The sequence below is a fragment of the Aulonocara sp. 'chitande type north' Nkhata Bay genome, linkage group LG15, assembly GCF_057382095.1.
Source record: "Aulonocara sp. 'chitande type north' Nkhata Bay isolate Kocher_YH1m ecotype deep benthic linkage group LG15, A_spYH_male_GT1.1, whole genome shotgun sequence".
Classification (NCBI taxonomy): Eukaryota; Metazoa; Chordata; class Actinopteri; order Cichliformes; family Cichlidae; genus Aulonocara; species Aulonocara sp. 'chitande type north' Nkhata Bay.
The window spans coordinates 8,780,766-9,309,734 of record NC_141358.1 but is presented as its reverse complement, the minus strand read 5'-3'; the positions used below and the strand labels follow the sequence as shown (position 1 = coordinate 9,309,734).

General features: G+C 40.5%; 20 protein-coding genes and 2 non-coding genes across 46 annotated transcripts; 10 read left to right on the top strand and 12 right to left on the bottom strand.

Annotated features, from left to right (window-relative positions):
* Positions 1–2,887: 2,887 nt before the first annotated feature.
* Positions 2,888–2,970, bottom strand: trnal-cag (transfer RNA leucine (anticodon CAG)). The gene has a single exon. It is a non-coding gene; the product is annotated as a tRNA-Leu (tRNA).
* A 7,849-nt stretch (positions 2,971–10,819) lies between these two features.
* On the bottom strand, positions 10,820–13,980 carry sox7 (SRY-box transcription factor 7). The gene is made up of 2 exons (XM_086264274.1): positions 13,508–13,980; positions 10,820–12,542 (listed from the first exon to the last, which is right to left on the bottom strand). The coding sequence occupies exons 1-2, from the start codon at positions 13,737–13,739 to the stop codon at positions 11,551–11,553; spliced, it is 1,224 nt and encodes a 407-aa protein (XP_086120400.1). The 5' UTR covers positions 13,740–13,980; the 3' UTR covers positions 10,820–11,550.
* Positions 13,981–17,463: 3,483 nt separating this feature from the next.
* pinx1 (PIN2 (TERF1) interacting telomerase inhibitor 1) lies at positions 17,464–38,856 on the bottom strand. Of its 2 annotated transcripts, none has more exons than XM_086263916.1 (7): positions 38,703–38,856; positions 38,009–38,118; positions 37,755–37,847; positions 37,461–37,542; positions 36,416–36,505; positions 31,237–31,319; positions 17,464–19,089 (listed from the first exon to the last, which is right to left on the bottom strand). In XM_086263916.1, exons 1-7 carry the CDS (start codon positions 38,719–38,721, stop codon positions 18,433–18,435), a joined length of 1,134 nt encoding a protein of 377 aa, XP_086120042.1. In that variant the 5' UTR covers positions 38,722–38,856; the 3' UTR covers positions 17,464–18,432. The 2 variants fall into 2 exon arrangements, with proteins under 2 accessions (XP_086120042.1, XP_086120043.1); XM_086263917.1 differs by lacking the exon at positions 38,703–38,856 and adding an exon at positions 38,632–38,662.
* A 5,912-nt stretch (positions 38,857–44,768) lies between these two features.
* tdh (L-threonine dehydrogenase) lies at positions 44,769–50,624 on the bottom strand. Of its 2 annotated transcripts, none has more exons than XM_086264137.1 (9): positions 50,471–50,624; positions 48,736–48,930; positions 48,339–48,381; positions 48,148–48,218; positions 47,307–47,456; positions 47,028–47,200; positions 46,727–46,817; positions 46,047–46,316; positions 44,769–45,931 (listed from the first exon to the last, which is right to left on the bottom strand). In XM_086264137.1, exons 2-9 carry the CDS (start codon positions 48,920–48,922, stop codon positions 45,792–45,794), a joined length of 1,125 nt encoding a protein of 374 aa, XP_086120263.1. In that variant the 5' UTR covers positions 48,923–48,930; positions 50,471–50,624; the 3' UTR covers positions 44,769–45,791. The 2 variants fall into 2 exon arrangements, with proteins under 2 accessions (XP_086120263.1, XP_086120264.1); XM_086264138.1 differs by lacking the exon at positions 50,471–50,624 and adding an exon at positions 49,587–49,679.
* A 3,117-nt stretch (positions 50,625–53,741) lies between these two features.
* Positions 53,742–66,765, bottom strand: mtmr9 (myotubularin related protein 9). Of its 2 annotated transcripts, none has more exons than XM_086264031.1 (11): positions 66,743–66,765; positions 65,920–66,104; positions 63,987–64,095; positions 63,708–63,833; positions 63,436–63,609; positions 61,773–61,990; positions 60,711–60,872; positions 60,474–60,615; positions 60,147–60,367; positions 59,750–59,901; positions 53,742–55,712 (listed from the first exon to the last, which is right to left on the bottom strand). In XM_086264031.1, exons 2-11 carry the CDS (start codon positions 66,099–66,101, stop codon positions 55,549–55,551), a joined length of 1,650 nt encoding a protein of 549 aa, XP_086120157.1. In that variant the 5' UTR covers positions 66,102–66,104; positions 66,743–66,765; the 3' UTR covers positions 53,742–55,548. The 2 variants fall into 2 exon arrangements, with proteins under 2 accessions (XP_086120157.1, XP_086120156.1); XM_086264030.1 differs by lacking the exon at positions 66,743–66,765 and adding an exon at positions 66,496–66,617.
* Positions 66,766–72,432: 5,667 nt separating this feature from the next.
* xkr6b (XK related 6b) lies at positions 72,433–152,009 on the top strand. The gene is made up of 3 exons (XM_086263875.1): positions 72,433–73,317; positions 144,018–144,214; positions 144,967–152,009. The coding sequence occupies exons 1-3, from the start codon at positions 72,755–72,757 to the stop codon at positions 145,935–145,937; spliced, it is 1,731 nt and encodes a 576-aa protein (XP_086120001.1). The 5' UTR covers positions 72,433–72,754; the 3' UTR covers positions 145,938–152,009.
* Positions 152,010–153,733: 1,724 nt separating this feature from the next.
* Positions 153,734–169,087, top strand: ccm2 (CCM2 scaffold protein). 2 transcript variants are annotated; one of them, XM_086263873.1, is made up of 11 exons: positions 153,734–154,138; positions 161,063–161,321; positions 161,949–162,122; positions 162,323–162,406; positions 163,261–163,444; positions 163,594–163,730; positions 164,071–164,206; positions 164,412–164,469; positions 164,579–164,705; positions 164,835–164,973; positions 167,082–169,087. In XM_086263873.1, the coding sequence occupies exons 2-11, from the start codon at positions 161,310–161,312 to the stop codon at positions 167,384–167,386; spliced, it is 1,356 nt and encodes a 451-aa protein (XP_086119999.1). In that variant the 5' UTR covers positions 153,734–154,138; positions 161,063–161,309; the 3' UTR covers positions 167,387–169,087. The 2 variants fall into 2 exon arrangements, with proteins under 2 accessions (XP_086119999.1, XP_086119998.1); XM_086263872.1 differs by lacking the exon at positions 161,063–161,321 and having other exon boundaries at positions 153,735–154,138; positions 167,082–169,086.
* Positions 169,088–171,953: 2,866 nt separating this feature from the next.
* fam167ab (family with sequence similarity 167 member Ab) lies at positions 171,954–179,613 on the bottom strand. 4 transcript variants are annotated; one of them, XM_086263983.1, is made up of 3 exons: positions 179,417–179,613; positions 176,809–177,338; positions 171,954–174,461 (listed from the first exon to the last, which is right to left on the bottom strand). In XM_086263983.1, exons 2-3 carry the CDS (start codon positions 177,151–177,153, stop codon positions 174,198–174,200), a joined length of 609 nt encoding a protein of 202 aa, XP_086120109.1. In that variant the 5' UTR covers positions 177,154–177,338; positions 179,417–179,613; the 3' UTR covers positions 171,954–174,197. The 4 variants fall into 4 exon arrangements, with proteins under 4 accessions (XP_086120109.1, XP_086120108.1, XP_086120110.1 ...); XM_086263982.1 differs by having other exon boundaries at positions 179,451–179,613; XM_086263984.1 differs by lacking the exon at positions 179,417–179,613 and adding an exon at positions 177,433–177,684.
* Positions 179,614–180,934: 1,321 nt separating this feature from the next.
* lca5 (lebercilin LCA5) lies at positions 180,935–186,711 on the bottom strand. Its single transcript, XM_086263980.1, has 9 exons — positions 186,332–186,711; positions 184,655–185,060; positions 184,205–184,446; positions 183,726–184,031; positions 183,273–183,410; positions 183,040–183,136; positions 182,581–182,717; positions 182,314–182,488; positions 180,935–182,204 (listed from the first exon to the last, which is right to left on the bottom strand). Exons 2-9 carry the CDS (start codon positions 185,040–185,042, stop codon positions 181,300–181,302), a joined length of 2,388 nt encoding a protein of 795 aa, XP_086120106.1. The 5' UTR covers positions 185,043–185,060; positions 186,332–186,711; the 3' UTR covers positions 180,935–181,299.
* A 532-nt stretch (positions 186,712–187,243) lies between these two features.
* Positions 187,244–195,116, top strand: sh3bgrl2 (SH3 domain binding glutamate-rich protein like 2). 2 transcript variants are annotated; one of them, XM_086264161.1, is made up of 4 exons: positions 187,249–187,557; positions 191,475–191,660; positions 192,540–192,620; positions 193,333–195,116. In XM_086264161.1, exons 1-4 carry the CDS (start codon positions 187,513–187,515, stop codon positions 193,345–193,347), a joined length of 327 nt encoding a protein of 108 aa, XP_086120287.1. In that variant the 5' UTR covers positions 187,249–187,512; the 3' UTR covers positions 193,348–195,116. The 2 variants fall into 2 exon arrangements, with proteins under 2 accessions (XP_086120286.1, XP_086120287.1); XM_086264160.1 differs by lacking the exon at positions 193,333–195,116 and having other exon boundaries at positions 187,244–187,557; positions 192,540–193,311.
* Positions 195,117–198,579: 3,463 nt separating this feature from the next.
* LOC147312474 (scavenger receptor cysteine-rich type 1 protein M160-like) lies at positions 198,580–248,054 on the top strand. The gene is made up of 27 exons (XM_086263869.1): positions 198,580–198,605; positions 198,786–198,863; positions 199,315–199,341; positions 199,465–199,776; positions 200,898–201,185; positions 201,300–201,614; positions 201,690–201,980; positions 205,509–205,799; positions 208,252–208,566; positions 210,731–211,045; positions 211,379–211,678; positions 212,587–212,892; positions 214,229–214,543; positions 219,413–219,727; positions 220,048–220,347; positions 221,250–221,555; positions 222,893–223,207; positions 232,500–232,814; positions 233,216–233,515; positions 234,752–235,057; positions 236,400–236,714; positions 238,986–239,300; positions 239,638–239,937; positions 240,841–241,146; positions 245,543–245,857; positions 246,968–247,276; positions 247,377–248,054. The coding sequence occupies exons 2-27, from the start codon at positions 198,812–198,814 to the stop codon at positions 247,382–247,384; spliced, it is 7,152 nt and encodes a 2,383-aa protein (XP_086119995.1). The 5' UTR covers positions 198,580–198,605; positions 198,786–198,811; the 3' UTR covers positions 247,385–248,054.
* Positions 248,055–255,968: 7,914 nt separating this feature from the next.
* On the top strand, positions 255,969–268,471 carry LOC147312473 (scavenger receptor cysteine-rich domain-containing protein DMBT1-like). Of its 2 annotated transcripts, none has more exons than XM_086263871.1 (17): positions 255,969–256,077; positions 257,104–257,181; positions 257,497–257,523; positions 257,629–257,940; positions 259,337–259,627; positions 259,739–260,053; positions 260,134–260,424; positions 261,688–262,002; positions 262,215–262,514; positions 263,027–263,326; positions 264,329–264,643; positions 265,208–265,516; positions 265,611–265,904; positions 265,992–266,327; positions 266,419–266,526; positions 267,489–267,573; positions 267,696–268,471. In XM_086263871.1, the coding sequence occupies exons 2-17, from the start codon at positions 257,130–257,132 to the stop codon at positions 267,841–267,843; spliced, it is 3,798 nt and encodes a 1,265-aa protein (XP_086119997.1). In that variant the 5' UTR covers positions 255,969–256,077; positions 257,104–257,129; the 3' UTR covers positions 267,844–268,471. The 2 variants fall into 2 exon arrangements, with proteins under 2 accessions (XP_086119997.1, XP_086119996.1); XM_086263870.1 differs by lacking the exon at positions 255,969–256,077 and adding an exon at positions 256,832–256,988.
* Positions 268,472–270,616: 2,145 nt separating this feature from the next.
* LOC147312472 (SH3 domain-binding glutamic acid-rich-like protein 3) lies at positions 270,617–272,996 on the top strand. Its single transcript, XM_086263866.1, has 3 exons — positions 270,617–270,793; positions 271,020–271,187; positions 272,744–272,996. Exons 1-3 carry the CDS (start codon positions 270,749–270,751, stop codon positions 272,804–272,806), a joined length of 276 nt encoding a protein of 91 aa, XP_086119992.1. The 5' UTR covers positions 270,617–270,748; the 3' UTR covers positions 272,807–272,996.
* LOC147312471 (scavenger receptor cysteine-rich domain-containing protein DMBT1-like) lies at positions 271,237–282,973 on the bottom strand. Its single transcript, XM_086263868.1, has 14 exons — positions 282,824–282,973; positions 282,677–282,754; positions 282,371–282,397; positions 281,939–282,250; positions 279,814–280,104; positions 279,398–279,712; positions 279,030–279,317; positions 277,726–278,040; positions 277,189–277,488; positions 275,782–276,081; positions 275,274–275,588; positions 274,337–274,645; positions 273,945–274,238; positions 271,237–273,882 (listed from the first exon to the last, which is right to left on the bottom strand). Exons 2-14 carry the CDS (start codon positions 282,726–282,728, stop codon positions 273,545–273,547), a joined length of 3,456 nt encoding a protein of 1,151 aa, XP_086119994.1. The 5' UTR covers positions 282,729–282,754; positions 282,824–282,973; the 3' UTR covers positions 271,237–273,544.
* A 6,963-nt stretch (positions 282,974–289,936) lies between these two features.
* Positions 289,937–293,410, top strand: rps12 (ribosomal protein S12). The gene is made up of 6 exons (XM_086263865.1): positions 289,937–290,029; positions 290,154–290,200; positions 291,425–291,541; positions 291,677–291,779; positions 292,074–292,175; positions 293,323–293,410. Exons 2-6 carry the CDS (start codon positions 290,187–290,189, stop codon positions 293,383–293,385), a joined length of 399 nt encoding a protein of 132 aa, XP_086119991.1. The 5' UTR covers positions 289,937–290,029; positions 290,154–290,186; the 3' UTR covers positions 293,386–293,410.
* Positions 291,883–291,966, top strand: LOC147312470 (small nucleolar RNA SNORD100). Its single transcript, XR_015125237.1, has one exon. It is a non-coding gene; the product is annotated as a small nucleolar RNA SNORD100 (small nucleolar RNA).
* Positions 293,411–295,844: 2,434 nt separating the features above from the next.
* eya4 (EYA transcriptional coactivator and phosphatase 4) lies at positions 295,845–346,233 on the bottom strand. 8 transcript variants are annotated; one of them, XR_015125013.1, is made up of 21 exons: positions 345,886–346,233; positions 342,129–342,189; positions 323,830–323,879; positions 321,011–321,132; positions 316,177–316,260; positions 315,397–315,474; positions 314,218–314,284; positions 313,920–314,062; positions 311,505–311,648; positions 311,338–311,420; positions 310,056–310,230; positions 308,687–308,823; positions 307,300–307,383; positions 303,430–303,519; positions 302,817–302,875; positions 302,376–302,536; positions 301,866–301,980; positions 301,541–301,662; positions 300,083–300,183; positions 299,902–300,002; positions 295,845–296,744 (listed from the first exon to the last, which is right to left on the bottom strand). XR_015125013.1 is itself a non-coding variant. In XM_086263862.1 (20 exons), exons 2-20 carry the CDS (start codon positions 342,159–342,161, stop codon positions 296,664–296,666), a joined length of 1,929 nt encoding a protein of 642 aa, XP_086119988.1. In that variant the 5' UTR covers positions 342,162–342,189; positions 345,886–346,233; the 3' UTR covers positions 295,845–296,663. The 8 variants fall into 8 exon arrangements, 7 of the variants coding, with proteins under 7 accessions (XP_086119988.1, XP_086119987.1, XP_086119990.1 ...); XM_086263862.1 differs by lacking the exon at positions 299,902–300,002; XM_086263861.1 differs by lacking the exon at positions 300,083–300,183.
* Positions 346,234–353,239: 7,006 nt separating this feature from the next.
* LOC147312467 (zinc-binding protein A33-like) lies at positions 353,240–356,215 on the top strand. Of its 2 annotated transcripts, XM_086263905.1 has the most exons (6): positions 353,240–353,863; positions 353,998–354,093; positions 354,175–354,405; positions 354,504–354,526; positions 354,693–354,811; positions 354,962–356,215. In XM_086263905.1, exons 1-6 carry the CDS (start codon positions 353,462–353,464, stop codon positions 355,468–355,470), a joined length of 1,380 nt encoding a protein of 459 aa, XP_086120031.1. In that variant the 5' UTR covers positions 353,240–353,461; the 3' UTR covers positions 355,471–356,215. The 2 variants fall into 2 exon arrangements, with proteins under 2 accessions (XP_086120031.1, XP_086120030.1); XM_086263904.1 differs by having other exon boundaries at positions 353,998–354,405.
* A 20,639-nt stretch (positions 356,216–376,854) lies between these two features.
* On the bottom strand, positions 376,855–379,964 carry tcf21 (transcription factor 21). Its single transcript, XM_086263728.1, has 2 exons — positions 379,416–379,964; positions 376,855–378,110 (listed from the first exon to the last, which is right to left on the bottom strand). The coding sequence occupies exons 1-2, from the start codon at positions 379,848–379,850 to the stop codon at positions 378,021–378,023; spliced, it is 525 nt and encodes a 174-aa protein (XP_086119854.1). The 5' UTR covers positions 379,851–379,964; the 3' UTR covers positions 376,855–378,020.
* Positions 379,965–404,299: 24,335 nt separating this feature from the next.
* Positions 404,300–436,950, bottom strand: slc2a12 (solute carrier family 2 member 12). 3 transcript variants are annotated; one of them, XR_015125012.1, is made up of 6 exons: positions 436,843–436,950; positions 435,958–436,075; positions 431,029–432,324; positions 430,345–430,467; positions 405,904–406,144; positions 404,300–405,326 (listed from the first exon to the last, which is right to left on the bottom strand). XR_015125012.1 is itself a non-coding variant. In XM_086263848.1 (6 exons), the coding sequence occupies exons 2-6, from the start codon at positions 436,052–436,054 to the stop codon at positions 420,191–420,193; spliced, it is 1,737 nt and encodes a 578-aa protein (XP_086119974.1). In that variant the 5' UTR covers positions 436,055–436,075; positions 436,843–436,950; the 3' UTR covers positions 418,124–420,190. The 3 variants fall into 3 exon arrangements, 2 of the variants coding, with proteins under 2 accessions (XP_086119975.1, XP_086119974.1); XM_086263848.1 differs by lacking the exons at positions 404,300–405,326; positions 405,904–406,144 and adding exons at positions 418,124–420,278; positions 420,538–420,670; XM_086263849.1 differs by lacking the exons at positions 404,300–405,326; positions 405,904–406,144 and adding an exon at positions 418,113–420,278.
* Positions 413,463–418,854, top strand: tbpl1 (TBP-like 1). Of its 3 annotated transcripts, none has more exons than XM_086263851.1 (8): positions 413,463–413,593; positions 414,197–414,296; positions 414,546–414,791; positions 414,890–414,972; positions 416,054–416,117; positions 416,426–416,529; positions 417,048–417,142; positions 417,518–418,854. In XM_086263851.1, the coding sequence occupies exons 3-8, from the start codon at positions 414,657–414,659 to the stop codon at positions 417,598–417,600; spliced, it is 564 nt and encodes a 187-aa protein (XP_086119977.1). In that variant the 5' UTR covers positions 413,463–413,593; positions 414,197–414,296; positions 414,546–414,656; the 3' UTR covers positions 417,601–418,854. The 3 variants fall into 3 exon arrangements, with proteins under 3 accessions (XP_086119977.1, XP_086119976.1, XP_086119978.1); XM_086263850.1 differs by having other exon boundaries at positions 413,527–413,665; XM_086263852.1 differs by having other exon boundaries at positions 413,530–413,579.
* Positions 436,951–447,658: 10,708 nt separating the features above from the next.
* On the bottom strand, positions 447,659–483,553 carry sgk1 (serum/glucocorticoid regulated kinase 1). 4 transcript variants are annotated; one of them, XM_086263842.1, is made up of 14 exons: positions 483,101–483,553; positions 482,471–482,660; positions 478,046–478,285; positions 464,555–464,770; positions 460,926–460,989; positions 451,842–451,917; positions 451,550–451,625; positions 451,254–451,442; positions 451,006–451,137; positions 449,999–450,235; positions 449,784–449,879; positions 449,500–449,655; positions 449,328–449,417; positions 447,659–449,127 (listed from the first exon to the last, which is right to left on the bottom strand). In XM_086263842.1, exons 2-14 carry the CDS (start codon positions 482,606–482,608, stop codon positions 448,960–448,962), a joined length of 1,878 nt encoding a protein of 625 aa, XP_086119968.1. In that variant the 5' UTR covers positions 482,609–482,660; positions 483,101–483,553; the 3' UTR covers positions 447,659–448,959. The 4 variants fall into 4 exon arrangements, with proteins under 4 accessions (XP_086119968.1, XP_086119970.1, XP_086119971.1 ...); XM_086263844.1 differs by lacking the exons at positions 460,926–460,989; positions 464,555–464,770; positions 478,046–478,285; positions 482,471–482,660; positions 483,101–483,553 and adding an exon at positions 457,091–457,516; XM_086263845.1 differs by lacking the exons at positions 460,926–460,989; positions 464,555–464,770; positions 478,046–478,285; positions 482,471–482,660; positions 483,101–483,553 and adding an exon at positions 454,239–456,886.
* Between the last annotated feature and the right edge of the window lie 45,416 nt (positions 483,554–528,969).

Sequence of the window (528,969 nt, the reverse complement as noted above, 5' to 3'; positions counted from 1 at the left end):
ATCCTTCAAGCTTGCACGTGTGCAGTGATGCTCAGGCTTAGCACTCCCCCCCTCCTGGCTGCAGTTAAAATGTCAGGCCTAATTAGTGTGCAACCTGCTGTGCACCAGGACTCCTGCTATATTAAGTCACAGTCTTAATGAAGCATACGTAGAGGAAGGTGAAGCACCGATACATGGCTCCAGTTAAAGGGTGAGGCTTAGACGTTTAAATCAAAGGTTGCCTATAAGATGGGATAAACACTCTCACTTAAAAGGTACATCAGTGGTCACACATGGTCACACTGTCAAGAAACTGGATTCATTTTGGATTCACTGATTCTTCTGGCTTATAGAGTGGAAAAGCCAACAATCCATACAGCAACCACAAATGCTGGCAACTTAAATACTACTAGATTTAGAATGGTGTTTCTAAGGCAAACCAACCAACCAGTTTGCATGTCTATACTATCTTAACTTAAAAACACAAATGGAAAATCTTTCCACATGCTAATATAAAAGCTGCCCAACAACCTCTGCCTTCAACCTGTGAAAGTACTGGAAGACGCCCTAAATCGCCCTAAATCCCTGTTTAAGTCACCTGACCTGACCTTGCACATTAACCCTACGAGCTCTCTCCAGGTGTAAATGTTAAGATAAGCAAAATATTCATTTGCCTAAGTCCTAAGTCCTAAGTCCTAAGGGTATAAAACAATAATGATGATGGATTTGCTTTTACATGAAATGTTTAATATGTAGTTCATTGTATTTACATGTGCTGTATTGTGCAGTGAAACACTGAAGTGGTGTATAAGCGTGCTTATATGTTTGTGTCACTGTGTTGGGATACATGTGCAGCAAATGTCCTCACATAACATTTCTATTTGGAGCAAAAAGGGGGGAAAAGTCACTATTTTTAGAGCAGTCAGCCTGTTAGGAATGAATCCTATTAGTGACAGCTAAAAGTACTCAAACACCTTCTTCTTTTTGCATGATTAAACCAAGCTGTGGCCCTATCTTTTTATTTGCTAAGCTATTTAGCCTTTTAGGATAAACTGAATATCTACTACTTTGTCTTAAGGGTACAAGACCTGCTCCTTTATTAACCATAAATTGTTGAGCCAAATGACCATATGCTACAAATCAATCAGTGGTTCTAATAGCTTTTGGATTCATGAAAGAAAAAGTTAAAGCCAATGATAACCCTCCTTTGTGTGCTATTACATTTATAGCAATATACACACTTTGATATCTGGAATTACAAACTTACAAGAAAAAGTAAGTCAGCAAAAATCTCACAAAGGAATAGACAATCTATTTAAATATTAATTGAATTTTAAGAGGAGGAATCCTTCAGTAAGATTCATAGAAAGCCATACCTGTTCCTATACCGAGTTACTTCTAAAACAACCCCATTGTGGCATTAATGTGCGATTGCACAGCCTGTTGAGTAACAATTTTAAAAACCCTCGGTCCACGAAGGGCCTTCCCTTAAACCCTGGATCCTCATCTTAAACCCAGGATTTAAAATTTGTACCAAAGGTTGTGTGAAAACTCACTTCACTATTAAATATGCTGTATTACCGCATATGAACCCAGATACAAGCATAAATAACAGGTTTAGCACGTTGAGCCTGCCTTCTATTGAATGTTGGATTCCATACACAGGAAATGTAATCCCCACTACTTTCCTAATCTAAACTTTGACTGTTTTTTAAAAAAAAAATACATCAGAATCAGAATCAGAATGGGGTTTATTGCCAGATGTTGAGGTTTACAACATTAGGAAATTGCTGCGGTGCTTCAGTGCAAACATAGTGTCATAAATAGCACTTAAATAGACATGAAAAAAAATAAAATAAAAGTAAGAATAAGAATTAAAAGTGCTATGTAGAAAGATATGTGCATGGGATATACATGAGATATATACATGAGAATAAGAATTATGAGTGCTACGTAGAAAGATATATACATGAGTGCAGGTGGTGATCAGTGCCAAACATGGAATGATGCAGTGACACAGCGTAGGGTCATGTGTTAGTGGCGGGGACAGTCATATGGTTATTGTTCATGTGTCCAACAGCAGAGGGGAAGAAACTGTTCTTATGGCGAGAGGTTCTGGTGTGAATGGACCGGAGCCTCCTGCCTGAGGGGAGCAGGTCAAACAGACTGTGTCCAGGGTGAGAAGGGTCAGCTGAGATCCGGGCTGCACGCCGCAGTGTCCTGGAGGTGTACAGGTCCTGCAGAGATGGGAGTCTGCAGCCAATCACCTTCTCAGCAGAGCGCACAACACGCTGCAGTCTCTGTTTGTCCCTGATAGTGGCTCCAGCGTACCACACGGTGATGGAGGAGGTGAGGATGGACTCGATGATTGCAGTGTAGAACTGCATCATCGTCCGTGTTGGCAGGTTGAATTTCTTCAGCTGCCTCAGGAAGTACATCCTCTGCTGGGCTTTCTTGATGACGGAGGTGATGGTGGGCTCCCACTTCAGGTCCTGGGTGAATGTGGTACCCAGGAAGCGGAATGAGTCCACAGAGGTGATGGGGGTGTCAGTCAGGATGATGGGGGGGAGTGGGGCTGTGTGCTTCCTGAAGTCCACAATAATCTCCACTGTCTTCTGGGCATTCAGCACCAGGTTGTTGTGGCTGCACCAGGACACCAGACGTTCAACCTCCCTCCTGTAGGCAGACTCATCCCCGTCCGAGATGAGCCCCCATAACACTGTTTTGAGAATAGTTACAAATATGGTTGTTCAGCTTTTCTAATTTAAAGCTATACTGTGATGAAAAACCATGTTACACTGTGCTAAAAGGTTAGTGTGAAAAACTCAGACCACAGAGACTGGGAGGAGAAAATACCCTACCTTGTTTTTAACATTGTAGGGCACGAAGTTTGCGAAAAAAGGAATGATGTCAGAAGTGGGATTCGAACCCACGCCTCCAGGGGAGACTGCGACCTGAACGCAGCGCCTTAGACCGCTCGGCCATCCTGACAACTACGTGCTGTACACTCGCAGTCTCATATGAATCATAAAAGCATACTGCCTAATGCCACAACTTTCAGTTATAAATGTTTGAATGTTAACACAAAACGCGTAATATGAATCTAACAATGGCGGGAGCGTTGATGATTTACCTCTCTTGCTTTATAAGATGATTAGGGCAGACGCAGCCACAGGAAACTGACGTCTCCTCTAAAATAACGCTGTTCTTGTGTAAGCAAACCTAAACACAAACCCGTTGTTCTCCCGAACAAGGGAATATAATCTACCATAAACGAATATAAACTGCAGCATAACCCACAGGATAGACATAAACACACGTAGCCGGGGCTTCGTAGTGCTGGGATGAGCAAATGGCTTAAGCCTGCAGTACCTCACATGTCCGCTAGAGGCTGACGCCGACAAAACTACACTTCGATTGGACGCCTAAACGTCTCTGTAAATTAGCAGGTAGGTCGTTTTTTATTTGGATTTCCTCAATGGGAAGGACAGAAGCTAAGCAGATAGAAGGTTGCTATTTGTTTCAAAAGAAGGGCAATTTATTTTTCACAAGGGGGAGTGTGCTGTGGTCCAACTCGCTGCAATGCAAACAATTAGCATTAAAACTGAAGAGCCACTAAATTGGTAGAGGGGAAAAATGAACTGAGTTTTGTATTCGCTGGCTGTGTTGGATGAATATAATGCAATGACATGACAGTAGCTGGGCAGAAAAGGTAACCGTTATTAATAGCCGCCTCATCCATTTAGCTGTTACTCACCGTAATTTGTGCACTCTCGTTATTTTTGTCTGCAAAACTATGGTCCAACTAATTTGTAAATTAATTTATTTAAGATTGCCATGGGCTACAATTATTTAGTCCTTTTTATCAAAGCTCCTAACCCTTTGGGAATTCTGCCCCTTCTGAGTGTAAATGGTGTGATATTAAAGTGTGTGCAATGTGCATGAAAGAGCTGTGATTCTGCAAAAACTAGATATAAATATTTGCAAACGTTTGTTGCTTTTCTGTGTTGTTAAGGAACTGAGAAACATTTTAAGTGTCCAAGGAGCCTGCTGCCAGTTTGCATGCCAAGCTCGGTAACAGAGTTACTTCTGCATTGGAAAAAACAAAACAAAAAACTGAACTATAGTGTAAGTTACTGTAAGACTATTAGCCTTAATGGTTTGTGACTTCCAGTCCAGCCTTTGTGTGGGCACTTGTAGCTCATAGTGGGTACGTGACTCTAGCTGCTTAATTTGCTTATCAGAGCTTTCAGCTATCACTGCTCTTTAAGTATTCTGCCATCTGTAATAAACATAGACCCATCCAGCTCATATCCTGTTTTGAACCTGTCAACATGGTACTTTAGCTCAAGTGTCTGAACTCCTGGGACAACTGTGTGACTCATTTCCATGTGTGTCATTTTTGATGTTGAGTCTTTAAGGAAACAGGGCCGAGCATCCAGCAGGAAGGGATTCCTTCAAGCTCAGACATCAACAACATCCCGAATATTAAAGCCATAGAGTAAAGTCAGAGGAATGGGAGCGAGGATGGAAATTATGCCAGACTTACCCTCTGCCAAGGTCAGTCACAAGCAGTCTTACCCAGAAATTTTGAGCGTAAACAGCACACATCAAGGCACGGGAAATGCTGTGTGTCAGAAATGACGTACTTCATCTCTGAATAAGCAGCGATACAGCGATGCTTGTTGTTCCTGTGTACAGGAACTTGCATCATTGATCAGCCACGCGAGACAAAGCTTTCCAGGCCTTGGGCGAAGGAGACTTTAAATATGATTCCAGAGATGTAGATTTGGCACATTTTATGATTTCGATGATAGTAAAGAATATTATAGATGCAACTGACCAGTTTTGGGGGGTTTTTTTGCTACTGAAAATTTTAATCCATTTAATCCAGAATCATCAAGTCCATAGGTTGTGCTGCAGGGTTGCAAACTATTTCTCTTGAATGCAAAATGTATGTGCTTGATAGAGCTTTAGACACATGAAATACACAAGTTTCTTGATTAATTTTAAAGAGTAAGAACTCTTTTTTGTGGTAGTGCATTGACAGTGATTTATACTGTTGAGTACTTATATCCTAATCCAGTGTGGGAATCTGGGAAGTCTGATGGCGATAGTGGAACTTCTTTATAGGATTATCCTGGTAGTTTTAAACATGGCTTTTATTTTTAATATTTTGTGGTGTCTTCCTTTTGTTGGAAAATAAGCCCAGACTTAACAGAATAATTACAAGACCCTCACCAGATACCATATTTTACTTCTTTTTTTTTTTTACTATATTTTCTTTTTTTGCACACATTCATCATTAAAACAGCGCAAAATGCCTTTAAATTTTTTGATTGTTACATTGTAACCACTGCTATAATGTAACTGCATGCATCTTATGAATGATAAGTGCTGAAACATCAAACCTTAATGGCTGTCCTCGTGTCTCACTAGCTGTCATCAGACAGCCTGCTGGTTTGCTTTGTCTAGCCTCTCCAGTAGCTGTTAAAAGGGGCTCTCTCACACTGCTGAACTTATAACATCACTCATCTAAATCATTACTGCGTCTGCTTTTCAGGATGCATGCTGAGTAAACTCTGTTAGCGCAAGAGAACACAACCAAAGCTACAAATGGAGTATGTGGGCCTCCTAAAATGGAAAAGATGGGGCATGATTTAAGCTCAAAGGCATGCTGCCCTTTCACTTAAAAAGAGCTATGTTCCTATGTTTGGACAGCCCTTTATATTATTGTATATATATTTTTTTTTTACATAACTGTGTATAAAGGGAAAACAGAACCATAAAAATATATGCAACCAATTTCTAGGGTTTCCAAATTAGAAATTAGCCATTTACCTGGATATCACGAGTATCAATTAAGAATAGCTGTCAAAAAATTAAGCATTGCAATCCATATTGTAACTAGCACAATGAAAACATGGATCAGCACAGGTAACGTCGCCCCGTTTATTCCCACACACGGTTTCAGTTCACACACACAACAGATAAGTACCGTATGTTCTATCTCTTAAATGGAACAACCACATTGCAATTAGGAAGCACAATAGGAACATCCTCCTCCACATTTAGGTGAAGAGTTATACCACCCCAGGGAAAATCTGCAGCAGTCAAAAACAAGCCAGATAGCGCTGCAGCATACGTGCTATAGACCAGTGCAAGCCATGCTAGTAGAGAGAGAGGCACCAATGCAGGCCAGGCTGCAAAAATAGGACACGCTCTGCATTTTTGCAAACCTCATGTTAGGAAAAAAAAAAATCCATCTGTAGTAGTATACATAAGTTTTCATACCTTTTTATTTCTCTGTGCTGTTTCTGCTTTGAGATATTAAATAAACATTTTGAAAGCGCTCATAAAAGTTTACTGAAATGCACAGAGGAGAAAAAAACGATTTTTCAGTCCCTTTTTTGTACATTCTGCAGTAGCGCGCAAGCTTTACCGCCTGTGCTGATTTGGTAATCAGGCCGTGCTTATGGGTAAATGGAAATCTAGCCTTCTCCTTCCCCGGGTTGGCAGCCATGTGCTGGCCTCCCTCTGTGCTTTTGCTGGTCGTCTGTATCTGCTTAGAACAGGTGCCGGATCCCGTTCAGCTGCAGCATTCACAGCACAGGTACGGGTGGGAGGCCCTTGGCTGCTCGTTCAGTCCCCCAAGTTTTCCAGGGGTCCCCATCTGTGTCCCCGCACATCCTCTGCCACATGGCACCTGTCCCTCGACGAGTCTGGTCCATTCTTCGTCCGGCGACGTACACGCCTGCCTGCCACCCCACACTCTGCCTGTTGTTGAGCCACAATGAGATGAAGAATAGCTGCACCCATAATCCCTTGCTGTGAGATGTGTGTGTGTGTTTGTTTGTGTGTGTGTGTGTGTGTTTTCCCTTCTTTTTCCTCCTTTGGCCAGATCCGGGGCCAAGTACAAATTGTAAACAGGTTATAATGCTGCTGTAACACACTCCAACTGGAAATGCACTCCAACAACATTTAGCGTTTGCTGATGTAAATGTGTCTTTATCCGTCACATAGAGTAGTTTAATTTGGTGGAAAGTTCAGTGCATTTACCGCTGACGATGACGACGACGTTGTAATGGGTTTGCTGTTTTGTGTGCTCGCAAAGCTTTGCGGGAAAATTCCATCAGAATTGCTCGGAACAATAAGTTTGCTCCATTGAGCAGCAAAAGCGAAATCTATTTTAAGGAGAGGTCACTTGTGATCACACAGCATTCAGCAGGAGCAGCTAGATAATTCAAATGCACTATATTTTTGCACTATATTTTTACACAGGACGTAGGTTTAAACAGCGTCTTAGTCTCCATGGTATGCCTTAGTCACGTAAAACAAATCAGCCACATCCTCTTGGCCTATAGTTAATGCTAACAACGTCATATAGCGCAAATGTTCATCATCCAAATATGACGATACTGGACGCTCCCTCTCTAGCTACACAATAGACTTTAGTCCAACCAGACAGACAGCCTCCTCAGTTCCTCCAGAGGACACAATATCCAAAGTGATCACTGATCACCTCGGTCCCAGCAGATGGATAATACTTTACACAGCTGCGAAAGCTCTGGGCTCCGTCCACCCACACCAAGCTTTTCTCTGTTACCTTGACAGTTAGTGTTGCATTGGACCAGTGAGTTGTTTGTTTGCCTAGGGAAGTGACATGACGGCAGAGGAGGAAATAGGAAACATAACAGACTACCTGACAGACTCATTCCATGGGCTTGACCTGAGACTGGAGCTGAGCCAGCCAGCAATCAGAGAGAAAAAACAAGAGGAGCCTTTTTTGTTTGTTCAGTCTGTATCCTTAAAATCATTGAAATTGTAAATTTGTGATCCTGCACATGTGTCAAAAATAAAATTAACCAAATTAAAGGTATTATTAAACTCAGCCGGGGTGGAGAAATCAGCTGTAAGAGAAAAAACTTAACTGCGCATGTGTGCATTAAATCTAAAATTTACATGGTTCACCACCGCTGGTTGACACGTCATTTTGTCTTTCCGTTCTTGATGATTTATTGCAGTTGGGAAAACAGCAATGGCCGTCTTTGGATTTCAGCAGATGGCTCTGACTAAAGGTTTAGAGTGCTGATGAGTCAACTTCGAGCAAGGACAAAAATTGAAGATGACAAACTGAGTGTTTCCCGTAACTTCCCAGAGCCTTAAAATCGCAGAATCCACAAATCTCAGCAAACAATCCAAATTATGTAGCTCCTGTGGGCATTTCACAGGAGTGACGCTGGCATGCCAATCACTTCATTATCAATGCAAAATTCAAACCAATTGGTGTGCAATAGTTTGGCAGTGGAGATGAGTTTGAGATTAAAAAAAATTGCTATTTATTACCTGGCTGCATGCGTTAGTCAAAAACAGCATGGCTTGGAATGTAATTTTAGCACGGTTATTTGCATATGTGTGGAGTTTGAACTTGTTGGTTTAAACCACTTTCATAAATGGAAGCTATGTATCTCTCAATTTATGAAAATTCAAATAAGCTGAACCTATAAATTAGGGGTGTCAAACATAAGGCCTGGGGCCCAGAATTGGCCCACCGAAGACACCAAACTGGTCCACTGGACAGTTCTGGAAATTTTGAAGGAGGGAATATATTTTAGACTTTATCTGTGTCTGCTTTGATACCTCTTTTATTTCCACTCGTCCTACTCCAAAGTGAAAGTAACAGATAATCAATTAAATGATGGGGAGTTCATGTTTTTTTCACCATTTACTATAGAAATGTATTATTTATGCAGTGGGTTCACAAGGAAAAAAACCCCCAAAAAGGGCACATTCTGTCAAATAAAAAACAGTTTTTGTTTTATAACTGCTGGAGAGTAATTTTACACATGTATTTCTTACAAGTTAAGCCCAAAGCAGCACTTCTTTATCATGTGGAAAAAGACAGATGTTTTTCTTGAAATTGTTGTTCTTTTTCTTGAATTAAAATACCTCAATGATTAAACGTTTAGTTAAACTTCTCTGCACTGACAGAAACAGGAGTTTTACTGCTCTGGCTCACTTAAGATCAAAGTTGACTGTACATGACCTACAATGTAAAATGAGTTTGACATTCCTGTTTTAAATGATAACAGCTAAATAAACTATTGAGAAAAAAATATTAATTAGAAAAATGTATTGTATAATAATAAAAAGCCAGGACTGTGTCTGTAATTTAGGAAAACTACTTCATGTATATTTATGTGTGTATATTATTAGGCCCTTTAGCTGTTGCTGAAATCTACTACCACTGAAAAAAAACAGCCTCCTTCATTCTGAACAAACTTCTGCTTTGTTCTGTAATTTATGTCAGATGATACTCGGTTGATGCTTGCATTTTTGTCCTTGTCACGGCGTCCTACCCTGAGGTGGTGGATTTGATTGTTGAGACATTGCTGGTCATCTTTACCAAGGGAGTCTGCACTAGCACCCTGAGCTGACCTTGACACTTGTGAGGCTGATGCCCCATCAGCGATTCCCTTCTCACCTTAAATGCCTGGGGCACCACCCGTCCGACAATCAGAATATGGTTGCGTGCATATTGACCCTCCACAGAGTTTTAAACCCTGCAGCTACAGAGGGTAATGATGTAACCTCAGAGAAATGAACACCAATACCAGCTGGCTGCAAAGACGAGTATATGATGAATGTTGTCATTCTGGCGCGTTTTATCACATCTGCCATGAGCTGTGTCAGAAAATACACAATTGTGGTTGACTGTGGGTAACTATAGGGGTCAGAGTTAGTGTGTGTGCTCACTACAACTGTTGTTTCAGGATAACAAGCCTGCTTTAAGCTCATTATTGTGTATGTTTGTGTGATGTGTCTTTATATTTGTGGTCAAGGTACAATAGGCCAGGTTGACAGAGACTTTCCCCGAAAAATAGTGGATAAGTAAAGACGGGTAAGTAAGATGCTAATCAACACGGCACCGTTTCCTCCCGCTGCTGAACAGCGGGTTCCCTTCCCTCACTCTGACTCTTTAATGCAGGGCCCAGCCAGGCCCAAACATCCTGACGGAGAGAGGCTTTTCCCTTATCAGTCAGGAAACACCGCTCCTCCGCCACATCCTCTTTACAAGAAGCACGACTCAACCATTCCCAAAAAATGCAGGAAGACCAGCCAGACTCCAGGATTTGTCAAAAGCCCCCTGAATTCCTTTTATCGAAAAAAGAAAAATTCAAGAGAACAGAGAGGTTGAGAAGGGGAGGAATGGAGAGTTTGGAGGTGGGGGGGAGGTAAAACAGTAATTTTTTTAACTTATTTTTTCCACAGATTACGAAAGGTCTGCATCAGCAAGATATAACGTGGGGTGAGGGGGTGGGTGTAGAAGGGGGGGGGGTCCAGCGTGCCGAAGAATGGCACCCAGAATAAGACTATAGGAAAACAAAGGATGGTTGAGATGGAGGCGGGCGCCGACGAATGTGCCTGTTTTACACTAATCCTCTGAACCGGGATGAAATGAAAGCGAGAGGAGACGGATGGAGAAAGATGATGTAGGGTGGAAAAAGCCAGCAGGGGAGTGGGTGTGTAGAATGGGCCTCTCACAGCTAGACAGAGCCTGAAATAGAAGAATACACGGTGTGACACTCAATTCAAAGATGGATGTGATCTTTCTCCCCCCGCCTCCCCGATTTGTTCATGGAGACTAGCAGGACTCCTGCTATCCTCAGTTTTTATTTTATTTAGAAATCTAAATGTATTTATTAGGACTTAACTAGCACTGCCTGAACTTACCTTCCCCAGGTCAGATATGAATCTCCTGTTTATAAGAGATGCTCAAAATTGTGCCTTTTAAAAATCTGCAGGCTCATTATCCAAGCAGCAAATGCCTTAATATAAAAATTGACCTTTATTTTTAAATTATTGTCTTTCACAAACCTAAATCAGCATACAGTTACAGTTAGCATTATTATTTTTCATTGTAGAGGTCGATTATATATTATTAAGTACTTGAGAAGAAGTATAAACGCCTTTCTGTCATCATCATATACATCACTTTGTTAAATTGCATAAGAAATGTCCAAACTAAAACCTCATTCAATTACAACTACTGAGGTAAGACTCCCAAACTAATGAGAGCAGGAACATGATACAAACATTCGAATGGAAAGCGCTGATAAGAGCATTACAGTTAGCATTTATGCAAAACATCAAAGGACTTAAATTAGCTTCTAAATAGCATCTGTACATGACTCGCTGGCAACAGTAACTGGTGACATTTACAAGTGGACAAACAAGTCTTTTGTCTTTCTTTTTTTTCCGACTGTTTTACTGGTTTAGAGATTTCATGACAACTGGAGGTGGCATACTGTAAGTGTTTTGTGTCTGCATCCCTGAGGTGTCCATCTCCTTCTCTTCACAGTCCTCCAATTGCTCTTTGTTCTTTCCCTGGCTCCAGACAATCATATTGCTCTGTAATCAGTTCAGTTTTTAATCATGGTTGGATTCATTTGCCCTTAGATGCTAAGGGTTTCCCTTTTATCAGCACCCAAGTGCAACATCGTCCTAAATTTCTTCAACCTTTGTAGTGTCTTTGATCAGTCACGCATTCAATAGGAGTTGTGACCACGCTTACGAGATGCCATAGTTGTTGTAGTAGGCCGCCGTCGCGTCTGCTAGCACGGAAATGAGGCTGGTTTCTGTGGAGCTGCTGGGACACGTAGTGGCAGAAGTGGTGGCGGCAGATGCCACCTGGATGTGTCCTGTAACGGTCATGCCGCTGCCCTGCTCCGGGTGGAAGCCGCTCGCGGTAGAGTTCAGGTACTGGTCAAACTCATTGCGGTCCACTTCACCGAGAAGCTCAGCTTGGCTCAGCTGGTCTAGAGTCTCCAGGTGACCTTGTGTCTCTGGTGGGGGGGACAGCTGACCCAGGTGGCCCTGGTGGACCCCGTGGTGAATCTGGGGGAAAGGTGGGGAGCTGTAAAAAGACAGGGGTGGGCCAGGGATCAGTCCACTGCCACCACCAGTTTGGGACATGTGAGAGATGTGACCTAAGTGTGAGCCCCCACAGTGAATCTGGGCGTGAGTGTAATCAGAGTGGTAAGGGGGCGGGCTGCCCATGTGTGTCTGATTCTGGTGGTGCTCGTCTGGACAGGAGACTGAGGAAGAACAGGAAACAGAGGAGCTACTAGATGTTGAGTAATAAGAGGGGGGTATTTGCTCGTGGTCCACCGCATCTAACGGGGACATCTCAGGAGGGGTGGGCAGGCCGTAAGGGTAGGTGTCGAAGCTGCTGTTGGAGCCAGCCGGGTCTCTGAAGCTTCTGACGCTGGGCAGAGCAGGGCTGGAGCTGGAAAAGCTGGTGACGGCTCCATTAGGGCTGCCCTCGTCTTTGTCGAGGGGGTGGCAGAAGGCTCGTTGATCTGGCAGGGTGCTGTGGTCAGGAGCCAGCCCGCTCAGGAGGAACCCGGGGTCGACTCGCTTGCAGATGCGTTTCAGCTGTTTCTTCCGGCGAGGCCGGTACTTGTAGTTGGGGTAGTCCTGCATGTGCTGCACCCGAAGCCTCTCTGCTTCCTCAACATAGGGCCTCTTCTGAGGGGGAGTGAGGGCCTTCCATGACTTGCCTGAATGCAGAGGAAGAAGAAAAAAAATCTCAATCTGAATATGGTTCAACAAGTTATAAAATGCAATATATATGCACTAGTTTAGCAGTCTTTATTATTATAAAATAAATCAGCATCTTTTAACTTACAAACAATTTATAAATAACTGCAAAAAAATTATTTTTAAGTTACAGAATCACATTTCTTTTAATTCACAAGCAAAATATCCAGTTCTGAAAATAAGGCAATTAGAAACGTTGGCAGGCTACGGAAAAATTAAACCTCATTGTTTAGAAATCGCAGTCTAAATTAACGTCTCAGGTTTGTGATCATAAACAAGAAATAAAATCAGTGTTTAATTTCACCGCAACTTTCTGCGTCTTTTGTAGCTCTGAATTACATTTAAGAAACTTACCAACACGCATTAAATGTCCGCTTTCAAGCCGAACGTCAGTTTTTAAAGATAAATACAAAAATAGACACATGTGGGCCTCACAGATTATTTCCGATTTCCGCAAGTGCCAGATTTAAAGTTTAACCTTTACCAATAATCTAAGAAGCTGTTAAGAAGCAGAATAAAACGCTAATTTTTCTCCGCTTCTGTCTTCTGCCTCTTAACGAATTTACTGCAAACTAAACTAAACTAAATACACGCGGATTCTGGCGATGCGCTTTTGAAGGCAGCTCTAACTGCGGCGCAGTTTCATTTACTTTAAGAAAGACAATGGGCAATTTATTCCAATTAAATTTTAAAAAAGTTTTAACACGTTTTTTTTTTATGTCATTTTAAATAAAGCAGCTCATTTGGCACTGCCGGATACGTGTATTAAAACGTGTTTTACTACAACCGAGGCCTAAGAGAGGAAAAGTAAGTAGAAGTGAAGTGTGTAATAAGTAGCTTAAAAATAATAATTATAATGATGATGATGATGATGACAATAATAATAATAACAAAACTCGTAACTTTAAATAACTTTTTTCCTCACCCAACATTTTGCTGAGCTCGGCATTGTGCAGGTCAGGATTTTGAATCGCCAGCCGTTTGCGCTCATCTTTGGCCCAAACCATGAACGCGTTCATGGGTCGTCTGATCCGCGGCTCCGGCGCCTTTTCCCCGGCATTCCTGTGAGGACCATGCCCGTCGGCTCCGTCTCCGTCTCCCGGAGGACACTCGAAGGACTCCGGCCACGACGAGTACGCGCTGATGAGAGCAGCCATCTGCGCGCTCTCCTCTGCAAACTTGCGATGCGCGTCTCTCAGAGAAGTTGTGTTCTCACTGTCGGCTAATTAAGCGACCGAGAAACTACACAGACATGCTTAAGTGATGATAATAATAATGAGAATAATAGTACAATTAAAACTCCACGGCTGCTTGACTCACTCACTGGATCGCTACGGATTTGGGAGAAAGCACAGATGTGCTCAGGCAGCGGCTCCTCTTCTGAGTTATGGTTCAGTCTTTCCTGGTGGATGGGAGGAAGCGCTTTATATTTGACTAGCAGGTTCCAAGAAAAAAACCCGCAGGACTCTCGGCTCCTCCTTGATTGTAAGTTGCGCCCTGTGGAAGGGAAGAGAGAGAGAGAGAGCAACATTTCAACACTACCAACTCTTTAAACTCGCCTCTCTACAAAACAGCACTTTCATCCTCTGACAGATATCCCATTTAAGAGATAGGTCAACTCATAAAAGTAATTCATGATTCTTTCGAGCTATTGATCACCGTTTGATCATCATCAGCTGGATTTTCACACAGGAAAATAAATACTTTGCAAACCTCATTGTTGTTTCCTGTTACAGGTTCATTAATGCTCACGTGTAATGATGAAAAAGAGGGTTTTGCAATTTTAGAGTTTTTACGAGTTGACAAGGAAACCTTCATAGAAAACACACCTAACCTGCTTTTGCAGTCTACGCAAGGCTTTACTCACCAGACTAAACTGGTTAACCGGTGTTTCCAGATTTCCACTGGACTCCAAGAGCAAGCAGCGTGACAAGTAAAACGAACACATACCTTTTAAAACTGAGGGAGGACGAAAACAAAACAATTTTATTTAAATTACTGTACCTTGAAAAGTAATTTGGTCATGTTTTTGTAGTCCTTAATAGTTTTGAGTGATTTTTTCACAATTAATCTTCTCATGCTCCCACAAAGAATCGTGATGAGTCTTTTTCTGAAGTTGGGGCTGTAGATTAATTTCTGGAACCTGTAAAGAGACCACGTCACACACACACACACACTACAAACAAATCAGTTTCCTCCTGTGGCAAGAAGCGGCTGCATATCAAATCCTGGAGTTCCTGTTGACAGGATACTCTTGGGCTGCAGCCATGGAGCAGCTCCCACTCTCTCACAAACACACTTGTCAAGTCCGGACGCTGATCACAGGTCAGATAGCGTCTTGATCTATATCACGCATGCAGACTACACACTGGAGGAACACTTCTTTTTTCCTTGCAGGTTGAGTTCACAGGCATCAATGTTAAGTTGCAATATGCATCTTTCGGTTGGGTGGCTGTGTCTGCTCCTTACACATCAAACTGAAGTGTCAGCTTTGTGTGAAACTTGCAGTGCACAGGAACAGGATACGGCACCTGAAGCCACAGATTGTGTGTGGAGCAGGCACATCGGTGATATATAGCGCCACACTTCCTCTTGCCTGTCTGACAGGGGTCACACATTGATGTGTAGTCAAAGTGCCAGTGAAAGTCAGCATGGAAGGAAAGTGAACGTGCGAGATCAAGAGCTAAACATCACATTTGCAATTTGGAATTAAAACACATGAGCGCTCAAAGTTGAGGGATACTGAAATGACTAATAGCTCCTGGTATTAACCGCTGTGTGGGTGAGAGCTGTATCAGCCTGCTGTTCACCCTCTAGAAGACATGTGGCTACTGAATACCTGGCGGGGTCTGCCTCCATACCAGACGACTGCATGTTTTTAAATCGAGCCTATATCCAAACCTATTTATTAATAGACTATTGTGTTATTATAAAAGTAAAAGCTTTGTCACCTGTCATGCATGGCCTACTGCTACACGTCCCAAGATCATCCTTTTACTTTCAAAATAAGTGAGGAAACGGAGGTAAGTGGACAATTGCATGGCATATTCTGTTAATGTTAAATAGTTTGTTTTTAATGAACACCTCCGTGCCCTTGCTGAAATTTAGGAGGAATAAAAATCTACATTTCTAAAACCATTTACTCTTTGATAGTTTTATTTTGTATCTATCCACAAACTCATTGTGGTTTCTGTGTGTGGTAACTAACTGAATTGCATAATCCACAGCTATTGATTGCAGAGGAAAAGATACCCGGGACGTCTTTTCGTCACAGGATGACCAATCACCATCTTCACTTTCAGAAGTTTCCGTAAAACCTAAAATAGAGACGAGGAATACTACAGTGTTTTCATGTGCAAGACTGGACGTCTTAGTTTCCCTTTTCCTCCTTTGACTCATACCAGACGACTGCTGAACAAGACAGACTAGTTGTTAAGCTGTCATATTCGGAAGATTTCATAACATTGTGCGTCACATTTGAAGTGGAAAAGGTGAATCTTCCAGAAACCACCTGTGTTTGAATATACGTGTGTGAATTTCTTTTTACTTTTTGAAATCTCTACAACCAAGCAGATTTTTTACCTCATCTTTTTCTTAATGTTTTTTTTTAAGTGCTCTTACAGTGTGCCGTGCAAAAATCTTGACCCATCTGGCGTTTTAATCCCACATTGCTTCAATGATGTTGAGCCCTGGGGAGGCCAATCCATGAATGATAGAGTTCCACTGTGTGTTTTCTATCCAGTTATGCTTTTACTGCATTGGCAGTGGGTTTGCGATCATTGTCGTGCTGAAAAAAATGAAGCTGTTGCCTCTAATACAGTGGTGTCCAAACCAGGCCTCAAGGGCCAGTGTCCTGCAGGTTTGAGACATGTCCTTGATCCATTACAGCTGATTTAAATGGCTAAATTACCTCCTCAACATTTCTTGAAGTTCTCCAGAAGCCTGGTAATTAACTAATCATTTGATTCAGGTGTGCAGAACTAGGGTGAGCTCTAAAACCTGCAGGACACCAGCCCTCGAAGCCTGGAGCCGGCCAAGCCTGCTCTAATAGGTTTTACACTCACTCTCTCCTGACCTCCTCCATAGATTAGTTTATTTTGATGACCAAAATTTTCTAATTTGGATTCATCATTCCCTAAGTTGCAGTTGATCTTCAGTCCAGTTCTTGGGTTTACTTCAGCCGCTTCCAGTAAAACCATTTCAACTTCAGTGTGGATCAAATGAAGGGCCAGATGCATCTTTCAGGTCTTTACTGTTTATCTGTTGTTCCTTCTTTTCTTTTTTTTTTTAAAGACTTCTTGTCCAGTTTTCTCACATGTTGAAGGACAGACTGCACACCATGCTCAGATATGTCAGGTTTTCAGGGAATCACCTTGTTGGTACAAAACTATTACTTTATGCTTGTCAAACAGTGTCATTTTTCATTAGATTCCACTAAAGAAATGGGAACAAAGTATGTTCTTACCACAAGCTGCCGGTAATCATCCAATTCAAAATTGGTTCTTTATCAAGTTATATCTTATGTGTAGAAGCTCTGGGTCACCATGCAAGTTTTTTTTTATGGCTGAGTGATTCATAGGTCAGTAATAAGTGGTTAATAAATGGCCAGGGGAGGGGGTGAATTTACATACACATTATACATACACTAATAAATACAATCCTCTGAAAATGGTCAGGTACAAGTATTGGACTGAAACCAAGTGGAAGAGCAGCCAAAGAAAAGCTTTGCCTGGAGGACTATTGCTCAAGAGCACTTAAAAAAGTAAGAAGAAAAGAGTTTAACTCATTGGAAGCAAAACAAAGAAATCAGAGGTGTCTCAATACTTTTGCACAACATTTCTCTTGACCTATGGAGAAAAAAAAAGGGACACATTCAAAGGGTGATGGACATTTGGATTTATTAAAAAAAAAAAAAAAAAAAAAAAACTTCTGTAGAACTCAATAGTCAAGAATTCTTTCATATATCTGCCAAAGCATTATCAAAGTACATCAGCCATGTGACATCAAAGAGAAAACATGTTTCCGTTTCATTTTGTAAAGCTGACAGAAGCTGTCTGAGTCACTTTAATAAAATAAAGGGGCATCAAAAGTGGTGGGAAAAAATAAACCACTGTGAAAATGGGCAAATAGTAATGCATTTACATATAAGATGGTAATATACAAAATTATATTTTCCAAAAAATGCATTTTTATCATAGGAAATGTGGGCGATTCTACTCATTTTAATTCATTGGGCAAGAGAATTCATAGAATGAAGCACGTGTATCATCTAAATATTATTTTTATTTTAAAAAGGGATTAGACGACAGTCATGTCAACTTCTCTCTATATTAAATACATTTTTAAACATAGCTGTATGTCTATCCCACTTTAATATCTGAGCAGTAAATATGAGGCTAACTTTGCTAAAGATTGGAAACAGGAAAATGGCTAGTCCAGGTGTACCCTTCTGACTTGAACACTGGTGGTAAAACATGTTGGGGGTTTTATGGGAAGCTCCAGACCTTTTTCCTAGTTTGTATTTCCTGTTGAGCCATGATAGTGGTGTTTTTATTCTCATCTCACTGTCAGCAAGATGTCCATACTATCTCCTCCTACAGCAGTGTGTTCCAGAGGCCACCAGTGCAAGGTTGAGGCTTTTTATAGGCTGCTTCAAGGTTTTTTCCAGTGACAAACACTCCCTATCAGTTTTTTCTACAGTCACTATCTAAAGAATAATAATAAGAAAAAACCAGCATCAATGGATGCTTTAACAGATTATTATGGTGTGTATATACAAGGCATTTAATTTCATAATACAAGTACCCCCTTAGGAGTCAGGAGAATAGTGCAGTACTGAGTCACCCTGCCCTAATGTAAACCCTGCTCTTGATGCTTCCTTTTCTTTTTCTTTTTGGATTTCTTTTCCACCAGCTCTTCCTTCCCGTCTTCTGTTGCTACACTGTCCACCTCATCTCTGCGCTTCTTCTTCTTTTTCTGCACTGTATTTAAATCTAGCGTTTCATCCTCTGCGGGCTCGTGTCCATTTAGTAGCTCACTTTGCTCACTGTGTTTTTTAAGCTTTTTCTTCTTGGTTTGTAATTCTTCACACTCAGTGCTACAGGTGGAGCTACAGTTTTCATTTACTACTTCTTCACTTTCTGCCATTTTTCTCTTTTTCTTTGAACGTTCTTTCTCTTGATCCTCTTTGTCCACTACTGCAGCGGGTGTGCTACACTGCTCTTCTGCAGCCTTTTTCTTCTTCTTCTTTTTCTTCTTTTTGGGCTCTTCTGTATCATCATTGCTGTTGTGGTTGAGACTGACTTCCTCAGATGCATTTGATGTCTCAGGAGTATCTGCATTCTGGGCCCCACGAGCCTTTTTCAGCTGAGCCATACGCTGTGCAAAGTACTCCTGCATAGTGAGAGTACTCGTGACAGTCTTAGTGATGGCTTCTGGGTCCTGGTCAGAAGGATCAGGATTCACGCCATCCTCCGCCTCACCCTGCGAGTCACTGCTGTTGCTCTCCTAAACCACAAAGACACGAGTAAGAAGGCAGAGTCAGGCTTTGATGCATCACTTTGAGAATCTACACAGATAAAGACAACAACCAATGGTAGAGCGAGGGGGGGCTTAAGTGGTCGTCAATCAACATGTAAAAATTACCACGGCAGACTTCAGTGAGTGAAAAGAAAGAGCACACAACAGGATGCTAATTTAACAATAGTTGTTAAAGCCTTAAAATAAGCACTGAACCACATTTATCACCCAGTCATTAATAATCTTCATAAATCCATCAATCCAGCTGTGGGTGTTTGTCACAGTTAGCTTCTTAAACAGTCACCCATCAGTGATGGCTCACAATAAAGAATTTCAGGTACTTCCATTATTTTCTAGTATGTTTCTAAATTCAACAGTCCAAAAATCATCTTCTATTTTGTAATTGTTGCATAATTTCCCTCCTAACATTGATCCTTTGCTCATACTGAGGCTGCGAGCTCGTGGCTGGCTCAGCGTAGCTTTAGCCACTTTCTCTTTGTTCGTTTCTTTAAAATGTCACTGATCGGCTGGCTGAGGGTGATTTAAGTGTCTGTTTAGGTTTATTGTTACAAATGTTTTCCTGGTGGTCTCCAGTGGTCTACTTTGACAAACTTTGTCTTTTCACTCACAATGTAACACTTCCACGCTAACAAAATGTTTGTGTGTTGCACAAGTGTGTACAAAGCTCTTTGTCAGCATCATGCGTGTTGCACACTTATTAATGCACAGAATAACTCATGCTTTGCGTTATTATTATTAACCTTTGTTTTACAAGTAAAGACTTTAAAAATTCTAGACCTTATACCCAATTAAGCCAACAATGCCAGCATATGATAAATATTTTTTTAAATCGCTGTATTGTGGTGTTGGAAAAACTGTCGATAAGAAGACTAAGTGAATGTAGATTTTTGCGTTTACTAAATGTCACAGTGGTATTTCAAAAAGACTCAAACAACTTCAGCCGACTCATTGGCGATGTAGTGCACCTGTATGTGCCTGCCACTAAGATGCATCATTAGTTTAATTCTGAAATTAAGTGAGAGGTGCTCGCATCAGTCATCGTCCCCACGTTGATCGGAAAGGTTAAAAAGTAGGACAGTTAAGACTCATTCTGCCGACCTTTAGGCTCCACATTAAAAGAGGACAACTTTACAACTGTGAGGAACAACTACACTCCAGATTTTAACTCCACAGCATGAACAATTTGTCACCTCACCCCTGTGAGCCATTTGTCTTCATTTTCCTAATGGCCTACTCAATGCATAATGATTTGTTCAGAAGAATACAGAAGCTCCTCTTGAGGATCACACCAAACAATATAGCCTTTCCATATTACCTCGGAGATGGTGAATTATTAGATGGCATTTTTCAAACCCTACAGATTAGAGATAAATTGAAAACACTGTTGTGTCGAGTCACCTCGTGGTTTTGGCCTTTAAGCTTTTACATTATGATTACACTACTCTGACCCTCGGCAGTGATTCAGGCAGATATGCTAACTAATGTTCGGGTAAAACAATGCATGTATGTTCTGGGACTTAAAGGCCTTTAATGTAGAGTGAAGTTACTAGATGTGGCTTTGGTCTTGTGTAGGGATGATGTGCTGTATGTTACTGCATGTAAAAGTGTTTTTTTTCCCCTTTCTTTAAACCAGTCACCAAGGACTTCAGTGAGCCCCTAAAAGCCATTAGTCTTAGCCAACTAAAAGGCTTTTCATAGTCAATATAGTTTCATCAAGGGAAACGCTATTGTCTTTGTGGTCTGATACACCGATTCATGTGGTAAAAAATGTCTGAAGAGCAAGAAAGGCTGCAACTTATGAACAAGATTTTTATCAGAACGAGAATGTTTTGCTGTGAGGATATCAGAGTGTTACATAACACAATCGCATCTACAAAACAACGAAATCAGATGATATGAAAAAACGTGACTGAGGCTAAATGACAACGCAGGTGTTCAAATGGACAAAGTTTTCCACCCTGACTACAAAGAACTTCTAACAAGGGGAATGAGGCCCTTCAGGTGAGGTGCCATTATACAAAACTTTTCAACTTCCCTGAGAAAATCTATACTCCCCGTTACTGCACAATGGCATCCTCTCTGCTTGGGAGAGTGGAGATGGAGCTTTGAGCTGACATCGCCAAACAACATGTAACTGGGATTTGGGAAGATGGCTGGGGGCCACTTTAGAACTGCCTGTGAAATTACTCTCAGGAGGGAGAGGGAGGGTGAAAGAGCTGGGAAGAATGAGGGGAGAGTGACTGAGCGAAGAACATCTTCATCATCAGGGAAAGGTGGCTTGAGCTTGGTATGTGGTTCATCCTCACTGCCTGGGGATCTCCATTAGACGCTCATCTGACAGGAGCAGAAGTGCTGTGCTGAGCACAGGCTGGACACACATACAGTATGGGGATAAACCTACAGCTCCAGTCAGCATTACTAGCAGCCCTGGAGATTTTTCTTGGCGTGGAGTGTTGAGGGCAACATGTTACTAAGAAACTACTCTGCAGTAATGTTTGGGATCTTGTTTCCCCATATCCAGGTGTGTCTTCTATTCGTTAGTAATTTCTTCTGCTTTACGGCATATGGTACAGACCCAAAACTACAAAAAAGCTGCTTCTTTTTTTAAAAAATGAAAATAAAAAAAATTAGGATTTCACAGTACACTGTAAACCTTGTTGTTGCAATAAGATTAATGGTATACTAGCAGCAAGAATGGTGGCTGCTTCGTGAGTTATTATGGTAAAGCTTCCCATATTTAGTGGCAGAAGTTGACAAAATTCCAGCGACGATGACGGAACTTGAAAAGAAAGCCTTGCGAAAAAGAACATAAAAAAAGCACAATATAGACAATTTTTAAAAAAACAAAAACTTAATCTTTTAAAGGCATCTTTTCCTTCATTTACACAGATATAAAAGCTGTATTATACGGTACCAAGTATCACATAATCACTGTATTGTGGGAGTTTTTGTCACATGAAATGTATTGTCATAGCATTGTGAGCTACTCCATGATTCTCCTTTTTATATCATTTTATCTGTCTCTACATTTTAAAATACTGTCATTAAAAAAAAAAAAAAAAAAAACCTAAAATGTTTATTTTTAAATGAGAATACACTGAATACTTACGGCCAATTATTCCACTGGTATAGAAGGGAGGAAAATAGGACGCATCATGTAACTTAACAATTTGATTTAATTTTACTGGCCACAACACCTGCAATAGTGAAAATTGAGAGCATATAACTTTTTCACTAAGGCTACAAGTTATAAATGTGTATGCATAAAATGATTTATTAAAATCATCCAAAAGAGAATGTCATTTCTTTTTGATATTTTTCCTTTTGACAGTGGTTAGTTTAGATTCACCAATAAACACGAATAATGTTTTTTACTTAGCATATACATACTAAACTATCCTTTGCATAAGGATGTACCAAATGTACAAATTTATAATTGCTGGGACTAGAAGAATGACTTAAATAAATAAACAAATAAATAAGCCTGTGCTGTAGAACACACCTATATCAAGCCATGTCTACTCCTTCTCCTCCTCTTCTCCCAGATGCAGAACCCCAGGAAAAGGATGCACTCAATGCACTGTGTGCAGTTCTGAGATAAGGCTCCTTCAGCAGAGGAGCGGCCTGGCTGGCTATCGGGCCCTTCCTGCTCCGCTCTCTCCTCTGGCGGGGGCTGGGCAGGGAACACAGGGAGGGTCCACAGAGGGTCCCAGAGAAAAGGAGAGGGTGGGAAGACATTCAACAGGCCGTCTCCTTCAAGACACTCCAGTTCTATCTCTTCTTGGTAATGTAGTCACTGGAAAGCCGATGGTAAGACATGTGGCAGAGGTGCCAGGATACCGAGGCCAACACATTCAGTGGGAGAGTCAATCAAGCCAGCAGAGAGATGATGGAAAGGGTTCACCAGAGTGCATGCAAAACTTTTCTCCCCAGCAAAATGTAGCAAAAAGAAACAGAACGATGTTCAGTTCATTTATTACTAATTTGCTCTAACGGCTTTGCAGAGCAAGCTGGGTTACTTTATGTCTGCCTACTTCTAAAGAGAAACCAAAAGTTCCAGGACAACAGCTCAAGTAACATCTTAAATTAAGGATTTTTGCCAAGTGCAAGATATGTTAGGTAGTAAGTGATCGATTGGTTGTAATAGTCACCTTGTTGAATGTAGGGAAAATGTTCAGGTGTAAAAATCTGATCAAACTTTAAAATGAGCCAGATTTTACAGGCAGTCAACCAGATCAAAGGATCTCAGTAACTATAGGACTTGAGGGTGCTAGCAGTCAGGAGTAGAGTAAAGGTCATTACACAGAGAGTGTGTTGCAAAAAAAAATCAACATGAAATTCAGAATTTTCTGGATCTAAACTTGCCATGTAATGTGTACACACGAACGCGGTGCATTTTTGTGGAAAAAAAGAGAAATACTGCAAATCCATCTACTCAAATTCAAACACAGGTCTAGTAAATATATGTAATAACTAGAGCAGGGCGATATGGCCAAAAATATTTATCACGATATACATTTGAAAATTTGCGATAACGATATAACTGACGATATAATTGATGCGAGACAAAATACTCCACAACATTACTAGCGCAAAAAGACAACCTTCCATTAATTTTCACTTAAACAAGAAGCTGGTTTTTATGTACAATAAAGCTTTATAAAAATGTAACAGTGCAAATGCAAATTCCTTGCTGAAAGTTTAACCAAAAGGCATTTCCAGTAGAAATGGGCTGACATATCCTGAGCATAACCATATATAATATCCACTGAAGTTAAAAAGAGGTGCTTTGCAACATTAAACTGTAGTGTGCAGTACGCATTTTTTGGACCATAAGGCACATTGAGCTAAACAAAGCAGTTAGATAAATCAAACTTTATTAAACTCATTCTTCTTGCTTCCTCCACTTCTGTACCATTGATTCATTGATGTTGAATTCTCTGGCAGCTGCTCTATTCTGTCTTGTCTTAATGTTGGTTTAAAATGGAGCACTGTAACAAAAAATAATTTCCCCCAGGGATCAATAAAGTATTCTGATTCTGATTCTGATTATTCCCATGTTGTTGCAGTATATTAATGACTAGCCTTGTATTGTGGATGGATTATCTCAGTTGTTCTCCTGACTGACGTTTGGTCCGTTTACAGCATCCTGCCATGCGATTGCATTTGTTTCTAACCATGAGGAACCTTAGTGTTCATCCTCCAGCTTCACTGTTTATGTTATGCTAACATAGCTGTGTCGCTAGCGATCACGTAGCACATCATTATATACCAGCTAGCCCAACTTCAGTAACCCTACAAACGTCACTGCTGTTTAGTTTCCTGCCTTCATTTATGTTGGAAGTGATAGCAGAGCTGTACGTTTGAATTTTTTCAGAAATCTCTCAGTCAGAACATGCTATATCATGCTTAGGTAACTAGCGAAACTAGCGAGCTAACTTCCGCTAGCTTCCTGCTAACTTCTAACTCCGTTAAATGTAATAAATTTTGTTTTCATGGATGCCTGGAAGTTAAACTGAATTGTTACACCTGGTAAAGCAGCAATGCTGATCGTTTTATTAAAGATGAAAGAATTTAGACAGTTAACTCTCAGTGATGCTGCAGTGTTTGTTTGACCTGAAGTGTACTGAGTTTAGGACCCAGATTACTCCCAGATTTAAGAGCATCTTAGTCCGACAAATACGACAATAACGACGGCCGCTTGCATGTTCTGCAAAAAAATGTGCTTTGTTGTGTATCTGACGGACAAACACCAAACCAGTTCCACATCACTGAAGTTGCACCATTTTTACAAACCAATTCTGGTTCATCTGTTTCACTCAACAATCGGCCATGTGCGTATGAAAACAAAGGCACTGCGCATGCGCGTTTTACTCATATTCTATCGCGATATTTCATTTTCCTATCGTTGCCTAACATTATACCGGTATTACCGTGAACGGTATAATATGGCCCAGCCCTAGTAATAACAGAACCACAGTTTCTTTAAAAAATAAAAATAAAAAAAAAGTTTAGAAAATGCATATACCAACATGCACGTTAAACCTGGGGGAAGTTACAAAGTTTACCTGTATTTGATTTCTAAAAGTCATTAAAAACCGGGTGAATGTGAATAGTTTTGCAGACACAACACGCCTTCCAACTCATGTTAATTAGGATTTGACAATGCTCCAGTTGCTCATTTATTTTCCTAAAAAATAAATAAATAATAAAAAAAAAAAAACTGCCTGTTTGCATTACTTGCTTTTTTTTTTCTTCAATAAATTTCTAGCCAATATTGGTCGGGTCTGTAATTGCACGAGTGTGCCCTCATTGTTCTGCCACAATAATAAATTTGGTGATACTCAAGGTCTATGGATCAGGCCCTGATTAGCCAGCTGTCTCTCCCTGATGAACACGCAAGTCCAGCAGCCCCATCCTTCATGAGCCTGATGTGGGCGGACACGGGAAAAGGGGAAAAAAATAGATTGATACTTTATTTCCTGGGAAATAGGTAAATGTTTCAGTTGGCCACTTTAAGTACTGATGCTGCCTTCAGTGTCATTCTTTCATGAATCCTTGTTCTGTATAAATGTGGCCTACACAAAGTAAATTTTAAAACAACAAAAAAAGAAAGTAAATAAAATGATGAAGTGTACACACATCAAATGCCACACACGGTATGAAGCTTCCACAAAGCAATACTTTGCTTAACGCATAGCCTCAGTGTGCAGTTGAGGCAAAACGCATTAAAATGGGTTTGAAAAATTACACTTTGTGCCTGGTGCGAGAACGTTTATCATAAGTAACAAATGAAGACAACATTATGCATGCAGCATGACTGCCCTGTGCTTGTTTAACATTGCAAACGCTTGCTGACAATGCCCCCATCACGAACATTGGGGTACTCCCGCCCCCATCCCAATCCCAAGCCGGGGGAGAGAACAGACCGTGATTATTTTTCCCAGCTGTGATTTATTAGATTAAAGAGTTAGTGATTAAACGGTAGTCTGCGGCTGTAAACAGCCGAGAGAGCTGGAAATCTTTGGGCGGTTAGCTTTACCAGGCGGTAATTACCCTGCTCTCATGTATTCTAGCTTGGGCTGTAACTAAGAGACAGACACCCTCTTTTCTTTTCCTTTTTTTTTGTGTCCCACGCTAATCTGCAAGTGTCAGCGAGCTGGCATGAGAGCAATCCACACAACTGCCAGGGAGGTAAAGTGGCAAATGCGATGTGTGTGTGTCTTTTAGGGAGTTGGGGGGGGGATTTGGCGGGCCTTGATATTTTCGGCGGTCGTGTAAAAGGGCCTGTCAACAAAAATGCTCAAGAAAGGCAATGCTTTGCTCGAAGCAATTAGATGTTATCTGAGAATGTATTAGAGCTCTCCAGCTTCACAATGAGCCCTGCAGCCTGCGCGAATGCACCGCCCTGTTTAAAACTGCGGCAAACACACTGCGACAATGCACGTTTACACCGGCATCCCCTTTCAACATTTGAGTTCTGCATATTAATGAAAAAAACTTGACTTTTGGGGTTGTATTTCTATTTACAATGTCATTTTTACAATACAATGGCCTATACATAGTCTCTTTAAATTACATGATATGAAAGATAACTTCTCAGTTTGCTTACATGCCGTAAGTACAGCTGGTACTCTGGCTTTTTCTATGACCAAGCATCCACATTTCCTGGTCATTTTTAACTCACTTTACTCTCCACTGGCCTCAGTACCAAGCTGTAAAGCATAATAGATTTATATTTTAAAATAAAATAAAAAAAGGTCCTGAAAAGAAATCCTGCTTCTGCGCCATCAGCAAAGTTTCGTCCGACCCCCCTGGCACTTCGGCATCGCATCTTCCAAATGCTCAAGAGCCACCCGTGTCACCCCTGCCCCATATTCCTTAACACGGCAGTATCGGGGGAGCCCCTGCTGAAGCGCGATCCTTCATGTGGACAACGCGTGGGCAGGAAACACTTGCAACAGGTGCCGCCCGATGACGCTCGATCCTCGGCCCTTTGTGCCGGAGCACGAGTGGGAGTGGGAGAGGCCGCAGGGGTCGCGCTGACCCAAGAACAGGGCGCACCATGCCTACTGTCTGACTGGAGAGTCAGACGTCAAAACAAGGATCGCACTAAATTATTCGCCACCATTTTTCTTCCCTGACACTTTTAGGGAGTACAGAACTAATGAATGGATTGATGTTGGAACAACTGTCATGTCTGTAGTGGTCATAACGGTTAATATAAAACCGTAATCTTTAGATGTTTCTTTTTTCTTATGACTACCAGCCAAGCTTTTAGTTTTCAAAACTGGTAAATTGAAAACTCAAGCACCAAACTTTTCCATCATGCTGCGCGTCTTAACTTTAGTATATGAAAGATTAAAATACTAAAAAAATAATAATGATAATAAATCTCATTCCCTTTAATTTTAAACTAGTAGTGGTTTTAAAAATGCATCAAATCATAATTATTATTATTATTGTTATTACTACTACTACTACTACTACCGCCACCACCCACTCCCTTAAAAAGAGAAAGGAAGAAGGAAATGTAGGTGGAAAAATAAAACTATGGCTTGTTTCCACCTTTCAACTGAGCTGGCGGCTTTAAAAAATGACTAACTTTTGTTGATGTATGAATCGGCGGGGAGTCTATTTATCAGCAGGCCCTCTGCGGTCGCCCGCTTGGGTCCCTCAAGTCACAAGCCGCGTCGCTCCCCTTTGACTGATTAATTAGCCAATCAGAGGACATTTTTCACTGGGCGGCAGAATGGTTTATTTCAGCTAATGCCGGGGTTTCGAGTTGAGGCCCGTTGGAGCCTCGTTGGCTCTTTCGGCCTGCCTGAGTGGCTGGGCAGAGGGGCAAGGGAGATAAATCAAGCTGGGCTGGCCCTCCATGTGGCTCCCCTAACTAAACCCCCAGAGGAGGGCACAGAGAGCAGGGGTGGTGGAGAAGGAGGGGGGAGGAAGGAGAGCGGGACGCAAGACGGCCAGGGGCACTGCTTGCCTGCCGATAAGAACGGGGAGCAGGGCGCTGCCAAAGTGCCTTCATTTAAAAGTGGCCGGGGCTTTTTTGATATCTCGGCAGAGAGCGCCTGTCATTTGTCATGCGGTGAGTAATTGTACCGAGGGGCACAAGGAGGAGGCAGGAGATGGAGGCGGGTTGCTAGCGTGGGATGGGTGATGGATAACCGAGAGGTAAGTAGATAGACAGGTGCTACGCCGCAACCCTCACAGTAAGGCAGAGTAAATAAGGTTGTTTTGTTTTTTTAAGCACATATTTTCATGTGGCTACATAAAAACTGGTTATGGATGACATGGGAGATTCTCTAAGAACACGATCTTAGGAAATACTCTTGCACGAGTAAAATTAGGTTACAATCATGCTCAACTACATGTTTGTACATGCAATTAAAAGAAAAAAAAAATCAAACAGTGCTTCTAATCCCTGCTCTATCATACACTGTAAGAAAGGAGGGAGGCATGTGCATTTCACTATGATATCCCATCTGTCAGCATACTTAATCACAGATAATCACTTGTCAGTTAATTAAAGTTGACACAAAAATGCTTGTTTAATCACGGTCTGATCAAATATCTGCTGAACTATGCCAGGAAACAGGGTCAGTATGAGTTTCCTTTAAGCTTTCATGTGCATTTCTCTTTTTTTTTTTTAAATATCAAAAATAACAGTAAAAAAATTGCAAAAGAAAAAAAAAAAATGATGCAGATTTTTCATTATGTACAGCTTTAAAATAAATACATTCTTAACCTGGAAGATAAATTTTTACCTTAAACAGAGCTCTACCCTCTGAACAAGATATTTACATTTAATATTAACACTAAAGGAATAGAGCTACTGCTCCCTGTAAATAACCAATTAAAATATTCTCATATACTGTTTCCAATACATTCTCATCTTTGATGAATAGAGGCATCTGGGACAGCTGAATGTGTACACACTGTGTGTGTGTGTGTGTCTGCGTGTTTGTGCGTGTGCGCATGCGCTTGTCTGCACTTCAGGGAGGGTTGTGAGCCGCGATAAGAGGTGAGCAGGAAGCACATCACTGCAAAGGAAGGAAAACACCAGCAGTGAGGAACTGGTGGAAAGGAGGCCGGAGAGACAGCAGTGGGTGTGATTGTGCTGGAAGATTCATGAGGGGGAAGGAGGGCAGGTCTGGAGAAGCCGATCCAGATTTGGTCAAAGTCTCTTGGCCTCACCTTGTCACGATGCAGATATGTGATATAATGCGACCGGTGGCAGTGGCTTCTGCAAGCCACTACAAATCAACTACACCATCAAGCCAAAGCTCGTCGCTACTAAGGGTTACAACTCCATGGGGCATTGAGATTACTGCAAGCATATATTATACTTTTGCAGCAACAGCAGTTAAATGTAAGCACAGATCAGTGTGAGCTGAGGGTCACTGGCAGCGTCGCCTTCACTCTCGCAGGAGATTCGGCAAAATGCCTAGAGCTCGATTGGTCCATCACCCTCTTTGCCTCTTTTCCAGCAACCTCAGATGTTGCTGGGTTTCAACACAAGGCCTCATGGGAAAGCATTGTAATTGTGTTGAGTGTTTTCGATATGGTCAATGGTGTCCCTCCTGGCTGTAAAATAACAACCCATAACCAAATGTTTAGAGAGGGAAAAAATATGGTGTGTATTGCTTGCATTTCCAGTGTTAATCAGCTGGGGAGCAGCTGCCATTGTGATGCTATGGCTCAGCACCTGCTGGGGGAATAGGGCAGGGTGGATTTTGTACAATTTATGGATATTTAAGATGCCAATTTCTTCAAGCCAAATGCTCGAGATAAACACAAGAAGCCAGCAAGAGGCTTTTTCTGGGCCTTGGAGTCCAAAAGCTAGATATGTTATTGTTCTTCTGGCCCTCTACTGGGCCAGTAAAAGTTCTAAGAACAACAAAAAAAAGTTTTTATTGCACATTTTTAAATGTGTTATTTTTTTCATAATAAAATAATAAAAAGTACAAGTTATGTGGGTGCTTAATAATTTCCAGTTCTTCTGTGCATGTAAATCTGTTCTATTAATCAGCTTAGATCATTTTTAATAGCATCTTTTATGTACATGTATTTTTAACTATATAATTCACTCATCTGTCTTTCATTTCAATAAATGACATCTTTGATGTGAGTTTGAATAAGTACGGCTTCATATAACTCCACAGATAAACACTTGAGCTGATTTTCTGATTAAAACAGCTTGACAACTTATTTAAAAATCAATAGAAAGATGATGCAGGCAAATTTCATAAATAACATTTTGCTTTTGATATGTAAGCTAAAGGTTCTTACTGGATTCGAAATACAACTCTGACCCGCAGGAGCCTGTAAGCCATGTTCCAAAAGCATGAGACCTACCATAACGCCAAATGGCAAAGTGACGTTTGAAGTGATGGGCCCACCAATGCCAAGAGCAAAAAAGAAACTTTTTTTGCAAGCGTCATCATTTCAGATTTCTGCACACCTCACTGCAATTTTGATGTTCCTTTAATAATGCCCGCTGGCACTCTTAACTAGCTGATGTGACGCTTCGAGACAGAAGTACAGCAAAGCAGGAGTGCGAGGGAGAGGAGTAGGGGGTAAGAGTGCAAATCCCTTAACTGGATTTAGGCGCTCTTGCTGCCATCGGTGGCCTGTTAGAGGTGTTAAAGCTGCATGCTGTGACACGGCTAATCTAGGGCCACGGGCTGCTCAAGGAGCCGTACCCCGCAGAAGCAGAAGGACCAGATGATACCAGAGTTACCGATGGAAGGAAGCATCAGCAACCAATAATCATTTGGAATTACCAAGGAGACACAGATAAGTGCAAGCCAGCTGGGCCAGTGGTGCGGCATCTCCTGCTGGACTGCACGCTTGACTTTGACGGGGTTAAGGAAGATCAGAGTCCTGTGCCCTTGCACTAATATTTTAGGAACGCACCCACTGGATTAGAATTACTATCTACAAAGCTTTTGTGCGAAGCCACAGGACAGTTTGTTTTTAACTTGTTAAACTAAGTGGATTTGATTAATAAAAATAAAAACTAATGTTTTTATAAATTATAATATTGAAGTCTCAAAACAACTTTTTTTCTAATTCTGAATGATGTAAATAGGTGTAATCTCTTACCTGATCTTGGACTTTTGCTGATTTAGCCCTCTTCCCAAAGATACAGTTAAGATCTGTTTCACTACGACTGGATAGATCCTTTCCTGAAAGAGTAATAAGCAGAAAAGAATATGTACAAATCATTAACACCAGGCTGGAAAACTTTTGTGCTGCGACTCGGAATAAAAAGACCACCTTATGAATTAAAAGGTGATAAAAATTGATTCACAGTCCCATTTTCAACAACATGCACGCTTTTTTTTTCTTAAAGAACATTGTTTATTGTTTCTCTTTTTTCCAGGCAAACCTTTAAATATTGCAGCTGAGTACCTTATGTGTGTTTGTGTGTTGGGGGTGAGCAGAAGGTGGTCACTGAGTAAATAAAAGAAACAGGGTAGGGGTGGTGGGGGGCTGTATTCTTTTTGCAGGGATAAAACGGTAAAGAAAAATAAACTGGACGAAAAGGTCTGCTACGCCACGCCTCCGGATTCCCCTTTTCAAGCGGGTCCTCAAAGACTCCTGAAGCACACAGTGGCTTGTCTCAAGCCTGGGTCCTGTTCATGCAGCTGCATCCTCTTCCTTCAGCGGGGCTCTGATAACATTTGGTTATTTATTGCTTTTAAACCTCTATCTCCCCTGCCCTTGGCTTTGAAAGTCCCTGCACATACAAGGTCTAAGCAGCAAAACCAAGAAAGTCCGATGAAAAGTAAAATAAATGGAAAGGACGGTGGGGGTGGGTGGGGTGGGGGGGGTGTTTGCTGTGGTGGTTGTCATCTAGTGAACTCCGGTCAGACAAAAATTATATCCAATTTGACCTTTCTACTGTTTGGATGAGGAAGTGCCTGTCAAAATTGTCAGGCTTTCAGGTGAAAGTGCAAATAACAACGTTCTGATTAAAAAAAGAAAAATCCTAGTTTTTCCCACTATGCGTTTAAAGTTGGATGAATACACTTAAATGGGATGAAGCGTGGGTACTGCCCACATGCAGTGGAAAAGGTTTGCGGTTTCCAAGGTCACAGATGAAACGACAATTATCAGTAGAGACTTACAGAAGCTCCAGTGAACAGAAAACACTGTCAGTGAAATTAGAACGGGAGGTCCTCAGCATATATACATGCAATTCACACGGTCTGTTAGGCTCCATCAATTCACTTTGGCCGTGATGCAAAAACATGTTTAATTAAAAGCCCAAAAGCTGGAACGAAGCCAACACAGAGTAGCCGATGGAGAGCTGTAGTTAAATTCCGCATCAACCACCCTTGCTGCCCTGACAGGTGATAGATGGAGGTAGCAATTAAAACTGGGTTACTGGTTTATGCTGTGGGCCCTGGACCTAAGCAGTGGAGATTTTGGTGCCTTTCCCCACAAACAAAGGCCATCAATCCTCAGCGCTGGCAGAGAGAGAACCAGCATGAACAGGATATCAATATTAAAAAAAAAAAAAAAAAAGGAAAAAAAGAAAGGGAGAGTCGGGAGGAGACCTGCACTAAAAGGGAGAGGTACTGATGATGCTGTGGCCACAATGTTTTTACAGCAGTACTGCAGGAATGCACTGAGCTCAGTGTCTGGTTATAGACCAAACCAAGCCAATTCTCAAGAATGGGGCAATTCGGCAGAAGTGAGAGGGGAAGACCCGGGAAGAATTTTAACTTAAACTTGCTTTTGAATCAAAATGTGAGTACAAAAAAAGTTAAGCAGTACAAACTGAGAGCCAAAAAGAAAACATAGATGATTGAAATAATGATCATAATGGAAAAATGTTTAATTATGGCTAACAAGCATTAGATAAGAGTACGGATAAACTATTAGATCCGTTTGTTGGAAAGAGGAGATAAGCTGTTATAATAGTTATAAGTAACTGAATCTTTATCTAGGAGTTTTTTCAAAGGCATAATCAATTAGTGACTAAATGGAATCAATAGCTGTTAAATGGAGTGCACCAGTGTTTTGAAATGGTGGGCCAAAAGTTGCAGATAAATGGTTTAAACCAATGATGTCAAACTTATTTTACACTGAGGGCCAGAAAATAACAGAAAAGATCCATTTTTTTTGGCTATTTAATTGTTTATCTGTTACTTAATTACTTTGGTGTCGTTTGAATGCCCATGAGGGAGGTCTTTGTAGGCAAGACAAACTTATGAAAATACAGATAAAAGTCCAAAATTTATGCCCTCTTTCATATTTTCCAAAGCTGTCCAATGGTCTGGAATCTAGGCTTTGCCAGGCCAATTCTGGCTCCTGGGCTTTATGTTTGACACCCCTGACTTAAACAATTCACAAGCATAACTGCTCTAAACAGAGCTAAAAGTAGTCCAATCTTAGAATAAAATTAATTCAACTGAAGCTGCGCGGTGGTGAAGTGTTTTAGATGCAAGAAACTACTGGACTAAATAAACAATGTACTTTAAAATGGCTCAAATGAGGTTGGAATATTCAACCAGAGAAACTATCACGAAAAGGCTGACAGTCAATGACAGAGCTATTACCTGATCTTTTCAACCTCTCATGTAACAAGCGTAACAACTCTAAATCCAAGCCTCAACTTGGCAACAGCTTCACAGAGAGGAGAGCGGAAACTTGGAAACTTGCAAACAGCCGTGACAGGTTATATGTTGCCAGGTAACTCTTTGGTTTTAATCTGCGCCATAAACTGAAAACAAAATGATGATCTGTCAAGAGGAAGTGCCCAATACATAAAATACTGTCACCTGCCACTTAGAGAGAACAATAAATATGTTCTCAATTTAAAAAGGTCAAAAATGACAGTTCTCTAGTTCAAAGTGCACTGACCATAAATGCCTATCAGACCACTGAGAACTGGGAGTCTCAAGTTTCCAATTAAATTATAAGTTGCGTACAGTCAAACATGAAATACCAGCCTCCTTTATTGTTGCGTGACAACGGTTGCCACCTCTTTGTATAGCAACATGTTAAAACGGTGTTATATTCCCAAAGACAGTTGAAGGTCTACGGTCAACAGAGCTGCACTCTCCTTCAAGAGTCCAGCTACAATAATTGCACCTGCAATCCCCCTAAACGGTTTCCTTCTCAACATGCCAAATGCAATGAACTGCAAATTTTCTCTTTAGTTTCCTCTGAAATTTTATAAACATCTGGTGGGAATAAGAGTAGCATTTCAGCAGGTTCACTAGAAACATGTAGAAGACACATTTAACAAGAAACTGGTGTGAAACAGTTCAGACTAATGAGACTAAATTAAACTTAAATTTTCAACAACAGAGACCACTATAGAGACGGCCGGGGCATGCATTTATGCCAATGGAACTTGCACACAAGACACACTACGATAAATCAGAGATTTAAAAAAATGTCCAGAGCAGTCAAACAAGCCCAGGGTTCAACAAAGGCTCCGGTCCACTGGACAGTTTAAAAAAAATAAAAAATAAAAAATGTGGAGGACCTCACCCATGGCTATTCAAACTACACCAAACTAACCGAGTTGTGGATTTCTGTATTTTACACATTTAATTCTTACAATTTAAGCACAAAGACTCGTGCTGACAGCATTTTTCGTCTTTTTCCTTCAATGATGGTTTCTCCTTTATTACACATGTAGTTAAATTTCTCTACACTTACAGAGAGGGGACCTTCACTGTATGTGGCCCATGATGTAAAACGAGTTTGACATCTCAGTGCGATTCCAATTATGTGTTAACAGTCATCCTCTCCCATACAGATGTTGATGTAAACCTACTCAAATTAAATCTAAGCTTCAGCACAGTATTTTATAAAATAACTGTCCAGAACCAGATTGGACTAAATTTTATCTTGTACACTCATGAGGCCTAATAACATATAAGAAACTTAGTTGGCCATATTTCACATTTCAAAAGCAGATGTGGTTAAAAAGGCAGTGCGCTGTATATAACAATGTAAAGCGATCAGGAAGCAGGCGGAAACAGAATGAGCCAAAGGTGCTTCTGGGTGAGTCACAAAGGTTTCAATCTAAACTAAACTTCACACAAGGCTGTACGAGCACTCAGCATCTAACTCTGATCTGTAGTGAACCAAGAAAAACTGAGCATCAGCATCATCATCATCATCCCGCCAAGTCCACACTTTATGCTTTGCGTGTCTCTTGTATAGGTGAATCTCATCTGTCAGGAAACACTCACGCAAAAAAAAAAAAAAAAAAAAAAAAAAGGGGTCCGTTTTTGGCTCCTGCTAAATTAAGACTACAAAAACAGGGCAAGAGGGTCTGGGGGAGAGACCGAGGCAGTGTTTTATCAGGATGGGTCATCTAATAGGTCACGGGAGGTTGTTGTTTTTGGGGGGCCAGTAAATGGAGATGCCAGATGCCCCAAACAGGAAGCAGGAAGCTGCTATTGAATGACGTAAAGTGTAGAAGGCTCTTCCAGGTGAGGCAAAAGTTGAGGTATTTTGTTTTTGCAGAGCATGCTGACTTGATGAGGTAGATTTTAAGCTAGTGACAAATAATTATTGTTATTGTATTATTATTTAGACATGTTTACAATCAATGAGTGCACTAACATACAAAACAAAAATAGTATCTGTATCAGCTACATAATCCAAGTACAAAATAACACACGGTTTCATCATTTCACCAAAGAAGGTAGGTGTGTGATCGTGAAACTATGCTGCAAGTCCAAATGCAGCGACTCAGCAAAATATGGGCTAGCAGTTACCCATTTTGGTCCAGAACACAAAAGTCCTCCTTACGCCTATCAGTGTTCTGGCCTTGACCAGCAAATCTTAACTTCCTGACGTGTAAAAGAGCAATGAAAGGAGAGGGGAGAGTTATAAATAACCTCCCCTAGTGCTCACACCAGGCCAGCTGACCCAGGACAGGCTGACGGAGCTCTGATCAGAGCCTGTGGTCTGAGACGAGCACAAAGCTTAACGAGGGTCAAAGAGGTTGTCTGTCCGTCTCCCTGAGTAGATGGTATGCAGGTGTATATTGGCATCAAAATAAGAAAGCAGGGGGGATTATTTTTGCTTGCAGTTAGAATGAACTAATTATCCTCAATGCGTTTCTAACTTTCTGCTGTGTTAAGAATATAATCAGGCCTCCTGGCTGACATTTTAATTGTTTTTTTAAATAGGATATAGTTTGACAGGTAATTGCTGCAGAGAGCAAGAAAACTGTGTTTAGCATCGTATATCTTAGCACATTTATTCCTGTTCATCTCGCTCCATTGCCGCCTCATGATAAACCCACCTTTAGTGAATTTCATGTAGTGGACCCTCTTTTTGGATGTCTTGGATTTTTCTTCCAAACTGAAGCCTTTCTGCTCATTTGGTGGAGTTTCTACAGAAGAAGAAAATTGAAGATAAAAGTTGAAATATGACCCAGATTGAGTTAGAAAATTAGAAGAATGTTATTTAGTATCATCATCCGGTAGTGTAAACATGTTTTTGTCAGCACTGAGGATAATGGTTACTGTGAATATAGCCTTGCCTTTAAGTAACTAAATGTTGCACTGTAGCACCCTCTACTGTCCAACGGGCTGATTGATCAAAACAGACGTTTTTTGTTTTTTTGCAGTTTTGTGTTGCTTGATAACAGATAAAAGTTTTCACTTGTTTTGGAAATGTTACTATTGAATATGAGTTTGTTTTGCATTTCTTTTAACACCAGCATGCACCAACACTACATGCTTTACAATATAACATTCAGTACTGTGCAGAACTCTTGAACCATTCCTAATTTCTTTACATTTTGCTTCCAAGGAGCCACACCGTCTTATAATCAAGTGCTCTTGACCAATAGTTCTAAAGGATTTCTGGAGAATTTTAAAGAAATGACAAGAAAACGGCTCAAGCGAGTTGAACAATAAAGGTGGTCATACTAAATATTAACTTTAAAAGTCAGAATTCTATAAACTCTGTTGTTGAATTTTATACTGTATTTCCATGCATGTTTGAACATTTCAATAAATGAATGCATCTATTTCCCATTTTCCTAGTAAAATATATGACTCAAGACTTTTGCATAGTACTCTACATAGTTGATCAATGGCAGAATGAACTATAAAACTAACCAAATATAATTATGAACATGTAGGAAGTCACTATATCCTGGCCATCCAGGATATCATCGTATACTTGACATGCTGCTATGTTGTGCTATGACACAAGACAAGCAGCCTTCATTAGTTTTCATTAGTTTGTCTTATTAAGATATGATCGCCTTTATTAGTCCCACAGCTCAGAAATTTAGTTGTATAAAGTTGATAAAGGTTTATCGGGCTTCGTGTACATACCACTGCTGCTGTTTTGACCATGGCAGCTGTTCAGTTGAGCAAGCAGCTCATTAAAATCATCTTGGTGAGCAATCCACTTATCCTGTGGAAAAATCATACACGGCAACACAATGTGACTAAAAAACGACAGGTTAAAATGACAACTTAAATAATTAATGAGGATTTGTAAAAGTCGAAAAATCTCAAATTACACCATGCAAAACAAAATGACGTAGTTAGGGTCAACACAGATGTGACTTTTTAAAAGCCTTCATTTGATTCAAACGTGAAACTGGGCTTTAAACGTTTGCTTACCTCACAGCTGGCATTTGCTCCAAGCCCATAGCTGTCATTTTTAACTTTCACTTTGATATGGTCAGTTGAGCCTTGCTCACTCCTCCCCAGACCCTTAATTCAGATTTGAAAAAGAAAGGGGAAAAAAAAAAAAAAAAAAAAAAAAAGGGGGGGGGGAGAGAGACATGAGACATGCTCACCAGTTCTTCCAATGTACAGTCTCTGAGGAAAAAAAAACCCCAAAAAAACCAATATTAACCGCTTTCATTACTTACCTTTCCCTTGGACCACCCCATTCGCTCAAGCATCTTCTGGCCAAATTTGGAGTCATCATTACTCCAGGCGCTGTTCCTGGGGTCGACAGACCACTTAAGCTTCCTACGAGCTGAACATACAACAGCAGCAACAGTGTTACATAACAGGAAACCAGAACAAGTCAGTCACATCGTCTCCTACTTTAAATGGTCTATACGCCTGACTGACACTGGGTTTATGGAGCCAACGCACATATGATTAACACCGATAAAAACAAAGACGGGATGCATTATGCGTGTGTTCATGACAGGAGCTAACCTGACAGTTATGAGAGATCACAATTGAAGTTTTACACTCCAACCATGCTTCCAGCGAGCTTTCTGCCACAACTTACGATTAAAGAGTTAACAGAGTGCATGTTTTAATAAACTTCTGCATCCCCAGAGCAAAACCTAACTACAAATGAGTGAGTTACTGTCGTTAGGAAGCAGTCAAAAGAAAAAACACGTGTCCACAGACAGCTGTTAAAAATGCTAATGCTAACTACCGGAATACTTTAATACACAATTCTACAAACTAATGAGCGTTTTCAGGAGGAAACTATGTGACATATTTTGTAGACCGGGGGTGCGAAAATAACCACCTAAACGTAGCGTCATGCGACGTCAGAAAAAATAAATATATATTTTAAAAAAGTGAAACAAGTATACATACGCTCAGCGAGCATGGACATCCTGAGGTCCTTTAACAGCTTGACGAAGGTCCAATAGGGTTCTCAAAATATGCCTGCGCAAAATACACGACTACGGCGGTATCGGAGGTGAATATCGCCTCACGGAAGCAAATGTTGTGTGCCTCATTCATTATGAATGACACTATACTATATGAATTTTTATATTATTTTATCGTGTCATATTATCTTTACTTTATTTGTTAACGTTACGGGTGAATATTTTTCGCAGACAGAGGGCGCTACAGCCAAACAGTCAGTCATTGGTCAGGACAGTTTGCTGCACGTGGCAGCTCACGCGTGTTTAAACAGCCAATCAGAGTTATTCTGGGTTTCTGAATTTAACACTGCTATAATGCTAAATATACAAATACATGTAGAGCCCACCTATAGACAATAATTGTTAGACACAAAACTAAAATGGGTTGGTGGTGTAAGTGACATCATAGCAGAAATTAATTAATACAAACAGTTTATATTCCAGCACACATCACAAGACCACTTGGCCAATGTATGTGCAGTGATCCAATTCAGCTGATATCAGCTCCCAGATCTTTCAGTCAAGTTCCACCCAAACTATTCTGTGCCCAGGTCAAACAAAGCACTGCCTAATTTCCTTCCCATACATGCAGCGGAGAAAACAATATCACAGGTGCATTTGACAAAATGACCTTTGACTATGCAGCAACACATTTAAAGAGGTTTTTATATAAAGAGGATTTGTGAACCAGAAGAACTATAAAAATACCAAATGATTAAGGAAATCTCAGTGCAGACCTGCTGTGGAAAGATTGTTGTCTGTTTTTCTTTTTGTTTTGTTAAAGTTGCTTAACTCATGGGAGCAAGGAAGCAAACCTGAATCATCTCTCCTCTCTCACTTAATGCCCGATATCACTTTTCACCTTTAGAAATCCTGTTGAAAGGTCTCTCACTAAAAGAAGAAGCACTTGAACTCTGAAAAAGAAGCCTGCTAGCTGCCTTTGAATTCGGCAGCTTTACCCACAGCAGAATAAACAGTAAATGCACATGGGCCAACTGAAGTTCACACAAAATACTGTAGTCATGCTTATGTAACTTAGCACAAACCTAAATAAAGACACAGCAATAGTATCAACAGATGCAGTGGTGGACTCTTTAATAGTGACTTTCACTTTGATCATTGGCATGCTAAAAAATTAAGCTTAGAGCATGGTAGATCAAAATCTGACATTTCAACACTCACAGCTGCATCAGTTTTGATGAAATCTCCAACAACACTGATTGAATTGCAGCCCCAACCCATGACAGAGTCTCCACCATGTTTTTCATATGGCTGTAGACACTCAGTATTGGACCTCTTTCATGACCTCCTCCTACAGCCGTTTCTCCCTGTTTACCATCATTAAGAACGACTTCTAGACAGCCACCCTTCCACTGAAACAATTTCTGATGATGCTTCAGTGAACATTAGATGGATAAAGGTTCAGATGGCTCCTATGGGTCCTGTGTTAGGTCTTTGCTGGGGTTTTGTGCATTTTTTGACATGCTGCTGGTAACAAAATGCCTAAAGATATGACTTAAAATTGCTCAATACCCATTAAAACAAGTCACAAAAATCTGGCTCCTTGGAAACAAAATGTAAAGGAATGAGGGTTGACTCAAGACTTTGTACAGTGCTGTAGATTTGTGACGTTTACTCTAAATAATCTCGATATTCAGATTAGTATGAGCATATTTTAAGGTACTGGGATTTTTGATTTAGCATCTCTCAGCATTTTAAGCTTTACTGAATGAAGGGATATTATCATGTATTTCACCTGCTGATAGCAACCTTAAAAAATCCAAGCGCACATGGCTCAATATGTTTGTTAGAGATCACTGATCTGCTTTAAAATATATGCAAATTAATTCCTTTAAAACATAACAGCTCTAATATTGTTTAACAAGCAGGAAAGAGTTGTTTTCTCAGGATTGATGTTGTCACACTCGCTTTATCTGTAACTAAGAGAACAGTCTGTACAAAAGTTTTTGGCATGGCAAGCTGCCCTCCTCAAGCCCGAGCACAACAGCTTTCTCCTGTGGTATGCGAGTCTTGAATTTGCTGGAGGTCAACAAACCAATGATTAAATAAAAGGTGTAGAAAGTTTTAATTGTGCAAAAGAACAGGCAGAGCCTAATGAGGCTTTCAAGCACAGAAAACAAACTTCAGAGATCATTTTACACAAACACAGACACCTAATATTGTTGCAGCAGTACATTGCAGGGTCCTAGCTTTGCAGGCAAAAGTGTTAGGATGGAGTAAGTGTTTGTAGAAGCTTTCTGGGAATATTTATCAGACTTCTTAGAAGAAAACCTGAAGAGTAAAACTCTTATTCTTGATATGTTATCCTGGGTCACCTTCACATTTGTTTATGTAGAAAGAGCAAGAGCAGGAGTTGTTACTACTAAGCCATTTACTTTTCAATTGAATTCTTGAACAGTGATTCCAAATGAAGATTTCACATAGGATGTTGATTATTGTCTGATATGCAGCTGTTTTGTTCATTCATTGTGTTTTAAGTCACTAAGATGATCACTCAAACTGAACAGTTTTGGTTTCCATGTTTTCTGTGCCAAAGACTGAAGCTTGTCTGACAGCCCAGAATAAATATGTCACTAACTGCTACATAGACTCTGTAAATAGGCTGGCATAAAGGTGAAACCCAGCCTACACTGTACACCGACATGTTTGTATGCCACGGAGTCTAGTCCTGAAAGCACAGATTTACTCAGATTAGAAGGAGCGACTCTCATTTTATCTGCTGGTCCAGTGTCAGGTATCACTTGGGGTTTCTAACGGTCAAAACTCTATCAAGGGAACATATAATCTGACCTGAACTGTGGCTGGGGTTAACACCTCAAGCAGGGAATTAGGTTGCGTAACCAAAGCCATGAAAGGATCAGGAGAAAAAAGTGTGCTCATCTTAACTCACAAGACAGCAGAACCTACACTTAATCAATCATCATTCATTTTTTCATGAATCTTGAAAGAGTGCTTTGCGTGTTACAGCAACGAAGCGGGTTATATAAAATGCTAAAAGTGCTTTTCTAAGCATGTGCACACCGTGTACTTGAGGTGAAAAGGTCAGATCAGGTCTAAACATCATCAAATTAAAAACGTGGAGCTAAATTTAGAGATAGTTTAACCACGCAGTGCATCAAGGGGAACATAACCCCGCAGTAAAAATTGATTTTACGACAGCTGTAAATATAGCCCAGTTCCAGACGGCTGAACCAGTGAAAAATACATTGAGAGATTTGTAACCAACAATATTTCATATTCTTTATTGCCCTATGGGATGAAGCGCTTTCTGCAAACTCATGTAGTGTAAATAAATGTTTTTTTTTTATTTTTATGAATGCTTCCATCACCCATGTCTGTGTGTAACTGTGTAATGGTTTCACAGAGCTGAGAATCCCCAGTGATCGCACTCATAGGGAGGCCTATACCATACAGCAAAGGCCTCTACTGTTTTCTGCTGATGGCGGAGGGTGTTATATGAAGGCTTGTGGTCTTGGGTCCTTGGTGCTAGTGGTGTTAGGAGAGTGCCTTGGCCTGCATCCCCATGGCAACAAGCCTCCATGTAGACTAACAGCTGGCTGTGGAACAGAGGCTGTGGTGTCTTCGGCTGACTGCGCCAGTGTAACATAATCTCCTGAACACTGTGAGAATCTCTTTACACGATGACGACCAGAGCAGCGGGGACCGAGCAACAAGAGAAGCTCTCTGACTGGCTGGTGGAAGGCAGCGCCCAGGGAGATGTCTTACATAAGAGGCTGAGTTCCACTTACAAGAAGGGGAACAGAAGTAGTAAAAACAAGAGAGCCTCTCTGTTTCCTGCACTACCCTTTAATGCCCCTCCTCCTTGTCACAGACATGTTCACTCACATTCAGATACAGTCATCCATAGCTGAGTTTCTCTGGGAGAAAACTGCCTCTGAGAACTTAACCTGCAGCCAGACCAAACTGTTGTATGCCTCTGTAGTGCATGCCTGCACACGAGTGTAAGTTAGCTGCGAATCCTACAGGTTTTACGTAGCTTTTTTGTTTGTCTTTTTAGTCCAGAATAAGCTTTGCTTTTAATTCACAACAACAGAGAGTGAAAATGGTGCAAATATTGATTTTTATTTTCAAGCCCATAAAGCACAAGACTGCAAGCACACCTGGTGTTATTCAGGAGAGTAGAAATCACATAAAACTCCCATTTTAAAAGGATTTGTACAAGGTAAGGTGGAGGTGGGACTAGTTTGAAATCCCACAGTTTTAAAAGCTTCCCCGATAGTTTGTTGAGATTTTCAAATAAAAAATAAGAAACCTCTCAGCTTGGAGGTATACCTGCAGTTTTGCTGACAGATATTAAGACTGAACAGGTGATCATTAGTGATGAGAGCTCATGAGAGTAAGATAAAAGGCAGCGCCCCTTCTTTCACTTCACTGATATAAACTCCCCGTCTGTGCTCTTTCTCGTGAAGCACAAACTGCAAACAAAGCAAAGCGAGGTCACCTGGAACAGCTACAGCAGTACTGACACAGAGAAATATGAGACAGGCTGTTGAATGTGTGGAGGACATTGCTGTCCTCAGGGTTACAGTTTATGATCCCGTTTATAAGGAAAATCCAGCAGCTCTGGTTTATTGATGAGGAGGACACTTTTCTTTGGGAGGTTTATTTCCTCTTTCTTATTCTTCTGTGGGAGAACATCATTGACTATGCAAACTGGGTCAGTGTTTTGCATTTTACAAGTTTTTGGTTGCTAATTAATTTCAATTTCTCTCAAATAATCAAGCAGAGAAGTAGTTTGGTGTGTCTCAAATTTCAGACTGCATTACTGTTTGAGATAAAAATTTGTTCTGTCAAGATGATCCAACATTGCTTCAATAATGTTGAGGTCTGGGCTTTGGGGAGGCCAATCCATGACTGATAGTGTTCCACGGTGTTTTTCTATATGGTATGCATTTACTGCATTGGTAGAGTTTTTCATAGAATCAGCTAAAGGAATATTAAATATACAATTTTTCAGATACTGTTCATCTGCTGGTGATGCTTTTTCTAATTTTGTCCTTCATTTGTCCAGTTTCCTCAAATTCTTAAAGGCACACCGCACACCATGCTGAGATATACTAGGGTTTCAGCTAGTGACTCTTTGTTATTAAACACCTATTTGGTGAAAAAAATACAATTTAATTCCTGTCAAAATGTTTTATATTAGATTCAGTTAAAGAAGTGGGAACAAATTGTGTTTTTTGACTGGCTGCTAGTGCTAGTTATGTGTAGACATTGCATTGGTTCTTGCTTTGAGGTATGTGCCTTTTTTATGTCTTAAAAATTAATAGGTCAGTGTTAAGTGGCTTAAACAAAAACAACATTCCTCTGAAAATGGTGAGGTACAAGGACTTGACTAAAAATGAGTGAGAAAGCAGCCAGTGTCCAAAGAAAAGCTTTGAAAGACCTTCAGAAAGCTGGAGAACTGTTGATCAAAACCTCTTTAAAAACAAGAACAAGAAAGTCTGGCTTCTTGGAAGCAAGATACAGTTGCCGAGAAGTTACTCGAAGTTTTGACATTTCCACTATGTAATCTTTATATTCAGATCAGTAAAGAACATATTTGACTGTAATCTGATTGTCAGTTCTACATCTATCAACAGGTTAAGCTTTGAGCAACCATTAAGGCCAGTAAATGCATACTATAGCACACTTAACTCTGCTGTCAGTAACTATATTATCCAAGTTCTGATCAACAACATGCACAGCTCACAGCCCAATATGTGTGCTAGAGATCACTGATCTGCTTTAAAACAAATGCAAATGAATTCCTTTAAAACGTAACAGCTCTAACATTCTTTACAGAGAAGGAAAGAGTTGTGTTCTCAGGACTGATGTGTTCACACTTCCTTTATCTGTGGGAGAACAGTCTGTACAAACGTTTTTGGTATGGCAAGCTGCCCTCCTCGAGCCCGGGTTTTGAACTCACTACAGGTCAAACTGATGGTTAAATAAAAGGTGTAGAAAGTTACTGGAAAAGGACTCACAGTTATGCGATTTCTCTTTTTATTGTCAAAGCTTGCTGTTTGAATGAACAGGCAAAACCTGCTAAGACATTCACATAGAAGACAATCAGAGTTCCTTTTACACAAATACAGTCTCCTCTAAACTCTCATTTCTCTTTCATGTGAAAATAATCAAAGACCTAATGTTAAAAATGAAGTAACAAACATGGACAGCAACATGTGGAAATAAAAGAGAAAGAGAGTGCTAAGAAGTGCTCCCGCATATTAAAACACCAACAGAATAAATAATTTGTCATGGAATACAAAGAAAAAACAATTCTTAAGAATCCCTGCACCACACTGCTTGAAAAAAAAATGGATACAATGTATCAGGTATTCATCCCTGTAGGTGATTAGGCTCCTTTATTTGTGAGAGGTTTTAAGATCCAACTGTCTAAAGTGCAACAAAGGATACACCTCGTGTACGAGTATACCTCTTGCTTGAGTTTGGCCCCAAAGCTTTAGGCCTAAAATTCCCAGATTATGGAAATTTAGCAGGAAAAAAAAACCCCCAAAAAAAACCTCACCATTTGGGTTTTCAAAAGAAAAACATAGAAATGCTTTCAGTTGTACAATGCAACATTCCCCATTTGTTAACTAGATTCATCAGAAAATATTGCAAAAATTTGCACAATTCTTCAGCATGCAAGTTACCCTTTGTTTCATCTAAACGCAGCTTCAGGTTGATAATGTTGACACCAATTCAACTCATTGACTGCCCCTCACCCAAATCTCTAAATAGAAAAGGGATAAAAGAGAGCAAAGCAGAGGTGGAGAGACTAGATTCCAGGGATGGGGGTGAGGATCTTCTAGTCCTCATTGACCATTACATTTGAGACAAGCCCGGTCGGTGGCAAGCAAGAAGGACCCTGCTGATGTTACACAGAGAAGTGAGAGGATGATGATGACTTACAGGCCATGTTTCTCTGTTCTCTTTGGTCAGTGTTTTACATCATGTACAAAAAAAACATTTTAAAAAAAAATACTACGATTGATGCCGCGTTGCCTCAGTTAAAACGAGCCATGCGTGTTTCTGAGCCAAAGAAGTTGAGCATCGTCTGAACGAGTTCTGGGAGATCATAATCGTGTTTCCAGGCCCAGTCATTCCGTGCATTGGAGTCATCAAAGTTCATCGGCCAGCTGTCAGCTGAAAAGGAACAGATTTAAAGCATGTGTCAGTTTATCTTATAGGATTTTCACCATCAAAAAATATCAAAGATTAATGAGAAGTTTCTCCTTTAAGAAATCAAAGCCTTGCTTACCAATTGCCTGTCGTACAGGGTCAACCTCATATGTGACCTCCAGCTCAGGCATCTGCTTCTGGAGTTCCTGGGCCAGTTCCTCGGGGGTGAAGCTCATGGCGTTGATGTTGTACGTCCTCATGCTTAGTGTCTCAGCCGGTGCTTCCATCACCTCCAGTGTGGCACGCAGGCAGTCGTCGATGTACATCATGGGCAGCCTTGTGTCAGGTCTCAGGTTGCACTCAAACTTGCCAGTTTTGATTGCGTCGTGGAAAATCTGGACGGCGTAGTCTGGTCAGAGATGGGGGAAAAAAAACAAAAACAAAAAGAGCCTTGTTACAGAAATGCTGAAAAATCTAAACTCTGTTATGCACTTAAAGAAAGTAACAAATGCAGCAGAAACAGAAAGTATACCAAGTAAAATATTTGAGGAACATGCGATTATGAAAAGCTAAACTGTAATTAAAAATCTAACTGATAAGAGGATTTGGGTGTGGTGGCTGAGCAAACAAGTGAAAATATGGAGACACCGGATCAAGTTATGCGATGGCATGAAAAAAAAAAAAAAAAAAAAAAATGCAACAAGTCATAACAACACTCTGAAATAGATCAGTTGCATAACAAAGTTGACACTTGATAGCAGCACAGGAATAAGCAACCGTTAAAAGTGTAACCTTATCTGTAGTCTGAATCCACCCTACCTGTTGTGCCACCACCGGGCATGGAATCAGCAGAGATGATTCCAGGATAGCGTAGACAGCGGAAGTCCAGCCCATAACGGTGGTGGTAGTACTGTTAAAGAACAGAAAGAACTCCGCTATTTAGAACAAGCAGCTTCTCAGATGAACTTAGATTTAACAGTCATCAATTGATGATAGATGAAAACAAAAGAAAAAAACAAAAACAGGCACATGCACTGAGGATCATCAGTTTTCAGGACATTCTATGGTTTTGATATCAAGTTTGCCCATTAAGAGTTTAGATTAAACTCTGAGCTCTCACCTCTCCCATCAACTCAGCATGTACTTTGGAAACACCGTAGATAGTGCGGGGTCTCTGCACACACAGATCTGGCGTAGGGTTGCGAGGGGATGTGGGACCAAAGGCACCAATGGTGCTGGGGACAAAGAGACGCAAGCCGTGCTCTGCTGCAATGTCCAGGATGTTGTGAAGCCCTGAAAAACAGACAGCTAAACGCTCAGCAAGTGCCCCATGAAAAACAAGAGCATCATCCTACATCGTTATGCCCACATGAGACAGATTGGTTACAAATTCACTTACCGGTGATGTTAACAGAGCGTGCCAAGGCCACGTTAGCCTCTCCAACAGCACTGAGGAGGGCGCTGTAGTGAACCAGCCAAGTGATGCGGTTGTTCACCACAATTTCCCGCAGGTTCTTGTAGTCCAGGATGTCTGAGTAGATGAAGGGGCCTGATGGCGACAGATGGATAAGCATTGTAAAGAGTTTTGTTTCACCTTCACTGTGACTGCGCTTGTTTGTCAAGGATGCTCCCTAGCCTTCAGTACAGGCTGCCAATAGGACACTTCGGAATTTGTATGTTCTCCATGTTCATAAGCAACTTCTGATCATTACTAAATGTTAGCAAAGTAACTTAAGAAGTTTCAATTCAAATGTTGATTTAGAGAAATTTATTAACACTCCCCCCACACACACACACACACACACACACACACACACACACACAGAAAGGATAAATCAATATTAAAGCAAGAGGCTTTATTTGCAGACACTTTACTATTCAAATGTGTCCATTTCAGTCTGACGCAATATGCTGTGATTTATTTCAAAAGCGTAACAACCTGTATTGCCAAATCCCTGACTTTTTTTTGTAAGGCTGGCATTAGTCAGCAATACACCCAAAAGAGGATCATCATACTGAAAAAAAGACTGTCTGCACACTCTACAAATATTACAGTTGGACATGGCTTTTTCAGTAACACCTGGGCTTATAGAGAGAGAAAAAGTTAAAGAAAAGGGCAAAAAATGTCTTGTATGTACTTGTATATGCTATGCAACGTAATCATTAAACACCGCTAATATAGTATCTTTTGTGTATCTGAACTGTATACATTTTTATATAGCATATGTGAGTATACTCACCACTGTGGAAAATGCTGTTTTGAGGTTTCCGGATGTCAGATAGAATGACGTTGTTCTTTCCATACCTCTTCCTGCGAAGGAACCAATGTTACAAAGTTTGCCTTATAATAAACTGTTTAACTGCAGTGTTACAATTACTAATCAACACAAAACTTGTCATTTATTATATTCGGACAAATTAAAATCCTTACCTCAACAATTTGGCCAGGCCTACACCGAGCTGTCCCAGGCCACCTGCAGAGGTTGGAGGGAGGTGGAAATATTATGAGTGATCTGAGGACACCATACACAAATCAGATGCGCAGCAGCTAATAAGTACCAGCGCTTAGTTTCCATGGAGACTGAAGTACCTCAGGAGGAGAGTGGCCATAAGAAAAAAAGGTCACAGCACTGGACGCCCACGTTTTATTTTTTAATGGCATCCCTCTCAGCTCTCATTGCCAAACTTGTCAGAAACCCCGCTGATCTCAAAGTCCCAGAACAGCATATTTTCTAACCCTCGTGCATTTTAAAACGGCCTTTTTTTGTTAAAGCATTAGACTAAACTGCATGGCTGCAAAAGACCAAAACCTGATGCTTCGTACGTACCTGTGATGAGCACCTTGGGGTGGTCTGTTTCTGAGAAGGACACAGAATGGAAGCTGGCATCAGAGGTCACCTGTCGAGGGGAGAAGCTGATGTTGCGTACAGCCACCGTTAAGGGCTGGCAGCCACAGCCTGGGGTACTGAGTAACGCCTGCTTGGCCACCTTGCTGAAGATCCTCACGACAGGCATGTTGGTACCTGGAGGAAGGGAACAATGTGTCTGTTTACTTTTAGGTGACACTTTGGTTGGTAAATTCCAATGAAAAAAAGAAGTCTAGCAGAGCTCTACAAATCTAATGAAAGCCAATTTGCATTTATATTTAATTAGACTCTGGCATCATTTGGTGGCCTCACTTCGCAACATTTTTGTCATGAGGTTTTCGGCTCATTTCCAAGCCTCAAGCTCCGAGAGGTGGACAAACAAGTTTTAAACGACAAAAGTGGCACTCGGAAACTTTTTATTTTAATTCCCTTAAAGGGCAGATTGATCAAACGCATCTGAAAACACTGAGATGAGAGAAAACATACCAAAAGCGAAAACCCGTGGATTGCAACAAATGACATGCTAATGACATGATGCAGAGAAAATGAGTGCAATGGAAGAATCAAAGCGCATAAAAACACCAAAACAGTCAAAGTTGAGCAAAACTTTAACGCAACATGACTCTAACTCTATCTATCTAAAAACATTATAAAACACGAACACCACACATCTTTAGAAAGGTACAGAACTGCAGAAAATTAAGCATACTGAGCTACTACTTCATGCAAAAATAGCGCAATAAAACTAAATTTGTCGTTCATTACGGGACGTCTAGACTTTTACGCAACGCATCACTTCAGAAAAGACTTACCGAGGGTTCAAAGAGCTTCCTAGTAAAAGAATGAACGGAGTTACTTTGGAGTATATATGTACTGCCCTGCCTTCAACGAGAGCCAATCAAGGAGAGAGGGCGTACAGCGGCATACAGAGCCTTGGAAAACGGTGCCAAGATCAGGGTGGCATGGACTCAGAGTCGGAATGTGCTTTCATTTTGTTTGCCTTCATTTTCTTACAAATATATATTGAACCATAAAATTATTAATAACAGAGATCATGGATTAAGCATGAAAACATTACTTTTGCACAAAAGCACGCTCTCCCGCTCCATCATGCTTGTGGCCTATCCCCTTCTGAGAGCATGTGCTGTTCAATATTGAGCAACATCGTTTAAGGTACTCATCATATAAGCCCCCTGTTTAATATGGGCAGCGCGCCACAGCTCGCCAAGACTCCTTTCTATGGGACATGCCGATCGTTTAATTCCTTAACGTCAGCGTAACTGATCTCCATACCCTCCAATGTGCAGCTGCTTTTCCACGAAGGCAAAACTGCTGCTGGTGGACGAAATTCTGAATGAGAGCAACCACTATTTTAGATCCTAAATATTTTCTCTGTCTGAGCTCAGCACGTCATTGTGACTTAGCAACCGGCTGCACTTCAGAAGAGGACTTTGCTTTGGTTTAAAAAAAAAAAAAAAAAAAAAAAGAGAGCGAGAGAGAGATGGTTTGATCGGGATAGAAAGGTTAAACACACGTGATTCAAAAAAAGAAAAAAAAGAGTGGAAGCACGAATTGATAAATTGCGCATAATTTCCCTAAAATTAAATTTTAAATTTCCCTAGAAAAGAGGACTAATTAAAAAACGGCCGGGTTCTTAAATGTAAAAGAAATCAAATATCGGGATCGGTGCACTCACCAGATAATCTGCAGTTAACACAGCCACACACAGAAAGAAAGCTCCTCTGCGATTTGCGTCTTTTTGAGAATGGGATGTTCGTGTTATCTCCGTTCAGTGTTGCATCAGCTCAGCTGCGCCTTCAAGCTATATATCAACGACCATCTGCTTAAGGGGAAGCCGGCTTTCTCTCGGATTGGCGGAGACCCGGAGGTGCGGTCTTCCCTCGCAGACCACTCCCTCCCGTGGCGTCACCGACGCCCGGTCAATCTTTGTGCATCCACGTAATCTGAGGCCACGCGGTTTATGCATTACTTAAAAATACCCGAGGCTGCACATTGGCAGGGGATGGTGTGATCGTGTCAAACGTGCAAATACTGTTGCAAATACACGTTTACCATGACAGTCGCATTCACATGATGAACGTGGGCTCAAAGTCCAGCTTCAGATCAAGAGTGTCCACTCTAAATCGCAGGAAAAGTTTAGGATATAAGGCCCTCGCCTTTTCAGGCGACCAAAGAAAGGGGGCAGTTGACGTGAAAGGCCGTGAGGTGCTATTCTTCATCAGTTAAGTGGGTAAAAAGAGGAGTGGAGTGGGTTTAAAATGTGATTTTCAATTTCCTTTTGGAAGCTGTGGCTGTGAATCTGCAACATGCAGTCAAATGAGGTGAAAGTTAAAGTGCCTAAAAAACTGTGAGCTCAGCAACATAAAAGGGACTGAACTTCAACAAAGGGCAACAGTGGGGTAGATCATCACAACATCCGAGTTGTGCATCCAAGAGAGCACTCTCCAGCAGGTAAGCGTCTTCATAAGTGAAGATAAGTATAAGAAATACTTTATTAATCCCCGAGTTGGGAAAAAACTCTGTCTCAGCAGTTATCCTAGTTGTTTCTATTGAGAAAAACAGAGAGAAAATACAGACTGTTTAGCACAAGGTGCAAACAAGTCATCAGTCACAAGAACAAAAAGGTCACATTAGATTTATGCCAAAACATTCAAAAGTCAAAAAAGCTCTGCAAGATCAATCACATCAACCACAGCTGCTACATGGGAATATGTACCAGTGTAGTAAAACACATTTCGCTATACTGAAAGCAAACAGTTCGAATGCGCTCATGTCTTTATGGATATGAATGGTGCACAATTTAGAAGTAGCAGACGTCTACGTAAAGCAAAACAAGGTGTTGAGCCCGATGCAGCCCTGCAATCAAAGAAATTGGACGATTACAGGATGGACTTTAAAAGCCATTTAACACCAAATCCTTGGCTTCACTGGAGTTTTTGTGACCTGGCAAAATTAAAAAAAAAAAAAAAAAAAATAGAAGCTCTCCAGCCTCATTGATTTGAATCTAGATGTTTATCAGTGAACGATATGATGAATGCACACACTTTCTGGTTTGACTTTCAGGTTTGTTTGCAGGAGATAGAGCCGAGTCAGAACGACTGATGACGTTGCTGAATGGAGCAAGCAAAGGGTGGGCTTAAGGCCTGCACTGGAATATGAGTGGAGCATGCGAGCACACCCCCATGCCTGTCATGACTGAGAAAGAAACAGCTACCTGGAAAACAAGTTGACCTGATCTTTGGCAAGAAAAACAAGATGTCATTTTTTCTCGAAAGAAAAAAGAAATCGTAAATATATTTTTCCTTTCAACCGCAAACTGGGATAATCTTCTAAGTAACCTGCAATTCCAGGAAATGTGAGACAAACATGACACTTGATAGCTGTGAGGTTACATAGCTCAGTGTCACTACTAAAAATGGGAATCAAAGTCTCTTATAAACCAAGCTATAGTTTCTATCTAAAATCTTACTTGATAATGCACAAAATCCTTCCTTGCTTCAAGAGAATTTTAAGGGTTCCCTTGTGAGTAATAAACATGAAATTAGGGTATTGATAGACACAAAGACTTAATGATACAGACAGAAGAGTTGTGGCTGACCAGCAGCACTGTAAACACTTACTGCAACATGGATATCTCTCCCTATGAAGCAGCTGACCCTTGGCTATTTTTTGCCCCAGTCGCCGCATCAGATGATTGTGTCGTCACAGCAATGCGAACACATTTTATTAGGGTGCTGTTTACTAATCTTCGGACAGACTGTCAAGGACAGGGTACATAACGTGGATATTTTCTAGGACTTCTTTCTGGTATTTGGAACCTTTGGAAGGGGGAAAAAAAATAAATAATACTGATATATTTAAAGCAGATTTTTGTCCACATGAAAATAATGGAACAATGACCCAGACATGTTTACATTAAAAAGTTGTCCTGTTGAGACACAGTCAACAGTTGGCCTGTTGACTGTATATAAAAGATGGACACAGCCTCCAAGTCAACGTGTCAGTCAAGGAAATATTTCTAATGGCCAGCAGGGGGCGATGTTTTTTCCTGCAAAAGAAAGTCAGACTGTAAAAAAAAAAAGAAAAAGAAAAGAGTATGTTTAAAAACAAATGTACTATTCTCTTCATCTCTGAATTCAACAATAAACACCTCCCTTCTGATTTTATTGTTTTTATTATACAACACTAAATGTGTACTCATTACCTGGTTGTGATTGGTTACTGGAGGTTACTGGAAGTTGCTGTGAAATTACTGACGTTGCACTCGCGCAGGCCTACTGACCGACCAGCCTGGAAACCCCCGTTCACTGCAGAAAAACATGTATTCTGCATGTGGTAGCTGGTAGTCAGTAGCGTGAAATTGTTCACAAATAAGTATAAGACGCTGCACTGAAAAGCCCTCTGTGATTGCTTTGGTTCTTTCAGCTTGCTGCAGTCAGTAGGAATTTGCATGGAAGACGCTGATTTGTCTGCAAAAGCGGAAAATGTGAGAAGTGCAACACAAACTGTAAACAGAGCACGTTGACCTTCAAAGTAAAAGTTGAGCCTTTTGATATGTGTCGGTTGCACAAGTAAGGTCCAACTTTTACTTTGAAGGTGAACGTTCTCAGTATACCGTTTGTGTCGCATCTTCTTTCAGACTCATCTCAGACAAGTCAGTGTCTTCCACCTTCCATGGCAGTGAGATCCACCACCAAGTCATCTCATATAGTTTGAAAATACAGAGTTGGAGATGAAGCCGAGGCTTTGAAAAAGGTCTTCAAATACCAAGGGCTAACATTAGGGTAGCCCTTGGTATGGGTAGGATAGGTATATTTTATTGCTAAATGCTCAATTTACAGCCAACTAGGTGGCTTTCACTTTGTTTTCTTAAAACAAAAAACCCTAAAAACTAGCTTAATGAGACTGGTGACACTGAATCACGGAAAACTGAATGATGCACAGACTGTGTGGTGATTAAAGAACTGAAACGCTTCCTTTGTTGTAATACAGATTTTAATGGCGTGAAAACTTAAAAAAAAACCACAACAACAAATTTTAATCAATATTAGATTTTTCAAGCATTCTGATCAGCAGCAACAAATATGTACACATAATTTTGAATCTGGATTTTACAGTAAGGCATTGCACAAAGTACAACAGACACGATTATTTATCTACTGTGCGACATTACATTTTTGAATTTTGTCAACTTTCTGACAAAGCGAAAATCACTTAGGCATCACACAACTATAAGAAATGTTCTATCCATGCACACATGAAATATACACGTAAACTTTCTCTTTGTCAAAGCATTTCAAAGTAGTGGAAGTAAGTTAAGCTTAGTGTGATTATTAGTATTAGTATTGAGCAGACATCGAGATAAATCATAGATCATTTACTTTGTTACAGGCAATCAAACAAAACTGGCCAAAGATGGCTGCAGTGCATTTAATTTTTAATCCCAGACCATAATAACAAAAAATATATTTATATTTACAACGCTAGATGATGTTTTTCTAATGGTACTACCAAAGAGTGCACTGAAAGATGAAAGAACTAAGGTCTATAAGCAAAGAGCGCTGCGGGTTTCAGCTTGCCATAATGACACAGACAGCTTTACTGACCGCTGAAGTTTAGGATAATTCCTATGTTCGTGAGATAAGTATGAGCTTGGATGTGAGAAGCTGACAATTAAGCACATTTTCCAGAAGAGACACGAGTTTTGGAGTGTAACATGTGTGTAGGTTAGTTGGATACATATTGTCCTGTTTGATATTTGGACATTTGTCATCTATTATGGCAACAACTGATGAGAGATCGTTTTCAAAGTGGGAGTAAAATTGATTTGCGTATATATACATACAGATAAAGAAATGCTTTTGACACAAAGTGCATCAGTTCTGAATGTTAAACTCAAGAAGTCAGAGATGCTCAGCAACCGATCTAGTCGTTAGATTATTGTTATACGTGGTTACATCAAATCGTTTGTGCAAATTCTGGCTGTGATACTGGAATGTCAAGCATTGATCTGATATTTTACATATTATACAAACCTCCCTCCTCACTGGCCTGACCCTACCTACGCTTAGTATGTCATCTCAATGTGCAGCAAAAGCACATGCTCCCTTACAGCACCCTATATGTTGCCATAGTTACTCTGCAGCGGTCTAATGGTGTACACATTCAGCAGAACTTTTACGAAATATGTGAACCCTGTAGCAACTGAGACACTTTTTTTCTCCAGCTGTCCTTAAAATGCCCCTTTAATCCTCTACTACACAAGATCAGTGCTGAGAAGCACAAAAGGGTCCACAATGTCATTTTTACACATCACGTATATAGAAATGGAAGCCAGCAAGTACGAGTGTGGGTGTTTGAAGAGGTTTGGCAACAGTGAAATCAGCCGCCCAGTCACAGCACAATCTATAGAAATGAGCAGTAGGCATGTGCAGGTCTGGCTGTACACTGATATTAGACCACAGTGTGATAAGGGAGGTTTAGCTTTTATCTGCACTCTGAGAAATGGCTAATAAGGACGGCGCTTTTGTTTCTGAATTTTTTCCTCTTACTCGAGTGTAGTTTGCAATGAGTCACCATGATAAAAATGTTTTTCATTAAAGCATCAAAACTGAAGTTCATTTAGTCGCGTTCACAATAACTTGACAATAATGTTGTTTTCTTACATTATGTTTTAAAAAGGGGAAGCTAAAGCTGGGATGTCTGTGATTTTTGAATGTACCATCTCAATTACTTTTAGAGGTCTCTCTCTCTTTATGGCGTATGCAGCAGAGGATCTTCAGTTTCAAGCTGGGCCAGCTGCCTGCGCAGGCTGTTTACTTTGGTCTGAAGCTCCTTGTTGTACTCTATTATATGAACCATTTCCTCATAGGCCTCATCCAGACACTTGGAGGAGCGGTTCCAACGAAGGAACACTCCTGTCACAGAAGAGCAGGACCAATCAGAAAACAACAATTCACAAACTGGTTTCTTCCAGTTCTGGTTTCTTCTAAACACTGCAGTCTCACAACCTTGATAGAGGTTATGTAAGCGTTGCGTGTGCAGTCACTGTACACTAACGGGAAAGCATGCACCTTTCTTATGAGAACACATACTTACACATACACATACACACATAATTGTGATAAAGAAAACAAACAGCTAACAGATAAAGTGTATTATCGTGCTGGATGTGGTTCTTTGTGGAGCTTTGAGTTGGAGTACAAATACAAGATTCTGACATGTCTAAAACTTAAAGCAGTCTCGAAAACCAGTTCACACAGTTTGTGCTGAGCGCAAAAAAAACAAACCACTGGATCTTAATGGTGGTTGGAGGCTGTTGGCAGAGAAACAGGTGTAAACACAGAGGAGCTGTATGACTGGAATGAACCATCGCTTTACTTGTCAGTCATAAGGAAAGCCAGTGTGTCAACAAACTGAGGTTTCTGAACCCAGTAACACGTCTGTAGATAGCACTACTCAATAAGATCTCAGTTATTTTAGTTCTTTTCAAGTTTGGGTCATTGATAACAAAATACTTGTGAAATGTATGGTGGCTGCGGAAGGATGTGCATATGCATCCCTATGTTTACGCAATATTTGGAACAATTAATTAACTGCAGCCAACTTGGACCTGTACTCCAAATGCCCATTGATATATTTTATTTACTGCTATTTAGACACACTTGCCTCTGATCCCTCAGTGAATTTCTTGTTGTTTAGCTGACATTAAAGCCTTGCTTTTACCCAATTTCCTCACCTTTAATGAAAAATAAAAATCTTGTCTTTTGCCTGATCCCTTTAGGGGCTCACCACAGTGGATCCTCCTTCACTGCATCTATGAATCTTCTTCGTGGTCTTCCTCTTTCCTTCCTGCATGGTAACTCTATTATCAACATCCTTTGTCCAATATACCCACTATCCCTTCTCTGCACATGTCCAACCCATCTCAGCCTTACTGCTTTTACTTTGTCTCTATATTGCTCACTGTGAGCAATATTTCCAGTATTTCTTTGCATCTTAGGTCATTGGCATCATATTGTAAATTTCATGTTTTGGGGAAAAAAAACAAAAAAAACCCTGTCATTTTTTACTCTTCTTTTAAATAAGCTTTACTGATGATGTTTTAAGACACTTAGCTGTGTCATCAGTGACTGTCAGAAAAGAAGGACGGAAAAGCCCTTCGTTTAGTTTGTGCTGATAAATAAATCCTTCTACCCACAAGTTGCAATCACCGTGAAAAACCCTATGCACAATTTTTTTCCCTCTATATTATCAGAAATTATTATCATAAATTTCCTTGAAATACCATTACATAGTTTTGAGGCTTTATCGCCCAACCAAGAACCAAGAACATGCAAACTCCACACAGAAAAGCCCAAGATGGATAATTGACATTTCACCAGTCCTGGATTTTATTACACAGTTATAGCCGTGTAATTCAGAAATAATCCTGAAATCCTTTTGCTCATTAACTTTTTGGAATTATATTGAATTTATAACATTTGTGTCTTTTGTGAATAGTGTTGACTGCTTTCCATTTCTTTCCTTTGTATTTGTAAAGTCTTTTTCTAACTGGATTTTAAAATGTTTAAAAGTCATGTTTATCAGTGTTTTAACTCTTACATGTCTTTTAGCTATTTTTTTAAAATTTAATTTCAACAGTTTAAAGTCGGCTGTTCTTAAATGTGCGACACAAATAAAATGACTAAAACCTCCACATTTTTACTCAACACCTTTAAAGTGATCAAACTGCAGTCCAATTAAAAACAACAACATTATTTTAGTGCATTTTTTGTTTTTTCAATTAAACCATTATTTTTATTCAATATTATTTCGCTAAGAATTACACAGAACTTTTGGGATGTAAAGATTTTACACACGCCATCAGTTTCTTTTAGTGTCCACATCAGCAGCTAGAGTTCAGGACTTCCATTGGGTCTTTTAAGGTGGGCTGAGGAGTGTGCGTCACTTTCTATGAAAGAGCTGCAGAAGCAGGATATCACGTGCTCCACTCAGTTCTTATGCATTCCACTTCATATAGCGTGAACGGCTTTAGGCAGTAAGAGAGGCCCCATGCACGAAATGCATGAACCTAATGACCTCTAGTTGGTCTGGATTCCCCCTCCCCCAACTTTTCTTTATGAATGGTCTAACACAGATCTCCCCAGGGCTTTGTTGTACTTGTTGCACTATGCTGAACCCACTGACATTAAGACAACCATAGTTAAGAATAAGAATAACCACCATTATTAAAGTTGTGGGGGAAAAAAAACCCTCATCAATTAAGAGTCACTCAAATTCACAATTTAGACAAATTCAGACTTACATATTCATTCTGAATTTGTTAAAATCAAATTAGTACACTGTCATTTCAATAAAATTGAATTGAATTGAATTGTCAGTGGTTTAAAAAGTGTGAAAAATGTGAAAAAAGTAATAATTTTAAACCAAAAACAATGATGATATAATGCTAACATTGGTAAAGCTGGTTTTATCTGGCAATTTAAATAAAAACGATCATGTAAAATGATCAAATAATTTTGATTTAAAAAGATTTAGGATCACATTTATATACACTGATATTCTGATATAACTTCCACTGATACATGATGTTTGTGTTTAATGCCAAAAGGCACTTGTGAAAAAACAGCACTTTAAATTACCCACAACAGATTTTGTGGTTGTATGCCTGTATCAGTGCTTCTTTATTTAGCACCATTTTGCTACTCATGCTTTACCATAATATCATCACACTGCCTCTCAGTGAGGAAACTGTTTGTAAAAAGACACACAGGCAGGCTGAACATGTCACGGACACACCTCAGGAGCATTTTGAACAATTTCCCAAATGCCAAAGTGTGTTCTACCTCTTCTTGTAAAATGATTCATAATGCTAGCTATACCGGAAACTTCTGCACAAGTACCACCTCTCCACCAAGTTACATGAAATTCAGCTGAGTCATCTAGCTGAGTTTCAGGTGGCAGGTCAGACAGCACTGATCACATACCTCACCTGTCATGTAGCTGTACACAACATGACAAAGCTGCAACCAACAGTTTGTTCACTATTGGATAATCATGGGACTGAATGCTTATCTTTACTAAAGATCAAAGGTGACTGTAAAAGGAATAAATTGACGTGCAACATTTTGTTTATTTATCTAAAATTATTTGCTGATAATATTTTTTAAAAATCCTGTATAATGTATGTATACTTGTCTTCATGCTTGTAACCTTGGAAAGCACAAATAGCTGGTCCTCGGGTCCCAGTGGCTGTCAGGGTCATTCAGGGTTCAAATGCTCAAATCAATGCTGCCCCCTACTGGTGAGATTTCAGAACGTATGAGTGAGCAAATGTGTATTTGTAATTGTGAGTACGCCCAATTTCTAATCGTGTACCTGCGGCTACAACAGCAGTTTTATCACCTGATCCTCATGGTGGGTTTTTAGATATTAACCTACTCCATCTTCAGACTGAGAATAAACTTAAAGCATGAGTCAAAACTGCAAAATATGTACAGCATGTGGTCTCACTGGACTGCTTTCAATGAAGAATATTAACATTTGCCATTTAATTGCTTTCGTGTTGTAAATGAGACACTCAGTGTAACAGTTGGATTTAATGTATGTATAAAAAATACATAAATACAGCTGAAACTTAAATAAAGATTAAATTTAAAAAAAAAAATACTCCCAGCTATAAATGTTCCCTTAAAACCTGCAAACAAAACTTTATGTGTACTTTATTATTTTAAAACTTAAAATTATCCAGCACGTTTCCTTTTTTTTCACTTTAGGAAACTTTCTTTTATAAAAAAGGAAACAAGGTCTGAAAATGAAATTTGCTGATTTTTCTATCTATCCATCTATTATGGATCACAGAGGCAGATGTCTTTTGTACAGACACCCAGACCTCCCTTCTACCTCCTCTCCCTCTTCTTAAGAGATACCTACGAATATATTTGTTTCTTACCTTCCCACAGCAGCAGACTCTGAGGGGCCACAGATGGCCAGATCACAAGACTGTTGGGCTCGTAAAGTGGGTTGGTCAGACGCTCCAGCTCCTGCGGCCGATTCACCCATGACCAAAGGGACACAGTCTTTTCAGGCAAGCACAGTCTGGCTCTGTGAAAAGACAGAAATGTGTCAGACTGACCAACAGGAAAACTGGTTCACGGCTGTTTTATCAGAGGTGGTTCACAGCTGCAGGGAGAGCATCGTGATTTTTGCATGACCTAACTATCAGCAACACAACAAATAATAACAAATGATGTATTCTTAAACTACGTAGGGTGACACCCACATCACACAGCTGAAAGCATAGCCCTGACATAAACTGAAGGTCTTACATCAGCCAACTCCTATCTTACCTCTCAGCTGCACTGTTGCCCAAGAATGTCCCAAACTGAGATGCGTAGGCGTGTTCGAAAAGCAGTACCAAGAAACTCTCGTTGAATTCAAAGGAGCAGGGAAATTGGCGAAGGATCTGCCACACACAGTCCAGGAAGAGAAGAAAGACAGGGGCCTCATGGCGAGGTTTGCTGTTGGAGAAGGCAGACTGGGCACAGCGCTGCTGGAAAGGGTGACCAGCCTGTGTAAGCAGTCAAAGAGGTGAAATGAGTGGAAACACTCACACTGTGGAGGAGAAGGTGAAAGAAAAGACAACATTTGGCTCTAAACAGTGCATCTAAGCTCACCTGGAGCCACTCCCGCTCTACCAGGCTTTGAAAGCCTTTAACGGTCCTGCACCCGGGATCCAGGATGATCTGAGCCAAGGAGGTGACCTGCAGGGTGGAGTCTGTCCCTTCTGTACCGTGAACAAGCACTGACGCTCCCTCCCTGAGATAAACACACAAGCCCACAGTCTGTCACTGCTCGCTGCTTTTCGAGTTTATGTTTACTGGGACATGAGGACAACCAAATGAAAAACAGACCTGTCAATACACTGGGCAGCCAAGCAGGCCGTGGTGAGGATCTCTTTGACATTAGTTTGCCAGTTGGAAGCCTCCAACTTGCTTAACCAGCGGTCCATGCTGTGGGACTGGTCGTTACATGCCTCCACCAACTTAATCAGGCTCTCCTGAAGGACATTATACCTGCAAAAAACAGATTTATTTAGATCATTTAAAGTATGAGATGCATTTCAATCAGTTTCCACTTTATCTAGTCTTCTCAGTAATACTTTACAATACAGCCCACAACTAAGGGTGTGATTCCCTTTTCATTAAATTAAAAGTTAATGTATTTTATTTGAAAATACATTGTCATTATATTTACCTGAAAATAATTAAAAGTAGGGGTAACGAGTCATCTTTTTACAGGGAATTTAAACACAAGTAAATTTAAGCTGTGCAATTTCTTGGTAATTTTGCAGAAAAACACAAGTTGCACTTTTCAGTGCCATATTATGGAGTGGGTTAATCATGCTTTTTACATCTTTGTTTTTTTTAATATTCTTTATGTTGATGTGCATGATGGACGTTCTATTATTCAAATGTCCTTAAGACGTGATCTCCCTTATCAGCTTACAAGAAAAAACAAATACCTTCAAAATCTGCTTGTCTATCTAACTGTATAATGATGAATGATGAAGCCAAGTATTTTTTTCTTTCACACTCACTTTTCAAGCAAAACTTTCAAAAGGAGTGTACAGTAAAAAGAGTGTCTCTGTTCCTGTTAGGCAGTTAGTTAGGCAAAGTTAAGCAACTCCATAATCCAACCCAAGCTGCTTTCTTGCAAAACTGCCAGAATTCAGGCACTACTTAAATGTACTTACAGTATAATTATTCCTTTGTTTCCTGTATAAAGGTGAGTTGTTACCCCGTATTCTAGCGAACCCACCTTTAAGCATTTATAGGCAATTATAATGACATTTTAATTTCTAATAAAATAGATTGAAATTCCATTTAATCACGAGGGAATTGCAATGCAACAGACTCTAAACAGGTCGTATTATAAAGTGTTACTGTCTTCTTAATATCTAAGTGTCCAATCACCTTTCAATGGCCTTGTGGATCCTCCTCCATTGTGGGTAGTTGGCCTCCAACTCAAACCCTCCACCTCGGGCTTTGGCCTGCTGAGCAACATTGATAGCACGTGTATCAATGATGTAACCACGCTTTCCTGGCCGCAGAGTGGCGTTGATCAGCTTCTCGTCCTCCTTACACCGTCGCCCATTGGTGCCCGTCAGTGGCTGTCCTGCTCGCATCATCACCTGGAAGTGGAAGTGATTTGTCAGCCCCTATAATTAGAGATGGCTACTTTTTTATGTCCGATACGATATCATGAATTTGGATATCTGTCGATACTGATATGAATCCAATATACTCTATTTTATGATCAATAAAAACTGTTTGTTTTTTTTAAATATCTTGCTGCATTTTGTATATGTCTAGCAGTTTTATTACAGAAGCTCCTTCATTCTAGTCTAAACAACAGTGTCTCAGTAACTTTCCACTAGAGATGGTCCCCTCTTATCTGCATTTTCCCAGCATGAGCGAGAGTCTGCAGCTTTCTACTCCCCAAGGACACATGGTCTAATGCTTTTATTTTCAGGGCTGTGTCCACTTAATACTACACTATATAACTTTATAACACTTAATAATAAAAAAGCATAGCATTATTGAGGCAGTGAAAAATTATTTATTCCCAACAGTTCATACTCAAATTTAAAAAGACAAAACACTAAAGCTATTCTATTACACTTGCAAAAAATATCCCGCTTCCAAAATATTTTGCATTTCAGCAATACTTATCTTTTTATTTAAACCTTCAGCAGATCTGTAAATCTAAGTATTTAAAGTAATTTAAAATGCAGTTTTATGCAAATTTCAAAAACTCTTTGGTTCTGAAAAAAGGAAGTGCAATATCAGCACAAAATAATGTTTATATTCAACAACAACAAAAAAAACGGGTTGTAGAATGGACCCTTTTATACTTAAAGCTTAGCATAAATAGACATCCAGAGTGGAAAGCAGTGCAAATGAATGCAAACACGCCTTCATGACACTCATGTTTTATCAAGATGGATGTCAGTGTAAGCTGTTTCAATCACATTTAACCTGAGATTGATTTTTGTGTAATTTCTATACAAAACATAAGTATGAAAAAAAATGTTTTTTCATAGTTTTTTGGGAACCATGGAACTGTTTTGCCTGCAACACAGGTTTTTTTTTCCCAAAGTAAAGCTCCATATATCGGTTGTTAAGCTTAACATAAAAATGCTTTACAAACATTCAGAGATGAACTTACACAATTGCTTTACTTATCTGGGACAGCTTGCTCAGAGGTGAAATACCGGTTTGGCAGCACGTAGCGAGGCTCCAGATGCTTTCAGTGACAAACAACTCCAGACCACCGACAGGTCTCCCACGCAACAGCCGCACTATCACGTGACGCATACTGCTCCCACGTGCTAAAGTCACTACCTGGGTTAAGCCATTTTGCAAGTTTCGTGAGGTGCTTTTGTTATATTTAATGGATCGGGTTACATTTTTTATTTCTCCCTGATATCCGATCCAGTAATTTAGGTCAGGATCGGACCAATACCGGTATTGTATATTGGATCAGTCCATCCCTAGCTATAATGTTCAAAAACACAAACGATGAGAAGCAAAAGAGACGGTCAAAGGCAGAGTAATTATTTTTCCTTGCGCTTACCATGCCGTTCTTCTTGTGGTAGTAGCTAAGTACTGGAAAACGGCCACCGTGACGGAAAGTAGCTACTTTCTTCAGCGTTTCATCATCAAAATCTTTGGGTACTGCCACTAGTGGGGGGTATGACGGACACAAGCTGAAGTCTTTGTTGACCTCACTCAGCCTCCACTCATCTGTCTGCAAAGTGCGGTAGAGGGGATGGAGAAAACAAAACAAAAAAAGGTCCAATAACCCTGATTCAAATTGAATTACTCTGTAATGTCACCTAAACGTACCATGGACTCCAAATCTTTAAAGGCATTCTGGGGAAGAAATGAATTCCATCCATCCTCTATGACTTCAAACATTGGCCGGTAGAAGAAAGGGTACATCAGGGAGACTAAATCAAGAGTGGACAGAGCCTTGAGAGGAATGAAAACATTGACTTGTTATTCACAATATTAATCACATGCAGAATTTAACTTGACATGACAAAAACAAAGAGAGCCTGAGAGAAAAATATAGCGTAGCTAAAAATAATCACTCTCTTTCCGACGGGGAGCCTTTGTTCTTACCTCGATAGAGCTGGCAATGTTGAGACACTCCTCCATACCAGTGATCTCAAGCTGAATCACTCTCAAGTCTTTGCATTTGACAGTGATGTGCCCCAAAGACCCCACAAATCTAAAATTTAAAAGGTGAGCACAATAAAGAGGATGAATGTCATGAACAAACACAGAGTATCAGTGAACTACTCTGAGCCCTACAGCTCGGCTTTCTGTGTGTAATTTCTATGTTATCGTCATGTTGGGTTTCTGGAAGAATCGTTGAAACGACTTTTAGTTTGACTGTAGATTCAGTGATTGTTATTAAAGGCAGTATCAGTACTCAGTGCTCAGTACGTAAGCTCTAAGCAGCAACGTGCCCCAGCTACAGATGAAAGAGTGGATTGGCCAGTATCCAAGTACAATGAGCTGCATAAATCCATTCTTAATGGATTAATGTGAAGGCATCTGCATGAAGTTCAGTCAGAAAGGCAGGAGGATTTATGAGTCATTTGCTTTACAATGAAAGAGACAATACAGTGCTGTGAAAATGTATTTGCCTGCTTCGTTTTTTTGTTTGGTTTTTCTGCATATTTGTCACACTTTAATGTTTCAGATCAAATATTTTTTAATATTAGACAAAGACAACCTGAGTAAATGCAAAATGCCATTTTAAAATGATGTAATTTATTAAAGGAAATGGATATCCAAACCTACCTGGCACCATCTAAAAAAACCTAATAACGTTTTGCCACCCTTGGCAGCAAGAACTGCAATCAAGTGTTTGTGATAACTGGCAATGAGTCTTTCAGAACACTTGTGTGTTTCAGACCAATGTCCTGGTGCATAACCAAAGTGTGCTTGAGTTTCAGGGCATGAACTGATGATTGAACATTTTCCTTCAGGATTTTTGGGTAGTGGGGAATTTATTAAATAAATTTGAAAATTGAAATTGAAATTTTTATTTCAGTCAACAACAACAACAGATTATAATTTTACATAAAAGTACTCAAACAGTAACCGAAAAAGGAATAGGCTGAAGCCTTATGGCTTATACTTATCCTATCCCTACAGCAAGCCATCCAGATTCCGAAGCAGCAATGCAGCTCAGACCATCACACTAACACCACCGTGTTTGACTGTTGGTATGACTTTGTTTTTTAAATAAAATGCCATGTTACCAAAAGGTTCAACTTCTGTCTCGTTAGTCCATTGAGTATTTTTCCAAAAGTCTTGGGGATCATCAAGATATCTTTTATAAAATGTGAGACAAGCCCTTTGCGTTCTTTTTGGTCAGCAGTGATTTTTCACCTTGGAACTCTCCCATGGATGCCATTTTTGCACAGCATCTTTCTTATTGTTAAATCATGAACACTGGCTTTAACTGAGGCCTTCAGTTCTTTAAAGGTTGATCTTGTGTCTATTCAGACCTCCTGGATGTGTCAGTGTTGGTCGGCTAGGCACTCTTGGGAAGGTTTACCACTGTTCCAAGTTATCCTCCATTTAGAAAGCCCATACCAAAACCTAAAATTAAACCTTAAGGTAGTCTGCAGGTTATTAGGCCAATACTGTAATAGAAACTGACAGTTAAGTACTAGGCAAACCTCCTGAGGCTTGTGTGTCCAACCTGATTTTGTGTCCAACATAAAATGTTTAAAAACGGTACAATTACCAGAAATGGCAGTGAAGAAAAACAAATTCTTTGCCACTACAAGCCCCGTGTCTTTAACCAGTTAATGTTAGTTTCTCTAACCAGTTTAACTATAAGCAAGTTATGCATATGGACACTATTAATAAATAATAATCGGATCTGCAGCATGCACTAAAAAACAGGCGGAACTCAAACGGATTTTAACAAATGCATGCCCTACTGACCTGCATCTATTTAGGGTAGGTGATGTACCATTTTCACAAAGAGATTACATAACAGTCATTTAGAAAAACAATAACACAACGCTGTCACCTCTTCTCTATCGAGTCAATGTTTGAATGAAGCAGCCACAGCTCCTCCGTATTGTCCTGTCTGGAGGAGAGAATCAGGTGATGACCAGTCAAACACAGAGTCCCCTCCACAGTAGGCATGAAAGGCCTGTGTAGGACAACCCCGTCCACCCTGGGTGTCTTTATCAGCTCTGCAAACTCCATAATCTGACCAGACAGAACGAAAACAGCCGCGGTGATTTTAAAGCATAAATACAACGCTATTGGTTAGGTCATGCTACTATTATTGTAAAGACAGGCCAGCGCAACCTCTGTCGACATATATGAGACATATATTGTGTACGTCCATGTCGGTTAACAGTAAAGATGAAAAAGTACTGCAAAAATCGGTCATCTTGATAAAGTTATTCTATTCCGGAAATTAAACCGCTAACGTCAGCTAGCAGGCTAATCGTGACAGAAAGGAGGACAATTTGCCATAAAAAACGGCCGACATTTCGAAACTCAAGCCAAAGCACAAACATCACGTGTAATATAAATATTAAAAACAACAAGGAGCGTTTTTCATCAATACTAAAAAGATTTATCGTACAACTACCTGACACTGTTTTCTTTTATTTGGTCGCAGGTCGATGCTGGTACGTTAAGAAAAACACGCCGACTAGAAACAACCGACTTTTCTCGGCTCAGTTTTGCATCCCAAATTCCGCAATTTTCATCTAAAACGGGAAGTGACTCTGTGCTCTCCTGTTTTTTAACATTAGCGTTATACTTTAAATCTGTAAAGCCCCCGAAGAACTTATAATGTCCATATATTATATATAAGTATGTTTAAACATACATACAGCAACATAGTGAATGAGTTTAGAGTTTAGTGGTTTGGAGGCAGCGTCAGATCAGTGGTTCATCCACAAGGCTTCTGAAAATCCGTGAAAGGCTGTTTCATTTTAGTGTCTGTGTGTTTGGGGTCTACCGAGAATATCAAAAAAGGTCACTAGGTGGTGACATTGGAGTACGTTTGAGAGATTTCTGGCTTTCAGAAGTCTAAACAGTATTGCCCTGATTTCACCGGGTACATAATGTACCGGTGAAATAATGTGCTGTGAGTCATGTTATACATTTAGACATGTTATTTAAGATTAAGCTTAAAACTTTCCTTTTCGATAAAACTTAGAGTTAGTGCTGGATCAGGTGACCCTGAGCCATCTCTTTGTAATGCTGTAATAGGCTTAGACTGCTGGGAAGCTTCCCATGATGCACTGAATCACGTACCTCTTTTCACTTCCTGCGGGTTTACACACACTACTCAATTTAATTATTGGCAATTATTAAACTCTGGCTCTCTCTCTCCTGTCTAATTGAGTCTGTTTCCATTGGAGATTTCTCCTGTTAACAGAGAGATTGTCATTCCCTCAGTTTCCAACTGCTTCCTTATAGGAGCTCATCTGGTAATAGAAGTTTCTTTCTAATATTGTAGGTTCTTTACCTTACAACATGAAGCAACTTGGTGTGACTGTTGTTGACAATTGTTGCTATAGACTGTAAAAAAAATTTGGAATTACACTAAATTATTGATCCAGCCTGGTGGTGGAGGCCTGATAATACCACTGATCACAGATAGGTATGCAAGGTAAGACTGCAGTAAGTCAGGGAAACGCACAAGCTGTAAACTACAATGTAAATGTATCAAGACAACTTAGACAACAACAAAAAGAAAAAATAAGTGGACAACAATGACCTGCTGAGTCCGGTATACAATTGAAAAAATAGGAGTTTAAGTGAACTGAAGACAGAGTTTTAACAGTTAATATTAAGTCCAATGATTCAAGGCCCCAAAGGAAAAAAAGTCTAGTGTTGGGTCTTTGTGTAGTTCCAAGTACAGTTTGACAGGCTGGTGTAGCAAAGTTTAACAAGGAGAGCAAAGAGAAGTCATATCTGGCCTGAGGAGGAGGAGGAGGAGGAGGAGGAGGAGGAGGAAGAAGAGGAGAGAGAGAGAGAGGGGGGGGGGGGGGGGGTTAGAGAAGGAGGAGCCAGTAGGCAGCTGGCAGGGGCAGAACTGACACAGGAGACTTCAGTACCCTTAAACACAAATGACAGAGGAGGAGGGGACCTACTGACAAGGCTAAGCATGAGCTCAAACTAAACTGCACTTTTCTGCTTTATGGATGCTGATTAAATAATCAGGAGATTAAAAAGCTGCACACACTCATACTCATTAGAGATAATGACATTTTGACTCGGGCTTTAAAGATCATGTGTGCGCTGCATTAGCTGAAGGCGGCTGGGGAGTTTATTCTAAAGAAAGGGCGTGCAGCAGAAGAAACGTTGCCTGAGGTTTTTGTCTTAGCTCGCTGAATAGCGAGGACAACTGCCTGCTGAGATCTTAAAGCATATGAAGGAACACACAAGGAGTCTGAACGGCAGACTCCCTAAAGAGGTGAACGCTTTTAGAAAGAGAAGAAGAATAGCAGATAGCTTGGCAGAGGCAACTGTGGACCATTTTGTTTTAGACATTCTGAGCATTGTGTGGGTGTGTGTGTGTGTCTGTGATGTATTGCAAATCAGCACGGTATTTGCTTCACTTGCAGCCTGTCCAAGCTTCACAATAGATGGTTTGCTCTGGGCCTTCCCAGCCCACATCATAGGGAGCGCTGTATAGACGCCAGGGCTAAATTGAATGTGAAACCCAGCATTGCATTACAAACCAAATAACTGCTCTTCTTCTGGGGAGAAGATGCTTTGCTGTCACGAGATGAACTGATAAAAAATAACTTTCAAACCAAACATGCACTTCACAGAATACAACAGACTAACTTAACCTCTATCTTTTTTTTAAGAGGATGCTCTGAGAAATGTGAAGCTGATTTAGTTTAGCATCTGTTATAAAAGATCCACAACCTACAAAAAAGAAGAAGTTATAAATATAAAAGTGGGTGAAGCATAATGACTGTAACTCCGTGGAACGTGGGAAATCACTGCATGTAACTCTTGCCAAAGACGTACCCACATTTCCCATTAAAGGTGCACTGACAGGCTCCCAGTTAACGTCAAACTGTGATCTGTTAAGTGTCCAAATTTGTCGCGAGGGAACTGAATGCTCACTCCCACACTTCCCACAGAGCAATTTTTTGACATTTATTGAGGAGTTCCGAACATGCTGGAACATCGTCTGGCAAATTTTAGGGGCTGGATAATTAGTACCCACACCAACACCAATTACTCACCCGGGCTCTTCATTCATCTTCTGATGAAGACAATCTCATCCATGATTCATTCCTTCACTTTAACCTTCTGTTCTGAATGGTTCTTGTTTGTGTGATGTTATTTTGGGCATGTCCAGTGAATCAGAGCTGTCTGTCAAGGCAGATAATGACTTCGATGTAGTTGCGGAGTCTAACACCAGAATCTGTTGTGATTTTTCACTGTGACAAATGTCTGGATTTGCACTTCTGTGCTCCATCAGTAGGCTTATTGCCTCTGATCAAGTTGATTAAGCTCCTTCAATGAATAGTGATAGAGCTCAGTGTTTCTTTTTTGCAATTGATTAGAACTTCTTTTTCTCTCATTCTCTCATGGTTTATATACATTTACATACACACACAAACAAAAACAAAGCATGAGCTGCCTTCTTAGATTCATACATTGATATTCTGGGGATAATTATTCACATCAGTAGAAGTGACCCATGGTAAAATTTAACATAAGCCAGATAGATGTTATTTACAGCATCACTAATACTCATCCAAAGTAGAGGAGAATCCCACAGTCTTGTTATTAGCTTCTCATTGCCACTTGTATTGATTTAACCTCTGAAATCATAACACAGCCTTGCCTACAGTGCATCATTGATTTGTTCAACCTGAACATATTATTCACAGGATGCCACATTTACATTTGAAGTAAAGCCACACTGCTTCGCGGATTCCTTGTACTTGGGTGGGGATCACACACATACTGCCTGAATAATTTTGCGTATGCCACCCTTAGAAAATCGTCACCCCAGACCTACTCCTCAAAAAAGCCTTATTGTTCCTGCTTTGTATTCTTTCAGCCCTCTGAGTGCATCTGATCCCATGCTTTCTGGATGTGTCGATTTTTGTATGTTTAAAATGTTCTCCCACCAATTAAAAGAAAATGTTCTTGCAAATTAGAAATAAAAATATTTGAATTGATGCACGTAACAGCTATTTACATTGCTTTTTCTAACAAATAAGTATTTATTTGTTTATCTCTCAAAATGTTGGGATTTAGGACCAGGTTTGGGGTCATCACTGACCTCACAGGGTTAAAGGTAACTCATCTCTGATCCAAACCACTACTGTAGGTTTGTGTTTTGCTTTTTTGTGTGTAAAATTATTGTTATTACAAGAAAACAGTTTTGTTTTTTAATTGTTATTGCTCTGAGGCCTTTTTTTCACTGCCTACCCCAGGCCATTAGACCTGAGTGTGCATCCAGAGTGCTGATCACAAGGCACTGTTTAGAGACCTGAGGTACTAACGAAGTTATACCTGCTACTCTGAGCCAAATAACTGGTGGACCCTGGTTAGAAACACTCCTCAGAGATTTTGTTTGACATGAGGATCACAAAGTTGCTGCAGTTGGCTGCATATCCTTGATTTAAATCCCAAAGATGCACTATTGGATTGAGCTCTGGTTCCTGAGCTTACTGAAGTAGTATCACTTGGTGTGGTCTGGTGTGGCTTAAGATTTGATGTGCTGTGCATTCAGAGATGCTCTTATGCCTTCCTTGGTTGTAACAAGTGCTTATTTTAGTTGCTGTTGCCTGTTGCTGAAGCAGTCTGACCTTCTCCTCTGACCCCTGCTTCAGCAAAGTATTTTCACCCGGAGAACAGCTGCTCACTTCATATTTTCTCTTTTTCAGCCCATTCTCTGTAAACCCTTGAGATGGTTGTGTGGGGAAAATCCCAGCAGATCATCAGTTTCTGAAATATTCAGACCAGCTCGTCTGGCACCAACAACCATCCAATGCTCAAAATCACTTAAACCGCCATTCTTTCACATTCTGATGCTCAGCTTGAACATCAACTAGTTAGGCCTGACCCCTAAATGTAAAGGAGTTGCTGCCATGTAATTGGCTGATTCGATACTACTAATAATAATAAGATGATGACTTGATGTACCTAATGAAGTGGCCAGTGAGTGTAAATATTTAGGGATGCTTTTGTTAGTTGAGTACCAGACATGTTATAGTTTTGTGTCCTCCAATTAGTTTTCATTTTAATTTCATTTTGACTGTTTGATTTAGTTTTATTTAGTTAGGGCTTTTTTTGTATTTTTTTTTTTTGCATTTCCGTTTAGTTTTTCATTAGTTTTAGTGTTTTTATTTAATATTGTATGAAGGAACATGCCAGAGGCAAGATATAGGAAAATCAGCATAAGTAGCACAATACAAAACAGAGCTTTTTGAAAGCAGTTAACTCACAGTTTTGTAGAAATGCTAAGTCTCAGTACAAACTAAAGCCTCATCAGGCAAGCTGTGATAATACATTTTGCCAGACTGACAAGGAGTAAACCTAAGGATGTTTTCTTTATAGTTTGAGTTTATTTGAGTTAGTTGTTCACAAAATCATTTCAGTTCATTTTTATTTTCTTTCCCTACAAAAAATATTTTAGCAAACAAACTAAAATTGTATATTTCACCTTAATTTTCAGTTTCAGTTTACTTACAGCAACCTTGTTAGATAGATAACTAGTTCAGACGAAGCGTTCTCAATTAGGCCCTTTGGGAATAAAGACAGAGCTGTCGAGGATTCAGCACTAGACAGCTCCCATCAAGTCCGCACAGGCAGAGCTGAGCAGACAGCGGGGGTGAAGCGGACATGATCCAATCAATCTCACATTGGATATGACCCTGCGTGGCAGCTCAGTGTGCACATTCTAATCACAGTTGTTGAGCCTGCAGCGGACTCACCAGCCCTTTGTTCCCACATGTAACCCGAGGGTGGGGTGGGGGTGCTTTTCAGTATACGCTTAACCCCTCTGATTCCCACTGAAACAAACCCCATCTTATATTTTGTATAGAAGTTACCCATATCGCTCTTTTTGTATTAAAAGTCTAAACATTTACGAGAGAAAATAACCTCATATGCGCTCACACGCATAGCGAAAACCACAGCAGTTCACGTAAACTCTCGGGAGCTGACGTTTTGGGTTTTTTTTGTTTTTTTTTCGTAAGCGGAGGAGCTTCTGTTTGCATCCCACAAACAGTGACTCCAAACTGTGTCAGTGTGATTGATTCAAACACTCAAGTCATCACCAAATCACCATCTACATTATGCAGTCGGCCCACTCCTGCATATTTTGGGGCTTCAAATGAGACACTAGATGGCAACCACGTTGGCAGTGAGTCTGTGTGTGTGTGTGTGTGTGTGTGTGTGTGTGTGTGTGTGTGTGTGTGTGTGAGAGAGAGAGAGAGAGAGAGGGGGGGGGGGTGAGTTACGTCGGCGTGGGACAGTGGAGGGACCGTCTGCTCATTGCACTCCGCTTGCAGCTGGAGGCGAGCTGCAGAGATGGGAAACAGCAGGAAATGAGATTAATGCGCAGGTAAAAATTGTTGGATCGCAGTCGGACGCATGAGTTGCCAATTAAATTGTTTGAACTCGCAGATTAGATTGTTGTTGCCAGGTGGGAGTAGATCTGCAGTGGAGGGAAAGCAGGGGAAAATGTGCCGCGTCTGTTGCGCCACCGGTGCGCTTTCTGGGGACGGAGCGAGCGACGGCGACGCGCTGACACCCCGCTTTTAGATGGCTCCAACATTTGGGGTGCAAAACAGGTGTCAGGGAAGTGTCGTCACGAACCCCGGAAGCCGGAGGAGGTGGGAACATCAGAGGGAAAGATGGCAGCGAAATCCGATGGTCGCGGGGTCGTCACCGGTTTCGCCCAGCTGCACAATCTGGACGAGGTGGTGGGGACGGGAGAGGACGACACTCGGGACGGCAGCTCATTCCACATCTGTCACTGCTGCAACACCTCGTCGTGCTACTGGGGCTGCCGGAGCGCCTGCCTGCATTACCTCCGGGGGAAGGGGAAGGGAAGAGATGCAGCGCGACCACCGCAGGAGGAACGCCTCTGGCTGGACTGCCTGTGGATCATCCTGGCACTGCTGGTGTTCTTCTGGGACGTGGGGACCGATTTGTGGCTGGCCGTCGACTATTATCACAAACAGGACTTCCTGTGGTCAGGCCTGACCCTGTTCTTCGTGCTGGTGCCCTCGGTTCTGGTTCAGATCCTGAGCTTCAGGTGGTTTGTCCAGGATTACACGGGGGGAGGACTGGGCTCCGTGGAGGGGCTGAGTAGTCGTAGAGCTACAGCCAGTTTGCAAAGAGACAGGTGCTGCCGCCTCTCCGTCTGGGTCTGGCAGACCCTTATACACATCTTTCAGATGGGACAAGTGTGGAGGTAAGACAAACTTTTAAGTTTGGGCCTCAAAAGAATCGGTTAAGCTCCTAAAAGCGCAGTGTTTCCAGCTCCTCTCCTCTATCCACTCAGCCAGCCTTCTAACCTCTTCTTGACTGTCACCTGGTATAACCCGATCTTGTGTACATGGCTGGGGTAAAAAAAAAAAAACATCAGCACCACTGTGATGCCGTTACGCTCGGCTCTCAGCCTCATTGTGGCTCACATGTATGCATTTACATTTTAGCTTATTTCGACATTCAGTCACACCACGCGCGTTTTAGTTGCGCAAATGTGTCCACATCTGCACAGAAATCGCACCGCTGTGCGTGCACCACAGTGCGCCATTGCGCTTTTGTGGGGAGGGAAGAGAGCTATTTGCTCAGACGGAGCAGGTAGTAACCTAAAGCTCGTGTGTGTGTGTGTGTGTGTGTGTGTGTGTGTGTGTGTGTGTGTGTGTGTGTGTGTGTGTGTGTCGCTCACATCACAGTGCACAGTCGCCTCAATGCACCCGCTTTCCCCTCCCCGCATCAGATACTCCAACCAGAGGCCAGACGAGCATCTGTTTTCACGGCTCGCAAAAACTACATCTTCCCCCCACAGACATGATGTCATCGATTCCTCTGCGACGCTCGACAGATTTTGGTCACCAAAATCCGCTTTTTTTGGCCATGCAAATTGATGAGCCGGGGGGACTACGGAGATGCTTAAATGTGTAGATCTCAGCGCGCAATCTGTGACATCTAGAGTCTATAGTAGTAAATGTGACACCGGTGCGCATAGCTTTCCTACTATATGTGGGCTGTTTAGTCGGAGCTTCTGGCCGACGAGTTGTTTTTGTTGTTTTTTTTTTTTTGGTGCAGACAGACGCAGTGGCTGGCATTTAATGGGGGTAAAAGTAACGCATGACGGCTGCCCAGAGAGAAGTGGGGAAAATGTAAAGCAGTACACCGTGGGAACCGGCGGAAGGGTCCACCTCATTCTTTTACGGTGTTTGTGTTTGAGAGCAGCCTTTTTGCTCCTCATCGGACAAATGGATTTTTTTCCTAAGCCGTGACTTAGTGTGATGCACAGTAACATCTGTGCTACGGGCTAAATTACTCACACGCGTAAGAGTAAAATGTGAACTAAAACTCACTGACCTTTATGGAAAAAATGGCACGGGCAATTAAATTAGATATCTTCTCGTGCCATTTTTCCAATTTTGAGCCTTGCAGTTTAGTGTAAAGAAAAAAAGCCCAATGTCCTTTTTATGTTCTTGAAAAAAAAAAAAAAAAAAAAAAAAAAACCAACCTCACTACTGCACTAAAGTTAAATTTAGTGCTTGCTGGTGGGTCTCCAGTAGTTTTCCCCCATCCAACCCGTTTTGAGGTACACCTATAGGCTGTTAGACTGATTAGCTGCAGTTGCATTGGCTCATGTTTATTTACTCTAGTGTGATTCGATTGATTATTTTTGCTCATGTCTGTAGTGGGTTGAGGGCATGGAGAGTGCTGTTAGCAGGCACCCAGTCAAAGACACTGCTTGTGTTGATGGTGAAAGTGGTTGGTCATATGCATCCTAAGTAAAAATGTACAAAAATGGAGAGAACCCTAATTTGCCTAACCTCATTGTTGCACACTCTGTTTTAGAGAAATACCAACGAGCATTTGCTGAAACACATTAGATATTTGCTTCTCTTCAGATATTCAGCATGTAAGGAAAAACACTGATGTAAACAATATAATTGATTATGGCTGTATTAATTACACCAGGGTCCTGGTAGACATGCTGGCTCAGTGGCTTGGCTTACAGAGATTTGTAAATGGAAGTGAGCCATCAGTAGTGTTATTAGTCTGATATGACTGTGTGCATCTTTGTTTAGGTGCCTACGAACTCCAGTAAACCCATTATATAACAGCAGCTGGAAAATAGGTATTTTATCCTGTTCTATTGCCATATTTAAATGAGCTCAGTGCCACACTTGAACTATTTTAAAAAATCTTTTTAAATATATCAACTTCCACATGCAGCTGGCTTGCTTAGCTAAGCTCAAAGATGGAAATGGGGGACCCCAGCCTGACTCTTCCTGTATAATCTCCTCTGGTTGCCTGGTAACTGTTCCCCTGATCCCAGCTGCATAAGCGTAAAATAGTAAAGTTAAGTTTATACCAAACAACTTCAACTTTGCATGAACATGAAAAGTAAGAATTTGCACAAGAGAAATCCAAGATGGTTAAAGTACAACAACAGACCGGAGTGATTAAACGTTGCTTATGAGGAACTCAAGGAAACATAATGTGTTGTTGTGTATGTTGTGACAGCACAAAACCTGGGGGCAGGGGATCATTGTCAGGCCACTTTCTCCCTTTGGACATGATCCGCCTGGCTGCTGGTTTGGAGTGGAGGGTCAGAAGCTGCTCTTGTCAGCTTAGTGAGAGTTCATAACCTGAGCCCCACAGGGATAACAGTTGATATGGAGATTATTAGACGCTGCAAGATGCCACCCTGCCAATAAGCAGCATATGTTGTCATACTGCGCTGCATCATGTGGCGTGCGTATATATTAAACTGTTCTCTACCTAGTTCACTTTGTTGCATTTCATCAGCTGTGTCTAAACTTTGAGAAGCATGTCTTTTGTTTCTTTTATGGGTGATGTTGTTGTTTTTTCATGACTGGATTTCAAATGACCAATAATGGCCATTCTCAGGCAAGCTGCTGCAGTATCAGTTTGTGAAATGTTTTGCCATCATTAATACGAGGAAACAACCTGAAGTGCTGACAGGAGTCAAAAACGCTGCTTCATCATGTCTCATTACTGAGTTCTACTTTCAATTCTACATTCAATTAGCTCCTTTCTTTCCCCCCTCTCCTTCTTTGTGTACCTGAGGACTGAGCCGATGACAGAATCGCCGAGCTTGTTTTGCAGTTATCTGCTTGTTAATTGTTGACAGAGTGGGGAGGATTCCTCTCCCATCTGTAATCCCACTATGACACCGGCTGTCCGTAGCTCTTTCATGTCCTCTCTCCCCGTGAGTCGCCAGCACCGCTGATGGTGTCTCCTTGAGCTTTAGAGATTCTCCTCACATACGCTTAGCGGATCGCACATACACAGCGGTCTCCTGGCAGCACGATGAACAGCTTAATCAGTGTAAGCCCAAATTAGTGCCTGGCTGAAAGAGAACTGCATCCATCCGCACCTCATTGCAGGAATCCATACAGAAATTTCAGAGGGTTTCAGGAGGTTGGGAATTCCCCGCAGAACTGGGGCGGGGCATAGTCTACCCCTTCTCTTTTTTAATTCTAATAGCTGTGTAAAAGTGGCAAGCTCCTGTGCTGTTCCGCCAAAGTGAGCAACACTTGTGCAGCAGTGATTGCTAACCACTAAAAAGTGAACGCATTAACATCACATTGCTTCTTCAGCCACAGATACTGGTATTTGGCAAAACATTTTTAAAGATTGTTCTAACACGACTGAAGCGTTTATTGGTTTAAACAAGCAATCCAGATGTTAGGCAAAACATTCGGTTTACATGTCCCTACACATCTGTCTTCTGTCTTGTGTGGTTGTTGGCTGAAGGTGAAAGTGTGCATCACAGGTTAAAGAAGTGGAAGTCGTGGGCATATTTAAGAGGTTGGAACCATCCAGTATTGTCGTTTTTTAAACCAACCTTAACAATTAAGGTCAGAATATTTCACATTCTTCTGCATTAACTTTGGCCATTCTTGTTTTGTTTTGTTTTTTTAAGCTGTTTCTCGTCAGCTCCCCGACTAAGGGCACATTAAGAAAATATGCATCAGAGCAACAAGTGGCTAGTCTGAGACATCCATTCCCATTCAGCGTTTTAAACATTGTAAATGGTAAATGGCCTGTATTTGTATAGCGCTTTTCTAGTCCCTAAGGACCCCAAAGCGCTTTACACAACCTGTCATCCACCCATTCACACACACATTCACACACTGGTGATGGCAAGCTACATTGTAGCCACAGCCACCCTGGGGCGCACTGACAGAGGCGAGGCTGCCGAACACTGGCGCCACCGGGCCCTCTGACCACCACCAGTAGGCAACGGGTGAAGTGTCTTGCCCAAGGACACAACGACCGAGACTGTCCGAGCCGGGGCTCGAACCAGCAACCTTCCGATTACAAGGCGAACTCCCAACTCTTGAGCCACGAGTCTCGTTCAGCCCTGGATAAAAGACTGTACGTGGTATATTATGAATGACTATTAAAAGTTTCATGTTGGTGCTTTTATAAGTCCAGTAGGTGGGTTGTTTGAAAAAACAAAATCCTTCTGGAAGGGGTTGTTTTTCTTTTAAAGGTTTTGGTGATCACAACTGGCATTTGAGAAGTAATCTGAAAGATGGTGATAATTTGTCAGAATATAAGAAAAAGGCTGGGGAGCTGTGCCTCTGTGAAACGACTGCTCTGCTGGTGTCAGTGCTGAAATTCTACCTCGAGCACCAAGAAAGTTTCAGCGCCTCATCTTGGTATTTTTAACCTTATGAGGTCCTGGTTTCAGATTACACTCAGTGAATATTAAAGGGTGCTTGTATATGGGACTGTGTATTGATTTTTTCCTGTCTCCCAGGCATATGCAGCTCTGTTTTTTCACAGTGTTGTAACCACAGTGATGAAGGGGTCATCTGGGAACTGCGTACCGTGTTTGGATATGATCAAATTTGCTTGTCTTATTTTGTATTTGGTGCACATTTTGAGTCCTTCCTCTCGCACACTTTAAACCTTCACTCGGTTCTTGACAGTTTGTCAGCACACAAGGGAAAACTTTGAAAGTATTATGAGTTTATGTATATTTTTCATTTTGCCATGTCCATCTGAATCAATAGAGTAGGCTGAAAGGTTTCAATCTGGTTAGCGAGAAAGTAGTATTTTAAATATGGTGTCTAAGATCATCGCTGTGTGTGGGATGTATTACTGCTTTTTTTTCTACTCTTATAAATTTTCTTTCCAACTCAGTGCAAGAAAATGAAAAAAAAAACACATCTACAGTGTATATGGAGAATTGCCAGTGAGATTGCTACTCAGACCGGTTAACATATAGCGTCACTCAAATCCTACGATCATCTTGGTTTTTAAGGAATTCTCCAGCTGAACAGAAGCCAACAGCGTGGGGATCCCCCCGCCCCCCCCCCCCCTCCCCCTCCACCAATTCCTCACACCCCCTTACTGCAGCAAGCAATGTTTAAACACTGCAAAATCTGGTTGGTTGGATTATGCTTTAATCCAAAAAACAAGAACGGGCTTACCACCAAGCAACACGAAGGAATCGCCTCATGGTCGATGTCTGCCTGTGTTTCAGAGCCTGGTAAATATTAATACAGTCTGCGAAGGAGTCAACAAAAGCCTCCCTTGGCTGGCTGGGCTGCTTGTAGTTGCCAAAAAAGGTTTGTAGACGCAGTGAAGCAAGACACTGAGATGATTCAATGCAACCAGCTGCCATGTCAATGCAAAAAAAACACAAGAAAGACAAAAAAAAAAAAAAAACAGCCGAGAGGGTGAAAGAAGGGAACGATGAAGGCTTGGATGGATTGGTGATTGGCAATTACATATTGAGAGTTTAAAGCGGTGAAAGATGGGAACATCTTGTTCCCTCCGCCGTGGAGGCACTGGAGTATTTTTGGAATGAAGGGAAGGAGCGATCGATGCCTGGGGTCTTATTGGACTGCTTATTCTCTTTGCTGGTAGCAAAGACAGGGAATCTCCTTTAAAATAAGATATATAAAACATATTATGTATTTATATTTACATGCTAAAGACATCAAAATACATCAGCTAGCAAACCTTTTTTTTTAAATTCAGGTGCACATCTACCTCTGTTGTGTGTTATTTACAGGCAGCACATTACATTCCAATTGGTGGATCACATCAGTGTAACGCTGCTCATTTTCTCATTAGCAGTGATAACAGGGAACAAACCTTTAAAGCCAGCTCTCCAAGACAGCCCCCAATTATGTGATAGAGGAGCCCATCAAAATACAAGAAAAGCCGGCTTTCTTGGGAATGCGCCGCAGCCGGGGGTAAAGAGACAGAAAGCCATAAATGGCAGAGAAATATTTGCCTTAGTCATTTGAGAAGCGGAGATGAGGGGGAGAGAGCTGAAAAAGAGAACTCAATTGCTGTTTTGGTTCCATTTCTTCATGACTTTGGTTGAGGCTGGAGCATTGCTGGAAAACGTTTCATTCAGTGGGTATTCAAATCCAGATGTTTCACCTCTTAATAAACAGATGGGTGATTAAACTGGGTCTTGTAAAAGACTCAACAAGCTTTAGTGGAGGGTTTTGACAACACATGGGTACGTAAGGGTAACCCTGTAAATAAATGAGTAGCTAACATGTTGGTTCATTCCAGTCTTGTTTCTACAGGCGGTAACGCCAGCTGTTACTGTAGAAGGCTCTTAAGTTCAGTGCAGGGCAAATGAATACGGATAAAAAGCATGTGATCATGCTTGATTTAACCGCCTCAGGCTGGCCTCCTAAGCAAAACAATATTTTGTCGTAGACGCCTGAAGGCCCTGATGCTAAATTCTTTCTGCCTCTCCACGCTGTTCAACAGACAGAGGCAGGCTCATGACTGAATATCAAGCACACGGGGGGCAGATGGGTTACCAGACAGAGATCTGTATGCGGATCACACAAACACACACACACACACACGCACATACGTGTGTACGTGAACCTCAAGGGAGTAGGGAGAAGCTGTTTTTTTATACACCTCTTTATATGCAGTCTCACGTCACAGCATCTTGCTCTCTTACAGGAACCACACACCTTGAGAATAACACATTTCCAGGTCCTGTTTCGCGCTTTGATCAGAGAGTGGTGAGTCAGCTGGCAGTGAACTCCTCCTGTCCTCCCGTGGCTCTCTCCTTTTGCCTAAAGTCATCTCCTTCACTCTCTTCCTTAGAGAGTACAGTCTGCCTTTTGTTGCTGATTGAGTCAAGCGTGTTTGTGACGCTGGTGACATTTGGAGCATTTTTAATCAGACTACATGACAAATAATGCGGCTTGTCTGTGTTTCAGTTTTGGTGACTGGAGGTGTAGCACCAGATAGCAAGGATTTGTTTCTGTGGGATGGATTCATATACAATCTCTGAAAGCAGGCGTGCTGACCATGTTAAGAACCTAAAGTGTGATTTAAATCACTGCTGGCATTAAAATGAGGATGACATCACAAGGGCTATGTCCATCTTTTATGTACAGTTTATTGGCAGTAATATCAAACGACTCCTTAAACTGTCCAGCTCCTTTTGTTTGTCGTTTTGTTTGTGATTGTTGTACGAAACTGTACATTTATTAATGATTCTAAAGTAAACATGTCTTTAAAAGGCACCAGTGGGCTTGTGAGTGCCTCAAACAGGGTAAAAATGTCCCGAGAACGGGGCTAACATGGGTGTTTTCATTCAAACCCAGCCTTATCTTTACATTTGATTAGACAAATACTCGCCAGATTCAGAGTATTGTTCAATTTGCCTTTGTGTATGCTAACATGTTTACACTCGTCTTTGCTGCTCGCTACAGTTGTAGCTTGCCAGCTTGTGGAAATTGGCTTGTGACGATGTAGGATTTATTGACTCTGAAGTCTCTTGTTTGCTCAGCGTGGCGTGCGGCTGGTTTTATTGGCTGCATCATTTCGGTTCCCGGTCCTCCCTACAACTGTCTGCTAATCCCATTCTCCTCTAAACAAAACCCTAAATCGGCCCTTTTTGCCACTTTCCCCTTTGAAGCCTTCACAACAGCACGTGTGATGTATATTCCCCCATTACCCAACTGCATATTCTACTCAGAGAAAATCATTACGTGGGCCCATGGGCTATCCAGTGTGAGCTGAAATACTCACATACAAAAGCTATTTTTCATCTAGAGTCCCTTGCCTAATAGCTGCATCTCTAATATATATTTATGCCCCTTTTTCTCCTGGAATAGGTGAGGCCCACATTCCCAGATGGACCATTTGAGTTCATCATGTGTCCTCCCCGTATAGTCTCTCTATCCATTAGTGCTTCATAAGCTCTGTCTACCCTAACATATGTTTTTATTTTTATCCCTCTCTCTCACTTACATCTATTAATGTTCTCAGCCTCCTTATAAACCCCATTACTCCCCCCTTCATCTATCCTGGAAGTAGACACCACACAGTCTTATCCTCCCCTGCTGTAGTTAGAAAGATGGGGGCTCTCTACACGGTGTGCAGTGTCCCTTACCACTAGTTAAAGTCATGATGCTGCCTCCCTCCCCTCTATATTTCTCTCTATGTCTGTGCTTCTCTCTCTCTCACTGTTGCCCTCACATAAAGCTGCATTTGACCTCCATTTCTGTCAAGGAAACTGGAGCATCTGGCTCCTGCCCCATTACAACACAGCGCCTCTTCCCTCCCTGCCTTCCTTATCCTGCCATACCACCCATCTTATGCTCCCTGCAGAGCCCATTTTCAGATCTCCCACGTTCCGTTCCTCATTTCCACCCTGACAAAACGTCTCGTTCCTGCAGGAAACTGTTACACCTCGGTTCAAGAGTCCACCTGTGGCGTAATGGCTCTGTTCTCGCAGCTCATGGCATTCCTTTAGATTCACAGCTTTTCACATGGCCACTTATTTATGCTCTGCTGAAAAGACCGCACGCAACAGAGCAAGTCATAGTTCACGTTGTAAAAAAAGGGAGAGCGCACAGTCTTTCATTGTAAAATCTGAAACGTCTTCGAAGGTGCGTTGAATGAGATTTCGATGCTAGGGCAGAAAAACAGGTTTAAAAAGGTTTGCTGGTATTGCAAATCCCACTGAGAATCAACACCCGGCCGTGCAGTGCGTGTGTGTGTGTGTGCGGTGCAGCTTATGGCCACTTTTCAACTCAAGGCAAAATAATGTTAGTTCAGAGAAGCTGCAGGCAGCCCACGAGATCACACCAGCTGACTGTACACAAGCTGTTCAGTGTGAAGTGGAGAAAAACAAGCAACAGGTGAAGGAAGGCAAACATCAAGCCAAACAGAAAGCAGTCTTTCTCTCAGTAATTGAACCGATAAATCGAGTAGAACATATAACATTAGAGTGAATAATAATGCAAAGTATGCAAGTGTTTTGCTGATCGAAATAAAAACTCACTAACAAGTGATTCCAACAGGACGGACGGCATATTCTGCTTCTGCAGGTTGTGTAAGGAGCTGGAAGAATCTGGTTTGATATAAGCAAGAATATTTTCTGCAGGTGGGTAAAAGTTGTTTTATTGCCACTTTAAAGAAGATATTTCAACAGACTCTTACATAACAATGTGAACAAACAGGTTCAAAAGGCTTTTAAAGACTTTACAGCCTGAGCATATATCATCCCAAAGGAGCTCAGGTGACTATGGAGGCCATTTGAGTGCAGTGAACTCACTGTGATGTTCAAGAAACCAGTTTCAGGTGATTTGAGTTTTAGGACATGCTGTGTGCTTCCTGCTGGAAGCAGCCATCAGAAGGTTGGCATGCTGTGGTCAAGGATGGACACCATCAGCAGCAATAATCAGGTAGACCATCGTATTTAAACAATGCGTATTTTGTGCAAAGAGATGCAAAGTTTGTCAAGAAAACATCCCCCACACCATTAAACCACCAACAGCAGCCTGATAGAAGGCAGGACGGAGCCATGATTTCATGTTGTTTACACCGAATTCTGAACCTGCCCTGTGAATGTTGCAGCACAAGTCGAGTATCGTCAGACCAGGCAGCATTTTTCCAATCTTTTATTGTTAAATTTTGGTGATCCAGTGTGAATTATAACCTCAGTTTCCTGTTCTTAGCTGACAGCGGCAGTGCCTTGTGTGGTTTTCTCCCCTCTGTAGCCCATCTACTCCAAGGTTCAATTTGTTGTGTGTTCAGAGATGCTCTTCTACATGCCTTGGCTGTAACAAGCACTTATTTGTGTTACTGTTGCCTGTTATTGAAGCAGTGCACCCATTCTCCTAAGACCTCTGGGATTAACAAGGACGTTTTCACCCAGAGAACCACTGCTCGCTGGATATTTTCACTTTTTCATACTATTGTCTGTAAAACCCAGACCCTGGCTGGTTGTGGGGAAAAACCCCAGTATATCAGCAGTTGATCTGATGATTGGTTTGAACTTTTGCGACCATTTCTACAAGCCTCAGTGCACTGAGTTGCATTTGGTTCGCTAATTAGATATTTGCATTAACCACCAGCTGAACAGGTGCATCTAACACATTACAGTATGCTACAGTCGAGGTCTAAGCAGTTAATTTTTCAACAACTATTAGTTTCCACATGAAGTATTCATAAGAGGTGCATAAATGATGACTGGATATTTTACAACATAATAATCCATTCTTAACAGTGTGAAAACCAACACTGAAAAACTATTTATGCACACAAGCACATATACACACACATATTCACTCACACACACTTTGATGCTGTCTGCGCTTTATTCATATCTAGTCTGTGTCTTGAAAGCTGGCTCAGCAGTGTTCAGTGAAGACCACCATTGTTTGAGTCTAATCATGGCCGACGCTCCAGGCGTCAGTTTGATAAACAGACAATCTCTGCTTATAAATAATTGAACAGCCCCGTTAGTTCTCATGCTCTCTCAGTGTCACACTTGCAGTGTTTCACACTCTTCTCTTCTCATTCTCATATTTGCATGGTGATACCCTGCTTAGTGAGTTGTTACACTCACTGAGAAATTGGGAATGTGACGATAGAAAGTCAAAAAGCGCGCACGCACTTTAAAAAACCCCCAAAACAACGTGATGTTGTGCGGAGCGTGCACGCCGTCTCAGCTAGCTATGCCTGGATTTACCCTCTGAGACAGTTTTATCTAGTCTTTTGCTGAGGTACTGTAACACTTCCCTCATTCTGGCTTTCTTGCAAACAGACGCTCATGAAAGCGATCCTTTTCTCCAGATCCCAACAAGGAACCAAAAAAGGGCACATTTCTTTACAGTATGTGTAAACCCACATGCTTGAATTCATCTTGGGCTTTCACGCATGACATTTACTGTAAGAAAAACATCTGTTCTGTCCTACATAATGTTAGTGGCCTGCTCGTATTTAGAACAGCCTGTATTCAGGCCTCTTGCTCAGTAGTCCATTGCTGTCCTTCTTGTGTCCTTCTTTTCTTCTTTATGATTGCGGCTGGATGGATTTTTCCTTTATTCTGGTGGCTGTGGTGAGGCAGAAGAGCTAAATTGGGTTCTTGTGGAGGGCTGAGAGCATCATAGGAGAGAGGTCATCTGCTCAAGAGACCAACAGTGATCAGTTAGATGTCATACATCACCACCACTTCAGGACTAGCAGGGAAGGGGGTTCATTAAAAGTGCATTTCATATGTTGGGACTATTTTCTCTGTTTACCAGTCATTTTTTCTCTCTCTCTCTCTCTCTCCTCTGACTCTTGCCCCTCCTCATATCCTTCTGTCTTTGTTTCTATTTGTGTCTGCTCTTTGCACTTCCTGCTTCCCCTCCCACTCTTCGCCTTCATCCCTCTGTTTTTCAGCTCTTATCTCATGTCTGTTTGTCCTCAGAGCAAATTACATATTAACAGGAGTCTGAATGCTTTGTGCTCAGCAGGCCATTTAAATGCATTGTGGTCAATATGCCTGGCAGCAAAAGCAGCAATGCCCAAACAAGTTCCTATAGATCGAAACGGTTGCCTTTGCAAAGGTTTTTTAAGAACTGTAGAATATGCAGACTTTTCCCTTTTTCTGCAACAAAAGCAGCAAGACTGACTTTATACTTAAGTCGGCTCTTACTCATATCTAAATCTGTTTGTTTCCAGCTACGTGTGCAAACGTGTGAACAGGGATACATGCATAGGCGGCGTGAATGTTCTTTTGCCTTATGTTTCGATGAGTGTTCAGAAGCACTCGGCTCATCTCATATGGTATAGTGTAAAACATCAGATTATATGCTGTGAAGTTTTGCTCTGCGGCAGCACAACAACACTTCTTATGTCAGATTCAGACCTATATGAAAAAAGAAAACATAAATCCAAAGGTTCTGAGAGAAGAACGACAGAAAGGGAAATACGTAAGACGACAGACATCGCACAAAATAAAAGTTAAGCTATATATGTGCGCACCGGGTTGATTCTTTGCAGTGTTTGTAGTCAAGATGACTGAGCAGTCTGAGCGCTGAATTCAGGTCATTTTCCCCCAGAGACAAGGGTTTCAATGCCACTTCTTAGGAACATACATACACATACACTTGTGTACAGTTTAATATATATATAGTATTATGAACATGGAATTCTAGTATATAAGGAATAATTATATACAGTATGGACATGGATTATGGGCCCAATATGTCAGTGAACATTGCTCCATTTGGTTCTTCCTCTGCAGTGTTTTGAGGATGAAATGGAGTCAGTGAGATATTTTCAGCCGCCGTAACTGAGTGGATTAGTCCACTATTCCTTGAAGGGACATAACAGTGTAAAACTGCCACTGTGACTCCCCTGCCTCTATACGGATTACAGGTTCAGAAGAAACAACAAGAAGCGTGCTATGAACATCTCATATGCAGTATATCCTATACAATACTGTCCAAGAGATTTAGATGGAGACGTTTCAGATGGAACACGTGTGATTGCTCCCAAATGTGTTCATTCAGCACACGAATGCACCCGCAAACATACAGTCACAATCTGAGTGAGTAGCAACAAGAAGAACAGGGAGTTGCACAGCAATTGCTTTGGTTCTGGCCTTGATTTTAACTTTACAGTCATATTTTGCAGAGGAGCCTTGACAAGTCCATCCAAGTGCCCAAAAAATATACCTGCAAAGATTCTTGAAGAATGTGTGCAAGTATTAAAAGGTGTTAGATTCTGATATATTTTGGCATTTGGTTTCTGCTTAATCAGCAGATTACCAAGAATCTGATGTGAGGGCACACAAATGGATGCTTTGTTCATCTCTCTGCAGCTTTGGTGCTTGCAACATGTTTATCTTTTTATTTATATCAAGAAACTTTCATGCAGCACATTTCCACCAAGGTGTTACGTCCTTTCTTGTGTTTGGTGTACAACCAGGTGTAATAAAATCCATCCAAGAAGGAGTTTTAGCAAACTGTCAATTTCTGGATGGCATGAAAATATTACACACCAACCATTTTTTTTCTTTTCTTTTCTTTTTTTTTTTTTTAGAAATTCAGCAATCCAAGCCATATGGCCAATTTACACATTTTTAACCTTGATGAGCAGTGACGAGCAAACACATTTCCAAATGCTCCACGTCTTTATGGTTGCCATTTTCACCCTGAAAATTGTTAGCAACCCCACTTTCTGTTTGCCTTCCCTCACATTTTGCAGTAAATGGATTTATGCTCTGTGGATTTTTATGTAGAACGCGCCAAGATTAGCAGGACGTTTAATCATGGAGCCTTTTGAAATAAGCTTAACATTTATCCGAGTGCAAGGCTGGGAAAAAAAATAGCATGGGAATTCTTTTTCGTCTGCTCTCAGGAGAAAAGTCCTTGGGAATGGAGAAAAAAAGAAAAAAAAAAAATCAAGCAACGCTATCAAATATGTGGGTGTCTTTTTATTGATTTATTCGAGACTATTTTGATGCAGAATTTCTGTGGAAGACTTTGAGGCTTTTCCCACACTATTTTCATCCAAGCGAGAGAAGGTTGCTTATTTGATCATTTATTTTTGTCCACTTTGGCATTTTCCCTCTCACTGCCACAAGAGATTGCTGACTGGGTTTTGTCTTTTTGGGCAAGGCTGATCTTTCCGCTCCACTCTCTCTCACACACACACAAACTTCCCCAGTGGGCACAAAGCTCTCTTTTGAAGACGAGTCAGTGTAACAAAACATGGAGCAATATAGATAGTAGTAGAGCATTTCAAATATGTTTTCACAGATAATCGCGTTTTCATACCTGATTTTCTCAAACGCTTTACTTGAAAACCTCTCAAAGTGGTGTCTGTGAACCTGTGTGTTACTAAAAACAAAATGCTCTCCTATTATTACCGTAAAACCGTGTCATGTAGAAACTTATTATGATTTATGAACATATTTTTATCTTACTCATGTAGAACAGTGACACAAACAATACTACTTTAAACATAAGTTGTACATTAATTTAGCTCATGATTTAAATTAAATATAGCATTAGCTGTTAGTTATCTATATTTACTATTAATGCAATATTTAGTTACATGTAATTCATTCATCACTTTTAAATTATTAATTTTAAATAACAATTTTCTTGAGCTGGTTCTTTCTGACTGAATAACAAAACATTTTTAATCTTTGCATTTGCAGTTTGGTTTATTAAGATCAAAATCACACATACCTGGAGACTAGCTGGTGCCCCCCTGGCTACCATGGGTCACTAAGGGAAAAATGGTTGGTGGCTGGTCGCTGGCAAATGGACGGTGACATTGGTCATAATTGCACACACAACCTCCTTGCGATTGCTTTGGTCACTATCAGAAAGTGTGAAAAGTACAATGTAAACTGTGAATGGAGACTGTTCTCCTTAAAAGTAAATGTTATACTTACCATCTTGATGGATGCTCAATCATCCAGGTAAGTAAATCTCCAAAACTTGATTCTGTTTATCTGGACGTAGCGTTTTCAGTGGGAGAAACGTTTTGTCACTCATCCAAGTGACTTCTTCAGTCTCAGTGGTTGTTGATCAATGGTCATGAGAATTTGCATAATTATGATTAAGGAATTGACCTCCCAGCCCATTGTTCCTTCAGTGGGCTGGTTTCAGTCATTATGCAAATATACTGTTTATAATATTGAGGAAACCTGCAGTCAGCTGAAACTGAAGAAGTCACCTGGATGAGTGACGAGACGTTTCTCCCACTGAAAACGCTACGTCCAGATGAACAGAATGAACTTTTGGAGAGTTATCCTTACCACTGCAACCAACACATTTTAAAAGCCACAGCTCTTTTTTGAAGGAGAATCTCTGTTTTTGGAGGAGTCACAGTTTATACTTTGCACTCAGCGAGTAGTGGGCCACAGCTTGCAGATGCGATGGCATCTTTCATGCAAACTGCCAGCAACCATGGTATTCAGTGGACGAAGCAAGGGAGGTTTTTGGTGCAGCATCCTCTTTGCAACTGATTTCACGCAGTAATTGGCAGCAACCGCTCGCCAACCAGTTGGGGAATACACACTTTTGTGAGTTTTCAATTTTCTAGGCCTACATGATTGAGGCCTAACGTGCACATACACGTCCCATGACATGGAAAACATTTTGAAATATTAGCAGACATTTAGGACAACTTGCAGTTACATCATTGTATTACTGTCATGAAATGTGAAGAGGACTGAAGTGCAGCTTGCAAACAAACTAACGAATCCTTCAACTAACAAGAGCAAAGACGCCCCAAAGTCTAAAATATACATACATCCAAAAAAAGGAAGCACACAGCTGATACCGGGGAAAGACAAAAGTCCAAATAATACACGACTTGGAAAAAAAATGACAAGGCAAAAATCCAGGCAAACAGAATGATGAATTTAGTAAGAAACATCAGAGGAAATTCAACAGTGGGATCTGACAAACAGAGAGAAGGTGAAAAAATAATTAAAAACTAGTTTCGGGAGAGTTTCAAAGGAAGGAAATAAAATTACCATAAGACAAGAAGGAAAACTATCCTACAAAGTACAATAGGAAAAAGCAAAATGAAAAGATAACCAACACTGAAGATTAACCTAAACATTATTACAGACAGGGTAGCATTGAAGGCTCACCAACCCATTTGCTGCAAGGCTATTTTAAAGGCCTGAGTTTGATTTTACTTGGGTCATTTGCTTCTTCTCCTGCTCTTCTACTCTTACTCCCACTTTTCCTGTGCACTCCTGAAGCCTGTCCTATCATAATAAAAGCTAAAAATCCCCATAAAGTATGAAAAAAAGCACAAAAGGTGAAAGCAAATGAACGAGACAGAGGAAACACTGAAAGTGAAGGTTAGACTATTAAAAAGAATGAGACCAGAAGAATTTAACAAGATCTAAGGCTTGGAATCTAAACTTTGTCATGAAATGGAAATAAAAACTGAAATGAAGCTAAATATGACCATAATAATTGACTCAAAACAGGAAATCAAACTAACCAATAATAGACAAGAACCCAAATTTCAAAAGCCACACCAAGCTCTTGGATCATGAAAATTACATCAGACTGTATTTGATTACCAACTGAGAAGGAGGCCACCATGCCCAGGGATATCCTTTGCTATTCACCCAATGTCAGCAGGGTTTGGTTCCAGCCTCCCCATCCGCACTCAAGGGTAAGAGGATGTATGTATAGCACTGCACAGCTACCAATGACAACTTGTAATAGGTCTTCTGAGAGGTTTTGCACGGTATAAATCTACACTTTTACCTATAATTATATTACATTTTTATACCAAGCCAAATGCTGTTAATGCTGTACAGTGAGTTTGACACTTCAGATGACTTTGTGTGTTTGTGTGTTTGTGTGCATGCGTGCGCACATTCTGGCTTGTGTTGTTGTGTGTTTCGCACCTGGATGTGGACTGTTGATGACGATTTGATGTGTCAGGTTTCATTTACACCTGTCCTTGCCAGAGACACTGTGAAATTAACTGAGCCAAAACACAAAGTTGCCTAAGGTTTGTCCAAATGTCTAATCAGTCATTAACATGCCTTACCTCAAAGTTGCACGTCTATGTGCAACAGAGAGGAAATGAGAGGAAAGAGCAGAGCAGATTATCTGTGCTATGTGTGTACTTAAGTGTGATTGAAGGAGAGAAAGACTAAGAAGGAGACTGGAAAAAGAGAATATAGGAACATGCTACAGTAGACACTGATTATGAGATTGTAAAAATGCTCTGCCTGCTGAGGGAGATTTCCCAAACTCATTTGTTCTTTAGTGAGAATTATTAAATAGATCATCTGGCAGTACAGTAATAATGCAATTAATTATTCACTGCTGAATCCCCAGTACAGTTTTAATTAGCTCTTTGCACAGCATCTGCCCATCAGAATTATAAAAAAACAAAAAAAAGTGACACTTCCCACTAAACATTGGGTGTCAGATAGACGTGAAGATCTTGACAATATTAGGTCTGTCGGTCCATGACCAAATCTGGACATCTATATGACGTCCAGACTAGGTCCAGAATTTGGACACCGAACAGCGACCCAAGCTGGACATGAATACGACGGGGTTTTCTGGACATCATGTGGACATCTATGACAGGTGCAGGAAATTTACATGAGCAATACATGTAATAGATTTTTATTTACAAATATCAACATTGTTATCAACATGATACATGAATACAGATTATTTAAAAACAAACAGAATTTATTGCGTGTTAACCTACTGATTTATTCAAGCATTATAACGACATCTAAAATGAGTCATTTTTGACATTTTTGTTTGAGTTGTTTTTTAAGTTTGACATTAAAAAAACATCCATAGCGACCACGTTTGGACTATAAATAGCCTGTACATGGAGGTCCTACAGACACGAACACTAGACGTTCAGTAGATATTGAAAAAAAAGACACCTGGTGTTACAAAACAACCTCTTCAGTGGACCAGAATTCTACATCCATGTGACAAAGTGGGTGAGAAGACCATTTGTCTATATTCTTAGTTAACATTCTTGTTTTGATTTAACCATATTTCACATGTAATCTGCAATAGGCAAACATCTACTATCCCGGGTTTGTTTATGTTTTGCACTTTTACAGATTATATAATATAACATTTTGGTTTAAATCAATTCATACAAGTTTGTTAAGTTAACATGTTATTTATTTCAACTGTTAATTTGTATTGTTTAGAACTTACCTTACCTACCTGTCTTCCAGAAACAAAAGGAGGAAATGTAGTTTTACTTCCTGCTTTATACCTTCTGGGTTCATCTGAGGTCACAGGAAGAGACCAAGTGCAGAAGGGGAAGAACTCTTATAATTTAATAAAGTTGATTTTAGAGGGTTTATGAAGAAATAGATTTATTGTTGTAATATGTATTGATTACACCGCAGAGTTTATGTTGCCAGTAAAGAGGAGTAGTAGAGGTTTGAACATAATCATGTTCATCTTACCTACATACTGAATGGAATAGTCCAGAGGAGAAATTGTTTGGTTAAGTGGACTATTTAAGCAGAAGAACTCTGGTGTTTCGAGAGAAAAAGGTTCAGGTCAATGTAGCTGTGTGCAGTTTGGCCTTAATTTCCGTTGATTTAAGTTCAGTTATGTTTATTTGAACTGAGTTAATAATTATAGAGTTGAGTTTCTTATTTGTTTCTTTGTAAATATTGTTTGGTTCACAAAATGGTGAATAAATCACTTGCTACACTGGACAGCATCAGTCTCCTGCACTTCTTTGACCGCTTAAGTCGAGTCCTACCACAATCCAAAAATGACATATAAAATACATTGGCGCAGTGGGTTCACTTAACCAGAGTTAGGAGAGTTGGAGAACTTTTCATAGTGTTGTTGTTGGAGAACACTATGAAAAGTCTATCCATCCATCTATTTTCTTATCCAAGGATGGGTTGTGGGGGGAGAATCCTAAAGACAGAAACCCAGACCTCCAGCTCCCCAGCTACCTAAATTAATCTTATCTGGGGTAGGAGTCATCCTAGTCAGATCACCGAACCACCTGCAGTGGCTCCTTTCAAAGTGGAGTAGTAGCGGTTCTGCTCCGAGCCCCTCTCAAATGACGGAACTCCTCGCTCTATCACTAAAGGAGAGGCCACTCTTCAGAGAAAAGCTTTTTTTCTGCTGTTTGTATCCACAATTTCATTCTTTCAGTCTCTACCCACAGTTCGTGGCCATAGGTGAGGGTGGGAATGTAGGTTGACCGCTAAATCAAAAGCTTTACATTTATGCTCAGCTCCCTCTGCACCACAACAGGCCAGTGCCATATCCACATCACTGCATTACCCTATCCGTCTGTCAATCTCCCTCTCCTGTCTTTTCCTTTTGTTTAATTTTTAGAAATGGTCTTGAACAATAAGTTTTTCTTTGGACACTGGCTGGTTGTCACTCATTTTCAGTCCAGTCCTTGTACCCGAACATTTTCAGAGAAATGTTCTTTTGTTTTTAAACCACTCAACACTGACATATGAATCATTTAAGCGTTCAATAAGGCATCTAACGCAAGGGATGATCCAGTGTTGTATCCACACATAATCGATAACTTAGCAAATAACTAATTTTAAATGGTATCTTTAAAAGCTGTGTTACTAACAGCCTGTCACAAAAACACATGATTTGCTCTCATTCCTGTAGTTGAATCTGCTTACATCTACCCTTCAATTAAAAAAATGAATGCAACTCTGGATGGAAATAAATGTTCTGACATAGCATGTGCTTACTGAAGTAATGCCACAGTGAATGTGTGTCATCATCAAAGCTAAAGGTAGCCCAATGAAATATTCGAGAATGTGACTGTGTTTTGGTCGGGCAGTTTGAATGATATTTGTGCTTTCTTATTAGTTTGTATGAAAGTTTCTACATGAAAAGAAAAGGAATCTGTATTTAGGTGAAAATATATGTGGCCCGGTCATGGGGAATGAGACAGGACACAGGAAATACTCTTTTGTGGGCTTTTTTATTCTCCGACTGTACTCGGAGGAGCACAGTTTTAATTCTGTAGTTTTGAGTGAAACGGCAAAATTTAACTATTCCACTGGCTCAGCCTAAACTGCCTTTCAGGGTCTGAGACAACAGTAACTATCATATGTACATGTTAAATCCAAACAGTATAGACAACAGTAGTGACCTGTCAAGAAACAAATACAACAAAAAAAGAGAAAACAAAACAAATAAACACATTGTTTACATCCCACAACTTCGCAGGTCAACTGGCAATAAAGTGCACTGTAAACTCTCTTTTAAACATACATTTCTATGGGAGAACATCATGAACTCACTTCGGTTTCTCCACACAGCTACTGTGCTAGGACAAGTACACACGCAGGAATCACACAGCAAGTGATCTCCCCTCTGAATCAAACAGAAACATACAGAGTTATGCAAAGTGAGTAAAAGTATAAACTTAACAACTTTGAAATCTGTTAGGACACTGTAACTACTCACGCCAACCCGCTCTTCAGTCCCTTTCACAGCACGTGACCATTAAACATGCACCCGTCGCGCGTTAAGAACTGTACAGAAATGGTCACAAACATGGAGTCATTGCTAAAGAAACTTAGCTAATTACAGTCTACTACAACACTGGTGACAATATTTTGCAGTATGCTACACTTTTTAGCACATTTACCTCGTGTGTAGCTAGCCACAGAATCTTTTGCAGTCTCTAACTCTCCAGTGCTCCCGCTCACAGCGCTCAGTGTGACACAAACTTGAGTGCATGCGTGCTCTGGCTTACGGCGGCTCTTAAAGGGACAGTATACCCCCAAAACGCGAGGTCTAGTCATCACCATGACAACCCTACAACAGACCTCCGGTAGACAGGCAACCAGTCAAAAACACAATTCCCTCTTTTTAAACCCTTTCCATGCGTAGTATTAGTTCACTTGGCTACATTCTCCCCTGCTACGAGTCAACGTCCTCGGTGACCCCCTGCTCATCCACCATTCCCCTGAGTTTGGTGGTGTAGAGAACCATACCGGCTAACACCTGGGAGAGTACATCTGGACTGAAGGATACTGCATTGCATGCTGACCTAGGTAGATTAAATGGGTTTGTGTGGACCCCTGCAGTTTCTCTCCTACTCCTGCGTGTAGCAGGTGTGGGTGGACCGGCCTCCGCTTTCTCTTTCTTTCCTTTCCTAGGAGCTGGAACAGGTTTTGCCACCAGTTCTTCACTGGAGAATCCAATGCTTCCTGGCCCAGGTGGAAGGTAAGCTGCTGGCTCCACCTCGAGGTCATCAGGGTTGTCGCTGCTCTCTTGCCCTAGCAGATCCTCACCCATATTTTCAGTTCCATTCTCCAATTGGTTTCCAGGCTCGTTGACCGTCGGAACCAAGTTCCCAGGTCCCTGAGCCACTGGCAGCTCCATTGGGTACTGGACCTCCTCCATCAAGGCAAACTCTGGATGCTCAAGCTCCGTATCAGACACTTGGTGCTCATCTGCAGAACTGACTTCCTGGTCACGTAGCCTTGGGTTGGGTGCAGGTATAGACCCCACGCATGGCCTCAAGTTAGATCTGTGGACTCTTTTCACCGGCCCTCCTTCCAGTGGCACTACTGTGTATGTTGTCCCTTGGATATCAACCACTTTGTACACAGGGGCTGCCCAGGCATCTTGAATTTTATTCCTTCCTGGTGGTCGGTAACGGAGATACACAAACTGTCCGATGTCAACAGGTGGACAGAACACCTTTCCTTGCTGCTGAACCACTCTCTCTGCAGCCTTCCGTTCGGCAAATTCTCTGGCTCTGGCATGTGCATCCTGGAGACGCTCCTGGTGCACTGCTAACCAGTCCAGTTTGTCATCCTTCACTTCCTCCCGGCCCAACAATGCATCAACGGGTAGATGTGGGTGGACCCCAAACAGCAGGTAATGGGGAGAATACCCTGTCGTTGAGTGCGGCGTGACATTGTAAGCATACACCAGCTCTGACAGATGCTCGGGCCAGCGCCGCTTCTTCTCAGGGGGAAGCGTACGCAAGAGGTTGTGTAAAGTCCTGTTGAACCTCTCACAATGTGGGTTACCCTGAGGGTGGTGGGGTGTTGTACGCGTTTTCTTCACTCCATACAGTTTGCATAGCTCAGCAATCACTGCGCTTTCAAAATTCCTGCCCTGGTCTGAGTGCAGGCGCTCTGGTACCCCATACTTCAGGAACCACTCTTTCAGGATAACCTTAGCTGTGGTATCTGCTTTTTGATCTCGTGTGGCAAATGCCTGACTGAACTTGGTGAACACGTCAGTCATTACAAGAACGTTTTCACGACCATCTGTAGCCCGCTCAAGGGTGGTATAATCAACAGCAACAACTTCAAGTGGGCGGGTAGCCAAAAATGGAGCGTGGGGTGCCTGAACTTTGGGTTGAGGCATCTTTGTTAACACACACCTCTGACATTTCTTCACCCAGTGCTCAACATCTTCAAACATGCCTCCCCAGAAACATCTTTGTTTCAACAATCCCAGTGTGCGTTCGATTCCCTGGTGTCCCATGTGATCATGCACACTCCTGAGCACTTTTTCTTTAAGACAGGCAGGTAGTAGCAGCTGATGGCACTGTCCAACGTGAGCATCTTCAATTACACGGTATAGCAGTCCATCCTTTTCTCTGATCCGAGGCCACTGCTTCAGTAGAGAACGTACCGGTTTAGACAGACCCCCTCTCTCTCTGTAGGTGGGTCTCTTCTGTCTGCTCCAAAACTCTCTCAAGACACCAATTGTTGGGTCTGACACTTGGAAGCGATAGAGTTCTGCATTGGAATAACCAGGCATCGTTGGGGTGTTGCCCAGCACAGCCTCACTGACTGCTTCCCCATCTGGTTCGGAGGCCTGCAGCAGTCTGATCCTACAAGTCTCAACTCCAGCCATGACAAGATCTGAGCCTAGACTTGTACCTGCCCTTAGCACATTACATATGGCTATAGAGCCATCATATTCTGCATCCTCACTGTCAGGTTCTGCCGTGTCAACTGTTGGTTGCCGAGAGAGGGCATCAGCGGCAGTGTTGCAGCGGCCAGGGCGATACTTAACATCGAAGTCAAACACAGACAGCTGAGCTACCCACCTCTGTTGAATGGCTCCTAAATTAGCAGTGGGCAGGTGGCACAAGGGATTGTTATCCGTTATGATTGTGAACTTGGACCCCAGCAGATAACTCCTAAATTTTTCGGTGACTGCCCACTTTAACGCTAGGAGTTCAAGCTTCATGCTGCTAAAGTTTTGATCATTCTTCTCAGCCCCTCTGAGCCTCCTACTAGCATAAGCTATGACTTTATTCCTTCCCCCCTGCTTCTGAGACAGGACAGCGCCTAATCCAAGACTGCTAGCATCCGTTTCCAGCGTGAAAGGGAGACTGAAGTCAGCATAGCCTAGAACAGGGGCACTAGTCAACTTTCCCTTAAGCAACTCAAAAGCTTGTAAGCATTGCGGTGTCCAGGCTGAAGCAAAAAGCTGTTTAGCCCTGACAGGACTTATCTCCTTAACACAGACATTCACCACATCATGGAGTGGCCCCGCAGTTTGGGAAAAGCCCTCAATGAATCTCCTATAGTAGCTGCAAAATCCTAAAAAGGACCTTAGCTCTTTCACAGTACTAGGGATGGGCCATTTTGCCACAGCGCTTATCTTGTCAGGATCTGTGCTTATTCCCTGAGCCGACACTTCATGACCGAGAAACTTGACCTTGGGCTGGAGGAAATGGCACTTCTCAACCTTAACCTTCAGCCCCGTATCCCTCAGCCTTTTCAAAACAGTCTCCAGTCTCACAATGTGATCCTGGAATGTTGATGAAAACACAAGCAGATCATCCAAGTAGATCAATACAATCTGAAAGACCAAATCACTCATTGTGGCCTGCATAAGACGTTGAAACGTCGCGGGGGCATTACATAACCCAAAAGGCATCCTTAAGTATTCATACAGGCCAAATGGTGTGGTAAAGGCTGTTTTGTCTCTGTCTTTCTCATGTACCGCTACCTGATGGTAGCCACTGGCAAGATCTATGGTTGAGAAGAACTCTGCACCACTCAAGGCATCCAGGCTCTCCTCAATGCGAGGGAGTGGAAACGCATCACGCCTGGTCTTCGCGTTTAGTCTGCGGTAGTCTACACACAGTCTAAGACTCCCATCTGACTTGCGTACCAGAACAACTGGTGAAGCATAGGAACTCGAACTCTCCTGAATCACCCCCTTTCTCAACAGTTCAGAAATGTGCTCCCTGACCTCTTTGTACTGATTTGGTGGAATGCGCCTGTATGGCTGAGAAACAGGGGCTTCATCTACAACAGGAATTTCATGCTTCACACGATCAGTGTACCCCAAATCCTCATCATGAAGTGCAAAAACATCCGCATACCTTTTCAAAAGAGTTCTGACCTCGGCCTGTTGTCCTGGTGTGCCACCTATGTGTAATCTTCCCAATAAGTCCTGTACGCAGCTGTTGGCCCCCTGACAGTCCTTTTGGTTAAGAGTCACCTCCTCGTGGTTGGCAGATATGCGCTCAAATTTCACCTCGCATGGGTCACCCTCAATGCAGCGGCCAGGACTAATAATGCCTAGTCTAGCCTTAGGTGGAAGCCAGACATCCTCTTGTGAGATGTTCATCACCTGTACTGGGAATACCAGGCTGTTAGTTGACACTAGAGTTGGGATCACCAATAAGCCACCTGGGAGCTGAACATTCCCTGGTTCAACCAATGCGCTACCAAACTGCTTGCCATGGCCCCTTGCATAGACAGTGGTCAGGGATGAGGCAGGCACCCGCACTTTGTGTTTGCTTGCAACACGGGCAGTAGACACCTTTTCCACAAGCTCAGCAGCTTGTACGCAGTGGCAGGCCTTCCTCCAGCTGGACTCCAGCTCTCCCCCTAGAGTGGTGTCAAACTCTGAGAGTACTAACTGTCTACATCGTTTTGCAATGTTCATCCCTATAATGCCATGGGGTGACAAATCCAACCATTTGGGATTGTCTCTTTCTGTTTTATCATCTTTGATTATAAGAAAACCACATTCAGGTATAGTGAGCCCCATGACCTGTACATCTAACTCTACATAGCCTAAATAGGGCAGCGGCAACTGGTTGGCTGCTGTGATTTTAAGCCACTTGGCAGTACAGTGCATATCTTCATCCTCTCCCTGGAGATGATTTCTGAAAAAGCTTTCTGTCAAAGTGCTTACATTACTTCCTGTGTCAAGCAGACATCTAAGGGATACACCACCTATCTGGATATCTACTTCAGGGCACTGACCAACAGCATGTTCTAGAAAATGTTCCTTGGTTAGAGCTTCCTTTGAGCCTTCTGACTTGCCTCGCATTGCCCGGCTCATAGCAATGGAGGGTTCCCGTTTCCCGTTAGCGAGGAACTGGACATGGTTGCAGACTGGCTCGTAGGTTGTTGGGGTGCATTACAGTGTCTGGCCATATGTCCCACCCCTTCACATCGGAGACAAATAGGCTGGCCCTCTCTAGTGTACTTAGGCTTGGGCTTAGCTTTAACACCTCTACTGTCTTCAGAACTGGCAGTCTGTGTTGTGAGCTCCCTCACTGCATTAGTTAACTCCCCTATGGCTTTACCCTGTTGTGTGATTATTTTAACCATCTCTTGCAGAGCCATGGTAAAGTCTGTCTGTACATCACTGGTGGAGGTTGTCTTTTCACAGCTTTCATCTGGCCTGTCACTCACTATATTTCTATGTCTGGCCACATTAGTGCTGCGTGGACGATCTTCCATAGTCCACATGATTGCCTCCTCTCTAACATCAAAGAGACTACACTCAGGCTTGTCCCTAGTGAGCCTACGTAGTTCACGCCGAAGATTTGGGGCATGCACACCTTCAATGAATTGATCCCGAAGTGCCAGCTGTGTGTTGGGTACTACATTAGGGGACTGCTGTATTGCAGCATTGAGCAACTGAGAGAGTGCATGTGAATAATCTCGCAGGTCTTCCCCATCTAGTTGGCGGCGTGCATAGAAAGCATGCAAGAGCTGTGGTGTGGTGCGCTTCTCTCTAAATGCCTCCCTCAAATATGAAAAGAGATCACTCGGTTGCTTCACCTGGCCTGCCATACGTAACTTAACTTCCTCTAGGGCAGACCCTTTCAGCTGTGAGAGGATAAAGTCGGTTTGATCCTCTCCACGCAGACCCCTAGTTCTTATTGCTCTTTCCATCTCTTCTATGAATTCATCAACAGTGTAAGCATCTTTAGCTGGTTCCCCACTAAAAGGTACAATCACCTTTTCTCTTGGAATGTACACGACAGATCTGGTTGGAACATTACCCATGTTAGCAATACTAGACATAACAGCATCATGTTTCCTACTCAGTTCGTTAATCTTTGTTTGTAGCTCCACCAACGGGTTACCTGCACTGTCAAACAACGAGGCAGCTTGACTGTCTTCAGTGGGGATAGCTCCGGCCCCTGAAGGACCTTCCCCTTCGTCCTCTTGCGACATACTGCAATGTCTCTGAGTCTTTACTGCAGCAGATTCCCACAGTCACTTGTAGATGAGATTCAACAGTCCAAAATCTGTGTCAGGCGCCCTCCTCGTCCAATGGCTGAAGCAGGCTCCTGTTGTACCAACTGCCACTGCACCGAACCACCTCAGGACGTCCACACTGCGATTGCCGCCCTCTGGGAAGGACTGGGATCTTCTAAGCCACTACTGTTGTCTATAAAGCCCCACTCACTGTGTCTCTCTATACTGAAACTCAAAACTAACCTGAGAATCCCACTTCTGACACCAAACTATGTGGCCCGGTCATGGGGAATGAGACAGGACACAGGAAATACTCTTTTGTGGGCTTTTTTATTCTCCGACTGTACTCGGAGGAGCACAGTTTTAATTCTGTAGTTTTGAGTGAAACGGCAAAATTTAACTATTCCACTGGCTCAGCCTAAACTGCCTTTCAGGGTCTGAGACAACAGTAACTATCATATGTACATGTTAAATCCAAACAGTATAGACAACAGTAGTGACCTGTCAAGAAACAAATACAACAAAAAAAGAGAAAACAAAACAAATAAACACATTGTTTACATCCCACAACTTCGCAGGTCAACTGGCAATAAAGTGCACTGTAAACTCTCTTTTAAACATACATTTCTATGGGAGAACATCATGAACTCACTTCGGTTTCTCCACACAGCTACTGTGCTAGGACAAGTACACACGCAGGAATCACACAGCAAGTGATCTCCCCTCTGAATCAAACAGAAACATACAGAGTTATGCAAAGTGAGTAAAAGTATAAACTTAACAACTTTGAAATCTGTTAGGACACTGTAACTACTCACGCCAACCCGCTCTTCAGTCCCTTTCACAGCACGTGACCATTAAACATGCACCCGTCGCGCGTTAAGAACTGTACAGAAATGGTCACAAACATGGAGTCATTGCTAAAGAAACTTAGCTAATTACAGTCTACTACAACACTGGTGACAATATTTTGCAGTATGCTACACTTTTTAGCACATTTACCTCGTGTGTAGCTAGCCACAGAATCTTTTGCAGTCTCTAACTCTCCAGTGCTCCCGCTCACAGCGCTCAGTGTGACACAAACTTGAGTGCATGCGTGCTCTGGCTTACGGCGGCTCTTAAAGGGACAGTATACCCCCAAAACGCGAGGTCTAGTCATCACCATGACAACCCTACAACAGACCTCCGGTAGACAGGCAACCAGTCAAAAACACAATTCCCTCTTTTTAAACCCTTTCCATGCGTAGTATTAGTTCACTTGGCTACATATATAAACAAAATTATTTACTCAATGTAGTGAAAGATGATAAAGATTCTGTTGCCGAGATATCAGCTGACAGTAATGAAAAATTTAAATTATTTACTGTAACGTGGCCATATAACATAGGTTATTACAAAGGTTTGCTTAGGGTAAGTGGAAATTGTGACTAAAGCAAATGAACATAAAGAACAATTTTTGAGAACCCATCAATTCATCTGCCTTGTGAAGTTTCCCTCTGTACATTTTTTCTTTTACTATCTAGATGCCTTGTAGCCAGAGAGCTAAAATGTAGACGCGTGTATTGAGAACTGTTAATTAGGTAATGCCCTGCTGCAAACTGTGACCTAGATTCATAGCAGAGCCCTACACTGACCAGTCAGACCGGCGCTGCCGTACAGTGGCAGTGCTCTGTTTTCATTAAAAGCACACTCAGCTTCAACCATGCGTAGAAAAATGAAGAACAAAAAGCACAAACCCTCTCTTGCTCACTCTGTGTCTCTTCTTCTCTCTGCCTGTATGTTTCAACAAAATGTGCTCAATAAGAGAAAATGGATTTGAAGTATTTATTTGGGTATGAAATTCCACTCCGATTTCACTCTATCATGAGACAAAATATTCATCAAGCATTGGCCATATAAAAAAGGAACAAAAGAGAGGTTTGTAGTGAATTTAGATGTTGAAATAAGAAGTGGAGGAAAGCCTATATTTGGCTGAAAGATCCGAAAGCCACTTAGAAAGGGGAGGTTAGCAATACTTATTCAAGTCAGATGGAGCATACACTTTTTCAGCTATCATGATCCTGTCATTCTGTCTTTCAGACCTATTGAGCAACCCAGTACCTCCACATAACAAGGTCACCTCCAAGATGTTAAGGCAGATTAATTTTAATGCCTCTGAGGATACCAATGAAAAATAGCTTACTTAAAAAAAACAAAAAACAAAAAACACAAGTCATCTGTCACCCACCTACTGTCTCTATCTATCCAGCATTTCAATGCAGAAATGTTTGGCTTGCATTGTCTCAATTTTGATTTATTATTTTGAAATTAGCATGATGTTGCAGTAAGTTTTGTGCATTTTTCCTGTTTACCATAACTATCACATCAAGCTACCGTAATGCTTCAGGGGATCTTTGAGAGGCATTTCATGGTATGATTTCAGTCCTCTTGTCCCCTTAGACAGAAGAAACACCAAAAAACATTATAAAGTTTGTTCAGAGTGAGCAACCACATTTATTGTGTGATCAAACATGTCTACCCTGGTGGGAGTGGTCTTTCATAGGACGATAGCGTCTCCATCCTTAGGGCACCACATAAAGGAATATCTTTTAAAAAATGGTCTCTAGTAGAGTTTCAAAGACTTGTAGATTCAGTGATAGATAATCTGAAGAAGTTCTGATGGTATGTGGTAGATCAACACCTTATGAAGATACTTTTTATTGTATTTTTCCAAAGTTGTCGCCCATCGGCAGTGTTGAGTAGCGATACTTTTGAAAGTATCTTGTCATATTACTTTAATGATTATAACCCCTCTCCGTGAATCGCTACCTTATCGTGGTGGAGGGGTTTGTGTGTCCCAGGGACCCCAGGGGCTATGTTGTCTGGGGGATTTTGCTCCCTGGTAGGGTCTCCCATGGCAAATTGGTCCTGGGTGAGGGACCAGACAAAGAGCGATTCAGAAGACCCTTATGAAGAAAACATCGAGGGAACAGTTTATCCTGCCCGGGATAGGGTTACCAGGGCCCCGCCCTGGAGCCAGGCCCGGGGAGGGTGCCCGAGGGCGAGCGTCTGGTGGCCAGGCCTTAGTCCATGGGGCCCGGCCAGGCACAGCCTGAAAAGGGGACATGGGCCCATCCTCCCGCAGGCCCACCACCCGCAGGAGGCGCCATAGGGGTCGGGTGCATTGTGTGCCGGGCGGCGGCCAGGAGTGGAGGCCCTGGCGGACTGATCCCCGGCTGCCAAGACTGGCAATTGGGACATGGAATGTCACCTCTCTGGTGGGAAAGGAGCCTGAGTTAGTGCGTGAGGTTGAGAGGTACCGGCTAGATATAGTCGGGCTCACCTCTACGCATGGCTTGGGCTCTGGAACCAGTCTCCTGGAGAGGGGCTGGACTCTGTCTCAGTCTGGAGTTGCCCCTGGTGAGAGGCGGCGGGCTGGGTTTTTCCCGGTGGATGAGAGGGTTTGTTGACTGCGCCTTAGGGTCGGGGAACGGGTCCTGACTGTCATCTGCGCTTATGCACCGAGTGGCAGTTCAGAGTACCCAGCCTTCTTAGAGTCCCTGGGTGGGGTGCTGGAAGGTGCTCCACCTGGAGACTGGGGACATTGAGTCCGAATGGACCATGTTCAGCATCTCCATTGCCGAAGCTGCTGCATTGAGCTGTAGCCGCAAGGTGGATGGTGCCTGCCGTGGTGGTAATCCCCGAACCATATGGTGGACAACAGAGGTGAGGGGAGCCACCAGGCTGAAGAAGGAGTCCTGTCGGGCTTGGTTAGCCTGTGGGACTCCAGAGGCAGCCGACAGGTATCGACAGGCCAAGCAGAATGCGGCTCGGGCAGTGGCTGAAGCAAAAACTCGGGTGTGGGAGGAGTTCGGAGAGGCCATGGAAAAAGACTTTCGGACTGCCTCGAAGAGATTCTGGCAAACTGTCAGGCGTCTCAGGAGGGGAAAGCGGTGCTCTACCTACACTGTGTATAGTGCTGGCGGAGCACTGCTGACTTCGACTGAGGAAATTGTCAGGTGGTGGAAGGAATATTTCGAGGACCTCCTTAATCCCACTGACACGTCTTCCGAGGAGGAAGCAGAGTCTTGGGATGAGGGGAATGACCCGCCAATTTCCGGAGGCGAGGTCACTGAGGCAGCTAAACAACTCCTTGGTGGCAGAGCCCCTGGTGTTGAATGAGGTCCGCCCCGAGTTCCTGAAGGCTCTGGACGTTGTAGGGCTGTCCTGGTTGACACGCCTCTACAATGTTGCGTGGAGATCAGGGGCAGTACCCCTGGACTGGCAGACCGGGGTGGTGGTCCCCATCTTTAAGAAGGGGGACCGGAGGGTGTGTTCCAACTACAGGGGGATCACACTCCTCAGCATCCCTGGGAAAGTCTATGCCAGGGTGCTGGAAAGGAGAGTTCGTTCGCTAGTCGAACCTTGGCTACAGGAGGAACAATGCGGTTTTCGTCCTGGTCGTGGAACACTGGACCAGCTCTTTATCCTCTCAAGGATACTTGAGGGTGCATGGGAGTTTGCCCAACCAGTCTACATGTGTTTTGTGGACTTGGAGAAGGCATTCGACCGTGTCCCTCGGGGTGTCCTGTGGGAGGTGCTACGGGAGTATGGGGTGTCTGGCCCATTGCTACAGGCCATTCAGTCCCTATACAACCGTTGCAAGAGCTTGGTTCGCATTGCCGGCAATAAGTCGGACTCATTCCCGGTGGGTGATGGGCTCCGCCAGGGCTGTCCTTTGTCACCGATTCTGTTCATAATTTTTATGGACAGGATTTCTAGGTGTAGCAAAGTGGCGGAGGACTTTCACTTCGGTGGCCTCAGAATCTCATCTCTGCTTTTCGCGGATAATGTGGTTCTGTTGGCTTCATCGGGTGAAGGCCTCCAGCTTGCACTGGAACGGTTCACAGCCGAGTGTGAAGCAGTGGGAATGAGGATTAGCACCATTTATATTTTGCTTGCTCTTGTTGGGTTACAATTCTAGACAGCGTGTGTGAAACTTTGCCTAACAGCACAGTAGGGATGTCACGTTACCAGAAATTTAGTATTCAGTACCAAAACCAGTTGAATTACACAATTCTCAATACTAAATTCGATACTAAAAAAATGACAATCTCATCTACAGTACTTGAATATAAACTCTATCATTAAAAACTTGATATACCAACACTTTAGCAATCCATTTATTTAAGATTATAAAATGATATCCTGTTTACAAGACACAAACTAAAATGTTAGGATGTTTGCTGAGTAGCTGACTAATACTACATTATGTTAACATTAGCCACTGCAAACAGTTCAGCCTATGGAACAAAAGTTGATTTCACAATTGCAGAGCCATCTGTCTCACAAAAAAATATAATGTCCATTTCAAGATAAAGTAAAAAGCTTTGGATGTTTTTACTGTGATTGAGTAATAGAATAATCGACTGAAATTCTTTGAAAAGTTCTGGAGGCTGATGTCACTAAATTGGAAGCATTTCCTCCATTGGTCTGAAAAACATGACAACATGGTTTGCATACTGCCTTATTAATGAAGCACATAAGGCTAGACTAGTACACTTGTTGCTGTATGCCCTTTTCCAAAGCACTTGCCACCTCAGTACATATACTGCATGTTACCAATGGTAGCAAAGAGCAACAAGTACTGTTGCATTCTCAGAATTTTGATATAGGGCTTTGGAGTTGACGTCACGCCGCAATGCATTGTGGGAGCGCAGCTCCATTTTCGGGGTCTACGAATCAAAACAAACACACTGTGTTGGAACGACGACGACAAGAAACACGCTTAAAAGCAGCTCAAAAGAAAACGGACGGTATAGAGACCGATTGCGTCCAGAGGCGAAGCAGCGGTACTTGAAAAAAAAATAGAGTGCATCGCAAATCTGGACCCATATGAAATACGGCAGTGGAGTAAAGACCCAGACGACTTACCGCCACTGTCCTACCCCGATATCTTCACGTATCTTGTTTGTGGAGTAAGCGCTTACACAGCGAACCAGTTTCGTAATTACAAGTCACTGGAGGCGCACATCCAATTTACAAATGGCTGGGTGCAAGATTTGGCTATTTTCAAGCCGCTAAACTCTGAGTACGTCGTCATTCATACCAAAGTAAGTCAGCTGGAGTGCATCGAGTGAAATAGCCATTTTCCACCCCCCACCATAATTAATGTTATACATTTATCATTGAACTGCTAAAATATCGTTATCATATTATATGCCCATAATTGTAAAGTACATGTAAATTAACACATTGATAATCGGGTCAATTATTAACGCCAATTTGTGTCCTTCCTGTCTCATTTCATTTATTGTCTTTATATCAACCAATCAAGTCACTCCATTCTATGTTTGATCGCAATTTCTATAACTTCCGAGACCACCAACGATGATATTATTCAGCTATAAAGTGTGATGTGAACATATTTAGAACTTACCGGAATGAAAATGTCTTGAGCACACCAACTGATATCTGGAGACGTAACAGAACTGGATATCAGCTCGTCTCACGGCTGCTATCCAGGCTAGACGCCTTCGTTTGGTAATATCCGATACATGAGCTCCTTCATGTTACTTCCAGGTTGGGAAAGCATAAAAAGACAATCGAAACTTATTCCCGTGCCGGTCGTAAGATCGAACATTGCAGCCAACCACACAGCAAGTACGAACCATGGCTATGCTTTCGCTCCTTACTTAGACCCCCAAAATGGCGGATCGGGCCAAAATCCTTTCCACGCCCACCCCCGTGACATCACGCTCCAAAGCCCTATTAAATAGTAGCCTAAGCTCTGGTGACGTTTCTATTTCATAATGAGGTGCACATTTAACCACTTACAAGCTTGTTAATTTTACCTCAGCACTACAAATTGAACTGAACTAACAGCTAGCTGGTGCTGTTTTGGAGTACCACAATTACCCTCACCTCCATGCTTCATCTAAATGTTAAGTAGAATGCTTTGGCCTTATCACTTCATTAGCACAAAATAATATGAATATGGTAAGATAGTCCTCTCTTCCGTCAAACTAGCTAACGTGAGTGATACAACTATAGGATACATTTTTGCTAGTATGCAGCTGCTAACCAAGCAGTTTGAGTCTTAACGCCTTTATGCACTGGACACGTAAAATATATATGTAAATATTTTGTTTCACCTATTCTTAATGCAGCCATTCACATTGACCACATAATTCCACATAAGCGTTTTTATTTTATTTTTCTTATGCAAATAAACAGACCTGCCTTCTCTTGAGAGATGGGCAAACCCAGTGTCATTTTTGTCACAGTGCAGTTTTTGACAAAAAAAATCTTCTAATGCATGCTTTCATGCATACATTGCACAACAAGTTCGTATCCCAAAGAATTTTAATTTTGTGACACTATTTTGCAAAGCACTTGGTGTGTACTGGCCTTCAGGGAAGAAGAAAGAGTCCAAAAAAAGTATTTCGTAATTATATACTCATTACAACAAACAATCAACACGTAATGTTGCACTTTGTAATGCCATACACTCAACAATGCCCGTCTGTAGTTGAATATGCACATGTGCATAGCAGTACTATGTGCACCCTGTTGTGTCCGGTGAGGTGGAAATCATTGTGTGTTCAGAGGAATCCACCTTTTGACCTGCTGACCATGATGCTACAAAGTGCAGCCTTGTCACGGGACGACCTCGGTGACTCACCATAGCCTGAGCAGTCTGGCTAAGCGGCCCACTCTTCTCTTCCTCACCCACTGACATAAGTTCTGTCTCACTGAGCTTGTCTGCCGTCCTTCTGTTTGCTCTGCAATCTCGCATTTGTACTCCTCTCTCTCTCCTACATGCTCTTGCCGCCTTCTCTCATGAATCTGCTCACATGCGCCTCTGGTTCTTTCTCCCTCTGTCTCTCATTCCTCTGTTGCTTTTCCCAGACCTACCCTGGTGGGCCTTGGCGGGCAGCAGGCGATGACAGTTGTATTAGCAGTCGATTTCGAGGTCACTTTCGCTCAGCTCCACTGAGACTGAGTAACAGTCGCTGAGCCGCAGAGACAAAGAGGGAAGAAGCTGGAGCAAGTCGTACATGGAAAATATTGAATGACAGAAAGACAGAATGTTTGTGTATGTTTGTATGTATGTGTAATAAGGATCAAATAAAATACAAAATAGTATTTGAGGTAAAATGAGGTGAGCATATACTTTTCAAGTGCACTGAATTTGCTAAAGAAAAACAATCCTTTTGACATCAGGCTTGGATAATTTTCATGACACAATCAGTGAACTCCACCTACATATATTTATGTTTGTTTGCTGTAGTCGTTTTAGCTCAAATAAGGCAAGTGTGAGACCTAGTGCCTGTGCATGTGGGTGTAAAATCCAATGTTGAGAGCCCCGCCATCTCTTGATTGACATTTAATCACCATGGCAACAAGTGGGCTGCAAGTGACTGCTCCCCTGAGAGCTTTTAGTCACCAGGTTGCAAGAAATAAGGAAGAATTTCTGATTGAGCTCATATTCCACAGCTCCTTTTCAAGTAGACCAAACCCATATAGATGTTTACCCCTCTCCCTTACTGTCTCCTGTCCCCCAAACAAGCTGTTGGCCCAGTAATCAATTACAGCAGCTACAATGATTTAGACGACAATCTCCACATGCTCGTTGGATTTTGGTGGCTTTGGTTGTGGCAGCGTTTTGGGTGCTAAGCACCATCACTAATCGTTTCCTCTCTCTGCGGGATGTCGGCTTTCAGCAGCACTGTTGATTACTGGTTTTGTGGTAGATTTCAGGTTGAGGGGAAGAAAATGATGATGGTGATGCTCTCAGCCTTCCAGACAGCATTCGTCTCTGCATTGTGGTTTGCCTCTCTACGCTGTTGACTTATCCCATTGTCTCCAACTGCCTGTACCCCTGTCTTCCCCACCTGTCTCTGTCTCTGTTTTTTCTCTCTGCTCGCAGACACTTGTCCCCTAAGCTTTGCACAAGGTGTGGAATCGGTGTGAACTGTTGAGCAAGTTATATGAGAAATTGCTCCGACATTTGTGCACAGAATGCTGAAGGAAGGAGAAAGGCGAGAAAGACAGGTGGTGGGAGGAGGGGAATCCCTCAGAATCTGTAGTGCAGGAAAGTGTTTGTTTTCTAGCTTCTCAGCATCTTTCTGTCTCTGTCTCACAGACGCACACACTCCAACTCCACTTCTATTTCACATCCAGGTATAGTTGCATAAGGATGTTTAAAAAAAACTCACATAAGAGGCTAATCTAGTTACCATAGCATCCCCTTCTGTAAGCACAAAGACCCCTGCTGAGGTCCAAGTGTGGGGGCGTTTTGAGCCCTCTGCAGATGGTGTCATTCCAATGCACCACCCAGCAGGGGTCCACTCAACTTATTGAAGAGTCAGGGTCGGCAGAAATGTCACTTAGCGCTTTGCACAAGATGCTTCATCTTACTCTGCTTATTATGCTAGTTGATCAGAGGCATGTGTGTCCCACAGACCTTCTCTGTACACTGCTTATGGTTTCATATCTCCTCTGGACACTATTTCTATGTTTCGATATACTACAAAGTATGTCTTTGTAATATGCATCATACTGACTGCATATTTTTTTTTACTAATACTACGTTCATTTATATTAGTTCTGCAAGATGCATTTTTCAAACTTCTAAACCCAATGGATTCAGTTGTACAGGTCTGTGTTGTAAGGTTTACAGTTATAATTGCCAGCCTGGGAAGACCTGCTCAGAAAGGTCAGCAGAAATATTGCAAAGAGTCATAAGGCGACAAAGAAGCTGCACAGGATGTACCTGATATTTTGTCTCCAATAGTTTGCACCCCACCCCAGGTTGTAATACTAGATAATAATGCTGTTCTGGGAATTAAAAAAAGTATAAATCATAAGATTATCAAATCTACTTCTAAACAGGGGGAATTTTTGACAGGGTGAAGCAAAGCACAAACAATGAAAAGCAGTTTTTAGAGATGTAGTACTTTATAGTAGTAATATATAACATGTGTCACAGACTGTACGGACAATATTTAAACTTGAAGTCTCATGAGTCCATCACCTTCACTCATCACAATCTAGCTTGTGAATGAGAGGTGAGAGGAGTAGACCAAAAAAATGTAATCAAGAAAAGGTACTTGTAGTTAGTAACAGCAAATATCACATTCCTGTAGAATTCAAAGTAGTCATCCAAATAATGCTGGAGAGAGTAAAATGGTATCTACTCAAAAGCAAAGTAAAAGCAAAGATCTTCCTTAGTAAATAATTCAATAATTTTTCCTACTTTCATTAGTCTAATGTAAAGTAAACCTCAGGAAAGGTTTTTCTGTAGTTATGATTTACAAATGTCCTTTAAACACTTCGAGTGCAGGCAATCAGTAGATGTGAAAAGGTAACAGAAAACCACTTTTAGCCAAATGTGAAAACGGCTCAAACTCAACACTGCATATCCTTGCATCCCTATGCACCCGCCAAGTGTGAAGCAAATCTGCTAAAATGATACATAGAAAAAAACTACCACGAACACAGACACACACAGCCTGTTCCAGTTCAAAGCATGGTTGTGCACCAAATTAAGAGCGACTGCTGTAGCTGAACTAAACACTAGCTGTTGCTGATTCAGTTACAGCGCTGGCATCCATCTCTTCTTCAAAGTGCCTCACCACCAGCGTTTTAGAGTTGTTCTTCTTTAAATTTAAAATAGAGCTCTTGACAGCTGACAAAGACTTCTGAGTCAGGAATAATTTGCATTTCACTATTTTGTTCTTCTTGTGTGTTTTACACACAAATTCCAAACATTTCCATGGCACTCTAGCCATCTCAACATCTGGAGTCGACTTCTAATGTGTCATCATGAAATGAACATTTGTTTTTTTTGTGTGAAATAACTTTTTTACAATAACGCTTGTTATAATGAAATTGTCGTTCATACATTTGGATTTTCATATTTGCATGCTCTTCTTGCCACTGGAGGTCAGACTTGCTGTCCTGGACCAATGATATTGCTGTTTGGTTAAGAGATAAATCAAAACTCAGCTGTTTTACACTTTTGAAAACCGTTTACACACACTGCTGCCATCTTGGATTGTTAACTCTGGGTTGTTGGGATGGCACCAACTTTAGGAGTAGGAAATATGACTTCAGGGGGTGTTCCATTTTAAAATTCCGAACACAGAACTTCCGACTTCAAATGGAACAAACCATCCGTCTTGATGTGTTAGTCCTTTTGATGCAGTTGTGACCTATTGCATCAGTAGGATAAGTATTTAACAAAATGGATGAAGGGTTGGATGGATGAAGAGTCCCCTTAAAATAGAATAATTTTGCAATTCCATCAGCCTCAGCCATGCCTTGCTTAACATGCCAACACAGTGTGCGGTCGAATAGTTACATTTGCTTAGCAAGATATCGAGATGAGTAAAGGGACTTGGAAAAATGCACACAACAGCCATATTAAGAGCTGGTCAAGTCCAGGTATAGGGTATTTCTTCTTTAAAAATAAAAGCCTTTGCAGTGAAATATTTTTCATTGGTGGTTCACATGTATATGTCCTGCTAGAAACAACATAATAAGAACACATAAGGTAAAGTAAGATGTGAAGTGCCTTTCAAATCTCTGCTGGCAACTAAAGTTAATTGTTAATTTTAGTAGTCTTTAAACTACTTGAACTAGGTGAATAGTGAAATATGCAATAATGTGAAGTATGCAGTTCCTATAGCATGGGTTACGTTTTTAGTTAATTCACTTACAGGGAGTACCCACCGATGAACAGGGAAAATAATACAAAAGCAGCTTTCGGTGGGAATACCCGGTGTCCTTGTAATGAATCAATGAATGTAGGTTACAAATGGGCAAAACTTGAAACAGTCATTATCAGATCTGAACTATCTGTATTGTCACATCATTGCCACACTAATGCTGTTTCAGGGTCATTTAATGAATTGGCTAACTGCAATACTAGAAAGTGTTTAATCTCCATTAAACTGGCATAACTGTACACTTAAATCAAGCGTCAGTTCCTTGGCTAAAATACCTTTGGGTTGAACGGCCTACAAACACATTGGCTTTGAGCACAGTAATATCTTATGTGGCTGCCAAAAGTAAGGAGGGGAAAGAAGCCAATGCATCACACTATGGTTAGGAAAAAAAACCTTTACATGTCTCCTATTGTTCCTCTATTCAATTTTAATTTACTATAGGTAGGATCCTCTTATGTCTGAAGAGCTAATTAATACTGATTCAGCTGTGGGAGAAAGTGCCATTGTTTATAGAAATTGGAAAATGTATGAAAGATATTCCCACAGTGACTTAAAAAAATGGCGTTACCACTGGTTATAGTAGAAGTCCAATGTTAAAAGATTCTTTAGAAAATAAGGCACAATACTAACCTAGTTCTAATCTCCTGAAATATATGTACACTAGTCAGCCACATGCCTAATACTGTGTGACCTCCAATAAACTGGCTCAGCAAAACTTGGGAAGGTACACTTGAGCAGCAGATGAATTAAGTTGTGTTATTTCTAATTTGGGACCTCAATAGATCCAATGTTTGTACCATATCTATATGGATAGACAAGGAGACTGGGATCTTGGAAATTCAGAGACCAAGTCAACTCCTTGCAGCCATGAACGGGCGTGGTCTATAGCAGCATTAAGGCTGTACAAAGGAACCGCCACATGAATGGCAGGATCAAAGCTTTGCCACCAAAACATTTTCCATATCATCAAAATGACTAAGGTGGCTTGGATTCTTCCCAAAATCCTATACTTCTGTGCTCTCTTCCCACATGCAAACAGCACATTCAGTGTCTGCATCACTGAAACCACATTCTTTCATTGTTCCATGGTCCAGTTATGATGCTTCATATGTTTCTCACATTAACAGAGCTTAGCACTCATCTTCAGTCACGAAGATCCCAGCATGCCGTGCATGCTCGGACAACTTTCTGCGGTAGACAACATTAACATTTTCAGCATTTAGTAAACAGGAGCTCTTACATGGGATTGGACCACAGGGGCTACCTCTTGCTTCTCACACAGATAGATAGCCTTAAACACTCATGATTCTCTGTCTGGTTGAACTATTTTTGTTCTTGGTAGGTACTAACCTAAGGATCTAGAGCTAAATGAAAGGTTGGTGGCTCGATCCTTAGTTCCTCTATTGTCTACATGTTGAAGTATTCTTGTTCAAGAGTTTTGACCCCGAATTCATGCATCCATTCAAGTGTGAGTGTGTGAATGTTAAAAGTGTGTGAGTAAGCGAACGAGGCTTGTAGTAAGAAAACGCTTTGAGTGCTCAAATAGAGTAGAAAAGCGGTATATAAGTACCAGTATATAAGTACCATTTACATAACATTTACACTCCAAAAGACCTGCCACTTTGGAGATGCTCTAAACCAGTCATTCAGCCATCGAAATCTGGCCCTTGTCAGAGTTACTCAGCTCCTAATATTTGCCCATTTTTCCTTCTTCCAACACATCACATTCTGTGCCTAACCGCTTTAACAAGATATTCATTATTCAGTACATTGTTCAGCTCACCTGTTAGTTTTAACGGTGTGGAAGTGTATAAGGCAGCTGCCTCCCCATTCCTTTGGCCCATGAAATGTTTAAATAACTGTTAAAGACCTCACATTGTTCTTTTGAATCACTGTTCACACTTTCATTATAAAATGTACTGCCTTTCTATTCTTTTTACAGAAAAATGTGCATGCTCTTGCCACTTTTACAGCATTAAAACACCAAAGATGAGCAGTTTGTCATCACAGTAGCAGTTTTTGCATTTCTCTCATTGAGCTTTTTCATAATTGGGTAAAATCGCTGGAAGAGAAAAAGGTGAGAAATGCAGAGGAAGAGGTAGAAACACACATGGTAAAACAAAAAAGAAAATCTGGGAAGGATGACTAAAAGTGGAAAGGAAAGTAATAAGGAGTTGAAGTTAAAAAGACAGACGGGTTCAGTGTGGGTTATAGTGAGAAGAGCCATGAAAGAGACTTTCTGAAGCCTCTGTGCACAGTGCATACAGGTTTTGATCTCAGTCTCCAGCCCTCATGAATGACTGATCTTGCTGCGAGTTTTTACTTTTAAATTCTGCTATCACATCTTTTTACAATGTCTACACAGTTCAACTTGACCCGGTTGAAGCTATTCCTGTCTTGGTTGTAGTATAAGATTTTTTATTTATTTATGAATTTTCTAAGCTTCTACACAGCACCTAATTTCTAATTTCTAAGCTTCGAATTATACACAAATAGGACTTCCACAGGGGCATGTAGTTTTCTAAGATTATATAATACACTTTAGCACTGTGTCAGTGATTTCAGATGTACCAATGGTGTTGATCTTCATGAGTTTTTATTGATTGACCTACTTAGGGAGAAAGTATGGAGCCCCGCAGGGGACATGGGAGAAAAAAAAAATTAAGACGGACTTTTGCGAGATCTCGCAAAACAAACTCGAGATCTCGCAAAAGTTTTGCGAGATCTTAAAAGTGTATTTTGTGACCCAGAAAGAGTAATATTACAACTAAGTAGCTGCCGCCATTGTTGGAATTCGACTTTTGCGAGATCTCGCAAACATTTTGCGAGATCCCGAGTTTGTTTTGCGAGATCTCACAAAAGTTTTGCGAGATCCCGAGTTAGTTTTGCAAAAAGTCTGTCTTAATTATTTTTTCTCCCATGTCCTCTGCAGGGCTCCGTAAGAAAGTACATGGAGCTCCCAGAGTTTAGTTTTGATAACACTCTTGTGTCTATTCAATAAATATGAAGCTGCAGCTAGCAATAACATGTCAAACTCTTTTTTCATTGAGGGCCACCTACAGTCTGCTTTGATCTTAAGTGGGCCAGACCAGTGAAACTCCAGTTTCTGTCAGTGCAAAGAAGTCTAACAACACATATAGTCCCAGAGATATTTTAATATAAAGAAAAGAAGTGAAATTTCAGCATTACATCTCAGTTTTTCTACATGTTAAAGAAATGCTGCTTGGACTTAAATTGCAAGAAATAAACATAATAAAAAGATAAATTATAAACTTCCCACACTGTCTTTATTAAATTACAATATTTTGGTTCCTCCGACCTTCATCAAGTACATAACATTGTAAGACAGTGTGCAGAAGACATAATTGATGTTATTTTAAAAAAGAGGAAGAAAAGCCTCCTACGCACCTGTTGTTCACTCACTTTTATGAAATTTAGACAAGTTGTAAGAAATGAATGTGTAAAATTACATAAAATGTTCTGATAGCTCATTGTCCATTTGTTTGTTTGTTTTTTACTGTGAACCCACTGTAAAAATCATAATTTTCTATAATATTGAAAACACAGGAATTTTCTAGCATTTGATTGTTTATTTATTTATTAATTACTTCAGTGTAGTATGAATGGCCTTGGGGGAGGTCTTTATCAATAGAAAAATGGTCTCAAACCTGTGAAAATACAATAAAAGTCTAAACTTTATGCTCTCCTTCACTTTTTCCAAAGCTGTCTTATATTTGATTCATATGTTTTCAACCCCACTTTATATCTTAGAAACAGGGAAAGCAGCTAGGCTGTCTCTATCTAAAGTTAGCCAGCATGAGATTTCTTCTTTTTATGTGCAGCGGTCTGTTGGCTGTGTACTCTATCTACATTAGAATCAGAATACTTTCTTAATCCTAGAGGAAATTATGTAATATATACATAAAGTGACTTCACCCACAAGCTAAGTGTCACTATATATCACACTACTAGTGTGCAGTGATATGGCCTCAAAATGATATCACAATATTTCAGTAAAATTTGCAATAACAGTATTTCTGATGGTTTAGGAAAAAAACACTGAATAATGTTTTATTGATGCTTGCATCTTACAGGCAGCAGCATTTATAAGTGTATGTAAATAAAAGGTGTTTTCCTATCCTTCTTTTTCAATGAGCTACTGTCACTGATGACACACTACCTAATTCAATGTGTGAATGTTTGTGCCTTTAGCGTTAGCAGTTTTCTTGCATATTTTACAAAGTGCTGTGTTTTCGTGCAGGTTTTATAAGTAGCTAATTTTTTAGATACTAAATCGCCTTCAGATGCTGACACGAGACTCTTGGTTTCAGACTCTTGGTTGTATCCTTTTTTATACACTAGAGGACATAAGCGCATGGCTTTGCTATAGCAATGATACTGCTATATGACCTTTTTATATCATGTAGAAATTAAGATTTCCATTATTTCACCAATTGGCAGTTTTAAAATTTGGTTTCAGAAGGTAATAGACAGCTCTTCAGCTTACCTTTAAAGGCACTTCTCATTTATCCTTTGGATCTCTGTGAGATGAAGGCATGTGCAAGGAGGTACTCTGGCGGTCCCCAGTCAGACTCTGGGTCAGCGCACAGCCTCACAAGGTGAGCAACTGCCATTGAAGCCTCAACTAATGACTTATTGACTGGGTACCACTGAGCATGCTCAATCCAGGGTGTTTCAAAGATAAAGCTGAAGGGGCTGTAACATGTTTTTCATTGAACAAGACTGTTTGAAGTCAACTCTGCCTTGTTTTTCACTCTGGCACAGACACAAACTGTTTAGAATAAAGTGAAAAAAAGCGAAATCTAAGAAAGTGAAGGTCAGTCCTGTTATAAAGGTTTGAAAAAAGCCCTATAATTTTGGGTCCTTGTGTTGCCTATCTAAATGTGCAGACCAGAATATGCATATATATATATATATATATATATATATATATATATATATATATATAGCATATATAGCATATATACATGCTGAATACAGCAATGTGTGCTTCTTTAAAAAAAAATTGGTTCCATTCACAGTAGTATTTATGTGTGTGTGCATGTGTGTGTGTGTGTGTATGTGCATGCGTGTGTGCTTCTAGTGCTGTATATACTCAGCGCTGCTTTAGGAATGCAACCCGACCGTAACATATTGAGCCTTTCTAAAAAGATTTCTCTCTCTTGTGTGCTGCTTTTGATGAAAGTGTGTCACAGAGTTGAGATGCAGCCGTTTGATCTGGTCTGATGTGAATTGGAGAGGTGACCTGGTTGCAAACAGAAACAACCATGCACATACACACCAGCTAATTATCCTCTCCCAGATGTTTAGTTTTGGGATACACTGTGACCGTGACACAGAGGGAATCCATATGAAGGAACACAAGCGACAAAGGTCTGCACAATCAGCTTATTTATAAACTGAATTTTTTTTTTTAAATAAGCAAATAAGATAGATGCTGACAGAGAGAAAAGAGCTGGCATACAAGCTGGCTCTCAGGCCAGATTAACTTCCTACATCGTGGCCCCCTTAAATCATGGATGCTATGTCCTTTCAGACTAAAGAAGAAAGGGACCATCTGGCATTTTCTTATAGTTTAAAAGCCATCAGTTATGGTATGTTGAGAGGCACTACTGCTGTTTTCCTTCTCTCCTCTGCTCTCTGTCACTATTGTAGAGAAAGATCATATTGAAATAGAGAGCAGAGGAGATTAACAAAACAGTAGCACTGATCTAAAATTAAAAAACACACATTTTTATTTAATTATTTAATTGATTTGTTTTTTCTGAATGCATTGGACTGCACTGCACACCATCTTACTTTTACTTTCATTCATCTCTTTACAAATGCTGGGATAACCAGCACTGAGTTGGTAAATGACCAGCACCTGGGCATGACTGTATAGTTTGGATGTATTTTTCATTTTGTTTGAAAAAATAGTCATATTAAAAATGCACTGGCTTCAAACCAATTTCACCTTCAAGCTCCTTTTCACTCTATAAGCTAGGCTTAAAGTTTTATAGCATATTCACTGTGCCTCTTGGGTGAATACAGCTACCAACACAACATGGCTTAGCTCTCCTCCTTAGATATAGATCGGCATTCGCTTGTCACAGACAAGCACCTTAGCCCATAGTGAGGGAGAAAAAGATGTCAGTGTGTCCTTTCTATATCGTCTTGTCTTTCTGTTTCTCCGCGTGTCACTGTCTGTCACTTTGTCTCTTTTAGGTTCTGTGTGCTTCCAGGGATATTGACAGCTTTTTTTTTCTACAAAGTGCTGAGATTTTGAGAGACTGTCGCTTCCTATTTGCTATTTAATATTTCAGTGTGAGGTACTTCTGTGTGTTGTTGCTGCAGGGTTTGCTACAGTAAATGGGCTTTGGTGACTTGCTTGAAAAACAATGTGCATTTCAGAGGCTAATGTGCAAAACTTTGAATGAAAAAGTTTTTTTTATGATAGTTTGAATGCAATGCCTTGTTACCAAAAAACTCTAAAGTACAACCTTTATAGCATTTCCTATGTCATTTCAAAACAAAAATTTGAAATGAAATTGATGAAATTAGTTGATGCCACATTTACCTTCTGATGTGGCAAGACAGGGATGCCTAATAAGTTTGGGCCCACAGGCTTGTATCCTTGACAATACAAGCCTGAACAATCTAGCTAATGGGGCTAAAGTGGAACCTTACCCATAACCAGTGAAGGTATGTGTTAGTTGTTATGCTTGTTACTAGAACAATATATATTGGTACCTAAAGAGCAAATTTCAATTGTTGTAGTTGTTACCAGTTGTCTGTGACTATGCTGCATGTGGTCCACAGAGAATGTTAACAATGGCTAACATGAACCTGCTAGGCTAATGTAGTGGTCTGCTGGCTAGTGATACCGTTGTTTAGCAACATTATCTGTTAGCACACTGAATGTGCAGCATTGATCCATGGTATTAAACCTACTATGACTGTCGAAATGTTGAGTGTACTGGTGTTATGATCAAGGGCACTTACTGTAGGAGTTAGTGGTTATCTAGCTAACATTCATCGTGGGCGTGAATGTCATGGGCTTTTAATGATTTTGTTGAACTGCTCGTGCTGCCCGTGATGAGTGTGTGTAAACATCTGACCACATATGTCGTTCTTTGGGCTCAGATTTATAAAAACAACACGATATACTGCACTGCAGCATTTTAAAGATGATAGCCTCAGCTAATGCTGTACAGGCTCGGATCCAGAAACTGTATTTTTGGAAGGTCGATACGTCACCCCTTAACAAGCGGACAGCCCCATGCACACTGCTCTGGCAAGCTGGGAAAACTGTAAAACTTAACAGGCTTACTGTGAGGGATTTAGCCAACAGACAGTTAAGGCTTATGGCTAAAAATACAGTCCAAAGGAGTGAACTTCATAGTAGGCTTTGCCTTGACCACTTTTCATCTGCCGATAAGTTGTACTAAATTATTTAAAGGTATCGCAATATTGCCACAACTAAGCTGAAGAGAATCCTGTTTCAACATCTGATTTTTTTCAAAGGTTTTGTGCTGTTTCTAACAGCAGCCTGTGTGTTTTTGATTTCCCTCTTCGATGTTAAAGCACAAGTAGGATTTTTTGCTTTCACTTCATGTGAGAGTGCTGGACTAATAGCAGCTGCTCAGTCCAGATTAGAGACACCATCGTTCCACAGCCGAGCCCACCCATCTTTGTCCTACTTTCTCTGCCTGTCTTCCTCTTTCCCCCCAGCACACCACCAGCTCCAAAAGTCATGCTCCAACTACAAGACTCGGAATCACATTTAACAGGAACTTTTTCCTTATTAATATCCCTATGCTTTTAGCTTTTGTTTGTGTTTTTCTACCCCTGCTGGTTGACCACCCAACCATTACTTCTTATGCTGTGAAGTGTGTAAATGGAAAATATACACATATATCCAGATTTTAAGTATTTAGACAGCTCCATGATTCCCTTTGATTTAAAGTAACATAAAACATATTAAATAAACGTACCCAGAGTCCTCTGTAATTTGAGGAGATTTGCATTATGATGCCATGAACTCTGTGGGAGACATGCCCTTTTTTTAAAGCACACTGCGTCCAAACTTTGAAGTCTCCGACCCATATAGATAACTAGAGGTTTATTTTCCCTGGTGATGCTCTCTCAGGCTTTCACTGCAAACACTTTTAGCTCTTTAATCAGGTATTCTGCTACAAGATTGAGATCTGCTGGCTCGGGTTATTCCAAAACTTTACCCTGAAAGGCCCATTGGTTGCCCTGATGAATGATGAAACGTCCATTGAGTTTTGATGCATTTGGTGTAATCCAAGCACAGAATGCTTCAGTATACCTTTGCACCCATCCATGTGCTCTTATCAGCAGTGAAATCATCAATAAAGAGCAACATTAGAGTGTGTCACTTCCATTCGCAGCCATATATAGCCAAATCACCATCATTTTCCCCTTGGACTGTTTCTTTGTTTCTCCTTTTTCATTAGTTCACAGAACTTTGTCTCTAAGACACAGCTAGTTGGTATACAGTCATGGTAAAAAAAAAAAAAAGGAAAAAAAAGAGTACACCCTCTTTTAGATCTAAGGTTATATATTTAAATACATCATGTGAACTACAAAACATTGGACAGCAAATAAAATATAAAGTGTAAGAGTTTGTTGTGCTTTTACTGGAGAGTTGCTCCACATGGTTTACAAAGCGTCCTGTTTTCCTTGACATCGAATGCAAAATGTGTCTCTATGTCTGCTCTTCTTTTCCTCCAACCAAAGCAATGACATTTTCTTGCGTTTTAATGCGAAAAAGGGAGCATGGGAGCTAGTTGTAACACCCCAAAAAGAGGCAAATCAAATCCAACCTCACTTTAAAGTGAGATTACTTCTGATTGAATCATTTGTTATCATTAGTTATCATTGGCTCCCTTCTTACCATTCTTGCATCTCTTTTATTCACTGACAAAAGTGTCAATACATTTCCTCATGCATTCATTTTTATTTAGTTATCATCTTCTTTTCATCAGAAGAAAATGTTAGCTATGACATGATGTACTCTGGAGCAGACCATCTCTTGTTGTGTGCTGTATGAAGGAAGACACTGACACTGTCTGGACTGTCTGGCAGATTTTTCCTTGTTATTATCTTCTTCTCCACTTGAATCATCATTTTAAATTTGACATCTTACAATAACTACGTCTCACAGTCTTTCAATATTGATCTAAAGCTGCGGGTTGTATAATTTCAAATTTAATATGTCGCAGCACAGATTCTGGATTCTGTATGTGTGTAGACACAAAGGCCCAAATGCATGATCTAAGAAATGTGTTTTCTTAAACTATACTCCTACACATAGACACCTACAGGCACGTACGTGAACACAACAGTCACTGAGTTGGTGAGTCAAAGCAAATGCATCAACCCTGGGTGGCTATCAATAAATAACAAACATGCACTAAAGTGTGTTAAATTTGTAGCTCCAGCCTCTTTTATGATACAGAGTATGGGTAAAAAACTAAACTGCTTAAGTTAAATTGCTGATCATTCGGCATATCATTTTTGTGTAATCTGGGGGGTTTTCTTTTAAAATGATGACCAGACTAACTGGAGCGGCTCCTCTGACTCAAATTACCCGAGGGTCAGGGTCAGTTGAGCAGCCTCATGTCAGATGGAGGCTTTTTATGAAAAAGTAAAACCACATTTTTCCATTTTGAAGAGTCTACTGTAATTTTAGAAGGACGCAATGTTGGCACACAGGCCCCAGTAATTTGGTTCGGTTAATTACAGCAGCTACATTACCCTGATAGTACAAGCGTGTAGGTGATATACTGTGTTCAGATGCAGATGCATGAAGATGTAGTTGGTCCCATGCCAAATGAGTCATTTTAGACTTGAAAAACAAGTTAGTAAAACCAGCCAGGGATTCTCAAAGCAGCATCCTTGTTGGCCATGTGGACAGATCCAAAGAAATGTTGATTAATGAGGTAACATTTTAGTATGTCCTGTAAGACATTTTAGGAAACAACTAGTGGGGAATTTGGAAAGTGCATCTTCCAGCAAGACCAAAACCATATTATGCAATAAAAAACCAAAACACAACAAAACAACACAACTCTTTCCATGAAGTGTCAGTCCTAACAGCACTAATCGCTTACCTATAGTTCAGCTTTTGAAAAGTAGGGTGAAAAAAACAAAGGTGGAAAGAAAGCAAATAATAGGTAGGTGGAGTGAGAGCTTTCTTCCCTTTTCCCCCTGGGCTAAGTAAGAACAGATTGTTCAGCCTAAGGCTGCACATGCTCAGGGGTTTTGTGAATGAAATGGATGCCTTGGCATGATGCCTGTACATTACACAGGCAGGTTTTCATCCTGCCTGCCTTCTTGTCATCCCTCTTCCACAGTCTTCTCTTCCTCCTATTCATCAGCAGATTTCCCAGACTGCAACATGTTGGAATCCAGTTACCACCACTTAGCAACTCCCAAGAGTCATCAGCTCTACCCAATGTTCCCCCACACTCTCTCTCGGTTCTTCATCATATTTCTGTTCATAACTAAGTTTAAAATATTGTTAAAATATATACTGTTTCAATATCTATACCGCTTATGTGTACAGTGAGTGAAAACACCCTGGAATTAAATGTTTATTGTGCAGTTATAAAAGGAAAACAAAAGCAACTACGGCTGTAATATTATAAGGAGCCTATAAAATGGCATAAAATTCAATAAATATTGAGCTTTTATGTATCATCTAAGAAATCATCATCCTGACGTTTTGTCACGTCCTGCAGCGTTCCTGAGGAAGGCGAAAGGTGACCTTCCGCATTGTTATGGTACGTGGCGGGTTATGGAAAAGTAATTGCCCTCTTCCTGATTCCTTTGTTTTTTTGCATATTTGCTACATGAGGGTTTGCTGACTTGTTTCAGATGAGCAAGCAAATTTTAATAATAAACTAAGGTAACATGAAAAAAATAATTTCTTCCCCCTCACCCTTTTTAAATCATGAATTACCTGTGATTAACCAAATTTTAATTTCACTAGCTACACCCAGGCCTGATTACTGTCAGACATGTTGAGTCAAGTGTCTAGTGTTGAATCACTAGAACCTGTATGACAAAGTGAAGTAGGCTGAAAGATCTCAAAAAGCAACACATCATGTCACGATTGAAAGAAACAACTGAGAAACAAATTAATTGACATCTATCATTGTGGAAAGGCTTTGGGACTTCAACAGAGCATAAATGGAGAAAACTTAAAACAGTGGAGAACTAGTAGCAGGACCTACCAAATTACTCCAAGAGTGCATCAAAGACTCATCTAGTAAGAGCCACAAAGCATCTTGATGATTCCCAAAACATTCTGTCCACTGGCAAGATAAAAACTGTCCTGTTACAGCAACACTGAAACATGGTGGTGGTAGCCAAGTGGTCTATGGCTGCTGCTTTGCTGCTTCAGGACCTGGATGACCATAGTAAGTGATGGAACCATGAACTCTGCTCTTTAACAGAAAATCCTGAAGGAGAAAGTCCAGCCATCAATTTGTGCCCCGAAACTCAAGTGCACTTCAGTTATGTAGCAAGACAATGATCCAAAACAAATCCAGACTATAAAGCACCAACAACCGGTATGACGAACGCGGCCGTGACTCTGGCAGACGGGCTGAACACTTTCTATGCTCACTTCGAGGCTGAAGCTAAGGACTCCAACAATGCTAGTGCCAGCGGCGCTAACGGCTGCAGACAGGAAGATACTGCCAGCACCGGAAACGTGCTCGTCATCTCCGAGCATGAAGTAAGGAGAGCCTTCAAAAGAGTGAACACCAGGAAAGCAGCAGGACCAGACGGCATCCCAGGTCGTATCCTAAGAGACTGCGCATACCAGCTAGCTCCTGTGTTCACTGAGATATTCAACATCTCTTTATCTCAGTCGGTGATCCCCACATGCTTCAAAGAGTCCATCATTGTTCCTGTCCCGAAGAAACCCCACCCTGCTTCTCTCAATGACTATCGCCCTGTAGCCCTCACCTCAGTAGTGATGAAGTGCTTTGAACGCCTGGTCAGAGACTTCATCATTTCTTCACTACCAGACACACTGGACCCACTACAGTTTGCTTACCGTCCAAATCGTTCCACAGACGATGCCATCTCTCATCTCCTCCACACATCACTCACTTACTTGGACACTAGAAGGGGGAATTATGTTAAAATGCTCTTCATAGACTACAGCTCTGCATTTAACACCATAATTCCCTCCACACTCACCACCAAGCTGGAGCATCTGGGACTCAGCTCATCTATGTGTCAGTGGATCTCCAACTTCCTAACTGGGAGACCACAGGCAGTAAGGATGGGCGGACATGTCTCAGCCTCCACCACTCTCAGCACTGGAGCCCCCCAGGGGTGTGTTCTGAGCCCCCTGCTGTACTCTTTGTACACATATGACTGTGTGGCCACTACCAGCTCCACCACCATCATCAAGTTTGCTGACGACACCGTCGTGGTGGGCCTGATCTCTGATAACAACGAGACGGCCTACCTGAAGGAGATTAGGAATCTGGAGAACTGGTGCCAGCGGAACAACCTCCTTCTAAACGTCAGTAAGACAAAGGAGCTGATAGTGGACTTCAGCACTAAGCAGGAGAGGAACTACCAGACCCCCGTCATCAACGAGTGCCCAGTGGAGAGAGTGGACACCTTCAAATACCTCGGAGTTCACATCACGCAGGACCTGTCATGGTCCTGTCACATCAACACCGTGGTGAAAAAGGCCCGTCAGCGTCTCTACCACCTCAGACGCTTGAGAGACTTCCAACTGCCCTCCAAGGTGCTCAGGAACTTTTACTCCTGCACCATAGAGAGCATCCTGACGGGAAACATCTTAACCTGGTTCGGGAACAGCACCATGCAGGACAGACGAGCTCTACAGAGGGTTGTGCGGTCAGCTGAGCGCACCATCCGCTCCGAGCTCCCTGACCTGCACTCAATCTACAGCAGGCGGTGCTGGACCAAGGCCAGGAAGATCGTGAAGGACCTCAGCCATCCCAACAACAGACTGTTCTCTCTGCTGAGGTCAGGAAAGCGATTCCGCTCCCTGAAGACCAACACAGAGAGACTGAGGAGGAGCATCTTCCCGCAGGCGATACGGTCTCTCAATCACACCACCACACAATACTGACCCACACATATAGTTCCGACACACACACTGGACATTCTGGACATTGTTTTCACTTCATCACTTAAATCACTTTAAGCATATTTGCACTGCACAAGACATAATGTGGATTGCACAACACTGGACATTATATTCTTCATTTCCAGTTAATACTTGTACAGCTGCTGTTATTGTGTATATATTTATTTATATTTCTTCATACATTCTTATATAGTTCTATATTGTGTATTTTGTTGTACAGTTATTTTATTTTCAACTTTAATTTATATATTTTATCTTAAATTTGAATTTGAATTTGAATTTGAAACAACACTTTCAAGTCTTCAAGTCCACCTGTGTGTGGCTCAAAGGGAACAAAATGAAGGTTTGAGTGGCCTAGTCAAAGTCTGGACTTAAATCTGATTGAGATACTTAAACAGGCCGTTCATACTCAAAATCCCTCCAGTGAGGCCGAATTAAAACAATTCTGCATAGGAGAGTGGGCCAAAAATCCCCCACAGACTCATTGCCAGTTATCGCAAACACTTGATTGCAGTTCTTGTTGCCAAGGGTGGCACAACCAGTTATTAGGTTTAGGGGGCAATCACTTTTTCCCACAGGGCCATGTAGGTTTGGATAGCTGTTGTTTCCTTAAGAAATGACATCATTGTTTTTAAATGCCATTTTTTATTTACTCAGGTTGTATTTGTTAAATATTAAATTTTGTTTGATGATCTGAAACATGTAAATGTGACAAATATGCAAAAAAGATAAGAAATCAGGAAAGGAGCAAATCCTTTTTTACAGCTGTGCATTAGTTGTTTTATACTGTGAAGTGTTTTATGCAAGAATAAATCTGATAGATAGTCTTTTACTTAAACCATATGTCCAATTTTAATGAATCAGAAAAAAACTGACAATAATGTAATTTTTTTAAGCTAAAAAGTAGCTCCATCTTAGATGTACCAATCACATTCTGGCAATTAATTACTGCTTCTTCTTGTTATTCGTTTTCTTGGACATACACACACACACACACACACACACAACCTCATCCAAACAACCGCAGACCCTCTCCTCTTTCATCCAAGCTCTATCTGTCCACTCACTGAACTTAAAGTGCTCTGCAGCGGTAATGGCCAACCTGTGTTTCACATGACATGGAACAAGCTTTAATGGAGGGAAACATGGTTCCATTGAGGTTTATCAGTTTTTTTCAGGTAAGAGAAGCAATCTGTATGATTGGAGTGTGGACATAAAAACTTCCCTGATAAGTGTTGTGGCACACACTGTGATGTAACATAATAGCTGAACAATATGTCCCGCTTCCTTTTGAGCTTCTCAAGAGAGATGTGGGGGAGCAGGATACATGTGCAATATAAGCCCAGATTCAGTTTTTAGCAGCTGACCTGTGAGACATGTAAACAACCAAACATTATTTACCCTTAGATCCAGACCACTGGTCCTGTAACCAAGGTCAGCTATTTGATAGAGGAAAAGGAAATAATCCGATGCACAGCCAGCTGTGGGCAGCAAACATGACATGATTAGAGCTACTAATTACACCGGATGTATTAATCATACATGTGTACTGGAAATAGATTTCATATCTAGTCAGTGTCATTTGTGATGTTAGAGAGAGTATATGTGTGGGTGGCGTTGACAAAACCAAGCAAACGTAGATTTTTTACACGCACTATATATACTACACACACACACACACACATATATATATACAGTATGTATGTACACAGGTTATGTTCATTTATATATAGTAGCACATTTAAGCACAGCAAACATTAACCATAGGGCTGCACAACAATCAATAAAACAATTGTAAAGATGAAATTACAAAACAATAAGAGAACATAATTAAAAGCATGATTATAAATAATCAAAAACAGCAGCCTGCACTGCTCAAAGGGTGACACAGTTGAAAATTTTAATGAAAATGAAGAGGCTACAGAGAAGAGTTATGATTTGAAAACTGTTAGTGAAACAGACTGTCTGATCTGCAGAGGGAGACTGTTCCAGAGTTTTTGAACTGCTGTACAAACCAGCAGCTGGTGTTAGGAATGACAAACTGCTCCTGCTCAGCTGACCTAAGCATTCAACAAGGAATATAAAACTGTAGGATCTCTGAGAAATACTTTATTATAGTATTTATAGGTGAACAAAATGATTTTAAAATGAATTCTAAACCGCGCAGGTGGCCAGTGTTCATGTTGTCATTTAGCAGTCAGGAGTCTAACAGCAGCAGATTTTGCTAACTGAAATCACGATAACAGTGCCTTTCCCAATCTGGCATACAAAGAATTACAGTGATGAAAGCATGGATCACCTTCTCAGGGTCATTAAAAGAAAGAAACTATTTAACTTTAGCTAAAAGTTTTAATTGAATTATCTAGCTTTGACAACAAATTTCATCTCCAAATCTAATTTCATAGCAGAATGAAAAAATATAACAAACGTTTTTCCCGGATGTTACACTATGAACCCAGAGAACCGAGATATGAACTAATACTTCGGAAATAAGCTTCCTGACAGTGCGCAGTTTGATTCCTATTACGGGAATGTATACTGAAAAGAGGATAGGGCCCAAAATATACCCCTGTGGTATGCCACAGGTCATAGTCTGACAAAAGCATGGCTTTGAATGAATGCTGATAAACAGAATAATTAAAACAGCAAAAAAAAAAAAAAATTAATCCCAGTTTAAGCGAAGTATTGACAAATAGCAGAGCTTACAGTTATGTTTATATATTTGGACACTGACACAAGTTTTGGGTTTGTTTCACCTGTTTACTGAAACATATTGCAATTACTGGAAATAACTGACATAATGTGTAGACTCTCAACTTTCATTTAAGGGTATTCACATTCAAATTGGATGAAAGATTTAGGAGTTTCAGCTCCTTAACCTGTGCCACCCTCTTCTTAAAGGGACCAAAATTAGTTGGACAATTGACTTCTGCAGGTGAAACAAGCCATCCTTAATCTGTTAAAAACCCATCTAAGAAATTGCTACATTATTAGGAGTGGCAAAATCTAAATCCTCAGAAACAAAGAAAGCTCTGGTGCACTCAGCTTTGGACAGAAAGGCCCCAATCAAACAGCAACTGAAAGCTGCTGCACTAAAGATCTGGAAGAGCATTAAAAAGGAGGAAACCCAGCATCTGGTGATGTCCATGAGTCTAAGACTTCAGGCTGTCATTGCCTGCAAAGGTTTTTCAATCAAGTATTAGAAATGAATGTTTTCTTTTTTTCAGTTATTAAGTTTGTCCAATTACGTTTGGGCCCCTGAAATGAAGGGATTGTGTTAAAAGTGCTCAGTTCCTCACGTTTTTACACAATGTTTTTGTTCAACCCACTGAATTAAAACTGAAAGTCTGCACGTCAACTGCGTCTCAATTGTTCATTTAAAATTCCTTGTGGTAATGTGCAGAACCAACATTAGAAAAAGGTCTTCTCTGTCCAAATAATTATGGATCCAACTGTAAATACTTCAACAATCTTTCAAGGTTGCGACCAAAAAATCTGCAAAAACTCATTGACCTTCACTTACACAGATGCCATGTTACCGGTGTAATTTGAATAATGATCTTTTTCAAGGTGGTGTTTATAGGTTTATTAAACATCCGTTGTAAAATGAAACCTCGAATAAAAGGTCGAGCAGTGTACAGAATACTCGGCTCCAACTCAAACACACCTTGATAGTCAACCAGCTCACAGCTGTGTTGCATGTTTTATTCTACAAATGTCCAAACATTTTACTTGTCAGAATTTGTTTTTTATATCCCGGTGAAGTTAAACCACTGTTATCAAGCTACTGTACCCAATTAAAAAAAACACACATAGATCATTCTTGTCATATCATCAACGCATCGGCGAAGCTTCACTATTTGTGCACGATTTTCATCACAGTGTGTGTGTCTTATCGCACATCTCAGCCCTTTTTAGCTCTGAGGCAGAGACAAGCAGATACAGCTGCAATCACAGACACTGCTTTTATTGACTGCAAGGGATGTTTGCGTCTCCTCAAACGGCCAATCAGTAACTCCAGTGCACTGATGAAAAGAACCTTAGATGGGGATGAGGCCTCGCTCTAGCGTCTGGAGGTGGCTTTGTCCTGTCAGCATCCACTCTCCCCTGCATAGATTCATTGAGGAAAGGATGGGTTCTCAGGATACCACTATCGATTTTGGCCCATCCCCCCCACCACACACACACATCTTTTTCCTCCTATCATCCATCTACATCCCCCAATAGCCCAGAAATGCAAAGGCACCCAGGAGTTCCCAATCTCAGCTGTACATGCGTGTTATGACTGCCTCCCTGTGTGTGTTTGTGTGCAAGCGTTTTTAAGAGCTGGAAAAGCTGACACCATGAATCTAGTCCACTGTCTCAGAGGATTTATATCATATTGTGTTAGAAACATTTTGGGTGATGGGAGGAAGCTGTTTATGAGGGGAGAAAATGCTGCAAAAGGCAGGAGAGATTTTTTTTTCCCCACTGCAGCTCTGTGGGAACTGTGATGACTTTTAATTTTTTCCTCATTGTCAGTAGCTATTTGCATCGCAGTCTGCTGTGCCCAACTGCAATAGTACCTACTGGTAACCTGAAAGCGCTCCAGTATGACTAAAACACCTTTTTTGTTTTGATGACAATGTAATATGCTTTCTCTTTCACTTTCTCTCTCTCTGTCTGTCTGTCTTTTTCCCTGCACCTGCAAGGCAGATATTTTGATCTGTCACAACAAGTTATACTCAATGGGCCTGTCACAGAGTAGCAGTTGAGGCTAACACATATGCTTTGTGTCACCAGATCCCCTCAGGTTAGCAATGGGGCTCAGGGCTTTCCCATAGTGGCGCTGTGTGATGGTGTGAAGCCTGGTGTAAAAATCTGATCGCGTGTGAACGTGTGTTACTGTGTCTGTGTGTGTACGTTTGGGCTTTTTATTGCTTGAAAGTAAGGATGGTAGCTGTGCAAGTATTTAGGTGGCTTTTTAAGGGTTTAATTACATGTTTCAGGGAAGGATATGCGGATCTGTGCCGAAGTTGAAGTTGAATTTGTCTGAATATGAACGCGTTTTTTTGTGCATTTGTCTGCGAAACAGACAATGTCTACATTTTGTTGCGTTATGATAAACATTATACCTGTATGGCTGTGTGTCCCTGTGTGCCTCAGCAGTGTGAGAGCAGTTTCATTTGTGATGAATGAGGTGACATAGTGCATGTCAATAATGAGTTGCTCTTTCCTCACACATTTACACCTTTCTCCTTGAGAAAGCATTCCTATCTCTCAAATTAACACGTTATATGACTAATATTGCTTTTCATCCCGCGCGACTTTGAAAAAAAGGCAGGTTTGAGACTGCTGTGAGCGGGAGCTTTCTGCATTTTCTCTGGGTTATTTCCACATAAATGGAAGATTAATATATAAATGGATGACTTGATTATAGTTAAGCATTCATATGAGCTGGTATGTGTGTGCCTGTGTGCGTGTGTGTGTGTTTGTGAGTGGGAGCATGTGCGCGGTTCTATGGAGCTGCCTGCTGTATTTGCATGTCTGGAGTGAACATCTATCATCATCATCATCAAGGCGCTGCAAAACAGTGAGGCAGGCAGCCGCCCGCCGCCGCTCTCGGGAGAGAGACTCGAGACACTTTAAACCTTTACTGCTGCGATATCAAACGTTTCCTAAATTCCTTCGCCTGGGGGAAAACACACTCTACGCACACACATGCACAGATGCTGTTTTACATCATTTTTTTCCCTTCTCCTGTTGTTGTATTTTCCACAATCACTCGATTTATCACAAACAAGCCGTATCACAGAAAGAAGAAAACAGCCCTCACCTAAAAACCCCCCAAACCTTATTTAGCACTAAATAATACATTTTGCCATTTAAACATGATACAGAATCACCCAAGTCGCTCCATTAGAAGCCCCTCTTCCTTCATCCACAGCATATTTTTTGAAATGCTGATGGCCAGAGTGGATCAATCCATTTTTGGGAGCCAAAGGGAATTACAGAGCGGTACTACAGAAGAGAGAGGGGAGGGGGGACAGTGAAATGGTACAGCCTGATAGATAGAGGAGCGAGAGACAGCGTGTGTGAGCGGAATAGTAAAAAGAGCCCCCGAGATGAGGGGGGGGGGGGGGGGGGTGCATGGTGGGAGGGAGTGCAAAGGAGGGAGGAGTATGACGGGGTGGAGGCACAGAGCCAGAAAATTGCATTGCGTGCTCAGTGATTAGTTTACCTCCTGGGTCTCATTCTCTCTCACTCCTCTCCTCTCACTGTCCTCTCACTCCCCAGGTTCTTTTCTACCTCATGTAGCTTTTCCTTGTGTCTTTGTCTTGCCACTTTGGCTGCTGCTCGCCTTCTTGCACTTCCTCTGTCACTACATCACACTGTCACTTCTCTCTATCCTCTCCCTTCCTCTTGGCCGCTCTCTTTCCATTCGCTCGGTGTTATCTCCACGGCCTCAGCCCCCGTGTCCACCCCTCTTTTCCTCTTTGCATGCTGACTTGACTCTCGCCTTCATTCTTGCATTATCTTTGGGGCTCGAAAAATGCAAAATGCCACCTAAACTGCAAGCAAGCCCATAATAATAAAAAAAAAAAAATTAAATAATTTTTTTTTAAAAACTGCTGTGAAGTCTATTTCTTGAGTATGGGATAGTACTGGTAGATTTACATGGGGAACTCTCAATCAGTCAGTAAGTCAAGGAAGCATTTAAACACCATAAGCCAGCCCTGCTAATTATAGTCTTAAGAGCAATACACGTGAACTTCAAGTGTCAGAGGCACAGATGCTGAATGAAAGCCAGCCTCCACATGGGCCTTTTTTGGGTCCCTGAAAAGCAAGTGGGACAGGCCTTTCTTCTTAATCCGTACATAATCTCGCTTGTCCTCTAGTTGTAGATCAGCCACAAGAACAGTGCAGGAGGGGCGAGGAGACTGAAATACAGACCGCGGGAAAGGGAGAGTAAAGCGGGATTTCGCTTTAAGCTGTCAGGGTGCTTCCCACTAAAAAGGCAGTTTGAGGTAGGAAAATGATACAGAGTAACAAACTACTGTACTCAAAGAACTCCCTGTCCTACTATTTAAGCTCCTAACATCAAAATTGTCATCAGTTGATGTGGATCTCATATAGCAACACGTGTGAGTGTGTGTGCGCCTTATTTTAAAATTCAACAGGACCTTTGACATGAAGAGCTGTGATATCAGCTGCAATTTGTAATGAGTTTGAGGTCTTTCTGAAATATCCCTGCAGCTCACGCTTTCATCTTTAAGAGGTCAAAAACAAATGAAAAAGCAACTATGGATGAGCTAAATGGTTTTGCTAGGGGTAAAAATGCAAAATTTTGTATTTGTTGCTATTTTAAGGCAGTACTAGAAAAAAAATCCCAATGATTCACTAATTAATAGTGAGCATTCATGTCTATTTCTTTATTTATCTTTTAACAGCATGTGTGGCAGCTTTTGGACCGATTATCACCATGTTTCTGAGGAATTATGGATAAATTATAGAACTTCTAGATTTGGCACTTCACGCTGCTTCAAGGATGCACATTTGTTGTACGCTTTTAGTCTTTTTCTAATCTGCATTGGATCATTTTTAAAGCTGAAATATGTAGTTTTGATTGAATTAACTAATTGATTTAATTAAGCCTTCCTTTCATTTGATCAACCATCTGAATGCTGAAGAGCCCCGGTGCTGTTGATGGATGCTGAAGCAATCAGTAGCTGAATCTGCACATCCTTATCCTTGTCATGCTTTCGTCCATTACTGACCTCAAATTATCACTCTGAATCTCTGGCTGGCATCCATCCTGAAGGCAAGGTGACCAAATCTCTTTCTCTTCTCTTACCTTTCCTCCTCTTATCTCTCCTATTGCTCCTTTTTCGCCTCCTCGTCTGCCAAACATGGTCACCTTATAACCCTTTGTCTTGTTTCTTATTTTACCCCCTTCTCTCTGCTTTCCTTTAATCTAAGTGGCTGCACCATGTCACATGATCACAGCTTATTGGGTTGGGGTACCTGAGGACTGTTGCTAATGGTGACAAATGACTGGCTGCACAGAAAGGAAAAGAGAATGTGTATAGCAGAGGGGAACGCTAATATACATGATTAAAGTCAGCGCAAAGTTGGTTTTGTTCCAAGGGTTTAACGTTGTAAGAAAGATTTTTCTTCACATTTTAGTGTTTGTTTAGAAGATTTGCAGCCAGTTCTTAAAGCTAGAATAAACCAAGCATCCCCTGGTTTCATATTTCAGATGGTGTCTAACTTTTAGCACAGAAAGTAATGTAGACATCTAAGACAGTATGGGAAAGATAGAAGGGGGAGGGCTGGTGAAACATTCATATCTTATCATGTGGCATATGATGAATTTATTCGTACACCCGCGATACTGTCACCATGTAACAACTGTACTTCTGTGTTTCTAATAGAAGTCTGTGCTGGGTTACATCTGAGCAATGCTAACTACCTCTATTTCTGTTGTGGAGGATGCCTAAGAGACAACAGAAAGAAGATTTTTCACCTTGTAAACTATATCTGGTAAATCACTCTACTACTAAAGGATCCAATGTGGTTTTATAGTGGTCACCTACAAACAGCTGTACGGACCAACATTTCAATCCAGTGTCACGTCAAAATGTGTAATAGACATGCCAGTCCACCTTGTCTGTTTCATGCTTTGCCTCTCCAAAGCATGAAATGGACATTCATGCAGACGTTGCATTATCAGAAGGGGGAGCTATTATATTAAGCCAAGAAGTTCTTAATTGGTTGAACATTTACATGTTTTTGCTTTTTATTGTCACCAGGGGGCAGTGTCACAAACAGGTGGTTTGTGGGACATTCTTGTGGTGTTGTTGATCCATCGGCAAAGCCAGGGAGAATGGCGAACTTATGGACCCTGTGCACGAGAAAATGCTAACTTCCTGGTTTGAGACCGGATGTGGGGTTGTACATTTCCGGTAGCTTTACTTTGCGGTCAATCACTACTGCGAAGATATACTCCAAAATCATGTCCAAAACTCGAAAACGGAAAGATCGCGTTAAGTTACAAAGAGGAGAAGGTGGGAACACTCGCCAATGTTGTGTCATAAAAAATCTAATGATCAGTTTTGACGTTTAAAGAGTTTAGATCGATCAGTTGTTTACATCACTCAACACAAGCAGAACTGCATTACTGCATGCAGAAGACACATCGTCCACATTCAGAAGCACATCTCTGTATAGTGACAGTTATTATGATTTAAACAAGCAAATGTTCAGCATTCAAACTACAGGTGAAGAATAGTCAAACCAGATGTTTCCCCGTTATGTCGATATCAGCTAGTCAAGTACACACCTACACAGCATGTTAACAAACCGTGAAAAAAGCCACACAAAAAATGAACGATTGCTGGTTTCTGTACATTAGTATTTATGAAGCGTATGTTGTGACTTACCTTCAAAATTACAGCGGTCCCTCGCTATAACGCGGTTCACCTTTCACCTCGCTGTTTCGTGGATTTTTTAGTGCAAGTTTGCATGCTTTTTTTTTTTTTTACATCACATTGTGTCCTGCGTCCTGATTGCTGCAGACGATCTCTTCCGTGACGTCTCTCCTGTACACTATACAGTACAGAATTGCTGCATCGATCGCTAGCAGTGTGACTCTGAAATGCAGTGCTGTATGTCCACGATGTCCACGAAACGTTTTGCACCGTCAAAAAATAAAATTGGCTACTTGATTTCACCTATCGCTGGTTATTTTTAGAACATAACACCCGCAATAAACGAGGGACCGCTGTTTACAGATACTGAGAAATATAACATTTGAATCCCTTTTCTCTTTTGCTCTGAGGCACGGGGGAAAATATCGACAAGTCGATGAACATCATTTACAGATATATTGGGTAAATGCCCGAGACATCTATAGAAATGTGAATTGCCGCTTGATTCATTCATTTGCTTAACTTGTTTTGGACCGTAAACAGGGCGCGAATAGGACACCGGAAAAGCTCCCCACATGAGTTTCCGCACCGGAAGTAGCATATGCTAACGTGCACATAGTCTATAACGTGGAAAGAGCTGAAATGAGACTGAGTAGGTTTATCTTCCATTGTTAGAAACAAATAAAAACATTCAGTGCAGCAACCATCTGTACCTTTAGGCTATATGTTTTTATCTTCGATGTTTTTCCATGCGTCTCCCATTTGTGATGTTCGGTTGACCTCTGCATGGCAAAATCCACGTCAACCTTAGCATTAGCTGCATGCCCCCTCCAAACCTACGCAAAATGGCACAAAGGTACCACCAAAAAATAGCAAAGCTCTGATGGTTAAACGTAACAATTAGTGTTTATGATGTGCAGAATTGCTTGCTCATTAGGTTGATTAAAACATATAAATTATAAAGTTAACGGACTAAACTTGAGCTGCAGTAGATAATATGCTTATCTGACCAATTTTTTATTTATTTATTTTATGTATATCTCTGGTACATCACCTTAGGCTTCCTCAGTTGTCAGATGGCATCATGACAAAATAGAACTTACGTCTTACTAAGAGGACCAGAAGATGCAGATTTTTTTATTTTGGACTCATAACTGGAAAACAAGTAAAGAACCACAATATAATACATTTTCATTAATAGTTTTGAGGGTGCTAAGTTTCAGTTTGGGTTTTTATAGCAATACCAATTTATTACAGAACAAGGGCAGGTTAATGAGCTGGAGTCATTAGCTACATGAATGTTAACAAGCTAACTAGAAACTAGAAACTTACATCCTATGTCTTTAATGTAGTCCTAGAATCTAGGACTAAAACCTAAGCAGAAATACTGACTTTCTGATTTAAAAGACTATCATTAACACAAATGAAAATCTGATTAATTATAATATATAGTAAATATTTAGAAATTATAATGATTAAATAATTTTAATTTATTTTACTTTTTATTCTCTCAGCTGCACACTCATTAGTGTTTAACAGTCTAAAAGTAAAGATTAAATATAAAAACTGTATTCAAATATACACTTTTGTGAATATTCATGTTTGTGTTATCATATGTTTGTGTGCAAATATGATATAAGCTCAACAAGTACAGTGTACATGTCCTGTTTAATGTTTATAGAACAATAATATTGTTGTAAAATAGTTTGGAACTAATAGGAAAAGTATATATATTTATTACTGATGGTTATCAGGGAAAGACAAAGACATAAGTCGCTATTTAAAAACTTCACGCCCAGAGGTCCAAGGGATGATCCAGGAATGGATGGTATGGTATCCATGGATGAATGGTAATGGTATTTTCTTGAGCACTTATTGGTCAGTAGGTGGTGATTTAGTGCTGACCTCTAATCTGGAACTAGGTTTGTAGCATTAGTTACCATGGCGATGCATCTCATTAAAAAGTGAGCTACCTGTGCAGTATAGAAAACCCAGAGTTAACCGTGAGGCTACATGCCATAATTGTAAAACACAAACCTTCTGTAATTTACAACAAGTAACTGTATTGTTAAATATTTTGTTGGCTAATTAATCCAGATACAAAGACAAAGAGCTCAAACTGATTATATTACTGCTGGAACTGGACTTTATGTAGCCGTCACGTAAAGTTTGTTGAGAATTTATTGCCAGGTTTCAATACTTGTAATAATGAATGACAGATATGATGGTGGTGGCCAATTGCTGGATGCTGAACATTTGCTCTCACTGGACTGAAAAAACAGTAAGAATGATTTGTTGTGAGCATCCGCTGTTTTTGTCTTCAGTTTCATGACTAAACTCAGACAACTAAAGCCAGTTTTGATCCAACAAAATGAATTCAAAAATCAAAGAAATTCCTCGTAAATCACAAACGGACCACATGAAACATTGTGTGTGTGTGAGACGTGTTACAATTACAGCGATAACATTTAGTCGAAACGTCAGAGCTGGTTAACCATTAGAAACTCTAAGAACTGACAAGCCGGAGCAGAGTTGACAAAGCGTCTCGCATCTCAGCCTGCCGCTCCCCGTCGCTTTCAGCTTGCATCATGTCAACCTGGTCTCCATTCAAAATTCCAGCACCTCTCAGTGTCAGAATCACCCGAAGACACTGGTCACACATCGGTGTGTGTTTGTATGTAAGTGTATCTGACTCGCTTGTGGGACTCATCTCTACTCAACTCTACCAGCTTTTCATCCAGGGCTATTCTTCACCCTAAGGAGGATAAATACATATCTGATATAGGATCAGTGTATGCTGTAAAGTTGAGCCGCACTGAACCACAAAGTGTTTCTGGAAAGTGCAAAAATCCTATAAGTGCTGGAAATGTTAACATTTAAAAAACAACAACATTTTGACCCCTTTTCTTTTTTCCCTACTGGAAGCTAAAATGTTGACTGGAAGAGATGTTTGCTGTAACAGTTTTCACTGGCATGCTACAAATTGGTAACTGATGAATAACACAACACTGACATCACTGTTAAGCTCCTGCCAGAGTTGTGACACTTCCATTGACTGGAAAGGGCAAAAAGAAAAAGAAAACTGACTGATTCAGAAGACAGCCTCCTTAAATGTCCTTGAGCAACGAGCAGACCCGTACTGACCTAACTGGTAGAGTGAAAGCATAATGTTTTCCTTCAGAAGTCAAGCATTACTTCTGATGCTTGACTAGAAGTAATGCTAATGCTATGTAGCCAATCATACATAGACAGCTATCTGTTTGTTGCCCCTGCTGACATCTCCGTGAGATGTTGTGCAAGACAGAAGCATCCATCCCTGTGCTCACATACGGTATGCGACTGTGGTAAAGAAGAGATTGTGTGTGTGTTACATCACTTTGTGCATTCCCAAAACTATTTTTCTGGAGTTAGTGTTGGTATATGTGTTCATAATGAGGCCCACAATTTTTTTTGCACACACATACATATACAAACACACACACGAGAAAATTCTGTGAAAGTCTGAGTGTGACTTTGAGTCTTCAGTTACAATATTCAGTTTTCTGTATGATAGGAAAGGTTGTCCAGTAAAGTTAGAAAGGCCAGAAGGATGTACAAGCTGAAAGAGATAAACTGAACAAAAAAATAAATTGTTATGTTATAGTACATCGAAAGGAGCCAGCTGAGGTGATTCGGGCATCTGACAAGGATGCCTCCTGGGCGCCTCCTGGGTGAGGTGTTCCGGGCATGTCCCAATGGGAGGAGGCCCCGGGGCAGACCCAGGACACGCTGGAGAGATTATATCTCCCGGCTGGCCTGGGAACACCTTGGTGTTCCCCCGGATAAGCTAGAGGAGGTGGCTGGGGAGAGGCAGATCTGGGCTTCTCTGCTTAGGCTGCTGCCCCCGTGTCCCGGCCCCGGATAAAGCGGAAGAAGATGGATGGATGGATGGATGGATGGATGTTATAGTACTTTTTTATCTAACAGTAAACAACATCACCATCATCCAAAACCAAGTTTTAGTCTAAAGCCCCCTTGTTTTTTGTTTCTTTGTTTGTTTAAGGGCTTTGAATCTATGTGGACCTTTCTTTCTTTGCATGTTCTCTCTCTGCCTGTGTGGGTTCTCTGCAGGTACTTTCAGGTTAATTGGTGATTCTAAGTTGGCTGTAGGTGTGAATGTGAGTGACAGTGGCTGTCTGTCTCTCTGTAGTAGTGGTGTGACAGGCTGGTGACCTGGGTGTACCAGGGTGTACAGTGCCTCTCACCCTATAACAGCTGGGATTGCCTCCAGCACCTTCTGCAAGCCTGAAATGGAAAAAGAGAAAAAAAAATCAGTAAATCTTCCTTTCAAAAAACTGCAATGTCTGGCATCTTTTTCTTTTTGTTGTTGTTGTTTTTTTAAAGACCATTTTTATCTAATAATAATTAGTCAGTACAGTGATTAGGCTTTGTTCATTTTCTGTCAGTCGACTAATTAATAGATTAATTATTAAATAATTGTTGCAAGTGCTATTTGAGAGTTTTACTGAGGTTGTTATAACAGGTCTCAACATACACTGAATTTTCAAGGTTGTGGTAATATTGTGAAAGTATGGACTCGCAATGGGACGTTTTCTACAGTTAAATTCATGAAGGCTGGTGCTGGAAGAAGTAGTACGTGTTATAACCACTTTGCCTAGAACAGAAGAAAACTTAATCCCATCCCAGAAGAAAGTGTATAAGTGTTCTGAAAAGAGATAAAGGCATAAAAAGTAAAGATATTAAGCAAGAGGAATAGAGGTGTAAAACTCTCTGATAAAGGAGGTTTAAGCCTCATTGAGAGTCGATGTGTGGCCCCATGGAGTGACTCAGGGTGTGACTCATTGCAGCTGGCATTGCCTCCACTTTAGACACACACACGCACACGCACACACACACGCACACACACACACACACTTTTTTATATACCCACAGACTTTGCGTATGTTACATGTCCCCTGTGCTTAGTGTTCTGCAAGAATCCCACCTGTTTCAGCTGATGCATGAGCTCTGCTTCATGCTGCTTGTGATTGTCTTATGAATCAGCCTATGACAAGATATGAATACAGCCTGAGCTGCTGAGCCTTCCCACGAGCATGACTGAGAAGACAGATGCTGTTAAACTTGGCAAGGTGCGTGTGTGTTTGTGTGTGATCCTTTTAACCGCACTCTCGAGAGATTAGTGTAAGGGTGGTTGGATGACTCAGTGGTCAATGACTTTGGAGGAGAAGGAGGAAAAACGCAGCCAAGTCTTCCACATGGTGTGGGTTTGTCATTCCACCCATCTCTTACAGCAGCTCATGCTCTGATCTCAAGATGTCATACAAATAATACAGTTCAGTGTCTGGATTTGTCCTTTAGCGCTCCCGTCTTGGTTTGGTTAGTATATTTAAAAGGTAGAAAGACCTCGTGGTTGTGATTGTATACATGGGTGCAACGTGCCATGGTGATGGGAGCTTTTAATGGCTGCCTGCACTCTGACAGCAATAGCAGACAGCTGGTCTTGGAACATGACCCCGGCTTCGCATTGAGCTGTTAGGCCATGCGTACGCTGCCTAACGAGCCATGAGTGATCGCTATGATCTCACCACAAATAATTCATGAGGAGCCCTGTAGAGGAGCTATGGACCTAAAAGGGAAAGGAGGGGAGAGGAAAACGCATCAGGGACTCGAGGAGTACCCCAGCGTAAGTGGAGAGAGGGTCAGGAAGGGAAGGGGACGAGGAGAGAGGGGCAGAGATAGATCCGTCTGACAAATGTGCCTGGAAAAAGAAAGGAAATCCCCCCCTATTACCTACCGTGCTGACAAGTATGTGTGCGCAATCATGTATCCATCTTTGTGTGTATGCGCACGCTTTTTTCTCAGAAGACGTTTGTGTGTTACTACATCTGAAAAGGCACAGTGGGAGTGTTAACAGTATGCATCACAATCGCAGGATGTGTGTGAGATTGTAGGAAGGGAACGTGCTATGTGTTTGTGTGTGTGTGTGTGTGTGTGTTGGATACATGATGAAGTGAGCTTGGATTTTTCTGACAGCCCTGAAACCCAAAGTGTTTAACTCTACAAGTTTTTTTGCTGAATCCGAGGCAGTATGAGTTTATTCTGAGAAACGAAAACAGCAGACGAGAGTAAATGACAGATGTGGTTTAGTTTTGTGTCCTTAGACGTGCTGAAGCAGTCTAAAAATAAATTAAGGGCTAAAATATTGTCATTTAGTTTCTTTTTAGTTCCTGTCCCATTATTGTAGTTTTTCTTCCATTTCTTTGTTTCCTACACATCCTGTCTGTGGCTTTTTATAGGTCCAATCTTTAATTTTTATTGTCACTTAGTTTAGTTAGATAATCACTTTCTTTTAACATTTTTGCTTCCAATTTTGCTTTGTTTTCTCACCCCTGTGAGTGTCTGCTCTAAGTGATTATTTCTACCTGTACTTTGTCACCTGTCAACTGTTGTCCTTGGGCATTAAAATGTGTCATACTTTTTTTTTTTTTAACCTTTTCATTAAATATTTTCTTTGACATGTTTTGTTTTGTTGACCTAGATTTTCCTCAGTTTTGGTCATTTTTCAAAAACTGAAGCTCAACTAGCATGCGTAATTAAGCTGTTTCTCAGGGACTGGAGTTTTGACCTCCATTTTTAGCCAGGAACTTACCCAAGCTCTCACAGTGCAAGATGTGGGGTACACAGTGGACGGTTGGCAGTCCATTGCAGGGCTAAAACAGAGAGACAGACAAGCACTCAAACATATTGTCCATTTAGAATCGCTAGTTAACATAATATGCATGTCTTTGGACTGTAGGAGGAAGCCAGGTCACCTGGAGAGAACCCACGCAGACAAGTAAACCCAACACAGGGAGGCTCCAGCGGAGTCTTGCTGATAGTGTTAATCACTGCACCACTGTGGTGCCACAATATGTCTCACAGAAAAAAGGAAAACCACAACCTTAATGACTAGTGCCACTAGTATTAAAGTGCCAATGCTAAATTGTGATGGTGACCCTGTTTAGCATCAGCCTGCTAGCATTATTTCATTCATGTTAGCATGCTGGCAGTAGCATTTAGCTAAAACACTGCTGTGGCTAACCACAGCTGCTCATTTCTAGATTTTTTTAAGTGCACAAGCTATGAAGGCCATGAAGATTACTGTTTCTGATGGTGGCACTACAAACTAGTGAGACGTATCTATGGAACACAGGCTAATGGAAACTGGGGGATGGAGACAAAGGGCCTGTGTAGGTCTCTGTGGCATGTCATTAGTGAGGGAGTGGGGTTGACTTGTTCCATCTGACATTTACCAGTCTCACAGAAAATGTCACGGAATGCCAGCCTTTACCTCTGAATATAATGGTGCCTCTTGCAGCCCAGAGCTATTGATGCCAAAAAACTTGCCCATTTTGCCCCTCTGTTGTTCCTCTTATCCACTGTCCTGAGAAAAACCTTCATCCCTGTGCTCCTAATTTCCTTGCCAAGCCAGATCTAGCTCTGCTTTACTCCATTACTCCATGCAATCCCACTGCATGGAAGGGCTTTATATAACAACTTTAAGAACAGAACAGATCTATTACAGTAAGTTCAAAAACTTTATACTGTATGCGTATTTCATGGTTATGTATGTTTTATGCCATTTTTATTCTATTTATCAACCACATTTTCAATTCTGCTAATGACAGTATGAGCTACCTATAGAAACCTACTGTTGAACCATGAACATGTACCTCATTATACAGCTAGTGTCTAAAGTCTGCAGATTAAGATTTTCTGTCCTGCGCTGTCAGTTATGTTTTAGCCAAAGTGAAAATGCATCATTAATATATCATTAAAAGTTTTGTTTATTGGGGTATAAATTACAAAATATGATTAAATATTCCTAATATTTTCATTTTTAAAAGACCAAAAATAGCAGAAAAAGCAGACATTTTTAATGTTTCTCATACATTTCTCATACACTGGTTTTAATATGCATAATATGCATACTGAACTCCTCCTCATCTCCTCTTTGCAGATTAAATAGTGTAGCATTATTAGCTGTCTAATGTCATGTACATATGTCAGATTTATAAAGTGGAATAAGGTAATATAACAAAGTACTGGCCATACAATTGCAGCACAATTTGGGATGGCCTACAGTAAGACAGTGATTATGCTGTGTTAAAACAGCAAGACCTGAAAAAAAATGGAAACTGTGTCATGTAGTGAAAGAGCGAGTCAAGACGTCCACTAAGAAGTCAGGTTTTACTAAAGGAATGTTAAAATATTGCTACATTGCTACATTTGATGGGCCAAAGACCCCTATCCTGAGATATAAAGTTGTGTATCTACACCCTCATTTTGCTACACAGATCCTTATGCTGGAGGATAATCATATTGTCATTTCGGGGAAACAAAGCATATATAGAGGTCATCAATTATAGCTTGAGCACAAGTAATTATGTACCATATGTATATTAAGTGTTCTCACATTTAACTGAAAGTCTTGTCTCTTAATTGGAGTTTTATGGTAAGGAGGAATCTCCTTCAAAACAGTGACCAAAATCAGTCAGACTCTATTTGACAAACGCATTCTTTACAGTGCACTGTTCTCAGCCGCATTTCAAATTAAACAGCAATCTCTTACCCAGTACCCAAATGCAAAAGCTAATTATGCTGAAAACCACTCATAAGCATTTTCTGGTTTTGTTTGTTACGCTGCAGTGAATTTGGGTCTCACTTTTAGGAGCTGCATTTAGATCCTTTGGTTCTCTGTTTGTTTGGGGGAGTGCTACTGTCTAGTCTATTTCTGTCCTTGCTACACTATTGTCCTCGGTTGACTGCCTTCACATCAAGTGCTGGATTTATCTGGCCACTCTGCCAGCTCAGGCAGATAGACCCTGCAGCTACCACCCAATATGCAATAGAGGAAGTGACTGTTAAGATAACTATAAACCACTATAACTGTCAAAGTCATTTATGATAACAGTTTTTTCTAGAAAGAAGAAACAGCCCTGCTTTGATTTTGTTGTTTTACATTTTTTTTGTTCTGTTGGGTGGATTGATATTTCCACAGAGGATTTTTAAGCATGTTGTGAGACGTTCCTGACCACAGTAGGGATGTCAGTGAGCTCATACAAGGCTGAACTTGGAAAACTTTCTGAAATCTCATTATAATTTGAACGTGGCATGGTATGATTGCACCAGAAGTGAGATTCAGTTACCTTCCACATCTCAGCTGCATTACCTAATTCTCCGGCTTCATCAGAGTCACTTCACTATTATGAAACCCCTTCAGTCATGAAAGTAGCCACTGCACCAGCTGACAATATGAGTCATGTGCAGACATAGAATTATTATTATTATTATTGCCTTGCTTACTATCCTGTCCTACTTTCATAACAAGTTCGATCACCGCACCATTGAAGGCCAGAGAGATGATCATGCGTTTTCAATGCGATCATACTAGTGGTGTGTTTTTCTGCTTTAGACAGGGCTCCGTCTATGCTACAAATCATTCTTTTTGTTTGATTATTTGTTTTATCACAATTTTATCACTGAAAATTCACAAGGTTTTGCAAGATCCATTAAATATTTGAACCATTAAAGTCTACTTAATCTGTTAGCAATCTGAAAATCGAATTTTCCACATTAAGAGCTGATTATGTGATTACACAGTTGGATATACAGCATAGTCACCCAAAAATGTATTTAGATGCACCTGTGATTCTATTTTTTGCTGTAATTGTCAAAAAGTGATAATGTTACTTTGTTTATTATTAGATCACAGCGAGCGGTTCTTACCTGCATTATCTTTAAATGTGTTTGTGATATTGGGTCCACCCCATTAACATATTCTCTGTGTAATATAAATATAAACCCAATATGACCTCAATAATAAAAAACAAACTATCATATCTACAAAAACTGAAATTGAAGGAACTTCATAAAGTTGTATTAATGTTGTATTGGATTGTGGTGTATTAGATTTAACAGTTGTGCCTAATAAAATAAGCAATGAATTTCTTAGACTGTTAGGATAGGTTACCATGGTTATTTTCCTTCTTTTTTTCTGTTTTATCAGTTTTAACTCTACAGCGCACTGCTCTGAGAAAGACTAGCAAAAGTTAGCTTGAGGCACAGAACTCATCAATATATTGCTGGTAAAGCATGTAGATATGTTTCCCTTTTTTAGTGCTGCTAAGAATGCCCTCTAGTGTTGACAAAAAAAGTGATTTCATACTTACATTTTTGCCTGTTTTGCATAAATAATGTAAAGTATTTATTATTGTGTAAACCGTAAAAGACTTGAACGCTGGAACTGTCTAATTCTTCACCTCCTCCACCTCTCTCTCTGTCTCTCTCTCTCTCTCTCTGCAGATACATCCGCACGATGTACCTCGGCATTCAAAGCCACCGGCAGAAGGAGAACCAGCGGCGTTTTTACTGGGCTATGATGTACGAGTATGCCGATGTCAACATGTTGCGGCTGCTGGAGACTTTCTTAGAAAGCGCCCCTCAGCTGGTGCTGCAGCTCTGCATCATGATCCAGAGCAACAAGACTGAGTGGCTGCAGTGTAAGGGCTTCTCTAAGGCTGTGCATGAGGAACATTTGATTCTGATATTTTGCTGACAGTTCAAGACATTTTCTTTTTTTGTGTGTAATGCATCAAACACGTACCGAGGTCGTCACATGCCTCCATAATCTCCAAGCGACAGTCCATTTTTTGTGGAGTTCACATATCAGCTTATTTAGTGTTACCAGCAGTCTTCACCACTTGTATCAGGTTTCCAACACTCACCACTCTTGTTACTGAAACCTCTTTTGCAATTCTAGTTTTCTCTTGGAATACAGTTCCCCAAGGAAGGCAATTCAATCATAACCGCTGGGGTGTCTTTAGAAACGCCATCAATACATTTGCAGAGAGGCAGTATGTTTCTGCTCTGCAGATAATACTCTATCATTTTTCATGCAGCAGGTTACTGCTCCGACATATCTGCTGTCTGTACAATTATATGTCTTAAGGAAACTGAATTGGTGCACTAAACGGAGACTGTGTTGACTGGATGACGTGGGATCATCCTGGTAATAATATGCCTTTGAAAAAATGTGATGGATTGCTTTGGATGTAATAAAACATACTGTTTGCTAGGAACAGCAGCAAGTCCAGGATAAAACCATAAATCTTCAGGTTATGATTCATGCTTAAAGATGAAACTGGAAACTTCTCTCGGATGTTTTTAGAACCATCTGTCGGTAGGTGTCAGTATCTTTTTAATTCTTAGCTTTCCTCTGCTTTTGTTTCCTCTCTCCTCTCATTTTCTCTAGGTCTTTCTGCCGTGTCCTCCCTCCTGTCCCTGGCATGGGTGCTAGCTTCTTACCACAAGCTTCTGCGTGATTCACGTGACGACAAGAAGAGCATGAGTTACAGAGGTGCCCTGGTGCATCTGTTCTGGCGCCTTTTTACCATCTCTTCACGGGTGCTCTCCTTTGCCCTCTTTGCCTCTGTTTTCCACATCTACTTTGGCATTTTTGTGGTGCTCCATTGGTGTGCCATGGCTTTCTGGGTCATCCATGGCGGCACTGATTTCTGCATGTCCAAGTGGGAGGAGGTACTGTTCAACATGGTGGTGGCCGTGGTCTATGTCTTCTGTTGGTTCAATGTACGAGAGGGCCGGACACGGTACAGAATGGTGGCCTATTACACAGTAGTACTGTTAGAAAATGCCATCCTCAGCTCCCTTTGGTATGCGTATCGCGACCCAGCCACCACTGACGCCTATGCCTCTTTTGCCCTCTGCGGCGTCTTCCTGTGCTTTGCCTCAGGTGTGGCCTGTATGGTTCTCTACTACGGGGTCCTACACCCCATGGGCCCCCGACTGAGGGTGCTGGCCAGCTCCTGCTGTGCTGAGCTGTTGTGGGGCCTTCCGTTACCCCCTGAAGCTGAGCCAATGGCTCCCACACCAGGGCCCCGTGGCTCCCAGGCCACTCCAACACGGGGTCTGGCAGGGGAACATGTGGACTCAGACGAAACAGCCACAGACACCTGCCTTCCAGTTTTCCAGGTGAGGTCCACAGAGCCTGTGGATGCAGCTGGTAGGCCCATCCGACCTGAGGGTCCACTCATCAAGATAGACATGCCCAGAAAACGTTACCCAGCCTGGGATGCGCACTTTGTGGATCGGCGCCTGCGCAGGACCATAAATGTGCTTCAGTATGTCAGCCCTAATGCGGTGGGCATCAGGTACAGGGACGGTCCACTTCTTTATGAACTCCTGCAGTATGAATCCTCCCTCTGAAGGCTTCTCCCACAGCTCTGTCATCCCCTCATCCACAATATGATAAACATGCTCTTATTTTCTTTCACTTCTCCCCTTTCCTTCTCTCCAGATATGATCTCTTTCCATCCCGCATTTCGACTCTTTCCTTCTCTCATCTGTGGTCACTCAATTTCCTGCAGGAGATGTGTGTTTTGTCAACCGGAAATCTGTTAAGACAGTCTAAACACACAGTCATGATTTATTTTTGGAAATAAACATACAGTACAGAGAGAAAATTATGAACCTAAAATATGTTATGTGATATAAACAAATCCCTCTGCACTGATAGAGGGGGATTATGTATGAGAGTGTAGATAACATATGAATGTTTCATTATGAAATGTGTTTAATGCATTATACTGTATTGGTGATTGAACCTGTGAATACTTGTGAAGGGCATACTGTATGTCCCCGGGACTTGCGCAAAGCCTGCTGGGAATGATGGAGGAGAGGGGGCAGGTCTTTGCATATGCCCACATTTACCACCATTCTTTATGTAACTCATTGAACTATATGATAATGTTTACGAAGTCCTCAGCCTAAAATTCCTTTAATGATTCTGTAAATTCTAACAATGCACACAATCACAAATTTTTCCAAAAGACACAGTTCTGAATACATCTCCCTTCGGCAAGCTTATATGGCACAAGAGCGTCCCAGCTATGCCACTTTTGTTACAAATTTCAAATCAAAACTACAGCCTGCGTGGAAGAAAAAAAAAAAAAGCACACTGACCTTCAATCAGTTTTACCCACACAATCCATTTTTATAGTACAGACTGCCCTCCAGTGGAGGCAAGCTCCAACAGCATGCCTTAACTTATAATTGTATTTTTTTCCCCATATGGTTGTGACAGCACTTGAGATAACAAAACACAATGAAGGGACTGTAGTAGAAATGAGCACAACGTTTTCTAAATTTGTGAGGAAGTAGAAAATCATATGAAAAACATTCCAAACACAAAAAAGATTAGAGGTGTTTAACAAAGACTGAAGGAGCAAAGTGCAGAGACAGCCTTCATGGAATCCTCCACCATTCCCTTTTGAATCCTTTTTCAACCTCCCTATGTTGTTTTTATATTTAAAAAAAATGGTTTAGGTAATACACACTTATTGGCTGCAAAGCCCTGTAATAGGTTATTGGGGGGGAAAAAAGAGGTCTGAGAAGATATTTCTGTGCTATTATACTTCAGTGCATATTTGTGTCCACATTGATAGTTACTGACATAGCTTTATATTTTGCCACACACACTTTTTTAACATCGCCATGTTTAAAGGTATATTCTCCTCAACATCAGTGTGCCCTAAAAGAGATGATGCTCTTATATGGGTGTACAGGGCAACTGTGCTGACACCTGCTATATCGCAGTTGAAACAAAGCCAAATCGTATCTTACAGTACTGTCTTTCCAATTTATTCTGCCCTCCCCCCTTGAACCAGTTGAATGAGTCTGTGCGAAACGTGTGCCATCTAAAGGCCTGCTGTACAGCAATTATACACTTAAATACATCTCCTGCTGAATCTGCAGGAGCTCTCCAAAACCGATACCCAAGGGAAGACACTGAATTCACTCGAAGAAGTGAACGCAGTGATCCTTCGAAGTCAAAGGAGCTCGACTAACATTTCTAGAGAGGGCTACAATTCATGAGAAAAAAAAAAAGAATGCTTTTCATACTTCAATTGTATCTATTTACTCGATGACTCATCTGAATACGTATATAATGTGTGTTTTTTTACATTGTAGTGTTTGGCATGACTTTAGTATGAGGCATTAGTACAAATGCACCCAACAAGGGATGCCCAAGAGCTCTACGCAACACAGAGATTCCTTTTCCCCCTGGCTCACTGGCTTTCTGCTTTGCTGTGGCCTCACGTGCCTGCTAACATCGTACTGTAAAAGGCAGACACCATGTGACTCAGGGCTAAAGGTGAAAGAGGGTTTTTGCCAGGGTTGGAAAAGAACACGAGGGCAGATCGTGGCAAAGGGCCTGATTGAAGTTACGTATGATTCCTTGAATGATCGTGTGAAAAGGTGAATGTTTGGCCCGGCGTGTGCTGAAGTGTTATCAAGTATGCTTGAACGGTTCTGGGTGCATGTGTGTGTCCTCAGCCCTTTCCCACGATTCTGTTCTCCTGCCGATTGTTCGGCTCCATCCTCGGTTGCTGCTTCGCCCTCTTCCCCGTCTCTGCGGTGCTGGGCCTTGGTGCGCTCCCGTGAAAACACTCTCACACTCTCTGGTAACTGAACAGCGTAGTTGAGGCTGAAACAAACTGAGATCCTGACATGAGAACATGCAATGAGGTACACTGCCATGACCAAGAGCTTCAACATCCAGGGTCTGCTACCCTTCAGCGTAAAAGCGATGTTCAGCCCTGAGTAATTGAGAGCTGTTGGGTCAGCTAGGCTGGAGCAAACATCCGACACACCATATGTATAGATATACATGTGTATGCAAATAACCAACTTGTTCACTGTTTACCACAGTAGCCAGAGTATAGTTCCTCTATGTTGTAGTGAATGAACAGCCATGTTAATAGTTCATTAATAAGTAAATAATGAATAATAAGTATTGTTAAACTAAAAAAAATCTAAAAAACAATTAAAAAAACACTTAAAACAGCCAATACAGGGGTTCCTCAGGACCAAAAAAACAAGACCACTGAACCAGCTGACTCAGGGGTGTCTCAATGCAGTTCTCATCTCCAGGCATGTCCTCAAGGGTCTCCATTTTTTTTCCTTAACATACTGCATCCTAGACGACTCCTCGGCTGGGACTGTACCACTAAATTATGGTTTGCACATTTTTATTTATTCATTTCCTTCGTGGGAATGATTATTCATTGTGATTAACGGGCGTAGGGGCAGTTTTTTGTGGTAGTTGGCTGCCTGGCATATAGTGCATCCTTTCTAAACACTGCTGACCTTTTCCAGAAGTGGACACATGTCCAAATCAGGTGCAAATACACTGTGACTCATTCATTTTTGTGTGCATGTGTGGTTGTGTGTGGAATGACAGTATTGTATAGATTCAAAAACAAGATTATGTACAACTGGGCTGCATTTCATTTAGTGGTGCTTGACACGTGACGCAGAATATTTACGCCTGCGTAACCGTGTCATTAAAATAAGCATAATAATGGCTAGGGATGCACTGATCGTTAATGCCGATACCAATGTTTTCCATGTTGTTGTTATTTATTATCACTTTTACGCCAGAGAGTCAAAGATATCTATACTTACAATTTATTTTCACTTAGTCATCACAGAACAGGTGAATATTGACCACTCCAACTGGTAAAGATAATTCTTTTTGCAGATATGCCGATATTAGTTGCTACTGATACCAGTGTTCATTACGTTGGTGCATCCCTAGTAATGACAGTTAAAGTAATTACAAAGAGTCTATATGTACAATTCTGGATTTTTATAGAACATGCAGTATATTTTAAATATTTCTACAGAGCAATCACCACTTTCTCGCAATCTGTAACTAGTAACAATGATTAGCTAGAAGCCAGATAATAAGCGGATTTTACGTTTTATGTATTTTTCTTGTGTTCTTTAAATTATACACGGGTTTCAAGAGCTAAGCTACACACAGGTTTAAGCGGGAGTAGGAAGTATACTATTTCGTGTAGCATTCAGGCTGCCACACTTTATACCATAAACAAGGTCACAGAGAAATCCCTCGCACAGGACAGTTTCTGTTAGGTTACCTTCCAAACACCACATCGTCCGAGAGCCACAAAACACAGCAAGAGGATTTGAACAGCAAAGCTTGCTCTTCTCAGTCCTTGTTGTGCCTTGTTACTTTGGGTGCTTCGAACCAGCCATGGCAGCCAGGTCCGCAAACAAATGCCAATGTCTTTCTTTACTTGTTTCATGTGCCAGCACACCCACCAAGATGATAACACCAAACAATATTCTTCCTGTCTGTGACCCCTTTCCCACCCTAAACCAGATCAAGCCAGGTTCTCAATTCTGTGAGCTAACACCTCCGTTGACAGTGCTATTTAGTCTTACAGTTTCATCTAAGATGTCATCTCGAGGACTGCGCTGTTTCCTCATTATGGTGTTACATCTGGACTTTACTGTGTGACAGAATCAAGTGATGGGTATTGTGTGAAACCCAGTAATTGGTTATGTCAAAGACATAGGAGAAAAAGTACGGCAATACTGAACATCTTCTGTACTTGAACCCAGGGTTCCTCATCTTTTCGAGTATGACGCCAACCCCAGCTGATTCGGCGAGTAACAATATAACAGTTAATAGTCCGTTTAAAAGCGTTAGTTCTGAAGTGTTTGATGGAGAGTCACGGTCGCAGATAACCAGCCAAGTTACCAAAAGATTTGGCCAATGATTGTTTTTGTACTTTCGTCTATGCCTTTACATCTTCTTCTGTCTTGCAGTTATGAATGATTTGTAGTGCTAAGGCGTAAACTTTCTGTGTCGTTTTCTGTGTCTTGTGTGAACAATACGTCCTCTAGCCAAAACAAAAATGCCTGCGTTTAGAATACAACATGGAAGAAACTGACGACAAAAAGCGCAAAAAATCAGTTGTTACGTCTTCTTACTGTGGAATGATCACGAAACAGGCCCAATCACTGCTTCTCTTTTGAATAACCTCATTTTCTGGATTTTCTACCACCTCCCAGCATGCCTTTATGACTCATCGTGAGGTGACCCTCAGCATTTAGCATGCAAGTGCTCTCGACTGCACAAGAAACCCTCTGATTTTTGCATTAATGTGTAGCAACAGGCCATTGTAGTGTTTGACCTGGTTCAAGTCTATACCTTTGTGTCATGACCATCCGTTTGACCACAGGGGCAGAATGTTCAGATGTTAAAAAACGGTGCATTTTTGTTTTCTTTTTTTTTTTTTTTTTTAACTTTTATTCCTTCTTTACGTTTTTGTTCATAACCTGGTGCTGAATAAATACATTTAAAAAGGTGCTACCGCTGTGGACTAAGAGTCCACTCTTTGGCTTTAGCCTTCCAGTTGACTGAGAGATCCTGCATACCACAAACGTGCAGTCTCAAAATGCTCTACAGCCAGCACCTCAAATCCACACAGTTTACAGCAGAACTCAGCTCTCAGTGGTGCCATTTTGATTTCCCAGTCTGCACAAAAAAAAACAAAAAAACCCAATAGTTACTCTACTGCTCATATAAGATTTATTCTACTGGGTTCCGCATACGGTACGTTTTTGTTTTACTATAATTCAGTCTGCACTAGGATTTTTTCTTTTCGGACAGAATGAAAATGGCAGATGACAAAATGCATCTTTTTAGCAAATACACAGGAGCACAAATGTACTTCTGCTAATGGAATTTGGGTAAAATATATATATATATAGAACGTGATTGCTGTGTTGTAAATTCCTGTCATCTATATGTCCTTAATCTGTGTGTATCTAATTTTGTTGTTATTGTAGAATTGGCTGTAATATTTTGTTTGAAAATGGATTTGATATTCCAACGAAGCGACTATGGTTGTCATATTAATTGCTGCTGATTTTTTGGAATCGTTATCAAAGGTGTTGGGAAATATTGCTTTGTTTATATTCAATCAATTTATAGGTTGTGTTAGCTTGTTGGTGTATTTCACAAATCTATCAGGATACTCCGTAGGCTATATGGTATATCCGGGGTATTCCAAAAGTTGGCACAATGTTAGTACTCAAAAATTGCTACAAATGTAGCATGTTTATGAAAGTGGACCCGTACGACCCATGTTGTGATTGAGTACATATAAGGAATGATTTCTTTGTTGTTGTTAAATATAAAATGTAAGTAAATTGTTTCATGGAATCCCCATTCTTTAAAAAAAAACAAAAGAAGCAAAACTGATGTCCAGTATTGTACCTACGCCCTATTTTTGGGAACAATATGAATATTATTAATAACATATGGTGCTAAAGTTTTTTTTGTATGTTTTGGTTTTTAGATGAAAAGAGAAATATTATGCTGAAAATGTAATGTTAAGCCTTACTGTAGATTCATATATCAGACTGTTCATCCCAGAAGAGAAAAATAAATATAGTATTTGAAAGTGCACTATATATCTGTAATGTCTTCACATGCATGTCTCACATTTTTGTCAGATGACTGTGACTGCAGTCGGACTTTTTTACCAGCTGGGGTAAGAAGGGAAAAGCTGTTTCTGAATGTGACCCATATAGGTTGGGATTAGTAAGTAAAAGTAAGCACAACTGTATGTTCGAGAAATGCTTCACAATAGAAATGTACATCCTTTAGTTGAGCTTATTTAAACCCTGCACACACATGCACACACATACACATTGGCTCTCCAGAATACAAGACAAAATGCAATAGTTTTGCAGATCCACTGCAACTGAATTAAGTAAGTGTATTTTCATATTTGAACATAGACTGCTAAAGACAACTGGTAAAAAAAATAGAGAGAGGGAGCGGAAGTGGAATTTGTAAGTTAGCTCACTTATAAATGAGTGAACAGTCTCTAATTTTTAAGGAGATACACAAAATATCAACTAACACTCCAGAAAAAAAAAAAAACACATTACAAAAAAGTTAAAAATTGATTTGTATGTTATTGAGTTAAATAAGTATTTGATCCCCAAGCAATTCAATTCCATTTTATTTATATTGTGCAAAATCACATCAACCTTGAGTTTCCCTTAAGGAGCTAAGCAAAACATGGCTTACTTGGTGGGGAAACCCTTTTTGGGAAGGATGGCGGTAAGACATTTCTTGTATAGCTGGTCACTCAGGGGGAATTCTGGCCCACTCCTCTTCACAGAAACTCTCTAAATCCTCTAGGTTTCTAAATAAATTCAGTAATTTTTAAATGTTTCATTTTAAAAACCCCAAAATCGATCAATATGTAAATATTAAACTACTGGAGTCAAGACGTTTCCTACATGAATGACAGCCCATTCACAGACACTTGCGTAAGTTGCCTGTAGCATGAAGTCATAGCTCATGCACAGGTTTAACTCTGTGCACACAGAAATGTTTGATTTACAATTGTTTAACACTCTTAATACATACATAATTCTGCACAGTGAGGGTCAAAGAGAAGAAACAGCTGAAAATTTAATTAGAGAAACAAATCACTGATGACCAGTTCCTCATAGTGTGAAATAACATACAGCAAAGAATAGCCATCACCTGCTTTATTCACGTGTTTGGGAAAACAGAGCCTAAGTACCACCATTGAGCTGTCCCTCTGTTACAATCCTTTCTAATCCTGCTCCTCCTCATCACTCACAGCAAAAACTTTAGCATCTTTAACTTTGCAACCTACACCTCTGCCTCTGTAAACGATGCATCATAGCTGGTCTTAAGGCTGCGTGACAAATCACCCCTGACACTCACCTCCACCCCATGTCCGCACTCTCATTTTCGGATAACTAAAAGCTCTCAGAGTCATCAGCTGTTAGTCAATCTAATCTCTGATGACTTCACGTCAGTGGGCTATTGTTTAAAAATCCAGTGAGATTTGTTTTTGACAAAGAAGGCTCAAACTCGATTTTAAATAATTTAATAAATCCCGGGCAAAGAGGAGTACTATATGAAGCAGTAAACGTAAAGCATTAAAACAATGAAGAAACCTACCAGTTATATAAAACGCAAACACCCTCTAAGCTGAGCTGAGATCATGTTTCCATAATTCATTTTTCACTGCAGTTAATAGCAAATTACTCCGTTCATGAAGTTGGTTTCTCCCATCAGCCGGCAGCATTGACAGCTGTAAAGCACAACAGCTGCCCTGTTTTGGTTTGTGCAAAGCAAAGCAAGGCATGCTGGGCCTGGATTACAGTTAAACGCCCAAAATGGCGGCACGGTTGAAAAGTTTTGACTGTTTTGTTGGAGTTTGTCTTCTTCACAAACTATTTCTTTGACTGTTTAAACTGTACGGAATCGGCTTCATTTTTTCCACAATGGTGGAGCACCGGGATTTTTTCTAATGGTTGAAGAGTTACACAAGAATTAGCATGGCGTTTTGGTATCAGCTCAAAATCGGGCATCACTTTGCCAATGCTAGGCTTGGCTAAGCTAGGCTAGCAAGCTAACTGGTCTTAGATGAGTGCTTGGCTAAAACCTTCACGTCTCACCTGCGTCTATAAGCTGAAGTGAATATGAAGATGAAATTCTTCCCATAGAAATGGAGGATGATGTGAAAAAAGTAAAAAAGGTAAGTTGGACAATTTGCGCACTTTTATAGCAGGTTGACTACCTGCTACCTTATTACCTAAGCTAGCTGAGCTGGTAACTGGCTAAGATAAGTAGCAAACTATCAAGTAAAGTTTAGCTTACGTTAGCTGGCCAGCGGACCCGGGAATCAATCCCAATACGACTCGGACTGATAGACTGTGCTTCCAATCAGCCGGCGTCACTTATAAAAGAATAGAATGTGCAACGTACCGAAAGGATTATAGTAAGAAACAAGTAAAGTTTGGGAAGTTGTAAAGGATTTGTTCGCTTTATATTTTCGTGCGCTTAAATGTAGTGGATGTTCGCTATGGAAAATATGGTGTATTAACAATTAGGCGAATATATTATTGGATATTGGGCTTTAAACAGCGAGCTTGATGCTGGTATACCTCAGTGATATTGTTCACCAAAAAGCTAACGAAAGCACAACCGAGTTTCCCAAAGCAATAGCTCGTTGATATGGCAGGCATGGGTCTGCTGTCAAAGGCAGCTGTTATCAGTGTCAGTCATTCTAAAAGGAAGAAGCACCACTTGGTCGTGCCAACAAACCTGCCCTCACACAGTGATACACTGATACAGTACATGCTCCCGTTTGATATGGAGGCAGGTCGTTACAGTAAACACACGCAGCAGATAGTTGTTTGGGAGACACTCCTTTTATCCTGTTCATTAGAGCAGACACAGGGAGGGCTTTTGCTCCTGTTCTGTTGGCTGGAACAGGAAGAAACGGGATGGCAGGACATGAAAAAGAAGTATAATGAAAACTGAGATGTCTGACGCTTTGTTATCATTGTGTTAGTCATTCAGCCGTTTTTTCCACGAAAGGGACACTAATGCATCTTCCTATCTAATTCAGCTTCCTCTTGATGCAAGGGGAAATTTGGGAAGAAATCCAGTGTTGACCTAGATGGTTTGTTTTCTCAAGGACATGGTTTTCCAGCAATGATAACATACCAGAATGTGCACATAGCCCGATAAGACATAATTTCCACTGAACCTTACACCCAAAATATCTGATCACTAATGATTGTCCAGACTCCAGTAGGATGCTTTTTAACCACAATTTTGGATTATCATTATGTGGAAGTTCCTTTTACTTCTCATTGCAAATCTGCATTATGAGTGGACAGTGTTCAAACAGCTGATCACCTATTTACCATGTGGTGCAATGTTACTAGGGTTTAAAAATTTAAACATGAGTTGTGCAGTTCCTGTTTGTACCACTTGGTGCTGACTGTGGATTACATTTGGCTGAGATTTATTTTATGGAAAAGCTCAGTTGCCTAAATCGATAAAGTGTTGCTATTATTCTTCTGACTGATTCATTAATGGATCCTCCTTGTTAGTATATTTGTCAGATAGTGAGGCATTAAGGCAGGTATTCTGCAAGCAAAGTCTTGGTTAAAAATTACCGGTATGTCCCTTAGAGGAACATTATAGTGTGAATATGCATTGTTTTGAGTTTCTGTCATCCCTGATTGGATGAACTGCTGTTTCATCCCCTTAGAATTATACGTTTTTTTTTATGGATTCTGACCAGTTTTGAGATATTATGTTTTCAGGTTTTTGCAGTCCACATCGCAAAAATTACATGTGGAATAAGTCTTACTCCCATATGATTATGACACACACCCTATATGTCTTTTAAATCTATAGTCTTGAACCCTGTCAAGTGTATAGCTTTTGAACAAGTGAAATGTAGATAAACCTTTTAATTCTACAAACTTATTTTTCTTTGGAAACATTAGGTTCGTTTTACAAAATGTGAAATCAGATTTTCAAGTAATTATAAATGGTTAACTTATAATTAAGTTAACCATTTAAAACCATAATTATAATTAGTTTTAAAATATACAATTAGTAATGTAACTGTCTCCACAAGTATGATTAAATCAAATGTAATGCATTCTGTGACAAGACGATGCTTAAAAGAGTGGCATCTTTTCAATAAATAAATGAATGATTGAATACAAATTGTAAAAAAAAAAAAAAAAAAAATGGCACATTTCAATACCCTCATGCTAGCCAACTGAGCACCAGACTCATTTCGTTTCCTTTCTGGTTTCTTTTTATTTTTATTTTTTTGCCTGTCCCGTTTGGCTCTTTTGCCATCAGAATTATTGTCTAAAGGCGAAGAAAGATGCTCAACGGATTTACTTTACCAAATTGACCATCCCAGCCTTGCCGTAATGGTCCATTTGATTCACCTTTTATTGTTTATTTTATTTTCACTTGCTGAATACGGGACAGACTTGACTGGAGGAAAGAAGGGGAGAAAGAAAGAGGGAAAGAGAAACAGCTTTTCCATAACGAATATGACAGTAAATACTAAATATTAAACATTATTGTGCAGCACATAAGATCAACAGAACACAGTGTGCTTTGAGGTAGGAGCCAAAAAGGGTGTAGTTTGTGGGTGTGATCACCTGTGTGTACACCTGTGAGCATGGACGCGCTTGTTTTTTTTTTTTTTAAAAGGTTCCTTCATGTAATGATCTGCTAGAGGGTGTGGGGGGGCCACTGCCCCGTCCTCCAGGGCATGAAGCAGGTATGGAGGAGATCAAAACTCCAGACATCCAGAGGCCCCCAGAACACAAGAGACCAAGGAAGACTAACAGAGGGGCAGCCGCGCCACTGTCCCAGAAAGAGCTGAGGAGAGTCCCAGATGAGGGTTCACTCAGCAGCCACGGAGCAGAAGCCAGGGAGAGTTGCAGTGACGCGCCTGTGAGCTCCGCCGGCAGCCAGCTGTGCCTGAGTGACCGAGCCCCAGGCCGAGAGGCCGGGGGCACCCCACCTCCGAAGTGGCCCGAGCGAGCCCCAGGCTCCAGGCCCCGATAAGCGGCCGCCAAGGAGTGAGCCGGTGTGTACCTGGACGCCCATCCCCAGACACAAAGAACCACCAACGCACCGATGTCTGAGGGAGTCCGCCACTGGCAGGGGAAGTGGTGGTGGGTGGAGATAGGCCTCCAAACCTTGGAGGGCCTGAGATGTCCCCAGGGAGGTGGCGTCTGATACCAAACCTGACATATAGACACAGACATACAGGCACACACAGACACAAACATCCATTCCCACCCTCATGCTCTCATATGCACTTACTCCACACTCAACCAACGTGGAGACAGACATAAAGAGACGCTGTAAACACGATCACACTCCCCAAGCGTACTCTACGAACCGGGACTAGGTACCCTTGCCCCTGGAGGGGGGAACTGCACCCAGACCCAGGTGGTGTTACCCTTTTCCCTGCGGTGGGGAGAGGCAGACCGCCCCGACTCCGCAGCAGCAGGGAGGCTTCCTTTCTGGTTTCAACATGTCATCAAGTTCTTATTGGCTCATAGATGGCACCTTTTAATGCAAAGTTAAAGAATCCTTATGGAGAGACTTTTTTTTTCCAAAGGTGCAATTGAAAAGTTAAAAATGAAATACTTGCATTATTTTTAAGTTGTCAGGGAATAAGAATATTAGAATAAGTCAAGTTTGACAGAAGTGTCAGATTGGACCTTATGATTCTAAAGGGGACACGATGAAGATTACACCTTTTATGAATATTTCATGCAGAAATTCTAGTAAACCTCAAGGGTCCTCGAACTTTTTCCTACAACTGTATATGGTAATGTTCTTGAATACTTTACTGTGAATGATTATTTGTAGGATTTAATTGTTATTCTTAGGCCGCGTTTCTGAATAGGTCTCGGTGAATTGAGAATGCTGGCTTCTCTTACAGCTGGTCTAGGTTTTCTTGCATTGTTTTGAAGTAAATGTGAAAGTCTTATCTATACTCATTATTGTCACACCCCACAGAAACTATGCAGTTTCTTCATTTATATGTATTTTATGAATAAAAAACACACATCAGCTTGTGGCCATTTACTGGGGTCAACTATAGTCTCACATTTCACAAGTAAAGGCCATAAAATGTTAATGTACTTCAATAGTTGCATACTATTAAATAATGCAGTGGGTGATGGAGCTCGAGTTCTATAGTGACTGAAGGCTAAGAAATATCAGCACGTAAGAAACAACATACATTAACACACACACACACACACACACACGTATGTGTGTCTGAGTGAATGTATGGCTTTTAAATTTGCATTTAGTTTGTCTCTTATGTGCTGATATTTCTTAGCATAGATATAAAAAAAAAAGCCAGGTTTGTAACATGAGTTTTTGAGTGGCACAGTTGGGAGTGGGTGAGATGGCATCAAAATATTGTTATAATATTTCAAGAAAATTTGTGATGATATTTCTGATTATATAGAAAACAAGATGCTGAATAACATTGAATCAGTGACTGCAGCTCACCGGTAGCAGCATTTATTTATTGCTGCAAACAAAATCAAGGGGATTTCCATCCTTTTCAAGTGTCACCGATGACAGACTAACCCTTTCAAAGTGTGACTGTTATTACCACAAGTCACCAGCAGCAGCATTAAAGTGCAAGAATACGAACAGCATAAGTCAATGGTAAAGCATAAACGTAGCCTAGGTAGTGTGTTCCTTGGAGATTTTCAGTAAAAAGATAACATAACTGCTTAATGCTTAACTATAGAGATTGACAGACCACGCGACTTTCGCGCATTGCATGTTGGGTACGAGCATTTTCAGATCTAATAGAAATCAAATGAGTGTTTCGTAATTCATTCAATTCATTGTCTTTATTTATAACTGGCATTATTGTCTCATTCTATTATAGAATCTTACAGGAAAGACGCAAAATTGTATTCCATTATGCTTTATTAGCTGCTTCGGTAAAAAAACAAATCAACAATGCAAAAAAACCCCAAAAAACATTGCAAAACAACATACTGGAAAACAGTTATTCATCACTTGAGTGCTTCAGTACAACCCTTGGGCACATATATACAGGACGTTTCGTGGCTGTAATGATATCACGCTCTCTTAACCGATCAAATCTCGCTGTGGTAGTAGCTTTAAACTCAGTATGACCCCGGTTGATAGAGGGTGCCCAGTCTGGATCGCATTCTAACATTTTGTAGACTGGTTTTCCTACAAAACACAACAAACATTAGCCCGCAAAGCCACAGTGAACAAAGCAGCATAGCGCAACGAATTCAATTCAAATCAATATAAGACTTATTTGTAACCTACATCAACAATTATGTTATGATAAATTACGTAATAACTACAACAGAAGACTTACCTTTGTGGAAATGCTTGGAGCAGACTAACATATGAGCTGGAGTGTTCTGGAACATTATATTTGGTCTTCGAATGGCTGCAATCCAGGCCATCCGTCGGCTCTTTGTTACTTCGGAAACACTGCTTGAACAATTTCTCTTCCACGACGTAATCCGATAAAAACCGATCTCTTTACCCATTGGCTTCCTGTGGCTGTCATTCAACCGGCTATTGCAGTTAATAATACAACAGCTTCTTGCCATTTTTTGTGTTTCTTTTTATTGCTGTGTGACTGTTTTCATGTGAAAGCCTGCGTGCACTAGTACCGCTTGACACTCGTTCCCAGAATTCTTTGCGGTTTTACCCCGGAATGACGTCACATTTTCAATCTCTATAATAATAACTAGCCTTGTAACTTAATCTGAGCCTGCACAATATTGTCAAATATGAAACTGAAAATTATATTTTACCTGGAATGTTGTTTCTTGGGTCAGCCTTCTTAATAGGGTTGGGCGATATGTAAAAATTTTCCAACAATGATCAGTCCATTAATGGACGTTGGGCGACATTCGCACATGCGCAGACTTTTTGATGGGTGGAGCAATGTAGCATGGACTGATTTGCATGTTTATAACACAACATGTTGTGGGCGAACTAATTTCCCCCCCAAAAAATTAAGGCTGTCAGTGTTAATGCAGCTCCATTAAAAAGCATTTGGGCACATTCTGAGGCTCGCAGATGAAAAAGCATGTTGCTAAAACAGTGCTATTATTATTATTATTTTCTGTTGACTGCTTCTGTTAGCTCCATCATTATTAGCAAACTTAGTCATGGGCAAATGAATAAATAAATCGCCCTTGTAAAAACGATCGCTGATGGGCTCAGTCTATCGTCAATAGTCGATATATTCGTCCAATTGCCCAACCCTACTTCTTAACCAGTTCTTTAAAGTCCTCCTTTACCAGCATGTAACTGACTCCGTAATAGATTTTTCCTTTAATTACTTATTTCTGCCAGAGACTATGGCAAAAATACTTAACTTCAATTAGCAAAGACATACATACACTCACATACCTCCATACATACACACACACTCTCACACAGGGTGTGGCTGTCACAGGGACATATGACGAAAAAAACACAACTGTCACTGTCACTGAAATTCTCCAAAAGCAATAAACTAATATAATGAAATTAATGACATTATCTTCTCAGATCACGAGAAAAGATATAGAAATCTGTTTTAAAAAATTCTAGCTACAAATTTGGGAACTACAAATGACTAAAGTAGTCCTTCTGTTGTAGATGGTGTTTGCAAACTTCTAAATGTCTGCTCTTGATTTGCTTTTATTGTTGCAGAGAAAAGTTTTTACTATTTATAATTTGCCTGTTTAATTAAAAAAATGAACATCTGTCTTTAGATTGCCTGCACTTTTCACCTTCTGAAATCTGCACTGTTAACAGCGTTGCAGATGTCATAGCTGTGGTTAGCTGAGGAGAAAGAGACAAAGTTGTCTAATTCTGTGGTTTAGCAGCAGTATGTATAAATGTGCTTTCAGAGTCTTGCAGAGTCCTGTGACTGTGATAGAAACAAGCAATCGCATTGAAATGTTATTAGTTTTGAGGTAAAAGTGTACCTTTGAATCACATTTACTAAAATTGCATTCAGCATCTGCCAAACAGTTCTCAAAACTACATGACAAGTTTCCTGCAGAGAAGTGTCTAAATATTCAAAGCATCAATACACGTGTCATTGCAGGAAGCTGTGGTTGGTCTCCTTCCTGTTCTTGTGCTTGAGTATAAAGTCAGAGACACTTCCCTTCCTTTGTGGGGAACACACCCCTGACATCTATACCCCGTGTGCTATACTGAGTGTCTCTCGCCAGTTGGCAGCTGTCATTGCATGTGAGTGGAGGCATCAGGTGATCTTTAGTTTAGGCAGTGTCTGAGCATTTGTGGCCAGGCTGCGAGCTTGTTGCATAGGCGTATCCCCAAAGTGCGGGTTCATGGAGAACGAGGTATGATTTTATTATTATTATTTTTACACGCTTTATCTTTTTTATGCTTTTGAAACATTTTCCAAAGTCGGAGTTAGTTATGTTATGTTAAGTAACTGTTTTTGGGTTTCAAACATATACGAGATCAACACTGGTGTGTAATGTTGTACTACCTATATGCAGACAAAGGAATGAAGTGAAATAAACAGACTTAAAAACAAAGATGTTTGAGAGAGAATGCATGCTCCAGTTAGGGAAACCTGAAAAAGGTCATCAAAATCACAAAACGTATTGTTTACATGTGCTTTTGTTAGTATTGTAGCATAACGTATTGCACAACATTGAGGTTTGTAATTCTGTGGTGTCTTATTTTGGAACTAGCAGAACAGTGAGGGGAAATGGGCTCAGCAGAAATTATAGGCCAGGCGAGAAGAACTGTCAACAAAATTTAACGTAGCTTCCCTTTTTCATACTGAACTCGTAATTCCACTTGCAAGTGTTAGATTGTCACACATGTATTTTTTTTCTTATATGGTCTTATAGGGAATTACTACTTGTATTTACTCAAACTTAAAAGGCGAGTTCAAGTTACTGTTACACAGACTGCTGTCCTCTTACTTCACTCACCTTTCTTTCTTTATTCAATAGCCTGGTATCTCTCCGTTCAAGCGAGTCTTCCTGAAAGGAGAGAAGGGGAGGGACAAGAAAGCCCAGGAGAAGGCCACAGAGCGCAGGGCCCTACACACCTTCTCACTCTCTCAGCCTGACCACCGCATCGACCCAGACATCCTGCTCAATGACTACATTGAGAAGGAAGTCAAAGTGAGTGTGATAAGGATGTTTTCTTTGAAGCTCTAGTCGTTTTGTTCACTTATATCAGGTTTGGTCTTTTTGGGGTTTTTTTTTTTGTTTTTTTCTTGGGGGGTTTTTTGCTTTTAAATAATGATTTTTTTTTTTTTTAATTTAGATTTTGGTGCAACTTTCTCTAATATGAAGTGTTTTTTTTCCTCTATCATTTTCAGTACTTGGGGCAGCTGACATCAGTTCCAGGATACTTGAACCCATCAAGTAGGACAGAGGTCCTGCAGCTAATTGACAATGCGAGAGTAAGTACCTGAGTAAGAGGATTTATCGGAATCTTTAAATGCGATTACTCCCCCCGTCTCCTGATTTTTCTTTCAAAACTGTTGAAGAGTTATTCCTACATAACTCGCATATACTCAGTGGACAATATATTAAGTACACCTTGCAAGAATTGGATTGGACTCCTTTTTGCCTTTTGAACTACTTTAATTGTTCAAGGCATAGATTCATCAAGGTGCTGAAAACATTCCTCAGAGATTTTGATCCATTTTGACATGACAGCACACAGTTGGTGCATAATGCAAATCTTCTGTGCTCTATTGGACTGAGATCTGGTGATTTTTGGAGGCCATTTAAGTAGAATATGTTACAATATGTTGTGTGTGAATTCTAGCCTCAGTTTCCCGTTCTTAGCTGATATGAGTGGTATCCAATGTGGTCCTCTGCTGTTGTAGCCCAACTTCTTCAAGGTTTGTTGTGCATTCAAAGATGCTCTTCTGCGTACCGTGGTTTTAACACGTGCTTATTTGAGTTACTGTTCCCTTCCAAGAACTCAAAGCAGGCAGAACATTTTCCACTTGACATCAACAAAGCATTTGTCATACAGAGAAGTGCCAGATTTTAGACCATTCTCTGTAAATCCTAAAGATGGTTGTGTGGAAAAATCCCAGTAAGTCAACAGTTTCTGGAAAACTCGGGTTACATTTAGTCACTTATATCGCCTTTCTTCCCCATTCTAATGCTCTGTTTGAACTTCAGCAGGCTTGTCTGCATATCTAACATGAGATGTTTGTGCTAACTGGGTGGTGAATAGTTGTATATCACAAAGTGACAAATGAAAGCATATTTCTTAAATATTTCTCTCCCGGTATTTCAGAAGTCACATCAGTTGGTAGGCCAGCTGACATCAGAGCAGGATGCAGTCGTGAGCTTGTCAGCATACAACATCAAGCTGGTACGGCGAGATGGAGAAGACATCATTTTAAGAGTGCCCATCCATGATATTGCTGCTGTCTCCTACATCAGGGATGACTCATTACACCTTGTAGTGATAAAAACAGGTAAAAACAAAGCTTTTCAGGTTTGACTTTTGCTAAAAGTATTATGGCTATTAAGGATCAGAATCCATGCATAAAAACTGAATAAGTAAAGTTTTGACTATATGTTCATTTTAAATGTGGGTTGTTTTTTTTTGTTTGTTTGTTTTCAGCCCAGGAGTCAGGGGGCTCGCCCTGTCCCAGTTCATGTCCTGATCTCAATAAGTCTCAAACTCGGAGCTCCTTGTCAGAAAGTGGAACTGTGCTTGTTGAAGTCTGCTGTCTGCTTGTGCTGGCAGTTGATAATAAGGTAACATTTTGCATGTGAGGCAAACTGCAGACTCCTTTTGAAATGCTAGACAGGGTTTAAAGATCTAAATTGAAGTGTTGGCTTCGAGCCACCTGCAGCACTGTTGAACCTGAATGGGAACCAGCAAAAACCCTGTTTTTTTTTTGTTTTTTTTGTTTTGTTTTGTTTTTTTAATCCTGGTAATTTAAAAAGATGAAACAAGTGTATGTTAATCTACAAACTGTAATTTTTTTTTATGATGCATTCATCAATCTCTAAGAGATCATTTTAGTTTTGATGTGTTTTGCATGATAAAAACTGTTTACTAACTGTATTATTCTTTCGTTTTCTTTTTTTTTAGGCAGCAGCTGAGGAGTTGTGTCTTTTGCTTAGCCAAGTTTTCCAGATTGTTTACACAGAATCAACCATCGACTTCTTAGACAGAGCCATTTTTGATGGCGCAACTACACCAACCAGACACCTTTCTCAGTACAGTGGTAAAGCAGAAAATTGTTTTCCATATGGACAAAAGTGATGGGAAAATTAACAGACTTTTAAATATTTGGTTTACTTGATAAGAAGCTTAAAAATGTTTTTTATAACATGTAGGTTGGTGCTGTTTTGTAGCTTTTTAAGCTAATGAAATTTAAGATTTTCCATCAATTGTTAGTCTGTTAATATTTCCTTTTGTTAACCTTAAAGATGACTCTTCGAGCAAAGTAGATGTTAAAGACTCTTTTGAAGAGGAACCCAGCCCACTGTGAGTACACAGCTCAGTCCAGCTACAGTGCAGTTCCATTTTTCTTTTCAAAGTTTTGTCACATCTGTGAAAGTTTTGCTCATCACTTAAGTGTGTTGCGGTCTCTCAGTCAGTTCCTGGTTACAGAAGGAAGCTCTCCATCTGCTTCCACTCCTGCATCTCCTCAGACCAAAACTGCAAGCGAAGGCGAGCTGAGCACCACAGCTGCAGAGCTGCTGCAGGACTACATGACCACAGTATGGCTTTCACTTCACTCTTTTCTTTGTCCAATTCTGTTTGTGAGAATAAGAATATTGAAAGCTATGTTGATACGAAACTGTAATCATTCTTGTTTTTATTTTTTAATTTCCCCCCTCCCTTTCTAGCTGCGGACAAAGCTCTCATCACAGGAGATCCAGCAGTTTGCTACTTTGCTCCATGAATACCGTAACGGTGCCTCCATTCATGAGTTCTGCATTAATTTGCGACAACTTTATGGGGACAGCAGGAAATTTCTTCTGCTCGGTAAGCCCACACTACAACTGAAGATTCAATTATTTTAAACTTCATATCATCAAGTGTAAAGTGTTAGCAGTTAGCTTTTGTACTTTTGCTGAAGTCTTAGTTTGCTATGTGTTATTCTTTTTAGGTGTCTGTGCGATTAATATAGTAGTCACAGTTTATGTAACAGTAGTTACATCCACTGATCTAATTACAGCAATATTTTAAATGGTACATCTTGGAGAAGAGCACAGAAAATATCCTAAAAAGTAAAATACCAACTTCAAGCAACAACATTTTTATGGTACTCTAATATTGATGGTATGAACGTATATATATACTTGTAAAAAGAAAAAAGTACTTTGTGGTTTTAAGTATCCCCGTTCCTGATTTCTCATCTTTTTTTTTTTCTTTTTTTTTTCATATTTGTCACACTTTGATGTTTCAGATCATCAAACATTTTTAATAGACAAAAATAGCTCTGGTGTAAAAATTACGTCATACCAACAGTCAAACATGGTTGTGTGATGGCCTGGGGCTGCTTTGCTGCTTCAAGACCTCAATGACTTGCAGTAATCGATGGAACCCTCTCTACTAGAAAATCCTGAAGGAGATCACGTGGGTTTTGCAGCAGAACATACCAGAAAAGCTACCTCTGAATGGCTAACCCATGGCTAATTGTCTTAATTAAAACAATTCTGCAAAGGATCAAGATTCTGAAGTGATGTGAAAGACTTGCCAGTTATCATAAAAGCTTGATTGCAGTTCTTGTGGCCAGAGGTTGCACAACCAGTTATTAGGTTTAAGGGGAAAGTGTGACATGAAAAAAAAGAAATGAGATCTTTAATGGAAGGACTGCCTCCTGTGGGCATGTATCAAACAGTCACCTGTGTTCACATAGACTGCAAGTATCAGGATTTTCTTTTTTTTCTTTCCACTCCTGGAGGACAGCCTGCAGCTTTGTTGGCTAAGGACAGGGAGCTGCTACATGAATTGAACAAGCACTTATTAGAGTGCTCATCTTAGTACCTGTTTCTGGTGAGATTTTCACCAAGATCAGTCAGATCACAGATGGTGCGCTTATGTAAGGCTACAGCAACACCTCAGACATACACGCCAATAGACTGGTCTCAGGGCATGGTGGGACTGAAGGTGTGTGTGTGTGTGTGTGTGTGTGTGTGTGTGTGTGTGTGTGTGTGTGTGTGTGTGTGTGTGTGTGTGTGTGTCCTAAGACGGGTGTAACAGATCTTGTGTATTCAATTCAATTTTCAATACAGTTTTATTTAGACAGCATCAAATCACAACAACAGTCACCTCAAGGTGCTTTATATTGTAAGGTAGACCCTACAATAATACAACAGAGTAAAGCCAACAATCATACAACCCCCTATGAGCAAGCACTTTGGCGATAGTGGGATGGAAAAACTCCCTTTTAACAGGAAGAAACCTCCAACAGAACCAGGCTCAGGGAGGGGCGGCCATTAGTCGCAACTGGTTGGGGTGAGAGAAGGAAGACAGGATAAAAAAAAACATGCTGTAGAAGAGAACCAGATATTAATAACAAGTAATGATTCAATGCAGAGAGGTCTATTAATACATAGTGAGTGAGAACAGGGACTGAAGAAGAAATACTCCTCCCCTGCATCATGGGAATCCCCCAGTAGCCTACGCCTATTGCAGCATAACTAAGGGAGGCTTCAGGGTCACCTGATCCAGCCCCAACTATATGCTTTAGCAAAAGGGAAAGTTTTAAGCCTGAGCTTAAAAGTAAAGACTGTGTCTGTCTGCCGAATCCAAATTTCAAGCTGGTTCCACAGAAGAGGGGCCTGAAAACTGAAGGCTCTGCCTCTCATTCTACTTTTAAATACTCTAGGAACCACAAGTAAGCACACAGTCCAAGAGCTCTGATGGGGCAATACCAGTGGCTGTACTATGAGGTCATTAAGATGGAGCCTAATTATTCAAGTTCAAGGATTTTTGAATTCAATTCTGGATTTAACAGAGCAAATGAAGAGAAGCCAATATAAAGAAATATGGTCTCTCTTTCTAGTCCCTGTCAGTGTTTTAAAGTAACTTAAATGCTTCACGTAATAAAATGTGCAGTAATTCAGAGCTTTTTCTTCCTCTTGCAGGCCTGCGGCCCTTCATACCAGAGAAGGACAGCCAACACTTTGAGAACTTCCTTGAGACCATCGGTGTGAAGGACGGCCGAGGCATCATCACTGACAGCTTTGGTCGTTACAAGCGCACAGCAAGCTCTGCCTCAGATTCCACCACCAATGGCAACGGAGCAGCAGGAGGAAGTGGTGACAGTGTTGCCTCGGACGAAGGCCACGAGCCCTCTGAGGGGGATGAATGGGACCGTATGATCACCGATATCAGCAATGACATTGAAGCTCTCGGCTGTAGTATGGACCAGGATCCAGTGACACCTTGACATGGGGAACAGAGGGGGGTAGTTTGGGGAGCTGTGGACATGAACTGATGGCCAGCAGGCATGATGTGAGTGGATGAGATGAAGGTGGTTGTTCAGCACTGACCTAAGATTTGATTTATTGTATTTTCCTCTAATTGTCAAGAGGACGTTCCATAGTCCCTACACACTCAAGGAAAGCCTTAAGTTGTTACTATTAAGTCAACAAATGCACTTATGCAGACCCTGTAGATGAAACGCAGTGGGTTGGATTGTTGGTTTTATAGACTGATTTATTTTAAAATTTTTACTTTGTGCTCATTTATTGGCAGTATCTGCCACTGCTATGAGCAATGTAGCGAATATCTTCAGTCTTTGAAATCTGTAATTTTGAAAATTGTGGATAATCCATCAGAGGACTGTGTACACATTTTAGAAGGTGAAGCATGGGGCTGTTTTGTGTTTGCTATAGATCAGTCAGCTTCATCCACAAAGAGAACTTTGGTTTTCTTCATTCACATTGTGTGTTACGGTGTGTGTAACATTTTGCGCCATTTTTTTCCAGTAAGGTTTGTGTACTGCTTTGTTTTACACTATCATTTGTTATCATTGTTTACTTATTTACATATTTTTGCCTTACTCAAACTGACCGATGAAATGCTGTAAAAACAAATTCTCATTCATTTAGTGAGTGAGGACTGTATTTGACAAAGCCAGTTAGTTGATGGCTGATGTAAATTTATAACGTTTAAAGTCGTTCTTCACATGCAGGTCATCTTGTTATGTTGTGCCTTCACACTGCAGTACTGCTGCCTGCTGTCTGTCACTCACAGACAGATAATTATGAACTGTAACTACAGTTGTTCAGCAAAACATGGTTATTAAATAACAGCTATTTTACACTGATTGTATCTTATTGCAAAATTTACACGCATCTTGATGTTGCATAAAAACAATATAGTATTATCCCTTACCACCTGTCTGCTGCGTTATCAATGTTCACTAGCTCTTCATTTGACCTCTATACATAAGAACTGACACAAGGGGAAGTTTTGTAGTCCAAATATGATCATTTGCTTGGATGCACCTAAGCTGCAGTGGAATTTCATTCAGAGCTTCATCAAAGCAGCCAGGCTGGATGCTGCTGAATGCCCACAAAGTCAGGGATTAGTTTTGTGAGTCTTGGGGACGGGAAATTTTGAGGACAGCACGAGTTGAGCACATTCCGTTCCGTAAAAGCCCATCAGCAGACTTTAACTCGGCTTTTCTCACCCCTCAGTCCTTGAACCTGACCATTTTCACAGGAATATCTTTGTTCTTCAAGCTACTCAACACTGAGCCACAAATCCTTCAAGTGTAAAAAGGGATGCCCAACTCAAGGGATGAACCAGTATTGTCTCCACTTAACAAGTAACTTGCCAAAGAACCAACTATCTTTTAAATTGTTTCTTTAGACACTTTGCTACGAGCAGCCTGCCACAAAAACACAATTTGTTCACATTTCTTTAGTTGAATCAGTCATGGATTGGCCTCCCCAGAGCCTGGAACTCAACTTTATTGAAGCAGTGTTGGATCATCTTGACAGAGAATGTAACAAGAGATGGCCAACATCCAAAGAAGAGTTTTGAATGTCTCTGAATGTCTTTCCTTACTCACTTTATTTCCTTGCACGTTTCAATAAATTGCTGCACCTATTTCACATTTTCCCGTTAAAATGGCTAAAGATTTCTGCACCGTACTATGTTAATTTCTGGAGTCATTCTGTGTCATTTATGGTATTGGAGTAGAGGTACCCATAGTAAAACTACACTTTGGTTCAGATAACATCTTTGGCTTTAGACACTGTTTTCTTTGAACAAAAGAGGGATATAACAAGTACACATTCAGTCTTGTGTCCTAACAAGTGTTCGCTGTATAGCTGTGCTATGATGTCATGCAGAAAGGGAGTACATGCTGTTTTTTTACATCCCCTTTTGATGTAATTGAACTGTTTCCCGGCAGTACTTGGAGGAATACTAATTGGCCGCCAATTTGGACTGAGCAGCACCTCACTGAAGCAAGTAATTATTAAATAGATCAGTTGGACTAATTAAGTCATTAAGAGATCCCATGCTGTTTTATAAAGAGTTTACCAATTAACTGCACACAATGACAGAAGCTCCTGCAGTTCCTCATCAACACTGCATGAGTCACATATAGAAGATGAGATGTGTGCAGCTGCTTGTTTGTAGACAAGTCTCCTTCACTTTTCAGTTTGGGGCTGCTTGATCATTGAATATTTTTCTTTTCTTTTTAAAAATATTAATATATTAACGATTGATTAGCTCACTGAGTACTGATCCGAAACTTCGTGAATGCTTAAATCTAATCCAAAGAATAAAAAAAACTTCCAAAATTGATATTTCACAAAGGAAACTGCTGAATGTTTAAGCTCCGGGTTATGTTTTACTCATACCTTAGTTCAAAATCCATTTTCCAAACACCAGCACAGTCAGAATCAGTTTAGCACTCCATGGATTTATTAGTGTGGTCAAACTTAAAACCTTTTGAATTCATCATGTGCCTTCTTACGCATCAAATCCACCTGCTTTAGATCTTATTTTGGAACCAGTTGATACTAAAAATGTCACTACTTGCTAGATATTTCCAGTAAATCTGTTAAAGAAAATTTTTTACAAAGAGTCAAAGTGACCGAGTAGGACTTGTTGTCATCACATTGTGTAAGTCAGCATCCAAGGACAGTCAATTTGATGGGTAACCCATCAATTTCCAAGACTATATGTCCTGTTAAAACTACATTCTTCTCCAAACTGTGGTGGTTTGAAACCATCTCACTCTAGCAGTAAATCTTTGAGATGAGATGTGCTCAGACACTCCTACACAAAGGCTCAGCATGAGATGCAGTCTGGGATCTGCGCCAGTCTCACCCTGTGGTTCACCTTGGTGAGATCTCTGTTAGCTGTTTGTGTTCGAGCGCGCAGTGCCGCTCTGTGGTGTTACATCTGTTACATCCATTTTTGCTAGATTAACTCCTCTTCAGTATGCAGTATACATAAAATCGAAGTGGAAGACAGTATCACAACTTTCTTGAAACAGAACGGAGATCAAACATCTCTCACTCTCTCTCTCCCAAAACAGCAGATTATTTAACCCTCAGTGTGGCCTACTTTTTATTGCATACCACACTGGGCCTTTATTCTTGAGATTTTATGCTTCTCAAACTGACAGTGAATGACTGTATGCATGTCATTTTCAATTCAGTTCAATTCAATTTCAATTCATTTTTTAAAGATAGCACCAAATCACAACAACAGTTGCCTCAAGGCGCTTTTTGTCATGTAAATGAGATGGTTTAGGTATGAAATTATTAAAATAACCAACTCTAGGGACAGCTGTTGAACGGAGCGGGAATCCATCCATTTCCTTCCACATGTCCAGTCGAGGGTCATGGTTGGGATATAACCTATCCCAGTTGTTGAGGGCAAGAGGCAAGGTTGCACACTGATGCCCCATTTAACGTCACCTTTTTTAAATTGCTTTATTTTTAACATGCATGTCTTTGGACTATGGGTGGAAGCTGGAGTACTTGGGAGAACACGCAAACTCCAGAGTAAAAAGCTTCCACCAGCTGGTGGATTCAAACCCAAGACCTTCCTGCACTGATGCGATGCTGCTAGACTCCAACACTGGAATCTAAACCGTTTTTTAAAAATATCTGGCTCCAACTGCATTGATTTGTTTCCAGTATTTTACTTTAAAAACATAAAAAATCATGGTAACTACACCTTGATGGCCTGGAACGTTTTAGAAAATGCATGTAATGGCCCCACTGGCAGCCTTTCATGTAGAACGAGTTGTGGCTTTCATCTGCAATAATCCCAAATAAAGCTGGAGCTCATGCATGAAAATCCAGTCTCAGCATAATCATTCACGACTCAGGCCGCTTCAACCGCTTCATAAGGAGAGAGACACGGGGACCAGGAAACGGCGTAAATCAACTCTAGCATGCAAAGCTGACCGTTGTCTTCACATGCACTGTTAGGTGGCAGTTTCACTCGCTTGAAAGAAACAGAAATACATTTTCTGACAGTGATAGATGAGAAAGCGGATGCTATTCTCAAAGCAACCTGTTAGCACAAGCAGACGAATCAGCAGCCTGCCCCTTTTGGAAAGAAATTTTTACACCTCGTGAATGAACTAAATCAATCCAACATGTTAGATGAAGTAATGAGGTGAGAAGGCCTAATTTTCTCCACTTTCTCCCAACTGTTTTTTTAAGTATTTATTTTTTAATTAAGGCTTGATATGAGTAGGGTTGTATCAGAACAAAGAGTTCTGATATTGTCTTGAGTCAAGAACCAAACCCCTCCAACACACTTACCACTGGTGTTTAAATAAGAGCATTAGTGATGTAAACACCATCCTACCTCCATCTGGTTCACTGTGTTTGGGAGACAGGCTTTATAGGGAAAATATAAGATGCTACTGGTAATGATTTTCCTTTAAAGGCAGCAAATTAGACAGTGAGAAAGTAATTTAGTGCATTTAGTGCATCCATCTCTTGATGGACTACTTCTTTCCTTTACATCTTTTGAGAACACTGTTAAATGGGGCAAAGGCTAAGTATTAAGATAATCTAAGCTATAGTAGACACTGTGGTCTTTTTTATTATTTCAGAGGGTGTTACAGGAGGTAATCTGTTCTGCTAATACCACTGCTGAAAACAAATAAAATCCAAGGCATGTGGGAAAGCTTTAAATCTCTGATATTGCATTTGTTATATATCAAAACCATGAGACAAGCTCTTTTTCATTGTGCATTCATTTCCCTTGGACTAAACATGACTAAACAAATTCCATGCACTTATACAGTAATATGTAAAAGTCTTTGACCAACCCACATCTGTAACCTGGCTAGATGGATAGATGGAAATACAGTATAGTAGGAAAGAGCAGAGTTTGTACAATTCTAATGAGCATGAAAATCAATATTTGGTGTGACTCTTAGTCTTCAACACAGACTGAACTCTCTTATGCAAACATTTCTTTTAAGGAGTCTTCAGGAATAGTTCTCCAGGCATCTTGAATGACATTCAAAACTCCTCTTTGGTTGTTGGCTGCTATTTGTTCCATTCTTTCTAAAAATGATCCCACACTGCTTCAATAATGTTGGACTCCGGGTTCTGGGGAGGCCAATCCATGAAGGAGAGTAATCCATTGTGTGTTTTTCTATCCAGGTATGCTTTTACTGTATCTGCAGTGTTTTTTGGGATCATCATGCTCACAAATGAAGCTGCTGCCAATCAAACGCTTTCCAGAGGGTAATGCATAGTAGATCAAAATCTGGTGGTGCATTCAGAATTCCAGCAGTTTTAACAAGACCTCCAGCATCACTACCTGAAATGCAGCCCAAGACCTGCCTGTAGACACTCACTGTTGTACCTCTATCCTGACCTCCTCCATACATATTGATAACAACTGCTCAAACCAACTGAACCGAAAATTTTAATTTTGGATTAATCATTCCAGAAGACCTGTTTGGCACACAACGGCCTTTTCTTCATGTTTCCCTTCCTTAAGAGTAGCTTCTTGACAGCCACCCTTCCACTGAGACTATTTCTGATGGACAGTAGATGCAAAGGCCTAAGGGCCAGATTCATCTCTTAGGTTTTGCGTCAGATCTTTGCTAGATTTGTTTTCCTATTTCTTAAAGACATGACTTTCAGAGACTGTTCATCAGCTGCTGATAATTTTTAGACCTAAGACTTCTTTTGTCCTTCACTTGTCCAGTGTCCTAATTTTTTAAGAACACACTCCACACAATGCAGAGACACGCCAAGTTTTAGCTCTTTGGGAATCACCTTGTGGGCAAGGTACAAGGAGTTGGACAAAAAACACGTGAAAAAATCCAATGTCTAAAGAAAAACATCTGCACAGTACTGTACTATAGATGCAAACCCGAAGTCAGTGTCTTGTAAAGAAAAGGTTGCCTTCAATTATAGTCAATTATAACTGTGATTCCAGCATAAAAAAGGGGTCATAGCAAGACGCACATAATCATGTCAATGGGCGCTCACAGTGATCTACATGAGTTATAATTTAGTGTTCATCCGCGAAAACAAAGCATGTTTTTGTTTCAGACTGACAAGGGCAACTCACATGATTACTATTAGAGCAAAAGGCAAAGCTCCAGAGACTAAGCTCAGAAAGGAGTGTAATTTGACAATCATTACACCGAATAAACCATTATATCCATGATATTCTACAAACACAAATGAGCATACAGCGCTCAGTCTCTATAATATTAAGGCATCACTTTGAAAACAACAACAACAAAACTTACAAGGTAGAAACAAATCTACTAACTGTGATTGTCACTGAAAATGTCCTAAAGAGGTCTGAATGTGGTGAAAATATATATATAAACATTTAATCTGTGCGTGATAAAGTATGGCAGAAAGTAGATGGTAATACTTAAGGTAATCAGTACTAATATGGTTTAAAAAACAACAGAAGCATGCCTAACACTGCTTTTGCACTGATTCAAAAACTGCATGTACTCTGTTTCAAGTCGTGGAAGGCTAAAAGTATGAAATCTGCTCCAGGGCTGAGTTTAGTGGCAAAAACACCACACTTACTAAAACTCTTCCTAATCTCTTAAATCTCTCTCTTTGATTTCAGTGAGCATAAAAATGGGTGTGATGTGGTTTTATCTCTGAAAACAGAAAAGATCTGATCATTATCTAATCACTGCGGCTGGCCGGCTGCACTCAAGAGAAGTAAGTATATAAAGGGTCTTTTGTATTCAGGATTTTTTTCTTCTTCCGTCGTTACCACTAGCAGAGCGAGAATCGGCGAGAGTTAATGTTCATCTTGGTGACTCCGATCAGTCTCAGCGGGGCAGAGAGGCCGAGGCCCGGGGTGACCGGGCATTCACACAACAGGTCCGACAGCTCATCCCGTTCCTCGAGGCCAAAGGTGGCGTCGTTGAGCATTCGGCGATGCAGATGGCACGTCTGTTCAATCTTCAGCTTGTTGATGTCACTCCGAAGCCGCATGAGCTGCCTCGCCAGCTGCTGGTCCTGCAAGCGCATATCTGTCTGCAAAAGAGAAGAGAAAGGTGTCGGGATGGAAGATGAATTTGTTCATTTTATACGAAGCCGAATGGACGCGTCAAAGTGTCATTTTCTAAAAGATTGAAAGCTAAAACTAATCTATTCTAAGCTTAATTATTCTTTTCATTTATGGAGGACTCAATCACACCAACATACTGTGTATAGTCCACCTGTGGAGCTTGACCAGAGGTGCTTCTGTGAGGTCCTTTTTTGTCAAAAGAAGACTCACGGTGGGATACCGTGGTGCTCTTCTTTGTTTGTGTCCAAACATCTACACAAAGATGACAATCATCTTTATTGTTTGTAGCCACGTACTGTGAGTCTGCCTTTTATCAGTGCTTCTTTGTGCGCACAGTCCAAGCATATGAGCTATGGCTGAATGTGCAGAGTAATTGAGCAGAGTAAAAATGATTACAGTTGCAGAAATTGCTCGCAACAAATGCCAGATTCTGCTGCCTGGGGTCACAATCAGTCTCACTCACCAATAAGAATGAATGGGATTCTTCTGCCTGGTGATTAAACATCGCGTGCACTGTTAAACTCTAATTAGCTAAGAAGCGTGAACTTTTCTACTTGAACTTTGAGTGTGGAACAATGCCTCCTAAATTACACAACCAAAAGAAAAATATAAGGAAAAATAAATAAATTGCAGTCATAATCATACAATTGAATTAATCCAAGTATAGTATAAGACTCTATTCTAACTGTACTGTACTAATTACAGGACAACAGAAAGCAACAGAAAGCAGTAGGTACAAGGGAACAAGAACTATTCCCCCTTTATATGTAATCACGAGGACAAAGGGGAAGCATGCTGTATTTTCTGTTTTGTATAGGAATGAAAGTTCTGCACATCTTGGGACTGCTATGCTGATCAAACATGGTCACAAAGGGAGAATAATTACTACAATTCACACTACACTAATTTGTGGAACAAAATATTACTAGAACAAAAATGGCCTGTAAATGGTCTGTATTTGTATAGCGCTTTACTAGTCCCTAAGGACCCCAAAGCGCTTTACACATTCAGTCATCTACCCATTCACACACACTGGTGATGGCAAGCTACATTGTAGCCACAGCCACCCTGGGGCGCACTGACAGAGGCGCAAGGCTGCCGAACACTGGCGCCACCGGGCCCTCTGACCACCACCAGTAGGCAACAGGTGAAGTGTCTTGCCCAAGGACACAACGACCGAGCCTGTCCAAGCCGGGGCTTGAACCGGCAACCTTCCAATTACAAGGCAAACTCCCAACTCTTTGAATTAAATCAAGCAATAAGGGTGTGATTGAAGTGCAAGCTTTCATTCAATGGCTTTAACAAAAAATAAATAAATTTCAAATTAAAATTAATTTGACAATTAAATGCCCAGCATCTTCATGGTCAGGTGATTTTGACTGCCGAAGCAGACACAATATCTGAAGTTGATTCAGTGTGTTCTGTTTGTATTTTATAGCTTTTGATTGCAACATGACGTCTGAAGAAATGTCAGGCCAAGTCAGGGCTGCGTGATGGCAGAATTATTTCCATGGTAGAGGTCTATAATCAAGACACAACTTCATAAATGGAAATACAGATGCAACAAGAAGGTCAGATTAGACTTTGCTCATGGCGTAAAGCAGACTACAGCAGAATATAGATGGAGGCATTGCTATGGTATGGTTCATGGGCATGGTCCATACATGCCCATATTGCTAATGTGTCTACTGATAGAAGGAGCAGAATGCATCGTGAAGTGTACAGGGCTACACTCTCTGCTCAGATTCAGCCAAATGCTTCAGAACTGATCAGACAGCACTTCACAGTGCAACCAGATAATGACCCAAGGCAAACTGCTGAAGCAACCATTAGTTTCTCAAGAGAAAGAAATGAGATTGTTCAATGGCCAAGTCAACCAACTGATCTCAACTTAATAGAGCATGCTTTTCATGTTACTGAAGACAAACCTGAATGCAGAAAGACCCACAAATAAGCAGCGACTGAAGGTGGGTTCAGAATGGGGCTGACAGAGCACCTCATTGAGAGGAAACAAAGTGTGTGGTGATGTCCATGGGTTCTAGATTTCAGGCAATTACTGACTGCGAAGGATTTTCAACTAAGCAGCCTGAACTTATCAAAAGACCCATGTGTTCCTCTTTTGAACACGTGTAGCCAATATTAAATCCCTCATTATGGCCATGTTCCCTGTTTCCTTAATTCCTTTTATGAAGTGTTAGTACAAAAACATGCTGCAAGCTGATTACACTGTAACCCAAAACATTTCTGAAAATCTATGAGAAATTAGAACAAAATAAAGATTAGATGGTGGTGATAATTTAGACAGTGCCTCACCAGTTCTCTTCTGAGCCAGGTTAGAGCTTCATCAATGTTTTCAAATCCCTTAAGTTCACCTGATGGCAACTTGGGCTGACTCACATCTGGGTCCACTGAAGTCTCCTTGTGTCTAACTACTTTCCCTTTAGTCCCATTTTCTGAGTCTCTGAAGCGATCTGCCTCAAGCCGGGCTTGCCACTCCAGGTAGGAGGGTCTCCTGGTCTCCAGTCTTAGTTTCTCTGTTAAGGCCTTCAAAGTCATCAGATGGTCATCTGTAGGCAAATCTACACCTTCCCCACAGTCTGCCTCGTCCTGGACATTTGTCCTGTTAACCACGATCTGTGGAGCTGAGTGCGAATTCATTTTTAACCTGTTAAATACAAAAACAAAACAAAAAAAAGCTATCTGGCCTCTTTCGTCGCTATAAGGCTATCAGGCTTCCATTCTGTCTGTCCAGCATTCACTTTTCTGCCCTTTATATTCTTCAGGAGACCCAGTCTTCAGTCTTTAGTGGAATCAGATGCTTCAAATGCAGAATATCTGTAGATCTGTAGAAGAAAAAAGACACAGGTTATGAAACATTTGCTGAGAATAACAAAGGACAAACCTAATGTGCCAACATAGAGAAAAAAATGAGATTACACTCTAGAAAGACCTTCATTGTATTTCTATAAACTGATCTGGATGAAGCATGTGGCCTCTCTAATATCAGAAATTAGGGGACAGCACACAGAGGGGGATAAAACACCTCCTGGATTTTCATTTAACAGAAACAAACTGTTTCCATAGCAACAACAGAGGTGCTATAAATGAATCAGCAATTTCCGACCTCCTGTCCACGAGGCTTATTGCCTCAATAAACCCAAAGCCACAATGAATGTGAATGTGCTTTTTTAAAAAATAAAATAAATAAAATAAAAACCTTCTCAGGACCTGTTGAGTTGGAATGCAAGACCAGTTACAACTGGTAAAAGGGGCAGCAATAGCAAAAGCACTCTTACTGCTCAGTGTCTTCCTACTGAGTCCATAAGATCTCAATAAGTGGTTGGGGTGTGCTGTTATTCTATAATAGCAGCAGTGAAGTCCCTGCCCCTGGATCTAATGATACAGCTGGCTTGGCTGCTTTGCAATGGAAAATAGACTGTGATGAGTAGCTGACTTTTTAGTAGCCTGGGAATGGATGCTGTCTTCGTTATCTGCATGAATCAGTGCATTGCTGAAGTCCGCACTGTGTAGAGAGAGCATTAAAGCTGGAGGCAGGCATTTTTAACTTTGTAAGGACCGTTCGTGTACAGTGAGGAACTGGTTAGATTGTGAATAGGGACTGCTTATCCAGAACACTTAGAAAGGATGTGGAAAAGTGTGTCTGTATCACATAATGAGCTGTGATCACAATTATAAAGAAATAGAGAGGTTTTTGTTGTTGTTTTTTTTAAAACCCCTCTTTACTGGCTGGTCTGGTGAAGTCAGTCACTTTTTTGAATAGGCCAGCAGGAACTCTGCCTCTCTAGGAAGCCAAGTTTTACATCCTGAATATCAAATTCACCCAGGGCATATAAAAACACTGTCAAATGTTAGATGTCAGGGAGGGGGTGGCAGTGGGGGAAGTCCAGCTGTCCCTATCCAAATGTCCTAAGTGAATCAGCACACATCACCCATACATTCCTCTGGTTTAAACTCCAGTTGCCACACTAATAAAATATATTTTGTGGTGTTGGGACTTCTGTGAGATGCCAAAACCTGGTCTGGCTGAGCAGCTTAGGAAGTCTGGCTCTCCTATCTGGAACATGAGGTCATGTCTACGTAAGAAACACAACCACAGAGTAACTAAATGAAGCTTTAGCGTATAGTCCTCCAATCTATAATAGAACCTGACCCTGAGTAATTTGCAGGGATTTCAATTTCATCTTTGATACTGAGCATAACCGAAAGAAATTATCTCCAGGTTTGTGTTAGTAGTGTAAACACTGCTGCAGCGTATTGATTTTTTCCCCCGTGTTGTGGCAACAGAAGCCCAATAAAGCAGTCTGTAGTTCAAAGTGAACCAATCTTTGCATTTGTAACCCTAAAGTAGACATCGAAGCTCTACAGTTCTGACTGTATTCAGAAAAGAAGCGATTAACTTGATCATAACGCACAATGGAAGTGACAAAGACACTCTTGAGAGTTACAACATTTGAAATATATAGATCCATATAACAGTAATAGTAATAATAAAGGTAAAACAGTACTTGTTATTATATAACTTGAAGTCGTATCTGAAATGGAGAGAACCATTATGATTTTAAGTGCCATTTAGTTCTGACAGTGAAAGCGGGCATGTAATAAAAAAGTGTTTTTTAAATTAATTATTATTTTTTATTTATGAGAAAATAACATACTGATAGTTCTCACAGCATAAAAGAAACAATTGTGATTACTATTGCGCTCACTGGGGAACAAACACCATCTGTAAAGATAACATTTTTCCTTCTAAATCCCCTGGAACATCTTGCACGATGATTTATTTTGCATGTGATTCATTTCAGCCTATTCCTGCTTTTCTGGCAGCGTGCTGCAAGGTGATACCCTGAGGGGGGGATCACCTGAAAACTCGGCTACGCACGTAGACTACGACTTCGTTTACCTTTCAGGAACCTCCCAGCAGCGGTCCAACTTACCACGCTGAATCCTGGCAGCCACATCGGCGCAGACCATCACCGCCAGTCTCTCGCTCCCTGATAAGATCCCCTCTATGGCTCTGCGGTGCACTTATTTTTGAGCAGGGAGCTACCGGAGGAGGGGCGGGAAGGTTGCGTCAGGTTGTGGTTGCTTGGAGACGTCCAAGGAATCCGACTTCCCGCTAGATGAATATTACTGCAAGTGCGCCACAGTCTGATGACCAGGAGACAGCGTCACTATTGTACAAACCTTTAATTCATTCAGCAATTTTAAACATTAGACGAAATGTAACTGGTTACATGTTTCATATTAAATAAGCTTCACAGAATAAATACAAAGAGTTTCACAAGTAAATAATAGGTATCAACTTTAGACTGAGGGCAGAGACAGCTTTGTGTCACATTTAAAAAGTGCTTTCTGAATGAAGCTCGAGTGTAATAACAAATGATTATTAAAATAAGAGCATTTTGTGTCTTCATTTCATTTCAATAAAGCCATCAGATTGCTTACTACAGGGCTGATTGCCTTTTTGAAAGTAAAGCGCTCCCATCACAAGACATTTAGTGCAGAAAGGAAAAGAGAGAAGGATCTGGCAACATTAGGCTGATGTTACATTTTCTGGTGCAGGGCATGGACTAAGCTGGTATTGGTGGGTTTAATACAGATCATTATTTACACAATCTTGTAGATTAGTGAACATAATGTAAAAAACAAAAAAACAACCAATTAAACAAAAATGGTAATGAGAACTGCTGTGGCTCTAGGGTTAGATGGAGGCTGGTGATTTGCTGTGGCAACCCCTAAATGGGTTGGGCGAAAGGAAGACCTGGGACTTACATGTGCTTAGAGTGCTGGTAAGATTACATATAAAATTGAAAACTCGTTTATCATACAGTAACAGTCAGATGTTGTACAGGCGATCTACACATGGTGTGATTGTCTTGTCATTTAGGGGTACATTTTTATGTCAAAATATCTGCAAAAGAATTAAAGGAGTGGGAAACATATTTTGGCACCACTGGAGAACACATCCCTTATGGCCTTCAAGTGGATTTTAATTCAAGTGATCTGAAAGGGAGAGACTCCTGCATCTCCACAAGGTATTGTTTAAAAATAAATTCAGTTGATGACTGAAAAAACTGGCCAATGACAGATCTAGTGGTTTATTTAAAACGAAATCAAATCTGTGTAGAAAGTGATGATTCAATGCCTTGAGCAGAGGACATTCACCTGATACAGTAGAGTTTAAATCCAGTGTGAAGCCATCTGGTAGGAGGCGTTTTGAACAGAGAAGGGGGAACTGTAGGAAGGGTGCTATTATGTACCATGCATTGTAATTTCTTCCTCCCTACTGCAGCCCTTTCAGATTATGGGAAAATCTATGATTACAAACTATCTGACAAAGACAAAAAATATCCCAAACTATACAAAACCCAGCAAAGCACTAAAATATCTAAATGGAGTAAGAGCTTCAGTCATAGTCTGTCAGAAAAGCTACTCTTTAATTTTCACAGGTGCTACAAATAAAAATCACTGTTATGAGAGTTAAGCTGGTTTTAAAGGAACGTCTAAGAAAAACAATGTAACAAACGTACAAATTGCACATTAACCCATTGATCCTTTTTCTTAACTGCTTGTCCACCTTAGGGGTGTTTTGAGTGACTGATCCAACTGGACAGAGGCAGTTAAAAAGGACTGATGGATGAAACAAATCAGTTTCTGCAAGTTTCGTCTTATTTTGATGTTCTCATATTTTTAATGCTGGGTTGTTCTTATATTTCATAAATAACCTCTCAGATTTGATGGTTTGCCATCAAAGACCCAGACTACTTTCAATCTAAATTAATTTCATAATGTGAGTTCCTCAATCTCGTCTTCGAAGGAGGTGATGGCACGGATGGCAGGTCTGCTATCTGCAACATGGAGGGTGCTAAAGGAGGCTGCTGGAGCAGTGAGAGATCCTGAGTTGAAGTTGAGCAGTCCATCCCTTCTTGAACGCACTCCATTGGTTGTTGGAGGACTATTAAGAAGCTCCAGTTTATTGGAGGTATTCGCACCATCACCAACAGCTGTGGCTTGGGGACCAAACAGCTGGTGCATTAGACTTAACTTCCTGTCCTTTCCCTGAGCTTTTTCTGTCTCCCTCTCCTCTGCCGCACTGATATTAAACACCCCTATTGCTTCTAACGCAGATTCCTTGTCCTCTTTGGGTGGAGGTGGAGGGAAGCCAGAGGAACCACGGAAAGTTGAATGTACAAATGAAGGTGCGTAACCTCCAAATGCCAAGTCATCGCTGGAGATTTGAGACCGGAGCGCTCTCCTCCCTATCCCTGCTGTAACTGCTCCACCCTCTGTGCCTAGTCTCCTCCTTCCACCTTCTTTGCTCCCAGGACGCAAATCATCCGGCTCCTCTGAATTAGTTAGGCTGAAAATCGAAGAGTTATGGTTCCTTTGCTCAGGAGGGCGTGGAGAAGAATGTTCACCGAGACCCTTATTGGACTCAGAAGGACTCGAGGCAAACAAGGAATCCTGGGCCCCCTGTTTCTGACTGTCTATTTCCCGCATCTTTGCCAGCAGCTGCTCTTTTTTGCGCCGCGCTTCTTCTGATGCTTGCTGACAGGCCAGCGCCTCCTGATTCCATCTCTCCACCTCTCCCTGGACATGACCGTGCTTCTTGTAGTTATCATCCCCATTCTGGTTGAACAGGAAACTCGTCCACTTTTGGCCCTCTTCATCCTTTTCTTTCTCCGAGCCTGTTGGGATAGCGTTCCTCAGATTAAAGTACAAACAATGCTGCTTCGACAAGCTTTTTATAAGTGAAGTATATGCTCTACAACTACTCTTAACTAATCTTTGGCTTACCGTTTCTTAAAAACTTTGCCTTAACTTCAAGCGCTTTCTGTTCCTGATCAAGGTACTTTTTGGCCTCTTTCTCTTCCTTCGCCAACTCCTTCTCCTCATGTCTTTCTCTACTCTTTTGTTCCCAGTTTGGTCCCCTGTCTTCTGCCTCTGCTTGATTGACCGCTCTGTTAAGCTCCTGATAGCAGAAATTTGAAAAGTGATGAATGACAACAATTAGTGGTAAAAGATGTGGACAAAGTAAGTACAAGGAAAGAGTAGACATAACACCTTAAGTGATAAATATTCATCAGGTGGATGTTCCCTGTACTCGCTGGCATCTGTGATAGCAGGGGGAGGTGTGGGAAAATCCAGACTCAGCATCCTGCCTTCAGTCTGTATCGCCTTAGAGCTGCTCCTGCTGGGAACTATGTGTGGGAAAAGTATAAAATCACTTTTACTCAACATATTTCTGACCATCCCATTACACAAAGCACTATCATTACTTATAAGCAATCCTGATTGCTTTTTAGCCACCATGCATATTTATTAGTATGGATTCAGACACAGCCAATGAAGTTACAGCAAAAACATGTATCAAATATCAATGTGGGAAAAAAATTCAGGCTTTCCAAAGGATTCTATCCGACACAAAAAGTGAATTTTGTGACTCATGATACCATCTGGCATCCACTTTTTGATATAAAGTCAAATGAACTACACAATAAGCCTCAGCAAGTTAATTGTTACCTTTGTGCTTTGTGTCACTTTCAGTCTCTTTTTTTTGTGAGGGTTTCACCATGCGATTGGCATAAATATTCTTCGCATCGAGTTCTCTCTCCTTTTCCTGAACATTTTAAGAAGAAATAAAAAAAAACAACAACAAAAAATACTGTTTTACACAATGAGCAATCTGCTTTTGATGCACAGTCCTGCTTTCGATGGCAGCGGCTACTTTTTAAGGTTATTTTTTGTACATGTACCTTGAGTTTATTGTTCAGTCGTTCAAGTTCCTCCTGGAGAGCCCTGATCTCTTCCTGGGTACTAAGTGTCTTCTTCTTCTCTGCGACAAGCTGTCTCTGATAACTGCTATTTCTTAGCTCCATGCTACGCTCCACCTCCTTCAAACACAAACACTCATTGAAAGTTGCTGCATTGAAAGGGAACCCATGGTTTAGGATAAAAACAATAAATGAGAATTACAATTTTGAGTGTTCACTGACAAGAGATTGCACATAAATGTGCATCAGTTTGTTATATTGTAAACCAGAAACCCAACATTCAACATGTTCCAGGTTAATCATTCATGCTACAAAGCAGTATGTGGGGCTCTAGAAATCAGGGTTAATAAGACTTAATTTCAGGTCAATAAGTATTTAATCGGAATCCAAAAGATCCAGAAGAAGGTTAGATCTTTTATTCCACTGTCTATTTACCTTAAGCTTACGTTCAGCTTCTTGGGCCCGCAACTTCTCTTCCTCTAGCCTGCGGCTGAGCTCCTCTCTGGCTCCTAAATCCCGCTGCTCGACCAGCTTCTTCAGCCGTGAAATGGTAGCTTGACCCCTCTGAAACCGCTCCTCGGTGTCCCTCAGCTGGCGCTCAGCTTTCCGTTCCCGTTCTTGGGTGCGCCTGAGACGTTCACGCAGCACGTGGATCTCGTTGGAGTGCCGGGATAAGAGCTGGGAGATTTCGCTTTCTGTATCATCGTACCGCTGCAGGGCTTTCTCTTGACGCACCTGAAGCTGAAGCATGGCAAAGGTTGCATTGAGAGTGGTGAAGAAGGAGGAGAATTGTAATTGATTTTCCTGTAAAAAAGTCTGTTTCTTTTTTACTACAAACATGAATAAAAGCCATAAAATTATTTAAGAACACTCTTCCTTCAAAGCATTTAAACCAAATATTGAAACAGGCCTACCTGTCGAAGAATTCGATTTTCTTTCTGCAGTTCGTCCGTGCGCTGCTGCAGCTCAGAAAGAGCATTGCGCAATTCATTGATTTTTAGGAGGCGGGCCGAGAGCATCCGCTTGGTCACCAGGTCCAGGTCTTTAGGTGGTGTGGACTCCTTGCTGTGAGAACGCACCCCCCTTTGATACTGCTGGGTCAGGGGGTGACCACCTGGTCGCTGTGGGCGAGACATGCCCCGGCGCCCCAAACCACCTGCAAAGCAGAGAAAGACATATCATGTAAAATCTAAAAACATGATGACAAAAGCTCCTATGAAAAGATTTTTTCTAAGTCAATCAGGCAGTCAGAATGTGCCTTACACTGCCATTATCTAAACAGTCAATTTAATCGTCGAATGAATGAGATTTTAGCCTCATTCATCAGTTTAACTGTTTATCCACTTCGTTCCTTCTTCACATACCTGTCTTGTGGAGAGGGCTGCCAGAGATCCTCTTTGCCCGCACCCCTCTATGTGGGGTGGGTGAAGGAGTCCGGGACCGGGAGTACGGTGAGACAGAGCACTCTGAATGAGACTCGTTTTCATAATTCTCAGAATAAAATGACCCACCACTTTTGCTTCCCTCTCCTTCTGACATCCGATCCCGATCAGGATCTGAATGCCAAGTTCTGGTTATAGATCTGACATCACCTGAGTCAACTTTTGTATCCTCGCTGTGCATCTTGTCCCAGAAGTTCTGTTTGTGTTCCTGGACGGATGAAGCCCGAGAATCTTTCTTTGTACTACGGCAGGACTGGCGACTTAAATCCCGGTTGTCTTCATATGGGTGAGCTACTTTTTCAGATTCCATGTCGTCACTTAAGACATGCTGGATTTAAAAAACAAGAACAGAGAAACAAAACAGATTATGAAGTGTAGTGAATTTTGCTCTTTAAAATTTAGGTTGTTACCTTTGAACTGAGCTCTACATTTATAATGAGTAATGTTCAATCAAAAAGAATATTCTTAAAGCTAAAAGAAGCTAAGCTAACTGGTTTCGTTTAGGTTTTTAGTTTTATGTGTCTTGGTCACCAAGCAACAAGATGTGTGAGGCAGAATTTTCCATGAGACTGAATCCCGTATGATATGAGTGGTCTCTGCAGTAGAAAACTAAACGGTACATTGCCTCCATCTGCCCTGGTGACTTATTAACGACTGAATGTAGCACAGTGCACAAAGCTTATCAATTAAATAAATAAAAAAAGATAAAAGAAAAGAAAAAGTAGAATTAAAGTGATGTGAATAAGGGTATCCTTTATTCACACCTTTATTAAGATGATGTGATTTTACATATTCACATATATTGTATATATAATATTCTCTTAGAAAATAAAATCTTGCTAAAATGTTGGAAAAGGAATATATTTCTGTGAAGAAAGTCAATATCGAGTAAAATTTAGGGAATTCTCACTGCTATTAAAGTATACTTGCTGACAGGACATTAAGAATCGCCAGAAAACAGAAGCAAGTATCTGTGAGGGTCACTTTATATATCAAATTCTAGTCGACTTTGTCCTCATGTCTTCATCGCATCTTTTGCCTCAGGAGGAACCTGGAGGAAATAGCAGCCCATCATTGCCATTTCCTCTAGATTCCTGGTCAGTCTAATAAAATCGAGTCTCAATATTAAGTGAAGACAAAGGATGCCCTGGCTTACAGCAGCGGCACTGCCCTGCACTTTGTGGATCGAACTGACGGGATTAAAGTAAAGCGTGTGCTGTTCCAGGTACTCTGTTGTTGACAGATTGCCTGTCAATTAAAAACAACGAAATGTATCACCTGGACTTTATCACATAACTCACCGAACCCTCTGTTAGTTTATGTATCTTGCACATTTCAATTATGTGCAAGCAAAAGGCAAACGAAACTTTAAAAAGCTCTTCGACGACATAATATCAGTGTCACTGTAAAGCTAACGGTGCCGCTAGGTGAATAACAGCTAACAACAGCCACTTAATATTAGCATAGCAACACAAAATCACCACCATCATCAACAGGTGGAGTGTGCTGTAGCGTTCGGAATCTTTCAGCACTAAACTGCGCTAACTTACAAATGTATGTTAATGTTGCTCAGTTTCCGCCTGAATGTGCAACACTTACCCGTTTCTTGTTTTGATTGGATCGGCTACTGCAAGCTAAAGAGCTATTAGCAAGGTAGCTTGAACTTTAGCTAACTTAGCTGCCGTTAGATATAAAATAAAGACTATGGGTTGTACACCCGTTTTTGAAATAAACTGTCATGGCTGTCGCTTTATCAATAACAAGAGAAAAACAGCACGTCGTCGGCTAAAAGTAGTCCTTCTCTTTAGTGCCATAGAATTTCTAATAGCATTTTTTCCAGTCCACGCCTAGACGTTTGCTTCAGAGTAGCTGCTGACGCCGTACCATGGCAACCGCAGCTCTCACTGCAATACTACCCTACCACCAGAGTGGCGCTGTTGTACATGTTATGGATGGTCGTGATCATTAAAAATGACCGAAAAAGAACTATTAAGGATTTATCGCAGTTTTGTGTGTGTGTGTGTGTGTGTGTGTGTGTGTGTGTGTGTGTGTGTGTGTGTGTGTGTGTGTGTGTGTGCGCGCGCGCGCTGGGTTGGGGGGGGGTTATTGAACAAAAACTATATGTGTTTTTATATGAATATAAAAACTTTTTTATTTGCAGGTGCGTGCATACCAGACGACAAAAGCACAAAACACGCCTAATTTAATCAAGAATTCTCTCAATTAACACAATATTATTTGCATTTTGAGTATTTGGGCCTATAGCTGCATAAAAAATGGTTTTAAAATGGAAATGCTCATAAAATATACTTGATCCATAAAAGCAATGCCTTCACCAGAAAAGTCCTGACCATTATAAAATAATAAATTTCTTTTATGGTGGATCCACCTCAATATGACTCGGGAGTATATTTACAAAAGATATACAAATCAAAAATACTTCGGTATTAACTTCAGTAACTTAACGACATGGTTGTTTTAATTTGAAAGTGAGACCGGAAATGGATGTTGTTTATATATTCCTTTTAATGTAATGACGTGCGTTGAGCTGAGCTGTGAGTGGTGTGGGTGTAACAGTCAGCAGAAGCGCACGCTGTGTTATTGTGATGGCTCAGTTTGAATATTGGAGCCTGGTGTCTTCGCTCATCTAAAGCACATTTGCATAGTTTTCACAAATTTAGCGTTTTTTGTTCTTTTTATTTTTTTGAAGGGTGGCAATAAACGAGGCTCGCTGCCACCAAACTGTTTTGCTGATCGTCTGACAGTAATTCGGGATTAAAATGGTCATCAAGGTTTACGTCGCCTCCTCAACTGGCTCTCTCGCGGTGAGTGTTTGCTAATGTGCCACAGAACTTGTTGACAGGTGCTTGGAAACAGTGCATTCAGAAACGCCGTGCGTAAATTTTCACTGCCACTTTATCTTTTGAACTCAATTATGTAATGGGACTAGGAGTGCGCCTGTTCGCGCTCAGCCACTTCAGACAGGCGCTGAAATCAGTCGGTATCATTTAGACAGGTGAGAAGGCTGCTCGGTAGTTAAGGTGCGCATTTCTGGTTAGGTGGACTTTGAAGTCTTCGTCTGTGCTGTGGACAGATCCTGTTAAAAGCTTTACTTATTTATTTATTTATTCATTTTTAATTCTCTAAAAGCACTGTATATGCACTTGCATCTCAATTGTATTACAATTAGTCTGGCTTGTGGCCTCGTATGAGGTTTAAGGAACACAGCGAAGCTGAAACAAACAAGCCTGTCTCTTCTGTGGGCATAAACAAGCATGATGTTCCCGTTAGGCTTCCTCTAAATGTACTGACAAAATAACAGAAACACCCTACTTCTTATTCTTACGTTAACTATACCCTCAGAAATTCCTGTAAATATCTAGTTTTGTCTGATTGACCCAGCATAAATATAAAGGTCATTTAAGTCCATGTGATTAAGTGGCATCCCAGAATATATTAGAGCGGATATTAAAACTATTATCAGATCAGGTTGATGTATAAACACAAAGAACAGTCTGGTTTTTATGGGATAAACAAATAGTAGACCTGCTGGCAGCTAGAATGTGATTCTTCCCAGTGAGATGTTGAACTGTGGTTCATGTCCAGTGTAAGTTTAGTCGGAGTACTTTTTCAGTTTCTTTTTCCTCACAGTTTTCTATTGTAAATATGATTTGTTTCTAACATTTGACAGGTTTTCACAGATTTTTATTAGTCTGTAATGTAGTGCACAATCAGATGAACCAGATGCAGCTGCAGTCCTGCTGCCCCTTTTGGCAAACTGCAGTTGCCTGCCATAGAGAAAGTCCAGCTGATATTGAGCGTGGGCAGAAAAACCATCACACAACACTCCTGCAAGAATGCTAAAAGAGTTAGGTAATGGGACAAATGAGTAATATTTATGTTATCATGCTTCGTCTCTTGAAGAGGGCAGGCCAATCTTTGAGCGTTTACAAAGGAGTTATTTTTAACCCTATGACACATACATTCAAAACAGACAGACTCCCTTTTTTTTTCTCCCCCAGAGACAAGAAAGAGCCATGCTCGGTGGAATAGGTCCACCATTGAACCAGTATTGAGCTCATGTGAATCTAATCCACTTTGAATGCTCTTCAATTGAGTTACATGTGATTGAATAAAGATGAAAGGTGAGGCGTATGTGTGTGTGTGCTGGAAAAATATAGTAGATAATGGCAATGAAAGATGGAGATGGTGGAAGATGACATGAAAAGCTGCAGTTTTAATACATCTGGAGAACGCAAAATACAAATGCTTAGGAAAAACGGTGTGTGTGTCCTCATTGGGTGGGGGGTGCAGCTCATGGTTTAATCTCAGCAAATTAGTGGGGCGGAATCTAATGAGCACAGAATGAATGAGATGTAGATCAGGTTATCCCCCCCACTCTTTAGTAGATGTGGTATGTGTTAAGTCTCACCCAAATGACCTACTATGATCATAGTTTCTATTAATTAAAACTCTTTGCATTATGTAGCCTAATAACTGTTGAAATGTTGGCTTTGGGCACGCATGGGCAACCATTCTCTTAGGAAAAATCATTGTGTGCCACATGATTTTAGGCATAGTGTGAAGGTTAAAAAAAATGCACATAACCTCCTGATCTTTATCTTAACCAAAAACACAAAACCTAAAACATGCATGTTTTTTTAGAATTAAAAAAATTTCCAATCCCCAACATAGGTGTAATTAATTATCAGTAGCAGTGCTTTTCTATCACATGTCATTTATATTCCCTGTTTGTGACTGAAGGATTAATTCTCTCTTAAACTAATCCCCATGTTTCATTAAGTCCTCTCAAACACAGCGCGTTTACTCTTGTGTGCTTGATTGTTTGTCTTAAATCCTACATGTATGCACGCACACACACAAAATCTGAACTCACCCATTCCACTGATGCACTCTTTCGCTCGCACTCACAGGGGGCACCTCTTTCATTATTTAGGCCCACGCTGCCTGTCTTTCACCTCAAAGGACGACCAACCGTCTCATATATGCCGTGCTGTTTACTAGCACTGTGACAAACTGTATGCTTTTAGGAGTAAAAGTGAAGTGAAGGTTAAACCTGTGACCTGGACAAAAAAAACCCAATTTGTCTCTTTTAAAGATTGCCAGTAACCATCATTTACTGTCCTATAAGTATCCTATCAGTCCAGATAAAGCTGTTTTATGACCACACACAGAGGAGCTTTTAGAGCGAGACAATAGATGACTTGAATCTTTGTTTGGGTGTATGTTTTTGACCAAGTGAGCGGAACAATCCCTTGCTGTCTTTTAAGTTGGAACAAAAGGATCATTGTGGCTCCTTAATGTTGAGTAAATGTAAAAACACAGCAAAAATATTTTGCATTAAGACAGATTTTTTGGGGGGAAAAATAAGGAAATGGATAATTGATGGTACATTTGGTCACAAGAAAGCCAATTCATCGTTTTTTTTTTGTTGTTGTTTTTTTTAGGGGGGGGGGCGTCTTCTGCCCAAATTGTTTTAATTAATCTGTTTTTTATGATGATAATGAGTGCTCAAGCATGCAGTCCATTGTTATGCTTGCATAAACAACAATGGCCTGCATGAATGTATAAACAAATTGGAAGTGGCAAATAGAATTTAGTATTACATTACGATTGATGTTGCTACCTAAACGGCTTCAAACTCTGAATGATTGCATATTCTGAAACAAGAAAAGGCCGTCCATAAAGGATTGGAGGATAAAGAGACAAACACTCGCCAACAGTTGCGGGTCTGAGACATTTGGACCATGCATCTAAAGTGTGTTTATGACCAAGTGTGGGAGTGTTCTGTCTTCTAAAAATATCCTTGGACTTTTCTTTCCCACAATTCACAAACACACTCTGTCCCAGAGTACTTGGGTCACTACTATAGGGAGTAGTTGCGTCCATCCTAGACCATAGCTGAAAAAGTTTGCTCCATAGGGCACTTTTAAGAATGGGGTAAAGTCCTGCATACAGCTGTAGTTGTAGCTTGCCTATATAATGTGAGTGTCGCTTTAAATGTACTTCCACAGTTAAACAGGCGAACATACTTTCTGTACTATCTGTTGCAGTAATGATTGAGTCGTGTCTAAATGATGAGAAATATTCAGATTTGTTACTTTAATAATGGAATAATAATGATTGTAACTGATAGGTTAATTGATGAATAATTATCCTTAAATCCAAATCTTGTAATTTGGCAATCGTATTGATATAAGACAAGACGTACAGTAGAAAAGGATGTTGCGTATTGGATTTCAAATGCAACGCCCTTTACTAATCTAATCAATAATCCTGCTTATTACCAACAAAGTTGATCTTCAGTTAATGCGTACACTGTACTCCCTCTGTTTGTGTGTGTGTGTGTGTGTGTGTGTGTGTGTGTGTGTGTGTGTGTGTGTGTGTGTGTGTGTGTGCGCTCCACTCACTCTTACTGGTGTCAGTTTACCATTTGTCATTTCAGGACTGCATTAAATACCTGACTGCTTAGCCAGGTGCCAGTGCTCAGAGGCAATGGATATGAAACACACACATAGAAACTACCATTTCTAACTGTACTTAACAACACATATATGGGGCATTTTAACCATGGCAGAGGGAAAGTAGTGTAGTGTAGTTGAGCTTGAGCTTTTTGGTTTTATAAAATCCTCTATTCTTGTGACTTCTCTTTTTTGGATTCTTTTAAGAATTTTTCTATCTTTCTCTGCCCTTTTCTTTCTTTTTATCAATTGCCATCTAGGTAAAGAAACATCAGCAGGCAGTAGTTGGTTTCCTGGAGGCCAACCGAATCGACTTCCAGGAAGTAGACATTACGATGCTGGAGGAGCAACGGCTCTGGATGTACCGCAACATCCCCAGGGATAAGCAACCAGAGAAGTGCAACCCGCTGCCTCCGCAGATTTTCAACGATGATCGCTACTGTGGTGTACGTGGTGGTGATGGGGTTATGTTTATCACATTTTTATAACCAGACATATATTTTGACCACATTTTCCATTCCAGTGTTTAACAAGACTCTCAGTTGTATTTCTTTCCTGTTGTATCTGATAAACATTGGCAATGGTCTGATGATGACTTATCTTGGTTAGATATCTACTGATTACACTGGAATCACCTAAAAACTGCCCTCTGCCCCCAGAGGCATACTTGCATAATGCAGTATGGATTAATCTATGAAAATAATTATCTCCAGCTCAAGACTTGAAATTATGCCTTGACCTTGTACTTTGCAGGTTGTGGTGGTGGGTGAGTTGTTCCAGGTTAAAAGCAAATGAAAGAAAATCTGCACTACAAAGCTTAGAGGACTGTTGCCCTCCATCTACAGATCAGTGAAACTCTCCTTATATATGTGTGTGTGTATATATATATATATATATCGATCGATCGATCGATCGATCGATCGATCGATAGATAGATAGATAGATATCTGCTGAGGTATACTTACAGAATGCTTGATGCATGGATTTCGCCAATTTTAAGTGTATGCCATTAGTTTACACTGATATGTGTCAATACATCAATTTAAGCAATCTACATGATGGTGATTTTGATCAGTTGCCAGTTTACATCCTCCATTGAGATTGCAGGCTGCTCTGTAATCCTGTCGTAATCCGGTTTCACGGATGGGGCAGATTATCTGCTCTGCTTGACATCACTCTGACTGGCCAAGGCTCTCAACACTGATCTACAATGTCAAACAAATATTTTAAAAGGAGACTCAGAAGGCCTGGTTTTCAGGGAAGCGTATAACCACCTTTCAATCTTCCAATTGCTCAAAACCTAACATCCTCCTCTCCTCCGACAGGACTATGAAGACTTCTTCCTGTCTAAAGAGAACAACACTGTATTTGCATTCCTTGGGCTCAGTTCCCAACCCTCTGTTAAAGTAAGTGAATGTGCATACACACGAAGCACATTGTTCTAACTGTAACTCAAACCGCTGACATGGTTTCCAGTCACATTTAACCCCCGGTGTTACTGCTTCATCAGCATCTTTACTCTCTGCAAACTTTGGTTTGTCGCTTATGTACTACATACTTTTAATTTCATGCACATCAGCTTTTTTGAGGAGTTGAAAATAGAGAATTCAGAAAAATCATGAAATCCCGTAGTTGTGGATTCAGTGAGCATATCTCCTCTCCTCAATATTAATCTTTTATGTCTTTCACTTAGATATCCTCTTAGAATTTATTATGTAATGATAGTTCCAATGCTTCTTCAGAAAGAGTTAGCTTTTGTGCTAAGAGTTGCAAGAAAAGTCAGTCCTTACATACAAGACCAGCTATACTGGTTCTTTTGAAAGAATGCAGAATTACAGGACCTATGTATCAAATATGAAAGAGACCTATTTTGAAACCTCACTAAAAAGCATGTATTTGATTTCTCCAAGTCACACCCATCTCTGTTCCTCGCCTAGATCTTGATTGGATAACTGAGTTAGAAGTGATTTGATTAGACCAGCAGTTTTTTTTGTTTGTTTGTTTGTTTCTTTTGTCTGGTTTTGGAGTACAAAAAAACTGGTGCAGCAGATATAAGAAATATTTTTTCACACTAAGCAAACTGACTATTGTGCTCTCTCTCTTTTTCCCCCCCAACAGGATTCAGAGTCATAGATCAGACTGCTGGTACTTGTCCAGAATTAGTATCTCTTCCTGGATCTTGCTGCCTCCTTTTCCACACTTCTCTTTACAGCATTTTGCCAAAAGCTGTTACATGTGGACTTACCTCGTGTGACCTCTTCTGACTTGAAAAACTCCTTAAACTCTTTTCCACCATCACCAAGTTTCCAAGTGTCTGACTCTGAAGAAGTCAGAGACTTACTCACTGACACAGGAGATTAGCTTGATGAATCAGTTTCTTTCCTTTTTGTTTAACACACTGTGGCGGCAAACAGTTTCTGAATAAAGTAGCAAATATTCTGAGCTAGTAGACGATGTAGCAGCTTCTGCCCTTTGGATAACCTAAATGCAGTGAGTAGGGAAGGGAAAGATCATGTGCAGCAGTGTAAAACAGATCATCTGAATATACCGCTGCGGTGTGTCTTTGTGTTTCTGTCTCAATCAGCAGCTGTTAATGACAACCTGAAACAACCTAAGCCTGTGTGTACCTGTGAGAGTGATAGCAGCCATCTAAACAAAAGACTGCAGCTGACAACGTAGCAGATAAGACCCAAGAATCATAATGCATATTAAGAATTAATAATAATTCTAAATATTTTTATGCTGAATCACCTTGATCTTGCTCTTATATTAATCCACTGCCAAAGTTTCTGCAAATAATTTGCCTGGTATTATTTTACTTGGCATTGTTTTAAAAAAAAATAAATCAAAATGACAAGTTTCTCAGTGCTTTGTGACCTCCCTACACTGTGTGACGCTCAGCTCCAGCAGTCTTCAGTTGTTGTACAAGTGTACGTATTCTTTTTTAAGCTGTTGATTAATAAACATTTGGTGCTAGTGAGTATTTACAGCAGGATGATGTGGGTTTTGTTAATCTGCAGTTCTGTGGCTCACCAGTGCATTTTTTAAAATAGTCATTAACACTAAAGTCCATATTAGACACAATTAAGCTGTGTCACAATCTGGATTAATTCTGTTCTTTAATCAAATTTTGCTATTGCTAAAACACAATTACCAATAACTGAGCCGTGACAGTGTGTATCATCCTATTCCTACACAAGATTGATCATTGATCATCTAGTTATTGGTGAAAGTTTGAGAATTTGTAATGACAACCTGTGCCTCCCCTTCTTTCTATATTTATAAATGTGAAATGTGAGCAAACTACCCTCTGTGTGTTTAAATTTGATATATGTAGCGTTAGCGTATCAGGTCCAGCTCTTTGTCCTTTCCTATTCATCTATATTCTGTGTTACCGCTCCCCAACACCAACGCTGATTATATTATTTACATGACTCCCCCCAGTCAGATGGATTTGGATGGTAGCTGATTTTAGGTTTACAGATGAAGGAAAAACCAGACACGCCATTTTTTTTCCCCTAAATGTTGTGCCATTGTGTGTAAAAGGATGTCTGAGTTGCACATATATCAGTCAAACGGCGTTGATCTTATACTTTCATCACTCATGACGATCACAACATTCCCGTTTTGCTGATTTATGTGAAAGAAAATTGTGAAGCTTGTAAATTTTTGTGAAGAATATGTTAAATAACAAAGTCACTGCATGTACTGTGTTTCAACTTTCCCTGCGACTGCTTGTAAGAAGCTTTTTAGATTTGTACTCATGTGACACATTACTGTAAAGCATATTTTGCACAACAATGCTGATTATAATATTGTCAGTTAATTTGCATCTCTGTTTTTCATATGCATGTTATTATTCTATTACAATTTAAAACAATTAAAATAAGAGAATTACCATAGAGTCAGTATTGATTTAAAAGCAAATCAAACTGAGAATAGCAAACTGACAACTGAAGAGAACATTTAGAAAATCCATTTTCAATGGCTCTGTATGTCTTTTCTTGTGTTATGCCAATAATGCAAATTGTATGAACTGCCCTTTGAATTCAGCTTTCTGCTGATAGGTATCAGAGATACATTTCCTGTAAGGTTTCTCAAACAGGAACTTAATGGAAATATAAGATGACATATTGCAAACTCAGGCAGAGAATGAATAGCACCAAGTTGGACCATGTTTGCCTTCAGAACTGCCTAAATTTGTCATAGCAAGGATTCAACAATGTGCTGGAAACATTCCTCTGAGATTCTGGCACATGTGACATGATAACATCACACAGTTCTGCAGACTTGTTGATTGACACCCAGAGGCCCAAAGCTAACTACAGAAAATCCCATACACGATTACACCACCAGCACCAGCCTTGATACAAGAATGGATCCATGCAGAGAACAACCACTCACTGGATATTTTTTCCAAAAATTCTAGAGATGGTTGTGTGAGAAAATTCCCAGAAAACCAACTTGTCTGACACCATTAACCATACCACATTTATAGTCCTTTAAATCATCTTTCTTCCCCATTCTGTTGCTTTTATCTTGTCTACATGCCTAAATGCACTGAGATATTGTCATGTTATTGGCTGATTGGACATTTGGATGGACCAGAAGCCGAACTGGTGTATCTAATGTAGTGGAGGGAAAGTTTATCTGGCTTTTTTTCAGTGGGGAAACAGGAGTGGCCACTAGTGGACCTGTGAAGAATGGCAGAACAATTCAAGCTGAAGCAGGGTGAACAGTTGGACGTTAAAAGTGTTGACGATACAGTGTTGTCTATAAAATATGTAAAAGAAATGGTCAAAATGCCTTAAATTAAAAACAGAAATGTATAAATTTGTGTCCACGGGTGAAGGGATGTTTGTAGGCCTAATTTCACAGCATCAAAGGTACCAGTTTCTCCAATTTCATTAAGTTGTGACTCCCACTATGTATTCCAATAAAGTACTTTTTTAAGGAAGAACAAAAGGCTAATGTTAGCACAAATATGAGCCAACAACATGATAATATACTGCTAGTGCTGAAATTGCTGTTGTAGTTGTAACCCTGGCATATACACGCCTTTCTACTTATTAGACTATTATCCTGTTTGTGACATGATCGGCCTGTTTTTCAGACCACCCACGGTGTTGTCAGGTAGGTTTGTGAGGTAATTTCCCATCAGAGAATCTCAGATTCTATAATGATTTACCCAGATGTCAATATGTGCAATATGTGCTTAACCTACTGTCCTTTCAAACTCCAGTATTCTCTAATGTTAGATCGATTCTCCCAATGATAAAATTTGGAAATAGAAAATTGCGTTGTTTACAATGTCTGGCTCCGTTTGGACACCCTAGACCACGAAGCCACAATCTTTGTGGCTGTGACCCATTTTAGTGAAAGATTGATTACAAGGACATCTTCACTGCATGTAAGATTTTAACAAATAAACCAAACAGCTTCTCAGAGGATTTTTTTTTTTTTTAGATAAGCAATAAGACTTTGTAAGAAATAATATTAAATTAAGTGAACAGACAGTTTTATATATGCCAGGTCTCATAGAAATCTCTATGAGATTTTATTATCTGGATAAATAAAGGTCTGATGAATATATTATTTTCTTATTACATTATTCTCATGTAGCCAGTTCCTATTACTGTGCTTTATGGTGCTCTCTGTGCAACTAACCAGCAGATTAACTTTAGTTATGCCTGTTATAGATCAACCTGATATCATAGCAAAGCGTGTAATAGAGATGGCGTTCCAAAATGTCCATTCCACACTTTGGATCTCTAAAGTGTGAAAATGGATGTTTCTTGAAGGTGTTTCACCTCTCATCCAAGAAGCTTCTTCAGTTCTAAAACCACATGGTGGAGAGTCCCAGGTATTTAATCCCTAGTGGAAGTTGTCCTTTAAGTTGTCCATTATTAATCATGTGTCTCACTACATGTAACTCATCTGTCTCGCCACCAGGGAAGGGATCTCAAAACTGTGTTGTAGGTGGTTGACAATTGATGCGTAAGCCACCCTCTCTGTTCACGGATGGTCGTTCATAGTGTACATTGATGGCATCTTTCACTCCTTCAGTCTCAGATGCCATCTGAAGGTTTTGGGGCTGCAGTCTGCATTAGTAATGGCCTTAAAATGAAATTAAAGCTGATGTGAATGATAACTACAAGTAGGTTTAGCACAGAAGTAGGTCAGTCGCTAAGTTTACTGACTGATATTTCACAACAAGCAACCACAAAAGCATCCCTTTGACCTTGATTTCCCAATTATCTATGTTGTTGTGAGTAAATAATTACCTCTGCCAAAGGAGATATGTTCTTGGTAGCTGTTGCATGTGTGCATGTTTATGTGTGTCTCATTCTATCTATAAACATGACAACTTGCAAAGTTTTGAATAAATTGTGCCAACATTTTGTAGGGGTGTAAAGTGGGGTCATCTTAACAATCAATATAAATTTACCTTACATTCAATACGATCTTCAAGGTTAACCTAATGAATGGCTATTGACAAAAACTTAACTGTGTATTGTTAGCATATAAAAAGTACCAAAAAGTACCAATACCAGAAGTAAGAGGTCACATTTGACCTTTGATCTCTCCTTCAAGGTCAAGTGATTGTTCTGAAGGTTATAGTAATGTATATAGAGATCTTCCAAACGAATTACCTAATGCCATTGCTTGTACTGACAACATATAGGCATATAGGGAATGATATATAAGGATTCAAAACATTGCATTACTTCTTTCTGACCTCTTCTTCAAGGTCAGAAAATGTTAAAATTTCATTCAAAATTATTTTGTTGTTTTTATTGGCAACATTTCCAAAAATAAACATTTAAACAAATTTTATAAACAATGAAATGAATGCTACATATGTAGTATATTCACATAAAAAATGACAACTGTTTATTTTTAAAATTATGGTAAGTATATTAAAATGAGTTTCAAACAGGGCAAATAACGAAAACTTGCACTTTGATTTGTTTATGCTCCATAACATAGTACTCCTGTTTAAAAAGAACAAAGGCAACAAAGTTTTTTTTTTAATTTTATATACTGTACATAAGATATGCTATACAAATACTATTCCTTTCAAAGTAAAAACTGCCAGAGAATGAGCCACCTTGGTGGAGAGCTGCACTATCATTCTTGTTCTTATTGTCTTTCATTATCTTTTGCAACATCATGTAAAATGTTGCTTCTCTTTATGATGAATATGATAACTGTTTAAAAAAATAGTATATGTAGGCTTTAGTGAAAAACAAAATCCACTCATCAACTTGTCTTTAATGATTGATCAAAATGTCAATATCTCTCCAGTTTGCAATCCAAGTCCAGCTAGAGTTTGATTTATAGCAAGGAATTTGTTCATTGGGGTTTTTGTTCATCGGCTCACCCTTAGGGTGAGCAATTTATTACAAATACTGATTTCATTTTTAAAAGATTTCTAGTCGTTGTGAATTTAAAGAGGACTGTATTATCAGCTTTTGGTGAAAACAAAAAGATTAAACAAAGCTTTTCTAAAGACAGGGGGTTCGGAGAGATGTAAAGCCATTTTTCAAATTCACTGTTATGTTTTACAGCATTTGACCAACACTGAAGACACAATATGATCCTCATTTTGGATGAAAAACAACAATTTATTTTTCACTTGTCTCTTGGTGAGTTACTGGAGTTTTTTCTCAGTTTGACTTCATGTGGACATATTTTTTCTTTTTTTTTTTTTTTTTTTTTTTTTTTCTTTTTTTTTTTTTTTAAATGACATCAGAAACAGCAGTATGCGACATTACGTGATGGCAGAGCTTCAGTTCATCCTTTGTCATTTTTTTTTTTTTTTTTTTTTTTTTTTTTTTTAATAAATAGGACATATTTTTTCTTGAGTGGAAACATGGTTTGGTTGTGTGTTAGTATCATGAGTGAGAAGTGGGAGTTTATTTACTGGATCAGTTTAAAACTATCCAGGATCCTTTTGTCTTCCATATTTATAATATATTTAACAAATCATAGGTCTGACTACAGTGTAGACTGTTAACACAGAGTTTTATTTTGTATCTAAGTTCACATCTCCTGTCAGATTTAATCAGACTACTTTGCTATATATTTCTGCTGCAGGCCTGTTGAGTTTGCTGCAGTTTACAGGTCAGTAAATAACCCATGAATATTAAGATAATTGGATTTCTCCATTAAAAAACTGCCTTTATGTTTTTAAGGTCTAGGTAAAACATTGAACATCCTTTGTGGTTTTGTTTTTCTCATATCCAGAATGTGAAAAAATTAGGCTGGTCGGACCTTCACGTTGCTCTGGCAGAGTGGAGGTCTTCTACCAAGACAGTTGGGGAACTGTCTGTGATGATGAGTGGAGCATGGCCAATGCTGAGGTGGTGTGTCGAGAGCTAAACTGTGGGACAGCTATGGAGGCCAAAAACGATGCTTTCTTTGGACGTGGAAAGGATGAGATCTGGTTGGATGATGTACAGTGTGTTGGGAATGAGTCTTCCATCCTTCAGTGTCAGCACAAACCATTTGGGAAAAATAACTGTGGCCACAGTGAAGATGCAGGAGTGGTCTGTTCAGGTACGTCTAGATAATGTTTGACATATTTTGTTGTACATTACATGTACCCCATGCACAGGGTAAGATATGTATTCATTTATTTATTTTTGTTTATACACACATTTTAAGAACTTTGTCAGTCTAGTATAATATAATATTCTCTTAAGCTAGTGTCGGCAGGTAGAAGCTGAGACTTCTATAAGGATGTGTCAGCTGGAGTCGCAAAGACTGCTTAAACTGTTTTGACTAAAAATTGCTGTCTTGGTCGGTTTGAATAACTCTGGGCAGACCGAATGTTGAGAAAAATCTAAGCAGAGCCTTAGTTATGGTGGGAGCAGTGATCTTCCAAGAGGAATGGCTTCAGGAAAACAAGTTGCAGCACATGTGATTGTCAAGAGAAATTGACTACCAGCTTTTGACAATTGCAGCATAAGGGAGGATTCATTGATGCAGCCCTAACTATACGATTTAGCAAAAAGGAAAGTTTTTAATCTTAAAAGTAGAGATAGTGTCTGTCTCCTGAATCCAAACTGGAACATAACATAACGTAACATAACGTAGCGTAACGTAACGTAGCGTAACGTAACGTAACGTAACGTAACGTAACGTAACGTAACCATATGTTTCGCCCCAAGAATAAAGAACTTAAGAATTTGAGCCAGTATATTAAAATGTAGTCAAATGTAATGGGAATTTCTTTATCTTTCCAGTCAACTTTAGTGACATTTCTTCAAACATTAACCCCATTCTTTTTTAATTAAAAAGGCTGCGAGTATAGAACTCTTGCTTTAAAAGTTTAATGTTGATTACAAACAATTATTTTGTGTATTTAATGTCAATTAAAAATACCAGTTTTGATGCTGGTCTTAATTAAACAGGTCCTGCCCAAATAAACCTAAAAATTATCAAAATAATATACTGAAAGACTAACTTCCCCTTAGAGAGGTATTCCCCTTAATTGGAACCAAAAACTGGAAAATATCACTTTTCATAACTGAATTCAGTTTTGCTATAAAATTAGCTATAAATGTTCTCCCTTGTCTATAGTCTTAAGGTTATTAGGAAATACATAGAGTGGATTTCATACTTTTTCACAGTGTTATTTGTCATAGACTAACCATTTAGTTTTATATATTTTATAGGACATGTGCGGCTTGTCAATGGAACTCGTTGCAATGGCAGAGTAGAAATTTACCACGAAGCTCAGTGGAAACGAGTTTGCAGTGATTTGGGCAAACAAGCAGCTCATGTTGTGTGCCAAGAAGCTGGTTGTGGCGATCCACCCACTCAGACTGAGACATTGTATTTTGGAGATGCACGTGCCCTGCCTGCAATCAAAACCATCTGCTCTGGAAATGAGACCTCTGTCTCACAGTGCTCACTTCTAAAAGTCAATGAAAGTTGTGATGATGCTACTGTTGTCTGTGGAAGTAAGTCACACGTGTGCTCACAAAACTATCAGTAATTAATTGTAAAAGTGACACTGTTAGAATCTGCCATTTCTGAAAAAACTTGCCCTTAATTTTTTTTTTTTAAATTAACAGACAGTCAACCCATTCGGCTGGTGAATGGGACTAATCGCTGCTCTGGTAGAGTGGAAATCTACTATAGTTCACAATGGGGAACAGTCTGTGATGATAGATGGGGAATGCAAGAAGCAACTGTCGCATGTCGAGAGATGAACTGTGGGAATGCTCTCTCTGTCAAATATAAGACTTACTTTGGGAGAGGTCAAGATCAGATTTGGCTGGATAAGATGGAGTGCACTGGTCATGAGATGTTTCTTGCTGACTGCCCTCACAAAGGTTTTGGAGTATATGACTGTAACCACAGTGAATATGCTGGTGTCGTGTGCTCAGGTAAGACAGGATGTATTCTGAGTTTCAAACCTGAGTTTTAATGAAAATCCTAAAAACCCAAATTCTGCTTTGCAGAGACAGTCAGATTGATCAATGGAACTGACAGCTGTTCTGGCAGAGTGGAGGTTTTCCATGATGGCCGATGGGGGAAACTTTGTAGTAATAACTGGGGCCTTAAAGAAGCTGCAGTCCTATGTAAGGAGCTCAACTGTGGAGATCCAAAAAATTCCAAGGACATCTTTTACTTTGGTGACAGCTCACTGCAAGGGTTCACAAGTAGATGCTCTGATAATGTGAACTCTATCAGCCAGTGTCAACTGCAAGAACACAGAGGGTCATGTGAAGGTGTTTCTCTTGTATGTTCAGGTAAGAGACAAAAACTATAGATATGCTCCTCTAGTGCTTTCCAAGAATAACAAAGGTCATGTTTGCTCATTAAGAAAAGACTAGCCTATGTGCATTCTTTAGTTTTACCTTGTGATATGGCAATTATTTAATGCATGGTCACAGAGTTATTTCACTATTAAAATTACCAGCATTTAGCAAATACAACTTTAATGTGAGACAGCAGATAAATATTAACCACTTACAATGCTAAATTCTATTTCATTTGACAATGTACTAATATCAGCCAGCAAGGGTAATACAACCCCTTCGCTTTAACTACTTTTATTATCAACAAAAGTGAAAAATTGTGAAGCGGAAGGAGAAGAAAATATGTAAATGTCTACATCAATCAATCTAGGCTTAATTTTAAGCAGACTGATTATAGAATTCTGCAGACCACTTTGAGTGATAAGCATGTTGAAATTAACTCAATCAAAAGTAGCTGATTTTTTTATGCTAAATAAAACATAAAATAAAGAGCAAAAAAAAAAAAGGACAGCTTCTGTTTAGACCTCAGCCACACATTAAGTCATGAGGTCATATTCACAAACCAGTAGAGTTAGCAGTCAAACATTGTCAACACACTGTTAAATTCTTTTTTTCCTTCATGACTTACTTTGTAGCATTTTTGATACATAGAAGGGGGAACACAGGAGTCCCCTTTTATATGTGCACATTTATACTAACCACCACCATTAGGTTTAATGAAATTTAGAAGAAAAAGGGGGAAAAGGCGCCAGATAATAGACATGGCCTTATCCTTTTTAATAAACAAAATATTAAAGTTATTTTAATTTTTCATTCACAAACTTAACATTTGAGAATGGAAAGAAAAAATCTTGATATTAATATTAATGTTGTTTATTTTTTGTTTATGTGTCTTCATCTTTTGCTTCTTTGTTTTCTTTTTCTCCTTGTTTTTGAAACAATGGGGAGCCAATAGAGATGAGCAAGTTTGAGATCCCAGTCGCTACCAAACTATGCTGATTTTTGGCTTTATGTCTGTGTCATAAACTGTGTGCGGCAGGCAGGAAGGAGGACCGAAATGCAGACTCCAGGATGTGAAATGTAAACTCATAAACAGCTTTATTGCTGAAAAAGGAATGCCAACCAAGTCCAGAAATAAACAAAAACAGAGTTTAACCTCTTAGGACCTGGCACCCACATACGTGGACATCAGATTTTGGGTTGTCTAGACCAAAATATTAAATTTTGCTCTACAAGGGCCTGATATCCACTTATGAGGACATTATGCTGCCACTGTTCCATCAAAATTTTAAACAAATATCCTCATCCTCAGCTCTCATTTTTCTTAGGAACAAAAATCGGGTAAAAGAAAAAATCTGGTGATTCTTTGTTTTTACATTCATTGGGTCCCAATATGCCCAAATATCAAAGAGAAATTAAAAATGCATGCCGTGGAAGAGTTCGGGTCTTAGGAGGTTAAAACAAAAAATGCTGAAGTTTAGGAAAACAGAGTCCACAAAATCAAAATCCCAGCAGCAGAAGTCTAAAACAAAACCGAGGAGCTGGGTCAACCATGAATCCAAAGAGGCACTTTCTTTTCAGCTGGCGGTTGTCTGGAAGTGCTATATAAATAAATTGCTTGCTTGCTAAAGCCAAAAGAAGTTCTGGAAGCCGCAGGTGGTGGTGCAGGTGATGGATGTACGGGCTCACCAGAGGCGTCAGCGGACACAAGGAGATGTTTTTTATGTGCATTAAAGTTATATAAAAATTTAACAGTGCAAATGCAAATTCCTTGCTGACAGTTTAACCAAAAGGCATTTCCAGTGGAAATTGGCCGACATAACCATGTCTAATATCCACAAAACTTAAAAAGACGTTATACACACACAATACAGTAATATTATGTTGCAGCACAGTACGTATCACTCCGCGAGGCTCCTGCCTATGATAGCCGTAATGCTCCGACAATCCATCAAGCTTGTACTAAAACATTTGACAGCTTTTCGAGCACCGTGTACCACATAAAATCGTTTCAAGGTCAGTAAACACAACCAGAATTCATACATAAGGCACATGGGATTATAGGGGGCACTGTCAACGATCCGCTTTCGCCCTTCTCATTCTCTGTCGCCGCCATGCTTTTTCCACCATGTGCATATGAAAACAAAGGCACTGCGCATGCGCGTTTTACCCATATTCTATCGCGATATTTCATTTTCTTATCGTTGCCCAACATTATTACTGTGAACAGTATGATATGGCCCAGCCCTAGCTGGTTGGCCTTAGAAAATCTGCTGTTCTTAAGCTCTCCAGGTTAGAACTAGCAGTCTTGGGAGAAGTTATCTCAGGAAAGCTGAACTTAGTCTTTGAGGTGGCCTGCTCATGGCTATAAGCCTCCTTGGCTACCTTAACCATCGTTGCTACAGGAGGGTCTTTAGAATTACCACTACTGGTGGTAATTAGTACTTTGCAGTCTGGTTGTGTGTCAGTCAGTTTTATGCTTGATAGGCACACGAGTACAGTCATCACCTGGCACATTAGTGAGCCCTGAGACGCAAACCTGACTGGTTTCCAGGACAGGCACAAAATTACTCTCAGAAACTTCAAGCTTGGAAACACAGGAATCCCTGAAATTACAGTCACTCTCAGAAACACAGTCACAATAACCCTCCGGTGCATATTTTACAAACTGTCCAGCACTGTTCAACCCATATGAGCTGGAGTCTGTAGGCATGCTGACTTAAAACTAGTGTTCAATGATGAGGCAGTGTTACTCACAGGACGTGGAGGCTCAGAAGAAAAAATTGTCTTTGGCTGAGACTTGGAACGGCGTGAACACCGCTTCCTCCTGGGAACTGTGCACAAGTGGCGGATGAGCTGGATGGTGCTGTTGAGGCAGAGGCGTTGACGGTGAGATCCTCCCTTTGGAGGGATGGAGGATCAAAACTAGCGGCAAGTGCTATTGCCAGGTTGGCTGGAGTCAGGAATGTACCAGGCTGCGGACCTCTTGCTGGCACTCTTCCTTCTCTCCCTCGTGGGTCGGAATGATCCACCGCCCCCGCAGAAAGATGATTTGGCATGCATACTCCTCAAAACTCCCGAACATTAAGTCTGCTGGGTCCATAGTGTGGTCATGATCTTCTGTCATAAACTGGGTGCGGCAGGCAGGAAGGGAGGACCCAAATGCAGACCCCAGGATAGGGCTGCGCTATATCATACCGTTCACAGTAATACCGGTGTAATGTTGGGCAATGATAGGAAAATGAAATATTGCGACAGAATATGGGTAAAACGCACATGCGCAGTGGTACTATAGAGTAAACTTAAGACCAACAAAGCAGACTTAAATATAATACAAAATGACAAAAACACAAGAAAAACTCCAAACACTGGGTACATTAAACCAAGACCATGACAGTCTGTGTGATAAAAAAAAAAAGAAAAGAAAAATTAATGTAATTAAAAAACAAAAGTTAGATTTAATGTATAGTAATATAATATAATAATATTTGTTACACTAATATAACAACTGATTTCCAGGTAATGCGAGATTAACCGGTGGATCCACTCATTGTGATGGAAGAGTAGAGTATTTCAATAAAGGCCAGTGGGGGACTGTGTGTGCTGAATCCTGGGACATGAATGATGCAACAGTGGTGTGCAGACAGTTGGACTGTGGGAAGCCTCATAAGCTTATTCAGCTTGGTCCTGGTACAGGAAACATCTGGACTGATCAAATTAATTGCAATGGAGAAGAGTCTACATTGACTCAGTGTCCAATAGAACCATCTCATTGCAACAACACTGTAGTGGCTGGTGTTTTCTGCACAGGTAAGAAAAACATGGAAACGCAAGTCTGAATTTTTTTTTATGCTGTGTAAAATATGAATAAAAACAGAATGTAATAATTTGGACATCTCATAAACCCATACTTGATTCACAATAGAACATAAAAATACCAAATCTGAAATTTTCTTGGGAAAACATGGAATCTGCGTCCTCCCAAATAAAGAGGAGAGGGATTTGTTATCAGCATTTAGTTCAATTTCTATTAGAAAACAAACTGCACCCTGTTTAGTTCATTATAGAATGAGCGTCAGTATCAATATGAATGCCTGAATGCATGAATGCCTATGAAACTGGCACATGTGGAAGTAGATCAAAAATGGTGAAATGTGTATATAGGTTTTACAGCAACAGGATCCTCCATTAGAGCAGCAGCCAAGGGAGATGGTCCTATAATGGCATGAATATTGTGATGCACGTATTGCCAATTTTACCTTATAAGAAGTATGGTTGAATCATTCCGGTGATGGACAGGAAACAGCAGAAACTCAGGAGGACATCTCCTAATAACTATTACCAATGCTAGTACCAATCCATGAAAAAAAAAAATGACAGAAAGTAGTAGAAATGCATGGAGAGCCATAATAAATAATCTAAAGTAAATGCACATGACTTGAAAGAAGGCAAAATGACTTGACGAAAGAGATTTAGATGGCCAAACAGGGGAGGAAGTTAAAGGATGGGGAGCCCGGAAATTTCAGCAGGATTTTATTATCTAAGATGCCTAAAGTGCCCAGAAACTTGCCACAAGGTGCACAAATTGATTTTTGATCTGAGAGGGGAAAGTTTGAGATGGCTTAAGATGAGTGAAAAGCCTGGATTTGGCTAGTAGAATCAGTAAGCAGACAATTGCCAGTCGCAGAGGCTTGTTAAACTAATGGAAAAGGTTGAGGGTTTTAATTATTAGCATTAGGAACGCTGGTTTGAGCGGGGAGTCAAGAAGACCTAAGGGTACATCTTTCACCATCTTACAATGCTATGATTGCAGCCATTCCCCACCTCTCTGTGAATGGCGCTCATGGCCTTTCATCAATGGTCTTTGATCAATGATCAACGGTCTTTGATCAGTGGTTGTTGATTAATGGTCATGACAATTTGCATACTAATGATCAAGTAACTGACCTCACAACCCATTGTTCTTTCGGTTGGCTAGTTTCAGTCATTGTGCAAATGTACTGTTTATAAGGTTGGGGAAACCTGCAGTCAGCTGAGACTGAAGAAGCCCCTTCAATGAGTGACAAAACGTTTCTCCCACTGAAAATGCCACATCCAGATGAACAGAATCAACCTTTTGGCATTTACTTACCTAGATTATTGAGCATGAATCAAGATGCGAGCATCTAATAGTGTGAACGTGACAAAGACATGGACACGATTGCACGAAGGAGACTGTAAAGGAGAGGTGCAATGAGATTTAAAGTATGCAGCATGAATGCCGACCGGCCTCGAGAAGGCTGGGGAAAAGGTGATCCAACTAGACTAGTGATGTCATGAAGCGCTTGACAGCATGGAAAAGTTGGAGTGATGTGAAGGTTAGATGTAGCTGGCAGCACCTGGGAGCGGAAAGATGTGAGACCATTGGTGTTTCTTATTGAACTTATCAATAAACTTCATTACAACAGCATAGATACTGTTGAATAACTGGCTTGCAATTCAGACAATTCACCAATTGAAAACATTTTAAGCATCACAAAACATGACACAGAAGACTCAGGACGTTTGAGTAGGTAGAACCCTATGTCATCCAAAATTGGAATAACATTCCTATTACAAAAGTCTAGAAACTGGTATCCTCAGTTCCCAGATCTTTACAGACTGTTTTTAAGAGAAGAGGGGATGCACAGAATGGTAAACTTGGTGGAAAACAAACCTTTTCCAACTTTTTTGGAACATGTTGCCATAAAACTCAAAAGAAGTGAATATTTTCTAAAGTTGTACATGTTCTCAATTTAACCCTTGTATGGTGTTCGGGTCTGTGAGACCCGTGTTCAGTTTTTTTCAAAAGAAAAATTAAACAATTAATTATTTTTTCACGTGTAAATGTGTTGTGTCTTTCCACTCACTCCACTTGATTATAACTGATTTATTTATAACATTTTATATAAAAGAAAAACGAGAAGCACATTAATTCATAAATGTGATCTAACAAAGGTAAAGGGAAAAAATTAACCATGTTTGGTGTTCATATGTCTTGTAATTGGGATGAAGTAAACATCTGTTGAGTAATTTAACATAAAATTGTTTGATGGTGTTAATTTGGAAAGCCAAAACTCTAGCGGGTCCACCAGACCCATGAACACTGGCTGAGTAACAAAAATACGAACACCACACAAGGGTTAAATTCAAATAGTATACAATATACCTAAATACATCACAGTTGTTTGTTGGTCATTCTTCCATACCTGTGGCTACATATTTAGTTTATTTGCCTTCACAGAAAGCTTGGCGGTGCGCTTGGTTAACAGTAATGATGAGTGCTCTGGAAGAGTGGAGGTTCGTCATGATGACCAGTGGCACACAGTGTGTGACACGGACTGGACTCTAAGTAATGCTGGAGCGGTGTGTGAGTCGCTGCAGTGTGGACGTGCCGTGAAAGCTCATGGTGGTGCTGTTTTTGGCCGTGGCAGTGGGTCAGTGGTGGAGGCTAGCAATTCATGTTTCGGCAATGTGACATCTCTTCAGCAATGCTCAGTCAAAGGTTTTACAAGAGCAACCTGCGGGCATGAATATGATGCTGGTGTTCTCTGTGCAGGTAAATCCTTATTATTATGTTCAAAATTCAAACATAATTTTTTACGAGATCACAAACAGTATAAATTATTGCTGTGATGTGATGTCACCAACTGTGGTGGTGGTGGGAGGGTAACTGGTAAACTACACGCTTATTGGTTAATAATTACAAGTTGTTAGCCACTGATCATACTTTGAAACAGATAATGACTGAGATTTGTGCACTTTTTTTTCTCTTTGTTCCCAAGGGGTCACCAGAGCAGATGAATCTGTATTTTTGATTTGGTACTGACTTCAAAACAGATACTCTTTCAGATTTAACCCTGCCATTTAATCTGTCTTCAAACAGGCACTGGGATTACACTCACTTTCTCTCATTTTCATGGTTTCTGTTTTTTTCCCTAGTTTGGTTTTTTTTTTATGGGTTTATTATTTGGTGGGTTTCTTTCTACATTTTTAGCCTTTTGTGTCAATTAGTATTTTCAAGTGCGTCCTAGTTTAGTTATTCATATTTGTAGTTCTTAGTTCCTTGTCTAATTTTTTAGACATTTCCCTGTATGTAGTCTGTCTCTTCTCCACTTGTTTCCCTTTCTGTTTGTGTGTCTAGTCTGTCTCTCTCTATTCTGTACTTCCCGTCTTATTTTGTAGTCCCTCATCATGTGTGCTGTTTTCTGTCACTCTTTGTGTCCCCTTCCCCCTGTGTCAATTCAATTGTCTACAATTGTGGTCGATTGAACATATGTATTTATGGTTTTTATTTTGGAATAGGCAGAACTTACTCTCTTCCTCGCTGACTCTACATCTGTCGTTATGTCACACATTGGCTCACTATTTCTTGCACCAAAACACACCACAAGTCCCACCACTACTAAATATTACATGTTATTGTGCAGCACACAAGACCGACAGTGCACAGTGTGCTTTGAGGTAGCAGCCAAGAAAGATATAGTTTGTCTGTGAGCACCCATGTGTACATGAAGCAGGCATGGAGGAGATCCAGGCCCCAAATATCTAGAGGCCCCCCAGAGCGCGAGAGCCCAAGGAAGACCATTGGAGGGGCAACTGCCCCACCCTCCTGGAAAGAACTGAGGAAAGCCCCAGATGTTGGGTCACCCAGCAGTCCTGGTGCGGAAGCCACGGGGGGCTGCAGTGATGTGCCCACGGGTTCTGCCTGAAACGCACCAACATCTGAGGGCATCAGCCACCGACAGGGAGCTTTGTGGGGGTGATAGGTCCCCACATCTGGGGGGGCCTGAGATATGTCCAGAGAGGTGGAGTCTAAGACCTGACATATAGACACAGACAAACAGGCACACACAGACACAAACATGCATTCCCACCCTCATGCAAACATATACAAATAATTGGCACTCACCCAATGTGGTGTAACGTTTGACCCATTATGCATACACTGGACACGACTGTGATGACAGCAATACTTTTATTTACAACTGTGGTTTTCACTTTTCACTGGGACACAGACACCCCTTGCCTCTAGAGGGGTAATTTGCCCCTAGACCCAAGAGATGTTACCCTTTTTCCAGGGAGGTGCAGGGAGGCCCAGCATCCCTAGACCCCAATCAGATGGCTAACTCCTCCTCCCAGCCCCCTGCCCTGAGGAGGCACAGAGAACAGCGGTGTGAAGACCCCATACCTTTTTCCACACGCTCATATGTGGTGCTGCTGCATGCTGTTCTAAAGTGCATTTAAAACACAGGAGGGCCATGGTGCTTTCTGCCAGAGAGCAGCAGATGTCAGCACGGCCCCTCATGAGAAGCTATTGAGTTCTTAATAAACTGCTTAATGGGATCTATTTGACAGCTTGTAATTTATATTGTTAATGCTTGAATGTTTTTCCTCAGTTAAATCAGCAGTAAATGGACCTGAGCTTTAGCACCAAAATTTTCTGGTTACATTTGGTGTAAGACTGTGTTTTGGGTTAAAATACACCTGTTGCTGAAGTTAACCACATTTTAAAGTTTCTTGGACATACGAACTGTCCAGTATGAGCTATTGTCTGAAAAGGGGGACAGCCATTAACATCTTTTGGTTGCATTTCAGATAATGATGGACACTCATCAGCATACAGCATGTTGAAGATATCCTTAAAAATCTGATAATACTGGATTTAAAAAAGAGTAAGAGATTGAAATATTCATTGCTAATACTTTAACGTGTGCCCTCAGGTAAACCACCAATAAGGCTTGTGAACGGCATTGACCGATGCTCTGGCCGAGTGGAGATTCTGCATGACGGCCGGTGGGGAACAGTGTGTGATGATGACTGGGACTTCAGAGAGGCTGAGGTGGTGTGCAGAGCCATGGACTGTGGAACACCTCAGAGAGCAAAATCTAAGGCCTTCTTTGGTGAAGGCCAAGGAGTGATCTGGTATTCTTCTGTCAACTGTTTGGGTAATGAGACGTCCCTTGGGCACTGCAGGTATCGCCCCTCTGGAAGATTTTCGTGCAGACACAGGGAAGATGCAGGAGTGATTTGTTCAGGTAAAAACTATTTTGTCATTAAATATTGTGTCTTTTTTTAATGTTTAGATATGACTTCCAGAGGTTGTTGTTTAAAGCCATCTTTATTATATGTGGCTGCAGCTCTCGGCTGCAACCACACTTACACCAACTTACAACACTGATTCCCCATGTTTTAACACAGATGCATTGCAGATGCCGTGCAGGTACATCTGCACAGCATCACAGTCCACGGCCCACCACAATTTATATCACAGTTATTTCCATGACATCAGTGAGAATATTGTATGGATTTCAATTAATGCAATTTTCAGGCACCAACTAATTGCTGATTTTGTCCTCTTTGCTTTGTAGCTACCATTCGACTCATCAATGGGACTGACATGTGCTCAGGAAGGGTGGAGGTCCACTATGGTGAACACTGGTCACCAGCATTTAATATTAACTGGGGAATGAATGAAGCCACAGTGGTGTGCAGAGAGATAAATTGTGGAGATCCTGTCAAGATTTCAAGGCCATTTGGTCAAGGTGAAGATCTGAGAGGACATGAGATCCACTGTAATGGTAGAGAGAGCTCTGTCACACAGTGCACATTTAGGAACTATACCAGATCTATCACCGAAGGTATTGAAGAGGCCTCTGTGGTATGCTCAGGTAAGACTTGATGTTATATTTCAAAAAGAAAATGAATCCATGAAGTTCTTTATCAAACAGATCAAGTATGATTTTTTCCAATTAAACTGTTGATGCAAACCATCAAATCAATATTTTTGTATTCTAAACACGTGTTAATCAGGTACAACCCGAGTTATAAATTATGTCACTATCTTCACATATGTGTGCTATAGCAGTGCATATACAGAGAGAAGACCAATAGGATTAGGCCAGCCAAAGCACACACAAACTATTCACAAACACACAAAAGAATTGGACCATATAAGATACTGTAAATAGGCTGTGCTTCAGTGCTGCACATGTTTCAGTCAGCTAGCTGGCCACTACGATTTAGCATGAAGCTGCATCTTTGAACCTTTGTTTTTATATTGTTTTCCTCTCTTCGTCACCGTTCCTTTACACAATTTTGCTATTGAATTGCTCTAAATTATTATTACACATAATTAATCCCTTTACTCATTGAGGTCAACTTGACCTTTTTGATACCTGTAAATGGACAGTCTACTTCTAGGTAGAACAAATGCAATATGGCAAATTATTTTATGCCTAACAAGTGATTTCACCATTACCAGCATTTAGCAAACACAATGTGAGACAACAGATGAATATTAACCACTTACAATGGTAAATGCTATTGATCTGATGATGCACTGATCACCCAGTGAGGGTAATATAGCCAAGGGTCAGCAACATTGAAACTATGAAAAGAGCAATTTCTGAGTCATTTTTGATGCTGTAAAACATATTCCATCTGTATGATGCAGAAATCATAGCTGATTAAGTCTAAAATGGTCTGTTGGTGTTATGATTCATTTGTATTTTTTCTTTGCATTTTTCTTTGTATTTATAGATTTATGTTAGATTTATATAACAACTCTGCTTTCCAGGTAATGTGAGATTAGCCGGTGGATCCACTCGTTGTGATGGAAGAGTAGAGTATTTCAATAAAGGCCAGTGGGGGACTGTGTGTGCTGAATCCTGGGACATGAATGATGCAACAGTGGTGTGCAGACAGTTGGACTGTGGGAGGCCCCATAAGCTTCTTCAGCTTGGCCCTGGTACAGGACAGACCTGGACAAATCAAATTGAATGCAATGGAAAAGAGTCTACATTGAATCAGTGTCAACAAAGATCATATCCATATCGAGACAGGACTTGCAACAACACTGTAGTGGCTGGTGTTTTCTGCACAGGTAAGAAAAACATACAAACCCAGTTCCAAAAACAAAACGTTTGGATCTTTTTAAAAATGTAAGTAAAGAATAAATGCAAAGATTTCCAAATCCATATTTGATTCACAATAGAACATCAAAAAGAATTTAACATCATCAAAAAGTGAAATTCTTTTTGGAAAACAAGCTGTGTCCTGTGAAGTAAAGAGGTGAGTGACCACACTGCTTATCAGTGTTTAGTTCAAGCAACAGCATCAGTATGAGGGTGCATTAATGCCCATGAAACTGCCAGCTTGAAAATCTGGCAAAACACCAAAAATGCTGAAATCCAGATACAAGTTTGAGAGAAACAGATGCTTCCAGCAAGAGGACATCTGTTTCCATGTATATTTCAGTGAGACAGTGCTAAACACCATACTACAGCTAATGTAGTATGCTATTCTTTTGCACATAAGCTTCATTGCTTCCTTCTTCTTCATTCCTTCATTTCTCTCCCAGAAGTCCAGCAACTGGTCTTCCTAGTTTGCAAATGTTTACAGACCGTTCATAGAAGACATGGCCTTGTTCCAACTTGCTCTAGAGTTGTAGTCAAATTTAAAATACACTTGGAATTTCTTAAAATGAGAACTGGTTGCAGGGGTCATTTTGAGCCCCTCCAGCATCAGCAGTAATAATGGTAAATAAATAGTCTTTTCAGTTCAGCTTTCTGTTGCTGAGATCAGCCAGAAACCCAGCCAGTTCTCCACACATTTGGGCACACACTCCCCTGCTCTGTACTATCCTGCTGTACCCTGGCTCTGCATCCCACAGGTGATATGTGGCTACAGGACCCTATATATTTATTTGTCAATCACATCTAGCTAGCTCTGTCTTAATTTAGCTTTCACGACAAAAAGTGTGTAAACAATCATGTTTTTAGACAAACCAGGTGCAGCAGTTGTGATTTTACATTAATTTCTATATGGTCAAAGTGACATCCTCAGCGGTTCCAGGTACTATTAGTACTTTTATTTGACATACTCCAAGTTCTCTACTAATAAAAATGTTTAGATTATAAGTTGTGATGTTAAAATTGTGCATTTTCTCAGGCTAAACATTTGATATTTTCAAGATTGTATTGTGAATAAAATATGAATTAATCACTGAATTCTGTTTTTACATAAATGTTTACAGAATTTTTATATGAAAAATGCCAAAGAGTAATATTGGCAGCTTAAATGTTCTTTATCATTTAAAAAAAAGTTTAATATTGTCTTCTGAGTTTAACCGGTGTACAATATACCTAAATACATCACAGTTGTTTGTTGGTCATTCTTCCATACCTGTGGCTACATATTTAGTTTATTTGCCTTCACAGAAAGCTTGGCGGTGCGCTTGGTTAACAGTAATGATGAGTGCTCTGGAAGAGTGGAGGTTCGTCATGATGACCAGTGGCACACAGTGTGTGACACGGACTGGACTCTAAGTAAAGCTGGAGTAGTGTGTGAGTCGCTGCAGTGTGGACGTGCCGTGAAAGCTCATGGTGGTGCTGTTTTTGGCCGTGGCAGTGGGTCAGTGGTGGAGGCTAGCAATTCATGTTTCGGCAATGTGACATCTCTTCAGCAATGCTCAGTCGAAGGTTTTACAAGAGCAACCTGCGGGCATGAATATGATGCTGGTGTTCTCTGTGCAGGTAAATCCTTATTATTATGTTCAAAATTCAAACATAATTCTTTACGAGATCACAAACAGTATAAATTATTGCTGTGATGTGATGTCACCAACTGTGGTGGTGGTGGGAGGGTAACTGGTAAACTACACGCTTATTGGTTAATAATTACAAGTTGTTAGCCACTGATCATACTTTGAAACAGATAATGACTGAGATTTATGCACTTAATTTTTTTTCTCTTTTTTCCCAAGGGGTCACCAGAGCAGATGAATCTGTATTTTTGATTTGGTACTGACTTCAAAACAGATACTCTTTCACATTTAACCCTGCCATTTAATCTGTCTTCAAAAGGGCACTGGGATTACACTCACCTTCTCTCATTTTCATGGTTTCTATTTTTTTCCCTAGTTTGGGTTTTTTTTTTATGGGTTTATTATTTGGTGGGTTTCTTTCTACATTTTTAGCCTTTTGTGTCTATTAGTATTTTCAAGTGCGTCCTAGTTTAGTTATTCATATTTGTAGTTCTTAGTTCCTTGTCTAATTTTTTAGACATTTCCCTGTATGTAGTCTGTCTCTTCTCCATTTGTTTCCCTTTTTTGTCTGTGTGTCTAAACTGTCTCTCTCTATTCTGTACTTCCCGTCTTATTTTGTAGTCCCTCATCATGTGTGCTGTTTTCTGTCACTCTTTGTGTCCCATTCCCCCTGTGTAAATTCAATTGTCTACGATTGTGGTCGATTGAACATATGCATTTATGTTTTTTATTTTGGAATAGGCAGAACTTGCTCTCTTCCTCGCTGACTCTACATCTGTCGTTATGTCACACATTGGCTCACTATTTCTTGTACCAAAACACACCACAAGTTCCACCACTACTAAATATTACATGTTATTGTGCAGCACACAAGACCGACAGTGCACAATGTGCTTTGAGGTAGCCAAGAAAGATACAGGGAGTGCAGAATTATTAGGCAAGTTGTATTTCTGAGGAATAATTCTATTATTGAACAACAACCATGTTCTCAATGAACCCAAAAAACTCATTAATATCAAAGCTGAATGTTTTTGGAAGTCGTTTTTTGTTTGTTTTTAGTTTGAGCTATTTTAGGGGGATATCTGTGTGTGCAGGTGACTATTACTGTGCATAATTATTAGGCAACTTAACAAAAAACAAATATATACCCATTTCAATTATTTATTTTTACCAGTGACACCAATATAACATCTCCACATTCACAAATATACATTTCTGACATTCAAAAACAAAACAAAAACAAATCAGCGACCAATATAGCCACCTTTCTTTGCAAGGACACTCAAAAGCCTGCCATCCATGGATTCTGGCAGTGTTTTGATCTGTTCACCATCAACATTGCGTGCAGCAGCAACCACAGCCTCCCAGACACTGTTCAGAGAGGTGTACTGTTTTCCCTCCTTGTAAATCTCACATTTGATGATGGACCACAGGTTCTCAATGGGGTTCAGATCAGGTGAACAAGGAGGCCATGTCATTAGTTTTTCTTCTTTTATACCCTTTCTTGCCAGCCACGCTGTGGAGTACTTGGACGCGTGTGATGGAGCATTGTCCTGCATGAAAATCATGTTTTTCTTGAAGGATGCAGACTTCTTCCTGTACCACTGCTTGAAGAAGGTGTCTTCCAGAAACTGGCAGTAGGACTGGGAGTTGAGCTTGACTCCATCCTCAACCCGAAAAGGCCCCACAAGCTCATCTTTGATGATACCAGCCCAAACCAGTACTCCACCTCCACCTTGCTGGCGTCTGAGTTGGACTGGAGCTCTCTGCCCTTTACCAATCCAGCCACGGGCCCATCCATCTGGCCCATCAAGACTCACTCTCATTTCATCAGTCCATAAAACCTTAGAAAAACCAGTCTTGAGATATTTCTTGGCCCAGTCTTGACGTTTCAGCTTGTGTGTCTTGTTCAGTGGTGGTCGTCTTTCAGCCTTTCTTACCTTGGCCATGTCTCTGAGTATTGCACACCTTGTGCTTTTGGGCACTCCAGTGATGTTGCAGCTCTGAAATATGGCCAAACTGGTGGCAAGTGGCATCTTGGCACCTGCACGCTTGACTTTTCTCAGTTCATGGGCAGTTATTTTGCGCCTTGGTTTTTCCACACGCTTCTTGCGACCCTGTTGACTATTTTGAATGAAACGCTTGATTGTTCGATGATCACGCTTCAGAAGCTTTGCAATTTTGAGACTGCTGCATCCCTCTGCAAGATATCTCACTATTTTTGACTTTTCTGAACCTGTCAAGTCCTTCTTTTGACCCATTTTGCCAAAGGAAAGGACGTTGCCTAATAATTATGCACACCTGATATAGGGTGTTGATGTCATTAGACCACACCCCTTCTCATTACAGAGATGCACATCACCTAATATGCTTAATTGGTAGTAGGCTTTCGAGCCTATACAGCTTGGAGTAAGACAACATGCATGAAGAGGATGATGTGGACAAAATACTCATTTGCCTAATAATTCTGCACTCCCTGTATAGTTTGTCTGTGAGCACCCGTGTGCAATGTTCCCTCTAATTTTTCATGTGTCTGAACGAACACACAAACTCCCTGAGCGGTCCCTTGGACCACTGTGAGCAACAGCAGACGTGAGCACTGTGGTCACGGCAGCATCGAATCCATCCAAGTTACATGGTTTATTAAAATAATCAAATTACAGCATTTACATTTATGTTAGACTACTTTTAATTAAGTGCTTTATCCCACTTACAATGAAAATTAAAAAAAAAATTCTTGTTCGTGACCCACTCCAAAAAATAATTTCTGTCCACTATGAGATAAAGGAGAACAACAGCCTGATACCTGCAGGCCTGACAACAGGAGATGTATCACTCCTGTAACACCTGTAACATTCAGTAGTCGCCTCATTGTTCTGACACACACAACAAAACTATTGACTACACTACACACTAACTACACAAGATTTGCGCTAAAGGTTGCAAATCTCTCACATCTCAACACCGCCGTCACTCCTAAAACTTCTTCCTGTTTCTTAACAACTAAATGCCATGTTTTGATTGGGTGCCATGGTACATTTTTCGACCAATGGGAAAGGGTGGGGTGTTTTGGTTTCGTCTTTGCTCACAGGCTTTCGAGCATTTTCCTTATAAAACGCAGTTTTTACTGTTTCTTTCCGCAGTAAATATAAACAACGACAGTATTCAGGAAGAAAACCAAATAGTGCATATATTTTTATCATAACTCTGGTTTTACGTGGCTTATCAACACAATTTAAAAACTGGTATAAAGTCCACACTTTTTCCGTTAATTGTTCCGTCTGTCCTGCTCACATCTCCGATGGTTGTACACGTTGTCATTACTCCGCTTTGCTCACTAAAACACCGGTGTCGGCACATATTTTCTTTAATTTCAATTAAGGTTAGAATTTTTCTTGTGTGCGCAAAGCAGATTTTCTGTGCGCAGAGACCGTCCCAACAGTGCGCAATTGCGCACGTGCGCAGCTTAGAGGGAACATTGCCCATGTGTACATGAAGCAGGCATGGAGGAGATCCAGGCCCCAAATATCTAGAGGCCCCCCACAGCCCGAGAACCCAAGGAGGACCATCGGAGGGGCAACCGCCCCACCCTCTGAAAGAACTGAAGAAAGCCCCAGATGTTGGGTCACCCAGCAGTCCTGGTGCGGAATCCACGGGGGGCTGCAGTGATGTGCCCACGGGTTCAGAACCCGCGCCAGAACGAACCGAACCCTGGGCCAACGGTCCGAGGGCCCCCCACCCGCCGAAGGGACCCTAACGAGCCACGAGCGGCAGGCCCTGCCAAGTAGCCACCAGGAATGAGCCGGTACATACCTGAGCGCCCAGCCCTGGACACCGAGAACCTGCCTGAAACGCACCAACATCTGAGGGCATCAGCCACCGACAGGGAGCGTTGTGGGGGTGATAGGTCCCCACACCTGGGGGGGCCTGAGATATGTCCAGAGAGGTGGAGTCTAAGACCTGACATATAGACACAGACAAACAGGCACACACAGACACAAACATGCATTCCCACCCTCATGCAAACATATTTTAATTGGCACTCGCCCAATGTGGTGTAACGTTTGACCCATTATGCATACACTGGACACGACTGTGATGACAGCAATACTTTTATTTACAACTGTGGTTTTCGCTTTTCACTGGGACACAGACACCCCTTGCCTCTAGAGGGGTAATTTGCCCCTAGACCCAAGAGATGTTACCCTTTTTCCAGGGAGGTGCAGGGAGGCCCAGCATCCCTAGACCCCAATCAGATGGCTAACTCCTCCTCCCAGCCCCCTGCCCTGAGGAGGCACAGAGAACAGCGGTGTGAAGACCCCATACCTTTTTCCACACGCTCATATGTGGTGCTGCTGCATGCTGTTCTAAAGTGCATTTAAAACACAGGAGGGCCATGGTGCTTTCTGCCAGAGAGCAGCAGGTGTCAGCACGGCCCCTCATGAGAAGCTATTGAGTTCTTAATAAACTGCTTAATGGGATCTATTTGACAGCTTGTAATTTTTATTGTTAATGCTTGAATGTTTTTCCTCAGTTAAATCAACAGTAAATGGACCTGAGCTTTAGCACCAAAATTTCCTGGTTACATTTGGTGAAAGACTGTGTTTTGGGTTAAAATACACCTGTTGCTGAAGTTAACCACATTTTAAAGTTTCTTGGACATACGAACTGCCCAGTATGAGCTATTGCCTGAAAAGGGGGACAGCCATTAGCCTCTTTTGGTTGCATTTCAGATAATGATGGACACTCATCAGCATACAGCATGTTGAAGATATCCTTAAAAATCTGATAATACTGGATTTAAAAAAGAGTAAGAGATTGAAATATTCATTGCTAATACTTTAACGTGTGCCCTCAGGTAAACCACCAATAAGGCTTGTGAACGGCATTGACCGATGCTCTGGCCGAGTGGAGATTCTGCATGACGGCCGGTGGGGAACAGTGTGTGATGATGACTGGGACTTCAGAGAGGCTGAGGTGGTGTGCAGAGCCATGGACTGTGGAACACCTCAGAGAGCAAAATCTAAGGCCTTCTTTGGTGAAGGCCAAGGAGTGATCTGGTATTCTTCTGTCAACTGTTTGGGTAATGAGACGTCCCTTGGGCACTGCAGGTATCGCCCCTCTGAAAGATTTTCGTGCAGACACAGGGAAGATGCAGGAGTGATTTGTTCAGGTAAAAACTATTTTGTCATTAAATATTGTGTCTTTTTTTAATGTTTAGAGGTCGTTGTTTAAAGCCATCTTTATTATATGTGGCTGCACCTCTCGGCTGCAACCACACTTACACCAACTTACAACACTGATTCCCCATGTTTTAACACAGATGCATTGCAGATGCCGTGCAGGTACATCTGCACAGCATCACAGTCCACGGCCCACCACAATTTATATCACAGTTATTTCCATGACATCAGTGAGAATATTGTATGGATTTCAATTAATGCAATTTTCAGGCACCAACTAATTGCTGATTTTGTCCTCTTTGCTTTGTAGCTACCATTCGACTCATCAATGGGACTGACATGTGCTCAGGAAGGGTGGAGGTCCACTACGGTGAACACTGGTCACCAGCATTTAATATTAACTGGGGAATGAATGAAGCCACAGTGGTGTGCAGAGAGATAAATTGTGGAGATCCTGTCAAGATTTCAAGGCCATTTGGTCAAGGTGAAGATCTGAGAGGACATGAGATCCACTGTAATGGTAGAGAGAGCTCTGTCACACAGTGTACATTTAGGAACTATACCAGATCTATCACCGATGGTATTGAAGAGGCCTCTGTGATATGCTCAGGTAAGACTTGATGCTATATTTCAAAAAGAAAATGAATCCATGAAGTTCTTTATCAAACAGATCAAGTATGATTTTTTCCATTTAAAATGTTGATGTAAACCATCAGATCAATATTTTTGTAGTCTAAACACGTGTTAATCAGGTACAACCCAAGTTATAAATTATGTCACTATCTTCACATATGTGTGCTATAGCAGTGCATATACAGAGAGAAGACCAATAGGATTAGGCCAGCCAAAGCACACACAGACTATTCACGAACACACAAAAGAATTGGACCATATAAGATGCTGTAAATAGGCTGTGCTTCAGTGCTGCACATGTTTCAGTCAGCTAGCTGGCCACTACGATTTAGCATGAAGCTGCATCTTTGAACCTTTGTTTTTATATTGTTTTCCTCTCTTCGTCACCGTTCCTTTACACAATTTTGCTATTGAATTGCTCTAAATTATTATTACACATAATTAATCCCTTTACTCATTGAGGTCAACTTTTTGATACCTTTAAATGGACAGTCTACTTCTAGGTAGAACAAATGCAATATGGCAAATTATTTTATGCCTAACAAGTGATTTCACCATTACCAGCATTTAGCAAACACAATATGAGACAACAGATGAATATTAACCACTTACAATGGTAAATGCTATTGATCTGATGATGCACTGATCACCCAGTGAGGGTAATATAGCCAAGGGTCAGCAACATTGAAACTATGAAGAGAGCAATTTCTGAGTCATTTTTGATGCTGTAAAACATATTCCATCTGTATGATGCAGAAATCATAGCTGATTAAGTCTAAAATGGTCTGTTGGTGTTATGATTCATTTGTATTTTTTCTTTGCATTTTTCTTTGTATTTATAGATTTATGTTAGATTTATATAACAACTCTGCTTTCCAGGTAATGTGAGATTAGCCGGTGGATCCACTCGTTGTGATGGAAGAGTAGAGTATTTCAATAAAGGCCAGTGGGGGACTGTGTGTGCTGAATCCTGGGACATGAATGATGCAACAGTGGTGTGCAGACAGTTGGACTGTGGGAGGCCCCATAAGCTTCTTCAGCTTGGCCCTGGTACAGGACAGACCTGGACAGATCAAATTGAATGCAATGGAAAAGAGTCTACATTGAATCAGTGTCAACAAAGACCATATCCATATCGAGACAGGACTTGCAACAACATTGTAGTGGCTGGTGTTTTCTGCACAGGTAAGAAAAACATACAAACCCAGTTCCAAAAACAAAACGTTTGGATCTTTTTAAAAATGTAAGTAAAGAATAAATGCAAAGATTTCCAAATCCATATTTGATTCACAATAGAACATCAAAAAGAATTTAACATCATCAAAAAGTGAAATTCTTTTTGGAAAACAAGCTGTGTCCTGTGAAGTAAAGAGGTGAGGGACCACACTGCTTATCAGTCTTTAGTTCAAGCAACAGCATCAGTATGAGGGTGCATTAATGCCCATGAAACTGCCAGCTTGAAAATCTGGCAAAACACCAAAAATGCTGCAATCCAGATACAAGTTTGAGAGAAACAGATGCTTCCAGCAAGAGGACATCTGTTTCCATGTATATTTCAGTGAGACAGTGCTAAACACCATACTACAGCTAATGTAGTATGCTATTCTTTTGCAAATAAGCTTCATTGCTTCCTTCTTCTTCGTTCCTTCATTTCTCTCCCAGAAGGCCAGCAACTGGTCTTCCTAGTTTGCAAATGTTTACAGACCGTTCATAGAAGACATGGCCTTGTTCCAACTTGCTCTAGAGTTGTAGTCAAATTTAAAATACACTTGGAATTTCTTAAAATGAGAACTGGTTGCAGGGGTCATTTTGAGCCCCTCCAGCATCAGCAGTAATAATGGTAAATAAATAGTATTTTCAGTTCAGCTTTCTGTTGCTGAGATCAGCCAGAAACCCAGCCAGTTCTCCACACATTTGGGCACACACTCCCCTGCTCTGTACTATCCTGCTGTACCCTGGCTCTGCATCCCACAGGTGATATGTGGCTACAGGACCCTATATATTTATTTGTCAATCACATCTAGCTAGCTCTGTCTTAATTTAGCTTTCACGACAAAAAGTGTATAAACAATCATGTTTTTAGACAAACCAGGTGCAGCAGTTGTGATTTTACATTAATTTCTATATGGTCAAAGTGACATCCTCAGCGGTTCCAGGTACTATTAGTACTTTTATTTGACATACTCCAAGTTCTCTACTAATAAAAATGTTTAGATTATAAGTTGTGATGTTAAAATTGTGCATTTTCTCAGGCTAAACATTTGATATTTTCAAGATTGTATTGTGAATAAAATATGAATTAATCACTGAATTCTGTTTTTACATAAATGTTTACAGAATTTTTATATGAAAAATGCCAAAGAGTAATATTGGCAGCTTAAATGTTCTTTATCATTTAAAAAAAAAGTTTAATATTGTCTTCTGAGTTTAACCGGTGTACAATATACCTAAATACATCACAGTTGTTTGTTGGTCATTCTTCCATACCTGTGGCTACATATTTAGTTTATTTGCCTTCACAGAAAGCTTGGCGGTGCGCTTGGTTAACAGTAATGATGAGTGCTCTGGAAGAGTGGAGGTTCGTCATGATGACCAGTGGCACACAGTGTGTGACACGGACTGGACTCTAAGTAAAGCTGGAGCGGTGTGTGAGTCGCTGCAGTGTGGACGTGCCGTGAAAGCTCATGGTGGTGCTGTTTTTGGCCGTGGCAGTGGGTCAGTGGTGGAGGCTAGCAATTCATGTTTCGGCAATGTGACATCTCTTCAGCAATGCTCAGTCAAAGGTTTTACAAGAGCAACCTGCGGGCATGAATATGATGCTGGTGTTCTCTGTGCAGGTAAATCCTTATTATTATGTTCAAAATTCAAACATAATTTTTTACGAGATCACAAACAGTATAAATTATTGCTGTGATGTGATGTCACCAACTGTGGTGGTGGTGGGAGGGTAACTGGTAAACTACACGCTTATTGGTTAATAATTACAAGTTGTTAGCCACTGATCATACTTTGAAACAGATAATGACTGAGATTTATGCACTTAATTTTTTTTCTCTTTTTTCCCAAGGGGTCACCAGAGCAGATGAATCTGTATTTTTGATTTGGTACTGACTTCAAAACAGATACTCTTTCACATTTAACCCTGCCATTTAATCTGTCTTCAAAAGGGCACTGGGATTACACTCACCTTCTCTCATTTTCATGGTTTCTGTTTTTTCCTCTAGTTTTTTTTTTTTTTGTGGGTTTATTATTTGGTGGTTTTCTTTATACATTTTTAGCCTTTTGTGTCTATTAGTATTTTCTTTTTTTTCTTTTTTTTTTGTCCCGTTTGGATCTTTAGCCATCAGAATTGTTTTCTTAAGGCCAAGAAAGATGCCAAGCGGATTTATTTTACCAAGTGGATCATCATGGCCTTGCCATATTGGTCCATTTGATTGACCTTTATTATAATTATGTATTTATTTTATTTTATTTTCGGTTGCTACAAACGGGACAGACATGACTGGGGGATAGGACAGGGAGAAAGAATGAAAGAAAGAGAGGGAGAGAAAGAAAGAAAAACAGAGGGGAGAAGAGACAGTGAGGAAGGGGGGAAGAAAGAAAGAAAAACAAACAAAACATCTGGATCACCTGTATGGAGAAAAAAAAACAGAAGAGAAAACAAACAAAAAAGAGCAAAATAATAAATACAGCACCATCACAATAAACTAGCTAGCAGTAGATAACAGTAGATACTAAATATTAAACGATATTGTGCAGCACACAAGATAGACAGCGCACAATGTGGTTTGAGGCAGCAGCCAAGAAAGGTGTAGTCCGCGTCTTTGAACACCTGTGTGCACACATGTGTGCACACCTGTGTGGATCAGCATGCTTGTATTCCAAAGGTTTCTCCATGTAATGGTCTGCTAGGGAGTGTGGGGAGCCATAGCCCCGTCCACAAGGGCATCATGAAGCAGGTATGGAGGAGATCCAGGCCCCAGACATCCAGAGGCCCCAGAGTACGAGGACCCGAGGAGGACCACCAAAGGGGGGAACCATGCCACCCTCCTGGGAAGAGCTGAGTAGAGCCCCAAACGAGAGGTCACCCAGCAGCTATGGAGCAGAGGCCAGAGGGGGTTGCAGTGGCGTGCCCGCGGGCTCTGTCAGCCAGCTTTGCCATAGAGGACCGAGCTTCAGGCCCTGAGGCCAGAAGCCTGAGGGCACACCACCCCCCGGAAGGGGCCCAGCCGGGCCACAGGCGCCAGGCCCCGCCAATCGGCCACCAGGAGTGAGCCGTTACATACATGAGCGCCCAGCCCCAGACGACAAGGACCACCAACACACCAACGTCTGAGGGCATCAGCCACCGGCAGGGAGTGTGGTGAGGGGAGATAGGCCTCCGTTCTTTGGAGGGCCTGAGATGTACCCAGAGAGGTTGAGTCTAAGACCCAACCTGACATATAGACACAGACGAACAGGCGCACGTGGACACAAACGTGCATTCCCACCCCCATATACACAACCAAATACTCGGCACTCACCCAACGTGTAGACAGACACAAATAGACACTGCACAGACAGTCACACTCCCCAAACATGCTTTTTCTGCATCTAAAGAAAATATTATGGTTTCAATGTTTTTACTGCATGAGTAGTCTACGTGTCTAAGTAATCTACGTGTATTTGTTGATGAGTGCCTACCTTTTATGAAACCAGTTTGGTCAGGATGAATTAAAAGGGGGGTTATTTTCTCTAATCTTTTTGAGAGAGCTTAGCAGATTATTTTAAGGTCTACATTAATAAGGGATATTGGACGATAGCTTGAAGGAAATACAGGGTCTTTGCCTGGTTTTAGTAAGAGACTGATATTTGCAGAGTTCATATTTGGTGGTAGTCTACCATTTTCTTTGATTTCCTGCAACATCCTGTGAAAAACTGGTGCCAGAATCGTCCAGAATTCTTTGTAAAAATCTGTTGGAAAGCTGTCTTGACCTGGAGCCTTATTATTGAGCATACTTATCAGAGCTTCCTGGAGTTCACCTGGCGTCAGTGGCGAATCCAGTGCCATTGCTTGGGTGTCTAATAATTTTGGAAGATGTAATTAATTAATTATGTTGTCGAGAAATTGATCAATTTCGTTTTTAGATGGGTTTATTTGTGGTGTATATAAAGTTTCATAGAAATCCCTAAAAATTTTGTTCATTTTTTAAGATCATATATTGTATTCCCAGATACATCTTTAACAGCACATATAGTTGTTTTTTCTTTATTGATTTTTAACTGGTTAGCAAGAAATTGTCCGGATTTGTTATCGTGTTCATAATTTTGCAGGTGAAGTCTTTGTACTAAGAATTTAGTCTTTTTATTAATAATTTCATGGTCCGAGGCCTCCCCCCCGCCTGAGATATGTCCAGAGAGGTGGAGTCTAAGACCCGATCTGACATATAGACACAAGCGTGTCTCCCAAGATGTCGGCTGCATCCTCCGGAGGCCGCATTTGGAGTAGTGATGTGCGGATCGATCCTGAAATATAGATTCCTCCGATACCAATCATTTATGTTCTAGAATCGATTCTCACATTAAAATATTGATATTTTAGTAATTTAAGGTAAATTTGTAGTTTATCATTAACAAATGGCTTGCATTTGTATAGCGCTTTTCTAGTCCATAGGACCCCAAAGCGCTTTACACTACATTCAGTCATTCACCCATTCACACACACAAGAACACAGTGGAAAGAAACTATAACATTTGGATTATCTACATTCGAAGGAACTACTTCCTCTTCCGCCTTTCATACTCATGTGTGAAATACGGCTGTATAAATGTCTCGCAGCCCTGGCGTGCGCACTCACAACAATGGCTGAGCGTAATTGGAGTCATGTGTAGACATATTTTACCTCCACAAACAGCTGAGACGTGTTTTGCGACACATGTGGCAAAAAAGTGAAGTGTTGTGGCAACACCACTAACCTTGTCAAACACCTCAGAGTAAATCATATCACAGAATATGACGAGCGTATGTTGTGGTGAACTGAAGAAGAGGAGAGGGACAGGTGCTACTAGGGCGAGACAGACGTCTCTCACGGAGTCCTTTAGTGCTGGCAACGTGTTCAAATAGCGCAGAACTTCAGTTTTTTTATTTCTATATGATGAACTCTGCATTATTAAGTGATAAGAACAAGTAATCTGTTGTCCTGTAATCATTATGACGCTATAATTTGAGATACAATAAATAAAATAAGTGTTTGTACAAAGTATTGGTATCGGATCAGTATCGTCGATACCACCCTGAATTTTACTTGGTATCGGATCGGAAAGGAAATCAGTGGTATCGCACATCACTAATTTGAAGGCGGATTACGTCACAGCCAGGCAACGAAGGCTCTCTCAATTCGTCGACTCCTTCAAATGCTGATAAATGCATCCTTCATTTCCCCGAATTTGAATAGGGGTGGGTTTTAATAATCGATTCATCGATTAAAATCGATTCTGGCTTGGATAACGTGATATCGATTCATTAAAATCCTGAATCGATTTTTTATATAAATGTATTTTGCCCAAAATTCCAGAATCTCAGGTGAAACGTCACAAAATTTTGACAACCACCAAACATTTAAAACAGTAAATGAGAGCAGGTACACGGCTTCTGCACAAAGACGTAAACACAAAGCGCGGACCTGCAGATCAGAATCAGTGAGATGTCGCCTTTCTCACCCGACGGCACGGGCACAGTCAGGGCTGAAAGCCGACAGCTCGCTGATTCTGATGTTTCGGCGGGTCCGCGCTTTGTGTTTACGCCCTTTTTGTGCTGATTCTAAAGCTGTTAGTTTTATCTCTCTCCAAACAATATTGACCGAACCAGCAGCAAAAGAAGATCCAAACTAAGCTTCACATAAAGATCATCATGAACTCCCTCTTACTTTTGCTGTTTTGCTTCCACCACAATAAAATCACACTTCATGCACAGCCCTCTCTCTCTTTCTCAGTGTACTTCAAGAACAGTTTCCCGCCTATCCCCGAAATCAGTTTTCTGCATTCTTCGCTTGCTTGTTACGCACAAGACTACCGTTATTTACAGCGCTGTCGACCGATGTTTTTTTTCCTTTTACTTACTTCCGAAAAGAAAACCTAATTTCTGCCGTTCAATAGGCTTCTGAACAAATGTAAACTTTTTAAAATTATACAAAATGCAAAACGCTTAGCCGTGTCTCTAATAAAACCGCTGTAACTTCAGAGGTAATGTTCATAAGTTGATTAATGGTTTTCTTTCGTTTGTGATCTACTGCAGAATATTTTTATAAAATCCCAGGCCAGGAAAATCACCTTCATATTTTTTTGTGTTTTATCTTCAGCTACTTTGACAAAAAGGCATCTGCTGTGATGCTTACACCTTTGATAAAGTCTGGAAAATGTCAGCTTCCTTTTTATAGATACAAAAATATGTAAATGTACTGATCTGAATTATAATATTTCTGACTGTCTGAGGCAAAATTTCCCAGATTCAAATCGAATTGATTCGAATCGAATCGAATCGAAACGAATCAATTCAGGACCTTGTGAATCAGAATAGAATCGATTCTAGAAATCAGTGACGATACCCAGCCCTAAATTTGAAGGATGGGTCGGGTGTGTCCTTCGTGGCCTACCATATCCCAAAATTCATAGCACGTTTCCGGCCCAGCCAAATTTCAGCTGCCAGCAAGATAGGCTGCTACTAAGTTTTAAAATTACTCTATTAATCAAAGGAGCTTGCAAAGAAAAGCGTCTGGACTTCTTTAAGTTACTTGAAGACGTTTCACTTCTCATCCGAGAAGCTTCTTCAGTTCTAAGGTCAAATGGTGGAGAGTCCCAGATATAAACCTAGTGGGAGTAACCCCCCACAGAGGGACAAAAGGACCCCCTGATGATCCTCTAATCGCCTGAGCCAAGGTGTGAAACTGGGTGTGGGTCCCAATCAGCCAGAATTTCGGGTGAGTTCATTGTGAAACCTGGCCCCACCTTATCATGCGAATTCCTGAGATCAGATGGCCCAGGATGTGAGTGGGCGTTAAGGCATCTGGGAAGGGATCTCAAAACTGGATTATAGATGGCAGACAGTTGGTGTCGTAAACCACCGCCTCTGTTCAAAGATGGTCGCTCACAGTGGACATAGATGGCTTCTTTCACTCCTCTTTCAAACCATCTGTCCTCTCTGTCCAAAATGTGAACATTGGCATCCTCGAAAGAGTGTCCTTTATCCTTAAGATGCAGATGGACTGCTGAGTCTTGTCCTGTGGAGGTGGCTCTTCTATGTTGTGCCATGCGCTTGTGAAGTGGCTGTTTGGTCTCTCCAATGTAGAGGTCTGAGCATTCCTCGCTGCACTGTACAGCATACACCACATTGTTAAGTCTGTGTTTTGGCGTTTTGTCTTTCGGGTGAACCAGTTTTTGTCTGAGCGTGTTGCTGGGTCTGAAATGCACCGGGATGTCATGCTTGGAGAAAACTCTCCTGAGTTTTTCTGATACACCGGCTACATAGGGGATGACAATGTTGTTGCGTCTGTCCTTCTTATCCTCCCTCGCTGGTGTCTGGTCTTCTTTTCTGTGCCTCTTTGCTGACTTTAAGAACGCCCATTTAGGATAGCCGCACGTTTTGAGTGCTTCCTTTACATGTGTGTGTTCCTTCTTTTTTCCTTCAGGCTTAGAGGGAACATGTTCTGCCCGGTGGTGTAGGGTCCTAATTACTCCAAGTTTGTGTTCCAGAGGGTGATGGGAGTCAAAGAGGAGGTACTGGTCGGTGTGTGTGGGCTTCCGGTAAACTTCGATGTTGAGGTTGCCGTTCTCTTCAATGTGCACAGCGCAGTCCAGGAAAGGCAAACAGTTGCCCTTTGTGTCTTCCCTGGTGAACTTGATGTTTTTATCCACAGCGTTAATGTGTGCAGTGAAGGATTCCACTTCTTGTGTCTTGATTTTGACCCAGGTGTCGTCCACATATCTGTACCAGTGGCTGGGTACTCTTCCTTTGAAAGAGCCAAGAGCCTTCCTTTCCACTTCCTCCATGTAAAGGTTGGCTACAATAGGTGACACGGGGGAGCCCATGGCACAGCCATGTTTTTGTCTGTAAAAGCCTTCGTTGTATTTGAAATATGTAGTGGTGAGGCAGAGGTCTAACAGTGTGCAGATCTGATCGGGTGTGAAGTTGGTCCTGTCCTCCAAGGAGCTGTCTTCTTGTAGTTGTTTTCTGACAGTCTCCACGGCCTCCGTGGTGGGTATGCAAGTGAAGAGAGAGACTACATCAAAGGACACCATGGTTTCATCTGGATCCAGGGTAAGTTTCTGGACCTTGTCGGTGAAGTCGGTGGAGTTCTTGATGTGGTGTGGGGTGTTCCCCACGAGAGGAGCAAGGATGGTAGCAAGGTGTTTAGCAATGTTATAAGTGGCTGAGTTTATGCTACTGACTATGGGTCTGAGTGGGACAGCTTCCTTGTGGATTTTAGGAAGTCCGTAAATGCAGGGTATGGCATCCCCTGGGTAAAGGTGGTGATATGTAAGGCGGTCAATAATTTTGTCCTTTTCAAAGTCTTGAAGGCAAGCTATAACTTTCTTTTTGTAGCTGCTTATGGGGTCTCGCTTTAAGGCTTCGTAGGTATTGTTGTCACTGAGGAGAGTAGTGATCTTTGTATGGTAATCTGTAGTGTTTAGGACTCTTATTAATCTTTCTGGGCCACAAAATAAACTTTAAACCTATTTTAAGTAGCTGTGTAAATTACAAATATCTGCTTGGTTTATCAAGACATCGCATATTTGCAAAAGTGTGCTGACGTTTTCGGAGAAGTTACACAACCGCTCAATAGCAAGCGGGGGGATTCAATGGTCACTCCAGCCGGCGGGAGCAGCGGACTCCCGGCTTCATCGTTTTCAGACCCCCACTCTTTCGCTACTCAGGTTAAACATGATATATAAGTCAGTCAGATAACTTAAAAATGTAATTGTTTGCCTTTTTCTGTGTTTTATTTGTTCCGGAGTAAATCGGTTTGGCTGAGATCAAAGTTATTAGATTAAATAAAACTTTATTAATCCATCAGGTGGGTTCCTCCGGGATTTTCACACAGCTGAATGAACGTTAAACAGTGTGAGACAGTCGAGAATTTACGCCAGTGTCCTGTTATATTTTAGATAGCAATGAGCAGACGGCCGAGTTTATTAAACTCCACCGACCGACACAGCGGGGACGCAAATCTGAAGACTAGACCTAGACACATATAAAACTAATTGGCACTTCCCCAATGTGGTATAATGTTTGACCCGTTATGCATACACTGGACACGACTGTGATGACAGCAATACTACAAACAGAAATGGACACTGTACACACACTCACACTCCCCAAGCATACTCTATACCCCAGGTCCAGGTACCCTTGCATCTAGAAGGGTAATTTGCCCCTAGACCCAAGAGATGTTGCCCTTTTTCCAGGGAGGTGCAGGGAGGCCCAGCATCCCTAGACCCCAATCAGATGGCCAACTCCTCCTTTCAGCCCACTCCCCGAGGAGGTACAGAGAACAGCGGTGTGAAGACCCCATACCTTTCTCCACACGGGCACGCTCCGTTTTGTGCAACTATTTTAAAATCCCGGTAGCAGTGCAACGACGTAAGCTAGCGCAATAATTTTTTTTGCATATGAAACCGGAGGAGTTGTACTTACATCTTATGCCATCAGCTTGTCACAGTTTCCTTCCACATATAGCTTTGCAAAAACTGCATAAAAAGCACTTGCAGCAACAAAAACATAATATTCCAGAAACAGGCTTTGCCAATCCGATCAGCTGTTTGTAACACTTCCTATGTCCATCAGCACGAACTATCGCATGTCCGCCATGTCCTGCCCGAAACCGGAAGTGACGTCATTTTGCGGAAATGTAGTTGTGAAATGCACTACACACAGGGACACACACGCACAGGTCTTTGTCTCCAGATGCCACATTTATTTATAGCGTCCTGCGTTATGACCGGCCACAGTCTGACAGCTGTTGGTCTCAGCTGATTTCCCGCTGTTCTCCGCTCCTCTCCCGTCTCACTATAAAAGGGAAGGAAACCATCATCAGTCCAAAACGCCATCAGCTGTTCTCACCTGCGTCTCCAGCACCGCCCCGTTGAGCTCACCGCACCACTCCTCCCCTGCAGCCGCGCCCGGGACCACACCTCCGCCACAGTAGTTTTTTACCATCAGGGCCTTATGAGCCTATACTGTTGTTTTTAAAAGTAATGTTTGACTTTATGACTTTCTGTGTCATTTCTGGGACGCTTAGGACTCATATTGCACTGCTGGAAATAGTTTATTTTGATGCATATGCTGTTTTTTTGCAAATTTGCATTTATTTTAGTTTTTCCTGCAGTATATAAAGTTGGTGTATTTCAAAAATAAAACTATAAAGACACTTAAAATAAATTTCCTGTGGTGGGAAACTATTTTGTGCAACTTTTTTGTATTTACTGTTTTGGGGGATAAGCCTCTTAAATTTCTCTAACTAGAAATATATGTTAAAAAAACAAAAATATAAAGTTTTTTGTAGTTTATTGCACTTTTTTGCAATTTGTATAATTACTATGAACTTAATGCATACATATTATTAAAATGTGGGCTATAATGGTTGTATTGATGTATATCAACTTGAAATGCTCCCAAAAATGGCACTACAGAATGTAAAAAAATAATATAAGCTCTGGCGGACTTGGTTCTATGGTAGGTCTTAAAGGGTTAAGTTCTTAATAAACTGCTTAATGGGATCTATTTGACAGCTTGTAATTTTTATTGTTAATGCTTGAATGTTTTTCCTCAGTTAAATCAACAGTAAATGGACCTGAGCTTTAGCACCAAAATTTCCTGGTTACATTTGGTGTAAGACTGTGTTTTGGGTTAAAATACACCTGTTGCTGAAGTTAACCACATTTTAAAGTTTCTTGGACATACGAACTGCCCAGTATGAGCTATTGTCTGAAAAGGGGGACAGCCATTAACCTCTTTTGGTTGCATTTCAGATAATGATGGACACTCATCAGCATACAGCATGTTGAAGATATCCTTAAAAATCTGATAATACTGGATTTAAAAAAAGAGTAAGAGATTGAAATATTCATTGCTAATACTTTAACGTGTGCCCTCAGGTAAACCACCAATAAGGCTTGTGAACGGCATTGACCGATGCTCTGGCCGAGTGGAGATTCTGCATGATGGCCGGTGGGGAACAGTGTGTGATGATGACTGGGACTTAAAAGATGCTGCGGTGGTGTGCAGAGCCATGGACTGTGGAACACCTCAGAGAGCAAAATCGAATGCCTTCTTTGGTGAAGGCCAAGGAGTGGTCTGGTATTCTTCTGTCAACTGTTTGGGTAATGAGACGTCCCTTGGGCACTGCAGGTATCGCCCCTCTGAAAGCTTTTATTGCAGCCACCGTGAAGATGCAGGAGTGATTTGTTCAGGTAAAAACTATTTTGTCATTAAATATTTTGTCTTTTTTTAATCTTTAGATATGACTTTGGAATTTTTTTTCTGATCAGAATTTCTGTTTTATTTATGTGGCGTGATTGAGTCATGGCAGGTCCAGAGGTCGTTGTTTAGAGCCATCTTTATTATATGCGGCTGCAGCTCTCGGCTGCAACCACACTTACACCAACTTACAACACTGATTCCCCATGTTTTAACAAAGAGGGCGTGATTGCAGATGCCGTGCAGGCGCATCCGCACGGCACCGCAGTCCACGGCCCACCACAATTTATATCACAGTTATTTCCATGACATCAGTGAGAATATTGTATGGATTTCAATTAATGCAATTTTCAGGCACCAACTAATTGCTGATTTTGTCCTCTTTGCTTTGTAGCTACCATTCGACTCATCAATGGGACTGACATGTGCTCAGGAAGGGTGGAGGTCCACTATGGTGAACACTGGTCACCAGCATTTAATATTAACTGGGGAATGAATGAAGCTACAGTGGTGTGCAGAGAGATAAATTGCGGAGATCCTGTCAAGATTTCAAGGTCATTTGGTGAAATTGAAGATTTGAGAGGACATGAGATCCACTGTAATGGTAGAGAGAGCTCTGTCACACAGTGCACATTTAGGAACTATACCAGATCTATCACCGATGGTATTGAAGAGGCCTCTGTGGTATGCTCAGGTAAGACTTGATGTTATATTTCAAAAAGAAAATGAATCCATGAAGTTCTTTATCAAACAGATCAAGTATGATTTTTTCCAATTAAAATGTTGATGCAAACCATCAAATCAATATTTTTGTAGTCTAAACACGTGTTAATCAGGTACAACCCGAGTTATAAATTATGTCACTATCTTCACATATGTGTGCTATAGCAGTGCATATACAGAGAGAAGACCAATAGGATTAGGCCAGCCAAAGCACACACAGACTATTCACAAACACACAAAAGAATTGGACCATATAAGATGCTGTAAATAGGCTGTGCTTCAGTGCTGCACATGTTTCAGTCAGCTAGCTGGCCGCTACGATTTAGCATGAAGCTGCATCTTTGAACCTTTGTTTTTATATTGTTTTCCTCTATTCTTCACCGTTCCTTTACACAATTTTGCTATTCAATTGCTCTAAATTATTATTACACATAATAATAATAATGGATTGGATTTATATAATGCTTTTCAAGGCACCCAAAGCGCTTTACAATGCCACTATTCATTCACTCTCGCATTCACACACTGGTGGAGGCAAGCTACGGTTGTAGCCACAGCTGCCCTGGGGAAGACTGACAGAAGCGAGGCTGCCATATCGCGCCATCGGCCCCTCTGGCCAACACCAGTAGGTAAAGTGTCTTGCCCAAGGACACAACGACAAGGACAGAGAATCAAGGACAGAGAATCGGGAATTGAACCGGCGACCTTCCGGTTACAAATACACTTCCCAACCCCCTGAACCACGGTCGCTCAGGGGGCCAAAGTAATTCCTTTACTCATTGAGGTCAACTTGACCTTTTTGATACCTTTAAATGGACAGTCTACTTCTAGGTAGAACAAATGCAATATGGCAAATTATTTTATGCCTAACAAGTGATTTCACCATTACCAGCATTTAGCAAACACAATGTGAGACAACAGATGAATATTAACCACTTACAATGGTAAATGCTATTGATCTGATGATGCACTGATCACCCAGTGAGGGTAATATAGCCAAGGGTCAGCAACATTGAAACTATGAAAAGAGCAATTTCTGAGTCATTTTTGATGTTGTAAAACATATTCCATCTGTATGATGCAGAAATCATAGCTGATTAAGTCTAAAATGGTCTGTTGGTGTTATGATTCATTTGTATTTTTTCTTTGCATTTTTCTTTGTATTTATAGATTTATGTTAGATTTATATAACAACTCTGCTTTCCAGGTAATGTGAGATTAGCCGGTGGATCCACTCGTTGTGATGGAAGAGTAGAGTATTTCAATAAAGGCCAGTGGGGGACTGTGTGTGCTGAATCCTGGGACATCAATGATGCAGCAGTGGTGTGCAGACAGTTGGACTGTGGGAGGCCCCATAAGCTTCTTCAGTTTGGCCCTGGTACAGGACAGACCTGGACAGATCAAATTGAATGCAATGGAAAAGAGTCTACATTGAATCAGTGTCAACAAAGACCATATCCATATCGAGACAGGACTTGCAACAACACTGTAGTGGCTGGTGTTTTCTGCACAGGTAAGAAAAACATACAAACCCAGTTCCAAAAACAAAACGTTTGGATCTTTTTAAAAATGTAAGTAAAGAATAAATGCAAAGATTTCCAAATCCATATTTGATTCACAATAGAACATTAAAAAGAATTTAACATCATCAAAAAGTGAAATTCTTTTTGGAAAACAAGCTGTGTCCTGTGAAGTAAAGAGGTGAGGGACCACACTGCTTATCAGTCTTTAGTTCAAGCAACAGCATCAGTATGAGGGTGCATTAATGCCCATGAAACTGCCAGCTTGAAAATCTGGCAAAACACCAAAAATGCTGAAATCCAGATACAAGTTTGAGAGAAACAGATGCTTCCAGCAAGAGGACATCTGTTTCCATGTATATTTCAGTGAGACAGTGCTAAACACCATACTACAGCTAATGTAGTATGCTATTCTTTTGCACATAAGCTTCATTGCTTCCTTCTTCTTCATTCCTTCATTTCTCTCCCAGAAGGCCAGCAACTGGTCTTCCTAGTTTGCAAATGTTTACAGACCGTTCATAGAAGACATGGCCTTGTTCCAACTTGCTCTAGAGTTGTAGTCAAATTTAAAATACACTTGGAATTTCTTAAAATGAGAACTGGTTGCAGGGGTCATTTTGAGCCCCTCCAGCATCAGCAGTAATAATGGTAAATAAATAGTCTTTTCAGTTCAGCTTTCTGTTGCTGAGATCAGCCAGAAACCCAGCCAGTTCTCCACACATTTGGGCACACACTCCCCTGCTCTGTACTATCCTGCTGTACCCTGGCTCTGCATCCCACAGGTGATATGTGGCTACAGGACCCTATATATTTATTTGTCAATCACATCTAGCTAGCTCTGTCTTAATTTTGAGCAGCTTTCATGACAAAAAGTGTGTAAACAATCGTGTTGTTAGACAAACCATGTGCAGCAGTTGTGATTTTACATTAATTTCTATATGGTCAAAGTGACATCCTCAGCGGTTCCAGGTACTATTAGTACTTTTATTTGACATACTCCAATTCTATACTAATAATAATGTTTAGATTACAATTTGTGTTGTTAAAATTGTGCATTTTCTCAGGCTGAATATTTGATATTTTCAAGATTGTATTGTGAATAAAATATGAATTAATCACTGAATTCTGTTTTTACATAAATTTTTAAAAAAAATTTATATGAAAAAATGCCAAAGAGTAATATTGGCAGCTTAAATGTTCTTTATCATTTAAAAAAAAAGTTTAATATTGTCTTCTGAGTTTAACCGGTGTACAATATACCTAAATACATCACAGTTGTTTGTTGGTCATTCTTCCATACCTGTGGCTACATATTTAGTTTATTTGCCTTCACAGAAAGCTTGGCGGTGCGCTTGGTTAACAGTACTGATGAGTGCTCTGGAAGAGTGGAGGTTCGTCATGATGACCAGTGGCACACAGTGTGTGACACGGACTGGACTCTAAGTAAAGCTGGAGCGGTGTGTGAGTCGCTGCAGTGTGGACGTGCCGTGAAAGCTCATGGTGGTGCTGTTTTTGGCCGTGGCAGTGGGTCAGTGGTGGAGGCTAGCAATTCATGTTTCGGCAATGTGACATCTCTTCAGCAATGCTCAGTCGAAGGTTTTACAAGAGCAACCTGCGGGCATGAATATGATGCTGGTGTTCTCTGTGCAGGTAAATCCTTATTATTATGTTCAAAATTCAAACATAATTTTTTACGAGATCACAAACAGTATAAATTATTGCTGTGATGTGATGTCACCAACTGTGGTGGTGGTGGGAGGGTAACTGGTAAACTACACGCTTATTGGTTAATAATTACAAGTTGTTAGCCACTGATCATACTTTGAAACAGATAATGACTGAGATTTATGCACTTAATTTTTTTTCTCTTTTTTCCCAAGGGGTCACCAGAGCAGATGAATCTGTATTTTTGATTTGGTACTGACTTCAAAACAGATACTCTTTCAGATTTAACCCTGCCATTTAATCTGTCTTCAAAAGGGCGCTGGGATTACACTCACTTTCTCTCATTTTCATGGTTTCTGTTTTTTTCCCTAGTTTGGGTTTTTTTTTTATGGGTTTATTATTTGGTGGGTTTCTTTCTACATTTTTAGCCTTTTGTGTCTATTAGTATTTTCAAGTGCGTCCTAGTTTAGTTATTCATATTTGTAGTTCTTAGTTCCTTGTCTAATTTTTTAGACATTTCCCTGTATGTAGTCTGTCTCTTCTCCATTTGTTTCCCTTTTTGTCTGTGTGTCTAGTCTGTCTCTCTCTATTCTGTACTTCCCGTCTTATTTTGTAGTCCCTCATCATGTGTGCTGTTTTCTGTCACTCTTTGTGTCCCCTTCCCCCTGTGTCAATTCCCTTGTCTACGATTGTGGTCGACTGAACATATGCATTTATGTTTTTTATTTTGGAATAGGCAGAACTTACTCTCTTCCTCGCTGACTCTACATCTGTCGTTATGTCACACATTGACTCACTATTTCTTGCACCAAAACACACACACAATGCACAATGGGCTTTGAGGTAGCAGCCAAGAAAGATATAGTTTGTGTCTGTGAGCACCCATGTGTACACCTGTGTGCACATCTGTGTGCGTGAGTGTGCATGTATTCAAAATGTTTCTCCATTTAACGATCTGCTAGATGGTGTGGGGAGCCATATCCCCGTCCCAGAACAAGAAGCAGGCATGGAGGAGATCCAGGCCCCAAATATCTAGAGGCCCCCCAGAGTCCAAGAGCCCAGGGAGGACCATCGGAGGGGCAACCGCCCCACCCTCCTGGAAAGAACTGAGGAAAGCCACAGATGTTGGGTCACCCAGCAGTCCTGGTGCGGAATCCACAGGGGGCTGCAGTGATGTGTCCACGGGCTCCGCCGGCAGGCAGCCGCACAAGAATGAACCGAGCCCTGGGCCCACGGAACGAGCCCCCCCCCCACCCCTGCCGAAGGGGCCCAACTGAGCCACAAGCGGCAGGCCCTGCCAAGCAGCCACCAGGAATGAGCCGGTACATACCTGAGCGCCCAGCCCTGGACACCGAGAACCTGCCTGAAACGCACCAACATCTGAGGGCATCAGCCACCGACAGGGAGCGTTGTGGGGGTGATAGGTCCCCACACCTGGGGGGGCCTGAGATATGTCCAGAGAGGTGGAGTCTAAGACCTGACATATAGACACAGACAAACAGGCACACACAGACACAAACATGCATTCCCACCCTCATGCACACATATACAAATAATTGGCACTCGCCCAATGTGGTGTAATGTTTGACCCATTATGCATACACTGGACACGACTGTGATGACAGCAATACTTTTATTTACAACTGTGGTTTTCGCTTTTCACTGGGACACAGACACTCCCTCTCTCTACTGTCAGGTCCGCTCTCCTCCTCCTCCGACTGTCACTGTGAACATATAAAGAGTCACAACCACATTCATATCCCAGCACACCTGTTCACCCTGCCCCTGCGCCACCCCAGGATCTCACTGCGTCACCCCTCCTCTGCAGCCGGCCAGAGACCACACCCACGCCACAGTGGAGACAAACAGAAATGGACACTGTACACACACACTCACACTCCCCAAGCATACTCTATCTATGTTTTTCCTCAGTTAAATCAACAGTAAATGGACCTGAGCTTTAGCACCAAAATTTCCTGGTTACATTTGGTGTAAGACTGTGTTTTGGGTTAAAATACACCTGTTGCTGAAGTTAACCACATTTTAAAGTTTCTTGGACATACGAACTGTCCAGTATGAGCTATTGCCTGAAAAGGGGGACAGCCATTAACATCTTTTGGTTGCATTTCAGATAATGATGGACACTCATCAGCATACAGCATGTTGAAGATATCCTTAAAAATCTGATAATACTGGATTTAAAAAAGAGTAAGAGATTGAAATATTCATTGCTAATACTTTAACGTGTGCCCTCAGGTAAACCACCAATAAGGCTTGTGAACGGCATTGACCGATGCTCTGGCCGAGTGGAGATTCTGCATGACGGCCGGTGGGGAACAGTGTGTGATGATGGCTGGGACTTCAGAGAGGCTGAGGTGGTGTGCAGAGCCATGGACTGTGGAACACCTCAGAGAGCAAAATCTAAGGCCTTCTTTGGTGAAGGCCAAGGAGTAATCTGGTATTCTTCTGTCAACTGTTTGGGTAATGAGACGTCCCTTGGGCACTGCAGGTATCGCCCCTCTGAAAGATTTTCGTGCAGCCACCGTGAAGATGCAGGAGTGATTTGTTCAGGTAAAAACTATTTTGTCATTAAATATTGTGTCTTTTTTTAATCTTTAGATATGACTTCCAGAGGTTGTTGTTTAAAGCCATCTTTATTATATGTGGCTGCAGCTCTCGGCTTCAACCACACTTACACCAACTTACAACACTGATTCCCCATGTTTTAACACAGAGGGCGTGATTGCAGATGACGTGCAGGCGCATCCGCACGGCACCGCAGTCCACGGCCCACCACAATTTATATCACAGTTATTTCCATGACATCAGTGAGAATATTGTATGGATTTCAATTAATGCAATTTTCAGGCACCAACTAATTGCTGATTTTGTCCTCTTTGCTTTGTAGCTACCATTCGACTCATCAATGGGACTGACATGTGCTCAGGAAGGGTGGAGGTCCACTATGGTGAACACTGGTCACCAGCATTTAATATTAACTGGGGAATGAATGAAGCCACAGTGGTGTGCAGAGAGATAAATTGTGGAGATCCTGTCAAGATTTCAAGGTCATTTGGTCAAGGTGAAGATCTGAGAGGACATGAGATCCACTGTAATGGTAGAGAGAGCTCTGTCACACAGTGCACATTTAGGAACTATACCAGATCTATCACCGAAGGTATTGAAGAGGCCTCTGTGGTATGCTCAGGTAAGACTTGATGTTATATTTCAAAAAGAAAATGAATCCATGAAGTTCTTTATCAAACAGATCAAGTATGATTTTTTCCATTTAAAATGTTGATGCAAACCATCAGATCAATATTTTTGTATTCTAAACACGTGTTAATCAGGTACAACCCAAGTTATAAATTATGTCACTATCTTCACATATGTGTGCTATAGCAGTGCATATACAGAGAGAAGACCAATAGGATTAGGCCAGTCAAAGCACACACAAACTATTCACAAACACACAAAAGAATTGGACCATATAAGATGCTGTAAATAGGCTGTGCTTCAGTGCTGCACATGTTTCAGTCAGCTAGCTGGCCACTACGATTTAGCATGAAGCTGCATCTTTGAACCTTTGTTTTTATATTGTTTTCCTCTCTTCGTCACCGTTCCTTTACACAATTTTGCTATTGAATTGCTCTAAATTATTATTACACATAATTAATCCCTTTACTCATTGAGGTCAACTTTTTGATACCTTTAAATGGACAGTCTACTTCTAGGTAGAACAAATGCAATATGGCAAATTATTTTATGCCTAACAAGTGATTTCACCATTACCAGCATTTAGCAAACACAATGTGAGACCAACAGATGAATATTAACCACTTACAATGGTAAATGCTATTGATCTGATGATGCACTGATCACCCAGTGAGGGTAATATAGCCAAGGGTCAGCAACATTGAAACTATGAAAAGAGCAATTTCTGAGTCATTTTTGATGCTGTAAAACATATTCCATCTGTATGATGCAGAAATCATAGCTGATTAAGTCTAAAATGGTCTGTTGGTGTTATGATTCATTTGTATTTTTTCTTTGCATTTTTCTTTGTATTTATAGATTTATGTTAGATTTATATAACAACTCTGCTTTCCAGGTAATGTGAGATTAGCCGGTGGATCCACTCATTGTGATGGAAGAGTAGAGTATTTCAATAAAGGCCAGTGGGGGACTGTGTGTGCTGAATTCTGGGACATCAATGATGCAGCAGTGGTGTGCAGACAGTTGGACTGTGGGAGGCCCCATAAGCTTCTTCAGCTTGGCCCTGGTACAGGACAGACCTGGACAAATCAAATTGAATGCAATGGAAAAGAGTCTACATTGAATCAGTGTCAACAAAGACCATATCCATATCGAGACAGGACTTGCAACAACACTGTAGTGGCTGGTGTTTTCTGCACAGGTAAGAAAAACATACAAACCCAGTTCCAAAAACAAAACGTTTGGATCTCTCTCTTTTTTTTTTTAATGTAAGTAAAGAATAAATGCAAAGATTTCCAAATCCATATTTGATTCACAATAGAACATCAAAAAGAATTTAACATCATCAAAAAGTGAAATTCTTTTTGGAAAACAAGCTGTGTCCTGTGAAGTAAAGAGGTGAGGGACCACACTGCTTATCAGTCTTTAGTTCAAGCAACAGCATCAGTATGAGGGTGCATTAATGCCCATGAAACTGCCAGCTTGAAAATCTGGCAAAACACCAAAAATGCTGAAATCCAGATACAAGTTTGAGAGAAACAGATGCTTCCAGCAAGATGACATCTGTTTCCATGTATATTTCAGTGAGACAGTGCTAAACACCATACTACAGCTAATGTAGTATGCTGTTCTTTTGCACATAAGCTTCATTGCTTCCTTCTTCTTCATTCCTTCATTTCTCTCCCAGAAGGCCAGCAACTGGTCTTCCTAGTTTGCAAATGTTTACAGACCGTTCATAGAAGACATGGCCTTGTTCCAACTTGCTCTAGAGTTGTAGTCAAATTTAAAATACACTTGGAATTTCTTAAAATGAGAACTGGTTGCAGGGGTCATTTTGAGCCCCTCCAGCATCAGCAGTAATAATGGTAAATAAATAGTCTTTTCAGTTCAGCTTTCTGTTGCTGAGATCAGCCAGAAACCCAGCCAGTTCTCCACACATTTGGGCACACACTCCCCTGCTCTGTACTATCCTGCTGTACCCTGGCTCTGCATCCCACAGGTGATATGTGGCTACAGGACCCTATATATTTATTTGTCAATCACATCTAGCTAGCTCTGTCTTAATTTAGCTCTCACGACAAAAAGTGTATAAACAATCGTGTTTTTAGACAAACTAGGTGCGCAGCAGTTGTGATTTTACATTAATATCTATATTGTAAAAGTGACATCCTCAGCAGTTCCAGGTACTATTAGTATTTTTATTTGATGCACTCCAGTTCCGTAGTCAAAGGAGCTTGCAAAGAAAGGCGTCTGGACTTCTTTAAGTTGCTTGAAGACGTTTCACTTCTCATCCGAGAAGCTTCTTCAGTTCTAAGGTCAAATGGTGGAGAGTCCCAGATATAAACCTAGTGGGAGTAACCCCCCACAGAGGGACAAAAGGACCCCCTGATGATCCTCTAATCGCCTGAGCCAAGGTATGAAACTGGGTGTGGGTCCCAATCAGCCAGAGTTTCGGGTGAGTTCATTGTGAAGCCTGGCCCCACCTTATCATGCGAATTCCTGAGATCAGATGGCCCAGGATGTGAGTGGGCGTTAAGGCGTCTTGGAAGGGATCTCAAAACTGGATTATAGAAGGCAGAGAGTTGGTGTCGTAAACCACCGCCTCTGTTCAAAGATGGTCGCTCACAGTGGACATAGATGGCTTCTTTCACTCCTCTTTCAAACCATCGCCTTACATATCACCGCCTTTACCCAGGGGATGCCATACCCTGCATCTATGGACTTCCTAAAATCCACAAGGAAGCTGTCCCACTCAGACCCATAGTCAGTAGCATAAACTCAGCCACTTATAACATTGCTAAACACCTTGCTACCATCCTTGCTCCTCTTGTGGGGAACACCCCACACCACATCAAGAACTCCACCGACTTCACCGACAAGGTCCAGAAACTTACCCTGGATCCAGATGAAACCATGGTGTCCTTTGATGTAATCAAATCAAATCAAATCAAATCACTTTTATTGTCACATCACATGTGCAGGTACATTGGTACTAGAGATGGCACGATACCACTTTTTTATGTCCGATACCGATACCGATATCATAAATTTGGATATCTGCCGATACCGATATGAATCCGATATAGTGTTTTTTAATCAACAAAACTGTTTTTTAAATATCTTGCTGCATTTTGTATAAGTTCATACTCAAGTTTAAAACAACAACTACACTAAAGCTATTCTGTTATACCTGTATGCAAAAAAAAATATTTCATAGTTCAGCAATACTGATCAATCTAATAAACTTAAACCTACACCATCCTCCCTATTCTGGTATTTTAAAGAGTACTTAGCATAAATATTAAGCAACCTAACTAATAGGGTTCCAACTCCCAGCAACAACAAAAATAAATAAATAAAAAATAGGGAACCACCCCTCACGCTCCACCTCATGATGCTTAATCGACGTAATCAACCTTAATTTGATGCAGTGTGAAAAAAAAATGCACAGAAATCAATTATTTTTCAAGAAATATTAAATAGATTCAACATCTTTCTTCAACAAAATTGCAGACTGCACAGATGGTACCTTCCCAAAGGAAAAAGTACTATAACTTACTAGGGTATATATATTAGACTTAAAAGTCACTATATACAGTAATTGACTTCTATTCATTTTAGATCAAATTAAAACTTTGGGTGTCAGATAATTATTTATTAAAAGCTCGACATTTTTAATGAGAATAAGAAAGAAAAGTATGTCTTTGTGCCCCCCCTTTTCCCTGTTAATGCCCTATCGGCCCCCCTGGCTAAACTTTGCTAGATCCGCCCCTGCACAGTTACCAGCGTCAGCTACGTAGAAAAAGATCCTGGTGTAGAAAGTAATATTAAATACATTCTAGCAACAGCTGATCAAGCTTAAACGTGCTGCTGTTATTCAGCCGTTGGTTTCCTCTTTCTGGTGCAAAGTGGGCCAAAAACAAACAAGAGAGACGGACTCGCGACAGAAAAGCCGATCAGCTGATCATTAAGCAGTTTCATGATTGAAGTAGCAGCAAGAAGAGGCAGTCGCTTGTTAAGCTTAGCAGGAATGCTTTACAAACATTCAGAGATGGACTTACACACTTGCTTTACTTCTCTCGGGGATAACTTTGTCGGAGATGAAATGCCGGGTTGCTAGCGAAGCTCCAAATGCTATCCAGACCACCGACAGGTCCCGCATGCCAGAGCCGCTAGTGATGTGCGGATCGATCCTGAAATATCGATTCCTCCGATACCAGTCATTTATGTTCTAGAATCGATTCTCACATTAAAATATCGATATTTTTAGTAATTTAGGGTTAATTTGTAGTTTATCATTAACAGCAACACAGTGGAAAGAAACTATAACATTCGGATTGTCTACATTCAAAGGAACTACTTCCTCTTCCGCCTTTCATAGTCATGTGCGAAATACGGCTGTATAAAGTTTAATTTAATTTAATCTAATCTAATAACTTTAATCTCAGCCAAACCGATTTACTCACGAACAAACAAAACACTGAAAAAGCCAAACAATAACATTTTTAAGTTATCAAAGTGACTTATATATCATGTTTAACCCGAGTAGTGAAAGCCCGCGGGGGTTTGAAGACGATGTGTCGATCGGCTCAGATATTTGAAGTTTACACAGCTACATTCTCACCTGAAAACATGTTAAAAGTTTGGGTTTTTTTGCGACCCACAAAGAGAAATAAGAGTAATATTAAAACTAAGTCGCTGCCGCCATTGTTGGAAACTAGAATTGGCTTGGCCGCGCTATGAATTCTGCAATATGGTTTTTCAATTTTGTTGTCCAGGTGGAAAATTGGGAGAATGGTGGCTCCGGGATTCTCCCGGAAAAATCGGGAGGGTTGGCATGTATGGTTGTGGCAACATCACTAACCTTGTCAAACACCTCAGAGTAAATCATATCACAGAATATGAGGCACGTATGTTGAGACGAACTGAAGAGGAGGAGAGGGACAGGTGCTGCTAGGGCGAGACACACTCTCTCACAGAGTCCTTTAGTGCTGCAGGCAGGCAAGGTATTCAAATAATAATAATAATAATAATGGATTGGATTTATATAGCGCTTTTCAAGGCACCCAAAGCGCTTTACAATACCACTATTCATTCACTGTCACATTCATACACTAGCGCACAACTTCAGTTTTTTTTATTTCTATGTGATGAACTCTGCATTATTAAGTGATAAGAACAAGTAATCTGATGTCCTGTAATCATTATGACGCTATAATTTGAGATACAATAAATAAAATATGTTTTTTTGTATAAAGTATCGGTATCGGATCAGTATCGTTGATACCACCCTGAAAAGTACTTGGTATCGGATCGGAAAGGAAATCAGTGGTATCGCACATCACTAAGAGCCGCTCTATCACGTGATGCATACTGCTCCGACGTGCTAACGTTCTGAGGCGAGTTACGGCGTGTTGCAAGTTTTGTGAGGTGCTTTCGTGATATTTAATGGATCGGATTACATTTTTTATTTTTCTCCGATATCCGATACGCAATATCAGATCGGTCCATCTCTACTAAATACATCACAGTTCTTGTATTTATGTTGTATTCTTCCATATCCTGTGGTTGCATGTGCTCTTTATTTGCCTTCACAGGAAGCTTGACTGTCCAGTTGGTTAACGGTACTCATAAGTGCTCTGGAAGAGTGGAAGTTCGTCATGATTCCCAGTGGCACACAGTGTGTGACACGGACTGGACTCTAAGTAAAGCTGGAGTGGTGTGCGAGACTCTGGAGTGTGGACGTTCCATGAATGCTCCTGGTGCTGCTTTTTACGGCCCAGGCAGTGGACCAGTGGTGGAGGCTAGCTCTTCATGCTTTGAGACTGTGACTTCTATTCAGCAATGCTCGGGCAAAGGTTTTACAAGAGCAACCTGCGGGCATGAACATGATGCTGGTGTTTTCTGTGCAGGTAAAGACTTTTATTATTATATGTTAAAAATTCTGGCACATTTTTTCTTAAGGTCATAGACATTATGAATGATGAGGGTAACCCTAACTTTCATCAACCGCTGCCCTGATGTTCTGTTATGGAGCTTTGAGATAAGTGTTTTCACCATCACCGTCTTGGTGCTTTGATACCCCCAGCGCTGGGTTACACTAACTTGTGACCTTGTTTTGCTGAGTTTGTTATGCGTACCACTCGCAAACTGGGAATATTTCACCTGTAAGGCAAATGTTTTTACCAGTATACCTGAATGACTGATACCATGAATTCAGAATGAAAGTTTTCATAGGCATCAAGTTAGAACTCATTTTCCCTCAAACTTTGGTAGGATAGGAGGCATTTTGCAAACCACAGATGTCACTTTCTGGTGGCTGTTAAAAAGCATGTAGGTTCATTTTTAAGAACCTGAAACTAATTTGATGTTTTGTTTTAACGTATGAGACAATACACAATATAGAGGAAATTCATCAGTATTTGATTCCACAAAAACTGAGGCATGAAAAATTGTGATTTCATTTGCACAATGCAAATAAATGCTTAGTTTGTTATTTTTTGAAAATACAATGTTTTTTACATTATCCTGAACAGATAAAAAAAAGTCTACAGCACTTTCATGCTTGTAAGTTAAGGAAGTAGGTAAAACCAAGAGCTGCTTGGTATAATTTGTTATAAACTGGTATATGTAAGCTGTAGAGGTGCTTACAGGTATGTTTTGTAAAAGCCAGGGTTGGCATTTCTTCCTTCACAGCTACCCTAATGTAGTTCATTAGTTTCTTATCTTACATACTATATACCTGAGTAGTATACACATTTAATGTTTCATTTTAAATAAAAGTGACTAAATGCTATATAATATCCAAGTAATATTACACGTAAGTAATTGTTATTCGTTGAAAATCGAAAGAGTCTGTTAGCTGCATCTAAGCTATATGATCTACATATTAATGTGAAAATATTGTACAATATATTGTGCGCACATGTACAGCACAGATGTCTTTTGAGAACTACATGTAGATGTTTGTTTTAAAGATGTCCCTTTGAATTTGTATTCACTCTTTCTGCTCTGTTATGCAGAACAAGTCCGGTTGGTGGGTGGCTCAGGTGAATGCTCCGGCAGAGTGGAGGTCTTCTATAAAGGACAGTGGGGAACTGTGTGTGATGACTTTTGGGAAATGAGAGATGCTGATGTGGTATGCAGACAGCTTGGATGCGGTCATGCCATTTCAGCACCTGAAAGTGCTCATTTTGGTAGAGGCACTGGCCCTATATGGCTGGATAACGTAGCATGCTCAGGCCAAGAGTCTGCACTTTCACACTGTTCACATCCTGGTTTTGGACAAAATAACTGTGAGCATAATGAAGATGCCAGTGTTATCTGCTTAGGTAAGAGGCATAGCTCATTTTGAACTGACAAATTAGCTCACTGCTTGCCATTTGGTTAATACATAACAAACATTTAATTTCTGTTTCTGTTGCTCTACAGAAGCCTGAAATCACAATGAACCCTGCTCCAGAGGTAAACTGGAGTGAGGGAAATGAAATTATCTACATTATAATAAGAGAACACATGTGTTTGATATTTCTCCCATAAATTCTCAGATCACAAATCTTCATCTTCCCTAAAGTAGATATTAGGTCATACTGCTGTGAATATCAAAAGAAAATGGAAATGGAAATCCTCATGGAAATGCTTCTGACTTATATTGACTATAAGTCGATATAAGTACTATAAGTACTATATACTATATTGACTATAGATCAGTAACTTTGTGCTTTGTTTGCTCAGTTTTGTATAATTGTTGATAAATTTAACTATTTCTGATATACATACCATGATAAACAACTTTTTTGCCTTACTGGAAAGGCCCAGCATCTCCCTGGTGTCACCTAGTACAATGGTGATCTAAAGTTGACACAATATCAGTCACTTGAGGCAGCACCTTCACTTGCCTCTGTTCATTTCATACCTGTGAGTTCTGTACAATAGAATATGACACCAAGGAGAGCAGATCTCTCTCTACAGTGTTAGCATCTCCAAAAAGTCCTTCTGTTCTTTTTCAGTTAGGACCCTCTATATCGCTGCAATATAAGCCATTTATTATAGACCTTAGGGTGACTTTTGTGATCTGGCATTATAAAAATAAAATGTAATTGAATTACATATGGTTGTCCTTCCTGATTTTCTTGCTGATGATCAGCCAATAAAGTGCATTTGATTGACTGATTAACATCTGGCTGCCTCTCACACTCTTAATTCCTATGGAAGCAGTAAGAATAAACTTGGAGGCTGCTTCTGCTGTTTGGGTTAGCTTTTGTTAAATAAACGGCACACAGTGTAATATGTCGTGTTCAGCTGAGGTTGAGCCTTCAAATGGAAAGAGAGTGTACTTTATTTTTCATGACTGTTTTTTCAATGCATGTGTGTGTACATACACACACATCATGTGTGTGTATGTACTCCATGAGATGACACAGTACTCATGGAGATTATTTCAGCAGGATGCACTGTGTCTCTGAGGCAAGTGGACAAAATTGAGGCACTTTTTATTATTTATAATAAACCAGATGCATCTTCTGTTCATGCAGCTAACAAAATAGAACAGCATATTAAGGGGGATGCTTTCTCGAAAACAAAGAAAACCAGTCATCCAGTATCAGAATATTCATTGTACTGTGTCCCTGTCCCTGAATCTCTGAGGGAGAGCCCAGCCATCCTTTGGAGGAAGCTCATTTCTGCTGCTTGCATGTAATTTCAAATGTTGCATTAGAAATTACCTGACAGTTAAAAAAGAACAAAACAAACATTGCTTCCTTTATGGTCACTCCTGTTCTGTAATGCTTATCAAATGTTATATGGTACCAAGGCCACAACTTAGGCACACGTGCACTTCTTCCGGACCGGCCCACTAACCAAGAGTAACGAACCTGTATTGAAGAGGAAAGAAGTAGAAAGTACAGATATTAATTTAAAAATGTAGAGAGTAAAAGTAGAAAGTTGTCAGAATAATAACTACTCATGTAAAGTACAGATATCTGTAAATTCCACTTTAGTTCAGTGATGAAGTGCAACCATATCACGGTTAGCCAGCAGTGTGCCCTATAGGTCAGGTCTGGGTGACCATATTTCAGTAATAGCTGCTACAATCATGGGGTTCAGAAATATGCTTCTGTGGGGAGAACTGAAGCCAGGTTTAGAACAATATATCTTTTAACTGACATTTCAAGTAACACGGTGTGATACCAAAGCTAACAGCAGCGAATAGATACATAGTTTTTATCGTAGATAACTCTACAACCTTATTCCAAGATGGATTAAAGTTTACTCAATCGAAAAGAGTAGAGGAGAAAAATCTATTTTTCCATTTTTTAATGGAATGAAAGTGTGTTCCTATTTGTTTTAGAATCATAAAATCAGTGATTGTCCATTTGAAGCTGATGCTCAGGTGTCTCAACCCCCCACCCAAAAAACCCACATTTGGTTCATCTGGTCAGAGTCACGTGAATCCCAGCTGTCTGTTTTAAGTTTTGAGTGTGTACTAAAATAAAAATAAGTATTCTAACATCTTACCGGTTTGTTTTTATTCAGGCATTACATGTATACTATTTTTATTAAGAGAAATTAAGCTTGTGTTTCTGTCACGTAGTGCTTGTGCTTAACTATGAAGCTTATTAGACGTTATGAAGCAGATGATGCGTAAAAGCGAATTTTGTCAGTGTTTAAGATACTTTTTTAAAATTATGTTTTTTCTTCCTTAAAGAAATCTACTGCATCACGTGTATTTTTTTTTATATCATGTGTAATGTCCATTGCATTTATTAATCACAATTAAATTAAGAGGGGATGACAGTAAAAAACCCCGGCGAGAAGATGTCATCAAGTACACTGCCATTCGAATAATCGCGCTGCGTCCAGACTCCAGTGTGAACTTACGAAGTCCGGACTGGCGAGAATGCGAGCACGGATAAGGAAGTGATTGTTTGCGGGATTTGTGGTGTTTTGGTGTAAGAAATAGCAAACCAAGGTACGACACACACTGGTTTTTACATAATCACAATGAGGCAGGTACCTCATAGCACAAGCATTACGCCCAACCTATTCTAAGAGTGTAAATATACATTTAGAATTATTTTTTATTTAACTGTTTACAAATGTCAAGGAGTCAGAAACAAAGGGAGAACACAATGACAAATGATAAATTTGATGAATAAACAAATAGACAACATTTTTTTCACTCCAAAATAATACAGCACCACAATGGTAGCCCAGTATTTCACATAACTGTGTGATACTCATGCATTTATTACTTCCAGGCTGGACTACTGCAAATCATTATTATCAGGATGTCCAAAACACTCACTGAAAAGCCTTCAGCTAATCCAAAATGCTGCAGCAAGAGTACTGACAGGGACTAGAAAGAGAGAGCATATTTCTCCTGTTTTGGCTTCCCTTCATTAGCTTCCTGTTAAATCCAGAATTGAATTCAAAATCTTGCTCCTCACATACAAGGTCTTAAATAATCAGGCCCCATCTTATCTTAATGACCTTGTAGTACCATATCACCCTATTAGAGCACTTCGCTCTCGCACTGCAGAACTACTTGTTGTTCCTAGAGTATTTAAAAGTAGAATGGGAGGGAGAGCCTTCAGTTTTCAGGCCCCTCTTCTGTGGAACCAGCTTCCAGTTTGGATTCAGGAGACAGACACTATCTCTACTTTTAAGATTAGGCTTAAAACTTTCCTTTTTGCTAAAGCATATAGTTAGGGCTGGACCAGGTGACCCTGGATCCTCCCTTAGTTATGCTGCAATAGACGTAGGCTGCCGGGGGATTCCCATGATGCATGCACTTTCTCACTCACTATGAGTTAATAGACCTCTCTGCATTGAATCATATCTGTTATTAACCTCTGTATCTCTTCCACAGCATGTCTTTTATCCTGTCTTCCTTCTCTCACCCCAACCGGTTGCAGCAGATGGCCCCGCTCCTCCCTGAGCCTGGTTCCGCCGGAGGTTTCTTCCTGTTAAAAGGGAGTTTTTCCTTCCCACTGTTGCCAAAGTGCTTGCTCATAGGGGGTCATATGATTGTTGGGTTTTTCTCTGTATCTATGAAGCACCTTGAGGCGACTTTTGTTGTGATTTGGTGCTATATAAATAAAATTGAATTGAATTGAATTGAATTGAATAACTGTCACATGGTATTAAACAGAAGCTGTCAACTGAGCTCTTGAGTGGGAATTCATAATGAAGCAGTTTAATTTGTAGAATTAAGATGCTCTTCATGTTTTTGGCCACCAGATGCCACCAAAGAGGACTGTTGAAAACCGTTTAATAATTAACCCCTTTTCAATACAAGCTTCAATGCTTCAGAAAGCTTCATTTGCCCATCACTACTTAAAATGTGATATTGTATAATAGCCTAATCGAACAGAAGTGCTGTAGTTTGAACTTGCCCCCAACCACATCGCAAAGATGCTTGATTACATTACATTACTGAAACCAGTCATCAGAAGATGGGTACACTGAGGTCATAAGGGAATCGTTAGCAGCTACACTCAGGTATTCTTTGGTGTTTGAAAGCTGCACAACTGATGCTAAAGGTCCTAAAGTGTGCCAAAGTTCCCATATACCATTATACTACTAGCACCAGTCTGAACCGTTTATACAAGCAGGATGGATCTATGCAGTGATTTTCTCCTTTTCCCTATACCACATATTTTCCCTATACCACATATTTTCCCTATACCACAGTAGGGTTTTGTTACAATCCCAGTAGATCAGCAGTTTCCGAAATAGTTAGACCATCCTGTCCGGCACCAACAACCATGTTCAAAGTCATTTAAATCCCCTTTCTTCCACATTCTGGTGCTTGGTTTGAACTTTGGGAGGCATGTCTCTTTCCCTAAAATGCACTAAGATGCAGCCATGTCAAAGGCTGATTAGATATTTGGATTGACCAGCAGTTGAACTGGTGTAGCTAACATAGTGATTGGTAAGTGTATCTGACTTTATTTTCTGTGGGGAAACTGCAGTGGCCGCTATTGGACTTGCCAAAAATGTTAGAACAATTCAAGCTGAAGTAGAGTGAGCATTTGAAAGTTAAAAATAGTTGCTAACTGTACAGTATTGCCTTTAATACATAATTTAAGGTCTTCAAAGTATTTGTCTTAAGGAAGTGCAAGGTCCTTACAACAGTCTAATATTAACACAAATCCAAGCCAATAACAAGATAAAAGTACTCCTAGCGCTGCAATTGCTGTTCTAATTATAACTCTGGTATATACACGCATTTCTACTTATTAGACTATTATCTTGTTTGTGACATGACCAGCCTGTTTATCAGACTGCACACAGTGTCTTCTTTTTCAGGTAGCTTTGTGATGTAATTTCCTATCAGAGAACCTCAGATCCTGTAATAATTTACCCAAATGTCAATATGTGTTTAACCTGCTGTCCTTTCAAACTCCAGTATTCTCTAACACTAGTTTCAAATTCGGCCAAGACTCAGTTCAATTCATTGGGCCAGTTAGTACTTTCACGTTATTCACAGCCTCTGGTTGTGCTGGCTACAACCCTTTTTTTTTTTTCTTCAAACAGTCCCTATAAGGACATTTTCACTGCATGCAAGCTTTTAACAGATGAACCAAGTACTTCCCTCTGAGGACTGTTTTATGTGTTACCAAGTCTGAGGCAATAAGACTTTGTAACAAATAATATAAAACTGAATAGACAAACAAATGTATCTATTTTTTTCTATCACTTTATTCCCACACATCCGACTGAAGATGCTAAACTCTGGTTTTGAAGTATAAAGAAATGAATGGAGAGTGTTATAGAAATACACACATGAATTTTAAAGTAATAAACCTACTATGTGATTTCATTTTATGCAATATGTGAAAACATAAGCATAGACTTTGGCCACAAGTCTAAGCACAACCACAAACCAAACAAAGCTGAAATATTTGGCCAGTCATCCACCCATTTTCTTAGCTATCACCAGTCTGTTGCAAAACTAATTAAGAGAGACAGAAAACCATTCTCACAAACACACCTATAGTCAATTTACAATTAACAGTTAACTTAACATGCATGTCTTTGAACTGTGGGAGAAGACCAGAGTACCTCTAGAGAGGACACAAAGGAACATGCAAACTTCAAGATTCAAACCCATAAGTTTATTGCTGTGAGGGGACAATGATAACCTTTGCTAACCACATTGGATTTTTCTGTCTGACAAAAATTGATTCACAGTATATCATAGGATATACAAAAATAAGTCAGTGTGGAAAAGCTCACTGTAGCATCCACAAGTGCAGGTTAAAGCACTGTCATGCTAAGAAGAAGTCATCTATGAACAGTCTTATCTTGGTCAAAGCTCAATTAAAATAGACTAAGACAAAGTGGAATATTGGTCTTTGGTCAAAGGAATCAAAATTTTAAATTATTTTTGGAAAACATGGACAACACGTCCTCCAGACTAAAGAACAGAGGGACCATCCAGCTTGTTATGAACATTTAGTTCAAAAGCCCGCATCCCTGATGGTACAGGTTGCATTAGAGCCTATGGAATTGGCAGCTTGCAATGGAAACTCACCATCCGTGCAGTGAAAAGTAAACACTAGGTTTTAGAGCAACATATGCTCCCACCTAGACAATGTCTTTTTCAGGTAAGGCCTTGCATACAGTGGGGCAAAAAAGTATTTAGTCAGCCACCGATTGTGCAAGTTCCCCCACTTAAAATGATGACAGAGGTCAGTAATTTGCACCAGAGGTACACTTCAACTGTGAGAGACAGAATGTGAAAAAGAAATCCATGAATTCACATGGTAGGATTTGTAAAGAATTTATTCGTAAATTAGGGTGGAAAATAAGTATTTGGTCACCTCAAACAAGGAAAATCTCTGGCTCTCACAGACCTGTAACGTCTTCTGTAAGAAGCTTTTCTGTCCCCCACTCGTTACCTGTATGAATGGCACCTGTTTGAACTCATCATCTGTATAAAAGACACCTGTCCACAGCCTCAAACAGTCAGACTCCAAACTCCGCCATGGCCAAGACCAAAGAGCTTTCGAAGGACACCAGGAAAAGTATTGTAGACCTGCACCAGACTGGGAAGAGTGAATCTACAATAGGCAAGCAGCTTGGTGTGAAAAAATCAACTGTGGGAGCAATCATCAGAAAATGGAAGACATACAAGACCACTGATAATCTCCCTCGATCTGGGGCTCCACGCAAGATCTCATCCCGTGGGGTCAAAATGATCATGAGAACGGTGAGCAAAGATCCCAGAACCACACGGGGGGACCTGGTGAATGACCTGCAGAGAGCTGGGACCAAAGTAACAAAGGTCACCATCAGTAACACACTACAACGGCAGGGAATCAAATCCCGCAGTGCCAGACGTGTTCCGCTGCTGAAGCCAGTGCATGTCCAGGCCCGTCTGAAGTTTGCCAGAGAGCACATGGATGATACAGCAGAGGATTGGGAGAATGTCATGTGGTCAGATGAAACCAAAGTAGAACTTTTTGGTATAAACTCAACTCGTCGTGTTTGGAGGAAGAAGAATACTGAGTTGCATCCCAAGAACACCATACCTACTGTGAAGCATGGGGGTGGAAACATCATGCTATGGGGCTGTTTTTCTGCCAAGGGGACAGGACGACTGATCCGTGTTAAGGACAGAATGAATGGGGCCATGTATCGTGAGATTTTGAGCCAAAACCTCCTTCCATCAGTGAGAACTTTGAAGATGAAACGAGGCTGGGTCTTCCAACATGACAATGATCCAAAACACACCGCCCGGGCAACAAAGGAGTGGCTCCGTAAGAAGCATTTGAATGTCCTGGAGTGGCCTAGCCAGTCTCCAGACCTCAACCCCATAGAAAATCTGTGGCGGGAGTTGAAAGTCCGTGTTGCTCGGCGACAGCCCCAAAACATCACTGCTCTCGAGAAGATCTGCATGGAGGAATGGGCCAAAATACCAGCTACTGTGTGTGCAAACCTGGTAAAGACCTATAGTAAACGTTTGACCTCTGTTATTGCCAAGAAAGGTTATGTTACAAAGTATTGAGTTGTATTTTTGTTATTGACCAAATACTTATTTTCCACCCTGATTTACGAATAAATTCTTTACAAATCCTACCATGTGGATTCATGGATTTTTTTTCACATTCTGTCTCTCACAGTTGAAGTGTACCTCTGGTGCAAATTACTGACCTCTGTCATCATTTTAGGTGGGGGAACTTGCACAATCGGTGGCTGACTAAATACTTTTTTGCCCCACTGTATGCCAGTGAAACACTGCTAAACGGCACACTGCAACTATTACAACAGCATTGCTTCACTGCAGAAGAGTCCACATGCTGAACTACCTTTCACTACCTGAAAACATTTGAAACACACCATGAAATGAAAACTATAAAGATGACTCGTGATTGTTGAGCAGCTATAATCCTATCAGACAAGAATGGGACAACTACTCATCTCCTCTTATTGCTCAATAGTTGCTCACGTCTCAAAAAAGCAGATAGGGCCATTTTTTTGTAGGATCCCCTCTTCTTTGAACAAAAGTATGTAAATGGCAACCCACTGGAAACAAACCATTAACTTTCTTCTCAATATTTGACATTTTCCTTGTTAAAATGTTGTTTTCTTTCAGGAAAGCAAATATGAAGGAAAAGTAAGGAATACATTGAGAAACATAGGCTGGAAAAAGAGGAAGTTAAGATAATGTGACGGAAATTGCTCTGTGTGACTACAGATAACAAAATCAGCCAAAATCAACTTAAATGCTGAATGGACAAATTAATTAGGAAATAGCAAGTAAAGAATGAACACAGCATTCTTAGAAAACAACAAAACATTTTATCGAAAGGTCATTTTAAAGCAATGATTAGTCATCAATTTCTTATTAATCTGACTAACTAAAGTAATATATGCTTTTAGTATTTACAACAAAAGAAGAACAGATTTATAAGACTGACTGAGACTCAGAGTTTCACAACAGGAAGTGCTTTGCATACCCAATCCCAGATGAGAACGCCTTGAATAATAAAATACAGGACAAGAACTGGGTCTGAACAGTTTAGTGAAGGAACAAACTTCAGCAAGTTGAGATCTGGTATCTCAAACCAGAGTTATTCTTCATTATACTGATGAACAAAACCTACAATAATCTATTTTAAAGGTAAGAACATTATTTGCAAAATATATTCAAATAGCTTATTTAAAGTTTAAAGTTTGGTTCATCTAACATAACAAAATACTTCTTTCTTATGCTGTGTTAGATGTACAGAGAGGAGAATAGAGATATCCTGCACAATAATCCAGGTTCAGAATATCACACTGTAAGCACAAAGTGCCAAATCAGCATTAATATATGATATATATGAAAATTGAAATTCCACTAACATGTGTAAAAGTTATTGTGATACTGAAAACAACTATAATTAAGCTGTGTATTCAAGTCAAATATCTGAAATCAGCTTTTGTCTTGAGGCTTCCTAAGAGAATCTGTGATGTAGAATTTTTTATTTTGTTTTATTAAAAAAAAAGGTTGTATGCACATGAGTTCATCCTGCTTAGTGGAATTAAATAAAAGGATTGTTGCAACATGTACAAATGAAAGATGAAAGCACTGCTGTGAATGATAACCAGAGGTGGGAGGAGGCAGGTAAAGAGGGTGGTCAGTGGTCAAGTTCACCAATCGATATTTCACAAAAATCGTCCCTGTGATCTCTATTTCCCAATTATCTATGTTGCGTGCAAAAATAATTCTTACTGTTATAATTCTTTTCCAGCATAATGTTAAATTGTTGTTTCTCTTTCTGCTCAATTTCACACCTGTTTTTTTTTAAAATAGTAATGTAGGCATTGTGTAAAAAACAAAATCCCCTCTCATCATCTCCCCTTTAATGATTGATCAAAATGTCAACATGGATCCAGTTTGCAGTCCAAGTCCAGGTGGTCCCTTTTGATTCATAACAATTACTGGATATGTTCATGGGGCTTTTATCCTTAGGGTATTTCAAACATGAGCAAGTTCGTTTAAATTTTGATTTCATTTTAACAGTGTTCTAGACATTGTGAATTTAAAAGGTAAGAGGACTATATGATCACCTTCTGGATAAAAACAAAAGGGCTTTAAAAAGCTTTTCTAAACACAGGAGGAGACGTAAAGCCACTGTTTTAATTTTACAAAAATATTTTACAGCATTTGATCAACACTGAAGACCAAATATGATCCTCATTTCGGATGAAAAACGACATTTTGTTTTTTACTTGTCTCTTGGTAAGTTACTGGAGGTTTTTTCTCAGTCTGACTTCTTGTGTTTTTTCTTGAGTGGACATAGTTTGATTGCTTGTTAACATCATAAGTGACCAATGGGAGTTTTAGTGTCTGCACTGAAATACTCCTGGATGACTGAACGTGTTAAATATGCTTTACTGGATCAATTAGAAAATATCCCCGACTGTTCCATATTTATAATATATTTCACATATTATAGCTATGACTGCAGTATAGGCTGTTAACTGAAGGATATATCTAGATTTACATATCAGGCCTGTCAGGCTTAATCACATCATTTTGCTATTTCTGCTGCAGGCCTCTTGAGTTTTCTACAGTTTACTGGTCAGTAAGTAACACACAAATATTAAAAAAAAAATAATTGTAATGGCTTTATGGCCAAGGCGACACATTGTGCATCCTTTGTGGTTTTGTTTTTCTCATATCCAGAATGTGAGAAAATGAGGCTGGTCGGACCTTCGCGTTGCTCTGGTAGAGTGGAGATCTTCTACCAAGACAGTTGGGGAACTGTCTGTGATGATCAGTGGAGCATGGCCAATGCTGAGGTGGTGTGTCGAGAGCTAAGCTGTGGGGCAGCTATGGAGGCCAAAAAAGGTGCTTTCTTTGGACAAGGAAAAGATGAGATCTGGTTGGATGATGTACAGTGTGTTGGCCATGAGTCTTCCATCCTTAAGTGTCAACACAGACCTTTTGGGCAAAATAACTGTGGCCATAGTGAAGATGCAGGAGTGGTCTGTTCAGGTAAGCCTAAATAATGTTTGACTTCAGATGTGAGGTTTAACTTTATCAAATAGCATTTTCTCAAAGAAGATGTTTGTGTATTTGTTTTTCCTTATACACATGTATTAAGAACTTTACTTTAGCTTCAAAAATAATATCGTTTTGATGAATTCAACATGTTTACATATGATTTTTTTAAAGATGAAACAAGCAACACATGAAATGTTACACTAGTTGAGAAGGTGGATTTTGTCATTCTCGGACAATCTGGCTGTTTCCACTATTCTCTGATTTTTCTGCTAAGCTAAGCAAGCACTGTACTAACCATTATCATTACCACTGACTGCAGTCACGTAGAATTCCTTCATATGAGCAAGGTTTCAGCTCAGCAAAACCCCCAAATGTCCCTCTCCATGAAATGTGGAACTGTAGTTGAAATTGAGAAATACTGCACAACTAAAAAAACAGCTAACACAGCACTTATGTTAGTCTGCGGCATTATAGTATCTCCTGTTTTAAGTTCCTCTGTGATTATATTTCTGTGAAACAAAAATATAACTGATAAAACTGAATTTTACATATTGCTGTAGAAACCATCATAACCCTGTATAAATTGTAACATGCAATCATGTGTTCATGTGTTTGGTATTGAAATACAGACAGCTATCTGTGTATATTATAGAGAAGATTCATTTATTTGCACAAAATATGAGTACAGATTTTATCACACAATCACAAACATCCATTTTTAGTCTTTTGTTCTTGCCATGTCCAACTAAAGAGGTAATAATGTTTTCCTCCAATTTTTTGGACTACTGAAGTAGTTCACACCAGGAATTTGATATTTAATAGATTTATTATGTGTTGATACTTGCTATAAAGATTTAAAGGTTGTGAAGGCCTACATTTAAAGCATATTTTACAGTGTGCAATGTAACATGTACAATATATGCATTCATATACACAAGACTATAATGATATATAATAATAATAATAATAGTACTAATAATAACATATACATTAATATACACAAAATAAATATTTCTAATCTTTATTACAAACATTTATTTTTGCCCTTAATGTCTAGTGAAAGTGTCAAATGAAAACAGGTAAATTAACAATTTGGCTTACTGGGAAGTACACGTATACCTATTACTGATCACTGATTACTAAGCAAATCAGCTTAAACAAACAAGATAAACCTGTCTGATGGTGATAGCTGACTCCAGTTTTGATTCTGGCCTTAACCAACCAGCTCCTGGCCAAGAAGGCTTTAAAATTAGCAAGCTAACTTAACAAAAAAACTTCCATCCATCCATCCATCCATCCATCATATTATTTAACACCAACTTACCTCTTAGTTTTATATTTAAGAGATATTCGTTATTACATTTTTTTTTATTAACATCATTTACAGAAAATGTGCGGTTTACAAATGGAACCACTCGTTGTAATGGCAGAGCAGAAGTCTACCATGAAGGTCAGTGGAAAAAAGTTTGCAGTGACTGGGGCAAAGAAGCAGCTCAGGTGGTGTGCCGAGAGGGCGGCTGCGGTGATCCTCTCCCTCAGACCGAAACACCCTATTTTGGAGAAGCACGTGACCTCACCGCAGTCAAAACCATCTGCTCTGGAAATGAGACCTCTGTCTCACAGTGCTCAGTTCTAAAAGTCAATGAAAGTTGTGAAGATGCTACTGTTGTCTGTGGAAGTAAGTCACACTTGTGCCCACAAAACTATCACTAATTTGTTGTAAACTGACACTGTTAGACTGTCCCCTTGCTGAATAAACTTACCCTCAACATTTTTTTTAACCCAACAGACAGTCAACCCATTCGGCTTGTGAATGGGACTAATCGCTGCTCTGGTAGAGTGGAAATCTACTATAATTCACAATGGGGAACAGTCTGTGATGACAGATGGGGGATGCAAGAAGCAACTGTGGCATGTCGAGAGATGAACTGTGGCAATGCTCTCGCAGTCAAGTACAAGGCTTACTTCGGGAGAGGCCAGGATCAGGTTTGGTTGGATGATATTGAGTGCACTGGTCATGAGAAGTCCCTTGCTCAATGTCCTCACAGAGGTTTTGGTGAACATGACTGTGACCACAATGAAGATGCTGGTCTCGTGTGCTCAGGTAACACAGGCTCTATTCTGTTTGTTGCTCAAAACTGAGTTTTAAAGAAATTCTTAACAACACCAAATTTTGCTTTGCAGAAACAGTCAGATTGATAAATGGGACTGATGGTTGTTCTGGCAGACTGGAAGTTTTCCATGACGGCCGATGGGGGAAACTTTGTAATAATAACTGGAGCCTTAAAGAAGCTACAGTTGTGTGTAAGGAGCTCAACTGTGGAGTGCCAATAAAATCCCAAAACAACTTCTTTTTTGGTGACAGCTCACTGCGAGGGTTCAGAAGTACATGCACTGGTAATGTGAGCACTATCAGCCAATGTCAACTGCAAGAACACATGGGATCATGTGCAGGTGTTTCTCTCGCATGTGCAGGTAAGAGACTAAAGATACAGATAAATTGTGCCACCATTTTCCAAGGATAGCAAGCGTCATGTTTGATTATTTAAGAAGAATAGCTTTTGTCCATTATCTTTTTTTTACTAATTGTTTACCAGTAAATTAAATTAAAGGTTCGAGGCTCATCAGAAATAATAAATCTACCAACCCAGTGGTAGACACTGACAAGTTAAAGATAACATAATGGTTTCTAGTTATGCATTTAGTAATTTATAAAGGCAAAGGTCATTTGTATTATAAGAAAATATTGAGTGAATAAGAATAGTAGGGAACAGTATAAATGTGGACGTGGCCCAGGTGGATACAAAGTATAACTTTGGATGGATACAAAGTTATACTTTGTATCCATCCAAAGTATAACTTTGTATCCACCTGGGCCACATCCACGTTACATCAAAGTTTCAGGAATTGCTCAGCGATGGAAGTTCATGCCATGAAGCTCCTAGCACACAGTTGTTGTGCTGACTTTAATGCTAGAGGTCTGGAACAGTTATTAAGTCAGCAGAACACATTAAACTATCCTACAACACTATCCTAGCTAATATAACCCTTGGGGTTCATGTGTGGACACTCAGCAAACCTACAGTGGGCTGCCTACATGGGACCACACTGTGGTCAGAACATGTGCCATGTCTCCTCCCATGCCCAAACCAGGAATATTTGCTTTTTAGCAAAACATATAAACCACTACCCTTTGGCGTCACTTGCTCTCAAAGAGAAAAAAGTTCAGATCCTATCAAACAAGTTTGTCTGTCTCTATAAACACATCTAGAGTGAAAAGAAGTGAGTGAAGAAGAAATGGTCAATGCATTATGGGCAACTTCCAGCAGCCCAGGTCTACTGCAACATAACTAAAGAGCATTTAGGCTTACCTGATCTATAACTTTTAACAAAATAGGAAAGCTTTTAGTCCAATCTTAAAAACAGATAGGGTGTCTGTCTCTTGAATCCAAACTGGGAGCTGGTTCCACAGGAGAAAGGGGGCAGAAAGCTGAAGACTCTGCCTCCCATTCTACTTTTAAATATCCTGGAAATCGCAAATAAGCCAGTAGTCTGAGGGAGAAGTGCTTTATTGGGCGGGTATTGTACTATGAGGTCTTTAACATAAGAGGGTCCCTCATTATTCAAAATGAATAATGAGTCTGTTTTTTACAATATGCATGTAACTGCATGTAGCTTAATAGAATCAATTTGAAAGTTTGTAATATTTATTGGTAATGCCTTAATGTGTGCCCTCAGGTCAACCACCACTAAGGCTTGTGAACGGCACTGACCGATGCTCTGGCCGAGTGGAGATTCTGCATGACGGCCAGTGGGGAACAGTGTGTGATGATGAATGGGACTTCAGAGATGCTGAGGTGGTGTGCAGAGCCATGGACTGTGGAACACCTCAGACTGCCAAATCCAGTGCCTTCTTTGGTGAAGGCCAAGGAGTGATCTGGCTTGATGATGTCAACTGTCTAGGTAACGAGACGTCACTTGTGCACTGCAGACGTTCCTCCTTTGGAGAAAATAACTGCGGTCATGGTGAAGATGCAGGAGTGATTTGTTCAGGTACAAACTGTTGATGTTTCATTTCATACAATGCCTTCTTTTTACTTTTAGATGTTACTTTGTTTTGTTTTTTCTGATTAGCATTTTATTATAAATTATACTGTAGTTATTTCTACAACACTAATAAGAATATCACATGGATTTCAATGAATTCACTTTTTCTTTCATATGAACACCAGCTCATTGCTGATTTTCTCCTCTTTGCTTTGTAGCTACCATTCGACTAATCAATGGGACTGACATGTGCTCAGGAAGGGTGGAGGTCCACCATGGTGAACACTGGTCACCAGCACTTAATGTCAACTGGGGGAGGAATGAAGCTACAGTGGTGTGCAGAGAGATGAACTGTGGAGATCCTGTCAAGATGTCAGGGTCATTTGGTCAAGGTGGAGATCTGAGAGGGTACGAGATCCATTGTAATGGTAGAGAGACCTCTCTCACACAGTGCTCATTTAGAGACTATAGCAGATCTGCCACGAACCGTGTTGAAGAAGCCTCTGTGGTATGCTCAGGTAAGACTTTATGTCAAATTAAATTAGAGTTTCAAAATGTAAGTGAATCAATGATAGCCTTCTTAAAAAATATTAAATATAAGTGGTTCCAATTAATGTGTTGATGCAAACAACCAGACAGATATTTTTTCATAGTTGAAACCCATGTGTTGATGCATCTGGTACCAATACCAAAAACATGGTCGCTATGTTCAGACATGTGAGCTATGCCTGAGCATGTACTCTAAGAAGGTCACTAGGATCAGGCAAGCCAACGTACACACAGATGTATAAGCACACAAAATAATTAGCCTGCAACTTTGTAAAGCAACAATGAAATACATAGTTATCTCATCTGTTCAGATGATTAACCTCCTCTTCAAACAGCAGGTGTAAGTATCATGAATTCAGACGCACAGACACTGAAACTTAACAAAGGCTAAGAAAATGTAAACAGGATTTAGTGTTTCTGTTTCTGACCTGGCCCCTAAGTTGGATTTCACGTACATTAATTTGAAAACAATGATTTTCAGGTAACGTGAGATTAAATGGTGGATCCACTCGTTGCGATGGAAGAGTAGAATATTTTGATCAAAACCAGTGGGGGACTGTGTGTGCTGAATCCTGGGACATGAATGATGCAACAGTGGTGTGCAAACAGTTGGATTGTGGGAGGCCCCATAAGCTTCTTCAGCTTGGCCCTGGTACAGGACAGACCTGGAATGATCAAATTGAATGCAATGGAAGAGAGTCTACATTGACTCAGTGTCCACAAAGACCATATCCAGACAGGACTTGCAACAACACTGTATTGGCTGGTGTTTTCTGCACAGGTAAGAGAAAAGCATACAATAAAGGCTGTGAAACTATGTGAAATGTCAATAAAAACAGAATTCAGTAATGTGAGAATCTTATAAATCCATGGTTGATTCACAATAGAACCTAGAAAACATCAAAATTTGACATTCTTCTGGAAAAGCATTGATGACTATGAAATTAGCAGCTTACAAATCTGGAAAGAATCAAAATGCTGCATATAAGTTTTAAAGCAACATGTGTTTCCATGCAAGATGATGTTTATATCTGGGAACGCTTTGAGCAGTTGGAAATATAGCAAATATTTTTCTTACATTTTGTCAGTTGAAATATTAGATTTTTTTTTTTTCCATGGTTCTATTGTGAATAAAATATTTTCTTACTGAATTCTGTTTTCACTTAGATTTTAAACAGTGTCCCAACTTTTTAGGAATTAGATTTGTACAAAAAATGCCAGAATGTAATGTCGGCAGCTCTTCTGAATTTAAATAATGTACAATATATCCCAAAAGGCTGATTCTGTTCATTTGCACGTAGCGTTTTCAGTGGGAGAAACATTTCGTCACTCATCCAAGTGACTTCTTCAGTCTCAGCAGACTGCAGGTCTCCTCAGCCTTATAAACAGAACATGATGAGGTCCATTCCTTGATCATTAATATTTGATCAGTGGTTGTTGATCAACGGTCATGACAATTTGCATTTTAATTATCAAAGAATTGACCTCGCAGCTCATTGTTCATTCAGTTGTGCTGGTTTCAGTTATTATGCAATGTACTGTTTATAAGACTGGGGAAACCTGCAGTCAGCTGAGACTGAAGAAGTCACTTGGATGAGTAACGAAATGTTTCTCCCTCTGAAAACGTTACGTCCAGATGAACAGAATAAACCTTTTGGGATTTACTTAGCTGGATGATTGAGCATGCATCAAGACTGTACAATATACCTAAACACATCACAGTTATTTTGTTGATTATTCTTCCACACCTGTGGCTACATCTTTGGTTTACTTGACTTCACAGGAAGCTTGGCTATCCGGGTGGCTAACAGTAACGATGAGTGCTCTGGAAGAGTGGAGGTACGTCATGGCGAGCAGTGGCACACAGTGTGTGACACGGACTGGACTCTAAGTAAAGCTCAAGCAGTTTGCGAGACGCTGGAGTGTGGACGTGCCATGAATGCTCCTGGTGCTGCTTTTCACGGCCCAGGCAGTGGACCAGTGGTGGAGGCTAGCTCTTCATGCTTTGATAATGTGACATCTCTTCAGCAATGCTCAGTCAAAGGTTTTACAAGAGCAACCTGCGGGCATGAACATGATGCTGGTGTTCTCTGTGCAGGTAAAGACTTTTATCATTGTGTGTTCAAAATTCTCAGATATTTTTTCCTAACATCAAAGACAGTATAAAAGATGAATGTAGCTCCAAGTGTCACCAACTGGTTTGTGAAGTCCTATTATGGAGCCTTGAGATTACTCTTTTTTCGTAGTCACCATCTTGGTGTTTTAAACTAGAGGTGATGAGAAACAGGCTGTTTGAACTGGGAAACCACATGCTAATGACATAATTGTAGCTAATGTAATTACCGGATTTGACCAAGTAATGTGTTACATTACCGCGTTACTGGGAAATGTAATGTGATTACAGTTATTTTGAAACCCGTTAAATGAACAGCACTGCTTATCTTACTCTATAGATTAAAAAGCAAAATGTAAAACATATTAAAATGTTAAAGTGACTAATAAACTAATAAACTATATAATATAAGTAATATTATACGTCAGTATTTTGTTATTAGTTGCAAAAGTCTGTATATGAGCTATATGATTCATGTATTAATACAAAAATATTATTTTAAGGACTTTCCTTTGCACTTGTATTCACTCTTTCTGCTCTGTTATGCAGCACAAGTCCAGTTGGTGGGTGGCTCAGGTGAATGCTCCGGCAGAGTGGAGGTCTTCTATAAAGGACAGTGGGGAACTGTGTGTGATGACGATTGGGAAATGAGCGATGCCGATGTAGTATGCAGACAGCTTGGTTGCGGTCATGCCGTTTCAGCACCTGCAAGTGCCCATTTTGGTAGAGGCAGTGGCCCTATATGGCTGGATAACGTGGAATGCTCAGGCCAAGAGTCTGCACTTTCACACTGTTCACATCCTGGTTTTGGACAAAATAACTGTGGGCATGGTGAAGATGCCAGTGTTATCTGCTTAGGTAAGAGACATAGCTCATTTTGAACTAACAAATGATCTCATTGCTTGTAAGAATACCGTGTTGGCAGTTACACAACATTAATTTTCTCTTTTAGGTGCTCTGCAGAAGCCTGAAATCACGATCAACCCTGGGGTAGAGGTAAACTGGGGTGACAAAGTTGAAATTACCTGCACGCTAGTAACAGAACACATGGGCGGTACATTTCTCCTGAAAAAAACCCAAGGGTCATTTCAAATGGAGAAATTCTCAGATCAAGCTTCTGCAACCTTTGTCTTCCCTAAAGTGGACTTTAGTCAGAAGGGTTCATACTACTGTGAATATCAAAAGAAAATGGCCAATCAAATCATCTACTATCCTCAAGGAATTCCTGCTGACCTCTCTGTTGTAGGTCAGTGAATATCATGCACAGTTTTTGTATACTTGTTGGAAATTTGACTTTTTCTAATATATATTTATATATTTATATTGTTTGCAGTTAAACTGGAAAAACCCAGCATCTCCCTGGTGTCCCCCCATGCAATGGTGGTCTACAGTCCCGACAAAGTATCAGTCACCCGAGGCAGCACCTTCTCCGTCACTTGTTCTATTCATTCCATTTACTCTAGAGGTTTCTTCAGTTTGACAAATTTAAACACGAACAATACTGAAACAATGTCAGCATTTGGCTACTCAGTCTTATACCTGGCCACTTTTGAGCTCCCTTCAGTAGATTTTAAAGACCAAGGATCGTACACGTGTCACTACAGCGTTAACATCTCTGCAATGTCCTTCTCTTCTGCTCCTTCAAGGAACCTTTATATCTCCGTTACCTGTAAGATCTGAAATTGAAAACAATAAATATATATTACTTTATATAGTATTTATATGGTTATTGTTGTGTCTAACTCTTTTTATTCTTACAGCAAGCTCATCTTCTTCAGTTGTCGCAGCTGTTGTGGGTGTGCTAGTAGTTTTGCTACTCCTCGTGGTTATTATTTTCCTGGTCTGGAGAAGGAAGTGGGGGGTTTCTGGTAAGAAACAGTTTTTATAACTCCATTATCCTCTTTTTTATGATACATATTGTCTTTGAAAGTGCTCTAAACTATTTTGATGTTATCAATGGACAAATCTACTATGCATAACGTATGAGGTGGCACTTGTAGAGATGAATGTACTCATTATTATTTAGGTATTTTAAAGCAACTTTGGAGTCCTTGTTTTGATTTTATAAACACCAGCATTATTCTCTGGTAAACCCACTGAAATCTTTCAATTGAGCAGTGCTCAGTCACATCAAACTGGTTAAGGAACTACTTTACTACTAAACCTTTTCAACTTTATTTCAGAAAATTCACTAAATTGTACCTTTGGGATTAATAACTCATAAAAAGTTATAATATCAACAATACCTTCACTTTTCTCAATCACATCTTTAAGGCAGAAAACTGTGAGAAGAGTACGCAAAGTGAAACACTGAAAAGACACAATACACACACAGCTTACTTTTTGTGATTTAAATATCGACATGGCTTAACATGACATATTTTGTAGTTTAGCTGAGGTTGTAGTTAGATCATTTTAAGATCTGATAAAGACTGGATTATTTCCATTATGTCTTGACAAGTAAAACCTTTGAACTAAAAGAAGGTGCACTTTCTTTTTCACATGACTGTAAGTGGCAATATGTTGGCTGTCTCACCTTCATCATTTGTTAGAGATATTTATATTTACCGTACTTTCCAGACCAGTTGGTGTGATATGCATAACTCCTGAGAGTGAATTTACACTGAAACAACAGAATCTCATAACCAGTGCATTGTTGCTCACTGTCTTCTTGAGGTGTAACTGAGCAACTGATTACACTGTTATCAACTTTATTTCTTTATAATGTCAGTGTTGATCCTCAGCAGCACCTTGAATCAGTTCATTGGTTCACTCCAATGTTTAAAAAAAAGGACTGCTAACGTTATGGTGATGTTTGCTCCATTTTCAGAAGTCATTGTTCAGTTTAGTAACAGATTTGGAGCAGCAATAAAACAAGAAATGGAGGACAAAACCACTGTAGCCCTTGATGAAAGGTAAGGGGAAAAAATGAAACATGCATTTCAAACATGCACAAATATTTTGAATTTAAGAAAGTTTAAAAAATATATGATATGATTATAATTGCCAATTTTGTGCTCTTTGTTCTCTCCTTCAGAGAGAGGAATAACCAACTGTATGAGCCATGCACTCCCGGCCCAGAACAGAGTAAAACTGATGCAGATACTGATAGCAATGCTGAGAGAGCACCCGAAGACCTGGCTGGAAAAGTGTGTTATGAGCTTGAACCTCTTGTTGTTTCATGATAACATGTATGAAAACATAACCTCAGTAATGTGGTTTTAGTAAATATAAAGAGGAGTATAACAGTAGGCTAAAAAGCAGACCTTTAGTGAAATATTTGCAAAAAGTTTCATTTCTCTTTTGACATCTAAACCACATCCATAGTGATGTTGCAATGACCTACTCTGAACCATAGTTTTCAACGCAACAGCAAAGTGACTACCAAACTATTTCAGATCAGCAAAATAAACACTTTCATTCTGTGTGAAGTTGCTCTTTAGGACTGTTTAAGGATTGTCGGTTTTTTAAATTCTTTTTTCAACAAATAATTCATAAATCTTCAGACTTTGTTTCATTAAACCTGAGCTGTTTCCAGTCTTTTAAGAGAACTTTAAATGATTTGTTTAAAATAACATGTATGCTTATCCTGTCAGAGTATTCCTCTTTCATGCAAAAGTCTTTTTCACGTGTTTTTATTTGGTAATTTTTGTCTGCACTGAGTGATTCTCACACTTCAAGGTTCAAGGACTTTTACGAAGATGCCTATTATGAATATCTTGTTTGACTTTAACACTGACTATATTTCATGATGAGTTGCTTTTTCTTCTTAATCTTTTCTGGTATAAGAATAAATATGTACTTCATATACAACATGGGTCATTTGTTATACATGGTCCATTTGCACATCATAATTTAATTATCATAATCACAGATTAAATATATACGTTATAGAGGTCCTTCAAGTATCAAAGAGTATCAAAACTGACTATATCAATAGCATATCATTAGTCGATACTGGAAAAATATATAACTTACACATTTCATTAAATATAAATATTTAGGTTGTACATAACTTTTGTGTAAAATTCTCATTGTAATTTAAAAATATCTCAGTAGACCTTTGGTCAAAATACATTTGTAGATTAAATAAGCTACATAAAGTACAATATATTTAGATTAACAAAATTTAAAGTGTCAAATGGAGAAGTCTGAAGAAGTCAGTTTGATAAGTGACGAAATGTTTCTCCCACTGAAAATGCCTCGGTATTTACTGGGATTTACTTACCTGGATGATTGAGCATGCATCAAGACATTTTGGATTTTAGTTTTTAAAGAACATTTTTTTTATTTTGCAATTTTTTTAATGGTGTTTATTCCTGTTTTCCTTCTCTGGGAATAAACCTTTACTGATTGGACCTGCTGAGTCTGTGCCCTGGGTTCTGATTCGCTTGCTCCCCCTTGTGTTAAAGAACCTCCTGGTGTGACATTTAGGCCCACCAGCTTTAGTGTCTACGTACACACTGTACTGCCAAGTATTCAGTCACCTGTCCAAATCATTGAATTCAGGTGTTTCAAACACTTCCATGGCCAGAGGTGAATAAAATCAAGCACCTAGGAATGCACATTGCTTCTACAAAGATTTGTGAAAGAATGGGTGTGAATGAGCTCGGTGCAACAAGTCCATTCATGGAATTTCCTCACTACTAAATATTCCATTCAACTGCTAGTGGTATTATAACAAAGTGGAAGTGATTACAGCAATTAAATTAGGCCATATAAAATCAGAGAGTGGGGTCAGTGGATGCTGAAGTGCACAGAGGTCCCCATTTTTCTGCAGAGTCAATCACTACAGACCTCCAAAGTTCATGTGGCCTTGAGATTAGATCAAGAACATTGCTTAGAAAGTCCCATGGCGTGGGTTTCCATGGTCGAGCTGCACCCACGCTACATATCACCAAGTGAAATGCAAAGCGTCGGTTGCAGTGGTTTAAAGCAGGTCACCGTTGAACTCTAGAGCAGTGGAGATGTGTTCTCTGGAGGGACACTTCTACGTCTGGCAAACCAATGGACGAGTCTGGGTTTGACACTTCCCAGGAGAATGGTACTTGTCAAATTGTGCCGAGTGTAAGTTTTGTTGAGTGGGGTTGTTGGTCGAGTTGGTTGGCTCCTTAGTTCCAGTGAAAGGAACTCCTAATGCTTCAGCAAACCAAGACATTTTGGGACTGTGTAATCCTCCCAACTTTGAGGAAATAGTTTGTGGATGGCCTCTTCCTGTTCCAACATGACTGCACACCAGTGCACAAAGCAAGGTCCGTAAAGACATGGATGAGTAAGTATATGAAGTCAAAGGCTTCATATGTGTGTATAGTTTTCTAGTTGATTAACAATTGTTTTGGGTAAACTCACAAGTGTCCTAGTGACAACCAAGGTGAGCATGCATACAGGGCTAAATGAAATCCTGGCAACTTTTTGTCTGTTATTTAGTGCTTTTACTTTACAAGGCAAAATTTGTCTGTAACACAACTTACGCAGTTGTGTAAAAGGTACAATAGTTACCTGTGAACTTTGATGAAATGAAAGTGCCTAAGGAAATGTAGCAATGTGGTTATCTATCAATCTATGTGTGTGTATACATGTTTAGACATCTTTATGAGGACGGGAAATTGGCTTGCCACTATACTTGTAGGGGGACAAAATGCCTGTCAGTTTGAAGGCATTTTTGAGGCTCAAAATGTAGCTTTAGTGTCAGGGTTACAATTAGTTTATTGTTAGGTTTAGGCTAAGGGTTAGGGCAACACATTCATTCTTGATGGTTACGGTTAGGGTAACCGGCTAGGGAAAGCATTATGTTAAATAGATGTCCTCACTAAGATATGAAATAGAGTGTGTGTGTTTGTGTACTTGACTGGTTTCACAACTGAAGTAGACAGGCCACAACTCGAAGTGCACTCAGTCCTGTAGGTGTGTCCTTGCAGACAGGTAAGAGTTGTCCAAACCTGTTTACTTTGTGTGTGGTTGCACCAGCAGTGCCTGCATATCTAGCACAGGATCACTCTGTGACTTTCCACTTCTCTCTGCGCTTCTGTCATTCCCACTCTGTCATTCAGTGTTTTTCTGTATTGGACTATTCCTGTTAATATAGCAGAAATGCCAGTCAAAGTGTTTTTTACAAGTGTGAGTGGTTCTACACAGGTACAGTACACAATCTTACTTGTCTTGTTCTTTTATTTTTAGCCGGTGATTAATATATATCACTGATACTATCAAAATATTGCGAGATGTGTGTAAAGTATTTACTTTTATAGACAATCTTACTGCTCTCTATGCACAACTCAGCAACTTTTATTATACAAGAAAACTTTTTATAACAAGTCACACAGCTATTAGTCTTGATAACGGATTAAATATGCCTTTTCAGATTAAGAAGAACCAAGAGAGAGTCTTTTCTATCTTAAACGCCAAGAAGATCCCCTTTCAACCTGTGGACATTTCTCAGAGTTCTGATGATAAGGATTTAATGAGGCAGGGAGCAGGAGATCCGACCGCGCTTCCTCCACAAATATTCAATGGAGACGTCTACTGTGGAGTAAGTCTCATAGAATAACTAATAATAAGCTGAACCTGCGATTCAAAACTTAAAATTATGATCAGATGTGTTTTATTTACACGCTTGCTGATGTCGTCACACAAAAAAAGAATAGAAACCATGTGGTTAGTCTAAGGCGTGGACACAGTTTTAAAATCAATATTTACACTGTATGCTAACTACTGGTTGTTCACACAGTTAAGCCAGGGGACAGAAATACATGGAGAAATGCATACATACCAATACTTTGACTTGTACACTCCCTGTTCATTCAATCACTCATCAGATTTCAGCCTTCCAGTTAGACTTAGTGAGACAAACTATTTGCTTGCAGAGTATTCCTTTCATCCTTCCAACTTACAAATGGTATATATACAGTTATATCAGAAAACTGAAAGATAGGAGGAAAGAACCTGATTGGCAGCTTTTGATACAGACATTTATGTACCCACAAGTAATGAAGCATGTTAACATTTTGCCATAGCAAACTTTAGTTTGTGTAATACTTTAGTTAAGGACCGAATATCTCCAAAACATTGAAACCTTTTAACTGCACTATAGACTGTGTTCAATTTACTTTTTATAACAGATAAAGACTACAAGCATGCAAACAATGAATATTGCCAAAAATACCTGAAGACCCAACCCATCAAAAATAGCCAGAAAATTAAGATTTTTTTGGAACTGAGATGTTTATTAACCCATATAACAAAGGCATTTTTTTTTCCTATGTCATGTTGTGTATGATATATTTTTTTATTATATATTTATTATATATTTTCTGAATCACATTTGATACATTGGCAACTTTTTGTTAACAACAATGTTACTTTTAGTTAAAAAAAAGAGTTTTGTCCATAATATTTTGAAATTATGGCAAGTATTGATCGTGTTGATGAGATAGAGGTCTCAGACACTCATGAATCGAATATAATACCAAGGGCATTATAGGGTTAAAGCTCAAAAAATGCTGTGGTACAAAGACAACATCAGAAAGAGGTGTGAAACAGTCCAGATAGTCTTTCCCAAAGATATTAATTATTTGACAGCAGTAAGCCAATCAGCCACAGCAGAAGCTGTTTTAAGATTTCAACTTTTTCCTGCCACAAAGCATCTTAATATTGTTTGTTTTTCTCATTCTCTTAAATCTGCCATTTTTTCCTTTTTTATTATCCAGTGCAAGAACAAATTCAACTGAAAGAATTGGGCTATAAAGAAATGCAAAGAAAGATAAAACAAGAAACCCTTATTGGATTAAAAAATGCGTACCCAACAGTAGGGTGCTGTTTTGCGTGTTCATGTGCAGTTGAGTTGTGTTTTTAATGGTTTGTGTCTTTTTGTGGGTTGTGAACATGAACATATGCTTACCCCAGTAAGCATAACTGTAGCTAATGGTGATCTCAGTTATCTGAATGTCTGGCTTGTTGTGTTGTATCATATTGGACAAATGTACAGTACACAGTGCAATATTTTTAAATAGGTTAATAATGCCTTTGTACTAATAGTGTTTTCACTCTGTTTCTCGGAATCCATCATGCATGTCTTCTCTTTTACAGGACATCAGTGCATTTGACAATGCAATAGAGATGGAACAATTGGAGGACTTCCTTAAGCTCTGAAAGGAACAGTGACAACAACTACATTGCCATAACCAACTAAACCTGTTAAAGAGGTGTTTTTTGTTCTTTTTCTTACTTTGTTTTTACCCACACTTGTGTGATAATATATCATGTATTCAAGTTTCCTCAGAGCTAGTCCTAGAAATGCAGTTTTTTTTTAATAAAAAAATGCTCAGAATAGAATTGCAAATGGCCTTCAGTGACATTTTTTATTTGTGAAGTTTATGTGAGACCACATCCTCTGTTCTCTTCGTGTAACACCTTCTGTGGGATTACTTGCATAGTAGCATTCAAGCTGTTGGTGTCCACTTATGCCTTCTTGTTCCAGTAGCCCACTATTGTGTGCTGTGCAGATGCCTCTGATGCTATGCTGGTCCTCATCCCCACAACACATGACCAGCACACCCTCTTTTTACGCATAAAGACACGATGATGAAAACAATCCTCTGGTTCTTGACAGGTCTTTGATAAACACAACCTTGGCTGAACAACTATACATGGCATATTACAATGTGTTTCATTTATTTAACAGGAGCTAACCTTCCAATGTGGCTGAATTAAAACAAGTTTGAAAGAAGAGTGGACCAAAATGGCTCCACAGTAAAGTGAAACACTCATCACCAGTGAGTGATGCAGAAGCAGTGTCCACAACTTACTGCTTCCATGTGGTGCTAATCAAATGCACTTGATTAACTTATTATCAGCAAGAAAAGAAGAAATAACAACGATATAAATGGTTTATATTACATTGATATTAAGAGTCTTTGAAGGAACTGAATTGAAGGATTTTTTGGCGATGCTAACGCTGTAGAGACAGGCATACTCTCCGTGCTGTTCATGACTTATTGCAGCGAGCTCAAAATTGGCCAGGTAGAAGGCTGAGTGGCCAAATGCTGACTTTGATTCAGTAGTGTTTGTGTTTAAATGTGTGAAATAGAAGACGCCTCTAGGGTATATAGAATGAACAGAGCAAGTGACAGTGAGGGTGCTGCCTCGAGAGACAGAAATTGTGTCAGGATTGGTGAGTTCCATTGCATTGGGGGACATCAGGGAGATGTTGGGTTTTTCCACTTTAACTGCAAACAACAATTTCCGATAATTGTGCAAAACAGAGGAAACAATGCACAAAATTACTGACCTACAACGGAAAGGTCAGCAGGATTTCCTTGAGGATAGTAGATGACTTCACTGGCCAACACCTTTTGATATTCACAGTAGTATGAACCCTTCTGACTAAAGTCCACTTTAGGGAAGACAAAGGTTGCAGATGCATGATCTGAGAATTTTTCCATTTGAAATGACCCTTGGGTTTTTTTCAGGAGAAATCTCCCACCCATGCGTTCTGTTACTAGCGTGCAGGTAATTTCAACTTTGTCACCCCACTTAACCTCTGCAGCAGGACTTATTGTGATTTTGGGCTTCTGTTGACCACCTGAAGCAGATAATAAATGTTTTTTGTGTAACAGCCAAAACAACTTTCTCAGGAGCAATGAGATAATTTGTCAGTTCAAAATGAGCTATGTCTCTTACCTAAGCAGATAACGCTGGCATCTTCATCGTGCCCACAGTTATTTTCTCCAAATCCATCGTGTGAACAATGAGTAAGTGCAGACTCTTGGCCTGAGCATGCCACATTATCCAGCCATACTGGACCAGAGCCTCTACCAAAATGGGCACTTAGAGGTGCTGAAATGGCATGACCGCAATCAAGCTGTCTGCATACCACATCAGCATCGCTCATTTCCCAATCGTCATCACACACAGTTCCCCACTGTCCTTTATAGAAGACCTCCACTCTGCCGGAGCATTCAACTGAGCCATCCACCAACCGGACTTGTGCTGCATAACAGAGCAGAAAGAGTGAATACAAGTACAATGGAAAGTCCTTAAAACAACCAAAAAGAAGACAAAACTATAAAAGGACTTGAAAGGATTCTTCTCTATATATTTTACAAAATGTTTGTATTAATGCATAAAAAACAAATACCAAAATATAATATTAATTGGATATTATATCGTTTATTAGTCCATTATGTTAGGCAAAAGGAGTATTGCAACAACTGTTTCAAGTCATGGGAAATATGACGTTTTCGCTTTTTAATGGATGAAGTCCATACTACTCAAGTCTATGTAAGATAAATAACTAGTAAGCTAGCTGAGCTTAGCTTAGCTATAAAGAAAGCATTACCTAGACTGGCTTTGTCTAACAGTGACCTCTACAGCTTTCTGTTTGGCAATACGTAGCAAGCAATAGGCAAAACAGTTGCTGGCTAATCCTACTCCCTAAGCCAGATAGGTGTAAAAAAAAATGTACATTTTCTAAAGAAAAAAAACAAAAACGCGAAAAGAAAATAATTTTGTTAAACATTAATCTGCACATGGCTGACCAAATTAAATACGACAGTTTTACAATCCAGTGTTATAATTTGGAAATTTATGAAACCAACTTTGATATAAAAGGCCTTACCAGCACAGAGAACACCGGCATCATGTTCATGCCCACAGTCTTCTCTTGTAAAACCCTTCACCGAGCATTCTTGAAGAGAAGTCACGCTGTGGAAACAAGAAGTGCTAGCCTCCACCACTGACCCACTGCCTTGGCCAAAAAAAGCAGCACCAGGAGCATTCACGGCGCGTCCACACTCCAGCAGCTCGCACACCACTCCAGCTTTACTTAGAGTCCAGTCTGTGTCACATACTGCGTGCCACTGCTCGCCGTGACGTACCTCCACTCTCCCAGAGCACTCATCAGTACTGTTAACCAACTGCACTGCCAAGCTCCCTGTGAAGTAAACAAAAAATATAGCCACAGGTATATAAGAATATTCTTTTTTAAACTGTGACGTACTTAGTTATATTATACATTATTTAAATTCAGAAGACAATATCTTAAAAAGTAAGCAAAAGAAGAAGAAGAAGCAGAAGAAGAAGCTGCCAAAATTACATTTTGGCATTTTATTTTTGCTTCTTCTTACCTGTGCAGGAAACACCGGCAACTACAGTTGTGTCACAGGTTCTGTCCAGACCTGGTCTTTGTGGACACTGATTCAATGTAGGCTCCTTTCCATTGCATTCAATTTGATCATTCCAGGTCTGTCCTGTACCAGGGCCAAGTTGAATAAGCTTATGAGGACTCCCACAGTCCAACTGTCTGCACACCACTGCTGCATCATTCATGTCCCAGGATTCAGCACACACAGTCCCCCATTGGCCTTTGTCATAAATCTCTACTCTTCCATCACAACGAGTGGATCCACCGGTTAATCTCACGTTTCCTGGAAATGATAGCTGTTATATTAATGTACATGAAATACAACTTGACCCACACTGTATATAGTGCACTGTATGACTTTTTTTTGGTTTTGAACTAGGGATGTACTGCTGACTGATTAAGTGGTTAATATTTTTGTGTTGCATCACATTAATTTTGTGCTGGATCCAAACAGCAGTGGACAGTCGAAGCACGTAAAACATCTTTTATGTTGAAAATGTAGCCATACTGTAATATATCGACATGTATGTGATATCTGTAGAAGTTGGTCCAATGGAAATGACAGTTGAGAGAGGAACTCTATGAATGAGTGTGCTTGTTTGATACAAGGAGGACCTGTGGTTACTGGGCTTCTATGTTTTCATTCATGTTTACAGACATTACAGTTATCGTTATGCTTGGCTAGCAAGGCTAAATCCTTTTTTTGGTTTGTGGTTGCCATGCTGAGGAAGATGATCAAATTTGAAGCTTGGAGAAATGTTTCCATTCTTCTGACTGGTGGTTGTCAATAAAGCCAGTCAAAAGCCAGAGTGATGCTATTGGTATTATTGATATATGACGTTAGTTTTGTATATACACAGTGTCTTAGTGTTTGATTATTTTTAGTGACTGTGCTTGTGAAATCTTGATACTTTTGCTTCATGTCTGAGTAGGATGAATTTTTGTGTGGTATGTCGGGACTAAGCCTACTGAGCTTTTGACAGTATACGCAAAAACATAGCACACCTTAAAAACTCAGTATATAAGACTCTTGGAAAGTCTTCAGTTTTTGTGCCTTCTAATCTAACCTTTTAGTTGAACATAGTTTCCATATTTATTCTAGATACTCCATATCTAGATTGGTACCTGACAAATCACTGCTTGGGGTTTCATTGCATAATTATAAATCGGGTGTTTTGCATGAACACGGTGTTTCACTAAATCACTGGTCTTTTTTCTAAAGTTAGTCCAGTTTTCTGCATTTGTTCATGTAACTTGAAGCCCTTCTACCAATATTTAAAGGTTGTGTGAAAGGGCCAGAAACAATTTCCATCTTAGTTTTTTTAAAGAAGAATATAATGGATTCATTTTCTTTTTGAAAGTCTAATTTCAATTTGACATCAGACTTTACCTGAGCATACCACAGAGGCATCTTCAGTACCATCGGTGATAGATCTGGTATGGTCTCTAAACGTGCACTGCGTGAGAGAACTCTCTCTGCCGTTACAGCGAATCTCGTACCCTCTCAGATCTCGACCTTTACCAAATGACTCTGAGATCTTGACAGGATCTCCACAGTTCATCTCTCTGCACACCACAGCAGCTTCATTCATTCCCCAGTTAACATTAAATGCTTGTGACCAGTGTTCCCCATGGTGGACCTCCACTCTTCCTGAGCACAGGTCAGTCCCATTGATTAGTCGAATGGCAGCTACAAAGCACAGTAGAGAAAAAATATCAGCAATTCGTTGGTGTTCATCTGAAAGAATTGTATTAATTGAAGCTTCATCTGATATTGGTGTTGCAGAAATAACTGCTATGTAATCAATAACTGAACATTTTTTGGAGTACAAATATCCAAAGAAAATGCTACATCCAGAACTTTTTGGGATCTAAAGGTAAAAAAAAAAAAAGACACTTTGTGAAATGAAACATCAATAGTTTGTACCTGAACAAATCACTCCTGCATCTTCATCATGACCACAGTTATTCTCTCCAAAGGAGCGATGACTGCATTGCCCAAGAGACGTCTCATTACCCAGACAGTTGACATTATCCAGCCAGATCACTCCTTGTCCTTCACCAAAGAAGGCACCAGGTTTAACTCTCTGAGGTGTTCCACAGTCCATGGCTCTGCACACCACCTCAGCCTCTCTTAAGTCCCAGTCATCATCACACACTGTTCCCCACTGGCCGTCATGCAGAATCTCCACTCGGCCAGAGCATCGGTCAATGCCGTTCACAAGCCTTAGCGGTGGTTGACCTGAGGGCACACGTTAAACAAATAACAATAAATATTATAAGCTGTTGCTTTTCTTTGTTTTTTTTTAAGGTTGTCATCAATTTTAAAATTTGTTGTAACAGATTTTTTTATTTATTCATTTTTGGCGTCTTGGGGACAGCAGAAACTAGCTTTACAGCAGCATGTTGTGTAGCTTCATATCTATCCATCACACATGAGCAGACTACATGGCTGAGAGCCTGATTCAGAAATCAGTGTTGGCAATGGGAGTAGAACTCAAAGATTAAGAAGTGTTGCCCAATACTTTTCGCCATTTAGTGTATATCATGTAACAATCAGAGTTTGTGGATATAAATAAGACGTTAATGTCTTGAAAGATAATGCTTTTATAACAAGCTCTAGGTGCATAAAGGCAAAAAACAGGTCATTTTAGTCCATTGCTAGTTGGTTCCAGCCTGATGGTGTCATAATGTCAGGAGTAACTGAGATTGTGTAGATATAAATTACGTATTACTGTGGTGAAATAAAACTATACCTGTTGCAGGCAGGCAAACATTAAAAATAGGTCATTTTAACATGTTGCTAGGTGGTTGCCAGGCTACATAGTGATATAATAATATCTGATATAGATAAGAAACTTCAAAGTCTTAAGCTATGCCACGTTTAGTTGCTCAGCTCCTAATTGTAAAGAAGTAGTTGGTGGACAACAAAACAGACAGAAACACAGAGAATGCAGAAATGGCTTTATGAAGCCTTTATAAAAAAAAGTTAAAGTGCAAAACTGTAACCCATTCTATTGTCTTTGACTTGTGAGTGTCTGTCAGTAGACTGAGCCTTCAGGATTTTAGTTTAAATGCTTTTGATGAGCCTCAGACCTTTAAACACATTCACAAGTACATATTAAGTAAAAGAAATACTCCACATGAGCCAACCTTTTCTTTTAAAAGTTGTCCAAACATGACATTTGCTATTTTTGGAAAGCAGGATTGCAGCATGTCTGTATCTTTTACCTGCACATGCGAGAGATACACCTTCACATGACCCTCTGTGTTCTTGCAGTTGACACTGGCTGATAGAGTTCACATTATCAGAGCATCTACTTGTGAGCCCTCGCAGTGAGCTGTCACCAAAGTAGGTGTCTTTGGAATTTTTTGGAGCTCCACAGTCGAGCTCCTTGCATATGACTGTAGCTTCTTTAAGACCCCGGTTATTACTACAAAGTTTCCCCCATTGGCCATCATGGAAAACCTCCACTCTGCCAGAACAAGTGTCACTCCCATTTATCAATCTGACTGTCTCTGCAAAGCAAAATTTGGCATCATTGGGATTGTCATTAAAACTCAGTTTTGAGAAACAAACAGAACAGAGCCTGTGTTACCTGAGCACACAAGACCAGCATCTTCATTGTGGTCACAGACATGTTCTTCAAAATCTTTGTGAGGGCAGTCAGCGAGTAACATTTCATGACCAGTGCACTCCATCTCATCCAACCAAACCTGACCCTGGCCTCTCCCAAAGTAAGCCTTGTACTTGACTGAGAGAGCATTCCCACAGTTCATCTCTTGACAAGCTACAGCTGCATCTTGCATCCCCCATTTGTCATCACAAACTGTTCCCCATTGTCCTTTATAGTAGATTTCCACTCTACCAGAGCAGCGATTAGTCCCATTCACCAGCCGAATGGGTTGACTGTCTGTTAAGAAAAAAAAAAAAAGTTAGGGGCATGGTTTTTCTTTCAGAAAGGGACAATCTAACAGTGTCAGTTTTACTGGCCATGTACCATGGCCAACTTACTTGCACAGACAACAGTAGCATCAACACAGCTTTCTCTGAAATCTTTAAGTTTGCACTGTGAGATTGAGTTCTCATTTCCAGAGCAAGTGGTTTTGATGGCAGACAGTTCATGTGCTTCTCCAAAATATGGTGTTTCATTCTGACCGAGAGGATCGCCGCAGCCGGCTTCTCTGCATGCCACCTGAGCTGCTTCCTTGCCCCAGTCATTGCAAACTCTTTTCCACTGACCCTTGTGGTAGACTTCCACTCTGCCATTACAACGAGTGGTTCCTTTCTCAAACCGCACATGTTCTGCAAATGATGTGGATATTAAACGTAATAAAATAATAATGTGTTTCATAAATAATAATACAATCAGCCAGTGTGTCTGTATTTCCCATAGTCTATATACAATAATACTACTAATTCTAGTGAAGATTTTAACTTTGTCAGAACCAAATTGGAAGAAACTGGCATCTAAAGCATATTACCAAAAGAAAACAAAAGAATGCCTTGGTGCATGCTTAATCATCCGTAAGTAAGTAAATCCCAAAAGGTTTATTCTGTTCATCTGGACGTAACGTTTTCAGTGGGAGAAACGTTTCCTCACTAATCGAAGTGACTTCTTCAGTCTCAGCTGACTGCAGGTCTCCCCAACCTTATAAACAGTATATTTGAACAATAACTGAAACCAGCTTACTGAATGAACAATGGGCTGTGAGGTCAGTTCTTTGATCATTAATATGCAAATTGTCATGATCATTGATCAACAACAACTGGTCAAAGACAACTGATCAATGGCCATAAGTAGCATTCACAGAGAGTTGGGGAATGGCTGCAATCACAGTGCTTTAAGATGGTGAAAGATGCACCCTTAGGCCCCCACCTCGATTCAGAGATGGTCTTTCCCTTTTCACGTAAATGGACTCCTTGACTCCTCGCTCCAATCAGCGTTCCTCCACGATGTGTACATCCTTATCATTGAAAGAGTGTCCACTGGCCTGCAGCGAACTGAGACTGAAGAGGTCACTTGGATGAGTGACAAAACATTTCTCCCACTAAAAACGCTACGTGCAGATGAACAAAATCAACGTTTTGGGAAAGCAAAAGAATGTTAAAGGTCAATTGGAGAAATTAATACTGCTCTCATAAGTATCTGCTGATACCCTCAAGACTAGGAGAATGCTCTTGCCAGTAAAAAAAAAAATCTGTCTTCCACTATCTCAAAAGCTCAAGTTTACTTCTCGAGAAGCCAAACTGTTAATTTACCTGTTTTTAATTGATATTAAATTCTTGATAATGCACAAAATAATTGTTTGTAATCAAAGCTAAACTTTTAATGTATCAAGAGTCATACACTGCAAATTGTTTTCAACAGGACTGTGTGCGTAATGTTTGATCAAAATGTTTTTTAGTGTCTGGGCAAGATAAACATACTAATTAATATATCTTAGCACAGTTTAAATACACTTTTTAAATATACTGACTCATGCATAAAAGTATGTGACATCATTTTTCTTTCCACAATAGAAGGAGCAAAAACGAAATTAAATCATAAGACATGTACGTTATCTTTAAATGCTATATGTATAGCACATTTTCTTCTTGCTTCTTTCAAGAAGAACAAATGTGACTCCATGATGGCTGTTCTCAAAGCCTAACAATTGTGGAAATGTTGCAGCAATGAGAAACCTAAACCACATAACATGGTGAGCTAACATAATTGCTGTGTTAGCTGGTTTTCTCTTAGGTTTTTTTTTTTTTTTTTTTGGTTTTCTTTGGTTTTCTCTTAGGTTGTACAGGATTTCTCAACTTCAACAACAGTTCCACATTTTACGAAAAGGGGCAGTTTTGACATCTTGCTGATGTGAATGAATTCTGCCTGACTTCTGATAACTTTAACTGTTAATGCAGTGCTAGCTTAGCTTGGCAGAAAGACTGGAAAATGGTAGAATGTGACAAAAAAAATCCACCTACCTAACCTAAACATGTTGCATTTGTTAAAGTGATATTATATTGGACTGAGAAAGCTGTTAACATGTGGCAGCAAAAAAATAAATGTCTTAGCACATTTTCTCGAAGAAAAGGTTTTCTATGAAGGTTTGTGAGGGAAAACAAAAATATGTCAAACATCATTGGGGCTTACCTGAGCAGACCACTCCTGCATCTTCATTGTGGCCACAGTTATTTACCCCAAACGGTTTGTGCTGACACTGAAGGATGGAAGACTCGTGCCCAGTACACTGTACGTCATCCAACCAGATCTCATCCTTTCCCTGTCCAAAGAAGGCGTCTTTTTTAGCCTCGATAGCTGTCCCACAGCTTAACTCTCGACACACCACCTCAGCGTTAGCAATGCTCCACTGATCGTGACAGACAGTTCCCCAACTGCCTTTGTGGAAGACCTCCACTCTGCCAGAGCAACGCGAAGGTCCGACCAGCCTAATATTCTCACATTCTGGATATGAAAAAAACAAAACCACAAAGGATGCACAATGTGTAACCTTGTCCTCAACCACATTTCACAATTTTTATCTTTTTAATGTAGAAATCAAAGTCTCATGAGTTACTTACTGACCTGTAAACTGCAGGAAACTCAACAGGCCTGCAGCAAAAATACATATCGCAAAAGTGATCTGATTAAGCCTGACAGCCCAGAGGTTTAGATATAAAACAGCATTCTTAAGTTAAAAGCCTTCACTGTAGTCAATAATTTGTCAAATATTTTACAAATCGGGAACATAAGAGGGTCCCGGATCATTTTAAATTCATCCGTTAAAAAATGTTTAACACTTTTCAATCATCTAAGAATATATCTCACTACACTCAAGAAAACACACGTCCACATGAAGTCAAACTGAGACAAAAGCCTCCAGTAACTCACCAAGAGACAAGTGAAAAAGAAAATGTCGTTTTTCATCAAAAATGAGGATCATATTGTGTCTTCAGTGTTGGCCAGTCACTGTAAAATAATACCATAATACCTTAGTCATTTTGTTTTCACCAAAAGGTGTTTATATAGGCCTCTTACCTTTTTAAATCCTGCAAGACTGCTGCGCTAACAGAAGGACCTCAGAGTCTTTAATAAAAACGTTCTCATGTTCCCCAAGAACAGATCCAGTAACTATTTTAAATGAAAAGGTCCACCTGTATTGGACTGCAACCTGGACACATGTTGACTTTTTGATCAATCATTAAAGATGAGACGATGAGAGGGTTTTATCTTTTTTTTCCACAACGCCTGTGGAAATATTTAAAAGAAAAAGAAAACATTTAACTTAACTTATTAATGGAAGAAGATTGATGTCATTTTAGTAGAAAAAAACCCCCAAATTGGGCCATGAGTTTTCTTCAGAATTCATGCTGTTTTTCTCAAAACGGGATGTTTTGAGAAAAGTCTAGCAGAGATCCTGTATGAATAATATGACCACTTCTGCTTTTCCTCTTGTTACATGTCAGGAAGAAAGAAAAGCCTTTAAGAGAAAGCTACTCTTTTTTGGGTTTTAGATGGTTTACATTTTATGTATTTGTGTAACAGTAAAATTTAAAATAACTTATTATGACATTTGGCAAATCAGACCATTTATTCTTCTTGCAGTGAGCATATGTCCGCATATGAAACTATGCTGTATTTCCTTATGTTTCTATATTGTATATTATTTTAACACACAGTGATACTACACTTCAAAACTGAGCATGTTCAATAGGCTTATGGGATTGAATTAATAGGAAATAAAAACAAAGTTGTTAATTTATCCAACTTTCTAATATTGTATCATCAGCAAGGTATCTATGGAACTCCAAAGTGTTCAAAATTAAATAAATAAATAGGTCAAGATGAAATAAATAACTATGTGAATAAATAAGACACAGATATGTAATGTGAGAATGATATTGTGAAATCATGGAACACATTTTGAAAACAATGCTCATTATTGTGAAATACATTACATTCTGCTATATAAATTTACTTATTATTGTGAAATATTATTTCATGGTCATTATTTTTCACAATAACAGAGATTATTCCTGAGGCATTTTATTTATTTCCAGCCGTTTATATTCCAAAATGACCTTTTTTCAAAGTCAGTCTTTATTTCAAAATCCCGTTTTTCCCGATGGTCTATTTATTTCATAATGCGACTTTTCAGCAGAAGGACTTTGTCTGTCAATCAATGTAAGTGGGCTGGACCTTTGCACCTATTGGCTTATCGTTTACCATCGACTAGTTTTCCTAGATACAGATGTTGTGCCAAAAAGTGATTGTCTGCCAGAAACTGATTGCCGTCCGCGGGAGCGCGCGCAGCCGCTTAAAGCTGCAGCGCCCGGATTACTTGCGTTGCCAGCTACTTCCGTGCAACTGATATAACGTGGGGGAAAAAACCCCAAACACATTTATGCCTTTGTTATTAGGCAAAGGTATGCATTTATGGAGCTTTAACGTTTCTTGTAACCGAATTATGACGCTTATCAGAAGCTTGCTTTCAGTGTGTAGCGCAGTCACGAATGACTACACGCATCACGATGGAATAATTAATGCCTACAGGTTTAGTATGTCTACTCTCGTTGTTCATATTTGTTATAAGACTGTCGAATAGTAGTTAAAACAATAAAGACCTATTGTGCCAGTATCACCATGACTCTTTCTTGTTTGTTCAGAATAACGACTGAGAACATGGCATTTTAGCGCTACCAAAAAGTGATTGTGGCCTATAACTTGTCACTGAAACAATATTTCGGCTTCAAACGTGTTGGATATATTCCAGAAGGGTTACATGTGATATATTATATCCCAAAAACTCTCCAAGAACTGCTGAATAACTTGTACAGGAACAATAAAACTGATAATATGCCATTTTCAAGCTGCCAAAAAATGATTGTGGACTATAACTTGTCACTGAAACAATATTTCTGCTTCAAACTTGGCGGATGTCAATTAGAAGGGTCATATGTCAAATATTACATCTCAAACAGTCCCTTAGAACTGCTGGATAACCTGTAAAGGAACATTAACATTGATAATATGCCATTTTCAGCCTGCCAAAAAGTGATTGTGGCCTATATCTTGTCACTGAAACAATGTTTCTGCTTCAAACTTGGTGGATGTCATTCAGAAGGGTCCTATGTGACATATTATATCTCAAACACCTTCCAAGAACTGCTGAAAAACTTTTAAAATAACATTAATACCGATAATATGTCATTTTCAACCTGCCAAAAAGTGATTGCCACCTATATCTTGTCACTGAAACAATGTTTCTGCTTCAAAATTTTTGGATATCATCCAGAAGGGTCATATGTCAAATATTACATCTCAAACAGTCCCTCAGAACTGCTAAATTACCATTAAGGGAACAATAAAACTGACAATATGCAATTTTCAACCTGCCAAAAAGTGATTGTGGCCTATATCTTGTCACTGAAATACTATTTCTGCTTCAAACTTGCTGCATGTCATTCAGATGGGTCATTTGTCAAATATTATATCTCAAACAGTCCCTTAGAACTGCTGAATAACTTGTACAAGAACAATAACACTGATAATATGCAATTTTCAAGCTGCCAAAAAGTGATTGTGGCCTATAACTTGTCACTGAAACAATATTTCTGCTTCAAACTTGTTGGATATATTCCAGAAGGGTTACATGTGATATATTATATCCCAAAAACTCTCCAAGAGCTGCTGAATAACTTTTAAAAGAACATTAATAACGATAATATGTCATTTTCAACCTGTGCATAAAAAGTCAAATTTCAAAAATGTTAAAAATAATACAAAAAAAGGATAATGGCCAAATGGAAACAGGTGGGAGGAGATCTGCTTAAACACATTAAGAACACCAAGTAATAGGAAAGACAAAACAAACGGTAATAAAAATGTCATTCCAATACAGCACTTATTAATTGAAACGAAAACCAAAAACAAATAACAATTACATCCAATTAAAGAAGAAACCACCAGTTAAAATTTCAAAATGTGTTCCATGATTTCACAATATCATTCTCACATTACATATCTGTGTCTTATTAATTCACATAGTTATTTATTTCATCTTGACCTATTTATTTATTTAATTTTGAACACTTTGGAGTTCCATAGGGTATCATCTTAGGTACACCTTGCTAGTACATGGTTAGACCCCATTTTGCCTTCTGAACTGCCTTAATTCTGTGTGACACATATTCATCTGACATTTTGTCCATGTTGACATGACAGCATCACACAGTTGCTGCAGATTTGTTGGCTGCACAGCCACAATGTGAATCTCCCCATCCTAAAAGTGCACTGCTGGATTGAGATCTGGTGACTGTTGAGGGCATTTAAGGACAGTGAACTGAGTGTCATGTTTGAAGAAACCAGTTTGTGATGATTTGTGCTTTGAGGAATGGAATGGTGCTTTGTCCTGCTGGAAGCAGCCATCAGTACACATCTGCACACTGTGGGATGGACACTGTCAACTGCATTACTCAGGCAGGCTGCGTTCAACTGATCTTCTACCGATGTGGAACTACACTCAAAGGCATCTGGCCCTAATGCTTAACACATTCAATGCCACTTAAATCACCTGTCGTCCCCATTCTGACGCTCAGTTTGAACTTAATGAGGTTGTCTTAGCCATGTCTACCCTACTAAATGCATTGAATTGCTGCCACGTGATTGGTTGATTAGATATTTGAGTGAATGAACAATTGAACAGGTGTACTTTATGAAGTGGCTGGTAGGTATATTTCACTTGCGTGTTAAAGAGTCTTATTACTTTGGAGGCCAGAGGGTCTGAACATTATGAAAACACTTCCTGGCCCGTTGTATTAAATATTGCCTTTTTTCTAACATTAGTGAATATCAGTAACAGAACTAGAAAAGAGAATTAGAGAATACTTATGTTTGTAATGGACAACAAGTTAAGCACATATTGACATCTGGGTAAATCATTGCAGGATTTGAAATTCTCTGATGGGAAATTAGATCACATCTTTATTTGAACAAGAAGGCAACACGCATGACCTGATAAACAGGGTGATTATGTCACAAGCAGGATAATAGTCTAACAAGTAGATAGGCATAGAAATAGTGTCATTGCATTGCTAGGAACACAGTTATCAGTTAATGCGCAGCTGTTGTGACCTTATGTTCTTGCTTTAAAGCAGTACATATCTAAACTTAGTGGCATTATTAAAAGCGTTTACTTTAATGCATCACTTCTCATGAATGACTAAATTATTTTGACCAACCTTTATTTAAATATTGCATTAATATAATTAAAATTGTGTCTAAGCACTTAAATGTGAGTCTGTCCTTAAGATGTACTTGTTTAAGTTACTGTGTTCGTCTCTGCAAGATATAGTGTGAGGGTAAACTATGATGTTATTTTTGTCATGTTTCGGCTGTGTGCAGGCAGGAGAGGACCCAAACTCACGGGGAATAAACTCAAAAGCACTGCTTTATTGCAGACTCGAGGAAAAGATACAGAATTAAACTATACTGGGAAAATACAAACTAAACTTCACAGTGAGGCACACAAGGGAACGCACAGCATGAGGGACAACGCAACATGGAACAAAGCGAGACTCTGACATAAATACACAGAAGGTAATGAGGGAAGTGGAAGCACATGGGGAACACAGCTGTGTCATGATCCTGGGCCATGTTGGCCCAGTATTCTTAGTTTCATGTATTTTGTTCCTTATTTAGGCCATGTTTCCTGGGTTGCTCTGTTACGTTGTTCCCTAAGTGTTTTCCCCTTGTGAATCTTACCCCCTGTGTGCCCCTCTGTGTATTTGTGAGCCCTAGTCTCTCCTTGTGTTTATTCCATGTTTTCCCCAGCCTGTTATGTCTGTTCTCCCTGTGCTCTCTCTCCTCCTGTCTGAACCTCCGTGTACTTCCTGTTTTACTTTGATAATCTCTCGTCTGTATGCGTCATGTTATGTTCACTCCTGCCCTGTCTCGTTATGGTTATCTGTGTCAGCTGTGTTCCCCGTGTGTTAACCCTCTGTGTATTTATGTCTGCGTCTCCCTCGGTTCGGTGTCGCGTTCTCCCTCATGACTGTGTGCCCTTCCGTGTGTTTCCTTGTAAGTCCGTTCCTTAGTTCTTCCCAGTTTAGTTTCATGTTATTTTGTATCGTTGTCATCTTTATCAGCAATAAAGCTGTATTTTGAGTTCAGCCCTGTTTTCCGTGAGTGTGCGTTTGGGTCCTATTTCCTGCCTGCCACACAGCCAGATCATGACAAGCTGAGGACAATTACACATGACAGCGCGTAGAGGACATGAAACTGAAAATGCTGACACCAAGACACGGACCTTAAACATAACACAGAGAGTACACAGAGAGAACATGACGGAAAGAGGAAAACACAGAACATGAGGAGTATGAACAAAGCACAATAACTCACACCACTATATACACGGTCACACAGAGGGAGACAAAGGGGGATAAAGACATGAGGGGAAATCTAGTAAATTAACCTGAACAACTTAGGACCCATAGAATAACAAATTAACAAATGACACAGGAACACGGGAAAACTAAGAACGCTAGGTAAAATGACCCAGGATCCTGGCAATTTTGCTATCTTGTTTACTTTTTCCCCCTGTCTGAATCCGGAATGACTACATCCCGTACAGAACAGGTGTAAAAAGTATTTTGATTTGTTGTAGTAAAATGAAGAATGGAAACTCACTAACAAATTTCTAAACTAATCATTTATGCGAAATGAAAATTGGTGTGAATTTGAGAGAAAAAGATTCAAAAGACAAATTCAAATTCAAATTTTATTTGTCACGTACACAGTCATACACAGTACGATATGCAGTGAAATGCTTGGACAACTGCTCGTGACCTAAAGAAAACAAAAAAAGGAAAAGGCTATGCATAAGATAGGAAATAAATATGAAAAATTAAAAAGGGAAATAAATATGAAAAATTAAAAAGGGTAAATTTTACTAGGAAGGAATAAAATATAAATTAAGGTTAAAAAGGAAATAACTGTACAACACAAATTAGAATGAAGGGTAAATTTAACTGGGAAGGAATAAGATAAAATATATAAATTAAAGTTGAAAACAAAATACACAATATAGAACTATATAAGAATGTATGAAGAAATATAAATAAATATATACACAATAACAGCAGCTGTACAAGTATTAACTGGAAATGAAGAATATAATGTCCAGTGTTGTGCAATCCACATCATGTCTTCTGCAGTGCAAATATGCTTAAATCCAGGCAATTCTTTTTGACTTTAAAGCTGAAATGATAAAATCAGTGTCTAATGTTAAAGCAACAGAGCTCCAATGAAGCTCAAGTACAATAAAATGTGATGCAGTCTTAAATCATGCATTATAAAGTTCTCTGCAGAGCAATTTATTGCTGTAAGTAGACTTTAGAGATGCATAGGGCCCCCGCAGCCACTAGGGGGCAATTTTTTTCCACTTCACTAAAAAGCCAGGAAGTAGCACGGTCACGGTTTAATGTGGCTCCTTTAAAAATACAGCATCACTCTTCCTATGAATTTGCTCTGATTATCTACACATCAAAGAAGATGCTTATTTATTGTATTGTATGCTGTTTTGTTTTCTACTCATCTCATGTTGTTGTTTCCATATTCATGTGAGAGCTGGTTAAATGTATTTATTTATTTATTAGTTGGTAGGGGAGATCATATTTTATGTTATTATGTTTTCTATTGAAAAAATCTATTTCCTAAAATTAAAAAAAAACAACACATTTCTGAGGAAAATTATGCATCTTTTGCATTTATGGATTATTATTTACGTTTTATCTTTTTTTTTTTTAACGTTTTCTTAAAGTTTAAACTTCTTTGGTTTGCTTGTTTTCCTCTAAACATGTAAAGGAAGAAAATTCCAGTAAGATCAAAATCCACTGTTTCTGAGGAGGATCAGTGTTTACACTGTGAAAATGTCCAATGGGAAATGTTGAATGACATTAAGAAGTACCCCATATGACGAGTTTATCTAACGACATGAATAAATGTGCATCTGTCCTTGAGATGTATTTGTCTGAATTGTGTCTGTGGGTCATAAAACGTGTTTTTCGCCGGTATTGGCAGGCCTGAATAATATCTAGGAGGCAACTTGTAGTTTCAGCTGTTAACTAAAGCTACAACAGGCAACTTAGCTGGCGCCACAGTGAGGCGCAGATGGGGCCTGCTGGTGTTAAATTCGCGTCGCGGGCTTATGACGTCCTCTTTACTCGCTGCTTATCTGCAGGAAAGGTGCGTTCCCTCAACTCCTGACACAATCGTCTGGATTAATCAAACATCCTAAGTTGTACATTCATAAGAGTTGGCGCTTTACAATGGATAATAACTTTTATATCACATTTCTTCTTCATTGCAGAACTTTTAGTTCACCATCCATCGCAAATCTACAATGGCCGAGGAAGGGTGAGCAAGACATTTCTGTATGATGACATGATAATAAAAGTTACTTAAACGAGCCGTAGTTAAACTACAGCTGAAATTTGTTTAGGAGAGGATAGTGACCTTGTAAACATAAGCTTTTTGGTAACAGTGTGCTTTATAGCATAAAAGAGAATATTTCACATGAGACAAGTTGCTAGCTTAGCAGGGATAGAGGTTCAGTTATACTACCCCCACGCATGTAGCAATTTACTATAAAATTGAATTGAATAGCCCTTTATTGTCATTGTACATGTACAACGCAATTGTACAACACCAACTGTGTAGGAATAAAATGTAACAGGTCACCAGCCAGATAAATTGCAAACAGGAGAAATGTATACAGTCACAAGAAATGTGTGCAAAAATGAGAGAAAGGCACATAATAGAAAGCTCATAGATAAGTCATGTCCATAGTCCGGTCCAGGGGGCTAATGTTTAACAGGTTTATACAATCACACAATAGTAAATCTAGTTTAAAATTAACCTGAGATGCTGATATGCGGCAGCTTCACTGACGTTTACAATTCTTCTTCCCTTTAATGATCACTAGTGTAATCACCTTGATCTTTGTTATATTGTTCTTCATATGTGAATACAGTCAAAGGGTTTAGAAGTAGTAGTCCTGCCTTTAGTGCAGCTATGTATGAAAAATACATGTGGAGTCTTAAACAGGCATGTTTTTCAGTAACTTGAAGTCTTCTCACTGATCTGAAGTATTTAAGGGCTTTGACATGCTAGCAGTAACTTATTTGAAACCTAGTGACAGTGTTGTGTAGAACACTGACTCAGTTGGCCTTTCTTCAGCTCAGATTTAAATGATTGAGAAGCCAAACATGTACACCTTGATGGAATATATCATGTCGTCAGCAGTCTGGCTGCAGTATTTACAACTAATTGTAACTTGGCAAGAGAGGAGTTCCAAACCGTCGTAGTCCAGTTTAGATGCAGGAAGGCTTGATAAACCTGGTATAGATTTAGGTTTTTAGTCTGGATATTATTCTGAAATTTCATTATTGTGTTTTTCTGCCAGCTGAGCTTTTGTGCATGACTGATGATCCCATCTTTTGTCGGATACCCCTTCACTCTACAATGAGTGAGACGCTCGCCGCTCTGACATATGCCAAAAGCTCAGCTGAAGAGGCCCCAATTTCTTGTGCTCATCTTCCTCAAAATTTTAAGATTTTTTTTTTATCTTACTTCCAACAGCAGTCCTGCCGGAGGTGTGATGGATGTCAACACCGCTCTCCCTGAAGTGCTCAAGACCGCACTCATCCACGATGGCCTAGCCCGCGGTATCCGTGAGGCTGCCAAGGCTCTGGACAAGTAAGTCTTAAACCTTTTAGAGAGCTTTAACTTAAAACGTCTGAGCCATCCTATCAGTTTAAAGTGTGAATGGTATAATGTAGTAGCCTTTTAATGTGAGTTCTTTTTTTTTTTTCCCCCCCTGTTCTTTCATAGACGTCAGGCCCATCTCTGCGTCCTTGCTGCCAACTGCGATGAGCCCATGTACGTCAAGCTGGTGGAGGCCCTCTGCGCCGAGCATCAGATCAATCTCATCAAGGTACTGAATTTGCTTGGGTTTGGTTTGATGTTCATGGACAGTTGGACTGCGTTCTTCTATTTATTTTTTTTAAACCAGTTGCATAAAGTGAATGTAGCACTGCTGTATCGCTGATGACAATTTGGCTCCCTCTACTGAACACTGTGAGGAGATTGCCAATTGTTACCCAATTTCTGTCTGAGATACAGTTGAGCTTGGACTATAATGCACTATTCTACCCGTGCTTATTATTATTTTTACTGTGTTGACTTAAATTCATTCATGAAGTTGAAGTGACCTTTTAAACTCTGGCAGGTTGATGACAACAAGAAGCTTGGTGAGTGGGTTGGTCTGTGCAAGATCGACCGCGAGGGTAAACCACGCAAGGTGGTTGGCTGCAGCTGCGTCGTTGTTAAGGTAATTATGTTGCTTTCTTTCTTTGGCTAGTCTGAATTCACTTGATTAGCCTTTTGATCTATATAGGAAACCTTAAATGGGAATTCAATGAGATCCCTCTAACATAACAGCGAAAGAAACAGAGTTATGAGTTAGGACTATATTTGCCAGTCAAGTGCAGTTGCTGTGCCTCATGCCATGCAGCTGTTTAACTCCTGGCTAGAGAGGAGCCAGCGTACAAGCCCCGTCATCTGCCTGTGGTGTCCGGGGTCCCTAAGGATGGCTACATAGAGTACCAAATGACAGTAGGCAAAAAAGGTGCTATAAAGGCAATCCATGCAATTCCTCTTCCCTTTAATGATCACAATACAACTTTATTTGTCTAGCACATTTAAAACCAGAGGTAGCCAAAGTGCTTCACATCATCCAATAAAACAGTAGTAAAGTACAAAAGCAGATAGCAGAGAAGCTAGCAGGTGGAAGGCATTGATTAACCAAGTATACAAGTACGCAGATAAGCAAGCAAGACTTAACGATAAAAACAATAAAACAATATAGGCAAAGAAAGTGAAGGGCAAGAAAGTACACTTAAAAGGCATGCTGTAGGAGGCCGGGAAGGCTAAGCTAAAAAGGTGGGGTTTCAATTGAGACTTGAAGGTCTGGATTGAATCAGACGTGTGAATAGTATGATAGTATTATAAGTAAGCAGTAGGATTTTGAAATCAATGCAGTGTTTAATTGGAGGCCAGTGAGAAATGGGGTGATAGACTCAAACCTACGATTACCAGTTAGAAGGCGAGCCACGGTGTCATCACTAGTGTAGTTATAAAATCAGGGTTGGTGTATTTAACTCAGTCTAAGCAGCATACCTATACCACAGCTGCAGTAAACATGTGTGCCTGAACTAAATGAAATTCAGAGGTGAGTTGTGTTGACACGGTGTAACAAGCTGATCACCTCCACACTGCATTGAGCCATAATTTATGACAAAGACTGAAACAAGTAGTGTTTAAATATATCTGGAGACATGTTAATTATAGCTCGTTATGTTTCCCTTGCGTAATAAACTTACATTTATTTCCAAATGGCTGTTTAATGTTTGCAGGCATACATGTCTGTGATGTTGGGCTCAGTTGACCTTAATTTTATTTATTTATCCCCCCTACAGGATTATGGCAAGGAGTCCCAGGCCAAGGATGTGATTGAGGAATACTTCAAGTCCAAGAAATGAAGTGTCAATAAAACAATGAAATGAAGCTCTGGAGTGTGTTATTGATTTGAGTTGCTTGGTTGGATATTGAGCATTATTTTACTGTGTACCAATCTTGTTGCTTGGTTAGTGCATCATTTCATGAGCTCTTTCTCCAAATTGAGAATTTCAGATTTATTTATTTTTAATTTTGAAAAAGCTCTTTGCCCTCTGGATAACATTGTTACTGCTTAGCCAGAAAACGTTGATGGTCAAGCAGCATGGATCCCAAATTTGTGAGTATGAACGAGTGAAACTTGAACCGTGCAATGCGCAGTTTTGAAATTCACACCATTGGAGCATCTAGTAAAAGTTCAAATCCTGGTGACCTTAACTTGACCTCAAGTTGAGTCCACTTACTATGATTTAGGCTCCATGGAGTGTTGCTGTCTCTTAGCTGGTTTGACTGAAAACTAAAAAGCCAGTCAGATAATGAACATTGTTGAAGCTTTCAAAACATCTTTAAAAACTTATATAAGTGTAATACTGAATGCCTCCCAATGTATTACATTGAACAGAGCTTTGAAATGTTAAAACGCAAACATCAAATGAACACTTAAATGGAACATTATCCAAGAAAGAATATAAAGGAATAACAGTTACGTAATTGGAGAGAAATGAAATAGTTGAGATGAATACCATCGAAGTAATTGGTTTTCTAGATTGTTCTATTTGCTATAGTACTAGTGTCAAAAAATGACATGAAAACCAGTTCTAATAAACAGCGCTTATGTATTATTATTTATTTATTTATTTACATAAAATGATGCATGTGAAATCCTTTTGCACGAGAAGCTTACCATTTACCTTGTGCAGCTTGGCAGGTTTGCATACGTTTCCTCAGGTTACAATCGAGTACACCAAAAAGCCAGACTATCACGAGTTTGTTGCATAATTCTTTTATCAAGTATGACTTGAAATATTTCAATCCTTTGATTTTGGAATTAATTATAATGGGTTATAACTCAAGGAAATCATACATCAAACCTGATAATTAGAATATTTCCTAAGATCATTAATTTATAACACAGAAATGCCCAGCTTCATTTAAATGGAACTCAATGGAGTCTCCTTTGCCTCAAATTACTGCATCAGTTTGTGGCCTTGCTGAGTTGATAATCAAAGTCCAGTTTGCTTTGACAGCAGCCTTCAGATTGTCTGTATTTTGGAGTCAGATTATTTTTCCATCTCTACAGAGAACACGTGTTCATGTTAGATTCAGTTGGGAAGGTTTGGTACTGCAAGCAGGAGCCAGGTTTTGCTGGAAAAAGGAAATTGGCATCTCTATAAAGATTGTAAGCAAATGGATGCATGAAGTGCTTTAAAATCTCCTGGTAAATGGTTGTATTGACTTTGGACTTGATAAAACATAATGGACCGACTACCATCAACACTAGTATTTGACATGAAAATCCAAATCATCAGACTGAAAAAACTTCACTGGGTGAATCTCCACTCTTCCTCCAGACTCGGGGACCTTAATTTTCAAACGAAAATCCCAAATTTACTTTAATCTGAAAAGATGACTTGAGACCACAGAGCAGCAGTCCATTTCTTTTCCTCCTCAGCTCAAGTAAGATGCCCCTCGCATTTCTGGTTCAGCAGTGGTTTGACATGAGGAATGTGACATTTGTAGCCTCTTTCCATCTGGTGTCTCCTGCACTGACACCAGCCTCGGTCCACTCCTTGTGATGCTCACCCAAGTTGTTGACAATGCCCTCAAGGCAGCGGGCATCCCCATTGCTTGTGCACCTTTTCCTACGACAACTTTCCTTTCCAGTCAGTTTTCCATGAATATCTGTTGATACAGCACTGTGAACCAGCCTTTCAACAGTGACTTTCTGTGGCTTACCCTTCTTATGGAAGGTGTTAATGATCATGACCCGGAGAACTGTCAAGTCAGCCGTCTTCCTTAAGGTTGTGGGTACTTGAGCAGACCAAAAGAGTGTTTATACTGCTTGAAATCAAGTATTCTGATGGTTTTTATGAGCTATAAATAAACCGTAATCAAATTAAAACAAAGGCCTAGAATTCTCCAATGTACATAAAATGGATATTGAATATGGGACAGTTATTATTCTGAATTTAGAAAAAAAAATCAAAATATTCTATTGTTTGTCATCTCTCTCAGTACATCAGCAGAATAGGAAATCGTACCTGTGTGGTGTGTGTGTTTGTTTTTTGGGTTTTCATGTTTTTTTAAGCAAAAACCATGAAAATAACCTTAAGAGGAGTCAGGTATGCAGTATAAGGTTCAAAGGCAATCTGTTCAGGTAGAGCACAATAGGGATGTTAAACTCTTTAGGCTCAGTGTGCTCACTAACAGATTGCTCTCCCTTCTTATTATAGCCCTGTCATTTTGTGACTTTAGTTTCAGAGTATCACAGGTTGTGCTAAGGATCTTGTTTCTTTTATGAAAGAAGATGCATAGGTCATGTGGATAAGTTTTCTCCTTTATATCTACATACATAGACATTTCTGAATAAAGAAAAGACATTCAAACACATTAAGGCACAACACATCATGACGCACATCTTCAAGCCCCACCCACCAGAAAGAAAACAAAATACAAAAACCAGAAGGAAAAAACAAAAGAGCCTCAAAATTTCCAATTATTTGACCAAAAAGAAAAACAACCCCAAAACCCTACCACTGTCATGTAAGTTTATTGTAAATAATTTACACAAATTTCTACCACAGACTGCATTCTTTTGTCGTGATTATTATACCACTGGGAACAAAACCCTTACAAAAAAAAGCTGTTATCCCAGTATACATGATATGGTCTGTACAGAGAAGCCTTCAAATTAATGCATAGCCAATGATCTTCCCCCCCAAGTGATGCCACAAGTCCTCATTTCCACCTGGGTGCTCTGACCACAAACTAGATCTCAAGGGAAAAAAAATATCCTCCCAGTCCAAGGAAGGTCTTAAGCCTTGACAGTTTTAGCCTGCTACAGCTGCAAGAACAGCAGACTGGATTTTCAGAGGTCTGTCCCCAGCATCAGGACCAGGGGGGCTGAGCAAGGATGTGTCGGATAGCCTTTTCCTAATCCCACTTTCCTCTTCTTTACCTCCTTTAACCTCTTAAGACCGTTACGAGTTTGTAAATCCAGACATTCAAAAACAAGACAGGAAACGAAAGTAATCACAGAAACACTTGCAGTGTCGTGTGTTCTTAAATAGTTATACAAAAGAAAGGGGCTGCCTGGCTGACCGTGTCCATGTGACAATGCAATGAGTCCATATTGCTATAATAGTTACAGGTACTCAAACTCCAGTGCTTGGTGTAATGCCAGCAGGTCAGAGTGACTTGATATCCTCCAGAAAGGCATGTTGTGCTGCGGAGTGGACACACATCATTAAAATCAGACGTACAATTATCACTGTTGCACACCACCACCGCCTAACCACATGCAAGCTACACTACTGTAGCTTGTAGCTGCACTGCAAACAAAAATCCATGCATTTCTAAGGCTTTAAGACAAAGGGTGGCATTTTGGGAATTATGCTTATCCTTCTGTTCAGAAGGTTACATCAGATGACATAATTTATATCACTCATCTCTCCCCTCTTGGTGAAGCTACAGCCAGCGGTTCGTCAGTTTAGCTTAGCATAAAAATTTTAAAAATAGGTACCTTAGCCTTAAAAAAAGCACAAAAATCTACAAAGGGCAATTCTCAATATCACCAACTTAATTGTAACATATATGTATCAGCAATAATATGTACAAAGAACTTTAAAAAATGTATGAAGGATAACAAGATTTGTGCTGATGATGTTAGCCTCTACTTTGACTGATGCTAGCCTCTACTTTGAAACACTCATATAACCCATAGAAAATCCCTGCAGCTGTTGTTTTTGACTTTTGTTTTCATTATAATAAAATCAACAAGATATAACTAAATTGGTGAGCTGTAAAGACTAAGAAATTTTTACTTTTTAAAACACCAGTTTCCCCAATGTTTCCAGCCTTTATGCTAAGGTAATTTAACTTTTTGCTGACTGTAGCTTGAAGTCAATAGTTTCCTAAAAAGCTTTAACAGTAGTGCCAAAATTGTATGTGGGAAGTTTTTACATCCTGTTCTACATTTTATTATGTTTTAGACTAATCTTGAAATGAATTCAGTTTTTTTCTAAACACAGTCTACACATAATACTCCACAATAACAAAACAGAGTTTTCAGAGTCCTGTGATACTGTACTAAAATTAGAGACAGAAACATTGTCTTCATGCGTAACCCCAAAAAACTGTTGGGTCACTCTGTGAAATGTGAATAAAAACAGAATGCAATGATTTGCAAATCTCATAAACCCATATTTTAATAAAGATATTAAACTGAGAAAATATACCATTTTATGAGAAATGTTGGCTTATTTGAAGGTGACGGCAGCGGAATATCACAAAAAAGTTTGGATGGGGACAAGAAAAGCCTAAAAGTGGTGCTAAAACAAATATCTAGATGAAGAGTTTGCTACTTATCAGGTTAACTTGAGGCAGGCCATTAAGATGATTGGGTATGAAAAGAGCATCAGGTTGAATTCAGTTTTATTTATAAAGCACCAAATCACAGCAACAGTTGCCTCAAGGTGCTTTTTATTGTACAATATTTAATATGTGCATTGAAGGAGACATCCTGGTCAAAAAAGACTCCAAGACTCATCCCAGTGTTACTGGAGGCCAAGGTAAAGCCATCCAGAGTAAGCATCTGGTTAGACACTGTATCTTTAAGATTTTTAGTACAATAACCTCAGTTTTGGAAGTGGAAAACTGTTCTGCAGTCAGATGAATCAAAATTTTGGTAAAATGGATTCAAGAGTGTTCAGTTCGAAAGCCTGCATTTCTGATGCTATGACACTGGACTGTGTGAAAGGAACAACATTCCTTTCCCAAAGGTCCAGGAGCTGGTTTCCTCAGTTCCCAGACATTTACAGACTGTCGTTAAAAGAAAAGGGGATGCTACAGAGGTAAACATGACCCCTGTGTTGTGAATAGACTGATGACCCAGTGTCAGATAAGTGGCAGAAGATTGATGGATGGATGAATGGATGGATGATAACAAACCTGTTGTTATGACACTCACAGTTGTGGCGCTTCCTACTTTTATTAAATGTTCTCCTTGTTTCAGCCAAACTCCGTAACTGGGACGGAGGCCATGTAACTAAGAACCCAGTAGTCACTATGAATAAAATCCTTTGTAGGGATGGGAGAAACATTCATTAAGACAGTAATCCAATCTGATCTAAAATAAAGACAGACGCATGGAGGAAACTAGGCACTGGGCATCACCTCATTAATTCCAATCCTACAGTCAAAGACAGAGGTGGCAGCATTATGCTCCATCAGTAATTTTCTGTCAAGTACTGGGAAACCAGTAAGGATAGAGGGAATGATGAAGGCAGAAAATATAGAGAAATCCTGAGTGAAAACCTTTGTCAGAGTGCTCAGGATTATATTTCAGCAGGAAAAAAAGGCCCTAGTGCAATGCCAAAAAAGCACAGGAGTGGCTCTGGGAAAACTCCTGGACTGACCCAGCCAAAGTCCAGACCTAAACACCTCTGGAGAGTCCTGAAAATGTCCGACTGAGCTGGCTGATGTTTAACAATTTTGCTAAGGAGAACTGGAGAAATCTTCAAATGAAAGCTTGAAGGTTCATTTCCGCTCGCTGCTGCCAAAGGAGCTTTAACACAAGTGAAGGGTAGTCATGCAAATGGGTTATTCCAGGTTTTTATTCTTAATAACTTGACAAAACACTTCAAAATCCTATTATACTAGGTTCTTGTGGAGTATTGTGTGTAGACTGATGGGGGCCAGGAGGGGGACTGAACCAATTTTAAGATGATGCTAATGTTGAAAACCATCCAAATCCAATGTATTTAGTGCTCAGTAAGAAAGTTTAAAAAAAAAGAGTATATCCCAAAATGCAAAGCCATCTTTTAACAACCCCAGCACCCAGCACGATGAATGAAACCCAAAGCTGTAGAAGAGAGGATTAAGAAAATATTCTGGTGTAGCAAACTTAAAATAGATCACTACTTATCTCCCTTTTTTTTGTTATACAACTACAACATCAGTTAAAAACACATAACAGGAGACACGTCACAGGATACGGCAGGATCATTGCTCTGAACAAATGAGGCCGTTCACAGCCCAGTCAGCGTGTACATTTACACAGCCATTCATTACACAATTGCAGATGCCAATGTCAATCTAATAAAAATCTGTTATTGACACAAATTTGGAATAGCTGACGCTGAAAAAGCTGGTGCAAAAATATCCATCAGCAGCTGAGGCTCATTCTCAAATTTTCACTCTGACGGCTGCAAAAGTCTCCTGTCACCCCATGAAAAAAACAAAACAAAAACCAAAGCAAGTAGACCAGAAAAAGTAAAGGACCAACACAAAACTGCAGCAGCAAAGAAAGGCGGGCTTCGTCCAATCAGAGCACACGCTGTGCTGAGTAGGCGGGGGTCACGGTGAGGTTGCGGGTCCATTACCTTTTTGGCCGCCTGTTCCTCTTCCACACCGTCCCCAATTACAACATACACTACTTTCCTGCCAAACCTTTGCATTATGCGTTCAAAGCAACTCTCTTTTCCTGCAAAAAACAAATAAACAAGGGGGAGGAAGGAGGGTCACATGGTCAGAGGGGTCAAAGTTCAGGTGTCATTTGTTTACCTGGCTGGCGGCATGCTCTTCATCCTTTCCATCGCCAATCACAACATATGTAATGTTTGTGCCAAAGCGGGAGACTATACGCTCAAAACAGCTTTCTTTGCCTGGAGACAAACAAATGGCTTTCACAGGTTTTTCCTTTGTTTAGATTGAAATAAAACACAGGAAGAGGTAGAGCTGTGCGTACTAGGGTGAAGTGAACACACACACAAACACACAAGATGGTGTCTAGTGATTTAATAGTTAAAAATAGCGTACCCAGAAGTGGCGTGGCATCTGACCTTAAACACTAGTTTTTAAAGATATCAGATTGTTACATCTGTTTGAATCAAGGCATATCACATAGTGACAGACACATACATTTCCTGAGTGTTGTATCTTTCTACCCAAACCCCAGTCTGAGTTGTTTTGTTTCCACTCTTCAATAAGTCAGCACTGGCCATGGTTGCGGTACACTGTCACAACCAGCTGAGGTTAGAGTCCGTTCAGAGTGTAGACGTGCAGCCTGAGCGACATGTGTGTCGAGGCCAGATCGGGAACGCACGAGCTGAGTGCGGATATAATGCTGGAAGAATACTGTAAGTGTGGGGATAAGTAAGTCATACTAAAGACACTCAACACCCACACAGGTGACTTCGCCTAATGTGGCAAATGAAACATCTGCTGGGTGGAGCTGTGTTTCGGATTGTGTGACGTCATCCACCTCAAAAAGATCATCTTCCCTTTCAATCAAAATCATTGACATTAGTAGTATAAGAGCACACGTTTAAATTAGTCTTGAGTCACCCCTTACTTGCTTCTATCTATCCAGATTAGCTTGCAGTTTGTTTAGCAATGGTCTCGATATTTATTTATTTTTTGCAGCTTTTTCATCATTTTCAGTCGAGTTCTTATATCTGATCATTTTCACAGGGATGATTTTTTTGCTTGTTAAGCCATTTAACATCTTAACACTGACCTATGAGTCATTCAAGCATAAAAAAAGGAAAGGATGCAGTAAAAGCATACCTGGATTTAAAACACCCACACACACACACACTCTATTGACGGAGAGGGGGAGATTTGAATGTCTTTAAGAAGCCTGGAGAACTATTCCTGATGACTGCTCAAGGAATCTACCAGAAAGCCTAAATAAGAGAGTCCAGGCTGTGTATAAAAGTGGTCATATTAAACACTGACTTTCAAACTTGTGTGAATTGTACAAATGGACTGTTTTCCCGTGTGTGTTTACGCATGTTTTAATAAATCATTGCACCTATTTCCCATTTTCCTAGAAAAACAAAGATATGAGGAGTGACTCAAGTCTTTTGCACAGTACTGTATCTATCCAGTTACTATTTTATGACTTCTATTCCATAATATATTGTATTATTTAATTCAGTCCATGAATGAAATCATTAATTTAGTCTTTGTTTTAAATTCATGGACTGTGTACAGATGCGTGTGTTTACGTGTGCTTACCTATTTTTGTTGCACTGTAAATGTTCTCAATAGGAAAAACAGATCCCAGACTATATAAGAGAACTTTGGCCAGCGCTGGTATGAGCTGTGTTGTGGTCACCAACACATTTACACAGTTACTCCTGAGGGACAAAGAGAAAGAATAGGCCATATTATGCACAGTGGAGGTGGGTAGGTAAATGCATGAATAGATTCCCGAGTGCCTCTAGTGTCCACTGGTGCTCAGGTCCAACCCTAACTCTTAACCACGGAAATCAAAGGAAGAGAGGACTAGAAGAGACATTGCCATCTGTGTAAATCGTGGAAATAAAATGGAAAGTGGCACCTGGAGCTGATTATGGACAGGGACTTGAGTGCGTGGGTGAGCCAGGAGTCAGTCAGAGCTTCCACCTCAGCTCTGAGCTGCAGCCAGGCGTCTCTCTTAGCAGGACCCAGCAGACCTAAAACACAGCACCAACTTCTTTACTCTATAAGCACTCTACAATGCACTCCAATTTTATTTGAGCATTAAAAAATAAGCTGTATTTGCTGTATTTGTATCTGTGTCTATACTGTTCCACTATTTCATTGCACAGTGTTCCCTGTGACAGCAAGGGACTATTCTATTCTTCTATTCTGTTATTAATTAACTTTAATATTTAAATAGTCCTATACAAAGTTAACCCCCCCCAAAACAAAACAGTTTTTTAACATCTAATAGATGATCAGGACTGAATGCTCCCCCCTTTCCCAGACAGAGTGTGAATATAATTTTAGAACATTTCAACTCCTGTAGAGTTTAACTAAAGTAAAACTCATTTTCAACTCCGTTCTGAGTCTATTCTGATTGGCTTACCCCCCACATTGTTTTTGTACGTGCTATACAACTCTTTGACTCGTCGGTAGCGGAAGGCCAGTTTCCTCATCCAGTCGACTCCACCGCGGACGCCCGTAGCCAGGCACAGGTTTGCGCTGGTTGCAGCTGCATGGAAGCCATCAGTTGCAAAACTGTAAGTACTGTCAATAATAATAATATGTTTTATTTGGAAATCTGCTCTGGTAGAAAAAAAAACAAGATGGTTATTTGTATTTTGGTATTGGTATCACAAACACAACGGCAAGCATTTATTTGTAAGAATGCAGTTAAGTATCATCTACATACTTTTAAAATTTTAGTCATCAAGTTAATATTAAAACACAAACTGGACAAATGTTGTTAATGTTTATCTGAATATATGATCTACAGAAATGAATGAATACTACAACTTTACACAAAAGTTAATTTTTAAATAATCACCTTAAGTCCTGGCCATTGTCATCTGATGACACGTCATCAATATGCACCTGATCACATTCCTGTATACAGATACACATAAAAATAACAATTATTGCAAGCACAATGTGCCGAAGATAGAATATAGACATGTTGTGACATTTACAGTATGTTAACTTCATTTTCACCACTAGAGGGCAGCAGTTGTATCTAACTGGGTAATGGTTTGGACCTCAGGCTTCCTCCCACAGCCCAAAGTCATTATGTTAATTCAATTCAGTTCTATTCAGATTTTATTCCTATAGCACATTTAAAAGCAACAGAGTTGACCAAAGTGCTTCACAATTAGTTAAGAACAAGAGAAAACAATAGAGAAACAAATACAGATAAACGAGAAGACGATGTATTAACTTAAAAGTCAAAAGTTAAGATAACTGTTGATTGGAAATTGGCTTTAGATGTGACTGTGAGCACGAATTTTGACAGTGATGTGCCCTACCGTTTGCTCAGTCCAAGCTGGTGTATGATAAGGTGTGTATATCAAATCAGTGGAACAATGACATTCTCAACATTACGCTTTGTGCAAAAGCTAAAGACGGAGCAAAAACTGTTGACAATGTTAACAGCTGTGACTCACCTCCAGGTCATTAAAAAATAAGTGTGTGTCAGCCAAGTTGAAGATCATCTCTTCCATCCTCAGACCCAGTGTTACCGCCATGGGAGGGTCCTAAGAGAAGAGGAAGATAACATCATCATGACATCAACATGACAACAAATTTCCAGAGTTAATACTTACTTCCACCTCAAAAACCATTTTAGACCCCCCACCCTCAACAAACCCCTATTTGTATACTTGGTACGTTCCGCTCATCACTGCAGACGCTGACAGACAGGTTGCACTTGTTCTGTCCCATCAGCATTCCTTACGTTTTGAGGGGGGGGAGAGAGCAAGATTGTGTCCCTCCATGTGTGTGTGTTGCAAATTGTAGGTGCCCTCAAAGGGAGATGCCTGGAGTGTATGTGGTGTGTGAATGGTTTGTGTGTGTCTATGTGTGTGTGTGTGTGTGTGTGTGTGTGCGGGCGTTCTGGAGAACGCGGCCTGCACTGCCAGGCTAGCGCTCAGCTGCAAAAACTATCATCTGTGATAGGTCAGCAAGGGTCGACAGCTTGCCGCACGATTCGCTGACGCTGTCAGACGACCAGAATAGAAAGAAACTAACAGGAAGGAGAGCGAAAGTGAGCAGGCGAGGTGCTCAGGCACGGAAAGCGAGAGAAACTGGCGGCATTCATGAATGTCAGAAAGTGCAAAAGGATGTGCATCTTAAATCAGAAATTTGCTAACGGTGAGGAAGACTGAGGACGATCGCCTAAAGTCTTTTTCATTTAATCAAAACTGTCACCACATATACTTATGAGTTCTGTACCATAACAACACATGTTACTGAAATTTGTTATCTCTGACACACAGTGAACGACAGAGATTGAAGAGCATCTGTTAAATCTCCACTATGACTCATCACTGGCTATATTCTACGCACATACAAAAGTCAATAACTCCTACTTGTTATTGCTAAATAACTATTATAATATTACTGCACAAAAATCCAGATGCACTCTTCACCTTCGCTGGTATCACTTAAGCTCTGGAAACTCAACACTTCCTCATGATGTGAGCAGCATACTAAGTATAGTAAGAAACAGAGAGTGAGATTGGCTTGTGCGATAAAGACGTCTATGCTTGTATTGACAAAAAGGCAAAACATCATTTGGAGCAGCTGTATCCTCAAAGCTCCATGAGAGGGGCACTTAGGTCTTGTGGTTTCTATGTTAATAGTGTAAACACTATTTTGGGTGAGGTGTGAACAGACACAGCTGCTGCTATATTTCTCAAGGGCAGCGGCAGAAAACGAGGTGAAAAAAATTCTCTCGCAAATATTTTCAGGCAAATATTAGGAGGCATATCCTTTTTTTTTTTAATGCCGATGATTTGCCAGTTGTCATGAGCCATGCGGGTAATCTGACGTGGCGTGCTATGAGAGGGTACATTAAACCCCGATTTGAGTTCTTGGAAACATCTAATTCACTAGTTTGCAAGTCAAGACAAATGCAAAACCTCACTTCTTGATATTACCATTCAATTCAGTGCTTCTCTACAGAAAATACAACACAAAGAGGCTGAATTATCCATCAAGACCACGTGTGCCCTCGCTCTAAACATGGCATTTTACAACTCACCAGGGCCTGTCTTATGCCCATTAAATCCCAATTGCCAAACCTTAAAGTCCACAAATGCAGAACAACTAGGAAGCACATCAATGCCTGCAAACCCTATTTGTAAAAAGCCTGGGCTCCTATGGCTCAATGCAAGTCGGGCTCCAAATTGTGCGTACGCTGTGCCAGCTTTTGTTCGACTGCCAAACAGCAATATCAGAACGGATTTATGATGCAAAGTCCGTACAGGCAGGTTGGTGGCCACGCCGGTGCCCACAGGAAACGACATCACCCAATAAAAATCTGCAGCCTTGGCTACGCGGGACGACCACAGATCAGTTCCAAGAACATTTTTTATTAAAATAAAGGGAACTATAAACAGGGATGCTGTTATGGGAGAAGGAGAGACCACCAAATAAGTTCACAGAGAAAAGCGGAATAAACATCAGCCCAAGTAAGAAATTAGCACATTAAATTATCATTCAATTAAAGAAAGCATTGGCAATTTAAAGACTTGTTTTATAATCCATTAGATTATCATCCCAAATTGACCGTAACATTCCTGAAGTGGCTGATGTCATTTTGAAAAATCTACAGAGACAAATGAAGCTTATTCACTTTGCGTGCTCATTGTGAAAATCAAAGTAAGGATGGAAACTCTGGTTTCAGAGATGGTGTATGAAGGTGGAGTATTGGTCCCTAAAAATCTGCTTCACTGATAGATCCTCACTACATTATATAATTTACCAATTTATGGTAACTTACCAATTTTAATCTATCTTTTCAAGAAAACATTAACTTTCAAAGCTAAAATTTAACCTAGCATTTAACGTTATTTTCCACCTGTAAATAAGAAGAGGTGGGATGTGTTTTCAGAATGTGGCCATGTACCACCAAAAAAAAGCTCCACACCTCACTACACCACAGGGCACAGTAGCCTGAACAGTAAACCACCACCATATATTTTCTTCAAGAGAGTAAGTATACCCTTGATTAACTATGCAGCAAGTGTGAGCGCCCTTATAACAGCAGGAATTTTAGCTGTTTAATAGTGCAGATCATTCAGGTGTGCCCAAATCTCCCCAGCAAATTCACCTTAAAGTTATACCGTGAAATGTTCAGACAAATAGCCAAAACCCCAAGAGCTACATCTTAGACTTTACAGGTCTGTGGTAGCATACTAAATGCTCATGACAATGCAATTAGAAAAAATACTGAACAAGAATTGCTAGCTTGGAAATGTTACCAGAAGAAAGGCTCCCGGGCAGGGTGAACATGGAGGCAGAATTTAGGGATGTAAAGTTGCTTCTGAACAAACCACAGGAACTTTTAGAACAATGTCCTTTGAACAGACGAGACCAAAGTGGAGATGTGTGGCCATAATGTGTGATGTTTAGAGAAAATCAAACACAGAATATCAGCACAAATGCCTCATACCAACTGTCTGCCACAGCGGTTACACAAGGTGATGATTTGGGTTTGTTTTGCAGCTACAGGACCTCGGCACCTTGCAATCATCGAGTTGACCATGAACCGCTCTGTATACTAAAGTGTTCTGGAGTAAAATTTGAGGCCATGTGTCTAGCAGCTAAAGCTGGCCCAAATTGGGTCACAAAAAGGACAATGACCTCAAGCACAGCAGCAAATCGACAACAGAATGACAGAAAAAGGAAAAAGAAAAAACAAACAAACAAACAAGGCAATCAAAGTCCAGATCTAAACGCCACTTAAGTGCTGTGGACATCAAACAATTTAACAAGTTATTGCTGCTAAAGCTAGCTCCACAAACTATCGAATCATTTGGTGTACTTAGGGCTGCGTTACATAGCTGAGGTGCAGCTTAGCAGACAGCTGCTGGGTGCAGCTGCTGGTGTCAGCACCAACACGCCACACCTCTAATAATGCGTAACATTAGGTGTCATCACTTAACTGGGTGAGTTTACCTCCTGTTGTACTGTAACAATTTTCGTTTTCTTTCTGTACCAGATTTTTTAAATGAGTATCCACATGAATAGACTCACTTGGGGAGTTGAAGGTTCAAGAAACAACACTGGCTTTATTTTCATGCCCACCTTTTGTAAAGTTCAAGATTAGGCCCTCCTCTCGATGGCTCAGTTATTATGGATGATCTATTACGAGTTGTGTTAGTAGTCAAACTGATGCTTAAGCTTTAAATCTGGCACGATGTGAAGGTTCATTGCTCGTGAATCCAATGGGCAGTCAAGCGTAGATACATATAGAAGCTTTACGAACAGTAAACTTAACGTAGCAAGTAAACACAGTAAAACAGTCTTACCTTGCCATATTTTTGTGCATAGGAGCCTGTGAGCAGAGAATGGAAGACAATAATCGTCTCATCCAGATCCCAAACAAACACCCTCTGCACATCACAACAAAAAAGACACAATGCAAGAAATTTGAGTCTATTCTTCTGATTTTACAAATGGCCCTTATTTAATAAGTACATTTATTTATTAAGTACAAATGTTCTGATTTATCAACATTTTCATTCCTGAATTTACTTACACTTCATGAACAAATGTAGAAGTGAATCTGTACATGAAAATATTATGATTGTCTAGGTGGAGTTAGGAAACAGACAAACATAGGCTACATCATTATAGTAAGATGATAGCATGATTATTATACTACTATTATTGCCTATTGGTTATTATTTACTGCTTTCAAAAACACCATAAATCAATAAAATGCTCAGAATTACAGTCGGATTTAACCTAAAATTAAATTGTATGTAAAGAAAACAAAGTAGGAGATATAAAGATGCAGACTTTAAAGTGTTTACTTAAACATATCCCAGCATTCCTTTTCTCTTATCTTAAAATATCTGGTCTTCCATTAAAAATGACTTCTATTATTGCTGGATGTCATCACCTACAGTCTAATATCTTGGCACTATCCCACTGGTGCTTTTTATTTATTTTTAATGAGTTTCTCATCACAGGCTGACAGATCATGTTCTCCTTGTCGTCCATCTGTTTTCTTCTTTTTCTTATATTCTGTTAGCCTTTTTTTCACATCAGCTTTGATGTCCAAACCTGAGCCACAGTGAGCGTTCTCAGGAGAAACAATATTCTAAACCTCTGTTATTTCAGCCGGAGCCTCGCTTTATGAAGAGGGCGCCTTTTCTGTCCCCGTCTTTGGACGCGATTGTTTCAGTTTCTTCAGTCTGTCTCCTGCTTTCTTGCTTTAGAGATGCAAGCTCAACTCTCACAACGCTGTCACCACTTCTTTCTTTTTTCCCCCTGCCATCTAATCTAATTCCATCTAACGGTAAATGCTTCCTTATATAGAGAAACTGGGACGGAGCAGGATGCAGATTGCACAACCCTGCTGTTTCACAGTTTGATTTACTAATATAATGCGCAGTAGTACAAATAAAATAGTCCGGTGTACAGATTTTATAAATCTGCTGTTAATATAGAATCTACACTTTTTTGTTTTGTTTTACATATATGCATATTAGCAAATAAGGGCCAATATATACATTCAGGCCTGTATTGACAATGACAATGACTCTAATAGCTTCTGCTTGATTGAATTTGGAGACTAAAGTAAAGAAAATGGACAAAGATCAAAGAAAATACCATGTGTCCATGGAGAATTGAAGGGAGCATTCATTCAGTAATCTCGGTGCTCTCAGTGTATGTTTTCTAGTCTCTTACCTCCAGGTCACTATCAGGAGGAGGGGAGGGGTTGTTCTTGCGGCCCCTGCCCCGAGACTTAGACCCCCCACTCCGGCAGGCTCTGTCATCCAGCTCTTTGATGGGTGTGGAAGGGCTCTGCACTGTATCAAAGTCCCCTGAGAGTGTATATAAACACACACAGGGCTTTTGAAACATTTTAAATTTACATGTGATCAAATATCTGTCTTAAACTGCACAAGCAATCACAAACTAAAGTCACTCCATTAAAAGCAGCACTAATGATGTGGTTTGAGGTGATCCCACAGGTGCTCTGGAGTTGTAGCCACTTCAGGAGAAGCAATAATTCAAACCCTGTACAGTAATAAGCCATGTTGTCAGGTTTAATAATTCAAGGTAATTGGCATGACGGATCAACTTAAAGGCTACCAAGAAACCTAAACAAAAGTACCACCGGTATTCTGACTGATTCATGACAGCGTGCACATGCAAAGATTTAACAGGGGAGTGGGAAGATTGAAGTGTGCAATAAATTAGTTAGGTTAGGTAATGTGATGCTTCTTGCTAAGATACAGTACATACAATTTTCTTGAGGAGAATACATGGGAATGCTCCCAAAGGCTCAAACACACACACACGCACACTTTCCTAACGCCATATGCTCCCACTGCTGCGCGGTAACTAGAACCAGACTCTGAGCTTCGGCTCGCATATTATTATGTCTCAATCAGGGAGAAAAAGGGAGGGGGGGTGGAGAGAGTGAAAGGGGGGGTGGGGGGGGGGGGGGGTGGATAAAGATACTCACACACAAGAAAAAGTTGGTGATAAAATAAAAAAAGACACTCCTGGACAAAGAGCGAAAGAGAAAAAGTGAGAAAGCCAGCGGAAGAAAAAGAGCTAGTGACAGGAAGAATGATAAGCTCCTTTAATCAGGCTTCCTGAATTACAGCCAAAATAAACCAAATAATAATATGGAAAAAACGAAAAGCCGAACACGAATCCATATTCCTGAGCACAAGTGTGCAGTTTAAGTCCTTCTTGCTTCCCACTTTCTCCTCCGGCTTGCCCACCAAAGTGCAATATTTAACGTGACTTGTCTCTAATCAAAGTCTCGGACGCTAATGTAAACACATGTCGATTCTCCAATTAGCCAGCGCAATGCCAGGTAACTATGGCTACAGTCTAAAGTTACTTCCTGTGCTTCATCATCGTAGAAAGAGGGCTTTGAACTCGGTTAACTTAAAACTGTGGAAACAGGATTATGAAACCGCAATCAGAAGTGGTGAAAAATTCTTTTGACATTTGTTTGCATATTTATGAAGTTAGAGCCGGGGTGTGGTGTTGGTAATTCGACTGCTTCTTTCTAAACTATGCCCATGTTAACACAAACCTGGGTGAAGTTCAGCAGCCTGTCCGGTTATGGCGGGGGTGGGATCTTGCAGCTGGTAGGCTGCTGTGGAACCGGTGCCATCCACGTTGTTGGAGGTCATGTACGTCCCGTAAGGGGAGGTGGAATAATACTGAGCATACTGGTTTTGGCCAAATGTCGTATATGAGGGATAATCCTGCGGAAAATAACAAGAATTATGAGCACGCAAAGACATACCAAGCAAACAAAAAGAAACAGGGAGACGGAGAGGTTTTCCTGAAAGGACCAGTCTGACTTCTGAGGATAGATTTTACAAGTGTTCCCTCTCATGTCTCTAATCTTTTGTCCCTGCCTTTCTGTATTTTATATCTCTGAAACAATTAAAACCTCGTGCTGCTGCTTTTTACAGACCCAGTGGAGATGGACGTTTTTTATGAGTCAGCTCTCTAAACCTGTCACTACATCCATCTCCAGAAGTCCTTAAACAAAGCCACACACAATAAGAAGGCACAGTTGGTGTGTAGTCATACAGTGCAACACTTGTGCGCACGCTCTGAAGTATCAAAAGGGGTAAAGGAAAAATGTAAACGCAACAGAGTCATAGAAAGTAAGCTTGTTTCTACATAGAGATTTTTACTTTGACTTGCATTTGTTTCCCGGAGACTAACCATGACTTCAACTTTACTTTGCTTACCCAACAAGATTAACCCTAACCTTAAACCAACTTAAATGTTGCAATTCATGCAACTGGATCTTGCTTCTTTGTCCCCAAAAGAGAGGCAGGTCCCCACAGTGTGACTGTTTAAAAAGATTTATGTCCCCACAACATGAGTAATACAAGTACACACACATACGCACACACTATATTCCCCCTTAATCCACCCACATGGGCCAAACCTTGACTTTCTTCCTGTAAACAGCCACATCTATCATAGTGAGACATTAAAATCCCCCTTTAAGCATTTTTACTACCACAATGCAATTCATCATATGGACATAGAGAAATATTCAGACCATAACACTCTTTCACAAAGACTAATTGTCTGTTTCTCTCCCAGAATTTTCCCTGTTGCAAGGTTGCATTGTGATGATGAAAACTGCGTGGGAGCATGCCTGGAAAACCATTTCTGGTCTGAAATCCTAATGCAACTAATATGAAATTCGGATCCTTTTTTCCCTTTCTTTCTGTCTTTCTGCTTTGGAGACAGCATTATAAGATAATCACATTAAATGACAACAAAGAGCTAACACATTAGCTTCGTATGATAGACCAACCTGTGTTCACAAATGCATGCGGTCGTACCTGCTGTGTGGCAGTGTAGTTGGCGGGGTTGGACACTGAGTTGTTGGTGGTGTAGAGGCCTGAGGAAGGAGTGAAACTGGAACCTGTTCAGAAATTAACCCCCCTTTAGCAAGAACTTAAAAACCAAAAATGTTTAAGTTAAATAAAAGGCTGTGTTATAAACAGACCTGGCATTGGATAGGGGGAGTAGGCAGTCTGTCCAGGCTGAGGTGTGGTAAAGCCGGGGCTGTAGCTGAGGCCTGTCTGCAGAGGAGACTGACTCTGGGCTAGGCCGCTTTCTGTTTTTATGCCGGGAAGCATCACACCGAGGTCTATGGCAATTGAAAAAAAAATAATGATATTAAATGTTTCAGCTTTAATTTGCAGAGTTTAACAAAAGTCTCTTCTTCCTCAGAAGACTTGGAGACTTCCACCTGCTACTGAGGGTGCTTAAGAACTTCTGCTCCTGCACCATCAAGAGCGTCCTGACGGGAAACATCTGCACCTGGTTTGGGAACGGCACCAAGCAGGACAGACAAGATCTGCAAAGAGTGGTGCGCTCGGCTGAACTCATCATTCAATCAGAGCTTCCTGACCTGCTGTCCATCTACACCAAGCAGTGCAAGACTAAAGCCAGGAAGATTATGATGGACCTCTCCCATCCCAACAATGGACTCCTCTCATTTCTTTTTATTCATAATTTCTTACGTAAACTGTTATTTGCACATTTTAACTGTAAATTTCTAAGTTAAAATCTGCAAATTTTGTAGTAATCTGTAAATATGTAAATCATTTACGGTAATGGTCGGGCATTGCACAGCAATAAGCATTTCACCACGTGTCGTACTGTGTATGGTTGTGTGTGTGACAAATAAAATTTGAATTTGAAAAGTATTGCATTAACTATTTACATATACATTGTCCCCAGTTTTAGAGACTCGAAATAAACTGAACAAACTAACGTAATTTCAATTATAAGGATTATTTTTATAACAATAATCCTTTGCAGTTAATGACTGACTGAAGTCAAGATACTATGGGCATCACTATATGCTCCTTCCATGCTTGAGATGCTCTGCCAGGCCTTTACTTCCACCACCTTCAGTTGCTGCTTGTTTGAGGTTCTCGGTGCATTCAGTTTTGTCATCAGTAACTGCAAAGCATGCTCTGATTGGCTGTGATCAGGTGACTGAAAAGCATATCCCATCAGAAAGAGTCTATTTTTCTTGCTTTCAGAAACTCTAGGTTGCTTTTGCAGTTCGTTTTGGGTCATTAACGTTTGCACTGTGAAGTGCTGTCCAATCAGTTTTGCAGCTGAATCTGAGCAGAGAGTAAAGCCCATAATACTTCACAATTCATCCTGCTACTTCTATCAGCAGTCACATCATCAATAAACACTAGTGACCCAGCTCCACTGGCACCCATACACATTAATCTCAGTTCCATGTGTCCAAAAATTTTTGTCAGAACTGTGCAGACTCTTTTAGATGTTTTCTGGCAAAGTCCACTCTGGCCTTCTTGTTCTTGAGTGTAACCAGTGGTCTGCACTTTGCTGGTCTGCATTTCCATTCATGAAGGTGTTGCTTGATTGTAGGCCTTGACAATGAAACACCTATCTCTGTGAAAGTGTTCCCGACGTGTTTAAATGTTCTGAAGTTGTTTTTCTTAACCACGGAAATAGTTCTGTCCTCATCCACTTTAGTTAGCCTCTGTGTTCTTTCAAGACTTTTGGTGTTGCTGAGATGGGCAGTAACGCCGTAGATTTTTAAGAGTCTACCAGTGATTTGGCCACTGTCTCTCTGATAGCTTTATTTGGGCTTCCCTCACTTACATCAACATCTCTTTAGACCTAATTTTGACAGTTTTAATGAAGAATAACCAAAATGTAATATAAAAACACTTTGAATCAACTCCACATTTTCATCTGCTTAATTTTTCATTGAATAACAAATGAATAGGCCTTACTGGGACACGAAACTGAACAAAAGTCAACTACGCAATTAATTTTGAGCCTCTAAAAATGGGGAGACTGGTATGAAAATGGCTGTAATTTCTAAACAGTTAATACAATACTTTTGTTAATTCAATTTAATTAAAGCTGGAAGTCTGCTCTTCAATCACATCTTGATTGCTTGTTTTAAAATCCAGTGCGGTGGTGTACAACAGGAAAAGTTACAAGAGATTGTTTCATCGCCTACATACTTATGGATCTAACTGCATATTGTCCTCATTCTGCTACGAGTTCACTTTCAGTTCAGTTTATTCGAATCTTTGGCTGTACCCAGTTGCAATGATTGAATGGGTGAAAATATTTAATTTCTCCCCAAATAGAATACAGCATAATGAGTTTACTTCTAGTTTTTAAAGGGCATCCAAACCAGTCACTCAGCACAAACACATCAACCCAGTTGCATGGGAAAACTTAGGTTTGAGTTTGAACAATGTCTCCTACCACAAAATAATACCATATAAATAAGATTCCTTCTTTCACACAACACTTGCAGTTTAGTTTGTAAATCTTCGAAAAATAATTTTTCTGCAGTTTTTGTATGGAGATGTGTGGGTAGAACTATGTGGCTTATTCAGCGTGTGTTGGTTCACACCATAGGTAGACAATCCGTAGGCCTGGCCTGTCTGCGAATAAGCAGTATAGACGGTTGATTGCTGCATGCTGCTGAACTGAGGTTGGCCGGTGTACGTCGGCATGGAAGGAGCTGCCGGCGTGGAGAGGATGTGAGGGTAGGGCCTATAAGAGAGAGGAAAGTGACAGTGGGAGTAGGTAAATTAGCCACTTGGTATATTATAGCATTTAGGAGTTATTTCGTTGAGTAAAATTCAACTTTAGCTAACCTTACAGAATGTAAACAAAGATGCCTGTTCAGTTTTAAAACTTGGACTTACTTGGATGGGTAGAGAGGGGGAGAGTACTGGTGGGCTGAACGAGGGCTGTAGCCGCTGCTGGTGATTACTAAAAACAGCAAAATAATCAAATACAACAAGGCAAAAACATGTTACGGATGGTGTCAACTCAAATCTGCTGTTTTTCTGAGCATTTACCAAAACCACTCCTGAGCAGGACAATTCGGGGCCTCCAGCTTATTTGAGCCGAGATGCCGTTCCAGTAAACATAATTTGAAGCATTTTGAATGGAGGGGAGCCAAGTTCTTCCTTTAGAGATCACCGCAGTCCCTGAAACCCTTACAGTGGGCCTCATAGCAAAACACAATGTCTGTTTGTGGTCATTGAGATGTCAGAGCTCAGTACTGACAAACACCCTGCTGGGTTTAAACCCCTCTCTCTGTTTTGTAGAATGGCTTTGTGTGTGTGTTACAGTGTGAAAGAGAATGGGGGACGTGTGTGAGTCCAAAAAAAAAAAAGAAAAAAGACAAATGTAAAATGTAAAATGTCTCTGCCCCTCTCTTATCCCTCTGCCAGCCTTTGATGATGCAATCCAAGGACAGGCAATATTTCACTGGATTAAAGCTTTCAGCATGTCTACCAGTGAGCTCAAATGGATGATGGTGATTGTGTGACTTCTGTGCGTCTGAACAAAAACAGACAAGCGGAGACCAGAAGGCATTTATATTTCTGCGTCTATCTATGGCTGATTCAGTTGTCAACTCACTGTACTTTTTTTCCCCATCTACAGTCTTACAGCAACTCCGAGTGCAGAGGGATTTGATTTTTTCAAACCTACACTGTTTTTAAAAAGCAGTGTATTCACCTGAATCACAGAATGTATATTATATATTGATCAGCTTTCTGACCACTATCACAGCTACTTATACAACTACTACATAAAGACAGTCAAAAGGTTAAACTCAAGCCTGCAAATTTAAAATTAGCAATAGCTGTTTTGGGGAAGCAAGTTAAAAACTAACTATAATCTATGCAAAATACACTTCTTCTGGTTTTGTCACAAGTCCACACGCCATTATCCTGCCCATGATGCTTTGCAAATTCCTAGTCTTCCTTTTGGATTCTTAATGCTAGATTAATGAATAAACTCTGACTGACAGGTATGGACTTTGGTGATATTTCTGAATTGTGTGCATATTTATCCAAGGGTCTGTGCTTTACCTGAGCCTGCATATGTATCCAGGGCTGTGTCCCCTGTCGTAGTAACTGTATCGCTGTTGTTCAACGGCTCTGTTTTCACTTAAAGGAAAAGGAAAAGGTCAGTATTAGGGTAAAGCAGTAAAGACTTCCCGCAACACACAGACAGAAACAAACCTTAGTGGGTAAGAGCAGAAAACGTCCATGCAATTCCAGCATGTCAACTTAATGCTGCGTGCAGGGTTCCCATTGCAAGCACTATTTAATTTCACAGTCTTTAAATGGCTCTCTATAACCACTATGCTTGAAGCTTTTTACTTCGTCATTGTTTTCTGATGCTATTTTTAAGATATGGATGACTTTGAAAACTATAAAATGTAAGTAACACATTCAAAAATGAATTAATGCAAAGTGATCCTTAGCAAATGTTTGCGATTTATTGCCCTCCCCCTGCAAATTTATCAAATTCCCCTCTTTTCAGAGGGTCTTTGGTAGGAACCCTGTAAATATACTATAAAAATAAAAAAATAAAAAAGAGAGAAAGAAACTTCACACACAGTAATAAACTGGGATGCAGAAAAACAATGAAGATTCAGAAAGCAGAGAAAAAATTCACAGCAAACCAAAAATCAGTCAGAGCAACTCTGGCAAGAACCAACAAACAAAACCCAAAATAAAAAAAACACAACTAACAACAAGTCAACAACCGTGGCTAGCTAAAACTAAAGAAAGTTCAACGGCTATGCTTTTGCTGTATTGCTGTAAAATCTTTGCTCTGGGATTCACACACATGCACCTCTGTACCATATTCCTTGGAGCCTGTGGCAGGGGATGGGCTGCTGCAGCCCAACAGCCAATCAGCCGTGTTAAGAACGGTCATGCTTTCACCTATAGGGGTGCAAGGTGGGAAGGTGATGAGGATACGACCCACTGAAAACCAGATGCAGGTCAAAGGTATACGGGGTCACATGGTACTGATCTTTTCGTAGACATTTGCGTTGAATATAAAAGAAAAACAAACATTCCCGAAATAGTTATATTGTGGGAATATTTAAAGACTTGTGTTTTTTTCCCCATCGTCTTGCTTTCATGTTTTCTTGCCAAGTTATTAAGACGGTCAGTAACAATTTTGTCTCTATGCTAAATATGAAGCTAGAGTAAGGAAATGGTTAGCTTATAAAACTGGTAGAACAGCTGCTTCCCAGCGCTCCAAAAGCTTAGAAACAAGATGTCAGTAAAGGCATATATAACCCCCAACCTGCTGATTTTTTGTACAGATTAAAACAAACTGATTTCAGAACTCTAGAGGTGCTGGTAGGTGGATTTTGTTACCCTTGGACAAAGCCAGACGTAATTTTCCCACCTGTTAAGTCTAGTTTGAGTCTTAAATCAAAGGTAATATATCCATTTGGGTGTAGGTCAAAATAACCCTTATGTATCTCACACTGGATTTTGGTAAGCCCTTCAAATCATTCTCTGTCTGAATAATTTTCCCTTTAAGTCACCCCATTTATGCAAACATTCTTGTAATTGGCTGCCCCTTAGGGAAAAAGAGAAAAGAAAAATAGCTGGGTGAGTCAATGTGGTGCAAATGGTTGTCTGTCTCTATGTGCTTTCCCCCGCGACAGACTGATGACCTGTCCGGGGTGTACCCTGCCTCTCACCCTAAGACAGCTGAGATAGGCTCCAGCCCACCAGCAACCCTGAATTGGATAAACTGAAGAGAACGGATGGATTGGGCTCCTGTGCTCACATCCATAACCAGAAGGCTGTGATGACCATATTAAGGATATCCCTTCTTTATGATATCAAAGATCCAATAAAAAAACTTTCTGAAACTGAGCATGTTTCAGAAGAAAGAACTGATGCTGCCTCAATTGGTCACACAAAGTCACACAGCAACCCATGTAGTGAGTCTTCATGTCACTTCGGAGGAATTTTGGCCCACTCTTCTTTGCAGAATAGTTTCAATTCAACAACATTAAAGGGTTTTTAAGCATGATCGTCCTGTCATGCCAAAGAATCTCAATCAGAAATCCAGACTATAACTAGGCCACTCCAAAACCTTTTTTCTCTGAGCCATTCAGAGGTGGAATGCTGGTGTTTCAAATTATTGTCCTGCTTGAATATCAGGGCATGAACTGATGGCCGGACATTCTCCTCATTCTCCAGAATTTTCTGGTAGAGAGCAGAATTTATGGTTCCATCAGTTATGGCAAGTCGTCCAGGTCCTGAAACAGCAAAGCAGCCACAAACCATCCCACTACCACCACCATGTTTGAATATTGGTTTTGTATTTTTATGAAATACTGTGTTAGTTTTATGCCAGATAAAACAGAACTCAGATCTTCCCAAAAGTTCAAGTGTTGCCTCATCAGTCCAGAGAATATTTTCCCAGAAGTCTTGGGCATCATCAAGTTTTTTGGCAAATGTGAATCTTTGTGTTCTTTTTGGTCATCAGCGGTTTTCTCCTTGGAACTCTCCAAAGGGTGCCATTTTTGCCCAGTCTTTGTTATTGTTGAATCATGAACACTGACCATAACTGAAGGAACGTATGGCCTTTTAGTTCTTTAGATGTTATTCTCAGTTCTTTTGTGACCTCCTGAATGAATTGTCGATGTGCTCTTGGAGTAATTTTGGTAGCTTGACCGCTCCGGAGAAGGTTCACCATGGTTCCACTTTTTCTCCATTTGTGGAAAATAGCTCTCACCATGCAGTCCCAATGCCTTAGAAATGGCAGTTTCCAACCAGTGACTTTAACCGATTCTAAACAGGTCTTACATTTCTATAGATGGTGGCATGATCTGGGACTTTTTGAGGTCTATAAGCCTATTTCACTTTGTCATACAGATTCTGTTTCAATAAGTTCTTGATTCAACAGGTCTGGTAGTAGCCAGGACTGGTTGTAGCTAATGAAACTGAACTGAATTTTGGTTAAACACATTTAATCCCTGATTCATCCACAAAAAGGCACATTTAGATAGCTTGAGTTAGAGTGAGAAATATAAATACATATACATTCTGGGGACATGTGAGACTAACATTAATATGTCAAAGTAGAAGGATATGCGACTTTTAAGACAGAGCTATTTTATTATAATACATGACAACTGTATCTGCTTTAACAAACAGCTATTAGATTAATCTCCTGATATTTCTGTCTCTACAAATATGTTCTTGCTAAAGTCTCGAGCTATTCTTCTCATTAGCAGCTCATCTATCATCACATGATTGCGCTTTTTAAAAGAAGAGGACACCTGTTAATCAGTTTATCATTCTACATAATGTGTTTCAGGGGCTTCTTTTCTCAAACGCCCATCACTAGCAACCATCTGAAAACTCAATTGAGTTCAGGACAACTTCATTAATCCCCTAAGGGAACAATACAATCCACTGGACAAGCTGTAATGAAGACAAATGAATTGCTATGGAGATGGCCTTTGGGCCTGAGCGTTCGCTGATGTCAGGTGAGGGGAATGTTGAGTATGTAGATTGTTTTGGCTCTCTGTGAAGCCCGAGCTCTGTCTGCTTAAATCATTAACTGTGAGCTCATCAAAAATGATTTAATGTGCTCTAATACAGTCTCGGTGTGCTGTTAGCCCACACTGAGCATGTGTGACTGCGAGTATGTTAACACATCAAAATGACTAAAATACAGCATCTCACTTTTTCCATGACATTATTATTATTATTAGAAGTGGTTTCCACCGCCTGGTAAATCAGCAATAGATCAAACGATGGCCCTCAACAAAAGTACCATGTCCAGGGCTATATCATCAAACTGTCCTGACAGAAATGGTTCCAGAGGACAGAGCATGAGAAAGTGGGAAGATCAAGGGTGAGAGGAGAAAAAAAAGATTAATAGAAAGAAGGAGAAACGCATACGGACTCAGAGTAAAGAAAAAGAAGAAAAAGAGAGGAGCGGGCTCACTGGTGTTGACATATAAGAGGGCAGTGATGCTTTAATGCTCTTGTAGAGGAAATAGTTTCCAGTGGGATTTTGAGCTTGCTCTCCAACACACACATACAGACACTTTGCCAAGCCGTTAGCGGAGGAGTGCAGAAGTGCTTCGCCGTGTGTTTACACACATTCTCCGGTGGTTTATTCAAGAACTCATGCCAGCTTGGAAGTGTGTATGCATGCATTTGTATGTGCGTGTGTCCCTCCATCTCCATAAATTCCTCAAAAAGTATTTATCTCTACATGCTGAAAGGATTTCTGACTGATGATTTTGCAATAAATTTCATTGCATTACATTTTTCTCATCAAATGCTCTTGCCTTAAGTGACTTTCAACATGTGCATTGGACCTCCTTTGGCATTAAGATTATATTAAAAAAAGGAATAAAAGACAATGAGTATTCTGAATGGAGGAGTTTAGACTTTCAACTACATTTTATACAACGTAAAAAAAAATAGAAATCAGTAAATTCACTGTTCCTGCATCAATGGCTCTCTCCTTTCTTCAAAGAAATAATTCACCCTTTAACTTTAATACATCATGGACCTTTATGCAGCATTTCAAGTAAACGTACATACTGGCAAATTTGTTTTCTAGCTTAGAGTTAGAAAGGACTAAGAGGGTCAGATTAGTTAGCCTTGAAACACATGAAACTGTTGGCTTTTTCCTGTCCAAATGTAACCAATCTGGCTTACCAGCACCTTTTTAAGCTTAAAAATGAACAAATCTTGTTTGTTTAGTTCAAAAGGGAAACATATAGGTTTTATTTATTTATTTCTTATATAGTATATTTGATATTTATGTATCTGACATACCCCATGTTGGTGTTGTTCCTGGATAAACATTGCATCTGACGGATGATGTTGTCTGAGCAATCAGTTAGCATTAGCCAAGAGGTTAGCTAATGCTATAAAGAAACTATCACTTGTAGCAAAGCAACATTGGTAACCTAAATTTAAATCTAAATGTAACCCAAACAATATTTATCATATTGTATAAATGAATAAAGAAAATGCTTGAAATGCTTAGCATTTGTTCCAGAAGAGAATTTATACTAACAAAAGCCCCCCCACCCCAACATTACAAAGCTATGACATCACAACATTATTGGTCAGCTGTAACACTCATTCTGGACCAACATTAATATGACGATGTGGGAAAAGCATCCACACAGGGATATTAGGTCATGCCTTTGACTACAGTTGGCCATAGTCAGACAGTGGTTTTGTGACACAGTGGGCAGTCAATAATGCAAAGATCTATTGCAGCAGCATATCGAATGTCCTTTTTCATGGAAGAAGATTGCAAACAAAGAAAGATTCATATAATTTAACGTCAACCTTTATTTTGGAAAAATAAAACTTAATTTTTAAAATTCTTAGTTCTTTTTTTGTGCTTTACTTAAACTGGCATCTTAGAGTGGGAGGGAGCTGATCAGCTACTTGAAAGTAATGTGGGGATGGTGGAGTAGCATTGGGGTTGCCATGAACCCATAAGCCCACTTTTTCTCAGAAAACAACTAAATCTATGCATTTGCCATCATATTGACTTCCTCTGGGAATGTGTGCAGATTTATTAAGCAGTCGAACACATTTTTTTCTTTGAGTTTCAGATACACAGCTGAGTACAAAATACTGGAGCCCCTAAGAAAACCTCCTAAAAATCCCATCTTCTCACCTCCTGTTCCATTGGTGGTGATAGACGGGCTGCCAAGGTTGTTCTTGTCCAGCTTGGAGCCTGTCGAATCTCCACCTCCCACTCGGTTATGAGGACTGGCTAGGTCCTGCATTTCCATAGACCTATTTGGGGAGAGAAGATGGCAAGGAAAAAGAGGTAAACTCTCTTCTACTGTTATGTGCTGTATGTGCTATTTAATGAATAGCAGATCAATGCCAATATGTTCTCACAGGTGGGAATTTACATCGACCATACATTATGTTAAGATCCCACTGTACTGTAGATCCTCACAGTCATAAACTTCATACTTCTCAGCACCAGTTAGCTTACATGAGCATGTGTTCAGAGGGGCTACACCTTGTATGTGGGCCTGCTGGCTCTTTTATGGTGTGGCGGTATGTGTGTGTGTGTGTGTGTGTGTGTGTGTGTGTGTGTGTGTGTGTGTGTGTGTGTGTGTGGTGTGTGTGTGTATATATAAATTCTGGGCTCCAATACAAACCCACAGCCTGCCAGCGTGCTTTAGTTTTACAATGTGTTCCACATGCATGACTGGGACGAACCAGCACACAAGGTGGTAATGGTAAAGTGAGAGTGTGTCTGCGTGTGTGCGCGGATGACTGGAAGTGGAAGTAAGTAAGACATGAACAGAGTGCAGATGCACATAGTGGAATAAAAGTCTGCCTTTTGTGTATTACAGTTTATTGTGGCAACAACTGCTCTCTCTATAGGCTCTATAACCCCTAACTAAGAGGTAAAAATCCTATTAATACATTTTTATAGTTCTAGATTTCAAGCAAATGTATATTAAATACTTTATTCAGACTTTTCACCACTGTTACCACAAACCCAGATTTCAGTACATTCGGACCAAGACTATAGTTTCATGTTGAATCGGTCTGTGTGTGGACAATACTTCTTACGAATGTGTGTGTGTGCATATTTCTGAGCACTGACTCATGCAGCCCGCAGGTTGGTCACACTTGTGCTCTTGTGTGAGACATCAAAGCCAGAAATGACAGAGATGGAAGAAGAATAAAACAAATGCGGGCCGCTGCTGCTCGGTGTGTGTTTATGCGCGCACGTGTGTGTGTGTACGAAAAGAGAGCGTGTGCATCTGTGTGGCGGTCTGGCAGAAGGCCATCTCAATGCTATGGGCAGATAGTATCTCCACACATGACTGCAACCCACAGTCGGACTGACGGGTATAAACATATAGCTTTCAGCAAACGAGAAAGACCCTGCTAAACGGTGCAAAATGGAGAATGCGTGAAAGATAAACACTCTAAATCAGCTCTCTCCATTTCGGTCAACTCTTCTTTTTGTTTCCTTATTTACGGCTAAACACTCATTTTGTTCTCCCGTTCATTGCATGGACGTCAACGACAGTTTACGGCGGACAAAATAAACGAGCCAAGTCCTACCTTCAAACAAAGGCCTTAAGTGTATCTGCTACACAAGGGAAAAGTTAAGAACTTTCACAGATTATGTTGCCGCCACCACTTCGTTTCCCACCCCCAACCCGCATTTTTTTTTCTCTCCATCATGTGCTTAAACCCCTTCATCCATCCTTTTCTTTTGTCTTTCAACAGCAGGAAATGATTCTGTCTCCCCTTCTTGTTTTTTCCTCTTTTCCCTCTGTTTCACTCCTCTCGGGAGGCGATGGCAAGAGTTGTGGTGTTTCATAAACTCTTCTCTGGTTTTCACATCATGGCTCGGTCATTGAAAAAATATGCTCTATATTACCGAGATGCACGGCGCGTTTTGTTAAATTAGCAGATTTAGGCCTGTAGCTGGTTGTTTTTGATTTATCCACTCCTTTCCCCCCTCTTAACTGAATAAGTTGCAGTATATAAACAGAAGCCCATTTCAGAGGATTTTTTTATGCAAGAAAGTGCCTTCTTGTCAATTCCTTCTGAAGGCAAAAAAAAGAAGAAGAAGAAAAAGAAAAATAGTTAGGAGCTGCAATGCAGCTGTTAAGAAGTATAAACTGCTTCATCAATAAGCTACCAAAGGGGGACAAAAGGGGAAAACAGGTAGTAAGAGAAGAATGGCAAAGCTACAGGATCCTGGCATGCAGTAAGTCAAATCTCCAAATTGTCAGGTTGCAGCTACTCTGTTTCTGCAATTTAAGCTATTTCAGACTAGGATAAGTAGTTAAAGTGGATAATTAAAAAAACAAAAACAAAACTGTCTACATTTGCCAGCACTTCAGGCTATCAACAGCTAACTAGACGCAGCATGCTACAGCAGTCTTTTGACACTGTAAAATTTTTTGACTCTCGATGAAGCTCCCAGCGCACAGTTTTTGTGCTGATGTTAATGCCTAAAGCTTTCAGCTGATCGTAGAATTCCCAAGAGGGGAGGAATTCCACAAACTGGAGGGGGCATCGTAGTACAGAGACAGACAGACTGCACTAAGGGTGCTTGATTTTCCTGAATTCAAAGATTCAAAGGTGTAGCATTTTAGTGCATGTAGTTGATTTCCTAATTTGACTAATTGATGTACTGACTGTGTGTAAAGCACATTCCCTTTTTATTGTCTGTTTGATCAAATCAGTACATCTTTTCCTCTTTGTGTGTGTGTGTGTGTGTGTGTGTGTGTGTGTGTGTGTGTGTGTTGTGTGTGTGTAGGTGTGCAGTTTTAGGACACAGAGGTCTTGGGGAAGTGTTGATGACCTCATCACTGCTTGCAACTGCAGTGAAACCTCACCTCTCTGCACCATGACTAATGAACTAGGACGGACACACACACACACACTCAGAGTTCTGAAAAAGCACATTCTGTATCTCACATTATGCAAACAGACACATGAGCGTACCTGACGTCTGAAGGGTCTGGAACATGAGATTCAGTGTGTGATTTCTTTACCTGCCGAGACAACAGAGGAAAGGAAATGTTATTAAACACACACACACACACACACACACACACACACATACAGTTCATGAGAAAACGCATTTAGTGTGTCATAAACAAACCTCATAAATCAGTTTGTAAACAGGACAGATTATATTAGTATTAACACCGAAGTGGCTAACACATTTAACTAACAAATTAAGGTTTGCCAGTTCGATCCTGGGGGGGAGACACAAATCCTTTTGGGCTTGCGTTTGGGAAGGGCATCCCGCTTAAAAATCTGTCAATTCCAACATGTGCCACTACCGACCATGTTAATACGTGAGCAGCTGATCACAGATCTTTTTTTCATATACTAGAATCATCACATTTTGAACAACACCAAATACAGAGAAAATTCTGCCAAGTAGGCATTAAAAACCCAAATCGCATCATCAGTTACCTCAACGGGAAATTACATCACATCAAATGTGACTTACAAATGTTCTCATTTTCAAATGTTAAATGTTTAAAAAGAAATAAATCAGGATGTGGTGTCAGTAGCTGTAGCCGCCACTGTGACAGAAGTACTAACTGGCATCTAAGTGACAGATATTAATTTTCCCTTGTTCACCCGTGACCCCACTCCAGCTCACGCTCAAGCCTCATTTTCAACCCTTAAAGAGTTGAAAGGTCACGGCGGGGTCATGTTAGGTCAAAGCACGGGGTTTAGTCTTCGCCGTTAAACAGGTCACCACAGACACTAAAACAAGCCTTAACTTTTTTTGTGTGGGTGGGGGGACATTTGGCCATGTCAGTTAGTGCGCTGGAACTTTTTACTTCTTCACTGATGTAGGGAAGAAAAAAGAATCAAGAAAACACTCTTCAGCCGCAAACTTTCTCCTTGTGCTCACACGCAGGCTGTTGCTGTGTGTGAGGGTATGTGCAGCTAGACTGCAGACCAGTGGTTCTCTATTAAAATTCCTCTGTCTTATTTGCAACAGGAACTAATTAGAACAGTAAATGCAGGGCGGAGCCAGGGCCAATGTGTACCAGCTGCCCTATAATCACTGTGTCAACACACTGCTGAGGTGTAGGGCACGTGTGGGGTGCCAAAGACACACACCCGTACATGGAAATTCGCATACAGACGCACACCCACACCAAATTCAAGCAGTCATTTGCACATTATCGCAATCACAGGTAAGTATACAGAGAAAGTGCATGGCTAAGCAGACTCTGAACTGCAGGTATGTAGACATTTTAATATTTATGTGTGTGTGTGTGTGTGTGTGTGTGTGTGTGTGTGTGTGTGTGTGTGTGTGTGTGTGTGGAGAACACACTGTGCTGTTATGGTTCTGATTAGAGGGTCCTGCTGTGAGTGAATAAGAAGCAGCACTTAGCTGTTTAAGACGGGGTTCAAAGGTTAGCCGGTGCCCTAGTATGGATCACTTTACACACGCGCACACACACACACACACACACACACACACACACACACACACACACACACACACACACACACACACACACACACACAAGCCACTTTCATGTCACGTTTCATGCTTTAGTGAAATTTAACAAGGCTGTCACTCACGACATCAGCGTCATGGCCGTGAGAAACTGCAATGCACATGTAACGTACACATAGGGCTACATACAGCACGCAGGTGTACACACAGCTCTCGTGCGTATACACACACACACACACACACACACTTGAAAATACACAAGCCGGACTGTTTCTGTCCCGGCATGATCTGTGAAAGCACACGCGGGCTTTGATCCTGAAAAGCTTTTATCGTCGTGCTTTATCCCCGCGCACGCTTTCCCTCCGCGTCAACCGCGGTCTAGAGGCTCTCACCTCTCTTAACATCTCGCCACTTTTATCTTTTTCAGTCGGATCGAGGACAACTAGTTTCACATTTAAACAGATTCCACATATTGATTTTACTCAACTCTCTTACTGATCTAATCACATCACAATTTCTTTTTAACATAATAAAACAATCAAAAGCATTATTTTTCCTGTTTCATCCAGCTTTCATTTGTTCCACTTGTTTTGGCTTTGATCAATACAGACTTTAGGCATTTTCATCGACTATATTATTAAACTACATTATTGATGTCAACTTGCAGCACATTAAAAAAATCTGCAAATAAATGATGACTAAACCCCGCATTTAGATAGTCTATGCTATTCTTCCTTTATTTTGTAGTACAATGCACCAATTTTCATTTCTAATACTGAAACGACACACCTCTGAGTCCACTCTTTGGTGGCCACTATGCTCGAAGACCCCAATTGTGTCACCTGAGCCATTTAAATAGGTGACCTTTGACCTGGTTGGCCAGGTGACCGGTCTAGAACACTACCTAGGCAGCCCGAGCACTCCCTACGGGAAAAATACAAGTGCTACAGGTAATTAGAACTAATAACAATGATTTATTAAAGGGAATTATACACTGCTGTGTTTGTGTAACTAATGATGTTTGTTCAATCTAATGGATGTAATAATAACGTGAGGCCTTCTTTGGCCTTAAGAAGCATTAACGCGTATGTGAGAGTCAGAAATAAGCAGAAGCTGCCCTTGGTCTAGTCAGAGTTGTGTTTCCTTCTCTTGCTTGTTCTTCTAAAAAGAAAAGTTCACTACAGAATCCAAAAGTGTTCATAAAAATGGTGCTTGAACGAGTTTTTTGTTATTTTCTTTGATACATTATGGAAGTTCAGTGCAGGAAGACAAAACAGGGATGGAGAATGAAGAACAACACATAATCCAGCACATCAGCAATGAGTGAGTTACACACACACTTAATATTTGATGGTTTTAAAAAACACAATTTCTAAATTTGTCTACAAATAAGATTTTATGGTTCACAATTTTTTAAAAAAAGGTTTTTTTTGTCAATTTCTGTCGCTATCCTACTTTGATCAAAATTGTAATTTTTTTTTTACTTTTTTAAAAACTGGAAAATACAGATGAGGTTATATTTTCTACATTAACATTTAAAAAAACAAGTGGAATATTTTTCAGTATATGTGAAAACAGTACTATGAAGAATAAAACACGCCTTGTATTAAAAGCACAAAGAAAAATGTATTTACACAGAATTACGGTAAAAGCGTGTCTTATTTAAGTAAAACAAATGTTAATCCAGTAACACTGCTGTCACCATACATTTAAAAATTCTCTGAGTGCTGTGTCAAATGATGTCCAACTTACATTTGTTCACAAATGAGCAAACTATGTAAGAATATAGAAAATATCTCAGTTGCTTGAATAAAAATAACTAGCATTACTCTGAGCGTGAAACACACTCACGTCCATACAGACCGAGAGATCCTTTTCTTACCTCAGGGTGTAATCGGGTCCGTTAGCAGTCCTTTACTTCCACAAAGCATTACAGAGCTGTACGATCCACCAGCTTCCCCTTCACAGGCAGGCTCGCTGGTCTCTCACACACTATCGGAAAACACACTGAGCGCTCGTCTCTGTCTACCTGCCTCTCCTCACTTTGCACTCCAGGTGTTACGTTTATCTAGTTTCTGCTTTAAGGGAGCAAATGACGACTTTTTTCCTGCTTCCTTTTGTGACGCTCCCTTTCACTCAGAAGAAATATCTAGGGGCTAGAAAATGACGACCGCACAAAAACCAAGCGTTTTCTCTTCCTCTCTGTCTCTAAGGTCAATCCATGCTCAGCTTCTGTCTTCTCGACTCCAGTAATGGGGAACATTTCACTCGTCCCATTTCCCTCCTCCTTTGCCTCCACCCCCTCTTTTTCTCTTCTCCTCTTCCTCCTCCTCCTCCTCCTTCTCTCTCCCTCCCTCTCCCTCTCTCAGCTGTCACTCATTACAGGCTCACTCAAGCTTACGTTTAAACCCAAAGAACTTTTTAAATGTAACAGATGTCATTTTTTTTTATGTGTGGGTCCAATCCTAACATAGGCACCGTTAAACTTAATTCCCTAACTCGATTGTGAATGAAAACATAAAAGGAAGAGAATTTAAATGAAAAACAGAAGTAACTAAGTTAGGGAACATCTGAGCTGTACACACGTTTTTAGGATGTTTCCTAAAATCAAAGACATCCACGTATATAAATCCTGCTGATGGCAGCTCTGCCGTGATTACTTCCATGAAGCTGAAATGGTGTGGACGCAGTGTCAATATCTTGCTGTGCAGTAGAAAGTACAGGCCAGACCATAAACTTCACACCATGCAGGAGACCCCCCCCCCCCCACACACACACACCACTACCCCCACACACCCTCCCCCATCTCACCCACTGACTCACATGTGCACCTGAGCACACGCGCACACACATACTTTCAATCTGTGTTAACTGGAAACACACGGCTGCACATCTGTCTCATATGTGAAGTCTAACAGAGCTAGCGCAATGGGCTGAGTGTAATATCAAATCACACTCACACACAGACACACAAGCGGCCAGTTTCCTCAGTCTGAAGATGGCACCCTTTCACAACAACAGGGGTCAAAGTGGGCTCGGAATGATCTGGACCGGCGTTCCGGCGCTGTCAACTAACGAGCAATTAACTCCAAAAAGGCATCTTAAGACGTGTTACCGTCAAACGAGTTAATGCTTCATGGAGATACTTGCTCAGTAACAAGAAAATAAAGACATCCCACAGCCCACTTAAACCCTCCACACATCCTTTCCTCTCATCCGTGTGATGCGTTCAAGGTGTAGATATAAACTGCTTCTCAACTAGCTAGAGGCACTGAATGGAGCTATAAGCAGTAACTTTTTTGTCTTTACTTGGGAGATAAATTAAGATGCATCTTTGTGAGCCTCTGAACAAATATCAGCAAGTACACAAACAGGAATATGTTTGTCACAAAATAGAGAAAAATGTAAGAAAGAGGACAGGAGGTACGGAATGCTCAACAAAGCATTGTAGAGCAGGCTAAACAGGTTGGCTTGTGCTATTATGGTGAAGTTCACAGTGATACACTATATGCTGGACTGGTACACAGGAGACACGGCATTCAAGATCAGTGTTAGGTTACATCAAAAGGTAACAAAAATCTGTTTATATTTAAGGTAAAGATGCTGATTAGAATCACTCACTGAATTCTACCTTTTATATTAGCTTCACAGTGTTTATCATACTGGAAAATCAGCCATGGCTCATGAAACATTTGCTTATATCTTGTAGAACCCACAGAGAGCCATAAATCAGGGTAGCAGCTTGGGTCAGCTGATCACAGCTTCACAAGTAATTCTTTTACCCATACGGTGCCTTTACAACCAATCTTAGGGTTCCCCAACATGCCAAATCCCACTTTAACCCCTGGAGACAGACTCAAACACACATTTGCACACTCACTAGGAGTTAAGCAAACAAAAGTGAATGATTTCACACTCATACATGCGCCTAAACTAGGCCACTGCAAATTTCTGACACTCACTTCTTTACCTAAACGTCACCATAGAACCAATACTGGGATCAGATCGCCCACATTACAAAACTGGCTTTTTTACTTTTCTGTATCAGCACAGGATCATGCGTATAGTTTTGAGATAAATGTTTCTGAGATTTCCCAGTAAACACAAGACGAATGCTATTTTATTTATACTGCTATGGTTAAAATGGGAAAAAAAAAATAGAGATCATTACTTTTTTCCCCATGATTTGAAAAAAAAAAATCAGAGTTTTAAAGCTGAAAGGACCTAAAAAAACAACAAAAACACATTTAACACAAAAGCACTTGAGGAGAAAAATATTTCATGAAGCAAACTCTTGACATCTGACTCCCTCAGCACATTTTGGAGAGACGTGGCCCAATTTTAGTCCTGTTTAACCCAGAGGGGAAGAAAATTCAGTGCTCTTCACTAACTTTATATTACATGAAGGTGCCTTGTGAAAAAAATTAATGAATTTAGGCACAACAAAACTCCTCCTGTTTACATTTTAGACCTCATATTGTTGCATATTGCTGGGGAAACCAGTGGATCTTGACTCTTTTAGATTTATGCACACAAAGCATCACATTTCTAAAGTTACTATTAACATTTTAGTTTTAGTTATTGTAATTTTTGCTGTTTCAATATGTGTGTGGATGGGTTTTAATGTCAAAGCACTTAAAATTCTGGAAAATATGAGATGTAAAACATGATGTGTAGGCTTTTTATGCTGGTGATGCCACTTTAAATAGACCAATCAAGAATGAATTGACTGTTAATAGTTGCAAATGGTGGCTAGATACGATTATAACTAAATAGAATTTAATTGGCATGAATGATCCTTCAACAACATTCAGAACATTTTGAATGTTGCTGTGTGTGTACACGGCAATAGAAAATAGCTAAGGGAGCAGTAACAAATCTATACAGGCCTGGAGACCAATCTGGAACAGAGCCACTGTCTCCAACTGTGCTCCAGCCACCTTTAGCTCGCTCACCATAGTGACAGCATGCGGCCCCGTCCCAAAGCATTTATCCCCGGCCCCAATAAACTCCGTGATTGATAGACTGTCTAGAGGACCTGTGTGCACAGATCGTGGCGAATGTCTGTTGAAAGTGTGTTATATGTGGATGCCGACGTGCGTTCGCGCGTGTGTGTGTACTGGACGTTTGAGAGTGAATGTGGAGGACTGGCTGTCAGAACAGATTAGGGTGTTGCCGAAGCGCTTGACAACTCAAGCACTTTATTATTAGCCAGGCTAGACCCGATCGGGGGGCGGGGGGTCGTCCAAAAACATCCCCGATGAAATATTTTCACAGCAAGTGGAGAAGGGAGCAGGGGAGGCGTCCCAAAACACGCCTGATGAAATGCACTTGCACACACACACACACACATACAAAAAGAAAAAAAAAAAAAAACAGGAGTGGGGCATGGGCACATCTGAGCAGTGAACTGAGCAGAGGAAGAGGGCATTATATTAATACAGTCAAATAGCTGCACTTACTTTTGGTTTTTGTTGACTTTAGGAGTGTTTTCAAAGGGCCTGTTGGAGGTGGCTCATTCAATTTGAAGAGGCCCTTGAGAATAACTGTGTTCTTCAAGTGGAACAACAGCAGTTTATCTCTTCACCTCCAACAGGAGGGCTGACTAAGACAGACCCTGCTCCTTTTTTATCTAGCTTTTCATGATTTACTTATATTTTTTTAGCTCCATCATCACACTTTAAAAATCCACTTCTGAGCACTTTGATGTTGATCTAACAAATTTAGAATTGATTTATTAAATCTGGCCTAAGCATAGGCTCATTCACTTCATCAGTTAAAGTTAGACAAGAAGATCAAGTCAAGTCAGATCAAATGTGTTTTATTCATATGGCACATTTAAATCAACAGAAGTTGCACTAAAATGCTTTCCAGACAAAAGCATTAACATTCCAGATCTCCAAAAACCTCATTTCAAGACACAACATTGCACCAGAATTCCCAGTTAAGGCCAGTGTTTGGCTAGGTTTAGTAAGCTAACCTTAGTGGTGTTAAAAGTATTCACATTCTTTATATCCTTAGCACGTCCTTTTACAGAACTAAAGTACCACTACTTTAAAACAGCCCTTACAGGACATTTTAGTTAAAAACACAATGATCCAGGTGGTGCTGTGAGTGAGCAGCTAGCAACAATGGAGAAAAAAACTAAATAAAAACACCCTCCTTTTAACCTGAAAGAGCCAGACCCAAGGAATCTATTACAGAGGGGTGACCAGCTTAATTATGGACTTTTTTCTTCTTCTTTTTCATATGCCTGATTATATGATTTGGATAAAATTCTAAAAAGGGTGAAAAAAAAAATAGTCACAACTGCTCTAAATAGTTACTGATGATAATCCTAAAACTTGAAAACTGTAAATGTAAATGGACACTAAATGTTTTTCTGTATTAAATAAATCCTATAGTTTTAATTTAATTGCATTTAAAAAGGCTAAAAAAACATCAGGATCAGAAAAAGAATGTAGCTGTGTAGTCTTTAGTTGTGTAGTTAATGGGACACAGAGGGACAGTCGTTGCACACGCGCACAAACACGGGCATGCACGCATACACCTGTGCAACACGATCACCCAACCATCCCTGCCTGCGCCATCGGCTGGTGTGTCGACCACAAAACATTCATGAAGAATGTTGCTCACCACACAAACACAAGCTTCATCTCGATCTATACTCTGCATTTTCCCCTCGTGCACGCATATGCACACACACAGAGTCACCCGTTTACCTGTCCCCTGCTCAAAGCTCTCTGCTCTCCACGTTTGTATGAGTGGTTATCGGGATGGTAACTCTATCCCCTTCCTTTCATGTAAAATACATTGTGCCGAGCCTCCACCCTCCAGCCCTCCCTCCTCCTACACCCCACAGTTCCCCAAGCCTGGGGAGGTGTAAATCTATCCCTCTCTTTATGCCTCCAAAAATGCCCCTTTTTCAGGTGTAGTAGGAAGCTATAAAGGAGGGGGAAAAAGTGAGGGAGTGAAAGGAGAGAACAGTTTGTGGAGCAGGGAGAAGGAGGAGGTGTTTGGGTGAAATAGGTACTCTCCGAAAACCTCTCTCACTCTCTCTCCCTCCATGTCTTTCTAGCCAGGTATACTTCGCTTCACCTGGCCATGCTTACATAAATTTGCCAGCCTGGTGATGTTCACAACTTTTACTACATAGAAAGAGAGCCTAACTCACAACACCGAGTGACTTGCGATGTCTTCAGCAAACCATGCCAGGAGAATATATTTGTACTAATATGATGAAGTTGGACAGCATAACTAATCGCAGTGAAAGATTTCACCAAATAAATAGTTATTGTTACAACAAGCAGTAGCTACATTATGCTAATCAATTAAAGACATTTAAAAATATAAACAGTTAAATACAAATAAAAATGAAGCCAGCAAAATGTTGCACAATACTGTGTTCTAAGCTGTTCTGTTATCAGCGTCTCCAAAGGTAAACTGGGACTTTTTTAAAATATAAAAATACATAAAAAACAAGTTTTTTTTATTTTTTATTATTTCTTCTTTCTAACAAGCTTGCTGACAAAGGTCAGAATGAGCCACTAAAGGCTAAGTGGGCTGCCTACAAGGAATCAATGACTATCGCCCGCCTCGTGGATCTAGTTTTTGTTCCATTCGGCTCGCTGATAAAAGTCACACTTTTACAGTAAAACTGTTTTTCTTTTTCCATTTAAGTCTTATCACAGTATAAATTCTGGGCGTTTATGTTTAAGCAAAACCGCAGATATCATTAGTGCATCTTACTAATCCTGAAGTCCCAAGCGTTTGTTTTTCTTCAGTCGAACTGCGGTAGTAAATCCACGTGTTTGGGGGAGGAAGAGCTACAGAGGGGAACAGACCAACCTCCATGCTGCTCACCGTGCTGGTGGTCTTCATATCGCCTATTTAAATTGGCTCCTCATTGTCTAAGGGAGTGACGGATCACAGACACGATTTAATGCAGCTTTACTCAGTGGAGACAAATGAAAAGTCAGTGATGGATGTGTGTGTGTGTGTGTGTGTGTGTGTGTGTGTACACTGGTTCTGGGTTGTTAATAGTGCGTTTGGCCTCAACTGGCCCTGCTCAGCTAATCTGATGAGAGTGATTAAAAAAAACAACTGGGAGAAACTTAAACCACTCCATGGCTGACTGCGTGCACAGACACACACACATACTGAGCACATCACTCAACTACTTAGTGGTATAGAACCACACTCCAGAACAAACACCTTAATATGAAGTTCTTGAAAGTCTGACAGTAGGTCAGATGAGTGGACAATGAACTGGAAGGATCAGTATAATTTAAAATGCTATTTAATCGACTGTTGGTTAACCTTTTTCAGACATAATGATTAATCAGTGACCCTTAATTGATCTAAATGACAACATAACGTATGCGTCATTAAGTGACTCCCATATCTGCGCTGCATTGCGATTTAGTATGCTGTTTAAAGGACCAATGTTAAATTTTATTAAAAGAAAATTCAGCACAATGGCAAACTAATTTGCAAATTTCCCTGCATGCAAGGTAATATAAGTAATTTTCATGCAATAATTTTTCTTTTGTCATCTTTTCCCCACCTGCATTAGCTTTATCCCCATAAATCGCTGGTTTAGACCCCACGATGCAGTCGTAAAAATTATGACTACAATATATGAAACTCCTGGGAAGTGTGATATGAATGTAAAAGCCTTGAGGTGAAAGAGAAGGAATATGAGTTTTCACAGATTAAGCTTAAAAGTAAGTGAGAAGACTTTTCTGGACCGTGGTGTTATAAGTTGTTCTAAAAGCCTTGATCAAGCAATCTGCCTAACTTGGAACCATTTTACCTGGCCAATATTCCACTTTTACATTTTTTTAATGGTGTTCTATTTAAACATACTGGTGATCCTTTCTCTCGCGTCATGACCTTGGACAGATAGATTGAATTTTAATTATAAATTACATTTTAAACAGAAAATAAAAAGAGGTTTTTAAAGGGCAGAGGTCTTCAGAGTTTTTATTATCTGAACAACATGTGATTGCGGCCCAAGTCATCTAGACTTGGTCGAACCGGGACAACCATCCCGAGGCTTTACTGAGAATGGCCCAATAAAGAGAAAATATCCAGTGAGTTACAGATGTTCGGGTGAAAATGTCTTGTTGATGCCAGAGGTCAGAGGAGAATGCCTTGGAACTTAACTAGTCATTACAACCATGCATAAAAACATCTGTGAATGGACAACATGATAAAGCAGATAGACTACAGTAATAAAAGACCCCACTCCTGACAGCAAAGAACAGGAAACGGAGCCTACTTTTCACACTGGCTCATGAAAATTGGACAACTGAAGATTAGAAAAACTTTGCCCGGTCTGATGAATCTCATTTTCTGCTGCAACGTTCGGATGTTAGGCTCAGAATTTGGGGTACACAACGTGAAAGCATGGATCCATCCTGTCTTGTACCAGAAGTTCAGGGTGGTGCTGGTGTAATAGTGTGGGGGATATTTTCTTAGCACACTGAGCCTTCTAGTACCAACTGAGCATGATCACAGCCTAGCTGATATTTTAGCTGACTGTTATTTTTGCTCTCTTTATAACTACAGTGTACCCATCTTCTCATGGCTACTTGCAGCAGGATAACACACCACGTCACAAAGTTCAAAGAATTTCAAATTCATTTCTTGAACATGACATTGAGTTCACTGCACTCAAATGGCCTCCACAGTCACCGGATCGCAATCCAATAGAGCGCCTTTGGGATGTGGAAGAACAGGAGAATCACATCATGGATGTGAGGTTGATAAATCTGCAGCAATTGTTTGATGCTCTCATATCAACATGACGTAAATCTCTGAGAAATGTTTCCAACACCTTTTTGAATCTATTTCATGAGGAATTATGGCCATCCTGAAAACATTTGGTGGTCCAACCTGACACTAGCAAGGTGTACCTAATAGTGTTCTTCAACGATTAATAAAGGCGACACCAGATCCTTGTTAAAGTTAAAAAGGTTTGGCCTGCTATGATAAGCTACAGCCAGAGTGGAAGAAAATGCTGTCTGGGTCTGGTTCTATACTAATGTTTCATAGTGTGACATGAAGTAAGTTGTTATCACAAGCCATACAAAATATTACCTTCTGCCCAGGCTACAGTATGAAAACCAAGGACTTAACAGAATGGATCCAAAATAAATCCACTGATATGTATGAAAGCGATGAAACTAAGGGGAAAAAATTAAGCAGCAAGTTCTCTGCTGGTGTGCGAGACCTAAAGAAACTCAACACCAGCCTCAAGCAACACCCCCATCGCCAACCTGACCACAGCTACCGCACCCCCTGCTTGGTCTTCATACCGTAGCCCCCCCCCCCTCCAAAGCACCTTGACATCCCAAAGGGAAACAAATATCAATGGGATGTGCGTGGGTCTGGGAAGACATCAGGTAGGGAAGAAAAGAACTGAAAAGCAAAAAAAATGTGCATGCAACTACTTGTGTTAAGGCTGAAAGACTAGACGGTCTAAATATCTGTGGTGGTCATCACTGGAGGTGGTGTGTGTGTGGGGCAGCAGCAGCAGCGGCATCAATAATTAAAGCTAATCTCATTAGGCCTCAGATCCCTTTCAGACGCTTTTAATTAAATGATGAATGGCCTCCCAGCTGCCTGTTAAATAATGCTGCTCATGACATCACAGTGTGCATGCATGCGAGAGGTACAACATAAGGTAGATATCCTTAAAAAAAAAAAGGGACACAAGGAGAGACTTTCAGTGCAGAGAAAGGTATGGTCTCTCTCGCACACACCCACACATGCAAACACCATCTGCTCGTGGATTCTTTATGCGGCTGATTATTAGAAGTTACGGCTGGCCTATGCACCACGGAGAGCGAACAGGAGTTAAATGTCTCAGAAGTGGCAAGCTGTTCCATCATACCAGGCCTCGAAACACTTCATATCAACTTCCTAATAAAATCACTCACAATACCAGATGTCTACAAAAAAGGAAGACAGATTGAGGGGAGAGAGAGTATGTAAGTGTAAAAAAAAAAAAAAAAAAGATGGTCAAGGAGCTTAAAAAAAAGAAAAAAGAAAAAAAGGTCAGTGAGGAGTTCGGTGGGTGTGAGGAGGATAAAGATAAAGGAAAACAAAGAAGGAGAGACACGTAGACTACAGAGTGAACTTGGAGAATGAGAGCAACAGGTAAAGAAGAGGACAGGTAAGGGTGCCAAACCGCCTAGGGCTCGCAATAGCACGGACGCCGCTACGAGAACACCCATAATCCTGTTTCTCACCCCCCTGCTCTCTCCCTCTCTCTATCCTTCCATCCACCCCCTCCTCCCTCTCCCCCCCCCCCCCCCACCCTCGCTCTTGGGCTTGCTCTGTATCGGATTGCTGACTTCACAATAGGGCCTGAATCATCACTCTGTAGCCAGAGAGACACAGAGAGAGACGAAGAGGCGGGAAGGCCGGCGGGGAAAGAGAAGGTGGGACAGACAGTCAGTCAGACAGATCGAAGAAAAGGAAAAAAAAATCAAGGACAAAAAAAAAAAAAAAAAAAGAAGAAGAAGAAGAAGAAGAAGAAGAAGAAGAAGAAGAAGAAGAAAAACACGACAAAACCAAAAACAACAACAAAAAAAAAGACTTCATTTTTCTCTTTGGATATCACTGCTGCAATGATGCAGTTCAGATGTGGTCGCAAAAAACCAAAACCAAAAAGTCTTTCATGAATATTAAGATTAATAAATAATTTTTTTACTTTCAGTGTATCCAGTCATTGTTCTACTCCATGCAGAACTTTAGGCTAACACCAGCACCAAATACAAAGCACAAACATGTAAGAAATTAATATCAATATTATTTTAATGTATTCAGGAAGGAATACTCTTAAGAGACAGGAAAGCATGAATTGCACACAAGTGCAAAATTCCAATTCCAAACTGTCAGATTCGATGAAAAACTGAAGATCTTTTGGTTTTAAATGGATTTTTTAAAATATGTGACTTGGCCATGCTCATGACTATGAACACTAATAATATAAGGCATTAATCTCTGCTTAAAACAAGAAACAAAGTGGCAGATAATGAAAACAGCCATTAGTTGTAGCAATAGTCAAGTCAGCACAGAGACACAGGTCACAGCCTCGCCGACCCCTCTCTCCCACCTTTCTGATTCTGCGCTGCTGCAGAGAAAGAAATCCAATCTCCCAGCAGAGCAACAGAGGAAGTTCTTGCGGCAGGCGAGGCAGAAGGTTCCTCCGTTACCAAAGCACAATTGTTGCAATTTCATTTCCTTCCCAGCAAAATGAGGAAATATGCTCCTCTTTTTGGAACCAATGGCAGATGAGCATTAGCCAGAAGTTGGGGCCGAACAAAAGGTGGGCTATATCGACGGCTCTATTTATGGAAGTTACTGCAAACAAAGAAGAAAATGTTTTACTATTTTAATAATGACTTCTTCTTGGGGTTATGCTTTTACATTTTAAACGTGTTTTATCTTTACGGAGCAAATTCAAAGCATCAGTTCAGCACGTCAGTTACAAAAAAAAGAAAAGAAAGAAATAATAACCAACTATGTTAAAATGTCACATCTGGCAATATAGGGATTTTCTTGAGAAGTCTCAGAGTAATCAATAAAGTGATGAGTCTTGGCAAGAAATACATAGCCCTGATTGACTTCCATTAAACAAGCATGGCCACAGTATTAGACAGTCTCCACTCAGATGACCTCAGCCAACCCACACCACAGAGAGTATATGCGTATAACAGAGAAAGAAACACCTACACACTCGTACTCTCACACACCAGACACTAAAGCACACATATCATGTGGTTTCCTGTCTGGTGTGTTCTTCTAGAAAACCCACGCCACTTGCTCTGGCTTCTAGATGGATTCTCCAGTCTGTTTTGGGGGCTTTGACTCTGTCAGGCTTTGAGTGGCTCAGGGACTGTCTGTGACCCGCTGACCTCACACCTAGCTGCCTTTCTCTGGCCAGACAGACTCTCACTCTATTCTCATATACGAGTTATAAATTATCTGTACCAAAGCATGGACTGAAGGGCTTTTGGCAAAAGACAGATGTTTTGGTTGTTTCACACATCTTAAATAATAACAATGTGCAGCACCAGGACGATTCATGTTATGGATGCACTAAGCCAAGGAAAAACACTGTGCTGTGCACTTCCCTACATCTTTATTACAGTAACGCGCAACTATGCATTCCCACATGGGTGGAGCTGTTGGGAATCTGTTGTGAGTCTTATCCATTGTTGCACCAGTGCAACAACAGGTTTAGCTTATTTAGCGGTTCAGGTGCTGATGGGTGATTTAGTGACTGGGGAAAGAAGTCCTTTAGAGATGAAACATGTGTCCAACTGTTTAACACACTTTTCAGTGAATTTTTCCCCCCCACACGCACCATTTAGATCAAACGGTGTTGCCATGGTAAGCCCAATTTAACTCATTGGCCAAAAACTAGCATTTCCCGCTAAAATTGTAAGCACTTACCATATTGGGCTCATGCTAAAGTTTGTAGCTTTAACAATATAATGTTTAGTCAACCTGAATACTACATTAATATAAACTTTGGGATGGAGGCTCAGAGTTTGTCGGTCCTTGAAAGGCATTCCTTTAATTAAATATATGTACATATTGAAATTCTGAGCATTCTTCTGCATGCAATCTTAAAACTATCATAACTCCTGCTATTATGCTATGATTTTCTAAATCTGCTCTCATTTGCTTGGTTTTCTTGTCACGGTTTCTCTGCAACTGCATGCAGTTTAATATCATTTAGCATTTATTGTCTACATTGTGCATGCCATATTTCATATCCTGCTCTCCCTACTCCTCTGCCTTCTCCTGTGCTGATCAAAATAATCTGCAGCGTTTCTTGCACAGAGAGAGAAGACTCACTCAGCAACACTCAGCTGTCAGCTACACATAAATCTTACGAGAAGCACTGTACACCAAGCTGAAATTGAAGTGCCCCTCGGTGCCCCAGCTAGGATGCCAGCCTACCAGAGGGATGCCAGTGGGGTAGCTGTTACACTCTACACTTCAGTGATCTGTCCCGTTGCCGGGCAGATTTTGAAACGGCCATCTATGACGCCAGTGCAATCTTAGCAATCAGGGTTGGGCTGTAGTCATATTAAGCTACTGCTGCTGCATGTAAGTTTGTGTGAATGTGTCTGTATGGGGTTGTAGGGGTGAAAGAGGGGTGCAACCTGACCCCTTTCCTTCTCCTACTTGGTCTCTCGCTCTGTGTCTCACGCACATGCACACACACTAGGACAGCTGCCATACTAGGGGCCTCTCCCAGTGCACCAGAGGAAAAGGCTAAAGCTAAAAGAACCCTTTCCCCTCATGTTTCAGACGCTTTTTCTTTCTTCTCCATCTCTCTTACTTTTTTTCCCTTCAGGTGGCTCAACATTTTAAATCCTGCAAAGCTCCCTGGGGTCAACAAATGCTCCTGCTCCCCCATCTCTCACTGCTTCCACCTCCACCAAGCCAAAGACTGGAGACTTCAATCGGAGGTCTGTTGGATCAGGAGCTCTTGAGACTGTGTGTGGAGTTTGCATGCGTTTTCTGTTTTCTGTGTGTGCACTGAATGACTGACGCTGATCTGTCAATCCAATCTCCTTAATGTTCACAGCTGAATTCAAATACAAATCGTTGTATTCGTCGACATCATCTCACAGAGCATCACCTAAAAACAACAGCTTTTCTCCAAAGCGAAACAAAATATGCGACAACAGGTGAAGCGAAACACCTCAAGAAGCTGTAAGCAGCGCTTCGGAGCGAACCATTGCAAGCGCCATCTCAGGCTCCTTTCCAGCGCTCCCAGAGGACCCCAGACGGCAGGCTGGCTCTCGACAGGCAGGCGGCCAGAGAGGACGCCTGACCATAACCCAGATGACGTGCGATGGATGTGGTGGGAAAAGGGCGGGGTGGAGGAAGTAAGGGTACTTTAAAGGGTAAAGAGGAGGAGTGGGGGTATTAAATATCAACAGACAACTCCCCGAAACCTTGTGTGTGAGGTCTGAGTTGTTTTCTTAGTCACCCGAGACACGCCTATTTCAATGAAGGAGTGCGGGGAAAGAATTAGCCAATTTCAGTTTAAAGACTAAAACCAAAAGGAAAGCTTGAAAATTTTTTTACAAGTATAGGATAAGTTTATAATTTAAAATGTTCAGTCAGATGTTAAAGCTGTCATTCATACTTAGAATCAAAGGTTTAAAGGTTCAGCTGTAATCAGACTGAAACAATACGAGCAAAGCTGCAAATTAAATTTCCATTTAAAGCCTTGAAAAAGAGGTTGAATGTATTTGAGGTTGACATATTTTGAACCGTTTTTAAAAGGAAAAAATGGCATATGTCAGCTGTTTTAACAGTTTCAGATGAAACTGCAGTTTTCTTTATCTTTTTGATAAACCTTTGAAATTAGACTGCAGTTCAAAGTTTAGCCATATATCTGAAAACAGTGGCCACCTTATAGTAATTCAGTCTCAGTCCTTAAGCACAGTTACAGCATACTGTCGGGTGTTAGAACTGGAACTAATGACCCCAAATATCACTCAATTTTTCCAATAACTGAAAGTAGTGTTAGTGCAGGGCTATTATATTGACCTGTATTGATTTTAGCTATGTCCACATGTGAAAACCATATACCGAGTTTCCTAAATACCAACACACCTGAATTCTCCGGTTGTCCAAGTTACAAAGTAAGCTTTGGCCCCTTTACAGAAAATGCTGAGCCTGAACATTTTAGAAGTCACAAATCTGAGCCTATAAAACCATCGAACTAATAAAAATCTCTGTCCTTGCTCCGATATCTCATTTCCAACACGAACAATTAATCAATGTCTTTGAGCCACAGCTCAAATTCACTTATAGATGATATCACTGCCCTATTTAAAGTAGGTGAAGTAACTGTGGAATATGCACATCAATATTTGATGTCGCGATAGCGGCAAGACAAGATGGATGTTTTTCTCTGTTCTCTCTTTATTTCTGTGTTTTTGTGTTCTTTAGTGTGCGTGTCTGTGCGTGTGTGCGCGTGCATTTTATGTATGAGTGACATGTACTCCGCTGGGGTCCGCCTGTAATCCAACCTGAAGTGAGGCTAACAGAGCAGCACAAAAAGTCGGGGGGGAAAAAAAAAAAACAACATACTTCGTGGGCTCTGTCCCACTTTGTGCTATTATTACTGTCGAGGCTGGCAGGTCAGAGAGAGGGAGGGAGAGAGAACGCTGCTTCATGGAGGAGGAGAAGAAGATGAAATTACACCTGTTCTGGTGGCTGACTAACGACTTTGAAATGCGAGTGGCCCTCGCTCGCCGCCAAAATCATTTTCCCAACAATACGGCCTGATCTTTAAACAAGCAGAACTGGGACGCTGCGCTGACGTGACGCAGAGATGGCCCGCTGTCCTGGGACGCTCACAAACCCTCGGGCTCAAGTGTGGTGTGTGTGTGTGTGTGCGTTTGTGTGTCTGTGTCAGTGTGTGACTGAAATGTAAAAGATAAAGATAAAAATTACCTCCTTTTTCAATTTAATGAGTGATTTGAATTGCGTTACACACTTCGGCTCACAAAATTCACACACATGATTGTTAAATTGACATCTATGCCCAACATTGTTTCTCCTGAAGTCTCATTCACTCTGACTGGTGCCATATGGTTACTGTACGCTCACTGAAACACAGCTGCTGTGTATTAGCCTGGACACACACACACACACACAATGTATGTCTCTAATGCACCCATTCCTCACACTTGTGTGGCCGATACAAGGTATACTTACTCGCTCAGCCACACACACTTACATACAGTAGCCTTTAACTCACCATCTGTTCGCTGAGGTCCTGTGAGGCCTCCATGGCTCCTCTGGCTTTGATCTGCCACACACTTGAAAGCCAAAAAAGAAAATAGGGAAATAAAATAGATGTCAGAAGCCTAAAAGTGACGCTTTGTTTACTTAAAAGTAAACAAGATCATCTGATAGACTGAGATGTTTTCCACCAAAATCCCAGCAAAAACAAACCACTCTTCTGGGAGTTTCATGGCTTATATCGTGAATGAAATCGCGCACGGTTCAGCATTTAAGTTACTTTGTACGTGTGTGTGCATCTGTCGGTTAGCCCTTCAGTCACTGCGTTTATGTGTGAGCAACAGGAGAGCGAAGGAGGGAAGCGACAGCGTTAACTTCAGCATATCATCTTCAGCCGAGGGTGAAGTGGAGAGATAATTGCAGAAGTAAATATCAACAATGAAAATGGAGAAGTGTAAGTGATAGGGCCGCTTGGCTGCCTCTGGACCACAGACACAGTGGCTGGCTAGCGCACGAAGATAGTGAGTGACCCTATTAATACTAGACAGGAGACAGGTTGGCGGAGGAGTTCGGAGAAGCCTGAGGTGATTGTCTACAAGTTAAGCGAAGATGAGGCGTTGCGATCAGCCAGATGAGGACAGAAGCTACAATGCGTCCTCGTCTTGTTGTCGCTACTGTCATGCACGGAGTGACGCGGCAACAAAGGACTGCAAAAAAACAAAACAAAACAATGGAAAAAGGTGCCATTATCCCAACAGGGTGACACTGAATGGCTCCTTTCTGGTATGTTGCGCAAAAGGCGTCAGAAAAAAGAATAAGCTGCAAAAACACACACACACAACCTGCAAACACAAAGGTCCTCCCCGTCATTAGATCTGTTGTTCCCAGCAATGTGGTAAAGAGTGCCACTAACTGTACCTATCTCAAGTTCTCCATCAAAATACACTTTTTATTTTACTGTAACACTTTTTGACTGTAATCGTGAATACTACAATGTGCATACAAGTGTGTTGCTCTTTCTAAAAGACAGATACAAGGGATTTGTTTACTTTTACCACAAAGACTGATCAGGGTCTAAAATGTTTTTCCCAAAATATGGACAGGTATGAGCACAAAATTGGGGCACTCCAAGTTGTTCTTCAGTCTGCGCAGTGTTTTGTTGCCGAGTGTGTTTGCATGTGTGTGCACTGTGGAGTTTTCTGGCTCGATCCTTTAAACTAACTGGCATCCTTTTAATTTTTCATAGCGCTCAGCTCCTCCTAGCCTGAAACCGAAGACAATAATGCGTCTCTCAGGTGAATTGATTTGTGCCCAAGCCTCCCTGCTTCCCTCAACCCCCACCCTCTCCCTCCCTCCCGCCCTCTCTCTCTCACCTTTGTGGAGGACATAATCAGCCTTCTATTCGAGCTGGCTGGGTTTCACCCTTCCCTTCATGATTTATTCTTCTTTAGCGGAAACGTGATGGGCAGTAAACCCACAAAGAGCAAAGTTTACTTCATGCTTGTAATGGAGCATTTGTCTTAGTTTTCCTTAGTTGTTGTTTTTTTTTTATATTAAAGTATAGCACAAATAAGCCACAAGGAGTTTTGCTGATTAAAAGGGGATCTTTTTTTTTTTTTTAATGTCAGAACTAATTCTTATTAAATGATGCTGTCTATCTGCCCCAGCTGCCCTGCACGGCCCTAAAACCCACCCAGCAGTTACCTGACACTAAACAGGGAATCAATAGTGCCTGCCATTTCCTTCGGCGTCCCAGAAGAGAGAATTATATTTCTCACTATGGCTATTGACAGCGACATAAGAAACACATATGGGACGGCAGAGGGTTAGAAAGTGGACCAAATAGCTACACCGCGGTAATTTCACGCTATAAAAGCCGAAGGAAGGAGAATGTTGAACAAACCGCAGACTGCTGCAGGTCGGAGTGGCTGCAGGGAAAAATCATATGTTAAATTTGAGTTTAACCTCGCTGTCTTAGCAATCGCTTATATGCAGCTATCGATCTTTAAATGACACGAGCAGTTTCCAAGATTACCAGTTAAGGATTAGTCTGTGCAAAATTTAAACTGTTTACACCCCCCCCCCCCCCCCCCCCCCAAAAAAAACCCCTAAGGCCTCTGACGTTTAAATGGTCAATATTTACATTTGCTTTTAACCTAAAAAGTTAAAATAAACAAATAAATAAAAATACAATATTTTATTCTGATATGAAGACTCAAATCTTCATATCAGAATAAAATATTTTATGCTAGGCAGGTTTAGGCCTAACGCAACATTTCTATAAACAATGCGATATGCATATACGAGTTCATTTTTTTAAGTACAAAAAAAGATTTGGAAAATGTAAGAGTGCGATGCTGTTCTTTGTTCTGGTCATTTTAAAAGGGATAAAACAGTGTGTTTTGCAGCCCTCCCCGTTTCGGGTCAGGGTTAAACAACATAAAACAGTTTCCAGATAATGAAACGGATACTCTTAGAGTTCTCCCACTAGAGGAAAAATAAAATGAATAAATAGAAACAAATGTGACGTGTTAAATACAGTTTATATACGGGATTATTTAATGCCTTAAGGTGGCCTCTAATTAACCGATATTACAAAGAACCAAAAAAACATTTAAACAAAAAATGTAAATATTCTAGCAAACGCTAACACCCACTAAAAATCCCCTTTGGCTGCATTAAAATATTTAATCCTAAATATTTCACATTTCTGGTGGGATTATCATCCTTAGACCGAGCCGTAATGTAAAATGAGATAGAAGGCCAGTGCAGGAGTTTACAATTTTCCAAAAATTCTCCACACTCTAAATCTTGCGCATTAATGCGCGTTGTTTAAGTATGAGCCCTTAATGTGAAATCTAATCTGTATGGATTACGGCGCAGTAGGCCCCTATCAGATTTTGAGTCGGCGTGTAACTTGTCATGTTGTTAGAGGCAGGCCAATAGCCGGGGGCCATTCAAGCCCTGAGAGCCCGGCAGTGGTATAAGATTCCCATTTCCTACATATCAAATATAAACACAAACTCCACGTGGGATGAGAGCCGAGATGGAGAGAAAAAGCCATGGACACGCGGAGGGATGAAGACTGAGAACTGAGGGGACACCAAGGGGACTAAACTCCTTCACGTGTCCACAAACTGAGAGGGGAAAAAAGGATGGACCGCACTGACCTGCAGTTAAAGACTGATGTGTGACCAATAACCACCAAAAAATAATCACTGTAATTTTATCATTCTTTTCTTTTTAATAAGAAAACCCTTTTGCACAACTATTCAGTTTTACGGGGAAGGATCTGACGTAATTGTCTGTTCATTTATTGCCATGTTTCAGCAAAAAATTACAGCAACCACTAAATCTTTATTATTATTATTTTTTGTCCACTTGTTTAATATCAGGTAATCTATCGGTGTGCCGTGATTCCGGGGCTGGGATGAAGTCGGAGAACACACACTTAACACATCAGCGTTATTAACAGGCATGCACTGGCCTTACAACAACAATAACGTAAGGTAAAGACTTATATTAATAATAATATTATAGAAAACTGGACAGAGTCTATCACTCTTTGATGGAGGATAATTCATTTTAATGTTACTGATACATTTTACTGAATTGTTGTTGTTTTTCTTTCATATAAATGTTTTTAAATCGGAATTAATCAAATTCAACAAAACTATAACAGTTTTCTCGCTTCTGCCACCTGACCTACAATTTAAGTGTCTAATAATAAAGCCACAGCCGTCTGGGGAAAACACAAACTAGTTTAAACATACCTGTGTTAAACCTATTGTCGTCCCAGCGAGAAATCAGCTCCCAGATTCTCTTCACTTCTTGCGAGCGCTCATAATCAAGTACTGCGTGATCGCCACACAGCTCTCCCTGCCGTCTGCAGGCTGTCACTGACCGGGATCAAAACACTCAGCTACTGCTTGCCATTATCAGCAAGAGTCCAAAAACAAGCCGATGAGTTATTCAGAGTCCTTAAAACAATTTTACAAACTCAAACACGAGTCCCGAGGCTCGCTTTCGGTGACCGGAACGCTCGCCCCCGCGGGAAACAACATTATTTTCAGTCCGCGTCCAAGTTTGAGCACCAGGCAGTTCAGAGGCATGGGACATTATTGAAGATTGCTCCTGCGCATGCGTCCAGCTGCCATGCGGATACTACCGGGCAAGAGTCCAAAGAAGTAATGGGGTTCAGAGTGGGGTGGGGTGGAGGGGACCAAAATGATTTCTTATTAATAGTTTGGCCCAAATGATGTGCTCACAGTTTTATATATCCCACAGGAGCAAAAACATCTAGCTATCAATCTATCTATCTGGTCTCCAATTAGTCCATTAATCCAGTATTATAAAGGATTCAGAAAAAAATTTGTATAGCAAAAGTATATATAGACTTTTTACTGTATTTTTATATTCAAAAACAACATCCATAGAAAGCCAGCTTTTTAAAAATACACAGTACATATGTAAACATGAAAGGCAAAAATGCAAACTTATGCAAACACGTCAAAGGAAAATGTGGTGGTTAATCTGTATACAGTTACAGGCAGGGGATCAGACAGAGGACAACGATGCCAGAAAACACGCTGGAGATGCAACGAAAAAACAAACAGAAAACAGCATGAGAGTAAAGTCAGACAGGACTGTTTTGGAGACGCCCCAGAAAGATGACAGGCTTGGCCATGGGGTCTGTTTATTTGAAATATTGTTTGTTATGGCTTATAGATTCTCCGACTGTTGGGCCCCGCTGGCTTCGGATCAGCGCTCTTTTACCATGCTGTCATTTATTTAAGATCGTGATGTCAGCGACCACTCTGACTGATCGCTGATTGTTGCTTTAGAGATCCTGTTAATGTTCACACACGCATGCCCCCCCCCCCCCCCCACACACACACACACACAGATACAAGAAAGTGAAAAATGCTTTCCACTACTTTCTTTTACTATCCCTCGCATACACACACTCACAAACACACAATTTTTGTTTATGTGCAAAGTTTTCTTGGTAATATTATGTAAGATGAAAAGAGCCAAAGTTTCTGTGGTTTCAAATGCTTTGCACAAACACTAAAAAACAAAAAAAAATTTCCTTGTTGGACTGGCTGGCAGTTTAACTGGCAATCCCAGAGACAAAAAGTCAAGTCGCCCTAAAGAAAAGGCAGGAAAGTGGGAGCAGCCCTTTACCAAAACTATACCTTCTAATGGAAGTAAATATCTTTCTTTGTGTTTGTGGGTAAGAAAGGAAAGACGTATCTCACATTAAGTTTCATAGCCGCTTTCACGATGTTCATTTTTTACAGTGATCACCAAATGACAGGGCACAGAAATGAGGTCTGTCATCTTCCAAAGTCACACTACTGCACAATTTAATTTTTTCATCATTTATCACATGGAATTGGACAGGATAAGTAGTGCAAAGTCATTTGATGCCATTTGTAGCTGGCATGACATCGCATGATGACTGATATGTGTGTTTTGGCACCGCATTGGGCGGGTCAAATTCAAACCCTTGGCATGGCTTGTGTACAGGAACTTGCATGGCAAATGGTACCCTGATGGCAGAAGAAAGAGAAAGCTGTAGTTGCATTTTCTCTCAAATACACAGCAATTAGAAAAAAAATGCTTTATAAAATAGACTTAGAGTGTTATCTTGAAAGGAGGTGAAGCACAGTGCTCTGTGACTAGTACCCCCACTCTCTTTTAATATAAACACTTGGAAATATCAGTCTCATTTTCTTATTTGTCACCTAGTTTAAACTATGTAAACAGCCAACTTGTTGTTGTGCACGTGTCAGTCTGTTTTACCTGTGCTACCCCCTCGCCCCCTCTAACACCCCACCTCTGAAGAAAGTCTATGAATAGCACAGTTTAGCTGAATCCTTGTTTGACTCCTTTAATAAGGCCTAGCCTGTTGTGCCTTCCTGCTTCTCAGTCCAGCAGCAGAACCCGGGCCTGGACCCCGCCGCTAAGTGATTGACACATTCTGGCAGAATGAATTAAAACCTCGTGCTGTGACACATCCCAGAATAGCAAGAAGCTGTTGCTGAACTGCAGTCTCTAGTGCCGCATGTCAGCAAGCTTAAAAAACTTGGCAGAACATTCTGCACAAAGGAAGCATGTACAGGTGTTTGTGTGTTCCTCTCGGTGTGTGTGAGACTGCCTGTGCGTATGAGCCGACATGCGCTGACGTACGGTATGTTAATGCTTCAGCTACATCAGCAGTCTAAAGAGTTAATCCAACAGGCGGCCTAAAGCAGAGCCGCAGTGCCGATATTTGTCATGTTTTACACGATTTTGTGAAGCCCGATTGACGCTTTTTCAATTAAACTGAGACCACTTTGGAATTTGAAGGCAGTGGCAGATGGATCTATTTTTTTGGCCAGCTGTTCTCTGGAGGGTGACGCTGGGGTGGGGTGCGGGGGGGCTAAGCCCCAAGATGTTTCGTGGCGTAGGACTGTGAGTCTGTGTGCCAAGTCACAGAGCTCCCGGTTCTTGCCAAGCAGGGGGTGGGTTGAGAGAAAATGCCATTTAGCTGGCTGGTATTTATAGATATGTGAGGAACTTGTGCTCAGTCCTGGCCGAGGTGCTGACGACGTAAAACGAGAGGACGATTCCAGAAGTCGAGTGTCAGGGCACACAGATAAAAATACCCAGTGAAAGATGGGTCCGGTCATTAGTGGTGCAGTGTGGCATGTGACATGGCAGCATTTCAGAGGTGATTTATGGTTATTACTACAGCTAACCTATACCTCTCCCTTTCCTGCCCCCACCCTACATCTCAAATTGGTTTGCAAAATGGAATGGCAAATGGAGTTTATTTCAGGGGCCGAGTGCCCAGAAAAAAACAGAAGAAGTGTGGCGCAATTTAGACTTTGGCAAGGTGCCACGGCTCGGTGTAAGATTTTACCACAATACTGGGAAAACATGATGATAAATTACACTTCTAACAGCTATTTAAGGTGGAAACGCAGAAGGCAAAAGCTACTTTCATGTTACCACCAACCCCGTGTTACTGCAAGAGCTGATAAAGAGCATATGAAAAGTTTTCCTGCATCAATCATATCATACTGGACAAAAATGATGTGGGCTGATGATAGGTTGTGGGGGTAATGATCTCACTTCAGGTCACTGCCTTCTGTAATTGCCCGGAGCAAGCTGCCACAGGGAGGAACAAAGGAAACATTTCACACGTCGTAAATTCATGTAATGCCCTGCTGCAGAGCTGCTCCTCTGGTTACATTGCTCCTCAAAATTTCTTTTTGTTTTGTTTTAACTTAGTTAATCATTAAAAAAATAACAGTTTGCATTCAGACAGTGAAAGTTTCTGACACATTTATCTTAAGAATATTTACAGTTATTAAACTCACCTTCTTAATGTGAGTCAAGTCTTTTCTCCCGTCTTTCTCTGCTCTTTCCCCCCCTCCTCCCCAACTGGTCATTGCACATGTTGTTCCTCCCTGGTCTTGTTTTATCTGATGTTTCTTCCTCTTAAAAAGGAGTTTTTCTTTCCCACTGTCGCCAAGTGTTTATTCATTTTTGGTCATCTAAAAAGTTTTCTCTTTATTTTTGTTGAGTCTCTACCCTGCAATAATAAAGCACCTTGAGGTGAGTTTTATTGTGCATTGAACAGAAGAAGAAGATATATCCAGGGAGAAAATTTGCACTTGAAAGAAATGTAGTGTGTGATTTGCATGGCCAGGCAGGAGGGGATGGACATGAGGTCTTTTCTCTCCTCTGACCCACCAAAACGGTGCCCTAGCTGGGTTACAGACTTCCTGATTTACTAATAAGGCACTGATAAGGCCTTACTAATAAGGCCCTCTCCCGCTTAACAAAACACACACTTCAGCAGTGTAGCCCACCCCTTTGTCACAACAGAACTTGTGAGTAGGGTTTACAGAGGCGAGGAATCCATGTTAATGGATTTGCGGATTCTAAATGAGGTCAGTTTACAGTTACACCTTTTTGCATGCATGAAGGTCTAACGTCTAATTATGTCATTTTAATGAGCTGAGATGAGCTTTAGAGGTCTAAAAAAATGCTTTGAGATTTTGTAATATATATATATGTATACTGTATCAAAAATGTTCTCCAAAGTCTCCAAACACATTTCAAATATCATACAACACTTTTCTCCAACACTTGGTGTCTCACTGAACTACTTCCCAGTATTTAGTCTTTTGTCCCTGGAGGCAGATGATGGAGCATATGCCTTACTCGCTGAGATGGAGATCAAGTGTGTGTTAGAGCAGCTGAGAAGCAAGATGGAAAGAGCAGGAAAGTGTGTGATTTCGTCCTACATTCAGAGGCTCGAGAGGCTACTCTCATGTGTGAAAGCACAGTGCAGTGTCTGTGTTTCACTTAGAAGCATGTGGTTTGTGTGTATGTGTGTGTGTGTATTGGGTAGGGGTATCAGGCCAACAAAATTAGTTTACCATCAGCTGTGCTCTCGTTCAGTCCCGGCCACCATCCAGTATTTCTTCCAACTCTCTCCATCTAATTGTGGCTCTGGACGGCTTTACAGCACCACCCTTGGGATGCTACTGTGGCCAGATCCAGAACACTAGGCTTTATGTAGATTGAATGTTTTATGGTTATGGACATAATATTTAAGTATAGAAACAGTCGCACCACAGCACCCTGCTCTAATAATTATGCCAGCCTGTAGGTAAGTGGGAAAAGCTGTGTAACTGACCTCACACTGCGTAGTGTGAGAGATGTAGATAACCCAACAGTTGAATCAAATCAATGCCATGTCTCAAGTTGGTTACATTAAGCGGGAGGGGACAGACTCCACATTTTTTTTTAAAGTAGAGCGGGGAGAGCGGGAACTGTAGTAGCCACATGGTGGTGAGTGCTGTCATGTTAAAACAGTTAGCCTTTGATAGCTGCTGCAGTGGTCAGAGGACAAATCATTAGAAATTTTCACTGTCTAGAATCTGATGGATGTAGCTTATGTGTGTGCCTTCACGCAAATGCATGGCCATGAGAAAAACGATTGGTGGGGGGAAGAGAATGGAAGAAAATGATTGGTGGTGTGCTTTTGCTTGTAACAGTGACTTGATGTAAGTTAATCGTCAATTTGGAAAATACGTGATCTCAGATTCTACGTAGCCATACATGACTTTTACCCAGTATGTATCTGCTTCAGAATTTCTAATGTTAAATCACTTCAGTTTTTATATATGTACCACCAAACTGGATCAAGAATCACCTCAAGGCACTTTACATGGCACATGACTTACAATATGAAATAAGTATAAATAAAACGTGGAAGCAAGACAGCGTAGGTAAGGCAAAATTCATGACAGTGTCTTCTTTTGCTCCTGGTTCTGTGAAATTTGCTTAGTAAGGAAACCTGCACTTTTGGAATCTGTGAGATGTCTGCTTGCAGCTCCTGATGGCATGTTCATTGGGTGAAAGATACATGTTTTTTGTTTACATCTTTTGGTGGAATCGGGTTACCTGCTCTTCAATTATTTTAGCTGTTTGGTGGTTGTTGAAATGTTTTAGCCTGGTACCGGGGGTATTAGGGTTCAACAGGTTTTAACTGCTTATTACTTAATTATTTTGTGTAGTATGAATGGAGGTTTTTATCAGTATGAAAAACTCTAAAACAATTAAAAGTCCAAAAAGTCCTTGTGCTTGTTTGTGGTGAGCAGCAGATCAAACAAGTTAAGAATTAGAGACGGATTTAAGTGCCCATTCAGGCCTACAGGTTTTCTCTTAGCCATTGACTAAGCAAAAACCTGTAGTGATCCCGTATGTGTCAGGATTATCGGAGCAGTTGAGACGCATCTTTTCTAAACACCGGGTCTCGGTGGCTTTCAAACCCCAAAACACGCTGCACCAAAAATTGGTCCACCCCAAGGATCGCGTCCCCCGACACAAACAGACTAACATAGTGTACACTGTTAAGTGCCAGGAGGATTGCCAGGATTTATACACCGGAGAAACCAAACAACCTCTGGCGAAGTGGATGGCACAACACAGAAGAGCTACCTTGTCAAGCCAGGACTCTGCAGTCTATTTACACCTACAGGCCAGTGGAAACTCTTTCAATGATGAGGATGTACACATCCTGGACAGGGAGGAACGCTGGTTTGAGTGCAGAGTCAAGGAGGCCATTTACTTGAAAAGGGAAAGACCATCTTTGAATTGAGGAGGGGGCCTAAGGGTACATCTTTCACCATCTTATAATGCTGTGATTGCAGCCATTCCGCAACTCTCTGTGAATGGAATTTGCATAATCATGATGAAGTAACTGACTTCCCAGCCCATTGTTCCCTCAGTGGGCTGGTTTCAGTCATTATGCGAATGTACTGTTTATAAGATTGGGGAAACCTGCAGTCAGCTGAGACTGAAGAAGTCACTTGGATGAGTGACGAAACGTTTCTCCCACTGAAAACGCTATATTCAGATGAACAGAATCAACTTTTGGAGAACACAGATCTCCTTCCTTCCTTCTTTCACATAATGGTATGAGCCAAGTCTTTCTTTGCATGTGATTGGCCACATGGTGTGCCCCCCATCCCTACCTGCATAGATTCTCAGCAGAGCCAATAACAATTGGGCAATTAACAATTGACATTATTAACTGCCGTATGTGGCCTGCAGGCTGGAAGTCTGGCACCCCTGTTGTAAAATACTTTTTTTTAAAGAAACTCAGGGGAGCGTTATTGTAATACAAGCCTTAAGTGTAGTCTCTCTGTCCCCCTCTCTGTCTTTGCTTAACAGAAACCAACCAGGAAGAAAGTTGTGAGAAGCACTTCACACACACACACACACACACACACACACAGTTCTTTACTGTCAGGTGCCATGTTTATTTTTAGCTTTCATTTATTGTGACAGTCCGTAGTCTGGACAGCTCCGGTCTCAGCTGATCCCCGCTCCCCCTCCGCTCCTATCCTCTCACTAAAAAAGGGCCATCAGCTGTTCTCACCTGAGTCTCTAGCACCGCCCCGTTGAGCTCACTGCACCACTCCTCCCCTGCAGCCGCGCCCGGGACCACACCTCCTCTACAAAAGTATTTCCTCCTTCTAGTGCAAATCATGTGATTGTCTCACAGGGTCAAAGAAAGCTCCTCCCCCAGTGTTCTTTTCTTCTTAGTGGACAGGAAGAAAGAAATGACATCTGCACCCACAGCTGTCCTGTATGTAGATTTTCAAAAGAATAACAGGATAGATAATCCATAAAAGATAATCCATTAAATAGTTATAATAGTTGTTAAGGTCAGTTAATAAGAGTTTTTGAAGCTGCTTCAACCGTGAGTACTAAATTTGAGCAAACTGGAGTGACTCTTTGAAAGTGAAAGTAAGGCTGCTTAAGGAAAAAAACGACAAAATGGCTTCTAATGTATCACAGTCTGAGCTGGACTGCACCTGCCCTGTTTGTTGTGATATATTTAAGGATCCTGTTGTCTTGCTGTGTGGTCACAGCTTCTGTAAGTACTGTCTTGAGGAGTGGTGGAGGCAGAGTAGCCTTCAGGCTTGCCCGGTCTGTAAAGAAATATTTCCTATGTCTCGGGCACCACGTAACCTGGCACTGAGAAATCTCTCTGACAACCTGAGAAGAGAGAGGAGTCAGGCTGCATTAGCATCTAAGGAGCTCTGCAGTCTGCACAAGGAGAAACTCAGACTCTTCTGTCAGAATGATCAGCAGCTCATCTGTGTGGTTTGCAGGGATGCAAAACAACATAAGAAACACAACTGTGTCCCCATCAACGAAGCAGCAGAAGAGCACAGAGTAAGCAGTCCATGGATATTTGTTTTTAATTTGGTAGTTAACAAAAGTTAACAAATGTTTTTTAAATAATCTAAGTGAAACCTAACTAAGTGATCTCCCGTATACTATGTAATAATTATTCACTTTATTTATAGACTAAAATCAAGATTGAGGTGATGCACTTAAAGAGCAAACTGGGGACGTTTGAAGCAGAAAAACTCAGATATGATGAAATGGCTAACCACATTAAGGTAAGTTACAGACATATAATGCTATTGAAGCTAAAGCAAACATTGTATCTTGTCTTCCATCAGAATTGTGTTTCTCCTCAGCTCCAGGCCCAGGATACAGAGAAGACCATCAAAGGAGAGTTTCAGAAGCTTTACCAGTTCCTGAGAGCAGAGGAAGCTGGGAGGATAGATGCAGTGAGGAGGGAGGCAGGACTCAAGAGTCAGACAATGAACCTGAAGATCGTAAACATGACTGCTGAGATCTCCTCACTTAGAGACAAAATCAAAACCTTAGAGGGGGAGATGAAAGCTGGAGACATGGCATTTATGATGGTATATGTGGTAATTAATACTTTTGATTTAAATTTTGCCATCTAACAAAATCTGAAGTACAGATTTTAAAAATAATTTCTTTCCTCTTTATTTGATAGAACATCGAATCCACTATGGAGCGGTAAGTACAAGAAACTGCTGGTTAATGATGTATTCAAGTATGAAAATCTGTCCATCATAACCACTCACTTCTCTTTGAGTGACTACATGTGAACAAAAAGGCAAAATAAATCACATAAAAATCAACGGCGGTGCATTTGATTTGTTTTGTTTGGCCATTCTTTTAGATCTCAGTGCACACTCTCAGATCCAGTCACTCCATCAGGAGCTCTGATCGATGAGGCCAAACACCTTGGGAAACTGCTCTTCTCAGTCTGGATAAAAATGAAGACTCTAATCCAATACAGTAAGCAAAATATTGTTGTTTCTGACTCCCCTTTTTGACCTTATATCTGAAGTACCTGGGACTTTTGCAAGTACCTGTTGAATGTTTTCATTAAGTAAAAGAACAGGGTGTTGTACTAAAACCTTTTATTTCTATTTCTTTACCTAATAGCTCCTGTAGTTATGGATCCCAACACTTGCTCCCAGGGAATGACTGTATCAGAACATTTGACAAGTCTAACATCATGTGATTCTACATTATTTCCTGAAAACCCTGAAAGGCTGGATGGTTCAGATATTCTTGGATATGAAGGCTTTAGTTCTGGAAAGCACAGCTGGGATGTAGAGGTAGATGGTTACTGGACTGTTGGTGTGGCTGCTCAAACCAGTGTTTCTTATTCTAAAAAGATCTGGGGCATCTATGTGTGTATTTGCACTAACATTCTGTTTGAACTTACACCAGAAGAAATTGACAAACAGGTAATGGAAGATTCATTTCCTCAGAAGGTCAGAGTGAACTTAGATTATGACAAAGGAATACTATCATTTTTTGACCTTGGCCGGAAAGTGCCCGTACGTACCATCAGATACACTTTTACCGAAAAACTCTTTCCATACTTTCACGGTAAGACAAAAATTCTTCCACCTGAATTGTCAGTAGGGATAACACAAGTAAAATAGACATTCTGCAAAACTACAAAGTCCTCATAAAATAAGGACTCATTTGAAACTCTCTTTTTTGTAATGTTGTGGATATTTACAATGTAACCAAAATTTTCAGTGATTGAATGTAATAGATATACAGTATTTCCACAATGCCCCATATTGTGGCTAATATCGGTCTACATGTATACAGAGTACATGAATGAATGGTTATGAGGTAATACCACATGACAATAGTGTACGACAATCTCGCTCTCTTTTTCAGTCTTTTCACCACTAAAACACTCCCATGTATGAATCCACAGCCGTGCTGATACTGAATCTCGGTGGTATTACAGCTGGAATGCCTGCTATGTTTTTTCAACTAATGAAAGAATGAAGAAAAACAAACAGAGGGGCCAAATTAAAAGAGAAAAGGGATCGAGAGAAGAAAACACTGAGGGAGAAAAGGGAAGAATGGAAGAACGGGGCATACGGCTTCATTTAGTCTGGACTCCTCTGCATGTTTTACACGAGTGTGAGTCTGCTTTTGTCAGAGCTAATGAAGGTTCGAGATGGAGAATGACTGACAAGCCTGCTTAACTGTGGTTGTGAGGGAATTATGTTTGAATTACTTTAATTTGAGAAACGTGTATTTTTCAGATTTATATGAAGGGAATTTTGCTTTTGCTATTTTGAAAGTTGTTTTAATCATCAGTATATTGTTCATATTTACTGAGTTAAAATTGATTTGTAAATGTACAAACCTTACTGCAAACTCAATTGTGTCAAATTTCAATTTCTGGAATAAAAATGTGTTTCCTCTATGGTTTGTTGTTGTTGTTGTTGTTGTTGTTTACTCACACTGTTTTCCCTACACAGTCAATTTCTTTAAAAGTGTAGCAACTGTTTTTCTCTCTCAAAATCCCCTTTAAATAATCAATCATTTGATATTTGAACAGAGAACTGAGCCACTGAGCAGAATATGTCAAATGTTATTTTAAATGAATTTCTCTTTAAATCAAATCTGAGAACTTTCAAAGCTCAAGCCGTTGTTTTTGTAAGTTCGTGGACATTAGTGTTGTCCCAAAACATTACAGAGAAAATCAATAATTTTTTTTAGCACCAGTTAATTTCCTTAAATAAATTAAGAGGGACATAAATATAATCGTTGTGTGTATATTGTACATGGGATTCAAACATGTAGGTACTTTATGTGAGTGTGCTGTTCATAAATCACTGCGCACAGGTCAGAGGTAAAGAAGCACCGAACTAATGAAGCAGGACAAAGATATCAAAAGTGGAGCAATGATGTTTATGAGATTGACAACACGGCTCCGAGCAGGAGTGGTAACAGTAAGCAGGTCACAAGTTTAGATGGGAATAGAAAGAAAACAAATGAGACGAGCAAAGGGAGGGGAGAGATGTGCCAACTGCCCTGAGGTTGGAGACATAAGATCTATAGTACTTCGGACCAGCGCCTCTGTAGTCACACTTGGCTTGGCTTCTGAGGAGATGACAGTGTATCTCAGTGTATGTGCTCAGTTGGTGATGAAAGAGTTGCAAATGTGCAATACTGTGCCAATTTTCTAAAGAGCCCTTGTGGAGATTTAGATTATTTATCATGTAATACCATCAGGTATCATTTGAGTGACCTCAGATTCAGTCTGCAACATGGAAATGACCTCAAACATGCAGGTTGGTCCTGAATACACTATATGAATAAAATGCCTTATGAAAGTATTGAAAAGTACTAGGCCACACCTTTTGATCTTTGAATCCTGGTCCTAATGCCACAACATCAAGCACCTAACCATACACTGTGCCTTTACAAATATTTGCAAAAGAATGGGTCATTCTAAAGAGCTCAGCAAATACAAGAGTGATACTGTAATATGATGCTAATATTGCCCGTAGATAATCCATTATCAAGTATCAAGTCGTATTAGTGCAAACTCAGCAACAAAGTTACAGAGCGGGTATTGTTATCAGCATAAAAACTGTGCACTGGGAGCTTCATGGCATGGATTCCATGGCTAGGCAGTTCCTATAAGTGCAATGTAAGTGGTCCACTACTTTTGCCCTTGTAGTGTAGCTTGAGCGACAAGAAGAAGTTCAGCAACAGACAGTATGGTCTCCACAGAGCCGTGTGTAGTCCCAGACTCACTGAGTCAGGCTCAAACTACACAAAGAGAACTAAGACACATAGAAAAAGCCACAGAACAGCTTAATTATATGCACTATAAATGGGAGCAAATATCTGTTTTTCTAATTTTTTCACAGTATTATTAAAACCTGACTTTTTTTTTCATTAAGAGCTTGCAAACCTTTGCTCAGTGTGCACAAATGGATAGATGATGGACATACAAATCAGTTAAAATAAGTGGTGGAATAAGAAAAACAGCTATACGCACAACAACCTGTATGCACACGCTACAGTTACTGAAAACACCACAGCAGTCAGTGTACATAAAGTAATATATAGATAAATGAGCATGAGCATGGAAACACACGTGTGCACTCTTATGCGGTTGTTTTTCCATCTGCTCCTTGTTTTCAGGTCCTTCTTGGTCACTTTTTACTCTTGTTATTGTGGTCTGGATATCTTCAAGAAACAAGACTCCGAGTATAGGATGTTGTCATCTCTCTCTCTCACCTGCATTATGTTTCGTTTGGAGGCAATCACCGAGAAGAATCTGAGCAGTACGTGTCCTCAGCAATCATAATCATGAACTCCCCACTGGTCTGATACACACACACACACACACACACACACACACACACACACACACACACACACACACACACACACACACACACACACACACACACACAGGCCTGATTGCTCCTCAGTCTGGTCTGTATAATGTTATAGATGCAGATTGAACATGCCAGTCAGGACCTCACAGGAGGACACTGGGAGGAAAAGTGATGCAAGAGAGGAAAGTAATAATTTATTAGAAAATCTGAGTAAAATGTAGCAATGAAAGAAAGTTAGTGCCAAATAAAATCTTTCTCTGACTAAAACGATGCTAGACTTTAAGAGACTGGACTTTCACCCCGTAATAAATGATTAACAAACTGTTTTGCAAATGTTGCTTCTTCCTATCTGTAACATAAAGGCGCACACTAATACACACACTTAACGCTCGTTGAGCTGCGATATTCAAGTGCTCTGATAAAGTGCTGTCTGGTGTTCTCTCACTCTCTAAGCCCCCTGAGACTAGATCAATACTCACTCAGCGTCAAGTTACTGCTAATGTCTTCATGTTTTTAACCAGGCAGTGTGTGCATGTGGTTAGTGAACCTATGTGTGTGTGTGTGTGTGTGTGTGTGTATGTCCCCCTGATGTGACCCAAGTTATAATTATCATTAGATGTCAATGAAAGTGAAAGGAAGAGTTAGACTCTCCAAAAAATCCCCAAAGTCCTGACCCACAGCGCCCCCTAAGGACAAGTATTGGAAGCTGCAGCTTTCCTGAAAGATTGATTTACTTCTGTGAGAGGAAAGAAGCTCAGTTAACTTATGAGAAATTCAATGGTTGACTTATATTTGAGAATACCCTTATCTCTTCCATAATTAGCCTACATTCATACCTATAAATTACAGGGTCATACAGAAGAATATTGTAGCAATATATGTCCTGAATCAATACTATAATCAATATAGTGTGGTTTGCAGGATTTTAAATAAAAGGATGCTCTGTTTGATTAGGTGTCTGCACATCAGACAGGAAACAAATAGAAAAACTTATCAAGAATCCTGGCTATGTAGTCAGGTCTGAAGAGAAGAGAGTCCAGCAGTTTATGGAGAGATGAATGCTCTAGGAGCTGAAATCAGTTATGACCTCCCCTGCACATCTACTTCATACCCTTCAGGTTGTCAACAGTAGCATTTTCAGTCGAAGACTGCAACTCTGAGCATCCCAGGAGGTCCTTCATACCCACTGTGATAAGACTGTTTATAGAAAAATAATTATATATTTTTATCTGCATATTTCCCTGCTGGCAAATATTAGTGATTGACAGTTTTATTCATTTATATGTTACAAACTTTATTGGGAATTTATATTGTTCTGCTGTTTGGGATATGTGGTGTTATGTCCGTGTTGTAGTTGCTGTGGCAATGTAATTTCCTGCAAATGATTAATGAAGGATCGATCTATCTAACGGGCAGAGAAAGCACAATATGCATTCTTACATATCAGGAATAATTTTACATTGCAGTCGAAAGCCACAGAGCAGTAAGCTTGGTAAGTTAGTAATCCTGTGTCCTATAGGTTGCATCTTTTTTTACCTACTACAAAGATTACTTTAACAGTATTTCCAGTCCAGGAAGTAGACATAAAGCAATAAAAATGCTTTGGTTCTTTTAAGAGAGATCACTGTGAAGTCAAATGTGAAGCCAAATGTTTAGAAGAATTGACAGAAATGGACAACCTGGATAAAAAATAGAATTAAATTGGGTCGTCGGAGATTGATCAAAACCTCTGTAATGGTCTGATTTTTTTCTAGATTTCAGGAAGTTGGTTGCAAATAATGGCCAAAACAGAAAAAATAATGGCAGGTTGAATGAAAAAGACTGAATATACACTTTCAATCATATTCAGAAGGCAGGTGGAAGTCCTGTACATATACAAGCTTTGACTGTTATAATAAAAAGAAGTGTTTTTCCACATTCAGCCATTCTCTGATCTCACCTCCACCTCTCTTTATCCGTCCCCTCATCTCTTCATCCCAATCAATCTCTCTCTCTCTCTCTCTCTCCCTCTCACTAATGCACTCTTTCATGTGCTCTCCTATTTCTCTCTCTCACTGCTGCCCTCTTTCCCTCACCCTGATGTCTCATGGCTCTTTTGTAGGCCCTCTACATTTTTGGGGGTAATGTGATCTCCCCTATTCCTCCCCAGGGTGGTCCACTCCTCTCATTCAAATAACAAGGTCAGGCTGAATGGAGTTGGTGAACAGAGGAGGGACAGTGAGAGAACAAGTCTCAAAGAGAGAATGGGGAGAAAGTTAGATGACGGATATGTAAAACTGCCATTATATCTCATTTGTGTTCATTCGCAGGTTATGCTACAGGTAGGGTGTGCATAGAGTGTGCAATGTGATGCATTGCATCATGCAAGCAGAGTGTGTGTGTCTTAGCAATGTACCTGTACCATCTGTTAGATCCCATCCAGCAGCTGCTGCTGTTTTCAGCCTAACAAGGCAGGCCGAGTATTTTCCCAAATAAGTATTCCATTAAAATCTACCTTATCTTTATTTACACTTACAGTGTAACAAAACATACTTATTTCATGTAGTCAGTACAATTTTTCATTAGAGTACTAATATCTAGTGCTTCACATTTCAAGCCACACTTAGCCATTCACACATCTCTTTTCACACTCAAACAGATGGATGTATTTAGAGCTCTGCCGATATATCGGTCAATATTAGCTATTTGTTAATATATAAGTATCAGTATTTAAAATCGTGGATGAGAGAGATAAGAAACACCTTGTTCATCAGAGGTAAACTTCCCAACTTCCCTGTTGGCAATAGATCTGTTTGGAATACCGTGAACTAAACAACCGACTGATCGCAGCAGAGCGTAAACAAGTAATGCATGACTTACTTTAACAATAAAGCAGGATTCTTGTTAAAAGCATTTTCACTGTATCTGAAAGAAAAATGAGTCCTGCCTAAGATCACTTCGGTGTGCAGAGACCAAACACCAACCTTGCTATTAATGAACTCTCAGCTTTACTTCCTGAGCAGCAGCTGTTTAGATCTCTAACTGCGCATTATGTCTTTCATTTCTTGTGGTACACCAATGGCATACGATACCTTTCAGCCCCCCACCATCCTAGATGCTGGATGAACGCGATGAGAATGATTACAAAACAGTAATGTTACAGGCTATGAAGCCAAATTAGCAATTAGTAAATGCATTCCACATTAAACATTGGTCATCTGATGTACCGCCAATGTAAACATAATAATTTGCGCAGCTTTAAGATTGCTGTCAGAATTAACTTTATTGATGTTTTACCACAATTCAGTAACAAGTTTCTCTTTCTGCAATGTTGTCAACTGTTTTACTTGGATTTCCACATAATGAAACTACAATAAAACAGGAGGATTAAGATGGCATTAGTGAAAGTCGTGCACAGGCCAGTCAGGGTTTAGTATTATTGCCACTCTGTTTATAACAGCAGATCTTACAAATAAGGATTTTAAGCATACAGAATGAAAGCAAATTTACTTCCAAAAAGAAATAATATGTAGTATTATTCCCTGTGTTTCTGTGCTATTTTTTCTGTTTTTATTTCAGTGCCTTTTTCTTGGTTTGCTCTTACTGTGGGTTACTATCTTACATATGATAGACTCACGTTTACCTCTTTTTCTACCACAGGCTGCCATCTTTCTTTCCCCATGCATGAACCACCATGTTTCCTTACCAGGAGATGAGTATGCACATCCACACCCATACACACACCTATGCACACCGCTGCAGTGCCCCAGGCAGCACTCTATAATGTAGATGCCCCAAAGGAGCATGGGTAACTCAGTCCCCTCTATCTGCCAACTGCTGTGACACAAAGAGGCTCGCATTACACACACACACACACACACACACACACACACACACACACACACACACACACACACACACACACACACACACACACACAAATACACACACAATTAACCACACAAGCTCATGCATTTATACAAGCACATACTCCATATTTTAGCTCTGGTTGTCATGACGCAGACACATTTCAAGCACATAATCAGCCAAATTTCTTTCATTCAAACCTGAAGCCAAAAGAGCGAGGATTAAGAGAAGAAAAAAGTGAAACCGAGCTAATGTCCTAACACACTGTCAGGAACGCTTTAAGGCATCGTACACACTCACCGCTGCACACTCGCTCACACAACAACACAAACCACCCATTTGCTTTTTTACCAGTGCACACTGAGAAAGTTCCAAGGACAAGTTACCCATAATTAAACGTCAAAAGCTGCGTGTTCAAATGAAAATCATTTTCACCCTCACTTGTCACCTCACAACGTGCAAATGTGTTTAACAAAGTCTGTGTTTGTGTGTCAGTGTGTGTGCGTTTGAGTTTAAAATTGTTGTTATTGGCTGGAGGAATGAAGTTCAGCTCCAGTTTGGCTGCAAGCAAACCTCAAACACACACACACACACACACACATACACACACATTGGTCTGCTAAAATGTACAGAGGGAATGCTGTGGTCACACCTGGGAATGCTCTTTCAGCTAACCTGCCGAACATTTTCTCTCTCCCCATCATTTCCTCTCTTTTGCGGGGAAAAGTAACATATCAAACTGACTTTACTTATGTTTACTTCTACTTTAAAGCAGAGCTTTAGATGTAGGAAGAAGTGTAAAAAAGGAACCTTTTGTTTGTGGGGAGAGAAAATCAGTTCATGGGCATTCAGATTCTGTCTAATGTATATGCACTAACACATCTAAAAAAAGCATCCATCATGCATGCTATAATATATATTATAGAGCACATATTTTCTACACTGAAATGAGATAGTTTTTTTTTTCAGTTTGTGCTGTTTAATAGAAATATTTGCTCAAATAATGTTCTTAGTTTTTTGTTTGTTTGTTTCGTGCTCTTATTTCTTAGTTCTGTGAAAATTATTAACCCCCGTCAGGAAACTGTCATAACTATGAAGTAAATATTAAATTAAAGCCAGGAGATGGTTGCGTCACAGCATGTGGACTGGAGACAGATTTTCTAACATTTTCTTTGTTCTGTTGTAAGGAAATCACCTGACACTGAGGTTTACACTGAAATGAAACATATAGGAGCAGTACTGATCATCAATGGGAGTTCCCTTTGTTGTGTTATGTACTGTTGTGGTCAGATGTTCACACACACTCATCATAAATGTCATATAGCTTATAATTTGGGGCTTTGAACGATTTCTGCAAACTGTCCTTTTTTGAGGGTGAAACGATTATACAGCATACATCTTTAATTAATTAAAAAAAACTATAATTGGGTGCACAAGTTAGATTTTTTTATTTAATTTTGCTAACCCACACACAATATATACAGGCTCAAATACATACATACACTCATTTAAATCCTTTAACATGTGGTACAGAAGGTTCTACACTGCCGTGTAGTTCGAAAATGACTATTAACCTCTGATTATTGATCACGACTGACTACAATCGAAAGTTTCTCTTGGCCAACATAAAAGAGACTTGATTGACTCGCTGGATTGAGAAATACTGAGAACAATGGGAAAGTCCAGGAATCTAAGAAGATCTAAGAAGAAGAAATACAAACTACAACAAAACTATTGTATGTAAGTACATTCAAATGTGTCACCACTTTGGAAGAAAGCCCAAACTGATCCTTGGTGGTTCAGGAGGCTATCATGAACAGGATCATGAACCAGTGTTACTATCCACAGTGAAGTGAGTTTTACATTGCCACTGATGGAGACGGTGTTGACCGGGAAATAAGTCCTTGCCCTGAAATCTACATCTTTAGGCTTGACTAAAATTTGCAGCTGCTTTTTATGTTGTTATGCTGCTTTTTAAGTTGTATGACCAGATGAGGCCAAAAATTAAACAGAATGAAAAGAAATATGTTTGGAGGAGTAAAGGTGAGGCTTTCACACCTAAGAACACTCTACCATCAAGCATGGTGGTGGCATTTTTTGCTGCCAGTGGTTCTGGAACATTGCACAAAATGGATTTAATAATGGTTGAAATTTGGACACAGTTTAGACCAATAGAACAATAGTTCATCAGGAACCCAATCACTTAAAATGAACTCTACCAATTCGTCTAAGAGAAGTGGTCAAATATCCACGCAGAACTATACCAAAAGCTTGTTGATGGATACCAGAAATATCTTATCGAGGTGCAACTGTCTTAGGAACGTTTAAACAAATATCAGTGGAGGTGTATGTGTATATATGTACTTTTTACCCTCGATTCAAACTTGTGTGCCCCGGGGAAAGGAAAAAAGCTGTTAAAAAAAATTAGGTACCCCAGATTACCATAACACTCATGCCCATAATGAGTGTACGTAAACTTCAGACCATAACTGTATGACCCACACATTTTGTTACAATGGTGAATGTTCATATTAAAATTCGACAAAGTTTCAAATAGTCAAATAAAGTTAAAAGATTGGGACATTGGATGTCAGTAAGAGTGAATATCTTTATTGTGGTTAACTATGAGGCACAGCTCTTGCTGTGAGCACAGAAGCCACACCCACCTCCTATTCAAACCTCTTTCATGTAGGAACAGCCAATCACAACAAACTCGGCTTAAAAGAGAAGCTAAAGCTGCTAGTTTCATGCACAGGATGAGCTAAGGAGCTGCACCAGTGCGCAGTAAATGATACATAAGCATTATTTTAATCTGGAAGGCACGGAAACTAACTGTAGTAGTATTCAGGAATAAAGATCTGGAGCTGGAAATAAGAATAACAGGTCCCCTATAAGATATTACTTCAAATTATTTCCTCCTGTGTTATCTTTAGTTACTTAAATATTAACAAATGTCTTGTTCTTGACCTTTCCCTCTGACCACAACAATTAAATGGAATATCATTGTAATAATAGTGCTGTGGTTTCTGTTAAGTATACCCGGTTATAGATCTCCTATCTCTCTCTCTCTCTCTCTCTCACACACACACACACACACACACACACACACACACACACACATAATTTGACGATTTAGCACATAGCAGACTGCTATCACAGAGTGTAGGATGTACATAATCTCACAAAGTGAATTTTAATTCTGATTTAATTAGAATTAAAGTGGTTTTAAGCCAGAGTTAATGGATTTAGACGGACTCTAATCCTGGTTTAATGAATGCTGGTTTAGTGTGCTGCTCGCCCCTTTCATCATCCTAGACATTGGACCACTGCAGTCCAAGTGGTGAATTAATCAGCCACTTTTTGGTAAGCGGAGGATGAGTGTGTGTGTCTGTATGTGTGGTCTTTGCTTTGGGAAACATGTAAGGAAAGAATCTCTGCTAAATTTCTCTGTATAAATTTGTGAAAATGTTTCATCTTTTTCGACTTTAGTGCAAAGCATTTCTGATTTTCTTTCCTAGTTGTTTCCATGATGTGTGTGCGTGCGCACATTCTTCACCATGTTCTTGTGGGTGTGTGTTGCTCGCTCGCTCTCCATCCCTATGTAACTGGAGCCCACCCTCCCCTGTCAAAAATAAAAATCATTTGTCCGTTGCACGAGTGTGTCCATTAAAAATGCATGGTGGAGGGAACTGGGGGACACTGGGGAAGAAACGTGATACTCGACTCTCCGGAAGGGCATCAGAGTACCACGGTGGACAAATGGCATCTAGAGAGAAAGAATGGGATGGAGAGGGAGAGAAGTGAGGGAGAGAAGGGTGAAGTGAATGGGTAAGTAGGTGGGCATTGTGTTCTTCTCCTGAACAGCTCGCTGCTAATGGGCAGACGTAACGACTTTTGGGGTCCTTTGCTCTTCTTGTAGGTATACAAATAATCACACCACACAGATCCATCACGTCACTGTTATATTATATCATGAATAAGCCAAGGTCTTTGCAGATGTGTTTTTTTTTTTATTAAACTAGTACAGAAGCTCTTCTAGATTCCAAAACAAATACCAAGTCAAGAGCTCTACAGTAAATTAGAGTTGATTTCTTTCCCCTTATCGCATGTGTCTCTGTAATGAGAGACTGTTTTAAGGCCAAAACACACAACGCATGACAGCAAAACGTAGATTGGGGCTAATTGAACATGCACTGAATGCTGGGAAACCCCAGAGCAAACTAAAAAGTTTGTTAACTACTGTAAGTTGCTGAAAGTGAGGTCAAATAACCCTCTGTTTGACTATAGAGTGTGCAAACTGCTCTGCTTTTGTGCAGGTCCAACTGAGGACACAATGTTCAAGTGGACGGTGCAGTACTTACTCGTTTTAAAATCAAAGGCCAGGGCTGAATAGGTAGGTTACTTTGTGCAAATTTGCCTGTACAAGCTCATGAAAATGGAACATTATCGCTACTGCACATGTCTTATTCAGCACGGCAATACAGTGGGGCAAAAAAGTATTTAGTCAGCCACCAATTGTGCAAGTTCCCCCACTTAAAATGATGACAGAGGTCAGTAATTTGCACCAGAGGTACACTTCAACTGTGAGAGACAGAATGTGAAAAAAAAAAAAAATCCATGAATCCACATGGTAGGATTTGTAAAGAATTTATTCGTAAATCAGGGTGGAAAATAAGTATTTGGTCAATAACAAAAATACAACTCAATACTTTGTAACATAACCTTTGTTGGCAATAACAGAGGTCAAACGTTTACTATAGGTCTCTACCAGGTTTGCACACACAGTAGCTGGTATTTTGGCCCATTCCTCCATGCAGATCTTCTCGAGAGCAGTGATGTTTTGGGGCTGTCGCCGAGCAACACGGACTTTCAACTCCCGCCACAGATTTTCTATGGGGTTGAGGTCTGGAGACTGGCTAGGCCACTCCAGGACTTTCAAATGCTTCTTACGGAGCCACTCCTTTGTTGCCCGGGCGGTGTGTTTTGGATCATTGTCATGTTGGAAGACCCAGCCTCGTTTCATCTTCAAAGTTCTCACTGATGGAAGGAGGTTTTGGCTCAAAATCTCACGATACATGGCCATCACAGTAGGTATGGTGTTCTTGGGATGCAACTCAGTATTCTTCTTCCTCCAAACACGACGAGTTGAGTTTATACCAAAAAGTTCTACTTTGGTTTCATCTGACCACATGACATTCTCCCAATCCTCTGCTGTATCATCCATGTGCTCTCTGGCAAACTTCAGACGGGCCTGGACATGCACTGGCTTCAGCAGCGGAACACGTCTGGCACTGCGGGATTTGATTCCCTGCCGTTGTAGTGTGTTACTGATGGTGACCTTTGTTACTTTGGTCCCAGCTCTCTGCAGGTCATTCACCAGGTCCCCCCGTGTGGTTCTGGGATCTTTGCTCACCGTTCTCATGATCATTTTGACCCCACGGGATGAGATCTTGCATGGAGCCCCAGATCGAGGGAGATTATCAGTGGTCTTGTATGTCTTCCATTTTCTGATGATTGCTCCCACAGCTGATTTTTTCACACCAAGCTGCTTGCCTATTGTAGATTCACTCTTCCCAGTCTGGTGCAGGTCTACAATACTTTTCCTGGTGTCCTTCGAAAGCTCTTTGGTCTTGGCCATGGCGGAGTTTGGAGTCTGACTGTTTGAGGCTGTGGACAGGTGTCTTTTATACAGATGATGAGTTCAAACAGGTGCCATTCATACAGGTAATGAGTGGGGGACAGAGAAGCTTCTTACAGAAGACGTTACAGGTCTGTGAGAGCCAGAGATTTTCCTTGTTTGAGGTGAGCAAATACTTATTTTCCACCCTGATTTACGAATAAATTCTTTACAAATCCTACCATGTGGATTCATGGATTTTTTTTTCACATTCTGTCTCTCACAGTTGAAGTGTACCTCTGGTGCAAATTACTGACCTCTGTCATCATTTTAAGTGGGGGAACTTGCACAATCGGTGGCTGACTAAATACTTTTTTGCCCCACTGTATCTTTGAAACGGATTTATTTCAAGGGTCCTAATTTTAAGTAGTGACAGCATTTGGTTAAACAAGAGAAAAAGAGACCAATATAAAGGAAATGCAGGGAAAGTGTAAATGCGTTCTGAGTCTGAATCTGTGAGTATTTCAGTAGGGTGTCATTATTCTATCTTTAAATTTTACCAAGATAAGAAAGTAAGGCTTTCTATCTGCCATACATGAAATCACTTTGGGGTTCTTTAGAATATGTTGTTTGTTAAGATAAAAATAAATATGAGAGTGAATTAAATGTCGTCTTTTCTGCTTATGTGAACAATAGTCATTTTTTTTGGGGGGGGGTTGTCTTTTGTTTTACTTTTCTTCCCTCAGGGGTGTCTCTCAGCTGTCAGTGCCGATGACGTTCAGGTGTGACTTGCGTCACTAAGCTGTCACTGTGTACGTGACTATGTGTGTGAATCAGTGAGAGTCTATGGATTTGGGTTTTTTCCCCAAACTTCTGGCCTGGTGTGCTAAACTCATTAAGACAGTAAGCAATCAGATTTGAATGTTCTGTGTACTCTGGTATAAGTCATACATGCACATATTTTGAGGAGTACGGTGAGGCCGTCTTCCCATGTTCACATTGCTTGCTGTCATCTGTCATGCTAACTCTTTCTATATCTTACTGTGAGCCTTACTGTGCCTCTCTTAAGGGACTCTCTGTTTTCTTTCCTTAGTCCGGTCCATCTGCTTCCTATAACACTTGGGCAGTCCAACCTGGCTTTCCAAAAACGCCTTCGACAAAATCAGACATTTATTCACGTACAACCAAAATAGTCCCCCCCCTTCCAACAAAATAAGCCCACTAAAAAAACTGTCCTGGGCCTGTTTCAATAGGGTGGTCGAATCTGGACCCAATTAAAACAGGGGACCCCCTAAATTTCCTTCACACCCAGCTTGAGGAAGACCCCAGATTAGAGGAATATTTTCCTTATTGCCGACTTTCACTTTTCACGGGACGGTAATTGAGCCCATGTGTGCTCGGCATTGCGAGGTGTTCCCTTTTTTGGTGGAGTGTGGATAAAAACGGCTCGTTGTTAAAGCCATCGGGGCCGGTCACAGACTTGATAAATCTGTTCTTTCTTCCTCTTTCCTTTTCTTCTGGGTTTTCGCTACAATCCTAGGAATGTTGTTTGGAATTAATAGGAGAGGGAGATTTTCTTCTTTCTGTGAGACTTGGTCAGACGTCCATGTGGGAAGAGGCCTAGATGTAGATGAGATCAAATAAACAAAGTCACCTGTGAGTGATTCCAGGTTCTAATGAGACACAAGTTTGCCTGTTCAAATGTGCACCCACACACACATACATACTCACACATGCGCGCGAGGCCACACATAGTATGTTCTCGTATGCAATCACAGCCAATTTGATAAGCACGAAAGCAGGTGTTTGTGTCACTGATATCCTGCACATGCCGTATGCCACCGCACCAACATACTGGTATACACATGCACGCTCAGTGAGGATTAGCCACAGCTTCTCATAAACTCCGTGACTCAACAGTGAGAGCTTGTGTTGTGCTCCCCTATGCGGTGACCCATCATTATCCTCACTCCGGCTTTGTGAGTGCTCTGCTCTGACAGAGAATGAATGGGCGCTTGTTAAATAAACTCAGGACATTGCTTAGGTACCACATTTGTCCGCACGATATTATTCTAAGTGCTAATAATAAGAAAAGCATCCGCCTGATTCGTTGCTGTTAAAAAGTCTGATCCGTACCTGCAAGTGCGCTGCGGAGAACTGCACAAGTCAGGCTTTGATTCATGTCTTCCTAATTGTAATAGACCTGAATCCTCTAAAAACAACATGTGGATAACTCTTATGCACACACAGATACCCACATACAGAGGACTGCGTGTATGCACACACATGCACACACTCCACACACAGGTAATTGTGCCCACCTGGGAAAACATAATTTAGTCAGGCGCCCCTTCCTTCTACTAACACTGCTCTAACGGCACGGATGTGTGTTCCTGTGTGTATGTGTGTGTGTGTGTGTGTGTGTTAGAGTGACCTTTTTTACCCTTTTCTTGCTCTTTGATCCCAGAATGCGTTTGACTATCAAAACTCCCTAAGCCCTAAAAAATCCAATTACAATGCAACACTTCACAAACTTTGCACTTCAACGTTTGAAATGATCAAAATGCTTGTCCGCGCAGGCCCAGCAGCCTAGCTAAATTAAATAATAGTAATAATAATCATTTATTTGTCTTCTACACTGTAAAACTAAGGCCTCCAATTGCAGACTGGTGCATATATAAAAGCAATTTTTAATTGCTGTAACATAAGCACCAAAGTGCAAACTGACAACCACCATGCTTAGCTCGAATTCCTTCACAGTCTGCTGAATGTGAGGCTACATAAATCTGTGCCTTCAGCGAATATCTCAAGGATGAAGACACAAGCATCTACTCGAGCTTATGTTTTGGTTTCACCAGGAAATTTGTTATTTTAAAACTGTGCTCTGTTGGAGGATGGGGATGGTTGAAAGCACCCAGGCTGGATGAATCTTGTTCTAACCATCTCTGAAGGTGTCTGAGGAAAGTGATGCTTAAGTGACCTTACTGGAAAATCTGTGAATTCTGACCATACCCTCTGAATGTTGCAAGAGAAACGGAGTCTCATTAGCCTCAGTTTCCTATTCCGATATAGCTCATCTTCTTCAATATTCAACATGTTGTGTGTTAAGAGATATAGAATAGAATCTCTAGCAAATGGGCTACAGCAACAGAAGTCCACAGCTAAGAACAGGCAACTGTGGCTACAATTCACACAAGCACACCAAAATTCTGCAATAGAGGACTGAAAAATGCAGCAGACTGTGACAGCACTGAGCAGCTCCTTCAGTGGGAGACTGCGGCACCCACGGTGTGGGACGGAGAGATTTCGCAGGTCTTTCCTCCCCACTGCTGTCAGACTCCATAATAAAGACTTTAACTGATCAAGCACACACATCCATACATATGCAATAATACTAAGTGCAATAATCCTTTCTGTCATCGTTGTATTTTTACTCAGTTGTATATAGTATTTGTATTTGTATTCTATTTTTATCTTATTGTATATTTATTTTATTTTATTCTACTGTATATAGTATTTTATTTTATTCTATTCTGTACAGTTGTGTACTGTATTTATTCTTATTGTATTCTAATTTTTGCCTCATAACTTTTGCACTGTCCACTTCCTGCTGTGACAAAACAAATTTCCCACGTGTGGGACTAATAAAGGTTATCTTATCTTATCTTATCTTATCTTAAAATATTGCCTGGTCTGAGGAGTCTCAATTTCGGATGTAACATTCAAATGGTAGATTCAGAATTTGGCAAAAACAACATGAAAGTATGGATCCATCCTGCCTTGTGTCAACAGTTTAGGTTCTGGTGTTAATAGTTTGAAATGTGTTAACTAACTAACACAGTCTAAGTAACTATTGTTGTGATGTGGTGCTATAAAAAATTTTTTTAATTGAAAATGTAATTCATTTATTGCTGGTCATGTCCACCCCTTTATGAGTACAGTGCACCCATCTTCTGAGGGTTACTTCCATCTATACAGTGAAGAGTTGTCCAACTGGGCACGAGTAAAGTGTAACCAATGAAATGGCCAGTGAGTGTAGCTGTCAATTTTTGTGTGTGAAATAAACTGGCTGTTTAAGCTTTTCATGTCTCAATGAAGTCACTGTTGTTTCTTCGTCTTCTGTGCAGAAATGTCACATATATCTTGAAACAAATACGATATAGAACCCGAAGCACATAATGGCAAAGGTGAAACATAATAAATACCTGCTTTGATTTGAATGCATTTACTATTTAAGAAGTTCAGATAAGAGATAAGATAAGATAGAACTTTATTAATCCCTCGGGTGGGTTCCTCTGGGAAATTCGACTTCCAAAAAGCACAGCAACGACCGAAGTTACAGTTACAGAATTGTTATATATATATATATATACACACACACACACACACACACACACACACACACACACACACACACACACATATATATAAATACAGAGACAAATATAAATAAAATATACAAAGGGGATAAATAGAATAAATAGGAATAAAAAATAAAAATACAAGTGAATTGCACATTTCAAGTATTGAGTCTATTGCACTGTTGACTATTTACAAAAAGTATTGCACAAGGTATTGTACAGTGAGGTGAAGAGGCACTACAGCTTAGTTGTTCCCCCCTCCTTTGTCCTCCTGTTTCCCCTCCCTCTCCCCTCCAGAGAGGAGTTAAACAGTTTGATGGCGTGTGGGACAAAGGAGTTTTTAAGTCTGTTCTGTCAATCTAAAAAAAGTTTTCCATGATAGCAACAATTTCAGGGATGAAGACGTGCTGTTGACTCCATAGATGACACCACTGACGTAAAGGACAGAAGTCTGATGGCAGGCACCTGCTGTGCCTTTTTTAATAATCACAAAGTGATGCCAACAGTGACACACACACACACACACACACACACACACACACACACACACACACACACACACACCCCAATAAACATGAGCATGAGTCTGATCTGGGCAGGCCCCAGCTATCTTTGGCATCTCCTCTATTCTGGTGGTTGCTGTGCCAGTCTGCTCAGGCAGTGATGTCAGCTGATACAAATTGACACCACTACCAGCTGTTGCCCTGCCTTAATCATGTTAGGATATGTGGCAATTTTTTTTTTTACAATGCAAGTTGAGCATTGAGTTTTATGTGCATAATTTAAAGCAGCTCGTTTGCACTTACTGTAACCGAGCAGACAACAAATCTTTCAGTAAAACATTTACTCAAATATTGCCTTACACGTCATGAACATTAACAAATTAATGTGCTCATGTGCTAAATTGACATTTAATTGACACAGAACTGAAAAGCAGATTGTCCTACCAAACTTCGTCTTCTTTCTCTTAATTTCTAATTTTGAATAATTAAATTCAAATTAGATTCAAGGCTCAATGAGAGCTTCTTTCTTATTTGAAAACAGAACAACAACACATATTCATTATCGACCATAATAATAAGATCATGCAAGACGTGCGATATCGGTGCCATGAACTACTAAAAGCTGTCTACTACAGTACTATTCAGGTAACTGCTGCAGTTACTACAGACAGCTAGCACAGTCACTACTGCCTGTTATATGGAAATGTAGTGGCACCTACAGGACATTAGCAGATCTATATAGGTCTGCTTTTTATATAGGTAAAGCAGACCTATATTTTAACACTTGAGGTATGTGTTTAGATCCCAATGAGAGGGTCCTCATAAATAAAGCTCAATAACTACCTTAGCTTTAGCTCGTCTGGCTTACTGTGCTCCATTTAGTTACTGCTCTACGTTACCATCTGTATAGTTTTTGTAAATGCTGTCCTCTAATTGTGCCCTCAGTGCCTTTCTCAATCGTACTTTTTGTTAAGAAGACTCCTCTGCTGCCATCTACTGGTATAAAAAAGATGCTGCAGGCATCATGAGCAACCCACATCACCCTCTGCATGAGTCTGTGAGTGCGCTGAGCAGTCAGAGACTGAGACACCCTTGCTTCAGGAAGGAGCACTCTTGCAGATTGTTCATCCCGACAGCAGGTAGACTCTATAACTCCTCAACAATGATGTCATGAGTCACTTGGACACTGTGGACATCCAGTGGACTTCCACGGTCACCACTTCATGCATAATGCACCATATATATGTATGGACATGTGCATGTATATGTATATACAGAATATATATATAGATAGATAGATATATAGATATATATATGTTTAGTGTGTACATGTGTGTATGCATGTACATATCTATACTTAAAGATACTTACTTACATAGTAATAGTAGTAGAATAGTTCAATTTAAATCTTATCTTATTTTATGACAGAATAGTTATCAGAAATAGACAATCAGTAAGAAATAAGCAAATCACAAACCCCACAATCCACCTTTTATGGAAATTCATAAGAGAGACCCTAACTCCCTGATTCATAAGCAACATGCTGAGAGACGTATTAGGTGAGCTGAAGGGGAAGCGTGTGCGGCAGGAGTCACAGATGTGTTCAAGGTGGGGATGGGATTACATCATATCAGCCCTCTCTTGTGTGCAATGGTGACTCCTGCATGACCTCATCTGGTCAGGCAGAATGATAATAATAATGATAATAATAATAATAATAATAATAATAATAATAATAATAATAATAATAATAATAATAATAATAAAAGTAATAATAAAAAGTAATAATAAAAAGTAATAATAATAATAATAATAATAATAATAATAATAATAAAAGTAATAATAAAAAGTAATAATAATAATAATAATAAAGGTTTGGGATGTGTCATATTTGGTTCAGCATCAAGGATCATCTAATCTGTGGTAAACATTACATTTTTAATATATCATGTCAATCAAATGCAATTTTTAAAAATCCAATAAAATATCAAATTAATTCAAAACTAAGATACGTACTTATTTTAAATCATAGTTTTCCTGAAATATTTTCTTCAATTTATAAAATTTATATCACATGTTCATTATGTTCTAAACCTGATAGTTTCCTTAATAATCTGAGTATTTATCATATCTATGGATATGTGCAGATATTTTAACTGTGGATTATCCGACAAATAAATGTCATTGTAGAAAAGTACAATGTTTTGAAGTGAATTTACTATAACAAACGAGCTTGCAGATTTTGGCCTCACTTAAATTTTGTCCAGGAGATGGCAGTCTGTAGATACTTCATGCATGGCAAATGCAGTATCCAGAGACGGCATTGTGGATAGGCCTGGACAGTAAGAATAGAAAGAACAAAGTTATGTGAGTCATTGGGTTAAATGCTGTTGTTTTCTGCGAGAGTATGTGGTTTGTAGATGGGCTGGTCAGTGCATCAGTCCTTAAAGAGGTTCTAGGAAGTAAAATAAAACATCAGCTTATGCTGTCGTACAGTAGTGACGTACAGCTAAGCCGAGATCAAGTTTTCAAAGAAAAACAAGGGTCATGCAGATGTGAAACATGATGGGATCAGATGGAACAAAATGTGATTTTTTCGTTTCCTCCCCTTAGTGTGTGGACCTTTTCCACACCACAATTTTGGGAAGCCATCCAACAAAACAATTAGCAAGTATGGGAATCCCAGCCCTTCTCTCATACAGTTCCCTCCCTCTCTCCCTCCTCTATCTCTCCTCCTCTCCTGCTCTTTCCCTGCAGCTGGAGCCAGGAGAGAGGCAGCCAAGTTTATTTTCTCCTTGGTGGTCCCTTTGGGGTGGTGGCGAGGCCCCCGCCGTACTCCTGCTGATGTATTAGGTGAGGGTCCTTTAAGAGATGTCGGTGGGACTCTTTTATTACTGCTGCACTTAATCTTATTGTTCCTGTTAAAGGATACTTGTTACTATTCTTATTTTTCTTTTTCCTCTTCTTCTATTTAAGTAACAACTGTGTGTGATTAAACTCACCTACATCCCTGCTGCTAGTTTGAAATGGGAAGTCCTAATCATTAAAGACGATAGTGTAAAAATCGAGGAAACTGAGAATACACCCAGGGGTTAATGTAAGCTTCATTTGGCAATATTTTATAAAATTATTATTTTCCAAATTCACTCATAAAAAAGATGAGCAAAATACAAAAAAATGACTGACTGGATTGACTTCATGTTTTTTTGCCTTGCTCTTTTGCTCCCTGATGTAGTATTCAGATCCTTCTCAGATCTTTGTTTTGTCTTAAAACAACTCACAATATCCTAAATGAAAACTCTCAAACTGACTCAAACTGAGAGTTTTTAAATGGAAATGTCCATTTAAAAACAGAAGAGTTCAGAGGATTTCACTGAAAGACTCTGATGAGACATTATGAGCTCACTGGCTGATTCTCACAGCGCTCTGGAGACATAGATAAAAAAGTAAAAGAAAACAAAACATCTTCTTCTATTGAATGGCTAAATCTACAGCAATCTAGCTAATATATCATAAATAGATCAAAAGATATGGATGGAAAATCGGCCAATAATTATACTAGCTATGGCCAAACGACTTGGAAAACAGGCTGATATATATATATATATATATATATATATATATATATATATATATATATATATATTTAATATATATATATATATTTAATATATATTTAATATATATATATCATTTATATATATATAAATGAAAAAAATTGCCTAAAAATTCTCTACATTTCTAAAGGTATGAAAACTGCGTGTTATTTTTTCTGACTTGAAAGAGTACTTGACCTCCAGAGGTCATATAGGTTATAGCCTAGGTGTTTAGTTAGTTGTTTTTAAGGAGTAAGTGAAAACTAGTGCTTTCTCCCTTTTTTGCGCTCTCTTTTTTTTCATTCCCAATAAACCGCAGTGAGAAAAGTGAGAGAGACAAAGGGGGAGAGGCCTTGTGTCAGAGCGCATAAATAACTGTCGACGTGATGTAAACACAGCGGTCATAACCCGAGCAAATTAAAACAACTGGTCTGGGCGGGATTAAAGCAGGTTTTCTACGTCTAAAAGAAACAAACTCCAGCGTCCGCTGACCTCCAGCGACTGCCTTCTGATTGGCCGAATGCTAATTAGTCAATCCAATCACCGCATGCGCGTGAGTTGATAAGGCAAAATGCAATTAAGCTAACGAAAAACGACGATGGCTGCTCATATTTTAGCGGTGTAGCTTCATAAATAAGATAATAAACTGTTATTAAACAGCCCTGACAGTTAGGTTAAAACAATTTTAAAAAAGTAAAAGTCAGTGACAACAATGATACTTCTCAAACTGGCACCCGGTTTATTTACCTTTCTTGCATTTACCCTATCAGCAAAGTTAGCAACGAGATATACGTGATTTGGCCTATTTGGCCTGTTTACGCCACAAGAAGAGTAACTCCTTTATAACGCCCACATAATCTACCAAGGCAAACGTTTGTTTATGTAACGACAGCTTTGTCCACTGTTATCTTTCAGACACAACAGAGGGAGACTCGGGCTATCTGTACCTACGCTTTGTTGGTGGGCAGGGTCTGCTATTCTGAAGGAATGGAGCGATAAGGCGGGTTGCCAGGTCAAACTATTGGCCCACACAAGAAAAAAATAATAAGGACTGGTTACACAGAGTGTAAAAGTGGTACAAATATATTTCATATACTTCATGTAATCTGTACAACAATTTGAGCAGGTTTCATGTGCCTTATCCAGCCATCCATCAAATCATCCATCCATCATAAGACAATCGCAAAACACAGGCCTGCATCAGTAAAAACGCATCTGCAGATTATTACTGTTTGTTGGAAAAAAAGGAAAAAAGAAAAAAAAAGAAAGAAAAAGAAAAAAGAAAACGAAAAAAAGCAATTTAACCCTTGTGTGGTGTTCGTATTTTTGTTACTCAGCCAGTGTTCATGGGTCTGGTGGACCCGCTAGAGTTTTGGCTTTCCAAATTAACACCATCAAACAATTTTATGTTAAATTACTCAACAGATGTTTACTTCATCCCAATTACAAGACATATGAACAGCAAACATGGTTAATTTTTTCCCTTTACCTTTGTTAGATCACATTTATGAATTAATGTGCTTCTCGTTTTTCTTTTATATAAAATGTTATAAATAAATCAGTTATAATCAAGTGGAGTGAGTGGAAAGACACAACACATTTACACGTGAAAAAATAATTAATTGTTTAATTTTTCTTTTGAAAAAAACTGAACACGGGTCTCACAGACCCGAACACCATACAAGGGTTAAAGTACAAAGTTTATCTTTGAACCAGCAAAGATAAAAGATCACAATGCATTTAAATAAACGATTTTTTTTCTTTACGGGAACGAAGGAGAGTGGGATGCCCTCCCGTTATTCCCACTCAAAGTCTGCAGAGATGAGACTTGCATTTCAGTCACTATAGGATTTTTTTTTTTCATTGTTCCTTTAAAAAGGCAAAGAGCTGCTGCCACTGAGCTGCATCAAGACGCCGTAGTTCCGCACAACCTCGTTGAGTTCAGCATCTCCTTCAAATCGTTCTCCGGTTTACCTGCAACCATGAAAGGCCACGTCTGCGGAGGAAAACGCAACCAGTTAGAGCGTGCACTGTCAAAGAGTTTAGACTAAATCAAACCTAAATTCAAAGCCAGTATGCGTGGAATCACCTTAAACCACTAGGTAAACATAATAAAAACATCATTCATTTGGAGCAAACAGTCTCACTTAGTGCTCTCGGGTGTTATTAAAACAAACATGTTAGTCACAATATAAAGCTTTAACGTGGAACATTTAACGTTTTCTGGCTCCAATATTCATATTTAATTAAGTTCAGTTCTAGCGTTTGATAAATAATTTTGAATTGCAATCCGTTTTTTTTCTCAATTTGCTCCGAAAAGTTATTTTTAAAAAATGACATCACTGCAACATTAATTTCACCTGTCTCCCCAACGAATCACTGCCGGTGTTGTGCCAAAAAGTGATTGTCTGCCAAAAACTGATTTCCGGTATTTGCCAAAAACTGATTGCTCGTATTTAAACTGCTATAAGTAACTTGTTGGGCTATAATATGTGAAACATATGTCAAATGCATCCCTCATGGATGACATAAAGTCATCTTGAGCCACAAACAACATTCGTGTAACAAGGTAGAAGCCGCAATCAGTTTTTGGCAGTGACTTTTATATAACCTTTATTTAAACAGTTAAAAAAAATCTCATTAACATTAAAAATGTCTTTTGTAAGAGTAAGTTGGCCAAGAGGACAGCAGAAATGGCAGCAAATATTACAATAGTTCTGTAAAAATATTTTAAGTGGGGATAAAGGACCGGATTGGTTATAATGTAAGTACAATAGCAGAGAGTTGTAAAGATACTTGAAAAACAGATATTGTTTTAATTCTCTATATAACCCCTTTGTAAACCCTGTTCACCGAAGTCTATTTACGAACATACGTAAAGATATTACACATAAAAAATACACAGAAACATTGGAAATCAGTTTTTGGCAGACAATCACTTTTTGGCACAACACCGGCACTGACGGCCTAACGATGAAATTGCACTTCTTGGTCTGCAGCCTACAGGGATTGTAAACTGTCGGGTATTTATTACGCTTGCACGAGGCTGGCTGTTTGCTTGTTTGTTTTTTACCTCCCTCGTGCACCTGCCTAGTTGAGCGATCGCCCTCCTTTGTCACTTTACTGAGTAATTGAGGCCTATAATTTGGCCTTTGCAGGCCACGTTAAAATAACGAAACAACATTGGATTTTGATTAAAAGTGATTCAGGTATTTCACTACATTATTATATTAAAACTCCAAATTGGAAGTGTGAAAATTTGGGGAGCAAAAAGGTACAAGCCCCTTAAGCCCATTCTCACCAGGTTAACAGGGTGGATATATCCATTTTCGTATTTGTCGTTGGCCAGTATCTGTCGGAGGTGTGCTATGTAGCTAGACGCCAGGCGCAGTGTGTCCAGTTTGGAGAGCTTGGTATCCGGTGGTACCCAGGGTAAGGAGGTCTTAAGCCGGGAGAAGGCTTTGGACAGGACTCTCATCCTGGCTCTTTCCCGGGCGTTGGCCGCGTTCCTCTGCACCTGCTTGCCCTCCTGTTGTGCCACACCCTTGGGCGCCGTTTTCCTGGACGTTGTCTTCCGTTTTTTGCCGGGCGTTTCTCTCCGTTCCTCGTTTGCGCATGAGCCCTCGCAGTTTGAGCTCTCCTCCGTGCTCTCGTTGGAATCTTTACCGGAGGAACCAAACTTCAGGATGCCGTCCAGGAGCTCGTCGTCGACATCGCTGAGAGACCCGGTGGACATATTAGTAGCGTATTCCCACTGAAGCGGGCTCAAAACATGGGAGCAGAATTCTTCGGCTGGACACGATTGAACAGGATGTGCGCTGGATGTTCATGAACAACTAACTGTGCAGAAAGGAACAGACTTTTTTTTTTTTATCTTTGTGACCAGAGAGGGCGTTACCACTTGCAGGGAGGAGACAGCGGTACTGATCTTTCTTGCTGGCTCCCCAAAGGTTTCGAGGATCCCAAGGGACCCTGGATGAGCCCAAGATGTAGGACATGTGTTTTATTTTAATCATTGTTCAACCCGGAACATGTGATTTCCTCATAAAAAAAAGAGAGACAGGTGCATAGAATTTCTTTCTTTCTTTCTTGAACCTTTTGTCATAATTACTGAAAAATTACATTGGCAACTACATGCATTGCCCACCAATCAGTTCTGTACATCTACTGTATTTTAAGTTAACCTTTGTCTTGCTTGACACCTCCAAATTATGTAGTTACAGTGATCACAGCACACAACTGCACTCCTTAAACTATGCAGCCTGAAGTAGGGTTCACAATAAAGTGAGTAATAAAAAATATTTTTTAATGCATTAGTTGTAACATGAATAAAGACGTGCATTCTTAGAAACTGGAAATGAACTAACCATTAGCAAAATACAAATGTAATCTGTGTAGTGATATGTTGTCTCTTAATTACAAGAAAAGGTAGTCTTTTTATTTTTTATTTCATTGAATAATGAATTATGAAATTAGATTTGTGCAAAATAATTGCAATTCAGCTCCAAAAGGATCACAGTTTAGCCAGTTCCGCTCACAGTGTCCACATAACTTTCAGCACATCTTGCCAGTAACAGAATAAAGTGCAAGGACAGTGGGTGTGGGGTTTTTGGAGTGGTGTCACGTCTCAAATGGCAAACTGGCGCCTCAGTCCCCTCTGATGTAATAGATACCTGGCACCCACAATCCCCTGTTTGGCCTTCCACATCATTCCACACTGATGCTCCATGCACTGGCCCACTCAGGCCCAAGTCCAAACAACAGAGGTCTCTGGAGCTCCGGTGGGGTACATTACTGATAATCCCATGCTTCCTGTTCACTTGCTTTTTTTGTTTAAACTGTTCATCATTACACTGAAATATGACGAGTTTGCATGAAGCTTCAGGTCTTTCCTCCTGGGATGCGGGATTGTGTTTGTGGGTTTGTGTTTGTGTGAGCAGATCCGTTGGCTACACAGCTGAAGTGTGCAAGGAAAACAGGTGTGTCTCCTGAGAGCTGACCTTTAGCCCCATAGCTTCCGGTGTCACAGTGCATCCAAACAGGTATTATCTAATTTATCAAAAAGAAACACACAGTGAAATCCTTCCATTTTGGCTGGGCTGCACTTCTTCAAGTGGAAAAGCCTTAAAAAGGATAGAGGAAGAACAAAGCTCTTTGGGAAGAAATACAGGGCAGATGTAAGGAAATGAGTAAGAAAGTAGAGCAAAGAAAAAAAAAAGATAAGTGGGGGGAAAGGAGGGAGAGGGAAGAGAGGAAGAAGGGGGTTTAATCTTCTGGGTGGGCTGGAAATCAAAGCACTTAGTTGAAAAGTAATAATAGAGTCTGTTAGATTGATGATCACCTCTGAGATACATGGATCCACCAGAGAGAAACAGAGAGTGCGAGAGAGAGGGAAAGGGAGTCGAACAAAAATAGCTCACGAAAACCTTTTTTTCTCTGTCCCGTGAGTTGATAAAACACAGGCCCTGATGTAACACTGTCATAAATATAATTTGTACTCTTACTTAAATTCACATATGGCCTATAAGGAAGAGAAACCCTATGTGGTGAGTGGGCATTCCGTTCTTCTTAATAATAATAACAAATAAAGGTCCTGTAAGTGTTTAGGAGAGCCTTTCAGTGAGCATTTTGCCCTCTCAGAGCCTCACTCATACTCACAGTAACATGAGGCAACAGGTGGAGAGGGGGCAGTGAGAAAGATGGAAAGAGAAAAAAAAAAGTGGGGACCCTGGCACTTATGGAGGGACATGCTGCTAATTAGCCGGTTTGGGGCCAAAGGTTAGGCTGGTTGTGTGATGTCACCAGGCAGGGACGGGTTCCAGATGTTGTTCCCAGGGCCACCGAGGGGGACATCTGATCCTGTGTGTCATTATCATCTGTCTCTCTCTCTCCTCATGCACAAGAACACCTCTGTTACATGTTTAAGACAACAGTGTGTTAAAAAAAACAAAACAGCAAATGCTAAAAAAGTCATTTGAAAATTATAAAAAAGAAACAGAAGAAAATGCAATGACCAAGACAATCAGTGTTTTGACTTGTAACATGAATTGGATCAGATAGATATATACTGTTGTCCAAACAGATACTAATGAGGTGAAACTTAAACTAAATTTTAAAATGTTCCATGTGTTCATTGCATTCTATGCAATTTGTCCGATACTTTTAATTAACAGAATATGTAGGTGGAAATGAAAATCCATGATATCCCTGTCTTTGCTTTTACAGGGCAAAGTATAACTGCACAATATGCTGAGCACTTGGTGACAGTGGGAAGGAAAAACTCCTTTTTAACAGGAAGGTGCAGCCATCTGCTGTCACCAGATGAGGGTGAGGGGAGAAACACAGGAAGAGACACACTGTTGAAGAGAGCCAGAGATTAATAATAGCTAATGACTGAATTCAAAGTGGTTTATAAACACATGGAGGTGAGTGAAGAAGAAGCTGTTTCAGAGTCTCACGGCCTTCCACACCACTGTGCTACCCCACCCATACGTAACTGAACCCTCATTGAGAGACTACACAACCCATCATGTTCATATACTATGATGTCTACACTTTTTGTCATAGAAGTTGCCTCTGGAAAGCACAAGTTTTATTCACGGTGGGCATGTAAAGATATGTTCGTGCACCATGACATTGTGCTTCCCCCCCTTGAGGCAGCAGTTTATCTAACACTGCTGCAAGTGTTAATCAAACATGATGAAATAGGTTTTATTTCAGTGTCATTTTGTCTGGCACAAAGTCAAGACAGATGGTTTAGAGGAAAATGCACTGCAAGCTATAGGATTAACCTGACGTTATCAGTATTTCACAGCATCAGACAAATTTATCGTTTACTGAAAAAGAGTCTGATGTCATTATTGCTTGATTAGCGTCTATGCAGTGACATGAAGTTATCAGTGAGCAATGACAATAGAGATTATTTTTTTCACCTCATTTCAGTTTTTTTACAGAGCAAAGATGAATAAGTGTGGCTTTAGTTTCACTAAAACATGTATCTCTTTTGATTTCTTTACTGAGGTTTCAAACCTTGTGTGTGTTTCCTTAAAAAGGCAAAAAACCTTAAGGCACGGTATGTTGCTGCAAAACAATTGACAAATGAAATCGAAAGGAATCGTGGAATAAAGCGAAAACACTGTTGTGTTTACAGTCCATGCTCATGTTTTTGTGACTCAAAGGGGCTGAATTTAAAAAAAAAAATGAAACTAGCTGGTTGATATAGCTGTAAGGGGAGAAACTATAACTCTGGAGTGAGGCTTAGGGCGAGAAAAACATCATCCATCTAAGTCTTAGCACACCAGTTCCCTGTCCCTTATCACAGCTATACTCCCACAAAACACACACACACCACACACATGCATATGCACCTCAGTTCAAGCGTTCCTAAAAAAGAAAATCAAAGAAAAATAATTAAATGAGAGGTTGCAGAGAGTGCAAAGATACAGCGGGGAGAGGAGAAAGCAGGGCAAAAGGATGTTGTGGACAAACTGAGCAATAAGAGAGAATTATGAACATGCTTATGGGAGTGGAAATATCATATTATATTTCAACAAGACAAGACTGCAATCCTTTGATAATCAGTGACAGGAACATCCGGGGGAAGGAAAACAGTGATTTTCTAGAATAAGACTGATATTCTGTCACAGTGTAGGTTAATGACCTGGAAGTCTTGTCCTTATAGTGTGAGGGAGCTGGACTGTAATGGTCTCTGGTATGCAAGTACACTTATCTGTACAAGTGTGTGCATCTGTGGTAAATGGCTTCACAAACAAATGGAAATGGATATGAAGAAAATGAGCGATATCTTGGAGAATTGTGGAATCAGTGAAGTTAAAAATAAATCATTGTCCACTTTATCCGTGTTAAAGTGCAGTGAAAAAGTATTTGTCCGCATCCAGATTTCTTCGCATATTTGTTACACTTAAATGTTTCAGATCATCAAACAAATTTTAATATTGGATATAGGAAATTTAATAAATACAGAGTGCATTTTTTAAAATTAAGATTTCATTCACTAAGAAAAAAAAACCCTGTACAAACCTACCTGGCCCTATTTGAAATAGTGATTTTCCCCTAAACCTAATAACTGGTTGTGCCGCCCTTTGGCAGCAAGAACTGCAAACAAACTGGGATAACTGGCAATGAGTCTTTAGCATCACTGTGCAGGAATTTTGACGCAGTCTTCTTTGAGAGTTGTTTTAATTCAGAGGGTTTTTGAGCATGAATTGCTGCAAAGTCATAACAAAGCATCTCAATAAGATTTAAGTCCGGCATTAACTAGGCCATTCCAAATTTTGTCTTATTTTAACTATTCAGACACTCACTGAAAATGCAAATGGAAATTCGTTTACCTGCAAAAATTATTATATGAGACTTTACTTAAAAGGAAAGATCTTCTGGTTTCTGAAAAGTTGAGTATGTGGTTAAAATGAAACCCAACCCTATCTCTAACTGTAGTTCTATCCCTAGACACAGGTCATGTGAGACCCGCTGGATGCTTAAAGGTTAAGGATAGCACCTGAATCTTGTGACTGATGATGGATATATCCAGTGTGAGTACAGCATCATTTGTTAACATATTATATGTAAAATAATAAAATCTTTCAGCCTTGAGATAGCTGAAATAGGTGAGTTTAAAAAACAAAAGTACCTGAAACAAACTTGTGGATTTAAAGCAAAATTTAATTCAATCTGGTGATTTTGGACAATATCGTGTTCCTGTCTTGAAAGTTGCGTTGCGTGCAGCAGGTTAAGGATAAAAGAACAAGTCGTGTTAGAGTTAGACAGACGGAGGTCGATAACAAAAAAAAACCTTTTGATAGAAGCACAAACAGATGTGAGTAAGAAGATGCAGAGTTCAAAGAAAATCACAAATTTGCATAGGGACTGTTTCACAGGCTGTAAGTGAAATGGGAAACGCAGTGATTTCTCTACCCTGGAAACATCTACACATAGTTAATAAAAATGTTGCATCTTTAACTTCAGCTGGCCTGGGTGCCGAGAGCAGTGTGCCGGAAATAAGTGAGACATGATGCAGCTGCAGTTCGAGTGTGTTTGCATGTTTTCTATTACAGCTTACACTTTACTAACCTCTGCTGAAACCTATGACTATGACTTGCACCCCAGTCTGTCTGTGTGTGTATGTATGCACACTCTGACGGTGCACTGGGCAGTATATTACAGAATGGGACCATGCTGGGCTTCAGACGTCTGGTCTCTGTCACTGTGATTGAGGTTACAGTTTATAAACACAGAAAAGGAGAAAAGTCCTGTTCGGTTTTCTGTCTCACACAGTGGTACAGTTTAGATGAGTGTGTGTGCAGGGTAAAAGGCTATGATCTTCTAACAGGGCAGAGATTGCAGACCCCAATGCACCACAGAAGCCATTTGTTCCCCTTCCTACTTCTTCATCTCTTTTACCAAGATTTGTCCTCCATCTCTGTCTGTGCTCACGCCTGACTCCACTCACTGCTGCTGTTTCAGGTCTGGTGAGTTCAGTTTAGCCAAAACAAATAAAGTCAAGATGCAGCCAAACTAGATCAAAAACCAAAACCCTTTTTTCCCCACAAAGTAGTACTCAGCCTTAATTCTATAGCGCAGCTTGAATATGGATAACACAAGTAAAGCCGATAAGTACAGTTGGAAAAAGAAAGTTTTCACAGGACTAAGTACACCTTGACTGCTTCCACAGGAATAAAGAGGGCACGTAACATCCAGCTGCTGCTAATCAAATTAATGATTAATTTGATTTGATTTGATTTGATTTATATAGCGCCAAATCACAACACCAGTCATCTCAGAGCTTTATATTGTGAGGTAAAGACGTTACAATAGAACAGAGAAAACCCCAACAATGAAATGACCTGCTGTGAGCAAAAACTTGGTGACAGTGGGAAGGAAAAATTGCCTTTAAAAGGGAAGAACCCTCCAGCAGATGGTTGGAGTGATGCAATTAAAACAGGATAAAAGACAAGCTGTGGAAAAGAGCCAATATCTGATCAGCATGTGTGAGTAATGTTTTAAAATCAATCTGGTCTGGAGCATTCAGGCATTTGTTAATGTTCCATAAACTAATGCCAACAAGTCTTGAGAAATTGAAGCAAGTTCTAAAGAAGAATTGGCAAAAATTCTTCCACAACAATGTGAGAGACTGGCAAATTATAAAGAAAAATACACTTTAAATTATTACAGCTAAAGGTTGATGAGGAAGATATTAAATCATAGAGAGTGTTTCGTTTATCACAGGACTATCATAACTTTTTTTTAGACATAACTGTATATATGTCTTTTATATATAAAGGATGTTGTGGTACGTTACCTCATAAGCCACACTAATAATTATAATTAATGGGATTTTTTTTTTAGATGACTGAAGATACAAGGCAAAGCATCGTCAGAAAAAGCAATCATATCATATTGATAGTTTACAAACAAACTCATTCAACCATGGACTGTAGATTCTGGGTGTTCATTACCAAACAGTGTAGCAGAAAAGCAGGTCTGCCAGCTATGAAGGTCATGAAACTGAAAGAATTTGAGCTCATACAGAGCAGGTATGAGTTCAGAAAGAAAGTCTAAACAAACAAATACCAAATGCAAGTCTTTGCTAACAGAAAGAAGACTCAGGAGTGTTTGAGTGTGACAATGAACAGTCTTATGCCGGTATTCGCTCCAGCCTCCAGTGCTCAGTTCCAGTGGTTTTAGACTAGTAGAACAGAGCAATGTGCAGACACATACTTGGATTTTAATTAGCACTTTGACACTCTTTTGGTATTTCTGTGTTGGTTTTTTTTGTTTGCTTTTAGATATGCTTATATGTTGCTGTTGGTGTTTTGTATAATTACACACTTTGTGTTTTTATGATGTTCCTTTTGTGCATCTTCTCATTCTACATTCTACAACTAATTATATATGTCCTCATGATTTCATGTTCCCTGTGTTCTTCATAAGAGCAAATTAAGAGTACGTTTATTTTTTTCTTTAATTAGTAAAGAAGAAATTCTACTAGATTTGTGTGAGACAAAAAACCCCAAAACAATTCACAACTGGTCCAATAATACCAATACTTAAAGGCATGAAACTAATCTTTTATTATTTATCTATATGAAATGTGTCTGGTACTGCAAAGTTTAAAACAAAGCAACGATATTTGAGATTCAATGGAAGGATTTTGTGATGATCGGCGTTCGTGTGTTCCAAAAGTGCGGCTTATTCAAAACAAACTCTTTGTATAGAGCCGTGCCAGTCTAATCTCCCACTGATCTCTGAATAAAAAGAGATGTAATGTCAGAAATATCATTACACACACCTAATTAAGTGCAAAGCTGGGCCGTCGCTGGTATTATTCACACCTGATTAGTCAGGCTGTTGTTAACACAAAGGGTGATGAAGGAGAGGGATGATAAACAGTGGTGCGCTCTTATTGGCTGGATCAGATTTTTGTGCTTTGATCTCCTTCCTCCTCATTACTCAGGGGGAAGCGACAGGTGTGTATCTGTAGAAGTTTTTGTAGCATTTTTAAATAATGTGAACAAATTCCTGGGTTGTTACAAAGGGGGAGAAATCTTTTCACTGAGTATGTGTGTTTTATTTATTATCAACATACCTCCTTGCGGATGCTGCAGATGCAGATGCATTTTTATCTTATTGGTCTTTATTCTGAAAGCTTCATCTCTTTTTTTTTTCTTACTCTTGCAAATGATCTCACCATCATATCTCTTCTGTCTAAGCAGCCTGGTTAGATCATAGTTGCACAGACCACTGATTCACACACACACAGACACACTTTTTGTGGCATTCACTGGCGATTGCTGGAGCTCGTGGTGCAAAGGGAGACTGAGTACTATCAGACCCCAGGAAGAGAGATAGGAGCAGTCCCTGAAGAGGCCACACAATCAGGCAAAACATGCCCAAACTTCTTCATGAATGCTGTGCGTGTTTTTTCATATATATGTATTTCTCTGCACTCGGTGGAGGGCAGGGTGGGGGGGGGGGGGATGTCAGCCCGCTCTTGTCTGCATGAACAAACTCCAGGCTTGAGTGAGATACACCCACATAACCTGCCGATATCGCCGGATAAACCATCCAGAGCTGCTGATAGCCAGGGATGTGTTGACTGCCCCAGTTGCAGGAAAACTTCTGGCTTCCTGGGCAAAAACATTACACATATCCCTATCCTCCCTGACTGCTTCCTTCCAGTCTAATCTCCCTCCAGAACCCATGAGGAACTGTCATCCCCACCGTATCCACATCTGCTGCTGATACATCCCTATAGGGGTGAATCAGATGGACAACGAGGGAACTTGTACAAACATTGCACATCTGACTTATATGAAGAATCTCTGATGCGCACCCTCTTGCACAAACTCTCGTACACCAGCATAAAGCAAGGCATTAAATTAACATCAACAAATCTCATGCACTCTTGTAATATAAACATGAAAAGCCATCAGTTGTGGTCATGACAGAAAAATTGGATTCGAAAAGGGGAAAAATGGAAAGAAAAGCAAAAAAAATTACAAAATCTGTCTGTCTGTGTTTTATCCAGTCATTTGTAATATCGCAGTCTGGATGGCATCTGTCTGTGTATTTGTGTTAAAATGAACAAACCTCAGCAGCACCTTCTCACACTTCATTTCACCCTAATCAGTTTTTGTGCGAGTGTGTCTATTAATTGTCCCACGGGACACAGACATAATGCTACCGGAGGCTAACTGGAGATGATTAAGAGGCGAAATGTGAGATGTGATAAGCATGGCCCTGACACACACACACACACACACACACACACACACACACACACACACACACACACACACACACACACACACACACACACACACACACAGAGAGCTCAGATCAAATCTCGAGAGACCCCTGACAACCTATGAACCCCAAGTCCCCGGGCAGGAAGCAGACAAGAGTGTGTGTAAGCTCATTAGTGCACGCACGTGTTTGTTTGTGTACTTGTGAATGTGACCCAAGCTCCGGTGCAGCTCACAGACAATCCCACTTAGAAGCAGAGGACAGACACAACAGCTCCGTACCTTTAATCACAAACAGATGTGTGCTGATCTCTGTGGTTTCGAATTATTGGATGATCACACCTAATGCTCAGTGTGTTCCTGCATACTTCTCTGATGAAACTGCCGCAGCATGTTGTGTAAAAGTTCAGCATGAAAATAAATCTAAAAAAAAGTTGTTAAACAGACTAAAGCATTGGGCTGTTAGCACTTCATAACTTTAACTGTAATAAATATGATAAATATAATACACTTTCTGCCTTGTTCACTAGCAGTTGGACTTGACAATTCAGGTGCCATTCTCTTCATGAGAGAGAATGGCACCTGGAAAAAGCATAGAAAAAAAGGATAGACTTAGGCCTCAGTCTGCAGTTTGAGGAAGGGAATCTCCTTGGTTGATCAGGTCCACAATTACTAATGAGAGGTGTGAGAATTGAGAAAAATGGAAGGGCAGATGGGACACGAAAATGAGAGCAAACAGTCAAAAGTGCAGGAAGACGACATGTAGTCACAAAAACTGGAAGGGAAACGTGTGAGCTATGTCCCGCTCCTGAACTTCAGATAAAGAATTTCGACTGCTGATTAATGTAATTATCTAAACAGCTAATCATATGTAAGCAAATGAGTGCATTTAGGCATGTAAACATGGTCAAGACAACCTGCTGAAGTTCAAACTGAGTGTCAGAATGGTGAAGAAAGGTTTGGTGCCAGATAGGCTGCTCTGAATATTTCACAAACTGCTGATCTACTGGTATTTTCACACACAATCATCTCTGGGGTTTTTAGAGAATGGTTTGAAAAAGAGAAAATATCAAATGAGCGGCAGTTCTCTGGGTGAAAAATGCCTTTACTGATTCTAAAGGTCAGAGGAGAATAGCCAGACTGCTTCAAGCTGATAGGAAGGCAACAGTAAGACAAATAACCACTTGGTGCAACTAAGATATGCAGAAGAGCATCTCTGAAATGCACAACGCTTTAAACCTTGAGGCAGATGGGCTAAAGCAGCAGTAGACCACACCGCGTGGCACTTCTGTGAGCTAAGAACAGGAAACTGAAGCTTAGGTTTGCACTGGCTAACCAACATTGGACAATAGTCGACTGAAAAAAAATGTTGGCTGGATCCATCCTGCCTTGTATCAACACTTCAGTGTGCTGCTGGTGCTGTAATGCTGCGGGGGGATAATTTCCTGGCATACTTTGGGCCCCTTAGTAACAAAGCAGAGATTATCTCAAACTGGTTTCTTGAACATGATAATGAATTCATTGTATTTGAGTGCCCTCGACAGTTCCCAATAGAGCACCTTTAGGATGCCGTAGAACAAGAGATAATGGATGCGTAGCTCACAATTCCACAGCAGCTGTGTGATGCTATCATGTCAAAGTGGAACAAAATCTCTTAACACCTTGTTGAATCTGTGCTATGAATAATTATTGCATTTGTAAACACAACAGAGGCTCCGACAACCTAGCAAGGTGTAATGTAGGATAATGTACACCTTCTGTTTTCCATCCAAAATTATGACAGGTTTTATTTACATAAAAATGAAGATAAATAAAATAAATAAATAAAGATGCTGGCAAGCCACATTCATGAACGAAAGTGTAAATGTAACCAAAAATGAGATTTATAGCCACTTTCTTGGAAACTGACAGAACAGTCAGTGTTGAAAAATTACAGGAAATGAATGGGGTTATGGGAATGTGTTTGAAAAAAAAGAAATGTTTTATATATCTACATCACATATGACACCTCTTGAGTGGCAGGAATGTTAGAGATAAAGAATAAACAGAAACCTAGTTAGTGATTTCAGATCCCTCGTGCTATAGATTTGTAAACTGTGAGGATCTTTTTTCCCATGGAAAATGTTAGATGACTCAGAGCTGAAGCAGCTCTCCTATTTAAATCAGTCCAAGGGATTAACAACTGTGTTGCAAAATATCTGGTTCCTTTATAAAAAGCTAAACGTCCAAGCTTCTGTAGATGAAATGTGTTGGAGGGAAATGTTAACTACGACTCCCTAGAAGCCGATCGCTTCTAAGTGATCACTGATTTTGAGATTTTGTCATGTCTGTGCGATCAGGAGAGTCGGGTGAAGATTATGCTGTTCAAAGAACAATTACAAAAAACATAATCTTAATCATTCTTTGTCATGACATATTTTATTACCTGTGGTGCTACAATTTGATAAACTGGAGAGATAAAGCATTTGTAATTGCTCCCATTTCAATTCCTGCCTGTGACTGGCTTCTTCTGCTATATGTGACCTCTTGACCAGCCAATCACAGGCCATCTGAATACAAAGGGTGGGATGCTGCCCTTCTAGACCTTTTAGCTTGTCATGCATGTTATCATGTCAAAGCAGGGACTTTGCTGTTTATTCTCCTAGTACGTTAAGTTGCTGTTTCATTTTTCTTCCTTAACATTTTGACTTGCTGCCTGGAAGTGGAGAAAGCTGGGATTTTAGTTATACTCCCTTTTCTCCTTTTCCCCTCGTTGATAAGATGTTATTTTCAAGATTGTAACCTTTCTTTGTGTGTGATTTATTAACTATTGCGATGATTTCATGCTTTCCCCTTCTGTGAAAAACTATTGAAATGTTAAACAAATCTTAATTTTCTCTCCTGCTGCTAATATTCCAGAGAAGTGTTATTGCTTATGAAGCACTCTTTTTCAAACGCACACACACAAGTATAGGCAAATGGTCTCCGTCACCACGGTGTGTCAGCTGTAGTCCAGCTGTTTAATGCATATTTACTTTCTAGCTTATTTATTTGATAGCAGAAGTCTGCATCTTAAGAGGTGAGAAGTGTGTGGGTGAGTCTGTGCGGGTCAGAGGCTTCACATGAATCAGTGGACAAGGAAGCGTTCCTTGAAATGAGGTTAATACTACCTCAGATGAACAATGAAACACGGCATATGACACTGTGTTAATATTAGTTTAACAACGTCTAAATACACCCTTTGTCATGGCTGGGTCTGTGACCCAGCATTTTGAGTTCATTATATATTGTGTATTTCTGTTTTTAGTATGGGGAAATGTTAAGTTCTTGTTTTTGCATTATTAGTTAGAACTTGAGTCTTTGTTTTTTGTCATTTATTGTTTGGGTTAAGCTCATCTAGCTCTCTTAAACCCCTAAGTTGTTCAGCCTTAGTTCTGTTTATTGGATCTCCTCATTTCCCCTTCCCCTGGATCTTAGTCTCATTTGCCCTTTATGTTCCACGTCTCATGTTGTCAAGCCCATGTTGTTTGGTCTGTCTCACCATGTTTCCTGTTTTATTTTGAAAGAGTCCTCTGTTCTTTGTTCATTGCATTTAGTTTCACTTCCCCTGTCCTGTCATTGGGTTAATGTGTGTCATGTCTCCTTGCCTATGTCTGCTCTTGGGCCCTGCTCTAACTAACACACCAGCGCAACGCACTGTGACACCCTTACCATAGAAATAAAGACGGTAAGTAGCAGCCAGGTGCTGATAGTCAAATGAAATTCATCAGCTGATCATCAGTAAGTGTGAGCATTTCGATTAACACTGAAGATTAGGCAGTTTGCTGGTCTGCAGCAGTCAAGTGTGTGTTAATACAATGTGAAGGAGGAAAGACATCAGCAGTGATCCTTTTTTTTTTTTTTATTTCTTCAGGGTGCTTCAGGAAAGTCCCCGTCCAGTCATGCATGTAGACATGTGCTCAAAGTCCTCACCAACACCGCCCAAGCACCATCTACTATGCAAAAGGGAAAAATACACCACAGTGAAATACAGAAGCCAAATACAGTACTCAAGCAACTAAAAAAAAAGGGAAATTATGTAAAGGCAGTATGCTGGTTCATGCGGTGAGAAAACCCCGACTCCCATCAAGACCACGTGACTAACAAGAGCCCAAACACCAACAGATACAGTGGTGGTGATGGAAGCCCATACGAAACCAGACACTAATGTTTTCAGCTAGAAACATGCAAAAAGGCCTCCACCAGAGCCCACAATACCCAACAAAGGCCAGACAGCACTGACAGCCAGGAAGAGGAGCCCAGAGGACCACAGGAGCTGAGGGACAGCTAACAGAACCAAAGCCTAGGAAAGGCACCAGCTGGTACAACCATAGCGCCAAGGAGCAGCAATGATCTTAATGAAGATGCCCTTCAATCTGGTGAATGTTAAACTTTAAGTGTCAAAAGCCAAAGTTTTGGAATCTAAAGCTGACTGAGATTTTTCTTAGGGCTCGGTTCAGGTGACTGTGTATGTTGGGAGAAGAGAGTGGTCAGTGGGAGCCAGAGGTACTGTGAGGTTGAAATGTCCTTATTGTGTTTCGTCTTTACTTGGTGTTTTCCTGAGAGGCAGCAGCAGGAGGGGAATGAGCTGACCATGGAAACCAGTGCAGGCAGGTGACTTTCCTAAGTTCCCCTCTCAGAAAACGAAGACCAGCTTAGAAATCGAGGAGAGCTTTGCACAGAAAGTAAAACAAAGCTCACTGACCGACAACAATCTGGTGGAGAATTTTGGCTCTAGCTGGTCCTTAAAAGCTGCTCACTGATTGGATGGAAAGCAGGTGTGTCAGACAAGGATCAGGACCTGAGAAGGCTCCACCACCAGGTGGAGCTCGGAGGAGGGCCCACCCATGGCCACTTGTGGGCAGGTAACAGAAGAACCTCAAGCCAGAACCAATCCATGCCAATAAGGGCATTTCCAAATAATTTGTTATTTTACTGTGAGAAAGATTTTTCATGCCAATCTTCCCAGAAGTGGAAATCCCAGCAAAGGTCAGATTGCTCAGAGAAGAATAGCAAAAAACCCAAGAGCTACATCTCAGACTCTACATGCCTCAATTAGCATGTTAAAGTTCATGACAGTACAAAAAAAATACAGTTTGTTTGGAAGGGTTTCCAAGAGAAAGCCTTCTCTCCCCCCCCCAAAAAAAATCTGGCACAGCTTATGTTTCCTAAGTTACATTTGAAAAAAACTACAAGACTTCTAAAACTTTAAAAAAAAATTTCAATGCACAGCACTATGCATTGCAAAAACCAAACCCAGCATATCAGCACAAACATACAAACTGTCAAACACACTGGTGGAGAGGTGATTGTTTGGGCTTGTTTTGCAAGCACAGGACCTGGACACTTTACAGTCACTGACTTGACCATGAACTCCTCTGTATACCAAAGTATTCTAGACTCAACTGTGAGGTCGCCTGTCTGACAGCTGAAGCTGGACCCAAACTGGGTAATGCAACAGGGCAATGATCTCAGGCACAGCAGCAGCTCTACAAGAGAATGACTGAAGAAGTGGCGTACTTAGTTTTTGACACACCTCTTCTGCATTTGGCTGAGTTTTTATTAAATAAATGATGACATAGTGTAATATGGCATGTGTTGTTATTAAACTGAGGTTGTATATTAAGACCTGCCAAGGTCAAGATGATTTTTATTAAATTATGTTTTGATATATAAAAACTAAGAATTGACAGAGGTGTACTTTCTGTATTACTTATGGGCACTTTGGCAATGTTGCCATCAACACAGTTGCCATCTTCTTCACTTGCTAAAGTTGGTGTTTTTAGTAAGTTACTGTCCATACAGTCAAGTCAATACAACCTTCCCATTAAAAAAATGCTTTTCAGTCTTTAATTATTATTTTCCCTCTGGTTTAGCTTCTTGTGATCATAACTGAAGACAATGCATCCACAATACCCTAAATAAAGACATACACTGAACAAAAATATAAACACAACACTTTTGTTTTTGCTCCCATTCCCCATGGGATGGACGTAGAGACCTAAAATTCATTCCAGATACACAATATAACCATCCCTCCCAAACAGTGGTCACAAATCAGTCCAAATGTGTGGTAGTGGGCACATCTGCCATATTGAGATAATCCATCCCACCTCACAGGTGTGCCACATCAGGATGCTGATCTGACATCATGAGTAGTGCACAGGTGTACCTCAGACTGCCCACAACAAAAGGCCACCCTGGAATGTGCAGTTTTGTCTCACAGCAAAATGCCACAGATGCCACAAGCAATGAGGGAGCGTGCAATTGGCATGCTGACAGCAGGAATGTCAACCAGATCTGTCGCCCGTGCATTGAATGTTCATTTCTCAACCATAAGCCGTCTCCACAAGCGTTTCAGAGAATATGGCAGCACATCCAACCGGCCTCACAACCGCAGACCTCGTGTAACCACACCAGCCCAGGACCTCCACATCCAGCAGGTTCACCTCCAAGATCATCTGAGACCAGCCACCCAGACAGCTGCTGGAACAATTGGTTTGCACAACCAAACAATTTCTGCACAAACTGTCAGAAACCGTCTCAGGGACGCTCAACTGCATGCCCGTCATCCTCATCGGGGTCTTGACCTGACTCCAGCTCGTCGCCGTAACAGACTTGTGTGGGCAAATGCTCACATCCGATGGCGTCTGGCACGTTGGAGAGGTGTGCGCTTCACGGATGAATCATGGTTCACATTGTTCAGGGCAGATGGCAGCTGAGAATGTCCCAGTTCTTGCATGGCCAGCATACTCACCGGACATGTCACCCATTGAGCATGTTCGGGATGTGCTTGACCGGCGTATACGACAGCGTGTACCAGTTCCCACGAATATCCAACAACCTCGCACAGCCATTGAAGTGGAGTGGACCAACATTCCACAGGCCACAATTGACAATCTGATAGACTCCATGCGACGAATGTGTTGCACTGCATGAGGCAAATGGTGGTCACACCAGATACTGACCGGTTCTGGGTCCCCAGACCCCCAATAGCGCAAAAAACTGCACATTCCAGGGTGGCCTTTTGTTGTGGGCAGTCTGAGGTACACCTGTGCACTACTCATGATGTCAGATCAGCATCCTGATGTGGCACACCTGTGAGGTGGGATGGATTATCTCAATATGACAGATGTGCCCACTACCACACATTTGGACTGATTTGTGACCACTGTTTGGGAGGGATGGTTATATTGTGTATCTGGAATGAATTTTAGGTCTCTACGTCCATCCCATGGGGAATGGGAGCAGTAACAAAGGTGTTGCGTTTATATTTTTGTTGAGTGTAAGTTGAAGCATCTGGGCTTTACCAGTACTGATGACACCTCAATCCATTTTCTGGGCTTTTTTACAGCAGTGTTTTTTCTTGGTTTGGGAATAAACAAAGAGCAGATCCATCAGCTAAATGGTGGCCCTTATCTATTTCTTTCCTCCTGGATGCTAATTAAAGATAATAAACCCCGCAGATCATTTCTCTGCTGCTCCAAACTCACCGTCACCTCTGCTCCTCTCACACTCACACACACATGGCCAGATGGGGTAAGAAATCATACACACCCGCTGAAAACACACGGTCACTGGCTTTCCCTAAGGCGGCAGGTGTGTGTAAACGCCGTGTCTCTGCACATGCAGAATTCACATTTACACAAAAGTGAAATGCGTGTTTAAATAAGCAGCAAATAATAAGTGGCTTTTAAATACACATAACGCTAGAGCTTTCAAACACAGTGCATAAAAGCAGACACACACACACATTTTTCTGTATGTCTAAGTTTTAAACCCCTCGTTTATCTTGATTCCACGCCTTAAACACAGGTGTTTGGAACGCTTACAGATGAGACTCTGATGCCAAATATCATGATATCATGTATCTATGTTGAAGCCCTCTCTCTCCCACAAGTCACTCGCAATCATTTCCCACAGAACATTCCCCTCTCTGTCACTTATCACAAACACACGGACTCTCTTCTCACCAGCTCAGTCAATACGCAGATATTTATTTAGCTTAGAAACAGAGTCTCATGCTCCTACGATTTTTACTGAGCAAGAAGATAAAAAGGCGAGTTCTGCTCTGTGTCCATTAAGGCCAAAATGGCCAGAAGAGCGTCTGATGAAATGGAGTAAACTGTTGTGGTTATCTTCCCTCTTCCCTGGCTGCCGCCGTGGAGAAGAGCCAGAGAAAGCTAGACCGACGTAAGTTCACGAAGCTACACAATACTACACAGACTCAAAATCATTCACACAAAATCCAGCACACGCCCACACACAAATACACTGCTCCTTGGTATTGCCCATGTCTGTATTTATTTCTAACCATAACAAAGCAGGCAGATAATGGCTGATGGGACAGTCGTAAAAATAACCTGGCACAGGTCTGTTTGGATAAGTCTCTCCTCCTTACCCCCTTTCCCTCCTTCTCTATCCCTCCATCATGTTTTATTGCTCATTGTCCACTTCTTTTCCCACTCTATCTATCTATCTATCTATCTATCTATCTATCTATCTATGAAATATGAAAAGGAAACATGGATAATACATTCTCATCTGCTGTATATTTGTTTTGGAGCAGCGTGGACATCCTTATCAACTGAAAAAGCAACAGGGGCTGCTTATTTTCCCTCCAAACTAGCCTTTTTGTTTGCATAACATATAAAATACTTGTCCAAATATGTTAAAAACTGAGCATGAGGGGGAAAAGGGAGACAAACAGAGAACAAAGAAATGCCGTATATCACCACAAGCACTTCCCCCATGGCCAATTTGAACTTCCAGACAAGCACCCACACATGCAGACGGAACCCTGAGAATAACATGTTAACGTTTATTAAACTCACTCTTTCTCTTGGTGGTATCGTGACATTAAATGAACTGAACATGCACGACTTGGTGGGAAAAAAGTGCAATTAAAACCTGTAATGTGTGATTTTTAGACTTTTGACAGCAAAGGAGAACTGCTGTAAACAGTATATCGGAATAACTGACATGTTTTAATGTGTTATGAAGAATTTTATTAAGATATCATTGTATTATATAAAACCTGATTTAAAAATTCTATATCATCTTAACCTGGCCTTTTTTTTAATTTTATTGTACTGGTCCTAAACTCTGTGCAGACATTTCCAGCAAAAACAAAAAAAATCTCTGATAAGACCACTGAATGCTACCTTTATAGCAACTTAAATCCAGCAGATGAATGATTGCTGGCAAGCTGAAGCCCATGATATTTTTGGCAATAAAACGCTGAATACATTTATCAAATATAAAGCACTAAATACTGGTTTGGATCCAGAACATCCAGAATATGTAAGTAGAAGGGATGCACCAGTTCCAGTTAGATACAAGTAGCCTGGTTACATTTAGATACATGAGCAAAATATTGATCAAAGAGGTTTTTTAACAGTAAAAATAGCAACATGAACAACATGAAGCGTTAAGAGGAAGCACTAGCTGTAAAAAGCTCTGTATATATTGTCACTTCAGATTAATCTATTGGCCTTGAAGGAGAGGTCAGAGGTCAAATGTGAAATGATATTTTAAAACTTATATAGTAATTTCTATAAGTTGATGCCACACTCTGTAAGAATCATAGTTTCTAAGTTATGAGGCTTTTCAGTTTTCGACCAATAAATCACTGAACTGACTTTAAAGATGGATGGATGTAAGCCAGATTTTAATGGATTGCTATAATGACCCTTCTCTACACCCCCACAGAGCTGCTTTCTACTTTTTTCCCACTTTCATCTTTCATAAACTTAAAAAAAAACCCTGAAATTTCTCCTCCTTCATCAACCATCACCTAACATCAGTGCACATGCATCTCTGATCATTACTGTTGCCAAATGTGTGAAATATCCATAATGACTTTAAAAGCTGGGATAGAGGACCATATGCATCTTCCCTACCTTCACCTTCCCTACCTGACCACTAGTGGCTGCACATTAATGAGTGCCACTTTAAGTCTTTACAAACATTACGCTCACCCAACATACTTACTTCGAGAATTTTTCTTTGAGAATTTACATCTGATCATTCCCCAATCTGAATATTTTGTGTGGGAAGATAAACCTTCCCACACTGCAAACCTTTTCATTACCCAGGACGCCCTTTTCTTATGAGTCACATTCAATAAAAAACGGAAACAATTAGGTTGAAACTCAACAACAAGGCAGTTGATAACTTCAGTAAACCTTCTGAACTCCAAAGGAGGACATTGTGGGCCTGTAAAACGCTGATCTTCATGTCTGATGAGAATGGGACGCCAATATTTTATATCTTAGTGGAGGACTGGGAACACAATATATCTGACACAGCTTTATTGGCTTACTCTTTAATGACTTCCTGCACAGAGCGAGGCTTGACGAGACAAAGGGAGTCTAACTCACAGGGAGAATTCTTTCTATTCTTTCTTTCGGTTTTTGGACTCTCTTTAAACTAAATATACCCTTTAACTGCATCTGCTGCTCGCACCCATTCGCTGCTTGTATGCTACACATGTGCCGTAGCGATTCGTCACTCGCTGCTTAATGTCATTGCGAGAGACTGTAAAGTAAATGCCTGTTCAACATGATAAGTATATGACCTTGTCCGTGTATTCCTCAGTGTACCTCTGTCTCTCTCTGGACAGCTGAGATGGGGATACTAATGAGCGAATGTTCTGATGATGAAGCCTTTTTCCAAGAATCTTTTCTCCCAAACGCCCGTGGCCTTTGGATGACTCCCCAAGGAGACCATTAATTTAGATATCAGTGTGTGTGTGTGTGTGTATTTCTGTGTGTCTGTGCGTGGGCATGCCTTTTGTGTGTTGCTCATAAACGAGTGGGAGAATTTTTATTTTTATTTTTTTTTGCTGCTTTGTTTTATCAGTCACACATACAAGTCTGTGCAAAAGCAGATCAAGTAGAAAAGGGCAGATCTGCAAAAAAACTCAACAATACCACACACGGTGCAAACAATCCTCCCAGAATCTTTGCCACTAAAACACAACACCCCCCTTATCACATATCCCTCCTTCCCCTGACATCATTCTACACCTTCACCCCAACTCGCTCCCCAAATGCCACCCCAAAACATCCTTCTGTGTCAACACCTCCCCACCCCTCCCCTCCATTACGTTCAAATTTAGGCTTCTACCAGCAGAAAGTTTAAGAGGGTCCTAAACTTACACACACTTGAAAACACACATGCAAGAAAGGCCAAAATGTTGACTATGAATATGGCACCTGTGCTCTGCTTTTACATAGACTAACATGCACAGTATATAAAGGGTTATATACAATCACCTCCACACACGGGGGTGATTGTCCCCCGCGTTCTGTGACCAGCCCACGTGGTTTCCAGCTTCTTCATGTTCTTACAACAGTTTGTTTTCAGAGTGCTCTGTTTTGTAGAAAAAGAGGAAGAAGCCACTCTTCGAAGCTTATAGCAACCAATTCCCTATCCAAACCAATCCCTTTTTTTTTTTTTTTTTTTTTTTTTTTTTGCCTGTCCCATTTGGTTCTTTAGCCATCAGAATTGTTGTCTGAAGACCAACAAGGATACCCAATGGATTTACTTTGCCAAATGGATCATCGTGGCATTGCCGTATTGGTCCATTTGGTCGATCTTTGTTTTTATTATTTATTATATTTTATTTTCAGATGTTACAGACGGGACAGACATGAGTGAGGGATAGGAAAGGGAGAAAGAAAGAGGAAGGAAAGGAAAAACAGAAGGGGAGAGGGACAGTGAGAAAGGGGGGGAGAAAAAAAATAAAAATCTCCTGGATCACCTGTTGAGAGAAGAATAGAAAACAAGCAGAAAAAAAAAACAAAGCAACATACTAAACACAACACCATCGCATTAATCTAGCTAAGTGTAAACAGCAGTAAATACTAAATATTCAATGTTGTTGTGCAGCACGCAGGACAGATGTGCTTCGAAGTAGCAGCCAAGAAAGGTGTAATTTGGGTCTACGAGCAGTGAACACCCATGTGCATACCTGTGTGGATCCGCGCGCTTGCATTCCAAAGGTTTCTCCATGTAATGATCTGCTAGGGAGTGTGTGGGGGGGCCACAGCCCCGTCCTCCGGGGTGTGAAGCGGGTATGGAGGAGATCAAAACTCCAGACATCCAGAGGCCCCCAGAACACAAGAGACCATGGAAGACCAACAGAGGGGCAGCCGCGCCACTGTTCCAGTAAGAGCTGAGGAGAGTCCCAGATGAGGGCTCACTCAGCAGCCGCGGAGCAGAAGCCAGGGGGAGTTGCAGTGACGCGCCCATGAGCTCCGCCGGCCCCCAGCTGTGCCTGAGTGACCGAGCCCCAGGCCGAGAGGCCGGGGGCACCCCACCTCCGAAGGGGCCCAAGCGAGCCCTAGGCTCCAGGCCCCGATAAGCGGCCGCCAAGGAGTGAGCCGGTGTGTGCCTGGACGCCCACCCCCAGACACAAAGAACCACCAACGCACCTACACCTGAGGGAGTCCGCCACTGGCAGGGGAAGTGGTGGTGGGCGGAGATAGGCCTCCAAACCTTGGAGGGCCTGAGGTGTCCCCCAGAGAGGTGGCGTCTGATACCCAACCTGACATATAGACACAGACATACAGGCACACACAGACACAAACATCCATTCCCCCCCCCCCCCCCCCCCCCCATGCTCTCATATGCACTCACTCCACACTCAACCAACGTGGAGACAGACATAAAGAGTACACACGATCACACTCCCCAAGCGTACTCTACAAACCGGGTCTAGGTACCCTTGCCCCTGGAGGGGGGAACTGCACCCAGACCCAGGTGGTGTTACCCTTTTCCCTGCGGTGGGGAGAGGCAGACCACCCCGACTCCGTAGCAGCAGGGAGGCCCCACACTCCAGACCGCAGTCGGACGGCCAACTCCTCCTAGCCCTCCCGCTCCAGCAGGCCGCAGAGAACGGGGGTGGGAGAAGACTCCAAACCTCACTCCACCCGCTCATTGTAGTGTTGATGCATGTGTGTTCTAAGGTGCAATTAAAACCCAGGAGGGCATGGAGCTACCTGCCAAGGAGCAGCAGGTAAGCGCATAGTCCCTCCTGCTAGCCCTCAATGTCTAAGTGTATTTAAAATCGAGAGGTGGGCAACGACGCCAGGGGTGAGGTGTACACCCTGATGGTAATTTGGACTCCGTGATTGTGCCCACCCCCAAGATCCTATATGTATGTGTAATGAGAGTGTGAATAATGTGAATGTCTAAGTTGTGGGATAAAATTGAGGCAGAGGCAGCTAGAAGGGGACAGAGGGGGGGGGGGGGGGGGGGGGGGGTAGCCTCCTCTGCACCCTGGTGACATACCCCTACTCCAAGGCCCTGCATGTGTGGGTGGTTGTGGTGGAGCGGGAAGAGGGAGGCAGCTGGAGATGGGGAGGGAAGGAAGGGAGGGGCAGGTAACCCCTCCCTGGGGCCAGCTCCCCCGCTGACCCCAGTAGGCACTCCCATACTCCGCGACCCGCCAGGGAAAGGGGTCCAGGCCCTTCCAGACCGGGGCCCAGTGCAGCAGCGCCCCCCGGCCCCACAGAGCCCGGGACAGTCCACCCAACCCCACCACAGAGAAAACTGCACCCACCCCACCATCCACCCATCTTCCAGACTACATAAGACAGTAAACGCCCAGGCTGAGATCTTCCTCCACCTCTCCTGTATCTCCCCCTCCTGCAGAGAGAGTTCCTGAAGAGAGGAAAGCTCCTGCAAGATGTGACCATCTCCCCCACCAGTTGAAGAGCCCCCCAGGCGGCTCGACGCACCGGCGGCACCCTGCTCCAGGGCTGGGCCCCCATGCACCCACCCGCCCACAACCCCGGCAACACACCAACCAGGACCCAAGCCCCCAAGGCCCGGCCCGGGCCCCAGCCCAGAGACGGAGCACCCCCAGAACCCCACGCCCATCCCGGACCCACCCAGGGCCAGCCAGGCTACCAGGTCAGTAACCCACGTCCGTCAGCACAGACCCTCCCCTAGCCCCGCTGCACGCAGCCGCGAGGAAACAGTCACCTGAGAGCCAACAGAGCCCCCAACCGGACATGACCGCTACCCCGGGTTGAGCCCCCCAAGGAAGATGCCTCCGGTGAACCCCCCGACGCCCTAAGCCTGTCCCTACCCCCACACCAATCACAACAGTGAAGGCGGGACCAAACTATGACCCCCCACCCCCACTAGGTGATGGAGCTGATAAAAGGAGCCCAGAGCAATTGATCTGATGTGGTGGCAGAGGCTGTGTCAAGACTAATGTAATCTAATAGATAATTTCTATATTGGTTAGAATTAAGATTATTTTTATTTTTCCAGTTCATGAGGACTGTTTTCTTGGCTATGCATAGGGCAGTGAAAATCATATGGGCTATATTCTTTTCTGAAGGGACATTATCTAAGCTGCCCAGTAAACACACTAAGGGGGAAGTTGGAATGTTACATTTCAGACACTTTGATAAGTCTTCACATATCTCGCGCCAAAACTTTTGCACTGGTGGACAGAACCAAAGAGCGTGGATGTAATTGTCTGGTGTATTGCCTTGACAGTCTGAGCAGTTGTTGGAAGATGTAAAGCCCATCTTGAACATCCGATGACCTGTATAGTGCACTCTATGTAGTATTTTGTATTGTATTAATTGCAGACTGGGTTTTTTAATTAATTTAAAGGTTTTTAAGCAAATCTGAGACCAGAAGTTTTGGTCTAAGCTGACTGATAAATCTGCTTCCCACTTTGCAATAGGAAGGGATATTGATTCATCTAATTTAGAAAGTGTTCTGTATATTTTAGATAATAATTTGGGGGATTTAAGAGTAAGAAAATGTGCCGCGCTTGGTGGTGTTTGTAATTCAACTTGACTGAGGTTAAATTTTTTTTTTTTTTACTATGGATTTAATTTGTTGATATTCTAAAAATCTTGTCTTGTTGATCCCATATTGTGCAACTAGTCTGTCAAATGGAATAAATTCTGTTCCCTCTAATATATGTTCTAAGTATTTAATTCCTTTACAACTCCATTCTGGGAAATTAATCATATTATTGTTTTGTAATATGTCAGGGTTATTCCAGATAGGTGTACGTTTGCATGGGATTAATGAAGACTCCGTTATTTTTAGAAACTCCCACCATGCTGTCAGAGAAAAGCTGATGTTGATACTTTTAAAGCATTCATGTCTTTTGATGTTTGAGCTAATAAATGGTAGGTCTGAAATCTCTAGATCCTTGCATAGTGCCTGTTCAACATCTAGCCAGGGCTCAACTAAGAAGGTATGTTTTAACCATTCTGAGATGAACTGAAGCCTGCTGGCTAAGAAGTATTGGTGAAAATTAGGCAGATCTAATCCTCCTCTATCCTTGGTTCTTTGTAGCGTTTTTAAGCTGATACGCGGGGGTTTATCTTTCCAAAGTTCGTTTAAACCTGTGACAGGTTTATGAGTTTCTTGTAATAAAACAACATCTGCCTGTAGTTTTTTAAGCTGGTTAAATATCTTTAACCTCTTTCCTCTGGTGCCAGCTCCATTTACATTCCATGTGGAAAACCTCAGCATGCCCATAATTGTGTGTGTATGTCTAATGATGTACGCTGGGTGTTTCGTTTAGACAGGTGGAGAGAATGTGGAAACATCCCTTGTTTGTAAATAGAAAGAGAAAAAGAAGTGTGGTGAGAGGCTCCATAAGTCTGACTATGTGTGTGAATATTCACTAATATGAACAAGCGTGGCTTGCTTATGTGTCCTGCAAGTCTGTGCGTGCTGTTAGGCTGTTGTAAATGTGCTGCCCTTGAGCTGATGTGTTTGCGTGATCGTGGTGTGAAAATATGGAGAAATAGAGGGTGTTGTTTGTAGGTGAGTGGGGAAGTAGGTGACCACAGCAGTGAAAGACAAGAGAAAGAAAGAAACCACCTGAACTGTGAGCAACAACAACAAAAAAGAAACGAAACGGAAACATTCCAATTAAAGCAATGACGGAGGGTGACGGTGTTATATCTGCTATGACATCATACTGATATTACTAGGTTAAACCCATGTTAAAGGGGAAAGTGTGAATGAATAAGAAAAGAGTGTAGCGGGTTCTTATCTGGAGTGCAGTCAATATAACCACGGTGTGGTGCCGGGGTCGCGGTACAGCTGTCCGTCCACGTAGAGCCGGTCCACGGCGATGACAGCACGGGAGCCTTTCTGGATGAAGCTACGTCGAACTGGGAACAGGACCTTGCGTCGTTCCAGGATCTCTTTGGGGAACTGGTCGTTCACGCTGAAGTCCGTTCCTTTCAGCTCTCTGCCGCGACTCTTCACCTGTTCCTTCTGTTTGAATTGACCGAATTTGGCCACAATAGGCCGTGGTCTCCCGGTCCGCGACCGCGCGCCCCCCAAGCGATGTACTCTATCGAAGTTGATGTTCTTTACGGTGTCCTCCGGCAGCTTCAGGTGGATTTTGATGAAGCTTTTCACCGTTGCCTCTGCGTATCACAAAGTATCACACTTTTACACATAAATATAAATGTATGAAACAGGCCTGGCTCCACAGTTTGATGCCTAACAAGTGAAAGATCCCTAGTTTGATTCTGGGAGGAAACACAAATCCTCAAAGGTTGAGTCAGGAAGGGGATCCAGCATATATCCGACCCCTTGCAAATAAGGAGCAGCTGAAATTAGTAAACATATTAGTGTCCGTGATGTTTGTTGTAAAAAATACTAGGCATACTTTGCACATAATTAATTACTCAACCCTTATACACATGTTTAAAATATTTTATGTGCAGATGAAAAGAAAGTTGGTGTTTATATCTAAAGTTATCGACATTTGGAGGCATCAGTCTGTCTGGGGAGAACCTTTACCATTTCACTTGGAAACATAATGCCAGAATAGCATGCTTCCGTACCCATCTAATAGTATCTATTGAAAGCTGGAGATTGGACGACCCTAGTAGGGAACTAGGAAGCTAGACATCAATGACACGAAATGAAAGGAAGAGACAGGCAAGCACGGGTCGTTGATGAACAGCAACTCCAGGCAGCTTAAACAGTGTCACTTACGTGCTACTTGGTTACTTGGATGTATGCCAGCTGAGCCATCAGCTCATGCGTGCTGGGGCTGAGATCAGCTGATCTGCTGCAATTTGCGGCTGAGGTTAGGTTTCCAGCTAACGCTACGCTTGATTTCTCATGTTGCACCACTGAAGGCAGGCTGTGATGGACGGGTGACCTGTCTGAAGTGTTCTCCATATCTCGCTCTACTATAAATCAGCTTCTGTACAGGCTTTGGCCTCCTGCAAACCTAAGTTGGATAAACAGTTAAGAAAAAAAAAAATCATTACCACAATTTGCATGCTAATGATGTGAAAACAAGGGCAGGGCAAGAACTGTAAAACTGCTGTGCCTGACTTCTTTTTTTTACTTCAGAAACTTGGATTTCATGCTGAACCAGCTGCAGCACTATTCCCCTTCTAATCTGAAAATAGCAGGTGCATTCTCTGAGGAGTGGGCTTGCATCAGATAATGCTCATGGTAATGTCATCCTTTCCCAAACTAGTCTAAACATGGCTGACTCTGTAACATTTTTGCAGGTGTGTTAATGTTACAGCTGTTAATCTGACATGATGAGTGTTGGGCTGATTGTCTGTCCTCTGGAGTTGTGATGAGAGGAGAGAAGATTTTTACTTCTTTATATATACCCTTTTTATCCCCCACCCTTTTCTTTCTTTCTTTCTTTCTTTTTTTTTTTTGCTGTGTGATCGACAGTAAAAGTTTGCTCTGTCTGACTTTTCTGCTCTACAGTTCTCCTCAATTATTTAGGTGAATGAGCAGAGAGCAGAATTGGGCTCCGCTGACACATTTGCAACTGTTTAGTGTTAAAAATCAGCTCCTCATTATATGAACTCTATAGAAGAGCATAAAAAGATGCAGTATTGTGTCTGTAGAAAACATTAAAACATTGCCTTAAAGCAAATAAAACAGCTGCTGCATTCCTGTTGTTAGTTAAGTTAGGAAGGATTTTCCTCAAATCATGCAAAACCTATAAAACATGATGGATTCCAACAACACCTGCTGCATTTAGGGCTTGTCAGGGATTGTGTACATCTCTCTCCGAGCAAGCCTGTGTACAAATATTTCACATAAGGGCGTCTATAAATTGTATGAGTGTGTATGTGCTTGAGACCAGTGTGTTGGCTGTGCCCCTGATGCCTGGCTGACTGGTCCCAGTAAAGAGTGGAGCTGATATAAACAGGCCTGGTTGTTCCCATGTCTCTGTTTACACTGGGAGACCCCAGAGCAGCACTACACAGGGTACTGGATTCCCTCTTCAGAGCGAACTCGCACACTATTCATCTCTGTCTCATACAGAAACCATTACTCACAAGCATACACATACAGTACACCGGCACGGAGGTACAGCGTACATGCGTCAAAGTGGAAATTCACCTACACACATGTTACTTAAGCATTTCTGTTGTTGCATCTCCTTCCCCTTGCGCTTATCACTTAGACCTTTTTCTTACTGTAAACATTCCACACAAAGCCATCAAACCAATGCTGATCTCAGTTGTGCAACACTCCTGCAAACACTCTTAAAAGCTCTCTAAGTCCTTTTGAAATGGGCCTGTGATGCACACCCAACATAAACAGAACCTAACAAACACTCCCAGTTTACAGGGAAAAGACACTAACATAAGGAAGTCAAGTTTTTCAAAGAAATTTGGTAGACGTTAGAAGGCAGGAAGAGACTTTTTGGTGGAATGTTTCCAGGAGATTTTTGTGACTGAGTCGAAAGAATACCAAACTGTCCAGATCATCTGGGCATTCTGATGAAAACAGACCTCTTGGGGCTTGGGAATTTATGGATACGCAAACAACTTTCACCCTTGTTAGCTGAAATATATTTTCCACCCAATAATAAATGCTTGACCAAAATTATTACCCTTCTATACTACTTTTTGCTTTTGGAGGGTTATACATATGTATTCCCAGGAATAAAAAAAAAGACAGATTTATCTTTCACTTTCCCTTTGTAACTATCTCCTTGACATGCACACACAAAGCAGTTTCAGTGATGGACCGTCTATTTATTCTTAGACATATTTGCATCTCTTAAACCGTAAGTGCTTGCATCTGTGCGTTTACATGCCGTATCATCTGACCTAATGAGAGTAAGAGCATTGTTCCCCTGGGAAGAGGCTGCCCCAGTGATATGCGGCCCAACAAATTGTAAACATACTCCTGCGCCCTGCGTCAGCTATCTCACAACACACACAAGCGAGTGCACGACGACAATGCGAGTGGTCTGACTTTCCTAACCTGCTCTAAATCTGAACCTTTATAGTAAACATCTCGGGACATCTGAACAAGCTTCTTATACGGGGATGGATGTGAATTACAAGGCTATATTTCACTGAGAGAAGACTTGTATGATTAAATGAGAGGAGGGGAAGACACAATTTGGTAACTAGGGAGGAAGAACAATAACAACAAGGCTGAATCATAAAGAAGTTATTTTGCTGTTTTGTTTGGGAGCAAGCCAGGAAGGAGAAGTGTTTGCAGCGAGCCAAGATGAAGAAGCTGGGCCACGGCTCACAATGCGCACGTGTTCATAAGCAAGTCATAAGTCAATGGGTATTAAAGCACACAAACAAACACACATGCGCACACGTACACACAGAAACTTTGAAATCTGCGATTGCTTTAGGCAACATTATCTCATAAAGATGATATGTTGTTCTTATCAGTTTAACATTTATGCTGTATTGTGCAAAGTTTATAAAATGTAAATAAATTAAAAAGAGCTCAAGTCAGACCAACAATATTCATATATAAATTATCAGTCTGCTTAAAGGTCAAAGTCCCCACAGAATGCGACAGCATGCAGGCACCTCAGCATCCATTGACTAAATTCATTCATGAGTCACAAGAGCGACTGCAAACGCTCTCATTGATAACATAAACTTTCCAAACTTCAGTCTGCTTTTGTAATCCCGTTCAGAATTCCCTGGGGAGTGTTTACTGATTCACAATCCTTGGAGATGCCACTAATCCGCACGTCTTAAATGTCAACACATCATAAAAACTGACAAAGGTTGCACACAGCAGCAGAAAATTAAATTTGCCTCATTTTCCTTCTTATGAAAGCCAACCTTCCACAAGGTGGTGCCAAACAGCTTTAAACCAACATACAGTTAGTCTGCCTGCATAGGCAGTACATTTGTATGCGCTGTAACCCAGCCTATTGCAGGGCAGGTAGGCAGTCATGAAATATTAAATATTTGTGATATGCTTTATTATTATGCTTTATGCTTTATTAGTCATAGGTGATTGTGATTCCATGTGCTGTTAAAGTGAGCTTTGTTAAGGCTTTTTCAGTGGTTCAGTACATTCATGTCACCTGGAGCAGTATAGGTACTAACAACCTTGTCTTTAACTTTTCAAAGATGGGAAAAAGGTCGTGTAATTATCATGTTTTTGATAACAAAATCCATGTAGGTCTACAATATCATAAGGCAATAAAAACAACAAAACAAAACTTTACAAAGAAATAGAATATGAGTTAAAAACCAACAAACAAACTGACACAAAATCAAAGAACACACACACTAACTAAAAGCCTCCTCAACCCAATTGGATCTAATTCTGGGAATTTAAAAGACCTCCATCCATGGTGACTGAGATGTCTAATAGACACTGAGAAAGTCAGACTTGTACTGGGGGCTAAAGTCACTGACTGGTTAAAGAACTAATAGCAGTATTTTGGTGGTAAATCTGGATTGAACTGGAAGCCAATAAAATGACTTCAGTACTGGTGTAATCTTTCCATGTGCATGTAAGGACTCTGGCTGCTGCATTCTAGATGAGTTTACGTCACCCTACTGATAATTTGGATAATACTGCACACAGAGCATTACAGTAGTCTAAGCTGCTTGATATAAATGCATCGGCTACTTTCTCAGAGTCAGTTTGAGGTAAGAATTTTCAGAATTTTCATATATTTTTAAGTGGCAGAATGCAGTTCTGGTGACCTTATTATTATGACTATCAAAGCTAAGATCGCCATCCAAAATCATGCCAAGGTTCCTGACAAGCTCATGATAAACATGAAAAAGTTTCTGTCTCTGACTGTTTGGATCAACAGTGTGTCTGTGTTCACCCCCCCCCCCCCCCCCCACACACACACACACACACTTACACACAAAGCTATATATTAGGAGTTCTTATTAGTGTGAATGCTTGAAAAGCATTCACAGTATTGTTGTTGTAATCTTTATTATTATTATTATTAGTGTGAATGCTTGAAAAGCATTCACAGTATTGTTCTTCTAATCTTTATTCTATTTTATTATTATCTATTCCGTACGTTTTTTGTAATCTATCTCCTTCAAAACCGTTCAACTTAGAAAAACCATTCAAACACCATTAGATTCCTATTCTTTTGGACATGACTGCTTCTACTTTTCTCATTTTTAACATTTATATTTTTAATTTTATTCAACTTTATTCAACAAAAATTTCCCATGTATTTCAATGGGGAGACCCTTCAAATTCTCATTCAACTTACTCATTTTTAAACTCTTACTACTTCAACATACGTTCACATAGAGCCACCATTCAAACTTTAAAACGAAGACAAGACATTCAACTATTCAACTTGTATTTATCTTTTCAATATCTATTATACTTTTTCTTCAGTTCCAGTTTAAGTTTCATGATGTTTTTTCAGCCGTTTCAGAGTTTATAATGGGTGTGTATGGGACGGAATGTTGGGGCTAGAGTGAGACAGCTCAACTGCTAGAGTGAGAGGAGCAAAAAAATTAATCTTAAAATCATTTTTAAAACTGCTGCTGTGTCCACAGCGTTTGCTCTACAGCCATCATTTTACCCTCAAAACGTAGCCATCGCTGTCCTCTTTCATCCAATGTGTTTACTATTGTCCTAGGTGTTACGGTTCTTTCATAAATGTCACCAATGCACAGCCTCCTCCTTCCAACTCTTCCATAGACTCTAATGTTAAAATGGCTCAGAAGGTTCGTTTGAAAATCAGAAGAGCATGGTGTCTTTCCACTGTCACCACGTCCATATAATAAGCTCCACAGGCATGAAAACTGAGAATTAGGTAGACTAGACATTGCTGTCGCTCACGGTGAAAGAATTTTGTCAATACGACTTTTACTTTTCATTTGGGAGCGATTTGTTTCGGCCTGACTTTTCTGTTCATTTTAAGCAGCAAAAGTGAGGTGCATGTCTGTGTGCGTGTGTATGGAGCCATTGGGTGCGGTCACTATAGCAACCAGGCTCACACCTGCCTGCTTAACGAGCTCTCTCTGCCACTGTACCAAGATTCATCTTAAACACTTCTCTTTCAACTGCTGCTGTGTCCACAGTGTTAAAGCCATCATTTTACCCTCAAAACGTCGCCATCGTTGTTCTTTTTCCAACATCTTGTCTTTCAAAGCTCAGAGATGTAAACTTTTTAAACTGTGTGGGTCCAAGTGGAGGGATCACATTTTAGTCATTCAGTGATTCAAAGAATATGACCTTTTAATATTCTTTCAGATGTTTTCTGACTCTAAATGTTCTTTTCTCATTTCTTAGGTTTTTCTAATTTACAATTAAAACATTTTCAGCTTTTTTCCAACTTCTTCTTCTGTGTAACCTTCAGCTTTTAGCAGTTCAGCACCTTTGTTTTCAGGTTGAATTCGTTTTTTTTTTGTTTGTTTTTTTTATCTCATTCAATATTTTTAACTCAAAATTCAGCAATTAATTCATTTCAGTGCATACATTCAGATTCAAGCATTCACACTGCAGTTTCTTCAGAAAATGCACTTTCTAGTTATTATATTTTATTCTGTATTCCGTACGTTTTTTGTAATCCTACTCCTTCAAAACCGTTCAACTTAGAAAAACCATTCAAACACCGTTAGATTCCTATTCTTTTGGACAACACTGCTTCCATTTTTCATATTTTTAACATTTATATTTTTAATTTTATTCAACTTTATTCAACAAAAATTTATAATGTATTTCAATGGGGAGACCCTTCAAATCCTCATTCAACTTACTCATTTTTAAACTCTTACTACTTCCACATACATTGACATAGAGCCACCATTCAAACTTTAAAACGAAGACAAGACATTCAACTATTCAACTTGCATTTATCTTTTCAATATCTATTATACTTTTTCTTCAGTTCCAGTTTAAGTTTCATGATGTTTTTTCACCCGTTTCAGAGTTTATAATGGGTGTGTATGGGACGGAATGTTGGGGCTAGAGTGAGGCAGCTCAACTGCTAGAGTGAGAGGAGCAAAAAAAATAATCTTAAAATCTTTTTTAAAACTGCTGCTGTGTCCGCAGCGTTTGCTCTACAGGTATGATTTTACCCTCAAAACGTAGCCATGGCTGTCCTCTTTCATCCAATGTGTTTACTATTGTACTAGGTGTTATGGTTCTTTCATAAATGTCACCAATGCACAGCCTCCTCCCTCCAACTCTTCCATAGACTCTAATGTTAAAATGGCTCAGAAGGTTCGTTTGAAAATCAGAAGAGCATGGTGTCTTTCCACTGTCACCACGTCCATATAATAAACTCCACAGACATGAAAACTGAGAATTTGGTAGACTAGACATTGCTGTCGCTCACAGTGAAAGAATTTTGTCAATACGACTTTTACTTTTCATTTGGGAACGATTTGTTTCGGCCTGACTTTTCTGTTCATTTTAAGCAGCAAAAGTGAGGTGCATGTCTGTGTCCGTGTGTATGGAGCCATTGGGTGCGGTCACTATAGCAACCAGGCTCACACCTGCCTGCTTAACGAGCTCTCTCTCTCACTCTGCCAAGATTCATCTGAAACACTTCTCTTTCAACTGCTGCTGTGTCCACAGTGTTACAGCCATCATTTTACCCTCAAAACGTCGCCATCGTTGTTCTTTTTCCAACATCTTGTCTTTCAAAGCTCAGAGATGTAAACTTTTTAAACTGTGTGGGTCCAAGTGGAGGGATCACATTTTAGTCATTCAGTGATTCAAAGAATATGACCTTTTAATATTCTTTCAGATGTTTTCTGACTCTAAATGTTCTTTTCTCATTTCTTAGGTTTTTCTAATTTACAATTAAAACATTTTCAGCTTTTTTCCAACTTCTTCTTCTGTGTAACCTTCAGCTTTTAGCAGTTCAGCACTTTTGTTTTCAGGTTAAATTCGGGGTTTTTTTTTTATCTCATTCAAAATTTTTAACTTAAATTCAGTAATTATTTCATTTCAATGCATACATTCAGATTCAAGCATTCACACTGCAGTTTCTTCAGAAAATGCACTTTCTAGTTAAATTTTTGTTTTTCATTTTTTTGATGGTTTATAGTTTTTTCAAAAAAAAAAACTGTATTATTGCTGCACAGTTGTTTTGCAGTGTTAGTATTATATATATATATATATATATATATATATATATATATATATATATATATATATATATATATATATTTTTTTTTTTTTTTTTTTTTTTTTTTTTTTTTTTTTTTTTTTTTTAATGTAAGCAGCTAGGTACAACTTCGCAACAGAAATATATAGGCATTTGAAGTTCCCCCAGGGATCAATAAAGTATTCTGATTCTGATTAAATTATATTTTATTTTACGATCCGGAAGTTGACGTTAATTTAGCGCCCACTAGGAGCGGCTTTATTTTGTAAAACAGAAGCGGAAGGTGTCGTGTTTGTTACTGCTTGTTTGTGTGCGGAGGAAGTGGTTTGTCCACAAATTTTACTATTATCCGCCTTATTTGTGTTTTGGAATAACATCACAGAAAAAGCGAAAGCGGTAGCTGGATTCTTAAGATACAAACACCAGCCATTAACTTGCTTTAGACAGCTAGTCTGCTAGTTAGCATAGCTGACAACTTTTCATTCATTGCTGCCTGTGTACTCTTCTTTGTTGCTAGCTAACGGAAAGACCTCTTCACAACATTAGCTAGCTGAGCAGTTGCGAAATGTCGTTACCTCTTTGTTTTGCTTACAATCCCATATTAGTGCAGTTATTAGCGCAAACACCGACTCAGTGCATGTAGTTATGTTGAATTAGTTGCCGATTAGCTAGCAACATTTCCTCAAGCAAGCTTATCAGTTGCATGAGCTATAACGCAGTTTATAATACAAAGCAACGGTCTATACATTAAACGTGTCTATAAGTAACGAATTATTGACGTCGAGGGTCATATTTTGCTGTTACTTTCTTGGTTGTTAGTAGCAGTAGAAAGTAGCTAACGTGTTAGTCTGTATCGGTTTTTGTCGGGAAATTAGCTGGACGCTCAGCTAAAAGAATAATAATTGACAAAATAATATTTTCTTGCAGATATCTGAGTGATTCGTGCTTTGAGACACAGTCAAGTCTTTCAAGTGGAGGAGAACACCTTGCGGGCGAGGAGATAATTAGATGGTGGTGTGCAACTGAGGTGATAACCAATCTTCTTAGCATTTTTACTTACACTAACATACTAACTGGACTCATGAATTCAGCAAACACAAAATACATCTGCAAAATTCTGATATAGAGCAGGCACCGCAATACATATTTTTATTAATGAATGAATACATATTCATTCGTGTAGTGCAATGCCCCTTGAAGTATTTCTGATTTTAAATTTCAGAAATATTTGAAAAATGGCTTCATTTGGGTCTTTTTTTGTTTGTTTGTTTTTTAGCCCATCTTGTCTCCTTTCCCATCGGTGCAATAATGGTGAGGGGTGGCATTTTTCATGAATAAGTGAGAAGAAAAACCTCTGTGGTCCTCTTGCTGCACCACACACTTCCCCATGGATTCAAGCAATGATGAGGCACTTGATATTATTATCACCAATGTGGTGGCAACCTTTCGGACTCGGTGTCACCTCAACCTCCGCACCATTGCCTTAGAAGGAACAAATGTCATCTATAAGCCAGAAGTAGGGGTAAGTGTATTGTTATTGGTGAAACTAGAGAATGCTGCATTCATGTCAACAGTTAGAACTGAGACATGAAATTGTGACTTCTCTTTTTTTGTCCTCAGAAAGTCCTGATGAAGCTTCGTAAACCAATGATAACTGCTTCAATCTGGTCTTCAGGGAAAATCATCTGCACTGGAGCAACAAGGTAGACTGACACTCATAATGCAACATGGATACACACACCTATACCTAACTAAATGTCAAATTATTTGCTTCTTTTGGCCTCAGAAGTCTTGCTACTTTATTTGTGGGGCTGTACTGCTACGTCCCTTATCATATGTAACTAATGCAGTTAGCATTTCTCTCACATGAGAGCTGAATTACTAGTCCCCCGAATGAAATTTAAAAGTTTTGATTTAATTTAAAAGTACAGAGTAAACTAAATACTAAATTGGTATAACTATGTTTCAATTTATCAGCAGTGTAGAAATTTCAACAAGGGTTTGAGCTGTCACTTGGGAAAGCATCATGCCAAACTCAAAAGAAATCGGGTCGGACTTGAGAAAAAGAATTGTTTATGCTCACAAAGCAGGAAATGAATATACAAAGTTATCACATTGGATATCATCAAGAAATTCAAAGAGAGCCACAGAGTACTTACACAAGTGTGGCAAAGGTAGGAAGCAAAAGATTGCAAACACTCTGGAAAGAAAAGTCGCGACAGATGTGTCTAAAGACCAACTCCAAAGACACTAGTGACTGACTTAGCCAAGTCAAGAATTGTGGTAACAAAGAAGACACTCACTAGGATACAGACCAAGAAAAGCTCTACTTCTGCAGAAGAGACATCTTAGGGCAAACTGAAACATGCTAAGAACAACCTGGAGAAGGATTATACATACTTAAAGTGAATTTTTTGGTCAGATTAAGGACTGAAAACTCCAATTAATGACTGGAGACTGTTATCCAGCAGCATCCACGCAATTGAAAATTGGCGTCGGGAGGCTAATGATTTTAACCCTGGTAGTTTTTGTCAAATATTTTTATTTCTCTGTGCAAAGTCAAATAATATAAGCAGCCCAAGTAAAACTAGAATGTGCATGAATAATACTTCTGTCCTCATCTGTATTAGCCCAGTTTAGAGGTTTGGATTGTAAGTATTACTTAATTACTCAAAAAGATGTTAGTTTCTGATTATGGTTTGTATACCAAGGAATTCATTTCACTGAGTTATGCTGCCATTTATCCGTTCTTTTCTCTTCCTTCTTTTTTTTTTTTTTTTAAAGTGAGGATGAGGCAAAGCTCGGTGCTCGCAGGTTAGCACGCTGTCTGCAGAAACTAGGCTTCAAGGTAAGAATAATCACAGCAGCTGGTTTTGCATGGAAATACACAGTCAATCTGTTATTTGTTTAAACTCAGCCTACCTGAACGTTGTCCCAACTATTAAGACCACAGAGTCCCCATCTTCTGATGGTTGTTACTAGCAGGGTAACGCACAGTGTCACAAAGCTCAAACTACCTGAAACTGCAGTTATCTACATTAAGGCCATAAGACCTAAACTGGATTTCTCCTTTAATTATTGGACCTAAAATAAAAAGAAGTGTAAACTCATAAATGCGTGTATTTTGTGTCTCATATGTTTATGCTGTCTGTTCAGGTGAGGTTTTCAGCCTTCAAAGTTGTGAATGTGCTGGCAGTGTGCTCCATGCCATTTGCAGTCAATCTTATAAACTTCACGAAGAATAACCGACCCATTGCCAGGTAATGCAGTGCTGCTAAGTCACAACTGTTGCAACATTAATTAAAATCAATGCCATCATTGTCATCGTCATTATAACTATCCTGATCAAGCTGTAGCATATGTTTATCCACAGTCTTATTGCTTTCTGCTGTTTTCTTTGGGTTGTTAGCTTCATGGTGTGATACCATATTGAAAGAAAATAGTGACAACTGTGATTTCAAGTCCTGACATGAGCAGCAATAATGTGCAAAGTGAACGGGGAATAAAAGTTTAATGTTTGCTAGTGGAGGATGACCTCTAGTGGTTAGAGTAAACCTCACCGCATTGAGTGCATGTACCTGACACTACAGTGGAGCAAGCAGGCTGAAGAAGTATGTGTGTGTGTACTCTAGTTGTTGGATTTGGATTACTGTTGTACATGCTATCTGACAGAATATAGGCTGGCATCTAAACATGCATCAAGTCCGTTACTCACAAAGCTGTAGGTATAACTTTGCCGATGTGCACACATGTACTAAAAACTTTTTACCATTTACAGTTATGAACCTGAGCTCCACCCAGCTGCTACATACAGGATCAAAAATCTAAAGGCGACTATACAAGTGTTCTCAACTGGCAGCCTCACAGTTACAGGTATCTCACTCCTTACGAGGCTCAACACACACAGACACATTAAGTATCTTACCCCTTTTTATGTACAGCTAAGAAGGCACATTGGCTTAAGGGATTGAGGTCATGTAAAATGAAAGCATTTTATAACTTGTTTCAATGAGGAAAGCGGTTTGTAAATAACCCAATTCCTCCAAGAATTTTACTCAAGCGAAATTGTTTTTTGTGCTTCCTTTCGTGTGGTGCACTGTTTATCAGGCTAAAGTTGAAACCCAAGGCGGTCTTTTTTTTCCTTTTTTTTTTTTTTAAAGCTTCTATTCCAGTTCTGTTGTTTTTTCTTTGTCCTGATATATTTTTGCTGATCTTTTTCTGCTTTCACACCATCACTGGATGGCTTAGGACCAAATGTCCAGAACGTGGCCACAGCAGTGGAGCAAGTCTACCCGCTACTGTTTGAGTGTCAGAAACCCCGCTGCAAATGAAACGATACAAGACTAAGGACTCGAGCTATTGAGTACTCAAAACGGACGAAGAAGCACCTTATCCTTGGAATTGCTTGCTTTGGTTTCATCACTATGTGGCAACAGCCACAAACGTCTGAACTCATTCATAGGCTGGGCTTGGAATACCACACTTGTAACGTCCTAAAATGTCCTCGTTATTTTTTACAAAATTTTAACGTTGTTGTGGAGTTGTTGGGATCTTGTGATTTTAACAGCCTAAACCTGCAAATGTCTTCCAAACTTAATATCCTTCAGCAGGCACCCGTCCTCCTCACCTGACAGTGAAGAGGCAGGAAGTTATTTGCTGTAGCTTATTTGCTTTTGGATGTCTCTGCATGGACAGTTAAAGACCATTTTGAAACTATTTAAGATTTGGCTATATATATATATATATATATATATATATATATATATAAACCGCCGTCCAAGGTTTGTAAAAGTCCTGCACAGGTACTCTGTATTACCCGTGTTATTGCTAAAGGAGAAAAACAGCAGACAGAGAAGTGGAATATTATCAGTGTACACAATGTAAGAGCAGGCCGATATGCAGAAACACATCCACTTACAACTTAAACACACCTCAAATTTACTTCCTTTTGTTCACAATAAGGCACATTTCATTTCTTGTTGTTTCTTAATAGTTTTAAGAACATTTTGCAAATATGCTTGATGTATTTTAATGTTTTGACATGTTGAACACTTCTCAAAGGTTAAGAATATTTTCAGTTTTCAAGTGACGAGTTAAGCTGTTCATTGAACACAACCACTTGTTAGACAATATTGAGGAGATTTTTTTTATTAGCAGAGGACTAAGAAATCATTAAAACACTGTCCACAATTGCCAGTATACACACACACACACACACAAAGTAGCAAAAACATAACATGAAAAAGTAACTGACTCATAATTACAAAAGCAGCCACTCTGTGGAGTCGTACAAAGTTGTATGGCAGCACTAACACTTGTCGAAAAGGTTTCGTAATACATTCATGTGAATTCTTGAGGCAACCATGAGTGTTCGGACAGGCATAAAGGCAACATGTATGTATGTATATAAATGCATCTGATAGAAAAAATGTTGATTAAAAGCTTAGACATGCTGTTTAAATGTGTGTATGATGGAGTACTTTTTGAACTAGTGTCAACTGAAAAATTGTGGCACTTGGATTTTTGTATTTTGTATAAAAAAAAATAAAAGTGAACAGGCAACCAGTGGACTACTGTGTGGTGTATTTGCTTCCCTTTGCATGACATTGTTTTTGTGTGTGTGAACATATCCCGAGTACATGTGGAGAAGGCACTTCCCAGTTGATTTGTTTTTTTTGTTTTTTTTTTCCCTAGAATGTCTTCCATACTGTCATTAACGACTGAGATTTCCATGTCAGGCTTTGCAAACACACATTGCAACATTTAAAAGGTGATGTAAGTCAAAGTACAGGTTATAAAATGTAAATGTTTTACTCGTGCATAGGGCATCCGCTATAGAATTTGTATTCTTAAACTCATTACAGCATCGTACTAATAAAAAATAAAAGAAGGAATCGGTCTAAATCACAATTCATGCCAAACATGGCTCCTGAACCTCGTGATTTGCTTTTTTTCGCCGATTCTTTTTAAACATTCAGTAGCCGGTCTTACACAGCTAGCTGCGTGTTCCCATAAAATGCAAATGAGGAGACAAACAATTCCTTCCATATTTCATGTGGGTTTTGAACACATCCACTAACATAACTGGTATGACTGGTTTGGCCCTTGTGTACCACGTTAAATATAACAATGGGCACCAATAAAATGACACTGTGCTTAGGAATAAGCTTGCCCTCCTCCAAAGAACGAGTACCAGTTTGGGCTATTGGTGTTTGATTTTAGTTAATATAATGCCAGATTTGCTAGATGAATTTTTTTTTTTACTCAAAACGGAGAAAAAAAAATGTAAAAACTGATGGAAATCTGAGAAAAAGATTTGCTTTTTCTTGAATATAGCAATTAATACTAGAATATAATACTAGCTATGCTCATTTAAAAAAAATCAAAGGCTCCATGATGGGATCACATGTGGGCATCATCATCATCAAGAAACAGCTGTAACTACAGCCAATATAGCGACGTAGATGAGATGATTGTTGCTGAACTGCAGGCTCCTTCAGTGACAGACTGCTGCATCCTAGATGCATGAAGGAGCGTTTCCACAGGTCCTTCCTCCCTGCAGCTGTCAGACTGTACAATCAGAACTGCTCCCAACAAACATAGATGTTTACATCTGCGCTGTAACTGCAATAAGTTAATTAACCAATTCGCACTACAACCTGGTTTGCCTCTTACCTGTAGTTATTTTTATTTAATTTAATAACTGTACAGTACTCTGTTTATAATAACCATTGTCCTTAATGTAAATATGTAAGAAAAATTGTGTATGTTTCTGTTCCGTGTCCTGTGTACTGTTTGTTTGTATATGTGTCTTTTTGGCTGCTGTTACAACCAAATTTCCCCTTGTGGGACAATTAAAGGATTATTCTAGATATATGGATATTTTTGATTGTATATTGTCTTGATCGTTGCTCTTGACTCTCAGGACAGTTGTTGTGTAGGTTTGCTGTCCCTGATCAGGCTCTCTTGAGGCTGAACCGGCCTGGAAATTCTCACCTTAAAAGTCTTCCTGTTAAACAGGGAGGGGAGAAACAGAAGGTAAAAATCACTTTCACAAACCAGTTTACTAGATGTTGATGGCATAGACGTCGAATGTTCAAATTCAAATTCTATTTGTCACATACACAGTCATACACAGTACGATATGCAGTGAAATGCTTAGACTGCTCGTGACCTAAAGAAAAAAAGACTGAATAGGATAGGAAATAAATATGAAAATTAAAATGAAGGGTAAAGGGTAAATTTAGCTAGGAAGTGTTACCACTCACTTCTTAGCTAGCTCTTTTGAGATCTCCTCCAGTGTGCGACCTTTGGTGTCAGGGACAAAGAGGACGACGAATACCAGCAGAACAAAGCTCATGGTGGAGTACAGGAACATAACATTGGGCACACCGATGTTTTCTTTAAAAAACAAAAAACGAAACAATTAATATAATGCAATACCATACTTGCTGCATAAGCAACCCCGTTTCCCAAAAAATTGAGACATTATGTAAAAAAATAAAATAAATAAGAAATGATTTGCAAATCATCCAAATTTAATTTAAAAAGTCCAAATGTTGATACTGATGAATTTTATACGCATGTTCATTTTCCTTCAATAGACCAACAACACGTCCAAGCTATATACCACTATCTTACTATGAAACCTGGGATAACAATTAAGTTCCATGATTGCCCACAATGTTCAGGCAGCAGCGTATTAAAAGCAAAAACTGAAATTTGCACCATGAGTTCAGGAATTTGTAAGACCATATGAGTGCACTACAATATATGACATGCATAACTTGCACATCTTTGAATGGATTATAGCTGAGCAATGTATACAAGGACATCAGATGTTGCCATCTGGTCAACATCTACTTCAAGGAAGTCTTGCTTATTTCAGCAAGCCATTGCCAAACCACGCTTGTAGTGGCTATCTTTGTTTCTTCTTGGAGTTCTCTATTTCTCTTATATCTAAAATAAGAGTCTGGATGGACAAGAGGCTGTTTTACGCGTCGGTTTGTGCAACAACGACGGTAAAACCATCGTGTCGCTCCGCCATTCGCTTACTTTATTTCTCACAAAACTTTCACAACAAAAGCACCATATCCTTTTCAGGCTTTTCAAAATAAAACATGTAATAACTATAAATGGCGCTAACATTCCGGCCCCTAATTGTTACTGCTAAGGCATAACAATTACATATTAACACAATAAAGCGTCATTTAATATCAACACTCATAATCTAACTGGCTTAACCAAACATTATATGAAACATAAGTCACATGTGTTGAACATATATCTGTTACACATGAGGCTGATATTCAAACTGTTGCCTCCATTTCAAGCAACAAACATAACTTGTCAATAGGCCTCTCCAAAACGCTAGTTTTGGTTTTGACAAACACACGTCTGACAAGTCCATGTGAGTCTGGAACTGTTCTCTCAACCTTTCCCATTAACCAGGAACTTCTTGGTGCACTGTCATCGACTATGAGAACAACATCTCCTGGTCTCAGATTTCTCCTAGTCACTAACCACTTCTGTCTTTCTTGTAGAAGCGGCAAATACTCTTTAGTCCAACGCTTCCAAAAAATGTCTGACAGGTACTGCACCTGTCTCCACCTTTTTTTTTTGCATACAAGTCCTCTCTTTGAAACAATCCAGGTGGCAGTACTGGCTGCCCTTTAAGAAGAAGTAGATGATTAGGTGTAAGTGCGTCTAAATCATTGGGGTCATTAGACGCTCTTGTTATTGGCCTGCCGTTGACAATTGCTTCAACTTCACATAGCAATGTCCGCAAGCATTCATCATCCAGAGGTTGCTGCTTTAGGATCTGGTTAAGAATTCTTCTAACTGAGCGAATTTGTCTCTCCCAGATTCCTCCAAAATGTGACCCTGCTGGGGGGTTAAATATCCAGGTGATGCCCTTTTGCATGAGCATTTCTGAGATTTTTGAATGATTCCATCCCTTGATTGCTTCACGCATTTCCCTTTCTGCACCCACAAGGTTAGTGCCATTGTCTGATCTCATGACAGACACTTGACCTCGTCTTGCAATAAACCTCCTGAATGCATTTATGCAAGAATCAGTCTCAAGTGAGTGGGCAACTTCTATGTGTATTGCTCTAACAGCAAGACATGTAAACAATACACCATAATCGCTTAACTCTGCTGCGCCCATGCTTGACCTCAAAAGGTCCAAAATAGTCTATGCCCACATTTGTGAATGGAGGTTTGTCAGGAATCAGGCGATCTTGTGGCAAGTTTGCCATTCTTTGTTCACCAGGTTTCGCAGATGTCCTTCTACATGTTACACACTTTGACAGGATCTTTCTTATTGCTGAATCTGCCTGTGGAATCCAGAATCTTTCTCTCAGCCTGGATAATATGTAATTCCTTCCTCCATGGCCTGTTTCTTGGTGAATGTGTCTCAGAATCAAAGTAGAAACATGATGACCTTTAGGGAGAATCACTTGATGCTTAACATCGGCTGGTAGTGCAGACTCATGCAACCTACCGCCAACCCTTAAAACTCCATCCTGGACAAAAGGATCCAGCTTCACAATGTGACTGCTCCTTTTAAGCTTGTCACCTTTTTGAAGACTTGCAATTTCTTCTGCGAAGCTTTGATTTTGACAAAACTTAACAATCTCAGTTTCTCCCTTTGCAACATCTGCAGTGGTAAGTGAAGATCCCTTAATACATGTTTTGAACTGCTGCATTTGACCTGCAACCTTTTCAAATTTCCTTTTAGTGCTGTCACAGCCACTTGCTTGTGACATGAGAAGCTTCCGATGCGCACTTAACCTGCCAAGCAGCTGCTTGAACGTAAGTATCCAGGAAACTGCCTTTTTTAGACGGTACCAGTCTGAATAGTGAGAGATCAGTTTGTTCACTGGATTTTCATGTAATTTTGTAACATCCACACTCATCACCTCTTTGACTTCGAAATCATTTTTTGGTATTTCTTTAATGTCCGGTGGAATTGGCCAGTTTTTCTTATCTTTTGTCAAAAACTCTGGCCCAGCAATCCAGTTTGAACACTTCATGAATGTCTCTGTGTTCATTCCTCTTGAAGCGTGGTCAGCAGGGTTTAATTCAGAGTTTACATACATCCACTGACTTGGTTTTGTGTTGTCTCTAATAAGTGACACTCTATTTGCTACAAATGTCTTAAATCGGATGTTCTCGCTGGAAATGTACTTTAAAACAGTGCTACTGTCAGACCAAAACACAGATTCTTCTTGTGGCATTTGAAGCTCCTTTCTCATGAGCTTGTCCATTTTTACAGCAACTGCAGCTGCTGTCAACTCCAGACGTGGAATTGTTATCTGCTTCAGAGGAGACACTCTGGACTTGCCCATAATGAATGAGCAGTGAGTTTCTCTTTTCTGGTTTGTGATACGGAGGTAAGTAACGACTCCGTAACCTCTCTCACTGGCATCAGCGAAGTGGTGCAATTGTGTAGATATGACCACTCCAAATCCAGCAGGTTTCAAACACCTGTTGACGGTAAAGCCATGAAGTTTTGAAAGCTCTGAATGCCAAACTTGTGACCTTTGAGCCAGTTCAGCTGGGATTTCCTCATCCCATGAAATCTTCCTGCCACATAGCTCTCGCAGGATGATTTTTGCTGTCAAAATGACAGGAGACAAAAAACCCAATGGGTCATATATTGCACTTACAAATGAGAGGATGCCTCGCCTAGTCTTTGGCACAGGTTTTTCAGTTATCCTGATCTTGAATACATCTGTCTCTGTGCACCAGTTCACTCCTAGGACTCTTTCCTCTGGTAGTGCATCATGTCTCAAATCCAAATCTTTCATCTCTTTTGCTCTTTCCTTTTCAGGAATGGAAGCAAGGACAACTCTGCTGTTGCTCATCCACTTTGTTAAGTGAAATCCTCCACTCTCACACAATGCAGTCAGGTCCCTGACCATAGTACATGCCTCTGTTTCATCTGAAACTGACAGAAGACAATCATCTACATAAAAGTTGTTCAGAACAGCATTAACTGCTGCTAGTGGCATTTTTTCTTTAGCATCTTCTGCTGCCTTTTTTAGTGCATAGTTTGCACAGCTTGGGGAGGATGTTGCCCCAAACAAGTGCACCATCATTTTGTATTCTTGCAGAGGTTCATTCAAGTTCCCATTTGGCCACCAGAGAAAACGCAAAAGATCACTGTCCTCTGGAGGTACTCGCACCTGGTGATACATAGCTTCTATGTCTGACATCAAGGCAATGTGATCCCACCTAAACCTTGTTAGTACCCCAATCAGTGTGTTAGTTAGGTCTGGCCCTTGCAAGAGTTCTTCGTTCAGTGATTTCCCTTGAAAGGATGCTGCACAGTCAAAAACTACACGGAGTTTTCTTTTCTGAGGGTGGTACACCCCATGGTGTGGTATGTACCAAACTCTCTCATTTTCAGGGGTAGTCTTTGTGTTTGGTACCTGAACTGCGTAGCCTTTATTCAGCAAGTCAGACATGAAGCTCTGATACTCCTCGTGAAACTCTGTGTTTCTGATTAATTTTCTTTTCAGATTCTCTGCCCTCTGCATTACTGCACTGCGGTTGTTTGGCATTTTGACAGCTTTGTTTCTCAAAGGAAGACCTATGCGATAATGACCATTAATCCTTTCAGCTGTGCCATTGACAGAATCCATAAACATGATGTCTTCTCGTGACATTTCCTGTTTTTCCTCAGAAGCTTTCTCTGGAAAATCATAGTTGAGCTGTTGCATCAAAAGATTCTCAACATTAGTGATAGAGATGCGATTTACTGAAACACTCAGCTCTCTGTCAGAAGGAGTAGAGCAAGAATCTCTCTTGAGAGGGCCATTGATAACCCAACCCAGGACTGTTCGAACAGCATATGGACCGTTATCGTTACTATGAATAATCTCCCATGGTTCCATAGCCTTGTGCACATCACATCCTATCAAAAGTCCAATGTCTGCGTCTGAATGTGGGAACTTGATTTGCCGAAGATGTGGCCACCTTTTTAAATCATCCTGTGTAGGGATGTTCTCTCTAGACACTGGAATGTCTGCATGAGTGTAAATGTCAGGAAGATCTATATAGGTGTTCTCATTTAAACCACACACTTCTAATCCTGACAGGTGGTAACTTGTCACCATCTTTTCTTGTCCCATTGTGCGAAGCATGAATTTTGTCTTCTTACCTTCTACACCCAGTTGTCTCATCAGTTTTTCTGAACAAAACGTGGCTTGGCTCCCATTGTCCATGAATGCATAAGTCTCAATCAACTTATTGCCTTTCTTCAACTTAACCCACACAGGAACGATCGATAACACATGAATGCCTTTTCCGGCCCCTGTAGCTCCACAAATTCTGCCTGAAGTGTGTGTTTCATCACTTGTTGTGGGAATGTCTGAGACATTTCTCTGGATGCAATCGTCTGCCTTACTGTCCTCCTCCTTTGTCCAATGAAGCATACTTGGATGTCTCTTAGAGCAGTACTCACACAATGATCTTTTCTTACAGTCCTTACTCAGATGACCTTGTGTCAGACATGCAAAGCACAGACCCTTTGCTTTAAGGAACTCCAGTCTTTCTTTGTAAGGCTGGTTTCTGACCTTTTGACATTCTGCCAGTGTATGGAGTTTTTCACAGTATATGCATGGTTTCTGGAAGGCATTGCTAGTGTGACAAGAAGCACTTTTATTAATTTCAGGTGACCTTTCATTTGCAGCTTGTGTTACACTTGTAGCAAATGTGCTTCCCCTTTGCCTGGATGATCTAGTCATTCTCACATTTGCAGATGACTTTGCTTTGTCTTCAGCATCCTTAATGTCACCATACAAAGGATCTGCAGCTATTTTTGCTTGTCTGTTTATGAATCTAACCAGATCTGAGAACTTTGCTCTCCTTCCACTTGTTTCTTGAATGTCAAAAGCAGAGACTCTCCACATTTCTCTCATTTTGTATGGCAGTTTAGAGACAATAACTCTGAGGTTCGTGGGGATCTCCATCTCTTGCAGTTGACTGATGTCTTGCATTGCATTGTTACAACCAGTGAGAAACAGTGAATAGCTATGAAGAGCCTTTGCATCATCTGTTTTGATTTGTGGCCAATTGAATGCTCTGTTCATGTAGGCAGTTGCAATTCTCAGTTCATTACCATAATGACAAAACAGCAACTTCCTTGCCTCACTGTAGCCTTGTTGAGGATTCATGTGCTGACAACTTCTTACCAAATCTCTGGGCTCACCTCTGGTGAACTGTTCATGGTAATATAACCTGTCACTGTCACTGTCAGTTTTGTCATGAATTGTATGGTCAAAGGCTCTTGTAAATGGTATGAACTCAAGTGGATCACCACTAAAAATGGGAATGTCTCTTTGAGGCAAATGTGACAGTCTATGTTGTTTGACTAACATCTCAGTGATATCATTTTGTTTCAACATGACTTCACATAGATTCATTGGAATAACACTGGCATCAGTTTGGTGCAAGTCATCTTCTTGTTTTACACTGTGACTGTTTACCTTTGAATGCCCATCATGTTCACCTTGTACCTTTGGCTCTTGGAAGCTGAAGTGCTTAACAGCCGATTCACACTGTTCCACATCATTTTTACAGCTGTCATATTCACAGTCCTCTAACACTTTTATTTTGGCTGTAGAAGCAGCAATAGCTGTCTCGATCTCAAGCTGTTCTCTTCTTGCTTTTAACTTACATTCTTCAATGTCCAAGGCTTGTCTCTGTTTCAAGGATGCGGCTCGTGCGAGCAGAGCAGCGCGCTCTGCTTCTTCTTTCTGCCGTACAGATGATACCGAAGAAGCTCTGGACGATCTTGATGAGCGGCTACTGACTGAGCTTCTTCCAACGCTGGTACCTGATTTCTTTGCAATTAGTCTAGCAGTCACTGACACGCTGTCATCTGGGCTCACGTCGTCTTGATGCTGATGTCTTGTTACGATGATCCATTTCTCAACTTCAGTCATAAACGCACTGAACTGCTCCTTTTTTGGATTGAACCAGAGCATCTGGTCCACATTCCTTTCATCTTCTGGCAACAGTGACAGTACATCATCATTTGCCCGTAAGAATTCTTCATGCAGCTTTGAAAAGTTACTTAAATGTTCATCAACAATGTCAAGGCTTTCATTCTCTTTCATCAGTCCACTAATTTTATTCATTTTTGAAGTTAATTGTGACAGCTTGGACCTTCTTGTGTTTATGTGCCTGCCGAGCTGTTCTTCCAAACCTCTTTCGGTGTACTTTTGCGCCCTCTTGTGGCCAGTCCCGCTACTGCAGCTCTGTGCCCTGGGCCTGCAACCTTGCGGGCCTTTATCTGCCATCTCTGCCCCTTTTACACAACTTCTTATTCAACAAGTGTTCATGAAACAAAATGGTCTATGACACAAAGCTGAGGCTTTCGTAGTTAGTGTCATCTTCTTAAGACCAAAAACACTGTCACTGACTTATTTGTAAGAAGTTGAGAATCGCAATTGTTCAGTTTTAACACAACTTGTAGCTTAGCAGCATATCATAGTCCAAAACTTTATCCATGAAAGCTTATTTCTTCTTTTCTTAGATTCTTCATGCATACAGCTCTGTGCACTTAACTGACTTGCTGTATCAAACTTTGCACGATCTCATAGCGATGCAGTCGTCTTGCTCGGGAGCATGATGGTTTTACTTAATGTAGTGGCTATCTTTGTTTCTTCTTGGAGTTCTCTATTTCTCTTATATCTAAAATAAGAGTCTGGATGGACAAGAGGCTGTTTTACGCGTCGGTTTGTGCAACAACGACGGTAAAACCATCGTGTCGCTCCGCCATTCGCTTACTTTATTTCTCACAAAACTTTCACAACAAAAGCACCATATCCTTTTCAGGCTTTTCAAAATAAAACATGTAATAACTATAAATGGCGCTAACAACGCTTAAACAAAAATCTTCAAACAGTATAGCGCAGTAACTCAGCTGATTAAGCAAAAATGTTTGACTGTTTGTGTTACCATAGCAACACTACTTGTCACACACTAAATAGCGCTACTACACCTCTGAGTGTTCCCTTTTTTTAATTAAATATTTACCTGTCAGACTTACAGACTGACTTACATAAGGAGACAAAAGGTCCCTAATTTGCATGTTGCAGCAGTAATTATACAGTTTGGAACTTGCCCTTTAGCATGAATGGTAGGACTGCTTTGAGCTTTGTTTGTGTAGCCACCCTACATATGACAGGGAGCAGTATTTAAATGCTATGCTTACTTAAAAAAGACAATGTCAACACATACACATACCGCATTGTTACAATAGTATGACTAAAAAGTAAAAGAGTCCAGGAGCTAAACTGGCTTCTTTCTTGCAGTCCAGACTTGTCAATCATAAAAGATACACACAAACATTTGGCATTTTAGGAAACCAGAGCAACAGGTCTGCAATTGCTTTGAACTTTTCTCATTTTTGACATTTGGGCAACACAGCGATGCACTGGTAACGCTCATAGTAAGGTTTCTTATTTAAAAACCTCTGGACGCTTCTGTTTCTTTCCACAAGATTAACGATTTAAAGTCAAATTAGTCACAAGTATGAATATAAAAGTCTGGGTTTGTCTGTTTTCTGACATAATGAGAATTTGTCTAGGGTTTACCCTGTCTCTTTCTGTATGACGACTATGTATTTTCATTTTTACATGTTACTAATAAAGTAACATTTAAAATATAGCTGCATAACCTAGTTTAGGTCCACTATATAGGCAAATGTTTGGCAAACAATGCCAACCAGGTGCTAAAATAAAGAGATGCCAAAATGTGAACACTAACTAATTGGGTTAGGTGTGGTCTTGGGCTTGATCTTGGCAGTTCTGTTGGAGGATAGTAAAATTGTAAAAATGTGTTTTTTAAAATGATTATCACTTGTCAAACAGAAACTCTGTGTTAATTTTTACAGAGTTTCTGTGAATTCTTGCACTAGTTTAAACATGTCTGGTGCAAATACATGTCAGTGTAGGCTCTCAGTCGTTCAGGCCATGGTAGTCTAAGGAGCTTGGAAAAGAAAGCGATTCGACTTTAAGTTCAAGTCTTTAAGTTTCTTAAAGATGTTTCACTTCTCATCCAAGAAACTTGTTCAGTTCTAAAACCAAATGGTTGAGAGTCCCAGGTATTTAAACCCAGCTGGAAATTTCTGTTTGGTTTGTTGATTGATCATGTTAGATTTGTATTGTTGATTGTCATTTATGCTTAGAAATATTTAACCATATATGCTTAGAGGTGTATAATCATTTGTAGGTTGAAAGAACGTCTCATCCTAGAAGGTCTGTAACAGCTCTGTGTAGCATGAAGGGGGAGTGCGTTCACTCCCTCTGCAGAGTGTTCCGGCATAGATTACACACCTCCTAGGAAAGGCCGTATCTTCTCTTGCTGATTTATGGTATAGCAAGCACACGTATATCTGTTTAAGTATAAGAGCCTTTTGTTCAGATGGACCGCTAGACTCCTGGCACCAGCTTTGGGGAGTCTTCACAGGGTCACATCTGGACCCCACACACACACACACACGCACACACACACACACACACACACACACACACACTATTCTTTGTTCACATGTATACCTATGTAAGATGTCATATGTTAATGACCCTATGCATATTCATGTAACCACAATAAAAGGAGTGCTATGGGGAGCCTGGCTGAGAGTCTGACGGAGGCTAGGTGGTGGGACGACACTTGGCCCCAGCCAGATTTCCCTCATGCATGAGTAAACCAGCCTGCTTGTGTCTTGCTTTGCAGTGTAATTATATTGTCTTCAACGTTCCAGCGGATAGGTACAAGCTACAAACCTATCAGATCATGTGTCTCACCACATGAGGCAAGGTATGAAAAAAGGCATGGCTCATTATCACCAGAGGTTTTAGGTGAAACCATTGTGAGACCCAATGAGATCACCTGATGTAAGATGTGAGTGGGGGTTGAGGCACCAGGGAAAGGATCTCAATGCGGCATTGTAGGTGGCAGAGAGTTGGTGTCGTGTAAGTATAGCTGCTGTAAGTATAGCACATACCACAACTAGCTAGAACCTACAATTTATAAATTATAAGTAATAAAGTACTCACCCGTGATGGTGAGGAAGGTCATGGAGATCAGCAGATTTGTGGCCCAGTTTACAGCTGACACCACCGATACAGCTCTACCTCTGACTCCCATCGGAAAGATCTCACTGAGAACGACGTACACCACTAAAAAGAGATAAAGGACAAAAAAAAGAGGGGTTTAAGAAACTCAGTCTAACTCGTTTTATTTATATAGCACTACAAGGATTAACACTGGGAAGGAATGCCCTGCTGCTGGATGCCAAAAAATGTAAGTGTAGCAAAATGCTCACACATGGAAGACTGTGTATAACCATTCCCTTAACCATTTAAGGTTAATGAGAGTTAATGAAATCTCACTGTCTTACCATAAGCTGACTATATTTGCTTTCCATCTCAGATTTTTGAAACCAGATGTCATGATCATTCATTAATTCAAACTTTAATAAGAGGAAAAACTTGACTTGAGCCCAGGAAAGTGTTTTTACCAATGCCGAAAACATTGGATTAACTTTCCATACACTTCTAAATAACAGGAAGTGGTTTTTGCAACCACGGAAGTCATCCATTAGAAAAAATGCATGTTTGAAGCAAATGAGTTAGCTTCACTTTTCAGACTCAGAAGCAATGTCCATCTTATATATCCAGTCTCTAGATAAATACAGAGACACTGCATGTGTATGTGAACCATAATGTACGGGTACTTACTTGGTCCAAGACTAATTGAGAAGGCTGCCACATACACCAGCAGGCTGATCAATGACGCCCACTTCAGTGAGGAAGACACTTCAACAAGAGTCCTTCTTCCTACTGATTCCCACACTGCATCATTCTCTGTTTTGAGCCCCTGCACCTGTTCAGTGTTCCACTGGTTTTCCAGGTGGGTAGACAAAGTGCCACTATTCTCAAAGTCTGTGAAGGTTTCGTTTAAATCCCATGGCATATGCGTGTTGTTTAGAGGGCTTTGGCTATTGCACAGGCTTGTGAGGTGAGTGTGACTTTGTAGAGTCAATGTACCAAGGGCAGCCAGCGACAATCCCATAGCGACAGCACCCACACACAAAAAGCTCTTGGGTCCCAATCGGTCGACCAGCAACACGGCAGGGATGGTACCAACTACTTTTACGACTCCGAACCCCGTGGAGGCCAGGGTTGCTGCAGCATCACTGTTGAAGCCAACGCTGCGGAGAAGTGGCGAAGCATAGGAAAGGATGTTGGGCTGTCCAGTAGCCTGCTGGAGGAAGACTAAGGCCACACCTATTAGGAGCCGTGAACGCAGATTAGCTTTGGCACTGAAAAGCTCCAAGAAGCTATGCTCTGATTCTTCTTTCAGTCCAACCTGGATATCCCTGAGCTCCACTTCCACACGCTCCTTACTTACACATCTCATTCTGGCCAACACTTTCTTCGCCCGCTCCACTTTGCCCTGAGCAACGAGGAAGCGTGGACTGGGTGGGAGGAATATGAGCGCACCTATTTGCAGGAGTGCTGGAGGAATTACTAGTCCAAATGTATAGACCCAGCCATGAGGTACGGTAGCAAAGGCGTAACTACAGCCGAATCCCAGCATTACACCAACAACCAACATCAACTCGTACAGCGTCACCAGGAGACCCCTCCTCTCCCTCGGTGAGATCTCTGCAATGTACAAACAAGCTGCTGTCCCTGAAAGAGATGTTCCCATGCCCACAATTACACGGCCAAGTGTCAGTGCAACAAAAGAAGCCACAGCGATGAGCACAACGGTGCCGCCAACTACTAGAACAGCACTCAGGAGCAAAGAGCAGCGTCGGCCGTAGCGATCTAAAAATGTTCCTCCGGCCAGGCAGACGAGGAGTGCACCGAGCAGGTGGGAGCTGACCAGCAGTTCCTGTTCCCTGCAGGAGAGAGAGAGGAGGCCCCGCAGCTGCAGCAGGACCCCAGAGGTCAGCCCCATTTCATAGCCCAACATCAGGCCGCTCAGAGAGGCCGCTATGGCTGCAACCACCACCAGCCAGCTGCAGCCTGCAGAAAGGGACAGAAATACAGAGAACACAGTGAGAGAATGTATCTTAAGATGATAGCTATACTGAATTAAGCGCCAAGTGCAAGTTTCCAATCTCCTAGCTTCACTTTTTGTCCCAAAAAAACAAGACCAAGATTGTAGGTTAACCCAGCAAGTGGGCCTAGTTTTATTGTGTTGTGTTTTTCGAACATTATCAGTAATACAGAGAAATACAGAGAAAGGGTTGTGGGCTACATAAGGTAAGAGGTGCGTCTAGAGTATCCAGGTCCTCTTGTCCCACATTCTGTGACAAAGTTCCACATTTGGACTGGCTCAAGTCAATGCCGCTCAACAGGGAAAATGGCATGTAAGAATGAAGTCACAATATGTGTCAATAATGCCTTTTTTGGCCTTAGTAACATGTCCCGACATCATCCCTGTTCATTCTAGGTGGGATCCATGACAAGGCTAACAAACAGTCATTTACACTCATACCTACAGTCAGCTTAGAAATAAATCAGCTAAACTAACACACATCACTTTGGAGTTTCAACATACAAAGCCAGATGTTTCCTGCACAGGTGCTAATCACTGCACCCCCATGCCATCGCCAGAAACAGCCATTTAGTCTAGAATGGAGGAACAGGTTGAACCTTATTTGATTGGCCACAAAACGGACTCTGCCCCAGGTAAAATGCTTTTACAACATGTTACCCAATTCCTAAAACAGCTTCCAGAACACATGTATCTGCCTGTAAACCGGATAAGATTAAAAGTTTTTATATAGCATTTGACTACCTCAAAAGATTAAAAACTCACTTAAGGTGATCTGATACCATCTAATGTTTTCTTATGCAAGGACACAGTGCTGTGGCTTCATTTATTAAAGTTACAGTGTGTAAAATCTTACCACTAGATGTCTGTAGACTGGAGACTGCAATCAACTGAACTGTTTTCCTATCCCTCCCAATTCAAGTCCACCATCCTAGCTATGGTGGCCACAATAGAACAAATGTCTCTGACTGCTGTTCAGTTGTAGTGAGTGTGAATGTAACAGTGTTGGATTCGGACACTTAGCAAATAAACTCTCATACGATGTGTGAATGTAATCAAACTGTTTGCCAGAGGGACCGTGAGATACTAATGCTAATAACCAGCAGTTGACGGGGGTGCAGTCGTGTTAGGCTGTCCTGCCAAAACACAATTAGAAGGGACGACCACTTTATTCAGTGTGGTGGAATGACATGGCTGCTTCCACAAACTGTTTCTGTGTATTTTTAATGTATTAATTCTAAGTTTTTGCAAATGTATCAATTCATAATTTATACAAAATTAGGATATATAATTATAAACTTACCTATATATCTTAGTGAGTACAATATTATTATTTTTCGATTAAACAGATTAACCTCTGTATCTTTAACAAAGGCTCATGAGAATTTTATGTATACTTGATAATATCCCTTAAGCAGCTACAAGCAACCGCTGGTCCTTTTTATTTGGTGTTTATGGCCTGTTGCAAAGACTAGTAGGAAATATTAACATCTTGAACTAGTATGTCCTAGACATGTTTGATCTGAAAAAGGTTTACTTGCAAACTAATAAATAGTTAAACATTTAGATTTAAAAAAATAACTGTATTCGAGAATGGATGCCATCTTCTTAACACTGCTTTGTTGTGCCTCACATTTAAACAGTAATACAAACAACCTGTATGGATCAGAATCAGAGTGTTGTAATATGTTCTTGTTTATAACTTGTCAAGCTCATATGCAGGATTAAGAACTTGGTAAACAGAGTGTGGAGGGGCAGTAGATGATATTGCGTAAGCTAATGCGGTACTGTGTCCGTTCACCTTCCACAACAAAAAAACTCTTAAGTAACAAATATTCAGTCAAGTCAGGGTTTACGAAGAGTCCTCAGAAGGTTCACCCGACCATGAAGTCACTTTATTAGTGCTGACTGTGTGGAATTAGTGGTCAAGGATCAGAAGAAGAATGAAGCAATCTGGTAAGGCTGTGTGTTTGTGAACATGTGCTAGGAGTGCTTCACGTTGACTAATAGATTATTGTTACAGATGAAAGAGGAAGAAGATGACTTTAGCATTATCTTACATAATGCATCATTAGTTATATTACATTAGGTGATAATATCCCTGCACCTGTTATTAACTGTACTTTCTAAAGCTATAAACACAAATGTGTATCTAACGACCACACTAGTGAGAGCTTTTATTAGATATGATTACATATGATTTTATTACACACGATTCAAGGAAAGCTAACACAGCTGCAAACTATTAAATGCTACGAAGTTTGCTTTGACAGTTCAGCTGCAACCCCAGCACTCAGCCTCATATCAGTCATTTCCATTAAATGGTTGTCTAATAATAGGATTTTATGTCATTTGTTAGCATGTCACAGCCTGTGATACCTTAACTCAAAATTCACACTGGCGCACTTGCTAATACTGTTCTAGAGAACAACCCCACTTTTTTTTAATTTGAAACAAGGAATTGTTTATTTCCAACCATGTGCTAGCCTACCTTAGACGCACAAACACACGTTTACTGTGGCTGGAGGGTCCACCACTGGGAAATGTTTTTTGGCCTACCGTGACCTGTTAGCTGTCCTTATCTGACTACCAATGAAGTCCATGTACAGCAGAGCCAGTGCAGTGAAAGCAAAGTGTTTGCTTCTGCATCCAGGTCAAGTGTAAGCCTGGCAGTACCACACTTCAGTATCTGATTATCATAAAATGCACTCTTTCCAACATGTAGTGAAGGCAAATAGCAAGGTGACTGATGTTTTTCCAAACAGTGGGTGGGCATTATGTGAAGAATTTGTGTCACATTTTTGGCACATAAATACGTCGTGACTGAGACACAAGAAATCAGACATCAGCACCTTTTGGCTTAATCATAAATCACTGTTCGAGAAGCTCAGCTCCGTAATCCTGCAATTCATTAAACTATTCTAAGAAGCGGGTTTGTCAGGTTATCTGGATGCTGAGCTAAACCTAGCTCCTGATTGATGCAAATTATTACTTGGAGAATCAATATATCTCAGTTTAGTGACTTATATTTCTAGCGTGTAGTTTAGTCACATATGAAGCTGACTGGGTTATGTTTTTAACATTATGGATGGATACTTGTGAAGAGCCCGTGCAACGTTTTTGCTATTGTGCAACCAAGGTCAGCATGACCAGGACTCAAGCATAAAAAGCTGTCATAAACATGTTTTGGCTTAATCATAAATGAGTGTTTGAGCAACAGCTAATGTGAAGAAGTTGCTCATGCAGCAAATGCCTTTCTTTTGCTCCAGCTTAATAATCATAGGATTCATGTATCCATTCTAAGAAGCAGGTTTGCAGAGTTTTCCAGATGTTGAGCCAAATTATTACATCTCAGTTCCACATCTAGACAGTATTCCTTGAGCAATCATCTACATCTTCTTTCTCTAAGGGACAGCCAACACTGACTTTCACTATATGCATTCTTAGGGATTTAAGTGTTTAGCAATGTTCAGCAGAGAATCCCCCTTTTTTTAAACCCTATTTAGTCTTTTAAATGACGTAAGATATAAGCTCTAAACGGAACATGCACATGCACACTTTTAAACCTGATAAAAGACAACATCAGTGGCTGTTCATACCTGGTTCTCTGGGTGAGGTCAGCTTTTGGTTCTCAGCTGAGGGTTTGCTTGGGAGGTAAGAGGTCATCCTCTTGGTTTCGCTGCTGGACTCCATCATTAACCGCCACTAACAATAGACCTACAAACAAGTACACACCAGCGTATTTAAACAAACAAATCATTGTGCAAAGGCAAGAAAAAATACAGCAGATATTATTCATGTTGCACAAGGACAGATACATGAAATTCTAATTCACATCAACATCCCAGGCATCATTATAAAATATTTATTATACAGTAACATGAACAGATCCAGACAGAAAAACATAATTAATCATCAAACATGATCCCCAGTCACAGGTGAAGAATCAGCTGATGCCTCTTTGTGGCTCTGGCTGGGCGCACCCAGGTTTCCCTGTCATACAAACCAGCTGTGTGAAGCTCACCACGGACAGCTGCAGCTGGATCTGTAAAGAGCTGACGACTGTGTGGCATATAGTTGTTTAAAGCTGAAAGTGTTGCACGTGTTTTTTGAAAATCTCTGGAAATAGCTATAGAAACTGTGCTCTCTCCTTTACCTGTGACCAGATACTGCACTGTGATCAATGCTACTTCAATGTTGCAACAGATCACTGTTATAATTAGTGATACTACAGACAAAGTCCACGATCGCGTGTTTTTCTGCCTATATAATATACAAGAGTTGAACTAAACCCTTGCAGTGCACTTCTGTAGAGGCTAGACAGCACTGAGTACCAGGAATCACAGACGTCTTTAGTGCAAAAGCCCACGGCGCTCAAATACGGGTGTGTTTATGTGCAAACAAACCGTTTTTGCTACCTAAAAGTTTCTTAGAGCACACATTTAGGTTGTAATGACAGCCGAGTGCAGTGACATTATTCCTACCTGGCGCCACAGGCTTTTTTTCTGCTGTTGGCCTACGCCCGAGTCTGTCGGTCCATTCGTTCTCGTGTCCACAGCTTCGCCGTCCACACTTCCAGAGTTCTCCTCTTTCGCTCGTGTTACTGCACGCTCTCGGCTTGTTTTTGCTCAAGTATTTGCATAACCCCGCACACTTATTCCCGCACTACCAATAGAAAACTCTCCTTAGCCTTGGACCTCCTATCGTGACCTCTTATTGGACCAAAGTGTATCTCCACGTGCCCCTCCTAATGAATAATGCACACCCGAGTTTCTGATCTTTCTTTGATATGACTTCCAGCTGTAATCACAGACAAATATGATGTAGTGGTTTCAGCTGTGATTCCTAATATAAAGCAGGCTATAAAAAAATGCACCTGTATCAATAATGCTCAGTCACTCATAAAGGCACTGGATGCATGTGACAACAAGCAGTCCGGCCACCTGCTGTTTACTGAGTTTCCCATGCCCTTTTTCTTCGACTGCTTCAGTCACACCTGCCGCTCTTCACAGATGACAGAATGTGGCCTAACATGCCTGGGGAGCTCTGTTTGTGCTTGGCCTACTTTCACTGATATGTATTTAGATGGTCCGACCTATATGATCCAGTCTGACCTTTTTTTGAAACACATCATCTGATCCTCTTAGAAGTTTGCCAAAGGTGTGCACACATGCCTGCGCTCATAAGCTATGACAATATTTGAGTCAGCAAATACTGGACTTTTCATATCCTCTATTGAAAAGGGGGATATTTGTTATAAAGAATCTACCGTCTCATTTCCCGAGGTGCCTAATTTAACCAGTTATCTGATCATATAACCCCGGAATGTCAAACATAAGGCCAGAGAACCAGAAGCAGCCTTGTGAAGACTGCAATCTGTCTCAGGGGTGGCTTTGGTAAATATGATGGACAACATATATTTTGTACTTTTAATGTCTCTGTAAAGCACTTTGAATCACCTTGTTGTTGAATTGTGCTATACAAATAAACTTGCCTTGCCTTGCCTTGCCTTGCCACATTCCAGACATTCAGACATTGTCACTCCCCAGTTAGTGCTTTCCACAAAATAACAGGAAAAACAGGATCTGTTTTGGTTCCTAGAAAGGTAGAATTATACAGCTATCATTTGCAATACAGCATAATACTTTTTTCCCCGTTTTTTGCACTTTAGACAGATTCATGGTTAGAGCCTGATCCGTGTCTCTGTGTATGCCTTATTTTAGTGAGTCAAAAATGCACAACAGTGGCATTACAGATTAAAAAGTTTACAGGTTTGCTGTTGTTGGTGTTCAGTACTGCCATCTTGTATTGGTAACTTGGGGTATGTCGGTCTGCTTTGAAAGAGTGATGTACATTTTTTCCAGTAAATTAACAGATAATTTCTGTTTTAAGATTGCAGGACAGTAAAGGCAATTACACATTTACTTATTTTATACTTACAATTCGAAACTAAACATTCATGCTAGCAGATTTTTTTGATTCACTACAGCACTATGCCTTTATTAAAAACTGAGATTTTGGATATGAGAAGTTCTGGCACAGGAAAATACATCATTACAACAAAAACAACCTGATGTTAACGTCTAAGTTCTTGGTCACTGTGTGGTTGCATTTCTAACAGCTCGGCAGCACTGAATCAGAAAAAGTGATGAAAAGCTGAAGAAGATGCTGCTATACCAAAACCAGTGAGGTAAATCTAAAATAAAAGTGACACTAAACACTAACTGTAAACTTTTGGGCTCCTGATACTTTTTAGAATTTAACAGGACACTTTGTGCACATCTAATCTCACCCGACCCTTTTGTCATTGCGGTTACATCAGGTGATGGCCTTGGACCGAGGGTTGTGAGTTTTCTGGAGTTTGGTTTCTCTTCTGCTTGAGTTTGATGTTAATGGGCCTTTAGTTTTGATTCATGTTCATGTTAGTCATTTATGCTTGGTTCATTGTGTTTTGCTATCACTATGACTCCTGTTTTAATTTCATTCCTAAGTTGTTGGTAAATGGCCTGTATTTTGTATAGCACTTTACTAGTCCCTAAGGACCCCGAAGCGCTTTACCCATTCACACACTGGTGATGGCAAGCTACATTGTAGCCACAGCCACCCTGGGGCGCACTGACAAAGGCACCACCGGGCCCTCTGACCACCACCAGTAGGCAACGGGTGAAGTGTCTTGCCCAAGGACACAACGACCGAGACTGTCCAAGCCGATTACAAGACAAACTGCCAACTCTTGAGCCACGATTGCCCCTATCTATCTCTCAGCAATAATCAGGAAGCACACCTATTGATAGTCTAAAGGCCAAAAGGTACATGTTGTTGTGTAAACATATTCAAATACTATTTGTATAATGTAGCATACAGAAGGTGTTATAGCAAAAGCACAAAATAAACAGAAGACTGACCCTTGTCTTAAATAGCTAAATGATAGATTGCATTATAATCTGTTTGTTTGTCTATTTAAGTCATGTAGTGTTGTAGTTGAATGGATAGCATGCATCCAATACTATTTTAAAGACTGGTCACATACTTTGACTTCGACAGTACTTTGACTGAAATCACTAAAAAGTGTTTTTTCATGCTACCTGATAAGTGAAGGGAAGAAAGAACAATATTACAGAAAAAAGTACAAGAAAGTGCAACCGTGTTTTAGATGCTTAAGAAAAGTTACTGAGTTAAGTTCTGCTACTTGAAGTTGATGCTATATTCAGTGACTAATGAGGGAGTGCGTACGAGCGTGCATCAATAATGTATAAAACACATCAATAATCTTTTGGAGGGTTAAACACGGACGCATGTGCACAAATTGTTTTGACTGCTCACTTGCACAAGAACATCTTCACACATCTTATCAACTGATTTAGAAATATGACATGTGATTTTGCCCAAAGTATCAACTTTCAGAGGCTGTAAACAACAGAGTAATGAAATGCGAAGGAGACAAACTGGAAACTTGGTTCAAAAACATTTGATTTTAATGCATCGTCCTAAAACGTCCTGGTTTCATTTGTCAGATGAATCCTCTGTTCTTGATTGATTTAATATATTATAAACAGGTCCTATTGAATTGATAGTTTTTTCTTTATTCTTCTTTTTTATGTTCTGTGTAAGGTGACCTTCAGTGTTCTGAAAGCTGCTTAAGATAAAATGTGTTAATATTATTATTAAATAAATACTGCCACTTTTCACACACCTCTTAGAGTTTATTAGTGTTACAATTACATTGTACATTGTACATACATTCCAACTGCTTCTGCTAACTCTACCTCTAAAATGCCTCAGCCATCAACTAAGAACACCAAATGTTTTGCTGTTGGCTGCTGTGTGTGTCGTGCTGTGACACCCACTGAATTTGAATCAAATGTAGAGTAGGGCCATTCTTTCCTTGTTGCTAGAGGGGCTTCATTAAATGTTACCAAGGGACACCTGGGGGCAGCACTGAGATCTTTGAGGATCCAAGGAAGATGTTGAAGATAGGATTTATTTATAAAGCCTTTATAAATATCATTGTAAATGTGAAAAAAAAAAACCCAAAAACATATACAACTCACATAGAAACTGGAAAACCACGGACCCGGCATCTGGCTTAAATACTCTTATGAACAGGGTGAGCAGGAGACAGATCATATCTGTCTATCACATGCATTCTATTCTCTCTGTATTTATAATGAATGTTGTATTATTACTCATGTTATTGTTAAACCTATTCAAGAAGATCCTGAAATAAAACTAAAAACAAATTAGTACAATTTGTGCCCTTTAACCCTAGAACACTATTGCTATAAATAGTAACACCATCACTAATGCCAGGTGATTTTTACCCGATATAATATACCTAACAAAAAGCACTTGGCGTCAAAATATATCAAAATATGACAACACATGACAAATTAGAGTGGTCTTCTTTTATTTTCAGCTGTGCCATGCTCCAAAAACAAATGCTCCAAAATTACTGAAAAATTAGGAATTCGAGAACAAAAAATTCCTGATCAAAAAATTTATGACACTGGAAAGTTGGTCTTTGGTCCACCCATTCCTGGGACATCTGAGACTTCTCTGGTGAAAGCACAGTTTCCTCGACATGCAAACAGCTGCAGGAGAGAGAAACAAAAAAAAAATGCACTTTTTGGTGGGTAAAAATGAACATTTGCCTAAAATATTTTTTTCATCATATGAATTCCCTTGGAAATAACACTTTTGTGATATGTATTCATAACCACTGCAATAAATTAGGATAACGTGCAAATTCCAGGACCACTTTTACTTCCTTAATTCCTTACATGCAGTCAATACACGCAGGGTAGTAATGGTGTGGATACACTTCCTGTCCAAGACAGTCAGCACACCTCACTAAGGGACTACTGCTTTCTGCTGCCACTGGTCCTGCCTCAGCTGCAAGAGTGCCAGGGATAGGGATGTCGTGCACGCTAAAGATCAGGACGTGAAGTTTTATACACTAACACCATCACAGAGTGAAATCCACCCAAAACCTACTTTACCCTCCACCACTATTGCTGGGTGAAAATCACCCAAACACATGTTTGTAGGAAAAAGCGGGCTTTGGGGTAGGGAAACACCAACACCTTCGAATACGTCAAAGACAATGCTGAAGCTACCCAAGGACTCATGACACTCAGACAAATGCAACATATTGAAAATCATGTAAATATATCTTCTCAGGTGAAAATCACCCGGCGATAGTGTTCTAGGGCTAAGAAAGGTTATGGAAGGAAAATGGTGGACGTTCTGTTGGTTTGTTGGTTTATATTGAGTGGTGCAGTTGTATTCAGTCATATGACATTCTACACTCAACAAAAATATAAACGCAACACCTTTGTTACTGCTCCCATTCCCCATGGGATGGACGTAGAGACCTAAAATTCATTCCAGATACACAATATAACCATCCCTCCCAAACAGTGGTCACAAATCAGTCCAAATGTGTGGTAGTGGGCACATCTGCTATATTGAGATAATCCATCCCACCTCACAGGTGTGCCACATCAGGATGCTGATCTGACATCATGAGTAGTGCACAGGTGTACCTCAGACTGCCCACAACAAAAGGCCAGCGGAAATGTTTGACTTGTCACATCTTCACTGTCTTCCTCTCTAAACCGTCTCCTAAATCCTCTAGGAAGCAGATCCTCCTCTGCTTCTCCTGCATCCGGGTTGACTTCATAGTCAGCTTCAGCAGCAGCAAGGGCATTTTCATCTTGATGACCTTCATTGCGTTCTTCTTCATTGTTGCTGCTGTCAGCATTTTGATTATCACCATAATTGTGGTCATGTTCAATATCGCTGTTATTGTGGTCATTTTCAGCATCAGCGTTGTTGTCATCAATTTCAAAATGAAGAAAAATTCCAGATCGATGTGATCATCATTGTTGTTGTTGTGAAGCTGCAGCGGTCTTGCAGCTGAACGTGGTATAATGGCTATAAACAGATACACAGGACTTTCAATGAAGTTGTACCTCTCTACCCCGTCACCATCTTCAGCCGTTTCATGTGGTTGCTCTACGTGAAAGATCAGTTAACAAAGTCACAGCTGATCAAAATAAACTTCAACACTATATTACTTTTCTTTTGTGCAATAACAGATCAAGTTCTTATCCTCATTAGGCTGAGAATGGGCCCTATCTCCTTGTCCCATCATCTGAGATTTAAAGATACCACAAAGAAATAAGTTATTCAAGTTAAACAGTACATTTCCAAGCTCAAAAATCTCACTTTAAATATCTACCATCAGCTATCAATGTTACAGCATCGAAGTTAAGTGTAATTATAAAGCAGTTCCCCTAAACTCACCTTTTTTTTTTAAAGAAACTGCTCTATGAAAGGATCCTAGTTCAGCTGTGTGCGTATCTGCTTGTTGCTGAAGTGAAGAATAAGTTTCAGTTGCAACATTTAAACCTGCATTGTAACTGTGCAATAGCTGTCATAAGAATGACTAGAATTCCATCCCATGAGTGTTCCATGAAATTCCATCTCAGGAAGGCCAACTCTGATGGCCTTCATCAGAGCTTTTGTAAGCTTTCTTAAGGACTGCCAATTGAAACCAAACGTTTCATTTTAATAGAGGAAAAAATGTTTTTAGTTAAAACACATCTCAAACAAAAATAAGCAATCAGCACATTTCCTGTACATTATTTAACCATTACCCTGAAAGCTAAAACACCAGAGGTTATGGATGGGTTGTAATCTTCATTTTTTTTCTATAATACTGTGCAAAAGTCTCGAGTCACCCTTTATTTTATTTATATTTTGCTTCCAAGGGGCCAGAATTTCTTGTAATTTTTAAAGTGGTCTTGAGCCATAGTTCTTCAGTGTCACAACAGGACTGAACGGACTCACGCGCAGGCTCTAAGTTTTGAAAACACAAGAGTCTTTATTACAGCAACACCAGGTGATCTATTTACAAAAGTGAGGGGAAAGCCGGGCTCCGGGGGTCCACACACAAATGGGGAAAGACGCTGAAAGTCCACACACACTCCGTCCACTCCTCACGCTCCTCTTCACACTCCACAGAAAACACCATGGCTTACTCCACTCCTCGCACACTCGATCACTCAGGTAACACAGGGGTTGGTCCAGGGAATGAGGGTCGGCAACGGTTCAGCGACGAGAAACACAGAGCTGCCATCTTATAAAGGAGCTGGAACACTCTCAGGTGATGAGCCACAGGTGCGTGGGCCAAGGGCGGGAGCCCACAGGTGAGCTCCGCCCAGGCAGAGGGAGGAGGGAAAGAGAGAAAGGGAGAGAGCAGGAACAAAAATGAAAATAAAAACATATGTAGCCATACTGAGCCGACCGGGAAGGCACAGGGACCCTGACATTCAGACTTTCTGAAGGTCTTTCAAAGGGCTTCTTTGAACACTGGCTGCTTTATATCATGCAGTACTTGTGCCCAATTATTTTCAGAGGAATGTTTTTTGTTGTTGTTTCTTTGTTTTTTAAGCCAGTTAACACTGACCTTTGAATCAGTCGAGCAATAAAAAAATCACTTAATTCAAGGGATGAACCAGTATTGTGTTTGTTTTAAATTATATCTTTAGGAAGTTTGTTACTTGCAGCCTGTTGCAAAAACACGTTTTGTTCCAATTTCTTCAGCTGAATACACAAAGAAAAAATGATAATGCACTTTGACAGGCGTAAAGTAGTATTTTACAGACACAAAGTAAGTCCCAAAGAAACAGGATGCATTTTCAGCATGATAATGATCCCAAACCCATCACTACAGTAAAGCATACCTGGATAGACAAATACAGAATGAAACACTATCACTCATGCAATGGCCTCTCCAGCAGAGCCATTTATGTTTGCAAGTTTCAGTAAACTCCTAGCCTAGCCTTATCTCTAAGGCTAGGCATTATATTCCGCATGAGGACCTGGAGAAGCTTATTCACGCTTTTGTGACCTCCAGGTTGGATTATTGTAACTCCTTGTACTATGGTCTTCCCTCTTCTCTTCTTCTTAAACTGCAAACAGTCCAAAATGCAGCAGCCCGCCTTTTGACTGGTACCAGGAAATTTTGCCATATTACCCCTGTCCTAGCTAGCCTGCATTGGCTGCCCATAAAGTACCATATTCAATTTAAAATATTACTCCTTACTTTCAAAACTATTAATAAATTAGCGCCAAGTTATCTTAGTGAACTTCTCAAACCACATACTCCTGCTAGAACACTCAGATCTGCCACTCAACTACTTCTGACCCAACCCAGATCTCGACTGAAGTCCCGGGGTGACCGTGCGTTTGCTCTGGCTGCCCCGGTACTGTGGAATACCCTTCCTCTCGACCGCCGCGCATCTGACTCCATTGCACTGTTCAAATCACGATTAAAAACCCACTTATTCAATCTTGCCTTTCCCTCTAGTTAATATTTCTTTTATGATTTTATATCATGCACTTCTATGCTCATTTAATTTCTTGTTTGCTCTGTACCTGTTGCTTTCCTATGTATTAGTGACAGTTATCTGTTTGCATATTTAGTACTTGCTTTGGTCCTATTTCTATTATCCTCCTCCTATACTCTATTTTACTTGTTAAGCACCTTGGCATACCCTTGGTTTTTAAGTGTGCTTTATAAATAAAGTTTATTATTATTATTATTATTATGTATTTCCCATATTTCCCTAGCAAAATATAAAGGAATGAGTGATTACTTAAAACGTTTACACAGTATTGTATAACAAAGGTTTTTACAGTCATAAATTAATTGTTTTGACCTCCTTCAGCCTTCTCTCTACTTTCTTGTTACTTTTTTAAGTCATCCTTCCAGTCCTTACCTTTTGTTTGGCTCCCATTGCACAAGCTGAATTCAATGAAGTTCTCTGTATAGCTGTGACATCATTCTGTCTGATAAAACATTGTCCAGGTGATAATGAAGCATCGTCTGATCAACCACAAAGACGATGTTGGCACCTGTAGCTCAGAAATTTAGCCAGCAGATGGCAGTGCATGACAATGGCTATTTCAGCAGAGGCAGCGTCATCACAGTCAGCTCAATACAGCAGGAAGAACAAATGAATGAGACAAAAAAAAATGAATTGCAAATGCCACGTATAGTATACGGGGATTGAATTCTGAGTATTTCACAGAGATTAAAGGGATTTAGAGAAATGTGCTTGTGTGATAACCTGTTAGGAAAGTAGCATTTGCAAAAGACAAATCAGGATTGTCTAATTCTGCTTCATCCAAAAAGGCAGACATCATGTGGTTCTGAAATGTGTTCATGTAAGATTTCAGGCCAACATGGCAATCTGTTGGTACAAACCAACCAGGAAACATTTCTGAGCCCCCTTACAGAGGTGTACTTATGTAGAATTTTGATGTATCAGCACTTTAACTGAGTATTTATTTTTCTGAAAACTTTTTACTTTTATTTCCTACATTTTTAAACAGATATCTGTACCTTCTGCTTCTTTAACAGGCTTGTTACGTTAGGTTAAACGGTATCATTTATAGCGTTTATACTCGGGGGTTAAAGTAGGCCCTGAAGAGGTCCAGGTGTCCATAAGTTGTGGTCGTGGCACTTCAGATTCAGATGTTTCTATCAGCTCAACAAACATCAGCAAACACACAAACTGTCTGTGTGCATTCTGCCTCACGGTGTGTTGGTAACTAAAGGTCCAGCTGCTGTATTTCACAGGGAGAGAAAAGAGTGCGCGATAACTTCACTCAGAGATGTAGAAACATGTAGGAAGACAGAAAGGAGAGACTTTATATATAAAGATAAGAACTTCTCAGTGACGCTTGATTAATGGCAAATTTAAGGCTTACGTGTGATGTCATAATTTTAATAACATGATGGATTTATATATGATGTGTTTTGATTAATTATGCATTTTCGTTTTGTGAAACGTTCCTGCAAAACAAACAAAGCTACACTAATGTTGTGTTACTCAAATGGTGCACGAAAATACTGTTTAGTAGTTATGTGCAAGATAAACAGGTTAGTTTGCAGTACTGATGTGAACTCACAGTGAAGCACTGTGTTGGACTGGTGCACAGTGGGTGGCTGAGGTGCTGATAGTCAGATTTAGGTTACGGCAAGTGTAGCAGAGATTAATTTGTATATAATCTGATGATGCTTAGATGAATTCGCTGAATTCTTACTTTATACCGTGTGGTGTAAAGGCAGTATAAACAGTATAGTGTCCGGGTAGGGGATGGACATCAGCCATGATAGCTTGTGAAACTGCTGACATCTTGCTTAATTCAGTTGTGTAAATCCACAAAGAACAGCAGGTCAGCTGATCACGCCATGTACACAAAGAAAATCTGCTGGAGCTCACATTAGAAGTTATTGTGAGCTGTAATTCTTTTCCCTATGCTGATCTACTTCAACCGATCTTAGGGTTTTCCAACCTGCTGAAGTAAAGGGTTCAGTAAAGGGAATTTTAACACATAACAGATTCATTAGAATTAGAATTTAAATTTGAATAATTCTTGGTTTTTCATGTAGCAATATTATTTTACTAACATATTAATGTAGCACAAGGCTCAGTTAACTTTGTACAGAAATAGCTCGTATAATTGTCCTTCAAGAAGATACTTTTTACTTTCTTTCTTTGAGTGCATTTCAGAGCCTGTACTTTTTCACTTTTAATGGAATAAAAAAACATCAACGTTTACTGGAGTATTTTTTTAACCCAGGTATCTGTACTCCTTCTTAAGCAAAGAAAGTCTGTACTTTTGCCACCTCTGCCCCCTTATAACACTTGTCTCTGGTGGCCAATTCTTTCTCCTTTTCTTCCCCTCAAAGGAACGTAGAGGTCAGGGTTCACCTTCACAACAATCCCCTGGATGTTATTGAGTACTGACACAACCTTGAACTCTAGCAGAAGGACATAGTAGCTCATCAGCATGCCAACCTGTTAGTTTATTTTGTTAATATTAGTTTATTAGCACTGGAACAAAATGCCTCTCACCTATGTGCCTGTTTTCTAGTTCAAAGCAAAGCATTGCTCATGGGTGCACTGACTTTTGTTTAACCTGTACTGGCTTTATTAGCAAATACTTTGACCCTTCACACACCCAGGCAGACACAGCTGAATGTCATAGTCACTGTTGTGTAAGGCTGCTGACGCATGGAGGAGGATAAAGTTCATTCTAACCTAAAGTGGGACATTCAGTAGTTCAAATGTGTTCCAACCAGGACTAGTAAATGTTTCTTCATGCTGGGCTTTTCTTTAACTCTGAAGTACTTATTTTCTGTAGAGGCAAAGACATTTCAAGCCAAAGGGGAATCAGCTAAGCTTTTCTGTGCACAAGTCATTTACCAATAATAATAACACATTTGTAAGGTGTAATAAAGTTAAACTTTTATTGCAAACCAAACATGGTCACGTAAATCTTAAACAATTTTTACAATTTACAGTACATTTAACATTGTTACATACTGTATACATATTTAAGCATACCTTTAGTCATTTTTTGTTGTTGAATATACATTAAAACTAGTACACAGAACTCCAAATATACAAACAAACTTAAATACCGTCAAACTGCATTACAGCAATATTAAAATGGAATGTTCAGTTAAAGTGTCAGCCCGTCCGCGGGCTGCCGTTAACATTACTGCGTGGCAGGTGGAAGACTGGAGGAATGAGGGGGAACTCGGTCGGCGAGCAGCTCTCCCCAAAACATTGCACAACACATCCCTCTTGTCGCCACCTAGCAGCAGCAGTGCGCTCTCTTTCCATCTATCAGCATTGTTGTTTTATGTGCAAAAGAAGACGTGAAACATCATTCGAGTTCTAACATGTCACATGTTAAAGACAGAAGAATTGGATTAACTTAGTGCTACATCTTTCCTCGATAGTGACTTCAACAAAACCAAAAAAAAAATCAGGTGCAGAGCAGATAAAACTCTGATGTTAGTGTCGACACAGTCAAACTCAAATGATGTAAGTTCTGATGGAGAGAAAAAAATATAAAGGCACCTTGTAGAAAAATTAAATTACCCCATCTGTCTCTCTGTAACATTCGGTTTTTAAATAACTCCCTTTTCAAAACACACGGAAAGTACATGAAAAGAAACTAAAGCACCAAAATGAATGTCATCTCCAAGCTACTCATTCGCGCTCAAAAGGTAAGGTCCTCACAGGTGGTAGCAGAAATCTCAAGAGGGAAGGTTCTTTCGCTACAGAGATGAAAATGGAAATCTTCTCTGGGCCTGGTCCGGCCTTCCTCTCTTTGAAAAAGGTGGGAACTTGGACGTGTGCTTGTATCTCGTGGCGTCGGGATCAAGGGGAGCTTTTAAGCTGCCTGTGTGCAAACGACCTCCACTATCAGGAAATAGATGAACAACTGAAGGCTGAAAGGGGACTGCAGGTAGTGAAAGTAAAAGCTTGAGGATCAGAACTCCAACTGGGCATCCTCTTGTGGCAAGCATTCAAGAGTTGCAGAGGATGTGGCAAAGTACACATGTTTAAAGTCTTTGTAGATGCAGAGTTGTCGCGGGGTTAGGTTTCGGAGATGTCCATCATTCTGATGGTAAACATTGAGTGGGGTCACGATGCAAGTCCACGGGCATGCCTCGTTTCATGCCCAATAAGTCTAAACTAGTGTCTATGATAAGTGCCTGTGTTTAAATCCTATAGGTAGGAGTCCATAGATGGGGCATAAGAGAAGCCCACAAAGGCCTCGGCCGCCTCTTTGATGCTGGCTGTGACGAGTGCACTGTCTGGGGAGCAACCGATGGAGCTGGGTACCGGCTCGTCTGTGAACTCCGGATCAAAGTGCCGTAGGTCATTGGGCCCCGTCTGCATGAGAGAGGAAGGAGCAGGGAGACAAGCAGGAATTAGCCAACCTTTAAAATACCTTACCATAGTTGGAAATTTATTAAGTGACGATGTTTCATGCTCTTTAGTTACGTTGTGTAAATACTAAGAGCGGGTACAGTGAAAATTCATAAAGCTGACTTTCTCAGGGCTTAACAGAGTGTTAAAAAAGGGGAGCATACCACATTGGGGTTGAAGGGAGGGGTGATCTTCTTTGCATTGAGGTCATCCCAGTTGATGGGGGTGAAGAATATGTGGTTCTTAATTTCAATCTGGAAAAGAAATGACAAAACAATTAAATGATGCTCGTCACCACGTGTGGTGTGTAAACAATCAAATGAGATGGAGACTTACGAAGTCGTCGGAGCAGCCCAGTCTCTTTGTCCGGTCTTTTTGCAGCAGGCCCTCCAGCAGGTGTCTAGCCGAGTTGGAAATGTTGGGTTTCAGCTGCAGTGGCTTGTTCAGGATGTTGTCGTACATCTCTGCTGTGTTGCGGCTGTAGAACGGAGGCTGGTGGCAGAATAAAAGAGGAAATTAGCATAAATGCCTGTAATATTTTCAGTGTTCCAAATAAGACAACAGTAAATATCTAATTTTATTCCAATTTAAAGTAATGTAATATGATTAGAAGTACTCACCAGGCCATACAGCATCTCATAGAGAACAGCTCCTAAACACCACCAGTCTACTGTCCTGTCATACGGCTGCTTGTGCAACACCTCAGGAGCCAAATACTGCAGAGGGAGAAAAAGAACAAAAGATGATAAGAAATGGTAAGTTAAAACGGTCAGCTATTACAGACAACTGTGAGAAAACCTTAACAGCAGAGCCACACTGAACAGCTTCTCCTTACCTCTGGAGTACCGCAGAAAGTTGATGTTGTCCCATTGGGTTCAATGTTCTCTTTGCAGAGTCCAAAATCTGTGAGAATGATGTGTCCTTGGGAGTCCAGCAGGATGTTTTCTGGTTTCAGGTCTCTGTAGACAATGTTTAGTGAGTGCAGGTATCCCAGTGCGCTGGCGATCTCTGCTGCATAGAACCTGGCTCTGGGCTCGAGGAAGCAGCGCTCTCTCTGCAGGTGGTAGAACAACTGGAACATAGAGGGAAACAGAAAAAAGTGTCTTTGAAACAAGTGCAGAGAGCAGTTTTGTTCCTGATAACTAAACTTGATTACACTGTTAGAATTATATATATAAGTAGGGGTAGGAAATTAATGGATGAAAAAAGACAGAGACAGAAAGGAAACCGGATGGGAGGAAATTAAGAGGCAGGATGGCGACAGCTTAAAAAGTTTGACAAGAGAAGACAGATGAATTGAGGACCAAAGGTGGAGTGAGAGACCGGCAGGATGGAGGGAAAAAGAGAGAAAGGAGAAAAAGAGAGTAAATGCATCCTGCTTCCTGATGAGGCCCATATTTAATCAGCACTGTCTTTGCTCGTCCAACAATCACAGGAAATTAGCTCGATTAGAGGCACACCAAGTCTGAATGGCGCTGCTATTTTTGGCCCACAGTTTTTTCTGCTGTCCCAACCCCCCCTCCTCGATGATTTCCTGAGAGGTGTTTCCTTTAGTTTAAAAGAAAAAAAAAAACAGAGAGCAGCAGCTTCTATTCTTCTTCTCATGACAGGATATCCCCTCTGTCTGTCTCTGCTCTGTCTCATCTTTGTTTCTGATCTGGAAAGGCATTACTATTCCTTTAAACTCCTCCTCAGTTTACAGGTCACGTCTGGTGCCTCTGTTCCCTTTCGTTTCTTCCTCTATCTCAAAGTTATCCTCTAATTTATTCGACCTTAATTCCAGCATTAAATAGATCAGACTGTCCATCTTTCTACGTGTCAGCAGTTGAGCTAGTAACTCACTTCTCCGCCATTGATGTAGTCCAAGATGAAGTACAGTTTGTCCGCTGTTTGGAAAGAATAGTGCAGGCCCACCAAGAACGGGTGCTTGACATTCTTCAACAGCACATTCCTCTCTGACATAATGTGTTTTTCCTGATTGAAACAAAGAGAGGTGGTTAGGGGGGATGACATGAACACACCTTGCGTGGTATGCTTGCAATTTGTGTGTACGAGTTCAAATTCAAAAACATGTCTGCAAGCACACATACCTCCTTCTTCTTGAGAATGGCCTTCTTCTGTAAGACTTTCACAGCGTAGAAGTTGTCATCCGTGCGATGGCGTGCAAGCAAAACCTTTCCGAAGCTACCCTTGCCGATAACCTTGAGGAAGTGGAAGTCGCTGGGCTTGGCCGAAGGATTGGATGATGGGCCGAGGTTGATCTGTTGGGATGGACTGGGCTGTGAGGGAAGGACAGAGATGATTAAAAAAAGTTGGAGCCATAACATGTATGATAAGCATGAAAACAGAGGATATGCCCGTATATTGCACAATTCATTTTACTTACAGGAGGAGAGGGGTTTGTGTTCATGAGCTCAGGATCCTGAGGAGGACTCAAGTTCAGGATGGACTGAACCTCGGAACTGAAAAACAACAACAACCACACCGAGTTCAAACTTAGTTCATCTCCACACAAATGACCAAAGATTTGCACTAATATGAAAAGACTAACATCATTCCACACATCAAATATTTCTTCAGTGCAGTATAACTAGAATGTTTGGTTGGGTTTCCCAATGTTTCAATCTCCACTCTGAGCGCAGAACAATAATATGAGTCAGATGTGAGTTGATACTCACTGCTTGCAGGCGTAGGAGTTTGTGGCTAGCCTCTGAATGAAGTCGTTCAGACCCATCCTCCTTTGTTTCATAAAAGCTGCAAAACAATGGAAAAAAGAAGACGGATGGAAAGATTATTTACACTGGACTAAAAAGGAAAAAAGCAACATAGAGATTCCACTAATCATCATCATAAATTAAAATCTTGTTGTTATCCATACCCGTGACTAATGCCACTAGCCCTCTAGACTTCGAGTAAGTCAGCACAGGCTCTTGCGTTTCTGTTATGACCGTCATGATGAGTTAAAAAGCAGCTCCGCGATTCCAGACTGCCAAAAACCAAACTCCATCTAGCCCTGGCACTCGCTTTACATAGGGCTACGAAGAGGGAGGAGCTGTCTCTCTCCACCCCATACGCCACAACACTCCATACCCCCTACTCCACCTCCCGGGTGGGCGTGATCCTTGGTAAACATTTAGCTTTGGTAAGTGAACCAAGAGAAGGCGATCGATCCCGTTTTTCGACAAATCAGCGGTCATTGCGCTCCCAACGCGTCATGGCCGCACATCAGCCGTGCTTGCGTCAAAAACATGGACAAAAGGCAGAAAAAAAGATGTGATTACTACTGTACTCACTGTAAAGTTGGAATGGTATTTGCACATAAGTTTGTGCAATACCATTCCAACTTTAACACCCCCGAGAGTAAGGCGAGAGTCAGGCAGTCTGAACCGACCACGAAATAAACACATTTTCAATCTACACACACAAAAACTGCAAACACAAACCCTATGGGCAAATGAAATCCAGATGTATCCAGTAAACAGCCTAACATATGGTGCCACTTAGTGTTTCAGGCATACAGGATGGACTTTGTCTTACAAATGAGTGCACACTAAAACAGAACTGATCGAGACATTCGTGACTGTTCCACAAGTCCCTGTTTATTTCTGTCATTCCTGCACCGTGTGTATTCGCGCTGAGTGTACAGTAAGGTTCAGTACAAATAATTTGATAGCCTCGTCACGAGGACTATCAAGTTCAATTTTTGGCTGTTCCTCTTTTAAAACCGTCGGGAGTGACGCAGGCTGTCCCGGCACACAAAGGACAAGAGGGAGAGCCTGAGCCGAGGGAGGCCAGATGCCAAGAAAAGCCACTGGTAGTGGAAAAGTACAGAGTGAAACTCCTGTACACAGTCAGTCCAAAGTAAAACAAAGACGAAACAGTGTGTTTTTAACTTACCAGTAAGAAAAAAGCAAAGTATTAGAATATGAGGGTTGAAAAAATGTGTGTAACAATGCAGAAAATGATTAGTTTTCTGCGCTGGCACACTTGAAGAGCAGACGGGCTCAGTTATACACGGTTATGTAAGGCACCTGGTTCAAGTTCTATCTACACCCCTCCGTGGAATGTGCGTAAGATGATATCTCATGTGAAGGCCAAAAGCACTTAATCGAGACGCCGATCACTGTGCGTGAGGAGAACGGAGACAAACGCACTCTAAGTACCAAAGTGGCGCCGCACAATTTTTGAAACACAAGAAAAATGCATTTTTAAAAGATCTCAATTCCGTAGTTAATATCAAAAGAAAAAAAACTGCACTGCAATAAGATTCCACAGAAAACAAACCTTTCAGCTCGGAAGTTTTCTTTTTGTCTACCTGCAGCATCACCGGAGCTCAACAAGTTGCAAGAGAGACTTACCAAGCTCTCAGCTGCGCTTTTAAAGAGACTCTCTATCAGCAAGACAATTAAATAGATATGAGCATCATAAATGGCCTGCATTTGTATAGCGCTTTTCTAGTCCATAGGACCCCAAAGCGCTTTACACTACATTCAGTCATTCACCCATTCACACACACATTCACAATGTGATGGCAAGCTACATTGTAGCCACAGCTGCCCTGGGGCGCACTGACAGAGGCGAGGCTGCCGGCGAGGCTGCGAGGCTGCCGGACACAGGCGCCACCGGGCCCTCTGACCACCACCAGTAGGCAAACACGGGGTTAGTATCTTGCCCAAGGATATTTGGCATGCAGCCTGGGATCGAACCACCGACCTTCTGATTAGTGGCTGACCTGCTCTGCCACCTGAGCTACAGCCACCCCTAAATCCAGGTCATGGGATTATGGGATGAATGGGAGCCCCCCCACCCCCACATACACCAAGTATGTGTGCCTGTGTTTTCTTCGCAGGACACACTGACACACACAGACATGCACAAACTGTGTTAGAAGCGCTTGCTTTGCATTAGTTAACTATTAAAATACGCATACCTGCGCCGTAAGTGTATAAAAAAAACCCCACTGCGGATTTGTAGTTTCCTACAAGTGTACGATCCAAATACAACAGCGATTTTTTTTCTTTCTTTCTTTGTAAAACGATTGCCGGTGTTTTCAAAAGTATACTGAGCGTACTTACACGTCAGAGATGTCGTTTTGTCTTTCATGTGGATGCTTCTATATCCCAATCACTACTAGAACAAAGGTTTGGCTCCTCGGCAGGGAGGTAATCGAACTACACCGCATTCCTTTTCTTGAAGACCTTCATCCAGCATTTTTTTTTCTTCTTTCTTTAAAAGGGCGGAGACGTCCCGCCTCTATTTCCTTCCACTCTCCAAGTTTTGTGTTTCGTTGCATGGTTGCATGACTTTTCTCGAGGGCGGGGGTTTTGCTGCCTTCAAATGCTCCCCTTGAGTTTGCTCGAGTTGTAAGTTAAGCGTTTAAACTTTGAACTTTAATTTAAAAATACCCCGTGATCCTGATGATAAGTGGAAAAGGATGAATGGATGAATAAAAGTGTCCACACAAAAATGCACATGTTTATTTCCACCCTACATTGATATGGATTTAAGGGTAAGGCTAATATTAAGTATGAGCTAATAATCCTCATCATCCATCTGTATTGTATACTTGGGATTGTACTTCCCTGTGACAGCATTACGAAGCTGGGTTATAGTTAAAGGCTAAGTGTAGAAGAAGAATAACATTTCCCCCTTTAAAAAAAAAGTTCATTTTCATATCCAGTGTTTTTCCACCAGCCACCCGAGGTTCACACGCTGCGCTCAGAATTAAAAAAGATGCAGAAATTCACAGAGTTGGCAAGTTGGCCGTTGCCAGTGTTTGGGCCTTTAATTAACCTGTCTATTGATGAAATGCTTTCTCATTATCCTGAGTACTTTTATCTACCTGATATGTTCTTACGGTAGTGTCTTTCATGAATTTTCCCATATTTCTTTTTCTTTGGGAGTCTTTGGGAGTGAGTGAGATAAGGCATCTCAGTGATAAGTGAAAGGAAGCAGGGGAGGTGAGGATACAAATGACAAGGCAGTGATCATTTATTGCAGTTCTGCACGAACTCTGACGTAAACTGCGCCTTTTTCAAAAAAAAAGTTGTGCAATGCAGTTTATGTTATTTTTATCTTAATTTTTTGTGGGTATTTATTAACAGTGCCTTGGCACACCTGTGTCAGGAGCAACAGGAGCAATGCCGAGTTCTTATCGATTAATGAGCTAAACCTTGGAGCCTGAATATGTCTGCTTTTCATGAAATTATTTAGCCTTGGTCTATTCTGAGAAGCCGTTTTCTCTTTTTTGATCAGCTGCAAGCATCAACATTTATATAGTCGGTTAAAAACAGATTACATAAAAGTTATAAATTCCTTTGCATGTTATGACATGACAACTCTGTACTTGTTGGAGAAACACTTGTTGGCAAGCGCAGCTGTAAGATGTTTCTTGTGGTTGCACACCAGGTTTGCACACGTTACTAGGGGGGATTTTGGACCACTCCTCTTTACAGAAACTCTATAAAACCTTTCAGTTTCAATTGTCATGTTGGAAAATCCACCTTCAGTGTTCTCTCTAAGGGAAGGAGGTTCTCTGCCAAGATTTGATGGTGCATGGACCCTCAGTGCCAAGAAGTCGTCCTGTACCCTTAGCAGAAAAACAGCCCAAAGCATAATGTCTCCACCTCCATGCTTGACTGTGGAGATGTTCTGTGGAGATGTTCTTTGGGACATGCTCAGCATTTCTGACATAGCAGGTCGAGTTGAAGCCAAAGAGCTCCATTTTGGTTTCATCTGACCACACTTTCTTCCTTGCCTCTCTGAATCATTTAGACGTTCAGTGGCAAACTTAAGGGTCTGTACATATGCTTCTATTACATCGTAGCGTGTTACCACTCGTGTCCTTGGTGACTGTTGTCCCATCTGCCTTCAGATCATTAACAAGCTCCTCCCGTGTAGCTTGCAAAGCAGTTTATAACTTTTATGTAATGTGTTTTTTATATCTGGATTTTTAGTTGATGTTCTTTCTCTCTCCATTAAAATGAAACTTCCATAAAAATTAAAGACTGTTCACGTCTTTGTACGTGAGCAAACTCAAATTCAGCAGGGGATCAAATAATTATTTCCCCAGAGTCTGATTGATATGTTGGCTATTAGGAATCTGCACACTGTAGTTTTGCTCACGGGCACTTATAAAACTACCCTGCCAGTCTTGGTGTTCTGAATCGAACTTTCTAGTCTCACACTCAAAGATGAGAATTGTGCAGAGTCAGGTTGTTTCCATGGGTGACTCTGCAGTTTTTTAAATACAGCCTCAACTTTTTACTGCTGTCTCTTCTTCTCCCTTAAGTCAGGGCAAAATCTATTATTAATCTGCCCACCACAGCCACCTGATTCACACACTCACACATACACATAACGCTGAGCTGGAGGGCAAAACAAACCTGCAGGGAGTCTGAAAGGACATGCAAGCACCCACAAGCCTGAAGAGAGACCCACAGAGCACACTTTCTAAAAAAGGGAGAAAGGGCACAAGAGTACTTGGAAGCACATCCTAAATTTGCTCCACATGCCCGTCCTCACTGCACCACCAAGAACTGAGTGAAAGATATTTATTACTGAGGCAGTGCAAGGTGCTGTGTGGTAGTGACATCCTTCAACGGGCATTTAATCTACGATTCTGCGTGACACTTCAGCAACACTCCGCGTGGGATTAAAACTGACATCTTTTATCAACATTCGGAAAATTCAGAAATGCCACACAAGTTGAAGCATCTAATATTTCTTCCTTCAAAAAATAGCAAGATGACAGGAAAATGACATACCAAGAGAGAGCTACTGTAGTGCTGAACTTGAAAAATTAGTCTTTAGCAGAATGACTTGCATTTTGTCCTCAGAGGAATGGCTGAAAATATAGCCATTTCTGCACTGAGGGAGAAGATTTAAAAAGATGACGATGAAGACGAAGAAGAAGACGCTGCCTTACCTTCGTCAGGGTGTAAGCATTGATCTTCACTCTGCACTTGTTTGGTCATAGCCAAGAGTCGAATGAAATGAGAGCAAAGTGTTGAGCGAAGATCAGAAGAGAGGAAGAAATTGGAGCGAGGGAGCGGCTGTAACAAAGGTTCTCTCAGTGTTTTTCCTATCTGGCCTGCTTTCGCCTCAGGATTCGCAGGCTGCTCCAAGCTCAGGCCTGAACAAGAGGAGGCTCCCACAATACTCACGCTGTGTGTTTGCTGCCTATGTGTGTGAGACACTAGTATGTTATGTAACCCGTGAGTGGCACTGCCATCAATGCCAAAGAAATAACTGACTCACACAGAGACCCTGTGAGCCATGAAAGGACAGGATGGGGTTGACTTGGTGCAGGATATTAGAGTTGTAGTATACATGGAAACACAATCCTGCTGCCTCATCCCACCCACCTTTAGCATAGCCACACATACACAAAGACCGGCATATGCCCATTTTCATCCTGTTTCCGGCATCTGGCATCCGTTTATTAAATACGCTCATCTCTTTCAGCCTCTCATCCGTCCATGTCCTAATGTCCACTCTTTGTGTGTCGAGGATGGTGAGGGTGCTTGTGAGTAAAGCTGATCTGGTGATGAATGTGAATGAGCCTTGGCGATGAGGAACCAAATGACACTGTTATATAAAGTCCTCGGCTGTTCACAGAGGACAGCTAGGCTTTTATTTTGGACATGGAGGACTGTCAGATGGCCCGCTTGACTATCAATATCGATACCGCATCCTTTGCTTCCCGGTTTGATCTTTGCTTTGATGGACATGTCCACTGGGTCACCTGTGGCATTTGAGGCGTATATGTTTGGCCCTGAAGTTTCCTAATCACTTCCTTGAAGTAAAATGGCAAGTCACTCAATCACCAAAAATTCCCATTTCCTTGAAATGTTTATGTAACTCCAGGAAGACACTCATGATAGTGTCAGAGATGGCATAGCGTTTTACTAGAAAACTGTTACATCACTGTTACATTTTTATTTTTATCTGTGATTAGTAGCTTAGCTGAGAAAAGTGGAGCAAGCTAATCTCGACCTATATATATTTCTATTAAAGGTCTTATTATTAATTTTTAAGGTGTAATACAAATTAATGTGTTCAGACTTTCTTCTCAGTCCTGTGATATCACTTTGGATTTGCAGTGTTATTATGGAATTGTATATTATATTACGAATTATATGCATATATTTGTGTTGTATTTGCAAATATGTGCGTGCTGTGTGTAGGCGTGAGCAGCATGTTTGTGTGTTAAGCGCTGAAAGGCAGGTTGACACAGGTAAATGATGCGTCATACACGCAGGGAAAAAAAGAGTAAATAATAGCTTTAAAACAGACCTTTTGATAATATTGTACATCAGAACAAAAGGAAAATTTGAGAACACGCACCCCCTCATGCACACACTCAAATCCAGGCTTAGCAATTAACATGTTATATAAACCTGCTGCCACAGGGAAAAGCACCATAAGTCAATGTGTACATGCTGATTTATAGCACTAGCATATTTGTGTTTCCAGTAAGGGTTTCTTTTGCAAGTAGTGTTGGTTACATAAGACTGCCCTTATTGAGAGGAGTAAAAAAATAACACAGGCATGGTTTCCTCTGTAAAAATTAGCCAGTCAGATCCCTGCTCCCTATAATTATTATTATTACTGGATCAATCCCTCAGTCTTTGTCTCTCTGCACCGCTTCATGTGTCACATACATCGGTGCATCACTGTAAACGACTCATATGTGACGGTCCTCAACTTCTAAGTACTCCAAAAGCCACTAATTGCTCAATGTGGATCGACAGGATGTAGCAGCATGACAGCGGAGGCCACAGGAACAGCTTGTCACCATCTCCGCTAATTGCTTGGATTTCTATCCATCCGCTGAAAACTCCCATTATTAACAGGCACACTACTGCCAGCCAAAAAAAACCCCCAAAAAACCAGAATACGGTTCTTGTCACATTTCTTACCTGCAGATCTGCAGCACAGTTGCTGCAGTAGTACAGAATGCAAGTTTACTTCAGGACTGTGCTTAAGCTCAAACAGGCACTTAAACTTCAGATTTAAAATGTTTTGCCGACTATGAAATACCTTTCTCTTGTAAAGGAAAATATATTTTTTTAGCTATAAAAGCACTGAATTTTACGAGGTTTTGTACAGGCCTTGATAAGCAACTATCACACCGCTGTTATCGATTGCAAATTTATCATATTAATTGTTAACTGATCATTTGAAAACCCTTTTTTAAACTATGTGAGCATAACTCTAGTTAAGTGTCTGGTTCATCAGCCTCCACACATTTGAGAACACTTTCAAAATGGCTAGTCATTTTTCTAAAACTCCAAAGTTGTTGGTTACTCCAATGCAAAGCAACCTAAAATCTCAATACGAGAGTGTGTACTACTCCCTTCACAGAGCAGCCCAACTGCCTCAAACCACAGCAGAAAAATAAGCTGCATCAATGAGCAATTGGACAAGAAGAAACAGACCTCTAACAGGTCCTCAGATGACAAAAGTCAGATTTGTGTAGGGAGTAGTACACGCCATTGTACTGCACCTTTAATTCTTAGAACAAAAATATTTGTTCTAAATATTTTGGGCACTACAAATGCTTATGAATGAGAACATTTCTGTATAGATAAAGTTTATATGATAAGCTTTTTGCAAATGACGCACTTTGATTGTCGTCTAATCACTGGAAGGTCACTGGTTCAAATCTTAGCTGCTCCAACAAGTCAAAGTCAAGCAAGGATACAGCCCAAAGAAACAGAACCTTAGCCATTAAAAGCTTATTTCTGCAGTAATAATAAACAACAATATAGTAACAGTCATATAACACTGGTATTTAAATGCAATATGGTTCTTCTTGTGGTTCTTTATAGCACTAAGTGACATTTACGTATTACTTAAAATTTCACTTTCTACACAGTTAATGATAGTACAAGCAAATAATTTAATTGGAAACAGATAGCTCCTAAAGATTCTGTACAATTCCAGTGCAAAGCAGGAAATGCTAAATGTTGCCTTTCATCTGATATTTATTACTTAGAATTAATAAACTGAATTTGCAAAGAGGGAGGAAAGTGGTTCGTGGGAACGCACACACAGAGACACACACGGACATACTCGGTGGAGCCTATGCTTTGGCTATTGTGTTAATTGACAGCCACTGAAAGAAGATAGGCAGTGTGTGCCAAAACATGTCACGCATACAGCCTATGCACTTTGTACTGGAGCTTGATTTGTGGCACAACTGTGAAGCATGATGGAAAATTAAAGTACAGTCACTTACTGTCATTTTGGCCATAAACCAAGGTAGACTTTCACCCAACTGTACACATGTAAGCAACAAGCGCCCGAGAGGTTGTAAACAGAAAAGGTCACTGCATTGTGTGCATAATGATCGGTCCTGAGGATTGCCTCTGTAACTACTGCTTTGCAAGTTTCCACAAAACAAATAAGTAATCTTGGTTTCTGAACAACAGTTATTATCCCAGGAGTTTAGAGGGTGGATCAGAGGGCAAAGTGGTGAGGTAAGGTGAAGTCACAACCTCATTAGGTTTGGACTAAGACGCAACAACAAACAAGTAGAGCAAAATGAAGATTACTTTGGACTTACAGAAAAAAATAAACGTCACTGGCGACAATAAAGAGAAATGAGCTGGGACTGCTGGAGTGGGATGGTGGAAAGAAACAACAGAGGAATACGAGTTTGTGATGTGGAGTCACAGTAGGAAAGCAGAGGGAAAGAAGGAGGAGGCAGGAAATGGAAGAATACAAAACAACAGGCTTAGTTGCTGGTTACTTACTGCTGTCACCAGGGCAACAGTAGCTGTCTGGGTCTGACTCATTGTGGTAGTACAGGTCCATAGCCTGGGGGGGAAATATGGCACCACTTAGAAAAAGCAAGTCAAATACTCAAGAGAAACAAATATAAAAGTAAGATTGTTCTTGTTATTTTAGTTGGTGTTTTAAAATCCATTTTATGGCATACATCTAAATACACTAAAGGAACAGCTATATACTGTAAAATAATATCTATGTACAGTAGAATAACACCCAAGTACAACAAAATAACATCTATCTACAGTGAAATAATCCATATCAAGACAAATTCGATTCATTGCTAGTTGATTAAAAGGTCAAAATCCATTCCTTCCCTTTAGTCGATGCTTTTTTGCTTGATTTGCTAGAATAAAATATAAAGGGGGGAAAATGCAATAAAATAAAGCTAAGCTGTTTTGAAATCATCAGTCTAAGTTGATATTCTTAACTATATAAATGGTGACTATATGAGGTGTGACCTTTTTGACTGCTGGCATTTTAAAGCACGCTGGTTTTCTCCCACACTGATTTAGGCCTTCATTCCAGCTAGCTCCCCTCGACATGTCTTATTAAGGCTGGATTCCCAGTGTGAGACTTCACTGATTCTCTTGGTTTCCTGTTCTAAAAAGTGGTTGGATCGCTTGCTTTAAACGACAGTATAACAGCATCATTGTTCTTCAGTCAGACAGAATGCCAAAATGAAACTCATCTCGTTCAGTTGGGCCAAAGACATTTACAGGATACAAGAGTTGCTGCAGGAAGACTGCAGGGAGAAAAAAGTGCCTCTGAAGCTGATATACTATGCTACATATTGATACATAGAATTTAATTGTTAATGATACTTTGGTGTCTAAATAGCATTTTATTGTTGAGGTAAGATGAGCTAGTCAACTTACAAACTGGAGCTTACATTTGCTTCTAAAAGAGCAATGCACACAGGAAGGGGCTGGGATGACTAGGCAAAAGTAATCACTGTGGATGGGTACACAGTTCTCATACTCTCAAAGGGTACCAATGGGAGTAAAGTATCCACTAACTGACCTACGACTAGGTGTGAAGCAAAATGCAGGGTTTATATAATGGATTATGCATTATATAGCTACGGGGCTTAGTTAATAAATGTCTAATATGCTTTCCAACCTATAATTTATCAATCACATGTATCCTTTGCTTCCATTGAAAGCCACTTTAATTTTTGACTCAAAGCTGAGTTGTATTTACCTCAATATCTGACCATTTCTTCTTCTAAATGATTATTTAACCTGTTCAATTACCCAGGTCTTTCAGTTTCATTGAGTTTTGATGGTCTTTGGTCATCACACCACTTCTAGTCTCTTCCTGTGTGCATGGCTCTTTATAAGTAAGCTTTCATAGAATTTTCTCTATTATTTATTTGGATTTTTTGTGAATCTGTTGCTTAAAACAAAAATAGCTAACAACTTGAATGTGGAAATGACTCTTTAATAAATTTGCTTAAAACTCATCTATATTCCAAACATGAAAAATGGGCCCTGACTAGACCAGGCAACAGACTAGAAAGACTAGATTGATAACTATAAAAGGAAAAATGTATTTTTAATGCAAAACCTTTATCTGGGAAGCATAAATAAATGTAATGGAGTCAACATATCCGCATCTGAAATTGGATGTCTTTTACTTTGTCAAAACATTTCTCTGCATGTGACAGGCAGAAATGACTCACACATACGAGTGTAAACACACAAGTCCCAATAGTAGCTTCTTAAGCTTGTCCCACTTTTTCTTTTTCCACATACAACATAACCGGCAGCTGTCACAGGACCGGCAGCATTTGCATCTCAGGGCATTCCCATCAAAGTGCACTGCCTTGTCAGATATTAGTTTTCAATGATGTTGCCGTCTGTCATCAACTTTTCAAAGTGGCTCCTGGTAAACACAATCTTAGCCTACTTTGTTGTTCCACATTGCAGCACGGAAAACTTAGTAGTCTCCCATGAGTGTTTTTTCAAGATCGAAACAAGCCGAGGGATAAGGATGTGTGTGCGTGTGCCTGTGTGTCTGCACAAAAGTTATTCCAATCCCATCAGTTTGTTCACTCATTCAGAGGCAAAGCTTTGAGCAGTCTGCCTGTCACATCAGTCATTTTACCTCTAAGTCTTTATATAGCTGACAGTTGCTGCATCTTTCCATCGTTCCTCTCAGACACGAATACTGTAAACATTGTTCATATCCCCTCATACTGTCAACATCTTTCTCTACAGTCTACAATCGCTTCACCATTCATGCTCCTTTCTCATTTCTCCTTGGATTTACACTTGCATCTGTCTTTCTGCCTTCCCCGTTAACCCCCTCCTGACTAACTTTCCTTTTCTTCAGGTTGTTTATTGATTCAGCGAAGGTCTGATGGAGATGTATCCATAGCGATGGTGAATCTGGGGTTTCTGTTCATTAATATTTCATCATATTTTCCAAAAGAAGACCAGTGTGGCTTGTTGAAGCAGAGAGAACAAGGTTGAAGAATTTATTTAATTTTATTTTTTTCTGTGTTGGGATCAAGGGGAGGTAGCGGTCTGTGTAACTTGACAGTGAATCATCGGATGAGGCACATTTAACAGCAAAAAAAGAAAAGAAGCATTTCGACTTTTACCAACAAAGGACTGAGGAACTCTGATCTGGGTTCGTTTTAGCAAAAGAAAGATATAAAAAATAGAGTTACTCACAGAACTTCATTTATACCAACAGAAAAAAAATCTTGTCATCCTTTCTTAAACTTAACAGCTTACCGCTACCATAGCTAGGTAAAACCAGTAAACTGTTAATTATTTATTAAGCTGGCAGATAAGAACTTGAGTTCCCTGAATAATTTTGGGCAGTAGGAATGTGGCATGCCCTATTATCCAAGGGGAGAGAGGCAAATATTAAACCATGTTAACTTGTTATACATTTACCTCAGTAGCAACATTTTGAAGCAGGTGAATGACACTTTCATTACATAAAGACGAAGAATGGCGAAGAGGTAATAAAAACTGGTAAGCACTTATCTGGTAAAGGTCCTTAACGCTGCTACAAAGGTGAACTCTACTCTGAATACAAAAGGGAGGCTCAGCAATGCAACTAGTGTGCCCATCAGCATTTTGCACTACAGAGAGTAGGAGTCAAATGATCCATAATAAAACTGTAGGTGCCGTGGAAAACAGATCTTCATGTAGAGAATTATCTTCTAAAATCATGTCAACATTCACGGAAAACACACTGCACCACAGAAAAAAGAAAATGAGCTGAAATTAATGTTTGGGGAGGATTTGACAGAGACCTTTAGAAATCCTGCAAAATACCACAAAGACTTCCATTGCCTACTTTATGGGAGCACTGTAGCAGTAACTACTCCTACTGCCTGGTGGTGCATTTATTTAATCAGTCTTTTCACATATAACATATAGATTTGAAATGTTTTATTTCCACATACAGGTATTATAGATATTATATAACAACGGTTTTGGTAATGATTTCTTTGGAGATTTCCTTAATTTTCCTGCTTAATACACCTGGAATTCCCATCACTCTTGGATCCACTGTTTATCTCAACAAGTTAGCATTTGATGCAATAATCTGAGTAGCTGTAGAATAAACTTGCCTGTGTACGCTGGCGTGGCTGCCAGGTGTCCTCTAGGGCGTAGCTGATGTAGGGCCCGCTGCAAATAGAACACTCCAGCATGACGGGACTGGCCAAGAGGGGTGAGGCGTGAATCCCCCAGGATGAGCAGCCACACAGGTGGAGGTCGGGCTCTGCTTCCTTCTGCTTGCCTGTACCGTCACCATGATGGCGAGCCAGCATTTTCCACTTCCTAACCTGAAAATTTAGAGAAGTCGTGTTCTTTCATTAGCCAATAAAGTTTCAAACAGAATAATATCCAAGACTAATAGAACTTTATTGATACGCTGGTTATAGCAGTAAAAAACCTGGATAGTTTTACAGTATGACACATTTACCGGTCAAGGCAGTTTAACCAATTTACTAGTTAAATTATGCCTCAAATTATGTGTTTAAAAAAATTGTGAGTGACATTTTTAAATTTGATGGATTAAACTGTACTGGGTTTGATCCATTCATGAATCAAATAACTGAGACTCGGATTTGCTTTGCACTGGATAAACTGAGTGAGTCAGGCTCAGTCTTAGCAGTAATCTTCTCTCTTGTGACAGCTGCACAGTGACACATGCTCCAGAGGACAATTTCTCCACAAACATCCTCTTCTCAATCACTACTTAGTGAGTGGCCAGCAACACTGCCAGAACACATATCAGAAACAGAAATAATTTAAGAGCTCTGTCACACACACATATAAAAGTGAGAGGAGGTCTGGGAGAGAAATATATCACACATGTGACAGTGTAAACTAAAGTCAAGGTGCAAATATTTCTTGAGGAAGCCAAATCACACTGATATATGTGCCAGTGACCTAGAAAAGCTCTTATGTAAGGGAAATGTTGCCCTTGGCATGCAGAGTAGACATGTTCAGTGACTGGAGCCATTTCAAATGAATCTTATCAAGGCCTCTATCGGCGGTCACTGCTCTGCTCACCCAACATTACAGTTGCATAGGAGTGCATGAAGAAATACAGTGTGTGAGTGACGTTGCATGTGAGCATATTTGAGGTGAATTTTGCAACTCGGTGTAAAAAAGTTTCCTGTATGTGGATAGTTCAGGTCTTGATTTTAGCTGTTACCCAATGTTAGAAGGAGAGTTCATAATGAGCTGTTTTCTCTGGTCACATACTGTTCCAATGACATTTAGTCATAGTCACTGTCTTAAAGGAACAATTAAGCATTTTATAAAAATGTGTGTTTGCTTCTGGCTAAGGTTTACATAAGAGTGGATGGATACGATTTCCTTATCTGTTTGTTAATTCAGCTAACGCCAGCAGCCAAACAGTCTAGCTTAGCAAAACGAATTTTTTAAAAAAGGTGTGAAATATGTGAAAACAACTTTTTTCGGTAACAAAAGTTAATAAAATCTATGTATCAGAACGTCAGAAAGAGGAAAAATTATGTTTTTTATATTTGTAGAAAAATGTGAGAGAGTCACGTTAGGTGCTGTTTTGCTGTTCTGAACAGTGGCTAGCAAAACAAACAAAAAAAGACTACAAGGAGTAAGTAGCAAGAAAAACAGTTTCTCTTTAAAAAAAAACCCATCTGTCTCATGCACACCAGGAGGACTAACAGCTTTGTGCTTTACAGTGTGTTGTTAAGCTGTGACACAAATACTTCACTGCCAGTGTCGACTTGTTTCAGGTGACCCAGATAAATGGCTACTGAACTTCACTTCACACTGAACCTCAGTAAAATAGTAAGTATGCACACCCATGAATCAGTGTCTTCTTAAAATGAGGTTAGATTCAGGCAGAGAAATTGTACTGGAAATCTTTTAGAGTGGAGGCAAACTGTATATGATTGAATATCTTAACAAATCAAGCTAATAAGTTAGCATTCCAAGTAATGCCCCATAAATTCATGAATTATTACTGCCAGTCTGTTTATATGCAAATTAAAACCAAAAACCTTCAGGGAAAAATATTTGTGTCTCTGAGGTTGTGTTATTTTTGTATTTTGACATAATCAGGCTAGCATTTTCTGTCTTTGTGTTTTTGCTAGGCTAACTACTGTAGCTAAAGACATGAAGTCAATATCAGTCATCTTATATAGTCAGAGAATGTATATATTTCCCCAAATGTGACTATTCTTAGTGATTTACATAAACAGGAACATAGCTCTGTGGTTTTAATAAACTTAAATGTACCATTGTGAAACCAGTTAGAGACTTGTTGATGTATGAAAGGATGTACACATTTAACTTCATATTAGAAAGGAAATGTGATAGACCTGAGTTGTCAGTGACTGAATGTGTGTTTTTGTGCATTTCATCATATTTAATTATGTGCAGTATTACCCTCGGTATGCAAGTCTAAATCGAACGAGTGCTATTCATTCGATTGGACCGTACATGTTTATCATGCATGCTTTTTTATTGAATGGCCTCTATCTGAGCCTCCTTCTGGGGTTATGAAAATTCATGTCCGCAGGGAGTGCATATCACACGCACACATACAAATATATGTATGCCGTTTCCACATTCCCAGTCCTTTCCCTGCTCCTTTGACCTTGTTTTGTGCTGTGACCAATAAGAAAACAGTGGTTACATTATGTAAGCACTCTCCAACAACATCTGTCCTTTCACCTCATCAACTCAGGAAGTAATATTTTCCATGTTTATACCAGGAGACATCAGCTACATAGCTCTGTGAAAACTCAATCTGAGCAATTTTTAAAGCTTCCTGCTTCCTGTCAGCAAGGAGAAAGATGGCTTTGGCCAGTAATAAATTAATATAAAACTGCCTAAAGGTATGCCCTTAAGCCCCATACAGTAGACTTTGCCATGAAACTGTATGATAAAGCTCCAAGTCAAGAGGCTTTTGCACAGCAGATAACAACAGTGTTTTTTGGTGCTGTCAACAGCCAGCCCACGGCTCAGCTCTCTCTCTTGGTAACCCTTTTGTGGCCTTCTCCTGCTTATCCGTTCATGTCCTTCACCAGCTCCCCTCAGTGTGTAAGTCTAAATCGACCTGGCTTAAATTGAACAGCAACGTGAAGACAAAGAAAAATATGTTTGAAAGACAGAACGATAAACCAAGATGGTCTTACATAAAATATCCAATTATAGGTCCCCCAACCTCCCCAAACCGTTCTTAGATGGCAAACAGGTCTTAAAATTAATGAGAGATGGTAGGAAATCTGATCCAAGTAGTGAACAGGCTATGCCTAAACTATGATTCAGACAGTCCACGTGGAATAAAATCACCAAATGTGTGCAATATATCCAACTGGAAATTGAGCCCCAGAGCCAGAGAAAAAAGGAGAGTTCTGGAGACCTGAAATTAAAAACAAGACAGAGAATAATACCACTGTTAAAGAGAGAAGTGGATAAGGAGTAAATTTGGGATTTCAAGATTTGGATATTGACCCTAAGCTGCTTTTGAGCTTTCATCTGGGCTCATTCTAATTTTCAATGGATTTGCTTGAATGCTTTCATCTTGAAATCTCAAGGACTGCGGTGACAAGGTCTCTGAACCCTGTCTTCTTAGCAATACATTAATATTCATGGTCATTTACTATGCCTCAGCCCATGGCCCCTTTTAAAGATAATATAATGCTATCTTTTCCCATTTTTTGGAAGTTTTTCCCCACATTTCTTTATATATTATATATTGATAACTATACATTTAAAAAAAATCCTCAGCATTTAAATTAAAATTGATTAAAAAAACAAGGTGGCAACATGTCTGGCTGAATTTAAAAATGCTGCTTCATGGTTCATTGTCCCATGTTGGCTTTTCTGCACCTTATACTTCATTCTGTTCAATAGTTTCATACTTTGTTAAGCAACATTAACTTTTATGTGTTATACTTAAAAAAAAAAAAAAAAACAGTGAACCCATGTGAGGACATACAGGTTTTTTTTAAAAAAACACAGTAAAATAACAACTTCCTGCTCAACTTCCTGACTAAGACTTGTTTTTATATTCATCAGGCCCAACTAATCCCAAATAGCTAGGATAAATTAAAAATGTTTCCCAAATGAGAACTCAGGAGGTTATTTATTTAAAGGTAGAATAAAGATCTGTTGAAGCTACTTTGTTGAAGATAGTTGAAGCTACTTTCTCTTGCAGTATAAACTAGGATGTTTTCTCATAGGACAACAAATATCCAGTTGAAATCTATACATTACACACATAGTGTACTACACAGGGTGTACTAACAGATTTAGGCCAAAATTGAGACACAAATTACAGCAAAATGCACACAATGCACAACAGGAGCAGCTTGTATTTGGGTACTAAGGCCACAGTACAACACAAAAATCATTTCCAGCTGAGATGAGCATGTTACTGGGAGAAGCAAATGTTTTGCCTCAGTCTCAGGGAGCTACTGAGCCTCTGTGGCACAGCATTTCTGGCTTTAGCTCTGGGACAGCAAGGGGGAAGATGGGATTAGCGGGGTTCTCAGGGTAGATTAGAACAACAGTAATTCCTAAATTCCCTCACAATGAAACAAGGGATTTTTTTTCCAGTGGGTCAAGAAAAGAGGAAGAGATGTAGTAACGTGAATGGGAATCTCAAGACAGTCATTAGCATTAACATAATTCAAAATACTTGTTTGTGTCAGTTACTCTTATTGTTTAACCCTGTCTTCAATCGTTCTTTGTTCAAAATATCAGGTAAAAACGTCCTCAAACTAACCTGTCACTACATGTCAAGCAGTCATAAAACAGGTATCTCTTCCTGTGTACCTTGAATGCCTTCAATGTCTGTTCAAACTTCAGAGATTATCAGAATACCTCTTAACACCACAAACAATCTGCCTTACTTTCTCTGCCTCACCTGCCTCTAGTTTGTTATTGATAGATCTGGCTGAATCTCCACAAAGCAAAATTCCCACAGCAGATACAGGAAACTGTAGCCAAGGTATGAAGTGCCTCCACTCTGTTTATTTATCTTTTCTTGGGGCTTGGCAAAGAAAAAAGCCCGCCTGTATGATATTGCAGTAACAATGGAAACAAATGCACTGTGCCATTTTAGAGCATATATATGCATTCACTGTGAGCAAAGATGAGAGATCATGTGAGAAAAGCAACTCCAAGTTTGCATGCCAACCACATTCTTCGCCTGCCAGAGCACTTGGCTGTGGAACAAAAGAAAAGGAAAGGATTAGCAGTTTTCCATTGCTAAGTTTATGCTAAACAGTGGTAGCTTAGAACTGCTTTCCGGGGCCCTGGGAGACTTCCTTTATTTATATGTTAATTAAATATTTTTAAATTGGGGGAGATATCATTAGTCATTGGCATGACTGGTAATAATGTAAAAGTATCAAGGTTGTAAATGATATGACGCATCCTTTGATGTAGGTAAACTGATACAGTCAAAAAAAAGTCAACCAGTTGACTTCTTCACGTTTTTCCAGGTGAGCAAGCCAAAGCAGGCAGCAAGCCAAACTGACAGCAACTATCTTCATACTGGTGCTAAGCAGGTGTCATATGTGGTGAGGGCTGCTCAGGTGGTAGAGGAGGGTCAGAAGGTCTGATCCCCGAGGTCCTCTAATCTGCAATTTGAAGTTTCCTTGGGCAAGATACTGAACCCTAAGTTGCGTCTGATGTATCCAAGACACTGTGAGGTTGTGAATGTTAATAAAAAAAAGTTCTGTGAATGTATGGGTGAATGGGGCTTGTTGCAGGAAAGCACTTTGAGTGCTCAATTAAAGTAGAAAAGTGCTATATATAAGTACTAATCTATTTACCTCACCCCATCATCATACCTCACCAAGTGCGGCATTCAACAGACTGGTGTGGTTTTAAATTTTTGCCGTCACACAGATGGCAAAGATTTGTGACCATAGGCTATTCTAAACTATTCAAAAGAGTACCATCAGAAGTTTGGAATGAGAGGTATTTTTCCCCTGGTATTGGTACAGTATGCATGACAAGCCAACAACTTGGAACGGGATTTTGGCTCCCAGTGCTCTCTGTGTAATTCTTTGTATCAAATATAATTGGGCCTTGTGGGTTGTTACTCTTAATTCCTTCTTATTCCCAGTAGTAGCTAAGACCTATATTTCGACAGTAATGCGATTCACGGTAAATGCGACTCAAGCTGGTGAACAGAGGACAAAGTTCAGTAGTTCATTAAGTACACCTAGTTGCAATTAATACAGGGCCAGCAGCCCTGCAATAAATCATGTCATTTTGTTATTTTGTGGAGGGCATTGTTAAAAAAACTGTAAACTTATAAATTTAATTGAAAATGCAGCAGCTTGAGGGTTTCTATCCAGTTTTCACAGGTCACATCCCCCAGCTGGGAGATCAGACTGGAATCCAGAGTGAGTTTGTGTGCCAGTGAAAAGGTCACAAGTAAATCAGTGGAATCTGTCTCACAAGTCATTAACTATCAGCGTCATCAAAAAGTAACAGAGTGTACAGCAAGGGCTCTTCTTAGGTAACACTACGTCAGGAGCCAGAGTCTCAAGTGCAAAGTGCAGCAATAGAACATTTACACTTTAAAAAGAAAATACCACTTATCTGAGAAGTCAGTGTCAACAGCCAATATGTGGGCCTACAACAGGGCCATTTCTACCTCTGAAGTCTGCCAGCATGTGTGATTCAACACCTTACATGCAGCTGTACTCGTGATCACCCCTACAGTCACTTGACAGGATCTTGCAAAGGAATTAACTCTAGCATCATGCTTCCTCCCTGATCTCCTTCTCTGACTCAGATACAATGCATCAGCATTCGTGGAAGAGGACTTTAGCCCGCAGGGCCTTGTCACTTGCTAAAGGAGAACAGAAAAGGTAGATTTATGATAGACCGCCTCCCTCTGTGGAGAACAAAACGTCACGGCCAACTGACCCATGAGACATTTGCTTTAAAATGCAGATGACACCAGTATCATCTGGGCCGGTACAAAGGTACACTATGATCTAGCTGACTCTGACAAAATATTAACAAGAAGAACTTACTAACTGTCAAATGAGGCTTTTTTCTGGGTCCGAGAACATTTCAAAAGAAACCTTTTGAAATGTGCTTTGCTGTGAGTTAATGGATAGTGAATCCTGTCTCACAGGGATGCATCAGCGTAGATAAATATCACTGTTCTTCTTGACTTCCCTCATCTCTCAGGATTTCTTCGGCCGGCCCTCATCCTTTTTGCTTTTTCCTTCCTTCCTTCCTACTTTGGTCTAATGCACTCTCTCTTTTTCTCTTGCATGAATGAGTTTTGGACAGTAAACAGAAAAGGGAATAGACTGGGCCAGGCGATTCTGGGTAAGGTTGGTGTTTAAAACATACTGAGTAGATGGACTTATTAACAATATCACCTGATCAGCTTCCGGAACAGGATGTAAGGAAATTACTAAACACTAATCCCACAGAGCAAATCAGAGCCTCTCTTATGAGAAATGAAGTCATATACAGTGTTAAGCGTTACAAAGTAATGCATTATTGTGCAAAATTAAGTAATCACATTACAGTTACAATTATGTTGTAACTTGTGTTATAATAGTATATTCTTGAGTTATCTGCGCACCAGGTGGATAGAAAGAAAAAAACATCAAACAAACATGCTCTTTTCTCCTTCCTGCGCACTTGCGCTACAGTTAGCTGATTTTAGTTCAGGTGCTGCAGGAATAAAATGGTGAAGTTGGTCCAGCAAGACAACTTTTGAAGACTGTGGACGTTACTTTTATTTTTATTGCACAAAAGGACAGCATGAAGGTAAAGTGGAAACTGCATCCAGGATGGAGCAATTGTATCATACTGCTAACACAAATTTATCTCTTTGCTTACATTTGCACAACCAGCATGCTAATGCTAAGCTAGCCAAGATTGCGTTGTCAGCTTTGTGCTCAAACCTAAAAACTGAAGGAGAGATCTTGTGTGTGTCCTCATTAGGATAGGGAATTGTGTTGGTCTGCGGGACAGTAGCCTATAGGTTTATATAATTACCTGGTAGTCATGAGACAGTGCTTTTCAGGTCATTTTACGGAGTAATGAGAAAGTAACAAGTCTTGTAACAACTTACTAATTAGGTAACATTCAGCATTACTTTTAAGAAAAGTAACAAGTAATGTGTAATACATTACTTTTCGTGATTAATAACAATATATTGCTCTTATATTATACTATTAAACTGTAATTATTTTATGCAGTATAATGTTAGGGGCTTTGCGAGAGGACAAATAAGTAGAAGGAAAGAACGGTTTAGGAAACAACAGGGATGAGATGCACTTCTATAGCAGTGGCTGACAATTAGCTCATGGAGGTCAGTTATGATCCTCAATCCTGCCATCGCTGCAGTTAACATTGCATGTGGGTTTTTTCTGTTAGTCAAAATGTAGTCAAATCTCAATGCACAGACGTAATATACACTTTTTCAAAAAACACAAAAAAGGGACCCCTTAAAACTCCAGTACTTGCTTAAGAATTATTCCGTTTTAAAGACTCCCATATGGAAAAGATATATATAAATCTTATAAAGTTTGTATCTGTCTTGTGTGAAACTTGTATGAAAAGCATACAAGAGTGAAAACAGATATAAGATCCCTTGAAAAATTATATAATGAAACTTGTATGTTTTGGATACTTACTAAAACAATATATAAAAGTAATGAGAAAGTGGCCACTTTCATGAGTAAATCATGTAAGCCTTTGTTACGTCCCTCTGCAGCCCCTAATCATCTCAATGTTTTCAGCTGGTGCTAATTGGCCACACCTAGTCAGGTGTGGATAAAAGCATACCTGAGGCAAGCTTCCCGGGGAGCTTACTAGTCTTTGCCTTGGTGGCACTAGCCACTTTAGCCAACCTGATAGTCCATTTTAAGATAAAACCTCTTTTCACCTACACTCTAGTATTCGTCTCCTTTTTTATGTTGCGGCTTTTGAGCCGGGTCGTAACACCTTATATGATTTACTCATGAAAGTGGCCACTTTCATGAGTTAAATCATATAAGTTTTTACTATTTCTTTTCCATATGGGCTTTTTCAGTGTCAAGGTAATCCAGGAGTCACTCTTCCAAACTGTGAATAAATACAACACAGTACTTCCTTAAAGTTCCCTGATCTAAAACTCACGATTAGCCCTTTAAATGAGATAAGATTAAGTATAAAACTTAAATATTAATGAGTTATATAAGATTGTCCATGTTGTGAAATTGTATTTTTTGTCAAATTCTTAGAAAATAACAGTTTGGACAGTTGTTTTGGGGTTTTTTAAATCTATTTATGTAACGAAATTTCAAAGATTTCTGAGAAAACCTGAATAAAGCACATTAGGCACTCTTGAAATCATAAGCCGAGAGAGAGAAATCACATGTTGGGACAACCAGGAGTCACCAAAGGTTCACGCTGTTTTCATTTTTCATTAAGTCTTCATCAAGAATGGTGCAGGCTCGATTTAAGAGATTAGTGGAAAAGCTGTATTTGCATTTAGCCATGTGTGTGCGGGTGTGTGTGTTCGTGAGTGTATCTGGTCGTCTGCTGTTGTGTATACGGGACAGTGCAGGCCCTCCTTATCAGGAGGATTTATATACTTTTGATTTCTGTTCATGCGTTGGCAGTGGGACACAAACGCTGACCTCATCTTCAATCTCGTAATAAAACTATCCTCTCAGCTCTTCTCATCTCTCTCTCTATCACAGTTTTCCTCTGTTTGTGCCCCTCCCTTTTATTTTTCTCTCCAACAATATTATTATATTTCCACCTTTTTCCACTTCTGTTTTCTTACATTCACTTCCCCCACCTTCCTCTTGCTTCCAGTAAGCCTCATTGCCCCTCAATAAAAACTGCTGTGTCATAAATTTAGCACACTCACACTTTATGACATAATCAGCACCATAAAGCTCGGTCTATATTTAGCATCGCTCACAGGCGCTGTGGCGGTGGGGTGAAGGTGATGTAGCGCACTGTGTCAAGGCCAAGCTGAGCTACCTGCATTTTTAATGGTACTGATGCTTTGTTATTAGAGGAGGTGGGCATTCTGTCAGCGAGGACTCTCTTGGAGAGAGAACAACACTTAAACTTTTGCCTTTTCTAAACTTATCAATTCAGATATTGCACGGTTCATATTTTACTTATTGCTCTGACCTCTTGTGGGTTGGTTAAAACTTTAATTCAAGTTCAGCACAGCTCATCTGGCAACAAACAACTGCAATGATATTTTGCTGCCAAGCGCAGATTAACAGTTTCAAAAGCCTCTTCTCTGAATGAGAAAAGCTGCAGTAAGCCGGGCTAAAGTTGAACATTCATATTTAACAATGCAGAGCACAAAAAGCGAAGAACAAGGAGCAACGTATCAGACCGCGATAAGTGTCCCGAGAGCGTTTCCATCATCTGGTGTCAGCAGTGACAGCAGTCTCTCAGCGTCATCATCCCACTTTTTGAAGTTCCAGTCTGAGAGAGCTGTCTAAATTGTTGTTTGCTTTGACGGGCTGTTGAAATTTCATAGTGAAGATTTTTCTCATTTAAATTTGAGTCAGGCTGAAGTTGGCCTCCTGGAGAACAGAGCAGCGAGCTTGACGTGCGAGGGAAATGTTTCTATCAGTGTTCCATTTGTTGAACAAGCATCACGCTCTGCCAGTGTTTGGCAAGCTACGCCTGATGCCCTGAGTTGTAAAGTATTTGGACAATGTGTGCAAAGATACAGCACAGTATGCCGGGAACAAGACCAAACATGATGTTTGTGTAGTGTTTGGCAATAGTAGAACAAGTCGAATGGTGGAATCCCTCATATTGAGACACATAGTAAGGGCTACTGTTTGCATGCCGTCAATCATTGAACTAAATCTTGGATCAAAACCCATTTTCGACTATGTCTGAAATGTGAACAACTACCACAGCTCAAACACTACACTATAAACAAGCTGTGACTCACCACCGAGCCCCCTCCTCTTTAACCCCAGAGCCACACACAAACACGCACACACCAATTACACCCGCTGAGACACATCAGTACTACTGAAGACACATCTATTGGTTTTGAGGTCAAGAGGTGGAATAGATGGAGAGTCAGCGAAACAAAAAAGCAACACAGGAAAGGGAATAGAGTGCTGGGCAACAATAGCGTGCTGTTTCATATCCAAACACACCTTTAGCATGGTTTCTCAACAAACACAGTTTAGCTCAGTGGGATAGTGATGACTCATTCCCTACTGATGCCCATGGGTCTGGAAAAACACACAAGCAGGGAACCATCTGATGGCTAAAATGATTGATAGGCAGTGGGATAGCTATTGTAATTGTAGTTGCATAACCAAGTACATCTGCAGCAGCATCGACATAAAAGGCCTGCCATGCATGTTTGGGCAAGTCGTGTGTGTTGACAGTTACTTTTCCTCCAGTGCACAGGTGTGAATTTACTTCCTCTTTGGTAAAGATTTTTAACAGAGTATCCGCGTTCTGTGCTAAATGCAGGCCTCCTGCACTAATTTACAGCAACAACAAAGGTGGACTTTGGAAAAACACCCCTTTCTTCAGTTGCCTTATTGTTTATGTTACATAACAGCACTCGTGAAGGAGCTTAAAGGGAAAACATGAGGATCACAACATTATCTAGAGTCTTCTAAAGCCTAATTTGGTTTGTTTGTTTGCCTTCGGTGGGACATCAGTGAAATGAGTCAAGTGATGTTCTGGAGTGTATCGGGGATATGCTTCCTGCTGCAGGCATGAGGAGATTTTAGGTGAAAAGGCACCAGGTGAGTGGGCGGCCTCTCCCTTACCATGAAATAGGTCACATTCTTCTTGTTAACTTCTCGCTTGCTCTTTAAATTAACAATTTGTTCACATGTACGAATAAAGCTTATGTGACAGAGACATTAATCCAATTTAGTTTGTCTACAGATGGTGATGATTTTTCTTGTTTCTTGTAATGGCTGTACCGTTTCACACATATTTGATTTAAATTCAAGATTGAAAATGTTTTTTTCCCTTCTGTAAGCTAAAGACAAATATTGGAATTTTATTAACTTTTAATTTTGTGGGGCAGAAAATCATTCTTGTTGAACTGACACTAGAATTTGGTGCTCAGAAAATTGATTTATGAGATTTTCAAATGTGGAAACATTTTTTTTCTCTTTAGATCTAGAATAAATACATTAAATCCTTTGAACTTCCCCAAATGTCCCCATAATGTGTTGAAAGCGCACACTTAATCTAAAGCTAGTCAAAGTAATGGGTCATAAGTAAACAATGACTTATTTAGTGGCACAAGCCCAAAAAGTTCCACAAAGCTGGTTTTGTTCCTTGACTTTGCGTGGTACGATAATCGATAAAAATCAAAAAGCTGCAGGAATTACAAATTGCAGTTCTTAAATTATGATTCACCTATTGTGTTAAAAAGTAATTGCCCCCTAAGCCTAATAACTGGTTGTGTCACCCTAGCCTGAACAGCCTGCAATCAAGCTTTTGTGATAACTGGGGAATAATCTGTCACATTGCTGTGGGAGAATTTTAGCCCACTCTTGAACATCAACAGCCTGTTTAAGGTCATGTTAAAGTGTCTTGGCTTATATAGTAAACTCCAAAACCTTCATTTTATTTATTTTTTGAGGCATTCAGAGGTGAACTTGTTGGTGTGTTTTGGATCATAACCCTTGAAGCACTTGAGCTTCAATGGCCAGGCATTCTCCTTTAGGATTTTCTGGTAAAGAGCAGAATTCATGGTTCCATCAGTTACAGCAAGTCGTTCAGTTCCTGAAGAAGCAAAGCAGCCCCAGACCATCACACTACCGCCACCGAGTTTCAATGGTGGTATGATGTTCTTTTTATGAAATGCTGTGTTAGTTTTACACCAGACACCAGCTCAAAACTTCCAAAAAGTTCAAGTTTTGTCTGATCAGTTAAAAAGAAAAAATTTTTACAAAGAGAAACTATTTAGGAACCACAGCAATTCAGTGGGAGACCATGGAAAGTTACAGAGTGATGAGCAGCATAGTCCATAAAAGTCACACTGGTGACTCGATAACTAAGCAGTTCCAAACCTCCTCCAGCACTAATTTCATGGCATTGCTTTCCATGGAAGCACAGCCCCTGTTGGGATAATGTGTAGGTGGCACAGTACGTTTGTTCATTGTCCACGTACAGGCAGTCCTTTCATCGGTCAGAAATTTGACTTTTGTGTACTGCATGTGCAAAAGGGTGAGCTCTGTTCATTATTCACACAGTGACATCAACATGGACAAACTTTCCAAATATCACATTGAATAAGCAAATATATGACAGGCCAGAGTGAGACCAAAGATCAAAAGCTAATATTACTTGCACGTTTTAAATGTGCGACCTGTGAAAAACATTGGACCTTTGCTGTAACTTAGTCAAGCTGAAATTTTTTGCTAAAATGTGTCTTTTGCCATATTTTTTTTTTACTTCTTCTAGTTTTAAATTTCTTCTAAGTAGCTTTTATTTACCAAACTAGATTCTTCTGATACAGTTTCTCTGTAGTCAAATTACCAAAGTGAACTAATAGCTAATAGCTTGGAATTCCAAGGTAGAATTCACGATTAGCGACTGTTTGTTTTTCCATTTACCTTGCAGCCCTTGCTTTTTTCATGGCCACTCGTTTTCCCATTTGCAGGACAAGGTGAGCAGGGCTCCTGGTGGTAATACAGGCCACCCTGCAGTCCTGCATAATGACAGCAGCCATACGGTGATGGGAAGTGGGTGTACCACAGGTCTTCAGCCAGCGGACACTTTGGACAGGAGTAAAGGAGGCCTTTCCCCTGAGCTTTCTCCACACTCACTTTCGGGTTCCTCATCCATCTCCGTACCTGCACAGGAAAAAAAGAACAATATTTATTCTAAATAAGAAAAAAAATGCTCTGATCTGACTTATAACATCTCAGTTTCTTCCTCTGTTGTTAAAGGTAACAGCGCAAGATCTCCACAGACGGAAATGTGCATACAGTGCATATACACACACACCTTACCAGCTGCAACTCATCATCAGCTGTTTGTAATCTTATCCATGATTACATGTTGGCTAGAATGAGATACACACAATGCACTTACGAGAGGCACAGATTGTGTCTCCACTCTGCCACACATTAATCAGAGGGGGTGCACTCACACGATGACATATATGTATTACACACACACATGCAAGCACACACAAAGACATCTGATGGCGCAAAGTATGATGTTGAGTCTGTCTTTGATGAAGAATGAAAGAACAGCCTTGTTTGTCTACTCCCGGGTATGTTTTTGGCTTTCATGTCTTTTTTCAACACCAGTGTTGCTTCACCGATACTTCGTAAAAGCTGAGGAGAACATCAGTCTTCAAGTGTGCTTTTGTGATGAAGTACCACAAGTCAAACCTTCATGCATTCACGTCATGAGCACGTGTTCTAATTATTACCCTTATGCTGTCAACAAACGCAGCACAAGTCGGTGCACGCAAGAACAATGCATACTGTACACACCGTGCTCCTTCAGTGACTAAGACCAGAGAAGCACTGTCACTTACAGGAAACACTGGTGTGTTTACGTTTGTGTGTGTGTGAGTGTGTGTGTGTGAGTGTGGAGGAAACAAAAAAAAACCTTGGTGAAAGTGGAGAGGAAACCGATAAACAGACAGAGAAACAGAAGGAGATTGACAGTGAGAGGAACCTTGTGAAATTTCATCCTGCTGCGTGACTCGAAAATTTAGAAAACACACACCACAGGGCTGTAGCCTGTGGCAGCTGAGCAGCACAGAGTCCAAAATGCAGTAACACACACACACACACATACAGCACACACGCTGAGATCGAACGCCTAAGTCGAAGGGCGGCCTCGACAGCCTGTCAAGGCATGTCGGGTCGAAGAGAAAACAGACTTGGAAAAACACTCCAGCAGGTCAACACAAAAACAAGCCAGCTGCTGTAGGGCTGCCACAGAAAACGGATGACGCACACCTAAAATAAGAAAGCAACACAAGCTTCTTCACACATCGCGAGTCATGAACTGGCTGCACGTGATTGGAGTTCCATCTAATTAGATGAGTTTTCCCTTTGTTGTTTTTGAGATCAGGTTCAAAGAGGTAACGGAATGTGACAGATCAAACAGTGTTCTGTCATACCTGTTGTTCACCGCGCCACGCTGACAGTGAAACTAATTATAGGTGCTGAATCCACCGAATTTGGCACAAAAACACAGTCATCCATCGCTCATTGGAACGTGAAAATGTTAGCTTTTGTTTGGATCACTGAAAAGCTCTGCACGACATCATCGCTGTTACGTATTTGCTCCTGTGTAACAAGTTGTAAATGTTCAAATATACAGTGACAGATAAAAGTACAGTTACATGCAGAATGCAGCTGTATTGACTTTACATTTCTATTCCTTGTTCTGCATGACCCAAGGCTCTGTTTGGACTCATGCTTTCCTTATTATGCAATTAGGATTATTCTGAAGCAATTAGAGAAATAAATAAACCCTGAAGGGCAGCAATAACATCAACCGGGATTCGGGAATGTCCTGCAAGGTTCTGTTTTTTTTTTTGTTTTTTTTATCATCGCTTGGATGGAGCAGAAGGGAAGCCAAAATTGAAACCATTTTGGAAAAATTGAAAAGAAAAATGTTAAGTTTACATCGATAGATACTCTGTGGGAAATTCATTGCAGCATAGAGCGCCTGTGGGAGTACATGCGTAGTTGTGTGTGTGTGTGTGTGGGTGTTAACGCAATCTGTCCTTATTCACTAGGCGATTCATCAGTAATCCACACCATACTGTACTCCATCTGAGCCAGCACAGACATTTTGGACCACTCATATTCTGAGTAAAAAAACAACAACCAAAAAACAAAATAAAAACACAGCAGTGACACAATCAGATCAGATATGTATGTAAATCTATCCAGTAACCCAGCGGATAAGAAACTAATATGAATCAAGAGCTTAAGTGATTGTTGCTGATTTGTTGCTATCTGGGAAGATGTTCGCTGCCTAAGGCTGAAATTGTGGCAACATGAAGTAAATAACAGCTGCAATCAGCCCGTAACTTGTCATTTGAATTATTTTACTACATAAAAAAAAAAAAAAAAAGTTCTGTTGTATCCCCAAAGCAGCAATGTGATTATTGACTGAGTGCATTACCTCTCTTCCACAAGCGGGAAGTAATGTTAGTCATATCCTTCCTGTTATGGCCTGCAGGCACCGCGCGCTGTTTTGTGTTTTGATCTCATGTAAATCGACTGCAAATTATTCAGGGAGCATAATTAAATTTGTTTTTAAGATTGACATGTTTTAGTCAGATTACAGCATACAGTGACTTTTCGAAATCTAACAAAGCTGCGGCAGTCATACACGGTCATTTCTCAAGATGCAATAAAGTATGCAAACTGATTTATTAACGTCTGTGACATGCAATTTACTGATAACTGCCCTGATATGTAATGCAGATAAAAAGCACGTTTTATTTTTGTGCTTGATGTCGAAGTGAACCTTCTGTGCTTGTGTTTAGAAAACAGTACAACATTTGTAAATCACCCATAAAACGAATTATGTGTGTTTTTTTTCTGTTTTGCCCCATTTAGTAAATCTTGCCGCTAGTTTCTTAGGGCTACAACTAATGACTGGTTTACTAATAATTAATCAGTTATAAAACTTGAAAAAGTGTGGTACAAACTATTGTTGTAATATATTCGTTATTGTTTTAAGCGAGGTTTAGGCTAGTGCAGATAGGAAGGGCATTCGGTAAAAAACTGGTGCAAAAATGAAATAAGAATGAGCTTTTCATACTGCATACTGGTTGAAGCCTGGGTTGACGATGACTGAAACCAATGCAGTTGACCAGCAGGGGCCCAGTGGATAGTGGGCTACTGCTGAACAAATACAAAAGAGTAGGAGAGGGAGGGAAGGCATGTTTAGAGGCAGTGAGAGAGAAAGAAGGACAGGAGTGTAGAAGCAAGAGTGGGGACTGTGATGGTTTGGACATGTGCAGAGGAGGGATATTGGACAAAAGGATGTTAAATATAGAGCTGCCAGGCAGGAGGATAAGAGGAAGACAAGAGAGAAATTCATGGATGTAGCGAAGGAGGACACGCAGAGATGCTAGGGACGAAGTGATAGAAGGAAGCAGATTATCTGCTGTGGGGATCCCTAAAGAGAGCAGCCGAAAGAAGAAGGAGAACGAGGTGTTGTTCACTTTTGTGTTTAGTTCCCCATTAAATGTAATAACTTAATGAGTACACATTTATTTGTTCAATTATTTATTTAGCTAGAACTTGAGTTTTACAACATATAGCTATGATAGTCTGAAATATGCAATGCAAAGTCTTGCAGATGTTCTGCAGCCCACAGATGTAATTATTCTGCAATTTAACAGTAATATGCAATATGCATAATTCTGATTTATTGACCTCTAGTGAGGGTGACAGTTATAATGTATCCTTGTGAGGTGAACCTTATTAGACAGTGAGACCTAAGTACCGTTTTGAGTTTTGAGTACAGTTTTAAGTGATGCTTTCATAAAAGCCAGGGCACACATTCATTAGACCTACACAAACAAACCATCACAGAAAACATTTAATACGAACCATCAACATTACACACCAGTAATGAGCCTTGTGGCAGCACTGCAGCAGAACCCAGGATATGCTGACTAGATCCTAACCACAGGACCTCTCTTCCACTCAGTGATTTCAACACAACACACACTTGTGGGTCCCGAAGTGCAACAGTGTTTTGGAATACACAAACACGCAAGCAAAAAAAGATAAAAACCTAACACACGCTGTAAACACAGACAAGCAGGGAGTCCAATCTTACGCTTGATTAGAGCAGCTTAGCCTTCACAATGACATCATCTCTGGTTTGCACACACACACACACACACACACACACACACACACACACACACACACACACACACACACACACACACACACACACTCTGGCTCTGTGTCACCACCTCTCACAGCCAATATGCACAAAGATGCACCCCCACCAAAATGTTGCTTGTTATCCAAACTCACCTTTCTCTTGACAAACTGGAAGGCAGAGCACTTCTTAAAGGAGAAGGCAGTTTTCTCTCCCCCACCTCCACCTCCCACGCCACTGCTTCCCCCTCCTCCTCCTCCGCCGCCTCCTCCTCCCCCATTAACCAGCTTCATGGCCGACACCGGCACACCGCTTGCTTCTGTAGATCCCAGGATGACGGGCAGACTGGCAGACAGGGAGAAAGCAAGAGAAAGAGTTCAATACGGGAACGAAAGCAGGAGTGATGCCTCTGCGATGAGAGGAAGATTTGAGATGCAAGAGGAGAGCGAGAGGCAGCAGGAGGATGCAGATGGACCAAAAACTTGAGGGTGAGACACTGTGATATGAATGAGATTACCTCAAAACCAACCTGTCAGAACAGAGATGAAGACGGGCTGAAGAAAGTGAGAAATTCACAGAAAAGAAAGAGATGGAGAGACAAATACACCGGCTCCTGTTGATGTGGGCAGGAAACAGCATTGTTTACAGCACCCCACACTCAGCATCTCAGTGAATGTCAGCTGTGTGTGAAGTTTACACGTGCATCCACGAGTGTATTTACAAGATGGATGTGTTTAAGCACGGTTCTACAAGTCTAGATGAATGCCTAATTTCTCCATCCCTACCTTTATGCCGTTGCGCTGGCTGGTTTCCCCCGATCCTGCTGCAGCCTGTCTTTTTTTATTTGTTGTTGTCCGGAGACTCCTCCGAAGCCCGGTCCCAGATCAGATGCACCACCAACACCAACAACTCCCAGTTACAAGTGTCCCTCTCTAGGCTAAGCTTACATTCCCAAAAATAGGATGCAGAGAACAGAAGCAAGTCTGAGGCGATGGTGTTGTTAAATAAAGAGCATGTCACTGTGTGATTAGTGGGTGAGCGTGTGCGTCCTCACTGGTGCAAAGACTTGAGGTGCACTGTGGGTGGGTGCACAGAGGAAGTCTCGCGAAGTATATGAATGAAAGCATGATGAAGCGTGTGTGTGATGAGTCCAGCTGCAGTCCTCTGGCTCACTCCGGTGCTACTTTATCAATGAAAGGCTCTGCAGCAAGCAGATGCTGCCTCCCCTCCCCTTCTCTTTCTCTTCCCATCTCTCTCTCTCTGTCTCTCTCCCTTCCTCCAAATCCTTCACTGTTTCCTCATCACCACTCTGCCCTCCCCCTTTTTCCCTCCGCTCACTCATTTTTCTGCTGCAGTCAGGGCTGGCTCCTCCCACTCTCTCTCCCTCCTTCACCTCACCTCAGTCCTCCCTTGTTTTCTCCCCTTTTTTCTTAATCTGTATCGCTGAGGACCAAAGAGGACAGTGACATCCATCACAGCAGGCCTGCATGTGAGGGATAATGGTAGTGAACCACTGTTACTGGCTCTTTTTGATCCAGCCGGACATCACGCTCACACTGACACACATCTCATCCCGTCTATGCATATGCCCTTGCCTCTGTACCAATAAGGCAGGAGCAGTTTAATTTCCTGATCTGACACCCGTGTACAATAAAGCTGAATCACTTTCTGGTTACGCTTTCATGGATGTTGTGTCCTGTAAAAAACAAAAAACAAAGCTGTGTTTCTAGTTGCGAGCTGGCTGCTGCCTTTAAAGTAAAACAATAACACGTGAATTATTAACCATTACATACGCTTTATATACGATAGGCTTCATGGCTTTTCGTGTAGCAATTAGAAGCAAATGTTTACTCACTCTGCTGCACTGATGAGAAAATTACTTTCTACTTGACCTTCATCTCGAAATTCATATTGCTCAACGGCATTTCTAGCAGCTAATGTCAACGTGTGACTTGAATTACAAGTAGGAAGAGCTACAAGGCAGTGTTTTTGTTGACCCACCCCACCAACACGATTACCAGGATTATGTTAGGTTAGGGTAAAGATTATAGGAAGTAGCATCCAACACCTGTTGGCTGCCATATCTCCATAGTAGCATCTTAGAAGGTGGTGTTTTATATACACTTATGACAGAAAAGCCAAGCCATGACTACATGAGTGGGTTTTATTTTAGCACGAATGTCATCGTGCTAAAATAAAGACCTGTGCAGTGAGCGTCAAGATGTCATCACATGACATCTTGGCGCTCTTGTTCTTGTACTACTTTTTAAAAGTTTTTATAACTCCAATTTTGTTTCAGAATTTTAAAGCATAATTGGTTGTGTGATATTTTAATTCAATTAAATTTTATTTATAAAGTCCCAAATCACAACCCAACACAACAGTCACCTCTTTAAATTGAAAGGTAAAGACCATACAATAATTGAGAGAAAACTTCAACAATCAGACGACTGCATTTGAGGAAGGCCTTGGTGAGGGAAGGAAAAACTCTCTGATAACAGGAAGAATCAGGCTCAGAGAATGGCAGCCATCTGCTGTGAGCATTTGGAGGAGACAGGACAAAAGACATAAAAATATTACTGTCTAAAATATCAGATGTACACTCACTGCTTTGAACTAATCAGAGACTAACACATATTGTTTTTGATTGTTTGTTTACATAAAAGAGTGCATTTAGAATAAATAGAATAGAATAGAATAGAATAGAATAATCCTTTAATTGTCCCACAAGGGGAAATTTGGTTGTAACAGCAGCCAGAAAGACACATATAGAACAAACAGTACACAGGACACAGAACAGAAACATACACAATTTTTCTGACATATTAAAATTTTTACATTAAGGACAATGGTTACTATAAACAGAGTACTGTACAGTTATTAAATTAAATAAAAATAACTACAGATAAGAGGCAAACCAGGTTGTAGTGCAAATCGGTTGATTAAATTATTGCAGTTACAGCGCAGATTAAACATCTATGTTTGTTGGCAGCAGTTCTGATTGTACAGTCTGACAGCTGCAGGGAGGAAGGATTCTTTTAATTGACAGTATAATTGTCTAGGACACACTGTATATAAGAGATGCACAGAATCACTTCACCCATTAGTTAGCAAAGTACTTTATGTGTTTAAAATACCAGTTGATTGTGAAACACACAAGTTTTACTGATTAACTATTGTGTTTATCGGAGAACAATGGTGCAACTGTGTTGAGTGGCTGTATTGATGAAAAAAAAAAACATTAGAAAGGAAAGATTAAGAACCAATTTCACCAAAAAACACCTCTGCACTGCGTGCAAATTAAAAGGCACCCTGCTGTACAAGTGGCAAGCATTCAGACAAAATGAAACTCTAATTAGGCAGCAAGTGAGTCTGTTTGCCTCAGCTACAAATTGAGAGGGATGCATTTCTTTCTCGGAGGGGAATCAGTGACTGTGCAGAATAATCAAGATCGGTCATATGACTCAGCAGTAATGACACAAAATGGTTAATGATGAAATGAAGTGTGGACTTTACTGGGCTTAGCTTCTACAGATGGAAGGAACATCTGGAAACCTCTGAGCTTTGTTTTTCTTGAATGCCTTCACATTTAATTGGTCTCTAAAATATTCTCTCTGATTGTATATACAGCATAGTTGTTGACAGAGGAAAACAATGGCATGTTATAAAGCAACAGTGGGGAGGGGTTCAGGGTGGATGGCTTTGTCGGCACAGCACTACACTGATTTTTAATAGCTTGTCTGTGTCCTCCTGCTTGTGCGCTCTTGAAGATCGTATCAGAGAGAGGAGACAAATCACACCAGTGGTAATTTAGGTTGAAAGCCTCATATGTAGCACCAAAGTTAAGAGAGATTGTTTATTCTTTGATGTGCATTTTAATATTTGCCTCACTGCATCTAGTCAATAGAAGAAAAAGGGAAGAAGCCTATTCTGGTTTTAAGCATTAAAGCACCAGTGATTTGCTTCACTGAATCCAGTCGGGGGAATAAAGACAAAAACCTAGTTTGCTAAAATATCTCCTCATCCAGAGCTGTAAGGGCTCCAGGGTGCTATTACATAGTCTGACAGCAGCAACAGACTTACATAACCTTAACAGATTCTCACTAAAATATATAGCTGCATGGCACATGAATAATTCTGTGATCTCCCAAAAGATTGTGTGCTTCTCTTATGAATTCAAATCCGACCAATAAATAATTGACAATGGGGCTACTTAAATGTTTCACAGACTTGCCAAAATGAATGCAAAGTCTATAAATTATAGAATTTCCTCAAAGTTATGTGAATGCAGTGAAGTGTCATATACAACCAGGCCCTCCTCCAAAGAGCTTACAGATATTATCACCTGTGTGGGAGCTGCAGCTCACAAACCCTACATATCACGTGGCGTTCACATGCCTTTTCAAGCATATTATTTACTGAAAGTAATGAGACATTACATTGGAGAACAGCAACTTTCAACTAAAAGCCAAGTGAAGCTGTTTCAAGCCTCTGTGATGGTCAGAGATAATATGCACTTGCGATCTCAGACTGCTAATGAGCTCCACTGGGTATGTTTTGATTGTATATTGAACGAGACCTGGTAAAAGAAAAAGGAAAAAAAAATCTCCTTTTAAGTCTTTTCAGCTACTTTACAGAGAAAAACACCCCAACTTGACTCAAGCAGCACCGACAACACTAAAGAAGTGAGAAAACATTGGGAGCCAATTTTAAACTTTTAAAATGTCAAAAAAAAAGGAAAGAAAATGATGCAGTCTTTTCTGGATATGAGAACAAGAGAAATAAACATTAGTAGTGTAATTTTATAAATGGAAATCATAATCAGCATAATATGTATTTGCCTCTTTAGCATAAAGGTTTGTATGCATCTGCAGGCAGTTGATCAGTACTCACCAGACACATTTCATTATGTGCATCTGTTCAACGCAAATATCAGCCAGTCACATGCAGCAAGTCCATAACCTGCTGACGTTCAAACTAGAGATGGCACGATACCACTTTTTTATGTCCGATACCGATTCCGATATCATAAATTTGGATATCTGCCGATACCGATATGAATCCGATATAGTGTTTTTTAATCAACCAAACTGTTTTTTAAATATCTTGCTGCATTTTGTATAAGTTCATACTCAAGTTTAAAACAACAACTACACTAAAGCTATTCTGTTATACCTGTATGCAAAAAAAAAATATTTCATAGTTCAGCAATACTGATCAATCTAATAAACTTAAACCTACACCATCCTCCCTATTCTGGTATTTTAAAGAGTACTTAGCATAAATATTAAGCAACCTAACTAATAGGGTTTCAACTGCCAGCAACAACAAAAATAAATAAATAAAAAATAGGGAACCACCCCTCACGCGCCACCTCATGATGCTTAATCGACGTAATCAACCTTAATTTGATGCAGTGTGAAAAAAAATGCACAGAAATCAATTATTTTTCAAGAAATATTAAATAGATTCAACATCTTTCTTCAACAAAATTGCAGACTGCACAGATGGTACCTTCCCAAAGTAAAAAGTACTATAGCTTACTAGGGTATATAAATTAGACTTAATAGTTACTATATACAGTAATGGACTTCTATTCATTTTGCATCAAATTAAAACTTTGGGTGTCAGATAATTATTTATTAAAAGCTCGACATTTTAAATGAGAATAAGAAAGAAAAGTATGTCTTTGTTCCCCCTTTTCCCTGTTAATGCCCTATCGGCCCCCCTGGCTAAACTTTGCTAGATCCGCCCCTGCACAGTTACCAGCGTCAGCTACGTAGAAAAAGATCCTGGTGTAGAAAGTAAATAAATTCTAACAACAGCTTATCAAGCTTAAACGAGCTGCTGTTGTTCAGCCGCTGGTTTCCTCTTTCTGGTGCAAAGTGGGCCAAAAGCAAACAAGAGAGACGGACTCGCGACAGAAAAGCCGATCAGCTGATCGTTAAGCAGTTTCATGATTGAAGTAGCAGCAAGAGGAGGCAGTCGCTCCATATATCGCTTGTTAAGCTTGACGCAGGAATGCTTTACAAACATTCAGAGATGGACTGCTGATCTTCAGATTGTCTGTGGGGTTTACAGAGAATGGTCTGAAAAAGAGAAAATACTCATTGGCAGTTCATAGAGATGATGTCAGAGGTCAAAGGAGCATGGCCAGACTGTTTCCTGCTGATAGGAAGGTTATAGTAATTCATATAACCACTTGCTAGAACCAAGGTATGCAGAAGAGCATCTCTGAATCTCAACAGAGTGGAAGACCACACCAGGTGCCGATCTTAAACACAAAAAAGAGGATGCAGTTTGGATAGACTCACCAAAATTGGACAATTTCTTTTTAGGATGCTTTGTCATGATATGGGGTTGGTAGGCAGTAGAGTCAGAATTTAGTGTAAACAACATAAAAGCATAGACCGATCCTGCTTCATCTTGATGATTTCAGGCTGCTGCTAGTGGTGTAATGGTATGGGGGATAAATCTGTGCCATATTTTAGGGACACCTCAGTATCAGCTGATCATTGTTTAAATGCCACAGCATTACCTGAGTATTTTTGGTGACCATGTCCATTCTTTTTAAGATCACGGTATTTTAGCATTACATTGAGTTTACTGTACTCAAATGCCTCCATAGTCACCAGATTGTCATGCAATAGAGCACATTTGAGATGTGGTGGAGTAAGAGATTCACATCATGGAAATGCAGCCGACAAATCTGTAAAACTATGTGATGCAATCATGTCAATATGGACAAAAATCTCTGATGAATGTCTCCAGAGACCTGTTGAATGATACCACAAAGAATTAAGGAGTTCTGACGGTAAAAGGATGTTGAAGAGTAACCCAACCAGCTTCTCCGTTTTTGCCCCTGTCCTCTCACTTTTCTCTACTGCATCAAACTCAGTTAATTTCCACTGTCCGCCTCAGCTCTGCTCATACGGTTCCAGGGACAGGCTGACCAGTGACATCAAGTACTGAGCTCATCACTTGGAACAACGCCCAAACCTCGTGACCCTGGCTGCAAGTGCGCATCTTTGCATTGCTTCATGAAACACACTTTCATCCACTGCCTTCTCTCGCTGTCTTCCACTTCTGAGAGGATCCCACTGACTCTGAGTCACTTTCATAAATTAACCATGTTCCTACTTTGCCTCTACAGGCTTCAGCAAGGAGCATGTATAGTGAAAAGTGCTTCAATTTTACACCAGCCGCAAGTTCCCTCCCATTCTGAAAATAGCAACCTTTTTTTATACCATTGCCATAAAGCACACAGCTTCTTCAAATGTGACTTTCTGGGTGTATATGTGTTTCTGTACAGGAATTCATGCATTGCTTTTTTCCCTACTTTTTCTGGATGTGACATTGTTGGCGTATTCTGTACGCAAACTGCAGCATTTGTTAAGTGTGAATTGTCTCAGGAAGCAAAGGTGTTAGAAGACAAGATTATGAAGAAAAGTATATTTTGCAGAGAGAGGTGTCTGTATGTGTGTGTGTGCATATGTGTGGGTGGGTATGTGTATGATGGTATCAGGATGATTGAGAATAAGTGAAGGACTCCCATCTGCAACTAAAGGCAGACTTGTGAGCAAAGTGAGCAAACAACATTCATTTTCCTTTGACACCCATATTTAACTAATAAATAGGGTGATGAACACTATTTTGGGTGTGATTATTTTTGTCTGTCTGTATGTGTATGTGTGTTTCAGTGTCTGTCACCCTTGCTTATTAGGTTTTAGTTTACCTCAAGGCTCTCCCAGGGCCTAAAGTTAAGCTTACTGAATTCATTATTGCCTAATGAGCAGCACGCACACAGCCACGAGTCTACTGTTGGTCCAAGGTTGTGTGAGTGCGTGTGCATATGTGTTTGTGTGTGTGTATTACATGCGTGGGAGGTAACAGTGGTGGTGCTTGCAAGTGTAGAGAGAGGTTGTGAGAATGTAGTGGCATGTATACAGATCCCCCATGTGCCAAATTGTGTGTTTGTGTATTTGTTTGTGGTGCTTGTTTGCCTCGGTACAGTATTGCGTTGGTGTCTGTGTGTGATGGTGTGCGTAGGAGGGAGTTCAGCAACGAAACTCCCAGTGGGATTGACAATACTGCAGTGCTGAGCTAAGGAGACAGAGGGAAAGAAGTAGAGAGGAGAGAACCAATTACAGTGGTGCTCATCACTAAGCTCAGTCAGCTAAAAATATAAGCAGAAAGTCCATGGAAAGTTAACTATACTTTATCTTAACAAAAAATTATGGTTACCTATTGTGAATAAACTGATCCGATAACAGTTGTTTTCTCAGTGGCTGCAGCCTAATGTATGTTTTTGTGCTATAGATGTCCATTTTAGATCACAACCATAAACCCCTTCCCTTATATTTGAAATATATGAAACTATATATAGTCTCATCTGCATATACTATATATACTATATATTTTTGGCATATATCTATATTCTTGAATTAACTTCAGAATCTTTAAATAGACTTGGGGCACAATCATGTTGGGGCACAATCATGAGAGGAACTACCAGACCCCCGTCATCAACGAGTGCCCAGTGGAGAGAGTGGACAGCTTCAAATACCTCGGAGTTCAGAAAGTTTGTTAACTGTTAAACGTCATGACAAACGCAGGACACGAGCACAAACATCTCACACCAGCTGTCAAGCACGGTGGTGGGGGGCTGAGGATTTGGGCTTGTTTTGCAGTCACTGAGTTGACAGTGAACTCTTTTTTTTTTTTTTCTTTTTTTTTTTTTGCCTGTCCCGTTTGGCTCTTTTGCCATCAGAATTGTTAAGGCAAAGAAAGATGCCCAACGGATTTACTTTACCAAATTGACCATCCCAGCCTTGCCGTAATGGTCCATTTGATTCACCTTTTATTGTTCATTTTATTTTCACTTACTGAATACGGGACAGACTTGACTGGGGGAAAGAAGGGGAGAAAGAAAGAGGGAAAGAGAAACAGCTGAGAAGAGGGACGGGGGAGAAGGGCAAAAAACAAAAACCAACAGAACGGGCAGAAAAGAAACAAAAAAAGAAAAAACAAATATATATATCAATCACCTGGATCACCTGCTGAGAAAGAAAAAAGAAAACAAGCAGAAGAGAACAAGAGTAATAGAATAAACAACATCACAATGATATATGGGAATATGACAGTAAATACTAAATATTAAACATTATTGTGCAGCACATAAGATCAACAGAACACAGTGTGCTTTGAGGTAGGAGCCAAAAAGGGTGTAGTTTGTGGGTGTGATCACCCGTGTGTACACCTGTGAGCATGGACGCACTTGTTTTTTTGTTTTTTTTTAAAGGTTCCTTCATGTAATGATCTGCTAGAGGGTGTGGGGGGGCCACAGCCCCGTCCTCCAGGGCATGAAGCAGGTATGGAGGAGATCAAAACTCCAGACATCCAGAGGCCCCCAGAACACAAGAGACCAAGGAAGACTAACAGAGGGGCAGCCGCGCCACTGTCCCAGAAAGAGCTGAGGAGAGTCCCAGATGAGGGCTCACTCAGCAGCCGCGGAGCAGAAGCCAGGGGGGGTTGCAATGACGCGCCCGTGAGCTCCGCCGGCAGCCAGCCGTGCCTGAGTGACCGAGCCCCAGGCCGAGAGGCCGGGGGCACCCCACCTCCGAAGTGGCCCGAGCGAGCCCCAGGCTCCAGGCCCCAATATGCGGCCGCCAAGGAGTGAGCCGGTGTGTACCTGGACGCCCATCCCCGGACACAAAGAACCACCAACGCACCGATGTCTGAGGGACTCCGCCACTGGCAGGGGAAGTGGTGGTAGGGGGAGATAGGCCTCCAAACCTTGGAGGGCCTAAGATGTCCCCAGAGAGGTGGCGCCTGACACCCAACCTGACATATAGACACAGAAATACAGGCACACACATATACAAACATCCATTCCCACCCTCATGCTCTCATATGCACTTACTCCACACTCAACCAACGTGGAGACAGACATAAAGAGACGCTGTACACACGATCACACTCCCCAAGCGTATTCTACAAACCGGGTCTAGGTACCCTCGCCCCTGGAGGGGGGAACTGCACCCAGACCCAGGTGGTGTTACCCTTTTCCCTGCGGTGGGGGGAGGCAGACCGCCCCGACTCCGCAGCAGCAGGGAGGCCCCACACTCCAGACCGCAGTCGGACGGCCAACTCCTCCTCCTATCCCCCCCGCTCCAGCAGGTCGCAGAGAATGGGGGTGAGAGAAGACTCCAAACCTCCCTCCACCCGCTCATTGTAGTGTTGATGCATGTGTGTTCTAAGGTGCATTTAAAACCCAGGAGGGCTTGGAGCTACCTGCCAGAGAGCAGCAGGTAAGCGCATGGTCCCTCCTGCTAGCCCTCAATGTCTACGTGTATTTAACATTGAGAGGTGGGCAACGACGCCAGGGGTGGGGTGTACACCCTGATGGTACTTTGGATTCCGTGTATCGTGCCCACCCCCAAGATCCTATATGTATGTGTAATGAGAGTGTGAGTAATGTGAATGTCTAAGTTGTGGGATAAAATTGAGGCAGAGGCAGCCAGAAGGGGACGGGAGGTGGCCTCCTCTGCACCCTGGTGACATACCCCTACTCCAAGGTCCTGCATGTGTGGGTGGTTGTGGTGGAGCGGGAAGAGGGAGGCAGCTGGAGATGGGGAGGGAAGGAAGGGAGGGGCAAGTGACCCCTCCCTGGGGCCAGCTCCCCCGCTGACCCCAGTAGGCACCCCCATACTCCGCAACCCGCCAGGGAAAGGGGGCCCAGGCCCATCCAGACCGGGGCCCAGCGCAGCAGCGCCTCCCGGCCCCTCAGAGCCCGGGACAGTCCACCCAACCCCACCACAGAGAAAACTGCACCCACCCCACCATCCACTCATCTTCCAGACTACATAAGACAATAAACACCCAGGCTGAGATCTTCTTCCACCTCTCCTGTATGTCCCCCTCCTGCAGAGAGAGCCCCTGAGGAGAGGAAAGCTCCTGCAAGATGTGACAATCTTCCCCACCAGTTGAAGAGCCCCCCAGGTGGCTCGATGCACCGGCGGCACCCTGCTCCAGGGCTGGGCCCCCATGCACCCACCCGCCCACAACCCCGGCAACACACCAACCAGGACCCAAGCCCCCGAGGCCCGGCCAGGGCCCCAGCCCAGAGACGGAGCGCCCCCAGAACCTCACGCCCATCCCGGACCCACCCAGGGGCAGCCAGGCTACCAGGTCAGTAACCCACGTCCGTCAGCACAGACCCTCCCCTAGCCCTGCTGCACGCAGCCGCGAGGAAACAGTCACCTGAGAGCCAACAGAGCCCCTAACCGGACGTGACCGCTACCCCGGGTTGAGCCCCCCAAGGACAGTGACAGTGAAGTCTAAAGTCCAATGTGAGGTCATCTGTCTGACAGATAAAGCTTGGTCAAAACTGGGTCAAATGTGACAATGACCCTAAGCAGCAAATCTACAACAGAATGGGGCCAGTCTAGGCCTGTACTTCAACATGATTGTAATACTGTGGTGGGACCTTAAGAGAGCTGTGTTAGAGTGGGCCAAAACCTTCCACAACAATGTTAGAGACTGGCAAAGTCAAACAGAAAATAATGACTTAGAAGCTATTGAATCATGGACTTTACTTACTGTAACTTGGTTGTTTCGTTTTGTTTTAAATAAATAATGACACTATAAAATGTAACGTTGTTCATCTCAGCTTGTGTTTACCTTATTTTAAGACCTGATAAGGAATATATACCAAAACCAGAGCGGATATTTAATTCAATAATAAAATTAGCAGTCAATAAGACTGTTATCCTCATTTTAGAATTTTAGACTGACAGTGGGGTTAAAGTTAAGAGAGAATTGTGGCTATTACAATTACATTGTGAAAATTGTCACTCGAATAACAAACTGAATTATAGTTAGTGATTTGATTCAGTGTCACTACACAACCATCCACCATCTCTACCTCAGTATATAAAGGAAACATTGCTTTCAGGATTATTACTTAACCTTGGCACTGGAAGTAAAGGTGCAGTGAGGTGCAAAATCATGCATTATGGATTCAATCCCTGGTACCAGAGCTTATGTAAGAAGTTTTATTTCATCATGCATTTCATTTTCTTTTTTTTTTTTGCATGTATTAGCACACTCCTAGTACCTGAAGTGAAAACCTCAGATGGTTCAATGATAATGATGATTAATAAATCATCATTCTACAACGAGAAAGATTATTCACAAGTGGAAAATAGGTTACAGGTTAGGTGAATTAACAGAAATGTTTTACACTAAAATGAAATCCAATGCGACTACAGCACCATGTCCTTAAAAATGAACACAGAGCCGAGTCACCCATCATGTTAGCCTGATGCAAATAACTTATTTCATTTTGTCCAACCCACAAGCCCATTAAGTGAAGGAGACAATCCAAATTTTCACCTTTTTACGATCACTTCAGATTGATTGAAGACGATGTACTCATTTCACAAGTTTAAGCAGAGCGGGCTCTGGTATGTTACTGTGTACACTGTAAAATACCAGAGAGATCAAGGAATCGCAGCAACCAACACAGATCTGGGACACAGATAGTCAGACTGCATTCTAAAAGCAAAGTGAAAGTAAATAGCAAACTTTCTGCGCACATTTGCAATCACTGAAGATTTTCTGTATAGCTGGAGTTTGGGCACGGGTGCATCCTCTGCATTTCATATCAAAGGGAGCAAAGACACAAAACAAGTTTAAACATTAAGTCACAATCGATTTGTCAACTTACTTACAGCAATAAGTAAGTAAGTTCTAAGTACATACTTTTTGAACAAATCTATATCTGCTGATGTTACTCAGCATTAACAGACATAAAAAACTGAAAAAAGGCATTTTTATATTTGAATTATTACACAGTGCAGGTAACTGTAAGTGCTAACTGTCAAACATGATAATCACAAGTTTAATGCAGGTCTTAAATGTGAAGTTTGTACATTACAGTATCAATCTTATTAAAGAAGAAAGGGCACAAATAATAAATAAAGACTTGCCTATTTAGTTACTGATTGGTCTAGATGACATAAACTACATGCAGTACTCACAGTTCTCCAGTGCAAGGCTTGCTGCTCATGAGCATGGCATCTGTTTTTGCTCAAATAGAAATAATCTAAAAGTATTATTTAGGTGGCGTTGATTAGCATACGAAGCTAAAAAGCTAAAGCTAAGGTAAAACTGTAGCTTGCTAGCAAATTTACATTTGTCTTTGTTCAGCATTTATAGGTCGAGACTGTCAAACTGTAAATTCAGAGGAAATGTAATGCCCTGAAATGTTGTCTGCCAAACAAACAGAATAATAGCTAATTAAATTTGTTTTGCAGAAACATTTCGACTGGACTGTTAAGCAGCAATTCTTTTAAAAAGCTGTTTCTTATTGCATACACATAACTGCAACTCACTTAGTGGGTATGTTGCCATGTCTTTGGTAGTGCATATTCTCAAGTCATCATTGCTTTATCTTCTGTTATAGTGTGGTTGTATCACCTGACACTCACGCGATGTGCATCACCTGATGACTAGCTGTGGTACGTGATTTGGTATGTGATTTGTCTAGTGATGTTTGCGTGTCCCATAGAAAGTGAAGCATTAGGCAGTATAATTATACACAGACAACTTGAAGCTCTCTTTTTGTTTTTAATTCAGCATGTTAGAAAGTTGAAAAAAAGCCAACATCAGGGTGTGTGTGCAGCACGTATTTTAACAGCTACTGCACATACCTGTGTAATGCGTACTGGAGAATGTCAAGGAACAAGCATCACATGAGTTTAATCAGAAGGTTTTCAAAGACATGGCATGCGGAGCATTTGGCTCCAATTTTTAACCAGGTGTTTTAAGTTTTCATTTTCGACTTGTATGACCTGCAGCTGTGAAACTTTGTTCATGTGATAGAACAGGAGCAATGCCGTGCAAAAAAGCAATGTGTTCTAGTCTATTGTTTTCCCTTTAAATAAATGTAATCATTTGCACAATGGTGAAAACATCATATCCTGAGTTACTCTGTGGCTGCAACCCTGATTTAGTGAAGGTATTGTCTAATGTAATTTACTTCTCTCTCAAGTTATTAACTATATGTTTATTAGTTGAATCAGAAGTAATATTAATTATTAATAATTGGTTATTATTATTATTATCATTATTATTATTATTATTATTATTATTATTAAATTGCTAATCACGAAAGAGTGACTATTACTATGACTCACGTATATTGTGTGTCTTCCTTTGCAGGAACTATTTTTCATCAGGGTGTGTTACATTTTAGCTTGCAAGGCAGTTGGTTTCTAGCAAGATTTTCACAGTGGGTAAGTTCAGAACAGTGTTCTGTGTGGGACTACTAACCAGTACAGTCACAAATGCACGGCACGGTTTCAGTGTGACAGTTCACAAAGGTTCTAATCACCTGGCAGGTATTTGTCAAACTGCTTGCAAGGCTCCTTCAGCAGAAAATGTCCTTAAAGAATCGGTGAGAATCATGTACATGCTAACGACATAGCTGGCCACTTGTTAGCTTGGAAGCACCTGATAAAGAGGCAGATTGTTACTCCTCTGCTCATCATATGCTTTGGTTTGTTGGTCAGATTAATGCTAGATTATTGTAGATGGTAACAGACAGATCCTCCAGTCACCTTTGTTCCTTTTGGAAGTTCTCGGCCTTTTCCAAATGATGCAATGGACGATTTCCCAGGCACTGCTGTGCAACAACCAATCTTTGGGTTGCACTTTGTGATAAAATAAGTAATGTTTTTTTATTTGTTTTGTTGTTCATTCACAACAACAGGATCTACAACACACAACTTATTGGTTATATTATATTTCCCTTAAAATTTACACCAATTTTATAAATTTGGAATTTAAATATGATCAGTGCTGATAATTAGTCATGCATCATGAGGGAGCAATTCTCTTATAGATTGATTTTAGTATAACGCAGGGCACATTAACCATAACCGAAACTGTGTTAGTTCATTACAGCTTGTGACTTTGCTGCACTGCTTTTTTTTCTTTGTATACTGTGTTGCTTGAGTGCAATCTCGTCGAAACAGGAGCAAGATAGACACATGGTACGAGATACCTGAGCAGGTGATTCATGTGGTCCACAGATTGAGCAGGGTGTGTCCGGTATGAATTCAAAAGAAACATCAAGTTCCCTTCAGACTTGATGTGGAACAAGGAAAGAATGTGGAACAGAAGGTTATCATTTGCCTTTCTGATGTGATCAGGCTTCCAATATAGGACTAAAGAAACAGTTATTATGGTGAGATTGAGTGATATTTTTGTAAAAGACAGTTTAATTCCCTTCCTTGTATTTTTTTCCTCATTAAACTTTAAAATATTCATCTCTCTCTGTATCTCTTTCCCTGTTTAGCAGATGCTATGTGACCTTTTCAGTAATGCAATCCTCAAATGAGTGATTGACAGGAATACGCCTGGAGACTTTGGGACATTATTACCTGCTTACACACATGCATATTTGCATACCAGCTGATGAGTCATGCGTCTCCGAGGACACAGATCAAGAGGCATTTAATCAGATCTTTTCTCGATACTGATCATGCCTGAAAAACACAAAGGTTCAAGTAAAGCCTGCCCTTTTGTTGGCTGCACATATAAACTCCAAATCTGGTGATTTCACTTGAGCTAACAGATGGTTTAAACCTATTGTTATAGTGACCTGATGCGTCTTATGTAATTTATATGAAAGGCTAGAGCAGGATGTTCAGGATCAGGATGTGTAGTCAGCCTTGTTAATGATAATCTCCACACTTCCTCTTTAAAAGCAGGTTCTGGGGATTTTTCAGAATCAGATCATTGCAAATAACATAAAAGTATACTACGTTGTTGTGGTGCGTTATACATTACAGAAGGTTCCAACATTGCAAGGTGCTGCCTCATCTGCATAAACTCCACCTCTGAAGATGTGCCATCTGCCACAGCATAAATTAATTTGTTTTGGGTGCATGAAAAATGACACTGAGCTTGGTGAGCTACCCCTGTATAAATGAATAAACACATTAAAATCATTTAATTTGTAATGAAAACACAATGTCAAGTTTTTGTAACACAAATTTTGATTTTTGATGAACTTTGTAACTTAATAGTTACCAATGTGGCATACAAAGCAGGCTGTAAACTTTCGCACTAGATATGAAAGTTTAATTCTTTTCAGGCATATATTAAAAACTGAATATATCTATCTATATACAGAGCTATAGAATTAGATATTCATTCTTTTGAGGTCATATTTAGATCATCTTGTCTAATGCATGTACTGCATATGTTGTTTTTTGTAGGTGTTTTGTGTTTTTTTCTTTTTAGCTTGCAGTAAATTTTTGTTTAAAATTCGTGTGCATTCATAAAAAATACTGGATTTTGTGATGTCTTTTTACAGCACACATCTGGCTCACAGCTAACAAAACAAAGCACCAATCTGTCTGTGAAGGTTCTCAGTCATCCAGGTCATCGCTCCTTAGACCACCAATCCAAATTTATCCTGTGTTTAATACGTTTCCCATTGTAATTTCTTCTACCATATATGTCCATGCCCAACCTTTAATTCTCCCCATGTCCCTACTCTGTCTCTCCCTTTGTAGCAGCTGTGGAATTCCATCCTTCTAGGAACAATGAGAAGCATTGACTTCAGAGGACCGATCAAGCCGATGACTCTCAGATAAGAAAGTCTGCAGGAGCCACGGGGAGCACACAGACGTACAGGAGCACTATTTACAGACGTGCTTTGTTTCTGTCTTTTGTCTCTCGGGCTGCTCGTGGCATGCCAATCATTTCCCTTTGTCCCATATGTGCCATGGATATGAAATCACAGTTTATATTTACTGCCCCTTATGGCAGATTTCATTCTGTGTTGGATAATCATTACACAAATCACAGGCAACCAGTTTTACCCAGCTATGCAATTTTATGATTAATATAACTTTTGGATAACTTGTTTAATCATGAGGTAATTCATTTTTTGGATTTGGATTTTAAGGGAAGAACCAGAAGCAGAGCTGGTTAACAGAATTGGGTAACCTGCTATTATTAATATTATATAATGAAATATATTTTATCTTATTAAATATTTGAATGTTTTCAAATATGTAATTGTGTTATTATCTCATTAAATATGTATGACTTTCCATCAGCGTCCAATGTGTCAAAATCAATTTAAAATATTTAATAAATTGCATCATTGCATAAAATAATAGCTTAAAACATCTCACTTTAAATAGAATAGGCACACAATAAATAACTCATTGTGATTGGACAAGATGATGTTAAATTTCAGTTAATGAACTGATGCGACGCAACACACTAATTTGACGGTTACACTCATAGACAAAAGTATTGTGTGCTAAATAGTATGTAGTAATGATAATATAAATGGAGGGGTAAAAATATTTTGTTGACATTATCAGGCATTTAATTATTATATATCCTACTGTTACCTCATGAGCTATAGTGTTATTTAATATGGGTTATTGAACTGTATAGTGCTTTTCTACTCTACCTGAGCACTCAATAAATGTATAATAATATAATAATAGTATAATAAGTTGTTCCCTAAAGACAACTGGAAAAGTGCAGTTTCAAGCCAGGACTTATTTGATCTCCCATGGCACCACTGAAAACAATGGTCGACATATTTACGTCTATAATCTGCACACTTAGTGACACATATGATGTCAACCTACTCGTGGACTCTTCTTGCCCAAATGTGTGTCCTTTATTGTCCATTTCCTGCACAAGCGGTCAGCTGCTTCCTATCTGGCGCCACACCAATGACCAGCCACAGACCCCCACATCGCCACGGTAGCACTATTAGGGAGGGTCAAGAGCGGAGGGAGAAAAGATGGAAAACGCTGATAGGAAGAAACAGGACGTTCCCTCGTTCACAGTTGAGCTAGTTGCAGAAACTGCAGCATGATTTTGTGGGGCGACACGCGCTCCACCACTGGAAAAAAAGGTGTGGGATTGTGTCACAGACTGAGTTTGGGAGCTGAGTCAAAAATCCAGAAATAAAAAATGTGGACATCATCACAAACAACTGTTCAGTCTTGTTTGAGATCACTGTTCAGCCAAGTTTGTTGGTTATTAACTCATCTTTTTGTGTCAAAATTGCAACCCGATCTCCCAAGCGAAGTCCAAAAGATTTTATTTCTGCGAGAAAATCTCGAGTCAATGTGCCTGTTTTGGCTGTAAGGCAAGAATTTCAGTTTCATCACGAATGCCCTCAACATGTACAGAGACAGAGAAAGAGCGAGAAAGAGAATAAAAAACAGTTCAAAGTGAAATCCTGATAGATTCTGAGAAAAGATGCGGAGAGCCAGATAAATGAAATACAGGGGATGGTGCTGGAGGGGTGAGTAGATGTGAGAGGAAAGAAAAAGATGAATATAAAGAGGAGGGAGAGATGAAGGCACAGGAGAGGAGAGACAGGGAGATCTGACAGGGCGGACAGCTCTCTTTCATAAAGAGCATTAGATATGAGCCTCAGTCTGTCTCTCCAGGGGATGTGGTGTGGTTTGTCTTTTTTTCCCCCCACCACACTCTCACACAGAGACATACACACACACACACACACTTACTTATATACAGTGAGCTGTCAGTAGAAGCTAAAGCTGTTAACCTAGAGCAAACAAGCAAAAAACAAAGCTACTGAGCATTCTGATACATAAAAGTCATAGTTTATTTAGCACACAACCCCAAACTAATTTAACTTAACACGTGGATTAACTTAAGACTTTGATGCAAACTTAAAGGTGAAAACGCCCTCGTATCAATTGCAAATGTCAGCTTTTGGTACCAGTTCCCTCGCATCAACATCTCTCTCCCACTGACACTTCTGTCAAAAGACTTTAAAGCAACTGAGTGACATGTTGTGTTTAGCAAAGTCAGTTCAGAACAGAGCTGCAACTGCTAGTGGTAAAACTATTCCTAAGTTTGTGTTGTAAAGTCCTCCCAAAGGTCTCGGTACTTGCTAGTGTCAAACTATTTTAGGAATGAAACCACTGCAGAATAAATGCTGCCAACAACAAAGGTTTTAAAGGGCTTTGTGCTCTCAAACCAGTTTGAGATGATTTGAGTTTTGTGACATTGTGCGTTATCCTGCGGCAAGATGTGTACAATGTGGTTATAAAGGGATGAATGTGACCTGTGGCTCAATTGGTCAGGTCCTCAAAGTGTGCCAAGACACTATATCTATATCATTACATTACCACGAGTAGTCTGAATTGCTGATCCAGGCAGGATAGATTCATGTTGGGTATGCCAAATTCAGACCCTGCAGGTGAATGTTGCACCACAGGTCAAGGGTCATCAGACCAGGCAGCATTCTTCAAATCTTATTGTCCAATCATAGTGAGCTTGTGCAAACTGTAGCCTCAGTTTCTTTTTCTTTATTGGCAGGATTGGCAGCAATGGTCTTCTGATGTTGTAGCCCATCTACTCCAGGGTTCTATTTGTTGTGCTTTCAGAGATGCTATTCTTAATTGCTCGGGCATAAAGAGTGGTTAACTGAGGTGTGTTCATGCAGCTTATGATAAGAAGGAAACCTAATCAGTTCTAACTCAGGCCAACATTATTAGACTATTTGTAGGCTATGCATTAAATAATTACTACTCAGTATTTTTTTTTACCGAGCCTAGATATGATTAGATATGCTCAGTATTATTCTTAAAAAGTACTGCTAAAAAAAAAAACAGGATCCTAGCAAGCTAAAATTAGCCTATTCGGTTTCAGCAGTTTAGTTAAGCATAAAGCACTTTGTACCAGGACACTTGGTCCTAGTACAAAGATGACACAAATCACGCACAGATCATGTAAAGTCCCAAAATAGTAAGTTTATTGGCAGATGGGTATCATGAAAGGAGTGGAAGAAAAATAGGCATGTGCAGTTCTATTTGTTCCTTTAACAGCACAAACACAAAAGTAAAGAGTGCTTAATGTGTATCATCCTAGAGGAAGGAAACCACTCCATTTGCGATGACAGCAGAACACTGCTGCGAGATCTGGTCAGCCATAAAGGAGATTTTGTGAAGCTTGTGGATAGGACGTGTGAAGATAACAAGGTATACTCAAACTACACGCACCTGACCCACAACGTTTTTTGGTTAACCAAACTGTGAAAGACAAAGTTTTGAAATTGTCAGGATGCATGTAGTATAACTATTTTACTCCTTTGCTAAAAGTTACCTTAGTGCATAAATATCATTATACAAGTTATGACATTGTCCCTATAATTTACCTGCTGTTGCTGTGCAGTCTAATATTAAACACACAGACAGAACGACAACTAAAAGTAACCTTTGCAATGTGAAATCTGCACTTCTCATAGCAGACCAATGATGCATGGTAAGTGTCAGCATTTCCAGTGGAAGGATTTCACTAAAGGCTTATCAAGAATTGCACACTAGTGTGTCAAGGTCAGCCGTTCGGAGTTGAGTTGTGTGTCCAATTCACCCAACTGCCTGTAATGTGTTATCAGTTGTGCCCTGGATAGATAACCCCAAAAGCCTGAGAGCAAGTTTCCTGTTCTTGGTATTTCCTGTCCTTTTAAACTCCTTTCGGGCTACAAATTCCACCTAAGAAGGACAATTCATTGCTACTGACCCAGGGAATTTATTATTGCCAGTGAAGTACATCCTGATAAGGGCAAGGCTTTTACCCGTTTATTTCCTTTCTTCACTGTGCAAAGAGCATGTCTTATAGACTACATGGAAAATCACATCAATTTATTCGCAAAGTTGCTGCTAAAGAACATAAAAATAAATATAAACTTTTGCAGAGGGAAAATGTGGAGAGCTGAGCCTGAGATCCCACTGAGAATAACTTCATCGTCTACTGCTTCCTTATTCTCTTTCATCTTTTAGGCTTGCTGTTTTGTTCCCTCTGTTTTACATGCACTTCTTATCTTTACATAGGAATTTTCAGCTCCCTGTCTTACACCCACTCCAACCTATACAACAAGTGCATATTGCTTATTCTTGAAAACGCACACATGCACAATACCGGAGGTGTTTGTGCGTGTGTGTGTGTGTGTGTGGGGGGGGGGGGGGTGGGTTGTTGTTGTTTTTAAACATCATTAATGTACATTTTTAGATCTTTGGGTTTAGGTTGACAGGGTGTATATGTGTATATAAATAAGTCTTTGTCCTGGAGAAATAGTTTGCTGCGTTATAAGAAAGCCCTCCGCAAAGCTAGAACATCTTACAATTCGTCACTGATTGAAGAAAATAAGAACAACCCCAGGTTTCTCTTCAGCACTGTAGCCAGGCTGACAAAAAGTCACTCTTTTGAGCCAACCATCCCTTTAACGTTAACTAGTAATGACTTCATGAACTTCTTCACAAATAAACTTTTTATCATTAGAGAAAAAATTACCAATAATCATCCCACAGATGTAACATTATCTACAGCTACTTTTAGTACCATTGATGTTAAGTTAGACTCTTTTTCTCCAATTGATCTTTCTGAGTTAACTTCAATAATTACTTCCTCCAAACCATCAACGTGTCTTTTAGACCCCATTCCTACAAATTGGTAAATGGTAAATGGCCTGTATTTGTATAGCGCTTTTACTAGTCCCCTCTAGGGACCCCAAAGCGCTTTACACACCCAGTCATCCACCCATTCACACACTGGTGGAGGCAAGCTACAGTTGTAGCCACAGCTGCCCTGGGGCAGACTGACAGAAGCGAGGCTGCCATATCGCGCCATCGGCCCTTCTGGCCAACACCAGTAGGCGGTAGGTGAAGTGTCTTGCCCAGTGTCTTACAAAACTGCTCAAAAAAGTCCTGCCATTAATTAATTCTTCAATCTTAAATATGATCAACCTATCTCTAATAATCGGCTATGTACCACAGGCCTTCAAGGTGGCTGTAGTTAAACCTTTACTCAAAAAGCCATCTCTAGACCCAGCAGTCTTAGCTAATTATAGGCCAATCTCCAACCTTCCTTTCAGATCAAAAATCCTTGAAAGAGTAGTTGTCAAACAGCTAACAGATCATCTGCAGAGGAATGGTTTATTTGAAGAGTTTCAGTCAGGTTTCAGAGTTCATCACAGCACAGAAACAGCTTTAGTGAAGGTTACAAATGATCTTCTTATGGCCTCTGACAATGGACTCATCTCTGTGCTTGTCCTGCTAGACCTCAGTGCAGCTTTCAATACTGTTGACGATAATATCCTATTAGAGCGATTAGAACATGCTGTAGGTATTACAGGTACTGCGCTGCAGTGGTTTGTATCATATCTATCTACACTCAACAAAAATATAAACGCAACACCTTTGTTACTGCTCCCATTCCCCATGGGATGGATGTAGAGACCTAAACTTCATTCCAGATACACAATATAACCATCCCTCCCAAACAGTGGTCACAAATCAGTCCAAATGTGTGGTAGTGGGCACATCTGCTATATTGAGATAATCCATCCCACCTCACAGGTGTGCCACATCAGGATGCTGATCTGACATCATGAGTAGTGCACAGGTGTACCTCAGACTGCCCACAACAAAAGGCCACCCTGGAATGTGCAGTTTTGTCTCACAGCAAAATGCCACAGATGCCACAAGCAATGAGGGAGCGTGCAATTGGCATGCTGACAGCAGGAATGTCAACCAGATCTGTCGCCCGTGCATTGAATGTTCATTTCTCAACCATAAGCCGTCTCCACAGGCGTTTCAGAGAATATGGCAGCACATCCAACCGGCCTCACAACCGCAGACCTCGTGTAACCACACCAGCCCAGGACCTCCACATCCAGCAGGTTCACCTCCAAGATCGTCTGAGACCAGCCACCCAGACAGCTGCTGGAACAATTGGTTTGCACAACCAAACAATTTCTGCACAAACTGTCAGAAACCGTCTCAGGGACGCTCAACTGCATGCCCGTCGTCCTCATCGGGGTCTTGACCTGACTCCAGCTCGTCGCCGTAACAGACTTGTGTGGGCAAATGCTCACATTCGATGGCGTCTGGCACGTTAGAGAGGTGTGCGCTTCACGGATGAATCATGGTTCACATTGTTCAGGGCAGATGGCAGCTGAGAATGTCCCAGTTCTTGCATGGCCAGCATACTCACCGGACATGTCACCCATTGAGCATGTTCGGGATGTGCTTGACCGGCGTATACGACAGCGTGTACCAGTTCCCACGAATATCCAACAACCTTGCACAGCCATTGAAGTGGAGTGGACCAACATTCCACAGGCCACAATTGACAATCTGATAGACTCCATGCGATGATGTGTTGCACTGCATGAGGCAAATGGTGGTCCCCAGACCCCCAATAGCGCAAAAAACTGCACATTCCAGGGTGGCCTTTTGTTGTGGGCAGTCTGAGGTACACCTGTGCACTACTCATGATGTCAGATCAGCATCCTGATGTGGCACACCTGTGAGGTGGGATGGATTATCTCAATATAGCAGATGTGCCCACTACCACACATTTGGACTGATTTGTGACCACTGTTTGGGAGGGATGGTTATATTGTGCATCTGGAATGAATTTTAGGTCTCTACGTCCATCCCATGGGGAATGGGAGCAGTAACAAAGGTGTTGCGTTTATATTTTTGTTGAGTGTAATAGACTCCAATTTGTATATGTAAATGGAGAGTCCTCTGAGGTTAATTATGGCGTTCCACAGGGTTCAGTGCTAGGACCAATTCTGTTTACATTATACATGCTTCCCTTAGGCAGCATCATTAGAAGACATAGCATAAATTTTCACTGCTATGCAGATGACACCCAGCTCTATCTATCTATGAAGCCAGATAACACACACCAATTAGTTAAACTGCAGGAATGTCTTAAAGACATAAAGACCTGGATGGATGCTAACTTTCTGCTTCTTAATTCAGATAAAACTGAGGTTATTGTACTCGGCCCTGAAAATCTTAGAAATATGGTATCTAACCAGATTCTTACTCTGGATGGCATTACCTTGGCCTCCAGTAACGCAGTGAGGAACCTTGGAGTCATTTTTGACCAGGACATGTCCTTCAACGCACATATTAAACAAATATGTAAGACTGCGTTCTTCCATTTGCGCAACATCTCTAAAATTAGAAATATCCTGTCTCAGAGTGACGCTGAAAAACTAGTTCATGCATTTATTACTTCCAGGCTGGACTACTGCAATTCATTATTATCAGGGTGTCCAAAAAACTCGCTGAAAAGCCTTCAGCTAATCCAAAATGCTGCAGCAAGAGTCCTGACAGGGACTAGAAAGAAAGAGCATATTTCTCCTGTTTTGGCTTCCCTTCATTGGCTTCCTGTTAAATCCAGAATTGAATTCAAAATCCTGCTCCTCACATACAAGGTCTTAAATAATCAGGCCTTCTTCTGTGGAACCAGCTTCCAGTTTGGATTCGGGAGACAGACACTATCTCTACTTTCAAGATTAGGCTTAAAACTTTCCTTTTTGCTAAAGTATATAGTTAGGGCTGGACCAGGTGACCCTGAATCCTCCCTTAGTTATACTGCAATAGACGTAGGCTGCCGGGGATTCCCATGATGCATTGAGTTTTTCCTTTCCAGTCACCTTTCTCACTCACTATGTGTTAATAGACCTCTCTGCATTGAATCATATCTGTTACTAATCTCTGTCTCTCTTCCACAGCATGTCTTTTATCCTGTCTTCCTTCTCTCACCCCAACCGGTCGCAGCAGATGGCCGCCCCTCCCTGAGCCTGGTTCCGCCGGAGGTTTCTTCCTGTTAAAAGGGAGTTTTTCCTTCCCACTGTCGCCAAAGTGCTTGCTCATAGGGGGTCATATGATTGTTGGGTTTTTCTCTGTATCTATGAAGCGCCTTGAGGCGACTTTTGCTGTGATTTGGCGCTATATAAATAAAATTGAATTGAATTGAATGTATGCCTTATTTCTCAACACCTGATGCGGATGACTTTTGGTATGGTATAGGTATGGCTTTAGTTATTTAACTGTCCCTGGAATAGTGTCTGATATTGCCTCTTTCCTGTTTTACCATAAAAAATGAAGTTTTGGATAATGAATAGAAGAGGCCACCCTTTCATTGGTCTATAGTGCAGCACACAAAGCTGCTAATTCAGGCGTCCTGTTCACTATGATGAAATAATTGTCTCAAGTTTGTTTTGGTGTGTTGATTTTTCATACAGTGCCGCAACAAACAGGAATCAGCCACGAGGAGAAAAAGAAATATAAAGGAGTGTTTCCATTCCCACTGCTTCATCCTGTCGTTCTGATGTTTTCAGGTTAAAAGCAGACATTCAGTTTGCTTTGGCAAAGGATCTTTTCATGGATGAGAACGAAATCTTCACATTAGTCTTGCCCTTGTTGCATAACCTCCATTTCAACTACTTCTTTTTGCGGATACGGCTTCATGTGAGACACATTCACGAGTATAATTGTTATTCTAAGACTGTAAAGATGGATTCTTAATTAGCTTTGACTGTCAGGTCCATTGCACTTAGTCTGGCCTGCACAGGCCATAAACATGAGCAGTTGTTAAAGCATGTCACTGTGAATACTGTGTAAAACACACATTCTTTACAGAGCACATCTCGACTTGGATCAGCTTAAGTTGAAGATTTTGTCCCTGTTTCCCTCACTTAATAGAGCACATTTGCTCCTCCTTTTTCATTTGCGTGCCTTTGAAGAGAGTCTAAAAAGATAACAGTTTTGCTTTTGGGTAAGAGGTGATGGCGCTGAACATTTGAGCAGGAATTTTTAAAATGCTCGTCCTTGCCAAGGAGTTCAGCAGCCTCAAACACACGTGCATGCACACACACACTCATCGATTCTCAAGCACTGATGCACATATACGCACACATCCACGAACACCAAACACATAAATGCGCACACACACACACACACAGATGCAATTATTTAGATGCTCCAGCGCTGCTTTGAAATGGAAATGTTTCATCTTTTTTTTCCTCCGTGAAGAAAACAGAAAAACAAAAAATACCAAAAGGATCGAAAATGACATGAGGGAAGCCTGGCACCTGCAAACAAATCACTCTGCAGCATTTGTTCTCCAAAGACAGCGTCTGACTTTGTGAGATGTGAAAGTTTTGCTTGTCAAAGTGCATGTGCGATTTGTGAAAAGTCAATTGTGGTATATTCTGTCATCGCTTTAAAAGCGGTTTAAGAATAAAAATAACTGCTTACTCTAACGAACTGTCGGCAGACGGGACATTTGTTTACTTACAAATCTATCTGTAGCTAATGAGTGTTTTAGAAAGTAGAAAAATGCATCCTGATAGCAAAGTTATTTAATGCAAGTTATGATTTCTAAAATACCCTCGTGCATGTGGACAGGGCCTTACAGTAGGCACTGTGCTTTTTTAGCTCTTCCTCAACAAACTCTAAACAATTACTGTCCAAAGTCCAAAGGATCCAACACAAGACTACTTATTGCCATCTATTATATCATGGATGGCAAACTATTCTCACATTTTTAAAAACAGTATTGTCATTATTCCAAAATTATACCTCAGATCAAATAGAGGGTGAACTTGTGTTAAAGGCTGAAACACATCATCTCTCATTTTTTTGTTATATTTGTGTTTGTTTGTGCATGTGCCTGCTTCTGCTGTGCCCATACACTGGTCTCTGTGAATCCCTAACACATGGCTACACCATTTCCATAAAGTAAAAACAATTACATGTGAAAATAAATGGCCGGGATGAAAAAAGTGGAACTCTTCAAGTATATGACATGAAATCCTGCATAATTTTAACACAGCATCTATGATCATTTAACCCCTAATCTTTTGAGGCACACTCTGACCACACTGGCCGTGGGGCGTGCCCACTTGACTCTTGCGATAAATCTCCAGAAGAGTTTCTTGCTGCTTTGTTAACCATTAAGGGGCACAAATAACGAGAAAGGTAAGAGGGGTGGGACTCACTCAGAGTCATAAATAACCACAATAACACCTGATCAACTTTGGTGCCTCATGAAAAGCATTAGTTTGCTTTTTATGTGTCATTACGCTGCGTCTTTTCTTATTTCATAAAGGAAATGTCGCCACTGACACAAACATCATGACTTCTATGTGCCGTCTTTTTTATTAATACTCTGTTCTGGTCATCCTGCTCTCTCTTCTTCTGTGTGTGTGTGTGTGTGTGTGTGTGTGTGTGTGTGTGTGTGTGTGTGTGTGTGTGTGTGTGTGTGTGTGTGTGTGTGCAAACAGACCATGGCCATAAAATCTTGCTGCAACATCATTGGCTGAGGCAGCACATCTCTAGGACCAATGAGCAGACAGCGTAGGTCTGTGGACTGGCGGCCTGGTGAAACTACTCAGTGACTGAATCTTGATATGTCAATGCACACACACACACACACACACACACACAGACAACCAGGGCAGGTACAGAGAAGTGGGACATGTCTTGCATACAGAGCAGGCAGATCTATTTCAAAGAGAAAAGGAGACAGAGTTATTGAAAAGAGAAAAGGTGACGTCACTATTATTGTTACTGATTGCTTGTGTCGCCATGTGCATGTGTGTGTGTGTGTGTGTGTGTGTGCGTGCGTGTGTGGTCTGTCTCCTCCTATCATCCTTCCCCTCTCATCACCCCTAACTAATTGACTTCTCAATGTCAGCGAGCATTACTCGCCTTCCTCTGCTCCCATCTCTATATTTCTCTCTTCTGTCCTCGTTTTTCTTCCAAGAGAATTTATTTATTGTCAGCTAAAATATTATTCCACTCCATCATTCTCCTCCCTTTGTTGTTCAGCCATTAGCTTTTCCTCTGATTTGGTAATTATTTTTCTTCTACCCTCCCTTTTCTTTTCTTCCGTGAAGCTTATCTCCTTTTCTTATCTCCTAAATCAGCTTCCTTTCCTCCTCCTCCTCCTCTTCCCTAGCTTTGCACGTTTCTCTAGCTGACTGAGACATTATTTTAGTTTCCTAGGCTGGCGATATGCCACGATTCCCAGCAAGGATATACACATTCATTAATCAGCAGTGTGCTCGGAGAGCCCTTTTACAGCACAACAGCTAATGCATTACCTTAGGTCACGTAGATGATCATGAAAATGATGAAAGAACAGTGGGAAAGAAGGAATAAAGCTCAATACCTCTGAATTAAACTCTTCTCTTAAATTAAGTTAATTTGTTATCCCATCGCTGTCATTTTGTCTGTAAGAATAATTCTGATTGGATGAACACAAGACCACATTTCCACATGTGTAAAAAAACGTGAGTGATAGGAAAAGAGACAGGAGGTTGTTTTTCACCTTCAAATACACACACACACAAATTATACAGTTACATAACAATCAAATTCAATCATTTTGACAGTTTTTTTCTCTACTGCTACTCCTTATTAACATCAAAGTTCAACACGTGTGTCCCTGTGTGCGTGTAGCCAAAGGCTATCGATGCATTACACCGACATTGCATCACTGCCTTGTTTGCATCATGCAAGCAGAACGAATCCCAGGAGGTCACTCACGTCAGAGAAATGCACAAACATGTGCATATATATGCCTGTAGATGTCATAGCTGTTAATAGAGCATAGTGTTGTGGACCAGTTTATATTTTTTACTTTTCAACTCCACCTTCTAACATGACTCATTGTAAAAGAGAGTTACTGTATAATTTTTTTAACTTAACACAATAATTAATGGTGCTTAAATTATTTTAGTTATATGGCAGAAAATGTATAATCCTGAACACATCCCTCTGGGGACCGGTCAAACTGGAAGCTGGTTCCACAGAAGAGGCGCCTGAAAGTTGAAGGCTCTGCCTCCCGTTCTACTTTTAAATACTCTAGGAACCACAAGGAAACCAGCAGTCTGAGAACAAAGTACTCTTTTGGAGTGATATGGTACTATGAGGTCTTTAAGATAAGATGGGCCCTGATTATTCAAGACCTTTTATGTAATGAGAAGGACTTTAAAATTCAATTCTGGATTTAACAGAAGAGGAGCTAATATAGGAGATATATGCTCTCTCTTTCCATTCCCTGTCAGTACTGTCACTACAATAGTCTGGAGCAAGGATCGATATTTTGATGATGGTGGATACTATGGATGCATATTGGCAATGCTGTTCTGTTATTTCAAAATAACAGAAAAGCTAATTGCTAATATGTGGATGAAAAGCTTATAACTGACATGCAAAAGTTTATACTGATACATTAATAGCTATTAATAGTAAGGTACAGCTGTGTGTGTTACAGTCGTAGTCCATTTGCCTTACATGTGTAAGATCCATGGTTTGAAACCACTGGGAAAAACAAACCCAGCCTCAGGGGGTCATAAGCTAGTGTAGTCATTGGTCTGGATGGGAGGGTTGCGTCAGGAAGGACATGTTAATCCATTTGCTGTGGGGACCCCTTGGGAAATAAGGGAACAGCCAAAGGTACCTTGAAAAACGTCAGACACATAAACATTTAATTTACATTTTCATTGCCGAATTTAATTAAGGTTGCGTTTTAGAGCAATAGTCATTTGATCTGCAACATTACGTCAGCATTATGGTGTCATTTTACCCCACATGATGGCTTGTACATGTACATTTGAAAGTGTTTACACATTGACTGCACAGGAGGGTGAAGGGAGAACCCAAACACAGGACATGTTGCCAGACTGAAATAAAACAAATAGCGGACCTTTACTGGACAAAACAAGCATCCCAGAACGTACAAAGTCCAGTGGGGTGACACAAAGCAGAAAGAAAACACATAAACAATAAGGAATGCACAAAATAATAAATATATGCAGCTGACAGTTGATTCAATGCTTCCTTTATCGCCTCCTATAGCAAAGGATATACTGAACAGTCCAGTACGTTTTACATGACGGTCAAGCAAAAGTGGTTAGGAAAAGCAGGTAGAAGGTATTTTTTGTACCTATTGTTTTTTGACTATCCAGAGCTTATACAATAGAAGATGCAACAAAGGATGAAAGGGAAGAAGAGATCATATATAGACAGAAGGGGACGATGCACACGTGGAGACAATTAAACACAGGTGAAACAAATTAAGGCGGACAGCCAATCACAAAGGAAGGACAGAAACAAAAAGGTAAACAATCCACCTCCTACTCAACTAAACATAACCATAGAAACTAGAAACACAAAGAGACATAACAAAACCAAAAACTAAAAATCGGTGATGATTTTATTGGAAAGGGAAACCAGAGATTAAACCGAATACCAACAGTAGATGATTGACAATAGCTTATTATATGCTTTCAATTGTGTTTTTCCTATGTGCCATCTGGGTATGATGTGCCTGACAATGCAACACAATGAGTCAGAAAGTCTTGAAAATTACAGAGAAGAATTTTTTTTTAACTGACAAGTAATTTAAAGTAGCATTCAGCTGAGGTTTGAGTGGTTGGTTTTCAATTCAAGTCTTCTGTGTTCAGAGGACCTTCTCTTTTATCTAATCTTTGAGTAGGCAACAACTTTCTGGTTGAAAACGCTTTTGTAACTCCAGCATCCCCTACACTTCCCTCTCTGATATCTACAGATTGCTTCAGAAAGATTAAATATGGGACACACACACACACTGTGTTTGAGATAATTTGGGTGTTCTTCGTAATCTTTCCACTCTGTATTGAGCTCTTTTCTCTGCTTGATACATATCAGCTATTACATAAAGATGCTGACTGCTTCACCTTGCAGGGAGCAGTGCTGTGCTGACTGGCTGACTGAAATGCCAAGTGGTGTCACTTGCATGACTTCCAGTGGGTGAAATTTGTGTGAGTGGATACTTTATCCTGTCAGGATTGCCCGTTGGGTCACTGTAGTCGTAAGTTTTACAAAACTCTACTCAGCAGACTGCCAAAATATTTCATACTTTAAAAATAGCACTGCAGCACTACACTGTGTTTATGAGCCTTGATTATCCAAGCACTGGTAATCAGTCATTTCTCTGATAAAGATGTGCTTCTTTATGGAAATTCATTATCGCCATCATCGTCAGTGTGAGTATTAACTGAGGTATCTCAGACGTTAAAATGCACTAAATAAGGAGGATAATGGAAAAGATTCCCATTTTAAAGTGGCATACAATAGCAAATGTTAGGATTTACATTTGACACACTCAACATTTTACAATAGCCATCCTCAAAGAATAGCGTGCAGAGGAAGGGTTTCCCCCCTGGTGCCTGTGTGTCTACTGTCCAGTCAGTTTAGCGCAGGGGTGGGGTGAACAGGGATGGAGTCCACAGGAGGAAAAGAAAAAAGACACTGGAACAGTTCAGACAATGGCTTTGGCCTGCCTTTGCTATTTCAAGAGGCTTCCTCCACATGTGATTTCACCCCAAACATCACCCTCCCGCCTCTGCTAAGTTCAGCTCTACCTGTTTCGTCTCTGCCAGCTAAAATCCACTCAAGATAGGAGAGTGACTCACACAATGGCATGACTTCAGGGCTGAAACAGCTTCCTGGTTGTTGATTTGTTTCTATAGCTCGCTTTCATGCGAATAATAGGGTGTAGAATTGCCCATTTTGGGGAGCAGGAAGTACATTGAGATTTGTGTTTAGGAAAGCATTCGCTAAAAGGGCACTAAAAAGGGTGTAATAAGAGACAGCTACACAACATACACATATGCACACATTGGGACAGTGTCCTCAGCACAGGAAGCCCAGCCTTCTGATGACAGGAAGCAGCCCCTCACCATGGAGACAGCAGTCTGAGCTGGTGTCCTGCAGGTCAAAGGCAGACACACGTACACAGGCAATCTGAAGCCATCTATGGAAGAGGCAGGGAATTAGAAATCTAAAAGAAAGAAGAGGAAAGCGCTCATTTTTATACAGTCCACTGAAGACCACGAACACTTTCACTCACACAGAGTTTACACTGCACAAGCTCTGTGGCCAACACAACTCTGTAAATAGACAAGAGCATCTGACAGGCTGTGAGGGGGTGATCTTTCATCTGTTAATCACCACATATTTTGACTATGTTTTAAAGTGATTCAGTGATTCCTAAATGTTGGTGCTTGGTTTCCCATCCATCCATCCATCCATCCATCCATCTTCATCCGCTTTATCCGGGGCCGGGTCGCGGGGGCAGCAGCCTAAGCAAAGAGGCCCAGACCTCCCTCTCCCCAGCCACCTCCTCCAGCTTATCCGGGGAACACCAAGGCGTTCCCAGGCCAGCCGAGAGATATAATCTCTCCAGCGTGTCCTGGGTCTGCCCCGGGGCCTCCTCCCGGTGGGACATGCCTGGAACACCTCACCCAGGAGGCGCCCAGGGGGCATCCTTGTCAGATGCCCGAACCACCTCAGCTGGCTCCTTTCGATGTGGAGCAGCAGCTGCTCTACTCTGAGCCCCTCCCGGACGGCCGAACTTCTCACCCTATCTCTAAGGGAGAGGCCAGCCACCCTTCGGAGGAAGCTCATTTCTGCCGCTTGTATCCGTGATCTCGTTCTTTCGGTCACTACCCACAGCTCGTGGCCATAGGTGAGGGTAGGGACGTAGATCGACCGGTAAATTGAGAGCTTCGCTTTTACACTCAGCTCCCTCTTCACCACGACGGACCGGTGCAGCGTCTGCATTACTGCAGCTGAAGCCCCAATCCGTCTGTCGATCTCCGGCTCCCTTCTCCCATCACTCGCGAACAAGACCCCGAGATACTTGAACTCCTCCACTTGGGGCAGGAACTCATCCCCGACCCGGAGTGGGCACTCCACCCTTTTCCGGCTGAGAACCATGGCCTCAGATTTGGAGGTGCTGATCCTCATTCCCGCTGCTTCACACTCGGCTGCGAACCGTTCCAGTGCGAGCTAGAGGCCCTCACCCGATGAAGCCAACAGAACCACATCATCTGCAAAAATCAGAGATGAGATTCTGAGGCCACCAAAGCGAAAGCCCTCCGCCACTTGGCTGCGCCTAGAAATCATGTCCATAAAAATTATGAACAGAACCGGAGACAAAGGGCAGCCCTGGCGGAGCCCATCACCCACCGGGAACGAGTCCGACTTATTGCCGGCAATGCGAACCAAGCTCTTGCAACGGTTGTATAGGGATCGAATGGCCCGTAGCAATGGGCCAGACACCCCATACTCCCGCAACACCTCCCACAGGACACCCCGAGGGACACGGTCGAATGCCTTCTCCAAGTCCACAAAACACATGTAGACTGGTTGGGCAAACTCCCATGCACCCTCAAGTATCCTGGAGAGGATAAAGAGCTGGTCCAGTGTTCCGCGACCAGGACGAAAACCGCATTGTTCCTCCTGTATCCGAGGTTCGACTAGCGGACGAACTCTCCTTTCTAGCACCCTGGCATAGACTTTCCCAGGGAGGCTGAGGAGTGTGATCCCCCTGTAGTTGGAACACACCCTCCGGTCCCCCTTCTTAAAGATGGGGATCACCACCCCGGTCTGCCAGTCCACAGGTACTGCCCCTGATCTCCACGCAACATTGCAGAGGCGTGTCAACCAGGACAGCCCTACAACGTCCAGAGCCTTCAGGAACTCGGGGCGGACCTCATCAACACCAGGTGCTCTGCCACCAAGGAGTTGTTTAACTGCCTCAGTGACCTCGCCCCCGGAAATTGGCGGGTCATTCCCCGCATCCCCAGACTCAGCTTCCTCCTCGGAAGACGTGTCAGTGGGATTAAGGAGGTCCTCGAAGTATTCCTTCCACCGCCTGACAATTTTCTCAGTCGACGTCAGCAGCGCTCCGCCAGCACTATACACAGTGCAGGTAGAGCACCGCTTTCCCCTCCTGAGACGCCTGACGGTTTGCCAGAATCTCTTCGAGGCAGTCCGAAAGTCTTTTTCCATGGCCTCTCCGAACTCCTCCCACACCCGAGTTTTTGCTTCAGCCACTGCCCGAGCCGCATTCCGCTTGGCCTGTCGATACCTGTCGGCTTGGTTTCCCTTTTGTTCAAATTGCAGACACTTAACAAGGTTGTTATTTAAAAAATGTGCTTTTATTTTCCCGTTCCACCATATTCCAAAGACACACATTTAAGTACAATAAACTCATTGTCATGTTCAAGAAACCAGTTTGACATGACACGGTGTGTCATCCTGCTGGAAGCAGCCATCAGAAGATGGGTACACTGTGGTCATAAAGGGATATGGTCAGAAACAATACTCAGATAGGCTGTGGTGTTTAAATAATATCCTTTTTGTACTCTGGGGTCCAAAGTGCGCTAAGAATATATATCCAGAGGATTACACCACCACCAGAAATCTGAACTGTTGATAAAAGGCAAGATGGATTCATGCTTTCATGTTGTTTACACCAAATTCTGACTGTACTATCCAAAAGTCAGAGTAGAAACTCGAGCCTCATTTTTCCAATCTTCTAAGATCCTTTTGATTAGCCCATAGCTGACAGAAGTGGCATCCAATGTGGTCTCCATCTGCTGTAGCCTGCTTCAGGTTCAATGTGTAGTGCATTAGGAGATGCTCTTCTGCATGCTATAATGAGTGGTTATCTGAGTTAGGCATGATTAAGACTTCATAAATATTGCAGCTTTTTGTTTACTTAGTGTTCTAATTTACCAAGGTGGTGGTTGCAGGTGGCATTGTGGTGTTGTTCATAGCAAGAAGATCTTGATTTGAACCCAGGCTGAGGCCTTTCTGGCCTTGGCATGTTCTCGGTGTATGTGTCTACATGGGTTCTCTCCAGGGCTGGACTGGTAATCTGGCATACCTGATGGGCCGGCGCACTTTTGGGTCGAAGGGTCAGTTAAAAGACCCCTACGCACCAGCCCTACAAGCACTTACAGCAGCCGATTCATTTATTTTTATTACCGGCAATGTCCAATCAAATCTCTTAACACAATCAGGCCCTCTCCTACTTTTGCTTTAGTTCACTAGAGTTTAGTGAGAAAGAAGTGGTGAAAACGTAAAGCTGAACAATTAAGACAGAAAAAGAAAAAGAAACTAAAAATAAATGCAGCGATCATGGTGCCAGAGCCAATTCTTTTGTCCTAGTCCAGCCCTGGTTCTCTCAGCGTACTCTAGCTTCCTTCCACACTCCAATAAATGATAAAATTATAGTTTAAATTATATCATAGGTTTCCAGTAAATGTAAACATGAGTTCCCCTTTTTCTTGATGTCCAGTGTGTGTGCATGCGTGCATGTGTTTGTATTGTAGTAACCTTAGTCCACTGTTCAGTCATCTGCATCAACGGGTGTACACCTTTCTATGTTTACACTCTGGCTCCACGCTGACGCGAACCCTACACACACTTTCCTCATGCTCCCTACTCAAAACCAAAACATTCACCTCCCCCTCCTTTGTTGCCATCCTCCTGCTTTGTCACCATATGCATCCCTTCCACTTTTACACAGTGCTTAACACAAAGTACATAAACATCTGTCATCGTGGACATCAGTGATGTTTTTTGACTCTGTGTTCAAAGTCGTATGAAACGTGACAGCATGCTGCTGCAGAGACAAGTTAATAATCCATCAGGTGGAAGGAGAGTTCACGATGTGGACGTGCACGCATTCAGACCCACCTAAAGAGGATACAGACGAGGAACATTGCAAAGAATAGGCGCTGGTTTGGGTTTTGTGTGTGTGTGTGTGTGTGTGTGTGTGTGTGTGTGTGTGTGTGTGTGTGTGTGTGTGTGTGTGTGTGTGTGTCAGATTGTTTTGTTTTCAGTTTATTTATTTATGGAATTATTTTGCAGTAACACTATTTTGTTTTCTGTTGGTTTGATTCGATGTAACACGTTTAACTGGAATTACAATAATGACTGGTGAAGTGCTGTAATTTGAAATGGTTTCTGTTTCCGTCAAAACAGAACTGTGTCTGTTTGTGAGGGTTCAAAAGTAATTGGACACTACAAAACACTTTGGGTAACATGTTGGTGTTGTTTCAGGTTGAGTTTACTCACAAGTGAAGTCAAATGAACCAGCTGCAAATAACATGGTAGAAGAAGCGGAATTAATGTTTTGGATAGCTACAATTTATGGCATCACAGCAGGTCAAGAGCGCTTCCCGGAAGAGCCGTGGATGTTTTTCTTAAAAGTGAGTAAAATAAATTCAAATAAAAGACCCCAGATCTCTGAGAACACGAGAAGCCGACCCCCCGCTGAGCGTCAGAAAACAGAGCACATCAGGCTGCAGTTGGGAGATGTTTAATGGGTGGGTGAAACACAGTGATGGATGGAGAGGAAACTCATAACTCAGTCTTTCCTCTCATCAGTCACACTTGGTGGTTCTAAGCTTATGCCATGGCAGGAATAGCTAATAAGGACATTTGCACACTTGTATTTATTGATGCTCTATTGATGATTTATCTCTCACTTGCAGCGTCATTCTGTCTGCTCAGATTTAAAAAGTGCATTAAAACTCGAGAGCATTTTATTATCCATAAGGGCATAAATCCCAAACAAGTATCCTTTTCTGACTAAAGGATATTTGACAACAATTAAAATGAAAAAGAGCAAGAATCAAGAAAACTTGAGACAGTCATTGACCCTAAGGAAATTTCCAGTAAATATTAAAAAACAATGATTTTCTATGACACTATAACATATATTGACAGTGAATTCTTAAGTCTTTAGCAGTAATATAAACCAGCTTAAATGAAATCTGTGATGCAGTTAAAGGTTCATTTTCTTTTAGGTTATTTAATAGAAAACAGTCTGTACAAATAAATATAGTGTGTCTACACATTGTCCAACTAACTGATGTATTCTTGGAGTTTCCAATGAAACCTATCCCCACTATGTATATAAACTAACCCCACACGAAGTTTATACTTAATGAATTTAAAATACATCAGATCAGATTTTTGGTTCATGGAAGCTGCCATGTTCCCCAACCATATTTGAATAGTGACCAGGAAAGACATCTTCCTTCTGATTAATTGTGGTCTCTGTACCGGGGTAGAGACTGGCCCTGTACATTGTACACCAAAGGTAGAGGAGAAGAGAAGTTGCAGGTGTTGACTTGCCATTGACCTTTAAATCCGTGCCTGAACCTTCAGATTCCAGATATGAGGCATCATACTGACATTTTATCATCAGAGAAGGGGTCCCCTTTACCAAAGAAACAAAAACACAAAGGAAAGAGACAATGCCACCGACATCTTAATAGAATGTCATGCTCTTTCTCTTCACCTAAAGCCTCTTTTTCTGAACTGAAGGCTCTAACACATGAAAATGCGCATTAATTGTGCTGGTTTAGCTCAGGGGGTGAGCAGGCACCCATCTGCCACATGGCCAGAAAGCAGAGGCCTGGATTTGAGTCTGACCCACAGCTTTTTGCTGTGTCCTCCCCTCTCTTTCTCTCCACTTTCTTGTCTTTATTCACCATTTGTATCGAATAAAGGCCAATGCCTTTATTGTAATATGAGCATGTAATATTAAAACATGCTTTATTCCTGATATTTTTGCAGTTACTCATTGTCAGCAGATTAGACATACAGGGAGTGCAGAATTATTAGGCAAGTTGTATTTTTGAGGAATAATTTTATTATTGAACAACAACCATGTTCTCAATGAACCCAAAAAACTCATTAATGTCAAAGCTGAATGTTTTTGGAAGTAGTTTTTAGTTTGTTTTTAGTTTTAGCTATTTTAGGGGGATATCTGTGTGTGCAGGTGACTATTACTGTGCATAATTATTAGGCAACTTAACAAAAAACAAATATATACCCATTTCAATTATTTATTTTTACCAGTGAAACCAATATAACATCTCCACATTCACAAATATACATTTCTGACATTCAAAAACAAAACAAAAACAAATCAGCGACCAATATAGCCACCTTTCTTTGCAAGGACACTCAAAAGCCTGCCATCCATGGATTCTGGCAGTGTTTTGATCTGTTCACCATCAACATTGCGTGCAGCAGCAACCACAGCCTCCCAGACACTGTTCAGAGAGGTGTACTGTTTTCCCTCCTTGTAAATCTCACATTTGATGATGGACCACAGGTTCTCAATGGGGTTCAGATCAGGTGAACAAGGTGGCCATGTCATTAGTTTTTCTTCTTTTATACCCTTTCTTGCCAGCCACGCTGTGGAGTACTTGGACGCATGTGATGGAGCATTGTCCTGCATGAAAATCACCAAAGGAAAGGACGTTGCCTAATAATTATGCACACCTGATATAGGGTGTTGATGTCATTAGACCACACCCCTTCTCATTGCAGAGATGCACATCACCTAATATGCTTAATTGGTAGTAGGCTTTCGAGCCTATACAGCTTGGAGTAAGACAACATGCATGAAGAGGATGATGTGGACAAAATACTCATTTGCCTAATAATTCTGCACTCCCTGTACAGCCCTACCTCATCAGGGAGTTGAAAAAATCGTTGACTATACAAAAATAACAGCAGGTTATAAGCTAACATTGTCACAGCTAATGTTAGGCTTGAGTGTCCTAAAAGTCACACTTTCCCTATTACAAGAAAATTGATCATATTCTTACATCATATGACAGTTTATTTACTAAGTGTCACTAAGAGTACACCCACTCCAAAGATTGTTTTATGAATGCCACCGAACAACAGCTAGCAGCAGCTAACACTGGTGATCAAAAGTTAACATAGGCTAACATTAGCTTACCGACAGTTCAGCATGTCTTCAACAACTTACCTCAGTATGGCTGAAAGTTTTACAGCCTCCTCCGGGATAAATGATGGCGGACATCTCTCACCCAACATCGACAGCTGAGGTAAACAGTTGACTGACAGCCTTCCACAAATAGGGAAAAACTACGGAGCAGATCCCTTTCCAAACAGTAGTAGAAACACACCTAGTATGGGGTATATTCTAAATTTAAAGCTTCTGATTTCTTGACTCACTTAGAAATATATGTTCTATAACAGCCATCAAGCTAGGATTCTGCACTCAGATTGGGAGGAGAAAACAACTCAGTTCACTGCAATCTGTAATCTACTGAGATCCGGCTGGAAAAATGTTACAGATACATATGATATGCAGCGTTTGCCTTTAGTTGGATGAATGTAATATAATGTTACAAAGTCACAATGACTCATAAATATCAATTTCCTTAACTGTCTTATTGATTAGTAACATGAACTGAATGTCAAAAAGCTCCTTATCCAAAGACATATTTTTGTCTGACTTTGTAACTATTGTGGAGCTTCTAAAAGATGTTGAATCGATAGCCTGGCCTATAGGTTATGGACTCAAGCATGGATTGACTTAAAGAAAATACGATAATTCACTGTGTTAACAATCAAAAGCTTGTTTGTCACCCTCTGTCATCTAAATGATGAGGGATCCGTGTGGTCGGGTTGGACAGTCCTGGTCAGACTGTCGCTCAGAGATGTCCAGGGACTGTAAACAGACAGAAAGGTCATATGGTGCCATTTCTGTCATGTTCCAGGATAAGTCAGCAAGTCAAAAAATCCTATTTCAAATCGAACTATGCTTATTTTCTTGACTGCAAAACAGATCAGTCCAGTTCATATTACGGCTTGCAGTGGTCTGTGATCTTTGTAGAAACCATTTTCGAATTATTTCAAAATGACATTCCTGGGAAAACTAATGCTGATTCATTGGTTTCAGAAACTTATTCAACATTCACTACCCATCTTCTATTCTCAGAAGTCTTCAGCTCCCTCTTTTCTGTCTCTGGCACTTCCTCTCTTCTGTATGCCTTCCTCTTGCTCTTGCCATCTCCCCAGCAGGTCCTGATGTATCCTAAGCAGAGTCTCCCAGTGGGCCAATACATGTCTACCCTACAGCTGTTGTGAGGGCCCGCTGTGCATCTATAAAGCCCTCCTTCTTGGTGTGTCTCCCTTTGATTATCTTCATTACCATCTCGCTCTCTCTTTATTTAAACCCACAGTTGGTTTCAGTGGCACAACTGATGGCACCCTAGGAAAAGCACTTGGCTTCATTTTCAATCACTTCTCAAACAGAGGGTTACGCAATGCACGACAGTCAACACATACGCACTCAGAGTAGGCTGGTAAACACAAACAATGCTTAAGGCCAAAAAAATTCAAGGAGAGGAGGGGAGAAGATAGCAATAGATAAAAACAAATACAAAAAAGTCAAAGAAAATTAACGACTGAATATTTTTTGGTGGCTAAATAAATAATCAAAACATTGCTTTTCAAAGTGACAATATACGTGAGCTGTTTTTAAACATTTAAATCATGAGTAGCAGAAAATGTAATTGGTCACTGCAGGAATGCTTTGCGTAAAAATACACGCAACGTTTGATCATGTGAGGAAATTCACTCCAGCCAAGGAAACAGTGAGTGGAGAATGCTTATTGTCTGCCTATGCAGCGCCACTCTAGTGACTGTAGACGACAAATTAGTGGAATGAGGACCATTCATTTTATTTCCCTCCCGGGAGTGCTTAATTGGACATTGTGCACAAATGTGTGTGCATGCATTTAAAAGAGTGTGTTTCATGGACAAGGTCAGTGTAGCAGAAGAATCCCCGGAAAGTTTCCCTTTCTCTGCGCAGTGATTCAGGAAATGCACTGAGACAAGGAGCTATTGTCATGAAAAACCAGCTGCAAGGAGTGTGTGTCCGTGTAAGGTCAATGCACTTTTAATGCTATTGGACTGAATCTGAGTTGTCTGACCAGCTGGATAAATCTTGTATTGATTGTGACAGGTAAATAGTAGGAGTTATGAAACAAACTTGGTCTATGGGTTGTGAAATTGAGCACAAATTTGTAATAAAACGATTCAACAATTCATCGAGTGAACAATCAAAAGTTGAAGTTGGCTTTGTGTTTATCACCCTGTGTCAGCTAAATGACGAGGGATGAGTTCGGTCAGGTTGGACGGTCCTCTTCAGACTGTCGGTCACTGACATTTAGAAAATGTAAACAGACTGACAAATGGCGCCTTTTCAGTCATTCGCCAGGAAGGGTCTGGCCCTGGTTGTGTAGTTAGGCATGTTTGATCTTTTGTGGCCGTGTTCCCAAAAGGTGGTGTGTCACCAGCTATCCAATAAAATGGCAGGAAAAGGTACAAGCGCCCAAAAAAAAATGACATGATGTGACAGAAGTTCAAACAAAAGTAGGATGCAATAAAAGAGACATTGTGTTCTTGTACAATATAGCATGCAGTCCTTTTTAATTATTGATTTATACATTTAGTTTCATGATAACTGAGCAAATAGATTTATGACAATGTGATACACATACAGTATTGTGCAAAAGTCTTCTGTCATTTCTTTATATTTTCTTAGGGAAATAGGAAGTAGTTGCAGAGTTTGCTGAAAATTGCTGAGCCTGGAACTTTGATGTTTTCCCTCACACCTTATCTGCATCTTTTCATGTAGTGTGCAGCAGATCATCTCCAGATTGTCTTCACCTCTTCGGTGGTAATCAGGCCAAATAGTAATTTCTTGCCTTGGTCAATTGTCATTTCCAGCTGGAAATCATTTCAACTATCCATGATTTCCAGCTTTCTTTTGTGTAGATTTCCAAACACAAACTAGTGAAGGACATGACTTGGATACATTTTAAAATTAGGGTTTTTTTGCTAAGTTGTCTGTATTTACTGGTTGATTTCTTGAATTAGGTGCAAAAACAATCAAACACACACAGAGACAATCCTCGTTAAATGATCAGGTACAAGAACTGGACTGAAAATGAGCTACAAGAGGTGGCTCAAGACTTTTGCACAGTGCTGTACCTATAGACCTATATATACCTGGCTGATTATAGGGGTTAAAGAACATGTTAACCATAGAGTTTTATCTCTGTGGCTGTTTTGTCGGCTGCACCTGATTAACACATCTGAGTTGAGCTTCCTGTGTTTCCTTCCTCCTGTCACCATCTGTTCACACGTGCATATGCATACAGTTCCATATGATTTCCTTCAAGTTTTCTTTTTCTGTCATTTTTCCATTTTACAGGCACACTTTTCATAGATTTAATTTAAATGAGGGAGGATTAGAGATGAAACTGAAAGCATTAGCTTGGATGATGAGGTCTTATACGCTCCATATGCATATTTTGGTGTATTTATGTGTGTTTGTTTGTAAGTGTAGACAAATGTCTACCTGGAGAATGGCCTGAGGAATCAGAGGCCAAACCGTGCCATCTGGTCCTACAGCCTGGAACTGACCAGTCAGCATTAAGTCAACAGCTCTCTCTCTCTCCATCTCTCTGGTTCTCCCTTCTCTCCCCCTTTCTGCACATATCCACCCACGCACTGACAGACAGGCCTCGGCTATGTGCGGTCTCAGTGGAGCTCTGATGGCCTTTGTGAGGCAGCCATGCTGGAGGCAACAGGCCCGGCTTAGTGCTCCACTGTGACATGCTGGCTTCGTTATTTCTCCATTCAGCGGAGGATTTGGTGTCATCCTTCCTCCTCTGCGTGAAAAATGAAATCAGGCTTTGTGAGCATTTTTTCCAGTGAGGCACTAACAAGAGGAGATTTATTTTTAAAAAGACTGAAAAGAATATGCATTCAAATTTATCAGTATGCAGCACAACTTGATACTGGGTGAGGCTAACTGTCTTTTGTGGTCCAGACTTGTTTTGAAGCTACAGTGTGCTGATCCTGTATCGTTTTTTTCCAGTATGAAATGTATGATGTCTGTTGATCAAACATGATGTTTGGACCAGATTCTCTGGATTAGCTTGTGACCCAAGTTGTATGAAAATTCTTGCAACAATTTATATTATTAGCTAATGCCTGGTCTAATCAAATGCATTCAACAGTGTAAACCTTTATTTTTTGTTTTGCTTTTGGTTTTTTTTTTTCCTGCAACCAGGTTTGCAACAGCAGAAATGCGCACCTCAACACTAGACAACCAACGGGTGACATGTTAGTCGCAACGTCCAACTTTTATACTGTCTATACTCCCAACATACTCTAATATTCAATTTAATTTAATTCAGTTTCATTTATATAGCATAAAATCACAACGTCAGTCACCTCAAGGCACTTTTATAATACTGAAAAGCAACAATAATAAGGAAAATCCTACATACCAGATGATCACCTGTAAGCAAGCACTTGGCGAAGGTGGGAAGGAAAAACTCCTTTTTAACAGGAAGTAGCTTCCTGTAGAACCAAACTCAGGGAGGGCCAGCCATTGGCTGTGACTGGTTGAGGGTGAGGAAATGCCCAACTTTAAGGTAGGATAAACATGTTTACAGCTTGATAGAAACCGTGGCTTCATTCTCTAGCTAATTTTTCCTTGTATAAACACCATACAGAGGGAAACCAGTGTGCCTGTTTATGTTGCATTAAAGTTTGAAAGTGAGTGACAGACACGTGCTGTCACATAGAGTCACATAGAGACTGACTGTCTGAAAGATGCTTGCAAAAGTTGGCTCTGCACTTTTTTAATCTGGTAAGTGTATCACAGGATTTCCTGAGAAGTACTAGTAGACATCTTAATCGAACAAACAGTGATTGCTCAACTGAGTTGGTGCTGTTGAAATAATGTTTTGCTTTTTTTTCTTAAATGTCATTTAATAGCTTTAAACAACATTTAATGACACTGTAATCAGTTACAAAACAAGCATGCTGACCGTAAGACACATTTACTCTTCTGCGATAACAGGTCACACAATGTGAGTCACGTATTAGCAAGTAGCGAGTGTAAAGCACTGTTGGTTTCTTGGTTCAGTGCACTCTACACCCAGCATTTAGTGGGTGTAGAGTCATAACATCTTGCATAGACACAAATAATCTCTACGCGACACGTAGCTATTGTTGCACCCTTTGAATTTAGTGATGGTGTTAGCATTTATGTTTAACTGACCTAACCACTTACGGCTTACGTTTCAACTAAAGAGCAACAAAGTGCATAAAAGCTGCCAAACATTTATTGTGGCTTTTTTGACTCTGGCTCATTCTGACCAAACATGAACAAAAACACTAATTACTTTGGGTATTTTTAATGGTTCCATACAAATTGAGTTCACAGCTGACAGTCGTGAGGTCGACGACTCTCTTAGGCTACATTCACACTGCAGGTCTTAATGCTCAATTCTGATATTTTTTGATCAAATCCGATTTTTTGGTCTACTTGTTCACACTACAAATAAAATGTGACAGCAAACGCGCTGTAGTGTGAACGCTCAAAGCGGCCCACATGCACGAAAGAAGACGTCACACACAACGCGCTCTGTTTAGACCCAGAGCAAACAGTATTGTTTGACTGATGGCCCTGAATATAAAGACTTGTTTCGGACTTTACGTTTCCCAATTTTGCTTTAACTTATAAAGTTATTTTGTTATATACATATATCTTTATTGCTGTTTTAGAGAGGAGCGGTGCTTCAAAGGATAGTTGCAGATTTCTGTCAGAATCTGCAGATTATACAGTACAAATAAAATGTTCACGTTTCCCATACTGTCTTCCCAACAGTTTCACTGGATGGCCAGGAAGCGTTCACGACGTCTTCTCGGCTCGCTTCTTCAGCGCTGATAATTGGTGTCTGTCTTGTGTCAGTGACATACAAGACGGATTTAATGCGACACAACCATTCAAACAGCAGTCGCTTTTAAAACATCAGATATGTATCGGATTCTGTACCACATACGAAAATGACCCAAGTCGGATTTGTGACCCAAGTTGGATTTGTGCTGTTCACACTGTCATACCATGATCGCATATGGGTCGCATAGGGTCAAAAAAGTCGGATTTGATGCGCTTTCGCCTGCAGTGTGAAGGTAGCCTTACTCGGCCTTTCTCTCTGCCTGTCTGGAGGAGGGGCGGTTTGTTAGCAACACCGTCAGCACCTGTGCCCAGTGTGCTAGAGTGCTAAAAAAGCCTTCACTGCCGTGGATTTTTGTAGATCCTACGACGTAACCTACATAAGTGGCCGCCTCCCTCACCAGCATTCACACTTTTCTGTGGTGTTTCATGTGTCAATTACATCGTGGTTGAGTTGCAGTGTTTCATACGCGGTGCCAGCCACAATAGAAACAAATAAAATGCTGGGATTTTTTTTTTCCTCCTGGGTCCACAGTTTTTGTTGTGGTCAAAGGCAAACAATTTTTTTATTAATTAGCATTTTGTGCATGTGTCTCCCTTGTTGTCATGCCCTGTTTGTGACACACGGAAGTCTCCACTACCCTCCTTGTGCTCCACTTAAATTTAGCTTTAAGCAGCTCAGGAGTTGAGTGGCATGTTTTCCTCTTCGGGGTAACATGCCTTTATGTTCTTGCTGAGAGCGTTCAGTACTAAGTAACTCGACTCTGCTGAAAACAGTGCTTATATATACTTGATGCCCTCAACACCTACAGGAACTACACACAAAATACTAAACAGCCTCAGCTTCAGGTGCTAACCTTGCCAAATTTTCTCATTATGATGTGACACAATAAGAAGATTTTATTGATACTAGTACTGAGTCACTTTTTACGTCCCAATCAGTCCTCCCTGTGGACAAGAAGTCGGGTTGGCACAGGCCTACACACATCTTCAGTGACAGTGCAACTGTTTTTATCATCACTGACTCAGAATGTAGAGTAGATACAGATAAGAAAGAAAAAGCTTGCATGGTGCTTGATGTCAATGCACAACTGAAACAAGCACACCGCTAACTAAGACGAATAGATAAGCCTCAAGGGGGCATGATTTGGATGATTTGATCAATTCTTACCCGTTCTTAAATCAAGCTAGTTCTTAATTTCCATCCTACTTATACATGAGCCTGACAGCTGGGTGATTACTTACTAGCCCATTAGCTTTTTAGGCTATTTTTCTGAAATCAGACAGCCTAAATGCTTGTGTTAAGTCGATTAACTTCCTGGTATTGATGGTGTTATTAACTGCTGTGTTTTGATTTAAATAATTGTATCATTTACTGGTTCTTTGCCAGTTTGTAGTTTGACTGATCATTTCCTATTAACAGTCCGCATTAGGCATCAAGCCACTTACTACAGCAGTATAAGTAGAAAGACATTTAGGTTTAAGATTTCAGGAGAATAATGAAGCACAATAGGTTACTTTCCACTCAGTGTCAGGTAGATAGGGTTTTGAGGGTAAGATTCCAGACCTGGCATATGCCAGATGGAGGAAAGACGCAAAACCCCCTGGCACTATCTGTGACTATGTTATTTTCAACAGAAAAACACATCATACAGTGCGAAACAGGCTACTTAAAATACGTAAATGATGTCTAGAAGCATAAGAAGGCTAAGTGTGGGATTATGTAAAAAATATTTATCATGTCATCAAAACCTGAACATGAGTAATTTAGGGCAGATCCTCCCACTCTCAACACACACATGCACACACAGTTTCACTCGACAAGACCGAGTACCTGTATGATATAAGTGACAACATGCTTTGTGTTTTTATTTCCATGTTGCGCTCAGAGCTTTCGTGTAACTGAAAGACGGGCAGCATCAGAAACGCCAGCCTACAGCACTGATGACCTCTTACTCTTCTGCCTACCATGTGGCGTGCTAATACTGACGTGACTACTTCAAAACTTGCGATAAAGGACATCTGATTTTTTTTTTTTCTTTAACCCTCTCAGGCTCAAATTAAACTTTTTGTTGCTAATGCACAACCAAGTCCTGCAGTGGTACTTCTGAGTAAAAAAACCTCATAAAATATGTATGTGGGGCAATCAGGTTGTTAGTTTTTAACTGTTGCAAATCGGCAACGCATGCCTCGAGAGGGTTAAACTGTTATACTCTTTAGATCAGAGGAACAGTCAACAAAACATGTAGCTGGTGAACAATACCCAAAGATTTTCATCGCCCACTAATCATGGAGTGGTTGGTTTGATCCCCAGTCTAAGTGC

What these genes read in the sequence shown, in the direction of transcription:
- sox7 (XM_086264274.1), bottom strand. Translation starts at nt 13,739, where the DNA reads ATGGCTGCTCTCATCAGCGCGTACTCGTCGTGGCCGGAGTCCTTCGAG. An exon ending in CGAGCTCAGCAAAATGTTGG is followed by an intron (nt 12,543 to 13,507) that starts GTGAGGAAAAAA and finishes CTCTGCATTCAG; the next exon opens with GCAAGTCATGGAAGGCCCTC.
- pinx1 (XM_086263916.1), bottom strand. An exon ending in TGGGGTGGTCCAAGGGAAAG is followed by an intron (nt 37,848 to 38,008) that starts GTAAGTAATGAA and finishes ATCTGAATTAAG; the next exon opens with GGTCTGGGGAGGAGTGAGCA. An exon ending in TGGTCAAAACAGCAGCAGTG is followed by an intron (nt 36,506 to 37,460) that starts GTATGTACACGA and finishes CTTCTTCTGTAG; the next exon opens with AAACTCCACCAAATGAGCAG.
- tdh (XM_086264137.1), bottom strand. Translation starts at nt 48,922, where the DNA reads ATGCCTGTCGTGAGGATCTTCAGCAAGGTGGCCAAGCAGGCGTTACTC. An exon ending in GGCCTGGCCAAATTGTTGAG is followed by an intron (nt 48,219 to 48,338) that starts GTAAGGATTTTA and finishes GTTCCTTCGCAG; the next exon opens with GAAGAGGTATGGAAAGAACA. An exon ending in ATGCTGAGTTGATGGGAGAG is followed by an intron (nt 46,818 to 47,027) that starts GTGAGAGCTCAG and finishes GTTCTTTAACAG; the next exon opens with TACTACCACCACCGTTATGG.
- mtmr9 (XM_086264031.1), bottom strand. Translation starts at nt 66,101, where the DNA reads ATGGAGTTTGCAGAGCTGATAAAGACACCCAGGGTGGACGGGGTTGTC. An exon ending in GCTGCCCAGTGTATTGACAG is followed by an intron (nt 60,616 to 60,710) that starts GTCTGTTTTTCA and finishes TGTTTATCTCAG; the next exon opens with GGAGGGAGCGTCAGTGCTTG. An exon ending in GGCAACAGTGCAGCTGAGAG is followed by an intron (nt 59,902 to 60,146) that starts GTAAGATAGGAG and finishes GTCTTTTCACAG; the next exon opens with AGCCAGACTGTGCTTGCCTG.
- xkr6b (XM_086263875.1), top strand. Translation starts at nt 72,755, where the DNA reads ATGGCAGCGAAATCCGATGGTCGCGGGGTCGTCACCGGTTTCGCCCAG. An exon ending in CAGATGGGACAAGTGTGGAG is followed by an intron (nt 73,318 to 144,017) that starts GTAAGACAAACT and finishes CTCTCTCTGCAG; the next exon opens with ATACATCCGCACGATGTACC. An exon ending in CAAGACTGAGTGGCTGCAGT is followed by an intron (nt 144,215 to 144,966) that starts GTAAGGGCTTCT and finishes CATTTTCTCTAG; the next exon opens with GTCTTTCTGCCGTGTCCTCC.
- ccm2 (XM_086263872.1), top strand. Translation starts at nt 154,109, where the DNA reads ATGGAGGATGATGTGAAAAAAGTAAAAAAG. An exon ending in AGCTAATTGACAATGCGAGA is followed by an intron (nt 162,407 to 163,260) that starts GTAAGTACCTGA and finishes CCGGTATTTCAG; the next exon opens with AAGTCACATCAGTTGGTAGG. An exon ending in TGCTGGCAGTTGATAATAAG is followed by an intron (nt 163,731 to 164,070) that starts GTAACATTTTGC and finishes CTTTTTTTTTAG; the next exon opens with GCAGCAGCTGAGGAGTTGTG.
- fam167ab (XM_086263983.1), bottom strand. Translation starts at nt 177,153, where the DNA reads ATGAATTCGCACTCAGCTCCACAGATCGTGGTTAACAGGACAAATGTC. An exon ending in CCTGGCTCAGAAGAGAACTG is followed by an intron (nt 174,462 to 176,808) that starts GTGAGGCACTGT and finishes TCTCTTTTGCAG; the next exon opens with ACAGATATGCGCTTGCAGGA.
- lca5 (XM_086263980.1), bottom strand. Translation starts at nt 185,042, where the DNA reads ATGGAATCTGAAAAAGTAGCTCACCCATATGAAGACAACCGGGATTTA. An exon ending in CAGCCCTCTCCACAAGACAG is followed by an intron (nt 184,447 to 184,654) that starts GTATGTGAAGAA and finishes TCTGCTTTGCAG; the next exon opens with GTGGTTTGGGGCGCCGGGGC. An exon ending in AAGCTGAACGTAAGCTTAAG is followed by an intron (nt 183,411 to 183,725) that starts GTAAATAGACAG and finishes TTGTGTTTGAAG; the next exon opens with GAGGTGGAGCGTAGCATGGA.
- sh3bgrl2 (XM_086264160.1), top strand. Translation starts at nt 187,513, where the DNA reads ATGGTCATCAAGGTTTACGTCGCCTCCTCAACTGGCTCTCTCGCG. An exon ending in CCTCAACTGGCTCTCTCGCG is followed by an intron (nt 187,558 to 191,474) that starts GTGAGTGTTTGC and finishes ATTGCCATCTAG; the next exon opens with GTAAAGAAACATCAGCAGGC. An exon ending in ACGATGATCGCTACTGTGGT is followed by an intron (nt 191,661 to 192,539) that starts GTACGTGGTGGT and finishes CTCCTCCGACAG; the next exon opens with GACTATGAAGACTTCTTCCT.
- LOC147312474 (XM_086263869.1), top strand. Translation starts at nt 198,812, where the DNA reads ATGATCCTCATTTTGGATGAAAAACAACAATTTATTTTTCACTTGTCT. An exon ending in TGCAGGAGTGGTCTGTTCAG is followed by an intron (nt 199,777 to 200,897) that starts GTACGTCTAGAT and finishes TATATTTTATAG; the next exon opens with GACATGTGCGGCTTGTCAAT. An exon ending in TGCAGGAGTGATTTGTTCAG is followed by an intron (nt 232,815 to 233,215) that starts GTAAAAACTATT and finishes TTTGCTTTGTAG; the next exon opens with CTACCATTCGACTCATCAAT.
- LOC147312473 (XM_086263871.1), top strand. Translation starts at nt 257,130, where the DNA reads ATGATCCTCATTTCGGATGAAAAACGACATTTTGTTTTTTACTTGTCT. An exon ending in TGTTTCTCTCGCATGTGCAG is followed by an intron (nt 260,425 to 261,687) that starts GTAAGAGACTAA and finishes GTGTGCCCTCAG; the next exon opens with GTCAACCACCACTAAGGCTT. An exon ending in AAGGAAGTGGGGGGTTTCTG is followed by an intron (nt 266,527 to 267,488) that starts GTAAGAAACAGT and finishes CTCCATTTTCAG; the next exon opens with AAGTCATTGTTCAGTTTAGT.
- LOC147312472 (XM_086263866.1), top strand. Translation starts at nt 270,749, where the DNA reads ATGCCAGTCAAAGTGTTTTTTACAAGTGTGAGTGGTTCTACACAG. An exon ending in GTGTGAGTGGTTCTACACAG is followed by an intron (nt 270,794 to 271,019) that starts GTACAGTACACA and finishes ATGCCTTTTCAG; the next exon opens with ATTAAGAAGAACCAAGAGAG. An exon ending in ATGGAGACGTCTACTGTGGA is followed by an intron (nt 271,188 to 272,743) that starts GTAAGTCTCATA and finishes TCTCTTTTACAG; the next exon opens with GACATCAGTGCATTTGACAA.
- LOC147312471 (XM_086263868.1), bottom strand. Translation starts at nt 282,728, where the DNA reads ATGATCCTCATTTTTGATGAAAAACGACATTTTCTTTTTCACTTGTCT. An exon ending in TGTATCTCTCGCATGTGCAG is followed by an intron (nt 278,041 to 279,029) that starts GTAAAAGATACA and finishes GTGTGCCCTCAG; the next exon opens with GTCAACCACCGCTAAGGCTT. An exon ending in TGCCAGCGTTATCTGCTTAG is followed by an intron (nt 274,239 to 274,336) that starts GTAAGAGACATA and finishes TATCTGCTTCAG; the next exon opens with GTGGTCAACAGAAGCCCAAA.
- rps12 (XM_086263865.1), top strand. An exon ending in GCTGCCAAGGCTCTGGACAA is followed by an intron (nt 291,542 to 291,676) that starts GTAAGTCTTAAA and finishes GTTCTTTCATAG; the next exon opens with ACGTCAGGCCCATCTCTGCG. An exon ending in GCAGCTGCGTCGTTGTTAAG is followed by an intron (nt 292,176 to 293,322) that starts GTAATTATGTTG and finishes TCCCCCCTACAG; the next exon opens with GATTATGGCAAGGAGTCCCA.
- eya4 (XM_086263858.1), bottom strand. Translation starts at nt 342,161, where the DNA reads ATGGAGGCCTCACAGGACCTCAGCGAACAGATG. An exon ending in CACAGGCTCCAAGGAATATG is followed by an intron (nt 315,475 to 316,176) that starts GTACAGAGGTGC and finishes TTTTCCTTTAAG; the next exon opens with TGAAAACAGAGCCGTTGAAC. An exon ending in TTACAGTGCAACAAAAATAG is followed by an intron (nt 300,003 to 301,540) that starts GTAAGCACACGT and finishes TGTTTTTTGCAG; the next exon opens with GAAAAGAGAGTTGCTTTGAA.
- LOC147312467 (XM_086263904.1), top strand. Translation starts at nt 353,462, where the DNA reads ATGGCTTCTAATGTATCACAGTCTGAGCTGGACTGCACCTGCCCTGTT. An exon ending in GAGACATGGCATTTATGATG is followed by an intron (nt 354,406 to 354,503) that starts GTATATGTGGTA and finishes TTTATTTGATAG; the next exon opens with AACATCGAATCCACTATGGA. An exon ending in ATCGAATCCACTATGGAGCG is followed by an intron (nt 354,527 to 354,692) that starts GTAAGTACAAGA and finishes CCATTCTTTTAG; the next exon opens with ATCTCAGTGCACACTCTCAG.
- tcf21 (XM_086263728.1), bottom strand. Translation starts at nt 379,850, where the DNA reads ATGTCCACCGGGTCTCTCAGCGATGTCGACGACGAGCTCCTGGACGGC. An exon ending in ATATCCACCCTGTTAACCTG is followed by an intron (nt 378,111 to 379,415) that starts GTGAGAATGGGC and finishes TTTCCTCCGCAG; the next exon opens with ACGTGGCCTTTCATGGTTGC.
- tbpl1 (XM_086263851.1), top strand. Translation starts at nt 414,657, where the DNA reads ATGGATTCAAGCAATGATGAGGCACTTGATATTATTATCACCAATGTG. An exon ending in TCTATAAGCCAGAAGTAGGG is followed by an intron (nt 414,792 to 414,889) that starts GTAAGTGTATTG and finishes TTTTGTCCTCAG; the next exon opens with AAAGTCCTGATGAAGCTTCG. An exon ending in AATAACCGACCCATTGCCAG is followed by an intron (nt 416,530 to 417,047) that starts GTAATGCAGTGC and finishes TACCATTTACAG; the next exon opens with TTATGAACCTGAGCTCCACC.
- slc2a12 (XM_086263848.1), bottom strand. Translation starts at nt 436,054, where the DNA reads ATGATGGAGTCCAGCAGCGAAACCAAGAGGATGACCTCTTACCTCCCA. An exon ending in GACCTCACCCAGAGAACCAG is followed by an intron (nt 432,325 to 435,957) that starts GTATGAACAGCC and finishes CCCTTTCTGCAG; the next exon opens with GCTGCAGCTGGCTGGTGGTG. An exon ending in CTCAATTAGTCTTGGACCAA is followed by an intron (nt 430,468 to 431,028) that starts GTAAGTACCCGT and finishes ATCTCTTTTTAG; the next exon opens with TGGTGTACGTCGTTCTCAGT.
- sgk1 (XM_086263842.1), bottom strand. Translation starts at nt 482,608, where the DNA reads ATGAAGCTGGTTAATGGGGGAGGAGGAGGCGGCGGAGGAGGAGGAGGG. An exon ending in AAAAAAGCAAGGGCTGCAAG is followed by an intron (nt 464,771 to 478,045) that starts GTAAATGGAAAA and finishes CTAAATTTTCAG; the next exon opens with GTTAGGAAGTGGAAAATGCT. An exon ending in ACACAAACCCCTCTCCTCCT is followed by an intron (nt 451,443 to 451,549) that starts GTAAGTAAAATG and finishes CTTCCCTCACAG; the next exon opens with CCCAGTCCATCCCAACAGAT.